This window comes from Bos grunniens, chromosome X, assembly GCF_055505025.1.
Source record: "Bos grunniens cultivar Pamir isolate PY7600 chromosome X, Bosgru_T2T1.0, whole genome shotgun sequence".
NCBI lineage: Eukaryota > Metazoa > Chordata > Mammalia > Artiodactyla > Bovidae > Bos > Bos grunniens.
In genome coordinates, this window is record NC_141194.1 from 100,993,558 (window position 1) to 101,570,273 (window position 576,716).

General features: G+C 37.4%; 2 protein-coding genes, 2 long non-coding RNA genes and 1 pseudogene across 13 annotated transcripts; 3 read left to right on the plus strand and 2 right to left on the minus strand.

Moving 5' to 3' along the window:
• Positions 1 to 17,602: 17,602 nt before the first annotated feature.
• On the minus strand, positions 17,603 to 90,302 carry FAM133A (family with sequence similarity 133 member A). Of its 7 annotated transcripts, none has more exons than XM_086386937.1 (4): positions 90,175 to 90,302; positions 62,504 to 62,573; positions 40,857 to 40,943; positions 17,603 to 20,576 (listed from the first exon to the last, which is right to left on the minus strand). In XM_086386937.1, the coding sequence occupies exon 4, from the start codon at positions 20,471 to 20,473 to the stop codon at positions 19,724 to 19,726; it is 750 nt and encodes a 249-aa protein (XP_086243063.1). In that variant the 5' UTR covers positions 20,474 to 20,576; positions 40,857 to 40,943; positions 62,504 to 62,573; positions 90,175 to 90,302; the 3' UTR covers positions 17,603 to 19,723. The 7 variants fall into 7 exon arrangements, with proteins under 7 accessions (XP_086243063.1, XP_086243065.1, XP_086243060.1 ...); XM_086386939.1 differs by lacking the exon at positions 90,175 to 90,302 and adding an exon at positions 63,353 to 63,485 and having other exon boundaries at positions 17,603 to 20,508; XM_086386934.1 differs by lacking the exon at positions 90,175 to 90,302 and adding an exon at positions 63,353 to 63,485.
• LOC147340970 (uncharacterized) lies at positions 63,574 to 292,776 on the plus strand. Of its 4 annotated transcripts, XR_015158570.1 has the most exons (4): positions 63,577 to 63,863; positions 74,044 to 74,123; positions 185,194 to 185,304; positions 292,445 to 292,776. It is a non-coding gene; the product is annotated as an uncharacterized LOC147340970 (long non-coding RNA). The 4 variants fall into 4 exon arrangements; XR_015158571.1 differs by lacking the exons at positions 185,194 to 185,304; positions 292,445 to 292,776 and adding an exon at positions 256,151 to 256,536 and having other exon boundaries at positions 63,574 to 63,863; XR_015158569.1 differs by lacking the exon at positions 185,194 to 185,304 and having other exon boundaries at positions 63,723 to 63,863; positions 292,445 to 292,681.
• Positions 63,855 to 65,429, plus strand: NAP1L3 (nucleosome assembly protein 1 like 3). The gene is given in 3 exon segments (XM_086388842.1): positions 63,855 to 64,408; positions 64,410 to 64,447; positions 64,450 to 65,429. Coding segments are annotated over 3 exon segments (1,494 nt in total). The 5' UTR covers positions 63,855 to 63,932.
• Positions 292,777 to 394,184: 101,408 nt separating the features above from the next.
• Positions 394,185 to 403,905, plus strand: LOC147340972 (uncharacterized). The gene is made up of 2 exons (XR_015158573.1): positions 394,185 to 394,312; positions 400,891 to 403,905. It is a non-coding gene; the product is annotated as an uncharacterized LOC147340972 (long non-coding RNA).
• A 126,925-nt stretch (positions 403,906 to 530,830) lies between these two features.
• On the minus strand, positions 530,831 to 530,931 carry LOC147340973 (U6 spliceosomal RNA; annotated as a pseudogene).
• Between the last annotated feature and the right edge of the window lie 45,785 nt (positions 530,932 to 576,716).

Sequence of the window (576,716 nt, forward strand, 5' to 3'; positions counted from 1 at the left end):
GCTGCAATTCATGGGGTCGCAAATAGTCAGACACGACTGAGCGACTGAACTGAACTGAACTGCTATCTAGCTCAAGCATTTTAACAAAACTCTTCAACATCTTTCAAAGATATGGGTAATACTGAATTATTCATCAAGTCATGTTTTCAGCATTTTGGGGTAAGATGTCAGCTGTCTTCGTATCAAACAGTGTTTCTGCATCTATATCCTATCACACTCCCTCTATTATCTGCTGCAATGTTTTAAGTATCCATGACATATTTCAGTAATATCCTTAACTCAGTCTCAGAAAAAGAGGAGCTTGATCCAATGATTCTGTAAACCTGGCATCAGTCACCACTAGAGGCTGCAGAATACTTTCCTTAACTAAAGTTTTTCTTTATTCTATATTCATGTGTTCCCTATGTGCTATTTTAAGATGCATCTGCCATCCATTTTCTGTTTCTAAATTGATTTTATCTGTGTGTATGTCTTCCCAACTTAGAGTTAGCAGCTTGACATGAATAAATCGAAGGAAGCATCAATGCAAATGTTTTTTTCTTCCTCCTATATCTCCTTATGCCTGCATATGTGGCACACACCATACCACTGTCTAATTATGTGAACCCTCCTTGACAACTGCTCCTCTCATTTCATCAGAATCTTCCTTCATAGTGTCCCCCTTGTCCAAATGATTTCAAATGGCACAGAAACTCGACACTAAATTTAGATACATGTGCTTTTACAAAGGCAAAACAAATAAGACAGACAAACAAATAAAACTCTGAAATTTAGGTAATTAAGGAGAAATTTTAGAATATTTTTTCTTTGAAAATTTTTAAATAGTATTGCTTCCATTCTTTCAGAGAACTGATATAATAAATGGCCAGAAATAAAAATCATGACTGTAAACCTACATCAATTTCAGGTGGTAATTGATTTTAACAAATACCTTTCATAACTTGCTGCTCTTAAAGCATATTTTCCTTCATGCTCACATAGCTGCAAAAAGAGCAGAACTGATTTACCTCTTTCAAATGATTAAAGTTTGATGCAGGATTTGATGTTGATGCAGAGTTAAGAAACTCTGCTTGTTATGGGGTCTCAACACTCCAGGTGGTTGCATTCTAATGTATCAATCAGAAAAATATGAAATTAGTTGGTAAGCTAAGCAGAAAACTGATAAATAACTAAAATAGGGAGGTTTGTATTTATATGGCATAGTGAGCAAAATAATTGTCTTTGCAACTGGGTATGTAAAACAAATGAAGTAAAAGCTTGAGTCCAACAGAGCAAAAGGTTTATTGTGTGTGTGTGTGTAAACAGTGTTAAAAGCAAGAAAAGAAGAAAAGAAAAACCTATAGATTGATGCTAAGAGGAAATGGTTTGAGGAGAATTATTCCATGAGGGAAGATTCAGGGAACAGAATTTTATAATCCACTAAGTCTCCTATTGTTCATCAAGATGAAAGCAATATTTGAGTAAAGGGATATGGGAGGAAAAAATCATTCAGAATGTCCCACTTCTACCTTCTCCAGGTGTAGATCTGAGGTATGTTTACATACAAAAGGTTAGATTCAGAAGCAAAGCACAATACAGTAGGAGGATAAGTAAACACATGGAATATCTTACCCAAAAGGAAAGGTATGCTTTTAGATAATGCCTTCTAGTTCTTCATCCTCATTTCAGAAATCAAGAAATAAACTCTTAAAAAACTAAAAATAGAGCTACCATATGATCCAGCAATCCTACTCCTGGGCATACAGCCAGAGAAAAAATGTAATTCACAAAGGCACATGCACCCCAAATGTTCATTGTGTAGCTGCTTACAATAGCTAAGTCATGGAAGCAACATAAATATTCACTGATATATAAGTGGATAAAGAAGATATGGTACATACAGAAGCAATGGAATTATAATAGTCAGTCATAAAAAATGAAATAATGCCATTTGCAGCAACTGGATAGACCTGGAGATTATCATATTAAGGGGATATGTCAGACAAAGAAAGACAATATCATATGATATTATATATATGACATCTAAAAAAATGATACAAATGAACTTATAGTAAGTCCCCTACATACAAATGAGTTCCATTCCAAGAGCACATTCATAAATCCACTTGTTCGTAAGTCCAAGAAAGGGAGTCTAGGTACCCAACTAATACAATTGGCTATACTGTACTGTACTGTACTGTAATAGGCTTAAAATACTTTCACACAAATAACACATAAAAATGGTCACAAAAATAAAGTTTGAATCTTACAGTGCCATGAAAATTATAGTAGTACATTACAAGAGCTGGCATACAGGGGCTGGCCTCAAGTTAACAGGCTAGAAGAGTTACTGACTGGAGGGGGAAGAGGAGGTAGAACATGATAGAATTGAAGAGCAATAGGAGACAAATTGCAAGCTGCAATTTCACCCGTGCCTGATGTTGATGGAGACTGACGCTGATGGAACCCATGTTTGCATCTTTGAAAGTCTGCAACTTGAAGGTTCATAAGTAGGAAACTTACTATATTTACAGAACAGAAATGTACTCACAGACTGTGAAAACAAACTTATCATTACCAAAGAGGAAATGTGTGGGGGAGGAATAAATTAGGAGTTTAGGATTAAAATATGCACACTACTATGTATAAAATAAACAACAAGGACCTAATGTATAGTACAGGAAACTATATCTATCTTGTAATGACCTAGAACAGGGAGGAATCTGAAAAAGAATATGTACATATATAACTGAATCACTTTGCTGTATATCTGAAACATTGCAAACCAACTATGAAAGTGTAAGTTGCTCAGTCATGTCTGCCTATTTGCAACCCCATGGAATGTAGCCTGCCAGGCTCTTCTGTCCATGGAATTCTCCAGGCAAGGAAGCTTGGGGCTGGTGCACTGGGATGACCCAGAGGGTTGGTATGGGGAGGGAGGTGGGAGGGGGGTTCAGGATTGGGAACACGTGTACACCTGTGGCAGATTCATGTTGATGTATGGCAAAACCAATACAATATTGTAAAGTAAAAAAAAATTAATAAAAATAATAAAAAAAGAAAAAAAGAATACTGGAGTGGGTTGCCATTTCCTTCTCCAAGGGGCAGGGGGAAATCAACTATACTTCAACTTAAAAAAAAAAAAAAAAAACTTAATGTAAATCATTGGGCTCCCATCTCAGAACAACTGAATCAAAAATGTGATTGAAGGCCAACAATTGCTTTAACATGCCTTCTAGAAGATTCTGATCCATGCTAAAATTTGAAAGGAAAAAAAAAAAAAAACCTGCATTAGAAAAATGAAGGAAATAATTTAAGGACTGATTGCCTTGAATGGGCAGTTATCTGCTTAAAGACTTTTATTTTTCCCTTTAATTCACATTTAATTAAAACACCATTGACCTCTGCCTGTTAAAAAATGGCTACATATTAGGAAAAGTGGATGCATCTATTGGATTGGCCCAAATTTTCACCCAGGCTTTTCCAATATTTTATGGAAAAATACTAACAAACGTTTTGGCCAGCTCAATAGGCTTTTCAATAGCTGGCTTGGGATCCCTAGAAGTCTGGTCATGGCCTATCTGGAATATCAAATGACAAGAAGTTTTTGAATAAAATAGGAGGTGATATGTTTTATGATGATGGGAGAAATGTAGTAATTAATTATTTTCACTTATATAAGTAAGTTGCCTTTGATGTTTGTTTACTACAAAGTCATATAGATGACTGACACTATGTTGGGGGAGGGAGTGAAACAAAAGAAAACCACTACTTCCATAAAGTTCACTTTCTTGTGAACCTTGGTGAAAATGTATGTTTTTCCTTCTTTTTATCTCCTTCACTATCAGTCATACTTGAAATAGGACTTGACCTCATAGCTATGGCATTGAACACACTGTGAATTCATTAAATATTTTAATGTTATGTTTGCCAAGTGTCTTTGCCTTCAAGTTACCCGCAAAGCTCCAAACGGTCATGATTGAGGTGGAGGATATCTGCTGCTAGTTGCGTATCGGCTTCAAAGTGCCAAATAATATTGTTACTGACTCCAGTAACAACCAGTTCAGTTCAGTTCAGTCGCTCAGCCATGTCCGACTCTTTGCAACCCCATGAATCGCAGCATGCCAGGCCTTCCTGTCCATCACCAACTCCCAGAGTTCACCCAGACTCACGTCCATCAAGTCAGTGATGCCGTCCAGCCATCTCATCCTCGGTGATCCCCTTCTCCTTCTGCCCCCAATCCCTCCCAGCATCAGAGTCTTTTCCAATGAGTCAACTCTTCGCATGAGGTGGCCAAAGTACTGGAGTTTCAGCTTTAGCATCATCCCTTCCAAAGAAATCCCAGGGCTGATCTCCTTCAGAATTGAGTGATTGGCTCTCCTAGCAGTCCAAGGGACTCTCAAGAGTCTTCTCCAACACCACAGTTCAAAAGCATCAATTCTTCGGCACTCAGCCTTCTTCACAGTCCATCTCTCACATCCATACATGACCATAGGAAAAACCATAGCCTTGACTAGACGGACCTTTTTTGGCAAGTAATGTCTCTGCTTTTCAATATGCTATCTAGGTTGGTCATAATTTTCCTTCCAAGGAGTGTCTTTTAATTTCATGGCTGCAGTCACCATCTACAGTGATTTTGGAGCCCCCAAAAATAAAGTCTGACACTGTTTCCACTGTTTCCCCATCTATTTCCCATGAAGTGATGGGACCGGATGCCATGATTTTCATTTTCTGAATGTTGCTCTTTAAGCCAAATTTTTCACTCCCACTTTCACTTTCATCAAGAGGCTTTTTAGTTCCTCTTCACTTTCTGCCAATAAGGGTGGTGTCATCTGCATATCTGAGGTTATTGATATTTCTCCTGGCAATCTTGATTCCAGCTTGTGCTTCTTCCAGTCCAGTGTTTCTCATGATGTACTCTGCATATAAGTTAAATAAGCAGGGTGACAATATACAGCCTTCACGGACTCCTTTTCCTATTTGGAACCAGTCTGTTGTTCCATGTCCAGTTCTAACTGTTGCTTCCTGACCTGCATACAAATTTCTCATGAGGCAGATCAGGTGGTCTGCTATTCCCATCTCTTTCAGCATTTTCCACGGTTTGTTGTGATCCACACAGTCAAAGGCTTTGGCATAGTCAATAAAGCAGAAATAGATGTTTTTCTGGAACTCTCTTGCTTTTTCCATGATCCAGCGGATGTTGGCAATTTGATCTTTGGTTCCTCTGCCTTTTCTAAAACCAGCTTGAACATCAGGAAGTTCAGGGTTCACATATTGCTGAAGCCTGCCTTGGAGAATTTTGAGCATTACTTCACTAGCGTGTGAGATGAGTGCAATTGTGCGGTAGTTTGAGCATTCTTTGGCATTCCCTTTCTTTGGGATTGGAACGACAACTGACCTTTTCCAGTCCTGTGGCCACTGCTGAGTTTTCCAAATTTGCTGGCATATTGAGTGTAGCACTTTCAGAGCATCATCTTTCAGGATTTGAAATAGCTCAACTGGAATTCCATCACCTCCACTAGCTTTGTTCATAGTGATGCTTTCTAAGGCCCACTTGACTTCACATTCCAGGATGTCTAGCTCTAGGTCAGTGATCACACCATCATGATTATCTGGGTCATGAAGGTCTTTTTTGTACAGTTCTTCTGTGTATTCTTTCCATCTTTTCTTAATATCCTCTGCTTCTGTTAAGTCCATACCATTTCTGTCCTTTATTGAGCCCATCTTTGCATGAAATATTCCCTTGGTATCTCTAATTTTCTTGAAGAGATCTCTAGTCTTTCCCATTCTGTTGTTGTCCTCTATTTCTTTGCATTGATCACTGAGGAAGGCTTTCTTATCTCTTCTTGCTTTTCTTTGGAACTCTGCATTCAAATGCTTATACCTTTCCTTTTCTCCTTTGCTTTTTGCTTCTCTTATTTTCACAGCTATTTGTAAGGCCTCCCCAGACAGCCATTTTGCTTTTTTACATTTATTTTCCTTGGGGATGGTCTTGATCCCTGTCTCCTGTACAATGTCATGAACCTCAGTCCATAGTTCATCAGGCACTCTATATATCAGATCTAGGCCCTTAAATACATTTCTCACTTCCACTGTATAATCATAAGGGATTTGATTGAGGTCATACCTGAATGGTCTAGTGGTTTTCCCTACTTTCTTCAATTTAAGTCTGAGTTTGCCAATAAGGAGTTCATGATCTGGGCTACAGTCAGCTCCTGGTCTTGTTTTTTTCTGACTGTATAGAGCTTTTCCATCTTTGGCTGCAAAGAATATAATCAATCTGATTTCAGTGTTGACCATCTGGTGATGTCCATGTATAGCAACTAGCAAAGTATTTACTTTGCGTTAGGTACTAGTCTAAGTTTTTGCATTTAAAAATTCATCTGTGTCTCTTATATGTGAAACGAACCACCAGTCCAGGTTTGATGCAAGATACAGGATGCTCAGGGCTGGTGCACTGGGATAACCCAGAGGGATGGTATGGGGAGGGAGGTGGAAGGTTCAGGATGGGGAACACGTGTACACCCGTGGTGGATTCATGTTGATGTATGGCAAAACCAATACAATATTGTAAAGTAATTGGCCTGCAATTAAAATAAATAAATTTATATTAAAAAAAACCTCATCTGATTGTCACAATAACCTGAGCCAGGTGCAATTATTAATGTTCCCATTCTACAAATTGGGATACAGAGGTACTTTGTAACTGCCAAAGTATTCACAGACTGCATGGAACCAGGATTCAGTTCTAGACCATCTCTCTTAAGAAACTGGGCTCTTAATCAATGTACTGGTGCTCCTTTTTTATGTCAAGGAGATCATTTCCTAAGAACTCTATACCAGATAAATCTTCCTGAAGTGCTTGTGACAAACAGTAGAAGTTTCCTCTGATGATGTTGAGAATAGAATGGGTAATTCCTTCTGTGAACTGTCAACCAAGTAACTAGCACTGTCTCCTTAACAGCACTGACTTTGCAACTAAAGCTATTACCTCAGTCTTGGAAGAATTCCTCACATGTTCACTCAACTTCTTTATTTTCTTTCCATCTCATAATATATACATGTAAAACCCCTTTTGTATGTGTACATGCTTCTTTTTTAGCTCTCATTCTCTCCCCAAAATTCACCATCAAACTTATCCAAATAACCTTTTGGAAGTGCTGAAATAAGGCTGTTTCTATAGCAGCAGCTTTCAAATAGCTGACTTTTTTTTTCTTTTGCAACTGGCACAGCCTTTTAAGGTCAATCAGAAAATTAAAGCAGCTATTCATGAATATGCTGATATTTCAAGAGCCGCCTTGTTCTTTTTCTGATGAAATTCTATTAATGGATTCTAGCTAGAGGAGGACAGAGTCAAAAACTTGAAGAGAAACAGTTCTTTTAAGAAGGAATATAGCTTAGACTTCTCGAATATCAGAATTTAATGAGATTTTATTCTTCATTACAAAGACTACCAGCTTCTTAAGATCAGGAACAATAACCTATCTTTTTTTTTTTTTGTCTGGTATCTCACAGTGCTAAGTGCATAGAAGTTACTCAGTAAACACTTGCTTTTTTTTTTAACACTTGCTTTTTAATTAATTAATTAATTAAAAATCAAAGATTAGGAATTCTGCTACCAGTCAAGATTCAGTGAGTCAACTATAGTCTCTCTTTTCCACTGACTTCAACTAAGACCTCTGGGAAAACTGTAAAAAGCAACTACCAGAGGTAAATAGAAGTATTTTTCTTCCTGTTAATTTACTTAAAAAATTGAAGTAGTTAGAATGGCCACCAAAGATGCCCATGCACTAATCCCTGGAACCTGTAAATATGGTATGTTACAGGGGAAAAGGCACAGTGCAGATGCAATTAAGGTCATGACTTATGTTGAAATTAGAAGTAAGGGAAGTCAGAGAAATTTAAAGTAAGTGAGGTCTCAATGTACCACTGCTAGAGGGAGACACATGGATAGCATGAGAAAGTATGCAAGTAGCTTCTAGAAGAAAAGATCGACCTCAGCTGACAGTCAGAAAGGAAATGGGAACTCGAGAGGTCCAGATTCAAGGAAATGTACTCGGCCAACACCTGAATTTAAAGCAGATTCTCCCTCAGACTCTTCAGTAAGGAATACAGCTCTGCTGACACCTTGACTTAGGTTTTGTGAGAACTTGTACAGAGGACCCAGCTGAATGATGTTGTGCCTTTATTTCTAACCTACAGAACTGTGGAATAATAAATGAGTGCTGTTTTAAGATTTGTGGTAATTTGTTAAGGCAACAGTGGGAAAAGAATGCATGTCTAGGTATCAGAAATGAGGTAGTTATATTAAAAAATACAGGAAAAATAGGCAAACAGGTTTGAAATCTGAGAAACTGAGAGTGGTGGTTTGAAGAATTTGAGATTGGTGGTTTGAAGAATTTTGAAGAATGTGATAGGAAAAAAGTCTATATTGCTCAAACACCCTCTCAGTAGATATATGGATGCTGCTTGTAAAGGCTCAGAAGGAAGGGAGGAAATTTCAAAGAAATTCTAAACAATTTGGAGAAAGTCCACATCACCATGAAATATGGACTGGAGAATACTACTGGTGAAGGCTAAAAAAAAAAAAAGAAAGAAAGAAAGAAAGAAACATGTTCTTAGAAACTGGAGGACAATGGACCCATGTCATGCATTGGCTGACAGTTCAGTGGAATTGTCCTGCAGTGATATGGAAAGCAGAATTTGTAAATGAAAGTCTGGAAAATTAGATGTGATTTCCAAGGAAAGTGTTGAAGATGGTTTTCTCTTGATGCTTATGGTAGAATGCAAGAAAAGAGACAAATTAAAGGAAGTACTGTGAAAGAAAAAGGAATCAAGACTTAATGATTCAGGAAATTCTTAGCATACTCAGATGCCAAAATGTCAGAATATTCAGTCAGACAAAATATTCTTTGAAAACATTGAGGGCATGATTCAGATTCCCTGGAAGAAATTAGGGAGAGTCTAGGAATTTTAAGAGTATTATCTTTTAGATATCTCAGCAGAAGCCAAAAATGGAGAAGGGATCTTCTCAGAAAGATGTGTAGGCCTAACTTCTGTTTAATGAGCTGAATTTTTGTGACATCCACAGGAGACCCATAAAGTTCTTAAAATTTCATATCAGCAGAAACACTGCCAACTTAGATTGAAAAGGACAGACAGAGTACAGAATGGAAGAAGGCTGCTGAACCTTCAAAATGCTACTGGTGGTAACCAGGCTGATAAAACTACTCAGCTGCAAACATGTGTTACTTTTCATGAAAAAGAAAAGATGACTCAGAGGGCAGAGCCAAGAGACAAGAGAGAAAAACTTAGAGGGCAAATCTGAAAGCTACAGAAAATTACTTCCAGGTATTGAACAATAAGGGAGCTTGAACAGCTGGATTTCAAAACTCATTTGGACTGGTGATTCTTTTTTAGAATCCAATATACCCTTTTGGAAATGTAATATCTATAATCTGCTATCATATGCCGATGCCACAAGTGTATGTTGGGAGCAGAAACTTGTTTTTTCAGTTTCACAGGTCCCCTCATGTAACAAAACTATGCCCTAGGAGTTGAACTTAATGGGTTATAGTCACAGCCTCATCCACATCTGGTTTAGATGATGAGACTGGAATTACTGAGTTGCTGAGATTTGTATGTGAGCTTTGGATTTGGAATTGATGCTATAATAGGATGAGAACTTTGAGGACCTTTGGGTGAAGTAAATATAGTTTTCAATTGGAAGGGACATGGATCTCAGTGGGCCAGAGGTACTATGGTAGACAGAATATCTTCCAAATGGTCCACAATTCTAATACCAAGAATTTATTAATATGTTACATTATGTGACAAAAAGGAATTTACAGAAGTAATTAATGTCACTACATTAAAATATAGAGATTATCTTTGATTATCTAAGTGCCTGTGTGCTAAGTCACTTCAGTCTTTGTGACCCTATGGACTGTATGTGGGCTGACAGGCTCCTCTATCTGTAGGATTCTTCAGGCAAGAATACTGGAGTGGGTTGCCATGTCCTCCTCCAGGGGATCTTCCCAAGCCAGGATTTAATCTGAGTCTCCTATGACTCCTGCGTTGCAGGCAGATTCTTTACCGCTGAGCCACCCGAGAAGCTAGATCATCTAAGTAGACCCAATGTCAGTACATGAGCCCTTAAATGCAACAATTTTCCATTTTCATTTGAAGTCAGAGATGTGACATAAGGGAATGGCAGATTTAAAGAATGAAAGGGGCTCAACTCCCTGCTGCAGAAGGGGAAAATATGGGAAGCTTAAGAAATAGCACAGGTGTCATTTATAAGCAAAGTCCTGCCCCAGCTGTCAGTCAGCAAGGAAACAAAGATCTTGGTACCACAATAGCAATTGGATATCCTTTGCAAATTAATAAATAAGTAAACAAACTCTGATCTAACCTGGTAATAAAGTACAATAATTATCATGAAGAATGTAAGTGGACAAGATCCACCCATTAAATCATGCAGCACCTCAGAGTGAGTTAAAAATAAAACTCAGTAATATGTTAAGTAGTTAGAAAATACTAGAAACAAAGAGAAATTGAGGGAGACAAAATTGTAGCATGGTATGTTCAACTTATCAATCTACAACAGATAATACAAATAAAAAATTAAATAACATGGAAGAAATTAAATCAAATAAATAAGAGAATTAGCAAGCATACTTTGAAGCCTGTAACCCACTGAGATTATACTTTTTTTTCAAAATGTTTCTATTTGTACATAAAAATTTATATTGTTACCAATAAAATGTAAATAAAGTCAACTGTGCAGAAATAACACAGGCTAACTTTTGATAGCAAAACTTAAAATTAGTAATATCAAAAGAGATCAAATGCATAGAAACAAAATAATGCACTCCTAAACGATTTGGTCACATGCTATATTAAATATATCTTATTATCTTAATATTTAGAAAATATGTATGTATCCCTTACTAGTGGTCTTCCATGGTAGCTTAATTGCTAAAGAATCTGCCTGCAATGTAGGAGATCCAGTTCGATTCCTGGGTTGGAAAGATCCCCTGGAGAAGGGATAGGCTACCTCCTCCAGCATTCTTGGGCTTCTCAGACGATAAAGAATCCGCCTGCAAAGTGGGAGACCTGGGTTCTTTCCCAGGGTTGGGAAGATTCCATGAAAGAGGGCATAACAACCCACTCCATTATTCTTGGCTGGAGAACCCTATGGACAGAGGGGCCTTGTGGGCTACAGTCCATGGGGTCACAAAAAGTTGGACAAGACTGAGAGAATATGCACAGCACATCCCTCACTATACATGACATTGTTTCAAGATCTTTATTAATATGCTAACCTTTTTGTACCTCTCCATGACTCTATGTGATATTTGTGTGTATAATTATTCCTATTATAACAATTCTCACTGTATAGGAAATAATACAGGCAAAAACATTCAAAAGTAAATTATCCTTAGAGGCTTCTTTTATAGTGAGGAAAAGGAAATTACTGACTTTCCAGAAACACTCATAAGGTTGAGAACTCCAAAAATTGTGTAGGGATAAAACAAGTTCACCTGAGGCATCTCAGGTTAGAAGTGCCTGTGAATATGATAATAAAGTTATCCAACAGAGGTTTTGATATATAGTTTAAGGCTTAGGAGAAGATATTATGGCTAAAATTTTAAAGCTAGGGAACATCAGCCTCTAGTTAACTGTTGGAATACTTTACCTTGCTATGTAAAATCAATCTCTTTACCTATATGTCTATTAAAACTAGACTTTGAGCTCCTTCAGGGTAAAGACTGTCATATTCATAAATAGATGTTATACTCAAGTAGAAAGTAAAGAATCAGTTCAGTTCAGTTGCTCAGTCATGTCCGACTCTTTGCAACGCCATGAACTGCAGCACACCAGGTCTCCCTGTCCATCACCAACTCCTGGAGTTTACTCAAACTCATGTCCATTAAGTCCATGATGCCATCCAACCATCTCACGATCTCACCAGTCCAGGTTTGATGCATGATACAGGATGCTTGGGGCTGGTGCACTGGGATGACCCAGTGGGATGGGATGGGGAGGGAAGTGGGTGAGGGGGTTCAGTATGGGGAACACATGTACACCCGTGGTGGATTCATGTCAGTGTATGGCAAAACCAATACAATATTGTAAATTAATTAACCTCCAATTAAAATAAATTTATATATAAAAAAAGAAGTGTAAGTTAGCACTATTCACAATAGTCAGTACATGAAAACAATCTAAATGTCCATCAATAGATGAATGGATAAAGATGTGGTAAGCATATACTAAGGAATATTATTCAGCCATAAAAAATAAAATATTGCCATTTGCAGCAATATGGATGGACCTAGAGATTCTCATACTAAGTGAAGTAAGTCATAAAGAGAAAGGCACATATCATATGATATTATTTACATGTGTAACCTAAAATATGACACAAATGAACCCATCTCTGAAACAGAAATAGAATCATGGACATAGAGAACAGACTGGTGGTTGCCAAGGAAGAGAGGGTTGGGGGATAGATGGAGTGGGAGATTGGGGTTAGCAGATGTAAACTTTTATGTAAAGAATGGATAAATAACAAGGTGCTACTGTATAGGACAGAGAACTATTTTCAATATCTTATGATAAACCATAATGGAAAAGAATCAAAAAATAAAGAAAAATAAGGATGTGCAAGTCTGATTAATTATGCCCAGTATATCTATGTATGGAAAGTGGTGTTTCCCTTTGTTCTAGTAAAAATTTGGTAAGATGCATTAGATTCTCTTTCATTTTATAAACCTTGAAAATATTATGCTAAGTGATAAAAGCCACATATTGTATAATTTCATTTATATGACATCTATAGAAACAGAAAGTATGTGGAGTCTCGAGGGTAATGGGGAGGATAGGATTTCTTTTTTGAAGTGATTAAAATGTCCTAATGCATTGTGGTTATGTTTGTATATATCTGTGAGTATACTAAACAAAACACTGAATTACACATTTTTAATATGGATTTTATGACACATGAATTATCTCAATAAGCCATTTACAAACTGAGTCGGGGAACAGATACATAGCAATGGTACACTGCATTTATTCAGACTCTCATTTGTCCAAGGGCTTTACCAGCTAATTCGATTTAATGAAAGTTATGAGGCACCTATCATATGCAAAATACTGTGTACCATCATTGCAATAGATAAAAGATGAAACAGCCTCTACTTTTCAGGAGACTACAATGAAGAAATAAAATGATTATATAATAATAAAATAATGGTGATGATGATGATGTTAGGAAGAGGAGGAAAGAAGAAGTAACATTCATTGAGTATTTGCTATGTCCCAAAAACTGTATTAAATGCTTTAAATGTTATTTTATCTAATTCTCATAGCAGTCACGGAGATAGATATTGTTGTTTTTCTGATTTTGTATCTGAGGAAACACACATAACAGGTGAACTAACTTACTTAGGGTCACATACCAAGAAATGGCAGGGTGAGAATTTTAAACTAGTACTTATCCAAGAACCAACCCTCTTAACAACCTGAGCCTGCAGATATGCAAAATATGTAATACAACATTTTATAGAACTAACACCAAAAAAAGATTTCCCTTTTATCACAGGGGATTGGAATGAAAAAGTAAGAAGTCAAGAGATACCTGGAAAACAGGCAAGTTTGGTTCGACAGTACAAAATGAAGCAGAGCAAAGGCTAACAGGGTTTTGTCAAGAGAACACGCTGGTCATAGCAAGCACCTGCTTCCAACAACACAGGAGATGACAACACTCAATATCGAAATCAGCTTGATTATGCTCTTTGTAGTCAAAGATGAAGAAACTCTATATAATCAGTAAAAATAAGACCAGGAGCTTATTGTGGCTCATATCATGAGCTCCTTATTGCAAAATTCAGGCTTAAATTGAAGAACATAGAGAAAACCATGAGGTCATTCAGGTATGACTTAAATCAAATCCTGTATGATTATAGAGTGGAGATGATGACTAGATTCATGGGATCAGATCTGGTAGACAGAGTCCCTAAAGAACTATGGACAGAGGTTTGTAACATTGTATAGGAGGCAGTGAACAACAACAACAAATCCCAAAGAAAAACAAATGCAAGAAGGCAAAGTGGTTGTCTGAGGAGGCTCTACAACTAGCGAAAGAAAGAAAAAAAGCAAAAGGCAAGGGAGACAGGGAAAGATATACCCAATTGAATGCAGAGTTCCATAGAATAGCAAGGAGAGACAAGAAGGCCAACTTAAATGAACAATGCAAAGAAACAGAGGAAAACAAAAGATTTGGGAAAGACTAGAGATCTCTTCAAGAAAATTGAAGATATCAAGAGAACATTTCATGCAAGGACCTAAAAGAAGAAGAGATTAAGAGTTGGCAAGAACACACAGAAGTACTATACAAAAAAGGTCTTAATGATCTGGATAACCACAATGGTATGATCACTCACTGAGAGCCAGAGATTTAGAGTGTGTAGTCAAGTGGGCCTTAGGAAGCATTACTACAAACAAAGCTAGTGGAAATAATGGAATTCCAACTGATATATTTCAAATCATAAAAGATGATGTTAAACTGCTGTACTCTATATGTCTGCAAATTTGGAAAACTCAGCAGGGGTCATAAGGCTGGAAAAGATCAGTTTTCATTCCAATCCCAAAGAAGGGTAATGCCAAAAAATGTTCCAACTACCATACAATTGCACTAATTTAACATTCTAGTAAGGTTATGCTCAAAATCTTTCAACCTAGGCTTCAGCAGTATGTGAAGCCAGAAATTCCAGATGTAGAAGCTGGGTTTTAAAGAGACAGAGGCACCAGACATTAAATTACCAACATTTGTTGCATAATGAAGAAATAAAGGGAAATCCAGAAAAATACTTCCTTCTGCTTCACTGACTATACTAAACCTTTGACTGTGTGGATCACAACAAACTAGAAAATTCTTAAAGAGAGGGGAATACCAGACCACCTTACCTGTCTCCTGAGAAACCTGTATGCAAGTAAAGAAGCAACAGTTAGAACCAGACATGGAACAACTGACTGGTTCAAAATTGGGAAGGGAGTAAGACAAGGCTGTATATTGTCACCCTGCTTATTTAACTTATTTGCAGAGTACATCATGTGAAATGCTGGGCTGGATGAAGCACAAGCTGGAATCAAGATTTCCGGGAGAAATATTAATAACTTCAGATATGCAGAGGATACCACCCTTATGGCAGAAAACAAAGAGGAACTGAAGAGACTCTTGATGAGAGTGAAAGAGGAGAGTGAAAAAGCTGGCTGGAAACCAACATTAAAAAAACTAAGATCATGATATCTGGTCCCACCACTTCACAGCAAATAGAAGGGGAAAAATTGGAAGCAATGACAGATTTTATTTTCTTGGGCTCCAAAATCACTGCAGACAGTGACTGCAGCCATGAAATTAAAAGACTTGCTGTTGGGAAGGAAAGCTATGACAAACCTAGATAGTATATTAAAATGCAGAGACATCACTTCGCTGACAAAGGTCTGTATAATCAAAGTAAAAGTGAAAGTCACTTAATCGTGTCCAACTCTTTGTGACCCCATGGACTATAAGTGTGAAATACAGGATATTTCACACTTATCAGCAATAATAACTGTTTAGGAAGTAAAACTACTTCATTATTCCTCTGATTATGGCCAAAACAATCGTCTAGTAAAGGTTTTTGGAAGGCAGTTTTAAAGCACTCATAGGAATCAGTGAAGAATAGGGATTCTATTTTTTATGTATAAGTATAGACGGTTAAAAAAAGTGATAAGGAAATATAAAGTGTGAAATAAGTGTGAAATTTGGTCCATGGAATTCTCCAGGCTAGAATACTGGAGTGGGTAGCCTTTCTCTTCTCCAGAGGATCTTCCCAACCCAGGTATAGGACCCAGGTCTCCCACATTGCAGGCGGATTCTTTACCAGCTGAGCCACAGGGAAGCCCAAGGACTGGGTAGCCTATCTATTCTCCAGCTGATCTTTCCAACCCAGGAATCAAACCAGGGTCTTCTGCATTTCAGGTGAATTTTTTGCCAACTAAGTTACCAGGAAAGATTATACATAATCAAAGGTATGGTTTTTCCAGTAGTCATATACAGATGTGAGAGTTGGACCATAAAGAAGGCTGAGTGCTGAAGAATTGATACTTTTGAATTGTGGTGCTGGAGAAGATTCTTGAGAGTCCCTTGGACTGCAAGGAGATCAATCAACCAACTCTAAAGGAAATCAATCTTGAATATTTATTGGAAGGATTGAGGCTGAAGCTGAAGCTCCAATACTCTGGCCACGTCATGCAAAAAGCTGACTCATTGGAAAAGGCTCCAATATTGGGAATGATTGGAGGTAAAAGGAGAAGGGGGGAACAGAGGATGAGATGGCTAAATAGCATCATTGACTCAATGTACATAAATTTTAATCAATTCCAGGAGATCGTGGAGGACAGAGGAGCCTGGGATGCTGTAGTCCATAAACTTGCAAAAAGTCAGTCATGACTTAGTAACTGAACAACAACAAGAAAAAGATAGATTGATGTATGTGTCATAAGAATCAAAAGTGATAGAGTCATGAAGAAAGAACACGTCTTATTTGCAGCTCAAGTAGGGTTAAGAAAACTAGTTCAGCTCTGAAGTACATAGGTATCCTTGAATGTTTGACTACAATTTTCATTAGTCATGAAATAGATTCAAACCTACATCACAAATTAAATACTTCTTTTTTTCGGTAAAATAAATATGGTCAAACAGAAAATGACCACAGAACTACAATGTCAAAGGTGAATCTTTCTCAAAATAAATTTGTAATAGCCAAATAAAGTATCACAAGATACAAAACCAGAACCCCCAATTCTATTCATTCTCCTTATCTCCAATATAATCTTTATCTTCAGTCTGAGATCTTTTAATTTTTTTCTTTTTCTGCTTGCAATTACATTCTTAATCTAGATTGTATTGGTTTCCCCCCACCTCTTGTCTACTTTCTTATTGACTTTCCCACTGCTTCCCATCCCACAAATTTACTTAAATATTTTGTCTAAAGCTATTCTTATGAATCACATAGCATACATTTACTAGTAACAATTGTAGTGCTTTTCACATAAGGGATAACTTATTCAGCTTTTAGTCTGTAGGCAACATATTAAATGTTCACCTAAATCTATTTAGTCTATTGTCTTCTACATATTTCCTTATCACTTTTTTTTAACCGTCTATACTTATACGTAAAAAATAGCATCCCTATTCTTCATTGATTCCTATGAGTGCTTTAAAACTATCTTCCGAAAACCTTTACTAGAAGATTGTTTTGGCCATGATAAGAGGAATAATGAAGTAGTTTTACTTCCTAGGCAGTTATTATTGCTGATAAGTGTGAAATATCCTAGGCCACCCTCTTCTTCAGTCATTACATAAAAACCAATGCAAATAAAATAACATTTCCTTCTGTTATAGGATAACTGATTTACTTTTGAATCATTCTGCTGACTACATGAAGATGTGATAGAAATAAGTGAGTTATTTTATGTAAATAATGAAACAGACATTCTAGAGTTGTATGTTACTATTCAGAATACGATAGTTGATTGCTGCAGTAATGAAAAGGAAGACCCGAAATCCCAGTGGCTTGACGCATAACAGTTTATTTCTCACACTCAAAACATTCACCCCAAGTCCATCAGCTCTTCAGGGCAGGTCCCTTACAAACATAGATACAGGTTGCATCCATCTTGTAGGTACACTATTTGGAGCACACTGCTTTCAGGTCCACATGGCAGGTAAAGAGAGCTGGAGGGTCACACAAGACTTTTTACTGCACCAGTACTGAAACGACACATCACTTTTGTTTACAATCTCTCTGTAATCCTTCTGCTGGAAGTAATAAATGGCATTGCCTAACTACAAGGGGCTGGGAAGTGAATGCGAGCCCACAGATATTTGATAGTTGTTAATGTCTTTGCCACATTCTACAAATAATACATGCTTTTTAATATTTTAATAAAAAATAATTTTGGAAAACTCTATATGGATAAAAATTTCCCTTAAATATAATATTTTTATTGGCATATAGATATAGCTATATTTTAGGAAACAGCTACAGTTATGAAGCTTCAGTGTGACCTAACAAGGCATTACATTTATAATGTTCCAAGAATGTTACTGAGAGAATCTGGTGTATGCACTGCAAAAATTGGGGGAGTCAATATGTTATTTATGTACCAGATGTTTTCTATCTTTATAATAATTTTACTTGTGACTCAAGGGAGCTGACATAAAATCAGCTACTTAAAAAAATAGCTATCTATTCTCTCCTCATGCCAAAATACTTTGTACATATGACATTACAATTAGCACATCTTCTGTAATGGGTGTTTTTAGGCATCAATTTATAATTCATATTGCTCTTATATAAAATATGTAAAGCAAAAATAAATTTCAACTTATTTCAGCATAGTGGTAAACATGAATCAGCAACAAACATGAGGCAACAAACTCCAAATCTTAGTAAAATATGAAACAGACTATATTCTCCTAATTTAACTTTTATTTTAATTCAATATTAATGCTTAAGACAACAAATTTTTAAACAGCATACTAAGATTTTGGCAGTAGTTTTATGTAACAAGACATACAGTGTACTAGAGGTCTGGCACTCAACTTGCTTATAGTAAACCAGCTTCAATATGAAGGCATTAAATATTTTTTATAACCTTCTTTTTACATGCTAAATATTTTGGAAAGTATGCAGTCAAACACAGTAATGAAATTAATATAGTAAGATTAATAAATTAAAAGCTTGAAACTTGTACCCTAAGTGTAAATCATATTAAAAAAAGGATTATTGTTTATATAGAATGTCCCTGGATAATCAAAACTTAATAGTATGAAACATGCAAAACATTTCAGGATAAAGATTTATTAATAAAAAAAAAAATACCAGGGTCTATTTAAAATGATTCTCCTCCAAAGGGTATCAAAGTTAATTCAAATCATGTAACACTCTAACACTAAATATTATTTACTACTGTGGAAGTGGAGATAAGTTTTATAAAACTGGGGTTTTACATATACTGTAAATTGCTGTCTTTCTTGTTCATGTGAAGCAGCATACATTACAAAGTAAAAAGAATGGCTGCTGCACTAGCAAAAATAGGATGTGTAAGTATCAAAGGCACACTATTCAGCTCGCCAAAGTGATAGCAAACTCTTTTCCCCCCACAGCCCTTTCCCCATGTAAACAAAAGTTTATTAAGGAGGAAAAAAACCTAAATTTTAATCTTCAAATGTAAATATTTTGAGACATTAATGTTAAGTCCATGCTTCAAAAAGGTCAACTATTGTTGCCTGGATATTTCTGAATATATTTTAAAGATGTATCCAAATTAGATACTTTTGACATTAGATACATTGTTTGGTCAGAATTATTTATCATCTAAAACATTTAATTTAATTCTAAACATTTTAACCACTAGTATGACGACACGATTTTAGCTCTCAGAGAAATTAGCCAGTGGAGGGAAAAACATGTAAACAAAACAAAACCCTACATTTAAGCTGCAGGCAACAATTAAGGCCCTTTCTGGCACAGTGGCATTTGACTGGCAACAAAGTCCAGGAATAATTCTACTAACACAGGGAAACTCATGCATTTTGGTAAATATGCTCTAACACTCACAGTTGAATTTTCCTATAGACGTTTCTTGATTTTTTCAACAGGTAAATCTTCCTATTTTTTTCTTGATACTATACTGATTTGTGACTTGAATCTGATTTCTTTTTCTTCTTCTTACTATGTTTTTTGTACTGTTTCTTCTTCTTCTTTTTTGCCTTTTCTGTTCCTTTTTCTTGCTCTTCACGTCTTCTCTTCTTTTTTGTTTGCATCTCTTCTTCATAATCTGATTCTGATGAGGACTCCAATGATAAAGGTTTATCCTCAGGACAAGTTTTCTTTCTTTTTTTGCTGAGATTTCTAATACACTTTTCTTTCTCTGTTTCATCCTTTGACTTCTTTTTCTTTTTTACAGATTCCTTGCTCTCTGATTCAGAATCACATGGAGAGCTTTCTGATGATTTGTATGAATGGTTCTTCTTTTTCTTTCTCTTTTTTCCTTCTTTCTTTTCCTCATCTTCAGAATCTGGGGAACTGCTTGAAGAATCAGTGCTTAATGAAGAAGAAGATGAAGACCGACAAGATTTCTTCTTTTTCTTTTTCTTTCTGTCTCTTTTTTTGGATAAACTCTCATTTCCACTTAATAATTTCTCTCTGCTTTTTTCTAGTTCCTTCTTCCAGTTCTCATTCATTTTTTCTTCAAATTCAGCTAATGCCTTGGAGCCTTTCTTTTTATTTTCTAATTGTTTCTTCACTTCTTCCCAGGTGGGCCTTGGTCGATTCAGATAATCTTGTATTGTTGGGCCTGCAGATTGAGATAGGCCCCTCCATCTGGCCATTGCTATAGGATTCATATAGGCCACCCGATTGTCCCGCTTCCCCATGGTGCCTGATGGTTCCCAGAGCAGACTCTCAGTTTCTAAAGAGAATAAAGACAGACACCCTCCTTAAATTCTTCATCTGCTGGTATACCAAGCAGGTTTCATTCTGTGAGAGAAACAGATGGAATGATTACAAAATGCCCTTAATATAAGACAAAGTAAGCACATAAGTTTAATTGTTCACTGTTTATCACATAGTATGGTAGAAAGATTTACAAAATCTTAGACTTTGAGAAAAAATAATATATACACAAAAGTTTTACATGTTTTAGACATTGTGGTATAAATATAACATGAAGTGTTTTTCATATCTCATGTAAGGTTCTGACTGTTATCTAAATTTTAAATAACTATTTCTTTTTATATTGTATGGTACTTACCTTCCTTTTTTCTTTCTTTCATTCTGCCTTATATGGCATAATGAGAGAGAAATTTCTGTGGCCAAATTCTGTACCAGGCACACCGTCCCCATTTTAGCAGAGTGCAGCACAATCCATTCCACTCTTTGACAGAAACCTAGGAGTGATGCCTGAAAAATCCTTCTCCCTCAATTCACATATCCAATTCATTAATAAAACTTGCTGCTTAAACCCCCACAACAAAAGGTTTCATGTTTGTTCACTTCTCTTCAAATAGGCTGTCATCAAAATAGTGCAGGTACTGTCACCTGTCATTTGGATTATTAATCTCTATTAGATGCCGGGGACTGCTCAGTGTTGTGCAGTGGATTATCTTATTCAGTCTCTAGACTAGTCTAGAGGTTAGTCATAGATCAACATCCTATGAAGTTGATCCCGTCATTATCCTATTATACAAATGAAGAAACTGAAGCTTAGAGAGTTTGAGTAACTTGCATAAAGTGAAATAATAAATGGCAAATGGTAAAACCAGGATTTAAATCAAGGCAGCATGAAGCCAAACCCTGTACACTTAACACATTATATTGCCTCTTGACATCAACTTCTTGATAGCCCTATTTTTTGCCCTTATTCTCTTCCCTCTCAGTCCCACACTGAAATCAGAAGGATTTTAAAATAGTCTAGTGGCTTTATATTTTAATGAAAATCAATCCAAATTCCTATAAAGATCCAATACAATCTGTCCTGCTTATAGCTCTTACATTTCAACAGTTTTCTCAATTCTATCTTTTCCAGTTTTCTCTTGGTTTCTGGAACATGCTAAGCTTCAAGCTTAGCCACCTTAGCCAGTTTACCTTATCTTCAGATCTAAGTTTAAAGTCAGTTCCTCAGAAAGGCAACTATTAGGTTGAACTATATAAAATCACCAATTATAATAAACAAAAATAGTCAAATACTAGCAATTTCACATGGTTCAACCTTATACTATGTTGCTTCTGTATCTATCCCTTACACTCATTATTCTGTATAACGGTTTCTTGCCTCTTATATTCATAGCACTTAGAAAACTGATGATTATTTTCTTTATCTATTTGAATGTGTATTTGTGTGTGTGTGAATGCATGTGTGTGTTCACGTGCATATGCATATGTGTATTCATTTCTAAATATAAGGCCAAGAAGGGTAAAAGTCACATTTGGCCTGTCTTCTAGCCATGATGTTCCCAGTACCTTACATGGCATCTGGTCCACACTAAGTACTCAATAAATATTTGCTCAATAATAAACAAACAAATGAGTGGATTGATGGATGGGTAACTCTGTGAGAGAGGTGCATTCAGAGAAGGCTCCTGAAGTTGGTGATGCCAGTACAAGGTTCTGAAGAATAAATAGGAGTTCACTGAGGAAATAAGGAACTGAAAGACATTCTAGGCAGAAGAAACAATACATGGCTTCTGCACAACAAAGGAAACTCTAAGCAAGGTGAAAAGACAGCCTTCAGAATGGGAGAAAATAATAGCAAATGAAGCAAAGGACAAATAATTAATCTCAAAAATATATAAGCAACTCCTGCAGCTCAATTCCAGAAAAATAAACGACCCAATCAAAAAATGGGCCAAAGAACTAAACAGACATTTATCCAAAGAAGGCATACAGATGGCTAACAAACACATGGAAAGATGCTCAACATCACTCATTATCAGAGACATGCAAATCAAAACCACAATGAGGTACCATTTCACGCCAGTCAAAATGGCTGCGATCCAAAAGTCTACAAGCAATAAATGCTAGAGAGGGTGTGGAGAAAAGGGAACCCTCTTACACTGTTGGTGGGAATGCAAACTAGTACAGCCACTATGGAGAACAGTGTGGAGATTCCTTAAAAAACTGGAAATAGAACTGCCTTATGATCCAGCAATCCCACTGCTGGGCATACACACGGAGGAAACCAGAATTGAAAGAGACATGTGTACCCCAACGTTCATCGTAGCACAGTTTATAATAGCCAGGACATGATGGATATCTACAGACGGATGGATAACAAAACTGTGGGTACATATACACAATGGAGTATTACTTGGCTTTTAAAAAGAATACATTTGACTCAGTTCTAATGAGGTGGATGAAACTGGAGCCTATTATACAGAGTGAAGTAAGCCAGAAAGAAAAACACCAATACAGTATACTAATGCATATATATGGAATTTAGAAAGATGGTAATGATAACCCTGTATGCGAGACAGCAGAAGAGACACTGATGTATAGATCAGTCTTTTGGACTCTGGGAGAGGGAGAAGGTGGGATGATTTTGGAGAATGGCATTGAAACATGTATAATATATAAGAAACGAATCACCAGTTCAGGTTCGATGCAGGATACAGGATGTTTGGGGCTAGTGCACTGGGATGACCCATAGGGATGGTACGGGGAGGGAGGTGGGAGGGGAGTTCAGGATGGGGAACACGTGTACACCCGTGGCAGATTCATGTTGATGTATGGCAAAACCAATACAATATTGAAAGTAATTAGCCCTCAATTAAAATAAATAAATTTATATTAAAAATAAATAAAGTGTAAACTTGGAAAAAAATAAAAAATAAAATTTGGATTTACCTGAAAAAAAAATACGTGAAAAAAACAAAGAGACTTGAAAGATCACCGCATTTAGTGTTAATGGAGCCTAAAGCGAAAGAGGGCAGTAGCAGGAGGTGAGGCTGCATAGGAAGTAAATAGCCTGATCGTAGAGGCCTTCTTAGATCATTTTAACATCTTAGATTTTGTTCTATATTTGTTAGGAAGCCAACACAAAGTCTGAAGGGAAAGATAAGATATGTCACGGATTTTTATGTCAGTCTCCATCCTGACTTGACCCTTTAAGTCGACCTAATATACCTACCCACCATAAGCTCAATGCCACAGATTTTTACAGTTACTCTTGGTAATAGTTTCTGGATTTGATTTGTTCTGTTAACTTACTCTCCCTCCTCTTCAGTTCTCTTAAGTATTTTTGTCATTTTCCCTCTTACTGGAACCCAAAGGTCTGTCAAATATCATTGTTTCACATACTTGATCATCAAATGCCTTTAAGGATTTTAGTTCACATTCAATTGGTGGTTGTTTCCACTACTGCACACTTGAAATAGCATAATCCATTCTAATTACATTTCCTTGAAACTTAGTCTTAATATCATCTAGAAAGACAGGCAAAAACCAATTCACAAATGTTTGAATGAGATGCTGAGGTTTTAATTTATTCTATGGAACTTATAATGAAGCTAATGGGGAGACAGTGACTATTTTAAGCAAGAGAGTGATACGATCACGTTTGAGTATTTAAAAGACAATTTCTTACAGCACGAAAGATGAGCTGGAGGTAGGTAAACCTGAAGACAATGAGGTTAATTCAGGTATTCATACAGATAAGGGAAGAGTCTGAAATAAAAATAGTGGTATTATGAGTGAAAAAGGGGGAAATATGAGACATACTAAGGAGATTCTACTGCAATTAACGAGCAATTAGATACAAAGCATGAGGAAGAGAAAGGAATCTAGGGAAAGGTTCTGCCTTGTTGTAGTTCAGTCACTCAGTGTCCGACCCTTCGCAACATGATGGACTGCAGGACTGCAAGCTTCCCTATCCTTCAATATCTCCCGGTGTTTGCTCAAACTCACATCCATTGAGTTGGTGATGCTATTTAATCATCGTCCTCTGTCTCTCCCTTCTCCTCCTGCCCTCAATCTTTCCCAGCACCAGTCTTTTCCAATGAGTTGCCTCTTCACATCAGGTGGCCAAAGTATTGGAGCTTCAGCTTCAGCATCAGTCCTTCCCATGAATAGTCAGCGTTGACTTCTTTTAGAATTGACTGGTATGATCTCTTTGTAATCCAAGGGACTCTCAGCATTTCAAAAGCATCACTTCCTCGGTGGTCAGCCTTCTTTATGGTCCAACTCTCACATCTGTAACATTACAACAGGAAGAAACATAGCTTTGACTATATGGACTTTTGTCATCAAAGTGATGTCTCTGGTTTTTAACATGCTGTTTAGGTTTGTCATAGCTTTCCTTCCAAGGAGCAAAATGTCTTTAATTTCATGGCTGCAGTCACTATCCACAGTGATTTTTGAGTCCAAGAAAATAAAATCTATCATTATTTACAATTTTTCCAAATCTATTTGCCATGAAGTGATGAGACTGGATGCCATGATCTTAGTTTTCTGAATGTTGAATTTTAAGCCAGCTTTTTCACTCTCCTCTTTCACCCTCATCAAGAGGCTCTTCAGTTCCTCTTAGCTTTCTGCCATTAGAGTGGTATCATCTGAATACTTGAGGTGGTTGATATTTCTCCCGGCAATCATGAATCCAGCTTGTGATTCATCCAGCCTGGCATTTTGCATTATATACACTGCATAATACTTAAGCAGGTAACAATACACCTGCTTAAATAATCCTTTATTTATTGAATCCTTTTCAATCCAGCCTTGAAATAATCCTTTCCCAATTTTGAACCAGCCTGTTGTTCCATGTCTGGTTCTAGTTGTTGCTTCTTTACCTGCATACAGGTTTCTCAGGAGGCAGGTAGGGTGGTCTAGTATTCCAATCTCTTTAAAAAGTTTTCCACAGTTTGTTGTGATCCACACAGTTAAAGGCTGTAGCATAGTCAATGAAGTAGATGTTTTTTTTTCTGGAATCCCCTTGCTTTTTCTACGATCCAACAGATGTTACCAATTTGATCTCTGGTTCCTCTGCTTTTTCTGGCTTGTGAGACAAGATAAAAGGCCAATGACTGGATAATATAGGAAATTACATAGACTTTGAGTAAAGTTCTAGGTTCAATGTTAGATTTATAAAGCTTGAAACATGTGAATGAACCTACATGTAGGAAATTGGATGTATGGGTGATAAAACTCTGGAATGTGACCTGAGTTAGAGATACAGGATTGGCAGTCACTGCGTGATGGCTAAAGTCATGAGAGAAAATTAAATAACCTTGAGGGAATATTTCATATGAAAAAAAGGTTTGAGCACTGGTTCCAAATGAAAAACACACAAGGGGCTGGCAGAGAAAGTAAAACTTACAAAGAAGACATCAGAAAATTAGCCAGAGTGGTAAGAGCTACAGCAGTATCAGAAAATAAAGTAGGGTTACAGAAAGACAGTGGGGAGAGTAACATTTCAAGGTGAGGGCAATCATCCTTAAAGGTTCATAAATTTCACTTGAGGGATTTCTAAACATTAAAATTTGAGGAAAAAACCTAAATGCTCATCAAGAACAAACAGGTTGTATGAATTATAGTACACACATACAGAAAGTTCACCAATGTAACTACTGGTTATCTCTGCATATGAGAAGGCATTATTTCCTTTTGTAAGTTTTCCTATACTATTTATACTTTTTTACAATGAGCAGGTATTAAGTTTAACTTTTAAAAAATCCAGAAAAAAATGATGTTATGGACAACTATACTAAGTCAAATAGGTCAAATAAGATAAAATCTGAAAATGCCCATTATATTTGACTGTCAAGAAATTATTGGTAACTTTTGCTAACACAATTTCAATTAGTTAGGGCAGAGACCAGTTGACAGAGGGTTAAAGAGTAAACTGGAGGTGAGAAATTACAGACATAGGGTATGTGTTAGTTGGTCTGTCATTTCTGACTCTTTGCAACCCCATGGAGTGCAGCCTGCCAGGCTCCTCTGTCCATGGAATTCTCCAGGCAAGAATACTTGAGTGGGTAGCCATTCCCTTTTCCAGGGGGTCTTCCTGACTCAGAGATTGAACCTGTGTTTCCTGCATTGCAGGCAGATTGTTTACCAGCTGAGCCACCAGTGAAGCCCAAAGAGAGATGAAGAATTTTCAAAAAATGATTTTTTCCTCATGTTTGTTTTTATCACAGAAGAAACTTAAACATATTTAGAGGCCGATGATGTTTAAATACAAAGACTTTAAAGAAGACAGGAAAGAGAGGCAATAATTCTTTGTGGCAAAACCATAGAAGAAACAGAGAGGAATCAAAGGCATAGTTGGAGGATCTCCCTTCTTGAAAGAGCAGAGGAAAAGAATAAAGAGTATTGGTATAGTTTTTTTTTCTTTCTTTTGTTAGTGACAGGGAAGATGAAAGGGGGAAATTTGAAGCATTTCTCACATAAAGCCTTCATTTTCACTCAATCATACATGCCAAGATCATCTGCTACGATTGACAGGTTGAGATAGCATAGGAGTTTTGAGAACAATAGTTACAATTTGGAATAATACCAGACAAGTGTTGTGGGAGGCCTTCAGACTTGCAGAATCTGTGTGCTCTTTTCTCAGAAGATAATACTGAGAAAAAAAAAAATAACAGCAACAAAGTCTCCTGCTCAAGTACTCTGTCTTAAAAGTACTGTGGCTTACTTTCTGTTTCTATTTTAGAAGAGAAACTTTATTTTCTTTATCTCTATTCATTTGTACTAAGTATGCTGATTTTGTATAAATAATGGATACAAACTGTAACAGCCTTTCTCATTATCTAAGTATTATAACAATTATCCGTTCATTCATTTTTATAGCAACTCCCATTTGATCATCTATTATGCACCAGATACTATGCTATATCCCATGGAGATTATGATCTAGTAAAGGTAAAAGTCATTATACAAATATCAAACAAGTGAGTATTAATTATAATCATGATTAGAATGATAAAGGAAAAGCACAGGACACTATGAATAATAGGTGAACTAACTTAGAATAGAAGGTCAACTCTGAGATACTAACATACAATTAACATGTAATCTGAGACCTGATGGATAAATTAGAGCTAGCCAGATGAAGGTGTGGAGAAGGCAATGGCAACCCACTCCAGTACTCTTGCCTGGAAAATCCCATGGACAGAGGAGCCTGGTAGGCTACAGTCCATGGAGTCTCTAAGAGTCGGACACGACTGAGCGAATTCACTTTCACTTTTCACTTTCATGCGTTGGAGAAGGAAATGGGAACCCACTACAGTGTTCTTGCCTGGAGAATCCCAGGGACAGGGGAGCCAGGTGGGCTGCCCTCTATGAGGTCACACAGAGTCAGACACAACTGAAGCAACTTAGCAGCAGCAGCAGCAGCAGCAGATGAAGGTGACTAAAGAGTAAAGGAGTAATAAAAGAGCCAAAGTTGACTGTATGTTCCAATCACAAGGAATATCAGATGCTAAGGCCCTAAGGTGAAAAGGAAAAGCCAAATGCAATGCATATATTCACATTACTACACTGTTGTAAACCAGATATCATATCCACTTCTCCATGTTAAAAGTGACCATTTTTCACTGAACATGCTCAGGTGAAAGTCAATATGAATTCAAATTACTTAAAAGCATATTTTAATGTTTCACAGTCTTAATTTCAATTGTCACTATCATTAAGGCTAGTTATTTTAAAGAGCTACTCTATTTTACAAATCATTTCATTCAATTTTTAATGATATATCAAACTGTAGGCAACATACTCTCTCTCACAGACATAGGAACTTCAGCTGAAAAATCTTTGCAAATAGTTGGCAACAGCTCTGAGACTTTACCCCACGTCCGACGTCAGGGGTGGTGGCCAAGAGGAGCTACCCCACGTCCAAGGTCAGGGGTGGCAGCTGAGAGGAGCTACCCCACGTCCCAGGTAAGGGGCGGCGGCCGTGAGGAGCTATCCCCTGCCCAAGGCCAGGGGTGGCAGGCAGGAGGGGCTGCCCCATGCCCAAGGCCAGGTGTGGCAGTTGGGAGGAACAACCCTGCCGGGAGCCGGTGAGGCATTCCGCTCATGACAAAGGTCATGAGGAAGGAGGCTCGGCATACGCAAAGGCGGGATCGAGCCTCAGGAGTCCGCCCGGATATTCTCGAGCATTTTCCCCCCCAAAAACCAGAGTCTGCCTACTTTATTGCTTTGTGCTCTCACCTCTGACTTTACTGGGGGCTGTCCCCCACCACCATCTCGCTCTCTTTGTCAAAGAGTTAACTTACAGCTCCAATTAATAAAGTTCCTGGGCAATTAGGAGTGTTTAAATCCAAACCCCTCAGATGGCTCTCTAACTCGCCTGACAAGTTTACCCGGACTCCTGCAGCTATGCATACGATTGTTTACAGTCTCCTAGCCTCCAGAGGCACGGGAAGCTTAAGATATTCAAATAGCTTAGAGCCTCTCAGAGAGTTAGAAACTGTCAGAATAAGACTAGTAAAGGATTTCATTGATGAGTCAATGTTTGTTGCCAAGTTTTCACATCCCCTGAATTGTATCCTTGAATGTGTATTAATTAATATAGTTGGTATGTAGAAAAAATAAGTAGTGGCCTTGGTGTTAGTAACTTTAGACCCTTAAGGTAATAAATTATTTTCTTTGTTGTAAACCCATTACACATCCGCCCTATAGGAATGCAATTTTATCTTTGGAAGATGGCGCCAAACCTTAAAATAATAACTCTTAGAGAAAATAAGTCTTTGTTGATAAGTTCTTGTCAAGAGTCATAAAATGTTAGTAGGCCTTCTGGCCAGAAGATGATGTAAATCACCTAAACCATTTGTATACGATAAATTTGCAGGAAAGAAACCCTGGTTTTTGATAAGAATCAAAGACTGCTGACTTTGCATCCCCTATTATCCTCTATGTGTAACTTAGGGTATAAAAGCCCCTGTTAAAAATAAAGCTACGGGCCTTGCTCACCAATGCTTGGTCTCCCCATGTCATTCTTTCCTTTAACTTCCGGCTGAAGTCTCCATCTGGAGCGTGGATATCCTCTGCGACCACTTATTCGCCTGGGCTTCTAAGACCCACTCGAGAAGGTGTCTAAGGTGGGGCACCTTCCGCTATTCGAGAGGGCGCCTGTGGCCTCCGTGGTCAGAGCTAACCTGGTGTCATGGGTTATATTGATTTTCCGCGTAAACCAAGCTACTCAGCCTCTTTTCTCCACTGAATTTTCCTACTGAGCTATCCTCATTCTATTACTCTTTATATCTCTAATTACCATTTGAATAGGTCGCCGACGCCGTCTCCCCTTCGAATACCCTGGATCAGCCAGGGCTGGTCCTCGGCACAACCCCACATCCAAGGAGCCATGGCTGAATGGGAACAGGAGGGCCTAGAGGAGCCTTGACCACATTCAAGGTCAGGAGGGGCAGTGGTGAACTGATACCCCTCATCTAAGGTAAGGAGCAGTAGCTGCGCTTTGCTGGAACAGCCGTGAAGAGATACCCCACGTCCAAAGTAAGAGAAACCCAAGTAGGATGGGAGGTGTTGCAAGAGGGCATCAGAGGCAAGACACACGGAAAACATAATCACAGAAAACTAGTCACTCTGATCACACTAGGACCACAGACTTGTCTAACTCAATGAAACGAAGCCATGCTCTGTGGGGCAACCCAAGACAGGCAGGTCATGGCGGAGAGGTCTGACAGAATGTGGTCCACTGGAGAAGGGAATGGCAAACCACTTCAGTATCCTTGCCTTGAGAACCCCATGAACATTATGAAAAAGCAAAATGATGGGATACTGAAGAGGAACTCCCCAGGTCAGTAGGTGCCCAATATGCTACTGGAGATCAGTGGAGAAATAACTCCAGAAAGAATGAAGGGATGGAGTCAAAGCAAAAACAATACCCAGCTGTGGAAGTGACTGGTGATAGAAGCAAGGTCCGATGCTGTAAAGAGCAATATTGGATAGGAACCTGGAATGTTAGGTCCATGAATCAAGGCAAATTGGAAGTGGTCAAACAAGAGATGGCAAGAGTGAACGTCAACATTCTAGGAATCAGTGAACTAAAATGGACTGGAATGGGTGAATTTAACTAAGATGACCATTATATCTACTACTGTGGGCAGGAATCCCTCAGAAGAAATGGAGTAGCCATCACGGTCAACAAAAGAGTCCAAAATGCAGTACTTGGATGCAATCTCAAAAACGACAAAATGATCTCTGTTCATTTCCAAGGCAAACCATTCAATATCACAATAATCCAAGTCTATGCCCCAGCCAGTAATGCTGAAGAAGCTGAAGTGGAACAGTTCTATGAAGACATACAAGACCTTTGAGAACTAACACCCAAAAGAGATGTCCTTTTCATTATAGGGGACTGGAATGCAAAAGTAGGAAGTCAAGAAACACCTGGAGTAACAGGCAAATTTGGCCTTGGAATACAGAATGAAGCAGGGCAAAGGCTAATAGAGTATTGCCAAGAGAATTCACTGGTCATAGCAAACACCCTCTTCCAATGACACAAGAGAAGACTCTACACATGGACATCACCAGATGGTCAACACCTAAATCAGACTGATTATATTCTTTGCAGCCAAGGATGGGGAAGCTCTATACAGTCAACAAAAACAAGACCAGGGGCTGACTGTGGCTCAGATCATGAACTCCTCATTGCCAAATTCAGACTTAAATTGAAGAATGTAGCGAAAACCATTAGACCATTCAGGTATGACCTAAATCAAATCCCTTATGATTTTACAGTGGAAGTGAGAAATAAATGTAAGGGACTAGATCTGATAGAGTGCCTGATGAACTGTGGACTGAGGTTCATGACATTGTACAGGAGACAGGGATCAAGACGATACCCATGGAAAAGTAATGCAAAAAAGCAAAATGGCTTCCTGAAGAGGCCTTACAAATAGCTTTGAAACGAAGACAAGTGAAAAGCAAAGGGGAAAAGGAAAGATACAAGCATCTGAATGCAGATTTCCAAAGAATAGCAAGAAGAGATAAGAAAGCCTTCCTCAGCAATCAGTGCAAAGAAATAGAGGAAAACAAAAGAATGGAAAAGACTAGAGATCTCTTAAAGAAAATTAAAGATATCAAGGGAACATTTCATGCAAAGATGGGCTCGACAAAGGACAGAAATGGTATGGACCTAAGAGAAGCAGAAGATATTAAGAAGAGGTGGCAATAATACACAGAAGAACTGTATAAAAAAGATCTTCATGACCAAGATAATCACGATGGTATGATCACTCACCTAGAGCCAGACATCCTGGAATGTGAAGTCAAGTGGGCCTTAGAAAGCATCACTACTAACAAAGCTCCTGAAAGATGATGCTGTGAAAGTGCTACACTCAATATGCCAGCAAATTTGGAAAACTCTGTAGAGGCCACAGGAATGGAAAAGGTCAGTTTTCATTTCAATCTCAAAGAATGGCAATGCCAAAGAATGATCAAACTACCGCACAATTGCACTCATCTCACACACTAGGAAAGTAATGCTCAAATATCTCCAAGCCAAGCTTCAGCAGTACATGAACCGTGAACTTCCAGATCTTCAGCTGGTTTCAGAAAAGGCAGAGGAACCAGAGATCAAATTTCCAACATCCGCTGGATCATTGAAAAATGCAAGAGAGTTCCAGAAAAACATCTATTTCTGCTTTATTGACCCTGCCAAAGCCTTTGACTGTGTGGATCACAATAAACTGTGGAAAATTCTGAAAGAGATGGGAATACCAGCCACCTGACCTGCCTCTTGAGAAACCTATATGCAGGAAGCAACAGTTAGAACTGGACATGGAACAACAGACTGGTTCCAAATAGGAAAAGGAGTACGTCAAGGCTGTATATTGTCACCCTATTTAAATTTAACTTATATGCAGAGTATATCATGAGAAACGCTGGGCTGGATGAAGCACAAGCTAGAATCAAGACTGCCGGGAGAAATATCAATAACCTCAGATATGCAGATGACACCACCCTTATGGCAGAAAGTGAAGAGGAACTAAAAAGCCTCTTGATGAAAGTGAAAGAGGAGAGTGAAAAGGTTAGCTTAAAGCTCAACATTCAGAAAACGAAGACCATGGCATCTGGTCCCATCACTTCATGGGAAATAGATGGGGAAACAGTGGGAACAGTGTCAGACTTTATTTCTTGGGGCTCCAAAATCACTACAGATGGTGACTGCAGCCATGGCACGGGTAGGGAGGAGGGAGGGGGTTCAGGATGGGTAACGCGTGTATACCTGTGGAGGATTCATGTTGATGTATGGCAAAACCAATACAATATTGCAAACTAATTAATCTCCAATTAAAATAAATAAATTTATATTTAAAAAAATAAAATAAAAGATGCTTACTCCTTGGAAGGAACAACCTAGATAGCATATTGAAAAGCAGAGACATTACTTTGCCAACAAAGGTTCGTCTAGTCAAGGCTATGATTTTTCCAGTGGTCATGTATGGATGTGAGAGTTGGACTGTGAAGAAAGCTGAGTGCTGTAGAATTGATGATTTTGAATTATGGTGTTGGAGAAGACTCTTGAGAGTCCCTTGGACTGCAAGGATATCCAACCAGTCCATTCTAAAGGAGATCAGCCCCAGGTGTTCTTTGGAAGGAATGATGCTAAAGCTGAAACTCCAGTACTTTGGCCACCTCATGCGAATAGTTTCCTCATTGGAAAAGACTCTGATGCTGGGAGGGATTGAGGGCAGGAGGAGAAGGGACGACAGAGGATGAGATGGCTGCATGGCATCACCGACTCAATGGACGTGAGTTTGAGTGAACTCCGGGATTTGGTGATGGGACAGGGAGGCCTGGCATGCTGTGATTCATGGGGTCGAAAAGAGTCAGACACGACTGAGCCACTGAACTGAACTGAACTGAGACTTTAAAACACCCAACTCTTCTGCAAAGCTCTGGAAATTTAGATGCAGCCTCTATCAAAGAAAATTAATGTTCTTTATTACCACTAGTTAATGTAAGTTTAAATATCATGCTGCTGAAATAAATGCCTCGTAAACCTACTTAAAGGCTTTAAGATTACAATGAGTCTACTATGTTATAAAATAATGATAATCATATGCACATATGCTAGCAAAGTGATGCTCAAATGTATCCAAGCCAGGCTTCAACAGTACATGAACTGTGAGCTTACAGATATTCAAGATGGATTTAGAAAAGGCAGAGGAACCAGAGATCAAGTTGCCAACATCGCTGGATCATCAAAAAAGCAAAAGAGTTCCAGAAAAACATCTACTTATCCTTTATTGACAATGCCAAAGCCTTTGATTTTGTAGATCACAACAAACTGAGGAAAATTCTTAAAGAGATGGGAACACCAGACCACCTGACCTGCCTCCTGAGAAATCTGTATGCAGGTCAAGAAGCAACAGTGAGAACTGGACATGGAACAACAGACTGCTTCCAAATCCTGAAAGGAGATGTCAAGGCTATATATTGTCACTCTGCGTATTTAACGTATATGAGGAGTACATCATGAGAAATGCTGGACTGGATGAAGCACAAGCTGGAATCAAGATTGGCAGGAGAAATATCAATAACCTCAGACATGCAGATGACACCAAACTTATGAAAGAAAGCAAAGAAGAACTAAAGAGCCTCTTGAGGAAAGTGAAAGAGGAGAGTGAAAAAGTTGGCTTAAAGCTCAACATTCAGAAAACTAAGATCATGGCATCTGGTCCCATTACTTCATGGCAAATAGATGGGGAAACAGTGAAAACAGTGGCAGACTTTATTTTTGGGGCCTCCAAAATCACTGCAGATGGTGACTGCAGCCATGAAATTAAAAGACGCTTACTCCTTGGAAGGAAACTTATGAGCAACCTAGATAGCATATTAAAAAGCAGAGACACTACTTTGCCAACAAAGGTCTGTCTAGTCAAAGCTATAGTTTTTCCAGTAGTCATGTACAGATGTGAGAGTTGGACTATAAAGAAAGCTGAGCGCTGAAGAATTGATGCTTTTGAACTGTGGTGTTGGAGAAGATTCTTGCGAGTCCCTTGGACTGCAAGGAGATCCAACCAGTCCATCCTAAAGGAAATCAGTCCTGAACATTCATTGGAAGGACTGATCTTGAAGCTGAAACTCCAATACTTTGGCCACCTGATGTGAAGAACTGGCTCCTTTGAAAAGACCCTGATGCTGGGAAAGATTGAGGACAGCAGGAGAAGGGGATGACAGAGGATGAGATAGTTGGATTGTATCACTGACTCAACGGACATGCGTTTGAGCAAACTCCAGGTGCTGGTGATGGACAGGGAGGCCTGGTGTGCTGCAGTCCATGGGGTTGCAAAGAGTCAGACACAACTGATAATTGAACTGACTGACATGAGATATGCACATATATACATACATATATACTACCAATACCTTTAATTATCATTATATTCTGCTATTTCATACTGACTGATAATATAGTGTATTGTCAGTTTTATGGAATTCACGGGGACGTTTAATGATATTTGACAATTTCCTGAAAATACTAGTTTTAGCAAGTATATATAAAATGATATCTTTCTTCTAAGTAAAACTCAAGCAACAACACATTCTATTCTAGTTGGCAACATGACTGTTCTGAGGGAGAAACTATCCCTTATTTTGACTGGAATCAACATGATACAAAGCTGTGCTATGTTAAAAGCCTTCACTTCAGGTGAATTCCCTCTGGCATAGCTGTGTCATGGCACTTTTGTCATTCCAGGGAAAAGGTGTAGAATCTGAAATACTGCCTCTATTTCTGTCTACAGAATTGTCAAATGGCAAGGGATCAGTCTCTAATATCTTAATGATCATACCAGGAAGTTTAGAGCAGCAATAAAATATTGCAGATACAAGACATAAAATGGAAAAGAAAGGCTATGAGAGGATAAAGTTTTAAGTATAACTTTTAGCTAATTGTTTATTTTAAAGAAATGAGTACTTCACCATCTTACTTATCTTAATATAGTAATATATTTTGGATTTTATATTCAGAAAAACAAATCATTGTTATTATTTAGCTTTTATGATGATGAAGTAAAATGTTTTTTAAAACAAACTTTCTGTTTTAGAATATCTTTAGATTTATAATAAAGTTGCAAGTAAAGAATCTTTTGCATCTAGTTTTCTTATTGATAATATCTTACATTACTATGTACATTTGCCACAACTAATGAACCAATACTGACACATTCATACTAACTAAAGTCTATTCTTTATTCAAATTTCCTTAGTTTTTAAGTTAATATCCTTTTTCTGTTCCAGGAATCCATCCAGTATACCATATAACATTTAGTAATCATGTCTCCCAGGCTCTTCTAGACTGGCAGTTAGTCAGAATTTTCTTCGTTGAGAGGAGTATTGATCAGATGTTGATTTTTCAGGACACTCTTCAATTTGGGTTTGTCTGAGGTTTTTCTCATGTTTAGAATTAGACTGCAAGTTCTTGGAAGAAAGAACACAAGTCAAAAACCATTCTCACTGCATTACATTGAGGGTACACGTGTAGGTGACTTATCATTGATGTTAATGTTGATCACAAGACTGAGGTAGTGAATGTTTGCCAGCTTTTTCCACTGCAAGATCATACTCTGTTTCCATACTGCACTCTTTGAAAGGATGTCACTACGTGCAATCCACACTTAAGTAATGTAGATTTATGCTCTACCTCCTTGATGGGAAATAGCTACATAAAATATTTGAAGTTCTTTTGTATGGGAGATTTGATCACTGTATCAGTATAAATCATGAGTATTAAGTTTATACTTTGGGCAATATTTCAATACTACTTTACTTATTTTGTTGTTGAAATTATTTCAGCATTGGCCTTCAGGGGCTCTTTTAGTTGGCTTCTGTATCCTTTTGACACACTCTTATCATTTTGTCTCCTAAATACTTCCTTACTTTCTGATTCTACAAGACACTCTAGGATCATCTTGTATATCCTCTGCATTAGCCCCCATTGGAATATTGCTGCTTCTGGACTCTTTCAGCAGACAGAGCTAGGACATAGGAAATTATTTTAATTTATTCAGTCACATACTAAGCTTGAACTAAGTACCTGGCACTTGGATGACACATATAAATTATTTGGAGATGGAACACAAAACACTGTGATTACTATAATGTGGCATCTAGGTGACATGACTGACTCATCATCAATAGAGTCCATATCATGGTTATTTCTCAACTAGTAGGAATGGCACTCTCCTGCATATATTTCTGAAAATGTTTGAAAATTCTGAGTATAGTTAAAGAAAAGAGCAAAGGCCCTCAGAAGAACAACTTTGCCCCTTTAACATTTTGCCCTAGTCAAGAAGCCATGAACAAAATAACAGACACTCTGTAGAAAACCATTATATATATATATATATAAATATATTATAAATATATATACTAATAATATATAATATATTTATATATAGTATATAGTGTTATATAATTATTATATAATATAATTATATAATGCCATTATATATTATATATAATATATAATAATACATATAATGTACATATAATATATACACACACACACACACACACCCCCCCCAAATTCAACTAAGCATTTGCCCAAAAAGTACTTATTTTGTCAGTGCACTTGATAAGTTTTGGATGCTCACTAATGACTTTCTTGAGTCTTCTTTGACAACAGATTTTGCCCTGTTGTGTGTGTTTAGATGTGGTAACTCATGATTATACATACGCAACCAAAACATCCTAGGACCACTGAAAATTCAAGTTCCTCTACACAAGGGATCACCTTACATGAACCAGTGCTAACTGAATACTAGTTCCTTTCCATCTGTGTGATATTACTTCTATTAAAAATACTCCTCAAGTAAGGTTTGCCACATCTTTTCTCCCCATTGTCCCAATTTCTATTTAATAAATAAGTTTTATGTAAACCCTTGACAAGATACTTCAAGTCACAAAGCTTGTCTGTGTTTTTCAGCACTGAACATATATAATCAATTTCACTCACATCTGACCAGTCATGCAAATGGAATATAACTCATATATTAGAAGTTCAAAGTGAGATAGACTTGTGCCTTTCATTTATTCCTTATAATTTTATTTACATTTTCTGTTAAAAGTGATATATTTTATATAAGAGAATCATGAGATGCTTATTGAGGCAATGCACTGTGAATCCAAACTCAGTTGTAGTTTAAAATCTGTCAACTTTTCCCTGGATCTAGTTGTGCCAGGATACACTTGTCAGCTCTTCCAACAACATATGAAAGATAAGTCCTAAGCATAGGAAGCAAACCAAGGAAGCTATTATTTCACCAGGGAACACAGTTCAAAACACATTTATTTATGCACAGCTTTAAATAGCTTTAGTTGTTTTTTCAGCTATCAATGCTTCAATTACTACCTTCTGTACTCTGCCACTGTTACATGAATTTTTTAAAGTATATTTCTAAAAACAGAATAGATAATTTGATGCAATGTGTACATATGAATATACTGGCTATAAACTAAAAGTAGCATAGCTAGGTGCATTTACATGAGTCACCTCTCATCTCACAAATGACTACATATGCAAATTTCCTAAAAATTCAAAGGCCAGATCATACAGACTTGTTATAATAACTAACTTATAAATGCTTATTTGAAACAATAATGAGGAATACTGAAAAGCATTGGAAAGTGTGAAAACTTGTATTAATAATAAGTTTAGTATGCTGGACTTGCCTGATTTGTAAAACCATGTGAAATAAATAACTCGGTATTCATCTCAAGGGGGAGAAAACTTAGTTTTCAATTCCAAGAAAAACACTAAGGAAGAGTTGGCTTGATGAAGGCATATAAAGTATTTTAGGAAAATTCACTAGGCAGGCTGTTTAACTTCACTGATGCAGCAATCATCATTAGAATTCAGTATCATTATAGAGGTGAAGGACCAGTTTCCCTATTAACTTACTGAGTGCTCTCAGACAAATTACATAACCTCTCTGTGTCTCAGTTTTCAATCCTGTCACCTGTTCCCAGGTTCAAATGAAATATTTTTTGGCCATAGTCTGAAAAGTATTAAAGTCTATATAAATGTAGACTTGATATTCCTATGACTACTTCCACCAATCATGTAATAATGATTACAATTATTCAGTATTCACCACGAATGGGTGTTGTTCCAAGTGGTCTACATGGATTATCTCATTGAATTCTCACTACTTCATGAAGTAGATGCTATTATTTTCCCATCTGACAGATGAGCAAAGTCAGTCTCAGGAAGGTTAAATAATTTTTCCAATGTCTGATAGTAGTAGAGCCAATATTGGACCCCTGGAAGCCTGATTTAAAGCCTGCATTATTAAAGAATGTTATATTAATAGCATGAAAAATGGCTACAAATTCTAGCTGAGGACTCTAATGAAAATATGATGATTATTTGTAGCTATACATCTATCCCTTAAGTTCAGAAGGTCATAGGACAAATGCTCCCTTGAAAGAGCAGGAAAGTGTCTAATGTTAACAAAATTTAAATTGGTTGATAATATCAGTTTCTACAAATTGGCACAACCTGTAGCAGATGTTCTATTAATTGCCATATTAATCTAGAATTTTCAGATACATGAAGCATAAATCTTTCTTGGATGTTGGAGAATAGCTTAAACTAGTCAATGTGTTTTTATGCATAACCATGTGGTGGATACAACTAACTTTAATGATAATGAAGTAACTTGGGAAACTAGAAATGTATAGAAAACTCAAAAACACCATTTCACTCACTATTTTCATTTCTTTCTTTACCCAACCTGGTTAACAGAGTTCCTAAAATGGACTGATTTAAGTTTTCCCATCTCTCTTCACATCTGCAAGTATGGGGATGCTTAAGGAACAGTGTTAATTATAATCAGCAAAAAGCAAATGGAAACTATTCAAATCAGCCTGGATAATCTATAAATTACTAAGAGTTTCTTCCCTTTACAGTCCAGATTGTGTGTGAAAGTCGCTCAGTCATGTCACTCTTTGAGACCCCATGAACTATACGAATTCTCCAGGCCAGAATACTGGAGTGGGTAGCTGTTCCTTTCTCCAGGGGATCTTCCCAACCCAGGGATCGAACCCTGGTCTCCTGCATTGCAGGCGGATTCATTACCAGCTGAGTCACCAGAGAAGTGCACAGTCCAGATTACTTATTACCTGTCTCTGTCCCTTTGCATAGCTATTTGTGTTCCTGCCATGTATATGTAGAATGTCACTTGTAATTTCCTTTTCCCTCACTGGATTGCAGATTCCTAAAGAGTAAAGACTGTAGTACGGCCCAGATTATCATGCTCTCTATCCACTACTTTCACAGATATTCTGAGTCAAAGAATTTGCTAACCTGATATTTAACATGTCATATCAGTTATTTTTACCTATTTGTCATATCATTGCCAGCAACAGTTATCATGCAGTAGTCAAGAATATAGGAAATTTCCACACTAGGAAGTCAGCTGTTTTTACCTAGACTCCCCTGAATCTTTTTCACCCTTTGACAGACACTGAAATAATCTGCCTATATCATTGTCTGAATCAAGAACTTGAAGATCTCAGTACATTTTCTTGATTTACTTCAGACTCAGTAACTCTAGATAACTGTTTTTCTCTATTGAACAAGTCAATTCTAACCCCAAATTGCTGAACAGCACTGAATGTGAGAACACAGATTACTTATGTAATCCTTTAACTCTTCTGATAAGCAGGCCTATCAAAATTTTGTAATCTATTTGGCTGATCTACTCCAAATTGTTTTAGCATGAAATTTCTCATCTTGAAAATAAATTTGATATCCTAAAAATTAGAGAAACATCTAAAACGTGTATCTGCCTGAGAGTGCTCAGTCATGTCTGGCTCTTTGCGACTCCATGGACTGTAGCCCACTAAGCTCCTCTGTCCATGAGATTTTCCAGGCAGGAATACTGGAGTGGGTTGCCATTGGCTCCTCCAGGGAATCTTCCCAACCCAGGGATCAAACCCGAGTTTCCTGCGGCTCCTGCATTGGCAGGCAGTGGTACCACTGAGCTACCTGGGCATGCTATATGTGTACAGCATGCTGAAAAGGAAGAAAACTTGCCTTTCATCAGCTTGAATTACTGGATTATAGGTTCTATAAGGAAAAGATTTGTATGTACTGTGTTCACTACTGAAGCTCTTGAAAAACACATTAGTATAGAAACATGCTATTGTATCACTTAAACCAATGAAAACCACCTTGAGGCTTTTTCACCTCAACCACTCCGTGGGAACAATTTTCATTTTCTATCTTAACTTCATCAATCAGCATCAACTGACACATTGGATTACTCCCTCCCTCCTCCTTGAAACACTTACCTCAAATGGCTTCCAAGACTACAAACATTCAATTTTTCTCTCACTTTCCCAGCTGCCTTTTTCCAATCTCCTTTTCAGGTGCTTCCACTTTGACCAAAGATAAGAAATGAGATAATATTTGTTAAAGTCTTTGCATAATTTGGCAGCAAGTTTTAGGTTATAGAACTAAAACTTAAAGTAACAACAACAACAAAAAGTAACCAAATTTGAAGAGGTGTGCTGACCAGAAGAAAGGGTTCTTTTATTCAGGCAAAGTAATAACTCTCATTAGAAGGTTATGATTAGCACTTTCTCACCATTATAGTTATTTATTCAATTGCAAATATCCACTATAAACAACTCCAGATTATTTGCTGCTTTTATACTTTTCCTACCTATGTATTCCTATGTTCACCTAATGTATTCCTTCCTCATTGCCTATTGATATTCCTCTACCCTGAAGGAAATCTTTGTTCTTAATCCCAATTTCTTTAAACAAAATTCTGCCCAAACACCTGGACTCCTATTTTATATTTCTATAGTGCTTTGAAAAGTATAAAGCAAATTAATAAAAGAGAAATATTGGGATACATTTTATGAAATAATTTAACAACTCCAAACAGTCTAAGGAACAAATTAATTTTTCTACCTTCTTTAGTGTCCCTAAACTTTGATGACCAATACAGACTGAAGAACATAACCATTTCTGATAGCAATAATAGCTATTATTTTAAGACGCTAAGTTAGTGTGATGCCTGTATCCATGGGAGTCTCCAGGATCTTTTCACGTTGTCTGCAAATATGTTGTGTGAGGCTTGAGTTTTTTTTTTTTTTTTTCATATACTTCAACCAAAACATTGCATCACAAAAAATTGAATGTAGACATATATATGAGAATTATTAAGTCAGCATAAAAGAGATTTGAAAAATGTTAAACTAATACAACTCTGTTCATTAGATGTTTTTAATTTTGAAGATATAATTATTTTTCACACAATGTTATCTAGTTAAAATTTAATGGTCTTATTATTGGCATTTTCAAATGGATTAATATTTTAAAATTTCTGTTTAGTTTTTAATACCATACGTATCAATAGCTATTATTTATCAGATATTCTTTACCACATAAACAAATGCTCCTTGGGGTTCTCAGTAATTTCTAATAGTGTAAGGGGATCCTTAAACCAAATGGTTTGAGAACTATTCCTCTAGGAAACTTTTCTCAAAATATGTCCACTGATTATCTGCATCAGAATTATTAATATCTGTGATACTTGATAATAATATAGGTTTCTGTACTCCATATAAGTCCTACTAAATCATAACTTCTGGGGTCATGAACGTATTTTTAACATGACCCTCAGGTAATTATTAAGTACATTAATGTTAGAAAAATTTAATAAAGAGGTATATCGACTTTGGAGTCTGATGGATTCAAACTCTAGTTCTGCTACTTCTTGTTTGTCATCCTAACCTATACCACTTTCTGCCAACCAATTTCTTACTCTTACTTTCCCCTCACTCCCATCTCTTGAATCCTCCTCCAATTGCACATCATCAATTAAATACTTCCTCATTTCCAGAGTAAGATGGAAAATTTGTATGCAAGAGGTATTTAGGGGCAGCAATCTGGCTCTGAGTGAAAGTTGCTGTTGTTGTTGTTCAGTCACAAAGTTGTGTCCAACTCTTTGCAACCCCATGAACTGCAGCACACCAGGTTTCCCACCATCTCCTGGAGTTTGCTCAAACTCATGTCCATTGAGGCAGTGATGCCATCCAATCATCTCATCCTCTATCATCCCCTTCTCTTCCTGCCCTCAATCTTTCCCAACATCAAGGTATTTTCCAGTGAGTCAGCTCTTCTCATCAGAAAAAGTTAGGGACTTAAAAGTTGCATTTTCATAGGAAGCACATTGCTTCTACTTAAGATTGTCTCACTTGGAGATGTGGAGATGATAAGAATTTGGAAGGGGGTTATACTGCCTAGGCTGTGCCTTGGCATCAACACTTACCTATTTGCTTCTGCTCTTGAACAGGGAAGACTTCAAAGGATTCTACTTTCTTTTCCTCACTTTGGGGCACACAGTACAGTGAAGATGGCAGCCATTTTGTCTTCCCTTGGTGCTGCCCCTGTCTGTTATCCTAACAAACCTTCCATCCACTTCCTCAATCCTTGCTGTGATTTGAATACACAGTTCTGACTAGAGGTCTGAAACTGATTATGATGTCATTATAACAGAAACCCAACAGAAATCATGAATTTTGCCCAGCTGTGAAAAATCGCTTTAAGAACCCCAGGCTTATTTAAATATAGCAAATTTTTTTTTTGGAAAACAGTGCAATTCAAGATAAAGTCCACTAATGCTCAAGCTCAGAATCATATAGGCTGTTTTTTTTTTTTTTTTTTTAATGCAGAGTCCTAGGCTTCATCCCAGGCTAAGTGTTATCAGAGTCTCTAAGTCCCACAAACGTGTAATTTTAATAATTTCCTCAGGTTATTATGGTAAAAAGTCCAAAAACCATTCCATGAGGAAATTTCAACAATAAAAATAAGAGAAACATAAGTGTATTTTGTATAACAACTTAGTTCCTTTGTTGATTGCAAATAGATAAATGATGTTACCCACATGCTTTTCCATACAGTCATAATATTTGCTTCAATTTATGTAAAACTTTATACTATTTTATCAGTGTGCCAGTTGTACCTGGATGAGGGAGGCTAATTCACACTAACTAAAGTCCATGATATCAATGCATAAATCAGATGCTCATGCATTAGTTTATAACTGGAAACATTGTAAACACAGGGTTGTTCAGTTTGATAACCAGCATCCTGAATCCATTAGATAAAACATGTACAAAGTACAAAATTCAAAGTACATATGAACCTGAAAATCATTAAAAAATGACTCAGTAGATATTCTTAATGATTACTGCCTCAAGATTTAATCTGATCTACCTAGACATGGAACAACAGACTAGTTCCAAATAGGAAAAGGAGTAGGTCAAGGCGGTATATTGTCACCCTTCTTATTTAACTTATATGCAGAATACATCCTGAAAAACACTGGGCTGAAGGAAGCACAAGCTGTAATCAAGATTGCCGGGAGAAATATCACTAACCTCAGATATGCAGATGACACCACCCTTATGGCAGAAAGTGAAGAAGAACTAAAGAGCCTCTTGATGAAAGTGAAAGAGGAGAGTAAAAAGTTGGCTTAAAGCTCAACATTCAGAAAACTAAGGTCATGGCATCCAGTCCCATCATTTCATGGCAAATAGATGGGGAAACATTGGAAATAGTGGCTGATTTTATTTTTCTGGGCTCCAAAATCACTGTAGATGGTGACTGCAGCCATGAAATTAAAAGATGCTTACTCCTGGGAAGGAAAGTTATGACCAACCTAGAAACCATATAAAAAAGCAGAGACATTACTTTGTCAACAAAGGTCTGTCTAGTCAAGGCTAGTTTTTCCAGTAGTCATGTATGGATGTGAGAGCTGGACTATAAAGAAAGCTGAGCACCGAAGAATTGGTGCTTTTGGACTTTGGTGTTGGAGAAGACTCCTGAGAGTCCCTTGGACTGCAAGGAGATCCACCCAGTCCATGCTAAAGGAGATCAGTCCTGGGTGTTCGTTGGAAGGACTGATGTTGAAGCTGAAACTCCAATACTTTGGCCACCTGATGCGAAGAGCTGACTCATTTGAGAAGACCCTGATGCTGGGAAAGATTGAGGGCAGGAGGAGAAGGAATGACAGAGGATGAGATGGTTGGATGGCATCACTGAGTTTATGGACATGGGTTTTGGTGGCCTCCAGGAGTTGGTGATGGACAGGGAGACCTGGTGTGCTGCAGTTCATGGGGTCACAAAGAGTCGGACACGATTGAGCGACTGAACTGAACTGAACTGAACCAATATCCACCATTAGGTGGGCAACTAAAGTATTCCAATCTGATAATCAGGGCACTCTCTTTCCTAGACATTGCTGGAAACATGCAGCTAGTTCTCTGATTTTCCCTAATGCATTTTTTTTTCTTTCTGATAATTCAGTCTTCCATTAATTGATTAGATTTTACCTTTTCAATTTATGTTCACATTCTATTCATGCCTCCCCGGAACTCAACCAAAACTTTTAGGTGTCCAAATTAAATTATCTACTAGAAGCAGTCCTTTGGGTTACTTTTGCAGGTGGCTTATCTTACTGTGGCTTCTAATTTTTCTCAACTTCACCTTGAATTTTTGACACCATTATACTGAAAAAGGCAAAACTATTTAAACAATTAAAAAAAAAAAAACAGTGGTTTCCAGGGATGCGGCTGTGGGAGAAGGAGATGAATAGGCAGAGCACAGAGGATATGTAGAGCAGTGAAAATACTATGTATGATACTATAATGGTGTATACATGTCACCACTGTTGTTCTGTTGTTTAGTCACTGTCATATCCAACTATTTTGCAATCCCATGGACTATAGCCTGCCAGGTTTCTCTCTCCATGGGATTTCCCAGGCAAGGATACTGGAGTGGGTTGCTATTTCCTTCTCCAGGGGATCTTCCTGACCCAGGGATTGAACCCACACCTCCTACATTGGCAAGCAGATTATTTTACAATTGAGCCACTAGGGAAGCCCATATACATCACCATGCCTTTGTCCAAACCCATAGTATCTGCAATGCCAAGAGTCTACCCTAAGGTAGACTTTGGGTGATTATAATGTATCAGTGTAGGTTCATTTTTGGTAAAAACAAACGAAGAACATACAACCTGGGTCTTTTCCTGGGATGGGAAGATACCCTTGGAGAAGGAAATGGCAACCCACTCCAGTATTCTTGCCTAGAAAATTCCATGGACATAGGAGCCTGGCAGCTACAGCCCTTGGGGTTGCAAAAAGTCAGACACAACTGAGTGACTGAGCACACACACACATGAGCATGTGGAGGGCAGAGTGCAAGGAAATCTCTGTACCTTTCTCTCAATTTTATTGTAAACCTAAAACTTCTCTAAAAAATAAAGTCTTAATGTTGATGTATGGCAAAACCAATACAATATTGTAAAGTAATTAACCTCCAATTAAAATAAATAAATTTATATTAAAAAATAAAAAACAATGTTCTCTAAAAAAACACATTCCAAATGAAATTACTATAAATGATAAGTATGCCATACCATCTTTCTCAAAAGATGTTCAGTTATACTAGTATTTCCATCTTTTAGCATCTTTAATCTTTTTTTTTTAATCTTATCTTCACTTTCTAAGGAAATGGGATGATTCCTGTTCTACCAATACAATGCAGTTCTTCTATGAGTGCTCATTCTTACCCACAGATGTTTTTTTTTTTTTTAATTAAATATTTTTTAAATGTATTTTTTTACAAGCTAATAATTAACACATATTTTTTTGTTAAGATTGTAATCTATGATCATTTATCTACGAAATTCTTTGTTCAGGCCTTATAGATTGTGAAAATGTTTCAAAAGAGCAACTTGAGGGAAGCTAACCTTGTTGTTATTTCAAAGTTATGAAAACTCAGTATGAAACTTTTATTTTAAAAGCATGAGTTGTAAAAGGCAGAACAGTAAAATTAGTAGTAAAATGAAAGGATGTGTACTAAATTGAGAAGGATCTTGGACTTAGAAAAGGGTTGCAATGCTAAATCTTAGCTTTACTAGTTATATAACTGTAGGCTAGTCTTTTAGCCTCTGTGAATCCAGTCTTCACATTGGTAAATAAAAAAAGTTGTCTCTAAAAAAAAAAAAAAAGTTGTCTCTATTGTATGGCTTTGGGTGAAAATCAAATATAGTCTTATAAGTGAACATACTTCAAACAGTTAAATGTTACAGGCTGAAATAATTTAATATTTTTAGAGTTGTTAGTATTAAGAATTATCATGATATCATGAGGACATAAATGGAGGCCCTGTGACAAATTTTGAAATTCAGGTATATCTGAATGACATCTCTCTCTCTCTTCCTCATGCACATACACAAACAAGCACACAATGGTAAAGTTTTAGGAGGGTGCTATAAAAAATACAGACTGCTATGCAAATATTGTGCATCACATATACCCCACTTGCATACATATTATTCTTTACTCTTTTTTTTCTGTCCTGTCCCTCTTCTACCCTGCCCAATTCTAGTTACCTTTCTTTAAAGAAAATCTGATGTGGTCACTCCCTAAAATTTATTTAATTGAACTTGAATTCCTTAGTTTGGCAGAATGACCCTGATCCTGACCTGCTTCTCCAAACTCATTTCTCCTTAACTCTTCCTCTTATTTTCTCTTTTTCTTCCATGTGTCACTGAAATGCCTATGCTTCAGCAACAGAAAATACCTTACTACTTCTCAAATATATTTCCTAATTCTTTGTACAAACATTTTGTTTCCTTTGCCTAGAATACTTTTGCTTTAACCTCCAACTTTCCAGATCCTCCTAGTGGGAAACAAGTTCTTTATCCCTATGTTACTATGGCATGTTCACTAGTTACTTCAGCCAATATTTATTGAGTGTTTACTATGCACCCAGCACTGTGCTAAAAAATGCTGGTGACATTATAATATAGCCATGGTCCCTCACAGATTTTAGGAATGTTCATTTTAAATAAATAACCTACAAATAACTATATAATTATATAGTTACATATAACAAGTAGTTATAAGAAATTAACTACACATACACATACGTATACACACACACACACCTATGTACAAGGGCTTTCCTGGTGGCTCAACTGGTAAAGAATCCACCTGCAATGCAAGAGACCTGGATTTGATCCCTGGGTTAGAAAGATCCCTAGGAGGAGGGCATGGAAACCCACTCCAGTATTCTTGCCTGGAGAACCACCTAGGATAGAGGAGCCTGGCAGGCTGCAGTCCATGAGGTGACAAAGAGTTGGACATGACTGAGTGATGAAGCACAGCAAAACTATATATTTATAACTGTTAGAGTGCTATAAAGAAAATAGAAAGGGTTTTATAACAGCACATAACTAGTACTTAGTCAATGGGATCAGGAAGATCTCTCTCTCTGAAAGTGGGAATTAAAATAAGACCTGAAAGAAGAATAGTCATTAATCAGATAAAGAGGATGAGGATTATTAATTCAAGGCAGAAGGAAAAAATATATGAAGGTACTGAGGCACAAATGAGCTTGGTTCTTTTAAGAAACAATAGGCCAATATGACTGGAAAGTAATGATTAACAGTGATGGTGCCATGCGATGATGCTGAGGAAATGGGCAGGAGCATGATCATGAAGCTAGTGGAGGTGATGGAATACCAGTTGAGCTATTTCAAATCCTGAAAGATGATGCTGTGAAAGTGCTGCACTCAATATGCTCCCAGCAAATTTGGAAAACTCAGCAGGGGCCACAGGACTGGAAAAGGTCAGTTTTCATTGCAATCCCAAAGAAAGGGAATGCCAAAGAATGCTCAAACCACGGCACAATTGCACTCATCTCACACACTAGTAAACTAATGCTTAAAATTCTCCAAGCCAGACTTCAGCAATACATGAACAGTGAACTTCCAGATGTTCAAGCTGGTTTTAGAAAAGGCAGAGGAACCAGTGATCAAATTGCCAACATCTGCTGGATCATCAAAAAAGCAAGAGAGTTCCAGAAAAACATCTATTTCTCCTTTACTGACTATGCCAAAGCCTTTGACTGTGTGGATCACAATAAACTGGAAAATTCTGAAAGAGATGGGAATACCAGAGCACCTGACCTGCCTCTTGAGAAACCTGTATGCAGGTCAGGAAGCAACAGTTCGAACTGGACATGGAACAACAGACGGGTTCCAAATAGGAAAAGGAGTACATCAAGGCTGTACATTGTCACCCTCCTTATTTAACTTCTATGCAGTGTGAATCATGAGAAACACTGGGCTGGAGGAAGCACAAGCTGTAATCAAGACTGCTGGGAGAAATACCAATAACCTCAGATATGCAGATGACACCACCCTTATGGCAGAAAGTGAAGAGGAACTAAAGAGCCTCTTGATGAAAGTGAAAGAGGAGAGTGAAAAAGTTGGCTTAAAGCTCAACATTCAGAAAACGAAGATCATGGCATCCAGTCCCATCATTTCATGGCAAATAGATGGGCAAACAGTGGAAACAGTGTCAGACTTTATTTTTCTGGACTCCAAAATCACTGCAGATGGTGACTGCAGCCATGAAATTAAAAGACGCTTACTCCTTGGAAGGAAACTTATGACCAACTTGGACAGCATATTAAAAAGCAGAGACATTACTTTGCCAACAAAGGTCCGTCTAGTCAAGGCTATGGTTTTTCCAGTGGTCATGTATGTGAGAGTTGCTTCAGTCATGTCCGACTCTGTGTGACCCCATAGATGGCAGCCCACCAGGCTCCCCCATCCCTGGGATTCTCCAGGCAAGAATACTGGAGTGGTGAAACCACTTAGCAGCAACAGCAGCAGCAGCAGTTAGGACTTGGTGCTTTCTCTGGCTGGGGAACTAAGATCCTGCAAGCCAGGTAGTGCATTCAAAGAAAAAAAAAAATAGGGAAAGAAATTAGACCCTTGCTTCATGCTAAGCCATATATAAAAACTTAACTCAAAATGGATCACAGACCCAAATTTAAGAGCTAAAATAAGTAACTTATAGAAGAAAAAAGATAAAATTTTCATGACCTTGAGCAGGGCAGAGATACAATACTGAGGGTGTGACCCATAGAAGACAAACTTGATCAATTTGAATTTATCAACTTCTGCTCCTCAAAAGTCACCAATAAGAAAATAAACTTAAAAGCGACAGACTAGTAGAAAGTATTTGCAAATCACAGATCTAATAAACAGCTTGTAGATACACAGCCACGGCTGGTCCAGGGGCTACTTTCTGCTGCCTGAGTGCCTTGTCTATAGTGGTAGGGGGTGGGGGGCCTTAGGCTTGGCCTCCTACAGGGCTCATACAGCTAGTTTCTGGATTCCCACAGGAAGGAGCTCTTTCACAAGACCAACAAACACCACTTTTTACATGGACTAGCCCTGGAAGGGATGCTCCTGTGCAGAAAGTCCCTTTAGTCAGGGTTACTGGTAGCTTTTGGAGCACCTTATTCTGCACCAGCTTTAACTACTAGGCTCTGAATGGAGACCCCAGCACCCAGAACTTTGGCCTCTGTGAGAAGGAGTCTGCTATTCAGGCTGGGTTGTTTGGTTCTTTGAGCTTCTGTATGTTTAATTTCTGGGTATTTTTTTTTTTTTTTTGAGAATTTGAGGAGGTAGGGGATTAAAAGAGAAAGGCATATTAAAAAAATAATAATAAAATAAGCTTGTATACAGAGTATTTGAATAACACTTATGACTCAATAATTATTAGGAAGAAAAAACAAATTAAAAATAGGCAAATAATTTGATTCAACATTTTGTGAAAGAAGATATGAATGGATTAAAAGGATATGAAAAGATATGCAACACCATTAATCATTAAGTTAATTTACTCGCCAAGTCGTGTCTGACTCTTTGCATCATCAATCATTAGGGAAATGTAAATCAAAATACCAATTAGAAACTGCTACATATCCACTGCTGCTACTACTGCTGCTTGCTAAGTTGCTTCAGTCGTATTTGACTCTATGCAACCCCATAGACGGCAGCTCACCAGCCTCCCCCATCCCTGGGATTCTCCAGGCAAGAACACTGGAATAGGTTGTCATTTCCTTCTCCAATGCATGAAAGTGAAAAGTGAAAGGGAAGTCGCTCAGTCGTGTCTGACTCTTTGCGACCCCATGGCCTGCAGCCTACTAGGCTCCTCCGTCCATGGGATTTTCCAGGCAAGAGTACTGGAATAGGGTGCCATCGCCTTCTCCAACATATCTACTAGAATGGCTAAAATAAAAAAGACCAACGGTATCAAGGTTTGAGGATGTAGAGAAAGCAGACCAACTATGCATTGTTGGTGGGAATATAACATGGTACAGACACTTTGGAAAACATTTTGACAGTTTTTTAATAAGTCAAACAAAATTTTCCCACATAATAGCCATTTTACTTTATGGCCTCTAATGAGAATAAATAAAAATATATGTCCACACAGAGGCATGTTGTCACTATTCATAGAAGCATTACCCATAAAAAGAAAATAAATGGAAAAAATGTAAATGTCCAGCACCAAGTAAATGAATGGGAGAAGGCAATGGCACCCCACTCCAGTACTGTTGCCCGGAAAATCCCATGGATGGAGGAGCCTGGTAGGCTGTGGTCCATGGGGTCGCTAAGAGTCAGACACGACTGAGTGACTTCACTTTCACTTTCCACTTTCATGCATTGGAGAAGGAAATGGCAACCCACTCCAGTGTTCTTGCCTGGAGAATCCCATGGACGGAGAAGCCTGGTAGGCTGCAGTCCATGGGGTTGCACAGAGTCAGACATGACCGAAACGACTTGGCAGCAGCAGCAGCAGTAAATGAATGAAAAAAATGTGCTATATTTACACAATGGAATACTATTCATCACTTAAAAGGAACAAGTTGATACATGCTACAACATGAATACACCTTAAAAGTATGCTCAGTGTAAGAAGCTAGGCACAATGGACCATGTATTATAGTATTCCATTTATATTAAATGTACAGAAAAGGCAAATTTACACAGAAAGAAAACAGAAGAGTATTTGCTTAAGCCTGAGGATGGGAGAAGAGATTTACTGCTAATGGGTTTCACAGAATTTCTGGATGATGGAAAAATTTTAAAACTGAATTGTGATGATTGTTGCACAATTCTATTAATCTACTAAAATCATTGAATTATACACTGAAAAGAATAAATTTTATAGTATGTATTGAAATGTAGTATGAAAAAGTGAAAGTATTTTTGCCTAGAGAATTCCATGGACAGAGGAGCCTGGCAGGCTACAGTTCATGGGGTCGCAAAGAGTCAGACATGACTGAATGACTAACATTTTCACTTTTTCACTTTTTCATACTAAATTCAAAAAAATCTGTTTTAAAAAACACAGGGATGTTTTAAATGGAAGAACTTGGTGGATTTCCTTTATGGAACCTACATGACTTTTGTTAGGCTTAACTCTATGTACTAATTTTCATAATTTCTCCATTTACACTAACACTACTTACAAAAAAATGAATCACAAGCCTGTATCTCCAGCCCCAATTGCTAATACTTTTCCCAGTTCTGGTTTCATATATCCAGTTATGTTTCTGACTACTTCCTGCTAGGAAGAAAGGCAATGCTGAACAATGTACAAACTAATGCAAAAATGCACTCATTTCACACACTAGAAAAGTAATGCTCAAAATTCTCAAAGTAAGGCTTCAACAGTACACAAACTGAACTCCAGATGTTCAAGCTGGATCTAGAAAAGGCAGAAGAACAAGAGATAAAATTGCCAACATCCACTGGATCATAGAAAATGCAAGAAAACTCCAGAAAAAACATCTACTTCTGCTTCACTGACTACACTAAAGCTTTTGATTGTGTGAATCACAACAAACTGGAAAACTCTTAAAGAGATGGGAATACCAGACCACCATACCTGCCTCCTGAGAAACCTACATGCAGGTCAAGAAGCAACAGTTAGAACTGGACATGGAACAATGGGCTGTTCAAAATTGGGAAAGAATATGTCAAGGTTGTGTATTATCACCCTGCTTATTTAATTTATATGAAGTGTACATCATGCAAAATATTGAGCTGGATGAAGCACAAGCTAGAATCAAGAATGCAGGGAGAAACATCAAAAACCTGTTATGCAGACGACACCACCCTTATGGCAGAAAGCAGAGAGCAACTAAAGAGCCTCTTGATGAAAGTGAAATATGCGAATGAAAAAGCTGGCTTAAAACTCAACATTCAAAAAGCTAAGATCATGGTATCTAGTCCCACCACTTCATGGCCAGTATGGGGAAACAATGAAAATAGTGACAGACTTTATTTTCTTGGGCTCCAAAATCACTGTAGATGATGACTACAGCAATGAAATTAAAAGATGCTTGCTCCTTGGGAGAAAAGCTATGACAAACCTAGACAGCATATGAAAAATCTAATACATCACTTTGCTGACAAAGATCCATATAGTCAAAGCTATGGTTTTTCCAGTAGTCCAATAGTCATGTATGGATGCTTGAGTTGGACCATAAAGAGGGCTAAGTGCTGAAGAATTGATGCTTTTGAACTGTGGTGCCAGAGAAGACTCTTGAGAGTCCCTTGGACAGCAAGGAGATCCAACCAATCCATCCTAAAGGAAATCAGTCCTAAATATTCATTGGAAGGACTGATGCTGAGGCTGAAACTCCAATACTTTGGCCACCTGATGTGGAGTCAATCATTGGAAAATATTCTGATCCTGGGAAAGATTGAAGGCAGGAGGAGAAGGGGATGACAGAGGTTGGGATGGTTGGATGGAATCACTGACTCAATGGACAGGAGTCTGAGCAAGCTCCAAGAGATGGTGAAGGACAGGGAAGCCTGGTGTACTACAGCCTATGGAGTCGCAGAGTCGGACATGACTGAGCAACTGAATAACAAAAACTTTCTGCTAACTCCACTTCTCTACCTCAATAAGACTTCCTTCTCAAATTTTCCATAACTATGTTATTACTGCTTTTTGTATCTTCTCATACCCTTAGTACCAATATATAACATCTCATTATGATACGTTTTACTTATTAATATAATTGCACTTTTGATAATTCATGCTTTTATTTTTTTGCTAGTAAATTAAACTGTGACCTACAAAGGCAACTTTCAATGTTTTTTTTTTTCCCCTACATTCTCAAAACAATCATCACAGTGCTAAGTATAGAGAAGGTGATCATTAAATGGATGTTTCAATTTAAATTAATAATTCACATTCTTGCATTCATTTATCCTAAGTTTATGAGCACCTACTATGTGTAAGGCACTGGGTTCACTGTCATCAAGGAAGCAAATAAATATATGATACATAATCTCTCTTATGAAGGCATGTATAATCCAGCTGTGCACGTGAAGATTTAGCGATACAAGACTACCATTCAGAAAAGATGTCAAGAAGCAATGCATGATTAAGAGAAATGAGGAAACAAAATCAGTGATTCTGGGATCAGAAAAAGAGCTAAACTGGGTCTTTAAAGAGATAAAATGTTTCTTTTTATTTAAATCATAGAGAGGTTGAGAATATTTCAGGCAGTAAAAATGGACTAAGTGAGAAGGAAAGAAATGAGAATTCAAGGTTTATGTAGAGGATTGGGGAGAAAATTAAGTTTAAAAAGTTGATTAAGGTCAGAAATTGAACAGCCATGAAGGTCTAATTTAGTTTTCCAGACATAATTCTTTTAAAATAGCCATTTACTGAGCACTTAATATGTGACTGGTGGTTTACATACATACATACATAGCTGGCAATTGTTGCATGTTGGATACTGGGCATCCATTTCCTCATTCTCCTAATACTCTGATTTTCTCTTGAGAAGAATCTAATGGGACTATAACTAGAAGCCTTACCCTATTGTAGTGAAAGGGCAAACAATTAAATTGAAAGTGACTGAAGTTTCAGTTTATCTTATCCTAAACCATGATTAGACTACTTTGGTTATGAGGTCCTGTGTTTTTGCCTTCCTAGGTATCCAGAGATACTTCAGTTCCTGCCTGTTTCCAGACCTGACTCACCAGTCTTCAACAGATTCTGTGAGACCTCGTTATTTTCCAATGAATTAAATTTTGAGTCAAACAGCCAGAGTTGTTTTATATTGCTTGTAACTGAAAAGTCCTAAGTGACATATTATTATTAGGAATTAGTTGGGCTTTCCTCATGGCTCAGATGGTGAAGAATCCGCCTGCCAAACAGGAGACCTGGGCTCGATCCCTGGGTCAGGAAGATTCCCTGGAGAAGGGAATGGATCTCCACTCTAGTATCCTTGCCTGGAGCATTCCATGGACAGGGGAGTCTGGCAAGCTACCGTCCATGGGGTTCCAAAGAGTTGAACATGACTGAGCAACTAACATTTTAATTCACTGTTACGAATTAGTTATGTATTATTTTCCACTTTTCATTGATAAAGAGAATGTGGGTTGGTGAGATTAAGTAACATTCCAAGGCCATACTAGCAACTGGTAAATATGTGTATGATTGACTCTAATCTAATTCTAAAAAATTATTTACCAAGACTCAAACCCAAGTTTGTCTGACTTCAAAACTGTTGTTTCTTTTTTTCCCTTTACCACTCTGCCTTTCAATGAAGATTCACTGCAGAGTTTCAAGAAGGGTAGAATATGATGAAAACGGCATTTTAGAAGGGTTAGCTTCACAATAGAATATAGGCTAGAAGGGAAGGAAGAGAGCTTGAGGTAGGGAGATAGATGACAAGGATGAGGTAAATGACTCAGATGGAAAATAACAGTGGTCTGAAACAATGAAATCACAGAATGCATGAGAGTACAGAAGGGAATAGTAAATAGAATACTTTATCAGTTGTCATAGCTATATCTCTAAAATGTGCATCCTATCAGTTTATACTATTGTATAATGACTTTGGTTCTGTGGTTTTAAATTTCAATACAGTAAGCATATGTCTTTTTACTGAATTAAACAGAATCTCATAGTAAGCATATTATAAACTTAGACACAAATTCATATCATTTGTAGGTAAACTATATATACATCACTTGTAGAAAAAAAATGCACTTTGTCTAGTAATTTTATGATCAAGCAATATTTTATGGCTTTAAATTCTTTCAAATCATCAGAAAGCCACAGGAAGGAAAGGATGTCACAAAATCCAAACAGTTATTTGTAAGGGTTGGCCTAAGTTTTCCCCACAAAGTTAAAAATAAATGGCTCAGAAGAATGGTTAGTCTACTCATGGTCTTCACTTTCCAGGCAACCTGAGCCTCTAGAAGCAAGAATCCTTTTCTGCATTAAAAATAGCTGTACATGGGGAGAAGAGAGGAGAGCGTGAAATGTATGAGAAGAGTAACATGGAAACTTACATTACAATATATAAAATAGATAACCAACAGGAATTTGTTCTATAGCTCATGAAACTCAAACAGGGGCTCTGTTTCAACCTAGAGAGGTGGGATGGGTAGGGAGATGGGAGGGAAGTTCAAAAGGGAGGGGATATATGTATACCTATGGCTGAATCATGTTGAAGTTTGACAGAAAACAACAAAATTCTGTAAAGCAATTATCCTTCAATAAAAAAATAAACTAAAAAAACAGCTGTACAAGTCAATAGGATATGAGTTTTGAAATAAGTGGAATGGAAACGATTTGAATGAAAGAAATGTATACAGATCAGGCTATATGAGCGTGGCTCAAGCAAAAGCTACTTCTTATTTTGCAAAAGCAATAATTGGGACAGTACTCAAGCTCTTTGTATAAACCTTGTTTGACTAATAAAATACAATGCAAATTTCATTTAAACAATGTTATTCATTGTCACTGCAATTTTTTTTTCTTTTTAGTTATAAAAATAATATGTGCTCATTGTTTAAATTCAAGAAGGAACACACCTCAACATAATAAAAGCTATATGTGACAATTCCACAGCAAACATTATCCTCAATGGTGAAAAATTGAAAGCATTTCCCCTAAAGTCAGGAACAAGACAAGGGTTCTCACTCTCACCATTACTATTCAACATAGTTTTGGAAGTTGTGGCCATAGCAATCAGAGAAGAAAAAGAAATAAAAGGAATACAGATTTGAAAAGAAGTATAACCCTCACTGTTTGCAGACGACATGATCCTCTACATATAAAACCCTAAAGACTTCACCAGAAAATTACTAGAGCTAATCAATGAATATAGTAAAGTTTCAGGATATAAAATTAACATGCAGAAATCCTTTGTATTCCTATACACTAAAAATGAGAAAACAGAAAGAGAAATTAAGGAAACAATTTCATTCACCATTGCAATGAAAAGAATAAAACACTTAGGAATATATCTACCTAAGGAAACAAAATACCTATATACAGAAAACTATAAAACACTGATGAAAGAAACCATGGAGGACACAAATAGATGGAGAAATATATCATGTTCAAAATGGAGAAAAGACAATATCATAACAAGTGGTGCTGGGAAAACTGGTCAACCACTTGTGAACGAATGAAACTAGAACATTCTCTAACACCATACCCAAAAACAAACTCAAAATCGATTAAAGATCTAAACGTAAGATCAGAGTCCATAAAACTCCTAGAGGAAAACACAGGCAAAACACTCTCTGACATAAATCAGAGCAGGATCCTCTATGACCCACCTCTCAGAGTAGTGGAAATAAAAGCAAAAATAAACACATGGGACCTAATTAAACTTAAAAACTTTTTCACAATGAGGGAAAGTATAAACAAGGTGAAAAAACAGCCTTCAGAATGGGAGAAAATAATAGCAAATGAAGCAACTCACAAAGAATTAATCTCAAAAATATACAAGCAACACCTGCACCTCAATTCCTGAAAAATAATTGACCCAATTAAAAAATGGGCCAAAGAAATAAACAGACATTCCTCCAAAGAAGACATACAGATGGCTAGTAAACACATGAAAAGATGCTCAACATCATTCATTATTAGAGAAATAGCGATCAAAACCATAATGAGGTACCATTTTACCCCAGTCAGAATGGCTGCAATCCAAAAGTCTACAAGTGATAAATGCTGGAGAGGGTGTGGAGAAAAGGGAACCCTCTTACACTGTTGGTGGGAACGCACACTAGTAAAGCCAATATGGAGAACAGTGTGGAGATTCCTTTAAAAACTTGAAATAGAACTGCCATATGACCCAGCAAACCCACTGCTGGGCATACACACCGAGCAAACCAGAATTGAAAGAGACACATGTACCCCAATGTTCATTGCAGCACTATTTATAGTAGCCAGGACATGGAAGCAACCTAGATATCCATCAGCAGAAGAATGGATAAAAAAGCTGTGGTACATATAGACAATGGAATATTACTCAGCCATTAAAAATAATACATTTGAATCAGTTCTAATGAGGTGCATGAAACTGGAGCCTATTATACAGAGTGAAGTAAGCCAGAAAGAAAAATACCAATACAGTATACTAACGCATATATATGGAATTTAGAAAAATGGTAACAATAACCCTAGATGTGAGACAGCAAAAGAGACACAGATGTATAGAACAGTGTTTTGGACTCTGTGGGAGAAGGTGAGGGTGGGATGATTTGAGAGAATAGCACTGAAACATGTATATTATCATATATGAAACAGATCGCCAGTCCAGGTTCAATACAGGAGACATGGTGCTCAGGGCTGGTGCACTGGGATGACCCAGAGGGATGGGATGGGGAGGGATACGGGAGGGGGCTACATGATGGAAATACATGTACACCCATGGTTGATTCATGTCAATGTATGACAAAACAACTACAATATAGTAAAGTAATTAGCCTCCAATTAAAATAAATAAATTTTAAAAATTAGCAAATGAACACTTTACGTATGATTGTATATCTTTTATAGTTCCTTGAACAACTCTGAGGATAGGGGTGCTGATCCTCTGTGCAGTCAAAAATCTTGTGTATAGCTTTAGTGTGTGCCATAGTATCCACAGCTTTGCATCCTGGGATTCAACTAACTGTGGCTTGTGTAGTACTGTGATATTTATTGAAAAATATGCATGGGTCCATGCAGCTCAAAACTGTTGTTGCAGGGTCAACTGTACTTCAGTAAAATTGTTTTAAAAAGAACTAATTTTTTTACTCAGAAAAAATCTGTCTAGAAGAACTAAGAAAAAAAACCAGTAAGTCCAAAAATAAATGAATTTGCAATGCTTGGCTTCTTAAACATCTACAACAAAAGATAATGCTAGAGCAGTTTTTATTGTGTATTGTGTTTGTATGGCAAGGGGTGGTGGTAGAATTGTGTATATTATCATAACAGGGAAGGTATAAACAGATGTCCAAGAGTCATGTTCAACCTGAAGTAGATTCTGTGTTAACCATCTCATGTAGAACTATGAACATTTAACCCAGCAAAAGAATATCATATAACAATGGAACGGAGATCATATTACTATACAAGTAACAACTATTTCTGTTTTATTGACTATGCCAAAGCCTTTGACTGTGTGGATCACAATAAACTGGAAAATTCTTCAAGAGATGGGAATACCAGACCACCTGATCTGCCTCTTGAGAAACCTATATGCAGGTCAGGAAGCAACAGTTAGAACTGGACATGGAATAACAGACTAGTTCCAAAAAGGAAAAGGAGTACGTTAAGGCTGTATATTGTCACCCTGCTTATTTAACTTATATGCAGAGTACATCATGAGAAACACTAGGCTGGAAGAAGCACAAGCTGGAATCAAGATTGCTGGGAGAAATATCAAAAACCTCATATATGCAGATGACACCACGCTTATGGCAGAAAGTGAAGAGGAACTAAAAAAGCCTCTTGATGAAACTGAAAGAGGAGAGTGAAAAAATTGGCTTAAAGCTCAACATTCAGAAAACAAAGATCATGGCATCTGGTCCCATCACTTCATGGGAAATAGATGGGGAAACAGTGGAAACAGTGTCAGACTTTATTTTTCTGGGCTCCAAAATCACTGCAGATGGTGACTGCCGCCATGAAATTAAAAGACACTTGCTCCTTCAAAGGAAAGTTATGACCAACCTAGATAGCATATTGAAAAGCAGAGCTATTACTTTGGCAACAAAGGTCCGTCTAGTCAAGGCTACGGTTTATCCAGTGGTCTTTTATGGATGTGAGAGTTGGACTGTGAAGAAAGCTGAGTGCCAAAGAATTGATGCTTTTGAACTGTGGTGTTGGAGAAGACTCTTGAGAGTCCTTTGGACTGCAAGGAGATCCAATCAGTTCATCCTAAAGGAGATCAGTCCTGGGTTTTCTTTGGAAGGACTGATGCTGAAGCTGAAACTCCAGTACTTTGGCCACCTCATGTGAAGAGTTGACTCATTGGAAAAGACTCTGATGCTGGCAGGGATTGGGGCCAGGAGGAGAAGCAGATGACAGAGGATTAGATGGCTGGATGGTTTCACCAACTCAATGGACATGAGTTTGAGTGAACTCAGGGAGTTGGTGATGGACAGGGAGGCCTGGCGTGCTACAATTCATGGGGTCGCAAAGAGTTGGACACGACTGAGCGACTGGACTGAACTGAATTGAATTTACAGATAGCCTTATGAAGAAAAATAGCATACTATATATTAGCACTAATACTTAAAATAGAAAAAAATATGGTATTATACATAAATTAAATTCATTATATGAATACAATATTTATTTTCTTTTAGGGACCTGCCATTATAAAATTAACTAATAGACGAAAATAAGCTACAGAAGTAAGTGTGTCTTGAGATACCTAAAGTAGTGCATGCACATCAAAAATAGACCATTGTTAGAAAAAGGCACCTAAAATCTATGGCTTGGTGTGTGTGGGGGTACTTCCAATCATAAACCAGCATAGCTCATTAATATATTATCTTTGTATGAGGTTTTTTTCACAAGTATTTTTTCTCTTTTTACTCTCCCTGTTCCATTCCAAATTTTTCTGTATTGGCATGAGTGATTAAGAAACTAATGCTTGAAAAGCATGTAAACAATGCTCTAAGTAGGTAATTTTAGAATGAAAGCTGTGGTTGAGCCTTATTTGTCCAATATCATAAATTAGAAGAGAGGTATTTTCTAAAAGAGTCACAGTTGTCTTAAATCAAGGCCAAAATTATCTCACCATTAGGATTTCAACCACTGATTAGTTTTTTCTCAATTCAGCATAAAAACAAAGGAAATGAATAAGCAATTCCCAAGTGGACGATAAACATATGAAAAGATATTCAATTTTACCACTAATCAAAGAAATACAAATGCATAATAATAAGAAATTAACTTAGAGATGTTTATTAAAATGTGAATGGTGACTATCAGCATGTTTTGAGTTATTTTAAATTTATTTTTTGGAATTCAACATACTGACTTTCTTCAATCCATATTATTTCTAGAAAATATAAAGTTATTTTAAAAACTGCCTCCTTAGTTATTTACAGATAAATTATGGAGATTGGATCAGGCTTTCCTGGTGGCTCAGATAGTAAAGAATCTGCCTACAGTGCAGGAGACCTAGGTTTGATCCCTGGGTGGGGAAGATCCTCTGGAGAAGGTAATGGCTACCCACTCCAGTATTTCTTGCCTGGAGAATTCCATGGACAGGAGATCCTGGCACACTACAGTCCATGGGGTCACAAAGAGTCAGACGTGACTGAGCACCTAACACTTTAACTAACTTTATGGAGAATGGATCAGAAAACAGAATTCAGAAATAGAACCAAATGATTTAGTTAATATAGTGAAGGTGGCACTTCAAATAAGTGTGAGATAGAAAGATTATCAAATAAGTGATACTCAAAATATTAACTAGCTAATAAAAATACATTAAAAAGTCTGAATCCCAAACTCATTGCTCACTTCAAAATACTAATTCTTGTTGGTACAAAACTTAACATGTATATTAAACCATTAAAGTACTATAAAATATAAGTTCCTTCATTAACAAAATATGTCCATCATTTTAAGGGAAAATAATAATTTGTAGAACAATATTTACAGCATAGCTTCATTGATTTACATCATTGTTTCCATAGTATATATTTTAATTAAAATTATAAAAATGAAAGGATATGCACACAGTAAGTTTTAGTCAGCATTATATCATCATCCTCTACCACATGTGCCTAGCAAATGGCAGGCACAGAAATATAATAGTTGAATGACTAAATAAATGAACTGATGCATTGTTGGTGTAATTGCAAATTGTGATAATTTTTTCTGGAGAGAAGTTTTGCACTATGTATCAAAGAGTAAAATGAACAGGCAGTTTATTTCAGGACTCTCATTTCTAGGAATTCATCATATGACTAATTTTTAAAAGTGCATAGCGTAGGTTTCCGAGATAACTATTTTGTAACAGGAAAAATATGTGTACAAGTAGAGAGGTAGTATAAGTAGCTGCAGTACAATAGGAATCTGGTTAAATTAAGGGAAATATTTCCATGGAATATGCATCTATTTAAAAATGAGATGTTCAACCATTTACTGTGAAAGTATAGTCACAATTGATAAATGAGCAGATTACAAAACACAATATGATGTCACATAGATAAAACATCATATGTAAACACATTTGTATATATTTACAAAGAAAATTCTGGAAGAAAATGTATCAAAATTCTAACAGTGGTTATCATTTGATTAAGATTGTGTTTGTATTATCATTGAAATTCTCTATGCTGTATTTTTCCTTACAATGCTTACATACTTTGACAATCAGGAATAAATAATAAAAGTAAATTCATTTACAAAATAGAAATAAAAGTGTTTCCTAATTTAAAAAAAAATACAACTAAATAAGCACAAATTCTGTAATAAAAAGGAAAGATAAGGATTAATCTAACTTTAATACTTTTCCTCATTTGAAATGAATAATTCATCATATTTTATATTTTAATTTGTTACTTGTAGTCTATGAGCAAGTATAGAAAAGTGAATGTGATTAATTAGGTTATTTTCTACATTAGTATTCCAAATCACCTCTGTGGATTTTTCTGCTTCCATGGAACTAACAATATATCTTCCAATTAAAAGACTACATCTTGTGAATTTTTATTCAAATATAGATAGGTAATTCTTGTCATTCATAAAAATGGGCTAAATATGTTCCTTACCTTTCAATGAAAAGTAAACACTGGTCTTTTTGGTTGTACCAAGGGAGTCGTTCTGTTGCAGAAAAGAATCCTGTAAATAAGAATAACATATACCTGTTTTTAAACTTCATTTTGCAAAAATTTATTCATCTATTACTGGACCTGTAAATCATACTTCAGTATGGCTAGAATTTTACAATGTTAGAAGGAAACTGGTGGCAGATGACATTGTAAAGTACACCCTGACAGAGGATGCAGTTTCATCAGCACAGATTCCCCCTCCCATCCTGCTATTCGTGAAATTAAAAGCTGCTGCACGAAAGTATAGAACAAATCATCTGCTTTTAAATAATACTACCTAACATTTGAATGCCCGACTACAAGGTTGTTAAAAGCATGGAGAAGGACTACGTGGCAAATCACCAGCAAGGATGGGGTCTATTATATGTCAGCTTAAAAAGAGAAATACAGTAAAAATGGTGTAACTGACTCACGGTAACATGGGTTCGCAAACATTGTAGACGGATATAAACCAGGCTTGCCAAACATCACAGACAGCACTTATTAAAGCTGCTACGTGGAATTCAATATGCCTGCTTTCTAGCCCCTCCCCCCTTCGCCAATAAACGACTCCCACTTTTTCCCCAGTGTAAAACTACATGCTCTTAAGACATTCAGATAAAAGAAAGAGAATTTAAAAAAAAAATCCATAATCATACTATCCAATGATGCCATTTGGAGCATTTTCTTCCAATTTTTTAAAAACAGCTTTTTGTCACGAGGCCCCTGACAAACCAAACGGGAATTAAGGATAAGCGGATGGGAGGATACTCCTCTTCCTTTGTTAGGAACCATGACTAGTATTTTTACCTCATATCTAAGCTTTTTTTTTTTTTTTGAAATTATAAATCGATAGAACTTTAAGGGGAAAAAAACGTCTTCAGTGGTGTCTGCCTCAGCAACCAAGGAGCGGCTGGAAAGGAAGGCGGAGCCTAGAGGCGGTGGTGTGCTTGCGCACTTATTGGGCTGAGGCATTGTCAATCAAGGTCAATCAAGTTTGCCCAGCAAATGAGGTGCGAGCTAAAGGCACACTGGGAACTAAATGAACTGGAGGTCTGACTGCGAGGGGAGGGGGCTCAAGATGTAAGCAGCGAAGAGATCTTGGGCTCTCGCAATGCGACATTCAGCTGCGTCACACCTCAGCCGCAGCTGCAGCTCAGAGAGGCCTTCCTTGCCTCCACCACTTTCGCCCAGGCCTCCGCTGCCGCTGCCACCTCTGGTGTAATCACCTCGGCCCAGCCGCGCCCCGCCCAGCGCTCCTGCTGCCTTCACCGCTGCCACCTCCTCAGCCCCGGCTTCCGCCGCCACCACCCAAGCATCCGTGAGTCATTTTCTACCCATCTCTGGGCACGCGGTAGTGACCACCCTAAGAGGTTTGCAGACTTGCAGAATGGCAGAAGCGGATCCTAACAGGGTCTCGGAACCTGCCGCCCAGGGGGTGGATGGAGAGATGGTAGCTATCTCGTCTAGCGATTCTGGGGACGAATCTGACAGCAGCAGTTCTAGCAGCAGCAGTAGTTGCAGAAGCAGCAGTGGCCGCAGCCCCTTTTATAGAAGTATAAGTGTACCTGGGCCCTCCAGAAGTGTGTGGCGGGCTCCGTCAGGTAGAAGTTTCGTGGATCAGCTGCCTCGGGCAGTTAGAAATCGTGTGCAGGCTCTCAGAAATATTCAAGACGAATGTGACAAGGTAGACGCCCTATTCTTAGAGGCAATTCACGATCTCAAACGAAAATATGCCGAACTCAATAGGCCTCTGTACAACCGGCGATTTCAAATCATCAACGCAGAATATGAGCCCACGGAAGAAGAATGTGAATGGAATTTGGAGGATGAGGTATTCAGCAGCGATGAAGAGATGCAGGAAGACTAGTGAGATGCCTGCTTTAGAGGGTGAGGAAGAAGAGGATGACCTGGAAGCAAAACTGAGGTCAAGGGTGAAGAATATGTAACACCAAAAGAAAATTCCGAAGCAAAGACTGAAGAAAAAGCAGAATCCAAAGATGCTCTTGAGGCCAGTCCTGAAGTAAAAGAAGATCCAAAAGAAGCCCTCCAGACAAAGGCAGAAGATAAAGGGCAGACTAAAGCAGCAGAGGCTAAGACGAGGACTCCAGGAAAAGAGGCACCAAAAAGAGTTCCTGAGGTCACGCCTAAAGAAAGAGCTCTTAAAAGGGCTTGCAAAGGAAAGCCTAAAAGAGAAGATCCTAAAGGCATTCCCGACTACTGACTGACTGTGTTCAAGAATGTTGACAAGCTGGGGCCCATGATTCAGAAGTATGATGAGCCCATTCTGAACTTCCTGTCCGATGTTAGCCTGACGTTTTCAAAACCCAGCAGGCCTGTAAGTTACACATTTGAATTTTGCTTTCTACCCAATCCATACTTCAAGACTGAGGTGCTAACCAAGAGATATATAATAAAGTCAAAGCCAGATAGCAATGATCCCTTCTTCTCTTGGGGCTGGGAAATCCAAGATGGCAAAGGCTGTAAGATAGATTGGAGAAGAGGAAAGGATGTCACAGTGACAACCACCCAAAGTCACACAGCAGCTACTGGACAAGTTGAAACCCAGCCAAGAGTGGTTCCTAATGCAGAATTCTTCAATATCTTTAGCCCTCCTGAGATTCCTACTATCGGAAAGCTTGAACCACGAGAAGATGCAATCCTTGATGAAGATTTTGAAATTGGTCAAACTTTACATGATAACGTCATCCTGAAATCAATCTATTACTATACAGGAGAAGTCAACGGTGCCTATGATTTTGGTAAAGATTATGGAAACAGGAAATAACAAAAATATAAGAGGCTGCATGAAAGAATTTTCAGGAATCTCAAATTTCAAGCAGAAGTGAAACAGGTTTATATAGCCTTGAAAAAACCTTCCCTGTAATCTCAACACTAGTATTCCTCATAGTCTTGAGTTTTTGTACTTTCTTGGTAGCCTAAAATATTGTCTTAAATTGTCTTAAATCTCAGTTTATTCTATCTAGCCTGTTGTTGTGTAATATTCTTCAAAACATGTAACTTGCTGTCAGTTATCTAAACCATGTTGTTTGGTGCTACAAAGTTTTAATTTTTGTGAAATTTTTTGTTGTGTTCCTATTACAATATAGCTGTGAAAACTATCAGAATTGTTAACTAAGACAATATTTTCTTGAAATAAAACAAAGTTCCTGAAATATCAATGCAAGTGTTTTTTTTCCAGACCGGAAGACTAAGGCTTTAAACCTGCTTTGTACTAGCTGTTCCTTCATTTGCTACAGAAATACAATATTATACTCTTGAACAGCACATTGTGGAATTTGCTTGAAAAAAGATTAGCATATATTTAATAATGTCCATCGAATCATGTATGATATGACTGAGCATGTTAATGTGACATAGTGATTTATAAATTTAAGTATAATGAAGTTACTGTTTACTGCTGCTGCTAAGTCGCTTCAGTCGTGTCCGACTCTGTGCGACCCCATAGAGGGCAGCCCACCAGGCTGCCCCATCCCTGGGATTCTCCAGGCAAGAACACTGGAGTGGGTTGTCATTTCCTTCTCCAATGCATGAAAGTGAAAAGTGAAAGTGAAGTTGCTCCATCATGTCCTACTCTTAGCGACCCCATGGACTGCAGCCTACCAGGCTCCTCCATCCATGGGATTTTCCAGGCAAGAGTACTGGAGTGGGGTGCCATTGCCTTCTCCTACTGTTTACTACTGAGGTGTTAATATAACATAGTATTTTTTTTTAAATCTGCTAATCTTATCCTGTATAACTGTGAACTAAAGGTACTAACCACATTTTCTTTGTAATATGTTCTACTTTGCCTTTCATTGAAAATGATCACTTTATATCATTTGATATTTATTTTTCATGTTCTACTGCAACCTAAAATAAAGAAATGTCAAATAAAGTGTATCATGCTATAAAAATCTACAATATTTGCCTCATTATAAAAAACGTGTTGCTTACTATAGAAAAAGTAGGGAATCCTTAGGAAAAGGGATATTTTAAAATATATGATTATAATTAACATTTTGATGCATTTGCTAAATCTTAGGTCTTTTTTAGAGGATATACATTCAAATGATTGTAGAAAAATGGGACAGGGGAGAAGGACTAAAATAAGGGGGAGAGGAAGAGAAGGGGAAGAGGGTTGAAGTAGAGAAAGTGGGGAGGGAGAGGGAGGGTGAGGAGAGGGTGGAAGGAGAACAGAGTGGAAGAGAGAAGATGGGAAATGAGAGGGGAGAAGGGAAGGGAGGAGGGTAGGGAGTGGAAAGAATGGGAAGAAGTGGGGATGGGGAAGGGGGGAGATTGGCAGGAGTGCCTCACCCAGAAAGGACATCAATAAAAGTTTTCACTTCCCAGAGTAGGATCTGAAATGACCCAAGCCCATCTTCCACTGTGACTTGGGAGAAGGTCTCCCTCCCTTGTGTGGTTTATTTTTCCTTTTAAGTAATATTATGCATGATCCTAAGATTTAGGTTTGAATTTATTTTAAGGAGGAGACCTCTTAAACTCAGTTTACCAGAGTGCTTTGTACTAGGCACAAAGTCACAAGCACAGCAAATAATGCTTTATTTCACATCTGCCATTTCCCCAACTGCATATATTTTCTTCAAGACCTTACAGGAAAGATGTTGCAGCAGGAGGAAGACAGGGTTTGCAAATTTCAGGGTCTCTTGCCATAAAATTACCCAATAATCTTCCCAGATCCCACCATATATAGTTTAGTATCTTGCATTTATCCCTGCTTAACAGTAGCCCATCATGTCTATGTGTTTGTTGTGTGCTCAGCTGCTTTAGTTGTGTCCGACTCTTTGTGACCCCACGGAGCAGAGCCTGCCAGGCTCCTCAGTCCACGGGATTTCCCAGGCAAGAATACTGGAGTGGTTTGCCATGCCCTCCAAGCAGTCTTCGCAACCCAGGGATTGAACTCATGTCTCCTGCATTGCAGGCAGATTCTTTACCCCTGAGCCACTGGGAAGCCCCTTCATGTCAATAAATGTAAAAATGTTCCAACCCAGGAAATATATGTTTAACCAGTCATGCATGTTTGGATATTTAGGTTATGATATATACAAAATCAAGAAGCAAATGATTGCTTTTAGCAATAGCTGTGCTATTCTAAGAGTGCCTGTATTTTAGTTCTGAGACTTTTGCATCCATCGAGAAAATGGTGTGACAGCAGATTTACTTATAAGCCACTGCCAAATAGAAGACTAGTAAATAGCATGGACCAGGCTCACTATGGGCTACCCAGGTGGTGCAGTGATAAAGACTCTGCCTGTCAATGTAAGAGACTCAAGAGATGTGGGTTTGATCCCTGGTACAGAAAGGTCCTCTGGAGGAGGAAATAGCAACCCACTCCAGTATTCTTGCCTGGAAAATTCCATGGACAGAGGAGCCTGGTAGTCCATGGGGTCTCGTAAAGAGTTGCACATGACTGAACACACACACAGACATACACACACACAACACCTGGGTCACTGCTGCAGAGGTTCTCAAATGGGATCATATACCATGCTTGCCAGTCATCACAGATAGTAGAGCCCTTAAAATTTCTACATGGAATGCAACATCCTTATTGCAGCTTAGCACACTTACCGAAGTATTTAGCCCTTTCCTGCTCTGTATTTTCCAGTATTAAAGGAACACATGCCATTATGGAATATTTGCAGAATAAAAGGAGAAATGCAGATAATAATCATTCAGAAGCACACTACAGGAAGATTGGTGTACGGAGATTGGTGTATTTTCTCCCAGTTCATCTCTTTAATTTGGTTTTACCAAAAGTTCTTTTCTCAAATCAAGTTGGGTGGGCATAAGAAACTTATTGGAAAGACAACTTACTGGTCTTTTCAGGTTAAGTCTGGTGGGGGTTGGGGTGGGAAGCTGACAGATGTCCTAGATTTTTTAATCAGTATAGCTAGGATTCTGGGAATGCAAAATGTGGGAGGTGGGTGCTTCAACCACCTAGGCTTAGTCAAAGGTAAAAAGAGCCAGGAAAGCCGATGAGCTTGCACGTTCGTTGGGCTGCAGGTTTGTCCATCACACTCTCAGCCAATGAATGATGCCAGAAAAAAAAAAAAAAAAAAGCTGGCTGGGAATGCAGTTCACTGGCAGGGGGCAGAGGCGTGAGAAGGGTCTTATGGGGTCTTCCTCAGTGCTTTCTACTAGTGTGCTGTTTCCTTTGGCAGTAATTAAGGATGAGGCCAGCCGTTTCCTTTCTTCCCCCAGCCCGACCTAAGAGATCTTCACCTCCTCCGCTGCTGCAGTCGTCCCTGCATTCTCTTTTGAGAGTTTTTAGCAACCTGAATTTGGCCCTGAGCGTCCAGGTCGTCACTCTAAAAGTTTGTTGTTTCCCTTTAACACGGCAAACGTAGATAATGGAAGGGCTTTCCTAAGCAGCAGCAGGGGCTTCTGAAGAGGTCAGGGAAGAAGAGTTAATTAGGAAAGAGGCCACACAGATAATCAAATGATGCAAATGCTCCCATTCTGACTGGGTCTAATAGTACAAGTCTCCTAGACCTCAAAGAGCTTCAGGGGTTAAGTGATTACGATAGAAGCTGAGTTTGAAAAGGAATTGGCCGCTTTGGAAAAAATGATAAATCCTCACTGGATTAGGTGTTCGCGAGGATTAGGACTACCTGCAGTATAATAACTCCAACACACATGCATTCAAATTTTATGTTTTGTGTTTTTTTTGTGAGTGTCTTTTAAATTTAAATATGAAAAATGTAAGTATTGTAACACACAGCATTTAGAAATACACTTCTTTATAAGAGATGTAGAACACAACACATTCTGTAAAGCCTCTGTGTAGTTTAGTCCTTGTGATGCCCTTTTAGAGTGTAACTGGGAAAATTATCAGAACTCCACTGAAGCTAATATTTACTTGAGGAAAAAAAAGTACTTTACAGAGCCAGTTTACATGTGTGATGTCTGCTCCTCAGAGATACAAAGAGTTTAAATCAACTTGGACCAGATGTATCTTAGAATTGTGCTATAAATTATGAATTATTTATTATGCTATAGTACTTTACATATAGTACATTATTATCACTGACTTAAAGTAACATAGAGTTATGAATTTTTAATAACACATTAATACCACTTCTAAATTATTTATGTTTTAAAATTTTGTATGACAGAGGTATTTCCAAAGAAAAAATAAACATAATGGAGCTATTATTTCCTTCTGTGTTGCTAGTAAAAGTGTTTGCAAGTGGTTTTCTCATCTTTTACTCATAAGTTATGTAAACTAAGGTTATTAAGTATATCTTTGCAGTATGCTTCACTGAAAGTTATCACTTTATTATTATTTTATTATATCTTGATTATAAAATACATCCATTACAGAAAATATGGAAAATATACTGAAAAGTATAAAAATTATTTTAAACAATCATATCTTCAAAGATAACCACATTTCACATGAAAATATTTATATCTATCTTTATTAATATACTGCTATCCCTTTAACTTTTCATTTGATGTATTTTGGAACCCTTTCTCAATCACAGCATGTAAACTTCATTCTGCTTAACATAATATATCATAATGTATTTCATCAGTTTCTTATGGGCATTTAGGTTAGGAGAATCTTTTTTCTTTTTTTTTCCAGGAAACTTTTAGCTTTATATACAAATTGGTAAGATAGCACAAAGTTTACAAATATGCCACATTTAGTTTCACTTGCTATTTAAATCTTATGGTAGTATGGTATGTTTTTCACAATTAATAAAGAGAACATGATACATAATTATTAACTATATATTAATATTTTATTCAGATTGCCTTCATTTTTACCTAATGTCCTTTTACAAGCATATAAAATTTCATTGTATGTATTTAATGCACCAGCTATGTCTTACTTTTCCACAATAATTTTATTTTGTCTCATCTTTTCATATAAAATTGTATACCTTGGGTATGTTGTTGAATATAACATAATTCCACTTTGACCATTGGGAACTCTTTCAGTTGGCTCCAGTGTCGCTTTGATAGATCCATCTTTTTTTTTTTTTTTTAATCACTTTCTTATTTTCTGGGACTATAAGATGCTCGAGGTTTTTGTTTTTGTTTTTGTTTTTGTTTTCTGCCCTGGTCCTAAAAACCATTTCTGCAAAGATTATGGTTCCTTTTATTGGAGACAATATTGGAAGCTGGGTATGCTTCTTCCATAGGTTTTCTTGCTTCTAACCCATTTCAACTGAGAGCACAAGGTAATATATGTATATGTATTAACCTAGGCCTATGATGCTGTGAAAGTGCTGCACTCAATATGCCAGCAAATTTGGAAAACTCAGCAGTGGCCACAGGACTGGAAAAGGTCAGTTTTCATTCCAATCCCAAAGAAAAGCAATGCCAAAAAATGCTCAAACTACCGCACAGTTGCACTCATCTCACATGCTAGTAAAGTAATGCTCAAAATTCCCCGAGCCAGGCTTCAGCAATATGTGAACCGTGAACTTCCTGATGTTCAAGCTGGTTTAGAAAAGGCAGAGGAACCAGAGATCAAATTGCCAACATCCGCTGGATCATGGAAAAAGCAAGAGAGTTCCAGAAAAGCATCTATTTGTGCTTTATTGACTATGCCAAAGCCTTTGACTGTGTGGATCACAATAAACTGTGGAAAATTCTGAAAGAGATGGGAATACCAGACCACCTGACCTGCCTCTTGAGAAATTTGTATGCAAGTCAGGAAGCAAGAGTTAGAACTGGACATGGAACAACAGACTGGTTCCAAATAGGAAAAGGAATACGTCAAGGCTGTATATTGTCACCCTGTTTATTTAACTTATATGCAGAGTACATCATGAGAAATGCTGGACTGGAAGAAACACAAGCTGGAATCAAGATTGCCGGGAGAAATATCAATAAGCTCAGATATGCAGATGACACCACTCTTATGGCAGAAAGTGAAGAGGAATTCAAAAGCCTCTTGATGAAGGTGAAAGTGGAGAGTGAAAAAGTTGGCTTAAAGCTCAACATTCAGAAAACGAAGATCATGGCATCCGGTCCCATCACTTCATGGGAAATAGATGGGGAAACAGTGGAAACAGTGTCAGACTTTATTTTTCTGGGCTCCAAAATCACTGCAGATGGTGACTGCAACCATGAAATTAAAAGATGCTTACTCCTTGGAAGGAAAGTTATGACCAACCTAGACAGCATATTGAAAAGCAGAGACATTACTTTTCCAACAAAGGTCAGTCTAGTCAAGGCTATGGTTTTTCCTGTGGTCTTTTATGGATGTGAGAGTTGGACTGTGAAGAAGGCTGAGAGCCGAAGAATTGATGCTTTTGAACTGTGGTGTTGGAGAAGACTCTTGAGAGTCCCTTGGACTGCAGTGAGATCCAACCAGTCCATTCTGAAGGAGATCAGCCCTGGGATTTCTTTGGGAGGAATGATGCTAAAGCTGAAATTCCAGTACTTTGGCCACCTCTTGCCAAGAGTTGACCCATTGGAAAAGACTGTGATGCTGGGAGGGATTGAGGGCAAGAGGAGAAGGGGACGACAGAGGATGAGATGGCTGGATGGCATCACTGACTTGATGGACGTGAGTCTGAGTGAACTCCGGGAGTTGTTGATGGACAGGGAGGCCTGGTGTGCTGTGATTCATGGGGTCGCAAAGAGTCGGACACGACTGAACGACTGATCTGATCTGATCTGATACTCATATTTCTATATTTAACTACTTATTTCTATATTTAGGTACTCATGAATTTATACTGATGTCTCCAACTCTAATCTGTTAACACATGGATTAACATGTGTTGATCTATCCTTCCCCTCTTGTTTCTAACATACCACTCCAACAGTTAGAAGCATGGATTCGACTGTCTGCTATCCTTTTACATAATTGTTCATCCCACTATATATTTGAAGTGAGTGGTTTCAAAATTGTTAACCAGTTATCCATGAGAAATACTTTACCCAAAAGAGGACTGTGCTATGCATTGTTCCTTTTTGCTTTATTATTATTATTTTTTGTCTGAATTTCCAACATTACCTACATTAGAACATTTTTCCACCACCACCTTCATTGAAATTATTTCATATATTTCTAATACAGTTAGATTCTTGTTACAGTTATCATTTCATCTTGGGATCCAACAACTTCTTAAATGTTTTACTTTATTTACATATATAAAGATTTGTATACATTATTCTTTGTGTCATTAAGTTCTATTGGTTTTAACAAATGTATAGGTGTTATATATGCTATATAGTATTATACTGAATAGTTTCTCTAACCTAAGAAAATCCAGATTCTTTGCCTATTTAACTACACCCTCCAGCCCATGGCAACCACTGTGCTTTTAACCATCTTTATAGTTTTGCCTTTTCCAGAGTGTCATATTAATGGAATTATAGTGTATGTAACCCTTTCAGATTAGCTTCTTTGATTTATCAGTATGCATCTATCATTCATTTATGTCTTTTCATGGATCATTTCTATTTGTTGATGAAGAATATTCCATTTTATGAATGTACCATAGGTTTTGGCTCCAGATCTAATATTTTTGACAACCATATTCCACATCTCTTCCCCAAAACTATAAAAACTCAGGCTATTATTATTTGGGGAATTTTTTTTTTTTTTTGGATTCTTAAATCTACTCTTAGTCATTTTTCCTCCCTCTCTATCCCTGTGCTTTTGTAGATAATTGTAGTGCACTGAGTCTGACTTGAAGAATCTTGGTTTGTTTGTTTGTTTTGCTCTGATAACAAACAGTGACATGCCAGGAGCAGCCAAAGTGAAATCCAAAACTCTGTTACAAGGGTATAGTTTTAAGAGCAACTTTTTCTAATTGATTGTTAATTTTAAGAACTGTCTTTGAATTAAGGGAAAATGTTGCAGTTGCAAAGACTTGGACACAACTGAATGAATAAGCACAAGCCCAAGCAAGGGTTTAGGTAGCTATATGACTTTTTATCTTTCTACACAACTAATCCGTTGTTTTGACACCATTTATTGAATATTGAATATCCAATGTAATTAATTGCTGCCTTTATTATGTAATCCATTCCCTTATTTGTTTGTACCTATTTCTGGACTGTTTTGTTTAGTAGTGTTATTCTTGTGCCAGTATAAATCTTCTAAAACACATTTCTCATATACATTTTATTATTTGGTAAGAAAGGTCCTTATAAAACTCGTTTTTAAGATTTTGGAGGGATATGTTCATCTATTTATTTTCTGAGATGAACTGTAGTATCAGTTTTTCTCAGGCTCCCTCCCTAAGGCCTATTGATATTTTGATTATTATTTTATGATTTCATTTACATAAAATCAGGAGTATCATATTATTGTCTTCTTATCCAAGGACAAGCTGTGTTTAATATCCTTCAGTAGAATTGTAGAGTTTACCTGTTAAAAGAGGCTTTTAAAGACTATTCAGAGCCTGTTCTTCAGTTTCTTCTTCCTTCATCTACTTTTTGCTTATGCTGTTCTGCTTCTTATTTTTAAATCATCTGTGCTTAGGCATTGTCCATTTTATTTCCAGATTTGAATGGGAGCAACTGTTTGCTGATGTGTGAAGTGGTAGGAGGAATGAGCCTGTGCATCACAGAAACTTCAATTCAGGTTTGTCTCATTCTCTTTCTGAATTGCCATATTTATTTTCTGCTGGAGGCCATTTCTATCTTCAGTTTATAGTATTCTCTACTTTCTCAGCCCTCACTAGTGCCAGCTTTGCATTGAATAGGTCACCATGACTCAGTGAAATGCCTGCTTTAGAGGTATTCTGTGGCAATCTTCTCATTAATTTCTGCTCAACGGACTGGCCAGCATCTTTAGTTACCTGTTGCTTATCTGTCTCCTCATACTGAAGCAGTCTCTAGCTGCCTTCTGAAAATGAAGATGATGTGTTGGTATAATTTCTCCTTAACTCCAGCTCCCTTTTTGTTCTATATTATGAAGCTATTTTCCTAATGGGTCATTTCTTGCTGCTTTCAATGTCTGTCACAGGCCTAAATCAGATATTCACAGCTTGAACAGTTAAGGGAAAAGCAAGCGTTAGCTCAGAGTCCTACAATATTTTTGTTTAAATTTCATTGTAAGTGGAAGATATTCTTTCCAGTGTGTGGCTAAGGATTGTGATGATTTCTTTGATTCAAAGATCATTTCTGCCTTAATTTTTATTTGGATAATTCTGGTGCACAGATTGCTGTGTTGAAAACAACAGAGCAATGTAGAAGGGAATCTCCAAGAGGGGATGGGGTATGTCATGTTCCCTAAATGTACTGACCTCAGAAAGCATTTCTGCAGCACAGCTATTAACAATTCTCCTAACTTATAATGTTCTAAAATACCAGTCTGGTGAATTTGGCCTTGGACAAATAAGGAAATTAGCCCAGCTTTATCTACTAGTAAAAGTATCCTTCAGAGAAGGCAGTGGCACCCCACTCCAGTACTCTTGCCTGGAAAATCCCATGGACGGAGAGCCTGGTAGGCTGCAGTCCATGGGGTCACTAAGAGTTGGACACGACTGAGCGACTTCACTTTCACTTTTCACTTTCATGCATTGGAGAAGGAAATGGCAACCCACTCCAGTGTTTTCTTGCCTGGAGAATCTCAGGGATGGGGGAGCCTGGTGGGCTGCTATCTATGGGGTCACACAGAGTCGGACACAACTGAAGTGGCTTAGCAGCAGCAATAGCAGCAAAAGCATCCTTAATGAGCATTTAAAAATTTTATTTTGAGATAATTAATGACTCACAGAAAGTTGCAAAAATAGTACAGAAAATTCCTGTATACCCTTCACCCAGCTGCAACTAATGGTAATATCTTACATGACTAAATACCCAAGCCAGGAAGTTAACATTGGATAGTCTACAGATGTCATTCAGATTTTGATAGATTTTACGTGCATTCCTCTCTCTCTGTGTGTATGAGTGTGAGTGTGTGTTTGTGTATAGTTCCATGTCATTTTATCACATGTATAGATTCATGGAACTACTACTAAAAATCAAAATTCAAAACTGTTCCTCTTATCCCTAAATTCTGACAACTATTACTTTGTTATCAATTTTGAAATGAAAAAATTATACAGATTGTTACATGAATGGACTTATACAGCATGTAAACTTTTGAGGATGACATATTTTCACTAAGCTAAATAACCTTACAATCCATAGAATTTGTACCTGTATCAATAGGCTATTCTTTGTATTGCTGAGTAGTATTCCAGCATGTTAATCACTGATTTATGACTCTTTTATAGGAGAATAATGGTTTCTCTGGTGGCTCAGTCTGTAAAGAATCTGCCTGCAATGCAGGAGATGCAAATTTGATCCCTGGATGGGGAAGATCCCCTGGAGAAGGAAATAGCAACCCACTCCAGTATTCTTGCCTGGGGAAACCCATGGACAAGGAGCCTGGCAGGCTACAGTTCATGGGGTCACAAAAAGTCAGACACAACTTAGCAACAAAACCACCGCAACCACCATAGGAGAATAAAAACAAGTGGAAAAGAAACAGGACTGCCAGTGGCCAGAACCTCCCATAGGGACAAAAGGAAGAATTAAAAGGTCCTTCTTCCGAAAATCTTAAAGTTAACTTCGTGTTCAGTAGCTCAGTTGTGTCTGACTCTGTGACTCCATGGACTGCAGCACGCCAGTCTTCTCTGTCCTTCACCATCTCCTGACACTTGCTCAAATTCACGTCCATTGAGATGGTGATGCCATCCAACCATCTCATTCTCTGTCATACCCTTCTCCTCCTGCCTTCAATCTTTCTCAGCATCGTGGTCTTTTCTAATGAGTCAGCTCTTCGCATCAAGTGGCCAAAGTATTGGAGATTCAGCATCAGTCCTTCCAGTGAATATTCAGCGTTGATCTCCTTTAGGATTGATTGGTTTGATCGCCTTACAAAAAATGCTTATGCAGTGCTTACTGTATGCTAGGAGTATACATGTTATTATTTGTATAATCTTTATTACACATCCATTGGATCATCGAAAAAGCAAGAGAGTTCCAGAAAAACATCTATTTCTGATTTATTGACTATGTCAAAGCCTTTGACTGTGTGGATCACAGCACTGTGGAAAATACTTAAAGATATGGGAATACCAGACCACTTTACCTGCCTTCTGAGAAATCTGTATGGAGGTCAAGAAGCAGTAGTTAGAACTGGACATGGAAGAACAGACTGGTTCCAAATAGGAAAAGGAGTACATCAAGGCTGTATATTGCCACCCTGCTTATTTAACTTATATGCAGAGTACATCATGAGCAACACTGGGCTGGAGGAAGCACAAGCTGGAATCAAGATTGCTGGGAGAAATATCAATAACCTCAGATATGCAGATGACACCACCCTTATGGCAGAAGGTAAAGAGGAACTAAAAAGCCTCTTGAAGAAGGTGAAAGAGCAGAGTGAAAAAGTTGACTTAAAACTCAACATTCAGATAACGAAGATCTTGGCATCTCGTCCAATCACTTCATGGGAAATAGATGGGGAAACAATGGAAACAGTGTAAGACCTCATTTTGGTGGGCTCCTAAATCACTGCAGATGGTGACTGCAGCCATGAAATTAAAGATGCTTACTCCTTGGAAGAAAATTTATGACCTACCTAGATAGCATATTGAAAAGCAGAGACATTACTTTTCCAACAAAGGTCCGTCTAGTCAAGGTATGGCTTTTCCAGTGGTCTTGTATGGATTTGAGAGTTGGACTGTGAAGAAAGCTCAGTGCTGAAGAATTGATGCTTTTGAACTGTGGTGTTGGAGAAGACTCTTGAGAGTCCCTTGGACTGCAAGGAGATCCAACCAGTCCATTGTGAAGGATATCAGCCCTGGGATTTCTTTGGGAGGAATGATGCTAAAGCTGAAACTCCAGTACTTTGGCCACCTCATGCGAAGTGTTGACTCATTGGAAAAGACTGTGATGCTGGGAGGGATTGGGGGCAGGAGGAGAAGGGGACGACAGAGGATGAGATGGCTGGATGGCATCACTGACTCAATGGACGTGAGTCTGGGTGAACTCCTGGAGTTGGTGATGGACAAGGAGGCCTGGCGTGCTGCAATTCATGGGGTCGCAAAGAGTCGGACACGACTGAGTCACTGAGTTGATCTGATCTGATACTCCTTGGAAGGAAAGTTATGACCAACCTAGATAGCATATTGAAAAGCAGAGACATTACTTTGCCAACAAAAGTCCGTCTAGTCAATGCTGTGGTTTTTCCAGTGGTCATGTATGGATGTGAGAGTTGGACTGTGAAGAAGGCTGAGCGCCGAAGAATTGATGCTTTTGAACTGTGGTGTTGGAGCAGACTCTTGAGAGTCCCTTGGACTGCAAGGAGATCCAACCAGTCCATTCTAAAGGAGATCAGCCCTGGGATTTCTTTGGAAGGACTGATGCTAAAGCTGAAACTCCAGTACTTTGGCCACCTCATGCGAAGAGGTGACTCATTGGAAAAGTCTCTGATGCTGGAAGGGATTGGGGGCAGGAGGAGAAGGGGACGACAGAGGATGAGATGGCTGGATGGCATCACCGACTTGATGGAAGTAAGTTTGATTGAACTCCGGGAGTTGGTGATGGACAGGGAGGCCTGGCGTGCTGAGATTCATAGGGTCGCAAAGAGTCGGACATAACTGAGCGACTGAACTGAACTGAACTGACAATACTGAGATTTCTGAAACAATTTAAATGTCCAAAAAGAGGGGATTCGATTTATAAGCTATTGTTTATTCATACAGTTGAATAATGTAAAGGCAGTTAAAATAATAATCTATGCTGACATTGAAAGGTATCTCAGATAAATTGTTTAATGAAAAACATCTCATAATATGGAAATGCATGCATATATATGTAAATTATATGTAGTATCCAAAAATGTTGATGGTAGTTATCCATGTGTAATGGAGTTTTAGGCAATTTATGTTTGTGATTTTTGGTATTCTAAATTTTATATAATGATCAGAACTTACTGTTGTGATCAGAAAAGACAACATGAGGAATAGGAACATTTTAGAATTATAAACAATTATGTGGATGTGTAGAGTCAGAAAACAAATGATAAATTGTGAAAGTGCCATAAGGCACATATTTGAGCTATGTAATATTGGAAACTAACTTTTATTTATTTATTTTTATATAAATAAGTACATAGTTTTATACACTTGCCCCTTTTATTTTTTTAATTAAATTTATTTATTTTAATTAGAGGCTAATTAATTTACAATATTGTATTGGTTTTGCCATACATCAGCATGAATCTGCCACAGGTGTACACGTGTTTCCTGTCCCTAACCCCCCCTCCCACCTCCCTCCCCTTACCATCCCTCTGAATCGTCCCAGTGCACCAGCCCCAAGTATCCAGTATCAAGAATCAAATCTGGACTGGCAATTCATTTCATATATGATATTATACATGTTTCAATGCCATTCTCCCAAATCATGCCCCCGCTTCTTCTCCCACAGAGTCCAAAAGACTGTTCTATATATCTGTGTCTCTTTTGCTGTCTCTCATACAGGGTTATCATTACCATCTTTCTAAATTCCATATGTATGTCTTAGTATACTGTATTGGTGTTTTTCTTTCTGGCTTACTTCACTCTGTATAATAGGCTCCAGTTTCATCCACCTCATTTGAACTGATTCAAATGTATTCTTTTTAATGGCTGAGTAATATTCTATTGTGTATATATATATACCACAGCTTTCTTATCCATTTATCTGCTGATGGACATCTAGGTTGCTTCCATAATAAACAAATGGGATCTAATTAAAATTAAAAGCTTCTGCACAACAAAAGAAACTATAAGCAAGGTGAAAAGACAGCCTTCAGAATGGGAGAAAATAATACCAAATGAAGCAACTGACAAACAACTAATCTCAAAAATATACAAGCAACTCCTGCAGCTCAATTCCAGAAAAATAAACTACCCAATCAAAAAATGGGCCAAAGAACTAAATAGACATTTCTCCAAAGAAGACATACAGATGGCTAACAAACACATGAAAAGATGCTCAACATCACTCATTATCAGAGGCATGCAAATCAAAACCACAATGAGGTGCCGTTTCACACCAGTCAGAATGGCTGTGATCCAAAAGTCTACAAGCAATAAATTCTGAAGAGGATGTGGAGAAAAGGGAACCCTCTTACACTATTGGTGGGAATGCAAACTAGTACAGCCACTATGGAGAACAGTGTGGAGATTCCTTAAAAAACTGGAAATAGAACTGCCATATGACCCAGCAATCCCACTGCTGGGCATACACACCAAGGAAACCAGAATTGAAAGAGACACGTGTACCCCAATGTTCATCACAGCACTGTTTATAATAGCCAGGACATGGAAGCAACCTAGATGTCCATCAGCAGATGAATGGATAAGAAAGCTGTGGTACATATACACAATGGAGTATTACTCAGCCATTAAAAAGAATTCATTTGAGTCAGTTCTAATGAGGTGGATGAAACTGGAGCCTATTATACAGAGTGAAGTAAGCCAGAAGGAAAAACACCAATACAGTATACTAACACATATATATGGAATTTAGAAAGATGATAACAATAACCCTGTGTATGAGACAGCAAAAGAGACACTGATGTATGGAACAGTCTTATGGACTCTGTGGGAGAGGGAGAGGGTGGGAAGATTTGGGAGAATGGCATTGAAACATGTAAGATATCATGTATGAAACGAGATGCCAGTCCAGGTTCAATGCACGATACTGGATGCTTGGGACTCGTGCACTGGGACGACCCAGAGGGATGGTATGGGGAGGGAAGAGGGAGGAGAGTTCAGGATGGGGAGCACATGTATACCTGTGATGAATTCATTTTGATATTTGGCAAAACTAATACAATTATGTAAAGTTTAAAAATAAAATTTAAAAAAAAGAAAAAAAAAAAGAAATAGTAGCTATTCCAGGAAATATAAAGTAACCTCACCTCAAAAGATTGAAGACCACAAAATAGACCATGTCTTATTTTACTAAAGACTTTGAAGGATTATAACAAGCTAGAGGTACTATTGAAAATAAATTAAAGGCCCTGATCCTTTTTTTACACTGCTTTAAATTACTGCTTAAATTACTTGATCTTCTTATGCAATGTTCGATTTGCCTTTTCTTTGATCGAGGCCCACATGGTTGATAATAAAATTTCCAGTTTGAAACTCTTCCAGTCTTTAAGAAGAATGGTAATAGATTGACTAGGCTGCTAGAAATTATCCCCTATTAACATGCTTAAAAAAATATGTGCTTATTAATGGGGTGATATGACTATATTGTGAATATCTATAATAAAATCAATAAGGGAGGAGTAGGTATATTGTATATCTTTCTGGTGTGTTTTTAGAAAGGCTAGAAAGAGGCTATATTTATTAAGTCATTAAAGAAAGATGTACTTGTATAAAAAGGTTAAGGGATAGAGATGGAGTGGAGGCAGGAGTGGCGCATGCTTCTCTGAGTACTAAAAACAAAAGAACAGGCCAGGAATTACTTTATTTTTTTATAGTTATATATAAGATTTTGTTTCCTCCCTTCTTTAAATATACATGTTTCTTAATGGCATATGCTTAGAGACATGCCGATAAGGCATGTTAGCTCAACTGCACATTCTAAATCTAAACCAAATATCATTAACTCAATATTCACATATAAAAGAATACTATTGTAGTGAGGTCAGTTATTACTGAGTACCTCATTGGCAGTTTATTTCAAAGATAATAATTTTGTCATTAGGAATACTAATGTTAAGTATGTTAATGTGCTGATTGATGACTTAACTGGTTTAAAAAAGTATCAGTTGTTGAAGTCAATTTACATTGACAAAAAACTGTTAAATATTGAGGTAGATTGAGATATAATCATATTTTACTATTTCCCATTCTAACATATAGTCTTGAGTTTTGGCTGTTGAAAGTAAGGGAAGGGAGAAAAAGAAGAATAAACTGCTGTTAATAAACGGGTCTTTAGATGATAAGTCCTATCCTTTGTCATTGACATGCTTTCAGATTGCTTTTTACTAATCATTCGAAATATCAACACTTCTGTAACAGATTATTTTGGGGAAACGCATGACTTAGAGAAGAGGGATGATGGAATGAAGATGGAAAGAAATGATAAATGCATTTTATAAATAATTAAAGCCCTTTGTTCTCCTTGGGGTGCTATTCTAAACAAAAATATGCCTATAAGAGATTTGAACATTAGGTCACCAAATATATGCTTTCCAGAGTGCCCTCAGTACAACTTTTATTACTTCCCCTCATTTATAAGTATTTGTTCCCTATTATTCCTATTAAGATCCATAAGGGCTGAGGTGGTGTCTTTCGTTACTCGTAATTTCCCCAGATCGTACAAAAGAGCCTGGGATATAGGTGGTTGTGACAAATGAAAGTGAACTTCAGATAAACTAATTAAGAAAGTTCAGAGTTTAATCACAGAGCAGTTCCTTGATTACTGTATATATGTTCTCCTAAATTTTCAGTTTATAACCAATCACAGATTAAGCTAGTTCACTAACATAGCATTAAAGAAGTCCCTCTCTTGTATCTTTTAAGATAAACATGGCTAATTTAATGAATATAATAGCAATAATGGGTGAAGCACATTACATGCATTATCTCATTTGATGCTAACAATAATCCTGGAAGGAGAGTAATACTATCTTAATTTGACAGATGAGAAAATTGAGATTTAGAGAAGGCACGTTCTCACAATTAAGTTGTAGGATGGCAGACACTGAGCACTGAATCAGCACATCAGCCTGATACACTTTTCTTCCTATGACAGCTCATCCTGTGTTTGAAAAACACTGTCCCAGATTTCTTACCCATCAAAGTTTTTTTCTCTCTTTTGTGTAGTTTTTGGCAAAGGGAATTATGGAATTGTATAGTTATGGTTTGTACATTTCATGTAAATTTTAAATCAACAGAAAATCTATAAACAAACTCCAGTTAATGAACTACATGCTGGAGTATTCGGGGAAAGTATACTGATAGCTGCAACTTTGAAATACATAACGATAAGATGGGATGATGGATGGATAGAAGGATAGATTGATGGACAGATATAGCCTAAAGCAATGATAGTAAAGTGTTAATTGCAGAACCTAGATGGTGGCTGTGTTGGTATTCACTAGAAAATTAAACTTTTCTTTGTTTGATAATTTCAGTTAAAACATTGAAGAAAATGCTTTTAATATAGAACTTAAAAACAAAATAAAATTCTCCAAAGCCATTACACAACCTCAAACCATAAGCAGTAGTTAAATACATGAATTCAAGAGTCAGCAAGACCTGATTTTAATTCTTGATCTGTCACTTTCAAACTGTATGACTTAGGAAATAAGTTGATCTCCTTGAACCTCCACTTCCTTATTTATAAAATAATGATAAGATCAAGGATCTAATTAATGTACATAAATCATCTAGTATTCTATTATTCTGTTAAGTATAAATCTTACTATAAAGTAAACATATATATATGTCTAAATGTGAAATGTGTAAGTAGTGGAGAGAGGATGCAGGGAACTGGGGGTAAATCTAGAATAAACAGATCTATAAATAGTAGACATACACAGCAATATCCAATAAAAGAGGGTTAAACTGAGTGATTTAAGATTTAATACCTACACTTGACCCACAAAATCTTGGAGACCCTACTAGTCTTCCATGAGATGGTAATGAGGAAAAATGAAATTAATATCAAACTGAGGTAGGACATTTTGTGACCAGAATTTAATGCACACAGGAGATGAGCTAGAAGTGAAGGTTAAAAAAAAAAAAAAAAGACTAGCTATCTTATGTAGTTAAGCCTGACTTCCAGGTTTGAGTCCATTTTCTGATAGGTAAAAAAGTGAAAGAAGTTCCTGTAACTCTGCTACATTTCCCCAAATGACTGGCTTTGTGTGAAACAAGTGAGAATGAATCCTTTGGGAATTTTAGAGGGGAAGAAATGTCTTCCTGTCCTCTGCACCTGAATTCAGAAACAAGTGAGTGAGATGGAGAACAAAGTGGCTATTAACAACAAATGCTGAAAGACAAGCCATGGCTTATATATGAAGTCACAATGAACATCTTAATATTTTACTCTTGAGGAACATACACTTACTAAGCACTAGCACAGAGTGACATTTCAGGGTGTTCATAATGTGTACCACTGTGCACCTCCACAGAAAACCTCCAAGCACCCTCAGTTATCTTTACCTCATGAGTTAGGGAAATTGCTGCACATCTTCTGGGCAGAGTTAGTAAGGGAGTGAAGAGTGTGCTTTCTATATGTTTCCCTCCTGCCACCTATGGACCCAGGAGGCATTGGGAATAAGGGTTCCTTTCCAGCTCTTTCTGATGGGTCTTGATTTAATTGTGCACTCCTCCACGTCAGTTCACTGGCCAGGGTTTGGTTCACTCCAAGCATGGAGTAAATGATTCTCAAATGGTTAGTTTATTCTTAAAACCATCTTGAGAGGTATGAAAAATATTAATATTTTTCCCATTTCACAAATGAGGTATTAGAGGCTGAAAGAGACTGAATGATGTTTTGAGTGGCAGGATTGGAACAGAGTAATGGGGAATACTTTTATGCAAATTCGTGAATTATGTCATTCCTTCAATGTCACACCACATATTTTTTCACATGTATCAGGCATGTATATAAATATATATGCATATATATATATATATTCTAATGCAGAAGTCTGTTGTAGTAGTGTCTATACCTTGAACTTAGGTTATCAGTATCCAATGTTTGGTGAGTTATATTGTACTTTAATTTCACAGATAATCATTTCACACTGGAAACTGAGATTTCACTCTCTGGTGATTTTTCAAGTCAACTTTCTTAGGAATGGAAACATCAAAATATAAAATTAACAAACTATAGTTTAGAAAAATCAAATGCTACAGAAAAGAATAACACCTTCCTATTATTTTTCTAATATGACCACTGTTACTATTATTTTTTTTGATGCAGTTCTTTGTGAAAACTAACATTGGTTAAGTTCTCCTATATACCAGCCTTGAGTGAGGCCCTTTCATATTTTATTTGATTCATCATTGTAATCCTTTTAATAATCTCCATGCTAAGAAAAATTTCTGAAAAGTAATTGTTCCCCTGGTAGCTCAGCTGGCAAAGAATCTGCCTATAATGCAGGAGACCCCAGTTTGATTCCTGGGTCGGGAAGATCTGCTGGAGAAGGGATAGGCTACCCACTCCAGTATTCTTGGGCTTCCCTGGTGGCTCACCTGGTAAAAAATCTGCAATGCTGGCGACCTGGGTTCTATCCCTGGGTTGGGAGGATTCCCTGGAGAAGGGAAAAGCTACCCACTCCAGTATTCTGGCCAGGAGAATTCCATGGACCACATAGTCCATGGGGTCACAAAGAGTTGGACATGACTGAGCAACTTTCACTTTAAAAAATTAATCTTATTTTTAAAGTAGAAGGAAGGAGATTTATACTGGTAGTGTTGCAGAAACCAGTACTCGAGAACCAAGCACCACACTCAGAGAGTTGGAGACCTCAGGTTTATTATGCCAGTGGGCCCAGAGGAGTTAACACTCCAAGCTCTGAGCCCCAAACAAAGGGGTTACAGAGTTTTTATACATGTAGGCATGATTAAGCAGATTTGAAAAGAGCAGGACAAGGGTGATTGAGATAAGCTCCAGTTCCTAGTATTGTGAGTCCCCACTTTCTGAGACTACATGACCTATGTGATCCAGACTTTGCAAGGAGCAAGCTGAGTTACAGAGGCAGAAGGAGCAGGAGGTTATGTAAAATTTTAACTTTTCCTCTTCATTCTCCTCTCTTGATGCTTCTGTCACTCATTGTAGAAAGCATCATTTCATATTCTGGTAGGACATTCAGAGCTCCCCATCATTTATAGGGCTATATTGAGCTATTACCATTTGTAACTTTATGGATTCAATTTGAGAGGTTTTGAACTGGGTAATAGCATTGAGAATACAAGAGCCAAACAAGAGCGCCACAAAAAACATGAAGAGAGGACGGGGTAAAGGGAGAAGCCACGATGCCCAGCTCCAGATATTGTTCCAATTACCCCAGGAATTTGCAGGTTCCTCTCTCCTTTTCATGATTCATTTCCTTAGCTGTTGGGCCATGTCCCTGACTATTCCTGATTGGTTTACATAAAAGCAGCATTCTTCATTCAAGAGGAGGCAGAGTCCTTTCTTTTCAGCTGTCAGTAGATCTAGCCCTCTTCTACTCTGTAAAACCACCTCAGCCAGGGACTCTAGTTGGTCCTGTAATGAAGAGCACAGCAATAATACTGATTAGGGATAGAGGCCATGGTTGACAATGAAAATCCATTGATAATTTGAAAGCTGGATCCTCAAGCTTCTGCCATGCGTTGACTAGTCAGCTTCCGGAGTGACTAGAGCAGGGCTTAGCGTCCTTCATGGGTGAAGAGTGTTGTTTTGGAACTGGACTTTGAGGGGACTTTCGGGGTCCTGCACTGCTTTCCAGGTGTCCTCACCACAGGAAGCCACTACATTTTTGACTCTGGTGTGGTGCATCCAAGAGATGACGGCTGTAACTTTAACAGCAGTAGGAGTTGCCAGGACAACAGTGTGAGGTCCTGTCCAAACTGGCTGAAGTGGTTCTTTTTTCCAGTCTTTAACCCATACCTCATCTCCTGGCTGATAGGGATGAACCCAATTGCCCAAAGGAATGGGTGTCCTTTCTAAGATTTTCTCAGGTGATATTGTGGAAGACTTTTCCCAGGGCCTGGAGGTGTCAGGACATCTCCAGGTCAGCTAGTTGTTGGGGGTTTCCCTTGAGTTTTCCTATCACTGGGGGTGTTCTCCCATATAAAATCTCAAAGGGAAAATAGCCTAAGGACCTTGGAGTGTATTTACAGAGGGAGGTGAATGTCCACAGAATGATAAGGCAGCTTGTTTCAGCATTGTCTGGGTGTTGGCCGGGGGATATTCTTGTCATACTACAACTTGGAGAAGCAAACTTAAGAAGAAAGTTAAAGATATATGGCCCAAAGATTAACAAGTAGGAAAGCTGCTGAGGGGCTAGTCAGGAGAACCAGGTCCAGACATTGGTTCCTGACATTAGTGTTTCTCTAGGTATGAGAAGATGCAAGAATTTGGACTCATAAAAATCTTTACCAGAAAACATCTGACAATCTGAAGGCCTGTTTTTCCAGGTTTCTCCCAGAGCAGAGAGTGCTTATTTTTTGTCTCCACCTTGAACTCCTTTCAAGGGGATGTTGAAGGTTAGCATCTTGTAGTAGTCATGATTTACTCTTTGTAGAGGCATCTGGCAAAGGCCAACTTCCAGTCAGCAGGGCCCTTTCATAGCCACATATTTGGCCATGTTTTAGGGGCATTTCATGGTCATTGTGTCCCACAGGGCTGGGAAGGCTCATTCCCAGGTCTAACAAAGATTCCATTGACAGGCCACTCAATGTATTGTCACTAGACCAGGCCTTGTAAGTAGCAAAAGTCTCTGGACCATACCTGATTTACTAGCCTCTTGGTCCAGGAAAATATTTCCTCTTGTTGCTTCTTCCCAAATCTAGAGTTACATTATTACAATTATTGATCTCATATGGAACTGCATATTAGCATTTTATCAAAGGCTCAGTCACATATTTGGTAACATAAATAATCTTTTGAAAAAAGCTACATAGAAAATAATATAGCTAGCAGTTTTTAGTAAAGTCACAAGCAAGAATTTAAGTCAAGAGCTTTCACTGGGTACAGCCCGGCATACCCCAGGTCATCTGACTAAGTTAAATGATTATAGCCAAATGTTAATCTCTTGGTTGTACATCATGGAGCATCTGACCTTTAGCCAAACATTGGTTACCAAGATAAGCTTTAGAAATATTCTTAGAGCATCCTTTTTAATAACTTAATTAAACTTTTTAGCAGTATAACAAGGAGCTATCTCAGAAGTGAGTCTTAGTAAGCACAGACCTTAATTACAAAACTGGAAGTTAATATTGAGTGAAACATATTTTTTTGAGAACTCATTGTGAGGGCATTAACACTGTAGCCAGGGAAGGCTTTAACCCATCAAATAAAATGAGGTCTGTCAGGGAGCTGGGAAAAGCCAAGCAGCTGTCCTGGACTTCCCATAGCCCTGGCTTTGATTTTCATCTGTTTTTTATCCCTTTTTAATTTCCTGATTTAGGAGCAGACTATCACCATGTTTTAAGGACATCAGGATAGCAAAATCTTACTGTGAGGGATTATTTTTTGTAGAAGCATTATGAGCTTTGTCTACGTGTACCATAATCTTAAATAATGCTTATTTACTTTACCACAGTAACAAAAAGATTTTAAAAATATATATAAATTGCTTAAAGGCAAAGAAATCCATAATCTGTTATCAAAATCTGCATTCTAAGAAAACTTTGTTCTCTAAACAGAGAGAAGACCAAATTCTAATCTGGTGCCAGCTTACTGTTAAAAACAAAATTTATCTATTTAATCTTAGAAAGTCTTTTCTCATAAATCTTGAAGAACTAGCAGTATTCTCCTAAAGGCATGAGAATAAAACCATAGAAAGCATGTTTAAAATCTGATTCTATTGCAATTCACAAAGAAACCTGGCCATTGTTGTGATGTATAGAACAGTCTTTTGGACTCTGTGGGAGAGGGAGACGGTGGGATGATTTGGGAGAATGGCATTGAAATACGTATAATATCATATATGGAACGAGTCGCCAGTCCAGGTTCGAAGCATGATACTGGATGCTTGGGCTGGTGCACTGGGATGACCCAGAGATCCATGGTATAGGGAGGGAGGAGGGAGGAGGGTTCAGGATGGGGAACACATGTATACCTGTGGTGGATTCATTTCGATATTTGGCAAAACCAATACAATATTGTAAAGTTTAAAAATAAAATTAAAAAAAGGAAAGTTTTAAAAGTGAAGATGGGAAAAATAAAATATTTAAACTGTTAAAAAAAGATAACTAGAATTACAATTGACCATATTTTATCAGGGCATATCAGATCTATAAATTTCACACCATTTTAGGATATCTATTAGTAACATCAACCATACAGTATAATCTGAAAAGATTTATCACCACTTTAACAGTACTTCCCATGTAATTTAACATGTCTAATGAACCCAGGTAGCTTAATAGCTCTTTGGGATGTCTCAGGGGCTCTCTGAAGCATCCCAAAGTTAGCTAGAAGTCAAGTTATTTAGGAAGTTTTGTCAATAAATATCAAAAGGGTTTATAACACTCAGTCAGGTAGGATCATATAAGTTACTGTGAAATAATAGTTATTTACTTAGCCAAAGTTAAAAAAAAAGTTTTCAAAGTAAATATAGAATAGATCAATTAAAAGGTAAAGAAACTTAAATCTATTATTAAAAGCAGTTCAACATCTGAACTCTCTTAACAGAAAGAAAGGCTGAATTCAAGTTTTGCACCAGCTTACTTTAAACTCATTTAGGTAAGCTTAATTACATATAAGAAATGAATCACCAGTCCAGGTTCAATGCAGGATACAGGATGCTTGGGGCTGGTGCACTGGGATGACCCAGAAGTATGGTACGGGGAGGGAGGTGGGAGGGGCGTTCAGGATGGGGAACACGTGTACACCCATGGTGGATGCATGTTGATGTATGGCAAAACCAATACAATATTGTAAAGTAAAAAAACAATAAAAATAAATAAAATAAATAAATAAATTAGAGCTGTAAAAAAAAACTGTAAAAAATAAAATAAATAAATTTAAATTAAAAAAATATAAAATAAAATTATTTTAAACTTCATCAGTCCTAACCATGCACAAAAATTTTTTTTTTTCCAGAGTCACTTTCCACAAACCTTCTAATCACTTTTTGTAACAGCTACCTGTAAGTCAGACCTACTTTCTTTTCCCTTCATAAAATGTAATTTTATTTTTTATACCTTTTTTAATTAAAAACATACATCCTACTTCCTTGTTAGATTAGCAAACAAACATTAATACTAGATATTTAATATTGAATATTTCCCAGTTTATGTTAATCGGAAATTTATTTAGGTTAATTTTTCTTGTCTTTAGAATTGTTTGATTTGTAAGTGCTTAGTTTTCTTTAGGCCAATTAAATTACAACTCATTTACAACTTCAACAATATTATTAGGGAAAAAAAAAAGACTTACACTGAGACATATATAAATCAAGACAGACAGACTGACAGAGATCTTATAATTTTCTGTTTGAGATATAAAATATCTCTTTGACCCCCCTTTTTTTTCTTTGTTTGAAGTTCTAATTTGCCGAAGGCTAAGGTCTCAAGCAAAGTTGGCTGTGTATTTCAAGGACATGGAAAGGGTTAACTTCAAGCTTTTTCCTAGGCAGGGCTTTTAACAATCTAGTTGTTTTTAACTGTATATGCAAAAATAATTGGTTTTGCAGTTTCCAAAAAGAAAAATTTCTCTCACTCCATTCAGTCAGCAATCACACACTCACAGTCATTTAGAGGCTATCACAGTGCTTCACTGCTCCCGAGTGCCCAGGTTTCCTTAACTGTTGCTCCCTTCCTGGGAGGTTATCAGTCACAATGCCTCCCTTCTCCTGAGTCCCCAGTTCTCCCTATCTGATGCTCCCTTCCTGGGAGCTCCAAGGAGGTGATCAGTCTCCTCTTCTACCCGTTGGGGTAGGACCTGACTGGGGACTGGCCCTGGGGCCTTACCTGATCCTGTGGCCATTCCTGGTGAGTTGGTCCGTCCCTCCAATGAGTCTGGTGGGGGCTCAGCTATCTGGAGAGTCAGAACACTGGTCTGAAAGAGAACCCGGATTACCATCAGGTGGTGTACCTCCTCGTTCGTCTCAGACCCCTCTGCTCCAACCCAACAGAGCCACCTGTCAGGCGGCTCAAGGGGCTGGCATGATTGGAATCTCGCTGGGGCCTCCAGAAATGTTGCAGAAACCAGTACTGGAGAAACCAAGCCCCACACTCAGAGAGTTGGAGAACTCAGGTTTATTATGCCGGTGGGCCCAGAGGAGTTAACACTCCAAGCTCTGAGCCCCAAACAAAGGGGTTACAGAGTTTTTATACATGCAGGCATGATTAAGCAGGTTTGCAAAGAGCAGGACAAGGGTGATTGAGATAAGCTCCAGTTCCTAGTATTGTGAGTCCCCACTTTCTGAGACTACATGACCTATGTGATCCAGACTTTGCAAGGAGCAAGCTGAGTTACAGAGGCAGAAGGAGCAGGAGGTTATGTAAAATTTTAACTTTTCCTCTTCAATAGTTTTCCATGGAGGTAGCTGTTAATTGACAGCCTCTTTCTAGTGAAAACACAGCCGCATTTCCTGAAAAAGGAACCTTCTACTATTTTGACCTTGCTTCTTATTAACTTTTCAACCCATTACAGTGTGGCCTCTTCCAACATTAATCTCCTAAAGCCAGTCTTGGAAATTTTGCCAAGAACCCTAGAAATACCAAATTCCTAGGCAATTTCCTGTACTTATTTTAGTTGACTTCTAGTCAATGGAAAAAGAAACCCTTAAGCCTTCCTTTCTCATTGAAATGTCTTCCTTTGTTTACATGAAAGGAATTACTCCTACTTATTCTACCTTTCTGGCTGCTTGTTATCAGAATTTTTTGTGGTTTGCCTTGTCTCCACATTTGATCCTAAATATTAGTATTTCTCAAGATTGTTATTAGGACACTTTGCATCTAATATATTCTCTGGGCTAACTTATCCATGTGTGCTGCATGCCAAGTCACTTCCATTGTGTCAGACTCTTTGCAACTCTGTGTACTGTAGCCTGCCAGGCTCCTCTGTCCATGGGATTCTCCAGGCAGAAATACTGGAGTGGGTTGCCATGCCCTCTTCCAGGGGATCTTCCCAACCTAGGAATCAAACCCATGTCTCTTATGCCTCCTGCATTCGCAGACAGGTTTCTTTTTACCACTAGCACTACCTGGGAAGGGCTTCCCTGGTATCTCAGAGAGTAAAGAACATGCATGCAATGTAGGAGACTCAGGTTTGATCCCTGGGTCAGGAAGATCCCCCAGAGGAGGGAATGGCTACCTACTCCAGTATTCTTGCCTAGACAATTCCAAAGATAGAGAAGCCTGGCAGGCTGCAGTCCGTGAGGTCTCAAAGACTCGGACATGACTCAGCAACTGACATTTTCAGGGGAAGTTCATCCATGTACCTAACTTAGTCTGCAATTTAAATGCTAAGGACTCCAAGTCTAGGCCCTTCTTCAAAGATTTATATATTCATGAGGGTAACAGAGATATTTGTTCATTCTAAAAATCTAGAAAATGCAGACATATAGAAAAGAAAAAAATACTCCCATCTGTCTAAGATAACCACTGTTACTTTTTGGTGTTTTATTTTTTAAATTTTTGTTACTCTTTGTTTTTACATAGTTTTAAATCATACTGTTCACATATTGCTTTAATCATTAGAGAGTAGCATTGACCTATATACACTACCATGTGTAAAGTAGATAGCTAATGGGAAGCTGCTGTATACACAGGTAACTCAGCTCAGTGCTCTGTGATGACCTAGAGTGGTAGGATGGGGGATGGGTGGGATGAAGGCTCTAGAGGGAGGGGATATATGTATACTTATAGTTGATTCACATTGTTGTATAACAGAAATCAACATAATGTAAAGCACTTATCTTCCAATTAAAAAAATCAGTACAAAGCTGGCCACCTTGCCTTTGCCTTGAACTTCTAGTACAGGGTTACATTCAAATGAACTTTAGTCCAACTCTAAAATTACATATTTGTAGGTTTTCTTCAAGGAGTGTCACAAGACTGTGAGTCCAATCAATGGCACAACTTCTGAAATTCCTTTTTAGATCTCTTCCTTCTCGGTGTCTTCCACTGTTCTCCCTTCTCTTCTTCCTCTTTGGTGCCAAGCAGCTCACAAATGGCCCTTTGCCCAAAGGCTCTCAAAATTGCACTCTCTTTTGACCTGTTTTTCTATTTTTCTACAAAAAAGTAATTCTCCTAACATGCCCCCCAGGTATTGGGAAAAAAGCCTCCAACTTGGTACAGTACTGTCTTGCTGATTTCTTTTACTGTTGTATCATAGTTTAATACATGTTTACAGATAAAATTTTGGACTATTTTTCTAAATTATCATTATTCATGCAACTTTTCACCTTAAGATCTTTCATTGATTGCTCCACCCCACCTCTCATAGCCTCAAGGGTAAATTTCAAACTTTTAGAATAGAGTATAAAGTCCTTCACGACATAATACAAAATTGTTCCTAGCACTTAGCATATAGTTACATAATACAGATTACCTTTCCCCTTCATGATCTGGCTCTTGTCCATCTTTCTAGTATTATTTCCTGTCAGTCCCACTTGAACTCTGTATTCCAGTAGTTCTGAATTATTTTGGATTTTGGACAAAGTGCTATGTTTTTCTTGCCTCCATAGCTCTGGGCTACTTTTCAGATGTTTTTCCCTTTCCTTGCATCCTACCACCCATCCCACCCCATGAACACATTCCATTAGGATTCAGGAGAAATATTATATCCTCAGAAAGCCTTTCCCTATTGGTTTCCATATTTATAGTGCAATACTATGTAGTTATTAGGTTATGGTTCTTAAGTATTATAATAACATGAGAATTGCTTATAGTATAATGCTAAATAACAACAACAAAAGCTGTAGACAGAATTCTATCAATAGTATCTGAGCTGTATAAAGAAAACCATCCAAAATACATCAGAATATTACAGGAGATTATGTCTGGATAGTGCGGTAATTATGATATTGAGTAATTTTATTTTTTCTTTATAACTTTTTAACCATTTCCAAAATTTAGACAATGATCATGTTCTACATTTTTAATAGGGAAGATATATTTTAAAAAGCCTTACACTCACAAAACAGATTATTTAAGTACCACATCTTACTTATTCTTGAATCTCTAGTATGAACTCACTCAGTTCCTAGCGGAGAGTAGGAACAAAAAATTAAAAAGGAAGAGAAACTTATTTACTTTTGAGTTTTGCTTAAGTAAGATTTGCTATGAATTTATTATCCCCATAAAATTTGGGGTGATAAACCTAATCTTATGTGACTTCAGTTCAGTTTAGTTCAGTTCAGTTGTGCAATCGTGTCCGACTCTTTGCAACCCCATGAATCGCAGCACTCCAGGCCTCCCTGTCCATCACCAACTCCCGGAGTTCACTTAAACTTATGTCCATCAAATAAGTGGTGCCATCCAGCCATCTCATCCTCTGTCATCTCCTTCTCCTCCTGCCCTCAATCCCTCCCAGCATCAGGGTCTTTTCCAATGAGTCAACTCTTCACATGAGGTGGCCAAAGTATTGGAGTTTCAGCTTTAGCATCATTCCTTCCAATGAACACCCAGGACTGATATCCTTTAGGATGGACTGGTTGGATCTCCTTGCAGTCCAAGGGACTCTCAAGAGTCTGCTCCAACACCACAGTTCAAAACATCCATTCTTCAGTGCTCAGCTTTCTTCATAATCCAGCTCTCACATCCATACATGACTACTGAAAAAACCATAGCCTTGACTAGATGGACTTTTGTTGTCAAAGTAATGTCTCTGCTTTTCAATATGCTATCTAGGTTGGTCATAACTTTCCTTCCAAGGAGTAAGCGTCTTTTAATTTCATGGCTGAGATCACCATCTGCAGTGATTTTGGAGCCCCAAAATATAAAACCTGGCACTATTTCCACTGTTTCCCCATCTATTTCCCATGAAGTGATGGGACTGGATGCCATGATCTTTGTTTTCTGAATGTTGAGCTTTAAGCCAACTTTTTCACTCTCCTCTTTCACTTTCATCAAGAGTCTTTTGAGTTCCTCTTCACTTTCTGCCATAAGGGTGGTGTCATCTGCATATCTGAGGTTATTGATATTTCTCCCAGCAATCTTGATTCCAGCGTGTGCTTCTTCCAGCCCAGCGTTTCTCATGATGTACTCTACATATAAGTTAAATAAGCAGGGTTACAATATACAGCCTTGATGTGCTCCTTTTGTCTGTTATTAAACTGCATTGGATGCTAAGACAAGAAATTAATAAGAGGATGATTTCATGTTGAAGGATTGGTTGCCTAGAGACAAAAAAGCACTGAATCTTTGTTTCAGATTGCAGGATGAATCTGTTAAGGGCAGTCATGTTGTGTGAGATAAGATTAATTCGTTTCATTGACAAGAGTATTTGGTCATTAATGATGGTGTTGTCTTAAAAGGAATGACTGTCAAATTAGAGAATCATGACAGGAAAGTAGAGCCCACTTTAAAAAATATAATCTTGTTGCTTTTAGTGCTTACAGGAGAAGGCATGATTGATCATTTGGACTGAATTTTAAATCACATCTACCATGCTTTCATTGACAGCCATTTCACACTTTTAAAGCCCCATGGCATTTGTTGCACTTTGATTCCATTTCAGATGATAAAAAAGCCATATCCTCTTTATTATTTTAATTTCAAAATCTGTTAGACAAGTATTATACTAATTTATCCTTACTGTAAAATGTTCAGAAGTCTATAGAGTAATGTATGAAAGTCTTTCCTTACTGCTTTCTTTACCTGACCCTCTTTCCCAAATACCTCTTTCTCCTAATAGGTAGCCATTGTTAGGTTTGGTATGTGTCCTTCCAAATGATCCTCTCTATATGTACATAAACATATGTGAGCAAATCAAACATCTGTCTACCCACTCACCCACCTACCTACCCTCTATTTGTTTTTGTCTCTCTCTCTGTCACACACACATGCACATACACATATGAACACATACAAATATCTGTATGTATATCTCCTCCACAAATGGGAGCATTTTGTGTGTGGTGTTCTGGAACTTAGTTTTTCAATTAATGTTTTGGGTTTTTTTTTTTTCCATGTTAATAGAAATTAACAGATCTACCTCACTTCTTTTAAACTACTGCCACATATCTAGGCACCCTTTGTCCCAGCCAAGTTGACACCTAAAATTAACTGTCACATCTGTTTATTCCTATGTGGCTTGATTTTGTTGTTCTAATATTATATATTTGTAATGCATCAAGATTAACACATGTAGAGGTAGTTTATTTTCACTATTCTATTTTTTGAATATTCCACAATTTATAACTTTCACTGTTGATGAACTTTTAGGTTATCTCATTTATTTATTATATGGGCAAAACTATAGACACTTTTCTACATGTGTCTTGATGTATATGTAAAATAGTTTTTAATGTATACCTCAGAGAAGAAATGTTGTGTTATAAGGTATACATATATCCAACTTACTAGATAGTGCCAAACTGTATTTTTTAAAATAAGTGTTGCTATCTTGTAAGTTACAGCCTTCCAATTTACTCTTCTTCTAGACTGTCTTGAATCCTCCTTATTTTTTGCTCTTCCATATATTTTCTAGATTTAGCACGTCAGGTGCCAAAAAGTCTCTCATTCTTCTCCTTTACAGCTTCTGCATAAGAAGTGGCAAAACTAATACAATTATGTAAAGTTTAAAAATAAAATAAAATTTTAAAAAAGTCCTTTCTTATGTTAAGATTATATATATATATATGTTCATTCAATCTTAATACTGTTTTTTATAAAGTACTTTTAAAATGTTCATGTTTGGCTGTGTTTGGTCTTCGTTGCTGTACATGGATTTTCTCTAGTTGTGGCAAGCAGAGGTTACATTGTAGTTGTGGTGCACAGGTTTCTCACTGTTGTGGCTTCTCTTGCTGCAGAGCATGGGCTCTAGAGCATATGGGCTTCAGTCGTTCCAACGTGTGGACTCAGTAGTTGTGGTGCATGGGCTTAGTTGCCCCAGGGCATGTGAAATATTCCTGGCAAGGGATCAAACCCATGTTCCCTGCATTGGCAGGCAGATTATTAATTACTGGACCACCAGGGAAGTCCTCTTCTAATATTTTTTTTTTATGTTTATGTTTAAGCCTTTAACCCCATCAGGAAATTATTTTTGTGCTTGGTTTAATTTCAGGGTTGATTAAAAAAAATATTTGTCCAAATGTTCCCAAACAATTTATCAAATTTACCATAATTTCCATGCTTATGTGAATAACCACTTTTATCACACACTGAATTCCTTTATACAAATGGATTTAGTTTCTATTGAACTATTTTTGTGTATTTTGTGCCAGTACCATACTGCTGTTGCTGCTGCTGCTAAGTCGCTTCAGTCGTGTCCGACTCTGTGTGACCCCAGAGACAGCAGCCCACCAGACTCCCCCGTCCTTGGGATTCTCCAGGCAAGAACACTGGAGTGGGTTGCCATTTCCTTCTCCAATGCATGAAAGTGAAAAATGAAAGTGAAGTCGCTCAGTCGTGTCTGACTCCCAGCAACCCCTTGGACTGCACCCTACCAGGCTCCTCCATCCATGAGGTTTTCCAGGCAAGAGTATTGGAGTGGGGTGCTACTGCCTTCTCCTACTTTTATATATTTTGATCTTTGTAAGGTTTTTATTAGTTTCTTCAGGCTTCTGTTACGTATTCCCACACACTGGTTGGCTTCTAAATAGAAATTTATTCTTTCAGTTCTGGGGGGCAGAAGTCCAAAATCAAGGTGTTGACAGAGCCACTCTTCTGCCAGTGGCTTTATGGGATTTTTTGTTCCTTGAATTTTCCATCTGTATCACTCCAATCTCTATTTCCATCTTCCCATTACCTTTTCCTCTTTTATCCCTGAAATCTCTCTCTCTTCACTCTTATAAGGACACTTGTCTTTGGATTTAGGGCCTACCCAGTTAATTCAGAATAATCTCATCTCACAATCCTAATTTAATTATATCTGCAAAGTTCCCAAACACCCCTTCTTTCCAAGTAAGGTAATATTCACAGTTCTGGGCATTAGGCTGTGTACGTATCTTTTGGGAATCTATCCTTCACCTCACCACAAAGGACAAAGTACCCTCTTTTTTTTTTTTAATCGTATGTATTTTTTGTTGTTGATAATTTTCTCCCTTATGTAAATTTTAGAATAAATCTGTGAAGCTAAAAAATTCACATTGGTATTTGGTTGTAATAGGATTTAATTTATAGAATAACTTTGGATTACTACTAAATCTTCCCATTCAGGAATGTGCCATGTCCCTCCATTTCTTTAGAGTTATTTTTACTTGTTAGAAAAGTTATATTACTTTCTTCTTACACATCTTACACATTTACTTTTTAAATTGAGTACTTATACATAAGATTATTTTACTAGTTATATTTAGATTTATTGGTATTGAGAATAGGATCTACTTTCATGATATTATCAACTTGGTTATTTTTGGCATGAAGGAAAGGTATTGACTTCTTTTATTTTCAACTTTTATATAGTTTCAGTTTCCATTCAGCTTTTCAGCTGATTTTCATGGATTTTCTTGGAAGATTATCATAACATCTGCAAATAATCACAGTTTTTGTCTTACTTTCTAGTGTTTATCTATTATTGCTTCCTTTTTTCTTTCCAAACGCATTAGCCATGATCTCCTTTACAATGTTGAATATATTGAGCATGAGAAACATCATTATGCTGTTTGTATTGGGAATATTTTAATAATAACATTTAGGAAGTACGTTTATTTTTCACTCACATTTTGTTGGTTCTTTGCTTGTTTTCTTTCTTTCTTTAAAATCAGGAATTAGTACTGGATTTCATTAAATGGGGTCTTCCCTGATGGCTTAGCTGTAAACAATCTGCCTGCAGTGCAGGAGATATGGGTTCAATCCCTGCGTTGATAAGATCCCCTGGATGAGGGAATAACAACTCACTCCAGTATTCTTGCCTGAAAAATCTAATGGACAGAGGAGCCTGGCAGCTATAGTCTAAAGGGTTGCAAAAGAGTCGGACATAACTGAGCATGCACACTGTGTTTTTTAAATGTGGTACCAATTGAGATGTTCATGTGATTGTTTTCTTTTAATCTTCAAATTAATTGTGTTAATGTTGAACCACACTTGACATTCCAATGCAAACTTATTTAATCGTATTATTCATTATATGTTTAAAATTTTGTCATCTGTGTTTCTAAGTGAGGTTCAACTATTATTTTCTTTACTTCCACCCACTTCCCTTATGTTCTTTTTGTGTTCTGCTATTGGATTTTGCCTTTAGGGTGTGCTAGCCTCATGAAGTGAGTTTGATAGCTTCTCATCTTTTCCTGTGTTTTACAATAAAGGTGTCTGACCCTGGTGGCTCAGTGTGAGCTTTGACAGACAGTTCATACTTTGACCACTTCTGCTATAGTTATTACAATGTCCAGATAACCTACCTCTTCCTGAATGACTTAAATGTCCCTAGAAAACAATTGATTTAATCTAAAATTTTAAATTAATTGGTATAAAATTATACATATATTTTTACTTTTTAAACTTCTCCTTATTTGCCATTATTAATTGTCTCTGATGTTCCTAGGGTAGCCTTCTGCACTATGTGTGCTCTCACTACCTTGGGAATTTCTCTTAAACCTTCAAAATTTTCTTTCCTGATTATTTTAAGCTGTTGATATTTTTCTTCTTCTCCTGTTTCTCAGTAAAAATGCCATGCCATAAGCTCTTAATTTTCTAAAAAGTTCTGTTTCTAGCATTTTATAGTCCCCTCTCTTGTTTTCCAGTGCTCTCAGGGATTTATTCTTTTTAAAATTTTTTTCTGGTACTTCAAAAGACTTGGAACAATAAAAGAGATGAACTTACATTTTGAATCTTACATAAAAATATCCAACCCCATCTGCTAAATGTTCCAATACCTAGTTTCATTTTATTTGGATTATGTGATAAACCACAAAACTGAATTTCTTTAGTATCCCATGTAACTAACTTTACTATAGTTCCTTTAAAAATAGTATACAATCATAATCTTCTATGTAGAGAAGCTCAAGCATTAGGCAAGTATAAAGGAGAGCTTGTTGTAACTTGTATTTGAATGTGAGTGATAAATAGTAGGATTAAGGAGCTAAGTGACTGAGAAGTTAATACTTGGATAGTTTATATTAAAAGAAAGTTTGGGTTTTAGACTAATACCAGCTGCCCTTGATTCTGGCTCTCAGATTTCAAGTAAGACACGTTTCTTCTTATGGCTTCTAGAAGCCTTGTAATGCTACCTGTGCCAAGTCCCATCACACCACAGTGGAATAATAATAATAAAATAGTATGTATAACCACAGCATTTTATGTTTGCTCAGCACAGGGTCATCTTTGTGGCTTGAAGGATCCAGCAGAGGGACTTTCAGTCAATAAATATTTGTTGTACTTAAATCTACTCTTGGATTTTTGTAACTCAGATGCCAGCTGGTATCACTCTGACAATTAAATCTAGGTAAGATCATCTCAAATATCCTTTGCTCATCTTGTGGAAAGTCTAATGCTCTTGCAAAGATTTCTGTAAATTCCTGGTGGCTTGTATTTCTCCCAGTCAACTTTGACTGTGATTCTGCTAAACTGTAACTTCTGCTGAATTCTCACTCTGCATTTTATGTCTTACTTTAATTGTATATGGTATTGGCTCCCCAAATGACACTCATGTGAAATGACTCTGTGTTGTGGCCTTTTATTAAAGACTCAGTGCTGTTAATGAGAGGAGTTATACCAAACTAAATACATAATTTAAAATAGAATATTTTATTTCCATATGTTTTGAAAAGCCCCTTGGACATTTTTGTCAGTTCAGGTATTGACCTTTCATCATACTGTCTAACCCTCTGTCTTTTTCTAGCTCCCTCACTATTCCTAACTCTTCTGCTCTCTCTACCCCACCTCCAATTCTATTAATGTATTATAAAGAATAGTTTGAAAACCTCATTATTGAGTCCTTCCAACAGGTGTCTAGAACTTTGTGATATAGAGACTTGAGTGTATCATTTTTTTCAGAGGTGATCAGGTTCTGGAGAATTATTGCTAACCAAACTCCCATGAATCTGACATATCCAAAATGTTTCTAATATGCAATATACTTTTTCAGTAATCTGTGAACATGGTCTGAATCCCAGGTAAGCTTCACTGGCTCCAAAAGTTAACTCAAACTTTCCTCCTCATCAGTGGAGTTCACAGGTAACTTTCTCTCTGAAGAATTAATTAGATTTGTTTTCTTAAACTCATATCACATATACAGGTTAACCTCAATCTCCAGGAACATATGCAATTAGACAAAAGATAATTTTCTTTCAGAATAGTCTGTGTAGTACATTTATCACATTTGTATGTCACAGAGAAAGGCCCACTTATCTTGACCCTAGATTTTGGAGTCCATTATTTTACTGTGGGGCCCAAATCGTCCTATTTATCTATGTCAGTGACCCTAAGCTACTAATATTGACATCCAAGTTCAAAAATTGAGTTCATGATCTTGAATTTAGTACCAGCTATACTGTAGAAGTTAAAAGACAAGAGGAAACAATCAGATATGCTATACATGTGATTGAGTCTGTCAAATATATATGAAGTGTCTGGTATCTGATAAGTACTGAGAAGAATTATTAAAACAAAATTCCTGTCTTTAAGAAAACTATAGCTTGTAGGTGACAGAGGAATTCCATGAAGGAGCTTCTAAGAAACAGTGCCTATTCTTTGGATAGCAGTCTCCGTTCCCCTGTTCTTTACAATTACAAGCATTTATTTATTTATTTATTTATTTATTTATTTAAGATAACACTAATAGAACTATTTCTTAACATTTTGGTCTAAAACAATTGTAGCCATCTTCCTGTTTCTTGAATGCATGAACTGGTGCTCTTGCCCTTGAGCCTTTGTCCTGATAATTCCCTCTGCCTGGAACATCACACCCCCAGATAGCTCCATGCTTGTCCCCTCACTTTATTCAGATCTCTACTCAAATGTCATCTCAACATGCAAGATTTCTCTGACCATCCTAGGTGTCATTCTCTAATTTAATCTGCTTTATTTTTCCTCTTCACACATCATCATGTATTCTTTATCCTAACTTGAATATAAGCTCCTTAAAAAGGACTTTTTATTAATACATTTTTTTCAATGTTAAATCTCTAGCACCTAGAATGTCTGGCATAATAGGCACCCAATATTTGCTAATGATGAATTATTAATATATAATTTCTTGGATTTGTCTAGGGGATAAAAAATTCATTTTGTAATTTTTTCTGATATGTGATAGAAAAGTGATTTTAAATTAAAATTTTTTTAGGTCAGTCCATTATTAAAGATTTATTATATAAAATACATTAAAAATAATTTTTAGTCATACTAAGTATATAATACTTCTGTTTCTCAATATTTAATAAACCAAGCATATTCTCTAATTTAATTATATAAGAGGGCTTCCCTGATAGCTCAGTTGATAAAGAATCCGCCTGCAATGCAGGAGACCCTGGTTTGATTCCTGGGTCGGGAAGATCTGCTGGAGAAGGGATAGGTTACTTGCTCCAGTATTCTTGGGCTTCCCTTGTGGCTCAACAGGTAAAGATCCACCTGTAATGCGAGAGACCTGGGTTTGATTCCTGAGTTGGGAAGATCCCCTGGAGAAGGGAAAGAAAGAGAAATCATGATATGTGGACTGATTTTTTTTTTTTTTTGGAATAAGTTTGAATGCCCGTCAACAGGGCACTTGTTTAATTAGTTATGGTATTTGCACAGAGTAGAATATTGTGTATCTCTTAAAAAGAACAAGACAGATTTTTATGGAATGATAGAAGAACTATATGGAATCCTGCCATTTGTTTGGGTAAGAGTGGACTCTATCAGATACCATCTCTGGACTGATTTTTAAGTTATGTATGGAATTCTTATATATCACTCTAACATATTTAGCTCATTTATTTTTATAATTTTTCTTTCATAAATCAAAATAATGAAATAATAGTAATGCTGGGTAACAATAATGTGTAGCTTATTATTCCCATGCACTGTTCCAGGCATTTTGCATATACCTCATATAATCCTCAAAACAACCCCATGAAATATATGCTATTAATAATCCCATCTTTGAAAGGAGAAAGTTAAGTTGCTGGTATATTGTATTTGTATGTTCCCACAAGTTCAAACCCAGAATTTAGGCTGGTCTTTTATGCAGTAAGTTGTTTACAAATAATAAATTGCACGTGTGGGTTTTTTTATTGAAGTATAGTTGATTTACATTATTAATCAATAATTTTATATATTATGTTCCATATTGTTACTATAAAATGTTGGCAATATTCCCTGTGCTACACATTATATACTTGTATCTTATTTATTTCTACTACGTTGTACCTTTTATGCTTTTTTCCCTATTTTGTTCCTCCTTCAGTCCCTCTCCCCACTGATAACCACTAGTTTGTTCTCCTATATGTGTGTCTGTTTCTGTTTTGTTATAGTCACTTATTTGATTTATTTTTTAGATTCCATATATAAGTGAAAACACAGTGTTTGTCTCTTCTGTCTGCTTTAGTTAACTAAGCATAATACCCTCCAGGCCCATCCATGTTGTTGCAAATGAAAAAAATGCATTATTTTATATGGCTGAGTAATATTACACTGTGTGTGTGTGTATATGCACACACAAAGAGCCTGATGCTGGGAAAGATTGAAGGCAGGAGGAGAAGCTGATGACAGAATGAGATGGTTGGATGGTATCACCGATTCAATGGACGTGAGTTTGAGCAAACTCCGGAGATAGTGAAGGACAGGGAAGCCTGGCATGCTGCAGTCCATGGGGTCACAGAGTCAGACACGACTGAGTGAATGAACAACAACAAATATATATATCAGATCAGTAGCTCAGTCGTGTCCGACTCTTTGCGACCCCATGAATCACAGCATGACAGGTTTCCCTTTCCATCACCAACTCCCGGAGTTCACTCAGATTCACATCCATCAAGTCAGCGATGCCATCCAGCCATCTCATCCTCTGTCGTCCCCTTCTCCTCTTGCCCTCAATCCCTCCCAGCATCACAGTCTTTTCCAATGAGTCAACACTTCACATGAGGTGGCCAAAGTACTGGAGTTTCAGCTTTAGCATCATTCCTTCCAAAGAAATTCCAGGGCTGATCTCCTTCAGAATGGACTGATCTCCTTGCAGTCCAAGGGACTCTCAAGAGTCTTCTCCAACACCACAGTTCAAAAGCATCAATTCTTTGGTGCTCAGCTTTATTCACAGTCCAACTCTCATATCCATACATGACCATGGGAAAAACCATAGCCTTGACTAGACGAACTTTTGTTGGCAAAGTAATGTCTCTGCTTTTGAATATGCTATCTAGGTTGGTCATAACTTTCCTTCCAAGGAGTAAGCTTCTTTTAATTTCATGGCTGCAGTCACCATCTGTAGTGATTTGGAGCCCAGAAAAATAAAGTCTGACACTGTTTCCACTGTTTCCCCATATATTTCTCATGAAGTGATGGGACCAGATGCCATGATCTTTGTTTTCTGAATGTTGAGCTTTAAGCCAAATTTTTCACTCTCCACTTTCACTTTCATCAAGAGGCTTTTTACTTCCTCTTCACTTTCTGCCATAAGGGTGGAGTCATCTGCATATTTGAGGTTATTGATATTTCTCCCGGCAATCTTGATTCCAGCTTGTGTTTCTTCCAGTCCAGCGTTTCTCATGATGTACTCTGCATATAAGTTAAATAAAAAGGGTGACAATATACAGCCTTGACGAACTGCTTTTCCTATTTGGAACCAGTCTGTTTTTCCATGTCCAGTTCTAACTGTTGCTTCCTGACCTTCATACAAATTTCTCAAGAGGCAGATCAGGTGGTCTGGTGTTCCCATCTCTTTCAGAATTTTCCACAGTTTATTGTGATCCACACAGTCAAAGGCTTTGGCATAGTCAATAAAGCACAAATAGATGCTTTTCTGAACTCTCTTGCTTTTTCCACGATCCAGCAGAAGTTGGCAATTTGATCTCTGGTTCCTCTGCCTTTTCTAAAACCAGCTTGAACATCTGGAAGTTCACGGTTCACATATTGCTGAAGCCTGCCTTGGAGAATTTTGAGCATTACTTCACTAGCATGTGAGATGAGTGCAATTGTGTGGTAGTTTGAGCATTCTTTGTCCTTGCCTTTCTTTGGGATTGGAATGAAAACTGACCTTTTCCAGTCCTGTGGCCACTGCTGAGTTTTCCAAATTTGCTGGCATATTGAGTGCAGCACTTTCACATCATCATCTTTCAGGATTTGGAATAGCTTAACTGGAATTCCATCACCTCCACTAGCTTTGTTCGTAGTGATGCTTCCTAAGGCCCACTTGACTTCACATTCCAGGATGTCTGGCTCTAGGTCAGTGATCACACCATCATGATTATCTGGGTCATGAAGATCTTTTTTGTATAGTTCTTCTGTGCATTCTTGGCATCTCTTCTTAATATCTTCTGCTTCTGTTAGATCCATACCATTTCTGTCCTTTATCAAGCCCATCTTTGCATGAAATGTTCCTTTGGTATCTCTGATTTTCTTGAAGAGATCCCTAGTCTTTCCCATTCTGTTGTTTTCCTCTATTTCTTTGCATCAATCGCATGAAGAAGGCTTTCTTATCTCTTCTTGCTATTCTTTGGAACTCTGCATTCAGTTGTTTATGTCTTTCCTTTTCTTCTTTGCTTTTCACTTCTCTTCTTTTCACAGCTATTTGCAAACCCTCCCCAGGCAGCCATTTTGCCTTTTTGCATTTCTTTTCCATGGGAATGTTCTTGATCCCTGTCTCCTGTACATTGTCACGAACTTCTTTCCATAGTTCATCAGGCACTCTATCTATCAGATCTAGGCCCGTAAATCTATTTCTCACTTCCACTATAATCATAAGGGATTTGATTTAGGTCATACCTGAATGATCTAGTGGTTTTCCCTACTTTCTTCAATTTAAGTCTGAATTTGGCAATAAGGAGTTCATGGTCTGAGCCATAGTCAGCTCCTGGTCTTGTTTTTCCTGACTGTATACAGCTTCTCCTGCTTAGCCTGCAAAGAATATAATCAATCTGATTTCAGTGTTGACTATCTGGTTATATCCATGTACAGAGTCTTCTCTTGTGTTGCTGGAAGAGGGTGTTTGTTATGACCAGTGCATTTTCTTGGCAAAACTCTATTAGTCTTTGCCCTGCTTCATTCTGTATTCCAAGGCCAAATTTGTCTGTTACTCTAGGTGTTTCTTGACTTTCTACTTTTGCATTCCAGTCCCCTATAATGAAAAGGACGTCTTTTTTGGGTGTTAGTTCTAAAAGGTCTTGTAGGTCTTCATAGAACCGTTCAATTTCAGCTTCTTCAGCATTACTGGTTGGTGCATAGACTTGGATAACTGTGATATTGAATGGTTTGCCTTGGAAACGAACAGAGATCATTCTGTCATTTTTGAGATTGTATCCAAGTACTGCATTTTGGACTCTTTTGTTGACCATGATGGCTACTCCACTTCTTCTGAGGGATTCCTGCCTGCAGTACTAGATATAATGGTCATCTGAGTTAAATTCACCCATTCCAGTCCATTTCAGTTTGCTGATTCCTAGAATGTCGACATTCACTCTTGCCATGTCCTGTTTGACCACTTCCACTTTGCCTTGATTTATGGACCTGACATTCCAGGTTCCTATGCAGTATTGCTCTTTACAGCATCAGCCCTTGTTTCTATCACCAGTCACATCCACAGCTGGATATTTTTTTTTACTTTGGCTCCATCCCTTCATTCTTTCTGGAGTTATTTCTCCACTGATCTCCAGTAGCATATTGGGCACCTACTGACCTGGGGAGTTCCTCTTTCAGTATCCTATCATTTTGCCTTTTCGTACTGTTCATGGGGTTCTCAAGGCAAGAATACTGAAGTGGTTTGCCATTCCCTTTTCCAGTGGACCACCTTCTTTCAGATGTTTCCACCATGACCCACCCATCTTGGATTGCCCCACGGGGCATGGCTTAGTTTCACCGAGTTAGACAAGGCTCTGATCCTAGTGTGATTAGATTGACTAGGTTTCTGTGAGTATGGTTTCAGTGTGTTTGCCCTCTGATGCCCTCTTTCAACACCCACCATCTTACTTGGGTTTCTCTTACCTTGGGCGTGAGGTATCTCTTCTCGGCTGCTCCAGCAAAGTGCAGCCATTGCTCCTTACCTTGGACGAGGGGTATCTCCTCACTGCCACCCTTCCTGACCTTCAACATGGGATAGCTCCTCTAGGCCCTCCTGCGCCTGCGCAACCAGGGCTCCTTGGACATGGGGTTGGTCCTCCCGGCCACCGCCCCTGGCCTCAGGCGTGGGGTTGCTCCTCCCGGCCGCCGCCCTTGGCCTCAGGCTTACACGCACACACACACACACACATATATAAAACAAATTATATGTAACAAATATATATATATAAATATATATTTATAAATATATTATTATAAATTTATTATAATATTAAAAATTATAAATTTTATATTTATATTTATATATTTATATATAAATATATACTCACACACGCACCCCACATCTTCTTTATCCGTTTATCTGTTGATGGACACTTAGATTGCTGCCATGTCTTGGCTACTGTACTCAGTGGTGCTTTGAACATTTGGATGTATGTATCTTTTTGAATTAGAGTTTTCACCTTTTCTGGATATATGCCCACAAGTGGGATTGCTGGATCATATGGCAACTCTATTTTTCATTTTTAAAGGAACCTCCATACTGTTCTCCATAATGATTGCACCAATTTACATTCCCACTGACAATGTAGTAGGGTTCCCTTTTCTCCACACCCTCTCCAGAATTTATTATACATACAGTTTTTGATGATGGCCATTCTGACTGGTGTGAGGTGATATCTCAGTGTAATTTTGATTTACATTTCTTGAATAGTTAGTGACATTGAACATCTTTTCATGAGCCTGTTGGCCATCTGTATGTTTTCTTTGAAGGAATTTCTATTTAGGTCTTCTGCCCATAGGTTACCTGTTTTCTAATAAGTTTTAAAAGTCTTTTATATAATATATTCTCAATACCATTCATTGATCAAATATATATTCTTCAAATATGTTCTCCTAATCTTTGTGTTACTCTCTCATTAAAAGAAGATAAAAGTTTTGTGTCATATCTAAGAAATGTTTGCCTAGCTCAAGTTTACAAGGATTTTCTCCTTTGTTTTCTTTGAAAAGTTTTATAGTTTTAGAATTCACATTCATGTCTTTTACCCATTTAATCTTAAATTTTGTATATGGTGTTATGTATGGGTCCGTTCATGTCTTGGAATCAGTTCACTTCATTCGCTTCGTAATGTCCGACTCTTTGTGACTCCCATGGACTGCAACACACCAGGCTTCCCTGTCCATTACCAACTCCTGGAGCTTGCTAAAACTCATGTCCATTGAGTTTGTGATGCCATCCAACCATCTTATCCTCTGTTGTCCCCTTCTCCTCCCATCTTCAATCTTTCCCAGCATCAGGGTCTTTTCCAGTGAGTCAGTTCTTTGCAACAGGTGGCCAAAGTATCGGAGTTTCAGCTTCAGCATCAGTCCTTCCAATGAATATTCAAAATTGATTTCCTTTAGGACTGACTGGGTTGATCTCCTTATAGTCCAAGGGACTCTCAAGAGTCTTCTCCAACACCTCAGTTCAAAAGCATCAATATTTTTGGTGCTCAGCTTTCTTTCATGTTTTAGAATATATCTGTCCAATTGTTGCACATTGATCAAAAGTCAATTGGACACATGTGTGGGTCTAAATTTGGAATCTCTGATTTGTTCCATCAGTTTATATATCATTTCACCAATAACACACTGTTGATTGAAAAAAACTTTGCACAACCCATAAGTTGAGAATTAAGCTTTATCTATAGACATACTGAAGACTTAAACCCAGGAGTCAGGCTCTCAGATGACTCTGAGGGATTGTTCTGAAGAGGTAAATGAGGAGCCAGGATATATGTGAATTTTTGCAACAAACCACCTCCCCCCCCCCCAAACAAGTAGTAGGAACATCAAAAGATTACTGTTAATTAAAAAACAAACAGATTTCTAAGGTTAATGCATTTAATGTTTTTCTGTGTATGGGATGGTGCAAGAATTTCAGTTCAGTTCAGTTCAGTTGCTCAGTCATGTCTGACTCTTTGCAACCCCATGAACTGCAGCACGTCAGGGCTTTCTGTCCATCACCAACTGCCGGAGTACACCCAAACCCATGTCCATTGAGTCTGTGATGCCATCCAAGCATCTCATCCTGTGTTGTCCCCTTCTCCTCCTGCCCTCAATCTTTCCCAGCATCAGGGTCTTTTCAAATGAGTCAACTCTTCACATCAGGTGGCCAAAGTATTGGAGTTTCAGCTTCAACATCAGTCTTTCCAATGAATATTCAGGACTGATCTCCTTTAGGATGGACTGGTTGGATCTCCTTGCAGTCCAAGGGACTCTCAAGAGTCTCTCCAACACCACAGTTCAGAAGCATCTATTCTTCAGTGTTCAGCTTTCTTTATGTCTAACTCTCACATCCACACAAGAGTTTGGGCTCATTAAAATCACTCCTTTGATATATGCACCTCAGCTATCTAGGGCCAGCATTGTTTTTCTCCATCCTGAATTTCCTCAGAGTACACAATCAGGGATGGCTACCCTGGTTGATAATCTGATGATTGCAACTGATATGGCAGGCAACATTCTTTTTTTTTTTTTTTCTCTTTTCCATTATGGTTTATTATAAGATGCTGACTATAGTTCTCTTACTGCTTTTCTAATTTTTTTTATTATTATTATTCCTTTACAATATTGTATTGGTTTTGCCATACATCAACATGCATACAACATGGGTATACACGTGTTTCCCGTCCTGAATCCCCCTCCCACCTCCCTCCCCATACCATCCCTCTGGGTCATCCCAGTGCACCATCCCCAAGCTTCCTGTATCCTGCATTGAACCCGGACTGGCGATTCATTTCTAATATGATATTATACATGTTTTAATGCCATTCTCCCAAATCATCCCCCCTCCCTCTCCCACAGAGTCCAAAAGACTGTTGTATACATCTGTGTCTCTTTTGCTGTCTCGTATACAGAGTTGTTGTTACCATCTTTCTAAATTCCACATGTATGTGTTAGTATACTGTATTGGGATTTCTTTGGAAAGAATGATGCTAAAGCTGAAACTCCAGTACTTTGGCCACCTCATGCGAAGAGTTGAGTCATTGGAAAAGACTCTGATGCTGGGAGGGATTGGGGACAGGAGGAGAAGGGGACGACAGAGGATGAGGTGGCTGGATGGCATCACTGACTCGATGGACATGAGTCTGAGTGAACTCCGGGAGTTGGTGATGGACAGGGAGGCCTGACGTGCTCTGATTCATGGGGTCGCAAAGAGTCAGACACCACTGAGTGACTGATCTGATCTGATACTGTATTGGTGTTTTTCTTTCTGGCTTACTTCACTCTGTGTAATAGTCTCCAGTTTCATCCACCTCATGAGAACTGATTCAAATGTATTCTTTTTAATGGCTGAGTAATACTCCATTCTAACACCATACACAAAAATAAACCCAAAATGGATTAAAGATCTAAACATAAGACCAGAAACTATAAAACTCTTAGAGGAGAACATAGGCAAAACACTCTCCTACATTCATCACAGCAGGATCCTCTATGACTCATCTCCCAGAATATTGGAAATAAAAGCAAAAATAAACAAATGGGATATAATTAAAATTAAAAGCTTCTGCACAACAAAAGAAACTATAAGCAAGGTGAAAAAACAGCCTTCAGAATGGGAGAAAATAATACCAAATGAAGCAACTGACAAACAATAATCTCAAAAATATACAAGCAACTCCTGCAGCTCAATTCCAGAAAAATAAACGGCCCAATCAAAAAATGGGCCAAAGAACTAAATAGACATTTCTCCAAAGAAGACATACAGATGGCTAACAAACACATGAAAAGATGCTCAACGTCACTCATTATCAGAGAAATGCAAATCAAAACCACAGTGAGGTACCATTTCACGCCAGTCAGAATGGCTGTGATTCAAAAGTCTACAAGCAATAAATGCTGGAGAGGATGTGGAGAAAAGGGACCCCTCTTACACTGTTGGTGGGAATGCAAACTAGTACAGCCACTATGGAGAACAGTGTGGAGATTCCTTAAAAAACTGGAAATAGAACTGCCATATGACCCAGCAATCCCACTGCTGGGCATACACGCTGAGGAAACCAGAATTGAAAGAGACGCGGCAGGCAACATTCTGTTTTGCCAAAAGTTTTCATTTCATCTCAGCTTCAAAGGATTTGTTACCAAGATAAACCACTCATATACACAAACACATAATACAAATATTTATTAAAGAATTATCTAACTTACTTTCAATATACTAACTTTAAAAGAAAAAAGAAATAGAGCAGAGGATACATGACCAAATTGGATTTTGACCAATATCCAGGGTTAATCAGTGCTGGGAAGTCCTGTGTCACAGTGCATCTGGAGGCCCAATTGAGAAAAGGTCCCAGGCATCAGGTCCACTCCGTGGGTGAGACTTCAAAGACTGTAGTTCAGGGTTCCCACTTAAAATCCTAGGACAGATATCATCATCAATCTGTGACCAAATTGCAAGCCTGATTTCATGTTAATGCTTTTTGTTTTGTCTTGTAAAACTTGGAATGTTGTTAAGTCTGGGGCTTGGTTGGCCAAGCCCCCTCCAGGGGCTCAAAAATCTCAAAATTCTTCCCCCATCTTACTTATGGTTCTGTAAGTCTTGCTCTCACAACAGGCAGTCACTCCCTGTCACTCCCAGTTAGGGCAGTGTCCAGGCAGGTTAGAAGCCAGATCAGAGACCTGCTCTGCTCTTTTGCCACTGAAGCCTTCTATTTTATTTCTCCAACACATTCTTTTTGGTCACGCCAAGAAGCAGTGAGAGTGCCATGTCCTAACCACTGGACTATCAGGGAATTCCCCACAACACTGTCTTGATTACTGTAGCTTTGTAGTAAGTCTTGAAATTGGATAAAGCAAATTTAAAAATTCTGTATATTTCAAAATTGTTTTTCCTCTGGTAGTTGCTTTCCTTTTAAATATCAATTTTAGCTTCCGTTTCTATAAAAATTCCTCTTGTAATTTTTTTGAAATTCTGTTCAATTCATAGATCACTTTATGTCTTACCATTATAGAATGGTGCAATCCATGAACACAGTACACAAATATACCTCAGAGATATTGTGGTTTTGGTTCCTGACCAGTCTAATAAAGTAAATATCACTATATACCAAGTCATGTGATTTTTATTTTGTTTTCTAGTGTATATAAAAGTTCATCACGCCATATTATAGTCTATTTAAAGTGTGGAATAATACAACTACGTCTTTAAAAATGTACGTGCATTAGTTTAAAATACCTTATTGATAAAAAATGCTAACCACTTTTAATGAGTCATAATCTTTTTACAATAGTAGGGTCAGGTCAGTGTATTTCTCTTCCTCAGTTCTTGTCTCATTGGAACAAAAATTTGCAGTGACAAACTAAAGGGTTTAAAACAACAGAAAGATTACAGCTCAGTTCAACTCAGGCAGACAGATTTTCTATTATAGAGACACTCCCAAGGCATGGGAGCAGGCCAACCCTAAAGGAATGTGATCCAAATTCCCACTTGGCTTCCCCTTTTTTATACTTACTGTCTCCTCCTTTTGGTTGTGCCCTGTACAAAAATAGGGCTTGTACCCACCACTAATCAATGAAAGGGAATGCAAATGGGCATACGCTCAAGGGACAATTGCAAGTTATATAACAGCAGGCTCTGTTGTATATGTCTTCCATTAATTCAATCTGTTATAATCAGATGCATATATGCGTAGAATGTTTAGTAACACTTAATGGAATCCTGGCTGCCTAAATTTACTTGAGGATGCACCTCTGGTTAGTTTGTATCCACTGTATGACTAGGAAACCTGTGTAGAAGTTGGAAAAGTCTCTGTGGTTATATTGTAGCATATCTGTGAGCTTTCCTGGGTGTGTCTAGGATGGGGTTTATAGATCAGCTTGCATCCTTTTCAGCTAGGCTACCCCTCTTGCTCATGCCTAACTTCCTACCTAGCAGTAACATAAGAAATTACTAACCACAGACGACCATAGCAAATATAATAATAATGAAAATGCTTAAAATATTGCAAGAATTACCAGAATGTGACACAGAAGCAGGAAGTGAACAAGTGCTGTTGGAAGTGTGGTGACCCTAGACTTGGTTGACACAGAAATTCAGTTTGTAAAAAAATGCATTTTCTGTGAAGTGCAATAAAATGAGATATGACTGTATCCTTCAAGTCTTTCTGATTTTTCATTAGTGTTTCACTATTTTTGGCATACAATTCATACATATATTCTTATATTTATACCAAAGTATTTAATGTTTAATGGTGCTATTGTAAGCCATACTATTTATTATTTTAATTTCAATTTGTTCACTACTTGTGTATAGAAATATAAGTGATTTTTGTTTTTTAAAATATTTATTTTTAATTGATTGGTTTGCAATATTGGTTTGATTTCTTTCATACATGAACATGAATTAACCATAGGTGTACATACGTCCCCTCGCTCTTGATAGATTTTTGTATAGTGATCTTTTATTCTGAGGTCTTTGCTAAATTTGCCTGTTTATTCTAATAGCTTTTTTGTACATTTTTGGTACTTTTTACATACAGAAGTGTGTTTGAATAGAGACAGTTTTATTTTTTCTTTTCTAGTCTGTAAGAATGTTCTTTTCTTGTTGCATTGGATAGGACTTTAGGCAAAATATTAAATAGGAGTGTGGATAGATACATCCTTTCTTTGTTCCTGATCTAGAGAAAGCAGTCAATCTTTTACTGTTAAGTATGAAGTTAGTGGTAGGATTTTTGTAGATGTCCTTTATCAGGTTATTGGGATTCCCTTGTATTGCACATTTGCTGAGTTAAAAAACTTAATTTTATTTTTAGTTTTTTATTGTGAATGGACATATAATTTAGACAAATGCTTTTTAGGCACCTGTTGAGATGATCACATGCTTATTCTTTAGTCTGTTGGTTGAAGAATTACATTCTTTGATTTGGGGATGTAAAACTAGCTTTGAATTTCTTGGATAAATTCCACTCAGTCATGATATATTATAATTTATACACTTTGCTTTATTCAATTTCTGATATTTTGTTGATAATTTTGTGTATGTGTTGATGAGTGTTACTGGTTTTTAGTTGTAAAATAGTCTTATATATCCAGTCAATTTTCTAACCTTTTCTCTAATTTCTAGTAGTTAGTAGATTCTTTAATATTATTCATGTGAGAAATAAAATCATCTACAAGTAATGGACATTTTCTTCTTTCCAAATATTCATGTCTCTAATTATTTGTGTTTATTTTTTATTAGACTGTCTAGGACTTACAGTGTGATATTGAATTGATCTGGTAATGTTAGATACCCATGTCTTTTGCATGATTTTCAAGAAAGTACTTTTAATTTTTCCCATTTAGGATGATGATGTGGTAAATTCTTGGAGATATTCTTAATATGGTTAAGGAAGATATCTTTTGATTTCTGATTTTTCAAGATAATTTTTTTTTGTTTGTTTTTCATTCATTAATAGTTTCTAGTTTATCAGGATTATTTTTTTTTTGTTTTTCATTCATTAATGGGTGTTGATTTATACCAAATGCTTTCCTACAAGTCAAATGTTCATATTTTTTTTTTCCTTTAAAGTGGTAAATGACATGAATATATTTTCTAATATAAACCATACTCAAAATCTTGGGATAATCCTAGCTTGATCATGGTGTACTTTCTCTTTTACACTGTGTAGGATTTAGTTAACTTTTTGTGTAGGATAATAGCATCTCTGGACTTGAGTTGAATCCCTGGGTCAGGAAGATTCCCTGGAGCAGGAAATGGCAACCCATTCCAGTATTCTTGCCTGGGGAATTCCATGGACAGAGGAGCACAGTCTGTGGGGTCGCAAAGAGTCATATATGACTGAGTGACTAACACTACCATCATAACTATAGCATCTGTAGTAACATATGAAATAACATTTGAAAAGATAGTCTTTTCTCTTACTATCCTTGTTTGGATTTCTTTTGGCTACTATGGTGTATAATATTTCCTCCTGTTCTAATATTTTGGGAGAATTCTCATAATACTGGAAAGATCTGTTCCTTGAAAGTTTGGTAGAATTTTCTTGTAAAACACTTAGGATATGGTGTTTAACTTGTTAAAAGTTTTAAAACTACTGCTTTGATTTCTATCATACTTATTGAACTCTGTATACATTTTATTTTTCTTGAATCAGTTTGGCAATTTATTTATTTCCATGAAATTATCCATTTCATCTAAGATTTACTGACATGTTTGACAACTCTTTTTAATAACTTTCTAATATCTTCTTTCCCTAGAAAAAAGCATGGCAACCCACTTTAGTATTCTTGCCTGGAGAATCCCCATGGACAGAGGAGCCTGGTGGGCTACAGTTCATGGTGTCGAAAATAATTGGACACAACTGAGCAACTAAGCACAGCAAATCTTCTTTAACTGAAATCATGTTTCATTTATCATTTATAGTATTCTATACCTCATGTCTTTTTGAAGGTAGATATTGCCAGGGGTGTTTTTTCAATAATGTTTCTATATTTGAATCCTATTTTTGATTTTCATAGATCACTGTGATTTGCCACATTTAACACCTACTAAGTCTAGTAATGGCTAAAGGCTATCAAACTTCATCTAGCAAATAAAAAAAAAGGTCTATTTATAGTGGGGTTAGAAGATTGAATGCAGGGACTAAGCTCATGATTTTTAGGTATTTTCCTGAAATCTGATAGAAATCCTTCCTTCTCTTTTCTTTTTATCCTATGCAATCAAGTGTGAGAAACAATAAATAGGACATTGTTCTTCAGCTACAATAAACTAAGGAGAATTGTTAATGAAATTAATAATATTGATTATTAATATATGTTTACTGTAATCTTTTGGGGCAAATATAATAATAACATTTGAATTTAAATGAACAGTGTACATGGGAGTCCTTTTCACTTATAGTATTATTAACACAAAATACATATCTTTTTTTCCTATTTCTTCAGCTTTCTCAGGTGCAAACAAGATAGCTAAGTTATACTACTTTGACAATCCAAGAAGCTGGCAATTATTACTTGCTTTTGAAAAACAAACAGACCAAAAGTTTGTTAACTTGAATTTGACTTTGTGATGCTTTAAAGTTTTATCAAGGTAACAGTTCTCAGATGTGGACTGTTTATAATAGAGGTGATAGGTAGATTTAATTAAGGAAGAGGAAGGACTATCTGGAATATCCTGTTCTAAAGTGCTCTCTCTTAAATTCAAACTTAGGCTACTAGCTATAGTGTTCGAGCACACACTAAGTTACAAGTATCATGCTAAAAGCTTTTCATATATTTTCTTTGTTCAGTTCAGTTCAGTCGCTCAGTCATGTCCGACTCTTTGCGACCCCATGGACTGCAGCATCCCAGGCTTCCCTGTCCATCACCAGCTCCCAAAGCTTGCTCAGACTCATGTCCCTTGAGTCCATGATCCCATCCAACCATCTTGTCCTCTGTCATCCCCTTCTCCTCCTGCCTTCGATCTTTCCCAGCATCAGGGTCTTTTTCAATGAGTCAATTCTTTGCACCAGGTGGCCAAAGTATCGGAGTTTCAGCTTCAGCATCAGTCATTCCAATGACTATTCAGGACTGATTTCCTTTAGGATTGGCTGGTTTGATCTCCTTACAGTCCAAGGGACTCTCAAGAGTCTTCTCCAACACTACAGTTCAAAAGCATCAATTCTTCATTGCTCAGCTTTCTTTATGGTCCAAATATCACATCCATACATGACTACTGGAAAAACCATAGCTTTGACTAGATGGACCTTTGTTGGCAAAGTAATGTCTCTGCTTTTTAATATGCTGTCTAGGTTGGTCATAGCTTTTCTTCCAAGGAGCAAGTGTCTTTTAATGTCATGGCTGCAGTCACCATCTGCAGTGATTTTGGAGCCCCCCCAAAATAAAGTCAATCACTGTTTCCATTGTGTCCCCATCTATTTTCCATGACGTGATGGGACCAGATGCCATGATCTTAGTTTTTTTAATGTTGAGTTTTAAGCCAAGGTTTTCACTCTCCTCTTTCACTTTCAACAAGAGGCTCTTTAGTTCTTCACTTTCTGCCGTAAGGGTGATGTCATCTGTGTATCTGAGATTATTGATATTTCTCCTGGCAGTCTTGTTTCCATCTTGTGCTTCATCCAACCTGACATTTCGCATGATGTACTCTACAGCCTTGACATACTCCTTTCCTGATTTGGAACCAGTCTATTGTTCTATGTTCAATTCTGTTGCTTCTTGACCTACATACAGATTTCTCAGGAGGCAGGTAAGGTCTTCTGGTATTCCCATCTCTTTAAGAATTTTCCACAGTTTGTTGTAAGCCTGAGAGGTAAGAACAGTTATTACCATTAGCCTGTTAAAGATGAGGACATTGAAGCACATAGATCCCCATGGTTAAAATATTACCAAGAGTTTCAAAAGAAATTTGACTCTAGAGCATCATTACATTGTACACTGAGGAAGAACTATTTTTTTTTCTGGTTTACCCAACTAAGGTTTATTTCTTGCTCATGTTATATGTCCAGCACAGGTCAGAATAACTTCATGCTTTAAAAACAGTACATGTAGCTAAAAAGGTAAAGTTCATGACCTAAGAATGAAGCATGCCTAATTGAACCATAATATTTGCACTTGAAACTGTGCAGCATTTCCTGAGGAGGGCCCATGCCTAATGTAAATACAGGGATGTTAAATCACATCAAAGAGAAATTGCAACTTAGAAACTTGGGGCAAGTCAACAGCTGTGACCTCAGTCAGCAGTCTGTGGAGTTTTCATTCAGCAAGCTGTGCCTCATGCTTCTTTGGCTAGAGCTATGTGCATTTAATTAGTGTCCTCTCACCTTCACAGTACATGGTTTTCCACTTGACAGTTTCTGGCACGAGAAGAATGTCCTTGAGAAAAAAGTCAGGCCTATTGACTACTAAGCATATTATTTGACTTGATGTTCAGCCATTCTGATGAAAGAATTGGGAATAATGAAAGACAGTGCAGCATAGATCCACTTTAACTAACAGTGTCAGGTCGGTCGAAGATATTGAACAGTTCCTATTAAATTAGCTTAGCTTCATCTTAGCTAGTTAAACCTGGCATGCTGACAAATTAGTTTCTATCTGCATAGCAAAAAAAAAAAAAAAAAAGAGTAAGGAAGAGCAGATTTACATTTTGGGGCTTAGTTACAGTCACATCACAAGGTCAATAAGAATATGTCCATCACAGAACTGTTTGTCCTATGTCAGTACATTGGATGATCAGCTTCAAATTATTTAGTCCATCATGAGGTGTGAGCACATGATTCCTAATGAAAGTTATTTTAACATTTCTTTGAAGAATTTTAACACAGATGATATCACATATTTTTGTTGCTTGTTGAAAACCCAACAAAAGTATATTTGAAATAAATGTAAAATATTTATTTTAAATAAAAATAAAATATTTATTTTTTATTTTTTATTTATTTTAAATAAAAAATAAAATGTAAATTTAATTTAGCATTCTCACTCATAGAAATTTGGGATAAGAGTGTAGCCCCTCTTGGGAAAAAAATCATAAATATGCTCATTTTCTTATGAAGCAGAAATTGAGGCCAAAACACATGCTCTTAAACCCATAGTATTAATACAATCCTATTGTAACCACGGTACCATTGCACCACAATACAATCCCATTCCCCTTTGCTTCCTCCCTCATCTCCACTCTGAAAGCCACACTGAAGTTAAAGTGGTGTTTCTAAATCACAAATTTGTCCTTCTTAAACTTTTGTTTAAATACTTGCAGCAGTACAGAAATAACCTCAGGATAAAATCCAAGGTTCTCTCATGGCATGCATGGCCTAATATTACCTGCTTCCTACTTATATTTAAAATCTCCTACAGTGCCATTCCTTTGCTCACACACCCAGGACTCCTTTTGCTGAATATCTTGGGCCCCGAGAAAGTGCCCACACCTTCCTGACTCACTCCTTTGTTTAAACTGTTCTCACTGTTGCTTGTAATTCACTCCCCAGTTCTGTCCTCCTGAAACATTCTTACTTCAAGACTCAGGTAACCATTCAACTCCTTTCCTGGCTATTCAGGCAAAGGTATGCACTTCATTATCTGTGGCATTTTAGTCAACCCTCTATTCTCACACATGCTTTATATGTCAGTTTGGTGGTGGTAGTTGTTTAGTCACTAAGTAATATCCGATTCTTTGCAACCCCATGGACTGTAGCCTGCCAGGCTTCTCTGTCCATGGAATTTCCCAGGAAAGAATACTGAAGTAGATTTCCATTTCCTCCTCCAGGGGATCTTCCCAACCCGGGGATTCAACCCACATCTCTGTGTCTCCTGCATTGCAGGTGGATTCTTTACCACTGAACCACCTGGGAATCCCTGTTTTGTTTACCTGTTAGTTACTTCCACTAGACTAGGAGACCTGCAGGGCAGAGACTATTCTATTTACATTTGGATCTACAGTATATTGCATGATGCAATATGCGTTAGGAGTTCAGATATGAGTATTTAATTAGAAATTAACTAAATAATTATTCATATCTGCATACTAAACCATGTCTTTGTTCACTTATCTCTTTCTTGATCATAGTCCCATTCTACTAAATCCTTAAAAATATGCACCTTCATAAAAGCAAGCACTCTGAAAAAATATACTAGCAGTAACTGACATAGGTCAAATGAACATCTATAGATATAGTCTATATAAATAGTTTAGACTCTATATATAACTTTAAGCATGGTAAACTTTCTAATGAAGTGATGTCACCATTCCCATCCCTTGTTTAGGTGTGTGTAAATGTGGCAGGAGCCTCCATGATGGACCCCAACATTCTCCACCTCCTGATATTCTGACCCTTATGTCACCATCTTCCCTTGAGTGTGATCTGAACTCAGTGGCTTGCTTCTGAGGAACAGAAGTGATGGGATATCATTTCTGATAAGATAAGGTTGTATATAAATCTCTGATTTCCATCTTGGGTTTGATTGCAATGTGTGTGCATTAAGAAGCTATGCTGTGAACAGTCCTATGGAACTGATATCTCCAGCCAACAGCCAGAGAGGCCCTGAGGCACATCAATAGTCACATGACTGAGCTTGGAAGTAGATCATCTCCTAGTGAAGCCTTGAGGTAACTGTAGCCTCAGCAGCCTTGTGAGTGATCTTGTGCCAGAGCCACTCAGTTAAGCTGTGCTAAAATTCCTGATCTACAAAAGCTGTTAAATAAAAATGTTTATTGTTGTTTTCAGCCTAAGTTTGGGAGTAATTTGTTATTCAATGGTATAACTAATATAGCAGGTGTGAAGTCTGAGGATCAACTCTCACAATCTGTTGCCATTCAGTCGCTACATTGTGTCTGACTCTTTGTGACCCAATGAACTGCAGCATGCCAGGCTTCCTTGTCCTTAACTGTCTCCCTGAGTTTGCTCAAACTCATGTCTATTGAGTCAGTGATGCCATCCAGCCATCCCCAGTAGTATATTGGGTATAGTAGTATATTATATATATTATATAGTAGTATATTACCAATCTGGGGGGTTTGTCTTTCAGTGTTATATCTTTTTTTCCTTTTCATACTATTCATGGAGTTCTCAAGGCAAGAATACTGGTTTGCCCACTCCATTCTCCAGTGGACTATCTACAGTCTGTAGGGAGGGAGTTTAAAGAGAGGAGAAAAAAAAAACCTAAACTTTCTATGTGATCCAGCAATCCCACTCCTGGGCATATATCAAGGCAAAACTATAATTCAAAAAGATACATGTACCCCTATGTTCATAGAACGGTATATTTGAAAACCCTTAGAAGTGTATATTTGAAAACCCTTCAAAGCATGGAAACAACCTAAACAACATTTAGGTTGTTTCCATGCTTTGGCTATATTTACAATAGCCAAAGCATGGAAACAACCTAAATGCCCATCAACAGATAAATGAATAAAGAAGATATGAGATACAGGCGCGTGCGCGCACACACACACACACACACAATGGAATAGTACTCAGCCATAAAAGAAATGCAGTAATGCCATTTTTAGCAACATGGGTGGACCTAGAGATTGTCATACTGAATGAAGTCAATCAAAGGAGAGAGACAAATGCCACATGATATCACTTACATGTGGAATCTAAAATATGACATAAATGAAAATATCTACAAAACAGAAACAGACTCACAGGCAGATAAGAAATTTGTGGTTGCCGAGGGGGTGTGTGGGAGGGATACACTGCGAGTGTGTGATTAGCTGATGTAAGCTATTATATATAGAATAAATGACATGGTCTTACTGTATAGCACAAGGAATTATATTCAACATCCTGTGGTTAACCATAATGGAAAAGAATATGAGAAAATATTATATATAACTGAATCACTTTGCTATACAGCAGAAATTAACATAACATTGTAAATCAACTATACTTTATTAAAATAAAATTTAAAAAGATAGAGAGAAGAAATGGAGTAGAGTAGGCATGAAGGAAAATAGGCAGGGTACTTTACAAGTGCAGTTGAGCCCCTTTGCTTTTGAATTCTTCTAGAAGAATAATTTATTTTGTGATGGTTTCTGAATTCTACCAATTAGAAATTCATCTACTTTTAAAATACAATGTTCCTCTAAGGGAGCTATGAGCCACTTAACCTCTTGTAAAGTAATCTGATTAAATACTGAGATCAGCTTCAATATGTGGCTGAACAATGAGCAGAGATGGAGAAGAAAGAGTGAATTTTGAAGCATGAAAAGATTTAGTTTGGAGAATGCCACAATTGAAAACTTTGGGCAACCAAAGGGGAGCAGGTAGATGGAGGCTAAAGGGAGAGAGTAGTATCAAGTGGTGGGAGAAACTGTGTTTTCACTATATCCCACCATTTTCTGATTTTTCCAGAATAAGTTTTCCATTCACTTCTGTTATGAGAAACATAAGGAAAGAAGCTATTTTATGCATGTATGACATTGGTTTTTTAAGGGACAGTTTTTCAAATCAAAGGAAAGCACTCTTGTTCCATATCTAAAAGAATTCTTAGAAGTACCCAGGATTTCCTCCATTAAAGTTATCTTCCCTTGTATTGGTGGAAATCCTAAATATCACAGGACTTAAAATCTCACCCCTAGGGCAAAAAAAAAGTAGATGGGATCAAATTTTGTCTAGTTTTAAAATCATATATCCAAGGTTATTCTTGAAACCATTTCAAACTCGCTAGTGGTGAAGAACCCACCTGCTAATGCAGGAGACATGAGAGATGCAGGTTTGATCCTGGGTGGAGAAGATTCCCTGGAGGAGGGCATGGCAACCTACTCGAGTATTCTTGCTTAAATAATTCCATGGAGAGAGGAGCCTGGCGAGCTACACAGTTCATAGAATCGCAAAGACTTTTAGTCACATGATTGAGTGACTAACACTTTCACTTTCATATATATATATGTATGTATATATATATAAATATATACATATATATATAGATACATATATAATGTATATATATACATATGTATATGTATACATATGTATATACATACACATATATGTATATATAAATATATACATATATATATAGTTTTGAATTTCCTAAACATAGTCAATCCTAAAGGAAATCAGTCCTGAATATTCATTGGAAGGACTGATGCTGAAGCTGAATCTCCAATACTTTGGCTACCTGATGCGAAGAACTGACTCATTGAAAAAGACCCTGATGCTGGGCAAGATTGAAAGCAGGAGGATAAGGGGATGACAGAGCACGAGATGGTTGGATGGCATCACTGACTCGATGGACATGAGTTTGAGCAAGCTCCAGAAGTTGGTGATGGATAGGGAAGCCTGGCTTGCTGCAGTCCATGGGGTCACAAAGAGTTGGACACCACTGAGCGACTGAATTGAACTGAACTGAATACATTGGTAAATGGTTACCATAATCAAGTTATTTAACACACCCATCACCTCACATAGTTATCTAATATTTATGTGATGAGAACACTTAAGATAAATTCTCCTAGCAAATTTCAAGTATACAGTACAGCATTCTTTTTTTTTAATTTTATTTTATTTTTAAGCTTTACAATATTGTATTAGTTTTGCCAAATATCGAAATGAATCTGCCACAGGTATACCTGTGTTCCCCATCCTGAAACCTCCTCCCTCCTCCCTCCCCATACCATCCCTCTGGGTCGTCCCAGTGCACCAGCCCCAAGCATCCAGTATCGTGTATCAAACCTGGACTGGTGACTCGTTTCATACATGATATTATACATTAACTATAGTCACCATACAGTACAATCTCCAGAATTTACTCATTGTATGTAACTGAAATTCTGTAAACTTTGACCAACATCTCCCCATTTCCCCCATTCTCCAGCTGCAATCTATACTCTTTCTCAGCTATTATGACTATTTTAGATTCTACATGTAAATGAGGTCATGCAGTATTTGTCTTTCTGTGTCTGGCTTACTTCACCTAGACTAATAGCTTCTAAGTTCATTCATGTTGTTGCAAATGGCAACACAGACTTCTTATTTATTTTCTTATTTTTTTAATTTATTTTTTTCTGTTTTCTTTTTTTTCTAAATATAAATTTATTTATTTTAATTGGAGGTTAATTACTTTACAATATTGTATTGGTTTTGCCATACATCAACATGAATCCACCACAGGTATACACATGTTCCCCATCCTGAACCCCCCTCCCTCCTCCCTCCCCGTACCATCCCTCTGGGTCATCCCAGTGCACCAGCCCCAAGTATCCAGTATCAAGCATCGAACCTGGACCGGCAATTCATTTCATATATGATATTATACATGTTTAAATGTCATTCTTCCAAATCATCCCACCGTCTCCCTCTCCCACAGAGTCCAAAAGACTGTTCTATACATCTGTGTCTCTTTTGCTGTCTCGCATACAGGGTTATAATTACCATCTTTAAAAATTCCATATATATGCATTAGTATACTATATTGGTGTTTTTCTTTCTGGCTTACTTCATTCTGTATAATAGGCTCCAGTTTCATCCACCTCATTAGAACTGATTCAAATGCATTCTTTTTAATGGCTGAGTAATACTCCATTGTGTATATGTACCACAGCTTTCTTATCCATTTGTCTGCTGATGGACATCTAGGTTGCTTCCATGTGCTGGCTACTATAAACAGTGCTGCAGTGAACATTGGGGTACACGTGTCTCTTTCAATTCTGGTTTCCTCAGTGTGTATACCCAGCAGTGGGATTGCTGAGTCATAAGGGAGTTCTATATCCAGTTTTTTTAAGGAATCTCCACACTGTTCTCCATAGTGGCTGTACTAGTTTGCATTCCCACCAACAGTGTAAGAGGATTGCCTTTTCTCCACACCCTCTCCAGCATTTATTGCTTGTAGAAATTTGGATTGCAGCCATTCTGACTGGCATGAAATGATACCTCATTCTGGTTTTGGTTTGCATTTCTCTGATAATGAGTGATGTTGTTCATCTTTTCATGTGTTTGTTAGCCATCTGTATGTCTTCTTTGGAGAAATATCTGTTTAGTTTTTTGGCCCATTTTTTGATTGGGTCGTTTATTTTTGTGGAATTGAGCTTCAGAAGTTGCTTGCGTATTTTTGAGATTAGTTGTTTGTCAGTTGCTTCATTTGGTATTATTTTCTCCCATTCTGAAGGCTGTCTTTTCAAGTTGCTTATAGTTTCCTTTGTTGTGCAGAAGCTTTTAAGTTTAATTAGGTCCCATGTGTTTATTTTTGCTTTTATTTCCAATATTCTGAGAGGTGGGTCATAGAGGATCCTGCTGTGATGTATGTCAGAGAGTGTTTTGTCTATGTTCTCCTCTAGGAGTTTTATAATTTCTGGTCTTACATTTAGATCTTTAATCAATTTTGAGTTTATTTTTATGTATGGTGTTAGAAAGTGTTCTAGTTTCATTATTTTAAAAGTGGTTGACCAGTTTTCTCAGCATCACTTGTTAAAGAGATTGTCTTTAATCCATTGTATATTCTTGCCTCCTTTGTCAAAGATAAGGTTTCCATAGCTGTGTGGATTTATCTCTGGGCTTTCTATTCTGTTCCATTGATCTATATTTCTGTCTTTGTGCCAGTATCATACTGTCTTGATGACCGTGGCTTTGGAGTAGAGCCTGAAGTCAGGCAGGTTGATTCCTCCAGTTCCATTCTTCTTTCTCAAGATTGCTTTGGCTATTCGATGTTTTTTTTTTTTTTTTGTATTTCCATACAAATTGTGAAATCATTTGTTCTAGCTATGTAAAAAATACCATTAGTAGCTTGATAGGGATTGCACTGAATCTATAAATTGAAAATGGAGAGATCACAACAGACAACACAGAAATACAAAGGATCATAAGAGACTACTATCAGCAATTATATGCCAATAAAATGGACAACTTGGAAGAAATGGACAAATTCTTAGAAAAGTGCAACTTTCCAAAACTGAACCAGGAAGGAATAGAAAATCTTAACAGACCCATCACAAGCAAAAAAATCGAAACTGTAATCAGAAATCTTTCAACAAACAAAAGCCCAGGTCCAGATGGCTTCACAGCTGAATTCTACCAAAAATTTAGAGAAGAGCTAACATCTATCCTTCTCAAACTCTTCCAGAAAATTGCAGAGGAAGGTAAACTTCCAAACTCATTCTATGAGGCCACCATCACCCTAATACCAAAACCTGACAAAGATGCCACCAAAAAAAGAAATAACTGATGAACATAGATGCAAAAATGCTTAACAAAATTCTAGCAATCAGAATCCAACAACACATTAAAAGGATCATACACCATGACCAAGTGGGCTTTATCCCAGTGATGCAAGGATTCTTCAATATTAGCAACTCAATCAATGTAATACACCACATTAACAAATTGAAAAATAAAAGCCATATGATTATCTCAATAAATGCAGAAAAAGCCTTTGACAAAATTCAGCATCCATTTATGATAAAAACTCTCCAGAAAGCAGGAGTAGAAGGAACATACTCTATACATGGACATCACCAGATGGTCAACACTGAAATCAGATTGATTATATTCTTTGCAGCCTAAGAAGGATAAGCTGTATACAGTCAGCACAAACAAGTCCAGGAGCTGACTGTGGCTCAGACCATGAATTGCTTATTGCCAAATTCGGACTGAAATCGAAGAAAGTAGGGAAAACCACTAGACCATTCAGCTATGACCTAAATCAAATCCCTTATGATTATACAGTGGAACTGAGACATAGATTTACGGGCCTAGATCTGATAGGTAGAGTGCCTGAATGAACTATGGGATGAGGTTCGTGACATTGTACAGGAGACAGGGATCAAGACCATCCCTATGGAAAAGAAATGCAAAAAAGCAAAATGACTGTCTGGGGAGGCCTTAAAAATAGCTGTGAAAAGAAGAGAAGCAAAAAGCAAAGGAGAAAAGGAAAGATATAAGCATCTGAATGCAGAGTTCCAAAGAATAGCAAGAAGAGATAAGAAAGCCTTCCTCAGCAATCAATGCAAAGAAATAGAGGAAAACAACAGAATGGGAGAGACTAGAGATCTCTTCAAGAAAATTAGAGATACCAAGGGAATATTTCATGCAAAGATGGGCTTGATAAAGGACAGAAATGGTATGGACCTAACAGAAGCAGAAGATATTAAGAAGAGATGGCAAGAATACACAGAAGAACTGTACAAAAAAGGTCTTCATGACCCAGATAATCACGATGGTGTGATCACTCACCTAGATCCAGACATCCTGGAATGTGAAGTCAAGTGGGCCTTAGAAAGCATCACTATGAATAAAGCTAGTGGAGGTGATGGAATTCCAGTTGAGCTATTCCAAATCCTGAAAGATGATGCTGTGAAAGTGTTGCATTCAATATGCCAGCAAATTTGGAAAACTCAGCAGTGGCCACATGACTGGAAAAGGTCAGTTTTCATTCCAATCCCAAAGAAAGGGAATGCCAAAGAATGCTCAAACTATTGCACAATTGCACTCATCTCACACGCTAGTAAAGTAATGCTTAAAATTCTCCAAGCCAGGCTTCAGCAATATGTGAACCATGAATTTCCTGATGTTCAAGCTGGTTTTAGAAAAGGCAGAGGAACCAGAGATCAAATTTCCAACATCTGCTGGATCATTGAAAAAGCAAGAGTTCCAGAAAAACATCTATATCTGCTTTATTGACTATACCAATGCCTTTGACTGTGTGGATCACAATAAACTGTGGAAAATTCTGAAAGAGATGGGAATACCAGACCACCTGATCTGCCTCTTGGGAAATTTGTATGCAGGTCAGGAAGCAAGAGTTAGAACTGGCCATTGAACAATAGACTGGTTCCAAATAGGAAAAGGAGTACGTCAAGGCTGTATATTGTCACCCTGCTTATTTAACTTTTATGCAGAGTGCATCATGAGAAATGCTGGACTGGAAGAAGCACAAGCTGGAATCATGATTACCGGGAGAAATATCAATAACCTCAGATATGCAGATGACATCACCCTTATGGCAGAAAGTGAAGAGCAACTAAAAAGGCTCTTGATGAAAGTGAAAGTGGAGAGTGAAAAAGTTGGCTTAAAGCTCAACATTCAGAAAACGAAGATCATGGCATCCGGTCCCATCACTTCATGGGAAATAGATGGGGAAACAGTGGAAATAGATGGGGAAAGAGTGGAAACAGTGTCAGACTTTATTTTTTGGGGCTCCAAAATCACTGCAGATGGTGACTGCAGCCATGAAATTAAAAGGCGCTTACTCCTTGGAAGGCAAGTTATGTCCAACCTAGACAGAATATTCAAAAGCAGAGACATTACTTTGCCAACAAATGTCCATCTAGTCAAAGCTATGGTTTTTCCTGTGTTCATGTATGGGTGTGAGAGCTGGACTGTGAATAAAGCTGAGCACCAAAGAATTGATGCTTTTGAACTGTGGTGTTGGAGAAGACTCTTGAGAGTCCCTTGAACTGCAAGGAGATCCAACCAGTCCATTGTGAAGGAGATCAGCCCTGGGATTTCTTTGGAAGGAATGATGCTAAAGCTGGAACTCCAGTACTTTGGTCACCTCATGTGAAGAGTTGACTCATTGGAAAATACTCTGATGCTGGGAGGGATTGAGGGCAGGAGGAGAAGAGGATGAGATAGCTGGATGGCATCTCTGATTTGATGGATGTGAGTCTGAGTGAACTCCGGGAGTTGGTGATGGACAGGGAGGCCCAGTGTGCTGTGATTCATGGGGTCACAAAGAGTCGGACATGACTGAGCGACTGAACTGAACTGAACCTCAAAATAATAAAAGCTATATATGACAAACCCACAGCAAACATTATCCTCAATGGTGAAGAAACAAAAATATTTCCCCTAAAGTCAGGAAGAAGACAAGGGTGCCCACTTTCACCATTACGATTCAATATAGTTTTGGAAGTTTGGGCCACATAATCAGAGCAGAAAAAGAAATAAAAGGAATCCAAATTGGAAAAGAAGAAGCAAAACTCTCACTGTTTGCAGATGACGTGATCCTCTACATAGAAAACCCTAAAGACTCCACCAGAAAATTACTAGAGCTAATCAATGAATATAGTAAATTTACAGGATATAAAACCAACACACAGAAATCCCTTGCATTCCTATACACTAATAATGAGAAAATATAAAAAGAAATTATGGAAATAATTCCATTCACCATTGCAGGGAAAAGAATAAAATACTTAGAAATATATCTACCTAAAGAAACTAAAGACCTATATACGGAAAACTATAAAACACTGATGAAAGAAATCAAAGAGGACACTAATAGATGGAGAAATATACCATGTTCATGGATCGGAAGAATCAATATAGTGAAAACTGACTTCTTTTTTAAAGGCTGAATAATATTCCTGTGTGTATGCATATGTGTGTGTATACCTATTACATTTTCTTTTATCCATTCATACATTGACAGATACGTAGGTTGTTTCCATATCTCGAGTATTATGAATAATGCTGCAATATATATCTCACAACATTTATAGAATTTTACTCAAAATACAGTCAATACTTAAATATTATACCTGTAACCATAAAACTTCTAGAAGAGAACATAGAGAAGAGCTTCTTGACATTTATCTGGCAGTGATTTTTTTTGGGTGTGACACCAAAGGCACAGGAAACAAAAACAAAAATATACAAGTGGGATTTTATCAAACTTCATCAGAGCAAAGGAAACTTTCAAGAGTATAAAGGAAGCCAGTGTAATGGGAGAAAATATTTGGAAGCCAAATATCTGATAAGGCCTTAATATTAGGTTGTCCAAAATGTTTGTTCTGATTTTTCCATAGTATGTAACAGAAAAATCAGAACAAGCTTTTTTTTATTGTTTAATTTTTTAAATTTCTGGTGTATGGAAATACAATGGACAGCTTTGTATTGTATGTTTTTAGCTCTTTATTTTATATTGGGTATAGCTTATTAACAATGTTGTGATAGTTTCAGGTAGACAGCAAAGGGACTCAGCCATACATATATATGTTTCCATTCTCCTCCAAACTCCCCTCCCATCCAAGCTGCCACATAACATTGAGCAGAGTTCCATGTGGTATACAGTAGGACCTTGTTGGTTATCCATTTTAAATATAGTGGTGTGTACATGTCAGTCCCAAACTTCTTTACTATCCTCTCCCCCTGCCCTCCCCACACCCCACCCCCCTGCAGCAAATTTCCAAATGAATTTTTTGGCCTACCCAATATTTACTATGTAAAGGAACTCAGCTCAATAGCAAAAAACAAAACAAAACAAAACAAAACAAAAGGCACAGAAATTTAAAAATAGGCAAAGGACCTAATAGACATTTTCCTAAAGAAGACCTACAAATGAGTAACAGGTTCATGGAATTCAGTCCTCAGCATCACTAAGCATCTGGGAAATTCAAATCAAAACCACCAGTATCACCTCACACCTATTAGGATGGCTATTATCAAAAAGTCAAAATATAAAAAATGTTGATGAGGATGTGAAGAACAGAGAACTGTTGATGGGAATGTAGATTAATATATTTGGTATGGAAAATGGTATGGGTGTTCCTCAAAAAAATTGTAAATAGAACTATTGTATGATTCAGCAATCTCCCTTCTGGGTATATATCCAAAGGAAATGAAGAGAGATATATGGCTATAGGGTTTAGATACCCTTTATCTGGTTGAGAACGTTCCCCTCTATTCATCATTTGCTGAATATTTTTATTATGAAAGAATATTGTGTATTCCCAAATGATTTTTCTGTTTATTGAGATGTATATATAATTAAAAAAATTTAGATTAATATATTATATTAAACCAACCTTACAACCTTAGGATAAATTACACTTTGTCATAGTGTATGATGTTGTTGACTTCGGTTAGTTAGTATTTTGTTGAGTAATTTTATGTCTATATTCATAAGATCTATTGGTCTGTGATTTTAATTTCTTATGAGGTTCGCCTTTTGTTTTGGTATCGGTAATTTCAACCTCAAAAATAAGTTGGGAATTGTTCCCTTTTCTCCTTCTTGGAAGTGTTGTGAATAATTGTTATTAATTCTTCTTTGAATATTTGATTGAATTCAGAGGTGAAATCATCTGAACCTGGGGTCTTCTTTGTAGATTGTTTTTTTTTTTAATAGTTGCAAATGCATTTATTAAAAGAGTTTTTTTTTATTTTTTAGTGTAATCATAGTTTTTTTAATTACTTAATTTATTTTTTAAATTTATTGTAGATAGTTTTTTTGTTAGATTCAATTTTTCATTTGCTATAAGTTTAGATTTCTTCTTGAAATAGAAGTTTTGCCTTTAGATGAGTTTTTCCAATTGAAATTCATAATTTGTTGGTGTAAAGTCATTTGTAGCATTTCTTTATAATACTATTTATTTCTGTAAGTTTAGTAATTTTTAACTTTTATTTCTGTTTTCTTTTTTTTATAGTTTGAATCTTTTTTTTCCCCAAACAAGCTAAAAGTTTGTTAGTCTTGTTGCTTTATTGAAGAAACCATTTTTTTTGTTTCATTGATTTTATTTCTGCTGCTCTTTTATTCCCTATTTCGATTATTTCTACTCTAATCTTTATTTTTTTCTATCTACTTGTTTTAGATTTAGTTTGTTCTTCATTCTTCAGTGTCTGAAAGTGGACTGTTAGGTTATTGATTTGAAATCTTTATTCTTTCTTAATGTGGACATTTACAGTTATATATTTCAATCTAAGTACTGCTTTAGTTACATCTAATATGTTTTGGTATGTTGCACTTTTATTTTCATTTGTCACAACAATTTTCTTTCCTTGTGATTTTTTTCTTTGAGCCATTGACTGTTTAGTAGGGTGTTGTTTAATTTCCACATATTTTTTTTTAATTTATCAAATTTTCTTCCATTGTTGATATGTAATTGTATTACCTTATTGTCAGAGAGCAAACTTTGTATACTTGTATTATTTAAATTCTTTTAAATTTTTTGAGGCTTATTTTGTAGGCTAGCTTATAGTATAGCCTCTAGAATGTTTCACATACACTTAAGAAAAATATATATTCTGTTGTGGATGGAGTGTTTTGTACATGTCTGTAGGTTTAGTTGGTTTATAGTATTTTTCAAAGGCTTTTAGTTCATTGCATACCTTTGCCAGGTTGTTTTATTAATTACTGATCGGTTCAGTTCAGTCACACAGTTGTGTCCGACTCTTTGTGACCCCATGGACTGCAGCATGCCAGGCTTCCCTGTCCATCACTAACACCCAAAATTTGCTCAAACTCATGTCCATCGAGTCCATGATGCCACCCAACCATCTTGTCCTTTGTAGTCCCCTTTTCCTCCTTAAGTCTTCCCTGGTGGCTCAGAGATTAAAGCGTCTGCCTGCAATGCAGGAGACCTGGGTTCTATCCCTGGGTCGGGAACATCCCCTGGAGAAGGAAATGGCAACCCATTCCAGTATTCTTGCCTGGAGAATCCCATGGATGGAGGAGCCTGGTGGGCTACAGTCCACAGGGTCGCAAAGAGTTGGACAGAACTGATCGACTTCACTTTCAGTTTCTCTCACTTTCTCCTCCTGCCTTTGATCTTTCCCAGCATCAGGGTCTTTTCCAGTGAGTCAGTTCTTCACATTCAGGTGGCCAAAGTATTGGAGTTTCAGTTTCAGCAGCAGTCCTTCCAATGAATATTCAGGACTGACTTCATTTAGGATTGACGGGTTTGATCTATCTCCCGGCAGTCCAAGGGACTCTCAAGAGTCTTCTCCAACACCACAGTTCAAAAGCATTAATTCTTTGGCGTTCAGCTTTCTTTATAGTCCAACTCTCACATCCATACATGACTACTGGAAAACCATAGCTTTGCCTAGACGGACCTTTGTCAGCAAAGTAATGTCTCTGCTTTTTAATATGCTGTCTAGGTTGGTCACAGCTTTTCTTCCAAGGAGCAAGCGTATTTTATTTTCATGGCTGCAGTCACTATCTGCAGTGATTTTGGAACCCAAGAAAATACCAAGAAATCCATTACTTATAGTGGGGGTTTAAAAATCTCGAAACATAATTTTGTAGCACTGTTTTCCCTCTCTCATCCTTTCGCTTTTGAAAATTTTGTCTTTGAATATAAAGCAAGTCTCTTTGGATGGTTGGATCAGGTTAATTGTTTCTTTTTCTTGACTCCATTTTCCTCATATGTGACTTTAGATAAGAATGTTTAATCCATTTATATTTAATATAATTCCTGTTAAGGTAGGCTTTACATCAATTAATCTTCCAACTTGTTTTCTATGTTTCTTACATTTTTTTTCCTCTAGTTGTCAAGCCACATCCCCCCCTTTTGAAATTAAGTAAATGTTTTTATTTTGCCTTTAAAAGTTCTTTGTTTCTTTCATGGTACATCTTTTAAATATAACTTTCTTCCTGGTTACTTTGGTGAGTATAATTGGCATCTTATCTAAAAATATCACATTTAGATTAATGCTAACTTAATTTCAATAGTTTATAAAATTTTGCTTCAATAAATTCCAAACCTTCCTTCATTCTTTGTAAATTATAATTTTGTTTTCCCAACAACACAGTTTGGTAATTACTTTTTGTTTTCTTCTAATATAGATACAAGGAGAAAACAGGAACACAAATACATATGCTATCTTTTATAATACAGGCTGCAGTCTATGGGGTTACAAAGAGTTGGACATGACTGAGCCCTTTCGTTCACTCACATAACTACTTTTCCAGGTTCTCTTCATTTCTACATTTAAGTTACCATCCTGTGTCTTGCATATCAGCATGAAGGATTGCTTTAGTATGTGCTATAAGTCTGATCTGATATCAGTACATATTCTTAGTTTCCATTTGTCTGTAAGTGTCCTAATTTCATCTTTATTTTTAATGAAGATTTTATAAAGGTGATTTCCTAGGAAATTTTATAGAATTCTTGCCTGATAGTCATTTTCTTTCAACAGTTTTAAGCTATCACTCCATTATTTTCTCTTTATTCTGTTATTCATGTTTATCTGATGTTTGAGAAATCAGCTCTCCAGCTCATTAAGCAACATTTGTATCTCTGACATCTTTTATTTTCTTTATTCAAGATTCTCTCATTTGACTTTTGTCAATTTGACTATGGTATCTTTTGTTGTTATCACTTTCAGTTTATCCTAATTTGAATTTGTTGAGCTTCTTGGATATTCAAAATAATGTTTTTCATCAGTTTTGGCAAGTTTTCCTCCATTATTTCTTCAGATACTTTATTTGACCCTTCTCTTTTTTTCTCCTTTCATGATTCCCATTAAAATGTTGGTATGCTTGAAGATAATGATGTCCCATTAGTAGGTAATGCTCTGTTGTTTTTCTTAATTCTTATTTTCATTTTGTTCATCATCCTCAGTAATCTCTATTGATCTATTATCAGAATCACTGATTCTTTTGCTGAAAGCTCAAAACATTTATTTAGTTTCTCTAGTGAACATTTTTTTAGTTACAGTATTTCTTAACTCCTGAATTTCTATGATTCTTTTTGTCATTTCTAGATCTTTATGAATGTACTCTAAGGATATATTCTTTTGTCATACTTCCTTTAATTCTTTAAACGTGATTTCTTACATCTTCAAAGATAGTTCAGTTCAGTTCAGTTCAGTCGCTGAGTCATGTCCAGCTCTTTGCAAACCCATGAATTGCAGCATGCCAGGCCTCCCTGTCCATCACCAAATCCCAGAGTTCACTCAAACTCATGTCCATCGAGTCAGTGATGCCATCCAGCCATCTCATCATCTGTCGTCCCCTTCTCTGCCTGCCCCCAATCCCTCCCAGCATTAGAATCTTTTCCAATGAGTCAACTCTTCACATGAGGTGGCCAAAGTATTGGAGTTTCAGCTTCAGCATCATTCCCTCCAAAGAAATCCCAGGGCTGATTTCCTTCAGAATGGACTGGTTGGAACTCCTTGCAGTCCAAGGGACTCTCAAGAGTCTTCTCCAACACCACAGTTCAAAAGCATCAATTCTTTGGTGCTCAGCTTTCTTCACAGTCCAACTCTCACATCCATACATGACCACTGGAAAAACCATAGCCTTGACTAGATGAACCTTTGTTGGCAAAGTAATGTCTCTGCTTTTGAATATGCTATCTAGGTTGGTCAAAACTTTCCTTCCAAGGAGTAAACGTCTTTTAATTTCATGGCTGCAGTCACCATCTGCAGTGATTTTGGAGACCAAAAAAATAAAGTCTGACACTGTTTCCACTGTTTCCCCATCTATTTCCCATGAAGTGATGGGACCAGATGCCATAATCTTCATTTTCTGAATGTTGAGGTTTAAGCCAACTTTTTCACTCTCCACTTTCACTTTCATCAAGAGGCTTTTTACTTCCTCTTCACTTTCTGCCATAAGGGTGGTGTCATCTGCATATCTGAGGTTACTGTTATTTCTCCCGGCAATCTTGATCACAGCTTGTGCTTCTTCCAGCCCAGCGTTTCTCATGATGTACTCTGCACATAAGTTAAATACACAGAGTGCCAATATACAGCCTTGACCTACTCCTTTTCCTGTGTGGAACCAGTCTTTTGTTCCATGTCCAGTTCTAATTTTTGCTTCCTGGCCTGCATATAGGTTTCTTAAGAGGCAGGTCAGGTGCTCTGGTATTCCCATCTCTTTCAGAATTTTCCAAAGTTTATTGTGATCCACACAGTCAAAGGCTTTGGCATAGTCAATAAAGCAGAATTAGATGTTTTTTTCTAAAACTCTCTTGCTTTTTTGATGATCCAGCGGATGTTGGCAATTTGGTCTCTGGTTCCTCTGCCAGCTTGAACATCTGGAAGTTCATGGTTCACGTATTGCTGAAGCCTGGCTTGGAGAATTTTGAGCATTACTTTACTAGCATGTGAGATGAGTGCATTTGTGTTGTAGTTTGAGCATTCTTTGGCATTGCCTTTCTTTGGGATTGGAATGAAAACTGACCTTTTCCAGTCCTGTGGCCACTGCTGAGTTTTCCAAATTTGCTGGCATATTGAGTGCAGCACTTTTACAGCATTGTCTTTTAGGATTTGAAATAGCTCAACTAGAATTCCATCACCTCCACTAGCTTTATTCATAGTGATGCTTCCTAAGGCTCACTTGACTTCACATCCAGCATGTCTGGCTCCAGGTGAGTGATCACACCATTGTGATTATCTGGGTCATGAATATCTTTCTGTAGAGTTCTTCTGTGTATTCTTGCCTCCTCTTCTTAATGTCTTCTACTTCTGTTAGGTCCATACCATTTCTGTCCTTTATTGAGCCCATCTTTATGTGAAATGTTCCCTTGGTATCTCTAATTTCCTGGAAGTGATCTCTAGTCTTTCCTATTCTATTGATTGCCTCTATTTCTTTGCATCTATCACTGAGGAAGGCTTCCTTATCTTTCCTTGCTATTCTTTTGGAACTCTGCATTCAAATGGGTATAGCTTTCCTTTTCTCCTTTGCTTTTCTATTCTCTTCCTTTCACAGCTATTTGTAAGGCCTCCTCAGACAGCCATTTTGCTTTTTTGCATTTCTTTTTTTGGGGGATGGTCTTGTTCCCTGTCTTCTCCTTAATATCCCATAATTTAAGTCCTGTGATGTAAAATTAGCAATGCTTAAATACTATGATATATAAAGTCAACTTATCTTACGTGTTGTGATAAGAAAATGAGATAAAGGATAAAAAATATGTCTTCTCACTCATGTACATAAGTAAACACAGGAACATATTCCTAACAAAACAAGGAGGAAATATTCAAGAGAATTATATTTCTACTTCAGAAACTAGTCACTGGTCATACCTGGTATTTGAAATTATCTTCTACTACTCATTCTGTATTCTATTTAGCAAGCACCTCAGTTGGTTATTCTTCTTTACCTGGTAGGGTGACTCAAGATTTCATTCCTGAAGTATCTGATTCATTAGTAGTTTTACCTGAGTTGAGTTAGTATAGTTTTCCATTGACCTTAATCATAGCACATGGTAATACTGAGATATATCCTATCTGTTTTTCAGATACATTTTTATTACCTCCATTGTGGAGCAATGAAGTCTGTTTTCCCCCTTGGTAGTCAGGATCTACTGTCTCAGCCCACAGTACATCTCTTTCTTTGCCTGTTTCTTCAGAGGCATGAGAAACCCACAGTGGCCAGGCAACAGTCTTTCTTTTGTTATTTTAATTGGAGAATAATTACAATATTGTGATGGTTTCTGCCATACTTCAACAAGAATTGGCCACAGGTATACATGTGTCCCCACCATCCTAAACCCCCTCTCATCTTGCTCCCCACCCTATCCCCCTGAGTTGTCCCAGAGCGCCAGCTTTGGGTGTCTGCTTCATGCATTGAACTCACACTGTTATCTATTTTACATATGGTAATGTATATGTTTCAATGCTATTCTTTCAAATTATCACATCCTCTCCTTCTTGCACTGAGTCCTAAAGTTGATTCTTTACATTTTTGTCTCCTCTGCTGTCCTGCATATAGGATCATCAGCACCATCTTTCTAGATTCCATATATATATATATGCATTAATATACAGTATTTTTCTTTCTCTGTCCGACTTACTTCACTCAGTATAATAGACTCTAGATCATCCACCTCATTAGAACTGACTCAAATGCTTTCCTTTTTAGATGAGTAATATTCCATTGTGTATATATACTACAACTTCCTTATCCATTCATCTACTGATGAGCATCTAGGTTGTTTCATTTCCTAGCTATTGTAAATAGTGCTGCAATGAACATTGGGGTACATATGTCTTTTTAAATTATGTTTCTCTGAGGCTATATGCTCAGTAGTGGAATTGCTGGGTCATGTGGTACTTTTTCATCTGAATGCAGAGTTCTGAAGAATAGCAAGGAGAAATAAGAAAGCCTTCCTAAGTGATCAATGCAAAGAAATAGAGGAAATCAGTATAATGGGGAAGACTAGAGATTTCTTCAAGAAAATTAGGAATACCAAGGCAACATAACTTTGCCAACAAAGGTCCATCTAGTCAAGGCTATGGTTTTTCTAGTGATCATGTATGGATGTGAGAGTTGAACTGTGAAGAAAGCTGAGTGCCCAAGAATTGATGCTTTTGAACTGTGGTGTTGGAGAAGACTCTTGAGAGTCCCTTGGACTGCAAGGAGATCCAACCAGCCCATTCTGAAGGAAATCAGTCCTGGGTGTTCATTGTTCAGTTCAGTTCAGTCGCTCAGTCATGTCCGACTCTTTGCGACCCCATGAATCACAGCACACCAGGACTCCCTGTCCATCACCAACTCCCGGAGTTCACCCAGACCCACGTCCGTTGGAAGGACTGATGCTAAAGCTGAAACTGCAATACTTTGGCTACCTCATGCGAAGAGTTGACTCATTGGAAAAGACCCTAATGCTGGGAGGGATTGGGGGCAGGGGAAGGGGACGACAGAGGATGAGATGGCTGGATGACATCACCGACTCGATGTACATGAGTTTGAGTGAACTTCAGGAGTTGGTGATGGACAGGGAGACCTGGTGTGCTGCGATTCATGGGGTCGCAAAGAGTCGGACACGACTGAGCTGAACTGAACTGAACTGAAGGCAACATTTCATGTAAAGATGGACACAATAAAGGACAGAAACTGTCTGGACCTAACAGAAACAGAAGATATTAAAAAGACGTGTCAAGAATACACAGAGAACTATACAAAAAAATATCTTATGACCCAGATAACCACAATGGTGTGATCACTCACCGAGATCCAGGCATCCGAATGTGAAGTCAAGTATACCTTAGGAAGCCTCACTATGAGCAAAACTAGTGAAGGTGATGGAATTCCAGCTGAATTACTTCAAATCCTAAAATACAGTACTATTAAAGTGATGCACACAATATGCCAGCAAATTTGGAAACTCAGCAGTAGCCACAGGACTGGAAAAGTTTTTATTCAAATCACAAAGAAAGGCAATGCCAAAGAATGTTCAAACTACCAAACAGTTGCACTCATCTCACATGCTAGTAAAGTAGTGCTGAAAATTCTCCACGCTAGGCTTCAACAGTACATGAATACATGAACTGAGAACTTCCAGATGTTCAAGATGGATTTAGAAAAGGCAGAAGAACCAGAAATCAAATTGCCAACATCAGTTGGATCACAGAAAAAGCAAGATAATTCCAGAAAAACATCTACTTATGCTTCATTGACTACACTAAAGTATTTGACTGTGTGGATCATAACAAAGTGGAAAATTCTTCAAGAGATGGGAATACCAGACAACCTAACCTGCCTCCTGAGAAATCTGTATGCAGGTCAAGAAGCAACAGTTATAGCGGACTGGTTCCAAATTGGAAAAGGAGTACATCAAGTTTGTATATTGCTACTCTGCTTATTCTAGTAAAGGCTATGGTTTTTCCAGTAGTTATGTATGGATGTGAGAGTTGGACTGTGAAGAAAGCTGAGCACCGAAGAATTGATGCTTTTGAACTGTGGTGTTGGAGAAGACTCTTGAGAGTCCCTTGGACTGCAAGGAGATCCAACCAGTCCATTCTAAAGGAGATCAGCCCTGAGTGTTCTTTGGAAGGAATGATGCTAAAGCTGAGACTCCAGCACTTTGGCCACCTCATGCGAAGAGTTGACTCATTGGAAAAGACTCTGATGCTGGGAAGGATTGGGGGCAGGAGGAGAAGGGGACGACAGAGGATGAGATGGCTGGATGGCATCTCTGATTCAATGGACGTGAGTCTGAGTGAACTCCAGGAGTTGGTGATGGACAGGGAGGCCTGGTGTGCTGCAATTCATGGGATCACAAAGAGTCAGACACGACTGAGCAACTGAACATAACTGAACAGACCCTGCTTATTTAACTTACATGCAGAGTACACCATTTGAAATGCCGGGCTGGATGAAGCACAAGTTAAAGGCAAGATTTCTAAGAGAAATATGAATAACCTCAGCTATCTGATGACACCACCCTTATGGCAGAAAGTGAAGAGGAACTAAAAAGCCTCTTGATGAAAGTGAAAGAGGAGAGTGAAAAAGCTGGCTTAAAACTCAACATTCAGAAAATGAAGATCATGGCATCTGGTCCATCACTTCATGGCAAATAGATGGGGAAACAATGGGAACAGTGAGAAACTTTATTTTTGGGGGCTCCAAAATCACTGCAGATGGTGACTGCAGCCATGAAATTAAAAGACGCTTGCTCCTTGGAAGAAAAGCTATGACAATCCTAGACAGCATATTAAAATGCAGAGACATTACTTTGCCAACACAAGCCTGTCTAGTCAAAGTTGTGGTTTTCCAGTGGTCATGTATGGATGCGAGAGTTGGACCATCAAGAAAGCTGAACGCTGAAGAACTGATGCTTTTGAACTGTGGTGTTGGACAAGACTCTTGAGAGTCCCTTGGACTGCAAGGAGATCAAACCAGTCCATCCTAAAGGACATCAATACCAAATATTCATTGCAAGGAGTGATGCTGAAGCTGAAACTCCAATACTTTGGTCACCTGATATGAAGAGCTGACTCCTTAGAAAAGACCCTGATGCTGGGAAAGATTGAGGGCAGGAGGAGAAGGGGATGGCAGAGGATGAGATGGTTTGATGGTATTACCGACTGGATGGATATGAGATCCATCTCCTACTTGTCATAGTGAGTTCCAGGAGCTGCTGATGGACAGGAAAACCTGGTGTGCTGCATTGTGCCACAAAGCATAAGACTGGATTGATGGACAGAACTGAACTGAAATGATGGTGGTTTTATTCCTATTTTTTAAAGAAATCTCCATAGTAGTTGTATCAGTTTGCATTCCCACTAATAGTATAAGAGGCTTCCCCTTTCTCCACACCCTCTCCAACATTTGTTTGTAGACTTTTTATGATGGCTATTCTGACCAGTGTGAGATGATACATCATTGTGGTTTTGATTTGCATTTCTCTAATAATTAGCAATGTAGAGCATATTTTCATGTGTTTAATAGCTATCTGTATGTTTCTTTGGAGAAATGTCTGTTTATATCTTTCAGGCAGCAGTTTTAACTTCTAGGTGAATGGAATCATTGTTTTGTCTTTTGGTGGAATCATTCCTCCCTCTTTAACTAAAACTTCTAGGCTACCAGAACATTAGATCACAGGAAGATGAAGCAGAAATTTTCTAGTGAGTCAATAGGGTAGTAATGAGTGATGCCATTCCCATTTGTACCCATTATTCCTGGATCTATGAATCCTGGCTATGGGAGAAAAAGCAGTGTTGGGAGGTGGAGATAATGAACAATATCCTCCAAACTGTGAAAGAACTTTATGACCAAAAAATGAAGCATGTAACTCCATAAAGTGCAATTATAAAGTTTATTGTGGATAACTTACATGCAGGCAAGAGCAGGTGGATGATGATCCAGAGGCATCAGCAGCTGCACTCTGAATTGCCCAGAATGGTACAGGGAGATTTAAAAGGGGCAAAGCTTAAAACAGAATATCTCTACCAAGGGGGAAGGATGCCCACACTGTTGAGAACCGGATTTCCCTCCCCCCTGGGGCATCTTGTTACCTTAACGATTTGCTTCAGCAAAAAATATTCTCCTGTTTTTCATATCTGATGAAGGCAAGTTGATAGGGAACGTGTTTGGTTTGGGTAAATTCTTTGTAAGTGTGATAAAGTTTAGCTATGCATAAAGTGGAGGGATAGGACTGCAGGCTTAATATGGAGCTAACAAAGTGGAGTCACTGTGATTCAGGCACATAAGCATCAAGTATTAGATGCTGACTCACAGCATATATAACCTTCTGGAGAGCCTTTCCCAAGCCCTGTCAGGTATTGTGAAAGAGCTGGTACTGTAACTGAGTCTTCAGAAAGCCATTCCACTCTTCTGTCAAATCAGCTACTTCAGAGTGGCAGAACGCATGGCAAAACTAGTGAACTACATGAGCATCATCCACTGTTGTACTTCCTTTGCTACAAATTGAGTTCCTTGATTAGAAGGAATGCTGTATTGAATACCATGATGGTGAATATAGCATTCTGTTGTCCTCAGATGGTCGTGCTGGCAGAGGAATTGCATATAGGAAAGCAAATCCATATCCAGAATAAGTATCTATTCCAGTAGGAACAAAACAGTCTCCTTTCAATGTTGATAACAGTTCAGTGTAATTGACCTGCTTCCATATAACTGGCTGAGTTCCCCAGAGAATGGTGCCATATTGAGCACTCACTGTTGGTCTCTGCTCCTGGTAGATTGGACACTCAGTCCAAGCTGATGTCCAAGTGTTGATGAGTGCAAGTCCGTGTTGCTGATCCCATGCATAACCCCCATCTCTGCCACCATGGCCTCTTTGTCCATGAATCCATTGGACAGTGACTTAGGTGGCTGGGCAAAGAAGCTAATATGTATCTACAGGATGGGTAATTCTATCCACTTGACTGTTAAATTCCTCCTCTGCAGAGATTACCCTTTGGTGAGCATTCACATGGGATGCAAATATATTCACATTTTCTGCCCATTCAGAAAGGCATATCCACAGACTTCTATATCAAATTTTCCTTATCACCAGTTTTTCAAATACGTTCCTTCCAAGTCCATGGGCATTGAGCCAAGCCATTGGTCACACCTGTGAATTGTTATATAATTGCACTGCTGGCCATTTTTTTCCTTCTAAGCAAAGTGAGCAGACAGGTGTGCAACTCTAAATTCTACCCACTGGGAGGACTTTCCTTCACCACTGTCCTTCATGGATGTCCTATAAAGGGGTTATCCACTTCTGGGTGGTACTTGCATATCTTGCAAATCCTTATGTAAACAAGACCTGAAATTTCTCTTCTTCAGCTGTCTGATCATAGAGAATTCCCCAGGAGGCTGTAGGTACAGGCTGAGAAGGAGAAGGTAGTGTAACGGTAGTGGGGACAATGGGCATTTAGACATCTCCATGAAACTTCCTCATATTTTCAAGGTCTCTTCAACACCAATCTCATATATTCAACTTACATTTGATGATGCAATACTGCATTGCCTACAACCTTTATGACCTGGTAGGTCAGATAATACCTATTTCATGGTGGTCAGTTCAAGTTACAAGATAAGTTGGCCCATGATTAAATGCTCAATTTTTAGGGAAGGCCAGAAATGGGCCAAGAGTTCTTCCTCAAAAGGGGTATAATAATCTACAGTGGATCACAGGTCTTGGCTCAAAATTCCTGAGAGCTTGCACTATAGTTTGCCTATAAGATCATGACATAGACTCTAAACAGCTTCCCTATGTGCCACAGACAATTTAATCACCATTTGATCTGCTGGATCATGGGTCCGAAGTCTGGACAAGCTGCAAAGGTTTCTGTTATTCTGGATCCTACTCAAAGCTAATAGTTATTAGAGACACTTGGTAAGTGAGCCAGAGTAACATACCAGAATGAGGAGTGTGTTGCCTTCAGAACTGAAAGAGGTCCACTAGACAGTGTGTGCCTCTTTTTGGTTATAAGAAGGACAAGATAAAATACTTGCCCTTAACTTTAGAAGAGATAATTTGACATGCCCCACACCACTGAACCTCTGTAAATTTCACCAAAATAGAATGCCCCTGAATTGTTGCTGGATTTGCTTCTCACCCTCTGGAATGCAAAGGTCTTACCAATATCTCTAGAGTATTGTATGTGTCTTACTTACTACTAGGTCCAATCTGCATAATATCATTAATATCAAAGACCAGTGATACTTTGTGGAAATGAAGGTGATCAAGACCCTTGTAAACGAAATTATGAGCTAGGATAGTGAAGGTATATTGTTTGCCTTGTCAGCTGAAATAAAATTGTTTCTGATGGTTCTTTTTTTTTATACTTCAGTAAAATTTTATTTTATTTTTTAAATTTAATTTTATTTTTTTAACTTTACATTTGTTTTGCCATATATCAACATGAATCCACCCCAGGTATACATGTGTTTTTATTAACAGATTCCATGGGGTCACAAATAGTTGAACACAACTGAGTGACTGAACGATTAACAGTTACAGAAAAAAAAAATTTTTTTTACCAGACCAATAGCTGCATATTAGGTTCGAGTGGATGTGTTAATTTGCTCAAGCAGTAAAATCACATCTGGTTTACCAGCTGAAATTGGAACCATTTCCTAATTAAGTGTACAATAATCAACTTTTCATTCTCTAAGACCCATCTGTCCTCGGCACAGGCCAAATAGGCATGTTGAAAGGGGATATTGTGGGAATTGCCACCTCTGCACCTTTCAAGTCATTGATGGTGGCACTAATCTCTGCTATCCCTCTGGTAATGTGGTATTGCTTTTGATTTACTATTGTCTTAGGTAGAGACAGTTCCACTGACTTCCAGTTGGCCTTTCCCACCATTTGCCCCATTCAAGAGATCAGGGAATCAATGTGGGGATTCTTCCAGCTGCTGGATGTGTGTGTGTGTGTGTGTGTGTGTGTGTGTGTGTGTGTGCATTCTATTTTGTGCATTCCAGAACTGGGGAAATAACCACAGGATGAATTTTGGGAACTACTGCATCCCTGTGAGATGGATCTGAACTAAAACTCCATTGATCATCTCACCTCCATAATCCTGTACTTTGACTGGTGGCCTACAGTGCTGTTTTGGGTTGCCTGGAATCTATCCAAATCAGTGTCCACTAGTCCCCCGAAGATCTGGTTAATTTCTTTTAGTACTTTTTGTCAATGTACATAGGACTTTTGATCCCTATGGGGAAGGTTGGGGAAAGGATTAGTAACAGATGTTTTTGGTAGTATACCATGATCCTTTCTCAAAGCTGCTCAGCCTCTCTCTCATTCAAGAGATTCTGGGTTTGTAAACTATAAAATATATGGGAATTGATTGAGGGGATGTGTCTCTCTGTTTTAATGATTCAGGTTAGACTTTTGTTTTCTTGACCTAGGGCTTTTCTGCTTATACAGATCAAGTTAAGAATTTAGTGGGCTTCTATCAATTTCATTCTAGAAACACCATGATCAAGTAGCCAGCATTTTAGATCTGCGTGAGTCAGACTATTCTGACTGCTGCTTTGAATCTGCTTTCCATTATGGTAATTATGTCTACCTGGTCTTTTGCTATTGAATGCTGCCATTTGGATCCTATCACCTCAAAATTCAATTACTCCCATTGCATTTAGGTTTTTCAATCCAATGACTGCTGTTATCACAGTGAGGTCTGGCCTACAAAAAGCATACATAGCTCCTCAGGGATGCTGCTGCTTTTCTCAGAAGTTTAGTTCTCACAATATTGGTGAACAGTATGTCTTCGGGGCTCTTCTGGTGTGGGTGAGCAGGTCTTAAATGGAAAATACAGTAATATTCCAGTCACTCCATCCTTTTAATCCCTTTCCCTATATTAAACCAGAAATTTTGGTCTAGCATGTCCAGTTTGCTTACTGTGAGCCAACTTTGGTCCATGTTTCATTCAGTGAACCAACCAACCCACCAGAGTGTTAGAGCCCTGTCAGACTACCTGAGCTGCAATATTTAATACAGAATCTTTGCTTAGTGAGTCTATATCAATAAATTTGTCCTGATCCAACTTTATTTTCTTTCCACCATTATCCCCCTGAAGGATGATGTGGCAACCCATTCCAGTATTCTTGCCTGGAGAATTCCATGGACAGAGGAGCCTGGTAGGCTGTAGTCCGTGGGGTTGCAAAGAGTCTGACACAACTGATCAACTAACACACACACACCCACACACACACCCCCACCATTATCCCACACCCTTAGTAGCCATTCCCACACACATTATCTTGTTTTCTGTCTGTGTAAATTAGAAAATTTAAGTACTACTTTTGGAGTGTAGCAAAACTCTTCATGGGTCACATTTTTTATCTCACCTTTAGGGGCCTGCTGAGACTTGAGCGTAGTTATAGGTCTAGAAGCAAAGGGAGGTGATGGGGATGGCTCCTGAGGAAAATCAGCTTTGTCTTGCGTGACAGCTACCCCAGGGCAGGCTATTAGAGTTTTCTCAGACACTGAAGGATTTATCCCCTCAGATGGGGGTGAAGAAGCCACTACCAGTGGTAGTGGAGAGGCCACCATCATTGGGGGTGAGACTGCTTCCACTTGGTATAGATAGGGCTCATCCACTAGCAAAAGAAGACTCATCAAAATTTAGGAGCTCAGTGTTCCCAGCTTCATTAAGGTCTCATGCATCCTCATCTCAACTTAGAGGATCCCATCTTTCCCAGTCAGTGTCTTCACTTTAAAAAATACACATCCTGTGAAGAGAGAACTTCAGGTTGCATGTCATTCAGCTAGTCGCAGAATGAGATTCTGTGTTTGATTTTCAGTAGTTTTATCTCTGTGGCTACAGGAGCTAAGGGTCTCCTTTAGGGCATATTTGGAAGCTTTTAGATCATTCAGTTCAGTTCAGTTCAGTCACTCAGTCGTGTCCGACTCTTTGTGACCCCATGAATCACAGCACGCCAGGTCTCCCTGTCCATCACCAACTCCCGGAGGTCACTCAGACTCACGTCCATCGAGTCAGTGATGCCATCCAGCCATCTCATCATCTGTCGTCCCCTTCTCCTCCTGCCCCCAATCCCTCCCAGCATCACAGTCTTTTCCAATGAGTCAACTCTTCACATGAGGTGGCCAAAGTACTGGAGTTTCAGCTTTAGCATCATTCCTTCCAAAGAAATCCCAGGGCTGGTCTCCTTCAGAATGGACTGGTTGGATCTCCTTGCAGTCCAAGGGACTCTCAAGAGTCTTCTCCAACACCACAGTTCAAAAGCATCAATTCTTCGGCACTCAGCCTTCTTCACAGTCCAACTCTCACATCCATACATGACCACTGGAAAAACCATAGCCTTGACTAGACGGACCTTTGTTGGTAAAGTAATGTCTCTGCTTTTGAATGTGCTATCTAGGTTGGACATAACTTTCCTTCCAAGGAGTAAGCGCCTTTTAATTTCATGGCTGCAGTCACCATCTGCAGTGATTTTGGAGCCCCCCAAAATAAAGTCTGACACTGTTTCCACTGTTTCCCCATCTATTTTCCATGAAGAGATGGGACCAGATGCCATGATCTTCGTTTTCTGAATGTTGAGCTTTAAGCCAACTTTTTCACTCTCCACTTTCACCTTCATCAAGAGGCTTTTTAGTTCCTCTTCACTTTCTGCCATAAGGGTGGTGTCATCTGCATATCTGAGGTTATTGATATTTCTCCCTGCAATCTTGATTCCAGCTTGTGCTTCTTCCAGCCCAGCATTTCTCATGAAGTACTCTGCATATAAGTTAAATAAGCAGGATGACAATATACAGCCTTGATGTACCCCTTTTCCTATTTGGAACCAGTCTGTTGTTCCATGTCCAATTCTAACTGTTGCTTCCTGACCTGCATACAGATTTCTCAAGAGGCAGGTCAGGTGGTCTGGTATTTCCATCTCTTTCAGAATTTCCCACAGTTTATTGTGATCCACACAGTCAAAGGCTTTGGCATAGTCAATAAAGCAGAAATAGATGTTTTTCTGGAACTCTCTTGCTTTTTCCATGATCCAGTGAATGTTGACAATTTGATCTCTTGTTCCTCTGCCTTTTCTAAAACCAGCTTGAACATCAGGAAGTTCATGGTTCACATATTTCTGAAGCCTGCCTTGGAGAAGTTTGAGCATTACTTTACTAGCGTGTGAGATGAGTGCAATTGTGCGGTAGTTTGAGCATTCTTTAGATCATTAATAATGACAATTGAGCTGGGAATTTGAGTACCTGAGCTCATCCTTTTCTTATACCACTTTGCCAGTGACATTAGGAACAACCAGCCTACCTCATTATATTCATCAGTTTTCTAAAAATGTTCTGAGGTATCATTAATGCAATCACTTGTTCCTTGCCTCTTATGTTTTATTAGAAATATCCAATGCAGATATTTTTCCTATCTATATTACCAGGTAAAATCATGAACCATCAGTGAATTATCAATGCTCTCTTTACTACTGAAAATAGTCATTAAATCTTTAAATCTTATCAGATTAGAGTGCCAATTCCAGAAACCCTGAAAACAATTTAGAAAATTCAACATATTCTGTTCCTCTAAAATCACTATCAGTACTAAAGTCTGTATTAGAGTTCTCCAGAGAAACAGAACCAGCAATATTTATATTATAAATAGATTTATTGTCCACATGATTATTGAGACTGAGAAGTCCCATAATCTGCCATCTGTCAGTTAAAGACCCAGGAAAGCTTGTGGTATAGTTTAATCAGTGTATGAAGGCCTGATAACCAGGGGGAGATGATGTTATAATTGCAACTGTGAGGCCAGAAGACTTCTGTCCCAGCTCAAGAAGTCAGAGAGACAAATTCTCTCTTCTTCTACTTTTTAAAATTCTACTCAGGCAGACCCTCAGCAGATTGCATAGAGTCTACCCACACTGGGGAAAACAATCTGCTTTACTCAGTCTACCAATTCAAATGCATACTTCCTCTGGAATCACCCTCACAGATATACCTAAAAATAATGTTTAGCCAAGCATCTGGTTACTCCATGATCCAGTCAGCACATGAAAGTGACCATTGTGGTATTTTATCAAATTTGGGAAATTTTCAGCCAGTAATTTTTCATACTAAGTTTCATTCTCTTGCTCTTTTTGTTCTGGGATTCTAATAATAGAAATATTGGATCTATTGTTATTATCCCACAGGACACTAAGGCTCTGTTCTTGTTTTTTTTTTTTTTTTCCCCTTCATTCTAACTTCTCTCTGTTGTTCATGTTGGTTAAACTGCATTGTTGTATCTTCAAGTTTACTTATTCTTTTCATTTCCATATTGAATCTACTGTTGAGCTTATGTAGTGAGTTTTTATTTCAGTTAGTGCACGTTCAGTCTTATAATTTCTATTTGGTTCTATATCTCAAATCTCCTATTTTTTTGCTAAGATTTTCTTTTTTCCCCTTTATTCAAAGTATATTTATAATTGCTTATTGAAACTTTTTTTAATGATTTTTGCTTTAAAATATTAACTAGATAATTCCAGCATCCAAACCAACCCCATGTTAGCCTCTGCTCATTATTTTTCAGGTTGTAATTTTGCTGTTTTTTAGTATGATAAATAGTTTTCTATTCTATCATGGACATTTTAGATGTTATGATAAGAGATTGTAGGTTTTATTTAAATCTTCCATTTTATTAATAATAGATTCACCTTATATATTAAAAAAATTGAAACATAATTGATGCACAATCTTATTTTCCTGTGTAGTACATAGTGACTTGGCGTTAACATTTATTGTAAAATGATCATCATGATAAGTCTAGTAACTGTCCGTATACCAAGTAATTACAATATTATTGACCATATTCCTTATGTTTTATATTACATCCTCATGTCTTTTATAACAGGAGGTTTGTGCCTCTTAGTCACCATAAACAATTTCCACCTTCTCCTTTCTGGAAACCACCTGTTTGTTCTTTGTATCTATGAATGTATTTTTGCTTTGTTTTGTTTTGTGCTTAAATTCCACATATAAGTGAGATAATACAGTATTTGTATTTCTCTAACTTATTTCACTTAGCATAATACCTTCTAGATCCATCCATGTTATCACAAATTACAAGGTACCATCATTTGCTATGGCTAAGTAATATGCCATTTTATTTATACATATAAAATATATCCATTATCCACTCATCTATCACTTGTGCACTTTTGTTGCTTTCTTATCTTGGCTATTGTAAATAATACTGCAATGGACATTGGGCTACATCTATCTTTTTGAATTAGCATTTTTTTATTTTCTTTGGGTCAATACCTAGAAGTTAAATTTCTGGGTCAGGCAGCACTTCTGTTTTTAACTTTTTGAGAAAGCTCCATTTTGTTTTCCATAGTGGCTACACCAATTTATATTCCCATCAATGGTACATGAAAGTTTCCTTTCCTATCCTCACCAACACTTGTTATTTGTTATCTTTATGATGATAGCCATTCTGACAGGTGTGAGGTGGTATCTCATTGTGCTTTTGATTTACACTTCCCTGATGATTAATGATGTTGAGCATATTTTCATATGTCTGTTTTTTTAATTTTATTTTATTTTTAAACTTTACAGTATTGTGTTAGTTTTGCCAAATATGACTTCTTTGGAAAAATGCCTCTGCCCATTTTTATTGAGTTGTTTATTTGATGAGATATATGTTCTTTGTATATTTTAGAGTTAAGAGTTAAATCATTAATAAACCCTTAAGAGTTATATCATTAATAAATATCTTCTCCCATTCAATATACTGCTTTTTTCATTTTGTTGAAAGTTTCCGTTGTGTGAAAACTTTTTAAATATTTTGATGTAGTCACATTTGTTGGTTTTTGCTTTTGTTTCCCTTGCCTGAGGAGACAAATCCAAACAAATTTTTTGCTAAGATCAGTATCAAAGAGCATACTGGCAATGGTTTCTTCTAGAAGTTTTATTGTTTCAGGTCTTACATTTAGTCTTTAATCTATTTTAAGTTTATTTTTATATGAATGCTTGTATGCTCAGTCACTCAGCTGTGTCCATCTCTTTGCAACCCCATGAACTGTAGCCCACCAGGGTCCTCTGTCAATGGGATTTTCCAGGCAAGGATACTGGAGTGGGTTGCCATTGCCTATTCCAGCACATCTTCCCGACCCAGGGATTGAACCTGTGTCTCTTACATCCCTGCGTTGGCAGGCAGATTCTTTACCTCTGTGCCACCTGGGAATGGTGTGACAAAGTATTCCACTTTGATTCTTTTCCAAATAGCTGCCCCGTTTTCCCAGCAGCATCCATTGAAGAGAATGTTTTTTCCCCATTGTATATTCTTGCTTCATTTGTTGTAGATTATTTAAACATTATGTGTGGGCTTCTTTTGGGGCTCTCTATTTTGATTCGTTGTACTGTGCATCTGTTTTTGTACTAGTACCATGCTGTTTTATTACTGTATCTTTGTAGTATAGTTTGAGATCAGGTCAGTATAGTAGTATAGTTTGAAATGAGAATCTCCCAACTTGGTTCTTTCTCAAGATTGCTTTGGTTATTAAAAATCTTTTGTGTTTCCACATCAGTTTTAGAATTATTTGTTTTATTGCTGTGAAAGAAGTCTTTGGTATTTTGATGGGACTGCACTGCTTGGTAGTTTGACCATTTTAATAACATTAATTTCCCCAGTCCATAAGCTTGGAATATATTTCATTTTTGTCATCCTCAGTTTCTTTCATCAATGTCTTAACGGTTTTCAGGATATTTTTTTTTTTAACGTCCTTAGTTGAATTTATTTCTAGACATTTTATCTTTTTGATGAAATTTTAAATGGGATTGTTTTCTTATTTTCTCTTTCTGATAGCTCATTATTAGTGTATAGAAGCAACAGATTTTTGTGTATTGCTTTTGTATCTCACAGTTATACTAAATTAATTCATTATGTTTCTTTACAGCAACATCTTTAGGAATATGTATGTCTACATATATTCATATATATAATCTTGCCATTTCCAAACAGTGACAGTTTTACAGCTTCCTTTTAAAATTATTTATTTTCTTGTCTAATTGCTGTGGCTAGGACTTCTGATACTATGTTGAATAAAATGGTGAGAGTGGGCATCCTTATCTTGTTCCTGATTTTAGAGGAAATGTTTTCAGCTTTTCACCTTTTGAGTATGATGTTGGCTGTGGGCTTGGAATAAATGGCATTTGTTATGTTGACGTATGTTACCTCTATTCCCACCTTGTTAAGAATTTTTATCATAAATATATGTTGAACTTTCTCTCAAAAGCTTTTTCTGAATCTTTTTGAGATGATCATACGGTTTTTATTCTTCAGTGTGATAACATGGCATATCTTGTTGGTTACTTTACAGATACTGAACCATCCTTGCATCCTTGAAATAAATCCCACTTGATCAAAGGAAGGACCTCCATAGTTGTGATTTTCTTCCTACTTGTGGGTCCCTCTGTTGAGAGTGTGCTGCCTGATTATACTGCCTCTCCATGCCTCTGACCTGTCTTGTTGTGATTCCTTCTTTATATATTTTGTTGTAGAAAATCTTTTATGCTTCTCTTAAGGTTGTTCTCACAGAGAGTTGCTCTGTAAGTGGTTGTTTCATGAGTCCATGGGAGGAGATGAAATCAGGATCATTGTACTCTGCCATCTTGGCCTTCTACTTTTGTATTTGTTTAGTGTACACATCCTGGCCTACTTTTAGTGACTGTGGTTCCAATGATGATTTAATATCCAGAGTCCTTACAGTATCATTCTTATTTCTTAGTTTTTATGCTACTTAGAGGCCCTTGTGAAAACTAGTGATTTTCTACATTATAGATCAATTCTGAAGCCTTTACATGTGTGATACTAGTCAGTTTCATGTATGAGTCATTCAAGGACCTTCCCAGAACTTCCTGTAAATGTATAAAAAGTCTCTTTCTCCAACTTTTTCCCCTCTACTGTTCTTTCTTTCTTCTCTGTTTGGTAGGGTGAAGCATGATGGAGACCATTTCATACTGTTGGGCAAGAGCTATACGTAGAGACTCTTAGCTTCTGTTGTTATTATATGCCCACATTAGAATGCACCATACCCTCAAGTCAATTGCTACTGATGTTTGGGAAGTTGGGGTTCAGACACTCTACTCAGGCTTTGCTGATGTTGCCACTTGGGTGAAAAGTCCCTTGCTCGTCTCCCAATGCTGCTTTATGAGGGGCTATAAAACGGTTTCTCAGTTCTGTCTCTACAGTTGCTGCTCCTATGGGAGAGGCAAGTACCTCCTCTAGTTTCCTGTTGTTACCAAGTGGAGGTCATTGTACCAGACTTACTGTTTTTATCCATCAGGGAGGCAGGGGCCTCCTCAGACAACCTGGCACTAACTGCAGGATAGAAAACAAAAACCTGCTTTTGCCTCTTCCAGCCTCTCCACTGTCACCATAGTGAGGTTGGAAAGTGCCACCCTGAGTTATGTGCCACCACCTAGTAGGGATCAACACTACTTGCTTTGTTTCTACTGTACTGCTGGTGGAGAAAGAAATGATTTTTCTTGAACTACCTTCTACCATTTGGTCATGGAAGTCCAGACTTTCCACTTGGCTTCCTCTAATACCATGTGAAAGGAAGTGTAGTTGGGGAATATCCTTGATTTTTATCTGATGTAGGACAAGTCTCTGTCCCTTCTATGCTATCTCCTTCTGAGTCCTTTGGCTAAAGAAAACAGGCTTTTCTTGGGATTTATTTTTGTATAATTCTTGTGGTGGCCTGGGTTGCAGGATTCTCAAGTATGCAGCCCAGGATATATGAAAGATAAAAAGAAAACCTCAGTAACTCACTGTTGTGGGTCCTGAGATCCCTAACGAGTCCCACTTTATCTTTCCATCTTTTAGTGTCCTCTTTTGATTGTTGTATTATGTATAGTTTTAGGTGCACTTATCAGGGAAGAGCAGGGATATAATGAGTCTACCCCATTTTGTCCATAATTAGAAGTCTTTATATTATCTTTTTAGCTCTTGACATTTTAAAATTGATTTTAAAATATTGTTTCCCATCACATTTCATATGGATATTTCAGCAAGAAGAGTATAGAAAATTATGTTGCCTACTATTTCTGTATTCTATATTTTTTAATTTTAAAAGTTAAAGTTAGTCCTTTTTCAAATATGCTCATTTTTTATTGCTTTTTGCCTTTATTCATCTTCTCATCCTTTTAATTCATTTACATAAATGTGTCTAGCCGACTTATTATACATTTGAAATTTCTAAATCTTTTGCAGGTCTAATTTAGCTGTTTTATTTTTTCTGTTGGTTCTTACTCATAGTATCTTTTATTCCTTATTTATTCTGTGATTTCTCACAGTGTGATCATAGTTATTAGTACTTTAAACATGGGAATCATTTGATAATTGTGTTGAAAATTTTAGAGATTGGCTTAAATATTCATTAGTTTCTTTATGGTCTTTCATTAAGTAAAAAATTAAAAGAAAGTATCCATCACTTTCAGTTGTTTTCATTGGGAAGATCTGCTTAATATAAATAGAATGTCATATAGCTGGTAATAATAATTGACTCTTGACCTTTTTAAAATTTTTATTCAGACTATAATTCAAGCAGTTCAAGAAATGTACCAGAGCTTAACATTCATATTTCAAAGAACAAAATATAAAATTAGCACATATCTTGTGTTGCTTCCTAAAACACACAAACCTCTTGGTATTCACTAAATATCATGCTCTTCTCAACTTATACTGTTTTGTACTGTTGTTAATTGCTCAGACTGTCTGGAAGGCAGAGTCATGGTCCTCCAAGGATGTAAACATACCAGTCCCCAGAATCTATAAATTTGTTCTCTTACATGGCAAAAGAGACTTTGCTTGAGTTTCCTGAACCATACAGCAAATTCCCATTGGCTATCTATTTTACATATGGTAATGTAAGTTTCCATGTTACTCTTTCCATACATTTCACCCTCTCCTCCCTTCTTCCCATGTCTGTATCAACCTAGAGGGGTGAGATGGGGAGGGAGATGGGAAGGAGGTTCAAAAGGAGGGGGATATATGGATACCTATGGCTGATTCATGTTGAGGTTTGACAGAAAACAACACAATTCTGTAAACCAATTATCCTTCAATTAAAAAAAAAAAAAAAAGAACCAACACTTAAAAAAAAAAAAAAGAAACTTTGTTGATAGGAGTGAATTAATGATCTGGAATTGAGAGATTATCCAGACAGGCCCAAAGTCCAATCATAAGTGTCCTTGAAAGGGAGGCAAAAGTCAAAGTGGGATATGTAATGATGGAAGTAGAGCTTGGAATGAAATTTCTGACTTTGAAGATGGTGTAAGTGGCCATGAGCTGAGGACTACAGATGGCCTTTAGAAACTGGAAAAGGCTAGGAAATATATTTTCCCCTTGATCCTCTATAAAAGAATGCAGCCCTGCCAAGACCTTGACTGCAGCACAGGTCCAGTTTCTAACCTCCAGAACTGTAAGGTAGTAAATTTGTGCTATTTAAAGGGACTAAATTTGTGTTAATTTGTTTCAACAACCATAGGGAACTCATACTGAGGGATAATTGTTGATTAAAATTGTCTAATGAGTGCTTCTAATGAGGGCTTCCCTTGTACTCAGCTGGTAAAGAATCCTCCGGCAATGCAGACCTGGGTTTGATCCCTGGGTTGGGAAGATCCCCTGAAGAACAGAAAGGCTACCCACTCCAGTATTCTGGCCTGGAGAATTCCATGGACTGTATAGTCCATGGGGTCACAAAGAGTTGGACATGACTGAGCGACCTTCACTTACTTACAATGAGTGCTTGCTTATATTATTTTCTGTTACTCTCTTGACCACTCCCAGGTGGTGTTAGTGGTAAAGAATCCGCCTATCAAAGCAGGACATGCTAGAAACTCGGGTTTGATCCCTGGGTTGGGAACATCCTCTAAAATAGAAAACGGCAACCCACCACAGTATTCTTACCTAGAGAATCCCATGGACAGAGACAGCTGGTGAGCTACAGTCCAGGGGATCACAAAGAGTTGGACAAGACTGAGCACACTCACACACACAAACACACGCATGCACACACACGACTTTCTTGGATGATTAAAACATCTGTTTTGGTAAAATGTCCAAGTTAAAAGCATTGCATCTATATCTATCATATAAAACTCTGGAGTCTTGATTGCCCTTTTTGTCTTTGTTTTGGAGTGTATAATAACTCAAAAACGGCAACAACAAACAGCTGCTTTGTTTCACAAGTATCATTTTCCCAGCCCATTGTAGCAGTAAGTCAGTTAGCCACTTATTCAGGCATATGTCCTGGTTAGCATTAAGAGAATATCATTTACTTCGTAATTATCAGGTGGTGGTGGTTAAGAGCATGGGTTCTGGAGTCAGAGTTTCTGATTAAATCTCAACTCTACAGCTTAACAAACTGAGGAATTCGGGCATGTTCCTTAAATTTTAGTTTGTTGGTGATAACTACTTTATGATATCATCAATGTAAAGCATTCAAAGTAGTTATTGGCACATAGAAGCACTCAAAAATTATTATTATTAACTTTATTTTGTAATAAAGATTTTACACACCAGATTATTCCAGAGAGTATAATCATGAAACCACTTCTGCTCTATTACTGTTAACAGCCTAGTTATGGGAAATACATTTATGCAGGATTTCTTGAAGGATAGGGATTATTCCATTAAGGATTGAGACCTCAAATACTATTGTGAGCATATGACTGTATTTTTATTTATTTTTATTTTTAAGCAGAGGAAAACTTTATTGTAAACTTATTTGTCTCTTCTTAAAAAATTATTTAGGTGTAGTTGATATACAACGTTGTGTTAGTTTCAGGTATACAGCAAAGTGAACCAGTTATACACATATCCACTCTTTTTTTCTATTCTTTTCCCATATAGGTCATTACAGAGTATTGAATAGAGTTCCCTGTGCTTTACAGTATGTCCTTATTAGTTATCTATTTTATATATAGTAATGTATATGTGTCAATCCCAATCTTCCAATATATCTCTTTCCTCTTACCCCTCAGAAAGCATGTTTAAGTTCTACATATGTAACTTTATTTCTGTTTTGTAGATAAGTACATTTGTTACCTTCTTTAAGATTCCACATATAAGCAATATTATCTGATATCAGTATTTGTCTTTCTTTGTCTGACTTCAATCAGTATGACAACATCTAGGTCCATCCATGTTGCTGCAAATGGCATTATTTCAAATTATTTAACACACTTATAAGGCTAAAATGTTAAAGTCAGTAAGACAATAGTGAGTCTAAGGGTTATAAGGCAATGGAGGCTATATGGACTTTCTTAACACAATCAAACTAAAATTGAAAAAATAAGTCCCATTTGTTTATTTTTTTCTATTATTTCCAATATTCTGGGAGGTGGATCATAGAGGATCCTGCTGTGATTTCTGTCAGAGAGTGTTTTGCCTATATTCTCCTCTATGAGTTTTATAGTTTCTGGTCTTACATTTAGATCTTTAATCCATTTTGAGTTTATTTTTGTGTATGGTGTTAGAAAGTGTTCTAGTTTCATTCATTTACAAGTGGTTGACCAGTTTTCCCAGTACCACTTGTTAAAGAGATTGTCTTTTCTCCATTGTATATTCTTGCCTCATTTGTCAAAGATAAGGTGTCCATAGGTGTGTAGATTTATCTCTGGGCTTTCTATTCTGTTCCATTGATCTATATTTCTGTCTTTGTGCCAGTACCATACTGTCTTGATGATTGTTGCTTTGTAGTAGAGCCTGAAGTCAGGCAGGTTGATTCCTCCAGTTCCATTCTTCTTTCTCAAGATTGCTTTGGCTATTCAATACAAATTGTGAAACTATTTTTTATAGCTCTGTGAAAAATACCATTGGTAGCTTGATAGGGATTGCATTGAATCTATAGACTGTTTTGGGTAGTATACTCATTTTCACTATATTGATTCTTCCAATCCATGAACATGGTATATTTCTCCATCTATTCGTGTCCTCTTTGATTTCTTACATCAGTGTTTTATAGTTTTCTATATATGGGTCTTTTGATTCTTTAGGTAGATATATTCCTAAGTATTTTATTCTTTTCATTGCAATGGTGAATGGAATTGTTTCCTTAATTTATCTTTCTATTTTCTCATTATTAGTGTATAGGAATGCAAGGGATTTCTGTGTGTGGATTTTACATCCTGCAACTTTACTATATTCATTGATTAGCTCTAGTAATTTTCTGGTGGAGTCTTTAGGGTTTTCTTTGCAGAGGATCATGTCATCTGCCAAAAGATAGAGTTTTGCTTCTTCTTTTCCAATTTGGATTCTTTTTATTTCTTTTTCTGCTCTGATTGCTGTGGCCAAAACTTCCAAAACTATGTTAAATAGTAGTGGTGAAAGTGGGCACCCTTGTCTTGTTCCTGATTTTAGGGGAAATGCTTACAACTTTTCACCATTGATGGGAGCTAATTAAAATTAAATCTTCTGCACAACAAAGGAAACTATAATCAAGGTGAAAAGACAGCCTTCAGAATGGGAGAAAATAATAGCAAATGAAGCAACTGACAAATAATTAATCTCAAAAACATACAAGCAACTCCTGCAGCTCAATTCCAGAAAAATAAACGACTCAATCAAAAAATGGGCCAAAGATCTACACAGATATTTCTTTAAAGAAGACATACAGATGGCTAATAAACACATGAAAAGATGCTCAACATAACTCCTTATCAGAGAAATGCAAATTAAAACCACAGTGAGGTACCATTTCACGCCAGTCAGAACGGCTGTGATCCAAAAATCTACAAGTGATAAATGCTGGAGAGGGTGTGGAGAAAAGGGAACCCTCTTACACTGTTGGTGGGAATGCAAACTAGTACAGCCACTATGGAGAACAGTGTGGAAATTCCTTTAAAAACCTGGAAAAAGAACTGTCATATGACCCAGGAATCCCACTTCAGGGCATACACACTGAGGAAACCAGAATTGAAAGAGACACGTGTACCCCAATGTTAATCACAGCAATGTTTATAGTAGCCAGCACATGGAAGCAACCTAGATGTCCATCAGCAGACAAATGGATAAGAAAGCTGTGGTACATATACAAAATGGAGTATTACTCAGTCATTAAAAAGAATACATTTGAATCAGTTCTAATGAGGTAGATGAAACTGGAGCCTATTATACAGAGTGAAGTAAGCCAGAAAGAAAAATGCCAATACAGTATACTAACACATATATATGGAATTTTTAAAGATGGTAACTATAACCCTGTATATGGGACAGCAAAAGAGACACAGATGTATAGAACAGTCTTTTGGACTCTGTGGGAGAGGGTGAGGGTGGGATGATTTGGGAGAATGGCATTGAAACATGTATATTATCATGTGTGAAATGAATCACCAGTCCAGGTTTGATGCATGACACAGGATCCTTGGGGCTGGTGCACTGGGATGACCCAGAGGGATGGAATGGGGAGGAAGGGTGGAGGGGTCTTCAGGATGGGGAACACATGTACACCCATGGTGGCTTCATGTTGATATATGGCAATACCAATACAATATTGTAAATTCATTAGCCTCCAATTAAAATAAATTAATTTATGTTAAAAAATTAAAAAAAAAAGTAGCATAGCCAAAAAAATAAAGTAAAATAAAAATGAAAAAAAGAGAGACATCCTGTGGACTAAACCAAACATATGCAAGTTGAATTTAACTTTCTTGCTGCCAGTCACTGACCATTGGATAGTCAGATTTTGTCCTTGGAACAATCTAGACCAACAGCGAACTATATTCTTGAATCATCTTATTTTTGGCCTTTATCTAAGTGTTGGTACTGAATGGATATTCCTTGATTTTATGAAAATGTCCTACAAGGGAAGGCATTTATTCAATCAACAAAAGCTTATGTAGTGCTTACTTTGTGATAGGCAAATATTAAGGCAATATAAGAAAAAGCTGTTAAAAAAGATCACTATTCTGTTTGTCCTGGGATTTTATTGAGGGTGTAGACTGTTATATCAAACAGTTTTCCCTTTAGGAGGATCCATCGGGGAAATACCTTTTGAGTTCACAGAATGCTGTGTTTCTCCTAAGCAGTTACTTTGTATCTATGTTATAAAGTTGTTGAATCTGAAAATTATTTGCCTCTTTCAGACAAATACTAGATACTAGAGAGCTCAGAATCAAATGTTTGGCTCACTTCTGGCATTTATAGAGGAATGTATGATATTTTTAAATATATATGTTGCTGGCTTTGTCTCGTTTTCCTACTGTTGTTTTTCTGTCATTTCCGTTACCTCATTCACCTTATTTGTTTTTATAGTAATAAAAATAAGAGTACAGATTGGGTTTTGGCTGGGTTCGAGTCCCAGCACATGGGTTCAAGTCCCAATCTGAGGTAAATGGTTTCATTTTTAAGATATTGTTTTTAACTTTGTTTTCTCTAGATTACTGTGATGTATTTAGATTTTGGGGAGGAGGGTTGTTTTATGGATATTCTTCAGTCTGTGACTTCATTTTGAAATATTCGAAGATTTGGAATACTTCTATATGAAGTATTTCTTCAAATACTGAATCTGTCTTATTCTTCTCCCTCTCCTCTGGTACTACAATTATGTGTACACTGGGATTTTAACTATGTACTATATATCTCACACATTTTCCACCATTTTAGGGAGCATGTGGGAGCTTCTCAGGTGGCACTGGTGGTAGGGAATCTGCCTGCCAATGCAAGGAGAAGCTGGTTCAATCCCTGCATCTGGAAGACCCCCTGGAGTAGGAAATGGCAATCCGCTCCAGTATTCTTGCCTGCAGAATTCCATACTCTGCACTGAGTTCACACTCATTGGAGAAGGAAATGGCAATCCACTCCAGTATTCTTTTTTTTTTTTTAATTTTAATTTATTTATTTTAATTAGAGGCTAATTACTTTACAATATTATATTGGTTTTGCCATACATCAACATGAATCTGCCACGGGTGTACACATATTACCAATCCTGAACCCCCTCCCACCTCCCTCCCCATCCAGTATTCTTGCCTGGAAAATTCTGTGGACAGAGGAGCCTGGCGGGCTACAGTCCATAGGGTTGCAAAGAGTCAAACATTACTGAGCACACAGGAACATTTATCAATTGTTATAATATCATTTTGTTTTATACACATATAAATAAAGCTTAGAAGAGAGATTAATTAACCAAGGTCTTGTAACTAGTAAGTGGTAAAACCATAATTTAAACTCAGTCATACCAACGCTAAAGTTTACATGCTTAAACATTACATTATTCTGTTTAATATGATACTTTCTCAAAAGTATCTTTGGATTAAGTGTGTGTGTGCGTGTGTGTTAGTGGTTGGATGTTAATGGTTAGTTGTGTTAATTGGTGGAAGTTAATGGTTGGATACAAGAATTGGGAAATTCAGGATGCTTTGAATAAATGTTAACAATGGAGAAGGCTAAGAGAACAGTATATGGGAACCCTGTAGAATAATTTCACAATGTTCGCTAAGACTAAATTTATTTCAAGTTAAAGGTTATAATAGGGATAGCATAAATGAAAGTGCAATGCTGGTGGAATTGAAAGTCTTTAGGTTTTAGTCAGTGCTGCTAATTTACAACTATGAGGCAAACACCTTAGACCTTAGTTCATAACAAACCAAGTATATTCAAATTTGTTTTGTAGCTTACTACTTAACCTCAGATATGCAGATGATACCACCCTTATGGCAGAAAGTGAAGAGGAACTAAAAAGCCTCTTGATGAAAGTGAAAGAGGAGAGTGAAAAAATTGGCTTCAAGCTCAACATTGAGAAAACTAAGATCATGACATCTGGTTCTATCACTTCATGGGAAATAGATGGGGAAACAGTGGAAACAGTGTCAGAATTTATTTTGGGGGGCTCCAAAATCACTGCAGATGATGATTGCAGCCATGAAATTAAAAGACACTTACTCCTTGGAAGCAAAGTTATGACCAACCTAGATAGCATATTAAAAAGCAGAGACATTACATTACCAACAAAGGTCTGTCTAGTCAAGTCTTTGGTTTTTCCAGTGGTCATTGATGCTGTTGAACTGTGGTGTTGGAGAAGACTCTTGAGAGTCCCTTGGACTTCAAGGAGATCCAACCAGTCCATTCTAAAGGAGATCAGTCCTGGGTGTTCTTTGGAAGGACTGATGCCTCCCTGTCCATCACCAACTCCCGGAGTTTACCCAAACTCATGTCCACTGAGTTGGTGATGCCATCCAGCCATCTCATCCTCTATCGTCCCCTTTTCCTCCTGCCCTCAATCTTTCCCAGCATCAGGGTCTTCTCAAATGAGTCAGCTCTTTGCATCAAGTGGCCAAAGTATTGGAGTTTCAGCTTCAGCATCAGTCCTTCCAATGAACACCCAGGACTGATCTCCTTTAGGATGGACTGGTTGGATCTCCTTCCAGTCCAAGAGACTCTCAAGAGTCTTCTCCAATGCCACAGTTCAACAGCACCAATATTTCGGTGCTCAGCTTTCTTTATAGTGCAACTCTCACATCCATACATGATGACTACTGGAAAAACCATAGCCTTGACTAGATGGACTTTTGTTGACAAAGTAATGTCTCTGCTTTTGAATATGCTATCTAGGTTGGTCATAACTTTCCTTCTAAGGAGTAAGCGTCTTTTAGTTTTATGGCAGCAATCACCATCTGCAAAATCTGCAGTGATTTTGGAGCCCCCAAAAAATAAAGTCAGCCACTGTTTCCCCATCTATTTGCTATGAGGTGATGGGACCGGATGCCATGATCTTAGTTTTCTGAATGTTGAGCTTTAAGCCAACTTTTTCACTCTCCTCTTTCACTTTCATCAAGAGGATCTTTAGTTCTTTTTCACTTTCTGCCCTAAGGGTGGTGTCATCTGCATATTCTTCACATAAAGTTGTGGATATAACTGTACCTGTAAATAAATATGTTTTGAGAGATTTGATCAGAACATGTACCTGTTGTATTCCATCATCTACTAAGGTATTTTATTGTGTTTTATTATTATCATATCTCTTATATGCTATTATGTAAACATACTGTGTTATATTCATCTGCATATTCTTCACATAAAGTTGTGGATATAACTGTACCTGTAAATAAATGTTTTGAGATATTTGATCAGAACATATACCTTTTGTATTCCATCATCTACTAAGGTATTTTATGATTATCATATTTCTTACATGCTATTATGTAAACATATTGTTTTATATGATTAGTATATCTCTTATATGCTAGTTACCAACATACTTGTTCCTCCTAATAACCATGAAGAACAAAATTAAAATATGATTACTAAAGATTGTAATTAGTTGTATTTTGAGTAATCAATGTTTTGTTGTGTTAAAGCTGTTGATATTTTTGTAATGATGGAAAAAAAAACAACTGGTTTTGGATTCAGAAGACCTAAGTTATTGTCCCAATTTTGTAGATTACTATTTATGAGTCTGGTGTAGATTACTTAAACGTGGTTAATCTCGGTAAAAACTAAGTAAACTTGATTAATTGCATGAAAAAAATAAGTGTGTCTGGAAAATGGGCAAAAGTAAATTATTAGTCTTCATTGCTTACCTAAAATGGTTGTTGAGAGAATTAAATAAGATGAGGTATGTAAAAATTCTATATAATTTATAAAGTACTTTGTAATTATAAGGTGCTAATTATTAACATAAAAATAATTAAAATAACAATTTTAGTATTTTATCTGCAACAGTTTCAAAGAGAATTCTGGGGCATTTTCTTTCATTTAAGCTCCTGAGAATCAGCCCACAGTATTTATACTCATTTAGTTATTTTATGAAATAAAAAAGCACTTAATTTTTATCTGCCTTTATTGACTATGCCAAAGCCTTTGACTGTGTGGATCACAATAAACTGTGGAAAATTCTGAAAGTGATGGGAATACCAGACCACCTGACCTGCCTCTTGAGAAATCTGTATGCAGGTCAGGAAGCAACAGTTAGAACTGGACATGGAACAACAGACTGGTTCCAAATAGGAAAAGGAGTCCGTGAAGGCTGTATATTGTCACCCTGCTTATTTAACTTATATGCAGAGTACATCATGAGAAAAGCTGGGCTGGAAGAAACACAAGCTGGGATCAAGATTGCCAGGAGAAATATCAATCACCTCAGATATGCAGATGACACCACCCTTATGGCAGAAAGTGAAGAGGAACTCAAAAGCCTCTTGATGAAAGTGAAAGTGGAGAGTGAAAAAGTTGGCTTAAAGCTCAACATTCAGAAAACGAAGATCGTGGCATCCGGTCCCATCACTTCATGGGAAATAGATGGGGAAACAGTGGAAACAGTGTCAGACTTTATTTTTTTGTGCTCCAAAATCACTTCAGATGGTGACTGCAGCCATGAAATTAAAAGACACTTACTCCTTGGAAGGAAAGTTATGACCAACCTAGATAGCATATTCAAAAGCAGAGACATTAGTTTGCCAACAAAGGTCCGACTAGTCAAGGCTATGGTTTTCCCTGTGGTCACATATGGATGTGAGAGTGGACTGTGAAGAAGGCTGAGCGCCGAAGAATTGATGCTTTTGAAATGTGGTGTTGGAGAAGACTCTTGAGTGTCCCTTGGACTGCAAGGAGATCCAACCAGTCCATTCTGAAGGAGATCAGCCCTTGTATTTCTTTGGAAGGAATGATGCTAAAGCTGAAATTCCAGTAATTTGGCCACCTCATATGAAGAGTTGACTCATTGGAAAAGACTCTGATGCTGGGAGGGATTGGGGGCAGGAGGAGAAGGGGACAACAGAGGATGAGATGGCTGGATGGCATCACTGACTCGATGGACGTGAGTCTGAGTGAACTCCAGGAGTTGGTGATGGACAGGGAGGCCTGGCATGCTGCGATTCATGGGGTTGCAAAGAGTCGGACATGACTGAGGGACTGAACTGAACTGAACTGAAGGAAAAAAAATCCAAATATATATGTCAAGTAGGAGACAAGTTGAAATTTTTACTTAAATGTGGTTATATACCTATAGGCACAAAATGAAATAAACTGATCTCTTGTGCCTAATCACTGAACATGGACTCAGTGCAACATGGAAATCTGGAACCATTAGGAGTGTGTAGAAATAGAAATTTTATCTGGCAATTTCAAAATATGTTTTTTTTAATGAATTTTCTTTACATTTTGCACATAAAATAATGCCTGTTCATTAGACAATATGAGTATTAGAAATTATCTGAAAATAGGAAACATATTACATGGACCCTAAGTTTTCTATGTAGCCAAGTGGCTTCTCAGTTTACATAACCTGCCTGTAGATAACATAAGAAGGAGTACTGCATAGGTTTTGGAGATGGAGAATTTAGTTGAGAAATTAGCTCCAACACTCACTAACTGGGCAGAGGCTCTTATATTAGATTCCTTTGAGTGCTTAAATTTCCATGAACTCCATGGTTCAAAATAACAGAAATTTATTCTTTCACACTTCTGGAGGCTGGTGATTTGAAATCAGTGTTATTGAGCTGCAGTCAAGGTGTTGTCAGGGTTGTGTGCCTTTCTGGAGGCTGTAAGTAAGAATCTATTTGTGGACCCTTCTAGCTTCTAGTAGTTACCATTCCTTGGCTTGGAGCTGCATCACTCAGATCTCAGCCTCTGTGGCTATATTGTCTTCTCTTCTTTTTGTTTCAAATCTCCCTCTGCCCCCTTCTTGTGAAGACACTTGTGATTGAATTTAGAGTCCACCTGGATATGCCAGTATAATCACCCCTTCTCAAGATCATTGAGATCCTAATCACATCTGCAAAGATCCTGTTTCTATGTAAGTTAACATTTACGAATGTCAGAATCTAGAACCTGACATATTTGGGGAGATCATTTTTCAGACATCCATAGTTCTTAAAACTTTCTGAGTTTCATTTGTCTTCATTTTTACAATTGTGATGGTAATAGCACCCACTCATAGGTCCATGGGGAATAATAAAATAATGAAACAATTTATGTAAATTGCCTAGCCATACATGCTGCTGCTGCTGCTGCTAAGTCCCTTCAATCGTGTCTGACTCTGTGAAACCCCATAGATGGCAGCCCATGAGGCTCCCCCATCCCTGAGATTCTCCAGGCAAGAACACTAGAGTGGGTTGCCATTTCCTTCTCCAACCATACATGCTATTTATCTACAAATATCTATATTATATATAATATAATAGGTATATATATATATATATATATATATTATATAGTAGGTACTATTATCATAGTACAAGGTCTCCATTTCAGATAATGTATAAAATACAGAATATTCAGAACTAAGTTTGTATTCTTGCTATGGCTGAACATAGAAAAGGTAACAGGAAAAAGAGTCGAGGAAGTAAACCATTTTCAGTATCTGTTAAGTCTCTGAATGTAGTTGCCTGTTATCCCCCCAAATTATACTGAATTCAGTTGCTAATGCTGAAGATAATGAACGTAACTTATGAAACTATATTTTCCTTTTAGCTACAAATACTTCTGACAAGTGTACATCTCGGGGTGTGGAGCTTTAATCTGTATCAGTCAGTCAGCAGTTGCTCAGTTGTGTCTCACACTTTGTGACCCTATGAATTGCAGCACACCAGGCCTCCCTGTCCATCACCAACTCCCGGAGTTCACTCAAACTCACGTCCATGGAGTCAGTGATGCCATCCAGCCATCTCATCCTCTGTCGTCCCCTTCTCCTCCTGCCCCCAATCCCTCCCAGCATCAGAGTCTTTTCCAATGAGTCAACTCTTCGCATGAGGTGGCCAAAGTACTGGAGTTTTAGCCTCAGCATCAGTCCTTCCAATGAACACCCAGGACTGATCTCCTTCAGAATGGACTGGTTGGATCTCCTTGCAGTCCAAGGGACTCTCAAGAGTCTTCTCCAACACCACAGTTCAAAAGCATCAATTCTTTGGCTCTCAGCTTTCTTCACAGTCCAACTCTCAAATCCATATATGACCACTGGAAAAACAATAACCTTGACTAGATGGACCTTTTTTGGCAAAATAGTATCTCTGCTTTTAAATATGCTATCTAGGTTGGTCATAACTTTCCTTCTAAAGAGTAAATATATTTTAATTTCATGGCTGCAATCATCATCTGCAGTGATTTTGAAGCCCCAAAAAATAAAGTCTGACACTGTTTCCACTGTTTTCCCATCTATCTGCCATGAAGTGATGGGACCAGATGCCATGATCTTCATTTTATGAATGTGGAGCTTTAAGCCAACTTTTTCACTCTCCTCTTTCACTTTCATCAAGAGGCTTTTTAGTTCCTCTTAGTTTCTGCCATAAGGGTGGTGTCATCTGCATATTTGAGGTTATTGATATTTCTCCCAGCAATTTTGATTCCAGCTTGTGCTTCTTCCAGCCCAGCGTTTCTCATGATGTACTCTGCATATAAGTTAAATAAGCAGGGTGACAATATCCAGTCTTGATGTACTCCTTTTCCTATTTGGAACCAGTCTGTTGTTCCATGTCCAGTTCTAAGTGTTGCTTCCTGACCTGCATATAGGTTTCTCAAGAGGCAGGTCAGGTGGTCTGGCATTCCCATCTCTTTCAAAATTTTCCACAGTTTATTATTATTCATACAGTCAAAGGCTTTAGCATAGTCAATAAAGCAGAAATAGATGTTTTTCTGAACTCTCTTGCTTTTTCCGTGATCCAGCGGATGTTGGCAATTTGATCTCTGGTTCCTCTGCATTTTCTAAAACCAGCTTGAACATCTGAAAGTTCGCAGTTCACGTATTGCTGAAGCCTGGCTTGGAGAATTTTGAGTATCACTATACTAGCGTGTGAGATGAGTGCAATTCTGTGGTAGTTTGATTATAGTCTGCATAGTCTTATATCTGTATAGTCTTTAATCTGTATAGTCTTCTTTAAAAATATTAAAATTGTGGATTTTTGAATAGTTTTAGATTTATATTGAATAAAAAGTTTCAACAATAGTACAAATGATTCCTATATATCCCATATCCAGTTCCCTCTATTGTAACAGTTTTTAGCACTGTTGATAGATTTGTCAAAACTAGTGAAACAATTTTGATACATTATTATTACCTAAAATCTCCCACTTTATTTGAATTTTTGAATTTTTTTAGGTTTGTCACTAGTCTTCTTCTTGTTTCAGGAATCCATCCAGTATGTCATATTACATTGAGTCATCATAACTAACCTTAGGCTTCTCTAGACTGTGATAGTTTCTCAAACTCTCCTTGTTTTGGTGACCTTGATGGTCTTGTATACTGGTCAGATATTTCACAGAATGTTCTTCATTCGGTTTTTCTCATGTTTTTCTCATGATTAGACTGGGGTTGTAGGTTTTTGGGAAGAATACCGCAGAAGTAGAGTACCATTTTATCACAACATCTCAATGGTACATGCCGGAGAAGGCAATGACAACCCACTCCAGTACTCTTGCCTGGAAAATCCCATGGATGGAGGAGCTTGGTAGGCTGCAGTCCATGGGGTCGTGAAGAGTCGGACACGACTGAATGACTTCACTTTCATGCATTGGAGAAGGAAATGGCAACCCACTCCAATGTTCTTGCCTGGAGAATCCTAGTGACGGGGGAGCGTGGTGCACTGCCGTCTCTAGGGTCGCAAAGAGCCGGACGCAACTGAAGCGACTTAGCTGCAGTAGCAGCAATGGTACATGCATCACCATAACTTTTCACTGAGTATAATCACCTCAGTCACCTGTTTTAGGTAGTGGTTGTCAGGTGTGGCCACTGTAAAGTTATTCCTTTTCTTCCCACCTTTTCATAATGTATGTTTTGAAAGAACATATTCTGAAAAATAATTTGTTAAAGTACACATAACAAAATTTGCCACCAAAGCATTTTAAGTGTAAAACAGTGTTACATATTTTCACATTGTTATGCAACCAATCTCCAGAATTTTTGTAAAGCTGAAACTCTATATCCATTAAGCAACAACTCCACACTTCCCTCTCCTCTGAGCCTCTGGCAGCCACCATTCTACTTCCTGTTTCTGGGAGTACGACTACACTTGATATTTCATTTAAGTGAAATCATAGAATAGTTGTCCTTCTGTGTCTGGCTTATTTTACTTAATGTCCTCCAAGTTCATCTTATTGTTACAAATGGTAGGATTTCCTTCCTTTTTACCACATTTTGTTCATCCATATATCTGTTTGAGTATAATATGATTCATTCTAGCTTTCTCCTTTGGTTTATCTGTAATTTCAAATTCCAATAGTGAAAAAACCTGAATTGCACTATCCGTTGTTCACATGCTTATGCAATATAAGTATACAAAGTGTAGTGATTTCAGATTTGTTAACATGTATGCCTGAAGGAAACAACTTAATCAACTAGAGTACAATGCTCTGTCTTTTGCCTCTAGTTTTATATTCTCCACTCACAAAGTTGTGAGGTAAGCATCTTTCCCCCATCTCCTTCATGAGGTTTCGTACATTTGATAATGCAGTTAGATTGTTTTGTCACATTCTGCATTTCATCATGGGATCTGCTGACTTCTGAGATGATATTTTCTTTTTTAAAAAAATAATTGGAGGATAATTGCTTTATAATGTTGTATTGGTTTCTGCTGTTCAACATTGTCAATCAGTCATAATTATATATATTTATGACGTGAGCCTCCCTCCCAGTCCTTCCTCTTTAGGTTGTTACAGAGTACCAGGTTGGATACTCTGTGTTATACAGCAGCTTCCCAATAGCTATTTTACACATGTACACTTGGTAGTGTGTATATATGTATGTGTGTGTGTGTGTGTGTGTATATATAGATGCTACTTTCTCAACTTGTCCTACTTTCACCTTCCCCCCCCACCAACCTGTATCACAAGTCCATTCTCTACATCTGCGTCTCCATTCCTTCCCTACAAATAGGGATCATCAGCACTGTTTTTCTAGATTCCATATATATGCTTATTATACTATATTTGTTTTTCTTTTTCTGACTTACTTCACTCTGTATAACAGGCTTTGGCTTCATCCACCTCACTAGAACTGACTCAAATTCATTGTGTATCTGTACCACAACTTCTTTATCCATTCATCTGTCAATGGACATCTAGATTGCTTCCATGTCCTGTCTTTTGTAAATAGTGCTGCAGTGAACATTGGCATAGATGTGTCTTTTTGAATTGTGGTTTTCTCAGGGTATATGTCCAGTAGTGGGATTGCTGAGTCATGTTTTCTTAAAGTTTTTAAGGAATATTCCTAAGTTTTTAAGGAATCACCATAGTATTCTCCACAGTGGCTGTATGAGTTTACATTCACAGCAACAGTACAAGAGCATTTCCTTTTCTCCACATTCTCTCCAGCATTTGTTGTTTGTAGATTTTTTGATGATGGCCAGTATGACTGGTATGAGGCAGTACCTCATGGTAGTTTTGATTCATATGACTCTAATAATCAGTAATGTTGAGCAGTTTTTCATGTGTTTGTGGGATATCTGGATATCTTTGGATGCGTATCTATTTAGATTTTATGCCCATTTTTTATTGGATTGTTTATTTTTCGATATAGAACTACATGAGTTTTTTATGTATTTTGGAAATTAATCCCTTGTTGGTTGTTTTATTTGAAAGTATTTTCTCCCATTCTGTGAGATGTCTTTTGGTGTTGTTTATTGTTACCTTTGCTGTGCAAATGATTTTGCATTTAATTAGGTCTCATTCATTTATTTTTGTTTTTCTTTTCATAACTCTAGAAGGTAGATCCAAAAAGATACTGCTGCTATTTATGTCAAAGTGTGTTCTGCCTATGTTTTCCTCTAAGAGTTTAATAGTTCCCAGTTTTACATTTATGTCTTTAATTTATTTTCCATTTATTTTTGTGTTATGGTGTTAAAGAATATTCTAATTTTATTCTTTTACATGTACCTGTACTGTTTTCCCAGCACCACTCATTGAAGAGATCATCTTTTCTCCATTATTTATAACTCCTTTGTTATAGATTAGTTGACCATAGGTGTGTAGATTTATTTCTGGTCTTTCTATACTATTCCATTGATCTATATTTCTGTTTTTGTGCCAACACCATGCTGTTTTGATTACTGTAGCTTTGTAGTGTACTTTCAAGTCAGGGAGCCTGGTTCCTCCAGCTTTATTTTTCTTTCTCAAGATTACTTTGGCTATTTGGGGTCTTTGTGTTTACATACAAATTTAAATTTTTTTTGTTCTGATCATGTGAAAAATGTCATTTGTAATTTCATTTATTCTGAGATTGCTTGGGTAGCATAGTCATTTTGACAATATTCATTCTTCCAGTCTGAGAATATGGTGTATCTTTTCATCTGTTTGTGTCACCTTCAGTTTCTCTCATGAGCATCTTATTGTATTCAGAGTACAAGTGTTTTGCCTCCTTAGGCAGGCTTATCCCTACATATTGTACTCTTTTTAATGTGATAGTAAATGAGATTGTTTCCTTAATTTCTCTTTCTGATCTTTTGTTGTTAGTATATAGGAATGCAAGAGATTTCTCTGTATTAATTTTGTATCCTGCAACCTTACCAAATTCATTGATGAACTCTAGTAGTTTTCTGATAACAGCTTTAGGATTTTCTATGTTTAGTATCATGTCATCTGCAAACAGTGACAGTTTTACTTCTTTTCCAGCTTGGATTCTTTTTACTTCTTTTTCTTCTCTGATTTCCATGTCTAGGACTTCTAAAATCATATTGAATGATAGTGGCAAGAGTGTATATCCTTGTCTTGTTCCTGATCTTAGAAGAAATACTTTCAGCTTTACAGTATTGAAAATGATGTTAGCTGTGGGTTTGTCATATATGGCCGTTATTATGTTGAGATAAGTTCCTTGTATGCCTACTTTCTGGAGTGTTTTGATCATAAACAGTATCGTATTTTGTCAAAAGCTTTTTCTGTATCTGTTGAGATGATTGTATGGTTTATATTCTTCAGTTTGTTAATGTGGTGGACAGACAAATTGAAGATACTGAGAATTTCTTGCATCCCTGGAATAAACCCTACTTGATCATGGTGTGTGATCCTTTTAGTGTGTTGTTAGATTCAGATTGCTACTATTTTGTTGAGGATTTTTGTGTATATGTTCATTAGTGACCATTGGTCTGTAATTTTCTCTCTCTCTCTCTTTTTTTTTTTTGGATAATATCTTTGGTTTTATTATCAGGGTGATGAGAGTGGCCTCTTAGAATGAGTTTGAGAGACTTCCTTCCTCTGCAATTTTTTGGAAGAATTTCGGAAGTATAAATGTTAACTCTTGTCTAAGTGTTTGTTAGAATTAGCCTGTGAAGCCATCTGGACCTGGACTTCTGTATTTTGGAAGTTTTTAAGCACAATTTCAGTTTTGGTAGTTGCAATCAGTCTGTTCCTATTTTCTATTTCTTCCTGGTTCAGTCTTGGGAGATTATAACTTTCTAAGCATCTGTTCATTTCTTCTGGGTTGTACAATTTATTGGCATATAGTTGCTCATACCTTTTAAATAATTTGTTCATTTCTTCTAGGTTGTTTATTTTATTGGCATATAGTTGCATGTAGTAGTCTCTTATGATCCTTTGTATTTCTGTGCCATCAGATGTAACTTCTCTATTTTCATTTCCTTTGTTAGTTTGAGCCCTCTCCCTTTTTTTCTTGATGAGTCTAGCTAAAAGCTTTATCGATTTTGTCTTTTCAGAGAATGAGTTTTTACTTTGATTGATTTCTTCCATTGTTTTCTTCATCTCTCTTTCATTTATTTATGCTCTTTTCTTTATGATTTCTTTTCTTCTACTACTATTGGTTTTGTTTATTGTTCTTTCTCTAGTTAATTTAGGTGTAAGATTAACTTATGTATTGGTATTTTTCTTATTTTATGAGTTAAGGTTGTATTGCTATAGACTTACCTCTTAGAACTGCTTTGGCTGCATCCCAAAGGTTTTGGGTCTTTGTGGTTTCATTTTCATTTGTCTCTTCTTCTTCTTTTTTTTAATTTCCTGTTTGATTTCTTCTGTGATCCATTGGTTGTTTGGTAGGATATTAATTAGCCTCTGTACATTTTTTTAGTATTTTTTTCATGTAATTGATTTCTAACCTCATAGCATTTTGATCAGAAAAGATACTTGATGTGATTTCAATTTTTTAAATTTACTGAAGTTTGCTTTGTGACCCAACATGTGTGATCTATCCTGGAGAATGTTCCATGTGCATTTTAGAAGATTGTGTATACTTCTACTTTCAGATGGAATATTCTATAAAAAAATTAATTAAGTTCATTTGGTCTAATGTAAAATTTAAGGCCTATGCTCCCTTGTTGATTTTCTGTCAGGATGATCTGTCCATTGATGTAAGTGGGATGTTAAAGTCCCCCACTATTATCGTATTACTGTTGATTTTTCCTTTTTTTTTTTTTTTTTTTTTTGGCTGTTGGTATTTGCCTTATATATTGAAGTGCTCCTATTTGGGTGCATATATATTTATAATTGTTTATCTTCTTAGGTTGATTCCTTGATTATTACTTAGTGTCATTCCTTGCCTCTGTAATAGTCTCTATTTTAAATTTTGTTTTGTCCAATATGAGCATTGTTCTTCCAGCTTTCTTTTGATTTCTGTTTGTATGGAATACCTTCTTCAATACCCTCATTTTCAGTCTGTATGTGTCCCTAGATCTGAAATGGGTCTCTGGTAGAGAGCATATATATAGGTTCTATTGTTGCATCCATTTAGTCAGTCTGTGTCTTTTGTCTGGAGCATTTAATGCATTTACATTTAAGGTAATTATCGATATGTGTTTTCTTATTGCCATTTTGTTAATTGTTTAGGATTTGTTTCATAGGTCTTTTTTTCCATCTTCTTTTGCTCTCTTCTCTTGTGCTTTGATGACTGTCTTTAGAGTTGTTATTGGATCGGATTTTATTTGTGTGTGTGTGTGAGTATCTATTATAGATTTTTGGTTTACACTTCCCATGAGCTTTTGATATAGTTGTATGTGTTTGTGTGTGTGTGAGTATTTTAAGTTTTGGTCTCTTAATTTCAAGTGCATTCTGAATATCCTGCATTTGTACTTTCTTCCTCTCACAATTACTGATTTTTGATTTCATATTTGTATGTGGATGATTTCCTTTATTGTGTGTTTACATTTACCAGTGAGCTTTCCCACGTCCCTGGGACCACTATAATGCAGATGTTGGTGTATTAAATGTTGTCCCAGAGGTCCCTTAGACTGTCCTCATCTCTTTTCATTCATTTTTGTTCTATTCCATGGCAATTATTTTCATCAATCTGTATTTCAGCTCTCATATTTTTTTTCTTCTGACTAATTTATTCAGCTATTGATGCTGTTCTGTCTAGTATATTTTTCATTTTAGTTTTTGTAATGTTTATCTCTACTTGTTCTTTAAATTTTATAGGATTTTCTTAAACATTTTGGGTATCTTCTTGTTCTGTGTCTCCATTCTTTTTCCAAGATCTTGGATGAGCTTTCCTATCATTATTCTGAATTCTTTTCCAAGCATGTTGCCTGTGTCCACTTCACTTAGTTGTTCTTCTGTTTTTTTTTTTTTTTTTAATCTTATTCCTTCTTCTGAAACATATTTTTCTGCTGTCTCATTTTGTCTAAATTTCTGTTTCTATTCTTTCTTCTGCATTCTGTAGGATTATTGTTCCTCTTGCTTCTGGTATCTGCCTCTTGGTGAGTGTGTTTGGTCCAGGAGCTTCTTCAGGGTTTCTGGTGGGAGGGACTTGTTCCTGCCCACTGGTGTGTAGAGCTGGGTGTTATCCCTCAGTTGGGCAGGGCTGTGTCAATGGGTATATTTAGAGATGATGCTGGGCTCAGGATGGGTTTACTCAGCCTGTCTGTGATGCATAGGTCTGTGTTCCCACCCTGTTGGTTGTTTGGCTTGAGGCATCCCAGCACTGGATCTTGCAGAATGTTGGGTGGGGCCAGGCCTCAGTGCCAAAGTAATGACCTCTGTGAGAGTTCACAAGGATGACTGTATCCTAGAACCTCAGCCACCACTTTCTTTGCCCCATAGTGGGCCACAGCTAAGTACTTCCTCCCCAGGAGACCCATAGGTAGGTCTACTCCAGGCTCCTATGGTGTCACTGCTTTACCCTGGGTCCTGGTGCACATGAAACCTTGTTGTATACTCCAAGAGTGGAGTCTTTGTTTACCCAAATGAACCCTTATTGGTTGTGACTTCACTAGGAGGTGAAGTGAGCTTTAGGCATATTTATATCTTAAGTTCTAAAATTGGCAATATTTATTATTTATCAAAAGGTGGCATTATAAGATAAGGAAGATGAATTAACCCCCAAAGAACAACAACAACAACAAAAAATGTTAAGGAAGATAATATAAGTAAGGAAAATTTGGAAATAAAAAGGTGATTTCTGTATTTAAATCTTATTCTTTTCTTAGGTAGATAAGGCAAAAATATTTTCTTCTGGAGAAACATTCTAAGATATGAGGAAATGTGCATTTTCTTTCAGAAATAAACAGTAGTACTTGTCAGTACTGAAATTCCCTATACCGTGGGTGATTTAAATTTCTACACAGGATTATATCATTTAGAGCTCTGTATGGAATTTCAGCAATTTGGAAGATACTGGGCTTTTGAAAATGTGGGACTATCAAACGGACACAGATAGATACACACACACACACACACACACACATACACACACACACACTGTCAAAGATGACCTTGGCATTGGCAAGTCTGACATTCAAAGTGACTTGTAAGATAAGAGATCTAAGCAGGAAAATATGTTAGTTAGTTTACATAGGATATTTACATAGGACATCTTTTATTTCCTTAAGAATTTGAGACAAAAATTTTTCTAGAATCACATTTATCCCCATTTATGTCCTATATTATTTTCTTTTCCACAAATTTACTTACCTATAATCATCCTTTATCCAGTCACTTTGTTGATTTGGTTCATGTTATTTTGAAGAAATATATAATCAATTGGATGGAATGTGCTATATACCTTTGAAATTTGCTTATATTCTTAGTGAAAATGCCATTTAACAGAAAAGAATCAGAACAAAACATACCTCACACTGTGGATGCAGGCAGCTTGCTGCTTATATAACCCAACACTGAAAAAAAAAAAAAAAAAAACAACCCTCACTCACGAGGAATACTGATAGAAAAGTAGCCTTAGCTTAAAAACCACTTTGTGATTTTGGTCGTGTGATCTTTTGGCTGTAAGAGAGCACTCTCTCTCTCCCTCTCTCTCACTTTTTTTTTTTTTTTTTGGCATGGCTTTTGAAATAGCTCCTTTATTTCTGTTCATTTGGGAAAACTGGCATGAGAGGGAAAAAAATTAAAACAACTTAAATAATTAAGTGTTTAACCCTCTTAAACTTCTTAAAATTACTCTATTTCCTTATATGATGGCACTGTTAAAAGGAGGAAATTGTATTCAGTTTTGGAAAAATATGACAGAATGTTAAGATCTCATATGGTTCTATATTCCCAATTCTTTAGGCACTGTGTCTTGGGAGATTACTTCCTTGGAAACTTTAATTGAGATAAATTGGGGTGACCATTTTAGCTGGCTTCTTTCATCTTGTGCTACTAATCTTCAGAGGTACCATTCTGCTCTGGGAGCAAGAAAGAAAAGCATCATCTTATGTGTAAATGGCTTCTCTTTGTCTACTTCTGCCCCACCTGTCCTAATGCAAGTAGCTGTTGGAGGGTATTTCATTTTTCTTTTTTTCCAGGAGTTTTTTTTTTTTTTTTTAAGTTCTCTATACTTGGTACCTAACACTGTGTCTGGCACAAAGTGGCTTGGTAAATGTCTGATAAAAGAATGAATAAATGCCTATTCCTCCATTAGATCAAATTTTTTGTTGCAGCGAGCTGATATTGTATAAATGGTTCGTTGATAACTAGGGCAGACAAGAAAATAAATTTGGTGAACAATGAGCATTTATTCAATACACATTGCCCTCAAACACATCAAGAAATAGAAATAGAAACAGATCCAGTCCTCAGCAAAATTGTGAATTTCATCAAATTGGCCTTTGTCACTTCATCTTTCCTACCAAGATTCATTTCCCTCCACGTGAGAAACACAGTGGTATCATGGGAAGGTGCTGTCCTAGATTTGCCACTTACTACTTTTTAGCCTTGAGTAATTCACTTTTCTCTGAACTTTAGTTTCCTCATTTGTAAAAAGATATTGATAACTATTTTATAAGATTTCTAAGAGGACTCAATTAGAACCTAAGTGCCTAGTACAGTACCTGGTATACCAATGTTCATTAAAAACTGTTTCTTTCCTATACTTGCTGTTACTTTTCCTCAACACAGCTTCATGAGATAAATATTGTTCTCATTGTTACTGTATTAGAGTTAAGGAAATGGAGGCTTAGTGAGGTTAAGTAACATAACCGTTTAAGTTAAGGTAAAAAGTGGAGGAACTGGGGTTCAAACCTCAGCTATCCAATCTGTACTTTTAACCAGTATACTATATTAACTAGTAATTTTATTTTGCTTTAGCATTAGCAAAGAAAGGCATAGCATATTTATTATCATGTTATCTTTGAAACTTGGTTTACATATGTATGTGTGCATGCATGCATGCTCGCACATACACATACATACACGCTTGCACATACACAGATATATAGCCAGGAAAGGAGACAGCATAATGCTTAAAAGTGCAAGTTTTGGATTAGAGTCAAATGTCACATCATCTGGGTTAAAAACTTGACTGTTCCTTATTAGCTGTGAATTTAGCCAAGTCACTGGCTTTCTATATCTCTAAGCTGTCGACCAAACAATGGGGATATTAATTGGTCTCACTTTATAGGACAATTGGGAGGATTCTGTAAAACACATGTAAATTACTGTCCTTAGCACATAAGTATTCAGGAAATATTTTAACTATTTCGATTATTATTGAGAACAGAAAGGTGAATAATAAATGATACATGACCAAGAAATATTCTTAAAGATATTTTCAAAAAAACTTGTATACATTTTTAATAGATAATATTGCAACATTTCATACATTAACATATTGTTCTTAGGAAGCCTCTCTAAAAATGTTCTTCCTGCTTTGTTAGGCAAATGCCAACCTAACCTAAGTGACTGGAAATTCAAACTAAGTTAGAATATCATTTATGTTCTCTAGCTTGACTCCATTGCTAACATCTTTTAACCCAGTAACTTAATGCACATTCCTTGCATAAATTTAATGAGGCGAGACTTATGTAAACTAAAATTATATCACATTTATTTACTGGAGTGTAAGGTAGCCATTAGGCAAACCAATCTACTTTAGAGAATGTTGAAAGATCTAAAGTTTAGGACTGAGAGTAAGTATGATTTAGCAAAAGTAAAGACTTGCTAGTAAAGACAAGATACTTTAGAAATAACAGACCCATTCAGCATGTGTTCTTGAACTTTTAGAAATTTATATTTGTTTAAGCATATCTAAGCTTCCAGATTGTTCAACAAAATGGAATAGAACATTAAAAAATAAATACAACCATGTAATTAATATAGTTTTGTGGCAATTAAAAAATTTTATTAATGGTTCTATGAAAGAACAGACAAGTGAATTCCAAAAGAACGAAATATAGGACACATTTCTTGGCTGTCCAGATGGTTTTATTAATGCAATTCCATTATGACTGTGCTACCAGAAATCACACATCTAGTCAGGAAGCCTATGGACAAACAGTAGAAGTATCTCCATGAGTAATAAATAAATGAGTTAAAAGAACAACTTTTTTATACACTTTACAGGGCAGTTATGTATATTCTACAAAATATATGTAAGTTAAAACTAGATACATGCAATGTAAGTAGATTAGAGTAAGATATTGAAAATGGAAAAGGAGTGTTTGAGGGAAGATTTGCTTCTCTTTGCCAAAGCCTAAATTAATTAATTCACTCTTTTACTTATAAGGCAGAGAGTGATCAAATTAAACCTCTAAGAGGCAGATATTAATCAAATGAGTTTTTTGTTTTTAAATAGCCCTTTAATTTTCTTACTCAAGGTAATAATGAGTATTAATAAGGTAATATCAGTTCTGGTTTCTCAAGTTTTTTCTAATAATTTATCTTTCTTTCAATTACTTCAGAAGTTCGAACACTAAAGGCTCCTCTGCTATACCCAACTCTGTCTTAGGTTGGCAGACAAAGGATTATCTTTGAAACGAACCTAGTCAGTACTTCCTAGAGAGCAAGTTAATCTTTCTTTTTTGTGCACAAGTTAATTGACAGTGATGTTAGGTACTAACATCCTTTTTCTCACTTGGGGTTTCCTCTGGTGTCAAAGAGAAATATTACAAAGTAGAAATGTCCAAATATTCTCAGAACAGAGAATAAGATATTAAGATTTTGAAGACCATGTTAGTTTTTTTTTTCTCTGTCGTGATTATAATATTAAGCTATCATTTGTGAGTGAAACAGCTTATTTACGTAGCCCTGTTACTGACAGTTTATCCAGTCCATCTACTTTTCTAGAGAAAGAGAGTATTAGCACATGGCAAATGTCCATAAAGCCATGGCTTGTAAGATAGTATTTCCAAAAGGTCTCCTAGTGTAGAATGGTAAGGACTATTGAAAGAGAGTTGCTGCTTGATGACAGAATGAACCTGTGACAAGTTGTGTTTTGTTTAGTTTTTCTCTCTGGAAGATTGGACATTTTACCCACACCAGTGATTTTGAAATATAGAAAATGTCTTCAGAATGACAGTTGTTTAAAATGACATTTTTAAATTCATTTATTATATTCTATTTATCTGTATAAGCTGAATATGGCTATAAATGAAAACTGTTTATATTGATTCTATATGTTTTATCCCAAGTTAGTTTATAGATCCTACAGCTGTTTTTGATTGGGAGAACCTTATATTTTTTTTGTTGGCCACAGGTTTGAACTCATGAGAGTTAAGCACTGTCTAGGACAAAGTCAAGGCATTTTTTTAACATATACAAAATACTACAGTTATTGAGTAATTACTCAATTTTACAACTGTAGTAAAATACTACAATCACTATCAGGATCTACTCTTATGATTCCTGCTGGATAAACCTTCTTCTATTTCTCACCAAAATATTATATTTCCCACCACATTTTGCTACCAGGTCTTTTCCCCATTCAATTCTATGACTGTTTTTTTTTATTTTTTTATTTATTTTTTTAATTTTTATTTATTTTTATTTTTTTAACATTTCGCATCCAGTATCGTGCATTGAACCTGGACTGGCATCTCGTTTCATACATGATATTTTACATGTTTCAATGCCATTCTCCCAAATCTTCCCACCCTCTCCCTCTCCCACAGAGTCCATAAGACTGTTCTATACATCAGTGTCTCTTTTGCTGTCTCGTATACAGGGTTATCGTTACCATCTTTCTAAATTCCATATATATGCGTTAGTATACTGTATTGGTGTTTTTCCTTCTGGCTTACTTCACTCTGTATAATAGGCTCCAGTTTCATCCACCTCATTAGAACTGATTCAAATATATTCTTTTTAATGGCTGAGTAGTACTCCATTGTGTATATGTACCACAGCTTTCTTATCCATTCATCTGCTGATGGACATCTAGGTTGCTTCCATGTCCTGGCTATTATAAACAGTGCTGCGATGAACATTGGGGTACACGTGTCTCTTTCCCTTCTGGTTTCCTCAGTGTGTATGCCCAGCAGTGGGATTGCTGGGTCATATGGCAGTTCTATTTCCAGTTTTTGAAGGAATCTCCACACTGTTCTCCATAGTTGCTGTACTAGTTTGCATTCCCACCAACAGTGTAAGAGGGTTCCCTTTTCTCCACACCCTCTCCAGCATTTATTATTTGTAGACTTTTGGATCGCAGCCATTCTGACTGGTGTGAAATGGTACCTCATAGTGGTTTTGATTTGCATTTCTCTGATAATGAGTGATGTTGAGCATCTTTTCATGTGTTTGTTAGCCATCTGTATGTCTTCTTTGGAGAAATGTCTATTTAGATCTTTGGCCCATTTTTTGATTGGGTCATTTATTTTTCTGGAGTTGAGCTATAGGAGTTGCTTGTATATTTTTGAGATTAGTTGTTTGTCAGTTGCTTCATTTGCTATTATTTTCTCCCATTCTGAAGGCTGTCTTTTCACCTTGCTAATAGTTTCCTTTGATGTGCAGAAGCTTTTAAGTTAATTAGGTCCCATTTGTTTATTTTTGCTTTTATTTCCAATATTCTGGGAGGTGGGTCATAGAGGATCCTGCTGTGATGTATGTCAGAGAGTGTTTTGTCTATGTTCTCCTCTAGGAGTTTTATAGTTTCTGGTCTTACGTTGAGATCTTTAATCCATTTTGAGTTTATTTTTGTATATGGTGTTAGAAAGTGTTCTAGTTTCATTCTTTTACAAGTGGTTGACCAGATTTCCCAGCACCACTTGTTAAAGAGATTGTCTTTAATCCATTGTATATTCTTGCCTCCTTTGTCAAAGATAAGGTGTCCATATGTGCGTGGATTTATCTCTGGGCTTTCTATTTTGTTCCATTGATCTATATTTCTGTCTTTGTGCCAGTACCATACTGTCTTGATAACTGTGGCTTTGTAGTAGAGCCTGAAGTCAGGTAGGTTGATTCCTCCAGTTCCATTTTTCTTTCTCAAGATCGCTTTGGCTATTCGAGGTTTTTTGTATTTCCATACAAATTGTGAAATTATTTGTTCTAGCTCTGTGAAGAATACTGTTGGTAGCTTGATAGGGATTGCATTGAATCTATAAATTGCTTTGGGTAGTATACTCATTTTCACAATATTGATTCTTCCAATCCATGAACATGGTATATTTCTCCATCTATTAGTGTCCTCTTTGATTTCTTTCACCAGTGTTTTATAGTTTTCTATATATAGGTCTTTAGTTTCTTTAGGTAGATATATTCCTAAGTATTTTATTCTTTCCGTTGCAATGGTGAATGGAATTGTTTCCTTAATTTCTCTTTCTGTTTTCTCATTATTAGTGTATAGGAATGCAAGGGATTTCTGTGTGTTGATTTTATATCCTGCAACTTTACTATAATCATTGATTAGTTCTAGTAATTTTCTGGTGGAGTCTTTAGGGTTTTCTATGTAGAGGATCATGTCATCTGCAAACAGTGAGAGTTTTACTTCTTCTTTTCAAATTTGGATTCCTTTTATTTTTCTGCTCTGATTGCTGTGGCCAAAACTTCCAAAACTATGTTGAAAAGTAATGGTGAAAGTGGGCACCCTTGTCTTGTTCCTGACTTTAGAGGAAATGCTTTCAATTTTTCACCACTGAGGATAATGTTTGCTGTGGGTTTGTCATATATAGATTTTATTATGTTGAGGTATGTTCCTTCTATTCCTGCTTTCTGGAGAGTTTTTATCATAAATGGATGTTGAATTTTGTCAAAGGCTTTCTCTGCATCTATTGAGATAATCATATGGTTTTTATTTTTCAATTTGTTAATGTGGTGTATTACATTGATTGATTTGCAGATATTGAAGAATCCTTGCATCCCTGGGATAAAGCCCACTTGGTCATGGTGTATGATCTTTTTAATGTGTTGTTGGATTCTGATTGCTAGAATTATGTTAAGGATTTTTGCATCTATGTTCATCAGTGATATTGGCCTGTAGTTTTCTTTTTTTGTGGGATCTTTGTCAGGTTTTGGTATTAGGGTGATGGTGGCCTCATAGAATGAGTTTGGAAGTTTACCTTCCTCTGCAATTTCCTGGAAGAGTTTGAGCAGGATAGGTGTTAGCTCTTCTCTAAATTTTTGGTAGAATTCAGCTGTGAAGCTGTCTGGACCGGGGCTTTTTTTTGCTGGAAGATTTTTTATTACAGTTTCAATTTCCATGCTTGTGATGGGTCTGTTAAGGTTTTCTATTTCTTCCTGGTCCAGTTTTGGAAAGTTGTACTTTTCTAAGAATTTGTCCATTTCTTCCACGTTATCCATTTTATTGGTATATAATTGTTGATAGTAGTCTCTTATGCTCCTTTGTATTTCTGTGTTGTCTGTTGTGATCTCTCCATTTTCATTTCTAATTTTATTGATTTGATTTTTCTCCCTTTGTTTCTTTATGAGTCTGGCTAATGGTTTGTCAATTTTATTTATCCTTTCAAAGAACCAGCTTTTGGCTTTGCTGATTTTTGCTATGGTCTCTTTTGTTTCCTTTGCATTTATTTCTGCTCTAATTTTTAAGATTTCTTTCCTTCTACTAACCCTGGGGTTCTTCATTTCTTCCTTTTCTTGTTGCTTTAGGTGTAGAGTTAGGTTATTTATTTGACTTTTTTCTTGTTTCTTGAGGTGTGCCTGTATTGCTATGAACTTTCCCCTTAGGACTGCTTTTACTGTGTCCCACAGGTTTTGGGTTGTTGTGTTTTCATTTTCATTCGTTTCTATGCAATTTTTGATTTCTTTTTTGATTTCTTCTGTGATTTGTTGGTTATTCAGCAGCGTGTTGTTCAGCCTCCATATGTTGGAATTTTTAATAGTTTTTCTCCTGTAATTGAGATCTAATCTTACTGCATTGTGGTCAGAAAAGATGCTTGGAATGATTTCTATTTTTTTGAATTTACCAAGGCTAGCTTTATGGCCCAGGATGTGATCTATCCTGGAGAAGGTTCCATGTGCACTTGAGAAAAAGGTGAAATTCATTGTTTTGGGATGAAATGTCCTATAGATATCAATTAGGTCTAACTGGTCTATTGTATCATTTAAAGTTTGTGTTTCCTTGTTAATTTTCTGTTTAGTTGATCTATCCATAGGTGTGAGTGGGGTATTAAAGTCTCCCACTATTATTGTGTTGTTGTTAATTTCTCCTTTCATACTTGTTAGCATTTGTCTTACATACTGCGGTGCTCCCGTGTTGGGTGCATATATATTTATAATTGTTATATCTTCTTCTTGGATTGATCCTTTGATCATTATGTAGTGACCTTCTTTGTCTCTTTTCACAGCCTTTGTTGTAAAGTCTATTTTATCTGATATGAGTATTGCTACTCCTGCTTTCTTTTGGTCCCTATTTGCATGGAAAATCTTTTTCCAGCCCTTCACTTTCAGTCTGTATGTGTCCCCTGTTTTGAGGTGGGTCTCCTGTAGACAACATATGTAGGGGTCTTGTTTTTGTATCCATTCAGCCAGTCTTTGTCTTTTGGTTGGGGCATTCAACCCATTTATGTTTAAGGTAATTACTGATAAGTATGATCCCGTTGCCATTTACTTTATTGTTTGGGGTTCGAATTTATACACCATTTTTGTGTTTCCTGTCTAGAGAATATCCTTTAGTATTTGTTGGAGAGCTGGTTTGGTGGTGCAGAATTCTCTCAGCTTTTGCTTGTCTGAAAAGCTTTTGATTTCTCCTTCATACTTGAATGAAATCCTTGCTGGGTACAATAATCTGGGCTGTAGGTTATTTTCTTTCATCATTTTAAGTATGTCTTGCCATTCCTTCCTGGCTTGAAGAGTTTCTATTGAAAGATCAGCTGTTATCCTTATGGGAATTCCCTTGTGTGTTATTTGTTGTTTTTCCCTTGATGCTTTTAATATTTGTTCTTTGTGTTTGATCTTTGTTAATTTGATTAATATGTGTCTTGGGGTGTTTCGCCTTGGGTTTATCCTGTTTGGGAGTCTCTGGGTTTCTTGGACTTGGGTGATTATTTCCTTCCCCAGTTTAGGGAAGTTTTCAACTATTATCTCCTCAAGTATTTTCTCATGGTCTTTCTTTTTGTCTTCTTCTTCTGGAACCCCTATGATTCGAATGTTGTAGCGTTTAATATTGTCCTGGAGGTCTCTGAGATTGTCCTCATTTCTTTTAATTCGTTTTTCTTTTATCCTCTCTGATTCATTTATTTCTACCATTCTATCTTCTAATTCACTAATCCTATCTTCTGCCTCTGTTATTCTACTATTTGTTGCCTCCAGAGTGTTTTTAATTTCACTTATTGCATTATTCATTATATATTGACTCTTTTTTATTTCTTCTAGGTCCTTGTTAAACCTTTCTTGCATCTTCTCAATCCTTGTCTCCAGGCTATTTATCTGTGATTCCATTTTAGTTTCAAGATTTTGGATCAATTTCACTATCATTATTCGGAATTCTTTATCAGGTAGATTCCCTATCTCTTCCTCTTTTGTTTGGTTTGGTGGGCATTTATCCTGTTCCTTTATCTGCTGGCTATTCCTCTGTCTCTTCATCTTGTTTAAATTGCTGAGTTTGGGGTGTCCTTTCTGTATTCTGGCAGTTTGTGGAGTTCTCTTTATTGTGGCTTTTCCTCGCTGTGTGTGGGTTTGTACAGGTGGCTTGTCAAGGTTTCCTGGTTAGGGAAGCTTGTGTTGGTGTTCTGATGGGTGGAGCTGTATTTCTTCTCTTTGTTCAGTCGCGCTGTGGGGAGGGAGGGAGGGAGGAATGCTGCAAACAAATAACACTGGCGTGCGCTCGCAGTGCCTCAGCCACACTGGGTCTGCCCCCGCTCACGGCACGTGTAGCCTCCCTGCCCACACTGTTCGGGCTCTAGGTTGTTCCGCCGGGAACAATCCGAGGCTGGCCCTGGGTTGTATGTACCTCCCAGGTCCAAGCCGCTCAGGTTCAGGCACTCAGGTAGTCCTCAGAGGCACAGACTCAGTTGGGCCTGAGTTTTGTGCTCTTCCCAGGTCCGAGCAGCTCAAGTGATGAGGTGTTTGGCGAGCGCCAATGCTGCGACTTATCACATCCCCGCCACTCGGTTATCTCGGTGTAAAACCGGCGTACCTTCTCAGGCAGATGTTAACCGTCTAGACCCCCAAGAAGTTTTAGTTAGCAAAGAAGCCTGCTTACAGTTTTATAGATAATGTCTCTCTGGGGCTGCGATTGCCCCCTTCTGGCTCTGGCTGCCTATCACCGGAGGGGGAAGGTCTGCAGCCAGCTATCTCTGTTCAGTTCTTTGTTCCGTGCACGGGCCTGGCGGTGTCTTAGGTTGGGGCTGGCTTTTTGCGTGGTAGATATCCCACAGTCTGGTTTGCTAGCCCTAATTATTTTGCTCAGATAGTGCTCAGGGTATTCAGGCCAGATTCTTACTCTAAGCGATGCAGCCCGCGCTGCGCCTCCCTGCCCAGCCCCCGCTTGCTAATGGCGCGTGCAGGCGTCTGCGCTGCTTCTCCGCTGGAGGAGTTACTGTAGGACTCGCAATCTTCGAGTTTTAATTGTTTATTTATTTTGTCTCCCTGTTATGTTGCCCTCTGTGCTTCCAAAGCTCGGCACAGATTCGGCAGTGAGAAGGTTTCCTGGTGTTTGTAAACTTCTCTCTTTTTAAGACTCCCTTCCCGGGACGGAACTCCATCCCTCCCTCTTTTGTCTCTTTTTTTGTCTTTTATATTTTTTCCTACCTCCTTTCGAAGAGTTGAATTGCTTTTCTGGGTGCCTGATGTCCTCTGCCGGCATTCAGAAGTTGTTTTGTGGAATTTACTCGACGTTTAAATGCTCTTTTGATGAATTTGTGGGGGAGAAAGTGTTCTCCCCGTCCTACTCCTCCGCCATCTTGGCTCCTCCCTCTATGACTGTTTTGTTAAAGACTGAGGAGCCTCCATAATTTCATCTATCAAGTTTGTCCATTAAGGCCCTTCCATCACCTTTACACTTGGGCCAAAAGAGAGACAGATCCCTATTTGCCCCAGTGGCAAATAGAACGGGAACATGGAAAAATGGTAATAGAATAGAAAAGAGTGATGACAGAGTGAAGTATAAAGAAAGACAAAGCACTGTTAACAAGGCTTGAGTCAAAGCTTGTAGTTTATGTTAGAGGGGAATGATGACTTTTTCCAGCTTCGCTGGATTTGAGGAGGAGAGAATTTTCTAGACACACTCCTTGCAATTCTATACTCCTTTTAATCATTCTGCCCCAAGTGATACGGAATGCCATCTGTGATTGGTAGACAACTAGCATGCTTGGCTAAGCTCTGTGCATTTCCTTTTTGAGTAAAGGCCTACCGATAGGGATACATTGTGTTCTGCCCCTTACAGGAAAAGGGGGCTGTCCTGGTTCAGTGACACTGATTTCCATTGCTGTGAATTGGTGAATTTGCCTGTCTGACTTCAGAGTGTATTACGTCCACCTGATTAACAGAAGTAAAGGTATGTCCTTCAGCTTTTACTCCATTAACAATATAGGTGATATGCTGGTTCTCTACTTCCATCTCCTATGTTTTATTTTTCGGTTTATTCAGAACCTGAGCAGGGAGCCTTTTAGGGGCCTCAAAAGTATGCAAGTCGGCAGGATTAAAATGTCAAATGAATAACAATTTTTATGGTTGCGGTTACAATCACCATGTGATTAAAACAACAACAACAAAGAACAACAAAGATTCCAATTTTAATTTTGCTCTCTGAAAAAAAAGTATCAGAAAAATAGCATGTCCTACATGTAAAATATGGGGCAAGTCTTCTCTGGTGGCTCAGATGGTAAAGAATCTGCTTGCAGTGCAGAAGACCCAGGTTTGATCCCTGGGTTGGGAGATCCCCTGGAGGAAGAAATGGCAACCTGCTCCAGTATTCTTTCCTGGAAAATTCCATGGACAGAGGAGCCTGATGGGCTACAGTCCATGGGGTCACAAACAATAGACATGATGAGCAACTAACACACATGTAAAATACTTGTGTATGTGCACGCCCGGTCACTCAGTTGTGTCCAACACTTTGCAACCCCATGGACTGTAGCCCACCAGGCTTCTCTGTTCATGGAATTCTCCAGGTAAGAATATTGGAGTAGGTTGCCATTTACTACTCCAGGGAATCTTCCCAATGCAGAAATCAAAACTGTGTCTCTTGAGTCTCCTGCACTGGCAGCAGATTCTTGACCACTGAGCCATAGAAAGGTCCCTGAGCCTGTCCTGAGTAAAACACTTGGACAATTCAAATAAACGATGAGCTGGAATTCTGATAATTCTGATTATAATTTGAGCTTTGTCTTGTGTTGAAATTTCATGTATTTTCACAGGTAAAGTACCTATGAAGTAAACACATATATTTATTTGAAATATATATATATATATCATGCCATTGATCATTAATATTTTTAGACTTCCTTTATGTAAAAAGGAAAATAATTATAATGTTGGAGAGATATTTGGTTTTTAATGGAGATAATTTTAAATAATAATTTTATAACACTGCAGTGTATGAACAAATGTAACCTCCAAAATTTATAAAAATGAATTTTAGTTTTATAAATAAATATGTGTCATAGACTATTTTGGGGGAGCAGTGTTGGGAAATAAAATAATCACATAGAAAGAAAGAAAGAAAGTGAAGTCACTCAGTCATGTCTGTTTGCAACCCCATGGACTGTAGCCCACCAGGCTCCTCCATCCATGGAATTTTCTAGGCAAGAGTACTGGAATGGGTGGCCATTTCCTTCTCCAGGGGATCTGCCCAACCTAGGGATTGAACCTGGGTCTCCCACACTGTGGGCAGACGCTTTATTGTCTGAGCCACCAGGAAATAATCCCATGGCAGTATTCAAATTCCTGAAGAATTGCAACTCATTCCTTTAAATTATAATAATGAGAAAAAAAGATTCTCATAGTGGAGAAAGATTTTTTCTTCTCTGTAACAAGATGTGAGCAATAAAATTTGATACTTTTAGAAATTGTCAACAAAATGATGTTGACCCATCGAACAGTGACCTTTGCTTGAATGGACTGACAGGCAGAGAAATCAGAAAAAGAAATTTTACCACATGAATCATCACCTAGAATGGGGGAACTTTTTCATTAAGCCCTAAGTCAATATCTATTTCTACTCACCCGTCACATACCCCTCTTGGGCTTTTTGAGTTTATAGATGATTCAAACAGATAGTTTCATGGTAGAAAAGTTAGCCACAGTGTCTCACTTAAGAATTTTGAAATCTTGTTAAACAAGCTTACAAAAATCCACTTTCTAGTAGCCCAGGGCTTAGCTGCTTAAAGAATGGTGACATTGTAACTATGCTGTCCCAAAGAACAGCTTAGCTTATGGTACAGAGTATGTCTGCTTCACCATCTCATAAATTTCTACTATTATCTTCTTGAATTTAGCTGACATATTAATTCACAGTATAGGGAGCACTGAACAAGGATTCAAGAGAACTTTATTCTAATCTTGGTTATTATTGAACTATGTCAGTTCAGTTCAGTTGCTCAGTCATGTCCAACTCTTTGTGACTTCATGTACTGTAGCATGCCAGGCTTCTCTGTCCATCACCAACTCCCAAAGCTTGCTCAAACTCATGTCCACTGAGTTGGTGATGCCATCCAACAATCTCATCCTCTGTGATCCCCTTCTCCTCCTGCCTTCAATCTTTCCCAGCATCAGGGTCTTTTCCATTGAGTCAATTCTTCACATCAGGTAGCCAAAGTATTGGAGTTTCAGTTTTAGCATCAGTCCTTCCAATGAATAGTCAGGATTTATTTTCTTTAGGACGGACTTTTTGGATCTCCTTGCAGTCCAAGGGACTCTCAAGAGTCTTCTCCAACACCACAGTTCAAAAGCATCAATTCTTCAGCACTCAGCTTTCTTTATAGTCCAACTCTCACATCCATACATGACTACTGGAAAAACCATAGAACAGACAGGCCTTTGTTGGAAGTATGCTGTCTAGGTTGGTCATAGCTTTTTTTCCAAGGAGCAAGCATATTTTAATTTCATGGCTGTAGTCACCATTTTCTGGAGAAGGAAATGGCAACCCACTCCAGTATTCTTGCCTAGAGAATCCTGAGGACAGAGGAGCCTGGTGGGTTGCTGTCCATAGGGTCACATAGAGTCGGACACAACTGAAGTAGCTTAGCATGCATGCATGCATTGGAGAAGAAAATGGCAACCCACTCCAGTATCCTTGCCTCGAGAATCCCAGGGACAGAAGAGCCTGGTGGGCTGCTGTCTGTGGGGTAGCATGGAGTCAGACACGACTGAAGAGACTTAGCAGCAGCAGCAGCAATCGCCATCTGTAGTAATTTTGGAGCTGAAGAAAATAAAGCTTGTCACTGTTTCTATTGTTTCCCCATCTATTTGCCATATTGAATTATATAATCTTGGGCTAACTACTTGACTCTTTGGGTTTTAATTTGTACATATATAAAATTGTAAGCTAAGTTCTTTAGGATTCTTTTCCATCTTAAACACACTATTTCCATTACTCATTGTGGGACAACAAGGAATATAAACAAAAAGAAAAATCATGTGATTTAATTATTGATAAAAAAAGGCCCATGGGAATCTAAGGGTACATATCTTCCACTGATCAGATTAATTTCATGACATTAAAACTAGGTCTGCCCAGAAGATACAGTATTTCTATGTAACCATATTTATATGCAAGAGACATAAGCATTTGGAGGATGCTCAGGAACTCCTTGAATCTATCCCTATTAATTTAAATTTTATCCCTAACCTTTCATCAGCATTTTGTTTAAATGTAAATTAAAACACATTCTGTTGGTGGCAGCAATAATTTAATTTTACCTTTCATATAAATAAATTAAGCTTAATATTTATAGGTAATTAATTGGAAAAAGTTAACTGGATAGTAGAAACCCTCCTCCAAAATGTTTGAACACCTTAAACTATTAAATTTAGAAAATAAGAATGGTATTCTATTATTGTCCATGCTACAAATAATATCAAGTTATATCTTTATTCTAGCTCCAGAGAATGTATACCCCTATCTGTGAAACTTTCAATGCCATGAAAAGTGAAAATGAAAGTCGCTTAGTTGTGTCTGACTCTTTGCGACCCCATAGACTGTACAGTCCATGGAATTCTCCAGGCCAGAATACTGGAGTGGGTAGCCTTTCCCTTATCCAGGGGATCTTTCTGACCCAGGGACTGAACCGAGGTCTCCCGCATTGCAGGCAAATTCTTTACCAGCTAAGTCACAAGGGAAGTCCAGCCACAAGGGATGGTAAAATTCTTTCTCTGTCTCATGTCCTGATTATCCCTTTTATACTGATCTTTAAATATCTCAGTATTGTACTATGATAGGTTTACAGATGGAGAAATACAAACTAGTTTGAGCAATACTGACAACCAGCTTAAGGGGCAAAAATTTGAATTCAGTAACTCTTTCAATTCTTGGACAGCAAGGAGGTCAAACTAGTCAATCCTAAATGAAATCAACCCTGAATATTCATTGGAAAGACTGATGCTGAAGCACCAATACTTTGGCCACCTGATGTGAAGAGCCAAAATTTGGAAAAGACCATGATGCTGGGAAAGATGGAGAGCAGGAAGAAATGTGGGCAACAGAGGATGAGGTGGTTAGTTAGCATTACTGACTCAATGGATATGAATTTAAGCAAACTCTGGGAGAGTGGAAGACAGAGGAGCCTGGTGTGCTGCAGTCCATGAGGTTGCAGAGACTTGGACAGGACTTAGCAACTGAACAACAACTCTTTCAAATCCGTGTTGACCCTTTCCTCTTCCCATTGTTTACATTATAGTACTTCTATAGCTCTTAAATATCCTAAATTTCCTTATTTATGGATAGAACCACCTACTTATGACCTTTATCTGCTTTGGCAATGCATGTATAGTTTCTATTTTCTCCAATGTATATAATGTAGTATTTGTTTATAAATATCATATATTGGTAATGAAATGTATGGTTCTAAGTCAAAGATATACATAACCAGTGTGCCACTGGTATGCATAAAAATGGGTCACACATGAGCTGGGATATTGTTTCTCTTGGTCCTGGGGTGGCTGTGTAGAGCCTGGGGCAGCCAGGGCCCTTAGAGTCCAGTTGTGTCTTGCCAAGAGCAGTTTTATCCAGAAATGGCAGCGTGCTTCACTAATATATGATTATCATTTTGTAAAGATATAGAAACTGTGATCTTGCTACTCAAAGTATATCCTCAACAGCTAGCAGCAGCATTATTTGGATACTTGTAAGACACGCATTCTTCCAGTGGTAAAGAATCCGCACGCCGACACAGGAGATGTGGGTTTGGTCCCTGGGTGGGGAAGATCCCCTGGAGCAGGAAATGGCAACCCACTCTAGTATTCTTGTTCAGAAAATCCCATGGACAGAGGAGCCTGGCAGGCTACAGCCCAAGGGGTTGCAAAAAGTTGGACACAACTGAGCAACTGATCATGCATGCATCAAGGAATGCATAACTTCATTTCCCACCTAATGAATCAGAGTCTGTAATTTCATAAGATCCTCAGGTGATGCATATATATGTTAGTATTTGAGAAGCTATGGACTAAACTTTGTCCTTGGTGCCTAGATGGTTTGCAACCTTATCTGTGCATCAAAATCATCGGGAGGACTTTTATAAACCCTGATGTCCAGAATGTAGCACAGATTAGAATCTCTGGGGCTGGGTCATAGGCACAGTTTTAAGATTTCCTCAGGTGACTCCAATATGCAACTAATGTTGAACACCACTACTTAGTAACATCTTCACTTCTAATAGATGGGCACTACAAATCATGAAATAACAAGAATCCAAAAGAATTGTATAATACGCTAATAACCTGTTCATTGTGTGTTGTACAATGCTGGGATATATATGGAAGTGTGTGTGTTGAGGGCAGTGAACTAAGAGGGAATTGTGTACTGTGGAAATGGGCATAATTCATATAGGCCTTTGTAAGTGTCTATGACTTTGATTTGGGTTCGAGGTTTCATATTGTCAATAAAATAAGCAAATATTCTACCCCAAACAAACCTTCTCCCTTTTGTTAATTATATCACCCCTGGGTCCATGGCTACTGGTTTCCTGGTGTGAGTGGTGGGGTAACATTTTCAACCAAGGCTAACTCCAAATACATTATGTTTCCTTCAGTCAGCTTATGTTACCTCTTGCTTTTATCTTTCATTTAGTCTCTGCTATCAATTTTTAAAAGTTTAACCCATTTTTCTTGAAAAACGATCTTCAAAGAAAAAAAGCTAGTTTGATAGCCACAACTGAGACATATCTTTAAACTATTTATGTACATAGAAGATTCTGTCAGAAAGAAAAGAAAATAACAAAATAAAATAAGAAATGTTGAAAGCTAACAGCCATGAAAATGGGAAGAATGAATATGTTTATTTTATTCTGGTTTCAGAACTCTTAGAAAAATTTATAATATCCCTTAGGAGCAATAATAAATGTCCAGAGGATCCTGGTTCATTCTGTCACCACCAGTCAAAATTTAAGGAGGTGATGTTTCAGGGTCCTGACCTTAGAATCTCAGCTTTTGTTCCTTTTCTCACTTGGTAAGTAACTTAGCACCCAGATCAGCTATTGGTCATATTAAGATACTTGTATAACATTTTCCATCACTGCTGAAACAAGTTACCACAAACTTGCTGGCCTAAAACAACAAAAAAATATTATTTCACAGTCCTGGAGGCTGAAAGTGCAAACTCAGTATCACTTGGCTGAAATGAAATATGTGGGCAGGGCCACACTTCCTTTGCAGGAAGAGGAGACCCAGTAGCTGTCAACATTGCTTGGCTTGTGGCTGCATTGCTCCAATCTCTGCCCCTGTCTTCAAATTACCTTTTAAAAACAGTACAAAGCAACTCAGGGTACAAATGATAAATTACAAATATACATTATAACTACAGTGTATATATAAAAAGATTTCTTAGGGAAAACATGTTTCTGTGCATATTTTTTCATCATCTGTGGTTATCATTGCTGACCCGAGTCTTTCCGTCTAGATACTCACGTGTCAGATTTCACCTGCTAATTTCACCCTGGTTTTATTAGTATTCCAAGCCAAAATCTTTGCTTTCTCAATGTCCCTTACTCCACCTCCAATAAAATAGTCTTATATAGGATGCTCGGGGCTGGTGCACTGGGATGACCCAGAAGGATAGTATGGGGAGGGAGGTGGGAGGGGTGTTCAGGATGGAAAACATGTGTACACCTGTGGCGGATTCATGTTGATGTATGGCAAAACCAATACAATATTGCAAAGTAATTAGCCTCCAATTAAAATAAATAAATTTATATTAAGAAAAAGTTTATAAAATGTTGATGTCACTGATAGAGGGCTGACATAGCATAAGTCTGCAACTAGTGAATGTTTAGTTATCCTTTCAAGTAACAACTTTGAGATAATGCCTGTGATTCTAATGTATAAAATTAAAGAAATCAACAATTTATAAAGTCATTGTTGATATATCATTTCATTAAGAGATAAACAAGAAAGCAAGTCTCTATTTTGCTGTTTAACCAGTTCTACTTATACAAGACAATTTCTAGAAATCTGATGTACAACATTGTGTTTATAGTTAATGATGTTTTATTTCACACTTAAAATTTAAAAGGATAGATCTCATGATATGCTTTCACCACAATATAAAGAACTATTTGTCAAAAGAGGTAGACCTATTACACATAGTGAATTAAGTCAGAAAGAGAAAGATAAATATCATATCAATTCTGTTCAGTTCAGTCGCTCGGTCCTCTATGAAACTTTGTGACCCCATAAATCACAGCACGCCAGGCCTCCCTGTCCATCACCAAAGCCCAGAGTACACACAAACCCAGGTCCATCGAGTCAGTGATGCCATCCAACCATCTCATCCTCTGTCATCCCCTTCTCCTCCTGCCCTCAATCTTTCCCAGCATCAGGGTCTTTTAAAATGAATCAGCACTTTGTATCAGGTGGCCAAAGTACTGGAGTTTCAGCTTCAACATCAGTCCTTCTAATGAACACCCAGGACTGATCCCCTTTAGGATGGACTGGTTGGATCTTCTTGCAGTCCAAGGGACTCTCAAGACTCTTCTCCAACACCACTGTTCAAAAGCATCAATTCTTCTGAGCTCAGCTTTCTTTATAGTCCAACTCTCACATCCATACATGACTACTGGAAAAACTGTAGCCTTGACTAGATGGGCCTTTGTTGACAAAGTAATGTCTCCACTTTTTAATATGCTGTCTAGGTTGGTCATAACTTTCCTTCCAAGGAGTAAGTGTTTTTTAATTTCATGGCTGCAATCATCATCTGGAGTGATTATGGAGCCCAGAAAAATAAAGTCAGCCACTGTGTCCACTGTTTCCCCATTTATTTGCCATGAAGTGATGGGACCGGATGCCATGATCTTAGTTTTCTGAATGTTGAGCTTTAAGCCAAATTTGTCACTATCTTCTTTCACTTTCTTCAAGAAGCTCTTTAGTTCTTCTTCACTTTCTGCCATAAGGGTGGTGTCATCTGCATATCTGAGGTTATTGTTATTTCTCCCGGCAATCTTGATTCCAGATTTTGCTTCCTCCAGCCCAGTATTGCTCATGACGTACTCTGCATATAAGTTAATTAAGCAGGGTGACAATATACAGATTTAACGTACTCCTTTTGCTATTTGGAACCAGTCTGTTGTTCCATGTCCAGTTCGAACTGTTGCTTCCTGACCTGCATACAGGTTTCCTAAAAGGCAGGTCAGGTGGTCTGGTATTCCCATCTCTTTCAGAATTTTCCACAGTTTATTGTGATCCACACAGTCAAAGGCTTCAGTATAGTCAATAAAGCAGAAATTGATGTTTTTCTGGAACTCTCTTGCTTTTCTGATGATCCAGTGGATGTTGGCAATTTGATCTCTGGTTCCTCTGCCTTTTCTGAAACCAGCTGGAACATCTGGAAGTTCACGGTTCACGAATTGCTGAAGCCTGGCTTGGAGAATTTTAAACATTTCTTTACTATCATGTGAGATGAGTGCAATTGTCCAGTAGTTTGAGCATTCTTTGGCATTGCCTTTCTTTGGGCTTGGAGTGAAAACTGACATTTTCCAGTGCTATGGCCTCTGCTGAGTTTTCCAAATTTGCTGGCATATTGAGTACAACACTTTCATAGCATCATCTTTCAGGATTTGAAATATCTCAACTGGAATTCCATCACCTCCACTAGCTTTATTCGTAGTGATGCTTCCTAAGGCCCACTTGACTTCACATTCCAGGATATCTGGCTCAAGGTGAGTGATCACACCACCGTGATTATCTGCATTGTGAAGGTCTGTTTTGTACAGTTCTTCTGTGTATTCTTGCCACCTCTTCTTAATACCTTCTGCCTCTCTTAGGTCCCTACTGTTTGTGTCCTTTATTGAGCCCATCTTTGTATAAAATTTTCCCTTGGTATCTCTAATTTTCTTGAAGTGATCTCTAGTCTTTCCCATTCTATTGTTTTCCTCTATTTCTTTGCATTGATCACTGAGGAAGGCTTTCTTATGTCTCCTTGCTATTCTTTGGAACTCTGCATTCAAAGGGGTTTATCTTTTCTTTTTCTCCTTTGTTTTTCGCTTCCCTTCTTTTCACAGCTATTTGTAAGGCCTCCTCAGACAGTCATTTTGCTTTTTTGCATTTCTTTTTCTTGGGGATGGTCTTGATTCCTGTCTCCTGTACAATGTCATGTATATAGTTTTATTTAAAATCTTTGCAAATATTTTGCATAGAAACGAATGAAAATGAAAACACAACAACCCAAAACCTGTGGGACACGGTAAAAACAGTCCTAAGGGGAAAGTTCATAGCAATACAGGCACACCTCAAGAAACAAGAAAAAAGTCAAATAAATAACCTAACTCTACACCTAAAGCAACTAGAAAAGGAAGAAATGAAGAACCCCAGGGTTAGTAGAAGGAAAGAAATCTTAAAAATTAGAGCAGAAATAAATGCAAAAGAAACAAAAGAGACCATAGCAAAAATCAACAAAACCAAAAGCTGGTTCTTTGAAAGGATAAATAAAATTGACAAACCATTAGCCAGACTCATAAAGAAACAAAGGGAGAAAAATCAAATCAACAAAATTAGAAACGAAAATGGAGAGATCACAACAGACAACACAGAAATACAAAGGATCATAAGAGACTACTATCAACAATTATATACCAATAAAATGGATAACGTGGAAGAAATGGACAAATTCTTAGAAAAGTACAACTTTCCAAAACTGGACCAGGAAGAAATAGAAAATCTTAACAGACCCATCACAAGCATGGAAATTGAAACTGTAATAAAAAATCTTCCAGCAAACAAAAGCCCCGGTCCAGACGGCTTCACAGCTGAATTCTACCAAAAATTTAGAGAAGAGCTAACACCTATCCTGCTCAAACTCTTCCAGAAAATTGCAGAGGAAGGTAAACTTCCAAACTCATTCTATGAGGCCACCATCACCCTAATACCAAAACCTGACAAAGATGCCACCAAAAAAGAAAACTACAGGCCAATATCACTGATGAACATAGATGCAAAAATCCTTAACAAAATTCTCGCAATCAGAATCCAACAACACATTAAAAAGATCATACACCATGATCAAGTGGGCTTTATCCCAGGGATGCAAAGATTCTTCAATATCCGCAAATCAATCAATGTATTACACCACATTAACAAATTGAAAAATAAAAACCATATGATTATCTCAATAGATGCAGAGAAAGCCTTTGACAAAATTCAACATCCATTTATGATAAAAACTCTCCAGAAAGCAGGAATAGAAGGAACATACCTCAACATAATAAAAGCTATATATGACAAACCCACAGCAAACATTATCCTCAATGGTGAAAAATTGAAAGCATTTCCTCTAAAGTCAGGAACAAGACAAGGGTGCCCACTTTCACCATTACTATTCAGCATAGTTTTGGAAGTTTTGGCCACAGCAATCAGAGCAGAAAAAGAAATAAAAGGAATCCAAATAGGAAAAGAAGAAGTAAAACTCTCACTATTTGCAGATGACATGATCCTCTACATAGAAAACCCTAAAGATTCCACCAGAAAATTACTAGAAATAATCAATGACTATAGTAAAGTTGCAGGATATAAAATCAACACACAGAAATCCCTTGCATTCCTATACACTAATAATGAGAAAACAGAAAGAGAAATTAAGGAAACAATTCCATTCACCATTGCAATGGAAAGAATAAAATACTTAGGAATATATCTACCTAAAGAAACTAAAGACCTATATATAGAAAACTATAAAACACTGGTGAAAGAAATCAAAGAGGACACTAATAGATGGAGAAATATACCATGTTCATGGATTGGAAGAATCAATATAGTGAAAATGAGTATACTACCCAAAGCAATTTATAGATTCAATGCAATCCCTATCAAGCTACCAACAGTATTCTTCACAGAGCTAGAACAAATAATTTCACAATTTGTATGGAAATACAAAAAACCTCAAATAGCCAAAGCGATCTTGAGAAAGAAGAATGGAACTGGAGGAATCAACCTACCTGACTTCAGGCTCTACTACAAAGCCACAGTTATCAAGCCAGTATGGTACTGGCACAAAGACAGAAATATTGATCAATGGAATAAAATAGAAAGCCCAGAGATAAATCCACGCACATATGGACACCTTATCTTTGACAAAGGAGGCAAGAATATACAATGGATTAAAGACAATCTCTTTAACAAGTGGTGCTGGGAAATCTGGTCAACCACTTGTAAAAGAATGAAACTGGACCACTTTCTAACACCATACACAAAAATAAGCTCAAAATGGATTAAAGATCTAAACGTAAGACCAGAAACTATAAAACTCCTAGAGGAGAACATAGGCAAAACACTCTCTGACATACATCACAGCAGGATCCTCTATGACCCACCTCCCAGAATATTGAAAATAAAAGCAAAAATAAACAAATGGGACCTAATTAACCTTAAAGGCTTCTGCACATCAAAGGAAACTATTAGCAAGGTGAAAAGACAGCCTTCAGAATGGGAGAAAATAATAGCAAATGAAGCAACCGACAAACAACTAATCTCAAAAATATACAAGCAACTCTTACAGCTCAACTCCAGAAAAATAAACGACCCAATCAAAAAATGGGCCAAAGAACTAAATAGACATTTCTCCAAAGAAGACATACAGATGGCTAACAAACACATGAAAAGATGCTCAACATCACTCATTATCAGAGAAATGCAAATCAAAACCACTATGAGGTACCATTTCACACCAGTCAGAATGGCTGCGATCCAAAAGTCTACAAATAATAAATGCTGGAGAGGGTGTGGAGAAAAGGGAACCCTCTTACACTGTTGGTGGGAATGCAAACTAGTACAGCCACTATGGAGAACAGTGTGGAGATTCCTTAAAAAACTGGAAATAGAACTGCCTTATGATCCAGCAATCCCACTGCTGGGCATACACACTGAGGAAACCAGAAGGGAAAGAGACACGTGTACCCCAATGTTCATCGCAGCACTGCTTATAATAGCCAGGACATGGAAGCAACCTAGATGTCCATCAGCAGATGAATGGATAAGAAAGCAGTGGTACATATACACAATGGAGTATTACTCAGCCATTAAAAAGAATACATTTGAGTCAGTTCTAATGAGGTGGATGAAACTGGAGCCTATTATACAGAGTGAAGTAAGCCAGAAGGAAAAACATAAATACAGTATACTAACGCATATATATGGAATTTAGAAAGATGTTAAAAATAACCCTGTGTACGAGACAGCAAAAGAGACACTGATGTATGGAACAGTCTTATGGACTCTGTGGGAGAGGGAGAGGGTGGGAAGATTTGGGAGAATGGCAATGAAACATGTAAAATATCATGTAGGAAACGAGTTGCCAGTCCAGGTTCGATGCACGATGCTGGATGCTTGGGGCTGGTGCACTGGGACGGCCCAGAGGGATGGTATGGGGAGGGAGGAGGGAGGAGGGTTCGGGATGGGGAACACATGTATACCTGTGGCGGATTCATTTTGATATTTGGCAAAACTAATACAATTATGTAAAGTTTAGAAATAAAATTAGAAAAAAAAATAAAAATAAAAATTAAATAAATAAAATCTTTGCAAATATAGATAATGCATATACTAGAAATGATCATCTATCTACCAAGCTTTGTGAAAATATGTGTTAATTGGAATGAAATAGTGATGTTCAGTAACATAGAATAAAATTTTGCTAATTTTAACTGTGATAAATGAAAATGTGTTTGCGTTACTATAAGATCTATTTACATTTCACAGCATAAATCCAGGTTTACCTCTCATTTTATAGGCTAAAACTTGTAATCATGACATAGAATTAAATAAAAGAGAAATACATTTGTGGTAATAGAAATCTAAAGATAATGATTACAAACTTGTTCATTTTTCTTTGTGACAGTTCCCAGATGGAGTTACTTGGAACTGCAACCCTTGAGGAGAATGTTAATGTCTTCATATATTGCTTAACTCTTTGGTGCATAAATGAGTTAAATAGTTGGTGTCTTAGGACACATTCATGAATCCAAATGAAGCAAAGGGAAGGCAATCACTTAGTAATAGTGAGGACAGCTAATCCCAGTCTATTCTCTTCACACAGTTTATAAAATTATATCCAAAGAACAACAGAGGACAAGATATCCTGTATTTCCATATGGCAAAAAATTAACTTTCTCAGTGCCAGAACTTTAACAGATTTCATTTAGAAGTTTTCAAAAATGTGATGCATTTTTCCCCTACTTCATTAAGTGTGTCATGCTATCATTTAATCTTTTATTAGTAACTCAGAATCATCATTTCAGCCCTGAAAATATAGTTTTGTTAACACTTTTGGTAGTGTAATGACTTTGGAAGTATTTTGGGACTTCCTTCCTAGAAAAATACCCTGGCATGAATTTTCATCTTAGTCTCTTATTTCTCTATATAGAGGTACCACAAATGAATGTTTTGAATAATGTATGTCTATCACTATGCACAATTAATAAGTGGATTAAATGCTAAAATAAATGATTTTCTTATTCTCCAGAAAATCATCATATTTATTTCTTCATGATTTGGCCACAGGATTCAGAACACTATCTCTGACTTCTTTATACTTTACAAAACAAGTCAGGGTCTTATCTTCATCTGCTCATATGTAGTTTTCTTCTTTGCATTATTTGCCACCAAGGTATAGGAAAGTTGACCATTGCTGTTTCAAGAATTTGTGAAATTGTGCTCTGTTGGAGGGTATACCTCAAGCTTGACCAATTATTCATCACCACTGTTAGTTCATAATTAATATTAGGTGATAGCACTCCTGCTGATGAGACACCACATTTCAGTGTTCTCCATGTCTTATGTGATATTTGTCTTATAATTAAATCTGAAATATATATTAAAATGTCTATAATTTTGTTAAAATCAGAATGAAGGCCTTGTATCATTCCTGCATAATGCATCAACTTTCCCAAGAAACTTCACTTGTCACGTATCATACTCTGCAAAGCACATAGTTTTATATGATCAGCGAGGTAACATTCTGGAAACAGAGAAGTAGAAAAACTATATTCCCTGGAGAGCTAGCCTTGCTTTTTTTTTTCTTTTTCCTTAAGTGAGCTATTCAGAAATCCAGAGCTGTGTTCTCAAACATAGTGAACATAGAGAATAAAATGGTCCCTTGGAAATGTTCTAAAAAATACCTCATCCCAAATCGTGATTTAATAAGTGTGGGGTGGGATCTGTACTTTTGCATTTATTATAAATACCCCAGATAATTATGATACAGGTGGTCCAGAAATGACACTTTGAGAAGCAGTGTCTAGACTGGTAGTTGTCAACCCTGACTGCAAGTTAGAATCATATGAAGAAATTTTTAATAATTGCTAGTATTGAGACCCCCACCCTCAACAGATGAAATAGAAACTCTGAATATGTGGGACCAGTGTTGATAGTTTTAAAACTTCTCCAGGTGATTTCAAAGTGCAGCTTTATTTGAGAACCAAGAGTGTGCTGCTGCTGCTAAGTCATTTCAGTCGTGTCCAACTCTGTGCGACCCCATAGATGGCAGCTCACCAGGCTCCATCGTCCCTGGGATTCTCCAGGCAAGAAAACTAGAGTGGGTTGCCATTTCCTTCTCCAATGCATGAAAGTGAAAAGTGAAAGTGAAGTAGCTCAGTCGTGTCCAACTCGTAGCAACCCCATGGACTGCAGCCCACCAGGCTCCCCCGTCCATGGGATTTTCCAGGCAAGAGTACTGGAGTGGGGTGCCATTGCCTTCTCCAACCAAGAGTGTAAAGGTAACTATTTTCTCATCTTCTGATTTGGAAGAACAAAAAAATAATGGGACAAGACAAAAGAAAGTCTTTCTATCCAAGCAAATTTTCCTTCTTGGGAGCTTACAACATTAAGTTGTAAAGAGCTATACTGAAATTGGTTCTAGCTGAATCAGGATGTTACACAGTGCAGCTGCATAGAACTTTCCCTATGCAGATTAAATATAAATCTAATCATATGCTTGGTTCCCAGCCCATGCAGCCTCCTTAGCATTGCATGGCCACACAGAATCTTCGACTAAACCTGCTGTGCGGCTGGTTCTCTCTTGACTCTGGTTTTGTCACCTGCCTTCTTGCCTTACTCTTTATTAACCAGTCATTGTTTGACACTCTGGTGCTAAAACGTGGTTTCTTCATTATTCCTTGCATGCCTGGGCTCCTACCTAGATTCTATGTTCAATGCTTTCATTCACTGGATGTTCAAAATCACTCAATCCCCACGATGGTATCTCAAGCACCTTGCCTGAGGATTTTTGTTGTTTTAAATATTCATTTTGTAAAAATTAATAGTTGCAGAAAAGTTGCAAGAATAGAACTAGGAACTCTCATCTATCCTATACTCAGTTTCACCAACTTTTTATATTTTACTTCTGTCTCTCTTTATACATGTATGTATATGAGTGTATGTATTTATGCATTTTTGAGAGAGGATGACTTATAGACATCCATGCCTACATTTTTCCCTAAATACTTCTACATGTATTTTCTAGGAGCAGGAGTCTTCTATTACAGATGGCAGTTGTCAAAATCAGGAAATTTAACATTTGTATGCAACTGTTATCTAACCCATAGTCAATATTCAAATCTCATTAGTTACCCCAATAATGTCTTGTGTAGTTCTTTTTCCTGGTCCAGAATCAAATCTTGTATCACTTATTGAATTTACTAGTAATTTCTCTTTAATACCCTTTAATTAAGAACAGTCCCTTCTGTGTTTTTAGACTTTGATATTTTTCAAGTGTACAGGCCAGGTACTTTGAAGAATATTGCTCGATGGTGTTTCCTTATGCAGAGATTCTGGTTATTAATTTTTTGGCAGGAATATCTCATAAATGATATGGAATCCTTCTCAGGGTGTAATATTGGGAGCCTTATTTAAGGTGGTATCTATTAGTTTTCTCTTCTGTAGCATTGTAATTACTAAATAATTTGTTGAGTTCAGTTCAGTCGCTCAGTTGTGTCCAACTCTTTGCGATCCCATGAACACACCAGGCCTCCCTGTCCATCACCAACTCCCAGAGTCCACCCAAACCCATGTCCATTGAGTCATTGATGCCATCCAACTATCTCATGCTCTGTTGTCCCCTTCTCCTCCTGCCTTCAATCTTTCACAGCATCAGGATCTTTTCAAATGAGTCAGCTTTTTGCATCAGGTGACCAAAGTATTAGAGTTTCAGCTTCAACATTAGTCCTTCCAATGAACACCCGGGACTGATTTCCTTTAGGATGGACTGGTTGGATCTCCTTGCAGTCCAAGGGACTCTCAAGAGTCTTGTTCAAAAGCATCAATTTTTCGGCACTCAGCTTTCTTTATAGTCCAACTCTCACATCCATACATGACTACTGGAAAAACCATAGCCTTGACTAGATGGACCTTTGTTGACAAAGTAATGTCTCTGCTTTTGAATATGCTGTCTAGTTTGGTCATAACTTTTCTTCCAAGAAGTAAAAATCTTTTAATTTCATGGCTGCAATCACCATCTGCAGTGATTTTGGAGCCCCCCCAAATAAAGTCAGCCACAGTTTCCACTGTGTCCCCATCTATTTGCCATGAAATGATGGGACCAGATCCCATGATCTTAGTTTTCTGAAGGTTGAGCTTTAAGCCAACTTTTCATTCTCCTTTTTCAGTTTCATCAAGAGGCTGTTTAGTTCTTCTTCAATTTCTGCCATAAGGGTGGTGTCATCTGCATATCTGAGGTTATTGATATTTCTCTTAGCAATCTTGATTCCAGCTTATGCTTCTTCCAGCCCAGTGTTTCTCATAATGTACTATGCATATAAGTTAATTAAGCAGGGTGACAATATACAGCCTTGATGTACTCCTTTTCCTATTTGGAACCAGTCTGTTGTTCCACATCCAGTTCTAACTGTTTCTTCCTGACCTGCATACAGGTTTCTCAAGAGGCAGATCAGGTGGTCTGGTATTCCCTTCTCTTTCAGAATTTTCCACAGTTTATTGTGATCCACACAGTCAAAGTCAAAGTCAAAGGCTTCGGCATAGTCAACAAAGCAGAAATGATGTTTTTCTGGAACTCCCTTGCTTTTTTGGTGATCCAGCGGATATTGGCAATTTGATGTTTGGTTCCTCTGCCTTTTCTAAAACCAGCTTGAACATCTGGAAGTTCAAGGTTCACGTATTGCTGACGCCTCGCTTTGAGGATTTTAAGCATTACTTTACTAGCATATGAGATGAGTGCAGTAGTTTGTGCATTCTTTGGCATTGCCTTTCTTTGGGCTTGGAGTGAAAACTGACATTTTCCTGTCCTATGGCCACTGCTGAGTTTTCCAAATTTGCTCCATATTGAGTTCAGCACTTTCACAGCATCATCTTTCAGGATTTGAAATAGCTCAACTGGAGTTCCATCACCTCCACTAGCTTTGTTCGTACTAATGCTTCCTAAGGGCCTCTTGACTTCACATTCTAGGATGTCTGGCTCTAGGTGAGTGATCACACCATCATGATTGTCTGGGTCATGAAGATCTTTTATAATTTGTAGGGAGGTCATTTTATGCCTGGATTTACACATTCTGTTTCTCATCAAAATTTCACCCATTAGTTTTTCTGCTGTAAGAACATACTTCCCTTCACCCGCCTTTGATTTATGTATAACCATATGGGCTCATGGATTCCTATTTTATTCAGTGGAATATAATCCTTTGCTGTTAGTATCCAAATTTATTTGAATGTTCATATTGTTCCTTTCGTCTTCCCTGGTAGCTCAGATGGTAAAGAGTCTGCCTGCAATGTAGGAGACCTGGGTTCAATCCCTGGGTAGGGAAGGTCCTCTGGAGAAGGAAATGACAACCCACTCCAGTATTCTTGTCTGGAAAATCCCATGGACAGAGGAGGAACCTGGTGGGCTACAATCCATGGGGTTGCAAAGAGTCGGACAGGACTGAGTAGTGACTAACACTTTCACTTTCATTATTCCTTTGAGCTGTCTCCTCTTTTTCACATGTTCCCATTATTCTTTAAGTACTTTCTTATTTCCTGATTTCAAATCATGTTCTTAGCTACATCTTGTATTTAATCTGTTTCTTCCCTGGAATCAACGAAGGAGCCCAGGTTCCTTTTATTGGAGAATAATATTTAGAAACCAAGATCTGGACTTGAGATGTGCTCATTATTATTGATGTTTCATTTCTTTTATATTATTTCAGAAGACTGAGCTAGGAAATATATCTTTGTACCAGTGTATATTTCTCTCTCTCATATATATATCTCCCATAGTGGGACTTTCAATTCCAGTTAAGCAAAGCAGGTTACATTTTGTATCCTCCTTTCCGTATATCTAACTCCCCCAACAGTAAGAAACTTAACTCTCATCATCCTCAATATATTTAATCATTTGCTCAAGTTTGGAATATATAAGATGGTAGTTTAAAATTTTCTAACCCATATCACTGTAAAAACTTTGCCTGGATTTTATTTTATTTTTTTAAATTTTATTTTATTTTTAAACTTTACAATATTGTATTAGTTTTGCCAAATATTGAAATGAATCCGCCACAGGTATACCCGTGTTCCCCATCCTGAACCCTCCTCCCTCCTCCCTCCCCTACCCTCCCTCTGGGTCCTCCCAGTGTACCAGGCCCAAGCATCCAGTACCGTGTATTGAACCTGGACTGGCGACTCGTTTCATACATGATTTTAAATTTAGGTTCCAACCCTCTATAAGTGGGATCCCGATGAACAATATCCCAGTTTCCTCTCCCAGGGTCCTTCCTGAACATGGGGTCTTTTTTTCGTAAGTGCAGTTTTCGAGTCCTAAAGCCCATAATTTACTGATACACTTGTCTAAAGTGGAAAGTTTCCTTCCTCAAATTTTTGACTACTGCGTGTTTTCAATAGCATTCCCAATTTCCTACCAACATATTGTAAATTATTTTTGCCAGGGCTTCTCTGTATCTCCAACTGGTCTGTGCAATATCTATCCAACACACTTCACTTCCAACAAAGCCCTGATTCAGACCAGTATAAGGAAGCATCCACAGTCTGTTCTTGTGCTTAAAAGAGAAATCGTACTATATACAAGTGCACGCAAGCACATGTGTCCGTGTGTTCGTGTGTGTGTATATATCTGTGTGTAGAGGGAGTTGTGGATGTGTGTGGAAATGATTCCTTGACAGGCACTTTAAAAACTAAAAGTTAGCAACTGTTTCCAAAACTGTTCAGTTTTATTAGCATTGCAAATATATAATATATTCACATAATTTTCAAAAGGCTTTTTCCTGGAAAAAAAGTTACTTTCTTTTGTAGCATCATAAATTACTGTCTTTTTTTTTTAATACCAACTATATTTAGCCTTCAAATGCTCCCTCTCACTTTGAAATGTCAAAGTCATCCTTCTGAAAAGTCACACAATTAGGTGAAATATATTGCCTAATAAAAATCTTTCACCTTCTCAACAAGCACTGGGCCAAAATTAAGAGGTCTTTAAGAACCATTCATGCAGTACAAGGCCTAGATCTTCTAATTTGCACATCCGGTGTTTTAATGATTCAAAATCTATTTTAAAAATCAAACACTACTCTTGGGGAAGACGCTGAGAAGACACAATATTCCATTTGAGATTGTCAACTAAAGAGTCAGATAGAACTAAATCTATGTTACCCAACTTTTCTGCAATTCAGTTTCTTTATCTGTAAAGTGGGTATAATAACTTGCAGGGTTACTGCATTAACTAATTCACTGTAATAAAGCATTTAATGGTGTACTTACACCTAGGAAATACTCCATAAATGTTATATCTTATTATAAATATTTATTCAGATCTGTACTCCTTTTCTGTGCTTTTAGTTCTTGGTTGTTTTGCCTTTTTTCCTTGTAATTGTTTGCAATTCTGCTCTTTGCCCTTCAGTGAAAGGAGCATGGATGATTTATATGCTGCCCTGCTTCTGCCGTGTTGTTTGTGCATGTGGTATTGGTCAAGGCTTATTGCTTATTCCAACATACCTCAGCTTGTGTCCATAGTACTGTTGGTCTTAAGAGGCTGTATTGAGGTCCTGGGATGCATTTGCCTGTTTTTCACATCTAATATGATGTTGATGAGGTATAAAGGGCTCTCAGTTATTGTCCTACTCCTAACTATTCTTCAAATCAAGTTTGTCTTCTGTCTCTTCATTGTTAGCTATCTTCTTTCTGATATATGCTGGTTTTTGATACTCCACCTCCCAACTGCTTCAGGTCACTGCCATTATACCTATCTTTTCTCTTTTCTTCCTTTAACTGCTTCTCTATTATTTTCCTGACTTCATTTCCACGAGCTGTCTTAGGCTGCTATTTTGTAAAATAACCAGTCAATGGAATACTCTTTCCATACAATTAAATACATAGTGAATTGACTAATCATCATATGCTGATTGAAATATTTAGGTCTCTTGTACTTCTTTCATCTGTCTATTCGTTGGTGGCTATTTAAAGGCTACACCTTTGATTTTATATATGGTTTTATTTTGTTTGGATGGCTTCTAAGATATGTGCTATTACAGTAGGCTGAGATTTTAAGACACCTAATCTTTGGGGGATCTGAGGTCTTACCACATTTTGAACCCAAGTTGCTTTGTTAGGGAAGATACTGGAAAGAGGCAAGGTAGGATTTAAGGCATAGCCTCTGGAGTCAGACAGAGTTGTCTTTGGAAAGGCACAGATGACATCCTTTTTTTTAACCTGTCTCCTTTTCAATTTTTATCTGTAAGGAAATTACACAGATGGAGGCAGGGGCCTCTGCAATGTAGAACCATAATAGCTTTACTTTCCTGATTCTAAAAGAGCACAGAAATCTTTTTGAAATATGGGGCATCATATTAACTATAGGCACTGGTTTCTGCTTCTTTTCAGAGCTAAGCTGTCTAACTGGGTTTGCACAGAGCATTAGGCATGCATGTGCCTTAGTCATGAGGGGATTGTGAAAACCCACAGAGTGCTTCCTTTCAAATAATGGTATTAATGATGCTAAGAAAATAATATTCCTATAGAAGCAGCATTTTATTAAGTTTATCATGTACCAGGCATTCATAAACACAGTTTTGCAAAAACACTGAGTTATTACTATTATTCTCATTTTTACAAATGAGTAAACAGAAGCCTAGAGAGGTTATTTAATTTGTCGCAAGTCATGAAGGTAGAAAGTTGCAAAGGGGAATTCACATTCAGTGTTATGTTATTCTCAAATCCATACTTCTTTTTTTAATCACTCTAGCATACTTATAGACCTACATGAGTCTTTTATATTATATACTCTGTCTCACCTGAGATTTTTACAGAGGAAAGGAATCAGACTTGATTTCATTTTTGTGAATACGGTTTCAGATATCTAGCTGAAAAAAAGATGCATTTTTTATTCACCAACATTCATAACCAATTGAACAGTACATACAATGGCCAGAAGATAGAGATCAAACTATCATGTTTATTGCTAAGTTATATTTGAGGCAGTGGCTTAGCATCTATCTCTCTCTACAATCTTAGAACTGCTCACCTGAGGATCAATTTGGTTCTGCAGAAGATACCATTTAACTAGTGTTGCTTCCATATACTGGTCTTGTGTGAAGAAGGAAAGAGAATGCTTACAGATTTAGATTATCAGCCTAATAATATAATTTTGGAACAATGGCTATTGTTGGGTTCACCTACCAGGAAACTCACTGCATCTCAGTGGAGAGGACTAAAAGGTAAGGCAAGAGGCCTAAAGGTTTAGACCCACCTTGGGGAAATCAGAGCATTGAAGAATAAACATTCCCTCTAATATCTCTGAAGTTTAGACATTTTACCCAGTGATTCATACAATAAAAATGATATATCAAGGCTACAGTCAATATATAGCTTTGTTTGAAGAGAAAAATAAAGACTGGGTGAAAAGCAGCCAAATAATTTCTTCTTAGAAATATAACACTTTCTGTGGTCCCAGCTAACATGGCTTTGAGGCAAATTTCCTTCTCAAATCAATTAAACCTATAAAAGGTCTTCTCTTTGGCTCAGACAGTAAAGCGTCCACCTACAGTGTGGAAGACTTGGGTTCGATCCCTGGGTCAGGAAGATCCTCTGGAGAAGGAAATGGCAACCCACTCCAGTACTCTTGCCTGGAAAATCCCATGGACGGAGGAGCACAGTATGCTATAATCCATGGAGTCGCAAACAGTCGGACACAACTTAGCGACTTCACTTCACTTCACTTCGTTTTTCATGAATAATCCATTTCCCCAAGAAAGTTGTATTAGAGGAATGCGTTCTCTTGGTCTTCCAATAATGTATATGACCAAGTCCGCTGGAATTTGGAGGACAAACAGGGAGATCAACAGAAGACAAACTATGTGAATGTGTATACACCTCTTTTGTCCATCACAGGAATGAATGGATATGTCTGTAGAAATACATGAAAATTGAACTTGAAGAGCCCCTATGAATGACAATTTTATAAAATAGAAACAACGACAATTTTTATCTGTACAATTTTAAAAAGGAATTTCATAATTTTGGCATTTGTGCTTTCTTATACCAGGAGCCATACAAAGACATTTACATATATTATCTCATTTAATACAATATTCTTCAATATATATGTTGTTGTTCAGTCACTAAGCTATGTCTGACTCTTTGTGACCCCATGGACTGTAGCAAACCAAGCTTCCTTGTCCTTCACTATCTCCCAGAGTTTGCTCCAATTCATATTTTTGAGATTCCAGAGTTTGCTCCATTTATTGAGTCATTGATGTGATCTAACCATCTTATCTATGCCTACCCCTTCTTTTTCCTTCAGTCTTTCCAGCATCAGAGTCTTTTACAATGAGTTGGCTCTTGGCATCAGGTGGCCAAAGTATTGGAACTTCAGCTTCAGCATCAGTCCTTTCAGTGACTATTCAAGGTTTAGTTGATTTCCTTTAGGATTGACTGGTTTGATATTTTTGCTGTCCAAGGGATTCTCAAGAATCTTCTACAGAACCTCAATTCAAAAGCATCAGTTCTTCTGCACTAAGTCTTCTTTATGGGCTAGATCTCACACATGTACAGAACTACCAGAAAAAAACATAGTTTTGACTATGCAGACCTTTGTCAGCAAAGTGATGTCGCTGCTTTTTAATATGCTGTCTAGGCTTCACAGGTGGCTCAGTGGTAAAGAATCTGCCTGCTAATGCAGGAGACACAAGATACACGGGTTTGATCCCTGAGACAGAAAGATCTCCTGGCATAGGAAATGGCAACCCACTCCAGTATTCTTGCCTGGAAAATTCCATGGACAGAGGAACCTCATGGTCTACAGTCAATGGGATCACAGAGTTGGAAGCAACTAAGCACATACATACACTATATTTTTTATAGCTTTCCTTCCAGGGAGCAAATGTCTTTTAATTTCATAGCTGCAGTCCCATCTTCAGTGATTTTTGAAGCCCAAGAAAACAAAATCTGTCACTACTTTCACTTTCCCCCTTCTATTTGCCATGAAGTGATGGGACTGGATGCCATGATCTTAGTTGTTTGAATGCTGAGTTTTAAGCCACCTTTTCCACTCTCCTCTTTCACTTTCATCAAGAGACTTTAGTTCTTCTTCCCTTTCTGCCATTAGGGTGGTATCATCTGCATATCTGAGGATATTGATATTTCTCCTGGCAATTTTGATTCCAGCTTGTGCTTCATCCAGCCCAGCATTTCACATGCTTGTACTCTGCATGGAAGTTAAATAAGCATGGTGACTATATACAGCCTTGTCCTATTCCTTTCCCAATTTTGAACCAGAATGTGTTCCATGTCAAGTTCTAACTGTTGCTTCTTGACCTGCATACAGGTTTCTCAGAAGACAGGTAAAGTGGTCTGGTACTCCCATCTCTTGAAGAACTTTCCAGTTTGTTGTGATCCAAACTGTCAAAGGCTTTAACTTAGTCAATGAAGCAGTAGTAGATTTTTTTTTTTTTCTGGAACTCCCTTGCCTTCTGTATGATACAACGAATGTTGGCAATTTGGTCTCTGCTTCCTCTGCCTTTTCTAGACTCAGCTTGTACATCTTAAATTTCTCAATTCACGTACTACTGAAGCCTAGCTTGAAGGATTTTGAGCATAATCTTACTAGCATGAGAAATGAGTGCAATTTATGGTAGTTTGAACATTCTTTGGAATTGCCCTTCTTTGGGATTGGAATGAAAACTGACCTTTCGCAGTCCTGTGGCCACTGCTGTGTTTTCCAAATTTGATGACGTATTGAGTGTCAAACTTTAACAGAATCATCTTTTAAGATTTTACATAGCTCAGCTGGAATTCTGTCACCTCCACTATCTTTGTTGATAGTAAAGCTTCCTAAAGCCCACATGACTTCACTCTCCAGGATATCTGGCTCTAGGTGAGTAACCATACTATCTTGGCTCTCTGGACCATTAAGATCTATTTTGTATAGTTCTTAGTGTATTCTTGTCACCTTTTTTAACCTCTTCCATTTCTGTTGGGTCCTTACTGTTCCTGTCCTTTATCATGCTCATCCTCATATGAAATGTTCCCTTGATAACTTCAATTTTCTTGAAGAGATCTCTAGTCTTTCCCATTCTTTGTTTTCTTCTGTTTCTTTGCATTATTTATTTAAGAAGGCCTTCTTATCTCTCCTTGCTATTCTTTTGAATTCTGTGTTTAGTTGGGTGTATCTTTCCCTTTCCCCCTTGCCTTTCACTTTTCTCTTCTCTTATTTTCTCAGCCTTTTGCAAAGCCTCTTAAGACAAACACTTTGCCTTCTTACATGTTTCTTTAGGATGGTTTTGGTCATTGCCACCTGTACAATGTTATGGACCTCCATTCATAGTTCTTCAGGCACTTTGTCTACCAGATCTAATCCTCTGAATCTGTTCACCACCTTTACTGTATAATCATAAGGGATTCAATTTAGGTCGTACCTGAATGGTCTAGTGATTTTCTCTACCTTTTTTTTTTTCAATTTAAGTGTGAATTTAGCAATAGGAGCTAATAATTTGAGCCATAGTCAGCTCCAGGTCTTGTTGTTGCTGACTGTATAGATCTTCCCCATCTTTGGCTAGAAAGAATGAAATCAATCTGATGTATATACTACTGTTTATTCCAATTTTACTTAGAAAACTGAGGATCAGAGGGTTTAAATGGCTTGCCAAGTTTATTACCCTAAGTTACTTAGGAAGTCATTTGAGTCTTTCTCACTTCCAAGCATAATTCAGTTCAGTTCAGTTGCTCAGTCGTGTCCAACTCTGAGACTCCATGGACTAGAGCACACCAGGTGTCCCTGTCCATCACCAATTCCTGGAGTTTACTCAAACTCATGTCCATTGAGTAGGTAATGCCATCCAACCATCTCATCCTCTGTCATCCCCTTCTCCTCCCACCTTCAGTCTTTCCCAACATCAGGGTCTTTTCAAATGAGTCAGTTCTTCACATCAGGGGGCCAAAGTATTGGAGTTTCAGCTTCAGCATCAGTCCTTCCAATGAATATTCAGGACTGATTTTTTTTAGGATGGACTGGTTGAATCTCCTTGCAGTCGAAGGACTAAGAGTCTTATCCAACACCACAGTTCAAAAGCATCAGTTCTTTAGCACTCAGCTTTCTTTATAGTCCAACTCTCACATCCATACATGACCACAGGAAAAACCATAGCTTTGACTAGACTGACCTTCATTGGCAAAGTAATGCCTCTGTTTTTTAATATGCTGTCTAGGTTGGTCATAACTTTCCTTCCAAGGAATAAGCGTCTTTTAATTTCATGGCTCCAAGCACCATCTGCAGTGATTTTGGAACCCCCCAAAATAAAGTCTGTCACTGTTTCCACTGTTTCCCTATCTATTTGCCATGAAGTGATGGGACCAGATGCCATGATCTTAGGTTTCTGAATGTTGAACTTCAAGCCAACTTTTTCACTCTCCTCTTTCACTTTCACCAAGATCCTATTTAGTTCTTCTTCACTTTCTGCCGTAAGGGTTGTGTCATCTGCATATCTGAGGTTATTGATATTTCTCTTAGCAATCTTGATTCCTACTTGTGCTTCATCCAGTCCAGCGTTTCTCATGATGTACTCTGCATATAAGTTAAATAAGCAGGGTGACAATATACACCTTTGATGTACTCCTTTCCTGATTTGGAAACAATCGGTTGTTCCATGTCCCATTCTAACTTCTGCTTCCTGACCTGCATACAGATTTCACAAGAGGCAGTTCAGGTGGTCTGGTATTCTCATCTCTTTAAGAATTTTCCACAGTTTGTGGTGATCCAAGCCTAATAGTCTAAACCAATATGCTGTGTCGTCATTTGTTAAGAGACATAATTCCAACCTTCTAGTTTTTCTGTGCTTTTTAAACCTTAAGGGCTTAGATATAATTTTTCATATATCTATATATTCAAGAGCTTTGTTCATTTTTATCTAGAACTTATGACACTAGGCCATAGCAAAATCAGCACAGCCTCTGCCTTCATACACTTCACCATCCAGTGCACTATTGAGATTCGTTGCATCCTGGTAGGTCAGCTTAGTCATCCTTATCTATATGGATTGAGGGCAAGAGGAGTTCACAAAATACTACAAACTAATTCTAAGCCTTTTTGACTGTGTGGATCACAATAAACTGGGGAAAATGCTGAAAGAGATGGGAATACCAGACCATCTGACTTGCCTGTTGAGAAATTTGTATGCAGGTCAGGAAGCAACAGTTAGAACTGGACATGGAAAAACAGACTGGTTCCAAATAGGAAAAGGAGTACATCAAGGCTGTATATTGTCACCCTGCTTATTTAACTTATATGCAGAGTACATCATGAGAAAGGCTGGACTGGAAGAAACACAAGCTGGAATCAAGATTGCCAGGAGAAATATCAGTAACCTCAGATATGCAGATGACACCACCCTTATGGCAGAAAGTGAAGAGGAACTAAAAAGCCTCTTGATGCAAGTGAAAGTGGAGAGTGAAAAAGTTGGCTTAAAGCTCAACATTCAGAAAACGAAGATCATGGCATCTGTTCCCATCACTTCATGGGAAATAGATGGAGAAACAGTGGAAACAGTGTCAGACTTTATTTTTTTTTTGGCTCCAAAATCACTGCAGATGGTGCTTGCAGCCATGAAATTAAAAGACACTTACTCCTTGGAAGGAAAGTTATGACCAACCTAGATAGCATATTCAAAAGCAGAGACATTACTTTGCCAACAAAAGTTCGTCTAGTCAAGGCTATGGTTTTTCCAGTGGTCATGTATGGATGTGAGAGTTGGACTGTGAAGAAGGCTGAGCACCCAGGAATTGATGCTTTTGAACTGTGGTGTTGGAGAAGACTCTTGAGAGTCCCTTGGACTGCAAGGAGATCCAACCAGTCCATTCTGAAGGAGATCAGCCCTGGGATTTCTTTCGAAGGAATGATTCTAAAGCTGAAACTCCAGTACTTTGGCCACCTCATGCGAAGAGTTGCCTCATTGGAAAAGACTCTGATGCTGGGAGGGATTGGGGGCAAGAGGAGAAGGGGACGACAGAGGATGAGATGGCTGGATGGATCACTGACTCGATGGACATGAGTCTGAGTGAACTCCGGGAGTTGGTGATGGACAGGGAGGCCTGGCATGCTGTGATTCATGGGGTCGCAAAGATTCGGACACGACTGAGCGACTGATCTGATCTGATCTGAATTCTTTAAGATAGAGGTCCCCAACCTGTTAGGAACCAGACTGGACAGCAGGGGATCAGCATTAGTGGAGTGAGGGAAGCTTCATCTGCCACTGCACCCCATTGCTTACATTACCACCTGAACCATCACCCCTTATCGTCCCTGGAAAAATTGTTTTCCACAAAACTGATCCCTGATGCCAAAAAGATTGGAGACAACTTCTTTAAGTTACACATCCTTCCCTTATTCTTTGCCCAAATTTGTATAAGTTAGTTGAATTCGGTGACTTGAAAGCAAGTGATTCCTTATAGGAAAACTTTCCCTAAGTGATATTGTGGATGAGCGTTAGATGCTTGCTAATTCTGGTATAGCAAGGGAGGGAGGAGCAAGGTGTGTGGTGATTAGTGCTGTGTTTTGTCAGGGGCATAGCCATATTACTGGCTAAATCCCTGGGAATTTCCTTAAAAGCAGAGTATTAGCTGTTGCACCGTTGTGGTGCTCTTGATGACTGGTTTGGGAGAGTATCTGAACCAGTCCCATCAATGGGAAAAAATGGGGACCTTGGTGGTTTGGGGATGTTTTGTGCTGGTTCTGAGTGTCTCAAGTGTGGATTGGCAAATGGAGCACAACAGATAAGCAAAGACATATATATATATATATGTATGTATATATATATATATATGTATATATATACACACATAATTTGCTTCCTTGCTTTTTCTTTTAATTTATTATTTTATTGAAGGATAATTGCTTTACAGAACTTTGTTGTTTCTGTTAAACCTCAACCTGAATTAGCCATAGGTAACATATATACCCTCCCTGCTGAAACTCCCTCCCATCTCCCTCCCCATCCCACCTCTGTATGTTGATACAGAGCCCCTGTTTGAGTTTCTTAGGCATATAGCAAATTCTTGTTTGATATCTATTTTAAAGTTTCCATGTTACTCTTTCCATACATCTCATCCTCTCCTCCCCTCTCCCCTTGTCCACAAGTTTATTTTCTATGTATGTTTCTCCATTGCTCCCTGTAAGTAAATTCTTCAGTATCATTTTTCTAGATTCCATATATATGCACTAGAATATGATATTTATCTTTCTCTTTTTGACTTACTTCGCTCTGTATAATAGATTCTAGGTTCATCCACCTCATTAGAACTAATTCAAAGGTATTCCTTTTTATGGCTGAATAATATTCCACTGTGTATATACACCAGAACTTCTTTATCCATTCATCTGTCCATGGACATCTAGTTTACTTCCATGTTCTAGTTATTGTAAATAGTGCTGCGATGAGCAATAGAATACATGTGTTTCTTTCAATTTTGGTCTCCTCAGGGTATATGCCTAGGATTGGGATTGCTGGGTCATATAGTGGTTTTATTCCTAAATTTCAAGGAATCTGCATACCATTTTCCATAGTGGCTGTATCAATTTACATTCCCACCAACAGTGCAAGAGTGTTCCTTTTTCTCCACGCCCTCTCCAGCATTTATTTTTTGTAGACATTTTGAGGATGGTCATTCTGACCAGTGTGAGGTGATATCTCATTGTAGTTTTGATTTGCATTTCTCTAATAATGAGCGATGTTGAGCATCTTTTCATGTGTTTGTTAACCACCTGTATGTCTTTGGAGAAATGTCTGTTTGGGTCTTTTCCCCACTTTTTGATTTTTTTTTTTCTTTCTGGTATTGAGTTGTATGAGCTGCTTGCATATTTTGGAAATTAATCCTTTGTCAGTGTTTCATTTGCTATTATTTTCTCCCATTCTGAGGGATGTCTTTTCACCTTGCTTATAGTTTCCTTTGCTGTGCAAAAGCTTTTAAGTTTAATCAGATCCCACTTGTTCACTTTTGTTTTTATTTCCATTACTCTGGAAGGTGGGTCATAGAGGATCTTGCTTTGATTTATGTCACGGAGTGTTCTGCCTATGTTTTCCTCTAAGAGTTTTATAGTTTCTGGTCTTACATTTAGGTTTTTAATCCATTATTTGTTTATCTTTGTGTATGGTGTTAGGAGGTGTTCAATTTCATTCTTTTACATGTAGCTATCCAGTTTTCCTAGCACCATTTATTGAAGAGGCTGTTTTTGTTCCATTGTATATTCTTGCCTCCTTTGTAAAATATGATACCTATAGTTGCATGAATTTATTTCTGGGCTTTCTGTCTTGTTCCATTAGTCTATAATTCTGTTTTTGTGCCAGTACCATACTGTCTTGATGATTGTAGCTTTGTAGTATAATCTGAAATCATGAAGGTTGATTCCTCCAGCTCCATTCTTCTATCTCAAGACTGCTTTGGCTATTCGGGGTCTTTTGTGTTTTCATATGAATTGTGAAAATTTTTGATCTAGTTCTGTGAAATATGCCATTGGTAATTTTATAGGAATCATACTAAATCTGTAGATTGCATTTGGTGGTATAGTCATTTTCACAATATTGATTCTTCCTACCCAGGAACATGGAGTATCTCTCCATCTGTTTATGTCATTTTTGATTTCTTTCATTAATGTCTTATATTTTTCTGTGTACTGATCTTTTGTCTCCTTAGGTAAGTTTATACCTAGATATTTAATTCTTTTTGTTGCAGTGGTAAATGGGATTGATTCCTTAATTTCTCTTTATGAATTTTCATTGTTAGTATATAGAAATGCAAATGATTTCTGTGTATTGATTTTGTATCCTGTGACTTTGGTAAATTCACGGATTAGCTCTAGTAATTTTCTGATACTATCTTTAGGGTTTTCTATGTACAACATTATGTTATCTACAAGGAGTGAGAGCTTTAATTTTTCTTTCCCAATCTGGATTCCTTTTATTTATTTTTCTTCTCTGATTGCTGTAGCTAGGACTTCCAGAAATATGTTGAATAATAGTGGGGAAAGTGTGCACCCTTGTCTTACTCCTGATCTTAGAGGGGGAATGCTTTCAGTTTTTAACCACTGAGAATGTTTGCTGTAGGCTTATCATATATGGCCTTCCTATGTTGAGGTATGTTCCTTCTATGCCTGTTTTTTAAGAGATTTAATCATAAATGGGTGCTTAATGTTTTCAAAGGCTTTTTCTGCATCTATTGAGATGATCATATGGTTTTTATATTTCAATATGTTAATATGGTGTATCACATTGATTGATTTACATATATTGAAGAATCGTTGTATCCCTGGAATAAACCCAACTTGATCATGGTGCATGAGCTTTTTGATGTGTTGCTGAATTCTGTTTGCTAAAATTTTGTTGAGGATTTTTTCATCTATGTTCATTAGTGATATTGGACTGTAGTTTTCTTTTTTTGTGTTGTCTTTGTCAGGTTTTGGTATCAGGGTGATGGTGGCCTTGTAGAATGAGTTTGATTGTGTTCCTTCCTCTGGCAATTGTTTGAAAGATTTTTAGAAGGATAGGCATTAGCTCTTCTCTAAATGTTTGATAGAATTCTCCTGTGAAGCCATTTGGTCCTGGGATTTTGTTTTTTGAGAGATTTTTTTTATCACAGCTTCAATTTCAGTGCTTGTAATTGGGTTGTTCATAATTTATATTTCTTCCTGGTTCAGTCTTGGAAGACTAAACTTTACTAAGAATCTGTCAATTTCTTCCAGGTTATCAGTTTTATTGCCGTATAGTTCTTCATATGTCTCTTATAATCCTTTGTATATGTGCATTGTCTGTTGTAACTTCTCCTTTTTCATTTCTAATTTTGTTGATTTGATTCCTCTCCCTTTTTTTCTTGATGAGTCTGTCCACACGTTTGTCAATTTTGTTTATCTTCTCAAAGAACCAGCTTTTAGTTTTATTAATTTTTACTATTGTCTCTTTCATTTCTTTTTCATTTATTTCTGCCTGGAACTTTATAAATTCTTTCCTTCTACTAATTATGGGTTTCTTTGTTCTTCTTTTTCCCATTGTTTTAGGTGTAAAGTTAGGCTGTCTGTTCGATGTTTTTTTGTTTGTTTGTTTTGCTATAAACTTCCCTCTTAGAACTGCTTTTGCTGCATCCCATAGGTTTTGAGTTGTTGTGCTTTTGTTGTCATTTGTTTCTAGAAATTTTTGATTTCCCTTTTGATTTCTTCAGTAACCTATTGGTTATTTAGAAACATATTGTTTAATCTCCATGTGTTTGTGTTTCATACACTTTTTTTCTTGTAACTGATATCTAGTCTCATAATGTGTGATTACAGTAGATGCTTGATACGATTTCAAATTTCTTAAATTTACTGAGGTTTGATGTATGACCCAATATGTAGTCTATCCTGAAGAATGTTCCATGTGTATTTGAGAAGACGGTGTATTCTTCTGCATTTGGATGGAATTTATTGAAGATATTAATGAGAACCATTTCATCTAATATATCATTTAAAACTTGTGTTTCCTTATTAATTTTCTCTTTTGATAATCTGTCCATTGGTGTGAGTGGGGTGTTAATTTCTCATACCATTACTGTGTTACTGTAAATTTCTCCTTTTCTGTCTGTTAGTGTTTGTCTTATGTATTGAGATGCCCCTATGTTGGGTGCATCAGTTCAGTTCAGTTCAGTCGCTCAGTCATGTCCGACTCTTTGTGACCCCATGAATCACAGCACGCCAGGCCTCCCTGTCCATCACCAACTCCCGGAGTTCACTCAGACTCATGTCCATTGAGTCAGTGATCCATCCAGCCATCTCATCCTTTTGTCGTGCCCTTCTCCTCCTGCCCCCAATCCTTCCCAGCATCAGAGTTTTTTCCAGTGAGTCAACTCTTCGCATGAGGTGGCCAAAGTACTGGAGTTTCAGCTTTAGCATCATTCCTTCCAAAGAAATCCCAGGGCTGATCTCCTTCAGAATGGACTGGTTGGATCTCCTTGCAGTCCAGGGGACTCTCAAGAGTCTTCTCCAACACCACAGTTCAAAAGCACCAATTCTTAGGCTCTCAGCCTTCTTCACAGTCCAACTCTCACATCCATACATGACCACTGGAAAAACCATAGCCTTGACTAGACAAACTTTTGTTGGCAAAGTAATGTCTCTGCTTTTGAATATGCTCTCTAGGTTGGTCATAACTTTCCTTCCAAGGAGTAAACGTCTTTTAATTTTGTGGCTGCAAGCACCATCTGCAGTGATTTTGGAGCCCCAAGAAATAAAGTCTGACACTGTTTCCACTGTTTCCCCATTTACTTCCCATGAAGTGATGGGAACAGATGCCATGATCTTAGTTTTCTGAATGTTGAGCTTTAAGCCAACTTTTTCACTCTTCACTTTCACTTTCATCAAGAGGCTTTTTAGTTGCTCTTCACTTTCTCCCATAAGGGTGGTGTCATCTGCATATCTGAGGTTATTGACATTTCTCCCAGCAATCTTGATTCCAGGTTGTGTTTCTTCCAGCCCAGCATTTCTCATGATGTACTCTGCATAGAAATTAAATAAGCAGGGTGACAATATACAGCCTTGATGTACTCCTTTTCCTATTTGGAACCAGTCTGTTGTTCCATGTCCAGTTCTAACTGTTGCTTCCTGACCTGCATGCAGATTTACCAAGAGGCAAGTCAGATGGTCTGGTATTCCCATCTCTTTCAGCATTTTCCCCAGTTTATTGTGATCCACACAGTCAAAGGCTTTGACATAGTCAGTAAAGCAGAAATAGATGTTTTTCTGGAACTCCCTTGCTTTTTTGAAGATCCAGCGGATGTTGGCAATTTGATGTTTGGTTCCTCTGCCTTTTCTAAAACCAGCTTGAACATCAGGAAGTTCACTGTTCATGTATTGCTGAAGCCTGGCTTGGAGAATTTTGAGCATTGCTTTGCTAGCGTGTGAGATGAGTGCAATTGTGTGGTAATTTGAGCATTCTTTGGCATTGCCTTTCTTTGGGATTGGAATGAAAACTGACCTTTTCCAGTCCTATGGCCACTACTGAGTTTTCCAATTTGTTGGCATGTTGAGTGCAGCACTTTCACAGCCTCATCTTTCAGGATTTGAAATAGGTCAACTGGAATTTCATCACCTCCACTAGCTTTGTTCATAGCGATGCTTTCTAAGGCCCACTTGACTTCACATTCCATGATGTCTGGCTCTAGGTGAGTGATCACACCATCGTGATTATCTAGGTCATGAAGATCTTTTTTGTACAGTTCTTCTGTGTATTCTTGCCACCTCTTCTTAATATCTTCTGCTTCTGTTAGGTCCATACCATTTCTGTCCTTTATCAAGCCCATCTTTGCATGAAATGTTCCTTTATATCTCTAATTTTCTTGAAGAAATCTCTAGTCTTTCCCATTCTGTTGTTTTCCTCTATTTCTTTGCATTGATTGCTCTATGTTGGGTGCATAGATATTTACAATTTTTTTTGTGTACCTCTTGGATTGATCCCTTGATCATTATGTAGTGTTCTTCCTTATCTCTTCTAATCTTCTTTATTTTAAGGTCTATTTTGTCTGATATGAGGATTGCTACTCCAGCTTTCTTTTGCTTCCCATTTGCATGGAATGTATTTTTCTATACTCTCACTATCAGTCTATATGTGTCTTTAGGTCTGAAGTGTGTTTCTTGTAGACAGCATGTATATGGGTCTTGTTTTTATATCCATTCAGCCAGTCTGTCTTTTGTTTGGATCATTTAATCTATTTACATTTAAAGTAATTATTGATATATATGTTCCTATCTCCATTTTGTTAATTGTTTGGGGTTGCTTTTGTAGATATCTTTCCCTCTCTTGTATTTCTTGACTATATAAGTCCCTTTAACATTTGTTGTAAAGCTGGTTTGGTGGTGCTGAATTCTCTTAACTTTTGCTTGTCTGAATAGCTTTTTATTTCTCCATAAATTTTGAATGAGATCCTTGATGGGTAGAGTAATCTTGGTTGTAGATTTTTCCCTTTCAGCACTTTAAATATATCCTACCATTCCCTTCTGGCCTGCAGTTTCTGCTTAAAGATCAGCTGTTAAGTGCATGGGGCTTCCCTTGTATGTTACTTGTTGCTTTTTCCTTGCTGCTTTTAATATTCTTTTTTTAGCTTAGTCTTTGTCAGTTTGATTAGTATGTTTGTTGCCATGTTTCTCCTTAGGTTTATTCTATATGGGACTTTTTGTGCCTCTTGAATTTGATTGACTATTTCATTTTCTATGCTGGGGAAATTTTCAACTGTTAGCTCTTCAAAAATTTTCTAATGCCCTTTCTTTTACTCTTCTTCTTCTGGGACCCCTGTAATTCTAATGTTGGTGTGTTTGATATTATTCCAGAGATCGCTGAGACTATCTTTAGTTCTTTTCATTCTTTTTACTTTATTCTGCTCTTCAGAAGTTATTTCCACCATTTTATCTTCCAGCTCACTGATTTGTCCTTATGCTTCGGGTATTCTGTTATTGATTCCTTCCAGAGTATTTTTATTTATTTATTCTTTATTTCTTCTAGGTCTTTGTTAACTGATTCTTGCATTTTCCACATTTTGTTTTCAAGGTTTTTGATCATCTTTACTATCATTATTCTGAATTCGTTTTCATGTAGTTTGCCTATTTCCTCTTCATTTATTTGGACTTCTGTGTTTCTAATTTGTTCCTTCATTTGTGTAGCATTTCTCTGCCTTTTCATTATACTTTTTTTTTTTAACTTATTGTGTTTGAGGTCTCCTTTTCCCAGGCTTCAAGGTTGAATTCTTTCTTCCTTTTGTTTTCTACCCTCCTAAGTTTGCTCCAGTGATTTGTGTAAGCTTCCTATAGGGTGAGACTTGTGCTGAAATTTTTTTTTTTTTTTTATTGTTTGTTTGTCTTTCCTCTGATGGGCAAGGCTGAATGAGTTGGTAATCCTGTCTGCTGATGATTGGGTTTGCATTTTGGTTTTGTTTGTTGTTTAGACCAGGTGTCCTGGGTGACACAGGACAGGGTGCTACTGGTGGTTGGGTGATGCTGGCTGTCCTTTTCAAGTGGTTTCCTTAGTGTGAGTTCTCACGATTTGATACTCCCTAGGGATAGTTCTCTGGTAGTCTAGGGTCTTGGAGTCAGTGCTCCCAATCCAAAGGCTCAGGGCTTGATCTCTGGTCAGGAACAAAGATTCCAGAAGTGGTTTGTTATGGCATTAAGTGAGATTAAAACAAATACTCCAAAACGAGAAACCAAAGATGAACCCCAGACATATGGCAGTTACAAAATCAGGCTAATAATAATTAAAATAATGGAATATACACATATGCATATACACCTGTAATCAAAGTCAAGACAGTCCAACTAAAATAAAGTACAGTAGATTATCTAAATGAACAAAGGAAATAAAAAATTATATTTACCAGTTAATTAACAAAATTAACAAAAGCATGATCTGGAAAACAAAATTAAATCAAGGTGCCAAGTGGGGGATAAAGCAATGAAAACAAAAGTAGCAAATATATTGAGAGGAAAGAAAAGAAAGAAAGAGGGGGAGGAGCTAAGATGGTGGAGGAGTAGGACAGGGAGAACACTTTCTCCCCGACAAATTCATCAAAAGAACATTTAAACGCTGAGTAAATTCCACAAAACAACTTCTGAATGCCGGCAGAGGACATCAGGCACCCAGAAAAGCAACCCAAGTCTTCGAAAGGAGGTAGGAAAAAATATAAAAGACAAAAAAAGAGACAAAAGAGGGAGGGATGGAGTTCTGTCCCGGGAAGGGAGTCTTAAAAAGAGAGAAGTTTCCAAACACCAGGAAACCTTCTCACTGCTGAATCTGTGCTCAGCCTTGGAAGCACAGAGGGCAACATAACAGGGAGGAAAAATAAATAAACAATTAAAACCTGCAGATTGCGAGCCCTACGGTAACTCCCCCAGCGGGGAAGCAGCGCAGATGCCTGCACACGCCACTAGCGAGCGGGGGCTGGGCAGGGAGGTGCGGCGCGGGCTGCATTGCTTAGAGTAAGGATCTGGCCTGAATACCCCGAGCGCTATCTGAGCGAAATAATTTGGACTAGCAAACCAGACTGTGGGATATCTACCACGGGAAAAGCCAGCCCTAACCTAAGACACCACCAGGCCCGCGCACGGAACAAAGGACTGAACAGAGATAGCCGGCTGCAGACCATCCCCCTCCAGTGACAGGCAGCCAGAGCCAGCAGGGGGCAATCACAGCCCCAGAGAGACATTATCTATAAAACTGTAAGCCGGCTTTTTTACTAACTAAAACTTCTTGGGGGTCTGGATGGTCAACATCCACCTGAGAAGGTGCGCCGGTTGTACACCTAGATAACCGAGCTGCGGGGAGGCGATAAGTCGCAGCAATCATGCTTGCCAAACACCTCATCACCTGAGCTGCTCGGACCTGGGAAGGGCACAAAACACAGGCCCAACCGAGTCTGCACCTCTGAGGACTACCAGAGTGCCTGAACCTGAGCGGCTTGGACCCGGGAGTTGCAAGCAGCCCAGGGCCGGCCACGGATGGTTCCTGGCAGAGCAACCTAGAGCCGGAGCACTGTGGGCAGGGAGGCAACATGTGCCGTAAGCAGGGGCAGACCCAGTGTGGCTGAGGCACTGCAAGCACAGGCCACTGTTATTTGTTTGCAGCGTCCCTCCCTCCCCACAGTGTGACTGAACAAGTGAGCCTAAAAAAAAAAAAAGTGTCCACCACTGTCCCCTTTGTGTCAGGGCAGAAACCAGACACTGAAGAGACCAGCAAACAGAAGAAGCTATAACAGAGGGAACCGCCTTGGAAGCTACAGGCAATAGATTAAACCCTGTGGTTAGTACCGACTACATAAGAAGGGGCCTATAAATCTTGAGAAATATAAGTCGGACCAAGGAACTAGCCAAAAATGAACTGACCCCACAATACTCACAACAAAACCAGAGAAAGTCCTAGATATATTTTTACTATTTTTACGATCATTCTTTCTTTCTTTTTTTAAATTTTTAAAAAATTTTAACTTTTCTATTATTCCTTTAATTTTCACTTTTATAACCTACTATTACTTTTCAAAAAAAAAAAGACCTTATTTTTTTTAAAGCAAACTTCATATATATATTTTTTATAATTTTTGTGACCTTGTTTTTTTTCTTTTTTCTTTTCTTTAACATTGTATTTTTGAAATTCCAATCTCTACTCTAGATTTTTAATTTTAGCTTTTTGGTATTTGTTATCAATTTTGTACGTATTTATTTTTATAATTTTTGTGACTTTTTTTTTCTCTCTCTTTCTTTCTCTTCTTCTTTTATATAACATTGTATATCTGAAATTCCAAACTCTACTCTAGATTTTTAATTTATGCTTTTTGGTAGTTGTTATCAATTTTGTACTTATATTTTCTTTATAATTTTTGCGACATTGTTTTTGTTTGTTTGTTTGTTTTTCTCTCTTTCTTTTTCTTCTTCTTTTTTTTAACATTATATTTTTGAAATTCCAAACTCTACTCTAGATGTTTAACTTTTGCTTTTTGGTATTTGTTGTCAATTTTGTACCTATATTTTCTTTATAATTTTTGCGACTTTGTTTGTTTGTTTTTTTTTTCTCTTTCTTTTCCTTCTTCTTTTCTTTAACATTGTATTTTTGAAATTCCAAACTCTACTCTAAATGTTTAATTTTTGCTTTTATGTATTTGTTACCAATTTTGTACCTTTAAGAACCCAATCTTCAGTACCCATTTTTCACTAGGGAGCGAGATTACTGGCTTGACTGCTCTCTCTCCCTTTGGACTCTCCTTTTTCTCCACCAGATCGCCTGTGTCTCCTCTCTAACCCCTCTCTACTCTACCCAACTCTGTGAATTTCTGTGTGTTCCAAACAGTGGAGAACACTTAGGGAACTTATTACTGGCTGGATCTGTCTCCCTCCTTTTCATTTCCCCCTTTTATCCTCCTGGCCACCTCTGTCTCCTTCCTCCTCCTTCTCTTCTCTGTATAACTCCGCCAACATCTCTGAGCAGTCCAGTTGTGGAGTGCACATAAGGAAGTGATTACTGGCTAGCCCACTCTCTCCTCTATTGATTCCACCTCACCTCATTCGGGTCACCTCTAACTCCCTCCTCCCTCTTCTTTTCTCCATGTAACGCTGTGAACCTCTCTGGGTGACCCTCACAGTGGAGAAACTTTTCATCTTTAATGCAGATGTTTTATCAATGGTGCTGTATAGAAGGAGAAGTTTTGAAACTACTGTAAAAATCAGACCGATAACTGGAAGCAGGAGGCTTAAGTCCAAACCCTGACTCCAGGGAACTCCTGACTCCAGGAATCATTAATTGACAGGAGCTCATCAAACGCCTTCATACATACACTGAAACCAAGCACCACACAAGAGCCAGCAAGTTCCAGGGAAAGACATACCAAGCAAATTCTCCAGCAACATAGGAACACAGCCCTGAGCTCCAAGACACAGGCTGCCCAAAGTCACCCCAAAGCCATAGACATCTCATAACTCACTACTGGACACTTCATTGCACTCCAGAGAGAAGAAATCCAGCTCCACCCACCACAGCACCGACACAAGCTTCCCTAACCAAGAAACCTTGACAAACCACCTGGACAAACCCACACATAGTGAGCAAACGCCACAATAAAGAGAACTCCACAAACTGCCAGAATACAGAAAGGACATGCCAAACTCAGCAATTTAAACAAGATGAAGAGACAGAGGAATACCCGGCAGATAAAGGAACAGGATAAATGCCCACCAAACCAAACAAAAGAGGAAGAGATAGGGAATCTACCTGATAAAGAATTCTGAATAATGATGGTGAAATTGATCCAATATCTTGAAATCAAAATGGAATCACAGATAAATAGCCTGGAGACAAGGATTGAGAAGATGCAAGAAAGGTTTAACAAGGACCTAGAAGAAATAAAAGAGAGTCAATATATAATGAATAATGCAATAAATTAAATCAAAAACACTCTGGAGGCAACAAATAGTAGAATAACAGAGGCAGAAGATAGGATGGGTGAATTAGAAGATAGAATGGTAGAAATAAATGAATCAGAGAGGAAAAAAGAAAAACGAATTAAAAGAAATGAGGACAATCTCAGAGACCTCCAGGACAATATTAAACGCTACAACATTCGAATCATAGGGGTGCCAGAAGAAAAAGACAAAAAGAAAGACCATGAGAAAATACTTGAGGAGATAATAGTTGAAAACTTCCCTAAACTGGGGAAGGAAATAATCACTCAAGTCCAAGAAACCCAGAGACTCCCAAACAGGATAAACCCAAGGCAAAACACCCTAAGACATATATTAATCAAATTAACAAAGATCAAACACAAAGAACAAATATTAAAAGCAGCAAGGGAAAAACAATAACACACAAGGGAATTCCCATAAGGATAACAGCTGATCTTTCAATAGAAACTCTTCAAGCCAGGAGGGAATGGCAAGACATACTTAAAGTGATGAAAGAAAATAACCTACAGCCCAGATTATTGTACCCAGCAAGGATCTCATTCAAATCTGAAGGAGAAATCAAAAGCTTTACAGACAAGCAAAAGCTGAGACAATTCAGCACCACCAAACCAGTTCTCCAACAAATACTAAAGGATATTCTCTAGACAGGAAACACAAAAACAGTATATAAATTCGAACTCAAAACAATAAAGTAAATGACAACGGGATCATACTTATAAATAATTACCTTAAATGTAAATGGGTTGAATGCCCCAACCAAAAGACAAAGACTGGCTGAATGGATACAAAAATAAGACCCCTATATATGCTGTCTACAAGAGACCCACCTCAGAACAGGGAACACCTACAGACTGAAAGTGAAGGGCTGGAAAAAGATATTCCATGCAAATAGGGACCAAAAGAAAGCAGGAGTAGCAATACTCATATCAGATAAAATAGACTTTAAAACAAAGGCTGTGAAAAGAGACAAAGACGGTCACTACATAATAATCAAAGGATCAATCCAAGAGGAAGATATAACAATTATAAATATATATTCACCTAACAGGGGAGCACCGCAATATGTACGAAAAATGCTAACAAGTATGAAAGGAGAAATTAACAATAACACAATAATAGTGGGAGACTTTAATACCCCACTCACACCTATGGGTAGATCAACTAAACAGAAAATTAACAAGGAAACACAAACTTTAAATGATACAATAGACCAGTTAGACCTAATTGATATGTATATGACATTTCACCCCAAAACAATGAATTTCACCTTTTTCTCAAGCGCACATGGAACCTTCTCCAGGAGAGATCACATCCTGGGCCATAAATCTAGCCTTGGTAAATTCAAAAAATTGAAATCATTCCAAGCATCTTTTCTGACCACAATGCAGTAAGATTAGATCTCAATTACAGGAGAAAAACTATTAAAAATTCCAACATATGGAGGCTGAACAACACGCTGCTGAATAACCAACAAATCACAGAAGAAATCAAAAAAGAAATCAAAATTTGCATAGAAACGAATGAAAATGAAAACAAAACAACCCAAAACCTATGGGACATTGTAAAATAAGTCCTAAGGGGAAAGTTCATAGCAATACCGGCATACCTCAAGAAACAAGAAAAAAGTCATATAAATAACCGAACTCTACACCTAAAGCAACTAGAAAAGGAGGAAATTAAGAACCCCAGGGTTAGTAGAAGGAAAGAAATCTTAAAAATTAGGGCAGAAATAAATGCAAAAGAAACAAAAGAGACCATAGCAAAATCAACAAAGCCAAAAGCTGGTTCTTTGAAAGGATAAATAAAATTGACAAACCTTTAGCCAGATTCATCAAGAAACAAAGGGAGAAAAATCAAATCAATAAAATTAGAAATGAACATGGAGACATCACAACAGACAACACAGAAATACAAAGGATCATAGACTACTATCAACAATTATATGCCAATAAAATGGACAACATGGAAGAAGTGGACAAATTCTTAGAAAAGTACAACTTTCCAAAACTGGACCAGGAAGAAATAGAAAATCTTAACAGACCCATCATAAGCATGGAAATTGAAACTGTAATCAAAAATCTTCCAGCAAACAAAAGCCCAGGTCCAGACGGAGTCACAGTTGAATTCTACCAAAAAATTTAGAGAAGAGCTAACACCTATCCTACTCAAACTCTTCCAGAAAATTGCAGAGGAAGGTAAACTTCCAAACTCATTCTATGAGCCCACCATCACCCTAATACCAAAACCTGACAAAGATGCCACAAAAAAAGAAAACTACAGGCCAATATCACTGATGAACATAGGTGCAAAAATCCTTAACAAAATTTTAGCAATCAGAATCCAACAACACATTACAAAGATCATACACCATGAACAAGTGGGCTTTATCCCAGGGATGAAAGAATTCTTCAATATCCGCAAATCAATCAATGTAATACACCACATTAACAAATTGAAAAATAAAAACCCTATGATTATCTCAGTAGATGCAGAGAAAGCCTTTGACAGAATTCAACATCCATTTATGATAAAAACTCTCCAGAAAGCAGGAATAGAAGGAACATACCTCAACATAATAAAAGATATATATGACAAACCCACAGCAAACATTATCCTCAATAGTGAAAAATTGAAAGCATTTCCTCTAAAGTCAGGAACAAGACAAAGGTGCCCACTGTCACCACTACTTTTCAACATAGTTTTGGAAGTTTTGGCCACAGCAGTCAGAGCAGAAAAAATAAAAAAAAGGAATCCAAATTGGGAAAGAAGTAGTAAAACTCTCACTGTTTGCAGATGACATGATCCTCTACATAGAAAACCCTAAAGACTCCACCAGAAAATTACTAGAACTAATCAATGATTATAGTAAAGTTGCAGGATATAAAATCAACACACAGAAATCCCTTGCATTCCTATACACTAATAATGAGAAAATAGAAAGAGAAATTAAGGAAACAATTCCATTCACCATTGCAACGGAAAGAATAAAATACTTAGGAATATAACTACCTAAAGAAACTAAAGACCTATATATAGAAAACTATAAAACACTGGTGAAAGAAATCAAAGAGGACACTAATAGATGGAGAAATACACCATGTTCATGGATTGGAAGAATCAATATAGATAAAATGAGTATACTACCCAAAGCAATCTATAGATTCAATGCAATCCCTATCAAGCTACCAACGTTATTCTTCACAGAGCTATTTCACAAATTGTATGGAAATACATAAAACCTCGAATAGCCACAGGTATCTTGAGAAAGAAGAATGGAACTGGAGGAATCAACCTACCTGACTTCAGGCTCTACTACAAAGCCACAGTCATCAAGACAGTATGGTACTGGCACAAAGACAGAAATATTGATCAATGGAACAAAATAGAAAGCCCAGAGATAAATCCATGCACATATGGACACCTTATCTTTGACAAAGGAGGCAAGAATGTACAATGGATTAAAGACAATCCCTTTAACAAGTGGTGCTGGGAAAACTGGTCAACCATTTGTAAAAGAATGAAACTAGAACACTTTCTAACACCATACACAAAAATAAACTCAAAATGGATTAAAGATCTCAACGTAAGACCAGAAACTATAAAACTCCTAGAGGAGAACATAGGCAAAACACTCTCTGACATACATCACAGCAGGATCCTCTATGACCCACCTCCCAGAATATTGGAAATAAAAGCAAAAATAAACAAATGGGACCTAATTAACCTTAAAAGCTTCTGCACATCAAAGGAAACTATTAGCAAAGTGAAAAGACAGCCTTCAGAATGGGAGAAAATAATAGCAAATGAAGCAACTGACAAACAACTAATCTCAAAAATATACAAGCAACTCCTACAGCTCAACTCCAGAAAAATAAACAACCCAATCAAAAAATGGGCCAAAGAACTAAATAGACATTTCTCCAAAGAAGACATACAGAGGGCTAACAAACACATGAAAAGATGCTCAACATCACTCATTATCAGAGAAATGCAAATCAAAACCACAATGAGGTAACATTTCACAGCAGTCAGAATGGCTGCGATTCAAAAGTCTACAAATAATAAATGCTGGAGAGGGTGTGGAGAAAAGGGAACCCTCTTACACTGTTGGTGGGAATAAAAACTAGTACAGCCACTATGGAGAACAGTGTGGAGATTCCTTAAAAAACTGGAAATAGAACTGCCTTATGATCCAGCAATCCCACTGCTGGTCATACACACTGAGGAAACCAGAATTGAAAAGAGACACGTGTACCCCAATGTTCATCGCAGCACTGTTTATAATAGCCAGGACATGGAAGCAACCTAGATGTCCATCAGCAGATGAATGGATAAGAAAGCTATGGTACATATACACAATGGAGGATTACTAGCCATTAAAAAGAAAACATTTGAATCAGTTCTAATGAGGTGGATGAAACTGGAGCCTATTATACAGAGTGAAGTAAGCCAGGAGGAAAAACAACAATACAGGATAATAATGCATATATGTGGAATTTAGAAATATGGTAACAATAACCCTGTGTATGAGACAGCAAAAGAGACACTGATGTATAGAACAGTCTTATGGACTCTATGGGAGAAGGAAAGGGTGGGAAGATTTGGGAGAATGGCATTGAAACATGTAAAATATCATGTATGAAACGAGATGCCAGTCCAGGTTCGATGCACGATACTGGATGCTTGGGGCTAGTGCACTGGGATGACCCAGAGGGATGGTATGGGGAGGGAGGAGGGAGGAGGGTTCAGGATGGGGAACACTGTATACCTATGACAGATTCATTTTGATATTTGGCAAAACTAATACAATTACATAAAGTTTAAAAATAAAATTAAAATACAAACAAACAAACAAAAAAGTCTACAAGCAATAAATGCTGGAGAGGGTGTGGAGAAAAGGGAACACTCTTACACTGTTGGTGGGAATGCAAACTAGTACAGCCACTATGGAGAACAGTGTGGAGATTCCTTAAAAAACTGGAAATAGAACTGCCTTATGATCCAGCAATCCCACTGCTGGGCATACACACTGAGGAAACCAGAAGGGAAAGAGACACGTGTACCCCAATGTTCATTGCAGCACTGTTTATAATAGCCAGGACATGGAAGCAACCTAGATGTCCATCAACAGATGAATGGATAAGAAATCTGTGGTACATATAGACAATGGAGTATTACTCAGCCATTAAAAAGAATACATTAGAGTCAGTTCTAATGAGGTGGATGAAACTGGAGCCTATTATACAGAGTGAAGTAAGCCAGAAAGAAAAACACCAATACAGTATACTAACGCATATATATATGGAATTTAGAAAGATGGTAACAATAACCCTGTGTACGAGACAGCAAAAGAGACACTGATGTATAGAACAGTCTTTTGGACTCTGTGGGAGATGGAGAGGGTGGGATGATTTGGGAGAATGGCATTGAAATACGTATAATATCATATATGGAACGAGTCACCAGTCCAGGTTCGATGCACGATACTGGATTATTGGGGCTCGTGCACTGGGACGACCTAGAGGGATGGTATGGGGAGGGAGGAGGGAGGAGGGTTCAGGATGGGGAACACATGTATATCTGTGGCGGATTCATTTCGATATTTGGCAAAACCAATACAATATTGTAAAGTTTAAAAATAAAATTAAAAAAAAAAAAGAAAAGAAAGAATAGATATGCAATGTTAAATAGAGGTGATGAAGAAGATTTATATACATTATAGATTGACTGCAAGGGGAAAAGAACAGTAGGAAAGGCAAACAAAGGAATTGATGTAAAAAATATAATAGGTTTTTAAAAATTAAAATTATAAAAAAGAGAAAAAAATGAAGAAGAAAGGAAAAAAAAAAAAAGTAAACTCCAGAGAACTGCAAAAACCCAACATAGAGGTGGTTGTTTATAGCAACAATAAAAGGTGTGACTGAATATACACATATACATATACTCCCATAAGCAAAATAAAAACAGGCTACCAAAACTAAAGTACAATATTTTGACCTGGTGAATAAAGGAAAGCAAAAATTATATCAAACATTTAAGAAGAAAATTAACTAAAGCACAAACTGGAAGACAAAACTAAAGCAAGGTGCCAGTTGGGGAGTAAAGCAATGGAAACAAAACTAACAAATATGTTGAGAAAAAAGGAAAGAAAGAAAAGAAAGAATATATATGCAAAGTTAAATAGAGATACATTAAGAAGATTTATATACATTAAACATTAGCTGCAAGGGGAAAAGAACAGTAGGAAAAGCAAACAAAGGAATAAATGTAGAAACATAGTAATAGGTTTAAAATTAAAGTTAGAAAAAGAAAAAAAGGAAAATTCTACAGAACTGTGAAAGCCCAACGTAGAGGCAGAGGTTTATAACAACAATAAAAAATATGACTGAGGGGGAAAAAAAGGCTCAAAAGCTTAATTAGATTTCATAGCACCAATAAAATCGCCAAGTACAACATGGGGGGAAGGAAAAGAAAAGAAAAAAATCCAAAAGAATCTAAAGCAGTCAAAACATAATAATAATACATGTTTTTCTTGAGTCTCTGCTCTCAGAGTCCTTTCCCTCACTGGGAGTCACAGTCCACCTCACCTCCCTAGGATGCCCTCCAACACTGTGCTGATCTCTGGACCTGTTGTGGGAGCAGCTCAGATTCTAATCTGGTCCTAATCCTGTGTGTTCTTGCCTCCACTGTCCACAGATAACAGAACTAGTGTGTTTTCTTTTGTAGGAGCACTCAATGTCCTTTTACATATTCCATAGACACAGTCTACTTAGTTGATCGTGTGGATTTAACCTACAGCTTGTACAGTTGGTGGGAAGATTTTGAATCTTCCTTAGCCACACTGCTCCTGGGTTTCAATTGTGGTTTTATTTCCACCTCTGCTTTGGATTGTCCACTGGGGATTGCTCCTGAGGCTGCCCCAGAGGGCTTGAGTTTGCCCCTGTGAGGGCCAGGTGTGGAGGTGGTGAAGCTGCTTGGGTTGCAGAAGTTCTGGCAGCAACAGATACTCAGGGCAACTGGCAGCTAGGGCAACAGGAAATATAGTGCTCTAGAAGGGTATGGAAACCAGTATTGGCCAATATGTTCCAGTATTCTTGCCTAGAGACCACTCCCCCTCCCCCCGACATAAGCCTGGAAGGCCACAGTCCACAGGGTCTCAAAGAGCTGGACACGACTGAAGCAACCTTATGCTATAGATGCTGGATATTTTTGCCTGTGGCAGCTCTGCTTCCATGAGAGCTGAGCATGAAGATGGCATGGCTGCTTGGCTTGTGAGGATCCTGGTGGCACAAAGTGTGCAGGGACATGGACTGCCTCCGCCCCAGGAGTTATGGCCCTATCATAGTCTTTTTTCAAGCCTCCAGTAGCTTGCGATCAGATCAGAAGGTCTCTTTGGCCAGTCTTTATCTGTAGCTCCACCCATTCAGGCACATAGAGGGTCCCCCCGTGACTGGGGTCCTACTCTGTAGTTCAGTGCATCAGTCACTTAATGGAGTACCTTGGGTGGGGTCCTACTCTGTAGTTTAGTGCTTTAGGCATTTGATGGGCAGCCTCTTTATGGTTCAGCTGCTAGTGTTACCAGAAGCTGGGGTGATGGCTCCACCCCAGTGCGTGACTCAGCAATATCGCCTTGTTTCCATGACTGCCCAGCTTTCCTCCACAGGTATTTCCTCCCTCACATCCCCTCGATTGGTCTCTGCAGTCAACAGCAGCCCTCGCCCTGGGATTGCTCCACAATCCCTGAACTCCAGGTCCCAGCCACTGCACCTTCCAGGCGACCAGCCTCCCTGTCCAGGGTATGTATGGCTGTGACAAGGACTATCTGATTCTCATTCAATTTAGGCTGACACAGATCAGCTGTTTCACTCTCAACCTCACATGTTTCTCCTCTGACTCAGTTGCCCTGATATGGGGATCAGACCCCTGCTTCAATTCTCCCACCTGCTGAAGGCAGGTCCAGTCCTACTCACACTCTTATTTTCTCCCCATAGTTCCTTCGTCCTACCGAGTTTTGCATGGTTCTGTATATTCTTTTCCCCTGGGCAGGTACTCCTGTCCGCTCTCAGCTGGTGTTCTGCGTGCACTTCTGTGTCTGAGGGTGTATTCCTGATGTATCCATGGAGAGACATGTACTCCACGTCCACCTACTCCTCCGCCCTCTTGTTCTCAAGAGTTTATATTTTAACATAATCCAACTTTCATCCAAGTGGACTGTTACTTCTAGTCTGCATTTGTACCTCATTGCAGCAAAATTACAGTGAAACATCTGCTTTCCACCCACTGTGTTCATTTATTATAAACAATAACTTATGGCTGGTAGTACTGATATTCCTCTCAATATAGCAATTCCAAAATAAGATCTAGAGTTTAATTTTGAATGACACTTGAAGAGTAGTGTAATCTAAAGTGATTTTCTGTTAATACATAGGCTCTCATGTTAAAACCTTTATGCTTTTGGTAGATGTTAATTGTTCTGTTACTCTGAAATATTTATTCCTTTAATTTTATATAAATTTAAATTTTATGATGTTTCCTTCACCAAGATTATATAATCCTTTTTTATTATTGAAAAGAATCATAATTATGCAAATGATTATATTCAAGGAGACAAGCAGCAATTAACTGTGGAAGATAGGCTGTTACTGTAAGAATTGTGTTCACACTGAATGGAGTTGGATTTTTCTTAAAATAAACCTTTAATAAGAAAATTCAGTTGGTACAGATTTTAAAGTCAAGCAGTTCAGTGAGACTGGTTTGTACTCTTCCCATAGTAGTTTTGCATTTTAATATTTATAGTTTTCTTTTACTCTAGTATGCTTTTAGCTCTTGCCTTATTAAAAATGGCTGCTTCAGCAAGTAAGAAATATTTGTGGAAAAAAATCTCACTCACTCTCTTTATTATTAAGAAAATTAGGCAATAATAACCATCTTACAGATTTTTTAAAACCTAAATGTGTTTGTTTTTATTTATAGCTTTTCTAAAATTAAAATTTTGTTTTCATTGTGATCCTTCAACATGCATTGAGCCAAAATTTCCCTTGGGTCTATTTTTTGGTACTGAATTGCACACAGAAGGAAGGGCTTTTACTGCTTTAAGTGGTGAGGCTTCATTTACTGCATTTCTTTTGCTTCTGTCACTGTTCAAAGGGTCCAATAAGACTAAGAGGTGGTTTTAACATATGTTTAAAATTGCAGATTTATTTGAGTTTAATTACTTTTCTTTGTATTTTTTAAAACTCAAGTATACACAAAGAATATAAAATATTACATTAGCTTCAGGTGTGGATCATAATGATTTGGCATTTATATACATTTCAAAATGGTTACCATAATAAGTCTAATTACCATTTGTCACTATATAAAGTTACTATTACTAAAATATTATTGAGTAAGAGAAGACTCTATACGTGGACATCACCAGATGGTCAACACCGAAATCAGATTGATTATATTCTTTGCAGCCAAAGATGGAGAAGCTCTATACAGTCAGCAAAACAAGACCAGGAGCTGTCTGTGGCTCAGACCATGAACTCCTTATTGCCAAATTCAGACTTAAATTGAAGAAAGTAGGGAAAACCACTAAACCATTCAGGTATGATCTAAATCAAATCCCTTATGATTATACAGTGAAAGTGAGAAATAGATTTAAGGGCCTAGATCTGATAGAGTGCCTGATGAACTATGGAATGAGGTTCGTGACACTGTACAGGAGACAGGGATCAAGACCATCCCCATGGAAAAGAAAGGCAAAAAAGGAAAATGGCTGTCAAGGGAGGCCTTACAAATAGTTGTGAAAAGAAGAGCAGTGAAAAGCAAAGGAGAAAAGGAAAGATATAAACATCTGAATGCAGAGTTCCAAAGAATAGCAAGAAGAGATAAGAAAGCCTTCTTCAGCAATCAATGCAAAGAAATAGAGGAAAACAACAGAATGGGAAAGACTAGAGATCTCTTCAAGAAAATCAGAGATACCAAAGGAACATTTCATGCAAAGATGGGCTTGATAAAGGACAGAAATGGTATGGACCTAACAGAAGCAGAAGATATTAAGAAGAGGTGGCAAGAATACACAGAACTATAAAAAAAAAAAAAAAAAAAAGATCTTTACGACCCAGATAATCACTATGGTGTGATCACTGACCTAGAGCCCAGACATCCTGGAATGTGAAGACAAGTGGGCCTTAGAAAGCATCACTACGAACAAAGCTAGTGGAGGTGATAGAACTCCAGTTGAGCTATTCCAAATCCTGAAAGATGATGTGTGAAAGTGCTGCACTCAGTATGCCAGCAAATTTGGAAAACTCAGCAGTGGCCACAGGACTGGAAAAGGTCAGTTTTCATTCCAATCCCAAAGAAAGGCAATGTCAAAGAATGTGCAAACTACCACACAATTGCACTCATCTCACATGCTAATAAAGTAATGCTCAAAATTCTCCAAGCCAGGCTTCAGCAATATGTGAACCGTGAACTTCCTGATGTTCAAGCTGGTTTTAGAAAAGGCAGAGGAACCAGAGATCAAATTGCCAACATCTGCTGGATCATCGAAAAAGCAAGAGAGTGCCAGAAAAACATCTATTTCTGCTTTATTGACTATGCCAAAGCCTTTGACTGTGTGGATCACAATAAACTGGAAAATTCTGAAAGAGATGGGAATATCAGACCACCTGACCCGCCTCTTGAGAAATCCGTATGCAGGTCAGGAAGCAACAGTTAGAACTGGACATGGAACAACAGACTGGTTCCAAATAGGAAAAGGAGTCCATCAAGGATGTATATTGTCACCCTGTTTATTTAACTTATATGCAGAGTACATCATGAGAAACACTGGACTGGAAGAAACACAAGCTGGAATCAAGATTGCTGGGAGAAATATCAATAACCTCAGATATGCAGATGACACCACCCTTATGGCAGAAAATGAAGAGGAACTAAAAGCCTCTTGATGAAAGTGAAAGTGGAGAGTGAAAAAGTTGGCTTAAAGCTCAACATTCAGAAAACGAAGATCATGGCATCTGTTCCCATCACTTCATGGGAAATAGATGGGGAAACAGTGGAAACAGTGTCAGACTTTATTTCTTGGGGCTCCAAAATCACTGCAGATGGTGCTTGCAGCCATGAAATTCAAAGATGCTTACTCCTTGGAAGGAAAGTTATGACCAATCTAGATAGCATATTCAAAAGCAGAGACAGTACTTTGCCAACAAAGGTCCGTCTAGTCAACGCTATGGTTTTTCCTGTGGTCGTGTATGGATGTGAGAGTTGGACTGTGAAGAAGGCTGAGCACTGAAGAATTGATGCTTTTGAACTGTGGTGTTGGAGAAGACTCTTGAGAGTCCCTTGGACTGCAAGGAGATCCAACCAGTCCATTCTGAAGGAGATCAGCCCTGGGATTTCTTTGGAAGGAATGATGCTAAAGCTGAAACTCCAGTACTTTGGCCACCTCATGCGAAGAGTTGACTCATTGGTAAAGACTCTGATGCTGGGTGGGATTGGAGGCAGGAGGAGAAGGGGACGACAGAGGATGAGCTGGCTGGATGGCATCACTGACTCGATGGACGTGAGTGTGAGTGAACTCCGGGTGTTGGTGATGGACAGGGAGGCCTGGCGTGCTGCGATTCAATGGGTCATAAATAGTCGGACGTGACTGAGTGACTGATCTGATCTGATCTGATATTCACTATACATTACTTCCCCGTGACTTTTTTTTTTTTTAATAACTGGAAGTTTGTACCTTTTAATTTCCTTCACCTATTATTTGTCCCCACCCAACCTCAGTCAGCTTACCTTCTGGTAACCAAGTTTCTTTTTTGTACAGTATGTATGAACCCATTTTGGTTCTGTTCACCTCGTTCATTTTGCAGAATTCACATAAAAGCCTTTTGCTGTCTGACATTTCATTTAGCATAATACTCTCTAGACCAGCAGTCCCCAAACATTTTGGCACTAGGGACTGGTTTCCTGGAATACAATATTTCCATGAACTGAGGGAGGAAGAGTTTCAGGCTACATTGCAAGTGATGGGGAGTGATGGGCAGTGACAGATGAAGCTTTGCTTGCTCACCCACTGCTCTCCTCCTACTTTGCAGCCCGGTTTCTAACAGGGCATGGACCAGAACCTGTCTGCATCCTAGGGGTTGGGAATACCTGCTGTAGATCCTGGAGGAGGTCATGGCAACCCAGCCCAGTATCCTTGCCTGGAGAATACCATGGACAGAGGAGCCTGGCGGGCCCTAGTTCATAGGGTCAAAAAGAGTTGGACATGATTAAAGCAACTTAGCACACACGCAGGCTCTAGGTCACACATTTTATTGCAGGTGTAGATTTCATTCTTATTTATGGCTCAGTAATGTTCCATTGTACATATGTGCTACATCTTCATTAATTCACCTGTTTATGAACATTTAGGTTACTTCCACATTTTGGTTATGGTAAATAATGCTGCAGTGAACATTTGGGTGCATGTATATTTTTGAATTAGTGTTTCTATTGTCTTTGGATACTGTATTGCTCTCATCCTATTTGTGATGCCAATTGTCTCGCTGTTCACACTGTCCACACTGTTTGTTGAATGCAAGATAGGTAAAGTATGAGTTAAGAGGCTGGTAGGAGACTCGAGGGGCCTTAAGAACTGAAGATATGTTTATTCTCTTCTGACTGGCACTGCAGCCACAACACAGCCTCTCTCCTGGATGACATACAGCCATAACAGCAGCCACACCATAACCAAAACATAGTCATAACAGAGCTATAACATAGCATCATATAGTGTAAGCATGATGTCGCTCCAATGTAGCCACAATGCAGCAACATCCAGGGCTTTCATGGTGAGGTTTATACAGGCGTACTGCACAAAACAGCTCCTGACAAGGTGAGTACCTCATGACCAAGCAAATACTTTGTGATCAGGCGAGTTCCTTGTGATGCACATGCACAGTGTTTTAAGTGATCTCAGCTGTTGCATAAACATTATTTACAAAACATGGAGCAAGAGCGAGAAGCTGTTGAGATAGACTAACCATAACATCTTGGCTAATTTGCTCTTTCTCTACAGATACATACCTAGGAAAGGAATTCCTAGAACTATTGTCATTCTGTGTTTAAAGTTTTGAGGAACCTCCACCATTTTCCATAGTTGTTGCACCAATTTACATTCTGACCAACAGTGTAGGAGAGTTCCTTTTTCTTCACAACCTCACCAGCATTTATTATTTGTTGTCTTTTTGACAATAGTCATTCTCACAGGTATGAGGTGATGTGTCATTGTGGTTTTGATTTTCATTTCTCTGAAAAAGTGCTGTTAGGCATCTTTTTATGTACCTGTTGGCCATCTCTATGTCTTCTTTGGAAAAATGTCTATTCAGGTCCTCTGCCCATGTATAAAATTAGATTGCTTCATTTTTGACATTGAGTTGTATGAATTCGTTGTATATTTTGGATGGTAACCCCTTACCAGATGTATCATTTGCATATATCTTCTCCCAATCAATAGATTGCCTTTTCATTTTGTTGACTGCCTTTTCATTTTGTTGATAGTTTCCTTCACCATGCAAAAGCTTATTAGTTTGCCATGGGTATTATGATAGGAATATATTAAATATTTAGATTGCTTTAGGTAGTCTGGGCATATTAATAAAATTAATTCTTCTAATTAATGAACATGTTATGACTTTTCATTTATTTATATCATCTAAACTTTCCTTCATCAATATCTTAATAATTTTCAGAGTACAAGTGTTTTACCCACTTAGTTAAATTTATTGTTAGATATTTATTTCTTTTTGATGAAATTATAAATGGGATATTTTTCTTCAATTCTCTTTTTCATAGCTTATTATTAGTTTAGATTAATTTTGTATCCTGTAACTTTGCTGAATTCATTTAGTAGCTGTACATATTTTGATGGAATGATTTCATTATTTTATCCTTTACTATTTTCTATACATAATATTATGGAGAAGGAAATAGCAAGCCACTCCAATATTCTTGCCTGGAGAATCCCATGAACAGAGGAACCTGTCAGGCTACAGTCCATAGGGTAATACAGAACTGGACACAACTGTAGCAACTTAGCCTGCACACATACATAATATCAAATCATCTGTAGATAGAGATTTTTATTTTTTCCTTTCCAATTTGGATGACTTTTATTTCTTTTCATTGCTTAATTGCTCTAGTTCAGTTCAGTTCAGTTCAGTCACTCATTTGTGTCTGACTCTTTGCAATCCCATGGACTGAGCCATGCAAGGCTTCCCTGTTCATCACTAAATCCTGGAGCTTACCCAAACTCATGTTCATCGAGTCAGTGATGCCATCCAACCATCTCATCCACTGTCATCCACTTCTCCTCTGGCCTTCAATCTTTCACAGCATCAGGGTCTTTTCCAATGAGTCAGTTCTTCCCATTAGGCAGTGAAAGTATTGGAGCTTCATGTTCAGTATCAGTCCTTGCAATGAATATTCATGACTGATTTCCTTTAGGATTGACTGGTTGGATCTTCTTGCAGTCCAAGGGATTCTCAAGAGTCCTCTCCAACATCACAGTTCAAAAGCATCAATTTTTCAGCTCTCAGCTTTCTTTATAGTCCAACTCTCACATCTGTACATGATTACTGGAAAAACTATACCTTTAACTAGATGGACCTTTGTTGGCAAAGTAATGTCTCCGCTTTTTAATATGCTGTCTAGTTTGGTCATAACTTTTCTTCCAAGGAGCAAGTGTCTTTTAATTTCATGGTTGCAGTCACCATCTGCAGTGATTTTGGAACCCCCCCCCAAATAAAGTCAATCACTGTTTCCATTGTTTGCCCATTTGCAATGAAGTGATGGGACAGGATGCCATGACCTTAGTTTTCTGAATGTTGAGTTTTAAACCAAGTTTTTCACTCTCCTTTTCCACTTTCATCAAGAGGCCCTTTAGTTCTCTTTCCCTTTCTGCCATAAGGGTGGTATCATCTGCATGTCTGAGATTATTGATATTCCTCCCAGCACTCTCAATTCCAGCTTGTGCTTCATCCAGCCTGACATTTTGCATGATGTACTATGCATATAAGTTAAATAAGCACAGTGAAAATATACAACCTTGATATACTCCTTTCCTGATTTGGGACCAGGCTGTTGTTCCATGTCCAGATCTAACTGTTGCTTCCTGAATTCATACAGATTTCTCAGGAGGTATGTCAGGTGGTCTGGTATTTCCATCACTTTAAGAATTTTCCACAGTTTTTTGTGATCCACACAGTCAAAGGCTTTGACATAATCAATAAAGCAGAAATAGATGATTTTCTGGAACTCTCTTGCTTGATATCTGGTTCCTCTGCCTTTCCTAAATCCTTCATGTACTGTTGAAGCCTGGGTTGGAGAATTTTATGCATTACTTTGCTAGTGTGTGAGATGAGTGCAATTGTACAATAGTTTGAACATTATTTGGCATTGCCTTTTTTTGGGATCAGAATGAAAACTGACTTTTTCCAGTCCTCTGGCCACTGCTGAGTTTTCCAAATATGCTGGCATATTGAGTTGAGTTCAGCACTTTCACAGCATCATCTTTTAGGATTTGAAAGAGCTCAACCGGTATTCCATCACCTCCACTAGCTTTGATCTTAGTAATATTTTGTAAGGCCCACTTGGCTTTGTTTTCCAGGATATCTGGCTGTACACGAGTGAGCACACCATCATGGTTAGCTGGGTCACAAGGTCTTTTTTTGTATAGTTCTTCTGTGTAGTCTTTCCACCTCTTCTTAATATCTTCTGCTTCTCTTAGGTCCATACCATCTCTGTCCTTTATTGTGCTCATCTTTGCATGAAATATTCCCTTGGTATCTCTAATTTTCTTGAATAGATTTCTAGTCTTTCCCATTCTATTATTTTCCTCTATTTCTTTGCATTGACTACTGAAGAAGGCTTTCTTATCTCTATTTGCTACTCTTTGGAACTCTGTATTCAAATGGGTATATTTTTCCTTTTCTCATTTACTTTTAGCTTCTCTCCTTTTCTCAGCTATTTGTAAGGCCTCCTCAGATAACCATTTTGCCTTTTTGCACTTCTTTTTCTTAGAGATAGTCTCGATCACTCCCTGTTGTACAGTGTTAAAACCCTCCGTCCATAGTTCTTCAGGCACTCTGTCTATCAGATCTAATCCCTTGAACCTATTTGTCACTTCCACTATATAATCATAAGGGATTTGATTTAGGTCATACCTGAATGGTCTAATGGTTTTACCTACTTTTTTCAATTTAAGTCTGTATTTGGCAATAAGAAGTTCATGATTACATGGGAGCCACAGTCAGTTCCCAGTCTTGTTTTTGCTGACTGTATAGAGCCTCTCCATCTTTGGCTACAAAGAATATAATCAATCTGATTTCAGTATTGACCATCTGGTGATGTACATGTGTAGAGTCTTTTCTTGTGTTGTTGGAAGAGGCTGTTTGCTATGACCAGTGTGTTCTCTTGACTAAACTCTATTAGCCTTTCACCTGCTTCGTTTTATACTCCAAGTCCAAATTTGCCCGTTTTCCCAGGTATCTCTTGACTTCCTACTTTTGTGTTCCAGTCCCCTATAATGAAAAGGACATCTCTCTCTCGCGCTCTTTTTTTTTTTTTTTTTAGTGTTAGTTCTAAGAGGTCTCGTAGGTCTTCATAGAACGGTTCAACTTCAGCTTCTTCAGCCTTACTGGTGAAGCATAGACTTGGATTAGCATGATATTGAATAATTTGCCTTGGAAATGAACAGAGATTATTCTGTCGTTTTTGAGATTGCATCCAAGTACTGCATTTCGGACCCTTTTGTTGACCATGATGGCTACTACATTTCTTCTAAAGGATTCCTACCCACAGTAGTAGATATAATGGTCATCAGAGTTAAATTCGCACATTCCAGTCCAGTTTAGTTCACTGATTCCTGAAATGTCAATGTTCACTCTTGCCATCTTCCGTTTGACCACTTCCAATTTCCCTTGATTCATAGACCTAACATTCTAGGTTCCTATGGATTATTGCTCTTTACAGCATTGGACTTTACTTCCATCACCCATCACATCCACAACTGAGTGCTGTTTCTGTTTCACCTCCATCACTTCATTCCTTTTGTAGTTATTTCACCACTGATCTCCCTTAGCATATTGGGCACCTACCAACCTGGGGAATTCATCTTTCAGTCTCCTCTCTTTTTGCCTTTTCATGCTGTTCATGGGATTCTCAAGGCAAGAATACTGAATTGGTTTGTCATTGCTCTTGTTAAGACTTCTATATTGAATAAAAGTGGTAAGAGTTGTTTGGTATTCTTGACTTGCTTCTGATCTTAGATGAAAAGCTTTCAGCTTTTCTCCATTGAGAATAATGTTAGCTGTGGGCTTGTCATGTATTGGCTTTTATTATGTTGAGTTAGTCCCTCTATACTGACTTGAAAAATTTTATGATAAATGGATGTTGGATTTTATTAAATGCTTTTTCTGTATCTAATAAGATTATCACACATTTTATATATTTAGTCTTATTAATATGGGTTTATTACATTGGTTGTTTTGTGGATGTTTGTCTATCCTTTCTTCCATGGAATAAATCCCACTTGGCCATGGTGTATGATGCTTTTATTGTATCATTGAATTCAGTTTGCTAATATTCCATTGAGGATTTCTGCATCTATGTTCATTAGAGATATTGCCTCATTTTTTGTATCTGATGTCTTTCTGGTTTTGGTATCAGGGTAGTGCTGACCTTGTAAAATAAGTTAGGAAGCATTCCTTCATCTTCTATTTTTGGAATAGTTTGAGAAGACTAGACTTTAACTCTTCTTTAAATAGTAGGTAGAATTCACCAGCACAGATTATTTTGTAACTCAACAAACCTGGATCCAATTCCTGCTATTTTCACTTATTTTAACTCCATGCACACATGTGTGTGCTAAGTCACTTCAGTTGTATCTGACTCTTTGTGACTTTATGGACTGTAGCCAACCAAGCTCCCCTGGCCATGGGATTCTGCAGGCAGGAATAGTGGAGTGGGTTGCCATGCCCTCCTCCAGTGTATTTTGCTGGACCAGGAATCTAACCTGCATCTCTTGTGTTTCCTGTGTTGGCAGGCAAGTTCTTTATTTATGTAGCCTTGGGCAGATTACTTAACCTCTTTGAGTCTCAGTGTGTTCATTTGCATAAAGGCTTTAATAACAGAACCTGCTTCGTGAAAATTAACTAGGTTAATCCAGGTTTAGCATAGTGTCAAGAACATAGTAAGTACGCACATTGATAACTGCTGCTATTATTTCCTGTGTGTGCTAAGTCACTCAGTTGTGTCTGACTCTTTGCGACCTTATGGACTGTAGCCCACCAGACTCCTCTGTCCTTGGGATTCTCCAGGCAAGAATATTTGACAGGGTAGCCATTTCCTTCTCCAGGGGATCTTCCCAGTCTAGTGATCTAACCCAGGTCTCTTATGTCTCCTGCATTGGCAGGTAAGTTCTTTACCACCCAGTACCACCTGGCAAGATGGTACTACTAGTACCACCTGGGAAGCCCTTCTTATTGAATAGTGTGTACTCTGAAAAACTGAGTCTAAAATAAGATTATACCAGTAGCTGTCTTTGGTAAAAAAGCAGAGATGGAATAAAGTACCAAAGTTTGCAATGAGAATTAACTTCTTAGTTAATTGATTTGCTTACATTCAGATGCTGATTTCTCACATGTGCAAGAGAGAGAAAGAGAAAGAAAAAAGCATGATGAAGAAATCTGTCATCAATCGAATCAGGTCATCTCAGAAAAAAACAAGATGTTTACATATGTTGATTAGGTCAAGAAAATCCCAAAGCACCAACCAGCACCCTTGAATTGGCTTTCATGTTCTCACAGGGCCTGGGTAGTTTAACTGGAAGGAATTGCAGAGGTGCTGAAACTCTAATATTTTGGCCACCTGATGCAAAGAACTGACTCATTGGAAAAGACCCTGATGCTGGGAAAGATTGAAGGTGGGAGGAGAAGGGGACAACAGAGAATGAAATGGTTAGATGGCATCACCAACTCAATGGAAATGAGTTTGGGTAGACTCCGGGAGTTGGTGATGGATAGGGAGGCTGAACGTGCTGCGGTTCATGGGGTCGCAAAGAGTCAGACATGACTGAGTGACTGAACTGAACTGATTTGATGCATATGGTGATAATTTGCTGCATTTAAATTGAGAACTCTCAGGTTTTCATGGAATCTCAGGCTGAAATGAACCAGTTAAGGAAATTCAACCTAACTTATTAGCCTGGGATCAGTGGGGTAGTGTTCTAACTTAAAACATTAAATATATTAATAAATAGGTTGAAGACCTAGGGAGTATCACCGCTTCAAAACCACCATCTACCACCACCACTTAACACAGTCAGTTCCTGTCTAAGCACCGTGAGTTTTATGGGCAGAGCAGATAGTAGGGCAGAGGCAAGTCACTGTGGGACTCAACAACAGACTTTTGAGTGAAGCATATCAAGAAAGAAGCCACTGCATATTTTTTCTGTTCTTATTCCCCATCCTTCATAACTTGCTGCTTGAATCTTAGCCCTGTCTCTGCCATTGACTAACTCAGTGCCCATGGACAAATCACTTATATCCTCTCTTTCTCTCTTAGTTTCCTCTTATATAATCTGAGAGGGTAGAATCTCTAAGGTTCTTTCTAGCTCTGATAACTTATGATTCCAATTCTAACAGAAGATTAAGAAGGAAAAAGGGAACCTGAGACTAGAATGCATGACTATAGGTGGATGAGTATGGGCAGCTCTCTGAGTCCAGTTCCTGGAGTATGATAGTGAGTGAATCTTCTCCCCCAAAGAAGGTTATTCTCACATGCTGTCTCTGATTAGCAGTGGTGTGTGTGTGTGTGTGTGCATGCCTGTGCATATGTGTTGTATGTGTGTGAAAATAGAGAAAGAGATAGAAACAAATGAATCAGAGTGAGAAGATGAAGAGGAGAAGATATTGGAGGGAAGATGGGACTGGGGGAATAACAAACTCAGAATCTTTTGAAATGTTTCCTTTTACACGTCTATTCCTTCTGAGCCTCTGTAGGAGCTCTAACTTTAGAATAAAACACATTTTTAATTAGTTCTTTCCAAATTATTAATAAATTACTCAAATAAATTACTCAAATCAAACTGATCTTCAAGCTCAGTAAGCTTCCCCAGACAACTGCTATCACAGAAAACTCCTTCAGGCTGATCAAAGAGAAGCAGCAGAAGTACTTTAGGGCTTCTGCTCCCCATCCACAAACAGACCCAACTATGTGCTTTTCAACAAGACCAATTCATTAACAGAGAAAACTGTTAATAATACTGGATTAGCTACCTGAGAGACCATCTGTGCCTCTCATTCTGAGGCAACTGAGAATGACTGGGTTGGGACAGTTGCATCATTTTCATATAGATCAGAGGCAGGACTTGTGGGAATTAAATATTTGAGACTGCTCTTCCTGTTAATATTTACTGTATGTTACCTTATCTTTCTTTCAAGTCAGTAGTCTTAAAGTAACATACTCTTTCAAAGTATTTTTCTTTTCATAAGCTGTGGACTGGACTCTCATAAACAGTGACATGACTATAAGAGACAGATTGATTGTACCAATGTCCTCTAACAGTAGAGATTATAATAGAATTTTTACTAGAGACATTCTAGGATATTGCTGCATCCCAATATATTGGTGCTTATTCTATTCATTCATGTCCAGGGGTAATTTCAGTAAGGTTTTATCCAGGAGAATCACATTTTAAGTGGATCCCTTTTTTTTTTTTTTTTTTTTTTAAGAACAAGCAGTTCAGTGGTAAAGACTCTGCCTGCAATGCAGGAGCTGCAGGAGTTGCAGGTTTGATCCCTGGGTCTAGAAGATTCCCCTGGAGGAGGGCATCACAAACCACTCCAGTAATCCAATGGACAGAGAGCCTAGTGGGCTACAGTCCATAGGGTTGCAAAGAGTTGGACATGACTGAAGCAACTGAGGATGCACCAAGTCTATTTTATCATTTTTGTCTTACAATTGGTACTTTTGGTGTCAAGTCTAAATTCTCTTTGCCTAGCCCTAGATCCTGATAATTTTCTCCTATGTTTCTGAAAGTTTTACAGTGTATATGGGGTATTTCTGTATTTTGTGTAATGAATGCCTAGTTACTACAGAAACATGTATTAAAAAGGCTGTCCATCCCCCACTGAATTTCTTTTGCCTGTTTGTCCAAAATCAGTTGGGCACATCTGCATGGGTATATTTCTGCATTCTATATTTTGCTTAATTGTTGTATAGGTCTATCACTCCATCAGTAGCACACTATTTTGAAAGCTATAGATAAATGTTAGGCCTTAATACCCCACATGATTCTATTTTTCAAGATTGTTTTAGCTATTCTAGGAACTATGCCCTTTCATATACATTTCAGAAAAAATCTTGTCTGTGTCTCCAAAAAAAAAAAAAAGCTGGGACTTTGACAGTGATTGCGCCGGCAATCACTGTCAAATGTATAGGTTGATGTATAGGTCAATTTCGGGAAATTTGACAACTTTCAGTTCAGTTCAGTTCGGTAGCGCGGTTGTGTCCGACTCTTTGTGACCCCATAAATAGCAGCATGCCAGGCCTCCCTGTCCATCACCAACTCCCGGAGTTCACTCACACTCACATCCATCGAGTCAGTGATGCCATCCAGCCATCTCATCCTCTGTCATCCCCTTCTCCTCCTGCCCCCAATTCCTCCCAGCATCAGCGTCTTTTCCAATGAGTCAACTCTTCGCATAACGTGGCCCAAGTACTGGAGTTTCAGCTTTAGCACCATTCCTTCAACTCTACTGTGTTTATTCTTCCAAACTATAAACATGATATGCCTCTTCTTTCCTTAGATATCTTTAATTTCTTTTATCAGGGTTTTATGTTTTAGCATGCAGACCCTGTGTATGTTTTGTTATATTTATACCAAATTATGTCATTTCCTCTGAAGGGATTGCAAATTTAATTTTCCACATCCTCAGTGCTAGTATATAATAATTTAATTGATTTGTGTAAGTTGATGTATCTTGTGAACTAACATTTTATTTCTTAAGAACTTTTTGGTTTGGCCTGTAGGTTTTTTTGGGGGGATTTTCTTGTCATGTACAAATACGGGAAGTTTTATTTCTTCCTTTACTACCTGAATGCCTTTTTTCCTGTTTATTTATTTTGCTTTATAATATTGTATTGGTTTTGCCATACATTGACTTAAATCCGCTATGGGTGTACACGTGTTCCCCATCCTGAATCCCCCTCCCACCTCCCTCCGCATCCCATCCTTCTGGGTCATCCCAGTACACCAGGCCCAAGCACCGTGTATTATGCAATGAACCTGGACTGGCGATTTGTTTCACATATGATAATTTACATGATTCAATGCCCTTCTACCATATCATCCTGCCCTTGCCCTCTCCCACAGAGTCCCAAAGATTGTTCTATACATCTATGTCTCTTTTGCTGTCTCACATACAGGATTATCGTTACCATCTTTCTAAATTCCATATATATGCTTTAGTATACTGTATTGATGGTTTTCTTTATGGCTTACTTCATTCTGTGTAATAGGCTCCAGATTCATCCATCTCATTAGAACTGATTCAAATGTATTCTTTTTAATGGCTGAGTAATACTCCATTGTGTGTATGTACCACAGGTTTTATCCATTCATCTGCTGATGGACATCTAGGTTGCTTCCCTGTCCTGGCTATTATAAACAGTGCTGCTATGAACATTGGGGTACATGTGTCTCTTTCAATTCTGGTTTCCACAGTGTGTATGCCTGGCAGTGAGATAGCTGGGTCATATGGCAGTTCTACTTCCAGATTTTGAAGGAAACTCCACACTGTTCTCCACAGTGCCTGTACTAGTTTGCATTCCCACTAACAGTGTAAGAGTGTTCCCTTTTCTCCATACCCTCTCCAGCATTTATTGCTTGTAGACCTTTGAATAGCAGCCATTCTGACTGGCATGAAATGGTACCTCATAGTGGTTTTGATTTGCACTTCTCTGATAATGAGTGATGTTGAGCATCTTTTCATGTGTTTGTTAGCCATCTGTGTGTCTTCTTTGGAGAAATGTCTGTTTAGTTCTTTGGCCCATTTTTTGATTGGGTTGTTTGTTTTTCTGGAATTGAGCTGCAGGGGTTGCTTGTATATTTTTGAGATTAATTCTGTGTCCATTGCTTTATTTGCTATTATTTTCTCCCATTCTGAAGGCTGTCTTTTCACGTTGCTTATAGTTTCCTTTGTTGTGCAGAATCTTTTAATTTTAACTAGGTCCCATTTGTCTATTTTTGCTTTTACTTATAATATTCTGGGATGTGGGTCATAGAGGATCCTGATGTGATTTATGTCAGAGGGTGTTTTACCTATATTATCCTCTAGGAGTTTAATAGTTTCTGGTCTTACATTTATATCTTTAATCCATTTTGTGTTTATTGTTGCATATGGTGTTAGAAAGTGTTCTAGTTTCATTCTTTTACAAGTGGTTGACCAGTTTTCCCAGCACCACTTGTTAAAGAGATAGTCTTTCTTCCATTGTATATTCTTGCCTCCTTTATCAAAGATAAGGTGTCCAAAGGTGTGTGGATTTATCTCTGGGCTTTCTATTTTGTTCCATTGATCTATATATCTGTCTTTGTGCCAGTACCATACTGTCTTAATGACTGTGGCTTTGTAGTAGAGCCTGAAGTCAGGGAGGTTGATTCCTCCAGTTCCATTCTTCTTTGTCAAGATTGCTTAGGCTATTCGAGGTTTTTTGTATTTCCATACAAATTGTGAAATTATTTGTTCTAGCTCTGTGAAAAATACCATTGGTACCTTGATAGGGATTGCATTGAATCTGTAGATTGCTTTGGGTAGTATACTCATTTTCACTATATTGATTCTTCTGTTCCATGAACACAGTATATTTCTCCATCTATTAGTGTCCTCTTTGATTTCTTTCACCAGTGTTTTATAGTTTTCTATATATAGATCTTTTGTATCTTTAGGTAGATATATTCCTAAGTATTTTATTCTTTTCGTTGCAAAAGTGAATGGAATTGTTTCCTTAATTTCTCTTTCTGCTTTCTCATTGTTAGTGTATAGGAATGCAAGGGATTTCTGTGTGTTAACTTTATATCCTTCAGCATTACTATATTCATTGATTAGCTCTACTAATTTTCTGTTGGAGTCTTTAGGGTTTTCTATGTAGAAGATCATGTCATCTGCAAATAGTGAGAGTTTTACTTCTTCTTTTCCAATTTGGATTCCTTTTATTTTTCTGCTCTGATTGCTGTGGCCAAAACTTCTAAAACTATGTTGAATAGTAGTGGTGAAAGTGCGCACCCTTGTCTTGTTCCTGACTTTAGGATAAATGTTTTCAATTTTTCACCTTTGAGGATAATGGTTGCTGTCGGTTCATCATATAAAGCTTTTATTATGTTGAGGTATGTTCCTTCTATTCCTGCTTTCTGGAGGGTTTTTAATCATGAATTGATGTTGAATTTTGTCAAAGGCTTTCTCTTCATCTATTAAGATAATCATATGGTTTTTATCTTTCAATTTGTTCATGTGGTGTATTACATTGTTTGATTTGCAGATATTGGAGAATCCTTGCATCCCTGGGATAAAGCCCACTTGGTCATGATGTATAATCTATTTAATGTGTTGTTGGATTCTGATTGCTAGAATTTTGTTAAGGATTTTTGCATCTATGTTCATCAATGATATTGGCCTGTAGTTTTACTTTTTTTTTTTTTTTTTGTGGCATCTTTGTCAGGTTTTGGTATTAGGGTGATGGTGGCCTCATAGTATGAGTTTGGAAGTTTACCTTCCTCTGCAATTCTAGAAGTGTTTGAGTAGCATAGGTGTTAATTCTCTAAAATTTTGGTAGAATTCAGCTGTGAAGCCCTCTGGTCCTAGGCTTTTTTTTTTTTTGAAGATTTCTAATTACAGTTTCAGTTTACATGTTTGTGATGGGTCTGTTAATATTTTCTATTTCTTCCTGGTTTAATTTTGGAAAGTTGTACTTTTCTAAGAATTTGTCCATTTAACCAAGTTTTTCATTTTATTTGCATATAGATGCTGATAATAGTGTCTTATGATCCTTTGTATTTCTGTGTTGTCTGTTGTGATCTTTTTTTCCCTTTGTTTCTTGATGAGTCTGGCTAATGTTTTGTCAATTACATTTAACTTCTCAAAGAACCAGCTTTTGATTTTATTGATTTTTGCTATGGTCTCTTTTGTTTCTTTTGCGTTTATTTCTGCTCTAATTTTTAAGATTTTTTTTTCCTTCTACTAAACCTGGGGTTCATAATTTCTTCCTTTTCAATTTACTTTAGGTGTAGAGTTAGGTTATTTATTTGACTTTTTCTTGTATCTTGAGGTAAGCTTGTATTGCTATGAACCTTCCCCTTAGCACTGCTTTTACAGTGTCCCATAGGTTTTGGGTTGTTTTGTTTTCATTTTCATTTGTTTCTATGCATATTTTGATTTCTTTTTTGATTTCTTCTGTGATTTGTTGGTTGTTCAGCAGTGTGTTGTTCAGCCTCCATATGTTGGAATTTTTAATAGTTTGTCTCCTGTAACTGACATCTAATCTTACTGCATTGTGCTCAGAAAATATGTTTGGAATGATTTCAAATGTTTTTGAATTTTCCAAGGCTGGATTTATGGCCCAGGATGTGATCTATCCTGGAGAAAGTTCTGTGTGAACTTGAGAAAAAGGTGAAATTCATTGTTTGGGGGTGAAATGTCCTATAGATATCAGTTAGGTCTAACTGGTCTATTGTATCATTTAAAGTTTGTATTTCCTTGTTAATTTTCTGTTTAGTTGATCTATCCATAGGTGTGAGTGGGGTATTAAAGTCTCCCACTATTATTGTGTTATTGTTAATTTACCCTTTTATACTTGTTAGCATTTGTCTTCCATATTGTGGTGCTCCTATGTTGAGTGCATATATATTTATGGTTGTTATGTCTTCTTCTTTTATTGATCCTTTGACCATTATGTAGAGTCCTTCTTCATCTCTTTTCACAGCTTTTGTTTTAAAGTCTATTTTATCTGATATGAGTATTGCTACTCCTGCTTCATTTTGGTGTCTATTTGCATGGAACATCTTTTCCAGCCCTTCAGTTTCAGTCTGTATGTGTCCCTTATTTTGACGTGGGTCTCTTGTAGACAACATATATAGGGGTCTTCTTTTTGTATCCATTCAGCCAATCTTTGTCTTTCGGTTGGGGCATTCAGCCCATTTACATTTAAGGTAATTACAGATAAGTATGATCCCATTGCCATTTACTTTATTTTTGGGGGTTTGAGTTTATACACCCTTTCTGTGTTTCCTGTCTAAAGAAAATCCTTTAGCATTTGTTGGAGAGCTGGTTTGGTGGTGCTGAATTCTCTCAGCTTTTGCTTGTCTGTAAAGCTTTCGATTTCTCCTTCGTATTTGAATGAGATCCTTGCTGGATACAGTAATCTGGGCTGTAGGTTATTTTCTTTCATGACTTTAAGTATGTCCTCTAATTCCCTTCCGGCCCGAAGAGTTTCTATTGAAAGCTCAGCTGTTATCATTATGGGAATCCCCTTGCGTGTTATTTGTTGTTTTCCCCTTGCTGCTTTTAATATTTGTTCTTTGTGTTTGATCTTTGTTAATTTGATTAATATGTTTCTTGGGGTGTTTCACCTTGGATTTATCCTGTCTGGGACTCTTTGGATTTCTTGGATTAGAGTGATTATTTCTTTCCCCATTTTAGGGAAGTTTTCAACTATTATCTCCTCAACTATTTTCTCATGGTTTTTCTTTTTGTCTTCTTCTTCTGGGACTCCTATGATTCAATTGTTGGAACATTTAACATTGTCCCAGAGGCCTCTAAGTTTGTCCTAATTTCTTTTCATTTTTTTTTTCTTTTCTCCTCTCTGTTTCATTAATTTCTACCATTCTATCTTCTACCTCACTTATCCTATCTTCTGCCTCCGTTATTCTACTGTTGGTTCCCTCCAGAGTGTTTTTTTTTTTTTAATCTCATTTATTGCATTATTCATTATATATTGCCTCTTTTTTTATTTCTTCTAGGTCCTTGTTAAACCTTTCTTGCATCTTCTCGATCCTTGTCTCCAGGCTATTTATCTGTAACTCCAATTTGTTTTCAAGATTTTGGATCATTTTCACTATCATTATTTGAAATTTTTATCAGGTAGTTTTCCTATCTCTTCCTCTTTGGCTTGGTTTTGTGGGCATTTATCCTGTTCCTTTACCTGCTGGGTATTTCTCTCCCTTTTCATCTTGTTTATATTGCTGTGTTTGAGGTGGCCTTTCTGTATTCTCGTAGTTGGTGGTTCCTCTGTATTGTGGAGGTTCCTCACTGTGGGTGGGTTTGTACCGGTGGCTTGTCAAGGTTTCCTGGTTAGGGAAGCTTGTGTTGGTGTTCTGGTGGGTGGAGCTGTATTTCTTCTCTCTGGAGTGCAATGAAGTGTCCAGTAATGAGTTTTGCGATGTCATTGGGTTTGATGTAACTTTGGGTAGCCGGTATATTGATGCTCAGGGTTATGTTCCTGTGTTGATGGAGAATTTGCATGGTATGTCTTACTCTGGAGCTTTCTGGCCCTTAGGTGGTGCTTGGTTTCAGTGTAGGTATGGAGGCGTTTGATGAGCTCCTATTGATTAATGTTCCCTGGAGCCAGGAGTTCTCTGGTATTCTCAGGATTTGGACTTAAGCCTCCTGCCTCTGGTTTTCAGTCTTATTCTTACAGTAGCATCAAGACTTCTCCATCTCTACAGCATGGATGATAAAACATCTAGGTTAATGATGAAAAGTTTCTCCACAGTGAGGGACACCCAGAGAGGTTCACAGAGTTACATGGAGAAGAGAAGAGGGAGGAGGGAGATAAAGGTGACTAGAAAGATAATAGGGGGGATCAAAGGGGGAGAAAGCAAGCTAGCCAGTAATCACTTCCCTTTGTGCTCTCCACGGTTTGGTTCCCTCAGAGATGTTCACAGAGTTACATAGAGAAGAGAAGAGGGAGGAAGGAGGCAGAGATGGCTAGGAGGATAAAAGGGGGAATCAAAAGGAGAGAGACAGATCCAGCCAGTAATCAGTTCCTTAAGTGTTCTCCACAGCCCAGAACACACAATGAGATTCACAGAGTTGGACAGAGAAGAGAAGGGGGAGGGAGGAGATAGGGGTGACCTGGCTGAGAAAAAGGAGAGTCATAATGGGGAGAGAGCAATCAGGCAGGTGATCTCACTCCCAAGTAAAAATGGGTATTGAAGATTGGGTTCTTAAAGGTACAAAGTTGATAACAAATACCAAAAAGCAACGATTAAAAATCTAGAGTAGAGTTTAGATTCTCAAAAATACAATATAAAAAAGTCACAAAAATTATAAAATATATATATATATATGTGAAATTTGCTTTAAAAATAGGGTCTTTTTTTTGCAAGGTAATAGTAGGTTATAAAAGTGAAAATTAAAGGAGTAATGGTGACTTAAAATAATTAAAAATAATAAAAAAAATTTTAATTAAATTTAAAAAATAATAATAGTAAAAATATATCTAAGACTTTCTCTGGAGCTGTTGCGAACTGTGTGGGGTCAGTTCATTTTCAGATAGTTCTTTGTTCTGGCTTGTACTTCTCAAGGTCTATAGGCCCCTTCCTATGTAGTCGGTGCTAACTACAGGGTTTTAATCTATCGCACCTGACACTTCCAAGTGGTTCCCTCTGTTTATTTTAGCTTCTTCTGTTTTTTGGTCTCTTCAGTGTCTAATTTCTGCTCTGACACAAGGGGCATGGTGGTGGTCACTTTTTTTTTTTTTTTTTTAGGCTCGCTTGTTCAGTTGTGCTTTGGGAAGGGAGGAACACTGCAAACAAATGTCACTGGCATGTGCTCGCAGTAATTCAGCCACACTTGTTTGCCCCCCACTCATGGCATGTGTGCTTTCCCAGTCTACACTGCTCTCAGACTCTAGGTTGCTCTGCTGGAAACTGTCTGATTCTGGCCCTGGTTTGCCTGTACTTCCCAGGTCTAAACCTCTCAGGTTCAGGTTCTCGGGTACTCCACAAAGGCGCAGACTTGGTTGGGCCTGCGTTTTGCGCCATCCCAGGTCTGAGCAGCTCAGGTGACCAGGTGTTTGGTGCGTGTCGTCGCCCCCAGTTGAAGGCTGCAACTTATCCCCTCCCCTGTCCCAGCTGCTTGGTTTTCTGGGTGTGTATCTTCTGGGGAGCTGATCTCTGGCTGCAACCCTCCCGGCAGATGTCGACCGTCCAGAAACCAAAGATGTCTTGGTTAGTAACAAAGTCTGGTTGCAGTTTGGTATAGGATGCCTCTCTTAGGCTGTGATTGCCCTCTTCCATCTCTGGCTGCACTCACCTGCCTGTCTCTGGCAGGGAATAGGTTGATTCGCAGCCAGCTAGCTCTGCTCAATCCTTTGTTCTGTGAGCATGCCTGGCAGTGTCTTAGGTTAGGGCTTTTTGCCTTTTCACTGGATAGCTATCCCAGTCTGGGTTGCTATCTCAAGCTAGTTTCCTCAGATTGCCCTCAGGCAAGGCCCCAAAGGGCCTTGTCCTTACCCTAGGCAATGCAGCCTGCTCCTCCCTGTGCCACCCAGGCTCGCTAGTGTGGGATGGGACCATCTGGGCTGCTGCTCCTCTGGGAGTTGCTGTTAGGCATGTAATCTGTGGGTTTTAATTATTTATTTATATTTCTTCCCGGTTATTTTGCCCTCTGAGATTCCAAGGCTCGCCACAGACCCATCGGAGAGAGTGTTTCCTGGTGCTTGGAAACTTCTCTCTTTTTTAAGATTCCTGGGATGGATCTCCATCCCTACCTCTTTTGTCTCTCTTTTTATCTTTTGTATTTTGTCCTACCTCCTTTTGAAGACAATGGCCTGCCTTTTTGGGTGCCTGATGTCTTCTGCCAGCATTCAGAAGTTGTTCTGTGGAATTTACTCCGTGTTCAAATGCTCTTTCAATGAATTTGTGGGGGAGAAAGTGGTCACCCCATCCTATTCCTCCACCATCTTAGGACTGCCTCCATGAATGCCTTTTATTTATTTTAATTGCCTTAGTGCAGTGGCTAGAGCTTCCAGTACTGTGTGGAATACCAAAGACATTCTTGCCTTGTTCCTGATCTCAGAGGAAAGCCTTCAGTCTTTGACTATTTTGATGTTATCTGTAAGGTTTTTAGATATTCCATATCAGGGTGAAAAGTGCCCCTCTATTGCTAGTTTACTGAGTACTTTTGTCATTGAAATGAGATTTTTCTGAATCTATTGAGATGATCATGTTTATTTTCTATATTCTTTTGGTACAAGGTATTACATTAACTGATATTCTTGTGTTGAATCACTCTTGCAAACCTGGAATAAATCCCACTTGATAACAGTGTATAATACTTTTTATAAGGTGCAGGATTCAATTGCTAATATTTTATTGATATTTTTTGCATCTAAACATGAGAAATATCAGTTTATAATTTTCTTGTGCCATTTTATCTGGTTTTTGTTGTTAAGATAATACTGGTCTCATAGAATGAATTGAAGTGTTCCTTCCTCATCTGTTTTCTTGAAGACACTGTACAATGGTGTTGATGTTTCTTTAAGTATATCCTTTAAAACTGTGAAACTGAGGCTGGAGATTTCCTTTTTTAGGGAGCTTCTAATTATGAGTTCAGTTATTTGTTTTTTTTAGGGACTATTCAGATTATTTTATCTTAGTTGGGATTTGGTAGTTTGTGGTTTTCAAAGAATTATTCCTTCCAATATATTTATTTTTGTTTTTCAATTATAAAATTAATGTTTTCTCATGTAATATTCCCAGATATAATTTTGATGAGGTAAGAATCATAATGCTGGTAGTTTTAATGGGACCATGCAGCTGCTTACTTACTAGCTCTGAGATTTTAGTTATGAACTTGGTACAATTAAGATAATTCATTTGTTGGACTACAGGAGAAGGGTAATCCTTTGCTTCAACTGAATTTCAAGTTAATAACTATACTCAATTGGATATGGGAAGCAGCAGGAGTTCAGCAACTCATAAGGCCCAAGAGATACAAGGATAGGTTCATATGAAAAGCACTAAAGAGTTGGAAACATACCTGTTTGGAATCCAATTTCTGCCACTTATAAACTGTGTGATTCTGGGGAAGTTAACATTTCTAAACTTTTTTTTTTCTTCCTCTGTAAAATGGAAATAATAATACTGTCTATCTTATAAGGTTCTGATCATCAAATGAATCAGATGCATAGAATCTCTCAATATATAGAGTGCATATATATTTATAATTAGTCTTACTATTTAAATTGGGTATACCTGGGTAATGGCCACTAAAATTGCTTATTTGTTCTAACTCTCCAGATTCTCCCTAACACCTTTAGGTGAGCAGGGCTTCTCTAGTAGCTCAGATGGTAAAGAACCTCCCTGCAATGCATTAGACCCAGATTCGATCACTGGGTCTGGAAGATCCTCTGTAGAAGAAAATGGCTGGCTACCCACTCCAGTATTCTCGCCTGGGGAATTCCATGGACAGAGTGGCCTGGCAGGATACAGTCCATAGGTTGCAAAGAGTTGGACACGACTGAGCAACTGACACTTGGGGGAGTGGGAGATACAACATATTGGGTGTAAGATAGGCTCAAGTATGTATTGTACAACATGGGGAATATAATCAATATTTGTAATAAATGTAAACAGAAACAAATCTTTAAAAATGCATAAAATAAAATAAAAAAAAAAAAAACGAATTCTCACTACCACTTTTTCTTACCTTGCTCAATATGATTTTCTGTGAACTTTCACTGAAAACAGAAACTATGGCATGTGACTCATAATCTGCAGTATCTTTCAAGTGACAAAACCAACTAATATTACCTTGACCATAATGATTCCTCTTTGATATTTATTTCAGAATCTACCTCTTCCAGGAATCTTTCCCCATTGAATACCCATCATTCTTAAGCCATCTGCACAATCCCTCATCATAAAATCTCTCCATTCATATATTGACAGTCATTTAGTGAGCATATGCTATACATGAGAAATATTTTCCCTCTAAGATTTGCAGTCTCTCACCATTGACTAGATCTTTACTACCTATGAAATCTTTAAATTCCATTGAATTTTATATATCTCTAAAAACTGAAGCAAGGAGTCCCTGAGCACAAAAGAAAACCCTTAATCCCTGGGTTGCTGGGGTGAGGATGGGATTGGGGAGGATGGGAAAAAATTTTTGATGTTCTTTTTGTCTAATCACAACTATAATTTCCAGGTCTCTCAGAAATTACCTACCAACTCCCCTTCCTTTTTATAACATAATTAGTCCTTCTGGCTCCTTTGACTTTTCTATTTTCCTTTAATTTATCAATTTCCTTTGAATTTTTTTGTCTATGTTCAACCTGGACCCAATGCTAAAATGATCCCTTTAACAACACCCTCAAATTCCTTCTCTTATGCTTCTGTAGGACCATTCAGCAGAACTCAAATGATTAATTAATTCTAAAGTACTTCTCATCCATATGTGGAGGAATGGAACCCTGGTGAAATAAACCAAAAATATGAATTCATGTTGGCAACATTACAACAGCTTATTATTACATCTGGGCCTTTCATGTTGCCCTTCAGTCCTTTTAGTTGATCTGAGCCAACACTTTCAAATTCATGGCTATTCCAAAAATTCTCCCTTTTCTCAATTCAATATTCAAATGTGGACTCACACATTTTCAAAAGATGACATAGGGAATCAGAATGTCCTCCCTCAATTTCTAACCCTTCTACTTACAAACTCATCTGTATCTACAGCCCTCTTCATGTCTTTTCAAGACAAATCACTCCACTTTAACCCTTATCCTCACCCCTCCCTATGTCCCCTGCAACCTTCACAGTCCCCTCCCTCTCTACTGATTCTTTACTCTCAGTCTATAAATATAGGAAAAAAAATTCTCCCAAAATGAACACTACCCAACCCTTCTTTGAGCTCTGTTGCTACCCTTCTGTTTTCTGTCTGAATTTCTCAGAAGGGTAATATACATCCAGAATCCCTCTTTTCTAACTTCACTCTGCAACTAACTGCAATCTAGCTTTTGCTTTCATATTCCATCAAATATCTCTTACACATATTACTAGTTATCTTCTAAATACCAATGGGTAACCCCCACCCACTTTGTGTTTTACAGGATATCAGTCCTGCAGTTATTGTTGTTGATTTAAGCTCCCCATCCTGAAATGTCAAAAATCTTGGTTTCTGAGAAGTTATATACTTAATACGGTTTTGGGGATATAATACTATAAAACTTCTGTGACATTACAGACTACTATTTTTTTTTTTTAATTTTAGTATTTATTTATTTATTTTGGCTGTGCTAGTTCTTAGTTGTGGCATGTGGAACATGGGTCCCTGAATTGGGAGTTTTGAGTATTCGTCACTGGACAACTAGGGAATTTTCACTACAGATTGTTTTATCTTAAGGTTTATTTTGACCTTATTGAAATACAATTTACTTACAGTAAAATGTCCTCATTTTAAGAATACCATTGGCTCAGTATGACAAATGTGCACACTCCTGTAATTACCACTGTACTTAAGATAAATAGTATTTCCTTCATCCCCCAAAGTCCCCTCTTGCCCCTTTTCAGTCATTCCTCTCTCCCTCCCCAGACCCAGCTAACTGCTAATTTGTTCCCTGGATAACCTTAGATCAGTTTTTTCCTTTAAAATATTTCATATGAAAGAAATTGTATAGTATTTACTCTTTGGTTTCTGGTGTGTTTCTTATAGCATGATGTTTTTGAGACTCATCTGTTTTGTTTGGTGTATTAGTAGTTCACCGGGGCTTCCCAGGTGGCACTAGTGGTAAAGAACCCACCTGTCAATGAAGAAGACACAAGTTCGATCCCTGGGTTGGGAAGATTCCTGGGAGGAGGCCATGGCAACCCACTCAAGCCCACGAACAGGGGAGCCTAGGGGGCTAAAGTCCATGGTGTTGCAAAGAGTTAGGACTGAAGCATCATAGCAGGCATGCACACACCTTAGTTTGTTTACCCATTCACCAGCTATTGAGCATTCAAGTTTTCAATTTTTGCCTATTACAAATAGAAGTACTTATTCTTGCCTGGGAAATTCCATGGACAGAGGAGCCTGGCGGGCTATGGTCCATGGGATCACAGAGTCAGACATGACTGAGTGAATGAGCACACTTGCATATGAACATTTGAGTGGCCAGTCAAGTGGCACAAAAACTATTTTATTTATCCTGTGTCTCACTGGTCCTCCTTTGTTTCCTTATGGTCTCTTTTTGAGCCCCCAAATGTTGATATTCTCAAGAGTTATAGTTTAGTTCCAAAGGTATTATTACTCTGCAAATTTTCACTGGAGATCTTATCCGCTTTCACCGTTTCAACTCTTCATGCTCAGTCACTCCATCGTGTCTGAAAATTTGGGACTCCATGGACTATAGCCCACCAGGCTCATCTGTCCATGGAATTTCCCAGGCTAAAATACTGGAGTGGGTTGCCATTTCCTTCTCCAGGGATTCTTCCCAACCCAGGGGTTGAACCTGCATCTCCTGCATTACAGGCCGATTCTTTACAGCTGAACCATCACGGAAACCATTTTTCAACTCTTATCTATATGGTGATCACTTCCAAATCTATGACTTTCCTGGCTAAATGCTATACATCCATCGAAATTCAACTTTGGTGTCAGTTCCTCCAGGAAGTTTTCCTTTATAATACCAGGTTTGTCAGGTACCCTTCCTCTGAATTTCTTAAATAACTTGTTTATATCTACCATCACTCTTTGCTATATTTCATATAAAATAATAATGCTTATGGGTCTGTCTTCCCAACTAGGTTGTGAACTCTCTCAAAGTAGTATTTGAGGCTCATTTATCTTTGTATTTCCAGTGACTAGCATAGTGCCTGGTGCTAATAGCTAAGTGACTGTCTGGGGGATCTAATAATAGTACATACCCTTCCTAAGGAGTTAGGAATGAAGAAAAATAATACCTTTGCCATTCCCTAAATTTTCTGGCCCGGGCATTGATTTCATTATCATAAACAGTTTTCATGTTGGGTGTGTGAGTCATGATCCAATCATCCCTGGGTGGATGTACAGTTTATATAGCCAGCAATGCAAGGAGATCTCTCTCAGCAAATAAACATCCAAGTGTCTCCACCACTAAAGGATCTCCTTGGTAAGCTCCCAAATCTTTTCTTTCCTCACTCAAACATTATTGAACCTCTATTATGAGGCAGAATTTATGCTTGGTTTTGGGGATACTAAAATGAGAATAACATAAAATCCTTATTCCAAAGAATTTTTCAGTTCTGTTTTCCTTAATATTCTGATGCTCCTTCTGTATCCACATTTGCACTGGGATTAAAGTGGAAGCAAAATTTTGGTAGGATTCCAAATTGAATATTGATGAGAAGTGGGAAGAACAAAAGTACTTAGCAGGGTGGCATGGTTGATACTGTTTCCATTTATATAGATATAATGCTGCATTATAAATACATCTAAGAAGTTGCAAAATATGGTGAAGAATGGCTGAGGTTCAGAGCCAAACAGACCTGAGTTTGAATGCTGGCTGTGCTACATACTGGCTGTGTCACTTTGGGTAGGCAACTCTATGAGGTTTATATTTTCAGCTGCAAAATGGGAAAAGTGGTATCTGTCTCTAGGGACGTTTTGGAAATTAAATGATATAGTGTAAATAAAAAGCCTGCGATATAGTAAACATTCAAAACATGTAAGTCCCTAAACCCAAACACCATCCATCCATCTCTCAGCAATTGAAGTGAGTGAAAGTCGCACAGTCTTGTCCAACTCTTTGCTACCTCATGTACTATACAGTCCATGAAATTCTCCAGGCCAGAATACTGGAGTGGGTAGCCTTTCCCTTCTCCAGGGAATCTTCCCAACCCAGGAATCGAACCCAGGTCTCCTGCATTGCAGGCAGATTCCTTACCAACTGAGGTATCAGCGAAGCCCTTCAGCAGTTGATAGTTTCACTTTTTAAATAATATTCCAGTTCTATAACAGGAATGTTTCTTTAAAACTTAGAATGGCAGGCCTTAAGAATTTGAAAATATCAACCCCTCCATGAGAAAACAATCAGCTTTTTTGCAAGCCCAAATCCTGGCAGAAAATGCTACATGCCTCACCCTCACACTCCGTCCTTGGGTGATCACTGTGCCAGAAAGGTCTGCTATGTGCTTACAGTTTAGGGAGAGAATCTGCCAATATGAACTCATTGATGTCTGCTTATTTCAGTCTTAAAAAAAGAATATGTCACCTCCGTAAATTCAGTACACTTTCTGCAACTAGATATGTCCAGTTCAAAGATGGAAGACAGTAAGCTTGTCAGTCTTGTCAGTTTATAAATCTTGGAAGAGAAACATGGAGCCATTTAAACTGACAATTTCAGCAAAACAAATCTTAAAATCTTGAACTCTCAGACTTTGGTGTCTGCCTTATATGCTCATCTGAAATATATTTACAAATGAAAGGATGATACCTTGTGAGATGGCTGCCCATCTTATAGGTTCAGTCAGTCAGGGCAGGCTGGTGGCCCTAGCCTGGTGGAGCAGAGGCCAAAGTTATATTGTGTTCAGCTTCCAATACTCCTATCATCACTCTTTCTTCCTCTACAGTTTCACCCACTTTCCTTTGCTCTCTTCCAAGCCATCCAAACATGCTGTCAGGAAGGAATGAATAACAGTTATTTAGATCCTAATGTGAACTTAATTCAAGTTGATTACCTCATCTATGAATTTTTAAAATTAATTCTCCCATTGACATTCTTTCATTCATTCAATAAGTACCGAATAAGAGAATTAATATAGACATAGCCCCTGGCATTAGAGAGGTTACAGTTGGAAGGGGGAGACAGATAATTTTAACCTCATAAAATATATATAGTTACATATTATGATAAATTCAGTGAAAGGAAAAATGCAGAGTCCTATGAGAAAAATTAATAGAGAATGCTAAGACTGGGAGGCCAAGGAAAATATGCCTTGGAGAATTCACGGAAGCTGAGATTTAAAGGAAAGGTAGGAAATCATCAGCCTAATGTGATGGGGGGTTTAGTTAAGGCTGAGTGTTGGAAGCAGAAGTATTAGCATGTGCAAAGGACATGTGTTGGGAAGAAGCTTGTAACTTTTATTGAACAGAGAAAAGAAGGGTAGTGAGCCTGGAGGGCTTTAATTCTAAGGAATAGAAACCTCTCTAGTAACTTCCAAGTGGAAATCCTACCCTTGGCTACTTGTTCTCCCCCAAGGTATACTGAGTCTCATCTCCATATACATATTTTCCTCCTAATATAGTCTATTAGGATTTCATTTTTCTTAATATAGTCTATTTTCTATTAGACCTTGCTGATACCAGATTATATCTTAGGACCTTTATTCTGTGCTTCTTATATGAGAACACTGTGAAAAGCATGATCATCTTTAATCCTCACATCAGTCTTATGACATAGATATTAAAATGACCGTACTCATTTCACAGAAGACAAAACTGAGGCTCATAAGTAAATAACTGCCTAAGGTAAAAGGGGTGTCATATTTGACACCATGACTATTCTCTTACCTCTCTGCAATAATGTCTGTTCCAAACAGGAATTTAGTCTCAAAGCCAAATTTCATCAGATTAGGTTTCTCAGTTCAGTCCAGTCACTCAGTTGTGTCTGACTCTGTGACCCCATGGAAGGCAGCATGCCAGGCTTCCCTGTCCATCACCAACTCCCAGAGCTTACTCAAACTGATGCCCATTGAGTCAGCGATGTCATCCAACCATCTGATCCTCTGCCGTCCCCTTCTCTTCCTGCCTTCAATCTTTCCCAGCATCAGGGTCTTTTCCAATGAGGCAGTTCTTCACATCAGGTGGTCAAAATATTGAAATTTTAGCCTCAGCATCAGTCCTTGCAATGCATATCTAGGACTGATTTCCTTTAGGATGGACTGGTTGGATCTCCTTGCAGTCCAAAGGACTCTCAAGAGTCTTATCCAATGCCACAGTTCAAAAGCATCAATTCTTCACCACTCAACTTTCTTAATAGTACAACTCTCACATCCATACATGATTACTGGAAAAACCATAGCTTTGACTAGATGGACCTTTGTTGGCAAAGTAATCTCTGCTTTTTAATGTGCTTTCTAGTTTGGCCATAGCTTTTCTTCCAAGGAGCAAGCGTCTTTTAATTTCATGGCTGCAATCACCATCTGCAGTGATTTTAGAGAACAAGAAAATAAAGTTTCTCACTGTTTCCATTGTTTCCCCATCTATTTGCCAGGAAGTGATGGGACCAGATGCCTCTACACAACAGCAATTAGTAAATATCCTCCTTCAGTTTATAGAGCTTGAAAGAGTAGTCTTAGTCTCTCAACATTTTATTGATAAAGCAATGACTGGACTAATATATATTAGGAAAATGCTGACCTTGCTGGCAAATGATAATATTGAGGTTGTCAGGGAAGATGTAACAGTACCTCATTTAAAAAGTTAATTATTCCCAAAGAATTCTGCTTTATTATTGTACAAATCCCTGAAAATACTTTCTGCAACCAAATTTAGTTTGTTTGCCTACCCATTAGAAGAGTACATATTCAGATAAACATAAAGCTTTTATCACATAAAGTGATAGAAGCCTATGACTGTGGTCTGAATGCTTGTATCCCTCTGAAATTAATATATTGAAATCCTAACACCCAGTATGATGGTATTCAGAGGTGAGGCCTTTTGGTGGCCCTCAGATCTTGAGGGTGGAATCCTTATGAATGTGATTAATGCCCTTATAAAACAGGCCCCTGAGAGCTGACTCAGCCCTTCCGCTATATGAAGATATAATGAGAAATCTGCAGTTCAAAAGAGGCCCTCACCAGACCATGCTGGCACCCTAATCTCTAACTTCAAGCCTCCAGAACTGTGAAAAATAAATTTCTGTTGTTTATAAGCTTATTTTTGTTATAGCAGCCCAAATGGACCTAGATACCTACCATTCAAGATGCACTTATCTGGGAGTATTCCCATTTAAGAGTAAGTTGATCTCTCCATTCAAAGTCATATACATATTCACATAGGTGAATGCTGTACATAATTAAGGCACAGACTGACTAATTCTAAGTATTTTAAAACCTAGCTATTGTGGGTAAGATTTGATGGGGAGCTATGTTTAGGCTGTAGTAGTTAAAGGGCCATGGCTGGGAGATCATGAATAGTATTCAGGGTTGGGTCTTCTCAAGTATTAATGGATGAGGGCTGGCTGAAGAAGCAGAGAAGATTACAGTGGTGTCAAAGACAGTGACCACAAGAAGAAAGGTGAATGGGAAAGGCTGGTGTATAGCTAAGGAGCAGAGATTAAACAGAAATGGCATTGGCAGAAACTAAGACCAGGATTTTAAAATAACTAAGTGGATCTTATTATTATCACAATGGAGTCTCATAGGTTATCCGAGTCAGAGGTTGCAAACTGGCTATCTGCAGGACAGATCCAGTCCAAGGCATGTTTTGTTTGACGTGGGCAGTAATGTAAAATAACTTAAATTAGTTGCTAACATAAAAATATGTGGGAGAGTTTGCATAAAAAATCTGGATATCTAATATCATTGAAGAATCAGAATGTTTTGAAAAATGGAATCTGTATTCTCTCAAAGCAATGATCTGTTGGAGAAATGAGCTCAGTAGTGGCTTCTCTTTAAGTTAAACTAGGGCTCTGCAGTTTACCTCACTTCCCACCACTCCCTATTGCTTATCTGATTCTAGTGCAGGGAATCAATTGCTATAACATTTCCTATTGCTCTGGCTATTGCTTTTGGCACAAGATACATATTTACATGATATGATTTATATCACCTGCCTATCTCTATCAGGCATTTGAGTTTGGGATCCCTGGATCTAGGGAAAAATCTCTATTTTAGAGATAGTAAGGTCCAAGGAGATCAAGTGACTTGCCATAGTCTCACAGCTTGTAAAACAAACAAACAAAAAAACCTGGACTAAAATCTGACTCCTAGTTCATTGTACTTATTTCTACTGCATCCTGCTATGCAGTTAGGCAGTGTGTAGCACGTTGTGATCTTTTAACTGGAAGAAGTTAGGTCTTGCATCCTCAGTGACTTCTCTTTTCCTCTCCCTCCTTCATACAGGGAAGAAGAACTCTTCTCAGTTGTAGATTACTATAGTCTGTCAGGGTGAATTTTATTTATCTATGTATGCCCTATTATCCATGAACAGCCCATAGCTCTGTCAGAAAGAACCCTAGTTCCTTATAACAGAGTAAGTGGTAGCAAGGGTTTGAGAGGAGACTGGGTCATTGGATCCTCTGTAATTATCCGCAGTGGCTGGGGCTCCTGAACCCTGTTGGCTTCTGACATCCAGATCTTAGTAGCTGTGATTTGGACCAAACTTCTGATACTATCCCTCATTAAAGCACTGGGCAAATGTCCCTCCCCTTTTCTCCTATTAATGCTTCTAAAAATGAAGATTCCTTATTAAAAATTCTGTAAGATCTATTATCATTCCCTAAGATTGAGCCTGTATACATTTTCAGGATAAATATAAATATTTAATACAATTCACATTTCATATCTATGCTTATTCATTTTAGTATTTTTCAATTTACATAAATTGCTTCAGTATAGCAGAGGGATAAGGGGGAATTTTTATTTGCTCCAAATTGTCTGTTTCAGCTCTCTACACATAGACTATCAATGGTTAATATTTTAAGTTATATAGATTTGGATTTGGGAGTCCAACCAATTCTGGGGTGTTCACTAGTTTTATATCAACATAAAACAAATGTGAAATTTAAATTTTCAGACCTTCTTCTCAACATGGGAATCTAAAAAGGCTTGGGATTTAGAACTTCAATTGAAAAGCTTGTATTGCCGTTCTGAACAATCTGGATACTGGGAGAAGTGATTGTATGAGAGACCCTTAGGCACATCAGGGAAGGAAGAATCTGCTAATGTTTAGAGTATGGATTTATCTTATTTTATTTCTACAAATGCCAAGCATTTTACTGCCAAAAGTGTGTATAAATTTATATATAGCTTCTAATCACAGAAGGAGAATATGAAATTGACATATATCTGGGAAGCTGTGGGTTCTTGCAGAAATTTGTGAAGTGGAAAACAGAAACTCTCGTTCAATTTAGCTTAAATAACTTACATAAACATAACAAGTGCTTGTGCTTATAAAATGGATGCTAATCAATGAGGCAGTCAATTCAAAATGTATTAGCCAATTCATATTGGATTTCACATACTGGATATTGACATTAAACATTGCTCTTTTACATTGTCTACTTCTAAACCAAGTGACAAATCAGCTATAGATTTAGGAAAATGGAATTTAGGTTGCTATAAACAGAATTCCTAAATTCCTGGAAGGAAGAGTTCATATTTTCAAAAAAGAAAGATTGTAAAATACCAAAAGAGTAATAAAAATAGTGAATGTTATTTTCCCAACAGAGATCCAGTTAAAAAATAACTCTTTATGTTAGAAATTCCAGAGCTTGCTTTGACATCAAGATAATTATAGTTTATTTGTTCCAATCTCCTATCTTTGACTCATAACCTCACTGACTGACCTTAAAACAGAATATTCTTTTTTATTCTACTCGAGTTGTGCTTGAATTTTGCTTATTCCTGTCATTAAAACTGATCAAATATGGAATTGCTGAGTTATCTTTTTCTTCACATACATGCATGGTTAGTAGAAAATCAGGCTTGAAAATCGGTGGCTGTTTTGTTTTGAAAAGTTTGTTAATGTGTAGGTTTATTGATTAAGATGTTCAAGAAGAGAAGTATTACTGCTCACAGTGATGTTTAGATATTACCCAAAGGTAAGACACAGGAACAGATTACCTCATGAATAAATGAGGCAAGAAATTTTTCTCTTCAGGACATCACCCATCTCCATTTGGAAAGGAAAGTCATTTAATGCATTGGAAGAACTTAATGAGGTCCAATATCCTGCTATCACACATTTTCAGGGCAGGTTTGCAACACTCATGTAACTATTTGTGTATTTGAACTATCAATCAGAGACATCAGGTCCCCACCCATGATTTTCCTCATGCTATTTCTAACTGCAAGTTGATTCATTTTAAAAATAAGAAAATGGTAAGTGATAATATTATAAAATAATCCCAACTTTATGAGATAATCATTGTTCATATATTAGTTTATATCCCTCCAAAAAATTTCCTATGCATAGGTTGTGTGTATATGTACGGATGCATACAACAGTTTAACAAAAATTGAGATTGTGGTCTAAGGGGTTTTTTATCCTGGTATTTTTACTTATGAATATACTGTAAAGATTTTCTCATGGAACACAGAAACATGTTTTTGACAGCTGCCTAATGTTTCATGACCATACTTATTTTGAGACTCTCTTAATGTTGGAGATTTAGGTTGTTTTCAATTTAACAGCAGTATAAATAATGCTTTAATGAAGCTCATGTACATAAATTTTTGTTCAACGTGATTAGTTTCTGAGGATAAATTTTTATTTTATTTTATTTTATTTTTGGTTTTTATTTTTTACTTTTTTTGCTGGGTTAAGGGTATGGACAATTTTAAGTCTTTTGATATATGAAGCTGTGTTGCCCTTCAGAAACATCATTTGATTTAACTCTAGTACCAGATGCATCTATTTTCTGCATCTTTTCCCACACTAGAATGTGTGTGTATGTGTGTTTGTCTGTATTACACACACAAATAATCTTTGTCAGTGTGGGAAAGTGTATAGCCAAAAATAATGTTTCACTACTTTAGTGCCTTGTTAGTCATTTTTCTAACCCCTTAGGACATTACATTTTGGGTAAATTTTCCATCCTTCAAGATGGCTTCTGCAGAAACAAGCAAGCAGTGCAACTTCTTGAATGAGGAATGGAGAATCTCACTGCCTGATTCCCTAATATGTGCCTAGAAGGGTAGGGTCGATAATAAAAGCCATGATCCATAGAACCATTAATGTATGTTAGATATTTTAAGTTACAGTTAGCCCTTGAGCAACAGAGGTTTGAACTGAGGGTCCACTTATATATGGATTTTTTTCAACAGTAAATACTATAGTGTTACATCATCTGCAGTTGATTGAAACTGAGTATGGGGAAATGCAGATATGGAGCAATTGTGTATATCCAGGGCCGACTGTAAGTTACACATAGGCTTTTGCTGCATGAAGAGTTGGCATTCCTAATCCAGCATTCTTCAAGGGACACTTGTATTTCTAACTTCGCCATGCCGTTTCAAAAGACTTTACTCATTATACAGATGAGGAAAATAAAGGTCAGGAAGCAGGGTATTTCAATAGGCTAAAAGTATAGATGTTGGAATCAAATATGCTTGATAAATTAACTGCACCATCTACTGGCTGTATAACCATGTGTGAACATATGTAAAATGCAATCCAATACACCTACCTTGTAGGGTTTTTATGCAGCTTAGTGAAATAATGAATTTCAACCTGGAACCTAATAATACTCAGTTCATAGCACTAATTATTGCTTTTTAAAAAATACATAATTTTGGAATTTAAATTTGCCTAAATTTTATATTACTGAAAGTGAAAGTGAAGTCACTCAGTCGTGTCCAACTCTTTGTGACCCCCATAGACTGTAGCCTACCAAACTCCTCTTTCCATGGGATTTTCCAGGCAATAGTACTGGAGTGGATTGCCATTTCCTTCTCCAGGGGATCTTCCCTACCCAGGGATTGAACCCAGGTCTCCCGCATTGTAGACAGATGCTTTACCATCTGAGCCACCAGGAAAGTCTGAGAAAGAAAGTGAAAGTGAATGTCACTCAGTCGTGTCTGACTCTTTGTGACTCCAAGGACTATACAGTCCATGGAATTCTCCAAGCCAGAATACTGGAGTGGGTAGCCGTTCCCTTCTCCAGGGGATCTTCCAAACCTAGGGGTCGAACCCAGGTCTCCCACATTGCAGGTGGATTCTTTACCAGCTGAACCATAAGGGAAGCTCAAGAATACTGGAGTGGGTAGCCTATCTTTTCTCCAGGGGATCTTCCCCAACCAGGAATCAAACCAGGATCTCCTGCATTGCAGGCAGATTCTTTACCAACTGAGCTATCAGGGAAGCCCACTAAATCTGAGATTTGAACCCAAATTGTATACCCCAAACCTCATGTTCTTTTTATTGGTCAGAGCCATCATAGCACTGCTTGATGATTCAGAGCCAATGAAACAGCAGCAACTTGTACCCTCAGTACTGTAATAGATGTATTAACTATGCTCTTTTCAGCTCTGCTTCTTCTATTCATCAGTCTCAATCTAGACCTGTGTCCTAGGAGGACTGCACAGACTCTGAAACAATGCTAAATAAGTCACAGTGATTTTTTTCTCTAGAATGCTCACTCTTTCCTTTCTTTGTGTTGGTAGCAAGACTTCAACATTTAATTATATATTGGATAGACCACTATAATTTGATAGCAGTTTTTTGCTCTGAAAATGTTCATTTATTCTCACATGTTTTTATGGGGTGTTGGACTCAGAATCACATACTCTGAAGTATATGATTGAATACATGAGACTTTAAAGATTTTATAGTTCAAGTTTTAACCCACTGTGAGAAACTTCTCTACAATATCCCTGACAGATAGATAATCCAGCTTCAAATAAAAAGCTTACTTCCATATGCAGGAACACAGTTATAGAACCATGAAAATAAGATTAGAAGAGTCCTTGGGGATTCAATGGTATATCTCTTTCTCTTACCTAAAGTTATAAATCATTTTATTTAGGGGAGAACTCAGAACTACAAGCCACATTTCCAGCAGGACTTCTAGGTACATTTTCTCATACCACAATGTGAATTCTGTCCCCTGTTATTGTACAACATGGTAGACCTTATACCCAATCTCCATTAGGTCCTGTTCTTTTTTAAAATTAATTAATTTATTTTAATTGGAGGCTAATTATGTTACAATATTGTGGTGGTTTTGCCATACATTCACATGAATCAGCCATGAGTGTACATGTGTCTACCATCCTGAACCCTCTTCCCACCTTCCTCCTCATCCCATTCTTCTGGGTTGTCCCAGTGCACTGGCTTTGAGTGCCCTGTATCATGCATCAAACTTGGACTGGTGATCTGTTTCACATAGGGTAATATACATGTTTCAATGCTACTCTCAAATCATTCTACCCTTGCCTTCTCCCACAGAGTCCAAAAGCCTGTTCTTTATATCTGTGTCTCTTTTGCTGTCTCGCATATAGGGTCATCGTTACCATCTTTCTAAATTCCATATACATGCGTTAATATACTGTATTGGTGTTTTTCTTTCTGACTTACTTTGCTCTGTATAATAGGCTCCAGTTTCATCTACCTCATTAGAACTGATTCAAATGCATTCTTTTTAATAGCTGAGTAATATTCCATTGTGTATATGTACCACAGCTTTCTTATCCATTCATCTGCTGATGGACATCTATGTTGCTTTCATGTCCTAGCTATTGTAAACAGTGCTATGGTGAGCATTGGGGTACATGTGTCTCTTTCAATTCTGGTTTCCTCAGTGTGTATGCCCGTAGTGAGATTGCTGGGTTTTATGGCAGTCCTATATCTAGTTTTTTAAGGATCTCCACACTGTTCTCCATAGTGGCTATACTAGTTTTCATTCCCACCGACCAGATAAGAGGGTTCCCTTTTCTCCACACCCTCTCCAGCATTTATTGTTTGTAGACTTTTTGATAGCAGCCATTCTGGCCAGAGTGAAATGGTACCTCATCATGGTTTTGATTGGCATTTCTCTGATAATAAGTGATGTTGAACATCTTTTCATGTGTTTGTTAGCCATCTGTATGTCTTCTTTGGATAAATGTCTGTTTAGTTCTTTGGCCATTAGGTCCTGCTTTATTTTTCACCCTGCCTCCTCTTATAACAATGATTGTCCTCTTTTGGATGTTGCTTTGTATCACTCCCCTTTAAAATGAAGCTTCTTGAATTTAGTATAACATTGAAGAAGTTGCCTCACAGAGTTAGAGAAAAGTATCACCTGTTGTTCTCATGGGGAATCTACTATTTAATTCCTGTAAATTAATTCAGCATTTACTTTTTGTTGGACAGATCACATTTTGACATGTCAGTCAGTTAGTCTTTTAGTAAACTAAAAGTCCTAGGTTCTGTTTTAATGACTTTTAATCAGGTTTCCCTGTCTGAAGAAACTTAAACTGCCATATCAAAATACTGTATACTGAGTAGCTTAAACAGTAGAAATTTATTTTCTCACTGTTTTGGAGACCAGATATCTAAGGTCAAGCTGTCAGTATGGTCAATGTCTGGTAAAATTCTTTTCATGGCTTATTGATGTCTGTCTTATTACTGTGTCTTTACATGGAAAGGAGGGAGAAAGTGACGTCTCTTTGTCCCTTCCTGAAAAGTGAAAGTGTTAGTCACTAAATAATGTCCAACCCTTTTCAAACCCATGAACTGTAACCCATCAGAGTCCTCTGCCCATGGAATTTCCCAAGCAAGAATACTAGAGTGGGTAGCCATTCCCTTCTCCAGGGGATCTTCCCAACCCAGGGGTTGAACCCAGTTATCCTGCATTGCAGGCAGATTATTTACCATCTGAGCCACCAGGGAAGTGATCCCTATCAGGAAATCCCTTTCTATTATGGCACTAATCCCATCATGAGAGCCACAGACTCATTACCTCACCTAACCAAATTATCTCCCAAAGGCTCCTTCTCCAAATACTATCACATTGAGGGGTGAGGGCTTCAACATATGGATTTAGTGGGCACAATGCATCATACAAAGTAATTTCATGAACTTAGATGATAGACTTTATTATCACTAAAACAATTAACTTAAACTTGATAATTTCACTCCCTTCTTTCTTGAAAAGGATGAAAACACCGAGCCTGGACATTTAAGCTTAGTTACAGAAAACTTGAAGCCATCTCTCATCTTTCCCATTCTGTTGTTTTCCTCTATTTTTTTGCCCTGATCACTGAGGAAGGCTTTCTTATCACTCCTTGTGATTCTTTGGAACATTGCATTCAAAAGGATATATCTTTTCTCCTTGCCTTTTGCTTCTCTTCTTTTCTCAGCTATATGTAAGGCCTCCTTAGGCAACCATGTTGCCTTTTTGCATTTCTTTTTCTTGGGGATGGTATTGATCACTGCCTCTTGTATAATGTCATGAGCTTCTGTCCGTACTTCTTCAGGCACTCTGTCTATCAGATCTAATCCCTTGAATCTATTTGTCACTTCCACTATATAATCATAAGGGATTTGATTTAGGTCATACCTGAATGGTCATACTGAAAGTAGGTCCATTTCCTTACTTTCTTAGATTTGAGTCTGAATTTGGCAATAAGGAGTTCATGATTGGAGCCACATTCAGCTCCCAGTCTTGTTTTTGCTGACTGTATGGAGCTTCTCCATCACTGGCTGCAAAGAATATAATCAATCTGATTTCTGTATTGACCGTCTGGTGAAATGCATGTGTAGAGTCTTTTCTTGGGTTGTTGGAAGAGGGTGTTTGCTATGACAAGTGTGTTCTCTTGGCAAAACTCTGTTAGTCTTTCACCTCCGTCATTTTGTACTCCAAGACCAAATTTGCCTGAAACTCCAGGTATCTCTTGATTTCCTACTTTTGCATTCCAGTCTCCTATAATGAAATGGACATCTTTTTTGGGTGTTAGTTTTAGAAGGTCTTGTAGGTCTTCATAGAACTGTTCAACTTCAGCTTCTCCAGCATTACTGGTCACGGCATAGACTTGGATTACTGTGACAGTGAATGATTTGCCTTGGAAATGAACAGAGACCATTCTGTCATTTTTGAGATTGTTTTCAAGTACTGCATTTCAGATTATTTTGTTGACTCTGGTGGCTACTCCATTTCTTCTAAGGGATTCTTGCCCAATGTAGTAGATATACTGGTCATCTGAGTTAAATTCACCCATTCCAGTCCACTTTAGTTCACTGATTCCTAAAATGTCGGTGTTCACTCTTGCCATCTCTTGTTTGATCACTTCCAATTTGCCTTGATTCATGGACCTAACATTCCAGGTTTCTATGCAAAGTTGCTCTTTGCAGCATCAGAATTTACTTTCATCACCAGTCACATCGACACCTGGGATTTTGCTTTGGCTCCATCTCTTCATTCTTTCTGGAGTTATTTCTCCATTGATCTCCAGTAGCATATCGGACACCTACTGACCTGGGGAGTTCATCTTTCAGTGTCCTATCTTTTTGCCTTTTCATGCTGTTGATGGGGTTCTCAAGGCAAGAATACTGAAGTGGGACAGGCTAGAGATCTCTTCAAGAAAACTAAAGATACCAAGGGAACATTTTATGCAAAGATGGGCACAATAAAGACATAAATGATATGGACTTAATGGAACTAGAAGATATCCAGAAGAGGTGGCAAGAATACACAGAAGAACTATACAAAAAAGATCTTCATGACCCAGATAACCATGATGGTGTGATCACTCACGTAGAGCCAGACATCCTGGAATGCAAAGTCAAATGGGCTTTAGGAAGCATCACTGGGAACAAAGCTAGTGGAATTTATGGAATTCCAGTTGAGCTATTTCAAATCCTAGAAGATGATGTTGTGAAAGTGCTTCACTCAATGTGCTAGCAAATTTGGAAAATTCAGCAGTAGCCACAGTAATGGAAAAGGTCAGTTTTCATTCAATCCCAAAGAAATGCATCACCAAAGAATGTACAAACTACTGCACAGTTGCACTCATCTCACATGCTAGGCAAGTAATAATCAAAATTCTGAAAGCCAGGCTTCAACAGTACGTGAACCAACAACTTACAGTTGTTCAAGTTGGATTTAGAAAAGGCAAAGGAACCAGAGATTGAATTGCCAACATCTGTTGGATCATTGAAAAAGAGAGGTCCAGAAAACATCTACTTTTGCTTTGTTGACTATGCCAAGGCCTTTGACTGTGTGGATCACAGCAAACTGTGGAAAATTCTTAAAGAGATGGGAATGTGAGGCCACCTGACCTACCTCCTGAGAGATCTGTATGCAGGTCAAGAAGCAACAGTTAGAACTGGACATGGAACAATAGACTGGTTCCAAATCTGGAAAGGAGTATGTCAAGGCTGTATATTGTCTCCCTGCATATTTAACTTCTATGCAGAGTACATCTTGCAAAATGGCAGGTTGGATGAAGCACAAGCTGGAATCAAAATTACTGGGAGAAATATCAATAGCCTCAGCTATTGAGATGACACCACCCTTACAGCAGAAAGTGAGGAGGAACTAAAGATCCTTTTGATGAAAGTGAAAGAGAGGAGTGAAAAAGTTGGCTTAAAACTCAAGATTCAGAAAACTAAGATCATGCATCAGGTCCCATCACTTCATGGCAAAAAGATGTGGAAATAAAGGAAAACAGTTACAGAGTTTATTTTCTCTGGCTCCAAAATCACTGCAGATTGTGACTTCAGCCATGAAATTAAAAGATGCTTGCTCCTTGGAAGAAAAGTTATGACCAACATAGATAGCATATTAAAAAGCGGAAGCATTAGTTTGCCAACAAAGGTCCGTCTAGTCCAAGCTATGGTTATTCCAGTAGTTATGTATGGATATGAGAATTAGATTATGAAGAAAGCTGGGTGCTGAATAATTGATGCTTTTGAACTGTGGTGTTGGAGAAGAGTCTTGAGAGTCCCTTGGAATGGAAGGAGTTCCAACCAGTCCATCCTAAAGGAAATCAGTCCTGAATATTCATTGGAAGGACTGATGCTGAAGCTGAAATTCCAATACTTTGGCCACCTGATGTGAAGAACTGACTCATTGGAAAAGACCCTGATGTTGGGAAAGTTTGAAGTTAAGAGGAGCAGGGGATGAAAGAGGATGAGATGGTTAGATGGTATCTCTGACTCGATGGATATGTTTTTGAGGAAGCTCCTGGAGTTGGTGAGGGACAGGGAAGCTTGGCATCTTGCAGTCCACGAGGTCTCAAAGAGTCAGACACGACTGAGCAACTGAACTGTACTGAACATTAAACTTACTGCTTTCTCATTATAACTTCCTCGATCATTGAGTTTCAATTTTTTGTCCCCAGTTTTTGTTATACCTTTTCCAGTTGGGAAACTACTGTTCTTGATACAAAGTTTTATTCTTTTGTCCACTTGGCTGAACCTAAATTACTTTAGAAATACTCTTTTATGCAATTAATGCTTCTATTATTTCTCGTGCAGAGTTGACTCATTGGAAACGACTCTGATGCTAAGAGGGATTGGGAGCAGGAGGAGAAGGGGAAGACAGAGGATGAGATGGCTGGATGGTATCACCGACTCGATGGACATGAGTTTGAGTGAACTCCAGGAGTTGGTGATGGACAGGGGGGCCTGGAGTACTGCGATTCATGGTGTCACAAAGAGTCGGACACGACTGAGCGACTGAACTGAACTGAATGCTTCTATTAAATAATTGAAATCCTCTTTGACCAGAGAATATATTATGTTTTGTTGACAGTATCAAGGAATGGTTAGAAAAGACGTTAGAAATGTTCTTGCTACACAGAGTACAACTGTATATTTCTTTTTAGCCACTGAAGATCAAGAGAGATTTGAACTTTTTACCCTATCAAAGTTCCTAGTGGAAAATAGGAGCTGTTGACATACAGTGAGGCAGAAATGGTCAAATAGGTATTAAGGCACACTTTTATCTTCTTTTTTAAATCTTTTTTTTAAAGTCTTCTTTTCTGTAAATTTCCTTAGGACTCTAATTAGTGACATGATGTGGACCATTTACAAGCCTTCTGTGTTTTTAGCCTGGTTCCAAGGATTATTTTACTTTAAAATCCGTGTCAATTATCAGTCTTTTTATGCTTTGTTGTTGTTCAGTCACTAAGTCGTGTCCAACTCTTTGTGACCCATGGGACTCCAGCACATCAGGCTTTCCTTTCTTTCACTATCTTCTGGAGTTTGCTCAAACTCATGTCCATTGAGTCGGTGATGCTATCTAACCATCTCATCTTCTGCTGCCCCCTTCTCCTTTTGTCTTCAGTCTTGCCCAGCATCAGGGTCTTTGCTAGTGAATCAGCTCTTTGCATCTGGTAGCCAAAGTATTGGAGTTTCAGCTTCAGCATCTGTCCTTCCAGTGAATATTCAGGACTGATTTCCTTTAGGTTTTACTGATTTGTTCTCCTTGCTGTCCAAAGGACTCTCAAGAATCTTCTCCAGCACCACAATTCAAAAGCATCAATTCTTCAGCCTTCTTTATGGTCCAACTATCATGTCTGTACATGAGTACTGGAAAAACTATATCTCTGACTATGTGGACATTTGCTGACAAAGTGATGTCTCTGCCTTTTAATATGCTGTCTGGGTTTGTCATAGCTTTTCTTCCAAGGAGCAAGCATCTTTTAATTTCTTGGCTGCAGTTACTGTCCACAGTCATTTTGGAGCCCAAGAAGGTAAAATCTGTCACTGCTTCCACTTTTTCCCCATCTATTTGCCATGAAGTGATGGGATCAGATGGCATGATCTTAGTTTTTTTAATGTTGAATTTTAAGTCAGCTTTCTCACTCTCTTCTTTTACTCTCATCAAGAGGCTCTTTAGTTCCTCTTCATTTTCTGCCATTAGAGTGGTATCATCTGTACATCTGAGGTTGTTGATATTTTTCTTGCTAATCTTGATTCCAGCTTGCACTTCATCCAGCCTAGCATTTTGCATGATGTGCTCTGCATAGAAGTTAAATAAGCAGGGTGACAATATACAGCCTTGTTGTACTTCTTTCCCAATTTTGAATCAGTCTATTGTTCCATGTCTGGTTCGAACTGTTGCTTCTTGACCTGCATACAGGTTTCTCAGGAGACAGGTAAAATGATCTTGTATTCCCATCTCTTGAAGAATTTTCCACAGTTTGTTGTGATCCACACAGTCAAACGCTTTAGTGTATGCTATATTATTTAAAATGCAGAACACTGTAAAATGAAGATAGTTATGCATCCATATTTGCCTGCATGTGCATGGACATGTGCACACATCCATACACAGTCACATGCAAAAGCATGACATTTATGTATATTTTTGACTTTCAAATCTCCTATTGTACATCAAAGCTGGCTCCAAGCTAAGTTTTGAGGGCTATCTTTAGCTCTCTTCTCCCTCCTATTTACATAAATCTCCCTTCTTACATTTACTTGTCTCATCTAGGCATCTGTGTCCTCATATTACTGAGAAACTCTTACAGAAAATTCAGTACAAATATCCTTTTCCTGCAGAGTAAAAACTTGCTTTCCTCTCCCTCATCAAAAGGTAACAGTTATTCTCCTCCCAAGATTTTCTCATGTTTTCCATTGCTACTCCTAGATAACCTATGCAGACAATTTAGTAACTGCTAATGATTTTATTCTTTGTAGGCAATACAGTTTTACTTAAATTGAAACTTTCTTAAGACACTGCCCTAACCTAAAGGAATTACTTTGATGGCAGAACTGCCAGGTGGTATAGGGAAGAAGGCAGACATTTCTTTGGTGCCTAAAACTGATTCACTAACTAAAATCTTTCTGTAGATCTAGTGTGCTCAACCTGTACTGTAGTAAAACAAACAAACAAATGAAAAAGAAAACTCATTTGCAAGTTAACAAAGTTGGAAACAGAAGGTTATAAGGTTGGTATTATTGATAAGAGAGGATGATAGCATCCTTGTAGAAGGAAAATGGTCTTAAATGTAAGTTTCACAGATGCATAACCCTCTTGGCTATTAGTGACCTAGCTGGTTCCAAAAGATTTTTGAAACAGAGAAAAGATAAGGAAAGTATCACATTTCCTATTGTCTGACAGATATGACTATCTCTGTGAAAACAGTCCTAGAAGAAACTATGATTCTTGGCTTGGACATTTCCCCCAGTAGAGCAGGAAAGATGTGGTAGTATCTCAGGAAATAGACAAGGGGAAGTTTAGGATATGATCACTGCCTATTTCCTGATGGATTACAGATAAAAAACCTTTTGGCCCTCCAATAAAATTTTACCTCTAGATTTAAAAGCTGAAATGTAAAGTTAAAAACAAGTTATACTGGACAAGAAAATATTTAATGAGAAATTAAATACCAATGGATTTTACTTTTCCTTGATGTGTGCATTGTTAAAATAACATGAAGTCGCACTGATAAAAGAAATGTAAATTCAAACCATATGTTACTGCTTTGATTGTCTAAAAATTATGTCACATCTATGAAAACCTAATTCTTAAGTAAGACTTTAGCTGTCTATAGATTAATGAAAATAAACACTGGAATAAATGTGTGTATTAAATAAAATTTAGGCCGTGGGACTTGTCACAATCTGCTGATCTTTCCTAGTATACTGTCTTTCTTCTTAGGGGAATGTATGCAGGGAAATTTAGAGGAAGTGAAGTGTTTCATGAGAGGAAAACAGTAAGAATAAATAGAGATAGAGATAGAGAATAGGAAGTAAGGAAGGCAGGTAGGCACATAATACACTCTAAATAAGAACTAAAGCTTTGAGTTTTTTTTTTTTTCTTTATTACTTGTTTTGATGATATGGAGATAGACTATCTCAATGATTTCTCAACAAGACACTCATGCTCTTTCATCCTAATAAAATAGAAATACTTTGGCCAGTTTTATTTATTTTCAAAATTTTACAAAACTTTTCTAATTTTTTTCTCATATTCATTTGGGATTTAGTATACAATTTCAGACCACTTGATTTATCAAATCTTTCAGTATACTTGCTCAACAAAAGTTCATGTTATGCCTTCTTTTTTTAATACATTTATTTATTTTAATTGGAGGTTAATTACTTTACAATATTATATTGGTTTTGACATACATCAACATGAATCCGCCACAGGTATACACGTGTTCCCCATCCCAAACTCCCCTTCCACCTCCCTCCCCATACCATCCCTCTGGATTGTCCCAGTGCACCATCTCCAAGCATCCAGTATCATGCATCGAACCTGGACTGGCGATTAATTTCGTATATGATATTATACATGTTTCAATGCCATTCTCCAAAATCATCCCACCCTCTCCCTCTCCCACAGAGTCCAAAAGACTGTTCTATACATCTGTGTCTCTTTTGCTGTATTGCATACAGGGTTATTGTTACCGTCTTTCTAAATTCCATATATATGCTTTAATATACTTTATTGGTGTTTTTCTTTCTGGCTTACTTCACTCTGTATAATAGATTCAATGCAATCCCTATCAAGCTACCAATGGTATTTTTCACAGAGCTAGAACAAATAATTTCACAATTGTATGGAAATACAAAAAACCTCAAATAGCCAATGCAATTTTGAGAAAGAAGAATGGAACTAGAGGAATAAACCTGCCTGACTTCAGGCTCTCCTACAAAGCCACAGTCATCAAGACAGTATGGTACTAGCACAAAGACAGAAATATAGATCAATGAACAAAATAGAAAGCCCAGAGATAAAGTCATGTTATGCCTTCTCAAGAAAAGGCATGAACTCAACACCACTGTAATAAAGTTTATTTTTTTGGCAAATTGGAATATCTGGGTGATTAACCAAATATAACATGTTTATTAATAGGGGCTGTTCCTTTTTTACCTGAAAACTAACAAATATCATAAGACTTTGTGGAGTTATGAAAAAATGGTAATTTGTCCTCAAGGGGAAATCCCTTTAGTTTGATTTTGGCCAATTAATAAAACTTCTGAGATGTAATGCTAACGCTAGAATTTGTACTCCTACATGAAAGACAAGTGAAGTGATCAGAAAAGACATAGAGGAGAAAAATTTTGACCGGGTGTTAATAAGATGAGGGCCATAAAATAATTCAGAGAAAGAAAGGATTCCACGTGAAAGAAATAGCTAGAGAATGACACAAATTTGGAAGTTAAGGGAGCTGAAATGTGCATACATTATTTTACAGAGAATAGTTTGAAAAAGTAGAACAGACAAATGTTTGGAGCTTCATAAGACCTTTAGATATGAAGTTGCAAATGTAAAAGGATGAAGGACAGATAAGGGATTCTGAATTCAGAGCCAAGAATTATTCCTGCATATGATAATGCAAAGGTAAATCACTCCAGTGTTAAATTACACTGGATTATACGAAAGACCTTAAGGTGTACTCCTTGAAATTGTGAGGGCTGCTTTCAAATTTCATAAGTGTATTGAGCAACTGAAATCTTTATCACTAAAGCCAGACAATACATGGATTCTGAAAACAAATATGAAATGATGTGATAATCCACCCTACTCTCCCACGCACAAATTGTGGAGCTCAGCCTAATTCAATGCAGGTCACAACACTATATTGATAGGGCCAACTTACAAGGCCAACTTCATTCTACATACATATCAATCTACCAACTGTTTCCTTTCATATTCTTTTAAACAATCTTGTTTATAAGTTAGACACTATTTTTTATCTAAGGTGAAGTGACTATTGTGTTCGGTTACCCTTCTTGGCTAGAACAATTATTAGGTTCTGTGATACAAAGAAAGAAGTAGACCCTTGATCTTAAGTGAATAGTTTAAAACACTGTTAGCCAAACAGCAGATATTTGGAAAATATCAAACATTTTGTGTAGGGTAGATCAGAAGACTAGAATATTCAACAGTCTTCAGCTGGACAGGAGGCTAGTCCAAAAGCACAGGCAAGGTGTATGTGAGTCTATGTGGGTAATGCTGAAACAGAAGAGAGAGAGAAAAAAAAAAAAAAGAGGCCTGACTGCAGAGATACCTTACTGCTAAAAGTTTTGTTAAGCTAGGTCTCATGTAAAAGAAATGAACAGCCATCAACCTATTGCTGTAAATGCCATTATCTCCAGGTAAGTGTTTAGTGTAGTTTTCTTTACAATAATAAATAAGAAAATTTGAGTGGAGTTGGGATGGAAGTAGGGCGTGGGAGATATAGGGCCTTTTCTCCTGCAGAGTAATTCACAATCCAGGTAATTTTAGTACTGTTGTTGTAGATATAGCATCCATATATGAATTCTACTTTTTAATTTTCATCTAGGTTTTTAGCATTGTGTAGATTATTTGTTCAGAAAGTAGTTCTTGCCAATTTTTTAAAAAACTGCTTATTGAAATAATATTATACAAATCATAAAATTCACCCATTATAAGTGTACAATTCAGTGAATTTTAGTATATTTGCAGTGCTATGCACCCATTACCCAAGTCTAATTTTAGAAGATTTCCAGCATCCCCAAAAGAAACTTTGTGTCCATTTATAATCATTCCCTAAATTCTTGCCAATTTGTACTATGCTCTGATCAGAAACTGGACTTGTCTATGAAGCATACAAGCCAGACATGAGCCAGACTTTCCCCTTGCACTTACAAAGCAGTTCTCCAAGTCTCTTTCATAAGATATTGTGAGACAGGGACTCCATGGACAGTATTTGTATACCTGAATATATACTATAAAAGCCCATGGAGCTGAGGATAAGAGGGAAGTATAAATTCGGAGGGAGCACCATTACAGTGAATCAGAGAACCATCTTGTTTTTCTTTCCCTTCTATTCACTCTATGTGCCTCATAAGTAGTCAGATTTTTAACATGAGATTTATCACTATGGAATGTGGAAAAGGTGAAGATAGCATATGCATTTACTGCTACAGAACAGAATGAACTGAAGATAGAAGTAGGTGTTAATCACCGGAGATATAAATACATTTTTTAGATTCAGTTATGGATCAATGACTAACAGAACACTTAAAGTCTCCCACTCTGCCCTGTATTCAATCTATCAATCTGGTCAAGATACCCCTCTTTTATTTGGGGTCTTGATAAGCAGCCAAATTATTTTGTAGTTGATCTTTTTTAGGTCTGATTTTCCTAAAAGAATGTTTGTATCAGCTGAAATATTCTTCTTTTCAATAGCCTCTTTTGGCTTGTGTATCAGGAAACCATGATGCCTGATACAAACATATCTTTAAGATGGATACATAAACTGACCTTCAATTAGGCTCCAGGTTAAGACAACATGGGGAAATCAATAGTTTATTTTCTCTCCCTCTTTCTTTGATTTCTGCTTACATTTTGATGTTTGCTAAAATAAAAATGTATAACACTAAAGGTAAGCAATAGTTAGAACTAGACATGGAACAAGAGACTGATTCCAAATCGGAAAAGGAGTATGTCAAGACTGTATATTGTCACCCTGCTTATTTAACTTATATGCAGAGTACATCATGAGAAACCCTGGGCTGGATGAAGCACAGGCTGGAATCAAGATTGCCGGGAGAAATACCAATAACCTCAGATATGCAGATGACACCACCCTTAGGGCAGCAAGCAAAGAGGAACTAAAGAGCCTCTTGATGAAAATGGAAGAAGAGAGTGAAAGAGCTGGCTTAAAACTCAACATTCAGAAAACTAAGATCATGCATCAGGTCCCATCACTTCACAGCAAATATATGGGGAAACAATGGAAACAGTAAAGACTTTATTTTGGGGGGCTCCCAAATCACTGCAGATGGTGACTGCAGACATGAAATTAAAAGGCACTTGCTCTTTGGAAGGAAAGCTGTGACCAACCTAGACAGCATATTAAGAAGCAGAGACATTACCTTGCTGACAAAAGTCCATCTAGTCAAAGGTATGGTTTTTCCAGTAGTCATGTATGGATGTGAGATTTGGACTATAAAGAAAGCTGAGTACTGAAGAACTGATGCTTTTGAACTGTGATGCTGGAGAAGACTGTTGAGAGTCCCTTGGACTGCAAGGAGATCCAACCAGTCCATCCTAAAGGAAATCAGTCCTGAATATTCATTGGAAGGACTGATGCTGAAGCTGAAACTCCAATACTTTGGCCACCTGATGTGAAGAACTGACTCATTGGAAAAGACCCTGATGTTGGGACAGATTGAAGGCAAGAGGAGAAGGGTACGGCAGAGGATGAGATTATTGGATGGCATCACTGACTCTATGGACATGAGTTTGAGTAAATTCCAAGTGTGAGCTCTGGGAGTTGGAAGCCTGGTGTGCCTCAGTCCATGGGGTCACAAAGATTCGGACACGACTTAGTGACTGAACTCTACTGAACTGAAAGGCAAGCATCTCCACTGAACATCCAGTAAAATTATCTTAGGCTCAAGGGGTCATGCTTTGGTCTAATAATTGTAAGTCTACCATACCAGGTCTTTCAATATATACCAGTTCCTATTGTATACCGTGTCTACTATCTACTCTTTTTTTATAACCAATGATCATTTGCACACCTTGCCACAAGCTCCACCCAGCATCCTCTATATTCTTTGCAATGAGTTTTACAAGGAACATGTTAGATAATTGGAACTCTGGTCATGGGGGAAGAAACCTGTGACACTGAAATGTGTTGTTCAGTTTTATCAGTTTTTGCAAGTGTCAAAGGTTACATCACCTCCCACAGGGAAAGGAAGAAATTCTGATCCCTGTCAAACATGTCCGTAGGAAGCTTATTACAATAAAACTTAAGACCAGATAATTATGGAATGTCTGTCAGTCTGCAGTAAAGAAATCATGCCATGCACGGTTTTCCTTCTTTGCTACCAACTTTTTATCCTAGTTTGTTTACAAGTCAACTAGATGCCTGTAAGCGAACTAATCGGCCACAGCATTCATAACAGAAGCATATACCACAGATGTTGAGAATAATTAAGGACAAGCCAATAAATTCTGAATGGAAGCTTCTAATCTGTCACTTTCCTATCATTAGTAAGTGATAGAGCCAAGATTTTATTCAATTTTGCAGCATATAGGATATTTAACACTGCTTCTAGTTCTGAACAAAGGCAAATTGAAAATTTAAAGAAAATGTAGCAGCCATTACATGTAAAATTTATATGTTGGTATTTATAATTAATAAAAGACAAACTAGTGACATAATGGAAAATAATATGAAATAGTATTTTTTATGTACATACTCCAATTTATATAATATTCTTAGAATAATGGCAACCACTTACTGAATTACATATATTCCAGGCAATGTATTAAGAGTTTTAGATTTGCATGCATTAACTCATAATCTTCACTATTTAAAGCTGGTGAATTTAGTATCTCAATTTTACAAGTGATGATACTGAGGCACAGAGTTGTTAAGTAACTTGGTCAGGGTCAACACAATTAGTGGTAAAGCTGAAATTTGAATCCAGGTGGTGTGGCCCAGATAGTGTACCTTTAACCAATACACTGGACTGCATCTGGGAATCTGAGAATAAAATGAGTCTCTCATTCTAGGTATATTGCATTTTTCATTATAGTATCTCAAACTTCTAAGATGCAATTTAGTACTCTAAGCAATAGGCTTCCCAGGTAGGAGTAGTGGTAAGAAAACCCGCCTACCAATGCAGGAGATGTAAGAAACACAGGTTTGATCCCTGGGTCGGGAAGATTCCCTGGAGAAGGGCATGGCAACAGACTCCAGTATTCTTGCCTGGAGAATCCCATTGTCAAGAGGAGCCTGGTGGGCTATAGTCCATGAGGTCGCAAAGAGTTGGATATGACTGAATAACTTAGCACACATACACAAGCAATAAGCAGCTAATTGTGCCAGATTCTTTCCATACCTAAGTCATTCTCTTATAGGAATTCAGACTTTAGGAGATAATAATTTTAGACAATTAGGATCACATTAAATTTACTGCTAAAGTAATGTGGTAATGCATTAAATGGTACCCTTGAATACAATGTGAGAAATATAAGCCTCTAAAATAGTGTATATAACCCTCAAGCAAAATTCATCATAAGGGCTTCTTTCTCAAGTGTTAACTTTCTGTCATACACAAGATACCTTCTTAAGCACTATTATAGTTGAGATTAGTTATTGTGGTTATGTCACGACAAAAACTATCTGGTATCTCTTTGCTGGGAAAATTCAGAAATGGCTACAATATAAACGACATTATGGTTATGTACTTGGATTGGGTTATGGGTTTTAAATATGTCATATTCCTCTAATGCACTCCATTCTAGCACCAAAAATTGAATGTATCATTTGTTCTCTATCTCTCCACTTACCTAAGGCAGCAGCTCTCATAGAAGGGACATCAAATATTTTCATCACTCCCACCTCTTGTCTCTCTTTCCTGTATGCCCTTATCTCTAAATGGTATAGTTAAGATTATATTCCCAAAGTGGGTTGCATTATGTCATTTAACATCCTTAAAAGCCATTATCATTCCCTAATCTTACTCCAGTCATTACTTCTACAATTAAACATTCCTTAGTATAATTTTTAAAGTCTTTGATAAGCTGCTTCCAAACTATTCTAACTTCTACTCTCATTATTTACATTTAATATCATATGCTATGCCCCAGTAGCTCCAGAATATTTGACATGCTCTAGGCACATTGTTTTATCTTTCTGCTACCGCTTCTTTACTCATTTACTTTGTGGGGACAAGAAAGGATATGGATTCTGTGATCAGATTACCGTATTTTGAATCTCAGCTCTAATGCTTACCAGAATTGTGGCTTTACACATGCTACTTCATTTTTCTGATTATTCTGTAGATCATTCTCCTCATCTGTAAGGTGGATAATGATAATGCCTACCACATAGGGTTGTTGTGAAGACTAAATGAGCTAAACGTATGACATATTTTCAAAATTTCCTGCCAGATAGTGAGCTCTTAATAATCATTACATTTTATTGTTGTTGTTATTATTCCCACAACCCAGAACATTTTCCTGCCAACTGCACCTACTGATAGTTTATGTTCCTGTCAGGGATCAGCTCGAATGCCACCATCCCCATGAAGCCTTTGCCTGGCTATATAGTCAAGAACCATAACACTAACAGTAATTTTTGCCTTCAGTTTTCCTATATAGTGTAGGAACATCAGTGAAAGGAGTATCATGTAATTTAACCTAGATGCCTTTTCCACACTCCTTTTCAATTGTTTACCCAGCATGCCACAAATGGGCTGCCAATGAAAACATATGCCATGTGGGCAGCGCTTCCTCACTGCCCCAGTCGTATAAGATATGCACATATGCTATATGACAATGTGTTCTGATTCAGACTTTCTAATGGTAGTGCCTGCATAGTCATAATACATTTGTTTACCATGTACTAACTCAGAAATGTTACAGCTTTGGTCATTTGAAATGCTCAAGGTAGAGAATTTCAAATAGCTTCTACTTACCTTACTAATCGGCAAAGTACCAAAGTCTTCTTTAAGATAGTAGTTTTAAACCTCTTTTGTAATCCAGGGACAGTTGAAAGTTGACAGGCTGGCAGATATTCCACATTTTACAGGGCATTGAAGAGAAGTTGGAATGAAATATGCTCCAAAAATATAGTTGAACTCACTTCAGGACACTTTTTAGTGGATCACTGAGGCTAGAAATCCATGCCCTGAGATTGAACAGGTGAGATAAAACATTATTCTCAACCAAACAGTTCTGTTGTTATAGTTTTACTTAACTACCTGTAGTTCTTCAAATGTACCATATTCTCTCTCCTCGTCAGGTCTTTATACATGATGATCCCTCTGCTTGCAAAGCCAGTTTTTTGCTACTCCCACCTCTCTGCCTATCTACATCTGTCTATGAACAAGTCTCACTGGGACTTCTTTTTTTTAATATATATATATATATATTATTGAAATATAGTTGATTTGTGATATTATATTAGTTTCAGGTGTACAGCATAGTGATTGAGTGTTCTTATAGCTTATACTTCATTACTACAAAATAATGGCTATACTTCCCTGTGCTATACAATATATCTTTGTTGTTTACTTATTTTATGCATAATAGTTTCTATCTCTTAATCCCATACCCCTACCTTGGCCCTGCCCGCTTTCCTTTCTGCAAGTAACCACTAGTTTGTTCTCTTTAACTGTGAATCTCTTTCTGTTTTGTTATATTGAAAAAAAATACACAAAGAATAAAGCAAATGAATGAATATGACAAAACAGAAAGAGACTCACTAGGACTTCTGAGATATCTACCAAAGTTGACTTGCTGTCTCTGTGACTTGTCTCTGCAACCTACACTTCTACCTCATAGCTCCTATCACTCTGTGTTATAAGGGTCTATTTGCTTATCTGCTTTCACTGACTAGACTGAAAAGAACTTGAAATTCATATTGTATCTTTTTTCATTTTTTTAATCTTTTTTTTTCTTTTTTTTATTTTATTTTTAAACTTTACAATATTGTATTAGTTTTGCCAAACATCAAAATGAATCCGCCACAGGTTCTCATGCTTTGGCATATAATTTCTAATGCTTCCTCATGATAAAAGAAACTTCAGTAAATGTCATGAAGTGAATCTATTGGTTTTGCCATAAAAACACCAACATTGACACCTGGCCTCATTTGCTTCTTTCCTAACCCAATAGTAGATGCATGAAGATACAGCATTCAGTAGAGAAGTTGTCCTGGAGTGGTTAGCACATAACCTTTGGAGTCACACAGAGATACACATTCAAATTCCAGCTGTACCAATGATTATTCTTGTGACCTCAAGCAGATTACTTCTCTTCTGTGAGCCTGTGTTTCTGCATCTGGGAACTGTGAATCATTCACTAACCTCTCCTTGTAGAAAGTGGTCATAAGGATTTTATGAGATGTTGCATGCAAAATACTTCACATACTTCCTGATGTCCCATAAGCATTTTATCAATAATAATGATCTATTACTATCATTAGGTTTAATTATAGCCAGAAAATAGATAACATGCTATTAATGTAAGAGATGTGAAGAGACTACATTTGTATCAACCTTCTTAGTTAATTAAAGATATTTATGGTAGAATATATATTAAATGTATAGAATCAGGTGGTATCTGAAGACAGCCATAATGAATCTGACTTTGTCAGTACTTTGATGTTTTTAGTATAATTTTTTTCCTTCATGCGCTAAATTTCCTCTCACTTCTTTCTGATAGATTTTTCCCTCAGTTTCTTGATTTCCTTTGCTGAAACCCCTAAATGTTGGTGTGAGGAAAATGTTAGTGCTGTGGATTAATTACCTTTTCTGTTCCTATAATATAATAGTAACTAAAAGTTACCATTTTTCTATATTCTAAGGCCTAGTTATCACACTCACTTTCTGGAAAAGTATGAAATGGTTTTTACTCTGATTTTTCTTATGGTTACAAATGTATGTGTATTTACCTCAAGACTGTGAAGCCTGTTATGGGAACCTTAAAGTACCATTTAATTGTCACTCTAAACATGTCACCTCTTGATCTTTCAACTTCTCTATTTTCTTACTCCTCTGCCATAAGAAGGCCAAGGTGTATGCAAATAATGGGTCAACACCATTTATAAATGCCCTCAGTAAATGGAGCACATCATACATGAGGAATTCCACAGAAACTTATATAAAAAGGATAAAGCTAAATCAGAACATAATCATAAATTTAAGTAAGACCTATAAAGGCATAATTAGCTCGCCTTTGGGCAAACTTTCCTAATGTGTTCAACAACATTTTTGTTGTTGTTGCACACATTATCATTTATTAGACATAAATATTTCATGGTTATACTGAAAGTTTAGAACAAATTAAAAGTGAATTGCAAGGATCAAATGATTTTCTCAATTATTTTCTTACTCTATTTTCCTTTTTATTAAAAAAAAAATCTTGATTGTAATAGCTACTTTTAAAACCATTTAAAATTATTCACCATGACGTCAAATAGAATTTATCCACCATTTCCCCCTCATAGGAATTTGCTGTGCTTTCTCACTACCCTAAGTAAAATTAATTTCTTTTTTTTATTTTATTTTATTTTTAAACTTTACATAATTGTATTAGTTTTGCCAAATATCGAATTAATTTCTTTAAGCATCTCATGTATCTTGTCTGTTACATTCATATCTAATGCAAGTGATTAAAAATTGCCACTTCTCATAACCTTCATTCAAAGGGAATGACATTTCAATTTAGTTTACTAACTCATTATTTTATCACACTTTAAAGATGGACAAAGGCATAACAGTTTCTTAATAACCAGTTTCCACAGAAGCCCCACTGTACATACACAATCAAGTGTGTCTGTAGAGAGATACAGAGAAGTCTTTGTAGGCCTTCAACAGAACACAACATGGACAACCAGGGTAGAGAAAAGCCAACAAGTAGCTGTTTTCTAAGAAAGGTATATTACTTGAAGAAACCTTCATTTCAAAATGCCTTCAGTAAAACATTTAGGATGCCTTTTAATACATTATGAACAAGGAGGGATGCACTACATAATGTTGGTATTCTGGGATACCTTGGATCAAGAAGGATTAAATCAATTCTTCATTCATATATAACTTTTTCCTTTAAAGAAGCTCAAAGTCTTGTTTTCTTCATCTGAACAAAGTTGAAGCAACCCCAAAACTCTTACTGAAAACTTTGTTTTCTTTTAATAAGTTTGTATAAATATCAGATAATCTTTCCCTCAAAGTTCTAGTAAGCAGTTCTGTGTATTTCACTCTTGTTTTACATAGAGAATGTCTAGGATGTTAGTGAGTGTTCAGGTTTTTGAATGTGTAATATATTTCCACATGTAGGCCAGAGAAAAAGCAGTTTGGTTGAATGTTCCTTTCTTTCCTTTCTTCTGTACCCATGTGCTATATTAGGATTTTGAAAAATGTAAGAAACAGTAACATTCCACTTACCCACCTATCAGATTTTTTTGCCACAAATACTTGATTTTTCATTATTTTAATTTTGTAAGTAGAATGGTGAGAGTCAGAGAGGTCTCAATTTTTATTTCTTCAATTAAACTTAGAGAAATCACAGTGACATGAATAAAACACCTTTAATATACAGAATATGCTACAAATGTATGAACACTACGTCATTTTATGTCATGTACTTGATCTGAAAGCTGCCAGGAAAGAGAAATACATATTGGTCTGGGGATCCAACTTCTTACTCGACCTGCCAAAGCAACCTGCAGACTCATCTGCACTCAATGGGTACATGTATTTTTCCACATCCCTGGGGCCTAGATGTGTCAGTGTGTAACTTATGATGGAAGTTGATCTTTAGCTAATTTACAAGTTCACCAGTAATTTCTAGTGCAAGAGTAGTTTCAGTCCACAAGAATATCGATATTTTCCTTGAAGTATAACATGACATTTTGGGACTCAGCCAAATTATATGCTCCTCTTGTTTCTTGAATGCACCTTAAAGAGTATCTTGAGTAGTGAAATGAAAATTAAAGTAGCTCTAGGCTCCTGGAACTGAGCTAGGATCAGCATTTAAAATCAAGTTTATGTTAGCAGACTACACTTAAATGAGGAAAACTACTTGATTATGATTAATCACTGTTTGACCTTGATGAATAAGTATATTATGGAGCACAGCCATTCTGATTATGGCTTCTGGTAGCAATGGTCAGGCTAAGTTTCTTTGTTAGGCATCATGATGTGAGTGTATTTATTCTAGCAGTGTTTGACATGACAGGTGTTAGGTTACTATGGGCAACCCTATCCAGAGAATAGAAGAATAAAGCCATCTTCCTTGCAGATATGACTCTAAATGTGAGTCGGTCTGACTTTATTTTGCATGTACACTGTATCTAAGTGTCAAGTTTTCAGAAACAGTTTAAAAATCAGGCTAAACATAAATATTTCTTGATGAAATCGTATTTCAGTTAAATACCTGCAAATTCTACAAAAATAATATTGCCTTTGTTAGGAGAACAGTGTGTCTTTATCTCCTTTAAATTCCAATTTGCCTTACACTTCATTTGTTTTCATAATTTTTATTCTCTTAAAATACATTTTAGTTGAATATCATCTTGGAATTCAATCTTGAGACTCTGCTAATGTCAAAACATCAGAGTAAAGTGTATGTGATTCAGAAGCAGCTACAGAATTCATAGATTGAACTGCAGCCCAAGTATTCTTTTGGATCTCAATGGTGCTATCTGAAACATATTTTTCAAAGCATATTCGTAAGTGATTAGTCATTTAACTATTTCCATTGCATGGAATAGCTCTTATGTACCACTTCAAATCTCTCAGCCTCACTTCTTACTCCAGCCACATCTATTGTAACCAGTTTCCCACAGATTTTGACCAGCTTGGTACAGGTGAACACTGACAGTACCTCCCCTCAAGTCTGAACTAAATATATATTGTCTCCTGCCCTGGGCTTCTCTGATACCATAGAAATGTCATGATGGGAACCTACTTATTTATTGCTCGTGCATGCTCAGTCACTTCAGTCCTGTCCAGCTCTTTGCAACCCTATGGACTATAGTCTGCCAGGCTCCTGTCTATGGGATTCTCTAGGCAAGAATACTGGAGTGGGTTGCCATTCCCACCTCCAGGGTACCTTCCCCATTGCTCACACAAATGCAATCTGAAAGTACAAGGCAATTAATGCTTCTTAGGGTAACCCTTGACCAATGAAGAATGAAATTCAATGAATGAATGCTTTCTCCTTGTTTCTCTGGAGAAGACCATTCTTAGAAACATTTCCTAACAAGTCTTCTCACAAGAGTCAGAAGGAGCCTGAAATCAGTCACTGGTAAGAGTAGCCACCTTGAGAAGGCATCCTTGGATGGGTTTTTCTCCTTGTCTCTTTCATTCTCTGTCTTTATCTCCTGTAAGTGAATCATCATTCCAAATGAGCCATTCTCCAGCTTTGATTTTAGGCTAAGATGTTGTATAACTCATCAATTAAATTTATTCAAACTCCAACCTTTATCACAGATTGCTGACCATATTATTATAGAAAATGTTCACATTGTGCTCCCTTTGAAAGAAATTTATGATTAAGTACTTGTTCTTAGAAGAAAAGTAACTGTATCAGGGACAGAATAAGTATATTCAAGACAGAGAATGACAAAGATTATATACAAGTAACACAGAATACTGAGGTGCACATACCAAAGAGTCCTTGTTCTCATTCATTCATTCATTCAATGAAGTATATACCAGGTGCCAGGCACTATACTGGGCATTAGGAATACAGAGGTAAGTATAGCATATATGGTCCCTCTCCTCATGGAGCTTAACTTCTACAGATTTTAGAGTGGTCAGTCATAGATATATATCAGCCCAAAAAATAATGATCAGCAGAGGAAAAATGAAAATCTTTCTTTAGAATAATCTCTACTCCTAACACCAAATAACTCCTGAAGTAAATATACAGGTAAAAGTAGCTACCACAGAAGGGAGATTAAGTGTAGTTAGTCAAGCCAAGAGCTCATGCTAATAATAAATTAAGAAAACTTTCTGATTGCTCACTGAAGCAGTCCTCTGTTTGGCTTTGATGTGTTGTGACTTTAATTCTCTGGAAAATTCATTTATAAATGGTCCTGATCAAGTATTTCTCTTGCTAAAACAAACAGTGAGCTTTCCTCCAAATAAAGGTCTCACCAAACTACTTCCAGTTTTGACTCAGAGAACTTAAGCTCAGTGAGGTGTTTATCATTGATACTGTATTTGCAGCAGTTGGACAGACACAGAAGCAGTTGCTGAAGAAACTTCTTGAAAAAGGAAAAAACAAAAAACAACAACAGCAAAAAACACCTGACTCTTTTCAGACTTTCCATAGTACTTTAGATTAATTTGTATCTGGATTTGAAATACCACCTAAATTATGCATCTTTTCTCTAGGGTTCACTAATATTTTTCTCACGCTTCAAGGCCTGCCATCTCACCTTAACCTCATGTGACTAGATGTGACTAACAATGCTCAGTGTCTCAGTATGTTATGGCATTTACATCTCCTTCTGTTTCCCCTGTAGGCAAAGAATCTGCCTGCAGGGCGGAAGACCTGGGTTCTATCCCTGGGTCAGGAAGGTCCCCTGAAGAAGGAAATGGCAACCCACTCCAGTATCCTTGCCTGTAAAATCCCATGGACAGAGGAGCATCATTGGCTGCAGTCCATGGGGTCACAAAGAGTCGAGCACAACTGAGCAACTAACATACATCTCCTTCTAAGTGTTTATTCTCAAGGCCTCTGAAGCGCTCACAAAACAAAAGGAAGCAAAAAGGAATAAGGAAATTATGTTTAAAAAGATAATTATTAAAGTAAAACTTATTTAAATAAAGACTAACCAGATTGCTTTAAAAATGAGGTTTCTTTGTTGACTGATGATTCTATTTATTGGAAGATGAAGATGAACTGATTTTTAAAACAAGAGCCTATTATACAGAGTGAAGTAAGCCAGAAGGAAAAACAGAAATACAGTATACTAATGCATATATATGGAATTTAGAAAGATGGTAATGATAACCCTGCATATGAGACAGCAAAAGAGACACTGATGTATAGAACAGTCTTATGGACTCTGTGGGAGAGGGAGAGGGTGGGAAGATTTGGGAGAATGGCATTGAAACATGTGAAATGTCATGTATGAAACGAGATGCCAGTCCAGGTTCAGTGCACGATGCTGGATGCTTGGGGCTGGTGCGCTGGGATGGCCCAGGGGGATGGTATGGGGAGGGGGGAGGGAGGAGGGTTCAGGATGGGGAGCATGTGTATACCTGAAATTTAAAAATGTTAAAAATTATTAAAAAAATAATAATAAATATGAAAATATAAAAAAATTAAAAAAAAGAAACTATCATATAAAAAAAATAAATAAATAAAACAAGAGTTCCTCATTCTGCCTTGATAATATAATGAATACTCAATTCTCTCAGTTTTCTGTCTGAAGTCTTGAATAATAATAGTTAATACTAATACCAGCTGTAGGCTACCATGCTAAGTGTTTTTACACAATTATTTTGTTCAAACCTTATAACAAACCTCTGAGGCAAATAGTATTATTAGTCACATTTTACAGGTAGGTCAGAGAGTTTATGAAACTCATCCAAAGCCACATAGCTGGTTAGTGGCAGAATTGGAATTTGAATCTGGATGCAAAAGAAGATGATTGATATTGAAGACAAAAGTGGAGATCTAACATGTAATAATTGATACTTATGAAAGACGAACAGAAATTACCCATAAACTATGCTGCTGCTGCTAAATCACTTCAGTTGTGTCCAACTCTGTGCGACCCCATAGATGGCAGCCCCCTGTCCCTGGGATTCTCCAGGCAAGAACACAGGAGTGGGTTGCCATTTCCTTCTCCAGTGCATGAAAGTGAAAAGTGAAAGTGAAGTCGCTTAGTTGTGTCTGACCCTTAGCGACCCCATGGACAGCAGCCTACCAGGCTCCTCCGTCCATGGGATTTTCTAGGCAAGAGTACTGGAGTGGGGTGTCATTTCCATAAACTGTAAGACATAGTAAAATAAAGCTTTTCTGAAAAACAGACATTGAAGATCAAAGAGTTCTTGGGAAAAAATATTAGAAAATGATTAAGATCAAGATACCCTTATAAAATTACTCAACTTGAAGGATAAAGAAACTTACAAGTATTCCTACAAAAGAAATAGATGACTCACAAACCAAAATGAAACAAAAGCAAAACAAAATCTCAAGCTGGTCTTTAAATTCTCATTCACACTGCATTCACACACAAAATTAATGGGGCACATTTTCAAAGTTTGGATTATAAAAGATCATAGCCCAATAATTCTGTATCTATCTAGTGTGTTGTTTATTTTAAAGGTAAAAGAGAAGCATTCCCAAATATATAATAACTCAAGGATTTTATCATATACTTACCTTTCCTAAAAAATCTTGTTAAACTCCGTTATTAATGTAAAGTTCCACTTTACAAGAGAAACAAACAATCTTTTAGGTGCTTTCCTGGAGGGTTAGTTTGTAGAGAACTGGGAAATTTACCCTTGCTAAATGGACTTTTGTTGTAATTCTAGTGTTAAAGATTCCTTTAGGTTAAAACGTGACTCTTTCAAAATGCAAGTACTTCTGAGAAGGCTACCATCTTAAGCATTTCACAATCATTTACAACATGTTAATGAATAAGTTTAATTGATCAAATATTTCCCTCCTCACAGGTAAGCTGAGGTCCAGTGAAGCTGCTGGAGAAGAATTTTGATGTAATGAGAAAAAAAAAAACATTTTAGAAGAAAGGTAGATGGAAAAGACTGATGGAATGGGTTGCCAAGAAAGCCAGAGAGCATTTGTGTGCCTTTAAGACATAGTGACTTATTTGACAGTTTTGCTTAAGACTGGCTCAGCACAAAATGATGAATGTATAAAATTGAGCACAATCTGGACTGAATCCAAACATATGTTGAAAGTGCTTTAAGCATGAATTCTTCATGTTATTATCTCTGATGTGTTTTTATATTCTCCCTCAAAAAGTACAGTTTATAAAGTCTTGTTAACTGAGGGTTCCAGTTTAAAAAAAAAGTTTTTTTTTTCAAATCATCCTTATTTCAGCAAAGGAGATCTATTCTCAGGTTGAACTGTAATGGATTTTAAGGATAATTGAAAAGGAATAAAAAGAAATCATATTGTCTTTTGTGTATTTTGTATCAATGTTGATAGGTTCCCCCTTCTTGTCTTATATTTAACTAAGGCACAAAGCAATTTTGTTGGAGGCTGCTTAGCTTTGTAGGAAATTAAATATAACAATATACAGACATTAATGACTGCTACACATTTAATATAGTAAAAATTTTGGGAAAATGTCTAAAAAGGTGATCCCGACTCCCCAGTATTTAAATTTTAGTACTTAAACAATTTATTGATTCTAATTAATATGTAAAATAGAAATTTCACTTGAAGCCCTATGGAGTTGTATGATTCATAACAGCTTTGGAAAGGAAAGAAAAAAGTATAGGTTTTCATTATGAAAATCAGAATTTAAAAGTTGCCCTCATAGATGCTCAGCACCAGGTTCTTAATGTTCAGAAGGCTCAGAATTATGTATAGATAATAACAGAGGTCATCTCTAGCAGTGAATGTAGTTATACTGCATTGTGAGAAAGCACATTCTCTGAAGGAAAAAAAAAAATTCACTGTATTATTCACAAAGGGAAAAAACCCAAAATCTTAACTGGCATTCCACCATTGTTCTTAAGGTATTTCTTCTCCAGGTTCTCTCATATAAGCTGTGGCATTGTATAGTGAGTAAGTACCTGAATTCTGGAACCTGATTGCCTGGCTTTAAATCCTACTTCTGCCATTTAGTAGCTCTCTTACTCTATCATGTCCTCATAACTCAGTCTTTATTTGTTCCTCTGCTCTTCCTGCCTCCTACCCATCACTGTTCTGTCCTGGAGGGTGCTGCCAGATGTTTTCAGTATTGAGTTTCCTCCTGGATCTTTTGGAGGAGTGGCATTAACCTCCTAAGATCTTGAGCATCTTAGAGGCTTTAGAGCTCCATATTATCCCATAGAAACACATCTTTTTCTTACAATATTTTCAAGGTATTATAACACTGGGGTTAATAATATAAGCAATGAGCTAGACTGTTGGAGATTAAATTCTACCTCCCTTACTTCCTAACTATCGCTTTGGCTAATTACTCATGCTCAATATACCTGACATTCCTCTGCTAGTAAAATAGGGATAATAGCACCTACCAGCTCATTGGATTGGTGTGAGGATTGAGTTAATACATGTAAGAAGCTTTTATTAGTGCCTGACACATGAGAAGCAGCCACTCAATAAACATGAACAGTTGTTATAACTACTAGTTGAGGAACTCAGTGCTCTCATGGTGCATGAAGGTGACTCCAGGTCCCCCAAAGTAACATCTTATGAAATACCCTGAATTACCTGCCCAACTCTCGTCTAATGTCTTTTGCTTCCTACTACCTGGTAAAAGCTAATTTATCAGATCAATTAATTGGTATTTGTAACTAGAGATACTTGTCATTGATGACTTGATGTTATTTCTCACAGGAAACATTTGTTTTAGAGTTGGCTTCTGGAGACAATGCCTCATGATAAATGAATAGCTAGCATAGGGTTGGAGAAGGCAATGGCAACCCACTCCAGTACTCTTGCCTGGAAAATTCCATGGACAGAGGAGCCTGGTAGGCTGCAGTCCATGGGGTCGCTAAAAGTCGGACACTACTGAGCTACTTCACTTTCACTTTTCACTTTCATGCACTGGAGAAGGAAATGGCAACCCACTCCAGTGTTCTTGCCTGGAGAATCCCAGGGATGGGCGAACCTGGTGGGCTGCCTTCTGTGGGGTCGCACAGAGTCGGACTCGACTGAAGCAACTTAGTAGTAGTAGTAGCATAGGGTTCCATAGCTATCTCTATGTGAGAATAACATCTGCTCTACAACCTGAGGACTTACTATCTTTACTTTATACCATGGGAGTCGCAAATTAGAAAATGAAAGTTCTTCCATCTTGAAAGAACTGAGTTTTCAGGTGCAGTAAACTGTTACCAGGTGAGATTAGTGCCTCAGTCATAGGATCGATAAAATAGTAATGGTTTACCATGAAATGAATCATACTCTTTCATTCCACACTCCTGATATTGGTAAACTACTTGATTCTGTCTAATCTTTGTTTATGATGTGTGTCACATCTGTTCCTTTCCTAACCATTCTGGTTCTTAATTAACACAGTGGTCTAAATAATCCCCTCTCTCTAGTTTTTCTCTTATCTAGTCCATTCTCTGTGCCTCTGTCACGTTTATCTTTTCAAAGTTCTATTTCTAGAAAGTTATTATCCAGTGCAAAATCTCTACTCCTGAAGAACCTTTTACTTGGCCATTCAGAACCCTCTGCCCTCTCCCATAGGAATTAGTGATTTAGGGAGGCTGCAGAATTGGATTTCCTAGAGGTATCTACGGAGAAGGCAATGGCACCCCACTTCAGTACTCTTGCCTGGAAAATCCCATGGACGGAGGAGCCGGGTAGGCTGCAGTCCATGGGGTCGCTAAGAGTCGGACACGACTGAGCGACTTCACTTTGACTTTTCACTTTCATGCATTGGAGAGGGAAATGGCAACCCACTCCAGTATTCTTGCCTAGAGAATCCCAGAGATGGGGGAGCCTGGTGGGCTGCCCTCTATGGGGTTGCACAGAGTCAGACATGACTGAAGCGACTTAGCAGCGAGGTAGCTAAGAAGTTATTGATTTTTAAAGTAATACAAAATAATGGAAATGATGGAAGAGAGATGTCCCAGGAATCTCTCTAATGTTACCAACTTTGCTTGATGGGCACAAGATTCCTGAATAGTGTGCTTTCCAAAGCCATGAACAGCAAATGAGTGGGAAATGAAGGGATAATTCCTAACTCATTCCACAAGGGGGCAGCAAACACCAACTGTGGGGTTGTGTAGATGTTAGCGAGTCTGCAGGAGGCAGAAAAGGAGTTCAAGGTAAAGATGAACACTAATTATTTTTTTCCATTGAGACAGTATCCAATTGCCCCTTATGTAAAGGTCAAACTCCAGAATCACCCTTGGAGCTTGGCAGAAATGCAGAAGTATGGTCCTCATCCAGACGATTTTGGATTTTGATGCAGTTCTTCAGACTCCCTCTGAGAAGCGCTGATAAAACACAAAGACACCTAATACTATACTCTCTACTTCAGCACTATTCACACCTTTCCTTAGGCTGTTGCCACTTTTTTTAATATAAATTTATTTTAATTGGAGGCCAATTACTTTACAATATTGTATTGGTTTTGCCATACATCAACATGAATCCACCACAAGTGTACATGTGTTCCCCATCCTGAACCCCCCCCCCCACCACCACCCACCTCATACCATCCCTCTGGGTCATCCCAGTGCACCAGCCCCTAGCATTCTGTATCATACATCGAGCCTGGACTGGCGATTCTTTTCACATATAATAATATAAATGTTTCAATGCCATTCTCCCAAATCATCCCACCCTCACCCTCTCCCACAGAGTCCAAAAGACTATTCTATACATCTGTGTCTCTTTTGCTGTCTCACATACAGGGTTATCGTTACCATCTTTCTAAATTCCATATATATGTGTTAGTATACTGTAGTGGTGTTTTTCTTTCTGGCTTACTTCACTCTATGTAATAGGCTCCAGTTTCATCCACCTCATTAGAACTGATTCAAATCTATTCTTTTTAATGGTGAGTAATACTCCATTGTGCATATGTACCATAGCTTTCTTATCCATTCGGCTGCTGATGGAAATCTAGGATGGTTTCATGTCCTGGCTATTATAAACAGTGCTGCGATGAACATCGGGGTACATGTGTCTCTTTCAATTCTGGTTTCCTTGGTGTGTATGCCCAGCAGTGGGATTGCTGGGTCATATGACAGTTCTATTTCCAGTTTTGTACAGAATCTCCACACTGCCCCATATTGGCTGTACTAGTTTGCATTCCCACCAACCATGTAAGAGGGTTCCCTTTTTTTCCACAACCTCTCCAACATTTATTGCTTGTAGACATTTGGATAGCAGCCATTCTGACTGGTTTGAAATGGTACCTTATTGTGGCTTTGATTTGCATTTCTCTGATAATGAGTGATGTTGAGCATCTTTTCATGTGTTTGTTAGCCATCTGTATGTCTTCTTTGGAGAAATGTCTGTTTAGTTCTTTGGCCCATTTTTTGTATGAGTCGTTTATTTTTCTGGAGTTGAGCTACAGGAGTTGCTTGTATATTTTTGAGATTAATTCTTTGTCAGTTGCTTCATTTGCTATTATTTTCTCCCATTTTGAAGGCTGTCTTTTCACCTTGTTTATAGTTTCTTTCGTTGTGCAGAAGCTTTTAATTTTAATTAGGTCTCATTTGTTTATTTTTGCTTTTACTTCCAATATTCTGGGAGGTAGGTCATAGAGGATCCTGCAGTGGTTTATGTCTGAGAGTGTTTTGCCTATGTTCTCCTCTAGGAGTTTTGTAGTTTCTGGTCTTACACTTAGATCTTTAATCCATTTTGAGTTTATTTTTGTGTATAGTGTTAGAAAGTGTTCTAGTTTCATTCTTTTACAAGTGGTTGACCAGTTTTGCCAGCACCACTTGTTAAAGAGATAGTCTTTTCTCCATTGTATATTTTTGCCTCCTTTGTCAAAGATAAGGTGTCCATAGGTGCATGGATTTATCTCTGGGCTATCTATTTTGTTCCACTGATCTATATTTCTGTCTTTGTGCCAGTACCATACTGTCTTGATGACTGTGGCTTTGTAGTAGAGCCTGAAGTCAGGCAGGTTGATTCCTCCAGTTCCATTCTTTTTTTGTCAAGGTTGCTTAGGCTATTCGAGGTTTTTTGCATTTCCATACAAATTGTGAAATTCTTTGCTCTAGCTCAGTGAAAAATACCGTGGGTAGCTTGATAGGGATTGCATTGAATCTATTGATTGCTTGGGGTAGTATACTCATTTTCACTATACTGATTCTTCCGATCCTTGAACATGGTATATTTCTCCATCTAATAGTGTCCTCTTTTATTTCTTTCATCAGTGTTTTATAGTTTTCTGTAATAGGTCTGGGAGGAGGGTTCAGGATGGGGAACACAGGTATACCTGTGGCGGATTCATTTCGATATTTGGCAAAACTAATACAATATTGTAAAGTTTAAAAATAAAATAAAATTAAAAATCAAATAAAATAAAACATTAAGTGTAAAAAGCAAAATAAAAATAGAGAAAATATAGTTTTCTATATATAGGTCTTTAGTTTCTTTAGGTAGATATATTCCTAAGTATTTTATTCTTTTTGTTGCAATGGTGAATGGAATTGTTTCCTTAATATCTCTTCCTGTTTTCTCATTATTAGTGTATAGGAATGCAAGGGATTTCTGTGTGTTGATTTTATATCCTGCAACTTTACTATATTCATTGATTCACTCTAGTAATTTTCTGGTGGAGTCTTTAGGGTTCTCTATGTAGAGGATCATGTCATCTGCCAACAGTGAGAGTTTTACTTCTTCTTTTCCAATTTGGATTCCTTTTATTTTTTTTCTGCTCTGACTTTTGTGGCCAAAGCTTCCAAAACTATGTTGAATAATAGTGGTGAAAGTGGGCACCCTTGTCTTGTTCCTTTAGGGGAAATGCTTTCAATTTTTCACCACTGAGGATAATGTATGCTGTGGGTTTGTCATATATAGCTTTTATTATGTTGAGCTATGTTCCTTCTATTCATGCTTTCTGGAGAGTTTTTATCATAAATGGATGTTGAAATTTACCAAAGGCTTTCTCTGCATCTATTGAGATAATCATATGCCTTTTATTTTTCAATTTGTTAATGTGGTGTATTACATTGATTGATTTGCAGATACTAAAGAATCCTTGCATCCCTGGGATAAAGTCCACTTGGTCATGATGTATGATTTTCCAATGTGTTGTTGGATTCTGATTACTATAATTTTTTAAGGATTTTTGCATCTATGTTCATCAGTAATATTGGCCTGTAGTTTCCTTTTTTGGTGGCATCTTTGTCAGCACGGGCAACTGTGACAGTACACAAGCGTGGGCGGCTGCAACGGTGCACAAACGAGGCCAAGAGGAGCTACCCCACATCCGAGATCAGGGGCAGAAACCGGCAGGACCCCATGCTGGAAGGGCAGCGGGCAAGAGGAGCTACCCCACGTCCGAGGTCAGGGGTGGCAGCTGAGAGGAGATTCACCATGTCCCAGGTCAGGATCAGTGGCTGGGAGGAGCCACCCGCCCCCCAACCCGAGGCCAAGGGTGGTGGCCAAGAGGAGCAACCCCAGATCCAAGGAGCGGTGGCTGCGCAGGCACAGGAGGCCCTAGAGGAGCTACTCCACTCTCAAGGTCAGGAAGGGCGGTGGTGAGGAGATACCCCTCGTCCAAGGTAAGGAGCAGTGGCTGTGCTTTCCTGGAGCAGCTGTGAAGAGATACCGCACGTCCAAGGTAAGAGAAACCCAAGTAAGATGGTAGGTGTTGCAAAAGGGCATCAGAGGGCAGACACAACTGAAACCATAATCACAGAAAACTAGTCAATCTAATCACATTAGGAACACAGCCTTTTCTTTTCTTTTCTTTTCTTTTTTAACCTTTTCTAACTCAATGAAACTAAGCCATGCCCTGGGGGGCCACTGAAGATGGGCAGGTCATGGTAGAGATGTCTGACAGAATGTGGTCCCCTGGAGAAGGGAATGGCAAACCACTTCAGTATTCTTGTCTTGAGAACCCCATGAACAGTATGAAAAGGCAAAATGATAGGATACTGAAAGAGCAACTACCCAGGTCAGTTCAGTTCAGCTCAGTTCAGTTTAGTTGCTTTGTCATGTCCGACTCTTTGCAACCTGTGCCCAATATGCTACTGGAGATCAGTGGAGAAATAACTCCAGAAAGAATGAAGGGATGGAGCCAAAGCAAAAACAATATCCAGTTGTGGATGTGACTGGTAATAGAAGCAAGGTCTGATGCTGTAAAGAGCAATATTGCGTAGGAACCTGGAATGTCAGGTCCATGAATCAAGGCAAATTGGAAGAGGTCAAACAGGAGATGCCAAGAGTGAACGTTGAGATTCTAGGAATCAATGAACTAAAAAGGACTGGAATGGGTGACTTTAACTCAGATGACCATTATATTTACTACTGCGGGCAGGAATCCCTCACAAGAAATCCCTCACAAGATGGCTACAAGGAGTAGCCATCATGGTCCACAAAAGAGTCTGAAATGCAATACTTGGATGCAATCTCAAAAATGACAGAATGATCTCTGTTCGTTTTGAAGGCAAACCATTCAATATCACTGTAATCCAAGTCTATGCTGAAGAAGCTGAAGTGGAACGGTTCTGTGAAGACCTACAAGACCTTTTAGAACTAACACCCAAAAAAGTCCTTTTCATTATAGGGGACTGGAATGCAAAAGTAGGAAGTTAAGAAACACCTGGACTAACAGTCAAATTTGGCCTGGGAGTACGGAATGGAGCATGGCAAAGGTAATTAGAGTTGTGCCAAGAGAACACACGGATCATAGCAAACACGCTCTTCCAACAACACAAGAGAAGACTCTTCACATGGACATCACCAGATGGTCAACACCGAAATCAGATTGATTATATCCTTTGCAACCAAAGATGGAGAAGCTCTATACAGTCAACAAAAATAAGACAGGGAGTTGACTGTGGCTCAGATCATGAGCTCCTTATTGCCAAATTCAGACTTAAATTAAAGAAAGAAGGGAAAACCACTAGACCATTCAGGTATGACCTAAATCAAATCCCTTACAATTAGACAGTGGAAGTGAGAAATGGATTTAAGGGACTAGATCTGATAGATAGAGTGCCTGATAAACTATGGACAGAGGTTCATGACATTGTATAGGGGACAGGGATCAAGACCATCTCCATGGAAAAAAATGCAAAAAAGCAAAATGGCTGTTTGGGGAGGCCTTACAAATAGCTGTGAAAAGAAGAGAAGTGAAAAGCGAAGGAGAAAAGGAAAGATATAAGCATGTGAATGCAGAGTTCCAAAGAATAGAAAGAAGAGAAAAGAAAGCCTTAATCCACAATCAATGCAAAGAAATAGAGGAAAACAACAGAAAGGGAAAGACTAGAGATCACTTCGAGAAAATCAGAGATACCAAGGGAACATTTCATGCAAAGATGGGCTCGATAAAGGACATAAATGGTATGGACTTAACAGAAGCAAAAGATATTAAGAAGAGGTGGCAAGAATACACAGAACTGTACAGAAAAGATCTTCACGACCAAGATAATCATGATGGTGTGATCACTCATCTAGAGCCAGACATCCTGGAATGTGAAGTCAAGTGGGCCTTAGAAAGCATCATTATGAACAAAGCTAGTGGCGGTGATGGAATTCCAGTTGAGCTATTTCAAATCCCGGAAGATGATGCTATGAAAGTGCTGCACTCAATATGCGAGCAAATTTGGAAAACTCAGCAGTGGCCACAGGAATAGAAAAGGTCGGTTTTCATTCCAGTCTCAAAGAAAGGCAATGCCAAAGAATGCTCAAACTACTGCACAATTGCACTCATCTTACACTCTAGTAAAGTAATGCTCAAAATTCTCCAAGCCAGGCTTCAGCAATACGTGAACCGTGAACTTCCAGATGTTCAAGCTGGTTTTAGAAAAGGCAGAGGAACCAGAGACCAAATTGGCAACATCTGCTGGATCATGGAAAAAGCAAGAGAGTTCCAGAAAAACATCTATTTCTTCTTTATTGACTATGCTAAAGCCTTGGACTGGGTGGATCACAATAAACTGGGAAATTCTGAAAGAGATGGGAATGCCAGACCACCTGATCTGCCTCTTGAGAAACCTATACGCAGGTCAGGAAGCAACATTTAGAACTGGACATGGAACAACGACTGGTTCCAAATAGGAAAAGGAGTACAACAAGGCTGTATATTGTCACCCTGTTTATTTAAATTTTATGCAGAGTACATCATGAGAAATGCTAGGCTGGAAGAACCACAAGCTAGAATCAAAATTGCAGCTGCTACTAAGTCTCTTCAGTCTTGTCCGACTCTGTGTGACTCCATAGACGCAGCCCACCAGGCTCCACCGTCCCTGGGATTCTCCAGGCAAGAACACCGGAGTGGGTTGCCATTTCCTTCTCCAATGCATGAAAGTGAAAGGTGAAAGTGAAGTTGCTCAGTCGCGTCCGCATCTTAGCGACCCCATGGACTGCAGCCTACCAGGCTCCTCTGTCCACGGGATTTTCCAAGCAAGAGTACTGCAGTGGGGTGCCATTGCCTTCTCCACAAGATTGCCGGGAGAAATATCAATAACCTCAGATATGCAGATGACACCACTCTTATGGCAGAAAGTGAAGAGGAACTAAAAAGCCTCTTGATGAAAATGAAAGAGGAGACTGAAAAAGTTGGCTTAAAGCTCAACATTCAGAAAATGAAGATCATGGCAACTGGTCCCATCACTTCATGGGAAATAGATTTGGGAAACATTGGAAACAGTGTCAGACTTTATTTTGGGGGCTCCAAAATCACTGCAGATGGTGATATCAGCCATGACGTTAAAAGACGCTTATCCCTTGGAAGGAAAGTTATGACCAACCTAGATAGCATATTCGAAAACAGAGACATTACTTTGCCAACAAAGGTATGTCTAGTCAACACTATTGTTTTTACAGTGGTCATGTATGGATGTGAGAGTTGGACTGTGAAGAAAGCTGAGAGCCAAAGAATTGATTCTTTTGAACTGTGATGTTGGAGAAGACTCTTGAGAGTCCCTTGGACTGCAAGGAGATTCAACCAGTCCATTCTAAAGGAGATCAGCCCTGGGTGTTCTTGGAATTAAGGATGCTAAAGCTGAAACTCCAGTACTTTGGCCACCTCATGTGAAGAGTTGACTCATTGCAAAAGACTCTGATGCTGGGAGGCATTGGGGGCAGGAAGAAAAGGGGACGACAAAGCATGCAATGGCTGGATGGCATCACCGACTCGATGAATGTGAGTTTGACTGAACTCCGGGAGATGGTGATGGACAGGGAGGCCTGGCATGCTGTGATTCATGGGATCGCAAAGAGTCGGACACGACTGAGCAACTGAACTGAACTGAACTTGTCAGGTTTTGGTATTAGGGTGATGGTGCCTTCATAGCATGAGTTTGGAAGTTTACCTTCCTCTGCAAATTTCTGGAAGAATTTGAGTACTATAAGTGTTAGCTCTTCTCTAAATTTTTGGTAGAATTCAGCTGTGAAGCCGTCTGGACCTGGGCTTTTGTTTGCTGGAAGATTGCTGATTACTGTTTCAATTTCTGTGCTTGTGATGGGTCTGTTAAGATTTTCTATTTGTTCCTGATTCAGTTTTGGAAAGTTATACTTTTCTAAGAATTTGTCCATTTCTTCCAAGTTGTCCTTTTTTTTTTTTTTTTTTTTTTGGCATATAACTGGTGATAGTAGTCTCTTATGATCCTTTGTATTTCTGTGTTGTCTGTTGTTATCTGTCAATTTTCACTTCAAATTTTATTGATTTAATTTTTCTCCCTTTGTTTCTTGATGAGTCTGGCTAATGGTTTGTCAATTTTGTTATCTTCTAAATAACCAGCTTTTGGCTTTGTTGATTTTTGCTATGATCTCTTTTATTTCTTTAGCATTTATTTCTGCTATAATTTTTAAGATTTCTTTCCTTCTGCTAACCCTGGAGTTCTTCATTTCTTCCTTTTCTAGTTGCTTTACGTGTAGACTTACATTATTTATTTGACTTTTTTCTTGTTTCTTGAGGTATGCCTGTATTGCTATGAACCTTCCCCTTAGCACTGCTTTTACAGTGTCCCACAGGTTTTGGATTGTTGTGTTTTCATTTCCATTCATTTCTATGCATATTTTGATTTCTGTTTGATTTCTTCTGTGATTTGTTGGTTATTCAGCAGCTTGTTGTTCAGCCTTCATATGTTGGAATTTTTAATAGTTTTTCTCCTGTAATTGAGATCTAATCTTACTGCATTGTGGTCAGAAAAGATGTTTGGAATGATTTCAATTTTTTTGAATTTACCAAGGCTAGATTTATGGCCCAGGATGTAATCTCTCCTGGAGAAGGTTCTGTGTGCGCTTGAGAAAAAGGTGAAATCCATTGTTTTGGGGTGAAATGTCCTATAGATATCAATTAGGTATAACTGGTCTACTGTATCATTTAAAGTTTGTGTTTCCTTGTTAATTTACTGTTTAGTTGATCTATCCATAGGTGTGAGTGGGGTATTAAAATCTTCCACTATTATTGTGTTATTGTTAGTTTCCCCTTTCATACTTGTTAGCATTTATCTTACATATTGTGCTGCTCCTATGTTGGGTGCATATATATTTATAATTGTTATATCTTCATCTTGGATTGATCCTTTGATCATTATGTAGTGTCTGTCTTTGTCTCTTTGCACAGCCTTTGTTTAAAGTCTATTTTATATGATATGAGTATTGCTACTCCTGCTTTCTTTACATCTCTATTTGCATGGAATATCTTTATCCAGCCCTTCACTTTCAGTCTGTATGTGTCCCTTGTTTTCAGGAAGGTCTCTTGGAGGCAACATATATAGGGGTCTTTTTTTGTATCCATTCAGCCAGTCTTTGTCTTTTGGTCAGGGCATTCGACCCATTTACCTTTAAGGTAATTATTAATAAGTATGATTCTGTTGCCATTTACTTTACTGTTTTGAGTTCGAGTTTATACAGCTTTTTTTGTGTGTTTCCTATCTAGAGAAGATCCTTTAGCATTTGTTGGATATCTGGTTTGGTGGTGCAGAATTCTCTCAGCTTTTGCTTGTCTGTAAAGCTTTTGAATTCTCCTTCATATTTGAATGAGATCCTTGCTGGTTATAGTAATCTGGGCTGTAGGTTTTTTCTTTCATCACTTTAAGTATATCTTGCCATTCCCTCCTGGCCTGAAGAGTTTCTATTGAAAGATCAGCTGTTATCCTTATGGGAATCCCCTTGTGTGTTATTTGTTGTTTTTCCCTTGCTGCTTTTAATATTTGTTCTTTGTGTTTGATCTTTGTTAATTTGATTAATATGTGTCTTGGGGGTGTTTCGCCTTGGTTTTATCCTGTTTGGGACTCTCTGGGTTTCTTGGATTTGGGTGGGTATTTCCTTCCCCACTTTAGGGAAGTTTTCAACTATTATCTCCTAAAGTATTTTCTCATGGTCTTTCTTTTTCTCTTTTTATTCTGGGGCTTCTATGGTTTGAATGTTGGGGCATTTAACATTTTCTCAGAGGTCTCTGAGATTGTCCTCATTTCTTTTAATTCGTTTTTCTTTTTTCCTCTCTGATTCATTTATTTCTACCATTCTATCTTCTACCTCACTAATTCTATCTTCTACCTCCATTATTCTACTATTTGTTCCCTCCAGAGTGTTTTTGATCTCATTTATTGCATCATGCATTATATATTGACTCTTTTTTATTTCTTCTAGGTCCTTGTTAAACCTTTCTTGCGTCTTCTCAATCCTTGTCTCCAGGCTATTTATCTGTGATTCCATTTTGTTTTCAAGATTTTGAATCATTTTCACTATCATTATTTGGAATTCTTGATCAGGGAGATTCCCTATCTCTTCCTCTGTGGTTTGGTTTGGTGGGCATTTATCCTGTTCCTTTACTTGCTGGGTATTCCTCTGTCTCTTCATCTTGTTTATATTGCTGTGTTTTGGGTGGCCTTTCTGTATTCTGGCAGTTTGTGGAATTCTCTTTACTGTGGAGTTTCCTCGCTGTGGGAGGGTTTGTACAGGTGGCTTGTCAAGGTTTCCTGGTTAGGGAAGCTTGTGTTGATGTTCTGGTGGGTGGAGCTGGATTTCTTCTCTCTGGATTGCAATGAAGTGTCCAGTAATGAGTTTTGAGATGTCAGTGGGTTTGGAGTGACTTTGGGCAGCCTGTATATTGAAGCTCAGGGCTGTGTTCCTGTGTTGCTGGAGAATTTGCATGATATGTCTTTCTTTGGAACTTGTTGGCCCTTGGGTGGTGCTTGGTTTCAGTGTAGGTATGGAGGCTTTTGATAAGCTCCTATTGATTAATGTTCCCTGGAGTCAGGAGTTCTCTGGTGTTCTCAGGATTTGAAATTAAGCCTCCTGACTCTGGTTTCTGTCTTGTTTTTACAGTAGCCTCAAGACTTCTCCATCTATACAGCACCATTGATAAAACATCTAGGTTAAAGGTGAAAAATTTCTCCACAGTGAGGGACACCCAGAGAGGTTCACAGAGTTACATGGAGAAAAGAAGAGGGAAGAGGGAGATAGAGCTGACCCAGGTTAGATGAGGTGTAATCAAAAGAGGAGGGAGCAAGCTAGCCAGTATTCACTTCCATATGTGAGTTCCACAGTCTAGGCCACTCAGAGATGTTCACGGAGTTATACAGAGAAGAGAAGAGGGAGGAAGGAGACAGAGGTGGCCAGGAGGATAAAGGGGGGAATAAAAGGAGAGAGACAGATCCAGCCAGTAATTAGTTCCCTAAGTGTTCTCCACCATCCGGAACACACAAAGAGGTTCACAGAGTTGGGTAGAGAAGAGAAGGGGGAGGGAGGAGAGAGAGGCAACTGGGTGGAGAAAAAGGAGAGTCCAAAGAGGGAGAGAGCAGTCGCCAGTAATCTCGCTCCCAAGTAAAAATGGGTACTGAAGATTGGGTTCTTAAAGGTAGAAAATTGATAACAAATACCAAAAAGCAAAGATTAAAAATCTAGAGTAGAGGTTGGATTTTCAAAAATACAATATTAAAAAAAAAACAGACAAACAAAGTCACACGACCACAATTGTTAAAACCACAATTCCTTGGACCCTAATTCCCTAACAAATATGTGTGCATGTGGTAGCTGTTGTTTTTAGCAACAGAACCATGTCACCTTTTGTTTTCCAGCAAAACTTACCTTGAACTTAAATATATAAAACAAGTAAAAGCAGAGTTGATTTACTTCAAGCAGAAGTTTGGTAGTTCAGCTTAAACCACTATGTAATTTTTTCTTCACCCAACCCATCCTCTCAGAGAAGCCCTTGAGGCTTCTCCTTCCCATTTGAAATCCACTTCATGAATCCTTACAAAATTTTAAAATATAATTCTAGAAAAATAACTATAGAAATACTTGCAAAATTGTGGAAGAGTAAACATATGGAAGTGTTAATTCACCACTGTGAAAATGAAAACATTTTTAGAGATAATGAAAATATCAGTCAATGTAGGTCAAATCATTTATGGTAACTAAGATAAATGATGGTTACTGAGGACTTAATTTTGACCAAGCACTGGATACTTTGTGTCTGTTATCACATTTATCCATCTCAACAGCTGTACAAATTAGTGTCAATGCAAAAATTGCAACAGGCAAAGTTAAACAGGCAGGGAAGACTTTATTTAAGGTTATTGCAACAAGAAGTCAGAACTCAGTCTGAACTCAATACTGCTCAAAGGATTGGGGGTATAGTATAAGCTCTGGAATGAACTAGTGGAAAAGTACTAGAGGGCATTAGTGGGGACTCATAGGCCATCTGTGTTTACTAATTGGCTTTATATGGAGGAAAACTAAATTCATATGTTTATGATAGGAGATAGGTTAATATATTGAGCAAGACATACACCAAACTTAAGCTCCCCGTCTCCCACAGAGATTGGGAAGAAACAGTGCTATGTTTCTTGATGATTACATTTTTGATTGGAGTATAGTTGCTTTACACTGCCATGTCAGTTTCTTTTGTACAGCAAAGTGAATCAGCTATATGTATTCGTATATCCCCTATTTGTTGGATTTCCTTCCCATTTTGCTCACCACAGATCACTGAGTAGAATTCCCTGTGCTATATAGTATGTTCTCATTAGCTATCTATTTTGTACATAGTATCAATAGTGTATGTAGGTCAATCCCAATTTTCCAGTTCATCCCACACCTCCTTCTCTTCCCTTTGGTATCCATATGTTTGTTTTCTACATCTTTGTCTCTATTTCTGCTTTGCAAATAAGTTAATATTATGATTACATTTTAAAGGGATGGATTCTAGAGAAAGACATACCTGGGTTGTAAAACTGGCAAAAGACTTTTAGAAACATTTATATCTCAGAGGAGCTGAGAAATAATTTGCAAGTTCTCTAAAGTAAATGACCTTTAAAAAGGAAGGTTAAGGGCCTAGAATCAGGAAGAAGCCTGTATAAAGTTTAGTTAAGCTTTTCAGTTCAGTTCAGTCCCTCAGTCATTTCCGACTCTTTGTGACCCCATGAACTGCAGCACTCCAAGCCTCCCTGTTTATCATCAACTCCCAGAGTTCATACAAACTCATGTCAATCGGGTCAGTGATGCCATCCAGCCATCTCATGCTCTGTCGTTCCCTTCTCCTCCTGCCCCCAATCCCTCCCAGCATCACAGTCTTTTCCAATGAGTAAACACTTCACATGAGATGGCCAAAGTATTGGAGTTTCAGTTTTAGCATCACTCCTTCCAAAGAACACTCAGGACTGATCTCCTTTAGGATGGACTGGTTGCATCTCCTTGCACTCCAAGGGACTCTCAAGAGTCTTCTCCAACATCACAGTTCAAAAGCATCAATTCTTTGGCGCTCAGCTTTCTTCACAGCCCAACTCTCACATTCATATATGATGACTGGAAAAACCATAGCCTTGACTAGATGGACCTTTGTTGGCAAAGTAATGTCTCTGCTTTTGAATATGCTATCTAGGTTGGTCATAGCTTTCCTTCCAAGGAGTAAGCATCTTTTAATTTCATCGCTGCAATCGCCATCCACAGTGATTTTGGATCCCCAAAAATAAAGTCTGACACTGTTTCCACTATTTCCCCATCTACTTCCCATTAAGTGATGGGACCAGATGCCATGGTCTTAGTTTTCTGAGTGTTGAGCTTTAAGCCAACTTTTTCACTCTCCTCTTTCACTTTCATCAAGAGGCTTTTTAGTTCCTCTTCACTTTCTTGCATAAGGGTGGTGTCATCTGCATATCTGAGGTTATTGATATTTCTCCCGACAATCTTGATTCCAGCTTGTGCTTCTTCCAGCCCAGCATTTCTCATGATGTACTCTGCATATAAGTTAAATAAGCAGGGTGACAATATACAGCCTTGACATACTCCTGTTCTTATTTGGAACCAGTCTGTTGTTCCATGTCCAGTTCTAACTGTTGCTTCCTGACTTGCATACAAATTTCTCAAGAGGCCGGTCAGATGGTCTGGTATTCCCATCTCTTTCAGAATTTTCCAGTTTCTTGTGATCCACACAGTCAAAGTCTTTGGCATAGTCAATAAAGCAGAAATGGATGTATTTCTGGAACTCTTTTGCTTTTTCCATGATCCAACAGATGTTGGCAATTTGATCTCAGGATCCTCTGCCTTTTCTAAAACCAGCTTGCACATCTGGAAGTTCATGGTTCACATATGGCTGAAGCCTGGCTTGGAGAATTTTGAGCATTATTTTACTAGTATGTGAGATCAGTGCTATTTTACAGTAGTTTGAGCATTCTTTGGCATTGCCTTTCTTTGGGATTGGAATGAAAACGGACCTTTTCGACTCCTGTGGCCACTGCTGAGTGTTTCAAATTTGCTGACATATTGAGTGCAGCACTTTCACAGCATCATCTTCCAGGACTTGAAATAGCTCAACTGGGATTCCATCACTGCCACTATCTTTGTTTGTAGTGATGCTTGCTAAGGCCCACTTGACTTCACATTCCAGAATGTCTGGCTCTAGGTGAGTGATCATACCATCATGATTATCTGGGTCATGAAGATCTTTTTTGTACAGTTATTCTGTGTATTTTTGCCACCTCTTCTTAATATATTCTGCTTCTGTTAGGTCCATACTATTTCTGTAGTTAAGCTGAGGGAATGTTAATGCCATCTGGGTCAGTAGATACTATTATATTATCACCATTTTACAGATGAAGAAATCGAGATTTAGAGAAAGCAAGGGTTTTGTTCAAGATTACAATACTAGCTAGCATCTGAGTCAGTTCAAACTCCATCTTTGACTCAAGCAACAGCAAGTTTAAACATTTTGTGATGCTGCCTCACCATCCAGATAATGATATATCATGGGGCTTTTAAAAACATAAGGTAGATCTCTATGTATAGTCATACAAAGATGTCCTCAAAAAGGTTAAATTTTAATTATGTGGAATCTTTGATTATTGTTTTGGTCAAAACAGACAATGATAACAATTGAATGAAGAAACCATAGAAGTCAATTTCTCTCCCTCTCTTTCCCTCCACCCTTCGTCCCCTTTTTAAAATCCAAAGTGAAAGATATCAAACAAGAAAAATAAAACTTTTATTACCTCAAGTTTGGACATGGGAAGATTTTCACACAATTCCAAATCATTTAGTCTGCTTCATCTTCTGTTTGAACATATATGTTTTGTTTTTTATACTTAAGAAGACAGAGAAAAAAATGGAAAAGGTGAGGTGGGAAAGGGAAGAGAGAAGGGAGGTGAAGGGAACAGTAGTACACAGGAAAAAAAAGAAAGATTTTTTTTAAAGTAATAGAACAGGAGAGAGGAAAATAAGAGAGCAATGTAAAGGAATGAAGAAAAGAGAAGGAAAAAGAGAGGGGGAAAGAAAGGGACTGAGAGAGGGATAAAAGCAGAAGAGAGAAATAAGAGAAATTGTAAAATGGCAAAATAAAAAAAAAATAGGTAATGAAGAGTAGCATAGGGAGGAAAGAATAAAATAAAAAGAAAGAAAGGGAATGAAAAATATGGGGAAAAAAAGAAAAAAGAACAAAATAACGAAAGAAAGAGGAAAGAAATTGGCAGAAAGGAATGGCAACCCACTCCAGTATGCTAGCCTGGAGAATCCCATGGATAGAGTAGCCTGGTTGACTACAGTCCATGGGGTCTCAAAGAATCAGACACAACTCAGCAACTGAGACTTAAGTCCATTACAACAGGCTTAGGGTTTGAGTCTAGAAAGTAGAATAGTTTCCTTCAAATGCTGATGTTCTGTTGACCTAAGGGTGAATGGGGACCTAGTTGGGGAGGCCTCCTTGTGCATCTCAAGCACTCTTGCTTCTTGTGGAAGAACATTTAGAGCAGGTACCAGCTGTGAGTAGGGCTCTGTGATGACTTTATATGACTTAACTGTTTTCCTCCTAATCATAAGAAAGAAATAGATCACCAGTCCATGTTCAATGCATGAGACAGGGCGCTCAGGGCTGGTGCACTTGGACAACACTTTAGGGATGGGATGCGGAGGGAAGTGGGAGGGGGGTTCAGGATGGGGGACACATGTACACCCATGGCTGATTCACGTGAATGTATGGCAAAAACCACTACAATACTGTAAAGTAGTTAGCCTCCAATTAAAATAAATGAATTAATCTACCAAAAAAAAATTATCTGATCTACTCAGAAAAATCTTCTTACTCCTAACAGAAATTTATGGTTCATAGCTCTTCTTTTTCTTGTTGATTTATATAAGGGTTATTGTCTTCTCTAGCTGAAGGTCACCCCAGCAAAATCTTTGGTCAATCTGCTTTTACTATTTTAATCTAGAGGACAGAGGTTTAGAAATTATTTTCAAAAGTTTTTGTATGCTTACCAGAAAAAAAAATTGAAAAGGAAAACAAAACATATTTTTAAAGCCGTGTTTTTAAGTAATAAATACATAAATACATAATAATAAATACATAAATACATAAATAAATAAATACATAAAACAGCAGTTTTTCTCTCTCACAAACAAAAATCCTGCCTCTGCTCTTGTCTTAAAAACTAATAACATTTGTATTACTTGACTCTTCCTCCACATTCTCATAACTCATAAAAATAACAACAACAAAAAATCCAGTGACTTGCTGTGTGCGTATGTGTGTGATCAGTTGTGTCTGATTCTTTGCAACCCCATGGACTGCCAGCCTCCTCTATCCATGGAAATTTCTAAGCAAAACTACTGGAATGAGTTGCCATTTCCTATTCTAGGGGATCTTCCTAACCCAGGGATCAAACCCTTGTCTCTTGCATCTCCTTCATTGGCAGGCAGATTCTTTACCATTATGCCACCAGGGAAATTTGTGGCTTGTTTCTTCTGTCTATACTGTCCATTCTCATTGTATTTAAGGCCAAGTTCATTATAGAATGAGGTATCCCTAAAGAAAAGTTCTGTAGCTGTAAAGTGGACCTTTCATGATGAAAAATATTTATGTACATATAGGTTGATATATTTCACTGTTTTCTCTGCTTATAGCCCAGACAAGATGGTTTTTTAAGCCACAGTTATTAAGAAGGAAGGTTGCTTAAATAGTTTTGCTCTCAACTCAAAGTCAGGGAGTGCCCACCAGGTACAAGTTTATTTTATAACAGTCTCTCAAAGGTGTACTTTTGTTTGGGAATTTATGAAGACTATGAAAGGATGTGTTGGGAATGACTATAAAACCGTGGTTCTCAAAACTGACCTTGTATTTGAATCAAACTTGGGAGCTTGTTATAAGATTCCCAGACCTCACATGGTTCTTGTTTCACATGGCTAGTATTTTTTTATTGCTTCAGTATTCTTATTACTAGGTCTTAAAGCTTGCTTATGGAGGCTTAGGTTTTACATTCTTAGCAATCAATATTTATTGAAGGGTGTGAGTCATCTCAGCATTCCATATAGCAGCACTGTTCAACAGAATTCTAATACAACATATGTAATTTTATATTTTCTAATAGATTAATTTAAAAGGTAAAGAGAAATAGGTGAAATCAATTTTAATAATTTCAGTTACTATAACCAGAATTTTATCATTTCATCAAGCAATAAATATAAAATATTTATTAATGATATAGTTTACATTTTTGTTCATACTGAGTCTTTAAATACCAGTGTATATTTTATACTTATGGCTTATTTCAGTTTGGACTAGCCACATTTCAAATGTTCAGTAGCCAAATATGGAAACAATCTACTATACTAGTTCAGATCCAGAAGACTCTGGTTGTGGTTTTAATATGATTGCTTCAGAAATCATCTATATTTTCTTAATGTGAATCATTCCTGCCACACTGCAGCAGGGTGCAGTTTAATGGTGATGAAAAAGGTCCTTCATGGTGCATGTTAATGATTACCAGATCATTTCATGTACAGTGCTGCTAAATGTTCCCTGGAAAGCAGTAACTCTTCTGTTTTCTGTTTATTCATTCTTGCTCACATTATGTGGGTTACATAAGCAATTCTCAACAGTATATATTGGATATAGTATATATAAAAAAAGTTGATTTCTAAGACTGAGTCCATGTATAATATGGGATATGTAGGTCTAACGTCAGAGAGTCATGACCAACTGAATAGTCATCTGTGAATAGAAGCACCATTAGGTGAGAAATATGATCCAGGGAGGCACAAAAATTGAGTAACAGAACATATAAATAACATATAAAAGAAAATGAACATAAAGATACATATATACAAATATATATGTTAACATATATGTGTATGACAATGAATCTGCATGCTTAAAATCATTGAATTCAAAGAAAGCGTAGTCTGCTTATTGTTTTTGTAAATTAAAGAATGAATTTCATTGTAAACCCAGTGACTTATATAGATGTCAGATGTTATAATACGCAAACTGCAAACTCAAACCATATGTTTTGGCATTTCAGAAGCTCAATTTGATATATTATAATAGTTCCCAGTTAGGAAGAGTCACCCATACAAAATATTACCTATTTATAAATAAACCAACATGACTGACCAAAACTTTGGGAGTAAGAGGAATACACAGACTAAATATAGTCATGCCAAATTGTAATTCATGAGGATCTTCTAATTGAATCTTAAACAAATTACACTGTTCAACAATAGTGATACCAAACTATGAGTACGCAGAAGACAGAACAGACAAAATTTCCAGAAAAATTACTCGAGTGGGAAAGAATAAGAAATTCCATCAAACAGCCAGAGACACTTTTACAGTAGAGTATAAAAAATTAATCAAGGGAAAACAACAAGTATTTCAGTTTGGATGCTTTTGGTTGATATGTAACAGAAAATTCAACTTAAATTGTTTTATACAATGAAAAAAAATATGCTGGCAAGATGTTGTTGGAAAAGTCTAGGGACAGGAATTCAGACAGTTTAATCAGGCGTCTAACTCAGTTTCTCTGTTATTTTTCCATCCCTGCTCTCCTCCAGGTGTTGTGATTTTTTTTTTTTTTTCAGGCTGTTCTTACTGTAGCAAAATGGCTGCAGCAGTTAGAGGATTTACATCAGTACACTACTCAACATTCAGAAAACGAAGATTATGGCATCCGGTCCCATCACTTCATGGGAAATAGATGGGGAAACAGTGGAAACAGTGTCAGACTTTATTTTTCTGGGCTCCAAAATCACTACAGATGGTGACTGCAGCCATGAAATTAAAAGACGCTTACTCCTTGGAAGGAAAGTTATGACCAACCTAGATAGCGTATTCAAAAGCAGAGACATTACTTTGCCAAAAAGGTTCTTCTAGTCAAGGCTATGGTTTTTCCTGTGGTCATGTATGGATGTGAGAGTTGGACTGTGAAGAAGGCTGAGCGCCGAAGAATTGATGCTTTTGAACTGTGGTGTTGGAGAAGACTCTTGAGAGTCCCTTGGACTGCAAGGAGATCCAACCAGTCCATTCTGAAGGAGATCAGCCCTGGGATTTCTTTGCAAGGACTGATGCTAAAGCTGAAACTCCAGTATTTTGGCCACCTCATGCGAAGAGTTGACTCCTTGGAAAAGACTCTGATGCTGGGAGGGATTGGGGGCAAGAGGAGAAGGGGACGACAGAGGATGAGATGGCTGGATGGCATCACTGACTCAATGGACGTGAGTCTGAGTGAACTCCAGGAGTTGGTGATGGACATGGAGGCCTGGCGTGCTGTGATTCATGGGGTCACAAACAGTCGGACATGACCGAGCGACTGATCTGATCTGATCTGATCTGACACATTTATACAAAATTCCTGTGCTAAATTCTGAACCAATCCAGACCAATGCGGTAGTCAGTAAAATACCATATATTCTACTTTATTCTACCATATATTCTTGCTTTAAATCAGGATTATTGACTATCCATAGTTTGGTATTGCAGAGGAGGTGAGGTTGTGCTAACTGGATTATGTGTCTCAGGGCTCACCATTGCAAGGAGAGTCAGTCCCACCCAAACTACATGACCATCACATAATGAGAGAAGGATGAAATGGATGCTGTGGAGACAAACAAGTATCCACTTTAATGCAACATAGGAAATAAGTTCCCTGAATAATACATCTGAGAATCCAGCCAAAGAAGATTTAAATTAATCCCAATCTGATCTAACCAAAAAAGAAAGTTGGCTTTTGTCAACATGATGAGCAGATGCCTAAGCCCTTTGCAAATAAGTAGACCTTATTACATTTAGGTGCAATTACTGTGAAGACTTTGGAAAATTATTCTAAATTAAATTAAATTCTAAATTAAATAAATAATAAATCATTAAATATTATCCTTTCATATATACTTAATTAAGCAGAATATACTAGTACCTATAACATTATTTTGATAAACATTTCACTAGATGAATGTCATTTACTTATTGAGCCTCACCAGTTGAAACCATCTGCTCCATTTCATTTCTCCCAATAAATGTTTCCTATTGGGCAAACTCTGGGAGATAGTGAGGGACACAGAGGCCTGGCGTGCTGCAGTCCATGGGGGTCACAAAGAGTCAGACATGGTTTAGTGACTGAACAACAGCAAGATCATGTAGAAATATATATATATGATATAGAGTTAATAATTATCTTATCAATTTGAGAAATCTAGAAAGACAATTTGGGTAATTTGAGAGCCTTAATGAAATGTCTATCTTTAATGATTTCCATTGAAATCAAATACTGAATACTGAATGGACCAAGTATATTATTTTCCATTGAAAGCAAATCATGAATACTGAATCAATCACGTATATTATTTTTGTAGGATTTTCTTTTGTTTGACTCTTGACTCTGTGTGTGTGTGTGTGTGTGGTATTAATTTAGGACAGTTAAATCCAAATGAGATAAAATGCAAGGAATATGTAACTTTGTATGTAGTAGCCATATTCAAAGATACAAAAGCAAGATTATTTTATTATATAATAATGCAATATTTCCAAAATATTATTTCAATATTAATCAAATGAAAATATTAATGAGATATTGTTTCTTTTTTCGTTGTCCTAAGATTTCAAAATGTGTGTGTTTGTTATACTGAAGCACATATCAGTTCAAACCAGCTGCATTTCATGTGTTCAATATCCCCATGTGACTAGTGGCTATCATACCGTATAGGTCGAGAATTATTCATGTTTGTTTTCAAAATCCAGAGGCTGTTATTAGCCAAGAGTACAATGCACCTTGTACTGTATAGCATTTTCCTCACTATAATATCACTTTTTGCTGCTACTTAAAGATATAGTTCTCTCATTTTTGTCCTTGTCACATACTTCTATAGTTTATTAATTATATGTGCTAAGTATTTGCTGATCCTTTTGTTTTAATTCTAATTTTACCACCTTTTTCTTATTATCTTTTCTTTATTTAGAGTTTATTAGAATGGATGCCAATGACTGCCTTAATTCTGCTTTCTTTATCTTCTCCCTTTCTACATTAATTTTGTCTGTATTATTTCCTAGATTCTTTAAACCTTTTTCATTAGCTCAAAATCAACTTTCCTGAGTAATTTATAGTGTTCTTTCCTTTGATGCATACACATTTTATTAACAAGCACTTAAAATCTAATGATATTTCCAAAATTCCATATCCCCAGCTTCATATATTTGAACTTTACTAAGATTGTTCTAAGAAGCATTTTTATGCCTTGATAATATGATAACCAAAGTAATTAATGCAATTTTATCTTCTTGCAAGGTGAAAGTATTTCCAAAATCTCTTTATTTGGATTAAATTAGTTTGTGATTAATATCACTGGGCTATTAGAACATATTTCAAAAACTACTGATATTAAAATGAAGTTCATGAAGCACATGTCATAATGTTGTATTTAGAAGACAACAGATGAAAAAATGCATAGTGTATTCTGTGACCTAATAATTTCCCCATTATTTGCCTCCCTCTCTTCTTGTTCCTTCCTGCCATCATTATTTCATTGGAGCAGACTCAACAGCAGAAAGTGGTAGTTAGAATTGTGAGCTTGAGTCAGACAGTGTTCTGTTTTTATCTCTGCCACTCATTAGCTGTGTGACCTCAAGCAAGATTCTTGTTACTGGATTATTTGTATGTAAATTAGGAATTATAACTTTAATTTATTTCACTGGTTATTGAAAGTTTTAAGTGAAATATTTATGCTTGTACAAACTTAGCACTCAAGAAATTCTTTATTATTATTAATAATAGCTGTAGTATTTTAAGGCAATTTCTCTTCACTGGAATATATCTGCATATACCTGTCTTTACTAGTGCAAATTGAAAAGTAATTTTACTTGAAGAAGTATCCAAAACTGCGTGGCAAATAATATGTGTAAATTTAATCACTTTGTATTAGTACAAAAGATATTTTAAATATCAATGAACCAAATATTTTAGCCAAGAAGCTAGGGGAAAAAATCAAAATGAACCAACAAAAGTAGGAAAGTCATTTAAGATGAAAAGCACTCCCATAGAACAATTAAATTAAACCAAAGTCAGTAGTTGTTTCTGTGAAAATGAATTCACCCATCACAGGTCTGACTCAGAACAAAATAAAAATAACACAAATTTAAACAAGGTTAAAAAATGAAAAATGAGGATATGAAGAAATTAAAAACAGAAAATATTATGTAAAATTTTATATAAAATTTTTTTGCAAATCTAGATTAACTAAAATTATAAAAAATAAATTACATAAGTTAAAAATCTACTCAAGAACAGTTATAACATACAACTTGAATTGACCAAAAGTAAAAAAAAAAAGAAGAAAATATAAAAATAATGCTATATGTATGTATATTTGTTCTTAGTCATATCCTACTCTTTGTGACCCTATAGACTGTAGCCTGCCAGGCTACTCAGTCCATGGGATTTTCCAGGCAGGATTACTGGAGTAGGTTGCCATTTATTAATAACTAACAGACAATAGAACCAATGATGTTGCAATCAATTTTCAGTAGGCTTTCAAGGAAAAGAAAATTCCTGATATTTCTAACTGTTCCAGAGCAGAAAAAAGAGATATAAAAGTTCTCAAATCATATCACTCATCTAGTTAAACTATGACACTAGATCATTTCAAGGAAAGCAGACCCAAAACAAACTAATGACCAGTACTTGTTTGTATAGATTACAAAATTGATGTTCCAGTACTTGTTTGTATAGATAACAAAACTGATGTTCCCCAGTTTTACTGAAAAATAATTCACATATATGTGTTTAAGATACACTACATCATGGTTTGATTTACATATATTGTGAAATGATTGCCACAATAGGTTTCATTAATATCTGTCATCTCATATAGATATAGTCAAAAGAAATAAACATTTTTCCTTGTGGTGAGAACTCTTAGGATCTACTCTCTTTAAAACATTCCTATGTTATACAGCAGTGTTGACTATAGTCATATTATATATTACATCCCTAGTACTTATTTTTCTTGTTATTGAATTTTTGTACTTATGACCACTTTGCTCCAGTTCCTCTCACTTCAATCCCTTCCTCTGGTAACTGCAAATCTATTCTCTTTTTCTGTGAGTTTGATGGATTTGTTTTTTGCTTTTAGATTTTACATAAAAGTGAGATCATGATCCGATAGTCCTTGTCTTTCTGTGTCTGACTTACTTCATGACAAAACTGATTTTTGAGTTGGAGGATTTGATAGTGCAAAATGTCAGTTTGCCCAGTTTGATTTATAAATTTAAATCCAATGCAATTCAGACACATGGTGGGATATCTTTCAGAGCTTAATAATTTAATTCTAAATTCTACCTGAATGGAAAGAAGGTGTGACACTAGTGATTTAAAATATGTTACATGTGAAATCTAAAACAAAAACAAAACAGCAACCAGATATTGTTACCAGGAGCTACAGGGATTGAGGAGTGGGGAAATGAGAAACAAGTTAAGTGTACATACTTACATTATGTAATGTGATAGAGGTATTAGCTAAGGCTACAATAGCAATCATACTGCCAGTAGTTTTACACCTTAAATTTACACGATGTTGTATATCAAATATATTTCAATAAAAATGTCAAAAATTAATTAAATTAATGAAGACATGATGCTTGTTAAAGCAGTTATCTAAATGTAATATAAGGTACAAGTTATTTGATCCTGGAAGAGGACTAAACAGGTGAAAATCAGTGGAATAGAAGAGAAATACCGGAAACAATGCTATTTCTCATAACATATGATAAAAGTAGCATCTCAAATCATCAAGGAAAGGATAGACTGTTCAATATATGTTGTAAAGATAATTAGCTTTTTGGAAATAAATCAGCTAGAACCCCCAGTTCAGTCTGAAATAGGAATACATTTCAGAAGACTAGACCTTTTAATATATAAACAAATCTATAAGTGGAAAATACAGGGAAATGTTTTTGTGTGGGACTCAAGAAGGCATTTCTAAACGTGGTGTGAAACACAGAAAATTTAAACAAAAAGACCAAATATTTGAGGACATAAAGTTATAGATTTTTTTCTCACAGGCAAAATACACTGTATGCAGAGTTAAAAGAAATAGCAAACTAACAAAATAAGTAGGTAGGCCACTCAAAGTTTTACTGTACTTGCTATAGAAAGATATATCAAATGACTATTTCCTTTCAAGCTAAAATTCTGTCAGTCAGTTTTTGGTTTGTGTCATTAAACTGCATCCCAAGCTAACAGAGAATGTGAAAAGCCTGAGAAACCTTTCCAGGGTAGTAATGTCTTAGCCTTTTTCCTCCAACAAATAACCTTGCTTTAAGAGGGCTTTATGCTTTATTCATTTATTCCATACACCATTACTGTTATTTTGTGTCCTTAGTTTTTCAGAGTCAATGTTAAAAGATGTTTTCACCTATTAAAAAAAAAAAAAAAAGATTAAAAAACCCACAGCTGCAAATTTAGCTTTACTGCTACCAGACATGACTACCATAACTTCATTATTCTGTAAGTCACAGTCATGTTTAAGATTAGTTATTAGCATGTTTTAAAACTTTTTCAAAATTGTAACTCTTTATTAAAGCAGTTAATCAGAGAGCATTTTTTTTTTCCAGAGAACTTTTACAAAGACATAATTCAGCAACGAAAATGATATATGCTGAGATCCTGCATCCCAGCCTCTCAGTATCTCCTTCTTTTTGTCTTCAACAATGGGAAAGTATGTTAATCCCAACATGGGGAACTTTTAAAAGTTGCCTTGTCATTTTATCTATGAAGAGTTTTTCAACATTAATCTTTTAAAGACAACTCCTTCCATTCTTCATGTTTACTATTTGTCACCCACAAGTGATTTTAATGGTTGGAATTTGAGTTCCTACAAGGAAATAAATAATGACTGGTAGGAAAGCTATCTTTGGATAGATGTCAACACCTATTAATATATAGAGTTTAGTGCATCTCCTGTAAATACGGCCTTGCTTTGCATTAACAATTGTCTACTACTTTGAATCTGAGAATCTAGTTATATATAAATAGATCAGAATTATCTTATCAGTGGTCCTGAGGGAAAATATAATCATGAAAGAAGGGGATAATTCTAAGAAATTGAGACTAGAGTCATAAAATAATTAATCGTCCCTGTGAATAAAACCTCCTAATCTAGTTCACTAATTTGGCATTTAGAAGAAAAAAATACTACATTCATTTTTATGTTTAGAGATGTAATTTGCCTTGTAGTCTCATCATATACAGCCATAGAAATATGTTAATATTATATTTACAAGGCAATATATTACCTAAAGGAGGTTTAAATGTATTAAAATGTATTCATTGAACAACCCTCTGGTATTAAAGAGCTTACAAAACAGGCTATTTCTTTAAAATAAGATTCTTATATGTGTGATTTCTAAGTTTGAGTGGGGCAGAATACAGAATAAACTATATTTCCTTATATGGAATATATGGTACACTTTGGCACCCGAGGTGTCATTGCCAACTCATTTAATGCTCTAACCAGAAGGAAATGGCAACCCACTCCAATATTCTTGCCTGGAGGATCCCAGGGACAGAGGAGCCTGGTGGGCTGCCGTCTATGGGCTCGCACAGAGTGGGACACGACTGAAGTGACTTAGCAACAGCAGCAGCAGCAGCAGATTTAAATAAGAGTTAACCTCTAAAAGGAACTTTCTCTGAATTTATGCAAGAAGCAGGAAAATATGTACAATTCTATACATATGAATATGTTTATTTTTATACATTCTACATCCTTATCTGTATTTACATCTATCATCTATCTATATTACAAGCACTAAGTATGGATCAGGCACTGTATTAACTGCTTTATTAAAATTATTTCATTTGATTCTTGCAAAAAATTTGAACCCAGATCTGAGTTAAATACCCAAACACTTTACCAATATAAAGGGTGCAACACCTGTTTTAACCTTCAAGCTAATGAGGGCTTTTATATTCTTCCTACAGCTTGAACTCTGGGAGAGAATCTGAGGGATGTTGCAATGAGAACTCTTGGCTTTGGGAAACAAATCTAGAAAAAGTGTTCACTTTATATTGAAAATAAGTGAATTCATGAGTGAATTATATGTGCTGTGCTATAAGTGCCATTCCACTTTTATTGCACTTTATATTCATCTTAGTTGACATGGAAAATGGGATAAAATCACAGGTTCCAGTTTCCCACACTGATCTCAAGAGGCAATTTGGACTGAGCTTTACATTATTCACTTTACCACTTCTTAGAGTACCTCTTAAAGTGAACAGGCCTTATTTCTAGATGTCTTCATGCGAAAAAACATGGGGGCTCTTAAAAAATATAAATCTCTATTATTGTCATAGAAAGAAAAGTATAATTCATAATTAACCCAAACAAATGATAAGGTATTCAGTTCAGTTCCATTCAGTCGCTCAGTCATGTCCGACTCTTTGCGACTCCATGAATCGCAGCACTCCAGGCCTCCCTGTCCATCACCAACTCCCGGAGTTCACTCAGACTCATGTCCATCGAGTCAGTGATGCCATCCAGCCATCTCATCTTCTGTCGTCCCCTTCTCCTCCTGCCCCCAATCCCTTCCAGCATCAGAGTCTTTTCAAAAGAGTCAACACTTCGCATGAGGTGGGCAAAGTACTGGAGTTTCAGCTTCAGCATCATTCCCTCCAAAGAAATCCCAGGGCTGATCTCCTTCAGAATGGACTGGTTGGATCTCCTTGCAGTCCAAGGGACTCTCAAGAGTCTTCTCCAACACCACAGTTCAAAAGCATCAATTCTTCGGCGCTCAGCTTTCTTCACAGTCCAATTCTCACATCCATACATGACCACTGGAAAAACAATACACTTGACTAGATGGACCTTTGTTGGCAAGGTAATGAAAGGTTGTTATTGAATCATGCGAAGACACCAAGATTCTTGGCCGCTGGAGGAGAAGAATTCAATCCGGGGCCAGAGACGAGGCTTGATCACTCAGAGCTTTTGTGTAATAAAGTTTTATTAAAGTATAAAGGAGATAGAGAAAGCTTCTGACATAGGCATCAGAAGGGGGCAGAAAGAGTACCCACTTGCTAGTGTTAACAATGAAGTTATATAATCCAAAGAACATCTGGAGGTTGTAAAGACCTCATCAGACCTACTCCCATAATTTACATTTTAAGATAACACTGTCCTCAGGCAGGATACATCCTTGTAAAGACCAGGTCTACTCCCATAATTTACATTTTAAGATAACAGAAGGTTTAATCCAAAGACTGTCCTTAGGCAGGATACATTATTGTTATACAATCCTAAGGAATGTGAAGAAAGAAAAAAAGTTTGTCCTTTCTTCCTCCTTGAGAATTCCAGACCCCTCTCTCCTTGGGGACCCCTAGACTCCTTATTAACCTACCTAGAAAATGACTCTCTCAGTAATGTCTCTGCTTTTCAATATGCTATCTAGTTTGGTCACAACTATTTTTGGAGTAAGTGTCTTTTAATTTCATGGCTGCAGTCACCATCTGCAGTGATAAGGTATTAGTTTACTTTAATTTCTTAATACAAGATTATAAATATTGCAGAGACTAGCCAAATGTGATTGAGGCACTCACCTCAGGCAAGAAATTTAAGGGACTTCTAAAAAGCTCAGACATCAAGATAAGAGTATTTTAATACAATATTCAGTTCAGTTCAGTCACTCAGTCATGTCCGACTCTTTGCGACCCCATGAATCGCAGTACGCCAGGCCTCCCTGTCCATCACCAACTCCCGGAGTTCACTCAGACTCACGTCCGTCGAGTCAGTGATCATCCAGCCATCTCATCCAATATTAGAAAATATCAAAATTAATATAAAAATTCCATGATGAACAAAAATTTAAAATTTTATTTTTTTCTGTTTTGTAAATAAGTTTATTTATATCACTTTTACTTAGATTCCACATTTAAGTAATATCATGTGATATTTATCTTTCTTTGTCTGATTTACTTCAATCAGTATGACAATATCTTAAGTCCATCCATGTTACTGTAAATGGCACAGTTTTTTTCTTTTTTATGACTAATATTCCATTGTGTATATGTACCACACCTTCTTTATCCATGCCTCTTTCGATGGACATTTAGGTTGATTCCATGATCTGGCTCTTGTAAATAGTGCTGCAGTGAACATTGCAGTGTATATATCTTTCTGAATTATGGTTTTCTCTGGCTATATCCTTAAGAGTGGGATTGCTGGGTCATATAGTTACTTTAGTTGTAGTTTTTTAGAAGATGCTCTTTCTCCTTAATGGCTATACATTCCCACCAACAGTGTGGGAAGTTTCCCTTTTCTCTACACACTCTCCAGATTTTATTGTTTATACATTTTTTTGATGATGGCCATTCTGACCATGTGAGGTGATATATTACTATAGTTTATATTTCTCTAATAATTAGTGATGCTAAAATTTTAGAGCTGTAGAGGTATTGGAAGAATAATCACCCAGTCATGTGTGATTGACCCTCCAAATACTATAAATATCCAAATAGGATATGCACTTGAATTTGCAATAGAAATGATAACATTGATTAAAAGATCTAGAAACTTATAGAAATTAACATAGGTGAGAGATTTACTTTCAGTTCAGTTGCTCAGTCGTGTCTGACTCTTTGAGACCCCGTGAATCACAGCACGCCAGGCCTCCCTGTCCATCACCAACTCCTGGAATTCACTCAAACTCATGTGCATCGAGTCGGTGATGCCATCCAGCCATTTCATCCTCTGTCGTCCCCTTCTCTTCCTACCCCAAACCCCTCCCAGCATCAGGGGCTTTTCCAATGAGTCAACTCTTCACATGAGAGATTTACTTTAAATAAGCTCAATTAGAAATTGTTCATATTATTTATATATGATTTGGCTGAATTCTCTTTTCTGAATTTCAAGGTTGTTTTTTTTTTTTTTTTTAATATTTCTTAAAGAATATGTATCCTATACTTTTTTTTTAAATAAAAGTTGAAATAAAATTTATTGTAGCCAAAAGGCCCTCAGAAATGATTTCATCTGATTTTGCTTCCAGGTGACACTATACATAAAATTATTATAATCGGTTCAATATTTTCTTAGGCACCCTAGTACAAAGATTGAAAATTTTTATTCTCAGAAAAATAATGTTGTATACCCGTCTTCGTCTGTTCAGGTTGCTTAACCAAATATCATAGACTAAGAAGCTTATAAACAACAGACATTTATTTCTCACTATTTTGAAATATGGAGAGTCTAAGATCAGGGTTCTAGCAGATTCCATGTCTGATGAGAGCCTACTTTCTGGTTCATGGCCCCTTGTCACAGTGTGTGGTAGAAGGGAACTCTGTTAAATCTCTCTCATAAAAGCACTTATTTCACTCATTAGGGTTCCACACTCAGGATCTAAACACTTCCCAAGTGTCATATCTCTTCATACCAACAAACTGGCATTAGACTTCAACATATGAATTTGTGGGGGAGGGGGTGGGCAAATGCTCAATCTAGAGCAATACTATTTTTAAAATAGAGAAACTTGTGTGCAATAAAACAAACTTTGTACAACTACCATCATTTTGCTGGTTTCATATCAATAATTTACCATATATACATGTTTATATTTCTGTAATTATGATCATATATATTGTTATTGGGTTTTCCCAGTAGCTCAGACAATAAAGAATCTGCCTGAAGTGTAGGAGATCTGGGTTTGATCCATGGGTCTGGAAGTTTGATGCTAAAAGTCTGATGCTTTGACCATCTTCATCTAATTACCTCTTTCCCTATATTCTCACCTCTGATCTCTTTTTCTGTGGGTTTCTTTGTTTTTTAAATCATAATTGGCCTATAAAACTGAGTTTCTGGTGTGCAACATAGTGATTCGTTATTTGTATACATTACAAAATGGTCACCATGATAAGGCTAGTTACCATCTGTCACCGTACAATGATATTGCATCAATATTTTTTAAAATTTTAATTGGAGGCTAATTATTTTACAATATTGTGGTGGTTTTTGCCATACGTTCACATGAATCAGCCATGGGTGTACATGTGTTCCCCATCCTGACCCTCCTCCCCCACTTCTATCCCCATTCTATCCCTCAGTGTCATCCCAGCGCACCAGCCCTGAGCACCCTGCCTCATGCATCGAACCTGGACTGGTGATCTATTTCACATATGATAATATACATATTTCAATGCTATTATCTCAAATCATCCCACCTTCACCTTTTCCCACAGAGTCCAACAGTCTGTTCTTTACATCTGTGTCTCTTTTGCTGTCTCACATAAAGGATCATCATTACCATCTTTCTAAATTGCATATATATGTGTTAATATACTGTATTGGAGTTTTTCTTTCTGACTTATTATGCTCTGTATAATAGGCTCCAGGTTCATCCACCTCATTAGAACTGATTCAAAAGCATTCTTTTTAAATAGCTGAGTAATATTCCATTGCAGATATGTACCACAGCTTTCTTATCCATTTGTCTGCTGGTGGACATTTAGGTTGCTTCCACATCCTGGCTATTGTAAACAGTGCTGCAATGAACACTGGGGTACACGTGTCTCTTTCAATTCTGGTTTGCTCAGTGTGTATGCCCAGCAGTGGGATTGCTGAGTCATATGGCAGTTCTATTTCCAGTTTTTTAAGGAATCACCACACTGTTCACCATAGTGGCTGTACTAGTTTGCATTCCCACCAACCATGTAAGAGCATTCCCTTTTCTCAACACCCTCTCCAGCATTTACTGTTTGTAGACTTTTGGATAGCAGCCATTCTGATCAGAGTGAGATGGTACCTCATTGTGTTTTTTTAATATAAATTTATTTATTTTAATTGGAGGCTAATACTTTGAACTATTGTATTGGTTTTGCCATACATCAACATGAATCCTCCATGGGTGTACACATGTTCCCCATCCTGAACCCCCCTCCCACCTCCCTCCTCATACTATCCCTCTAGGTCATCCCAGTGCACTAGCCCCAAGCATCCTGTATCATGCATCAAACCTGGACTGGCGATTTGTTTCACACATGATATTATACATGTTTCAATGCCATTCTCCCAAATCATCCCACCCTCGCCCTCTCCCACAGAATCTAAAAGACTGTTCTATTTGCATTTCTCTGATAATGAGTGATGTTGAGCGTCTTTTCATGTGTTTGTTAGTCATTTGTATGTCTTCTTTGGAGAAATGTCTATTTAGTTCTTTGGCCCGTTTTTTGATTGGGTCGCTTATTTTTCTGGAATTGAGCTATAGGAGTAGCTTGTATATATTTGAGATTAATTCACTGTCAGTTGCTTCATTTGCTATTATTTTCTCCCATTCTGAAGGCTGTCTTTTCACCTTGCTTATAGTTTCCTTCGTTGTGCAAAAGCTTTGCAGTTTAATTAGTTCCCATTTGTTTATTTTTGCTTTTATTTCCATTACTCTGGGAGGTGTGTCATAGAGAATCCTGCTGTGATTTATGTCAGAGAGGGTTTTTCCTATGGTTTCCTCTAGGAGTTTTATATTTTGTGTTCTTACATTTAGATCTTTAATCCATTTTGAGTTTAATTTTGTGTATGATGTTAGAAAGTGTTCTAGTTTCACTCTTTTACAAGTGGTTGACCAGTTTTCCCAGCACCACTTGTTAAAAAGATTGTCTTTTCTCCATTGTGTATTCTTGCCTCCTTGTCGAAGATAAGGTGTCCCTAGGTGCGTGGATTAATCTATGGGCTTTCTATTTTATTCCAGTGATCTATGTTTCTGTCTTTATGCCAGTACCATACTGTCTTGATGACTATTGCTTTGTAGTAGAGTCTGAAGTCAGGCAGGTTGATTCCTCCAGTTCCATTCTTCTCTCTCAATATTGCTTTGGCTATTCCAGGTTTTTTGTAATTCCATGCAAATTGTGAAATTATTTGTTCCAATTCTCTGAAAAATACCATTGGTAACTTGATAAGGATTGCCTTGAAACTATAGATTACTTTAGGTAGTGTACTCATTTTCACTATACTGATTCTTCCAATCCATGAACATGGTATATTTCTCCATCTATTTATGTTCTCTTTGATTTATTTCAGCAGTGTTTTATAGTTTTCTATATATATATAGGTTTTGTTTCTTTAGGTAGATTTATTCCTAAATACATCATTCTTTTCATTGCAATGGTGAATACAATTTTTTCCTCAATTTTTCTTTCTTTTATCTCATTGCCAGAGTATAGGAATGGAAAGGATTTCTATGTGTTAATTTTATATCCTGCAACTTTACTGTACTCATTGATTAGCTCTAGTAATTTTCTAGTGGAGTCTTTAGGATTTTCTATATAGAGGATCATGTGATGTGCGTACAGTGAGAGTTTTACTTCTTCTTTTCCGACTGGGATTCCTTTTATTTATTTATTTATTTATTTATTTTTGCTCTGAATGCTGTGGTCAAAACTGCCAAAACTATGTTGAATAGTTGTGGTGAGAGTGGGCACCCTTGTCTCATTCCTGACTTTAGGGGAAATGCTTTCAATTTTTCACCACTGAGGGTAAAGTTTGCTGTGAGTTTATCATATATGGCTTTTATTATATTGAGGCATGTTCCTTCTATGCCTGCTTTCTGGAGGGTTTTTATCATAAGTGGATGTTGAATTTTGTCAAAGGCTTTCTCTGCATCTATTGAGATAATCATATGGTTTTTACTTTTCAATTTGTTAATGTAGTGTATTACATTTACATTGATTGATATGCAGATATTGAAGAATCCTTGCATCCCTGGGATAAAGCCCACTTGGTCATGGTGTATGATCTTTTTAAATGTTGTTGGATTCTCATTGCTAGACTTTTGTTGAGGATTTTTGCATCTATGTTCATCAGTGATATTGGCCTGTAGTTTTCTTTTTTGTGGCATCTTTGTCTGGTTTTGGTATTAGGGTGCCAGTGGCCTCATAGAATGAGTTTGGAAGTTCACCTTCCTTTGAAATTTTCTGGAAGAGTTTCAGTAGGCTAGGTGTTAGCTCTTCTCTAAATTTTTGGTAGAATTCAGCTGTGAAGCCCTCTGGTCTTGGGCTTTCGTTTGTTGGAAGATTTCTGATTACAGTTTTGATTTCTGTGCCTGTGATGAGTCTGTTAAAATGTTCTATTTCTTCCTAGTTCAGTTTTGGAAGGTTATACTTTTCTAAGAATTCATCCATTTCTTCCACGTTGTCCATTTTATCGGCATATAGTTTCTGGTAGTAGTCTCTTATGATCCTTTGTATTTCTGTTATCTGTTGTGATTTCTCCATAATTTTGTTGATTTGATTCTTCTTCCTTTTTTTCTTGAGGAATCTGGCTAATGGTTTGTCTATTTTATCTACTCAAAGAACGAGCTTTCAGCTTTGCTGATTTTGGCTATGGTTTCCTTTGTTTCTTTTGTATAAATTTCTGCCCTAATTTTATGAATTCTTTTCTTCTACTAAACCTGGGGTGCTTCATTTCTTCTTTTTCTAGTTGCTTTAGGTGTGAAAATGAAGTCGCTCAGTCGTGTCTGACTCTTTGTGACCCCACAGACTGTAGCCTACCAGGCTCTGTCCGTCCATGGGGTTTTTCAGGCAAGAGTACTGGAGTGAGTTGCTGTTTCCTTCTCCAGAGGATCTTCCGGACCCAGGGACTCAATCCAGGTCTACCCGCATTGTAGGCAGATATTTTACTGTCTGAGCCACCAGGGAAACAGAGTTAGGTTATTTATTTGATTTCCCTCCTGTTTCTTGTGTAGGCTTGTATTGCTATGAACCTCCCCCTTAGTACTGCTTTTACTGAATCCCATAGATTTGGGGTTGTTGCATTTTCATTTTCATTCTTTTCTATGCATATTTTGAATTCTTTTTTTTTAAATTTCTTCTGTGATCTGTCGGTTATTCAGAAGTGTGTTGTTTAGCCTCCATATGTTTGTATTTTTAATAGCTTTTTTTCCCCCCTGTAGTTGATATCGAAACTTACTGCATTGTGATCAGAAAAGATGCTTGAGATGATTTAAATTTTTTTGAACTTACCAAGGCTAGATTTCTGGCCCAGGATGTGACCTATCTTCAAGAAGGTTCCATGAGCACTTTAGAAAAAGGTGGAATTCATTGTTTTAGAGTGAAATGTCCTATAGATATCAATTAGTTCTAACAGGTCCACTGTATCATTTAAAGTTTGTGTTTCCTTGTTAATTTTCTGTTTAGTTGATCTATTCATAGGTGTGAGTGGGGTATTAAAGTCTCCCACTATTATTGTGTTACTGTTAATTTCCCATTTCGTACTTGTCAGCATTTGCCTTACATATTGTGGTGCTCCTATGTTGGGTGCATATATATTTATAATTGTTGAGAGTAGAAGATGGCGGAGGAGTAGGACGGGGAGAACACTTTCTCCCCCACAAATTCATCAAAAGAGCATTTAAACGTCAAGTAAATTCCACAAAACAACTTCTGAATGCCAGCAGAGGACATCAGGCACCCAGAAAAGCAACCCAACTCCTCGAAAGGAGGTAGGAAAAAAATATTAAAGGAAAAAAAAAGAGACAAAAGAGGGAGGGATGGAGCTCCGTCCCGGGAAGGGAATCTTAAAAAGAGAGAAGTTTCCAAACACCAGGAAACCTTCTCACTGCCGAATCTGTGCCGAGCTTTGGAAGCACAGAGGGCAACATAACAGGGATAAAAAATAAATAAACAATTAAAACTCACAGATTGAGAGCCCTACGGTAACTCCCCCAGCGGAGAAGCAGCACAGATGCCTGCATCCGCCATTAGCAAGTGGGGGCTGGGTAGGGAGGCGCGGCGCAGGCTGCATCGCTGAGAGTAAGAATCTGGCCTGAATACCCTGAGTGCTATCTGAGCGAAATAATTTGGGCTAGCAAACCAGACTGTGGGATATCTACCACGCGAAAAGCCAGTCCTAACCTAAGACCGCCAGGACCGTGCACGGAACAAAGGACTGAACAGAGATAGCCCGCTGCAGACCTTCCCCCTCCGGTGACAGGCAGCCAGAGCTGGAAGAGGGCAATCGCAGCCCCAGAGAGACATTATCTATAAAACTGTAAGCAGGCTTCTTTGCTAACTAAAACTTCTTGGGGGTCTGGACGGTCAACATCTGCCTGAGAAGGTGTGCTGGTTTTACACCCAGATAACCGAGTGGCGGGGAGGCGTTAAGTCGCAGCATTGGCGCTCGCCAAACACCTCATCACCTGAGCTGCTCGGACCTGGGAAGAGCACAAAATGCAGGCCCAACTGAGTCTGCACCTCTGAGGACTACCCGAGTGCCTGAACCTGAGCGGCTTGGACCTGGGAGGTGCAGGCAACCCAGGGCCGGCCTCGGATTGTTCCCAGCGGAACAACCTAGAGCCCGAGCAGTGTGGGCAGGGTGGCTACATGCGCTGTGAGCGGGGACAGACCCAGGGTGGCTGAGGCACTGCGAGCCCACGCCAGTGTTATTTGTTTGCAGCATTCCTACCTCCCCACAGCGCGGCTGAACAAGTAAGCCTAAAAAAAAAAAAAAAAAAAAGTGTCCTCCACCGTCCCCTTTGTGTCAGGGCGGAAACCAGATACTGAAGAGACTAGCAAACAGAAGAAGATATAACAGAGGGAAACGCCTTGGAAGCTACAGGCAATAGACCAAAACCCTGTGGTCACTACGGACTACATAGGAAGGGGCCTATAGATCTTGAGAAATATAAGTCTGACCAAGGAACTAGCCAAAAATGAACTGAACCCACAACAACACCAAGAAAGTCCTAGATATATTTTTATTATTTTTACGATCATTCTTTCTTTTTTTTTTAATTAAAAAAAATTTTTTAAGTCCTCTATTGTTCCTTTAATTTTCACTTTTATAACCTATTACTTTGCAAAAAAAAAAAAAAGACCCTATTTTTTTTCTTCTTCAGCAAACTTCATATATATATATTTCATAATTTTTTGACCTTTTTTTTTTTTCCTTCTTTTCTTTAACTTTGTATTTTTGAAATTCCAAACTCTACTCTAGATTTTTAATTTTCGCTTTTTGGTATTTGTTATCAATTTTGTACCTATAGTTTTTTTTTTACATAATTTCTGTGACTTCTTTTTTTCTTCTTCTCTGTTTCTTTCTCTTCTTCTATATAATATTGTATATCTGAATAATATCAATTTTGTACCTGTATTTTCTTTATAATTTTTGTGACATTGTTTGTTTTTGTTTGTTTTCTCTCTTTATTTTTCTTCTTCTTCTTTTTTTTTTTTTAACATTGTATTTTTGAAATTCCAAACTCTACTCTAGATTTTTAATTTTTGCTTTTTGGTATTAGTTATCAATTTTGTACCTGTACTTTCTTTACAATTTTCGCGACCTTGTTTGTTTTTGTTTGTTCGTTTTTTCTCTCTTTCTTTTCCTTCTTCTTTTCTTTAACATCGTATTTTTGAAATTCCAAACTCTACTCTAGATTTTTAATTTTCGCTTTTATGTATTTGTTACCAATTTTGTACCTTTAAGAACCAAATCTTCAGGACCCATTTTTCACTAGGGAGCAAGAATACTGGCTTGACTGCTCTCTCTCCCTTTAGACTCTCCTTTTTCTCCACCAGGTCGCCTGTGTCTCCTCCCTAACCCCTCTACTCTACCCAACTCTGTGAATTTCTGTGTGTTCCAGATGGTGGAGAACACTTAGGGAACTGATTACTGGCTGGATCTGTCTCCCTCCTTTTCATTCCCCCCTTTTATCCTTCTGGCCACCTCTGTCATCTTCCTCCTCCTCCTCTTCTCTGTATAACTCCATGAACATCTCTGAGTGGTCCAGTTGTGGAGTGCACATAAGGAAGTGACTACTGGCTAGCCCACTCTCTCCACTATTGATTCACCTCATCTCATTTGGGTCACCTCTAACTCCCTCCTCCCTCTTCTCTTCTCCATGTAACCCTGTGAACCTCTCTGAGTGACCCTCATCGTAGAGAAACTTTTCATCTTTAATGTAGATGTTTTATCAATGGTGCTGTATAGAAGGAGAAGTTTTGAAACTACTGTAAAAATAAGACCGATAACCGGAAGCAGGAGACTTAAGTCCAAACCCTGACTCCAGGGAACTCCTGACTCCAAGGAACGTTAATTGACAGGAGCTCATCAAATGCCTCCATACCGACACTGAAACCAAGCACCACACAAGGGCCAATAAGTTCCAGGGCAAGACATACCAAGCAAATTCTCCAGCAACAAAGGAACACAGCCCTGAGTTTCAAGATACAGGCTGCCCAAAGTCACCCCAAAACTATAAACATCTCATAACTCACTACTGGACATTTCATTGCACTCCAGAAAAAAGAAATACAGCTCCACCCTGCAGAACACCGACACAAGCTTCCCTAACCAGGAAACCTTGACAAACCACCTGTACAAACCCACACACAGCGAGGAAAAGCCACAATAAAGAGAACTCCACAAACTGCCAGAATACAGAAAGGACACCCCAAACTCAGCAATTTAAACAAGATGAAGAGACAGAGGAATAGCCAGCAGATAAAGGAACAGGATAAATGCCCACCAAACCAAACAAAAGAGGAAGAGATAGGGAATCTACCTGATAAAGAATTCCGAATAATGATAGTGAAATTGATCCAAAATCTTGAAACTAAAATGGAATCACAGATAAATAGCCTGGAGACAAGGATTGAGAAATTGCAAGAAAGGTTTAACAAGGACCTAGAAGAAATAAAAAAGAGTCAATATATAATGAATAATGCAATAAATGAAATTAAAAACACACTGGAGGCAACAAATAGTAGAATAACAGAGGCAGAAAATAGGATTAGTGAATTAGAAGATAGAATGGTAGAAATAAATGAATCAGAGAGGATAAAAGAAAAACGAATTAAAAGAAATGAGGACAATCTCAGAGACCTCCAGGACAATATTAAACGCTACAACATTCGAATAATAGGGGTTCCAGAAGAAGAAGACAAAAAGAAAGACCATGAGAAAATACTTGAGGAGATAATAGTGGAAAACTTCCCTAAAATGGGGAAGGAAATAATCACCCAAGTCCAAGAAACCCAGAGAGTCCCAAACAGGATAAACCCAAGGAGAAACACCCCAAGACACATATTAATCAAATTAACAAAGATCAAACACAAAGAACAAATATTAAAAGCAGCAAGGGAAAAACAACAAATAACACACAAGGGAATTCCCATAAGGATAACAGCTGATCTTTCAATAGAAACTCTTCAAGCCAGGAGGGAATGGAAAGACATACTTAAAATGATGAAAGAAAATAACCTACAGCCCAGATTATTGTACCCAGCAAGGATCTCATTCAAGTATGAGGGAGAAATCAAAAGCTTTTCAGACAAGCAAAAGCTGAGAGAATTCTGCACCACCAAACCAGCTCTCCAACAAATACTAAAGGATATTCTCTAGACAGGAAACACAAAAACAGTGTATAAACTCGAACCCAAAACAATAAAGTAAATGGCAACGGGATCATACTTATCAGTAATTACCTTAAACGTAAAAGGGGTTGAATGCCCCAACCAAAAGACAAAGACTGGTTGAATGGATACAAAAACAAGACCCCTACATATGTTGTCTAAAGAGACCCACCTCAAAACAGGGGACACATACAGACTGAAAGTGAAGGGCTGGAAAAAGATTTTCCATGCAAATAGGGATCAAAAGAAAGCAGGAGTAGCAATACTCATATCAGATAAATAGACTTTAAAACAAAGGCTGTGAAAAGAGACAAAGAAGGTCACTACATAATGATCAAAGGATCAATCCAAGAAGATATAACAATTATAAATATATATGCACCCAACACGGGAGCACCGCAGTACGTAAGACAAATGCTAACAAGTATGAAAGGAGAAATTAACAATAACACAATAATAGTGGGAGACTTTAATACCCCACTCACACCTATGGATAGATCAACTAAACAGAAAATTAACAAGGAAACACAAACTTTAAATGATACAATAGACCAGTTAGACCTAATTGATATCTATAGGACATTTCATCCCAAAACAATGAATTTCACGTTTTTCTCAAGCGCACATGGAACCTTCTCCAGGATAGATCACATCCTGGGCCATAAAGCTAGCCTTGGTAAATTCAAAAAAAATAGAAATCATCCCACGCATTTTTTCTGACCACAATGCAGTAAGATTAGATCTCAATTACAGGAGAAAAACTATTAAAAATTCCAACATATGGAGGCTGAACAACACGCTGCTGAATAACCAACAAATCACAGAAGAAATCAAAAAAGAAATCAAAATTTGCATAGAAACGAATGAAAATGAAAACACAACAACCCAAAACCTGTGGGACATGGTAAAAGCAGTCCTAAGGGGAAAGTTCATAGCAATACAGGCACACCTCAAGAAACAAGAAAAAAGTCAAATAAATAACCTAACTCTACACCTAAAGCAACTAGAAAAGGAAGAAATGAAGAACCCCAGGGTTAGTAGAAGGAAAGAAATCTTAAAAATTAGAGCAGAAATAAATGCAAAAGAAACAAAAGAGACCATAGCAAAAATCAACAAAACCAAAAGCTGGTTCTTTGAAAGGATAAATAAAATTGACAAACCATTAGCCAAACTCATCAAGAAACAAAGGGAGAAAAATCAAATCAACAAAATTAGAAACGAAAATGGAGAGATCACAACAGACAACACAGAAATACAAAGGATCATAAGAGACTACTATCAACAATTATATGCCAATAAAATGGACAGTGTGGAAGAAATGGACAAATTCTTAGAAAAGTACAACTTTCCAAAACTGGACCAGGAAGAAATAGAAAATCTTAACAGACCCATCACAAGCATGGAAATTGAAACTGTAATCAAAATTCTTCCAGCAAACAAAAGCCCCAGTCCAGACGGCTTCACAGCTGAATTCTACCAAAAATTTAGAGAAGAGCTGACACCTATCCTGCTCAAACTCTTCCAAAAAATTGCAGAGGAAGGTAAATTTCCAAACTCATTCTATGAGGCCACCATCACCCTAATACCAAAACCTGACAAAGATGCCACAAAAAAAGAAAACTACAGGCCAATATCACTGATGAACATAGATGCAAAAATCCTTAACAAAATTCTAGCAATCAGAATCCAACAACAAATTAAAAAGATCATACACCATGATCAAGTGGGCTTTATCCCAGGGATGCAAGTGTTCTTCAATATGCGCAAATCAATCAATGTAATACACCACATTAACAAATTGAAAAATAAAAACCATATTATTATCTCAAGAGATGCAGAGAAAGCCTTTGACAAAATTCAACATCCATTTATGATAAGAACTCTCCAGAAAGCAGGAATAGAAGGAACATACCTCAACATAATAAAAGCTATATATGACAAACCCACAGCAAACATTATCCTCAATGGTGAAAAATTGAAAGCATTTCCTCTAAAGTCAGGAACAAGACAAGGGTGCCCACTTTCACCATTACTATTCAACATAGTTTTGGAAGTTTTGGCCACAGCAATCAGAGCAGAAAAAGAAATAAAAGGAATCCAAATAGGAAAAGAAGTAAAACTCTCACTGTTTGCAGATGACATGATCCTCTACATAGAAAACCCTAAAGATTCCACCAGAAAATTACTAGAAATAATCAATGACTATAGTAAAGTTGCAGGATATAAAATCAACACACAGAAATCCCTTGCGTTCCTATACACTAATAATGAGAAAACAGAGAGAGAAATTAAGGAAACAATTCCATTCACCATTGCAACGGAAAGAATAAAATACTTAGGAATATATCTACCTAAAGAAACTAAAGACCTATATATAGAAAACTATAAAACACTGGTGAAAGAAATCAAAGAGGACACTAATAGATGGAGAAATATACCATGTTCATAGATTGGAAGAATCAATATAGTGAAAATGAGTATACTACCCAAAGCAATTTATAGATTCAACGCAATCCCTATCAAGCTACCAACAGTATTCTTCACAGAGCTAGAACAAATAATTTCACAATTTGTATGGAAAAACAAAAAACCTCGAATAGCCAAAGCAATCTTGAGAAAGAAGAATGGAACTGGAGGAATCAACCTACCTGACTTCAGGCTCTACTACAAAGCCACAGTTATCAAGACAGTATGGTACTGGCACAAAGACAGAAATATAGATCAATGGAATAAAATAGAAAGCCCAGAGATAAATCCACGCTCATATGCACACCTTATCTTTGACAAAGGAGGCAAGAATATACAATGGATTAAAGACAATCTCTTTAACAAGTGGTGCTGGGAAATCTGGTCAACCACTTGTAAAAGAATGAAACTAGACCACTTTCTAACACCATACACAAAAATAAATTCAAAATGGATTAAAGATCTAAATGTAAGACCAGAAACTATAAAACTCCTAGAGGAGAACATAGGCAAAACACTCTCTGACATACATCACAGCAGGATCCTCTATGACCCACCTCCCAGAATATTGGAAATAAAAGCAAAAATAAACAAATGGGACCTAATTAACCTTAAAAGCTTCTGCACATCAAAGGAAACTATTAGCAAAGTGAAAAGACAGCCTTCAGAATGGGAGAAAATAATAGCAAATGAAGCAACTGACAAACAACTAATCTCAAAAATATACAAGCAACTCCTACAGCTGAACTCCAGAAAAATAAATGACCCAATCAAAAAATGGGCCAAAGAACTAAATAGACATTTCTCCAAAGAAGACATACAGATGGCTAACAAACACATGAAGAGATGCTCAACATCACTCATTATCAGAGAAATGCAAATCAAGACCACTATGAGGTACCATTTCACACCAGTCAGAATGGCTGCGATCCAAAAGTCTACAAATAATAAATGCTGGAGAGGGTGTGGAGAAAAGGGAACCCTCTTACACTGTTGGTGGGAATGCAAACTAGTACAGCCACTATGGAGAACAGTGTGGAGATTCCTTCAAAAACTGGAAATAGAACTGCCTTATGATCCAGCAATCCCACTGCTGGGCATACACACTGAGGAAACCAGAAGGGAAAGAGACACGTGTACCCCAATGTTCATTGCAGCACTGTTTATGATAGCCAGGACATGGAAGCAACCTAGATGTCCATCAGCAGATGAATGGATAAGAAAGCAATGGTACATATACACAATGGAGTATTACTCAGCCATTAAAAAGAATACATTTGAATCAGTTCTAATGAGATGGATGAAACTGGAGCCTATTATACAGAGTGAAGTCAGCCAGAAGGAAAAACAGAAATACAGTATACTAACGCATATATATGGAATTTAGAAAGATGGTAACAATAACCTGGTGTACGAGACAGCAAAAGAGACACTGATGTATAGATCAGTCTTATGGACTCTGTGGGAGATGGAGAGGGTGGGAAGATTTGGGAGAGTGACATTGAAACATGTAGAATATCATGTAAGAAACGAGTTGCCAGTCCAGGTTTGATGCGCGATACTGGATGCTTGGGGCTGGTGCACTGGGACGACCCAGAGGGATGATGTGGGGAGGGAGGAGGGAGGAGGGTTCAGGATGGGGAACACATGTATGCCTGTGGCGGATTCATTTTGATATTTAGCAAAACTAATACAATTATGTAAAGTTTAAAAATAAAATTAAAATAAAATAAAATAATTGTTATATCTTCTTCTTGTATTAATCCTTTGATCATTATGTAGTGTCCTCCTTTGTCTCTTTTCACTACCTTTATTTCAAAGTCTATTTTATATGATATGAGTATTGCTACTTCTGCTTTCTTTTTTCTCCATTTGCCTGAAATATCTATTTCTAGCCATTCACTTTCAGTCTGTATGTATCCCTAGGTTTGAGGTGGGTCTCTTGTAGACAGCATATATAGGGGTATTGTTTTTGTATCCATTCAGCCAGTCTTATTCTTTTGGTTGGGACATCTGACCCATTTACATTTAAGATAATTATTGATAAGTATGATCCCATTGCCATTTACTTTGCTGTTGTGGGTTTGAGTTTATAAACCTTTTTTATATTTCCAGTCTAGAAAAGATCCTTTAGCATTTGTTGAAGAGCTGGTTTGGTGGTGCTGAATTCTCTCATCTTTTGCTTATCTGTAAAGCTTTTGATTTCTACTTCATATTTGAATGAGATCCTTGCTGGGTACAGTAATCTGGGTTGTAGTTTTTTCTCTTTCATCACTTTAAGTATGTCCTGCCATTCCCTTCAGGCTTGAAGAGTTTCTGTTGAAAGATCAGCTGTTATCCTTATAAGGAATCCCCTTATGGGCTATTGTTTTCCCCTTGCTGCTTTTAATATTTGTTCTTTGTTATTTTGATTAATATGTGTTTTGGGGTGTTTCTCCTTGGGCTTATCCTGTTTGGGATTCTCTGGGTTTCTTGGACTTGGGTGGCTATTTCCTTCCCCATTTTAGGGAAGTTTTCAACTATTATCTCCTCAAGTATTTTCTCTTGCCTTTATTTTTGTCTTCTTCTTCTGGGACTCCTATGATTCGAATGATGGAGCATTTAACATTGTACCAGAGGTCTCTGAGCTTGTCCTCATTTCTTTTAATTCTTTTTTCTCTTTTCCTTTCTGCTTCATTTACTTCTACCATTCTATCTTCCACCTCACTTATCCTATCTTCTGCCTCAGTTATTGGTTGCCTACTGTTGGTTCCCTCCAGAGTACTTTTGATCTCAGTTATTGCATTATTCATTATTGATTGCCTCTTTTTTATTTGTTCTAGGTCCTTGTTAATCTTTTCTTGCATCTTCTAAATCCTTGTCTCCAGACAATTTATCTGTAACTCCATTTTGTTTTCAAAATTTTGGATCATTATTTTCTATCATTATTGTGAGTTCTTTTTCAGGCACACTCCCTGTCTCCTTCTCTTTTGTTTGGATTGGTGGGTTTTATCATGTTCATTTACCTGCTGAATATTTCTCTGCCTTTTCATCTTGTTTAGCTTGCTGTGTTTGGGGTGGCCTTTCTATATGCTGGAAGTTTGTGGTTCCACTTTATTGTGGAGGTTCCTCTCTCTCTGTGTGGGATTGGACAAGTGGCTTGTCAAGGTTTCCTGATTAGGGAAGCTTGCATTGGTGTTATGGTGGGTGGAGCTGGATCTCTTCTTTCTGCAGTGCAATGAAGTGTCCAGTAGTGAGTTTTGAGTTGTCTATGGGTTTAGAATGCCTTTTGGCCGCCTGTATTTTTGTATTCAGGCTTATGTTCCTGCTTTGTTGGAGAATTAGCTTGGTATGTGTTGCCTGAATTTTGTTGGCTCTTGCATGGAGCTTGGTTTCAATGTAGGTAAGGAGGCTGTTGGATGAGCTCTTGTCAATTAATGTTCCCTGGAGTAAGGAGTTCTCTGGTGTTCTCAAGTTTTGGATTTAAACCTCCTGCCTCTGGCTTTCAGTCTTATTCTTACAGTAGTTTCAAGACTTCTCCATCCATACAGCACTGATGATAAAACATCTAGGTTAATGCTGAAAAGATTCTCCATGGTAGGGGATACCCAGAGAAGTTCACAGAGTTACATGGAGAACAGAAGAGAAGAGATAGGAGGGAGATAGAGGTGACCAGGAGGAGAACAGGGGAAAAAGGGAGAGAGTGGTCTAGCCAGTAATCAATTCTGTATCTGCTCTCCACAGTCTAGAACACTCAGAGACGTCCACGGAGTTCCATAGAGAAGAGACGAGGGAAGAAGGAGATAGCAGTGACCAGGAGGAGAAGAGGGAGAGTCAAAAGGAGAGAGACGAATGTAGACTGTTATCAGTTCCCTGAATTTTCTCCACAGCCCAGAACACCCAAATAGATTCACAGATTTAAGTAGATAAGAGAAGGCGGAAGGAGGAGATAGAGGTGACCCTGGGGAGAAAAAGGAGAGTTAAAAGGGTAGAGAGCAATGAAGCTAGCAATCAGACTCCTAAGTAAAAATGGGTACTGAAGATTAGATTCTTAAAGGTACAGAATTGATAAGAAATACCAAAAAGCAAGGATGAAAAGTCTAGAGTTTAGACTCTTAAAATACAATATTAAAAAAAAAAAGAAAATTAGAAAAGTTATATATAAAAATAAATGTGAAATTTGATTTTAAAATAGGGTCATTTTTTTTTTTCAAGGTAATCAGTTCAGTTCAGTCACTCAGTCGTGTCCGACTTTTTGCGACCCTATGAACTGCACCATGCCAGGCCTCCCTGTCCATCACCAACTCCTGGAGTTTACCCAAACTCATGTCTATTGAGTATCAAGGTAATAGTAGGTTTTAAAATGAAAATTAAACTGTAATAAAGAACTTAAAAATAAAAACCAAATTTTAAAGTTAAAAAATGATAATATTAAATATATCTAGGAATTTCTCTGGAGCTGTTGAGGGCAGTGTGTGGTCAGTTCAGTTTCAGATAGTTCCTTGTTCCACGTTATATTTCTACTCAAGGTCTATAAGTCCCTTCCAGTGTAGCCAGTGCTAACTACAGGGTTTTAATCGGTTGCACCTGTCACTTCCAAAGCCATTCCCTCTTCTTTGTTTGTTTTGGCTTCCTCTGTTTGCAAGTCTCTTCAGTATCTAATTTCCGCCCTGACACAAGTGTGCAAAGGTGGTCATTTATTTAGACTCATTTATTCAATTGTGCTGTGGGGAGGGAGGAAAACTACAAACAAATATCACTGGCATGTGTGGGGAATGCACACAGTGTCTGGGCCACACTAGGTTTCCCCCCTTTCACGGTGTGTATGCTTTCCCGGTCTACACTTCTCAGGCTCCAGGTTGCTCTGCTGGGGAAATGTAAAAGGCAGGCCCTGGGTTGTGTGCAATTCCCAGATCTATGCCACTCAGTTTCAGGTTCTTGGGTACTCCACAAAGGCACGGACTCAGTTGGGCCTGCGTTTTGTGCCCTTCCCTGGTCCTAGCAGCTCAGCCAACCAGATGCTTGGCGAGTGCCCCCTACCCAGCTGAGCGGTGTGTCTTATCACCTCCCCGATCCCAGCTGCTCTATTTCCTGGGTGTGCAGTTCGAGTGCCATCTCAGGTGTGTTGTGCATCCTTTCTGGGGTGCTGATCCATGGCTGCAACCCTCCTGATAGATGTCAACATTTCAGGATCCCAGGAAGACTTGGTTAGCAACTGGGAGCCTGCTCACAGTTTGGTAAAGAATGCCATCTCTGGGGCCAAGTCTGCCCTTTTCCTTCTGGCTCTGGCTATTGCCCGCCTGCCTCCCTGGCTCCAGTGGGGGATGGGCCAGTCTACAGCCTGCTAACTCTCCTCTGGTATTCGCTCAGTCCTTTGTTCTGTGAGCGGGCCTGGCATTGCCTTAGGTTAGAGCTTTTCACAGGAAAGTTCTCTCTCTCTCTCTCTCTCTCTCTCTCTCTCTTTCCTCTTTTTTTTTTTTTTTTTTCCCCTCTCTGGCTATCCCAGGATTTGGGTTCCTATCTCATGTTAGCTCCCTGAGATTACCCTCAGGGCATTCAGACAAGGGTCCTTAGCCTAAGCAATGCAGCCTGTGCCTCCCTGTTCATCCCCTGCTTGCTTGTGATGGATGTGAGCGTCTGGTCTACTTCTCTGCTGGGAGTTGCAGTTAGGCGCATAATCTGTGGGTTTTATTTATTTATTTTTTCCTCCTGGTTATGTTGCCCTCTGAGATTCCAAAACTCCCCACAGACCCGCTGGTGAGAGGGTTTCCTGGTGTTTGGAAACTTCTTCTCTTTTAAGACTCCCTCCCCAGGACGGGTCTCTTTTTACCTTTTATATCTTGTCCTACTTCCTTTTGAAGACAATGGGCTGCCTTTCTGCATGCCTGTTGTCCTCTGCCAGCGTTCAGAAGTTGTTCTGTGGTATTTACTCAGCGTTCAAATGATCTTTTGATGAATTTATAGGGGAGAAAGTGGTCTCCCTGTCCTATTCCACTGCCACCTTAGGACCGCCCCCTACATCATTATTGACCATATTCCTTACATGGTACGTTGCATCCCCATGACTTATTTATTTTGTAATTTAGCATTTATACCTCTTAACTTCCCTTACCTCCCATACCACCCTATTTCTCTTTCCCTTTACCAACCTTCCCTCTTACAACCACCTGTTTGTTTTCTGCATCTATGACTGTTTCTGCTTTGTGACTTTAGTGCTTTTAATAATTAAAAAAAAAAAAAAAACTCTTATTTACCCACAACATTCAGAAAACTAAGATCATGGCATCTGGTCCCATCACTTCATGGCAAATAGATGGGGAAACAGTGGACATAGTGACTGACTTTATTTTTCTGGGCTCCAACATCACTGCGGATGGTGATTGCAGCCATGAAATTAAAAGATGCTTACTCCTTGGAAGGAAAGTTATGACCAACCCAGACAGCATATTAAAAAGCAGAAACATTACTTTGCCAACAAAGGTCCATCTAGTCAAGGCTATGGTTTTTCTGGTAGTCATGTATGGGTGTGAGACTTGGGCTATAAAGAAAGCTGAGCACCAAAGAATTGATGCTTTTGAACTGTGGTGTTGGAGAAGACTCTTGAGAGTCCCTTGGACTGCAAGGAGATACAACCAGTCCATCCTAAAGGAGATCAGTCCTGGGTGTTCATTGGAGGGACTGATGTTGAAGCTGAAACTCCAATACTTTGGCCACCTGATGCAGAGAGCTGACTCATTTGAAAAGACCCTGATGCTGGCAAAGATTGAGGGCAGTAGGTGAAGGGGACAACAGAGGATGAGATGGTTGGATGGCATCACTGACACAATGGACATGGGTTTGGGTGGACTCCAGGAGTTGGTGATGGACAGGGAGGCCTGGCATGCTGTGGTTCATGAGGTCGCAAAGAGTTCGACACAACTGAGCAACTGAACTGACTGTCTAAACTGAATGTATATTTTTGTAAAAGCTACATACTTTTGAATTCTCCTACTTTCCAGGAGCTGTGTTCAGGGTCAGCTATATAATTTTCAGAGCCTGATGCAAAAAGTAAATATGGATTCACTTATTCAAAATGCAGGAAAAATGCTGTGTCTTTTGTCTATAGTCTGTCACTGGCACACTGTTTTTCCAGTGGCTGAAAGTGAAAGCTGCTAAGTCATGTCCCACTCTGAGACCCCATGGACTATACATTCCTTGGAATTCTCCAGGCCAGAATACTGAATTGGGTAGCCTTTCCCTTCTCCAGGGAATCTTCCCAACCTAGGGACTTATCCAGGTCTCCCTCATTGTAGGCAGATTCTTTACCAGCTGAGCCACAAGGGAAGCTCTAGAATACTGGAGTGAATAGCCTTTCCCTTCTCCAGGGAATATTCCCAACCCAGGAATCAAACCAGTGTCTCCTGCACTGCAGATGTATTCTTTACCATTTGAGCTATCAGGAAAGCCCCTTTGAAAGTCATTCAGTCGTGTCTGACTCTTTGTGACCCCATGGGCTATACACACTCCATGGATTTCCCCAAGCCAGAATACTGGAATGAGTAGTCTTTCCCTTCTCCAGGGGATCTTCCCAACCCAAGGATCAAACCCAGGTCTCCTGCACTTAAGTTGGATTCTGGATTCTCTACCACTGAGCCCACTGTTTTATATACCTACCAGCAAGACATGAGTTCTAGTTTCTTCCCATCCTTGCCAATACTGCTTCCATTTTAGTGGGTGTGAAGTAATATCTCATTATGGTCTTACTTGGCATTTCCCTGATGAATAATGGTGTTGAGTATCTTTTCATGTGTTTATTGATCATTTGTAAGTCTTCCTTGCATAACTATCCATTCAAATCTTTTGCTAATTTTTAAGTTGGTTCTTTATATGTTTTTGACATGACTCTTACTAGATACAATATACAATTATTTTCTTCAATTCCATAGGTTCTCTTTCTAGTCTCTTAGTGGTCTCCTTTAAAACATAAAGATTTTTGACTTTTGAGGAAATATAGTTTATCTAGTTTATTTTTTATTCTTTTGTTGATTGTGTTTTTTCCCCAAAGGACCAATCATTTTTATTGAAACTAGCAACAACATTCAATTATGATTTTAGTGTTGTAACTAAAAAAACTCTGTCTAACCCAACATCACTAAGATTTATACCTACATTTTCTTCTAAGAATTTTATAGCTTAGGTCTTACATTTAGGCTTATGATCCATTTTTAGCTAAGTTTTTTAATATGGTATAAGAAAGGAGTCCAACTTCATTCTTTTATATGTGATTATATAATTCTTCCTGTTTAATTACAGTGTTCTACTGTAATGTAAAAATGCTAGCATAACAGATCCTAAGGTGGCCTCAAGCTTGTTTCCTCCCTCCCTTCTTCTAGTCATAGAATGATAAATGTATTTCAAGCCATGGCCAAAATGAGGTTGATGGGATAAAGGAAAACAGTACAGAGAGCTGAGCACAGCCACATAAACTTGGAAGTATAGAGTTAAATATCATAAGTTCCACAGTCTATAATTCAACCTTCTTTAAAAATTGAAACCAAAGCAAGAGTTTAATAACAAAAGTCAGTGCAAGATCTAGAGGCATTGGGAATATAATAAAATGAACTAGCTCTTATATAAGAAAACATTATCAGCCACATATTTTAAAGATTTGAAGAATGAAAGCCTAAACTAGTTTGGGGTAAAAGTCCTCTCATTTTATATATCTATATATAGATATAAATATATATGTTCTTTATTTTATAAAACTGACTACTTTGCTTAACAAAGAATCTCTCTCAATTCTACTCTAACTTCATTTTTGCCAGACAAATGGATGTAGATGGATATTTCATTGTAACTTTATTTGTATACCATCTATATTAGTGAATTTAAATTTTATTAAAGGTTTGTTGTCCATATATAGTTCCTCTTTGTGAATTTCTTATCAATGTAAGAAGCTTCTTAAATATATGAGATTACAAAATGTCTACCAGAATCTGGTGTAGCTTTACAGTTCATTACTTCCTGAAGTCATTGCCAGAGATTTTCCTTTTCTAGTAGTTTCATAGGTATTGTTTTTAAATAAAAACTTTATTGATTTCCTAGAAATGATATATTCACATCATGTAAAATTCAAAGAACACAGAAAATACAAAGAAGTAAACCAAACTCACTCTAAATCTTATCACCTTGAAATATCCATTATTAACATTTGGATACCAGAAATCTTTTCATGAATATTTTAAAAGGCAACTCACTGCCTTTTTCAATGAAGGTATCAAAAAGTTGTCAATTTGATAGTACAGAATGGATGTACACTAGTGTACAGATTAATATGGTTTATTTACAGTTTAAAACAATATTTGTAATTTGTCTAATTAATAACAAACATTAGGTAAAAAGTAAGCAATCGTTAGACATTTACAGCAGTTTGGCCTCATATAAGCAAAAAATCTGAATGGGCATTTGCACAGTTGCATTGATATTTGACTGTGTAGAAACACCCAGATAAATTTATAGGAAGATAGCATTCTTGAATATTGACTGTGTTGTATCTTTATTCCTATATTATTAAGTGATAGTTCAATTTTAATGTATATTTAAAGAAGGACCTATTGCCTTCCAATAAGAAAATAATGTGTTACCAATCATATTTTGTCCTATAGTATAATTTTCACTGGTTTGTATAATTGTGTATATAATCTCCCATGGAGGCATTTCTCAGTCTTAAAATAGCTCCATGCATCAGATGAATTTTATGGAAACCACTTGGTTATATATTTCTCAGTCACAAGAAAAATGTAGGCAAAATAATTTTGCCTATATATCTATAAGCTGTGACTCAGAATATTGATGTTGATATCATGGATCATGCTTGTGAACAAGAAGAGAAGTCCTCATATCCCTCATCGGTATTTAGATACTTTACATGTAATGTCTTTTATCAATTTAAAACTCAAATTACTACCCAAGCAAAATAGAAGATTTGTTTAGTGAAGAATATGCCTCTTGAGAAACCTATATGCAAGTCAGGAAGCAACAGTTAGAACTGGACGTGGAACAACAGACTGGTTCCAAATAGTAAAAGGAGTACATCAAGGCTGTATATTGCCACCCTGCTTATTTAACTTCTCTGCACAGTACATCATGAGAAATGCTGGGCTGGAAGAAGCACAAGCTGGAATCAAGATTGCTGGGAGAAATATCAATAACCTCAGATATGCAGATGACACCACCCTTATGGCAGAAAGTGAAGAGGATCTCAAAAGCCACTTGATGAAAGTGAAAAAGGAGAGCAAAAAAGTTGGCTTAAAGCTCAACATTCAGAAAGCTAAAATCATGGCATCTAGTCCCATCACTTTATTGGAAATAGATGGGGAAACAGTGGAAACAGTGTCAGACTTTATTTTGGGGGGCTCCAAAATCACTGCAGATGGTGACTGCAACCATGAAATTAAAAGACGCTTACTCCTTGGAAGGAAAGTTATGACCAACCTAGATAGCATATTCAAAAGCAGAGACATTACTTTGCCAAAAAGGTTCGTCTAGTCAAGGCTATTGTTTTTCCAGTGGTCATGTATGGATGCGAGAGTTGGACTGTGAAGAAAACTGAGGGCTGAAGAATTGATGCTTTTGAAGTGTGGTGTCGGAGAAGACTCTTGAGAGTCCCTTTGACTGCAAGGAGATCCAACCGGTCCATTCTAAAGGAGATCAATCCTGGGTGTTCATTGGAAGGACTGATGTTAAAGCTGAAACTCCGGTACTTTGGCCACCTCATGCGAAGAGTTGACTCATTGGAAAAGACTCTGATGCTGGGAGGGATTGGGGGCAGGAGGAGAAGGGGATGACAGAGGAAGAGATGGCTGAATGGCATCACCGACTAGATGGACATGAGTTTGAGTGAACTCCGGGAGTTGGTGATGGACAGGGAGGCCTGGTATGCTGCTATTCATGGGGTCACAAAGAATCGGACATGACTGAGTGACTGAACTGATCTGAACTAAACTGAATGCTCACTTACAAATTTTATGCCTTTTTCAAGCGAAGAAGAAATAATAAGACTCCCTTGCATTCTCCCGACTGGCCTGGTTTCATTTGAAGGTGGCAAATCTGAAACTGGTAGAAATTTTATTAAGGCAAGCCCAAATTACAACTAGGGAATGCCTCCTGTCACTGAAAAAAAAAAAAAAAAAAACAGTCTCAAACAATTTCTACTACTGTACAATGTTTTAATAATAGTATCTACTTCATAGGATTGGGAGCATTCAGTGAGATAATCCATATACAGCACTTAGAATAGGACTCAACATAGTAAGAACACCACAAATATTGGCTATTATTATCCAATGCTATACAAATAGATTGGCCATTTCCTTTTGAAACTAGTGAGATACTTTTTGACCAAAGGTTTCTGGCAGATTTTATGATACCAGTGACCAAATTGTACACAAGACTCTACTGAAGAATAGTGAATAAAGGCCTTCAGTGTATAACTCAATGTCTTTTAATGAATTATCTTTTTCTCGAAAGGTAGACAGCCAAATTCACTGTCTTCCTTAAAACATTTCACTTATTTGTGTTTTCATGTTTCTTTTTTCTGATGCCATTTGCTTTCTCTTCTTCTCAGCCATCCAGATTCAACCCAAATTGCTTTTTTCCTTAATGAGTCAAATAATATAGAAGTGTATTTTTTTGTTGTTGTTCAGAACAAATATTTCTGATTTCCAGGAATTCCACCTTCAACTGGTATTTCATAAACTCAGGTTTCTGCCATTCTGTGGTTCTACTGTCTATTGTTCTCCAAGATTTTCATGTGCAATAAGCTACAAAAGAGCTATTAAGAGGCAAAATAGAGACTGAAACATGAATTCCTGCTAACCAAAGATAGATTGAAACTTCCAAAAAATAACTGTCATATATTTAAAGTGATATTCACAGCAAGTGAAAAAGTACAAAAACTTTGAGTCTAGAAACCTGGTTCTGAATCTGGACTCTGTAGTGTGCTGACTAATGAGTGGCAGCACAGCTAATTACCATATGACCCTGAAATCTCAATCCTAGGAAACCAGGATTGGTTTCTCAACCCTGAGAAAACCACAGTTGAAATGAAATGTACCCCTATGTTCATTACAGCACTAGTTACAAAGGCCAGGGCATGGAAGCAACCTAAATGTCTGTCGACAGATAAAGAAGATATGGTACATATATACAATGGAATATTACTCACCCATAAAAAGGAATAAAATTGGGTCATTTGTATTGATGTGGATGAACCTAGGGAAGGTCATACAGAGTGAAGTAAGTCAGAAAAAGAAAAAGAATCTTGTATATTAACATATATATATATATATATATATATATATGAAACAAAAAAAATGGTACAGATAAACCTATTTGCAGAGCAGGATAGAGATGCAGATGTAGAGAATAGACTTGTGGCAATGACACAGTAGGAGGAGTAGGTGAGATGAATTGAGAAAGTAGCATTGACATATATACACTACCATTTATAAAACAGATAGCTAAACCCCAAAGATAGTATCAGAAAATTACTAGAGCTAATCAGTGAATTTAGCAAAGTTGCAGGATATGAAATCAATACATATAAATCACTTTCATTTCTATGTACTAACAATTAAAAATCAGAAAGAGAAATTAAAGAATCAGTCCCATTCACCATTGCAATAAAAAGAATTAAATATCTAGGAATAACCTTACCTAAGGAGACAAAAGAACTGTACAGAGAATATTATAAGACACTAATGAAAGACATCAAAGATGACATAAGCATATGGACAGATATTCTATGTTTCTGGATAGGAAGAATTAATATTGTGAAAATGACTATACTACCAAATGAAATCTACAGATTCAATGTGATCCCTATTAAATTACCAATGACACTTCCCAGAACTAGAACAACAACAACAAAAAAAAATTCACAATTCTTATGGAAACACAAAAGACCCTGAATAGCCAAAGCATTCTTGAGAAAGAAGAATGGAGCTGGAGGAATCAACCTCCCTGATTTCAGATTATACTACAAAGCTACAGTCATCAAGACAGTATGGTACTGGTACAAAAACAGAAATCTAGACTAATGGAACAAGATAGAAAGCCCAGAAATAAACCCATGCACCTACGGGTCCTTATTTTTCACAAAGGAGGCAAGAATATACAATGGAGCAAAGAGAGCCTCTTCAAATAAATGATGCTGGGAAAACTGGACAGTAAAGGGATGAAATTAGAACACTTCCTAACACCATACATAAAGATAAACACAAAATGGATTAAAGACCTAAATGTAAGACCAGAAACCATAAAACTCTTAGAGGAAAACATAGGCAGAACACACCGTGACATAAATCAGAGCAAAATCCTCTATGTCCCACCTTCCAGAGTAATGGAAATAAAAACATTTGAGACCTGATTAAACTTAAAAACTTTTGCACAGCAAAGGAAACTACAAGAAAGGTGAAAAAACAACCCTCAGAATAGGAGAAAATAACAAATCAAACAACTGACAATTAATTTCCAAAATATACAAGAAGCACATGCAACTCAATACCAGAAAAATAAACAATCCAATCAAAAATTGGGAAAAAGACCTAAACAGACATTTCTCCAAAGAAGACATATAGTTGGCTAACAAACACATGAAAAGATGCTCAACATCACTCATTATTAGAGAAATGCAAATCAAAACTACAATGAGATATTACCTCACACTGATCAGAATGGCCATCCTCAAAGTCTACAAACAATAAATGCAGGAGATGGTGTGAAGTAAAGGGAACCCTCTTGCACTGTTTTTGGGAATGTAAATTGATACAGCCACTATGGAAGATGGTATGGAGATTCCTTAAAAGACTTGGAATAAAACCACAATATGACCCAGCAATCACAAGGTATATAACCTAAAGAAACCAAATTTGCAAAAGATACATGTATCCCATTGTTCATTGCAGCACTATTTACAGTGGCTAGAACATGGAAGTAACCTAGATGTCCATCAATAGATAAATGGATAAAGACGTTTTTGTACACATACACAATGGAATATTACTCAGACTTAAAAAGGAACATATTTGAGTCAGTTCTAATGAGGTGGATGAACCTAGAACCTATTATACAGAGTGAAGTAAGTCAGAAAGAGAAAGATTAATATCATATTCTAATGCATATATCAAAGAAGGCAATGGCACCCCACTCCAGTACTCTTGCTTGGAAAATCCCATTGATGGAGGAGCCCGGTGGGCTACAGTCCATGGGGTCGCTAAGAGTTGGTCACAACTAAGCGACTTCACTTTCACTTTTCACAGTCATGCATTGGAGAAGGAAATGGCAACCCACTCCAGTATTCTTGCCTGGAGAATCCCAGGGACAAGGGAGCCTCTTCGGCTGCCGTCTATGGGGTCACACAGAGTCGAACATGACTGAAGCGACTTAGCAGCAACGCATATATATGGAATCTAGAAAAATGGTACTGAAAAAATTGTTTACAGAGCAGCAATGGAGAAAGAGACATAGAGAATAGACTTATGGACATGGGAAGAGGGAAGGAGAGGATGAGATGTATGGAAAGAGTAATATGGAAACTTACATTGCCATATGTTAAATACATACCTAATGGGAATTTGCTGTGTGGTTCAGGAAACACAGACAAGGGCTCTGTATCAACCTAGAGGGGTGGAATGGGGAGGGAGATGGGAGGGCAGTTCAAAAGGGAGGGGATATATGTATATCTATGGCTGATTCTTTCCCACCACTTCATGGGAAATAGATGGGGAAACAGGGGAAACTGTCAGACTTTATTTTTCTGGGCTCCAAAATCACTACAGATGATGACTGCAGCCATGAAATTAGAAGATGCTTACTCCTTGAAAGGAAAGATATGACCAACATAGATAGCATATTCAAAAGCAGAGACATTACTTTACCAACAAAGGTTCGTCTAGTCAAGGCTATGGTTTTTCCTGTGGTCATGTATGGATGTGAGAGTTGGACTGTGAAGAAGGCTGAGCGCCAAAGAATTGATGCTTTTGAACTGTGGTGTTGGAGAAGACTCTTGAGAGTCCCTTGGACTGCAAGGAGATCCAATCAGTCCATTCTGAAGGAGATCAGCCCTGGGATTTCTTTGGAAGGAATGATGCTAAAGCTGAAACTGCAGTACTTTGGCCACCTCATGTGAAGAGTTGACTCATTGGAAAAGACTCTGATGCTGGGAGGGATTGGAGGCAGGAGGAGAAGGGGACGACAGAGGATGAGATGGCTGGATGGCATCACTGACTCGATGGACGTGAGTCTGAGTGAACTCCGGGAGTTGGTGATGGACATGGAGGCCTGGCGTGCTGCGATGCATGGGGTCGCAAAGAGTCAGACACGACTGAGCGACTGATCTGATCTGATCTGATCTGATGGCTGATTCAATTTAAGTCTGGATTTGGCAATAAGGAGTTCATGATCTGAGCCACAGTCAGCTCCTGGTCTTTTTTTTTTTTTTTTTTTTGACTGTATAGAACTTCTCCATCTTTGGCTGCAAAGAATATAATCAATCTGATTTTGGTGTTGACCATCTAGTGATGTCCATGTGTAGAGTCTTCTCTTGTGTTGTTGGAAGAGGTTGTTCGCCATGACCAGTGCATTTTCTTGGCAAAACTCTATTAGCCTTTGCCCTGCTTTATTCCATATTCCAAGGCCAAATTTGCCTGTTACTCCAGGTTTTTCTTGACTTCCTACTTTTGCACTCCAGTCCCCTATAATGAAAAGGACATCTTTTTGGGGTATTAGTTCTAAAAGGTCTTATAGGTCTTCATAGAACTGTTCAACTTCAACTTCTTCAGCATTACTGGTTGGGGCATAGACTTAGATTACAGTGATATTGAATGATTTGCCTTGGAAACGAACAGAGATCATTCTGTCGTTTTGAGATTGCATCCAAGTACTGCATTTCTGACTCTTCTGTTGACCATGATGGCTACTCCATTTCTTCTAAGGGATTCCTGCCCACAGTAGTAGATATAATGGTTATCTGAGTTAAATTCACCCATTCCAGTCCATTTTAGTTAGCTGATTCCTAGAATGTCGACATTCACTCTTGCCATCTCCTGTTTGACCACTTCCAATTTGCCTTGATTCATGGACCTGACATTCCAGGTTCCTATGCAATATTGCTCTTTACAGCTTGGGACTTTGCTTCTATCACCAGTCGCATCCACAGCTGGGTATTGTTTTTGCTTTGGCTCCATCCCTTCATTCTTTCTGGAGTTATTTCTCCACTGATCTCCAGTAGTATATTGGCCCCCTGTTGACCTGGGGAGTTCCTCTTTCAGTATCCTATCATTTTGCCTTTTCATACTGTTCATGGTGTTCTCAAGGCAAGAATACTGAAGTGGTTTTCCATTCCCTTCTCCAGTGTGGACATGAGTCTGGGACAGGGAGGCCTGGTGTGCTGTGATTCACGGGGTCACAAAGAGTCGGACATGACTGAGCGACGGAACTGAACTGAACTGATGGCTGATTCATGTTGAGGTTCAACAGAAAACAACAAACTTCTGTAAAGCAGTTATCTTTCAATAAAATAAATATATTAAAAAAAAAAACTAATAGGAATTTGATGTATACAGCACAGAGAGCTCAGCTTGGTGCTCTGTGATGACCTACAGGGATGGGATGGGGGTTGGGAGGGAGGGATGATTCACATTGTTGTATAGCAGAAATTAACACAACATTGTAAAGCAATTATATTCCAATTTAAAAATAAAAGATATATATATATATATATATATATATATATATATATATTTAAGTAGCTTCCTTTTTTCCATTTAACAATAACAATACTTTTAGGTATAATGAGAACTTTAATTTTTACAAAATATGAAGAGAAGGAAAAAAGGTATCTAGATATGGCATTTTGTGCTGAAAATTATTTCCTACACATATTAAAAAAAATAAAGCTACATAGGCTTTTCTCATGGTTCAAATGTTAAAGAATCTGCCTGCAATGTGGGAGACCTGGGTTTGATCCCTGGGTTGGGAAGATCTCCTTGAGGAGAGCCTGGCAACCCACTGCAGTGTTCTTGCCTGAAGAATCCCTATAGACAGATGAACCTGGCAGCTACTGTCCATTGGGTCACGAAGAGTCAAACATGACTGAGCAAATTAAGCACAGTACAGCATTATGAAGAATCTAAAAATGTTTTAGGTCAAAAATAGGCTTAGAAATTATCTGTAGACTAATATATGATATAGACAGATATGAAAAACTAAAGAAGTTATTTAGAGTATCCTATCTGATTGAAATACAATAAATACAGTAACAAGAGATGGGTCATTCTTTGTGACTTACAACTGTGACAATTTTTGTTTCTTTTTCCTCCTGGTAACATAAGTAGGCTTCATTTTCCAGGCTCCTTTGCAGTTCCATGTGGCCCAGGGACCAAATTTTGGCCAAAGAATGTGAGCAGAGACAATTTATGTCACTTTCAGGACCTCCAATAAAAAACCCTTCTCTGCACTCCGTCCATCTTTAAAAGTGTATCTTACCACTCTTCTCCTCCTTGGAGCTTTCTTTGAGTAAAATGCTCCTTCAGTTCTCCTCCTTTAAGTTTTTGATCACATGCTGCCTTTTATCATTCATTTTGTTTTAATTATTTTAGACCTGCCTCACTAATCAAATTATAAGTTCCTTAAAGACAAGGATCATATCTTCTAATTGCTTTGTACCTTCCACAGGGCCTAGCCCATAGTAGATTTTCAATATTTATTGATTAAACTGTGTGACCTTGGACAGTCTTTTACCTTAATGATAATGTTCTCTTTATAGTGTTGCATAGAGTTCTCACAAGGTAGAAAAAATTACCTATATGCCTGTTTAAAGATAACACCACCATGAAAAAGCTAATTTGGAAATGGAAAATTATATATTGCCACATTTGTTTTAATGATGTTCTTCTGCTTGTGTTTTGCCTGGAAGGTAGTTTTCCTGAATGATGAGGGTACCATGAATTACTTTGACCTCCGATACAATCTGAAAATTAGGCTCAACAATATAAGGCCTTGTAAACACTTCTTAGAAGCTCAGTCTTGTATTTTCTTGAATGATAGTTTACCACATTAAAACTGCTGCTAAAGAAACTATATCATGAAATTTTAATATCTTGTTTAATAGTTTGGTAGCTTTGGGCTATTGACATTCTAGGAACTACACTCACGTCCATTAAGGAAGTGATGAAATTTGAAACTGCTTTTTCCTTTTCACAACATGTAGCAATTTAAATCTGGAATACTAGACTTGTAATAAACAACACTCATTTAATCATGTTTTCTCTTTATAACTAAACTTAGTAGCAGTTTTTTTTTTTTCTGGCATCTCTGTTTCTTATAAAAAATTACCATCCATTTGTTCTAAGAATTGTACAAAGATCTCCACTCTATTTAATAATAAAACTTTCACAGTACAGAGATACATGTACTTTCAGTATTGTTCCAGGTCTTTGCCTCAGCTATTATTTAATACCTTATTCAAAAATCAAAGCACTGCATAGGTTACTTTATATGAACCACTAAGTTATACATTAAATATTTGTTAGAGGAATAATAAGGAACTACTAAAATTTTTTAGACTTATGACTTAATACAAATCCAGCTTAGTCCACAATCATAATAATTATTGAAATTCAATTGCCTTATTCATATCATAGAAAACATTCTATCAAGTATGTCTTTTATTTATTTTTTTAAATTTTATTTTATTTATTTATTTTTTTAATTAGAGGCTAATTACTTTACAATATTGTATTGCTTTGCCATACATTAACATGAATCTGCCAGGGATGGTATGGGGAGGGAGGTGGGAGGGGGGTTCAGGATTGGGAACACTTGTACACCCGTGGCAGATTCATGTTGATGTATGTCAAGTATGTCTTTTAAAGGGAAGAATTTTTTCTCTCTTTTGTAAATTAAAATCTTAGAATTAATAGGTTCAAACCTTTGAGAATTTTTGGTTGAGCAGCTTCATTTTTGATATTGGAAACTGAGACTTCAAATGATAAATAACTTGTCCAAGATTGCACAGATGAATAAATACAAAGCTGAAACTATAATCTAAGTGTTTTAATTCCTTTTCTCAGGCTCCTTCTACTACATTATATAGGCAAATCAAATTGAAGTGATTTAAGCCTTTATCACTATAACTTTCCCTATAGTCCTATTTTGCTCTTTGGAGCAAGATAGAGTTAATTGTTTCATCTGCCAAATACAATTCCTCACACAGCTAAAAACTGATGGTGTGATTCAACAACCCCCACCCCGCACCCCCGCCCATGTTTAATCTATGTACTTCATGCATGTGACCTGCTCAGTCGCAATGGACTCTTTGCAACTCCATGAAATGTAGCCCGCCAGGCTCCTTTTTCCATGGAATTTTCCAGGCAAGTGTGTTGCCTTTGGAGTGTGTTGCCATTTCCTATTCCAGAGAACTATCCTGATTTGGGGGTCAAACCCGCATCTTTTGCATCTCCTGCATTGGCAGGGGAATTCTTTGCCAGTGCACCACCTGGACAACAAAATAACTTATATCCTTGGTTATTCTCTTCTGGACAGTCTCTAATTTGGCAAAATCTCTCCTGAACGAAACACACATAAACTTAGATGTGGTATCAACCTAACCTTAATTTCTTCCCGTACTTAGATTTTTCTTCATTCTACAATAACATTTTATTTTTTAATATAAATTTATTTATTTTAATTGGAGATTAATTACTTTACAATATTGTATTGTTTTTGCCATACATCAACATGAATCCACCACGGGTATACACGTGTTCCCCATCCTGAACCCCCCCTGCCTCCTCCCTCCCCATACCATCCCTCTGTGTCGTCCCAGTGCACCAGCCCCAAGCATCCAGTATCGTGCATCGAACCTGGACTGATGATTCGTTTCATGTATGACATTATACATGCTTCAATGCCATTCTCCCAAATCATCCCACGCTCTCCCTCTCCCACAGAGTACAAAAGACTGTTCTACACATCTGTGTCTCTTTTGCTGTCTCACATACTGGGTTATCATTACCATCTTTCTAAATTCCATATATATGCATTAGTATACTGTATTGGTGTTTTTCTTTCTGGCTTACTTCACTCTGTATAATAAAGCTGTGGTACATATACACAATGGAGTATTACTCAGCCAAGAGTGTGGAGATTCCTTAAAAAACTGGAAATAGAACTGCCTTATGATCCAGCAATCCCACTGCTGGGCATACACACTGAGGAAACCAGAAGGGAAAGAGACACGTGTACCCCAATGTTCATCACAGCACTGTTTATAATAACCAGGACATGGAAGCAACCTAGATGTCCATCAGCAGATGAATGGATAAGAAAGCTATGGTACATATACACAATGGAGTATTACTCAGCCATTAAAAAGAATACATTTGAATCAGTTCTAATGAGGTGGATGAAACTGGAGCCTATTATACAGAGTGAAGTCAGCCAGAAGGAAAAACACCAATACAGTATACTAACGCATATATATGGAATTTAGAAAGATGGTAACAATAACCCGGTGTACGAGACAGCAAAAGAGACACTGATGTATAGAACAGTCTTATGGACTCTGTGGGAGAGGGAAAGGGTGGGAAGATTCCGGGAGAATGACATTGAAACATGTAAAATATCATGTAAGAAACGAGCTGCCAGTCCAGGTTCGATGCACCGTACTGGATGCTTGGGGCTCGTGCACTGGGACGACCTAGAGGGATGGTATGGGGAGGGAGGAGGGGGGAGGGTTCAGGATGGGGAACACATGTATACCTGTGGTGGATTCATTTGATATTTGGCAAAAACTAATACAATTATGTAAAGTTTAAAAATAAAATAAAATTAAACAAAATAATACATTTGAATCAGTTCTAATGAGGTGGATGAAACTGGAGCCTATTATACAATAACATTTTAAATTAAGTATTATTATTATCTCCATTTTACACATGAAAAGATAGAGGTTCTGAGATGTTAAGGAACTTGTCCGTAGTCATCTTGCATATAACCTTGTGTGGTCATTGTATATTGTTCTAGTATATTCCTAAGGATCCCTAACAACCAACTGACAAACATTTATTTATTAAGCACCTGCTCTGTAATAAATACAACTATATCTATAAACTGCCTCCCCTCACTGCTTTCAAGGAAATTGCATTCTAGTTGAAGTTATATAAAGATCTGTTAGAATGTGATATAATATAAATGGCAAAAAATATGATGATGTTTAGAGGAAGGAAGAAAACAGGAAGAAAAAAAAATCCTCTAGCATTTAAACATTTATTGTATATTCATCGTGTGCCAGGTGTTGTGTTGTCTATTTTTCATATAAAATATAAATCCTTTAAAAAGTACAATGATGCAAACACTACCTGCCCCATTTTAAAGTAAGAAAATTGATTCTGAGACTCAAGGGGAGACTGGAAGAAGAAAGGCAAGAGATATACAAGGTGCAAGATGTATTTGTTAGGTACAGAATTAAACAATGTAATTGGAGGGAGTTCATATTGGGGAATAGCAAGAGATAAAACTGCAATCCATAGTAAGTAAATGAGTTGAATTTCAAAGGTGTTATTCCAGAAGCATTGGAAATAGTTTCAATGTCATATGCCCTAATACTTTAGTACTTCTGAGTCTAATAAAGAGAAGAGCCTTGCACCGCTGCTCTCCACAATTTTCAGTTTGGTGGTGTATGGAATGGGGGAAAGGAAGAATGTTGAAATGTTGAGACTTGCTTTACGTGATCAACTGGAATATGGGGACTCTTTCTCCCTTAAGGTCACCTGCTTTCAAGATTATTAACATCCCCAAACTGGATCTCAAAGTACGTGTACTTTATATAATGGCAAGAAGTACAGTTTTGGCTTGAGAAATAGGTGGTAATACAAATATATTGATCTAATACACTAGGGAGGTAAAAGCTCTGACTTCTCAGCAAACTGAGGCTCTTAAAAAGTCAACCTATGCTATCAAGGTCAATCTTACGTGCTAGCATAAGTGACTATTGCCTGCATGCTGCATGCTAAGTCGCTTCAGTTGTGTCTGACTCTTTGTGACCTTATGGACTGTAGCCCACCAGACTCCTCCATTCATAATGGAGTTTTCAGATTCCCTGTTGGGTCAGCAGTAGAGAATCTGCCTGCAGTGCAGGAGACACAGAAAACATGGGTTTGACCCCTGGATTGGGAAGATCCCCCAGAGAAGGAAATGGCAACCCACTCCTGTATTCTTGCCTGGGAAATCCCATGGACAGAGAAGCCTGGAGAGCTACAGTCCATGGGGTTGCAAGAGTCAGACACAACTTAATGACTAAACTACTACCACACCAATGGAATTTTCTGGCCATCATGTAAAACCTGTATCCCTAAATTTCCTGCTGTGTCAATTTGTAAAAGTATTCTCAATTCATCATTATAGTATCAATCCTTTGTTTTAAAGCACTGTACTAATAATGTTACCCTAAAACTGTACCTTCAAATGCAGTTGCAAGGGTAGATCATAGATCAAACATTTACTTGTTAGCATGAAATCTGTTTTTAGATAATCTAACAAAGTCTAAAGATATGTTCTCCAACATGAGAACTTCTAGCCACATATGATTTCCTTAAATTCAAATTTAAAATATTTAAAATTAAGGAATATAAAAGTTTAACCCCTCAGTCATACTAGCCCCCTTTAAGTGCTCAGTTGGCAAATGTGGTCGGTCACACCATACTGGACAGGGCAGATATAGAATATTCACATAATTGGAAAAAAGCTCTAGGGAACAAAGATGGTCTAATGGTAATGTTTTGGGAGTAACAGGAAGTTGGAAAGGATCAGCACCTAGGAATACATCTTGAGAACAGCAGACTCAGGGTAGGGACCTATTGTAAAAGTAAGATTAAAAGTAAGATTAAAGTAATATATTTAATTAAAGTAATGTGCCTGGATTAAAATAAGGTATTTAATGTACTAGTCGTAATTATACTCTCCTTTGGTCTTGATCATATCTTTCATCAAGGATGTCATGTAAAACCTATATTCCTAAGAGGCCAGTAACCCAGAAATATCACTCCACTGCTTAATATGAATAAGCAATTCATATTAACTGCTTAGTATGAACTTAATATATGAAACTTACAGTAAATCCATAGCATCACCTTCATGTTTAAAATATATTGATTAATATTATGGATGTGTCAATTTCAAGGGCTTTCAGAGACCAACCTTTAAAAACTAATAGTTTTACTCTATATGGTGTGTTGTATAACTATTATGAGGCAAGAAATTCTCAATGATTTTTATTAATGAGATGTTAGTTGTTGAATTTACAGCAAGTATACTGGAGTCACATTTTATCCAGAGTTGACTTAAAACTAGGTGATATCTGAGAGCACCACATACATATTTGTATTTAACATTTATTGTCATGTTGTTTACTAGATCATTAAATTTTATCTTTTGGAAGTATATGAATAGTTAACATTGCTATCTATATATGAGATGATAAGCCTTTATTTACAATATAAATATAATAGATAATATAATTACTCCTCTGTCTGTAGTTGAAAACCATTCTTCCTTGAGGCCTGTAGTGTCCAGCTGTATTACCTACCATCTTTTGCCCTTCCTAGCCTTATTCATAGATGTGCTTATCTTTTAGTCACTTTTGAAGATTCTGGTACCTAGAGCACAGTCTCTCCATCCCAAATACTGATATCAGCATTGATAAAGTCCATGTAGATAATTCACCTACCATTCTAACATTACAGTATCTTTACCTCAACTTGAAGAGCTTTCATATCTCAGTCATCCATCCATGTCCAGGACTGCTTCAGATTTTAAATCCTAAACTGCAATATGTAGGTCTCCCACACTACAGGCAGATTCTTTACCAGCTGAGCCACTAGGGAAGCTCAAAACTACTGGAGTGGATAGCTTATCCCTTCTCTGGGTCAGGAGATCTTCCTGACCCAGAAATCAAACCAGGGTCACATTACCAGCTGAACTATCAGGTAATCCCTAGTATTCTAATACAAATCTGCAATTCTTCCAACTCACTTCATTTCTTATTCCATCAAGAATTTTAGCTGTTTAACCTTTCCATTTTTCTCAACTTATCAGCTGTTTTTGGTCTTCAGTTCCTTTGCTATATATTCAGTATCACATTTCCCATTATTATTCCTCTTGCCATATTCTAATTGTCCTTCTATTGCCCTCAACAATCATGCCCTAGATTTCTCAGTCAGTTCTCTTATCTACTTTCCCCCCATTTATGTCCAGGTTTATGAGAACTACTGGAGAAGAACACAGAAGTGCATGTAGGCATCACTGCAAATCCATTTCTGCTAATCTTAGCTGTGCTCAAGAACTTTTATAATGCCAGAGATGGAACCTGTGTGTCCTGTTTCTCCTGCATTAGCAGATGGGTTCCTTACCACTGTGCCGCCTGGGGAGCCCTATTTTATGTGGATGTATTAATATCACAAATTAATGTGTTCATTTACCAGGTGATATATGTCTAGGTTGTTTGTTATTCCATGGAGTTTTATCCTTGTACCTATACTCTTTTCAGTGTTCTACATTCACTCTTGGTTATTTTATTAGTAATAATGGTGTTAAATATTTTAACCTGTATAATGCTGATTCCACAAATTCCATAACCAATCCAGACTGATTTCCCTAGCTACAAATATCATAAAAGCAAAACTGAATTCATCATCTATTTTTTACAGTCATCCACGTATGCTACTCTCACCCTTATCTCAACCTACTACCTACCCAGTTACTCAAGCAGAAACTTGAGAATTAGCATAGGTTCCTCATGTCAACTAGTGTTGAAATTCTTAGTTGTATTTCTCTTTTAGATTCGATACAGTTTAGAGATTGAGCAGCTCCAATTTTTTAACTTATATTCAAGTGGTAGGGGGAATACTTCTGAAGAAGTGATCATAAGGAATGTGAGTAAATGATTCGATTGTGTTACATCCTGTTCAATTTAATGGGGTAAAAGACAGTGTTATTACTTCACTCATTAATAGTAAATGTGAGAATATAAAATCCCTAGGAATCAACAGAAAGACTTCAACAGTCCTTCAACAGGACATTTATCTAATAATATCTACCCAAGTTTAGGATATGTTTGAATTCACATTGTTTGCCATATATATCTGCGTCTCCATCTTGCACACATGATAGGATTGCACTTCGTGGACTTCTTGCATTTGGGTAGAGCCATGGGATTAGTTTTGGGCAATGATTTTGTGTCAGAGACACCCCATGACATGCCACAGTATTGAATAGTTGATATGAGATTCTCCAGTGGTTTCTTTTTCCCTTTTGATATAGTGAGAATGAAAGAGCTGGTTTAAAACTCAACATTCAAAAAACTAAGATCATGGCATCCAGTCCCATCACTTCATGGTAAATAGATGGGGAAAAAGTGAAAAAAGCGACAGATTTTATTTTCTTAGGCTCCAGAATGACTGTGGATAGTGACAGCAGCTACAAAATTAAAAGTTGCTTGCTCCTTGGAATAAAAGCTATGACAAACGTAGACAATGTATTAAACAGCAGAGACATCACTTTACCAAAAAAACGTCCACATAGTCAGAGCTATGGTATTTCCAGTAGTCGTGTGTGCATGTGACACTTGGACCATAAAGAAGGCTGAGCACTGAAAAATTGATGCTTTTTTATTGTGGTGCTGGAGAAGACTCTTGAGAGTTCCTTGGACTGGAGGGAGATCAAACCAGTCAATTTTAAAGGAAATCAACCCTGACTATTCATTGGAAGGATGGATGCTGAAGCTCCAATACTTTGGCCACCTGTTACAAAGAGCCAACTCATTAGAAAATACCCTGATGTTGGGAAACATTGAAGGTAAAAGTAGAAGAGGGCAGTAGAGAGTGGGATGGGTGGATGTCATCACTGATTCAATGCACATGAGTTTGAGCAAACTCTGGGAGATAGTAAAGGACAGGGAAGCCTGGTCTGCTGCAGTCTATGGTGTCACAGAGCCAGACACAACTTAGCAACTGAACAACAATGGTAACTAACAATGTTCTGATGGTTGTGCCATCAGCCTGGGATCTTTAGTGACTATGATGATCACAGATGCCCTGATGATTTGTACTGAACCTGTAGAATGAGTGAGAAATAAACTTTCATCATTTTAAATTAGGTTTGTGTATTTATTATTGTTGCATGATAATATAACCTATTTTGATTGATACCATTTCTCTGTTCCATACTTATTTGTATTCTCTGTGGTTGAGTCATATTAGTTTTAGTGAGAACCCAAAATGTTATTATTTTAAAAACATTGATGACAGAGTGGTTGGAATAATGGAAAGTAGTTAATAAAATTTTAAAGTGTGTTGGAAAGATCTCATACAAGGCATATGACAATCATAATAATGATAATAATGACAGATAATACTGAATGAAACTTACCATGTGTGCACTGGGATGACCCAGGAGGATGGTATGGGGAGGGAGGAGGGGGGCAGTTCAGGATGGGGAATACGTGTACACCCGTGGTGGATTCATGTTGATGTATGGCAAAACCAATACAATATTATAAAGTAATTCAGTTCAGTTCAGTCACTCAGTCGTGTCCAACTCTTTGCGACCCCATAAGTTGCAGCACGCCAGGCCTCCCTGTCCATCACCAACTCCTGGAGTTCACACAAACTCACGTTCATCAAGTCGGAGATGCCATCCAGCCATCTCATCCTCTGTCATCCCCTTCTCCTCCTGCCTGCAATCCCTCCCAGCACCAGAGTCTTTTCCAATGAGTCAACTTTTCGCATGAGGTGGCCAAAGTCCTGGAGTTTCAGCTTTAACATCAGTCCTTCCAATGAACACCCAGGACTGATTTCCTTTAGAATGAACTGGTTGGATCTCCTTGCAGTCCAAGGGACTCTCAAGAGTCTTCTCCAACACCACACTTCAAAAGCATCAATTCTTCTGAGCTCAGCTTTCTTTATAGTCCAACTCTCACATCCATACATGACTACTGGAAAAACCATAGCCTTGAGTAGATGGACCTATTAGCCTCTAATTAAAATAAATAAATTTATATTGAAAAAGAGAAACTTACCATGTTATAGGAGCTGTGCTAAATAGTTCACATACATCATGTTATTGCTCACAATAACCTTATAAGAAATTATCACCACCATCATCATCATCACTTTATAGATGAAAACACTGAGGCACATACAATCTTGTTGACTTGCCCAAAGGCACACATGAAGTCATTTTATAAGTTTAAGACTGAAAATCAGGCCCCATGGTTCTAAAACAGGAAGAAAAACACAAAGTTTGTAGGTAATTACAGAAATTCCTCTGATTGTTACTCTAAACAAGTTTGTATTCAAAGATAGGCTATTCTGCAGAAAAGATGGACAAATTAATTCAAAAAGCCTATTCAAGACCATTCAGATTAATTGCATAATTACCACTAAATTGTATGGTACCTCATTTAAAAAAGGAGTTTTGCTACTAACAGTTAAGAGAAAGCACAAGTATATGTTCAAATTCAGCATTTTAATGATATTCTTTATTTATTTATTTTTTTCTTTTGCAGAACAATTACATCAATTGGACAAGTTCTTATGTCTGTGTTATAACTTGTCTTTAAGTTTGCAAAATATCACATCCAACCTGCTGCTTCCATAAACATTTTAATACAGCCAGTATCATTTTTATTCATGCATTTCATCAGATCAGATCAGATCAGTTGCTCGGTCGTGTCTGACTCTTTGCAACCCCATGAATCGCAGCACGCCAGGCCTCCCTGTCCATCACCAACTACCGGAGTTCACTCAGACTCACGTCCATCGAGTCAGTGATGCCATCCAGCCATCTCATCCTCTGTCGTCCCCTTCTCCTCCTGCCCCAAATCCCTCCCAGCATCAGAGTTTTTTCCAATGAATCAACTCTTCGCATGAGGTGGCCAAAGTACTGGAGTTTCAGCTTTAGCATCATTCCTTCCAAAGAAATCCCAGGGCTGATCTCCTTCAGAATGGACTGGTTGGATCTCCTTGCAGTCCATGGGACTCTCAAGTGTCTTCTCCAACACCACACTTCAAAAGCATCAATTCTTTGGCTCTCAGCCTTCTTCACAGTCCAACTCTCACATCCATACATGACCACAGGAAAAACCATAACCTTGACTAGATGAACCCTTGTTGGCAAAGTAATGTCTCTGCTTTTGAATATGCTATCTAGGTTGGTCATAACTTTCCTTCCAAGGAGTAAGTGTCTGCTAATTTCATGGCTGCAGTCACCATCTGCAGTGATTTTGGAGCCCAGAAAAATAAAGTCTGACACTGTTTCCACTGTTTCCCCATCTATTTCCCATGAGGTCATGGGGCCGGATGCCATGATCTTCATTTTCTGAATGTTGAGCTTTAAGCCAACTTTTTCACTCTCCACTTTCACCTTCGTCAAGAGGCTTTTTAGTTCCTCTTCACTTTCTGCCATAAGGGTGGTGTCATCTGCATATCTGACGTTATTGATATTTCTCCTGGTAATCTTGATTCCAGCTTGTATTTCCTCCAGTCCAGCGTTTCTCATGATGTACTCTGCATATACGTTAAATGAACAGGGTGACAATATACAGGCTTGACGAACTCCTTTTCCTATTTGGAACCAGTCTGTTGTTCCATGTCCAGTTCTAACTGTTGCTTCCTGACCTGCATACAAATTTCTCAAGAGGCAGATCAGGTGGTCTGGTATTCCCATCTCTTTCAGCATTTTCCCCAGTTTATTGTGATCCACACAGTCAAAGGCTTTGGCATAGTCCATAAAGCAGAAATAGATGTTTTTCTGGAACTTTCTTGCTTTTTCCATGATCCAGCGGATGTTGGCAATTTGATCTCTGGTTCCTCTGCCTTTTCTAAAACCAGCTTGAACATCAGGATGTTCACAGTTCACATATTGCTGAAGCCTGACTTGGAGAATTTTGAGCATTACTTTACTAGCGTGTGAGATGAGTGCAATTGTGCGGTAGTTTGAGCATTCTTTGGCATTGCCTTTCTTTGGGATTGGAATGAAAACTGACCTTTTCCAGACCTGTGGCCACTGCTGAGTGTTTCAAATTTGCTGACATATTGAGTGGAGCACTTTCACAGCATCATCTTTCAGGATTTGGAATAGCTCAACTGGAATTTCATCACCTCCACTAGCTTTGTTCATAGTGATGCTTTCTAAGGCCCACTTGACTTCACATTCCAGGATGTCTGGCTCTAGGTCAGTGATCACACCATCGTGATTTTCTGGGTCATGAAGATATTTTTTGTACAGTACTTCTGTATATTCTTGCCATCTCTTCTTAATATCTTCTGCTTCTGTTAGGTCCATACTATTGCTGTCCTTTATCGAGCCCATCTTTGCATAACTTGCTGATATAACAGGGCAGATTCTTTCAAAGTATAAATAAATTCATAAAGTGTAGTTATTTCAAAACTGCCATTAACTTATTTCAGACCACTATCATTACAATTTGAATTTTATACTGTTAGTAATAAGGAACAATTGAAGAATGGAGGCCAAACTAAGACAAAGATACTTTGGACAGAAAGGAGTAGGCTTATTTGATATATATTTGGAGGGAGAATTGGGATGGCATCACCGACTCAATAGACATGAGTTTGAGCAAGCTACCGAAGTTGGTGATGGGCAGGGAAGCCTGACATGCTGCAGTCCATGGGGTCACAAAGAGTTGGACACTACTGAGGGACTGAAGTGAACTGAGGACACAGAACAGAGAAGACAGATGAAAGAGAAGGGAAAGATTGGCACATAATATGTTCCTGTCCACATAGGATAAGCCTGTACAGAGGAAGCACCATTATGGAGATCTTGAGGCAATCAAAAAATAGCCTAAGCACATCTGGTACATACAGACACAGGATGCCATATACCTGAAGGGTTTGGGGCTGATGATATAAAGTACTAGTAGAGTGCTAAGCAGGAAGTCCGAAGCTGTTTCCACAAGTTTTCATAGAGTCAGTTTTATTGTTAGTTCTTATCTAGAGAAATTTGCTTGTCAGCAGGTAGGGTTTACTACACAGAGACAGCACAATTAATCTTTAAACATAAGGTTATTCTTAATTTTTCTCCTGCATGTGTGTGTGCTGTTGTTTCAGTCATTTCTGACTTTGTGACTGTGTGGACTTTAGCCTGTGAGGCTCCTCTGTCCATGGGATTGTCCAGGCAAGAATACTGGAGGGGATTGCCATGCCCTCCTCCAGGCGATCTTCTCAACCCAGGGACTGAACCTGTGTCTCCTGCATTGCAGGTGGATTATTTACTTATTTATTGCTGAGTCACTGGGGAAGCTCCGCCACCAGGGAAGCCCAATTTTTCTCCTATCAGTTGTTAAATGTATCATTCACACTTATTGTCCTTCCTTGTCTGCCATCCTCTAGCTCCTCTACCAATTTCAGTCTCCTGGCTTCCTGGTTGGATGTCTTCATGTTTACCATCTATTCGATCCCCTAGTTTCCCTCACATACCTCTACTCTCTACTCCTTTCCCTTCTTTATTGCTATTATGAAACAAGCTAGTTGGATTAATTCATACTAGTCATGATACAACTATTTTCTGCACTGTTGAAATCTGAAAATAGTTTTTAATTTATTCTATAATGTGTATTTCAACACAGCAGATTACATTTTTACATTTTCTTCCTCAAACACATCATGCTTTTCAAAGCCTTCCTTCTAATACTACTTTTCTTCCCTCTGCTGTGAGATTCTTTCTCTTCATGTTCCTAAAAAACTCTTATTCATCTATCACAAGACAATTTCATCAGAACTCTTCCTTGAAACCTGTTATGGTTTTTCCCTAGGCAGAATGAGTTGTTCTTAATCTGTTTTTATAACATCCTGTGTCAGTTCAGTTCAGTTCAGTCACTCAGTGCTGTCCGACCCCTTCTGACCCCACAGACTGCAGCACACCAGGCCTCCCTGTCCATCACCAACTCCCAGAGCCTACTCAACTCATGTCCATCTTGACAGTGATGCCATCCAACCATCTCATCCTCCTGTCTTCAATCTTTCCCAGCATCAGGATCTTTTCCAATGAGTCAGTTCTTTGCATTAGGTGACCAAAGTATTGGAGTTTCAGCTTCAGCATCAATCCTTTCTATGATTATTCAGGACTGATTTCCTAGGATTGACTGGTTGGATCTCCTTGCAGTCCAAGGGACTCTCAAGAGCCTTCTCCAACACCATAGTTCAAAAGCATTAATTCTTCAGCACTCAGCTGTCTTTATAGTCCAACTCTCACATTCATATATGGCTACTGGAAAAACCATAACTTTGACTAGACAGACCTTTGTTATTAAAGTAATGTCTCTGCTTTTTAATAGACTCTCTATGTTGGTCATAGCTTTTCTTCCAAGGAGCAAGCATCTTAATTTCATGGCTGTAGTCACCATCTGCAGTGATTTTGGAGCCCAAGAAAATAAAGTCTAACACTGTTTTCATTGTTTCCCCATCTATTTGCCATGAAGTGATGGGACCAGATGCCATGATGTTAGTTTTCTGAATGTTGAGCTTTAAGCCAACTTTTTCACTCTCCTCTTTCACTTTCATCAAGAGGCTCTTTAGTTCTTTTTCACTTTCTGCCACTAAGTTGGTATCATCTGCATATCTGAGGTTATTGATATTTCTCCTGGCAATCTTGATTCCAGCCCAGAGTTTCTCATGAGATACTCTGCATATAAATTAAATAAGCAGAGTAACAATATACAGCCTTGACATGCTCCTTTTCCTATTTATAACCAGTCCATTGTTTCATGTCCAGTTCTAACTGTTGCTTCCTGACCTGCATACACATTTCTCAAGAGGCAGGTCAGGTGGTCTGGTATTCCCATCTCTTTCAGAAGTTTCCACAGTTTGTTATGATCCACACAGTCAAAGGCTTTGGCATATTCAGTAAAGGAGAAATAGATGTTTTTCTGGAACTCTCTTGCTTTTTTGATGATCCAGTGGATGTTGGCAATTTGATCTCTGGTTCCTCTGGCTGTTGTAAAACCAGAGAACATCTGGAAATTTACAGTTCATGTATTGTTGAAGCCTGGCTTGAAGAATTTTGAGTGGCCTTGGAGTGAGCGGTGGCTCCATGGTGCTGGAGTTAGCGGCTGTGAGGAGACATCTCACGTCCAAGGTCAGGAGTGGCGGCTGCACTTCGCTCAGGAGCCATGAGGAGAAACCCACATCCAAGGTTAGAGAAACCCCAGTAAGACGGTGGGCACTGGAGTGGCTGTAAGGAGATACCCCACGCCCAGGGGCAAGGAAGCCTCAGCAAGATGGTAAGAGGGACAAATTCACATTTAGAATCAAACCCCTGTAGAGCCTCAGGTCAGGTAAAATGATGTGTTCCTAGGGAGGGATTGGGGGCAGGAGGAGAAGGGGACGACAGAGGATGAGATGGTTGGATGGCATCACTGACTCGATGGACGTGAGTCTCAGTGAACTCCATGAGTTAGTGATGGACAGGGAGGCCTGGCGTGCTGCGATTCATGGGGTCGCAAAGAGTCAGACACGACTGAGCGACTGATCTGATCTGATCTGATAGAGACCAATAGTTTTTTGAAGGTAACAAAGAACTTCCAGATGTTCAAGACTAGACATTACATTTCTATTAAAGAAAACACTAAAAGTTGAAGTAGAGTGGTAGACAGAGGGTTTCCTTCTGCAATACTAAGTGGTGCCCTTTTCAAGTGTTTAAATATTTTTGTCAGCAGTGTTTTGATCCAAATATGGTTGTATGCTTTCATGGTGCTATAATTTTAGTCACACAAACACGTCCTAATACTGCCTTTTTAAAGAAAATTCAGATACATAAAATACTACTGTAAATTTTAGGATTCAGTGGTTTTAGTTTTAGTGTATTTAAAATGTTGTACAGCTATCACCACCATCTACTTACAGAACATTTTCCTCATTGAAAAAAAGAAGCACCTTGCCTATTAGCAGTGACTTCCCACCCTAGGGAAGTCCTCAGCACATGGAAACCAATAATATGCTTTCTATCTGTATGGATTTGTCTTTTGCAAATGTTTCATATAAAAAGATTCATACAGAATGTGGCCTTCTGAATCCAATTTCTTTCACTTGAAATAGTGTTTTCAAGGTTCATTCATTCTTTAGCATATGGAAATACTTTTTTTTCCTTTTATGGCAGAATAATATACCATTTATAAAGATATACCACATTTTGTTATCTAGTCACTGTTGGATGGACATTTAGGTTGTTTCTAAGTTTTGGTTGTTTTGAATAATGCCTCTATGAACATTCATGTAAAATATATGTGTGAAAACATATTTCTAATTCTCTTGGGTACACACACACACACACACACACATACACACATACCTGGAAGCTGGGTCACATGATATATTTGTGTTTAACTTTTAGAGGGACTATTGAACTTTATTCCATAGTGGCTGCAACACTTCACAATGACACCAAAAATGTATGAGGATTTCAAATTCTTCATATCCTTGACAAAACTTGTGATTTTCAGTTTTTAAAATTGTAGCCATCTTAGCGGGTATGGAGTAGTGTCTCATTCTAGTTTTGATTTACATATCCCTGATGACTAATGGTGAGAATCTTGCCTTGTGTTTATTGTCCATTTCTATAAATTCTTTGTATAAATATCTATTAAATCCTTTGTCCCACTTTATAAATTGAACTATTTCTATTGTTGAGTTGTAAGAGCTTTTATACATTCAAGATAGTAGATCCTAATGAGACATATAGTTTTCACATAGTTTATCCCATTATATGTGTCATCTTTTCAATATTTTTGTAGTGTTTTTGGATGCATAAATTGATTGTAATTTTGATGTCTAATTATCAGGGTGTGTGTGGTTTTTTTTTTTTTTTTTTTTTTTTTTTTGCTGCTTGTGCTCTAGGTGTCATGTCTTATAAAGCATTGCCTAATACAAGGTAAAGAAGACTTACAGCTTTATTTCCCCACAACTTTTATAGTTTTATCTCACATTTAGTTCTGTCATCCATTTTGAGTTAATTTTTATATACAGTGTGAAGAGAACAAAGCAATACCTTTCCATGTGAACTTATTCAGAGTTCATTTATTTCTGAATGCTCAATTATATTTCACTAATGTGTATGCCTATCCTTATGCCAGGGCCACATTGTCTTTATTGCTGTAACTTTGTAGTAACTTTTAAAATTGGGAAAAATGAGCCCTCCACTTTTGCTGTCCTTTTTCAAGATTTTTATTTTTTTGTTATTATCGTGGATTTCTTGCACTTCCACATGAACTTGAGGATCAATTTGTTAATTTTTGAAAAATAGCAATTGGACTGATAGAGATTGCATTGACTTTGTAGATTGATTTGGGGAGCATTACCAGCTTAATATTAAGTCTTCTAACCAGGAACACAGCCTATCTTTATATTGATTTAGATTTTCTCTAATTTATTTAAATAGTTTTGGTTTTCTTAATGAGGTATCATAAATCTTTTAAGCTTTCTTCATTATTTTGTTTTCTTTTTGTTCCTATGATTGAATGATTTCCAATGGCCTGTCTTTGAGTTCCCTGATCTTTTGTTTTGTTTGATCTGGTTTACAGTTGAGCCCCTCTAGGAATTTTTCAGTTCAGTTATTGTATTCTTTAGCTCTGAGATTTCTGTTTATTGCTTTTGAAATATTTTCTATCGCTTTGTTGAAATCCTCACTTTGTTCTTTCATGATCTCCTGACTTTGTTGAGCATCTTTACGATGGTTATTTTAAATTATCTGTGAGGTAAATTATATATCACTATTCGAATTGGGTCCTAGAGATTTATCTTGTCTCTTTGTTTGAAACATATTATGTTAGCTAGAGTGAGAGGCTACTTTAAGTGTTTCATACTAGTTCAATCTGCTCTCTTTGTTTTTCATGGTGCTTAGGTATCTAGAGTATGCTTGGATTCATCAGCACTCTGAGACAAGTGAGACAGAGCCAGTGTTTTTGGCATCTTCCAGAAATTTAGAACATTAGACAGGTAGTCCAACTCTTTCTCTCCCCAGGGAGAAGTTGGGAGGGAGCTAGGTGTTTCCTTTTAATCATATGGTGCCGTGCCAAGAATAGGTATTATGATGAGATAATTTTCCTACTGCCTTTAATGTGACTAGTTTCATGTTTTCCTAGGGTATAGAAACTCTTAATTAGATTCCAGATTTCTCAAAAAAAGAATTTGTTCACATACTGTTACTGATTCAGTGTGCCTGTGAGGGGATGTGGGGTCTAGGGTTTCTACCATTTTGACATCACTCCTGCTTTATTCTTTTTTAATGTAGATATTTAGAGCTGTAAATTCCCTGGAAACATAATTCTCTTTGATTCCCATTTGTTTTAGTACATTGTACTTCTCCAAGTTGTTTTCGTTCCTCCCAAATTTTGCATGTAATTTCTTCTCTTACCCATTTTTTATTTAGGAATGTATTATTCAATTTCTATATATTTATGAATTTTCCAAATTTATTTTTGTTATTGATTTCTAATTGAATTCTCTTCTGGTTGGAAAACATACTTTGTGTGATTCCAATCTTTTAAAATTTATTGTGACATTTTTTATGACCTAACATATGGTCTATCCATATGTTACATGGCAAAATGCTCCACGAACAATTAAGAATATTGTGCATTCTGCTGTTTGTGGATGGAGAGATCTATAGAAGTCTGTTAGGATTAGACTGGTTGATTTATAGTGTAAAATTTTGTATTTCCTTATTGATCTTCTGTTTACATTTTTCTATCCATTATCAGGACTACATTATTGATATGTCCACCAATTATTGTTACATGTCAAGTATGTTAGTTTTTTGCCTCATTAAATTTGGTGCTCTATACATAGGGCACACATACTTATAATTGTTATATTTTCTTGGGCTCTCTTTGATTATGAAATGTCTCTTTTGTTTCTAATAATGTTTCATTTTAAATTATAATTTTAATTGATTTTTATTGGAGCATAGTTGATTTACAATACTGCGTCAGTTTCTGCTTACAGCAAAGTGAATCAGTAATAAATATACCACTCTAGTTTTTCACTTTGAAAGTGTTACAACTGAGCGATTTTCGATTCTTTCCCAATACAGGTCATTACAGATATTGAGTAGAGTTCTCTGTGCTATACAGTAGGTCCATATCCAGTTCAGTTCAGTTCAGTCACTCAGTCATGTCTGACTCTTTGTGACCCCATGAACCACATGCACATCAGGCCTCCCTATCCATCAGCAACTGCCAGAGTCTACCCAAACCCAGGACAACTGAGTCAGTGATGCCATCCAACCATCTCATCCTCTGTGGCCCCCTTCTCCTCCTGCCCTCAATCTTTCTCAGCATAAGCGTCTTTAAAAATGAGTCAGCTCTTCGCATCAGTGGGCCAAAGTATTGGAGCTTCAGCTTCAACATCAGTCCTTCCAATGAGCACCCAGGACTGATGTCCTTTAGGATGGACTGGTTGGATCTTCTTGCAGTCTACAGGACTCTAAGGAGTCTTCTCCAACACCACAGCTCAAAAGCATCAATTCTTCAGTGCACAGCTTTCTTTGTAGTCCAACTCTCACATCCAAACATGACTATTGGAAAAACCAGAGCATGCCTAGATGGACCTTTGTTGGCAAAGTAATGTCTCTGCTTTTGAATATGCTATCTAGGTTGGTCATAACTTTCCTTCCAAGGAGTAAGCATCTTTTAATTTCATGGCTGCAGTCACCATCTGCAGTGATTTTGGAGCCCAGAAAAATAAAGTCTGACACTGTTTCCACTGTTTCCCCATCTATTTCTCATGAAGTGATGGGACCGGATGCCATGATCTTAGTTTTCTGAATGTTGATCTTTAAGCAGACTTTTTAACTTTCATCAAGAGGCTCTTTAGTTCCTCTTCACTTTCTGCCATAAGGGTGGTGTCATCTGCATATCTGAGGTTATTAATATTTCTCCTGGAAATCTTGATCCCAGCTTGTGTTTCTTCCAGCCCAGTGTTTCTCATGATGTACTCTGCGTATAAGTTAAATAAGCAAGGTGACAATATACAGCCCTGATGTACTCCTTTTTCTATTTGAAACCAGTCTGTTGTTCCATGTCCAGTTCTAACTGTTGTTTCTTGACCTGCATACAGGTTTCTCAAGAGGCAGGTCAGGTGTTCTGGTATTCCCATCTCTTGAAGGATTTCCCACAGTTTATTGTGATTCACACAGTCCAAGACTTTGGCATAATCAATAAAGCAGAAATAGATATTTTTCTGGAACTCTCTTGCTTTTTCAATGATCCAGAAGATGTTGGCGATTTGACCCCTGGTTCCTCTGCCTTCAGGCGTGCCATAGCGCAGGTGGCTTCGACAGGCATGCCATAGCGCAAGTGGCTGCGATGGGCGCGCCATAGCACAGCCGAGAGGAGCCACCCCACGTCCGAGGTCAGGGGCAGCTGCCAAGAGTACCAGACTGTGGCGGCGCAGGAACGGCCGAGAGAAGCAACCCGCGTCCAAGGTCAGGGGGGCGGCCGAGAGGAGATACCCCACGCCCCTAAGCCCGAGGCCAGGGGCAGCGGCCGGAAGGAACAACACATGCCCGAGGCCATGGGGCAGCAATGAGAGGAATTACCCAGAGCTGTGGCTGCGCGGGCACAGGAGGGCCTAAGGAGCTATCCCATGTTGAAGGTCAGGAAGGACGGCAGTGAGGAGATACCCCTAGTCCAAGGCAAGGAACAATGGCTGCGCTTTGCTGGAGCAGCTGTGAAGAAATACCCCACACCCAAGGTAAGAGAAACCCAAGTAAGATGGTAGGTGTTGCAAGAGGGCATCAGAGGGCAAACACACTGAAACCATACTCACAGAAAACTAGTCAATCTAATCACACTAGGACCACAGCCTTGTCTAACTCAGTGAAACTAATCCATGCCTGTGGGGCAACCCAAGATGGGCGGATCATGGTGGAGAGATTTGACAGAATGTGGTCCACTGGAGAAGGGAATGGCAAACCACTTTAGTATTTTTGCCTTGAGAACCCCATGAACAGTATGAAAAGGCAAAATGATAGGATACTGAAAGAGAAACTCCCCAGGTCAGTAGGTGCCCAATATGCTACTGGAGATCAGTGGAGAAATAACTCCAGAAAGAATGAAGGGATGGAGCCAAGCAAAAACAATACCCAGCTGTGGATGTGACTGGTGAGAGAAGCAAGGTCCGATGCTGTAAAGAGCAATATTGCATAGGAACCTGGAATGTCAGGTCCATGAATCAAGGCAAACTGGAAGTGGTCAAACAAGAGATGGCAAGAGTGAATGTCGACATTCTAGCAATCAGTGAACTGAAATGGACTAGAATGGGTGTATTTAACTCAGATGACCATTATATCTACTACTGCGGGCAGGAATCCCTCAGAAGAAATGGAGTGGCCATCATGGTCAACAAAAGAGTCTGAAATGCAGTACTTGGATGCAATCTCAAAAACGACAGAATGATCTCTGTTCGTTTCCTAGGCAAACCATTCAATATCAAAGTAATGCAAGTCTATGCCCCAACCAGTAACGCTGAAGAAGCTGAAGTTGAATGGTTCTATGAAGACCTACAAGACCTTTTAGAACTAACACCCAAAAAAGATGTCCTTTTCATTATAGGAGACTGGAATGCAAAAGTAGGAAGTCAAGAAACACCTGGAGTAACAGGCAAATTTGGCCTTGGAATACGGAATGAAGCAGGGCAAAGACTAATAGAGTTTTGCAAGAAAATGCACTGGTCATAACAAACACCCTCTTATAACAACACAAGAGAAGACTCTATACATGGACATCACCAGAAGGTCAACACTGAAATCAGATTGATTGTATTCTTTGCAGCAAAAGATGGAGAAGCTCTACACAGTCAGCAAAAACAAGACCAGGAGCTGACTGTAGCTCAGACCATGAACTGCTTATTGCCAAATTCAGATGTAAATTGAAGAAAGTAGGGAAAACCACTAGACCATTCAGGTATGACCTAAATCAAATCCCTTATGATTATACAGTGGATGTGAGAAGTAGATTTAAGGGCCTAAATCTGATAGATAGAGTGCCTGATAAACTATGGAATGAGGTTCGTGACATTGTACAGGATACAGGGATCAAGACCATTCCCATAGAAAAGAAATGCAAAAAAGCAAAATGGCTGTCTGGGGAGGCCTTACAAATAACTGTGAAAGAAGAGAAGCGAAAAGCAAAGGAGCAAAGGAAATACATAAACATCTGAATGCAGAGTTCCAAAGAATAGCAAGAAGAGATAAGAAAGCCTTCTTCAGCGATCAATGCAAAGAAATAGAGGAAAACAACAGAATGGGAAAGACTAGAGATCTCTTCAAGAAAATCAGAGATACCAAAGGAACATTTCATGCAAAGATGGACTCGATAAAGCCATAAATGGTATGGACTTAACAGAAGCAGAAGACACTAAGAAGAGGTGGCAAGAATACACAGAAGAACTGTACAAAAAAGATCTTCATGACCCAGATAATCACGATGGTGTGATCACTCACCTAGAGTCAGACATCCTGGAATGTGAAGTCAAGTGGGCCTTAGAAAGCATCACTACGAACAAAGCTAGTGGAGGTGATGCAATTCCAGTTGAGCTATTCCAAATCCTGAAAGATGATGCTGTGAAAGTGCTGCACTCAATATGCCAGCAAATTTTGAAAACTCTGCAGTGGCCACAGGTCTGGAAAAGGTCAGTTTTCATTCCAATCCCAAAGAAAGGCAATGACAAAGAATGCTCAAAATACTGCGCAATTGCATTCATCTCACACGCTAGTAAAGTAATGCTTAAAATTCTCCAAGCCGGGCTTCAGCAAAATGTGAACCGTGAACTTCCTGATGTTCAAGCTGCGTTTAGAAAAGGCAGCGGAACCAGAGATCAAATTCCCAACATCCACTGGATCATGGAAAAAGCAAGAGAGTTCCTGAAAAACATCTATTTCTGCTTTATTGACTATGCCAAAGCCTTTGACTGTGTGGATCACAATAAACTGTGGAAAATTCTAAAAGAGATGGGAATACCAGGCCACCTGATCTGCCTCTTGAGAAATTTGTATGCAGGTCAGGAAGCAACAGTTAGAACTGGACATGGAACAACAGACTGGTTCCAAATAGGAAAGGGGATATATTGTCACCCTGCTTAATTAAATTATATGCAGAGTACATCATGAGAAACGCTGGACTGGAAGAAACACAAGCTGGAATCAAGATTACCAGGAGAAATATCAATAACGTCAGATATGCAGATGACACCACCCTTATGGCAGAAAGTGAAGAGGAACTAAAAAGCCTCTTGACGAAGGTGAAAGTGGAGAGTGAAAAAGTTGGCTTAAAGCTCAACATTCAGAAAATGAAGATCATGGCATCCGGCCCCATGACCTCATGGGAAATAGATGGGGAAACAGTGGAAACAGTGTCAGACTTTATTTTTCTGGGCTCCAAAATCACTACAGATGGTGACTGCAGCCATGAAATTAAAAGACGCGTACTCCTTGGAAGGAAAGTTATGACCAACCTAGATATCATATTCAAAAGCAGAGACATTACTTTACCAACAAAGGTTCGTCTAGTCAAGGCTATGGTTTTTCCTGTGGTCATGTATGGATGTGAGAGTTGGACTGTGAAGAAGGCTGAGCGCCAAAGAATTGAAGCTTTTGAACTGTGGTGTTGGAGAAGACTCTTGAGAGTCCCTTAGACTGCAAGGAGATCCAACCAGTCCATTCTGAAGGAGATCAGCCCTGGGATTTCTTTGGAAGGAATGATGCTAAAGCTGAAACTCCAGTTTTGGCCACCTCATGAGAAGAGTTGACTCATTGGAAAAGACTCTGATGCTGGGAGGGATTTGGGGCAGGAGGAGAAGGGGACGACAGAGGATGAGATGGCTGGATGGCATCACTGACTCGATGGACATGAGTCTGAGTGAACTCCGGGAGCTGGTGATGGACAGGGAGGCCTGGCGTGCTGCGATTCATGGAGTCGCAAAGAGTCGGACACGAGTGAGCGACTGATCTGATCTGATCTGATATGATCCTCTGCCTTTTCTAAAACCAGCTTGAGCATCTGGAATTTCAAGGTTCACGTATTGCTGAGGCCTGGCTTGGAGAATTTTAAGCATTACTTCACTAGCGTTTGAGATGAGTGCAATTGTGCTGTTGCTTGAGCATTCTTTGGCATTGCCTTTCTTTAGGATTGGAATGAAAACTGACCTTTTCGACTCCTGTGGCCACTCCTGAGTTTTCCAAATTTGCTAGCATATTGAATGCAGCACTTTCACAGCATCATCTTCCAGGATTTGAAATATCTCATCTGATATTCCATCACCTCCACTAGCTTTGTTCATAGTGATGCTTCCTAAGGCCTATTTGACTTCACATTCCAGGATGTCTGGCTCTAGGTGAGTGATCACAGCATCGTGATTATCTGGGTCATGAAGATCTTTTTTGTATAGTTCTTCTGTGTATTCTTGCTACCTCTTCTTAATATCTTCTGCTTCTCTTAGGTCCGTATTCGTTACCTATTTTATATGCAGTAATGTGTGTATGTCAATCCCAATCTGCCAATTTTCCCCCCATCACCCTGGTAATGCTAACTTTGTTTTCTACATTTGCGATTCTATTTCTGTTTTGTAAATAACTTCTTTTTTTTTTTTTTCTTTTAAGCTTGCACATATAAACCATATCACATGATATCTGTCTTTGTCTGATTTCACTCAGTGTGACAATCACTGGATCCATCCATGTTGCTGCAAATGACATTATGTTTTTCTTTTTTTATGACTACATAATATTCCATTTTATATATGTACTGCATCTTGATATTTGTATAACCACTCAATCTCTATATTGGATACTGATATCAAAGCATGAGTTTTCTTATCCATTTAGTTTCCACTCTTGTGTTTTTTAATATAAAGTGCTTCACTTTTAGAGAGCATATAGTTGGGTTTTTAGATCCATTCAGCAAATATCTGTCTTTTAATTGGAAGATATAATCTGTTTAACATGCTGTAACAAGGTAGGATTATGTCTACAGGTTTGGTATTAGTTTTCTATGTTTATGCCTTTTTTAATCTTAATTTTTTCATTGTTATGTTATTTAGTGTTATATATGTATCTTCTTTTGTACCATTTTAGATTCTTGGTCATTTTTTGTTCTATATATTTTGAGTTAATTTTTCCCTGTTAGCCTCATAGATTAAAATTAACTTAGTTTGGATAAATACCAAGTTAATCAATAATATACAGATATTTTGTTTCTATGTATAATATCTCTTTCCTCCATCTATTTTTCTATTATTATCTCAAGTTGAATTGCTATACATTTTATGCATATCAGCACAAGTTAATAATTTCTTTATGTAGTTGTCTTTTAAATCAGATAGATGAAGGAAGTTATAACAGAAAATACATTTATACTATCTTTTTTGTTTGCCTATGTGGTTACCTTTACTGATTTTCTTTATATATTCTTAAGAATTTGAGTTACTGTCAATTGATCTTTCATCTCAACTTGAAGGGCTCATTTTTTTCTATTCCTTTAATTTCGATTAATTTTTTTTTTAATATTGGAGTATAGCTGATTAACAATGTTGTGTTAGTTTCAAGTGTATGGCAAAGTGATTCATTTATATGCATACCTATTCTTTTTCAAATTCTTTTTCCATTTAAGTTATTATAGAATATCGAGAAGATTTCACTGTTCTATACACTAGGTGATTGTTGGTTATATATTTAAAATATAGCAGTGTATACATGTCAGTCCCAAACTCCAAATATATCCCTTCTACCCTTTCTCCCTCGTAACCATAAGTCTGTTCACCAAGTCTGTGAGTCTATTTCTGTTTTGTAAATAAGTTCATTAGTATCATTTTTTTTTTTTTAGATTCTGCATATAAGCAATATAATATACTTGTCTTTCTCTGTCTGGCTTATTCATTTATTATGATAATCTTTAGGTCCATGTTGCTGCAAATGGCTTTATTTCATTCTTTTTAGTGCCTGAATAACATTCCTTTGTATATATGTACCACATCTTCTTTATCCATTCATCTGACAATGGATATTTAGTTTGCTTCCATGGCTTGGCTATTGTAATAGTGCTGCAATGAATATTGGGTGTATGTATCTTTTGCAATTATGGTTTTCTGTGGATATATGCCCAGGAGTAGAGATTGCTGGATCATAGAGTAATTCTATTTTTAGTTTTTTAAGGAACCTCCATACTGTTCTCCATAGTGGCTGTGCCAATTTACATTCCCACCATTAGTGTAAGAGAGTTCAAAGGGTTCCTTTTTTGCATTTCTTTTTGAGCAGGTCTCCTGGCATCAAACTTTGTGTTTTTATTTTTCTGAGAATGCCTAACTTTCTGCTTTAATTTTCAAGGATAGTATTTCTTTTCTGCATGTAGAATACATGATTGATTTTTTTCCCCCTTCAGTGGCATAAATGTTGCAGCCCACTCTCTTCTGGCCCCCATGGTTTCTGGTAAAAAAAACAGCTGTTAATGTTATTGAGGATCCCTTATTAACTCATGAAGCACTTTTCTCTTGCTCCTTTAAAAATTCTCTCTTGCTCTTTGGCTTTCAACATTTTGACTGTAATCTGTATAGATGTGAATTGCTTTGATTTTATCCTGCTTGAATTTTGTTGAGCTTCTTGGATTTGTAGATTAATTTTTTAATCAAATTTGGAAAATTTTCAGCCATTATTTCTTCAAATATTCTTTCTTCCTCTTTTTCATTATCTCCTCTGCTTTGGTGTTACCCATTATCCATATATCATATGCTTTATGTATGTCACATGCTTGTCCCAAAAGTCTCTGAGGCTCTTCTCATTTTACTTCATTCTTTTTTTTTTTTTTTTTCAGTTTCTTAGACCTTCACATTAAGCTGAAACTTTGCTGAATTTGTTTATTAGCTCTGGATTTTGCTGCTGTTGATTTGAGTTTTTCTATATTTTGTACACATCCTTCACAAATAGGTTAGTTTCTTTTTTAAAAATTTTATTTTATTTTTAAACTTTACAATATTGTATTAGTTTTGCCAAATATCGAAATGAATCCGCCATAGGTATACCCGCGTTCCCCATCCTGAACCCTCCTCCCTCCTCCCTCCCCTACCTTCCTACTGGGTCGTCCCAGTGCACCAGCCCCAAGCATCCAGTATCGCGCATCGAACCTGGACTGGCGGCTTGTTTCATACATGATATTATACATGTTTCAATGCTATTCTCCCAAATCTCCCCACCCTCTCCCTCTCCCACAGAGTCCATAAGACTGATCTATACATCGGTGTCTCTTTTGCTGTCTCGTACACAGGGTTATTGTTACCATCTTTCTAAATTCAATATATATGCATTAGTATACTGTATTGGTGTTTTTCTTTCTGGCTTGCTTCACTCTGTGTAATAGGCTCCAGTTTCATCCATCTCATTAGAACTGATTCAAATGTATTCTTTTTAATGGCTGAGTAATACTCCATTGTGTATATGTACCACAGCTTTCTTATCCATTCATCTGCTGATGGGCATCTAGGTTGCTTCCATGTCCTGGCTATTATAAACAGTGCTGCGATGAACATTGGGGTACACGTGTCTCTTTCCCTTCTGGTTTCCTCAGGGTGTATGCCCAGCAGTGGGATTGCTGGATCATAAGGCAGTTCTATTTCCAGTTTTTTAAGGAATCTCCACACTGTTCTCTACAGTGGCTGTACTAGTTTGCATTCCCACCAACAGTGTAAGAGAGTTCCCTTTTCTCCACACCCTCTCCAGCATTTATTGCTTGTAGACTTTTGGATCGCAGCCATTCTGACTGGCGTGAAATGGTACCTCATAGTGGTTTTGATTTGCATTTCTCTGATAATGAGTGATGTTGAGCATCTTTTCATGTGTTTGTTAGCCATCTGTATGTCTTCTTTGGAGGTTAGTTTCTTTTCTAATCTGGGTGTCTTGTGTTTCTTTCCTTGCCTAATTGCTCTGACTAGAACCTCCGATACTATGCTGAATAGCAGTTGGAAAGCAGATATCCTTGTTTTGTCTTTTAACTCAGGAGAAATACTTTCAATCTTTCATCACTGAATATGAAGTTAACTGTGGATATGCATAAATGAAATTTATATTGACGGAGAAGTTTCCTTCTAGTTTTCTGAGTGCTTTTATTATGAAAGTATATGTGATTTGTGCAATACATTTTGTAAATTAATTGAGGTGTTCATTTTTTTTCACTATATTAATGCTGTATGCCCCCACCAGTAACACTGGAGAAGCTGAAGTTGAACAGTTCTGTGAAGACCTACAAGACCTTCTAGAACTAACACACAAAAAAGATGTCCTTTTCATTATAGGGGACTGGAATGCAAAAGGAGGAAGTCAAGAAACACCTGGAGTAACAGGCAAATTTGGCCTTGGAGTACAGAATGAAGCAGGGCAAAGGCTAATAAAGTTCTACCAAGAGAACACACTGGTCATAGCAAACACCCTTTTCCAAAAACACAAGAGAAGACTCTACACATGGACATCACCAGACGGTCGACACTGAAATCAGATTGATTATATTCTTTGTGGCCAAGGATGGAGAAGCTCTATACAGTCAGCAAAAACAAGACTGTGAGCTGACTGTGGCTCGGATCATGAACTCCTTATTGCCAAATTCAGACTGAAATTGAAGAAAGTGGAGAAAGCCATTAGACCGTTAAGGTATGACCTAAATCAAATTCTTTATGGCTATACAGTGGAAGTGAGAAATAGATTTAAGGGACTAGATCTTATAGACAGAGTGCCTGATTAACTATGGATGGAGGTTCATGACATTGCACAGGAGACGGGAATCAAGACGATCCCCAAGAAAAAGAAATGCAAAAAAGCAAAATGGCTGTCTGAGGAGGGCTTACAAAAAGCTGTGAAAAGAAGGGAAGTGAAAAGCAAAGGAGACAAGGAAAGATATACCTATCTGAATACAGAATTCCAAAGAATAGCAAGGAGAGATAAGAAAGTCCTCTTTAGGGATCAATACAAAGAAAGAGAGGAAAACAATAGAATGGGAAAGACTAGAGATATCTTCAAGAAAATTAGATACCAAGGGAATATTTCATGCAAAGATGGGCACAATAAAGGACAGAAATTGTAGGGACCAAACAGAATCAGAAGATATTAATAAGAGGAGGCAAGAATAGACAGAAGAACTGTACAAAAAAGATCTTCATGACACAGATAATCACTATGGTGTGATCACTCACCTATAGCCAGACGTCCTGGAATGTGATGGCAAGTGGGCCTTAGGAAGCATCACTACAAACAAAGCTAGTGGAGGTGATGGAATTCCAGTTGAGAGATTTCAAATCCTGGAAGATGATGCTGTGAAAATGCTGCACTCATTATCATTTCCAAATTATGCCAGCAAATTTTGAAAACTCAGCAGTGGCCACAAGACTGGAAAAGGTCAGTTTTCATTCCAATCGCAAAGAAAGGAAAGGACAAAGAATGCTCAAACTACCACACAATTGCACTCATCTCACATGCTAGTGAAGTAATGCTTAAAATTTTCCAAGCCAGGCTTCAGCAATACGTCTATTGTTTACAAAAGTTTGACAAGTGTTGCTGTTAAGTCTTCTTTAAATATTTGATAAATTTTACACATTAATTCATCTGGTCCTGAAATTTTCTTTGTTTTGAGTTTTATACAACTATTAAATATTTGTCCTCATTATAGGTCTATTCAGATTCTCTGTTTCTTTTGAGTTAGAATTACTCTTTTTAATATGTGTGTCTTAGGAATTTGTCCCTTTCATCTAAACTACCGGATTTGTTCTCATATTGTTTGTTCCTTTTTATTTCTTTAAAGGAGGTAACAATTACTTCATTCTCTTTGTCTTTTAGTTGTGTCTTCTTTTTGATTAGTCAGCTTATCTAAAGATTTCTCAATTTTGTTGGTCTTTTCAAAGGAAAAATTTTTAATTTCATTGGTTCTCTTATTTTTGTATTATCTAAAATATCTGTTTCTCCTCTATTCTATATTGCTTTGTTCATTCTGCCAACTTGGGTTTAATTTTCTCTTCTTTTTTTTTTAATGCCTTATGTTATATAGTTAGGTCATTGATTTTAGATACTTCTTATTTTGACTGAAGATGTTTACTGCTGTAAATTTCCCTCTGAGCACTGCTTTGACTACATCCTATTAATTTCAATATATTGGTTTTATTTTTCAAAAGTCTCAAAGTACTTTCTAATTCCCTGGTGACTTCTTATTTGGCACATTCTTTGTTTAAGAGTATGTTGTTTAATTTCCACATTATCTATGAAATTTCTAATTTTCCTTCTGTTATTAATTGTCATTGTATTTGGAGATCCTCATGATTTCCATCTTTTTAAAAGTATTGAAAATTCATTTGCAGCCTAAAATATTGTATTTTTTGGAGAATGCACTGTGTCCTTTTGGAAAAAATATATACTCTGCACTTTTTGTGTGGATTGTTCTGTATATACGTGTTTCTTATGCCCAACTGATTTGTAGTATTTTTAAAGATCTCCATTTTATTATTTATCTTATTTCTAGACTTTCTATCAGTTATTGAAAGTTAGGTATTGAGCTCTCCAAATATTATTATAGACATATTTATTTCTTCCCAATTATGACAGTTTTTCTTTCATATATTTTTGAGTCCTCCTATTAGAGATATATGTGTTTGTAATTGTTACATCTTCTTAGTTGTTTTACCCTTTAAGCAATGTATTGCCAACATCTGCTGGATCATCAAAAAAGCAAGAGAGTTCAAGAAAAACATCTATTTCTGCTTTAGTGACTATGCCATAAGCCTCTGTGTGGATCACAATAAACTGTGGAAAATTCTGAAAGAGATTGGTATACCAGACCACCTGACCTGCCTCTTGAGAAATTTGTATGCAAGTCAGGAAGCAACAGTTAGAACTGGACATGGAACAACAGACTGGTTCCAAATAGGAAAAGGAGTATGTCAAAGCTGTATATTGTCACCCTGCTTATTTAACTTATATGCAGAGTACATCATGAGAAACGCTGGGCTGGAAGAAGCACAAGCTGGAATCAAGATTGCAGGGAGAAATATCAATAATCTCAGATATGCAGATGACACCACCCTTATGGCAGAAAGTGAAGAGGAACTAAAAAGCTTCTTGACGAAGGTGAAAGAGGAGATTGAAAAAGTTGGCTTAAAACTCAACATTCAGAATACAAAGATCATGGCATCTGGTCCCATCACTTCATGAGAAATAGATGGGGAAACAGTGTCAGACTTTATTTTTTTTTGGCTCCAAAATCACTGCAGATGGTGACTTCAGCCATGAAATTAAAAGACGCTTATTCCTTGGAAGAAAAGTTATGACCAACCTAGGTAGCATATTGAAAAGCAGAGACATTACTTTGCCAAAATGGTCTGTCTAGTCAAGGCTATGGTTTTTCCAGTGGTCATGTATGGATATGAGAGTTGGATTGTGAAGAAAGCTGTGTGCCAAAGAATTGATGCTTTTGAAGTGTGGTGTTGGAGAAGACTCTTGAGAGTCCCTTGGACTGCAAGGAGATCCAACAGGTCCATTCTGACGGAGATCAGTCCTGGGTGTTCTTTGGAAGGAATGATGCTAAAGCTGAAACTCCAGTACTTTGGCCACCTGATGTGAAGAGTTGACTCATTGGAAAAGACTCTGATGCTGGGACGGATTGGGGGCAGGAGGAGAAGGGGACGACAGAGAATGAGATGGCTGGATGGTATCAGTGACTTAATGGACGTGAGTCTGAGTGAACTCCGGGAGTAGGTGATGGACAGGGAGGCCTGGCGTGCTGTGATTCATGGGGTCACAAAGAGTCGGACATGACAGAGCGACTGAACTGAACTGAACTGAATGTGTGATATCTTTCTTTGTCTCTTATAACAGTTTTTAAATTAAAGTCTCTATTAGTCTAATTCTGGAGTTTTATTATAAAGGATCAGCTAACATGATTATGGAGTTGGGTAAAGCTCAAGATCTGTATGCAAGTTGACTAGCTAGAGACACAGGAAAGATGATAGTTTTATTTTAAATTAAATCCAAACGTGTGACAACCAAAACAGCTGATGTTTTAATTCCTGTCTGAAGGCAGGCAAGAAAAATTCCAATATCTCAGCTCAAAGATAGGAATAATTTTTTTTCTTTCTTTTTTCTTTTTTTCTTTTACTGAGGGGAAAGGTTAACCTTTTTATTCAGACCCTCAACTGATTGGATTAGAGCCACCCACATTAGTGAAGGCAACCTGCTTTATCCAGTCTATCAGCATAAATATTAATCTCATACAAATATGCTCTCATAAAAGCACCCAAATTAATGTTTGACCAAATATTTGTGTAGCCTGCAGCCAAGTAAAATTGACACATAAAATTAACCACCATAAAGTATATTGTCTGATATTTCTATAGTCAAGCCCAGCTGTCTTTAGGTATTATTTCTATAAAATATCTTTTTCCATTCTTTCACTTTTAGCTAATTTGTGTCTTTGGATCTAAAGTGAGTCTCTTGTAGACAACAGCCAGTTTGGTACTGTTTTCTATCCCTTATGTCAACTTCTGCTTTTTAATTGGTGTTTAATTAATTTACAGTTGGAGTGATTATTAATGAGAACTTTTTCTTGCCATTTCCTATTTGTTTTCTATATGCCATAAATACATTTTTTTTTCTGTGTTTTTAAGTAGTTTGATCATAATGTGTCTTGCTGTGGATCTCTTTAAGCTCATTCTGATTGGAGTTCTTTGAATATCACCTTTCATTTGGTTTGAGACTCTTTGGCCATTGTTTCTTAAAATATTCTTTTAAATCTTTCTCTTTCTCCTCTCCTATACTCTTATAATGCATACAGTGATAATCTTGAGAGTGTTTTTCAGATCCCTTAGGTTCTAGTGATTATTCTTTTTTTTTTTGGTCTAGTGATTATTAATTTTTTTTTCTTTCTGACCTTCAGATTGCATAATTTCAGTTGACATGTTTAGTTCATTTACAAAGTTAAATGCTTTCTCCATCCTATGCAAATCTGCATTTCAACCCTTTAGATAATTTTTCATTTCAGCTATTGTAATTTTCAACATTAGAATTTCAATTTGGTTTCTTTTTATAATCTCTTTACTTAAACTATCAATTTATTAAATCATTATTCTCCTAATTATTTTTTAATTACTTGTCCATGTTTTTTCAACTCTTTGTCCATGTTTATTTATTTTTTTTGAAATAGCAAGGAAATTCAACTATTTAAATAAATTTTACATCATTATCTGAAATCTTGGCTTAATTCCTCAACCATTAGCAAATGTGTTACCCCAGACATCTTTTTCTTCTTTGCTAGTTTCTTTTTTTTTTAGTTCCATCAGCTTTATTTTATTTATTTTTTTAAAATTTTATTTTATTTTTAAACTTTACAATATTGTATTAGTTTTGCCAAATATCGAAATGAATCCACCACAGGTATACCTGCGCTCCCCATCCTGAACCCTCCTCCCTCCTCCCTCCCCTACGCTCCCTCTGGGTCGTCCCAGTGCACCAGCCCCAAGCATCCAGTACCGTGCATCGAACCTGGACTGGCGACTCGTTTCATACATGATATTATACATGTTTCAATGCTATTCTCCCAAATCTCCCCACCCTCTCCCTCTCCCACAGAGTCCACAGTCTTGTCCATGTTTATTTAACCTTGAAAATATTTAAAGTCGTTGTCTAGTGAGTCAAATGTCTGGGTTAGTCAGAAATGTCTGGTTAGTCAGAAAATTTCTATCAACCTATTTTTTTTTCCTGTAGATGTATCATACATTCCTATTTCTTTGCATGTCTCATAATTTTCTGTTGAAAGTGTATATTTAACTATTATGGTTATGTTCAGCTTCCCAGGTGACCCAGAGTGGTAAAGAACCCACTTGCTAATACAGGAGACATAATGAGACTCAAGATCAATGCCTGAGTTGAGAAGATCCCCTGGAGGAGAGTACAGCAACCCATTGCAGTATTCTTGCCTGGAGAACCCCATGGACAGAGGTACCTGTCAGTCCATGGAGTCACAAAAGAGTCAGACATGACTGAAACCACTTATCAAACATGGTAACTGAAAATCAGATTTACCCTCCTCCTCAGGGCTTACTGCTCTTGTGTTTATTTATTTGCTTTTTTTTTTTTTTTTTTTGGCTTGGGCTGCAGTTGTACCTTTCCTCAGCGACTATTACAATTTATTTTTTTCTAAGATTGTGGGGTTTTTTTTGTTGTTGTTGTCATGAATGGTCATAGAAGTCTCTGTTCTATTTTGTCAGTGGATATACAATTATCATGAAGTGCTTTACTTAATGTGTGTTCCCTATAAGCATAGAAAATAAAATAAGCAAACAAAAACCAAACTTCCCCATACTTTGCAGATTAGCTCTGAGACAGTATACTTCTTTCATACCTAGGCACTCCATCCTAGGTTTTTGACCCTCTTTTTTGTCTTCTTTCAGAAAACAAACTGGTTCTTACTATTATCATTCAATAATGTATAACACTTTTATAGCAAACATTTGTTTGCAACGATTTTGATATATCATGACTTATATTATGTTCTTTCTTTATATGTGACAGCACAACACAATATGTAACTCACAGTCTATAAGTCAGAAATTGGTACAACATCCACCTATATGAAGTTCCCTTGTAAAAGTTGATAAAAGCAAGTATTGATTTTCTATTGCTGCTGAAATAAATTTCCAGTGATTTAAATATTTAAAAAAATACCTTTTGTATTATAGTTCAGTGGATCACAAGTTCAACATGATTTGGTTGTTCTAAAATCAAGGTTTTGACAAAGCTATTTTCCTTTCTTGAGACTCTAGGGAAAAATCTATTTCCTTGTTTTGCTTTTCCAGCTTCTTAAGGTCTTGATGTTGCTTTGGTTCTTGGGTCCCTTATCTTCAGAGCAGGCAACATTGAATTTCTCTGTAAACCCTCTCCTATCATTATATATTTATTTTTTGTCTACAACCGGGAATTCATTTATATCACTACACTGTCTCTATCTGGCCAAGTCAGTATAATTTTCCCATCTAAACGTATGGAATTTTTATTACATCCATAAAGTCACTTTTGCCACGTGAGAGAACATATTCAAAAGTTCTAGGAATTAAGAATATGGGCATTTGAGGGAAGGCACTATTCTGCCTGTTACAGTGCTTTCTTCCTGTGATTTTTGCTCCCAAGCCCCCACTATTATCCTCTGCAATGAGCAGCTTTACTTAGATGAGATTTTGTTTTTCAGATCTGGCTGTAGGGTTTCTCATGTAATCTCTTAGTCCTTTGAACAGATACAATTATAACAGGCTACCACTCTCTTTCCATCTTGATTTAATTCACCAATACTGTGTATTAAGTCTTCCAGCTATTCATTTTCACTTTCTTTTTTAAATATTTTCAATTAGAAAGTTAAACAAACAGATTGTTTCCTTACTAGTGAACTTTTGCATTTTCTTCATTCATTATATGCTGGTATTTGAAATTGAAGTTTGAAGTATTTTCTCAGACTTAATTTTAGAATTCCAGTTTGCAGTTGTTTATAATGCAGGAGTCATGCATTAAAAATAGTGATTGTGTAACTAACTTTTACACTTATTACTTTACTCTCTAGATCAATAGTTCCTTCCAGGGTTCAAATAAAATGAAATATAAAAAGATTAGAAATTAACATCTAGATCTATAACTTCTGGGGATGAATGTTACTATTCTATTATCATTCTCATATTCTGAAGATGATTAGCCTTGATGACATTTTTAGGACCAAAATAACATGATCCAAAAGTTTTGTATGGATTATATTTTATAATTAACCTTTCAGGTTGCTTGACAGAAGAAAAAACTATTAGGTAACTATATTTCTATTTCTCTCAAAATAAATGCTTTTATTTTCCTATTTGTTTATATTATTCAACTTTCCCCTTTTCATAATATTATAGATTTAGAAGGAAAAAACTGTACATTTTTAAATTTCAGTTTATAATTTTATTAATTAATATTTTACTCAATGAGTTTAGTTAGAAAATTGTATATGCAATTTAAACAGAAACATTAGTACAATTGTAAATTATATTTTTTGAGAGGTTGGGATGATACTTTTGATTTACAAAAGATTGGAGCTGATAATATGGAATGGATTTGCCACAAATGAAATTTGTTAATGGTGTAGTAAGAATGAAGTAATCTGATTGTGCAGTCATGAGTCCCTATGTAGACAAAGATACATTTAAAAGATAGACGGTTTTATTTGTGTTCACTTCAGTCACTCAGTATGTCCGACTCTTTGCGACCCCATGAATCACAGCACGCCAGGCTTCCCTGTCCATCACCTACTCCCAGAGTTCACTCAGACTCACGTCCATTGAGTATGTGATGCCATCCACCCATCTCATCCTCTGTCATCCCCTCTTCCTCCTGCCCCCAATCTCTCCCAGCATCAGAGTCTTTTCCAGTGAGTCAACTCTTCGCATGAGGTGGCCAAAGTACTGGAGTTTCAGCTTTAGCATCATTCCTTCCAAAGAACACCCAGGGCTGATCTCCTTCAGAATGGACTGGTTGGATCTCCTTGCAGCCCAAGGGACTCTCAAGAGTCTTCTCCAACACCACACTTCAAAAGCATCAATTCTTTGGCACTCAGCTTTCTTCACAGTCCAACTCTCACATCCATACATGACCACTGGAAAAACCATAGCCTTGACTAGACGAACCTTTTTGGCAAAGTAATGTCTCTGCTTTTGAATATGCTACCTAGGTTGGTCATAACTTTTCTTCCAAGGAGTAAGCGTATTTAATTTCATGGCTACGGTCACCATCTGCAATTGTTTTGGAGCCCCCAAAAATAAAGTCTGACACTGTTTCCACTGTTTCCCCATCTATTTCACATGAAGTGATGGGACCGGATGCCATGATATTCGTTTTCTGAATGTTGAGCTTTAAGCCAACTTTTTCACTCTCCACTTTCACCTTCGTCAAGAGGCTTTTTAGTTCCTCTTCACTTTCTGCCATAAGGGTGGTGTCATCTGCATATCTGAGATTATTGATATTTCTCCCAACAGTCTTGATTCCAGCTTGTGCTTCTTCCAGTCCAGCGTTTCTCATGATGTACTCTGCATATAAGTTAAATAAGCAGGGTGAAAATATACAGCCTTGACGTACTCCTTTTCCTATTCGGAACCAATCTGTTGTTCCATGTCCACTTCTAATTGTTACTTCCTGACCTGCCTACAAATTTCTCAAGAGGCAGGTCAGGTGGTCTGGTATTCCCATCTCTTGAAGAATTTTCTACAGTTTACTGTGACCCACACAGTCAAAGTCTTTGGCATAGTCACTAAAGCAGAAATAGATGTTTTTCTTGAACTCTCTTGCTTTTTTGATGATCCAGCAGATGTTGGCAATTTGATCTCTGGTTCCTCTGACTTTTTTAAAGCCAGCCTGAACATCTGGAAGTTCACGGTTCATGTATTGCTGAAGCCTGGCTTGGAGAATTTTGAGCATTACTTTACTAGCGTGTGAGATGAGTGCAATTGTACAGTAGTTTGAGCATTCTTTGGCATTGCCTTTCTTTGGGATTGGAATGAAAACTGACCTTTTCCAGCCCTGTGGCCATTGCTGAGTTTTCCAAAGTTGCTGACATGTTGAGTGCAGCACTTTCACAGCATCATCTTTCAGGATTTGAAATAACTCAACTGGAATTCCATCACCTCCACTAGCTTTGTTCGTAGTGATGCTTTCTAAGGCCCACTTGAATTCACATTGCAGGATTTCTGGCTCTAGGTGAGTGATCATACCATCGTGATTATCTGGGTCGTGAAGATCTTTTTTGTACCATGTATAGACAAATTTATATTCTTTTTTTTTTTGCAAATTTATATTCTTAATAGGATATAAATTTTATCCTTTTTAATTTTTAAGAAATCCTAACCTAAGGACAGAATACATGGACAAAAATAGTATTTCCCAATTACTGGTTGTGTATTATCTTCCTCACATTTTCTATTTCCTTCCCTATGTATCCATTAAAAAAAAATGACTCAATTTTAAAGCTATGTATTTTGGCTAATTATATTCTTTATAATATCAGGGACTTCTTTAATGGCTCAGATGGTAAATAATCTGCCTGCAGTGTGGGAGACCCAGGTTTGATTCCTGGGTCAGGAAGATCCCTTGGAGAAAGAAATGGCTACCCAATCCTGTATTCTTGCCTGGAGAATTTCACAGACAGAGGAAACTGGTGTGATACAGCCATAGGACTACAAAGAGTTGGACATGACTGAGAGACTAACGCTTTCACTTTCATTCATTCTAATATATATTAAAGTTAATATATATATATTATATATATTTTTTTGTAGTAAATATATATATATATATTTACTACAAAAATGTTTGCCTACAGGTTGGGGAGTGTTTAACGGGAGGATTCCTACATGCTGTTTCTCACAAGTCTTTTGTTTCTTTTCAAGCAGAGAAGCATGCTGCTCCCAGGAACTGAGGTCATTGTGTGAGACAGGCTTGAATCTCCTTTAGTAAACATTCTCTTTATGACAAAACTGCTTAGTCTCGATCCCCTTTCTTGATATATGGATTGTCTCCTGACCTGTGACCATTATTAATTCCTTGTTCCCTTGGTAATGGTTGCTGTACATTTGGTTTTCTGATCTTTATCATTGTCGAAAGAAATTTCTTGTACCACAGCCTATATATACTCACAGAAAAATCATTAAAGGGCCTTTGCTCCATCAAAGTTTGGGTCCCCATGTCTTTCTTTCTTTCTCTCTCACTCTCTCTCCCCCTCCCTCCGGCTCTCTCTTTCACTTTCTTATCTTTGACTCCAGACCACCAGGTCCCAGTCCATTAAAGGACCCCAACAAGTGGCACCCCAAAACAGGGACCCTGGTATACATGGCACTTCGGATGGAGGGACTCAGGACCTATTGAGGTCGGTAAGTACTAAGACATGGATGATACGGCTGGAAAGCCCCATCATTTCTCTCTTAACTTCACCATTTTTTTAAAGCTCAGGGACTTTTGGTTTAGCACCAATGAATAGAGCCTTGTTTCAAACAATGGTTAAATGTAATCCTTGGTTCCCTGATAAGTGCAGTTTTGATTTAGAAACTTGGCACCAGGTCAAAGAAAATGTTGAATGAGCCACCAAACAAGGAAAAAATATTCCAGTTGATTTCTAGCCCTCACGATACTCAACAATAGACAGAACACTTACTGCATGAATATGAATTAGATGATAAAACTTTACAAAAGGCCCAATTAGAATAACATAAAATATTTCAAAATTTTCTTACTGGCCCTACCCTGGCTGCTCCAAATGCTCCTCCTCTGCCAACAGGTGCAACTCCAAAAGTCTCTCCTTTTTTGGACTCTAATGAAAGTTATGCTAATTTTTTTTTTTTTTTTTGCTAGATTAGAAACTGTTATTTCCCATACTGTAATCGGAGAAGAAACCAAGAAACATCTAGAGAAATTACTTGCTTATGAGAATGCAAATCAGGAATGTCAAAGAACTATCACTGCAATTCATGAGACTGGAACTATTATTGATTATTTGAAGGCTTGTCACAATCTAGGATCAGAAACTCAAAAGATGCAAATGCTAGCTAAAACAATGGCTACTGCCTTTAAAAAGGGAAATGAAGGATGCTTTTCATGTGGAGATAAAAACCATTTAAAAGGGGACTGCCCTAAGAAGGCTAATAAAAAACCACCTACAGTAGAGGAATGCATTGGGCCAACGATTGTAAATTTAAATTTGATATTGATGGAAAACCTATTCCAGGGAACTCCAAACAGGGAACCCCACCCCCCACCCCCCAGGTCCCCTACAACAAAAACCAGGGGCAAAGTCTATCTTTTCCCTCAAGCCCTCAACATCTGGCAATGCTACCATTAACATACCAGCCCTAGATGATTTTTTCCTTTACCCTTAAGCAGTCCCTTCTAGGGTACCTACCAGATCCCTGCCCTACAAACCTTCAGTCTTTTATTTGGCCGATCTAGTTTGGCTTCTAAAGGAATTACTGTTCACCCTGGAATAATTGATTCAAACTATAAAGGAGAGATTCAAATTATGATGTGATTTCAGATTCTATGGCAATTCAAAAAGGGGGACAAAATTGCTCAATTACTACTTTTGCCTTAGCATTTCTGTTAGCTCCTCTAATAATGTACGGACAGGTGGATTCAGCAGTACAGATTAAAAAAAAAATCCTTATGGACAACATGGGTATCTGAATATGCCAGACCAAATATAAATATCAAAATTAATAATAAAAGATTTTCTAGTCTCCTCGACGCTGAATCTAATATTAGTCTTATTTCCAAACACTTACGGACCAAATCCTGGCCTATACAAAAAGTCTCTTGCCAAATTGCAGGAATTTCTCAAATCAAAGTACAAAAAATTTATCAAAATGTTTAGATCAACCCATATGAAAGACCAAAAGGCCAGCCTGCAACATTAAGACCTTATATGATAGATGCACACCTTAATCTAATAGGAAGGGACTTATGCTATGGCAAACTCACATATACACTCCACATTTTTCCTAAGGGCCACTGTTCATTTAACAAACAAAGCAATTATTAAAATAACTTGGAAGAATGACGAGCCTATTTGGACAGAGCAATGGCCCCTTACAAAAGATAAATTAGAGACTACTAAAGAACTTATAGACACACAATTAGAATTAAAACATATCCAGGAATCTTACTCTCCTTAGAACTCTCCTATTTTTTTATAAAAAAAAAAAAAAATTCTAACAAATGGTATCTCTTAACAGATCTTAGAAAAGTTAATGCATCTATGAAACCTATGGATACATTACAACTAGAGATCCCATCACCTATTACTATTCCTCAAAATTGGCACATTATTATTACTGATTTACAAGATTGCTTTTTTAATATACCTTTACATCCTTTAGACTGGGAGAGATTCACGTTCTCTCTCCCTTATCCTAATCATATCAGGCCTCATAAAAGATTTCAGTTAACTATGTTACCTCAAAGCATGCTTAACAGTCCTACTATTTATCAAAAATTTTGTAGACAAGGCTTTACATCCAATGTGACAGCAATTCCTTCATGCATATATCATTAAAAATATACTGTACCTACAAAAAGGAGAAATTATATTTTTGACACTGAATGGCCATGATATTCTTTAGACTCCAGAGAAAACTGATTAAAATAAAATCTTTTTTGAAATTGCAAAACCAGTTCTTCTTATACATGCAGTTAGGAAAAGGTTAACTTGTTAAAATACTTTTTTGGAACTCTAATTCTGCATGCGAAGCAAAAACAGGCCTAAGAAAAAACCTAAAGTTAACTTTTATCATGTCCTTGGGATACACAGCCCACTCTATCTAGCACTCCAACCATAAAAAAAAATTGGTGAAAAAAAAAAAAGATAATTTAAAACGGAAAATATATTTCAAGCGGAAAACTATGCCTATCTATGTATGTCTCAATGTATGTCTTTGTTTTTGGACAATATGAAGTTAATGAGCTCTATGTAAATTTAGGTTCAAGTGAACTGAAAAATATTCAATATTAAATATAATGTTTATCTAAATATAAATATAATTTAAATATATGATTTAAGTATAATTGTTTGCTAATATAATTAAGACATGTCTTAAATCATCAACATTATGTAATATGTTTATTATGCCTAGGTTTAAGGTAAACTATTGGACTTCCCTGGTGGCACAGATGGTAAATTGTCTGTCTACAATGCGAGAGACCTGGGTTCTATCCCTGGGTTGGGAAGATTCCCTGGAGAAGGAAATGGCAACCCACTCCAGAACTCTTGCCTTGAAAATCCCATGGACGGAGGACCTTGGTGCAGGCTACTGTCCATGGGTCGCAAAGAGTCGGACATGACTGAGCGAATTCACTAAGGTAAACTAAATTTGTCAACAAAAAGGTAACACTTTATCAGTTCAGTTCAGTCGCTCAGTCGTGTCTGACTCTTTGTGACCCCATGAATCACAGCACACCAGGCTTCCCTGTCCATCACCAACTCCCGGAGTTCACTCAAACTCATGTCCATTGAGTCGGTGATGCCATCCAGCCATCTCATCCTTTGTTGTCCCCTTCTCCTCCTGCCCTCAGTCCCTCCCAGCATCAGGGTCTTTTCCAATGAGTCAACTCTTCACATGAGGTGGCCAAAGTACTGGAGTTTCAGTGTCAGCATCAGTCCTTCCAATGAACACCCAGGACTGATCTCCTTTAGGATGGACTGGTTGGATCTCCTTGCAGTCCAAGGGACTCTAAAGAGTCTTCCCCAATACCACAGTTCAAAAGCATCAATGTTTTGGTGCTCAGCTTTTTTCACAGTCCAACTCATATCCATACATGACCACTAGAAAAACCATAGCCTTGACTACATGGACCTTTGTTGGCAAAGTGATATCTCTGCTTTTCAGTATATTATCTAGGTTGGTCATAACTTTCCTTCCAAGGAGTAAGCATCTTTTAATTTCATGGCTGCAGTCCCATCTGCAGTGATTTTGAAGCCCCCAAAAATAAAGTCAGCCACTGTTTCCCCATTGATTTGAAGTGATGGGACCAGATGCCATGATCTTAGTTTTCTGAATGTTCAGCTTTAAGCCAACTTTTTCATCCTCCTCTTTCACTTTCATCAAGAGGCTTTTTAGTTCCTCTTCACTTTTTGGCATAAGGGTGGTGTCATCTGCATATCTGAGGTTATTGATGTTTAAGCCATGCTGTGTGGGGCCACCCAAGACAGGAGGGTCATGGTGGAGAGGTCTGACAGAATGTGTTCCACTGGAGAAGGGAATGACAAACCACTTCAGTTTTCTTGCCTTGAGAACCCCATGAACAGTATGAAAAAGCAAAATGATAGGATAGTGAAAGCGGAACTCCCTGGGTCAGTAGGTGCCCAATATGCTACTGGAGATCAATGGAGAAATAACTCCAGAAAGAAAGAAGGGATGGAGCCAAAGCAAACACAATACCCAGTTGTGGATGTGACTGGTGATAGAAGCAAGGTCCGATTCTGTAAAGAGCAATATTGCATAGGAACCTGGAATGTCAAGTCCATGAATCAAGGCAAATTGGAAGTGGTCAAACAGGAGATGGCAAGAGTGAAGGTCAACATTCTAGGAATCAGCGAACTAAAATGGACTGGAATGGGTGAATTTAACTCAGTTGATCATTATATCTACTACTGTGGGCAGGAATCCCTTAGAAGAAATGGAGTAGCCATCATAGTCAACAAGAGAGTCCGAAATGCAGTACTTGGATGCAATCTCAAAAACGACAGAATGATCTCTATTCATTTCCAAGGCAAACTCTCTCTCTCTCCCTCCCTCCCTCTCTCTCTCTCTCTCTATATATATATATGTATAAATGAGATGAAATCTTTTAGATAAATTCTATTAAAATAATTATATTTTTAATGGAATAATCTATCATTATAATCTAAAATAATCTCTTAAAATTGGAGTAACTTAAATTTCTAGAGTTGTACTAAACTAAATAATAAAAGTTTGTTAAATAACTGGTCATTTCCAAATGAAATAAGATTTTAAAACATTAATTACTGAACATTAACTTCCTCTTACAAAAAGTTTTTCTTACAGAAAAACTAAAGAGATTTCACACTATTAATAAATATATATATAAATATATATTTATATAAAAATAAATATATATCATAATATAATAAATATATTCACCAATCTATAAAATAATAATATACAAGACACTTCATAATTGCTAAAGAAAAATAAGATGTATACTTTTAATACAAAGATATAAGAAATGGCAAGTAAAATAATGAATACAAAAATATAAAAAAGGTCTATGACAAATGAAAAAAAAATTATGACAAATGGATTTAACTCATTACTCTGAACTTTCTTCCTCTTCTTTCTTACATGTTTTGATCAATACAAATTCTTCTTTTATATGGGCCATGCCTCTCCAACGTGAAACTACACAACATGTTATAACCTACCTATCAACTTACTTTGTAATAATGAGAACACCTAATTCTATAAAAACAGACACTGGCCCTACTTATATTTCTAAACAAATTCAAACAATTTTTACTTTCATTCTCTATTAAACAGATTACAGACATTCCTTATAATCCACAAACACAAGATATAATTAAACAAACACATTACACACTGTAACTGCCAATAAAAAATTAGATAAGAGGATATACACAGGAATATTTTATCTTCCTTGTCCAGAACATACTTTACTAGATTCTAATGCAATATAATCTTTAAGTTTATAAATATTATTAATATAGCTTTATTTCTGTTTCCAGTCGGTAGGATTCTTAAAACAAAATAACGTCAACTTCAATGCCTGTTTCACAATACAAAACAAAAACAACATAAAAAGGACACTATTTGTCGAATAAGTTATTTGTTCCTCAGCATATCAAAAGTGTAAAATATTCACCTTCTTTTCAGGTCTGTCTTGAAAGTATAATCATCTTCCTTGACACACTGAACAGAGAAATTCAACAGCTGCCAGGCTGCATTTCTTTTCCAAGGACAAGGTCAAATATATTTGGATATGAGCAACATTTCATTTATCAAGTTGTTCTGCATCAGCTTTTCAATAATTTCACTTAGGAAAAAATATTTGAATGTTTGCTCCTAAGCCTTTGCCCCAAATCACACAAACCACTTAAAACACAGTCAGATCCCATTTCTTTTTATATCAGGAAAAATGTGTATACTGAATGAAGATAAAACCCATTAATTCAAAACCACAGCCAAATACCAGTCCCAAACAGATTTCAATAAATTTTTTTTTTCTTTTGGACTGAAATATTTCCTAAGAATGTTTTCATCATTATCGCTTTTCTTTCTTTCTATAACTATTGTTAATATAGCTTTATTTGTTTTAAATTTTTTAAACTTACTGCAAGGAGATATTTTGATTACAGCAGAAAAACATTTTGAAACATTAAAGGACACCTCCCTTACTTTGACTATTTGATATCAAGATGAATTAACTAATCAATGGAAATCTAAGAAACTAATCTTACAGGGAAAGGGCTATACTTCTAATTCTCCAGATGGATCCAATGAACTCATATGACTTCCTCTTCAGAAAATTCAAACTAAGGGGGACCCCAACATTCAAACTATAGATGAAACAGCAAAAACCCCAGGAAGAAGAAATTCCAATACAAGCCATGGCAGCCTTAAAATATGTATGGCAAAACCAATACAATATTGTAAAGTTAAAAAATAAATAAATAAAAATAAAAGGGGAAAAAAAAGTTCCAAGAAATACCAAGCATGACGTCATCGACCTTATGATCTCCCTAGTTGGGGACAGATAAAAAACCTTACTAATCAAGCTGAAAATCTGATTTCTCAACAGGAAATGCCTCAGAATCCTGAAAATATTTTTCTTCGCTATGCTTGTTTTGCTTCCCCCACTCAGGTTGACTTGATTGATCACACTTAATAGGCTTATGTACTTAACCCCCCTTTTTTTATTGTAGGTTATAGAATGGACAGATATAGGACCAATCGTATCCACTAATGACTCAACACATATGTCCCCTCCTTGGAGCTTGGAGGGGCCCTCTGATCCTGAGAAAGAAGGAAGACTAAGTAACATTTCTCTGGGCTATGAAACCCTTCCCTTATGCATGGGTCCAACAAAATTATATATTAATGTTAATCAACAAACATGGGCTTTCATCCTGCCTCCAAAAAGGAACTTCCACACACTGCTTGGATTACTTACTGCCCTTTCTTTGTCCATGAACCATATTTATTCAACTGAAACTTTAGGGAAAGAATTAAGCAAAGAACAAAGAGCACTATGCAAAGGGTTTACTAATAAGAACTTTAAATATATTCCTGTTCATTGGGACAAGTGTCAGGCCAAATCAGAAAAATTAATGTTTATGGCTAATCATACAACTGTTGATTGGGGACCCCATAGTATTATGGTTATCTAACTGCTCAAATGATTCTGAAAGAGATGGGAATACCAGACCACCTGATCTGCCTCTTGAGAAATTTGTATGCAGATCAGGAAGCAACAGTTAGAACTGGACATGGAACAACAGACTGGTTCCAAATAGGAAAGGGAATATATTGTCACCCTGCTTAATTAAATTATATGCAGAGTACATCATGAGAAACCCTGGACTGGAAGAAACACAAGCTGGAATCAAGATTGCAGGGAGAAATATCAATAACGTCAGATATGCAGATGACACCACCCTTATGGCAGAACGTGAAGAGGAACTAAAAAGCCTCTTGACGAAGGTGAAAGTGGAGAGTGAAAAAGTTGGCTTAAAGCTCAACATTCAGAAAACGAAGATCATGGCACCGGTCCCATCACTTCATGGGAAATAGATGGGGAAACAGTGGAAACAGTGTCAGACTTTATATTTCTGGGCTCCAAAATCACTACAGATGGTGACTGCAGCCATGAAATTAAAAGACACTTACTCCTTGGCAGGAAAGTTATGACCAACCTAGATATCATATTCAAAAGCAGAGACATTACTTTGCCAACAAAGGTTCGTCTAGTCAAGGCTATGGTTTTTCCTGTGGTCATGTATGGATGTGAGAGTTGGACTATGAAGAAGGCTGAGCACCAAAGAATTGATGCTTTTGAAGTGTGGTGTTGGAGAAGACTCTTGAGAGTCCCTTGGACTGCAAGGAGATCCAACCAGTCCATTCTGAAGGAGATCAGCCCTGGGATTTCTTTGGAAGGAATGATGCTAAAGCTGAAACTCCAGTACTTTGGCCACCTCATGCAAAGAGTTGACTCATTGGAAAAGACTCTGATGCTGGGAGGGATTTGGGGCAGGAGGAGAAGGGGACGGCAGAGGATGAGATGGCTGGATGGCATCACTGACTCGATGGATGTGAGTCTGAGTGAACTCCGGGGGTTGGTGATGGATAGGGAGGCCTGGCATGCTGCAATTCATGGGGTCACAGAGTCAGACACGACTGAACGACTGATCTGGTCTGATCTGATGTGATGTGATTATGTTACTCAAATAACATAGAAGGTTACTAATACTACAATGGAACATTACCATGACAGAAGACTTCTTGGGTGACTCGATGGTGGAATGGCCCCCCCTCATCCTCGAATCATCCTTGATAAACAGATTGGGCCTAAACAATGAGACATCTGGAAACTTGCTGCAAGCATCGAGGAACTTAGGACTTGGACTGGACATTTCACAGGGACCAATGGTAGTCATAGAAACTATTTCTTTCATTATAATCAATCATATTTTATACAAGCCTATGTTCCACTTCCTTTTGTTGTAGCTATAGGAAATTTACAATTCAATAGGACTTTACTTTCTATAACTTGCAAAAATTGTAAATTATATACTTGTCTTCTCTATTTCTTTGAGAAATGACTCCCTTTTGATTCTTTGATCTCAACATAATCTGTGGTTAAAAATAAACCTCCAGCAGTCCTGGGAAGAAGGTCCCATGGCTGGAATTGCCTCCTGGTTACTTACTAAATTGCTCTGACGATCTAAACGATTCTTTGGATGGCTGATTTTTGGCATTTTGGGATTAATAGCTATTTGCACCACTGCTGCTATCACTGGTGTTGTTTTACAAACCTCAATTCAAACACAAAATTTTATTCAAAATTGGACTAAAGATGCCCATACTCTGCAGGCCACTAAGGCTCAGATAGGTGAGGATATTCAAGATGAAATACAGGAATTAAAAACAGCCATCAAATGGGTTGGAGATCGATTAATAGATATATAAAACTAAGTGATGCTAAAATGTGATTGGAATTCTACTCAATTTTGTGTTACTCCTGTTTGTTTCAATAGTGCCTACAACTGGGAACAAATCAAATTACATTTACAAAACATACATGATAATGCCTCTCTAAATGTACAATTATCACAAAAAACTTTTTTGAAACCTTTTCTGAAAAATTTGTCCTCTTCCACTAATTTGAAAACTTTAGGAGAACAATTATCTGGGCTAGACCCACGCAGATGGTCTCAAAGCGTTACTCACAACATTGGGTCTGGAACTGTAATTTTGGTCTTTACAATTATATTTATCATCTACCGTTGCCTTCATGCAAATATTGTGAAAACTAAATAGATTCTTATGGTCAGAACTCTTTTTACAAATATTATAAATAAATAAGGGGGAATTGCTGGGAAGTGTTTAACAGGAGGATTCCTACATGCTGTTTCTCACAAGTCCTTTGTTTCTTTTAAAGTGGAGAAGCACGCTGCTCCCAGGAACTGAGGTCATTGTATGAAACAGGCTTGAATCTCCTTTAGTAAATATTCTCTTTACGACAAAATTGCTTAGTCTCGATCCCCTTTCTTGAGATATAGATTGTCTCCTGACCTTGTGACCATTATTAATCCCTTGTTCCCTCGGTAACGGTTACTGTATGTTTGGTTTTCTGATCTTTATCATTGTCAAAAGAAATTTCTTATACCACAGCCTATATATACTCACAGAAAAATCATTAAAGCACCTTTGCTCCATCAGAGTTTGGGTCCCCGTGCCTGTCTTTCTTTCTTTCTCTCTCTCTCTCTTTCCCTCCCTCCGGCTCTCTCTTTCATTTTATTATCATCGACTCCCGACCGCCAGGTCCTGGTCCATTAAAGGACCCCAGCACCTACATACATTTTAAAATACTAGTAAATATTACATGTGTTAAAGAACCACTTAGTCCTTTAAATGGACATACTATTCATAGTCAACCACTCCCCCTGCTTCTTGGTTACGTTCACAAATAGTGTATTATCTGTTGAGAGAACATCAAGTAAAATACTTTGCAGGGGGAATATGGATGTAATCATTATACAACCTTAGAGCTTGAAAAGTTTTTTGAGATCAATGAGACAAGTGATTTTTAAAGCTTCTTTGTTAAAGGCGTAAAGCTTATTCATAAAATCAAATCTTCCACAAACTTCAGCATATAAAAGCAATAATACCTGAGCCATTTGAGGTGAAACTGGTTGTTTATTGAGTAGCTACGGTATGTCAGGTACTATGGTCAACATTTTATTTACAGATGCCACCCCATTTAATTGTACAATGTGCCAAAGAGACAGGCATTATCATTTGAGGAAACTGAAGTTTTGAGTGAATACTCTGCCTCAGTTCATTGCCAATCATTTCCTTATTTGCATGAATGTATGTGTTTTATTGGGCTTCCTAGGTGGCTCAATGGTAAAGAATCTGCCTGCCAATGCAGGAGACATGGGTTTGATCCCTGGGTTGGGAAGATAACCCTGGAGGAGAAAATGGCAACCCATTCCAGTATTCTTGCCTGGAAAATTCCATGGACAGAGGAGCCTGGTGGGGTATAAGCCATAAGGTTGCAAAGAGTTGGACATGACTGAGCATGCACACATGTTGTGTTCTATTACACACTGAACTTATACCTAAGAAAAAACATAAAATACTTTACTATCTGAATCAGAACTAAAGGAAAGCTAATCATACTTCCATGATTTGCAGGAAAATGAGTCCTTTGGAGCTGAATATTTTGAACTTAGAAGAGCCTAGAATTGATAAGGGGAATCAGTCTAAGCAACACCTTGGGAACAGCTGGCGATACTACTGCTCATGAAACCAAAGCCAGATTTACTGGTTTCTGTGTATGAATGCACCCAGCTCGTCATTCCTGCAGGCTATAACTTCTTTGAGTCATGAATACCTTAAGGAGACCAAAAGTATAGGATCTGAAATACCCATGTAACAGACCAGGTAGAGAATTGCACTGATTATTTGTCAATGTTGATTTTCTGCCCTGCCAGCTTTTGTCTCTTGAGATTTCAAAATAATGTCACCATTTGAATAGTTTGAGGAAAAACCTTTCACAACTTGAACTTCATTCCCCTTCAGTGTGGCACAAAGTGGTGTCAAGAGAAAAAAAGCTACAGAATACGTTCATTCAAAAGGACACTCCTTGTTGCAGCAAGGATTATAGTCAAGACGATTCATACATGAAGATGATATGACGAGCAGTTTCTCAGTCCTAAATGAATGTCCCTATCCAAACACTGTTGTGACTTAAATTCCACCATTAGAAATTTATTCTTTTGAAAATTATCTTTTTATACTTCTTTGAATTTGTAAGTGAATCTGATACTAATTGGTGATACTATTTATTAGCTTTTCTCCTTATATTTCTACAGGTTAAAAGAGGCAAACTCTATACAAAAAGGGAAGGTTAGTTATAACAAAAATACACCACCTTTATTAAAAATTTAGGTTTAGCTGATTTTGTATCTTAAGCTGATTCATTTCTCTCATATTCATAAGTTATTTCTACTTTATCCATCTTCTTTTTTGTACAAGTAAAGTTGAGATGAATAGATCTTCCCTTTCACATCTTAAAAGAGTTTAGAAAATCAATATGAACACAAAAGTAGAACTATAATAATTTTCTAAATTCAACTCTTTTCTTGACAAAATATTTTACTATCTTTCAAAAAGCATCAAGTGAACCAGTATTTATGTAAAACAAAACAACTAAAAAATTAAACTGTGGCCAAATCAAAGTGTTATTGAATAGAATCGATTCATACACTAATAGATTACCCTAAATTCAGAACACTTATGAAATTTAATGTCCTGAGCATAAACATTTCAGTGACTAAAAATACTTTTCAGTTGTCTTTTCCCTCTTCATCCAGTTTAGTGATTAAGAGTTTGATTATGTTAAAACCCACAAGCTAATGAAAAATTATCTATAAAAGAGCCAAAGTTTAAGATCTTTAACTAGTGTAGTTTTAAAAGATTATTTCCTGATTTTTCTAAAGTGTATACTTAAAAAAAGATGATTTAAAAATTTAACTTTTTATGATTAGGAAACTAAATTCTGTCATGCATGGAGATTTTGTACATGATTCAGCTCATTCAAAACTTATTTATTTATTTACTTGGCATGCAGTGATAAAGTAAGCAAAAATTAGGACAAAAATCATAGTCATAGGTTCAAGGTTTAGTGGAATGTCTGAATTTATCAGTGTTCTCGGTGATCAGCAATCATTGTCAGTTTTTAATTTCATTAAGTTATTATTAATAAATAATATTTATCTTAGTGTGGAAAATGAAAATTCTATGTAGACAGACTTTCTATGTTCTATCACTTGACCTGGTTTGTTTTAGATATATTAATGCATTACCCACCCCATCTCCTTTATTAGCATATCTTTGTAACAACTATGAAAAATTATTTAAAAATGATCAAAGTTGAAGAGTAGTTTTGCCTGCAGCTTGAAAGATTTAACAAATGGGAATTATGTAGATTTCAAGTGATTATCAAACTATGAGTCAGTTTTATTTTACCTTCAAGAAGAAAAACAAAAAATAATCGAGGAGTAAGAGAATCAGATAATTGATCAATATAGCAACTGTTATGATAAAATTAGAGATAGAAAAGTGGGTCAAAGTTTTCAGATATTATTTCAGATTAACACATTTCTAAAAGCAGCAAGAAGTAGTACTTTAAACCAACACAAACTCAAATATAAAAACAGTGTTGCAAATAATCTCTTACAAATAAGGCATATAGCTAAAATAATATTACTCAAAACTATAATTTTCCTATATAAACCACACTTAAGATATTATGACATTTAATAACTTATATTCAGGAAAAGGTAATATAGGTAATATAATTACCTATGGTGCCCCTACAAAAAATCTTACTTGACAGTTTATTTGTCTTCGAGTTATATGGCAAATTGTATATTGAAATAGCAATACTGACTTTAAACTATTGGCTAAAAAATTCTCAGTAACCTTTGCTAGGCCTCCCAGAAATTCAAGAAATCATTGCCCCAGGGACCCTCTAACTACCCATGCTTGCAGAATGCAGGAACCTGACTTTGTGACTGCCATAGATGGGATGAGTAATGTCTGTGAACTGCCCTATCCAGAGTTAGATTTGGCTGGCCAAAATTGTTTGCCCAAAGAGGCCTCCAAGGCCTCCTGGCCAAAGTCACTGCCAAAGCCGTCAAAAGTGCCAGAGGCAAGGTTAGATGTGCCTGAAGTTTAGGCTTCCAGACCGAAGAATGCAAACTGACTGGCCACTGCCAAAGCCAGGGCAAGTAACTAAGGCAGGGGACAAAACACCAACACTGAGTTCCTAGCATCCGTTGGATCACAGAAAAAGCAAGAGAATTCCAGAAACACACACACACACACACACCTAGTTCTGCTTTATTGACTATGTCAAAGCGTTTGACTATGTGGATTACAACAAACTGTGGAAAATTCTTAAAAAGATGGGAATACCAGACCACTTTACCTGCCTCCTGAGAAATCCATATGCAGGTCAAGAAGCAACAGTTAGAAATGGACATGGAACAACAAACTGGTTCCAAATTGGGAAAGAAGTACATCAGGGCTGTATATCATCACCCTGCTTATTAAACTTACATGCAGAGTACATTATGAGAAATGCTGGGCTGGATGAAGCACAGGCTGGAATCAAGATTCCCAGGAGAAATATCAATAACCTCAGATATGCAAATGAAACCATCCATATGGCAGAAAGCAAAGAGGAACTGAGGAGCCTTTTGATGAAAGTGAAAGAGGAGAGTGAAAAAGCTGGCTTAAAACTCAACATTCAAAAAACGAAGATTATGGTATCCAGTCCCATCATGTCATGGAAAATAATGGAAACAGTGTCAGACTTTATTTTCTTGGGCTCCAAAATATCTGCAGTTGCTGACTTCAGCCATGAAATTAAAAAACATTTGCTCCTTGGAAGAAAAGCTATGACAAACCTAGACAGCATATTAAACAGCAGAGACATTACTTTGCCAACAAAGGTCCATCTATTCAATGCTGTGGTTTTCCCAATAATCATGTATGGATGTGAGAGTTGGACCATAAAGAAAGGTGAATGCCGAAGAATTGATGCCTTTGAACTGTGATGTTGGAGAAGACTCTTGAGAGTCCCTTGGACTGCAAGGAGATCATACTCATCAATCCTAAAGGAAGTCAGTCCTGAATATTCATTGGAAGGACTGATGCTGAAGCTGAAGGTACAATACTTTGGTTACCTGATAAGAAGAACTGACTCATTGGAAAAGACCATGATGCTGGGAAAAATTGAAGACAGGAAGAGAAGGAAATGACGAAGGATGAGATGGTTTGATGGCATCACCAACTCAATGGACATGAGTTTGAGCAGGCTCCGGGTGTTGGTGATGGACAGGGAAGCCTGGCTTGCTGCAGTCCATGGGGTCACAACAAGTCGGACATGATTGAGCAACTGAACTGAACAGAAGTGAGGTCCCAACCCCAGAGGTATCAGCTGCCATCAAGCCATGAGCAGATACAGGTTACTAACAACCTGTACCCTGGGAACATATGCATCTTGGCTCTGCCAAGGGACACAAGACCTGGAGCAAATCCCCTGAGAGAGTGTATGATCCCCACCTCAGACTGCAACAGTTTCCTGCAGGCCTTGGCCACAGGAGGCACTCCCCACACACCCCATTTGTGGATTCCAAAACCCTCCCTCCTTGACCCTATTGAGCAAGTGTACCCTAATAAGCCACCACTTTTGCCGCTTGATGTCTAGGCAGTGAGCAGACACTGGAGGATGTCCTACATCAGATGTGGGCCCCAAAACAAAGTGGAACACCAGGAACTGTGTCAGCAAAGAAGAGGAAGGGAATATACTCCTGCAGCCACAGGTGCAGTAGATTAAATCTCCACAATTAACCTGAGACTGTGACCTTTAAGGGAAATTATGGACTAGGGGAGAAGTCTAAGCTAGGGCAAGGTCAGACGTGAGTCTGAGCTGACCCCCCTGCACCCACAACAGGTTCAGAAATCTTCCAAGAAATGGTGCCAGACTTCCTGATTTGGCAGATTGGCTGGTGCTCACTTTGTGGAGAGGAAAATGGAGGAATCAAGAGGACGTTCTTCTTAATATTACTCTCTCTCTATATATATTTTTTTCATTTTTGTTTTCCTATTTATTGTATTCTTCTAATGTTGTTCTTTCTTTATGATTCCTATGTTTTAAATTTATTTTAAATTATTTTCCTTTCTTAAATTATTTTACTTTTAAATCAATTCTTTTTTATTTTTTATTAATTTTACAGTACTTTTTAGTTATATTGCATTTTCCCCACCTTCTTGATATTGTAGTTTTACTCATTTTTAGTATTCATTTTCGCTTATGGGTTTGTTTATTGGCTTGATAGCTCTTTTCTTTTTTAGATTTCTGTTTTTTTTCCCTTTCTTTCTCTTTTTCTCTCTCCTTTTATTTTTTTAAATATGTGAGTTTCTGTTGAGTGTTGCTATCAACATTTGTCTTGGGCTTTTGTAGTCTGTGCTGCATGGCCTGTGAAGTTTTGGTGTTGTAGTCAGAGATCGGGCCTGAACCTCCGAGGTGGGAGAACTTCATCCAGGACTTTGGACCACAGAGAGCTCCCGACCTCATGGAACATTAATCAGTGAGGGTTGTCCCAAAAGCTTCCATCTCAACACTAAGGCCAGATAGCACCCAAAGTCAAGCAAGATTCACTGCTGGATGCCTCATGCCAAACCTTCAGCAAAATAGGAACACAACCCTGCCCATTAGTAGACAGGCTGCCCCAACCAATACCAAGTCCATAGACACCCCAAATCACACTACTGGACTTGGCAGTACCCTCCAGATTGACAAGATCCAGCTCCATCAACCAAGACACAAGCACAAGTCCCCCCAAACAGGAAACCTTAAAAAGGCACTGGTCCAACCCCAACTATAGGGGACAGATTCAACAAATAAGAGGAACTATAACCTTCCAGCATGTCAAAAGGAGACCCAAAAAACAGTAAATTAAACAAAATGAAAAGACATAGAAACATGATGTAGATGAAGGAACATGATTTAAAAAAAAAAAAAAACTACAAGAGCAAAGAAATGAAGAAGAAATAGGCAGTCTACCAGAAAAACAATTCAGAGTAATGATAATAAAGAAAGATAAAGATGATCCAAAATCTTGGAAATAAAATAAAATTGAAATAAAATGGATAAATAAGCTGGAGGCACAGATTGAGAAGATACAACAAATGTTTAACAAGGACCCTGAAGAAATAAAGAATACACAATTTGCAATTAACAACACAACTGAGATTTAAAATACACTAGAGGGAACTGATAGCAGAATGACTGAGGCAGAAGAATGGGTAAGTGAACTGGAAGATAGAATGGTGGAAATAACTGAAGCACAGCAGAATAAAGAAAAAATGAATGAAAATAAATGAGGACAGTCTCAGAGACCTCTGGGACATTAAGTGCACCAACATTCAAATCGTAGGGGTCCCAGAATAAGAAGAGAAAAAGAAAGGGTAATGGAAAATACTTGAGATTTAGTCAAAAACTTCCCTAACATGGGAAAGGAAATAGCCATCCAAGTCTAGGAAGCCCAGAGAGTCCCATACAGGATAAATGAAATCACAAACAGAATCACACCAAGACACATATTAATAAAATTAAAGAAAATTAAATACAAATAAAAAATATTAAAAGCAGCAAGTGAAAAGCAACAAGTAACATAAAGGGGTATCTTCATGAGGTTCAAAGCTGATATTTCAACAGAAAGTCTGCAGGCCAGAAGGGAGTGGCAGGATATATTAATACTTAAAACCTACAACCAAGTAGGGATAAACCTACAACCAAGATTATCTTATTCAGCAAGGATCTCATTCAGATTCCAGGGAGAAATCAAAAGCTTTATACACAAGCAAAAGTTAAGAGAATTCAACACCATCAAATCAGCTTTACAACAAGGGCTGAGGGAACTTCTCTAGACCGGAAACACAAGAGAAATAAAAGACATATAAAAACAAACTCGAAACAATAAATTAAATGGCAATATGATAATACTTATCAACAATTACCTTAAATGTAAATAGATTAAACGTTCCAATCAAAAAACACAGATTGGCTGAGGCTGAATGAATACAAAAAAAAAAAAAAAAAAGGCCCATATATATGCTATATACAAGAGATGCACTTCAGATTTAGGGATACGCACATACGGAAAATCAGATGCTGGAAATGATATCCCATGTGAAAGGAAATCAAAAGAAAGCAGAAGTAGCAATAATCATATCAGATAAAATATACTTTAAAGACCATTACAAGAGACAAGGAAGGATATTACATAATGATCAAGGGATCAATACAAGAAGATAAAAACAATTATAAATGTATATGCACCCCAAATAGGAGCATCTCAGTACATAAGGCAAATGCTGAAAACTATTAAATGGGAAATTGACATTAACACAATAATAGTGGGAGACTTTAACACTCCACTCACAAGAATGGAAGCTGGAATCAAGATTGCTGGGGAAAATATCCATAACCTCAGATATACAGATAATACCACCCTAATGGGAGAAAGTTAAGAGGAACTAAAGAGCTTGTTGATGAAGGTGAAAGAGGAGAGTGAAGACACTCCTAAAACTCAACATTAAATAAACAAAGATTATGGCATCTGGTGCCATGACTTCATCGAAAATAGATGGGGGAACAATGGAAACAGTGATAGACTTTATTTTCTTGGGCTTCAAATCCGCCATGGACAGTGACTGCAGCCATCAAATTAAAAGATGCTTGTTCCTTGGAAGGAAAGCTATGACAAACCTAGACAGCATATTAAAAATCAGAGATGTCACTTTGAGACAAAGGTCCATCTAGTCAACTCTATTGTTTTTTCCAGTAGTCATGTATGAATTTGAGATTTTGACCATAGAGAAGGCTGAGAACTGAAGAATCGATGCTTTTGGACTGTGGTGCTGGAGAAGACTCTTGAGAGTCCCTTGGACAGCAAGGAGATCAAATCAGTCAATCCTAAAGGAAATCAACCCTGAATATTTCATGGAAAGATTGATGCTGAAGCTCCAATACTTTGGCCACCTGACAGGAAGAGCCAACATTGGAAAAGAACCTGATGCTGGGAAAGATTGAGGGCATGAGAAGAGGGAAACAAAGGATGAGATAGTTGGGTGTCATCATCAACTCAATGGACGTAAGTATGAGTGAACTCATGAGATAGAGAGAGAGTGAATGACAAGGAAGCCTCGCATGTTGCAGTCCATGGCATCACAAAGAGTTGGACATGACTGAGCAACTGAATAATAACAACAATGCACCAAAGGAAAGATCATCCAGCCAGAAAATTAATAGGAAAACACAAGCTTTAAGTGATACCTTTGACCAGTTGGACCTAATTGATATCTACAGGGCATTTCACTGAAAAACAGTGGATTTCAGTTGATTTTCAAATGCATACAGAACATTCTCCAGGATAAATCATATCCTGTGTCACAATTCAAGCCTTGGTAAATTAAAAAAAAATTAAAATCATTTTAAGCATCTTTTCTGACCATAACACTATAAGATTAAATATCAACTACAGGAAAAAAAAAAAATAACTGTAAAAACACAAACACTGGAGGCTAAACGACATGCCTCTGAATAACCAAGAGGTCACTGAAGACATAAAAAAATACCCAGAAACAAATGATAATGAAAACATGACAACTCAAAACCTATGGAATGCAATAAAAGCAGGGGTAAGAAGATAGCTTATAGCAATACAAGCCTATCTCAAGAAACAATAGAAACATCATATAAACAACCTAATCTCACACCTAAAGGAACTAGAAAAAAAGAACAGAAAAACTCCAAAGTTCGTATAAGGATAAACATTATAAATATCAGAACAGAAATAAATGAAAAATACATAAAGGAGACAAAGTCAATGGGATCTTCCCAACCCAGGGATCAAATCCAAGTCTCCTGCATTGCAGGCAGATTTTTTACTAGCTGAGGCACAAGGGAAGCCTGAGAATGCTGGAGTGGGTAGTCTATCCCTTCTCCAGCAGATCTTCCCAATGCATGAATCAAACCAGGGTCTTCTGCATTGCAGGTGGATTCTTTATCAACTGAAGCCCAATAAAACTAAAAACTGGTTATTTGAGAATAGAAAAAAAAATTGACAAACCATTAGCCACACACTTCAAGAACGAAAAAAGGAGAAGACCCAAATTTCTGTGATTAGAAATCGAAAAGGAGAAGTTTCAATAAGCAATGTAGAAATGGATAGGATCATAAAAGACTACTATGAAGAACTATATTATAAAGTGGACGACCTGGAAGAAATGGACAAAGTTTTGGAAAGGTATAACTTTCCAAGACTGAACAAGTAAGAACTAGAAAATATTAACAGACCAATCACAAGCACGAAATTTGAAATGGTAATTGAAAATCTTCCAACGAACAAAAGCCCTGAGCCAGGTGGCTTCACAGAGGAATTCTACCAAGAGGTTAAAAAAGAGCTACCACTTATCCTGCTCAAAGTCTTCCAGAAAATTGCAGAGGAAGGAAAACTCCCAAATTCAAACTACTATGCCACCATCAGCCTGACACCAAAACCAGACAAAGATATCACTAAAAGAAATTATACGCCAAAATCACTTATGAACATTGATGCAAAAATCCTCAACAGAATTCTAGCACACAGAATTTAACAACACATAAAAAGGATCCTACATCAAGATCAAGTGGGCTTCATGCCAAGGATGCAATGATTCAATATTCACAAATAAATCACTGTGATAGACCATATTAACAAAGTGAAAGATAAAAACCATATGATCACCTCAATAAATGCAGAGAAAGATCTTTATAAAATTCAATACCCATTTATGATAGTCTCTAAGAAAGTATGCATAGAAAAATATACCTCAACGTAATAAAAGCTGTATATGACACGCCTACAGCGAACATCATTCTCAACAGAGAAAAATTAAAGTCATTTCCTCTAAGACCAGGAACAAGAAAATGGTGCCCACTCTCACCACTATTATTCAGCATAATTTTGGAAGTGCTATCCACAGCAATCAGAGAAGATAAAGAAATAAAAAGGAATCCAGATTGGAAAAGAAGAAATATACTTCTCACTGTTTGTAGATGACATGATTCTTTACATAGAAAACTCTAAAGATGCCACCAGAAAATTAATAGAGCTAATCAACAAATATAGTAATGTTACAGGATATAAAATGAATACACAGAAATCCTTTGCATTCCTATACTAACAAGCAGAAAGAGAAATTAAGGATACAATCCCATTCACCATTGCAACAAAAAGAAAAAAGTACCTAGGAATAAACTTACCTAGAAAGATCTAAAGATCTGTATGCAGAGACCTATAAGACACTGATGAAAGAAATATAAAATGATACAAACAGATGGAGAGATACACCATCTTCTTGGATTAGAAGAATCAATATTGTGTAAATGACTATACTACCCAAAGCAATCTACAGATTCAATGCAATCCTTATCAAACTACCATTGGTATTTTTCACAGAGTTAGAGTCAAAAAATTTCACAATTTGTGTGGAAACACAAAAGACCCCAAATAGCCAAAGAAATCTTGAGAAAGAAGAATGGGGATGGAGGAATCAATCTTCCTGACTTCAGAGTATACTACAAATCTACGGTCATCAAGACAGTATGGTACTGGCACAAAAACAGAAATATAGACTAATGGAACAAGAAAGAAAGCCCAGAGATAAACCCACACACCTATGGGCATCTTATCTGTCAAAGGAAGTAAGAATATACAATGGAGAAAAGATAACTTCTTCAATAAATGGTGCTGTGAAAACTGGACAACTGCATGCAAAAGAATGAAACTAGGACAATCCCTAACACCAGACAGTTCAGTTCAGTTCAGTCACTCAGTCGTGTCCAACTCTGAACAACCCCATGGACCATAGCACTCCAGGCTTCCCTGTCCATCACCAACTCCCAGAGTCTACTCAAACTCATCTCCATTAAGTTAATAATGACATCCAACTATTTCATCCTCTGTCATTACCTTCTCCTCCTGCCTTCAATCTTTCCCAGCATCAGGGTCTTTTCAAATGAGTCAGCTCTTCACATCAGGTGGCCAAAGTATTGGAGTTTCAGCTTCAATGTCAGTCCTTCCAATGAACACTCAGGACTAATCTTTAGGATGGACTGGTTGGATCTCCTTGCAGTCCAAGGGACTCTCAAGAGTCTTCTCCAACACCACAATTCAAAGCATCAAATCTTCTGCACTCAGTTTTCTTTATAGTCCAACTCTCACATCCATACATGACTACTGGAAAAACCATAGCCTTGATGATATGGACATTTGTTGGTAACATAATGTCTCCATACATAAAAATAAACTCAAAATGGGCTAAAAACTTAAATATAAGGACAGAAACTATACAACTCTTAGAGGAAAAGATAGGCAATACATTCTTTGACATAAATCACAGCAATATCCTCTTTGACCTGCCTCCTAGAGTAATGGATTTAAAAAGAAAAATGAACAAATGGGACCTAATTAAACTTAAAATCTTTTGCATAGCAAAGGAAACAATAAACAATATTAAAAGATAACTCTCAAAATGGGAGAAAATAATTGCAAACTAGACGACTGACAAAGGAGTAATCTCCAAAATATATATAAAAGTTTCTCAACAGTTCATGCAGTTTGATATCAGAAAAACAAATAGTCCAAAAAAAAAAAATGGACAGAAGTCCTAAACAGATATTTCCCCAAAGAAGATATACAGATGGCCAGTAAACAGATGAAAAGATGCACAGTGTCACTAATTATTAGTGTAATGCAAATCAGGACTACAATGAGGTATCACCCCACACCAGTCAAAATGGACATTCTTAAAAATTCTATATGCAATAAGTGCTAGAGAAGATGTGGAGAAAACGGAATGCTCGTGCACTGTTGGTGGGAATGTAAATTGATATTACCACTATGGAGAGTATTATGGAGATTCCTTAGGAAACTAGTAATAAAATGCCCATATGACCCAACAAGCCCACTACTGGGCATTTACCTTGAGAAAACCATAATTGAAAAAGACGTATGTACCCCAATGTTCATAGCAGCACTGTTTATAATGGCTAGGACATGGAAGCAACTTAGATTTCCATTGACAGATGATTGGATAAATATAATGTTGTCCATATTTACAATGTAATATTACTCATCCATAAAAAAGAAAGAATTTGAGTGTGTTCTAGTGAGTTGGATGAACCTAGAGTCTGTTATACAGAGTGAACTACATCAGAAAGATAAAAACAATTATCATATATTAAAGCATTTATATGGAATCTAGAAAAATGGTATTTATGAGCTTATTTGCAGGGAAAGAATGGAGACTCAGAGAGAATGAACTTGTGGACACAGTGGTGTAAGGAGAGAGTGGGACAAATGGAGAAAATGGAATTAATGTATATACACTGCTGTTGCTGCTGCTAAGTCACTTCAGTCATGTCTGACTCTGTGCAACCCCATAGATGGCAGCCTACCAGGCTCCCCCGTCCCTGGGATTCTCCAGGCAAGAACACTGGAGTGGGTTGCCATTTCCTTCTCCAATGCATGGAAATGAAAAGTGAAAGTGAAGTCGCTCGGTCGTGTCCAACTCCTAGCGATCCCATGGACTGCAGCCTACCAGGCTCCTCTGTCCATGGGATTTGCCAGGCAAGAGTACTGGAGTGGGTTGCCACTGCCTTCTCCAATATATATACACTGCTGCTGCTGCTGCTAAGTCTCTTCAGTCGTGTCCGACTCTGTGCGACCCCATAGACGGCAGCCCACCAGGCTCCCCCCGTCCCTGGGATTCTCCAGGCAAGAACACTGGAGTGGGTTGCCATTTCCTTCTCCAATGCATGAAAGTGAAAAGTGAAAGTGAAGTCACTCAGTCATGTCCAACTCTTAGCGACCCCATGGACTGCAGCCCACCAGGCTCCTCTGTCCATGGGATTTTCCAGGCAAGAGTACTGGAGTGGGGTGCCATTGCCTTCTCCGATATATACGCTACTGTTGAGTTAAATAGCTGATGAGAAGTTGCCATATAACACACAGAACCCAGCCTGGCAGTCTGAGATGACCTAGAGGGGTCAGATGGGTGGAGGGAACCTGCTCAAGGTGGAGGGATGTATATATATATATATATATACACACACACACACACATATACACACGCACACATATATACACATATGTATATAATATAATTATGTCTGATTTGTGTTTTTATATGGCAGTAATCAACACAACATTGTAAAAAGCATTTCCCTTAATTAAAAAAAATAAAATTCTCAGTAACCTTGGATAAGAGGGAGAGATTTCACTGATCCTCAAAGGAAAAAAAGCAAGAGAATCATTTTTAAATGTAAATGTGTTAATTTAGCTGTTTATAAATGGCAAAGTCTATATTTCTAATAATTACCATGGAAAACATATGTACCATATATAATTTATTAGAGTATAACATACTGCTAAAAATTAATGTGATTTATTATTTTTGAAAATATGGAAACTTAAGTAGAATAAAAGTTGGTTAAACCTAATGTTATTTACCAGTACATACCAAATGTCACTTCTGAACCCTGAAGTGGTTTGGTAATTTGTAGATGAGTTGTCAAAAAAATGTACTGGCCTCTTAATAACTGACATTTTGGTGATTGATTTTAGTTTTTGATCTTGTATGATTGCAATAGTGAGAAATATCTGATAACTCAATGTTATTAAATGCTGAATCAGGGTGCCACATTGATAAGCCAATAGATTACAGAGGATACAGGCCTCATGCAGAACAAAAAATGTTTGTTTCCTATATTTTATAACTTTGCAATTGGGTTTGAAATCAAAGTGGTACAGAAGTTTCACCTTTTAATATTTACTTTAAGTAAGGATCTCAGCTACCTTGGGAAATTTGTCTTTTAGACAATAAGAGAATATTGTCTAATGTGCTAGAAATTTTTACCATGTCTAGTTCTTATTGTTATCTCTACAAGATTTATAGAATTCTAAAAAAATGCTTAGAGTGAAATATGAGTTTTAAAACAAGACTTGCTTTATGGTGGTAAGTTTTAATTAATGTTCAAATGCGTATTTTCTGTTTGTTGCAATGTTTTATGTAAGTGCAATAAATCAAGCTTATTTTGTTTTTCAAATCTATTTTTTCCAGTTCTTAAAGAGAGCTGCATCAACTCTCTCACTTCATTTAACATGAGGTATTGCTATTGAGTGTGATGGGTAGCAGGATGTGCCACCCTAAGATATGCCACTTAGGCTTGTGGACCTGAAGGCAGTAAACTCAAGAAGATATATATATATATATATATATATATATATATATATATATATATATATGTATTATACATATGCTTAACAGCCAGGAACCTATCAGGGTATAGGGAAAATTATTTTTCCTCTCCTGTAGGGGCATATAAGTTTACAAGTGTAACTTCTTGATGCTTTTTACGCTTCCTTCCCCCCTTTTTATTTTTGCTGTAGTAATCTGTCCTATCTTTGCAAATACCTTGTCTTCCTTCATTGATTGATACTATTAAATTACCTCAGCTTATTGTGGTTAGTATTGACCAAAGCATAGCTTCTTTTATCCTTCTACTTTCCCATTTATTATGCCCTTACATTTTAAATACAACTGAGAGGTTTTTTTTTTTTTTTTAAGATGTATTTATTTATTGGCTGTGGTGAGTCTTTGTTGCTGCATGTGGTCTTTCTCTATATGTGGCGAGTGGGGCCTATTCTTTGCTGGCATCTCCAGGCTTCTCATTGTGGTGTTTTCTCTCTTGTTACAGAGAACAGGCTCTAGGCACATGGGCTTCAGTAAAAGCAGCACAGTATGTGGTGGGCTCAGTAGTTTGCCTCATGGGCTCTAGAGCACAGGTTTCAGTAGTTGTGGTGCACAGGCTTAGTGGCCCTGTGGTATGTGGATATTTATTGGATGACAGATTGAACCAGTGTCCCCTGCATTGCAAGGTGGATTGTTAACCACTAGTGAAGTTCACAACTGAGAATTTTTAAGAACTTCTAGTCATCTCTTTTAGTGAGTTTAGGTCTATGATTGCCTTTATATGGGACTTCTACTATCATCTCACTTTTGCTTTGCATTTGCCCTGCTTTTTCTATGTTCTTTTTGTCCCCCTTTTCCTGTATTTTAAGCACTGGGGTTTATTTGCTAATTTCAGTTTTCACCATGCTAGTTGACAAATTGTACACACTTGAGTTTCCCTGAAAATTTTACTCTGCTGCTTAACAAATTTTCCACCAAGAGTCTTATTTCCCTTTGAACAAAACACGAGCTTTAGAATGCTTTTAAAAATACTTATTCTTGTCTTAATTTACGTATTTTATTTTGGTGTTTTAGCTTTCTGTTGCCTCAGTAACATTGGAGATGTCCCTTAATTCCATTTTACTCAGAATATGGAAATTTTGTTGCAAAGTAATTTACACTGGTGATACTATACAAAAAAAAAAAAAGTATTGAGGAAACTTCAGTCAGTTCAGTCACTCAGTCGTGTCAGACTCTTTGTGACCCCATGAACTGCAGCATGCCAGGCCTCCCTGTCCATCACCAACTCCCGGAGTTCACCCAAATTCATGTCCATCGAGTCAGTGATGCCATCCAGCCATCTCATTCTCTGTCGTTCCCTTCTCCTCCTGCCCTCAATCACTCCCAGCATCAGAATCTTTTCCAATGAGCCAACTGTTTGCATGAGGTGGCCAAAGTATTGGAGTTTCAGCTTTAGCGTCATTCCTTACAAAGAACACCAGGGCTGCTCTCCTTTAGAATGGACTGGTTGGAATTGAGGAAACTTAGGATTTAGTAATTCAAGTCATCTTATTGACAAATACATTTTTAAATAAATAAACTCAAAATTGTTCTTAAAATAAATGACCTTTGTATTCAAAGTAAATGTAAATCAGAAATCATAGAAAAATAATTCATATGACCTTACTGATTTCTCTTTATTTATTTTTCTTTAAAACAAGTGTATTAAGTCTGGTAAGTTATGGACTGATATCCACAGTAATTGCTAAAAAATAATAATAGAGCCTTACTTGTCATTTGGGTGTGAGGAGAGATTATTTTTCTAAATTTGGCTATTCCATATTTGGTATTTGACATATGATTCATCTCTAATGTATGAAAAGCTTAAATCTATCATTAAGGATGAAAAAATTATGTGATATTAAGTAGGTATCACCTTCTAATTTCTATACCTATTCCTAAATTCTTTCAATGGACAATTCTTTGCTCCAGTAAACTGATACAGAAGGAAAAAGATTAGGAGGTTTTTATTTTACTTAAGTTTTAAAGAATGGTTATTTCAGTTTTATTCAATATTGTGTCACTCTCATAACTTAAGGATGAGTGTACTAATATTGCAATTAACTGCATTTTAACACAATTAATATTCATATTCTTTATGTCTAATTTCTTACCTTTAAAATAAATTGGTTTGCTGAGTAATGACCGGAGAAGGCAATGGCACCGCACTCCAGTACTCTTGCCTGGAAAATCCCATGGACGGAGGAGCCTGGTAGGCTGCAGTCCATGGGGTCGCTAAGAGTCGGACACGACTGAGCAACTTCACTTTCTCTTTTCACTTTCATGCATTGGAGAAGGAAATGGCAACCCACTCCAGTGTTCTTGCCTGGAGAATCCCAGGGACGGGGGAGCCTGGTGGGCTGCCGTCTATGGGGTCACACAGAGTCGGGCACGACTGAAGTGACTTAGCATAGCATAGCATAGCATAGAGTAATGACTGATCTCAATATATTGATTTTTGCCATATCCCCAGTTTTGCTTTTTAAAAATCAAATCCTTTTTTTTTTGGTGAGATTTAATAGCTTTAGTTGAAAAACATTATTATTAGTAGAAAAACGTATTATTAGTAGAAAAACAATATAGTTGATATGCTGTAAAGAATAATGCTTCCTTGAATATTCATTCACCCTTGTTTATGTGCAGAGGGGAATTGCATTCCATTGAAGTAGGTAATCATGAGTATGATAAAACAAGAAGATATTCACTGACCTGTCTTCTCTTTAAATCCAGGAATAAGAAAATCCAAGGCCTTTGGGAAATATCTAAGATTAGGTTTATATCCTAAAAGAAATAAGGAGCTATTTATGCCCTTTAATCATAGGGCTGATATGGTAATATTTATGTTTTATAATATTATTGTCTTAGACTTCTGGTTTCTAGTCCAGCATGTACAGAGTTTGAATGTCAGTTCTCTCATTCACACAACAAGAAAAAAGCTTAACACACTGAAAATCAGCAACTCATCTTAGGTCCATCAGAAAACTGAGGTCACGGGGCAAACATATCCCTAAAAATTGAAGAAGCAGGTGGAAAAAAGAGAATCACAATTTATCAGAGTAGAAGCCCAGAAACAGAAAACTCCATGGGAACATGTGCCAGCATACTAAAACGTAATCTGTAACTGACAAATTGCTGGAGGTTCAATATGGACTACTTTGAAAGTTAAAAACTGCAGGAGAGTTCAGTCTTAAGTGAGCCCCCACACTTTTCATGATTCTTTGAACATCATAAAAAATTAGTTCCTTTGTGCCTCCGGCTGAGAGAGGGAAATACAGCCTTTTTAAGATATGCCCTGGATGTACAGTTCTTGTTAATAATGCTCACCCTCAATAGAAACTTAGGTCACAGAAACCTAATAGAAACCTAACCTACTTGAGTTTTACCAGGGCCTTAACAATGGTGGGGAGGAAAATACCCAACTCCAAAACCTTCTAGTCTTCCTGTCACTTCTCAGGGGGCAAAGGCAAACAAAAGTGAGATGCACTTGTGAAAGTCACAGGCCAGGGACAAAGATTCATTAAAAGACTGAGACCTAATCATTGGACTATAGAATACTTCACCTCCTCCACACTTCACCAGCACACCAGTAGAGATCCTATATAATAACAGAGGAATACAACTGAAAAAAACCTGTGCATCTCGGACAATATTAGAAATCTCTAGAGAAACCCCCAGGTAACAAGGGGAGACAAAAACAAAAGACACCAGTGGAAATTTTAGACTCTAATACCTGTTGAAATCCTTGGTGTTTATACAAAGATCCTGAAGAGATATCTGTACAACTATGTTGATGTTCACTGAAAGATAACTAGATAAACAGAAAGTGATATATACATATGACACACTATTATTCACCCTTAAAACTAAAAATTCTGACACGTTTTATATTATGGACAAATCTTTAAGGACATTATGCTAAGTGAACTAAGCCAACCACAAAAAGACAAATACTATATGATTCCACTTATATGAATTACCTAGAGTAGTCAAATTCATAGAAATAGAAAGTATAAAGGTTGTTGCCAGGGTTTGGAGGCAGGGGAATTAGGAATTGCAGTTTAACGATTATAGAGTTTCAGTTTTGCAAGATGAAAAGTTCTGGAGAGTGATTGTACAACAATATGAATATAGTTAACACTACTGAATTATATACTTAAAAGTTATTAAATTTATTAATTTATGTTACATATATTTTATTATAATTAAAAAACTCATTGTTCAAAGATGACATTGATGTCTATGTAGAAAATCACAAAGAAATGACTCAATTTCATTGAACTAGTAAATGACTCTAGCAAATATGAATGATACAAGATTAATATATAAAAGTAAATTGCTTCCTTATATGCCAACAGTGAGCAATTTGAATTAGAAATTAAAAAAAAATAATAATACTATTTATGTTTGACCTCCCCAAATGAAATCCTTAGTTATAAATCTAACATAATATGTACATAGTCTATTTAAGGAAAATTACAAAACTTTGATGAAAGAAATCAAAGATGATTCTAAATAAATGATATTTCATCTTCATGGATAGAAGAGTCCATGTTATCAAGATATCTGATCTTCCCACCTTGATTTATAGATATAATGCAAAATCCCAGCCAGATTTTGTGTGTGTACATGTGTGTGTATGTGTGTGTGTGTATTTTAACAAAATGATCCCAAAGTTTATACGGAAAGCAAACAACCTAGAATAACCAACACAATATTGAAAAAGAAAAAGGTAGAATACTAATAATATTGAAGAAGATCAACTTCAAGTCTTATCATAATGGTACAGTAATGAAAATGTTTGAAGTGGCTGAAAGAATAGACAAATGGATCAATGGAATAATATAGAGAGCCTAGAAATATAGTCAGCTGATCTTTGACAAAGGAACAAGGGCAATTTAATGGAAAAAGTGTAGTCTTTTCAGTAAACTGTGATGGAATCACTGAACATCCACAGTGAAAGGAAGAAATGAAGACAAAAAGTAGGTTAATTAACTAATTGAGACACAGATTTTAAACCATGCACAAAAAATAACTTAAAATGAATAAAAAACTAAACATGAAATGCAAAAGTATAAACTTCCTAGACGATAACATAGGAGAAATTGTAGGTGACCTAGGGTGTAGAAACAACTTATTAGATACAGTTTCAAAAACATGATCCTTAAAAAGTGATAACTTTTTAATTGAGTATACTTGATTACAATATTATATTAGTTTCAGGTGTAAAACATAGTTATTAACATTTCAATAGATTATATTTTAAAGTTATTATGACATGTAATATCTCATAATATTGATGTACAATGTATCCTTGTAGCTTATTTATTTTTTACAAAGTAGTTTGTACATCTTACCTTGTCCTCCTTCTCTTTCCTCATGATAACCACTTGTTTTCTATATTTTTTTAAATATTCATTCATTTGTTTTATTTTTCAGATTCCACATATAACTGATAACATACAGTATGTGTCTTTTTCTGACTTATTTCACTAAGATAATACCAGCTAGGTGTGTCCATGTAGTTGCAAATGCCAAAATTTTATTCTTTTTATGGCTGAGTAATATACATTTTGTGTGTGTTATATATATATATATATATACACACACATATATAAATAGATAGATAGATAGAGATAGAGATATCTCATGCTCTCTATCCATCATTTGATGGGTACTTAGATTGCATCCATGTATTGTAAATAGTGCCGCTATGAATACAGGGGTGCATATTCCACATTCAAGGTCAGAAGGGGCGGCGGTGAGGAGTTACCCCTCGTCCAAGGTAAGGAGCAGTGGCTGCGCTTTGCTGGAGCAGCTGTGAAGAGATATCCCACGCCCAAGGTAAGAGAAACCCAAGTAAGATTGTAGGTGTTGCAAGAGGGCATCAGAGGGCAGACACACTGAAACCATACTCACAGAAAACTAGTCAGTCTAATCACACTAGGACCACAGCCTTGTCTAACTCAATGAAACTAAGCCATGCCAGAGGGGCCACCCAAGATGGGCAGGTCATGGTGGAGAGGTCTGACAGAATGTGGTCCACTGGAGAGGGAATGGCAAATGACTTCAGTATTCTTGCCTTGAGAATCCCATGAACAGTATGAAAAGGCAAAATGATAGGATACTGAAAGAGGAACTCCCTAGATCAATAGGTGCCCAATATGCTACTGGAGATCAGTGGAGAAATAACTCCAGAAAGAATGAAGGGATGGAATCAAAGCAAAAAGAGTATCCAGCTGTGGATGTGATTGGTGATAGAAGCAAGGTCCAATGCTGTAAAAAGCAATATTGCATAGGAACCTGGAATGTCAAGTCCATGAATCAAGGCAAACTGGAAGTGGTCAAACAAGAGATGGCAAGAGTGAATGTTGGCATTCTAGGAATCAGTGAACTAAAATGGACTTGAATGGGTGAATTTAACTCAGATGACCATTATATCTACTACTACGGGCAGGAATCCCTCAGAAGAAATGGAGTAGCCATGTATGAATGTAAGCGTTGGACTGTGAAGAAAGCTGAGCACTGAAGAATTGATGCTTTTGAACTCTGGTGTTGGAGAAGACTCTTGAGAGCCCCTTGGACTGCAAAGAGATACAATCAGTCCGTTCTAAAGGAGATCTGTCCTGGGTGTTCTTTGGAAGGAATGATGCTAAAGCTGAAACTCCAGTACTTTGGCCACCTCATGAGAAGAATTGACTCATTGGAAAAGACTCTGATGCTGGGAGGGATTGGGGGCAGGAAGAGACAGGGACGACAGAGGATGAGATGGCTGGATGGTGTCACTGACTCGATGGACGTGAGTCTGGGTGAACTCCGGGAGTTGGTGATGGACAAGGAGGCCTGGCGTGCTGCGATTCATGGGGTCGCAAACAGTCGGACACGACTGAGCCACTGAACTGAACTGAACTGATAAATCTTTTTGAATTACTGTTTTTGTTTTCTTTGGATATATATGTAGGATTGGAACTGATGGATCTATTTTTAGTTTTTTAAAAAACCTCCATACTATCCCCATAGTGGCTGTATCAATTTGCATTCCTACCCACAGTGTACAAGAATTCCCTTTTTTCTACATCCCTGCCAATATGTGTTGTATTCTTTTTGATAATGGCTATTCTGACAAATGTGAGGTAATATCTCATTGTGGTTTTGGTTTTCATTTCTTTGATGATTAGCTATATTGAGCATCTTTTCACATGCTTGTTAGTCATCTATATGTCTTCTCTGGAAAAATGTCTATTCAGATTTTCTGCCTTTTTTATTTTTTGCTTTTTCTTGTTTGTTTGTTTTTCTGATTTTATTCATTTTTTTTAATTGAAGGATAATTGCTTTACAGAATTTTGTTGTTTCCTGCTAAATATCAACATGAATCAGCCAAAGGTATATATACATGTCTCCTCACTCTTGAACCTTCATCCCATCTCCCTCCCCATCCCATCCCTCTAGGTTGCTAGACAGCCCCTGTTTGAGTTCCCTGAGTCATACAGAAAATTTCCATTGGCTATTTATTTTACACATGGTAATGAAAGTTTCCATATTACTCTCTCCATTTGTTTTAGATATAGAGTTGCATGAGCTTTTTATATATATTGGACATAGCAGACATATCATTTGAAAATGTCTATTGCTGCTGCTGCTAAGTTGCTTCAGTCATGTCCAACTGTGCGACCCCATAGACGGCAGCCCACCAGACTCCCCTGTCCCTGGGATTCTCCAGGCAAGAACACTGGAGTGGGTTGCTATTTCCTTCCCCAGTGCATGAAAGTGAAAAGTGAAAGGGAAATTGCTCAGTCGTGTCCGACTCCATGGACTGCAGCCTACCAGGCTCCTCCGTCCATGGGATTTTCCAGGCAACAGGACTGGAGTGGGTTGCCATTGCCTTCTCTAGAAAATGTCTATTACCATTCAGTAGATTGTCTTTTTGTTTTCTTAATGATTTTCTTCCCTGTTCAAAAGCTCTTAAGTTTGATATAGGGCTTCCCAAGTAGTGCTAAGGGTAAAGAATCTGCTTGCCAATGCAGGAGATGTAAGAAACACAGGTTCAATCCCTGGATTGGTAAGATCCCCTAGAAGAGGACACAGCAACCCACTGCAGTATTCTTACCTGGAGAATCCCATGTGTAGAGGAGCCTGGCACGCTACAGTCCATAGGGTTGCACAGAGTAGGACAAGACTGAAGAGACTAAGTTTGCAAGCTCATAGCGCTATTTGTTTGTTTTTGTTTTCCTTGGCTGAGGTGACAAATTCAAAAAATATTGTTAACACATATGTTAAAGAGTGTACCATCTATGTTTTTTCCTAGATTTTTTATGATTTCAGATCGTACATTTAAGTGTTTAATGCATTTAAAATTTATTTTTATATATCGTGTGAGAAAATGTTCTGGTTTCATTCTTTTATCTGTAGCTGCCTAGTTTTTTCAGCACCACTTATTGAAGAGACTGTCTTTTCCCCATTATATAATCTTGTCTCCTTTGTAATAGACTAGATAGACCATAAGTGTGTAGGCTTACTTCTGAACTCTCTGTCCTATTCCATTGAGCTATATGTCCGTTTTGGGGCCTGTACCATACTAATTTGATTATTATAGCTTTATAGTAGTCTGAAGTTAGTGAGTGTGATATCTCCAGCTCTGTTCTTCTTTCTCAATATAGGTCTGGCTATTTGGGGTCCTTTTTGTTTCCATACAATTTTAAAAATTACTTGTTCTAATTCTGTGGAAAATACCATCGGTATTTTGATAAGGATTGCTTTGAATCTGTAGATTGCTTTGTATAGTACAGTCATTTTAACAATGTTAATTCTTCCACTCCAAAACCTGATATGCCTTTCCATTTTTTTATGTCATGTTTGATTTTATTCATCAGTGTCTTATAGATTTTCAAGTACAGGTCTCTTACCTCCTTAGATTTCTTCCTAGGTATTTTGTTCCTTTTTGTGATGGTAAATGGGACTGTTTCCTTAATTTTACTTTCTGGTAATTCATTGTTAGTATATAGAATTTCAGGAGATTTATTTTCATTAAGTTTGTATTCTGCAAGTTTATTGAATTCATTTATGAGTTCTAGTAGTTTCTTTAGGATTTTCTGTGTGTAGGAGCATGTCATTTGCAAGCAATTTTACTTGTTAATTTTCAGTTTGTATTCATTTTCTTTCTTTATTTTATCTCACTGCTATGGCTAGGAATTCTAACAGTATATTGAATAAAAGTGGTGTGAGTGGGCATCCTTTTCTTTTTCCTAATCTTAGAGGAAATACTTTGAGCTTTTCACTATTGAGTGTAATGTTAATTGTGGGATTATTTTATATGGTCTGTATAATGTTTTGGTGTGTTCCTTGTACCCAAATGGTTAAGAATGTTTATCATAAATGGATGTTGAATTTTTTCAAGAAGTTTTTCTATATCTAGAGGGATGAGCATAGAGACTTTTGTTTTTCAATTTGTTAGTGTTGTGTGTCACATAGATTGATTTGCAGAGTTAAAACCATACTTGCATGTAATTTTTTTCTTAATTATACCTTTGTTTTGACTACCAGAGTGTTTCTGTGCTTTAAGAATAAGTTTGGACATGTTCCTTCTTCAATTTTTTTGAATAATTTGAGAAGAAGAGGTATTAACTTTGGTAGAATTTATCTGCAAAGCCAACAGGTCCTTGACTTCTGTTGGGGATTTTTAATTACTGATTCAATTTCATTACTGGTAACTTACCTGTTCATATTTTCTGTTTCTTCCTGGTTCAGCCTTGGGTAATTCTACATTTTTAGAAATGTGTCTGTTCCTTCTGGCTTTTTCATTGTATTTGTGTATAGTTGTTTTTGTTTTTAATAGTAATCTCTCATGATCCTTCATATTTCTGTATTGTGAACTATAACTCCTTTTTTTTCATTCCTGGTGTTGATTTAGGACCTCTTTTTTTGTTTTTACCTGGTGGCTCAGACAGTAAAGCATTTGCCTACAATGCGGGAGATCTGGGTTCGATTCCTGGGTTCAATCCCTGGGTCGGGAAGATCTCCTGGAGTAGGAAATGGCAACCCACTCCAGTACACTTGCCTGGAAAATCTCATGAACAGAGGAGCCTGGTAGGCTACAGTCCATGGGGTCGCAAAGAGTTGGACATTACTGAGTGACTTCACTTTCACTTTTTTTTTTGGTGAGTTTGGCTAAAATGTTATCAATTTTGTCTTTTCAAAGAAGTATGCCAGAAAGAAAAACACAAATAAAGTATACTAACACATATATATGGAATTTAGAATGATGGTAACAATAACCCTGTATACGAGACAGCAAAAGAGACACAGATGTATAGAACAGTCTTTTGGACTCTGTGGGAGAGGGAGGGGGGATGACTTGGGAGAACGGCATTGAAACATGTATAATATCATACTTGGGTCCAGCCCCGGTTGGATCCAAGGATTCCCTTGGGAGGATGGCATTGGTGATTAAAGGATAGATAAAAGGAAAAAGACAGAGGTGAACTAACTGGTTTATGCAGAAAGCCAATAAAACCTGTGACATCAGGTTTGCTCTGACCACGGATGCCACAGGCGCCCTCTCGAATAGTGGAAGGTGCCCCACCTTAGGCACCTTCTTGAGTGGATCTTAGAAGCCCAGGCAAGTAGGTGGTCTCAGAGAGCCCCTACGCTCTGATCAATCACCCTGAAGAAAGAACAGAGAAGAAAAGGAGAGAAAAGGAAGCAAGAAAGAACAACACGGGGAGACCAAGCTTTGAGCAAGGTGCATAGCTTTATTTTCAAAGGGAGCTTATATACCTTAAGTTGTGCATAGAGGATAATAGGGGGTGTAAAATCATGCAAAGTCAGCAGTCTTTGATCCTTATCGAGACCAGGCTTTCTTTTCTGCAAACTTATCGTATACAAATGGTTTAGGTGATTTACATCATCTTCTGGCTAGAAGGCCTGTTAACATTTTATGACTCTGACAAAGGTTTGTCAACCATAAGACTTATTTTCTTTAAGAGTAATTATTTTAAAGTTTGTTGCCATCCTCTGAAGGTGTTAGATAAAGTTGCATTCCTATAGGGCAGAGGTGCAGTGGGTTTACAACAAGGCTAAGAATTTATTACCTTAAGGGTCTAAAGTTGTTAGCACCAAGGCACTACTAATTTTTTTCTATATATCAACTATATTAATTAATATACTCCCAAGGACACAATGCAGGGGATGTGGAAACTTGGCAGCAAGCATTGGCTCAACAATGAAATCTTCTACTAGTTCTATTCTAACAATTTCTAACTCTCCAAGAGGCTCTATACTATTTGAATATCTTAAGCTTCCCGTGCCTCTCAAGGTTGGGAGGCTGTAAACAATAGTATGCGTAACTGTAGGAGTCCAGTAAACCTGTCAGGCAAGTTAGAAAGCCATCTGAGGGGTTTGGATTGAAACACTCCTATTATGCCCAGGAGGCTAATTAACTAGAGCTCTACGTTGATTTTCTTCAGAGACAGGTGGTTGGGGATAGCCCCCCGTTAATGTCAGAAGAGTTGGTAAAAGTCATTAAATAGTAAAACAGACAGATTCTGGTTTTGGGGTAGACGCCCAGGCAGATTCAGGGGGGTCCTCGAGCCCTGACTCGCCTTGCCCGTCAGGGCTCTCCTGCATGACCTTATCATGGGTGGGAACTCCCGTGCTGGCTCCCGGCAATATCATATAAGAAAAGAATCGCCAGTCCAGGTTTGATGCAGGATAGAGGAAGCTTGGGGCTGGTTCACTGGGATGACCCAGAGGGATGGTATGGGGAGGGAGATGGGAGGGGGTTCAGGATTGGGTACATGTGTACACCCGTGGCAGATTCATGTTGATGTATGGCAAAACCAATACAATATTGTAAAGTAATTAACCTCTAATTAAAATAAATAAATTTAAAAAAGAACCAATTCTTATTTTTATTTGTCTTTTCTAATGCTTTTATTTATTTCTATTTCATTTACTTCTGCTCTGATCTTTATGATTCTTTTCCTTATCCTAACCTTGGATTTTGTTTGTTCTTCTTTAAATTCATTTAGGTGTAAGTTTAGTTAGTTTTTTTTTTTTTTTTGAAATTTTTCTTGTTCCTTGAGGTAAGCTTGTATCACTATAAACTTCCTTCTTAGAACTGGTTTTGTTGAGTCTCATTGATTTTGATTCATTGGGTTTTTGTTTTCTTTTGTCTCCAGATATTTTCTGATTTCCTCTTTGATTTCTTCAATGATCCATTCACTGGTTAGTAGCACATAGTTTACCCGTTCCTTTTTGTGATTTTTGCATTTTTTTCTTGCAGTTGACATCTACTCTCATAATATTGTGTTTGGAAAAGATGCTTGATATATTTTCAATTTTCTTAAATATACTGAGACTTTTGTTCCCTATTACTATAACACATGATCTATACTAGAGAATGTTCTTGTGTGTACTTGAAAAGAATGTATATTTTGCTGCCTTCAGAAGGAATGTTCTATGTATATATATAAAGTCTGTCTGATCTAATGTGTTATTTAAGAACAATGTTTCCTTGTTGAATTTCTGTCTAATTGATCTATTCATTGATGTAAGTGGAGTGTTAATGTCCCCTACTATTACTGTGTTCTTATCAATTTCTTCCTTTATGTCTGTATGTATTTGCTTTATATATTTAGGTGGTGCTCCTATGTTGGGTGCATACATATTTATAACTGTTATATCTTCTTCTCGGATTGATTCCTTGATCATTATGTAATGTGTTTCTTTGTCTCTTTTTATGGTTTTGTTTTAAAGTATATTTTGTCTGATATAAGTATCGCTACCCTGACTTTCAATTGATTTCCATTTGCTGGAATATCATTTTCCATCCCTTCACTTTCAGTCTGCAAGTGTCTTAGATCTGAAGTGAGTCTCTTGTAGAAAGAAAATGTAAGGGTCTTCTTTTGTATCCATTCAGTCAGTTTATATGTTTTGACTGGAAATTTTATTCTATTTAAATTTAAAGTAACTATTCATAGCATGTACCTATTGCCATTTTGTTCATTATCTTGGGATTTTTTTTTTTTTTTGGTACGTTTTTATTCATTCTTTTGCTCTCTTTCCTTGCAATTTGATGACTATATTCAGTCACATATTTAGTGTTATCTTTAGTGATGTACTTGGATTCCTTTCTTTTTGTGTGTGTGTGTGTGTATCTATTATAGATTTTGGTGTGATTATCATGAAGTTTACACACACACACACACACACATTCAGTTCAGTTGCTAAGTTGTGTCCAACTGTTTGTGACCCCATGAACTGCAGCATTCCAGGCTTCCCTGTCCTTCATTGTCTCCTGTAGTTTTCTCAGACTCATGTCCATTGAGATGGTGAAGCAATCCAACCATCTCCTCCTCTGTTATCCCCTTCTCCTCCTGTCTTCCATCTTTCCCAGCATCAGGGTCTTTTCAAGTGAGTCAGTTCTTCGCATCAGGTGGCCAAAGTATTGGAGCTTCAGCTTCAGCATCAGTCTTCCTAATGAATATTCTGAGTTGATCTCCTGTAGATTTGACTGGTTTAACTCCTTGCTGTCCAAGCAATTCTCAAGAGTCTTCTCCAGCACCACATTTTGAAACCATCAATTCTTTATTGCTTACCCTTCTTTATGGTCTAGCTCTCACATTAAAATATGACTACTGGAAAAACCATAGCTTTGACTATACAGGCCGTTGTCAGAAAAGTAATGTCTCTGCTTTTTAATACTCTGTTTAGATTTGTCATAACTTTTCTTTCAATGAGCAAGCATCATTTAATTTTGTGGCTGCAGTCACCGTACACAGTGATTTCGGAGCCCAGGAAAATAAAGTCTGTTACTGTTTTAATTTTTTTCCCCATATATTTGCCAAGAAGTGATCAGAGTGGATGTCATGTTCTTAGTTTTTTGAATGTTGAATTTTAAGCCAGCTTTTTCACTCTTCTCTTTCACCCTCATCAAAAGGCTCTTTAGTTCTTCTTTCTTTCTGCCATTAGGGTGGTATCATCTGCATGTCTAAGGTTGCTAGTATTCTCCTGGCAATCTTATATATAATTATTTTAACTTGCTGAGCTCTTAATTCAGAATGCATTTCAACAACCCTATATTTTTACTCCTCTCTTCCATTGTTTACTGTTTTTTCATCATATTTTACACCATTTTGTTTTGTGTATCCCTTAGGTATTTATTACAAGTATAGGTGATTTTACTACTTTTGTCATTTAACCTTTCTCCTGGCTTGGTATGTGGTTGATTTACTGCCTTTATTGTGTATCTGCCTTTACCAATGAACTTTTTCCTTTCCTAATTTCATGTTTCTAGTTGTGGCCTTTTCTTTTTAGCTTAGAGAAGTCCCTTTAACGTTTCTTGTGAAGCTGGCTTAATGGTGCTGAACTGTTTTAGCTTTACTTGTCTGTAAAGCTTTTGATTTCATCATCAAATTTGCATGAAATCCTTGCTGGTGAGAGTGTTCTTGGTTGTAGGTTTTTCCCTTTCATCACTTTCTCTTTCAGTACTTTTCGTTACTTTCATTACTTTTTAAATATATCTTGCCACTCCCTTCTGGCCTGCAGAGTTTCTACTGTAAAGTCAGCCACTAGTCTAGAACGTGACTTGTTACTTTTCCATTGCCAATTTTAATATTTTACTTTTATTTTTATTATTAAGATTTGCCACTTTAATGATAATATGTCTTGGTGTGGTTCTTTTTGGGTTGACCCTGTTTGAGACTCTCTGTCCTCCCTGGACTTGGGTGTCTGTTTCCTTTTACCTTTCACTTCCTTTCCCAGGCAAGGGACTTTTCAACTGTTATGTCTTCAAATATGTTTTCTTTCTCTCTTCGCCTTCTGAGAGCCCTACAGTGTGAATATTATTGTGCTTGATGTTGTCCCAGAGGTCTCTTGAACTGTCTTAATTTCTTTTTATCCTTTTTTTCCCCTTTTTTTCTGTTCAGCTTCAGTGATTCCACTACCCTGTCTTCCAGCTCACTGATCTATTCCTTTGTATCATTTAATCTACTCTTGATGCTTCCCATTGTATATTTCATTTCAGTTGTTCTCTTCCTTAGTTCTCTTTTGTCCTTCTTTGTATCTCCCAACTCTTTAAAAAACTTATCTCTGTGTTCATCCATTCTCCTGAGTTTGTGATCATGTTCACAATCATTCATTTGAACAACTATTAAATAGATTGACCTTTTCTATTTAGTTCTCCTTCTTGGGTTTTATCTTGTTTCTTAATTTGATACACATTCCTTTATTTACTCATTTTATCTAATTTACTATTTTTATTTCTATGTATTTGATAAGCTGGTTATGTTTCCTGACCTTGGAGAAATATCTTTATGTAGGAAATGCCCTATGCATCCTAGCAGTATAATCTCCTCTAGTCACCAGAGAGATATATTCTATATGTGCATTTTGTATGGGCTGCATGGGTCCTTCTGGTGTGGTGGACTGGTTCTTCTGTTGTGTGCAGTATGGTAGGTGTGTCTGGCTCCTGGACCAGTTTGTTGCCAGACTCTGCCTTGTGCACAAATAGCTGGCTGCTCATTGGCAGGCTGAGTCACAAAGTGGTTAGCTATGGAACCCTGGGCATCCTAGGGCTAGTGATGGCTCACTGGTGGGCTTAGCTGCATTCTGGTATAGGTTGATCTGGTGAGAGGGTAACATAAAGGAAGGCTGCTGCTGCTGCTGCTAAGTTGCTCCAGTCGTGTTTGACTCTGTGCGATCCCACGGACGGCAGCCCACCAGGCTCCACTGTCCCTGGGATTCTCCAGGCAAGAACACTGGAGTGGGTTGCCATTTCCTTCTCCATTGCATGAAAGTGAAAAGTGAAAGTGAAGTCGCTCAGTCATGTCTGACTCTTTGCGACCCCATGGACTGCAGCCCATTAGGCTCCTCCGTCCATGGGGTTTTCCAGGCAAGAGTACTGGAGTGGGGTGCCATCACCTTCTCTGAAAGGAAGGCTAAGGGTCTCCAAATGAAGGAAATAGGCTGTGAGTATCAGATGTTTTTTATCTCTCTCTTAAGCGGCAGGAGGAAACAAACTACGTGTCAGTTTTTGTTTTGTTTTTTTTTTTTTTCCCCTTCTCTATACAAAATTAAAAGGTTTCTTTTAAAATTCTATGTTGCCATGAGGACACCGGGTTCTACCTAAACTTAATTTTTCTCAAACCATGAGCTAACCAATGGGTTTTCTTATGGAAATGTTCTTCTAAAGCTATGTTAATGAACAATGTATTTACCCTAGACTCTTGTGTTTCTTCAAGTCAGATCACCTAAGACTCAGAACCAACTTGACAAACTAGTACGTTTTACTCATGCAAATGTTCTCTTAAACTATGTTAATGACTTATTAACATAGTTATGTTAAAATCTTATGTTAAATATTATGTCTGCTTGGAAACATGCCTTTCTTCAAGATTCATGTCAATAATTTTATGGCCTGGGACAACATACCTTGTGCCTATGTTATCTCAAAATGCATGTTGGTGGTGAGGGGCCTGGTGTCAGTCTCTGAGTTTTGGGACATTTCCTTTCTCTAATCAACAGCCTGCTGGTACCTATATAACATACTGGTAAAGACTAGCAGGGGGGGCACTCTTTCTGCCCCCTTCTGATGTTTATGTCAGAAGCTTTCTCTGTCTCTTTTATACTTTAATAAAACTTTATCACACAAAAGCTCTGAGCAATCAAACCTTGTCACTGGCCCTGGATTAAATTCCTCTCCTCTGGAGGCCAAGGATCCCATCATCCTTCATGGCTCAGCAACAACCTTTCACTAGCTTCAACTTACCCTTGTGTAAAGCCAGTTCCTGACATGGCTGGCTGCAGCTCAAGAGTGTCCCTAAGGCTGGTGCTATTCTGCTGTTGAACGGGGGTTGAGGCCCATGGGCCCCAGGCTAATGCTGGTTAAGTCATGCTTCCAATTGTGTTTCAGGGTTCCTAGCTACAGGGCTCTTTGTCCTGAATCTGTTGTCAGTCCACTTGGGGAGGTGGGTGGCTAGATCTTGGAGATAATGACTCTGAGTGTCCTAGTGCTGGTGTTTGCCTGTTGGTAGGCAGGGCCAGGGCCTGGAAGATTATAAGGTTGGCACTGGCCTCCTAGTTTGTTGTCTGGTCCTAACAAGAGAATCTGTTGGATTTTAGTGGTCCTGGGCCTGGTGTCTGCCTGCTGGTGGGTGGGGTTTGGACTCAAGGGATCCTAGGACTTATTCCTGCTTACCAGTGGGTGAAGCTAGGTCTTTGGGTAGTATCAGCCCACTTTAAGGTAGAGCTTGGACTTGGAGTCTCTGGCTCCAGGGCCCAGGGATCCCAGAGCTTGTATTAGACAATTTTAGGTTGGTACTAAAGCCCCAGGGTTTCTGAGGCCAGTGTTTCTTAACTGTTGTGTGGATTCTGGTCCTGGGATCTCTGGCTGCAGAGCCTTCAGTTTCCTGAATTTGGTGTTGCCTCTGGTGGGTGGGGCTGGTTCTTGACCTGGCACACTGTGGAGTCCAGTGTGTCATGTAGCTTGTGTCAGCTGGCTGGTCAGTGGGAGCAGTTTCTGAGTAATTCAAGAATCCAAGGATCCAGTCTTAGCTGGTTAGTGTCTGCTTGTGGGCAGAGTTGGTTCCTGACAAGATAAGCTGTGGTGCTGCAATGGTCCTGTGGCTGGTGGGTATGGCCAGAGCACAGGGGTCCTGGGGCTGGTACCTGACCACTGGTATGTGATGCTGGTCCCAGGACTAGTGCCACCCCTCTGGTGAGTGGAGCTGAGGCCCAGGGGTTTCAGGGCCTAGTGCCAGCTCACTGGTAGGCAGAGCTGGGTTGTAGTCTCTGGGTACAGGGTCTTTAGCTTTCCAGAGGTAGTGTGTCAATCCACTGGTGGGACAGGGCTGATGTCTGTCCACTGGTTGGTGAGCTGAGTCCTGCAGTTAGTACCTGCACACTGGTGTATGGTGCTGAGTCCTGGGTCCTGTGGTACATAGAGCCATGTCTCAAGGTGGCTGTGGGTTCAGGGAGTCTTAAGGCAGCCTCCTTGGTGGTGGATGGGGCCATGTCCCTGCCCAGATTGTTGCTTGGCCTAAGGTGTACTAGTATTAGTGCCAGCAGGCCAGTAAGCAGGATTGGGTCCCAGTGCTAAGATGGAAGATTCCAAAATGGTTCTTTCCAATACCATTGTCCATGAGGTAGAATGAGTCCCACAGATGGCTGTCACTAGTGTCAATATCTCAAGATAAGTTCCAGTTGCCTCCTGCCTTTCCAGAAGCCTCTCTAAGATCAGGAGGGGAGTCTGACCCAAGTTCATTTAAAGTTACTGCCTCTGCTCTGAGTCCTGGGGTATGGAATTTTGTGTGTGCCCTTAAAGAGTGAAGTCTCTTTTTCCTACCAGCCCTTGAGTTTCCTCAAAATAAGCCTAACTGCCTTCAAAGTCAAATATTCTAGGGGCTCATCATTCTGGCCCAGGATTCCTGTGCTGTGGATACCAATGTGGGGCTCAGACCTGTTGCTTCTTGGGGAGAAACTCTGCAATCTAAATTATTCTCCATTTGTGGGTACTCCACCCAGGAATATTTGCGTATACCACCACTCCATGCATGCTACCTTTCTTGTTTGTAGTTTCTTCTTTACATCTTTAATTGTAGATCTTTTCTGCTAGGTTGTGGTCTTTCTCATCAGTAGTTGTTCAGTAAATAGTTGTAATTTGTGGCCAAAATTTTGGTAACTTGAACTTCATTAAAATTTAAAACTTATGCTTGAAAAACACATTGCTAAGAAAATGTAAAGACAAGCCACAGAGTGGGAGAAAATCTTTGCAAAACAGATATCACATATAAAACTGGTATCTAAAAACCACAAAGAAATTTTAGTGTTAATGGTTCCAAATTTTTCATGAAGAAATCTGATAATTTTGGTCATAGGTGACATATATGTACACATAAATTTTTATCTAATAAATAGCACTTTAGAGTAGTGATTTTTTTTTTCTGTATTTATATTAATCACCTGTAAGTTCCTATCAGAGAGTCATATTAGCTTTAGGTAAATAATGCTGTTGAGGGATGTTACTATGCTTCTAAAGCAAAGAAACTTGAAATTCAGTTAGACTGCCAGTGGTGCACATCTCTTCCCAACTTCCTTTAGTAATGCTGCATTGGGGGCTTGAAATTGACCATCATAGGAGAATTTGTATCACAAAAAGGACAGAAATAAATCAAAGATTTTTCTGAGAACCACTTTACTAGGATATTATTGGCCTGTGCTGTCATAATATGTGAAAGTCTATGATTTTTATTATGATTTTTGAAATAATGAAAATAGCAATAGCTTATTAGCTCCTGTTATTACATATAAAAATCTATAGAAGTTAAAGATTTACAAGTTTATCTATATAAAATCAAATGAGTTATTTAGCTTCAACACTATGTAAGGGTTTAAGATATAGTTTTTAAAGACAGCAGCCTCAAATTTAGATATACCTTGGTCAAAGTTTTGACTCCAACACTTACAATCTATCAGTTCCATTCAGTCCAGGCACTCAGTCCTGTCCTACTCCTTGCCAGCTCATGAACTGCAACACGCCAGGCCTCCCTGTCCATCACCAACTCCTGGAGTCCACCGAAACCCATCTCCATTGAGTCAGTGATGCCATCCAACCATCTCACCCTCTGTAATCCCCTTCTCCTCATGCCCTCAATCTTTCCCAGTGTCAGGGTCTTTTCCAATGAGTCAGCTCTTCACATCAGGTGTCCAAAGTATTGGAGTTTCAGCTTCAGCATCAGTCTTTCCAATGAACACCCAGGACTGATCTCCTTTAGGATGGACTGGTTGGATCTTCCTGCAGCCCAAGGGACTCTCAAGAGTCTTCTCCAACACTACAGTTCAAAAGCATAGGTTCTTTGATGTTCATCCTTCTTTATGGTTCAACTCTCACATCCATACATGACCGCTGGAAAAACCATAGCCTTGACTAGACGGACCTTTGTTGGCAAAGCAATATCTCTGTTTTTCAATATGCTGTCTAGGTTGGTCAAAACTTTCCTTCCAAGGAGCAAGCGTCTTTTAACTTCATGGCTACAATCACCATCTACAGTGATTTTGGAGCCCAGAAAAATAAAGTCTGACACTGTGTCCACTGTTTCCCCATCTATTTGCCATGAAGTGATGGGACCAGATTCCATGATCTTCATTTTCTGAATGTTGAACTTTTAGCCACATTTTTAACTCTCTTCTTTCACTTCCATCAAGACGCTCTTTAGTTCTTCTTCACTTTCTGGCATAAGAGTGATGTCATCTGCATATCTGAGGTTATCCAGTAATCTTGATTCCAGCTTGTGCTTCCTCCAGCCCAGCGTTTCTCATTATGTACCCTCCATAAAAGTTAAATAAGCAGGGTGACAATATACAGCCTTGATGTACTCTTTTTCCAACTTGGAACCAGTCTATTCTTTTTTTTTTTTTTTTTCTAATTTTATTTTATTTTTAAACTTTACATAATTGTATTAGTTTTGCCAAATATCAAAATGAATCCACCACAGGTATACATGTGTTCCCCATCCCGAACCCTCCTCCCTCCTCCCTCCCCATACCATCCCTCTGGGCCATCCCAGTGCACCAGCCCCAAGCATCCAGCATCGTGCATCGAACCTGGACTGGCAACTCGTTTCCTACATGATATTTTACATGTTTCATTGCCATTCTCCCAAATCTTCCCACCCTCTCCCTCTCCCACAGAGTCCATAAGACTGTTCTATACATCAGTGTCTCTTTTGCTGTCTCGTACACCGGGTTATTGTTACCATCTTTCTAAATTCCATATATATGCGTTAGTATACTGTATTTATGTTTTTCCTTCTGGCTTACTTCACTCTGTATAATAGGCGCCAGTTTCATCCACCTCATTAGAACTGATTCAAATGTATTCTTTTTAATGGCTGAGTAATACTCCATTGTGTATATGTACCACAGCTTTCTTATCCATTCATCTGCTGATGGGCATCTAGGTTGCTTCCATGTCTTGGCTATTATAAACAGTGCTGTGATGAACACTGGGGTACACGTGTCTCTTTCCCTTCTGGTTTCCTCAGTGTGTTTGCCCAGCAGTGGGGTTGCTGGATCATAAGGCAGTTCTATTTCCAGTTTTTTAAGGAATCTCCACACTGTTCTCCATAGTGGCTGTACTAGTTTGCATTCCCACCAACAGTGTAAGAGGGTTCCCTTTTCTCCACACCCTCTCCAGCATTTATTATTTGTAGACTTTTGGATAGCAGCCATTCTGACTGGCGTGAAATGGTACCTCATAGTGGTTTTGATTTGCATTTCTCTGATAATGAGTGATGTTGAGCATCTTTTCATGTGTTTGTTAGCCATCTGTATGTCTTCTTTGGAGAAATGTCTATTTAGTTCTTTGGCCCATTTTTTGATTGGGTCGTTTATTTTTCTGGAGTTGAGCTGTAGGAGTTGCTTGTATATTTTTGAGATTAGTTGTTTGTCGGTTGCTTCATTTGCTATTATTTTCTCCCATTCTGAAGGCTGTCTTTTCACCTTGCTAATAGTTTCCTTTGATGTGCAGAAGCTTTTAAGGTTAATTAGGTCCCATTTGTTTATTTTTGCTTGTATTTCCAATATTCTGGGAGGTGGGTCATAGAGGATCCTGCTGTGATGTATGTCGGAGAGTGTTTTGCCTATGTTCTCTTCTAGGGGTTTTATAGTTTCTGGTCTTACGTTTAGATCTTTAATCCATTTTGAGTTTATTTTTGTGTATGGTGTTAGAAAGTGGTCCAGTTTCATTCTTTTACAAGTGGTTGACCAGATTTCCCAGCACCACTTGTTAAAGAGATTGTCTTTAATCCATTGTATATTCTTGCCTCCTTTGTCAAAGATAAGGTGTCCATATGTGCGTGGATTTATCTCTGGGCTTTCTATTTTATTCCATTGATCAATATTTCTGTCTTGGTGCCAGTACCATACTGTCTTGATAACTGTGGCTTTGTAGTAGAGCCTGAAGTCAGGTAGGTTGATTCCTCCAGTTCCATTCTTCTTTCTCAAGATCGCTTTGGCTATTCGAGGTTTTTTGTATTTCCATACAAATTGTGAAATTATTTGTTCTAGCTCTGTGAAGAATACTGTTGGTAGCTTGATAGGGATTGCGTTGAATCTATAAATTGCTTTGGGTAGTATACTCATTTTCACTATATTGAGTCTTCCAATCCATGAACATGGTATATTTCTCCATCTATTAGTGTCCTCTTTGATTTCTTTCACCAGTGTTTTATAGTTTTCTATATATAGGTCTTTAGTTTCTTTAGGTAGATATATTCCTAAGTATTTTATTCTTTCCGTTGCAATGGTGAATGGAATTGTTTCCTTAATTTCTCTTTCTGTTTTCTCATTATTAGTGTATAGGAATGCAAGGGATTTCTGTGTGTTGATTTTATATCCTGCAACTTTACTATAGTCATTGATTATTTCTAGTAATTCTCTGGTGGAATCTTTAGGGTTTTCTATGTAGAGGATCATGTCATCTGCAAACAGTGAGAGTTTTACTTCTTCTTTTCCCATTTGGATTCCTTTTATTTCTTTTTCTGCTCTGATTGCTGTGGCCAAAACTTCCAAAACTATGTTGAATAGTAATGGTGAAAGTGGGCACCCTTGTCTTGTTCCTGACTTTAGAGGAAATGCTTTCAATTTTTCACCATTGAGGATAATGTTTGCTGTGGGTTTGTCATATATAGCTTTTATTATGTTGAGGTATGTTCCTTCTATTCCTGCTTTCTGGAGAGTTTTTATCATAAATGGATGTTGAATTTTGTCAAAGGCTTTCTCTGCATCTATTGAGATAATCATATGGTTTTTATTTTTCAATTTGTTAATGTGGTGTATTACATTGATTGATTTGCGGATACTGAAGAATCCTTGCATCCCTGGGATAAAGCCCACTTGGTCATGGTGTACGATCTTTTTAATGTGTTGTTGGATTCTGATTGCTAGAATTCTTTCATGTCCAGTTCTAACTGTTGCTTCCTGACCTGCATACAAGTTTCTCAAGAGGCAGGTCAGGTGGTCTGGTATTCCCATCTCTTTCAGAATTTTCCAGTTTATTGTCACACAAAGGCTTTGGCATAGTCAATAAAGCAGAAATAGACGTTTTTCTGGAACTCTGTTGCTTTTTTGATAATCCAGCGGATGTTGGCAATTTAATCTCTGGTTCCTCTGCCTTTTCTAAAACTAGCTTAAACATCTGGAAGTTCACAGTTCACATACTGCTGAAGCCTGGCTTGTATAATTTTGAGCATTACTCTACTAGCGTGTGCTGCTACTGCTAAGTCACTTCAGTTGTGTCCAACTCTGTGTGACCCCATAGATGGCAGCCCACCAGGCTCCCCCGTCCCTGGGATTCTCCAGGCAAGAACACTGGAGTGAGTTGCCATTTCCTTCTCCAATGCATGAAAGTGAAAAGTGAAAGTGAAGTCACTCAGTCATGGCTGACTCTTAGTGACCCCATGGACTGCAGCCTACCAGGCTCCTCCGCCCATGGGATTTTCTAGGCAAGAGTACTGGAGTGGGGTGCCATTGCCTTCTCTGTTACTAGCATGTGAGATGGGTCCAGTCCTGTGGACACTGCTGAGTTTTCCAAATTTGCTGGCATATTGAGTGCAGCACTTTCACAGCATCATCTTTCAGGATTTGAAATAGCTCAACTGGAATTCCATCACCTCCACTAGCTTTGTTTGTAGTGATGCTTTCTAAGGCCCACTTGACTTCACATTCCAGGATGTCTGGCTCTAGGTGACTGATCACACCCTCGTGATTTTCTGGGTCATGAAGATCTTTTGTACAGTTCTTCTATGTATTCTTGCCACCTCTTCTTAATATCTTCAGCTTCTGTTAGGTCCATACCATTTCTATCCTTTATTGAGCCCATCATTTCATGAAATATTCCCTTGGTATCTCTAATTTTCTTGAAGAGATCTGTAGTCTTTCCCATTCTATTGTTTTCCTCTATTTCTTTGCACTGATTGCTAAGGAAGGCTTTCTTATCTCTCCTTGTTATTTTTGAAACTCTCCATTCAAATGGGTATATCTTTCCTTTTCTCCTTTGCTTTTGGCTTCTCTTCTTTTCACAGCTATTTGTAAGGCCTCTTCATACAGCCGTTTTGTTTTTATGCATTTATTTTCTTGGGGATGATCTAGGACCTACAATCTATAGGACCTTTAGAAATTTAGTTTGTAATATGAATATTTACTTGTGTATGAAATTGAGTTAATAATTAAATTTAATTCATAGGATAGTGGTGAAGTCTCAATTATTATAACTAATAAAATTGATAGTTCCTTTCACACAGAAAATGGTTTAAAATGCTGTTTATTGGGAAATTCTCCTTCTAGAATGATAGTACAAGGAGTTCCATAACCTGATCCTTAGGGAAGCAAGCAAAACTAGTAAAAAATACTCAAAAAATTTAACATATCTGGGAATTGTTCAAATGCCATACAATAAATGAAAAATTAAAAAAAGTTCAAGAAAATTTACTAAAACTCAGTAAGAATACTGAGAATTTATCACATTAGGGTCATGGCCAGTTCCCTATCCCTAGGTCAACTGAGAGAAATTCCCTCTGGGTGTGTTTGGGTAAGAAGACAGTTCTCACTATACCCTAACCTCCTCATTAAGGGCTATTGGTTGGATTGTGTCCCTTAAAAATGATATATTCAAGTCCTTAGTCCCTGCTACCTCTAAAAGTTACCTTGTTTGGACTTAGTCTTTGCAGGTGTAATTAAATTAATGTAAGGTCCACCTGGAATAGGGTGCGTGCTAATTCATCACTTGTGTCCTTATGAGAGGAGGATTTGTTAAACAGATATAAAGAGGACAAGGAAGAAGGCCCTGTGGTGTAAAAAGCACCAATTTGGGTAGCACAGTTACAAGCCAATGAAGGCCAAAAATTTCTGGCAACCATCAGCAACAAGGAAAAGGCAAGATAGGAATCTTCCTTAGGGACTTTGGAGGGAGAATGGCCCTACCATTATTTTGGTTGTATTACTTTTGGCCACCATAACTGTGAGAGAATAACTTTCTGTGATTTTAAGCTACTCAGTTTGTGGTATATTGTTATGGCAGCCCTAGGAAATTAACATGTCTTATCAGGAGGGGTAGGCTTCCAGGCATTCTAAGTCCCTCCAAGGTGAATAGATAAAATTTCTGGTGAATGTAGCCAAGAGGGTAAAGCCCAATTCCTCCACCCAGACCATAACCTAAGTATAGAGACTCTATTCCAGTCACAAAAGGTTGAGGATACTGGGGCCCTGATCACCCTCACTCCAACTCAAGTTAAACTCTGTAATAAAAAGACTAAAGTGGTCAAATGGTATGAATTAATAGCTCTCCAAAGAAGATAGACAACCAAAGATTAAGCACATGAAAATTTACTCAGCATGATTAGCCATGAAAGAAATGCAAATCTAAACCACAAGAAGATACCAAATCATACCAAGTAGTATGGTTTTAATTTTAAAAACACAGATGATAGCAAATGTTAGTAAGAATGTGGAGAAATTAGAACCCACATACATTGACATTTCGGATTAAAAATGTTGAAGTCACTTTGAAAACAGTCTGGCAGTTCCTCAAAATGTTACACATCAAGTTACCTTATGACCTAGCAATTCCACTCCTAAAGATTTGAAGAGTTGTTCAAATAAATATTTGTACATAAGTGTTCATACTGGCAGTATTCACAATAGCAAAAATGTGTAAATAGTTTAAATATCCATAAAGTGATGAAAAAAGAATTGTGGTATATCCATACAATGGAATTTTACATGACCATAAAAATGAACTAAGTGATATATATGTTGGGGCTTCCCAAGTGGTGCTAGGGTAAAGAACTTGCCTGCCAATGAAGGATATGTAAGAGATACGGGTTCCATCCCAGGGTTGGGAAGATCCCCTGGAGAAGGATATGGCAACCCACTCCAGTATTCTTTCCTGGAAAATTCCATGGACCGAGGAGCCTATTGGGCTACAGTCCACAGGTCTGCAAAGAGTTCGACGTGACTGAATACACATATACTAAATGAAAGAAATTTTAAACAGTAGGTCATGTATTGTATGATACTATATATATGAAATGTCCAGAATAAGCAAATCTACTGGGAGAGAAAGACTAGTGGTTGCCTTGAGCTAGGAGGAATGAAAGTATTGTTAGGTGATGGCTATGTGGTGTGGGGCTTTTTTGGGGCAATTGAAAATATTTTAGATGTTCTAAATCTGAGGTGAAGTACATCAAATTATATTTTAATAAAGCTATTAAAATGTTATGTGTTATAATGACAGGTTTAAGAAGGAAAATGAAAATAAATGTATCTATTGTAATATTTGGGTGATCATTCTTGATTGATTGTGTGTGTATATATATATATATAAATAAATCTTGATCACATAAATATTAGAATATATATTTACTCTGGGTTAAGATGGTCATTTTATTATATTGTATTTATTTTCATTTTTTATTCCAAATATTTATTTAGCACTTGAAAGATAATGTTGATCTTTTTTCTTTATACACTTTCCTCTAGCATTCAAATTTTTTCCCTGAGGATATATTACTTTTACAGTAAATAAAATAAAGTTTCTTAGAAGGATAGGATTCTCTTTAAAAAAATTTTGCCAACAATAAAGTGCTGGATAGAAGAAATAAAAGTATGTTTCTTAATTAATTTGTTGTGCTATGTTAAAGACCAAAGAAAATTGATATTGGAATAGACAGAAGAAATAGATTTTTTCCATTTTTTTGACATGCAAAAATTTTTATATAAATAATGTATCAATTTAGTGAGTTTGAAGATAAGTATATACTCATGAAACCCTCACTACAGGCTATGCCATAAACTTGTGGCATAGCCTCGAAAAGTTACCTCAAAAAGTTTCCCCCTGACCTCTTATTTATTATTATTATTATTATTATTATTGCTTTTTGTTATAAAACTTAACACAAGATCTACCCTCTTAGAAAAATTTCAAGCATATAACACAATATTAAATGTAGGTACTGTGTTGTGTCGGGCTTTCTATGTGGCACTAGTGGTAAAGCACCCACCTGAAAATGCAAGAGGCATAAGAGACATGGGTTCGATCCCTGGGTCAGGAAGATCCTCTGGAGGAGGGAATGGCAACCCACTCCAGTATTCTTGCCTGAAAAATTCCATGGACAGAAGAGCCCAGTGGACTATAGTCCATGGGGTCGCAAAGATTCCGACATGACTGAAGTGACTTAGCACACACACACTGTGCTGTGTAATAGATCTCTAGTACTTATGTAACAGAAACTTTATACTCTGACTAATAAGTCCCCATTTCCCCCTCTTATTTTATTTTAAATATATATATATATATAATTTATTTTTAATGTTAAATATCTGGCTACAATAAAATTAATACATCTCAGTTGTTCAAGTCTGAATTTTTATGAATATGTATACTCATGTATCCAACAACAAAAACAAGATATGTAACATTTCTATCACCCTAAATATTCTTTCATTTTCCATCCAGTCCATCATCACCATCTCCACAAGACAACTACCTTCTGATTTTTATTGGTTTAGTTTTTGCTTTTCCTTGACTTTCAGATAAATGGAATTACATACTATGATTTGTAGTTTGCTGCTTTAGCTTAACATAATATTTTTGGAATTAATTTATGTTGCTGTATTTTTGTCAGTATTTGTTTTTGATTTGAAAATTTGTCTATACATTCTGTTGATAAATACTGTTTCTTTCCCAGGTATGAGCTATTGTGAACCAGTCTGATACACAAATCTTTTGTGAATTGATATTTTCATTGCTCTTAGATTAAAAAAGTAAACAAGGAATTACATTATTGTGTTTTAGTGCAGACTGCCAAACAGCCTTCCAAGATTGTAGCAGTTTATATACCTACCAGCAACCAGTCTGTTAGAATTCCTATTTTGTCATATCCTCACCAATTTAGTATTTTTTTAAATTTTAGTTATTCTGGTGCATATTGATGGCATCTTTTTATAATATTGATTTCTGCTTTTCACAGTAAATAATGATATTAAGCAATTGCTCATGTTTATTGGGTATTTATATATTCTGTGAACTGTTTGTTCAAGTCTTTTGCCTATTTTGCATTGCACTGTATGTCTTTTTATAATTATTTGTAGGCATTTTTATATATTCTGGATAAAATTGATATTTGAATATGAGACATCAGATATAATCCTGTATTGAAATCTTGTGATGTAGTAAAGTATTCAAGATAAATACATGAAGATTTAACACTATTTTAAAACAATAAACTGGTGAGCTAATGTCTTACAAGCACACCAGCTGAAGTTTGCATTCTTTCAAATGTAGATCCAAGTATAGTTTACTTCCCCCCTCTGAATTAAGCTTATAGGAATGATATTTCTATGCAGGAGAACGGTAATGCAATTTTCTCTAAAGCTGGTTAGTTGCTTTGTTCCCCTCAGTCCACCAATATCTTTCTATTGTTTCAGTTCAGTTCAATTGCACAGTCATGTCTGACTCTTTGCGAACCCATGGACTGCAGTATGACAGTCTTCCCTGTCCATCACCAACTCCTGGAGGTTACTCAAACTCATGTCCATTGTCCCCTTCTCCTGCCTTCAGTCATTCCCAGCATCAGGGTCTTTTCAAATGAGTCAGTTCTTAGCATCAGGTGATCAAAGTATTGGAGTTTCACCTTCAGTATCAGTCCTTACAATGAACACCCAGGACTGATCTCCTTTAGGATGGACTGGTTGGATCTTCCTGCAGTCCAAGGGACTCTCAAGAGTCTTCTCCAACATCACAGTTCAAGAGCATCAATTCTTTGGCACTCAGCTTTCCTTATTGTCCAACTCTCACATCCATACATGACTACTGGAAAAACCATACGTTTTGTGTAGATGGACCTTTGTGGAAAAGTAATCTGTCTGCTTTTTAATAGGCTGTCTAGGTTGCTCATAACTTTTCTTCCAAGGAGCAAGCATCTTTTAATTTCATAGCTGCAGTCACAAACTGCAGTGATTTTAGAGCCACAAAAATAGTCTCTCACTGTTTCCATTGTTCCCCATCTATTTGCCATGAAGTGATGGGACCGAATGCCATGATCTTAGTTTTCTGAATGTTGTGTTTTAAGCTAACTTTTTCACCCTCCTCTTTCAGTTTCATCAAGAGGCTCTTTAGTTCTTCACTTTCTACCATAAGGATGGTGTCATCTGCGTATCTGAGGTTACTGATATTTCTCCCATCTTACCTGTTAACCAAGAGGTAATCCCATCCTGAATTTAGGAGGAGATCGTATCATTATTGATGATTTCATAAGTTATTTCCTCCTAAGATGTTTCATAAGAGACTTTATAATGACTATATGCAATCAGAAATAACATGGCCATTTTATGAATTCAGCATAAAATTGCTGGAAAATCATTTTTAAGAGGAAAATTGTTATAGCTAGAGATAACCCTGGCAAACAAACTGCTAGGGAGATTAAATTCCACTGGATACAGACAATTTGTGTTGACAGTATACCTATCAGGAGACCCCATCATCCCAGGGTAGAACATGAACCTACAATTGCCTGGTGTACTTTCTTAATGTCTTTCAAATACATTTGAAAGCCAGGTTATCTATTCCAGGTAATACCAATTTAAATTGCTACATCCTTCTTCTTCATCTTTTTTAAGTACAGTACCATTTAATAGGTGAAAAAGTATATTCTTTTTGAAGGAAAAAAATATTGTCACTGGCAAAGAGATTGAACTAGTGTAGAAGAGGAGCAAAAAAAAAAGAAAAGAAATAGGAAAAGACATTATTACAAAACTGATTATAAACCTCCAGAATAATCTGTGTTGATAGAATAAAAATATTTATAAATATAAAGGACAGTTAATGAAATACAAAAAGTCCTGAATACTTGCATTTCTCACACTCTATGATACATAGCAATTGGACGGGCAAATAAGTAAATAACTATTTCCTTTTCTGCTTTTTTTTTTTTTTTTTTTTGTATAGAGGGTAAGGTGGAGTTTCTTTCTTTTCCAGGCCTTCATTGCATTTCACACTCTTCCCAATTCCCCTCATGGCTACTTGATAACAATCTTCTATCTACCTGGAATGGATATGAAAATAAGTGAGAAGCAGCCAGGTAGTTTATAGTGTCTGAATCACTGGTTTCACTAAGAACATGTAAACTGCTGAGTGTTGAATTAAGACCCCCAAGAAGATGATTTATATAGGCCTTGGAGACTACACAAATGATGACTAGAAGTCCAGTGCTTTCTATCAGTTCTTAGGGTAGATAGACCCATGAGTTACTGAATATAGTCTTGGTGTAATATCTAGTTCAGGACTGAAAAAGAGAAATTGTTCCTTCTTGTGTTCTATAGCAAACAGTAAACGTAAGCCCTACCCACATGTGTTGAAACAAAACTTTTCATGGATCATCATTGCTAAGATCTTGAAAATAAGCACCTATTTTCTGACTCTATAAAATATCATTATAATATAATAACCATTTATTCAGTATTGGATCTTCATGTCATATCAGTGCAAAATAATCTGTAATGTGGTTTCTCAGGAAAGAGTAAAATTTTTCATTCATGGACATTTTATTTTGAAAACATTATGACTTTGGGAATATGTTTTTTCATGCAATGAAGTTGGTGTCCAAGATGGTAAAAAAAAGAAGCAAATACATTAGTCACTCACACCCCTACTCTCCCACCCATATGTATTTAAAGCTTCTAAAAATAATCATCAGAACCATATATATCCAAATATAAGAATACTGCTATGTTTTCAGTGCTCCCTCAAGCTTTTTCAATTTCAACTTATATTCAGTTCAGTTCAGTTCAGTCACTCAGTCATGTCCGACTCTTTGCGACCTCGTGAATCATAGCATGCCAGGCCTCCCTGTCCATCACAAACTCCCAGAGTTCACTCAGACTCAAGTCCATCGAGTCAGTGATGCCATCAACTTATACTAATAATATATAATTTTCAATGTCTTTCATCTATATCATAAAATATTTATTTAAAAGCTCTTGATAATTGTGTTCCCATGTTAGTTGCAGATATTGATTTGCAGTTAAACACTTCATAGCTGAATGAGTAGAGGCTAGGCATGATCTAGATATATAAAATCTAGAGAAATCATGGATCATTTACCTACCATGGAAAGGCAATTGGACTCCACCTAGTGGATAAAAGTTGTGTGTGTGTGTGTGTGTGTGTGTTTTAACCCTGTTGAAGGAGTCAGAGGCATGTGCAAATATATTATTTACATCACCTAACAATTCAGAAAACTAGGGATCAAAATGGTCAGTGACTAAAGTTACATAGAGACACAATTATGGCCAGATGTATTAGAGAAATAAAACCCATTTCTCTAGCATTTAGGAGTTTACTTACCTCCAGTAGTGATCTTAACTACTGGAACTTATAATTTATGAAAGGAAATGGAAATCATAAGTCATGTACACTGTCATTTTTATTTGAGAACATTGTAGAAAATGTAGGAAATTTGAAAAGGATTAATAACAAATGTTTAAGTATTTGAGAGTGTCCATAGAATAGAAATATAATTCAAAGGCCAAACAAATACTAGAATAGTTCAAAATTCAACAAGTACTAGTTATATGACTTCTTGCATGTAGTGTGACTTACAAATATCTAATTAAAAGAAGATATCTGGAAAACATTTCACAAAAGTAGACAAATCAAATATTACCAATTGACCAAGAGAAATAAGTCAAATAATGTGTTCTAAAGGGAAACGTAAACCCTTGGGGCCAGTTATATTAACTCTTATTTTACAGCCTTCAGCTGTTTGTATATCATTTGTGTGGCATTAGATAGATTTCATAAATTTGTTATTTTACTGTTTCTGGATGTAAGCTTCCCTTTCTTTACCATCTTCATGGATGCTCATGTGTATCTCTTTACCTTAAATACTTATCATATTATCTTACCTGTCAAAATTATACCCATTCTCTAAAAAGCAATTTCAAATGCTATCCCTTTCTTAGAATTCTTATAATCCCCAGTAGCTGGTAAACAGGACCACAAATGTGTTGGCACTCCTCCCATTGAGAGATGTGTTCTATGGGCCCTTCTCTTAAATTTGTCTGAGCTCTGTGACTACTTTGACTAAATATACTATGATAGAAGTAACACTGCAGAGAAGGCAATGGCACTCCACTCCAGTACTCTCACCTGGAAAATCCTATGGATGGAGGAGCCTGGTGGGCTGCAGTCCATGGGGTCGCTAAGAGTCGGACACGACTGAGCGACTTGACTTTCACTCTTCACTTCCATGCATTGGAGAAGGAAATGACAACCCACTCCAGTATTCTTGCCTGGAGAATCCCAGGGACGGGAGAGCCTGGTGGGCTGCCGTCTATGGGGTGGCACAGAGTTGGACACGACTGAAGCGACTTAGCAGCAGCAGCAACAGCAGAATTAACACTGTGTCAATTTCTACATACAAGCCTAAAGTGATCAGTCATTTTCACTCTGAGATTTTAATTGGTACCTTTGAAGTAATTCTGCTGCCATGCCAACAAGGGTCCATCTAGTAAAGGCTATGGTTTTTCCAGTACCCATGTATGGATGTAAGAGTTGGACTATAAAGAATGCTGAGCACTGAAGAATTGATGCTTTTGAACTGTGGTGTTGGAGAAGACTTTTGAAAGTCTCTTGGACTGCAAGGAGATCCAACCAGTCCATCCTAAAGGAGATCAGTCCTGAGTGTTCATTGAAAGGACTGATATTGAAGCTGAAGCTCTAATACTTTGGCCACCTGATTCAAAGAACTGACTCATTTGAAAAGACCCTGATGCTGGGAGAGATTGAGAGCAGGATAAGGGGATGACAGAGGATGAGATGGTTAGATGGCATCACCAACTTAATGGACATGAGTTTGGGTAAACTCCGGGAGTTGGTGATGGACAGGGAGGCCTGGTCTGCTGCAGTCCATGGGGTCACAAACAGTCAGACATGACTGAACGACTGAACTGAACTGAACTGCCATGAAAGCTATCTTAAAACTGTCCTAAAACTATCATGCTATAGGAAGCCAAATTACCCATGTGGGTGGGTTGAGTGGAGAGAGTGAGAGAGATGTTTGGCTAGTCTTTCCTATTCTAGCCATATCATTTCAGGTACCTGAAATGTGAATGAAGAAGCCTTATAGGGCAGTATAGTCTCAGCTGACAAGACAGAAAGAACAGAAAAACCCAGCTAATAGCCAGAGTCAGGATCCAGACACATCTAGCCATCTGCTGCTGCTGCTGCTAAGTCGCTTCAGTCGTGATCGACTCTGAGCGACCCCATAGATGGCAGCCCACCAGGCTCCCCTGTCCCTGGGATTCTCCAGGCAAGAACACTGGAGTGGGTTGCCATTTCCTTCTCCAATGCATGAAAGTGAAAAGTGAAAGTGAAGTCACTCAGTCGTGTCCGACCCTCAGCGACCCCAATGACTGCAGCCTTCCAGGCTCCTCCATCCATGGGATTTTCCAGGCAAGAGTACTGGAGTGACGTGCCATTGCCTTCTCCTTAGCCATCTGAGGAACCTCCAATTATTAAGCCACTCTAGCTGACATCTGAATCATTATGCAACACAGAGAAGCCATCCCTACTCTACCCTGACTGAATACTGATTCACCAGTAATCATAAACATAATTGAATATTTATTGTTTTATGCCACTACTATTTGGGGTAGATTTTTATGCAACACTTCTTAATTGGAACATCCCATATGTGATCTGTTTTGTATTTGTGAATTAATAGTAAGCACTACATGTTTAATTCATGGAATTTGTCATATTCTGAAGTACATTTATAAATTTGTCTTAAGTTCTCTAATTTGGTTTTAAAGTCTTTAATGTAAGCAGGTGTATTTGTTCAAACACCTAATTTAATATCCCTTACACAAAGGAAATATTCAAAATATATCTATTGAGATAAATTTCCTAATTCTTAGTTCTCAATAGATTCTATGGTTTCAGCAATTATAGAAAAATACACTATCATGGAGCCTATATTTTCAACCAAGTAATTCACAGTGTTAGATAAAAGCTGAAGATAAAATAGAGGTTAATCACACTAACAGTCTTTACAAGCTATATTGTAGAGAAAGGGAATGATTTAATTCTTTGCAGAGAGATTCAACTGTAACTTGAAGCATTCTTTTTAGTAAATACCACTGAATAGGCAAAACTAAAATGAGAAGCTCTTACCTGAGGTACAGGCATATGAGGAAAAAAAAAAAATTAAAAGTCAAGGAGTCCAGATCTCAACCTAAGCTATCCAAAGGCTGGTTCTTCAGGTTGATGTATGATGTGTTAACACACAGTGAATGAAAGTTCTGAAATGACAAGGAAAATTGCTTGCTTTAGAGAACACTGACAATGTTCTGTTGAAACAGATGACATTCAAAGTAGGAAATTCAAAAGCAATTTCAGTATTCCTCTAAGTAATTATAAAAATGCATTTTATGTTAATGTAAGCAAAAGTCCATTTGTTGGACGATCAAAACCCCAATAGCTAATTTGTCCACCCTGCAAACATAACATCATCTCAATTAAAAAAAAAAAAAAAAAACACTTGAATACATGAAGTAATGGCTACTAGTCTCAAAAAAGAATTTTTATGTAATAAATTTATTTGTTTTGTAGCTTTTTAAGATATGTATTCAAAATCATAAGAAAGTTCCAAAACATGTCTTTCTTGTCAAAACAAGAAAACAAACAAACCTTGTCAAGAAAGGTTTCTAACCTTTCTTTTTCCCTCATAAGATGTTGTAAGAAAACAGCAATTTATCACAAAATATGCCAAGTTTTAACCTAAGTTAAAACATGCATTAAAAACATGCGCTCTAAGTCTCTCCTTGGTTACAGTTCTAAATTTCATTGCCTATAAGTTGGCTTAAAGCTCAACATTCAGAAAATGAAGATCATGGCATCTGGTCCCACCACTTCATGGGAAATAGATGGGGAAACAGTGGAAACAGTGTCAGACTTTATTTTTCTGGGCTCCAAAATCACTACAGGTGGTGACTGCAGCCATGAAATTAAAAGACGCTTACTCCTTGGAAGGAAAGTTATGACCAACCTAGATAGCATATTTGCCAACAAAGGTTCGTCTAGTCAAGGCTATGGTTTTTCCTGTGGTCATGTATGGATGTGAGAGTTGGACTGTGAAGAAGGCTGAGCGCCAAAGAATTGCTGATTTTGAAGTGTGGTGTTGGAGAAGACTCTTGAGAGTCCCTTGGACTGCAAGGAGATCCAACCAGTCCATTCTGAAGATCAGCCCTGGGATTTCTTTGGAAGGAATGATGCTAAAGCTGAAACTCCAGTACTTTGGCCACCTCATGCAAAGAGTTGACTCATTGAAAAAGACTCTGATGCTGGGAGGGATTGGGGGCAGGAGGAGAAGGGGACGACAGAGGATGAGCTGGCTGGATGGCATTGCTGACTCAATGGACGTGAGTCTCAGTGAACTCCGGGAGTTGGTGATGGACAGGGAGGCCTGGCGTGCTGTGATTCATGGGGTCACAAAGAGTTGGACACGACTGAGTGACTGATCTGATCTGATAACATAATTATTTATATTTTCATGACTCCTCTAGTAAGGTTTTACATTTAACATTCATTCTTTCAAAAATCATTGATTCCTATGTGTCAGGCCCATAAACTAGAATCTGGGGACAGAAAGATTAATAGTACTACTGGAGAAACACATACCCCCATCCTGACATTTCCATAAGAAGGGATTTCAAATCCTTTTTGGGCCTCTTTCCTCACCCTTAATCACTGTAGCTGGCAATCAGGGATGACTTGTTTTACAGCTAAATTTGGAAATAGTAACTAGGAATGCATAAACTGTACCTTTCTTTTGCTGTGTACAGTTGATTTGTTCTCCAGAGCCAGTTCTTCTCGGCTCTTCCTTAATTCTTACCTGACTAATGCTTTCATGAATTGTAGGCATGCCTGGCCCTGGAGTGACTATGACAGGATGAGTGAATCTGCCTAATTTTAGGGTCCATGTAGCATGTTCGTTTGTCTCTTGCAGTACGTGACATCTTCCAACTTAGCCACTGTCAGTAATAAAAGAAATAGTTTGGCCAAGAATTTTATTATTTGTTTTATCCTCAATGTTTTCAGAGCCAGAGTGGAGAATATGAGTGCTCTTTATGAGAGGCTGTCTCCAGTATCTCAACAAATAAGAAATGGTTCTTGCCTTTATAATTCAATTGGGTAGACAAAAACAAAAAAATAATAAAATAGATGATAAGTACACAGTGTACTTAACATCTGTTTTATTATTTTTACAAATATAAAAATTATAATATAATTATAAATTATATAATGTTAAACATATAATTATATATCATATGATATATGTTTTATTATTTATATATATACATAAAATTGGGCTTCCCTTGTGGCTCAAAAGCTAAAGAATCTGCTTGCAATGCAGGAGACTTGGGTTGGATCCCTGGGTCAGGAAGATCCCCTGGAGAATGAAATGGCAACCCATTCCAGTATTCTTGCCTGGAGAATTCCATGGACAGAGGAGCCTTATGGGCTACACAATTATAGTGTGATTACATTACACACACACACACACACACACACATATATATGTATATATATATATAATTAAAGTGTGTTATGTGTGTGGAGGCCTGGGTTTATGTGGGGACTATAATTACAAGTTTGATACTGCTGGAAATTAACAGTGTGAGGTAGGAAATGGTGTAATAAGATAAGACTGGAGTTCTAGGCAGGGTCTTGTATGCTATCTCAAGAAGCTTACACACTATTTTGACAGGGATGATAAAATACTGAATGATTTAAGAATGGAAGTGACCTGATAAGATTTGTTCATGGCACCTGGAGGTATATATTAATATAATGGATTACATATGGAGAAGAGTACAGATAGGGAGACCATTTAAGAAACTGTTGGCAGTAGTACAGGCAAAAACTAAAAAGAATTCAGATTAAGAAATAATAGAATTGAAAAGACAAAAAGGAAATGATTTAGAAAATGTTTATGAAATAAAATCAACAGGATTTGATCATTGAAAAACTGTGTTGATGATGGGGAATGAGAAATCCAGGGTGATACTCTATTCTCTAAGTTTTGTAAATGCATTTACTATAGTGTCATCAACTAAAAAAATTAAAAAGGAGGAAATACCTGGACAATGATAATGATTTTAACTTGCAAAATGTGAGAATTTAATATGTCAATGGGAAATCTAGGCTTGAAATATCTCCAAATTCCTAGATAAATGATTCCAAAAGTCTGAGAGGAAGTTATAGTTAGAAACTTATAAGTATAAGTTATAAGGACTAGAAAGATAAGGACTAGATAAAATCAAATGTAAAGTGTATAGTGTAAGTATTAGATCAAGGATGAGACTCTCACTGATATCACAATTTAACAGCACATGTTTGAAGATAAGCCCATTAGGGAGACAGACGAAAAGTAATCAAGAAAACACAGTGCCATGGAAGCCAAGGGAGTATATGCTACTGCTGCTAAGTCACTTCAGTCGTGTCTGACTCTGTGCGACCCCATAGACAGCAGCCCACCAGGCTCCCCCGTCCCTGAGATTCTACAGGCAAGAACACTGGAGTGGGTTGCCATTTCCTTCTCCAATGCAGGAAAGTGAAAAGTGAAAGTGAAGTCGTTCAGTCGTGTCCGATGGGATTTTCCAGGCGAGAGTACTGGAGTGGGGTGCCATTGCCTTCTCTGCAAGGAAGTAGAGAGATTAAATATATATATATATATATATATATATATATGAGCAATAAGTGATGATGAATATAGTAGAGAAATGTAGAAAGGTAAAGACTGAAAAGATATCTCCTGGATTAGTAAGAGTAGTTTTGACTGGAATGTTTTGGACAAAAGCAAGATTAAAGAAAAATGAGATAATGAGAAGTGAAGAACTAAGGAAGAGTGGCTGTAAATAACAATTTTGAGAAGTTTTCAGTAGAATTTAAGAGTGATTGCAAAGTGTATTAAAAGTATTTTTTTTTCTTACAAGATACCTTAGCACTTTTATATAAGGATGGACAGAAAACACAGAAACCAGAGAGCTTGATGATACAGTGAAGAGAGAATGATTGACTGCATGGATTTAAGTCCTAGAGGAGATGAGTTAGCAGTTAGGATCAAAGGCACAAAACAGAGTAAACCTGAACAGAAGAAAGGATATCTTTGAGACTGTGGGGGGATGTTAAAATGGATCATGTCAGATGGTTGCAAATTTTTCCATACTCTTGAAAGCTAGGTCATCTGATGAAACAGAAGGTTGAGGATACATTTGAGGGTTTCAGAAAAGAGTTGAAATTTTGCAAAAGTATTTACAAGAAATTAAGTAATTTGCTAACTGTAGTATGTGTATGTCTACTGTTTTTGCTTCCAATAATTTCCCTCTGGTTATCAATTGCTCCCCCACCTCAATTCTGACTTTGCACTTTTGCCAAATTTGTAATGTGTGTCTAATCCAGTAACTTCATTGATTAATTTAGAAATTGCCATAGATCCCAGTGTAAGTCAATCAGAACAGAACTTCATGGTTTCCAGAGAGGGAGAGGTATGTTTGTCCTCAGAGACACATCAAATAGTTGCATAAACTGTGCATTGCCCATTTTCAGGGGCTCTGTTTATATTGACTAAAACATGAATGGTGCCACCTGGAGTTTTGCAGCATGGCCCATCCATCTTTTTTGGATTCAGTTTTGTAAGTCTGTATCTTACCAGCAGCCATTTTGTTGTCACCAGGAGACAGCTTGTCAGAGAATGAAGCAACATAGCGAATGCCCAGTTCAGAGAATGATCTGAACTGGGCTTTTACTCTGAGGCTCCAGTCAAGCTATCCCATAATTTTTAACCCATTGAACATTAACATAAAAATGCTCTTCTTTATTTTTGTACACCACTGGGATTCAAGTTTCCAGCACTTGCACAAACACACATTTTATTTAAAAAAAACACTGTTGTCTGTTGTCAGTTGTCTGTGAATTAATAAGAAAATATTCATTTGTTAATTTGCTTCAAATGGCCCTAGTAGAGTTCCATTCTCACAGAGATGGGGTAATAAATGCCTTGCAATATGAGTATTACTGCTCTATATCTATTTTCATCCACAGAGACAGAAGAAATAGTACAAATAGTATTAAATGATAATAAGAACTTGAGTGATTTCCTTCTGTTTGAATTTTCTTTCCTTCTTTTCTTGACACTTAAAGTCAATTAAATGAGAAAACTAATATGCTATTCCTTCTGTGCAACGATGATTATACCAGTTCATTGACAGGGTAAGTTCTTGTATCTGTTTACATCATTATTCCCTCAGGGATACCAGTGTAAGGAGGAGAGTTATGAAACAGAGTTTGGCCTTACTCCTGTCCCTCAAACATGCCACTTATTCTTGCATTGGAGCCATGACACATCTTATTTCCTATGTTTATTTTTTGTGCTGAGCTTTCAGATTTTCAAATGGAGGTCTCTTTCTCCTAGATCACAGCTCAAATGCTGCCTCTTCAGAGAGCGTTCCCTGACCATTCTAGCCAAAGTAATATCTTTATTTTCAGCAGCAATCTGTCCTCTTATAGTCTTTATTTTCTCTAATAGCTTCTAATATATATATTCTAATATAATATTAATGTGTTTTATATATATATATATATAGATAGATAGATATAGATAGATATATGTATATATGTTGTGTGTTTAGTCACTCAATCATGTCTGGGTCTTTGTGATCCTTTGGACTGTAGTCCGCCATGCTCCTCTGTCCATGGAATTTGTCAGGCAAGAATACTGGAATGGGTTGCCATTTCCTCCTCCAGAGAATCTTCCTGACCCAGTGATCCAACTTGTATCTTCCATATCTCTTGCATTGAAAGCAATTTCTTTACCTGTTGAGCCATCTGGGAAGCCTATATATATTTATGGACTTCCTTGGTGACTCAGACTGTAAAGACTCTGCCTGCAATGCAAGAGACCTGGGTACAATCCTTGGGTTAGGAAGATTCCCTGGAGAAGGGAATGGCTTACCCACTCCAGTATTTTTGCCCAGAGAATTCCATGGGCAGAGAAGCCTGATGGGCTGCAAATCACAAGGTTGCAAAGAGTCAAACATGATTGAGTGACTAACACTATATATTTATATGATACACATATGTGTGTGTGTGTGTGTAAACTAGGTATGTATATATACACTTTTTTCTGTGCTAGAAGATAAGGCCCAATGAGGAGAAGGACTATGTTTTGATTTCTGCTGGGCTTACCAGCATCTCTAAAAGTGCGTTGACACATATAAATCAATAAATACTGGTTAAATGTGTAACTTAACAATATACATGGCAATATACAAAAATACACATTAAAATTATTGTCTCCTCTGGGGGAAAAAATTACAAAAATGCACACTAATATTTAAAAGATGATATATGTTTTAAAGAATTATGGAAATTAAGTCCTTCAAATTTTGGTCATTACTTTTATGTTAGATTAGTAGCACAATACTTGTCACAATGTGTACATAGTAAAGATAAATGTTAGCTATTTTATCTCTTAGAGGTTTCCTATTTTGCATGTCTTTATTATAGTACTTATCACATAATATTGTAAATATTAGTTGCAGCATTTAAGAATACAGATATAGTCTTAAATATTCACGACTGTTCAGTTCAGTTCAGCCACTCAGTCATGTCTGATTCTTTGTGACCTTATGGATGGCAGCATGCCAGGCTTCCCTGTCCATCATCACCTCCTGGAGCTTGATCAAACTCATGTCCATTGAGTTGGTGATGTCATCCAATCATCTCATCCTCTGTCATCCTCTTCTCCTCCTGCCTTCAATCTTTCCCAGCACCAGGGTCTTTTTCAATGAGTCGATTCTTCGCATTAGGTGGCCAAAGTATTGGAACATCAGCTTCAGCATCAGTACTTCCAACGAATATTCAGGACTGATTTCCTTTAGGATTGACTAGTTTGATTTCCTTGCAGTCCAAGGGATATAGAACAGTCTTTTGGACTCTGTGGGAGAGGGAGAAGGTGGGATGATTTGGGGGAATGGCATTGAAACATATATAGTATCATATAAGAAACCAGTCGTCAGTCCAAGCTCGATGCATGATACAGGATGCTCAGGGCTGGTGCACTGGGATGACCCGGAGGGATGGTAGGGGGAGGGAGGTAGGAGTGGGGTTCAGGATGGGGAACATGTGTATGCCCGTGGTGGATTCATGTTGATGTGTGGCAGAACCAATACAATATTGTAAAATAATTAGCCTCCAAATAAAAGAAATAAATTAAAATTTTTAGAGTCTTGTCCAACACCATAGTTCAAAAGCATCAATTTTTGGTGGTCAGCTTTCTGTATACTTCAACTCTCACATCCATACATGACTACTGGAAAAACCATAGCTTTGACTAGATTGAATTTTGTTGGCAAAGTCATGTCTCTTCTTTTTAATACACTGTCTAAGTTGGTCATAGCTTTTGTTCCAAGGAGCAAATGTCTTTTAATTTCATGGCTGTAGTCAACATCTGCAGTGACTTTGGAGCCCAAGAAAATAAAGTCTTTCACTGTGTCCATTGTTTACCCATCTCTTTGCCATGAAATGATGGGACTGGATGCCATGATCTTAGTTTTCTGAATGTTGAGCTTTAAGCCAACTTGTTCACTCTCCAATTTCACTTTCATCAAGAGTCTCTTTAGTTCTTCTTTGCTTTCTGCCATATGGGTTGTGTCATCTTCATTTCTGCGGTTATTGATATATCTCCCAGGAATCTTGATTCCAGCTTATGCTTCATCCAGTCTGGCATTTCATATGATGTACTCTGCATATAAATTAAATAAGCAGGATGACAATATACAGCTTTGATGTAGTCCTTTCCCTATTTGGAACCAGTCTGTTGTTCCATGTTCAGTTCTAACTGTTGCTTCTTGATCTGCATACAGATTTCTCAGGAGGCTGGTCAGGTGGTCTCATATTCCCAAATTTTGAAGACTTTTCCAGTTTGTTGTGATCCAACACACGACTATTGGATTTAACAGTTTTGCATTATTTTATGTAAGTACTTCTTTGGGGTTTCAAAGATCCAATAATCCTGAAAGAGTCATTTAAAAAAATGCCAAACTTCCCCCATCACTCTCAATATACATTTGAGACCAACTTAGAGTTGTGACATTTGCCTAAGGTAAGAAAGCTGCTCAACTGCCCAGACAAACTACTGTTGACTTAATAAGAAGCTATACATTTATGAGAATCATTTTTTTTAAATGGACAGACTCTTGAGTATCTTCCAGTATTCATAAATTGGAGCAAGAGTATAGGCACCAATGTGTTCAAGCTCAAAAACTCTTCTAGTTTGAATCTTGGGTTATTGTGTATTTCCTAGCTTAAACTTTAATGATAATAGTAATATTTCCAGCCCCTATAAAAATTAATATGCATTCATATCACTAAGATTTCTCCATGTTTTTTTGTTTGTTTGTTTGTTTTGTTTTCAAATGGAATCTGATTAGTAAGTCCCAAAACTACCACTCCAAAACTGCTAATTGAATATATACAGACTCAGATAAATGTGAAAAGTCAACAACACCCAGAGCTAATACTGACAGTCATCATAATGTCATATTTGGGGAAGGTTTTCTAGTACTGTCTTTTTATTTAACTTCCCTGGTAGCTCAGACTGTAAAGCATCTACCTACAATGTGGGAGACTCGGGTTCAATCCCTGGGTCGGGAAGATCCTCTGGAGAAGGAAATGGCAACCCACTCCAGTACTCTTGCCTGGAAAATCCCATGGACGTAGGAGACTGGTAGGCTGCAGTCCATGGGGTCACACAGAGTTGGACACGACTGAAGCAACTTAGGAGCAGCAACAGAAATTGTGTAAATCTTGAAGAACATAACAGAAATAATTTTTCCTTCCTTGTAACTTTAACCTTCCATCAAAAATGTAGAATTTGTCCCATGCAGAAAATCATATTATCCATTCTTTAAGTTAAAATCAGCAGTTTTTAAGTTGGCCATAAAATGGTCTTATCTCCTTCCAACTCCAGAAAAACAAAACAAAATAAAACTTCTCTATATGGTAAAAAGTAAGAGGAACTAAGTTAGCACATTGTTTTCTGAGTGGTTTATACCTGGAAAGTTAAGTACCAAAACTAAATTAAAGAATGATAAAATCTGGTAGTAGTATATTTTTGAGATGAATGCTCTTCATACATTATGTTGAGTCAAATTTGGCTTCAAATTTGGGAAAGCCGCCTGATGCAAAAAGCTGACTCATTGGAAAAGACCCTAATGCTGGCAAAGATTGAAGGCAAGAGAACAAGTGGATGACAGAGGATGAGATGGTTGTTTGGCATCGTCAACTGAATGAACATGAGTTTGAGCAAGCTCCAGGAGATGGTGAAATACAGGGAAGCCTGGCATGCTGCAGTCCATGGAGTTGCAGAGAGTCGAACACAAAGTGATGGAACAACAATGTTGAGTCAGTGCCACTGAAATGGACAGTAGATAGAGAGGTTTGTTAAGGTGTAATTCAGCAGAAATGTACTAGAATGCTGGGAAACACCAAGAAGTGGCTTAGGACTTTGTAGATCACTCAATAGAATGTATTTACAACATGGAAATGCAATAAAATGATTAAATGGAAAATAAATGTATACATAATATTTTGCTATATGTCATCACTCACCATTTAGAAAAGCTTAATTTACTCGTTCAACATTTATTGAAGGTTATCTATAGGGCACCATAAAGATTTTAAAGAAAAATATTTTGCGAAAAACAGAAAATATATAAACAGCCTAAATGAAGTGAATAAGGAGTGTAAAGACCTGTAATAAGAAAACAGAAAAACAAAACAAAACAAAACTCTGTTAAATGAAAAATTAGACTTAAGTAAAAGGCAAGGTATTTTGTTTCCTTTAATAGGAAGAATAATTTTGTAGAGGTCTGGTAGCAAAATCATGCCTCCTGCATCACCAGTTATGTCCATATCCTAATTCCTGGAACCTATGAATATATTACCTTACATAGTAAAGGAGAATAAAGGTTGTGGATGGAATTAGGACCATTAATCATCAGATGTTTTTTTAAATGGAGATTATCTCGTATTATTTGAGTAGCCTTAATGTAACCACATGAGCTGTGAAAATTGAGAGAAAATTTGAAATGTGTATCAAATAGATGCTACCCAAGGAAGACACTGTTGAATCTTTGAAGGTGGAGGTAGGGAACCATAGGTCAAATAATATAATAGCATCTAGAAGCTGGAAATGTTCCTCAACATGCAGCCAGCAATAAAATGGGGATCTTAGTCCAAAAATCACAAGGAACTTCATTCTATTATCAGCTCAAATGAACAAGGAAATGAATCCTCCCAAACAATATCCAGAAAGGAATGTAACCCTGACAAAACCTTGATTTTAGCCCAGTAACATACACTTAAGATTTCTGACCTATGGAACTGTAAGATAATAAATTCCTGTTATTTTATGATGCCAAATTTGTGATACTTAGCAGAAACCATATAAAACTGGTACAAAAGATACAAATTCTTCCCAAATTAATATATACCATTTAAGCTACTATTCTAACTAAAATCCTAAGGGGACTTTGTTTCAATTTTTAGTCTAAATAGTCTAAAAGGATATATTAGATAAAGTATAGTAAAAAAAAATTGAAAAATAAAAGTAATAAAAAAATAATGTGTATTGAAACCTCTTAAAATGTATTAAAATTCTACAGTAATTAAGACATTCTGGTAGTAGTACTGGGACTAAGTAGATTAACACAAAATAATTGAGTGCACATGATTTTGTCTTTATATACTAACATCATAAAATGTTAAAACTCTACAAATCAAAAAATGAAAGATGAATGTATCAATAGAACATTGATAATTGACACAAGAATGGCAAGGAGAGATAAGAAAGCCTTCCTCAGTGATCAATGTAAAGAAATACAGGAAAGCAATAGACTGGCAAAGACTAGAGATCTCTTCAACAAAATTAGAGATACCAAGGGAATATTTCATGCAAAGATAGGCATAATAAAGGACAGAAATGGTATGAACCTAACAGAAGCCAAAGATATAAGGAAGAGGTGACAGGAAGACACAGAACTGTACAAAAAAGATCTTCATGACCCAGATAGCCACGATGGTGTGACAACCAACCTAGAACCAGACATCCTGGAATGAGAAGTCAAATGGGCCTTAGGAAGCATCACAACGAACAAAACTAGTGGAGTTTATGGAATTCCAGTAGAGCTATTTCAAATCCTAAAAGATGATGCTGTTAAAATGCTGCACTCAACATGCCAGCAAATTTGGAAAACTCACCAGTGACCACAGGACTGTAAAAGGTCAATTTTCATTCCAATCTCAAAGAAGGACAATGCCAAAGAATGATCAAACTACTGCATAATTGCATTCATTTCACATGCTAGCAAAGTAATACTCAAAATTCTCCAAGCCAGGCTTCAACAGTATGTGAACCGTGAACTTCCAGATGTTCAACCTGGATTTAAAAAAAGGAACCAGAGATCAAATTGCCAACATCCATTTAATCATATAAAAAGCAAGAGAATTCCAGAAAAACATCTACTTCTGCTTCATTGACTATGACAAAGCCTTTGACTGTGTGGATCACAAAAAACTGTCGAAAATTCTGAAAGAGATGGGAATACCAGACCAATTTAACTGCCTTGTGAGAAGTCTGTATTCAGGTCAGGGAGCAACAGTTAGAACCAGACATTAAACAAGAGACTGGCTCCAAATTGGGAAAGGAGTACGTCAAGGCTGTATATTGTCACCCTGCTTATTTAACTTATATGCAGAATACATCATGAGAAATGCTGGACTGGATGAAGCACAAGCTGGAATCGAGATTGCTGGGAGAAATATCAGTAACCTCAGATAGCCAGATGATACCACCCTTATGGTAGAAAACGAAGAAGAGCTAAAAAGCCTCTTGATGAAAGTGAAAGAAGAGAATGAAAAAGGTGGCTTGATACTCAACTTTCCAAAAATGAAGATCATGGCATGTGGTCCCATCACTTCATGGCAAATAGATAGGGAAACAATGGAAACAGTGAGAGACTTTGTTTTTTTGGGCTCCAAAGTACCGCAGATGGTGTTTGCAGCCATGAGATTAAAAGACACTTAATCCTTGGAACTAAAGCTATGACCAACTTAGACAGCATGTTTAAAAGCAGAGATATTACTTTGCTGACAAAGGTCCATCTAATCAAAGCTATGGTTTTTCCAGTAGTCATGTATGGATGTGAGAGTTGGACCATAAAGAAAGCTGAGCGCCGAAGAATTAATGCTTTTGAACTATGGTATTGGAGAAGACTCTTGAGAGTCCCTTGGACTGCCAGGAGGTCAAACCAGTCAATCCTAAAGAAAATCAGTCCTGATATTCATCAGAAGGACTAATGCTGAAGCTGAAACTCCAATACTTTGGCCACCTGATGCAAAGAACTGACTCATTGGAAAAGATCGTTATGTTAGGAAAGATTGAAGGCAGGAGAATGGGATAATAGAAGATGCGATGGCTGGATGACATGACCCACTCGATAGACATGAGTTTGATCAAACACCAGGAGTTGGTGACAGACAGGGAAGCCTGGAGTGCTGCAAAGTCAAAGTCGCAAAGAGTCAGACACGACTGAGTGACTGAACTGCACTGAATTGATACAAACATGAACATACAAAAATCTTATTTTAAAATAGGATGCTAATTTAAATTATACATCCTAATTATCAAATTATCAAGATTTTAAATGCTTATATATATACTTTGATTTGGGTAAACATACATATCATAAAGTTACCATTTTAAGCTTGTTTAGGATTATAATTCAGTGGCCTTAGTATATTCCAAATATTGTGCAATCATTACCACTATCCATTTTTCAGAATATTTTTATCATCTGGAACTGAATATCTGTACCCCTTAAACAATACTCATTCCCCTTCTTCACAGGTCCTGATCACCTCTATTCTACTCTCTGTCTCTATGAATTTGCCTATTCTAAGCACTTCAAAAAAGGCGCCTCATTCTAGGCACCTTATTTAACTTATATGCAGAGTAAATCATTTGAAATTCTGGGCTGGATAAAGCAGTAGTTGGAATCAAGATTCCTGGGAGAAATATCAATAACCTCAGATATACAGATGACAAAACCATATGGCAGAAAGTGAAAAGGAACTAAAGAGCCTCTTGATGAAAGTGAAAGAGGAGAGAGAAACAAGGTGGCATAAAATTCAACATTGAAAAAATGAAGATCATGGCATCTGGTCCCATCACTTCATGGCAAATAGATGAGGGAAACAATGGAAGGAGTGAGAAACTGTATTTTCTTGGGCTCTAAAATTACTGCAGATGGTGATGGCAGCCATAAAATTAAAACATATTTTCTCCTTGGAAGAAAAGCTATGACAAACCTAGACAGCATATTAAAAAGCAGAGACATTACTTTGACAAAAAAGGTCTGTCTAGTCAAAGCTATGTTTTTTACAGTAGTCATGTATGGATGTGAGATTTGGACCATAAAGAAAGCTGAGAACCAAAGAATTGATGCTTTTGAACTGTGGTGCTAGAGAAGGCTCTTGAAAGTCCCTCGGACTGCAAGGAGACAAACCAGTAAATCCTAAAGGAAATCAGTCCTGAATATTCATTGGAAGGACTGATGCTGAAGCTGAAACTCCAATATTTTGGTCACCTGATGGGAAGCACTGACACATTGGAAAAGACCATGATGCTAGGAAAGATTGAAGGCCAGAGGAGAAGCAGACAACAGAAGCTGAGATGGTTGGATGGCATCACACTTGATGGACATGAGTTTGAGCAGGCTTTGGGTGTTGGTGATGGACTGGGAAGCCTAGCTGCAATCCATGATGTTGCAAAGAGTTGGACACAACAGAGGCACTGAAGTGAATTGAACTGTTGCACCTCATATATCTAGAGTCATATAATATTTGTCCTTTTGTGCCTGGATTACTTTACTTAGCATATTGTCTTCAATGTATCAGAATTTTATTCCTTTTTAAAGCTGAATAATAAATTGATGCTTTGTCTGTTATCTAAACTTTATTATTTCCATCCATCTACTAGTTTTTGATTTAGTGTGCTCTTTTTACTATAGTTCCTTAAGATGTAAAGGAATTTAAAAAAAAAGATGTAAAGGACTGATGCTGAAGCTGGAACTCCAATTATTGGGCAACTTGATTTGTTTATTAGATTCATTTGATCTGTATTGTTGTTCAAGTCTTCTATCTCCTTACTGATCTTCTGTATGGTTGTTCTGTCCATAATTGAAAGTGGAGTATTATAGTGTCCAATTATTTGTGTGTTGCTATCTATTTCTCCTCTAAGTTCTCTCAGTTTGTTTCATGCTTTAGTACTCTGGTTTTTGGTCCATACACTTATAATTGTTACATCATGTTGCTGAATTAAATCTCTATCAATATATGAAGTCCTTCTTTGCACCATGACAGTTTTTGACTTAAACTCTATTTTTCATAATATTATTATAGCGAACAACCCCTGCTCTCCTTTGATTATTATTCACATGAAATATCTTTTTCTCTTCCAACATACTTACATCTTTAGCTCTACAGTGAGTTTCTTTTAGATAGTATATAGTTGTATCATTTTTTAATCCAATCTGTCAACTTGACCTTTATATTATACCCAATTTTTCTATTTTTTCTTTATGTCTTATAGCTTTTTGGTCTCCAATTATGTCATTTATAGCCTTTTATTCTATAAAATAATATTTTAAGTATCTTCTCATTTCCTTTTGTGTATTCTATAATTTTTTTTTGTTCTTACAATGAGGATTATCTGTAACATACTAATGTTATACTCTCCAGTTTGATCTCATAGCAATTTAACTTAAATAGCATGAAACAACTATACTTCTATAAAGCTCCACACTCTTTATAAAACTGATACCACAAATTTCAACTTCATCACATTGTGTGACCAATAACATAGGTTTATAATTATTTTTAAGTATTTTATGTTTAATCTGTAGAAAGTAAAAATTGATATAAACCAAGATTACAATATTAGATTTTATATTTGTCTGTATATTTACTGGATATGTTTATATCTTCCCATGGCTTCAAATTTCTATTGGTTGTAACTTTATTTCAACATAAAGGACTCCCTAATTTGACACTTCTTATAGGGACGATCTAGTGACAATGAACACTCTCAGCTTTCATTTTCCTGAAAATTTCTTACTCATATTTGAAGAACAGTTTTCCTGGATTTAGCATTCTCATTTAATAGTTTTTCAGCATTTAAATATATCATCCTACTGCTTTCTGTCCTACAATGTTTTTTCTAAGAAATCCAGTGATAATCGTATTGAGGATCTGTGTTATATAATGAGTTGTTTCACTTGCTGCTTTCGAGATTCTCTATCTTTGTCTTTTGAAAGTTTGATTATAATGTGTCTTTCTATAGATCTCCGAATTTATCTAATTTAGATTTCTTTGAATTTTTTGGATTTGGCAATTCATTTCTTTCCTCAAATTGAGGAAGCTTTCTGCCATAAATTCTTCAAATAATCTTTTTTTATTTTTTATTTTTTAACTATTTCTTCTACTCGTCTCTCTCTGGAGCTTTCCTACTGCTGTTGCTGCTTGATAATATCACACAGTCCCACAAGACCTTTAGGCTTTCTTTCTTTCTTTTTCTTCCCTTTTTTTTTTTTTTAGTTTTTGCTGCTCAGACTTGATGATTTCAATTGGCCTGTCATTAAATTTGATGACATTTATTTTTTTTAAATTTATTTTAATAGGAGGCTAATTACTTCAATTTGGCCTTGGAATACAGAATGAAGCAGGACAAAGGTTAATAGAATTTTGCCAAGAGAATGCACTGGTCATAACAAACACCCTCTTCCAACAACACAAGAGAAGACTCTACACATGAGCATCACAGATGGTCAACATCGAAATCAGATTGATTATATTCTTTGCAGCCAAAGATGGAGAAGCTCTATACAGTCAGCAAAAACAAGACAGGAAGCTGACTGTGGCTCAGATCATGAGCTCCTTATTGTCAAATTCAGACTTAAATTGGAGAAAGCAGGGAAAACCAATAGACCATTCAGATATGATGTAAATCAATTCTCTTATGATTATACAGTGGAAGTGAGAAATAGATTTAAGGGACTAGATCTGATAGAGTGCCTGATGAACTATGGACGGAGGTTCATGACATTGTACAAGAGACAGGGATCCAGACGATCCCTATGGAAAATAAATGCAAAAAGGTAAAATGGCTGTCTGGGGAGACCTTACAAATAGCTGTGAAAAGAAGAGAAGCAAAAAGCAAAGGAGAAAAGGAAAGATATAAGCATCTGAATGCAGAGTTCCAAAGAATAGCTAGAAGAGATAAGAAAGCCTTCCTCAGCAATCAATGCAAAGAAATAGAGGAAAACAACAGAATGGGAAAGACTAGAGATCTCTTCAAGAAAATTAGACATACCAAGGGAACATTTCATGCAAAGATGGGCTCGATAAAGAACAGAAATTGTATGGACCTAACAGAAGCAGAAGATATTAAGAAGAGGTGACAAGAATACACAGAAGAACTATACAAAAAAGATCTTCATGACCAAAATAATCATGATGGTGTGATCACTCACCTAGAGCCAGACATCCTGGAATGTGAAGTCAAGTGGGCCTTAGAAAGCATCACTACAAACAAAGCTAGTGGAGGTGATGGAATTCCAGTTGAGCTATTTCAAATCTTGAAAAATGATGCTATGAAAGTGCTGCACTCAATATGCCATTAACTTTGGAAAACTCAGCAGTGGCCACAGGACTGGAAAAGGTCAGTTTTCATTCCAATCCCAAAGAAAGGCAATGCCAAAGAATGCTCAAACTACCACACAATTGCACTCATCTCACATGCTAGTAAAGTAATGCTCAAAATTATCCAAGCCAGACTTCAGCAGTATGTGAACCGTGAAATTCCAGATGTTCAAGCCAATTTTAGAAAAGGCAGAGGAAGCAGAGATCAAATTGCCAACATCTGCTGGATCATGGAAAAAGCACAAGAGTTCCAGAAAAAACATCTATTTCTGCTTTATTGACTATGCCAAAGCCTTTGACTGTGTGGATAACAATAAACTGAGCAAAATTCTGAAAGAGATGGGAATACCAGACCACCTGACCTGCCTCTTGAGAAACCTGTATGCAGTTCAGGAAGCAACAGTTAGAACTGGACATGGAACAACAGACTGGTTCCAAATAGGAAAAGGAGTACGTCAAGGCTGTATATTGTCACCCTGTTGGTTTAACTTATATGCAGAGTACATCATGAGAAACGCTGGACTGGAAGAAACACAAGCTGGAATCAAGATTGCCAGCAGAAATATCAATAACCTCAAATATGCAGATGACACCACCCTTATGGCAGAAATTGAAGAGGAACTAAAAAGCCTCTTGATGAAAGTGAAAGAGGAGAGTGAAAAAGTTGGCTTAAAGCTCAACATTCAGAAAATGAAGATCATGACATCTGGCCCCATCACTTCATGGGAAATAGATGGGGAAACAGTGGAAAAAGTGTCAGACTTTATTTTTGGGAGCTCCAAAATCACTGCAGATGGTGATTGCAGCCATGAAATTAAAAGATGTTTACTCCTTGGAAGGAAAGTTATGACCAGCCTAGAGAGCCTATTCAAAAGCAGAGACATTACTTTGCCAACAATGGTCTGTCTAGTCAAGGTTATGGTTTTTCCAGTAGTCTTGTATGGATGTGAGAGTTGGACTGTGAAGAAAGCTGAGTGCCGAAGAATTGATGCTTTTGAACTCTGGTGTTGGAGAAGACTCTTGAGAGCCCCTTGGACTGCACAGAGATCCAACCAGTCCATTCTAAAGGAGATCAGTCCTGGGATTTCTTTGGAAGAAATGATGCTAAAGCTGAAACTCCAGTACTTTGGTCACCTCATGCGAAGAGTTGACTCATTGGAAAAGACTCTGATGCTGGGAGGGATTGGGGGCAGGAGGAGAAGGGGAAAACAGAGGATAAAATGGCTGGATGGCATCACTGACTCAATGGACATGAGTATGAGTGAACTCCAGGAGTTGGTGGTGGACAGGGAGGCCTGGCGTGCTGCAATTCATGGGGTCACAAAGAGTTGGACACGACTGAGTCACTGAACTGACTGACTTATGGTTTTAGAAAGTGTTCTAGTTTCATTCTTTTACGAGTGGTTAACCAGTTTTGCCAGCACCAATTGCTAAAGAAATTGTCTTTTCTCCATTGTGTATTTTTCTTCCTTTATCAAAGATGAAGTATATATAGAAGTGTGGGTTTATCTCTGGGCTTTCTATTCTGTACCATTGATCTATGTTTCTGTCTTTGTGCAGTACCATACTGTCTTGATGACTGTTACTTTTTTATAGCCTGCCCTCAGTCAGGTTGATACTTCCAGTTCCATTCTACTTTCTCAAGATTGCTTTGGCTATTCAAACTTTTTTTTGTATTTCCATACAAATTGTGAAATTATTTGTTTTAGTTCTGTGGAAAATGCCATTGCTAGCTTGATAGGGACTGCATTGAATCTATAGATTGCTTTGAGTAGTATATTAATTTTCACTATATTGATTCTTCTGATCCATGAACATGGTATATTTCTCCATCTATTTGTGTAATCATTGATTTCTTTCATCGGTGTTTTATAGTTTTCTATATATAGGTCTTTTGTTTCTTTAAGCATATTTATTCCTATTTATTCCTTTTTGTGGCAATGGTGAATGGGATTGTGTCCTGAATTTCTCTTTCTTTTTCCTCATTGTTAGTTTATAGGAATGCAATGTATTTATTTGTGTCACTTTCATATTCTACAGCTTTACTATATTCATTGATTAGCTTTAGTAACTTTCTGGTGGAGTCTTTAGGGTTTTCTATGTAGAGGATCATATCATCTGCAAACAGTGAGAGTTTTACTTCTTTTCCAATCTGGATTCCATTTATTTCTTTTTCTGCTCTGATTTCTGTGGCCAAAACTGCCAAAACTATGTCGAATAGTAATGGTGAGAGTAGGCATCCATGTCTTGTTCCTGACTTTATGGGAAATTCTTTGAATTTTTCACCATTGAGGATAATGTTTACTGTGGGTCTGTTTTATATATCTTTTATTATATTGAGGTATGTTCAATGGCAACATACTCCAGTACTCTTGCCTGAAGAATCCCATGGACAGAGGAACCTGGGGGGCTGCCATCTATGGGGTCGCACAGAGTTGGACACGACTGAAGCAACTTAGCAGCAGTAGCAGCAGCATATTCTTTCTATGCCTGCTTTCTGAAGGGTTTTTATCATAATGTATGTTTAATTTTGTTAAAGGCTTTCTCTGTAATTATTGAGATAATCATATTTTTTTTATTTTTCAATTTGTTAATGTGGTGTATTAGATTGATTGATTTGTGAATATTAAAGAATTCTTGCATCCCAGGGATAAAGCCCACTTGGTCATGATGTATGATCTTTTGAAATGTTGGATTCTTATTGCTAGAATTTTGTTGAGGATTTTTGCATCTATGTTCATCAGAGATATTGGCCTGTAGTTTTCTTTTTATGTGGCATCTTTGTCTGGTTTTGGCATTAGGGTGATGGTGGCCTCATCGAATGAGTTTGGAAGTTTACCTCCCTGTGCAAATTTCTGGAAGAGTTTGAGTAGGATAGGTGTTAGCTCGTCTCTAAAGTTTTGATACAATTCAGCTTTGAAGCCCTCTGATCCTGGGCTTTTACTTTTTGGAAGATTTCTGATTACAGTTTCAGTTTCTGTGCTTGTGATGAGTCTGTTAAGATTTTCTATTTCTTCCTGGTTCAGTTTTCGAAGGTTACACATTTCTAAGAATTCATCCATTTCTTCCAGGTTGTCCATTTTATTGGCATACAGTTGCTGATAGTAGTCTCTTATGATCCTTTATATTTCTGTGTTGTCTGTTGTGATTTCTCCATTTTCATTTCAAATTTTGTTGATTTGATTATTCTCCCTTTTTTTCTTGATGAATCTGGCTAATGGTTTGTCAATTTTATTTGTCTTCTCAAAGAACCAACTTTTAGGTTTGTTGATTTTGGCTATGGTTTCCTTTGTTTCTTTTGCATTTTTTTCCACCATAATTTTTATGATTTCTTTCCTTGTACTAATCCTGGGGTGCTTCATTTTTTTTCTACTTGTTTTAAGTGTAGAGTTAGGTTATTTATTTAATTTCTCTCTTATTTCTTGAGGTAGGCTTGTATTGCTATGAACCTTCCCCTTAGCACTGCTTTTAAAGTGTCCCAAATGTTTTGGGTTGTTGTGTTTTCTTTTTCATTTGTTTCTATGCATATTTTTATTTCTTTTTTTTTTAATTTCTTCTGTGGTTTGTTGGTTATTTAGAAGTGCATTGTTTAGCCTCCATATGTCTGTGGTTTTAATATTTTTTTTCCTGTATTTGACATCTAATCTTACTACATTGTGATCAGAAAATACGCCTGAGATGATTTCAATTTTTTTTTGAATTTACCAAGGATAGATTTATGGCCCAGGATGTGATCTATCCTGGAGAAGGTTCCATGAACACTTGAGAAAAAGGTGAATTTCATTGTTTTAGGGTGAAATGTCCTATAGATACCAATTAGTTCTAACTGGTCCATTGTATCATTTAAAGTTTGTGTTTACTTGCTAATTTTATGTTTAGTTGATCTACCCATAGTTGAGAGTGGGATATTAAAGTCTCACACTATTATTGCATCACTGTTAATTTCCCCTTTCATACTTGTTTGCATTTGCCTTACATATTGCTGTGCTCATATGTTGGATGCATATATATTTATAATTGTTATATCTTCTTCTTTGATCCTTTGAGCTTATGTAGTGTCCTTCTTTGTCTCTTTTCATGGCTTTTATTTCAAAGTCTATTTTATCTGATATGAGTATCACTATTTCTGCTTTCTTTTGGTCTCCATTTGTGTGAAATATTTTTTTCCAGCCCTTCACTTTCAGTCTGTATGTGTCCCTTGTTTTGAGGTGGGTCTCTTGTAGACAGCATATATAGGGGTCTTGTTTTTGTATCCATTCAGCCAGTCTTTGTCTTTTGGTTGGGACATTAAACCCATTTACATTTAAGGTAAATATTGATAAGTATGGTCCAATTGCCATTTACTATTTTTTAATTCAAATTTATAAACCTTTTCTGTGTTTCCTGTGTAGAGACCATTCTTTTAGCACATGTTGGAGAGCTGGTTTGGTGGTGCTGAATTCTCTCAGCTTTTGCTTTTCTGTAGAGTTTTTCATTTCTCCTTCATATTTGAATGAGATCCTTGCGGGGTGCAGTAACCTGGGTTGTAGGTTTTTCTCTTCCATCACGTTAAGTGTGTCTTGTCATTCTGCTCTGGCTTGAAGAGTTTCTATTGAAAGATCAGTTGTTATCCTTATGAGCATCCCCTTGTGAGTTATTTATTATTTTTCCCTTGCTGCTTTTAATATTTGTTATTTGCTTTTTATCTTTGTTAATTTGTTTGATATGTGTCTTGTGGAGTTTCCCTTTGGGTTTATCTTGTTTGGCAGTCTCTGGGTTTCTTGTACTTGAGTGGCTATTTCCTTCCCCATTTTAGGGAAGATTTCAACCATTACCTCCACAAGTATTTTCTCATGACCTTTCTTTTTGTTGTCTTCTTTTGAGATTCCTATGATTCTAATTTTGGGCTGTTTAACACTGTCCCAGAGGTCTCTGAAGTTGTCCACATTTCTTTAATTCTTTTTTTCTTTTTTCCTCTCTGCTTCATTTATTTCTACCATTCTATCTTCCACCTCACTTATCCTATTTTCTACCTCAATTATTCCTCTGTTGGTTCCCTCCAGAGTGCTTTTGATCTCAGTATTGCATTACTCATTGACTCTTTTTTATTTCTTCTAGGTCCTTGTTAAACTTTTCTTTCATCTTCTCAATCCTTGTCTCCAAACTATTTATTTGTAACTCCATTTTGTTTTCAAGATTTTGGATCATTTTTACTATCATTATTCTGAATTCTTTTTCAGGTAGACTCCCTATCTCCTCCTCTTTTGTTTGGTTTGATGGGCTTTTGTCATGTTCCTTTACATGTTGAATATTTCTATACCTTTTCATCTTGTTTAGGTTGCTGTGTTTGGGGTGGCCTTTCTGTACCCTCGAAGTCTGTGGTTCCTCTTTATTGTGGAGGTTCCTCCCTGTAGGTGGGGTTGTATGAGTGGCTTGTCAAGATTCCCTGGTTAGGGAAGCTCGTGTTGCTGTTCTGGTGGGTGGATGTGGATCTCTTCTCTCTGGAGTGCAGTGAAATGTCCAGTTTTGAGGTGTCTATGGGTTTGGTGTGACTTTTGGCTGCCTGTATTTTTGTGTTCAGTGTTATGTACCTGTGTTGTTGGAAATAGCTTGGTATGTCTTGCTCTGAAATTTGTTGGCTGTTGTGTGGAGCTTGATTTCAGTGTAGGTATGTAGGCTTTTGGATGAGCTCTTTTTGATTAATGTTCCCTGGAGTCAGGAGTTTTCTGGTGATTTCATGTTTTGGATTTAAGCCTCTTGCCTCTGGCTTTCAGTCTTACTCTTACAGTAGCCTCAATCCATACAGCACCTATTTATTGTAAAACATCTAGGTTAATGAGAAAAGAGTCTCCATAGTAGGGGACACCTATACAGGCTCATAGAGTTACATGGAGAAGAGAATAAGGAGGAGGGAGATAGAGGTGACCAGGAGGAGAAGAGGGGGAATCAAAAGGGGAGAGAACAATCTAACCAGTAATCAATTCCCTATTTGCTCTCCACAGTCTGGAACTCTCAGAGAAATTAACAGAGTTCCATAGAGAAGAGAAGAGGGAGGAAGGAGATAGAGGTGACTAGGATGAGAGGAGAGGGAGTCAAAAGGAGAGAGACCAATCTAGCCTGTTATCAGTTCCCTGAGTTTTCTCCACAGCCCAGAATACCCTAAGAGATTCACAGAGTTAAGTAGAGAAGAGAAGGGGGAGGGAGGAGATAGAGGTGACCTTGGGGAGAAAAAAGATAGTCAAAAGGGTGAGAGAGCCATCAAGCCAGTAATCACACTCCTAAGTAAAAATGCGTACTTTAGATTGAATTCTTAAAGGTACAGAATTGATAACAAATATCAAAAAGCAAAGATTAAAAATCTAGCATAGATGTTAGACTCTCAAATGTACATTAAAAAAAAAAGAAAATCTTGAAATTTATAAAAAAATATATGAAATTTGATTTAAATATAGGGTCTTTTTTTTGCAATGTAATAGTAGGTTTTAAAAAGAAAAACTAAAGGAGTAATAAAGAAATTTTAAAAATTAAAAAAAAAACTTAAAAAAATGATAACAGTAAAATATATCTAGGTATTTCTCTGGAGGTGTTGAGGGCAGTGTGGGATCAGTTCAGTTTCAGATAGTTCCTTGTTCCACCTTATACTTCTTCTCAAGGTCTATAGGACCCTTCCAATGTAGCCAATGCTAACTACATAGTTTTAATCTGTTGCACTTGTCATTTCCAAATCGGTTCCCTCTTCTTTGTTTATTTTAGCTTCCTCTGTTTGCAAATCTCTTCAGTATCTAACTTCTGACCTGACACAAGTGGGTGAAGGTGGTCATTTATTTACTTGTTCAGATGTGCTGCAGGGAGGGAGGGACACTGCAAATATCAATGGTGTGTGTGGGGAATGCTCACAGTGTCTGGGCCACACTGAGTTTGCCCCTGCTCAAAGTGTGTGCTTTCCCGGTTGCTCTGCCGGGGAACTGTCTAAAGCAGGTCCTGGGTTGCGTGCACTTCCCAGGACTAAGCCACTCAGGTTCAGGTTCTCGGGTAGTCGACAAAGGCACAGACTCGGTTGGGTCTGCGTTTTGTGTCCTTCCCAGTTTCGAGCAGCTCAGGCGACCACGTGCTTGGTGAACGCACACTTTCCAGGTGGAGCAGTGTGTCTTATCACCTCCCTGTTCCCAGCCACTCAGTTTTCTGGGTGCACAGTGGGAACGACGTCTCAGGTGTGCCTTGTGTTTCCTCTGGGAATCTGATCTCTGGCTGCGACCCTCCTGGCAGATGTCAACTATCCAGGATCCCAGGAAGACTTGCTTAGCAACTGGTCACAGTTTGGTAGAGGATGCCATCTCTGGGGCTAAGTTGACTTCTAGCTCTGGCTGTTGCCCACCTGCCTCCCTGCCTCCAGTGTGGGATGGTCTGGTCCTCTGCCAGCTAACTCTCCTCTGGTATTCTCTCAGTTATTTGTTCTGTGAACAGGCCTGGCAGTGCCTTAGGTTAGAGCTTTTCACAGAGAAGTTCTCTCTCTCTCCCTCTCCTTCCTCTTTTTTTTTTTTTTTTCTTCTCTCTGTCTGGCTATCCCATGGTTTGTGTTGCTATCTCATGTTGGCTCCCTCAGATTGCCCTCAGGGCATTCAGGCCTGGTCCTTACCTTAAGCAATGCAGACTGCACCTCCCTGTTCAGCCCCCAGTTGCTGGTGGCTGACATGAGGGTATGGGCTACTTCTCTGCTGATAGTTGAAGTTAGCTGCATAATCTGTGGGGTTTATTTATTTATTTTTTCCTCCTTATTATGTTGCCTTCTGAGATTCCAAAACTTCCCAGAGACACGCTGGTGAGAGGGTTTCCTGGTGTTTCAAAACTTCTCCTCTTTTACAACTCTCTCCCCAGGACAGTTCCCCATCCCTAACTCTTGCCTCTCTTTTTATCTTTTATATTTTGTCCTACCTCCTTTCAAAGACAATGGGCTGCCTTTCTGAGTGCCTGGTGTCCTCCGCCAGTGTTCAGAAGTTGTTTTGTGGTATTTGCTCAGTGTTCAACTGATCCATCAATGAATTTATTGGGGAGAAAGTGGTCTCGCCATCCTATTCCTCCACCATCTTAGGACCCCTCCCCAAAGGTTTGCTGATTTTCTTATCTCTGATCAAATTTGGTATTTAAACTGCCTAGTGAATGTTTATGTCAGTTATTGTATTTTTTTGGCTTAAGAGTTTGTATTTTATTAATTTTTATGTCTTTCTCTTTGTTGTTACTCTCATTGTTCACATATCAATTTTCTGATTTCCTTTAGTTGTTTTTTATTTAGCTTTTTGAGTATGTTAATGCAGTTGTTTTAAATTCTTGTCCTAGTAAATTCTATGCCAAAGCTGCTTCATGGATAATTTCTGCCAATTTAATTTATTCTTTTGACTGACCACATTTCCTTTTCTTTGCGTCCCTTATTGATTTCTTGTTGAAAATTGGGTATTTAATTATAATGCAATAACTCAGGAAATTAAATAGTTTTCTTACCCAAGGGCTTGTTATGCTTGTTTTGTTGATGGCTGTAGTAGTCTGTTTTGAAATCATTCAAAAATGATTTTTTTTCCAAAGGCTATCCCTTGTCATATGTATGAAGACTCTTTTTCTTAGCTCATATTCAGGTAATGCTTTGAAAGATAATTCCTTGAATTCAAGGAGCTGAAAGGGACAATAATCCCAATCACTCTGCCCCACCTAAATAAAAAGAAAGTGAGCAATCTCTTTCTCAGTCTTTCTGATTGTTTCTCAGGTGCATCATTTTTTTACCAATTAGCTATACTTGCTCTGAGCATAGGATCCAAATGAAAAATGAAGATCTTCTCAAGAGTTTTCTGAATATGCATTCTGTCTGGACATGCATGTAGCCTTCAAATTTTCCCATATATGTTGCTGCTTCTGAATGTCCTAATTTCCCAAGAAGTCATATCCCATATTATCTGGGCATTAGATTGTGTGTGTGTCTTCACTCAGAATCTCTTGCCCCAGGTATATTTGGGTATGTAGCCTCATTGTAGTTTTTATGAGTGGTAAGGCCCTTCAGATATTCCCAGACAGCTTAGATATATGATTTATAAATAAGATATGCTATGCTCCTGCTATTCCAGATATGGGACTACAAACTGACTTCCTATCGTTCAAGATGAAGACCATTTCAGCCGCACTATGCAGAGTGAAATTAAAGCTTTCCTACCATTTTGAAGATGTTTTTTTCTTGATTGAATGTTTGCTTGGTTGCCATAAAACTTTGATTGTTTTTCAGAGCTTCCACAAAGTTTTTCAGATAGCTAATGGTTAAATTCAGAGAAGGCAATGACACCCCACTCCAGTACTCTTGCCTGGAAAAATCTCATGGGTGGAGGAGCCTGGTAGGCTGCAGACCATGGGGTTGTGAAGAGTCGGAAACGACTGAGCGACTTCACTTTTCACTTTCATGCACTGTAGAAGGAAATGGCAACCCACTCCAGTATTCTTGCCTGGAGAGTCTGAGGGACGGGGAAGCCTGGCTAGCTGCCATCTATAGGGTTGCACAAAGTTGGACACGACTGAAATGACTTAACAGCAACAGCAGCAATAGTTAAATTATATATATATATTTCTAAGGGTGAACAAGAGCTTGGAGCTTTCTACTCTGCAATTTTGCTAATTAATACCACCATACCACGTTTTTTACAAGTGTTAATACCTAGTAGTAGCTAAAGTTTGGTGCCAATCTGGCATTCTGATAAACTGCATGTAGAAATGGAAATTAATATACTTTCTATAAGGGAAGTTGGAAATATATATTAATTACTTTAAATATTTATACTCCTTGACTCAGTAAATATGCTTCTCGGAAACTGAAAGTTTCTGATATAATTTTAAGTGGAAAAATGTGTGTACAATACTATCTACAGTATATAGTATACTTCCAATTCATACATATCTATCTATCTATCTATATATGCTTCTTGATCTATCTGACATGTCTGTCTCTTGCTCTTTCCTTTATTTTTAGAGCCAGGCAAAAGAGGTCTATGGAGAATGTTAGGCTTGAAAATGAGATAGACTGATGACTCAGATCAGCTTAAGTGGCATTTCCTTTACTTTAATTACTGAAACTGTTAATAATAAGTGTAAAGGATGCAGTAATTAAAGGAGACAAATGGAAGAATGATTCAGATGTCTGATGCCTCCCAAGCAGTTCATGAAATCATATACAGGATTTAGCAAGGGAAAAAAGGAAAAACATAAATACAGTATACTAACGCATATATATGGAATTTAGAAAGATGGTAACAATAACCCGGTGTACGAGACAGCAAAAGAGACACTGATGTATAGAACAGTCTTATGGACTCTGTGGGAGAGGGAGAGGGTGGGAAGATTTGGGAGAATGGCATTGAAACATGTAAAATATCATGTAGGAAACGAGTTGCCAGTCCAGGTTCGATGCACGATGCTGGATGCTTGGGGCTGGTGCACTGGGACGGCCCAGAGGGATGGTATGGGGAGGGAGGAGGGAGGAGGGAGGAGGGTTCGGGATGGGGAACACATGTACACCTGTGGCGGATTCATTTTGATATTTGGCAAAACTAATACAATTATGTAAAGTTTAAAAATAAAATAAAATTAGAAAAAAAAATAAAAATAAAATAAAATTAGAAAAAAAAAAAAAAGAAAGAGCTTTAACTAATAAAAGTAAGCAGAATGGACAAATCTAAATGTTTAATAGTTTAACTATTTCCAAATAAGGTAAATCATTACTTAACACATGGTTATGTATAGCTAATTTCTCCTTCTTATTGCATCCTCCTTGTCTGTAACACGCCTGGCCAGTGGTCTATCACAATTATTTTCAGTTCAGTTCAGTCACTCAGTAGTGTCTGACTCTTTGTGACCCCATGGATTGCAGCACACCAGGCTTCTTTGTCTATCATCAACTCCAAGAGCTTGCTCAGACTCATGTCCACTGAGTCAGTAATGCCATCCAACTATCTCATCCTCTGTCATCCCCTGCTCCTCCTGCCTTCAATATTTCCAAGCACCAGGGTCTTTTCCAATGAGTCAGTTCTTCACATCAGGTGGCCAAAGTATTAGAGCTTAAGCTTCAGCATCAGTCCTTCCAATGAATATTCAGGACAGATTTCCTTTCTTGACTGGTTTGACCTCCTTGCAGCCCAAGGGACTCTCAGAAGTCTTCACTGACACTACAGTTCAAAAGCAGCAATTCTTCGGCACTCAGCCTTCTTTAGGGTCCTATTCATACACCCGTACATGACTACTGGAACAGCCATAGCTTAGACTAGATGGACATTTGTCTCCAAAATAATGTCTCTGCTTTATAATATGCTGTCTAAGTTGGTCATAGCTTTCCTTCCAAGAAGCAAGTGTCTTAATTTCATGGCTGCAGTCACCATCTGCAGTGATTTTGGAGCCCAAGAAAATAAAACCTGTCACTGTTTCCATTGTTTCCCCATCTACTTGCCATGAAGGGATGGGACTGGAAACCATGATCTTTGTTTTCTGAATGCTGAGTTTTAAGTCAACTTTTTTACTCTCCTCTTTAACTTTCATCAAGAGGCTCTTTAGTTTCTCTTCGTTTTCTACTATAAGCGTAGTGTCATCTGTGTATTTGAGGTTATTGATATTATCTTATAATATTATTTATACATATAAAATTGTTGTTGGAAAAAATGGTTTCAATGCTAAATGTAGTTATTTCACATCATAGTAAGAGGCTTGCCTCTGTCGCATATTTTAACCAAAGAGTATAAACAGTTGGCACTCAGTTTTCTACCTAAGTATAGAAAATATATTGATATTCTACCCGAGATAATAGTATAACCTCAGGATACGGAGTGAAAAAGGGACTTTTTAAGTTGAATTACATCTTTTTCTACCTCAAAGGAAAATCAAAGTGTCAGTGATTTTAATTGTTTTGTTCTTCCCTTTAGAAGCAATGGTTTTTTCATCACCTCACCAGTAGCACCATGAATAATGGATCTTGCAATACAGTCATTCTATTTTCTTTTCTCAAAGTATACTGAATGGAAAAATAAATAAAAGAAGATAGAGTAGTTTCTTGTTCACTTTGCTAAGAATAATTCAGACTTTTTACTCCTGGAAATAAAGGAGAAATTCTGTAAATTTCTGTCAAATTTCTAGTTCTTTCCAATGATAGGAAGAGATGATGGCTTCCCTGCTGGCACTAGTGGTAAACAACCACCTGCCAGTACAGGAAAAGATGAAAATAGTTTTGTGGAGGATTTTTTTTTTTTTTTTTACTTAGAGGTGAAGATCATACAATTATGCTGCTGATAGAATTCTACTAGAGTACAGTATATTAAACATTTGAACCATTTGGGGTAAATTAATTAAGCTTTGTTCAAATGAGCATGCTTCAATATCTTGAATTTACATATTTTGTTATATTTAAGTTGAACACTGAAGATTTATATATGAATGAAATTGGGGTAAAATCATTTTTATTTAAATTTTCCGTTTTGAATCTCACTGGGAACATCAAAAAGAGAAGAAAACAGAAAACTCAATCTTCAGTGACACAAACATGGAGGAGTCCCAAATTGCCTAAATCATAAGTTTAAGAAAATGTACTGTAAAATTTGAGTGAAGGGAAGGATGGTCATGAAGTGCTCTTTAGGAACTCAAGAAAACAGGAAGAGGAAACTAAAATATGCTCCTTCAGAGCTTAGGTAGTAAATAGATTTCCCTAAAAATGTGTCAGTATTCTTAGGAATTCGGCCAATGATCCTTGATTGAAGTACCCATATCAAAGACTACACTAATTTTTTTTAATCCTATAAATTAAGAGAAACAATGTCCTCTAATTAGAATATTTCAAGAAGTGCTGAAATGTAGAGAAAATGATCACAGACCTGCATTGACTGTTGACTGATTTCAGGCTAGCCAGACTATTTTTCAGAAAATTTATTGCAGTTGTATCTGATTCTTTGAAACCCCATGGACTGTAGCATACCAGGCTTCTCTGTCGATCACCATGTCTCAGAGCTTGCTCAAACTAATGTCCACTGAGTCAGTGATGACATTCAACCATATTATCCTCTGTCGTCCCATTCTCCTCCTGCCTTCAATCTTTCCCAGCATCATGGTCTTTTCTAATGAGCCAGCTATTTGCATCAGGTGGCCAAAGCATTGGAGCTTAAGCTTCAGCATCAGTCCTTCCAATAAATATTCAGTATTGATGTCCTTTAGGATTGACTGGGTTGATCTCCATGCAGTTCAAGGGACTCTCAAGAATCCTCTCCAAGACCACAGTTCAATAGCATCAATTCTTTGATGCTCATCCTTTTTTATTGTCCAACTCTCATATCCATACATGACTACTGGGAAAACCATAGCTTTGACTGGATGCACCTTCATTGGCAAAGTGATATCTCTGCATTTTAATATCCTGTCTAGGTTTGTCACAGTTTTTCTTCCAAGGAGCAAGCATCTTTTAATTTCATGGCTGCAGTCACCATCTGCAGTTACTTTGGAGCCCAGGAAAACAAAGTCTGTCACTGTTTCCCTTGTTTCCCCATCTATCTGCCATGAAGTGATGGGACTGGATGCCATGATCTTATTTTTTTTTTAATATTGAGTTTTAAGCCAGCTTTTTGTAACTCTCCTCTTTCACCTTCATCAAGAGTCTATTTAGTTCCTCTTTGCTTTCTGCAATAAGGGTGGTGTCATCTGCATATCTGAGGTTATTGATATTTCTCCCTGAAATCTTGATTCCAGCTTGTGCTTCTTCCAACATGGCATTTCACATAATATATTCTGCATGTAAATTAAATAAGCAGGATGACAATATACAGCCGTGACATAGTCCTTTTCCAATTTGGAACCAGTTGATTGTTTGATCTCCTGTTTTAACTGTTGCTTCTTGACCTGCATACAGATTTCTCAGAAGGCAGTTATGGTGGTCAGGTATTTCCATCTCTTGAAGAATTTTCCAAAGTTTGTTGTGATCCACACAGTGAAAGGCTTTAGCATAGTCAATGAAGCAGAAGTAGATGTTTTCTGGAATTCTCTTGCTTTTTCTATGATCCAATGGATGTTGGAAATTTGATCTCTGGTTCCTCTGCCTTTTATAAATCCAGCTTGAACATCTTGGAGTTCTTGGGTCATGTACTGTTGAAGCCTAGCTTGAAGAATTTTGAGCAATACTTTGCTAGCTTGTGAAGCGAGTGCAATAGTTTAGACATTCTTTGGCATTGCCCTTCTTTGGGATTGCAATGAAAACTGACCTTTTCTAATCCTGTGGCCACTGCTGTGTTTTCCAAGTTTGCTGACATATTGAGTGCCAAACCTTAACAGCATGATCTTTTAGAATTTTACATAGCGCAACTGGAATTCTGTCACCTCCTCTAGCTTTTTTGATAGTAACGCTTCCTAAAACCCATTTCACTTTATACTCCAGGATATCTGGCTCTACATGAGTGATCACACTATCATGGTTATCTGCATCATTGAAATCTTTTTTGTATAGTTCCTCTCTGTATTCTTGGCACCCCTTATTAATATCTACTGCTTCTGAAAACTTTCTCCTTCCAATGATAGTAGCTAAGGAGTAACTTCCATATCATTATCTGCATATTTCAGTTATAAGTAAGAAAAATTGGGTATGCAAAATATATATACCGAATATAAATTTAAAAAGGCATTACCCCAGAAAATGGGAAACTTTACAGGAAAAAAATATCCATAGACCCAAGGAAGATTTGGAAACGTAATCCTTTAGGAAAAAAATAAATAAATAAAGGAATTCAAAGATGACACAAAAGTTGAAGAAAGATACTGGAAAGAGGAGGAGACAGAAAGTAAAGAAGCATAGCTTAAGATAAGAAAAATATAAAAAAGTAATAAAATCATTAGGGCAAAGGAAATAAAAATAGAAGCCATATACACAATTATGTTATATGACATTTGTTAATTATTGTAATGACATTTGGATATATGAAAACAAAAGTTAGTTTGGGGGAAAAACTTTGTGATTAGAAAGAAAAGACATATTGCTGTGAAAGACAAACAATGTAGACCAGCATATTCACAAATGCTTTTCCTAAAGAAGGTGCCAAATAAATGGAATAGACAAGTTAATCTATTTGGGCTTCCCTTGTGGCTCAGCTGGTAAAGAAACCACCTGCAGTGTGGGAGACCTGGGTTCGATCCCTGGGTTGGGAGGATCCCCTGGAGAAGGGAACATCTACCCACTTCAGTATTCTAGCCTGGAGAATTCCATGGATTGTATAGTCCATGGGGTCACAAAGAGCCAGACACAACTAAGCAACTTTCATTTTCCCTTTCTTTCACAAGCTATTTTAAAATATTCTAGAATGAAATTATCCTAATTAGAGATTTAAATCTACAGATTTAAGGCTCCATCAGTTATGTATTGGTGTATATATTTTTAACTTATTTATTTTAATTGGAGATTAATTACAATATTATGATATTTCTTGTCATATGTCAGAGACGGGTGTACATGTGTCCTCCATCCTGAACCTCCCTCCCCATCCCATCCCTCTGGCTTGTCCCAGTGTACCGGCTTTGAGTGCCCTGTTTCATGCCTCAAAATTGGACTGGTGATATATTTCACATATGGTAATATATATATATGGTTTTTAAAAAATACAAAATCCCAGTGGCATACATTTTGCTCCTGTATATGGAGTTGTAAACTAGGCAGCTCTGCTGATACTAGTTAGTTTCACTCCAGTGATGGGTTTTGCCTACTGATTGACATAGATTTTCTTGAATGTGGTAAGTGAGTGACTTGGCTCTGCTCTATGTCTCTCATCCTATATAAGGTTAGAAAAATCATGTGCTTTTGGCTGTGACAGAGGTATAACTGAGCAATTGCCAAAGTGCACATTTGAAGCCTCTGATTGCACCATGTCAGCTAGCATCCCATTGGCCAAGTCAAGTCACATTTCAGACCAAGATCAGGAATGGGATATATGGACCTTCCTACATATAACTTCAAAGTTACATGGTGAAGGATTTGGATACAAGGAAGGGTGAACACTTGATATTATCCCTGCATTCTAACACATACCATTTATGCAGAAAATAGATATATTTCAATATCAAGACATATTTAAGTTACAAAATATCAGCATTAAAGAAATAACTCTTAAGACACCCATATATGATAATCAAGCCACTTACAAGGGATTCAGCATATCAAGGAACATGAAGTTTTGAGGTAGTACTTTTCAATACAAATATAATGCAAGTCATGTAAGTAATTTTACTTTTTTTAATAGCCATATTAAAAGTAAAAAGTAACAGGTGAGATTTATTTTAATAATATACTTTTATGTAAGCCATTATACCTAAAATATAATTTCAATATGAAATCAATATAAAGATTATTAATGAAATATTTTACATACTATCCTCTGAAATCTCCTGCACATTTTTCACTTATGTGGAGTGAAGTATTAGGTGCTCAGCTGTGTTTGACTCTTTGTGACCCCATGGACTGTAGCCTGTCAGGCTCCTCTGTCCATGGAATTCCCCAGACAAGAATACTGGAGTGGGTAACCATTCCCTTCTCCAGGGAATCTTTCTGATGCAAGGATAGAACCCAGGTCTCTTTCATTGTAGGCAGGTTCTTTACAGTCTGAGCCACCAAGGAAGTCCATTTTTCACTTATAGCCCATCTCACTTGATGTAACTACATTTCAAATGCTCTGGGACAACATATGGTTAACTGTCACAAAGTATTTAATAGGAGGCTTCCTGTGTGCTGTTTTGGATCTGTCATGAGTCTTCTGTTCCTTATTAATTCCTGAATATTCAGGAACTAAGAGGAGTGGCAAACCACTCCTGGAGCTGAGGAATGTATGCATTTCCTTGGTTAGTTTTTCCATACGGTGACAAGAAACTATTTACGACCCTCTTCCTTTTTATGAACCATACGGTAAAAGTGATTATTTACAACCCTCTCTCTTTGATATGGATTGCCTTATGTTTTCTTGATAATTTCTAAGTGTGGACTTTTGATTTTTATCTTTGCTGAACAAAGCTACCTTGTAAGACAGTATATACATCCGCACTATGTTGAATAGAACACCCTTGTTCCATCAGAGCTTGGATCCCTCTGTCTTTCTTTTCCTCTCTCTTTCTTTCTCTCTCTCTCAGGCTAACTCTTTGAAGCTCAGAAGCCCGCTGAGCTCACTTTCTTACCTGGGCTTGCAAGACCCTCGCAAGAGGGTGCCCTGCACCTATGTGAAGCAGTGCAAGCCCTGTGTCAAGGGCTTTATTGTTTTTTTGTGTAAACCAAGGAATATCAGCATCTTTCTCTCTCTCTTTTACTTTCTTATCATCAACTCTGGACCACCAGGTTCTGGTCCATTAAAGGACCTGAACAAGTGGCGCCCAGAACAAGGGCCTGGTACACGTGGCGGATTCGGATGGAGTGACTCAAGGATATATTGAGGTCAGTAAGTACTAAGACATGGGTCAAATGGCTGGAAAGCCCCATCACTTTTCTACTTTACTTCATCACTTATTTAACATTCAGGGACTTTCAGTTTTGTGGCAGTGAATAGAGGCTTGCCTTCAGACTGTGGTTGAATGTAACCCTTGGTTCCCTGATGAGGGTAGTTTTGATTTAGAATATTGGCACCAGGTCAAAGAGAATGTTGAACAAGCTGCCAGACAGGGAAAAAATATTCCGATAGATTTCTGGCCCCTATGGGCTCTCATTAAAGCAGTGATTATGCAATTTCAAGGTAATTCTAACCCTCCTGATATTTGGCAACAGGCAGAACACTTATTACATGAATATGAATTAGATGACGAAACCTTACAAAAGGCCCAATTAGAACAACATAAAATATTTCAGAATTTTTCTACAAGCCCCTGCCCCAGTTGCTCCAAGCCCTCCTCCCCTACCAGCGGGCACAAATCCCAAAGTCTCTCCCTTGCTAGAACCTGATAATTCCAGCAATGACTCCCCTAAGACACTTTTTGATATTGAAACCGACAATACCTTTCTGAATAACAACAATATGTTTTTACCACATACTCTTAATTGTAAGAATTTGCTACCTACTCACTCTCCTTCACGACAGAGACTCTCTGAATTGCTGGCTTTGCAACCAGAAGTCTCTGAAGCTGATGGTTTCTCTGCCTTACCAGTTTTTAGAAATCCTGACGCTCAAGGGCACATAATACCTCAATATGAGGGTAGTAACTTTTATCACATGCAACAAATTAAAAAATCTACAACTATGTATGGCCTACATTCACCTTTAAGTAAAGTAATTCTAAATTCTATAACATCTTCCATTGGAAATTTTATTCCCCATGATTGGCGAACTTTAATAAAAGCTCTCCTTAAACCATAAGAATATCTTCAATGGATAATGTGGTTTCACGATATAGCCAGATATCATGCTAACAGAAAAGCTCGAGCTGGTGATCCCCAAAATCAAATTACTTTTGAGATGCTAACTGATACAGGACAATTTGATGCTATAGAAGTTCAAATACAGTACCTTCCTTTGTTACATGAACAATTAAAAACAGTGTCCCTTGAAGCTTGGGCTCAAATTACTCCTCAAGGGGAGCCTAAAAATAGCTATACAAAAACATTGCAAGAGGCTAATGAAACATATACTGATTTTTTTTAGTTAGATTAGAAACTGCTACTTCCAGTACTGTAATTGGAGAAGAAGCCAAAAGGCAACTAGAGAAATTACTTGCTTATGAAAATGCAAATCAGGAATGTCAAAAGGCTATAGCTCCAATTCATAAGACAGGGACTATTATTGATTATTTGAAGGCTTGTTGCAATCTAGGATCAGAAACTCAAAAGATGCAAATGCTAGCTGAAACAATGGTTGCTGCCTTAAGAAAGGGAAATGAAGGATGCTTTACATGTGGAGATAAGAACCATTTAAAAAGGGACTGCACTAAGAAAGCTAAAAAAAAAAAAAATCTGCCCTAGCTGGGGTAGAGGAATGCATTGGGCCAAAATTGTAAATCTAAATTTGACATTGAAGGGAAACCTATTTTGGGAAACTTCAAGCAGGGGACCTCCCAGGTCCACTTCAACAAAAACCAGGGGCAAATTCCATCTTCTCCCTCAAACTCTCAATATCCGGCAGTGCTGCCATCGATATACCAGCCCTAAATGACTTTCTCCTTTACCCTCAAGCAGTCCCCTCTATAATACCTCCTGGATATTTTGGAACCCTGTCCCTACAAAACTTCGGTCTTTTACTTGGCAGTTTTAGTTTGAATTCTAAAGGAATTACTGTTCACCCTGGACTAACTGATTCAGATTATAAAAGAGAAATTGAAATTATAATGTCATCTCAGATTTGTCAATTCAAAAAGGGGGAAAATTTGCTCAATTACTTCTTTTACCTTCAGTTCCATTCAGTAGCTCAGTCATGTCCGACTCTTTGCGACCCCATGAATTGCAGCACGCCAGACCTCCCTGTCCATCACCAACTCTTGGAGTTCACTCAAACTCACATCCATTGAGGTGGTGATGACATCCAGCCATCTCATCCTCTGTGGTCCCCTTCTCCTCCTGCTCCCAAGCCCTCCCAGCATCAGAGTCTTTTTCAATGAGTCAGCTCTTCGCATGAGGTGGCCAAAGTATTGGAGTTTCAGCTTTAGCATCATTCCTTGCAAAGAACACCCAGGACCAATCTCCTTTAGAATGGACTGGTTGGATCTCCTTGCAGTTCAAGGGACTCTCAAGAGTCTTCTCCAACACCACAGTTCAAAAGCATCAATTCGTTGGTGCTCAGCTTTCTTCAAAGTCCAACTCTCACATCCATACATGACCACTGGAAAAACCATAGCCTTGGCTAGACAGACCTTTATTAACACCTCTAATGATGTACAGACAGGGGGATTCAGCAGTACAGATCAATAGTGGGAGACTTTAATACCCCACTCACACCTATGGATAGATCAACTAAACAGAAAATTAACAAGGAAACACAATATTTAAATGATACAATAGACCAGTTAGACCTAATTGATATCTATAGGACATTTCATCCCAAAACAATGAATTTCACCTTTTTCTCAAGCACACACGGAACCTTCTCCAGGATAGATCACATCCTGGGCCATAAATCTAGCCTTGGTAAATTCAAAAAAATTGTAACCATTCCAAGCATCTTTTCTGACCACAATGTAGTAAGAATAGATCTCAACTACAGGAGAAAAACTGTTAAAAATTTCAACATATGGAGGCTGAATAACACGCTGCTGAATAACCAACAAATCACAGAAGAAATCAAAAAAGAAATCAAAATTTGCATAGAAACGAATGAAAATGAAAACACAACAACCCAAAACCTGTGGGACACTGTAAAAGCAGTCCTAAGGGGAAAGTTCATAGCAATACAGCAATACCTCAAGAAACAAGAAAAAAGTCAAATAAATAACCTAACTCTACACATAAAGCAACTAGAAAAGGAAGAAATGAAGAACCCCAGGGTTCGTAGAAGGAAAAAAATCTTAAAAATTAGGGCAGAAATAAATGCTAAAGAAACAAAAGAGACCATAGCAAAAATCAACAAAGCCTAAAGCTGGTTCTTTGAAAGCATAAATAAAATTGACAAACCATTAGCCAGACTCATCAAGAAACAAAGGGAGAAAAATCAAATTAATAAAACTAGAAATGAAAATGGAGAGATCACAACAGTCAAAACAGAAATACAAAGTATCATAAGGGACTACTATCAGCAATTATATGCCAATAAAATGGACAATATGGAAAAATGGACAAATTCGTAGCAAAGTACAACTTTCCAAAACTCGACCAGGAAGAAATAGAAAAACTTAACAGACCCATCACAAGCACAGAAATTGAAACTGTAGTCAGAAATCTTCCAGCAAACAAAAGCCCAGGTCCAGACGGCTTCACAGCTGAATTCTACCAAAAATTTAGAGAAGAACTAACACCTATCCTACTCAAACTCTTCCAGAAAATTGCAGAGGAAGGTAAACTTCCAAACTCATTCTATGAGGCCACCATCACCCTAATACTAAAACCTGACAAAGATGCCACAAGGAATGAAAACTACAGGCCAATATCAGTGATGAACATAGATGCAAAAATCTTTAACAAAATTTTAGCTATCAGAATCCAACAACACATTAAAAAGATCATACACCATGACCAAGTGGGCTTTATCCCAGGGATGCAAAGATTCTTCAATATCTGTACATAAATCAATGTAATACACCTCATTAACAAATTGAAAAATAAAAACCATATGATTATCTCAATAGATGCAGAGAAAGCATTTGACAAAATTCAACATTCATTTATGATAAAAACTCTCCAGAAAGCAGGAATGGAAGGAACATACCTCAACATAATAAAAGCTATATATGACAAATACACAGAAAACATTATCCTCAATGGTGAAAAATTGAAAACATTTCCCCTAAAGTCAGGAACAAGACAAGGGTGCACACTTTTACCATTACTATTCAACATAGTTTTGGAAGTTTTGGCCAAGGCAATCAGAGCAGAAAAATAAATAAAAGGAATCCAAATGGGAAAAGAAGAAGTAAAACTCTCACTGTTTGCAGATGACATGATCCTCTACATAGAAAACCCTAAAGACTCCACCAGAAAATTACTACAACTAATCAATGAATATACTAAAGTTGCAGGGTATAAAAGCAAAGCACAGAAATCCCTTGCATTCCTATATGCTAATAATGAGAAAATAGGAGAAATTAAGAAGAAAATTCCATTCACCACTGCAACGAAAAGAATAAAATACTTAGGAATATATCTACCTAAAGAAACTAAAGACCTATATATAGAAAACTATAAAACACTAGTTAAAGAAATCAAAGAGGACACTAATAGATGGAGAAATATACCATGTTCATGGATTGGAAGAATCAACATAGTGAAAATGAGTATACTACCCAAAGCAATTTATAGATTCAATGCAATCTCTATCAAGCTACCAATTGTATTCTTCACAGAGCGAGAACAAATAATTTCACAATTTGTATGGAAATACAAAAAACCTCGAATAGCCAAAGCAATCTTGAGAAAGAAGAATGGAACTGGAGGAATCAACCTGCTTGACTTCAGGCTCTACTACAAAGCCACAGTCATCAAAACAATATGGTACTGGCACAAAGAGAGAAATATAGATCAATGGAACAAAATAGAAAGCCCAGAGATAAATCCACGCACCTATGGACACCTTATTTTTGACAAAGGAGGCAAGAGTATACAATGGAGAAAAGACAATCTCTTTAACAAGTTGTGCTGGGAAAACTGGTCAACCACTTGTAAAAGAATGAAACTAGAACACTTTCTAACAATATACACAAAAATAAACTCAAAATGGATTAAAGATCTAAATGTAAGACCAGAAACTGTAAAACTCCTAGAGGAGAACATAGGCAAAACACTCTCCGACATACATCACAGCAGGATCCTCTATGACCCACCTCCCAGAATATTGGAAATGAAAGCAAAAATAAACAAATTGGTTCTAATTAAACTTAAAAGCTTCTGCACAACAAAGGAAACTATAAGCAAGGTGAAAGGACAGCATTCAGAATGGGAGAAAATAATAGCAAATGAAGCAACTGACAAACAACTAATCTCAAAAATATACAAGCAACTCCTACAGCTCAATTTCAGAAAAATAAATGACCCAATCAAAAAGTGGGCCAAAGAACTAAATAGACATTTCTCCAAAGAAGACATACAGATGGCTAACAAACACATGAAAAGATGCTCAACATCACTCATTATCAGAGAAATGCAAATCAAAACCACTAAGAAGTACCATTTCACGCCAGTCAGAATGGCTGTGATCCAAAAGTCTACAAGCAATAAATGCTGGAGAGGGTGTGCAGAAAGGGAGCCCTCTTACACTGTTGGTGGGAATGCAAGCTTGTACAGCCATTATGGAGAACATTGTGGAGATTCCTTTAAAAACTGGAAATAGAACTGTCTTATGACCCAGAAATCCCACTGCTGGGCATACACACTGAGGAAAACAGAATTGCAAGAGACACGTGTAACCCAATGTTCATCACAGCACTGTTTACAATAGCCAGGACATGGAAGCAACCTAGATATCCATCAGCAGATGAATGGATAAGAAAGCTGTGGTACCTATACACAATGGAGTATTACTCAGCCATTAAAGAATACATTTGAATCAGTTCTAATGAGGTGGATGAAACTGGAGCCTATTATACAGAGTGAAGTAAGCCAGAAAGAAAAACACCAATACAGTATACTAATGCATATATATGAAATTTAGAAAGATGGCAACAATAACCATGTATACGAGACAGGAAAAGAGACACTGATGTATAGAACAGTCTTTTGGACTCTGTGGGAGAGGGAGAGGGTGGGATGATTTGGGAGAATGGCATTGAAACATGTATAATATCATATATGAAATGAGTCACCAGTCCAGGTTAAATGCACGATAGTGGATGCTTGGGGCTGGTGCACTAGGACAACCCAGGGGGATGGTAAGGGGAGGGAGGAGGGAGGAGGGTTCAGGATGGGGAACACTTGTATACCTGTGGCAGATTCATGTTGATATACAGCAAAACCAATACAATATTGTAAAGTTAAAAAAAAAAAAAAGACAAAAAAAAAACAGTCCTTTTCGACATCATTAGTATCCAAATTTGCCCGACCAACTATACATATTAAAATTAATGGTAAAAGATTTTTCTGGTCTCCTTAACACTGGATCTGATATTACTATTATTTCCAAACACTTATGGCCCAAATCCTGGCCTGTACAAAAAATTTCTTGCCAAATTGCCGGGATTTCTCAAACCAAACTACAAGAAGAGGTTTATCAGAGTACTCAGATTTATCCATGTGAGAGACCAGAAGGCCAACCTGAAACATTCAGACCTTATGTGATAGATGCACCCCTTAATCTAATAGGAAGGGACTTACTTATGCAATGGCAAACTCAGATATACATTCCACATTTTTCCTAGAGGCCACTGCTCATTTAACAAACAATACAATTATTAAAACAACTTGGAAGAATGACGAGCCCATTTGGACAGAGGAGTGGCCCTTCATGAAAGAGAAATTACAGGCGGCTAAGGAATTAAAAGTACACAACTAGAATTAAAACATATTGAAGAATCTTGTTCTCCTTGGAACTCTCTTATTTTTGTTATAAAAAATAAATCTAACAAATGGCATCTCCTAACAGACCTTAGAAAAGTTAATGCATCTATGAAACCTATGGGTGCATTACAACCAGGAATCCCATCACCTACCACTATGCCTCAAATTGGCACATTATTTTTATTGATTTACAAGATTGATTTTTTTAATATACCTTTACACCCTTTGTACCAAGAGAGATTTGCTTTCTCTCTCCCTTATCCTAATCATATTGGACCTCATAAACGGTACCAATGGACTGTAGTGCCACAAGGGATGATGAATTCTCCCACCATGTGTCAGTAATATGTAGCTAAAGCCCTTGAGCCTGTGAGAAAACAATTTCCTAACTTTCTTGTTATTCACTATATAGATAATATATTGTTTTCGGCTCCATCAATCTTAGAAACTCAGCACATGCTTGATATAGCTCAATTATGTTTAAAAAACTCTGGATTAATCATTGCCCCTGGAAAAATTCAAACCTCTACACCCTAACATTACTTGGGGTTTGTTGTTAATAGACAACATATTACTCCCCAACTAACTCAGATCCATACTGATAAATTATCAACCTTAAATGATTTTCAAAAGCTCTTAGGTGATATAAATTGTATTAGACCTTCTTTAAGCATTGCTATTTATCAACTGAATAACCTATTTAATACTTTAAAAGGAGATCCTGATTTAAATAGCCTTCATTCACTTTCTCAAGAGGCATGAGAGGAACTCTATTTAGTGCAAAATAAATTATGAAAACAATTTCTTACTCTCATCAAACTAGATTTACTTCTAGAATTATTTATACTCCCCTCTCTTCGTTCTCCCACAGGACTGCTTGACCAACAAGAACACTCAGTAGAATGGATCTATATCCGTTTTAAGGGAATAAAGTCACTTACACCCTACCTTGATTTTATTGCTCTAATCATTATCCATGGAAAAAATAGGACTAAAACTCTAATTGGCTCTGATTCTCATAAAACTGTAGTACCTATCAATAAATCTCAATTTGAGAGCACATTACAAACTTCTACCTATTTCTAAATAGCTTTTCTGGAATATTTTGGAGAAATTTCATTTCATTATCCTTCTGGTAAGCTGTGGAATTTCTTCAAAAGTACCGAATTTATTATTTCTCGCATTATCAGCTCACAGCCTATACTACAAGCTGAGGATTTTTATATAGATAGAACTAAAAATGCCAAAGCTTCATTCTGGTCTCTTAAGAAATATAAAGTCACAGGTATACATGTGTTCCCCATCCTGAACCCTCCTCCCTCCTCCCTCCCCATACCTGTGGCGGATTCATTTTGATATTTGGCAAAACTAATACAGTTATGTAAAATTTAAAAATAAAATAAAATTTTAAAAAAATGAAAAAAAAAAGAAATATAAAGTCTTTTATACTAAATTTCATTCTGCTCTACAAAAGGAATTATATGCTCTTATTCAAGTTATTTGCCTATATCTTTACCCCATTAATATAGATATGCTCTATATATTCAGTTTTGGTATTAAAAAATATATAAACCTCCACCATAAACTCCAATCAACCTATTATTCAACAACGTTTTTTTGAACTACCATCTGTTGTTAGAAACCGCAATTATGTTACACATATTCGAGCACATTCTTGCCTTCCAGGCCCCATGACTCATGGTAATGAGCAGGCTGATAAACTGGTTTCCTTTGCTACTCCAGAGGAACAGCATGCTCTGTGGCATAACAATGTTGGCTCCCTACACCAGTTATGGAAAATCCCATACTGCTAGGCTAAAGAAATTATTAGTAATTGCTCTACTTGTAGACCCCTACATCTTTGACCCATCACACAAGGTATTAATCTTCGTGGTTTGCAACCTAATGAACTATGGCAAATGGATGCAACTCATTGCTCTGAACTTTCTCCGTTTCCTTTCTTGCATGTCTGTATCGACACTAATTCTTCTTTTGTTTGGGCCACACCTCTTCATGGTGAAGCTACACAACATGTTATAACTCATTTATTAGCTTGTTTTGCTGTAATAGGAACTCCTAGTTCTATAAAAACGGACAATGGCCCTGCCTATATTTTTAGACACTTTAAACAATTTTTACAATCTTTTTCTATTAAATATATTATAGGTATTCCTTATAATCCACAGGCACAAGGCATAGTCGAACGAGCACATCACACATTAGAGTTGTAAATAAAAATAAATTTAAAAAGAGGGAGTACACAAGAACACTACTGTCTTCCTTATCTAAAGTAGACTTTACTAGATTCCAACATAAGATATTTTCTAAATCTATAACTATTGTTAATGCAGCTTTATTTGTTTTAAATTTTTTAAACTTACTACAGGGAGATATCTTAACAAGAACAGAAATGCATTTTGAGGAATTGAAGGACACTTTTCCTCTGCCCATTTGGTATTAAGATGGGCTAACGAAACAATGGAAATCTTGAAAACTAATCTTACAGGGTAAGGGGTATGCTTATATTTCCCCAGATGGATTCAACAAACTCACATGGCTTCCTATTCAGAAGATTCAACCCAAGAGGGCCCCCGGCCTTCAAAATAGATAGAAAACAACAAAAGCCTCAGGAGGAAGAAATTCCAATACCGGCCATGGCGGCTCTAAAGATTTCCAGGAAGCACCACCCTTGGTGGCCTCAACCTTATGATCTCCCCACTTGGGGACAAATAAAACCCCTCACTAATCGAGTTGAAAACTTCATCTTTCAACAAGGAATGCCTCGGAGTCCTGAATACATTTTCCTGGCAATGCTCTGTCTGCTTGCCTGTGCCTCCCTCGTTCAAGCTCTAATTAATCATACTTACTGGGCTTACATACCCAACCCCCCTCTACTACAGGTGGTTGAATGGATGGAGAGAGGACCAATCATTTCAACTAATGACTCTATACATATGCCTTCTCCCTGGAGCATTAAAGGGCCCTCACACCCTGAAGAAGAAGGAAAACTAATTAATATTTCTCTAGGTTATGAAGTCCTTCCTTTGTGCATGGGCCCAGCAGAATTATGCATAAAAATTAGCTGACAAACTTGGGCTTTCACCCTGCCTCCCCAAAAGGATTTTTGGACATTGCTTGGATTATTTACTGCCCTTTCTTTGTCTGTGAACCATGTTTATACTACTGAGACCTTAGGGAAAGAGTTAGGGACAGGACAGAGATCATTATGCAAAGGGTTTACTTATAAGCACTTTACATATACTCCTGTTCATTGGGACAAATGTCAAGCCAAATCAGGAAAATTAGTGTTTGTGGCTAATCATAGGATTGTCAATTGGGGACCCCATGGTATGTGGTTATCTAACTGCTTAGATGATGTTAACAGCACTGTGTGTGACTATGCTACTCAAGTGGCATGGAAGGTTAATGACACTATGATGGAGCATTATCATGGCAAAGGACTTCTTTGGTGGCTTGATGGTGAATTAGCCCCATCTCATCCTAGGATCGTCCTCAATAAACAGAGTGGGCCTGAACAATGGGACATTTGGAATCTTGTTATGAGCACTGAAGAACTTGGAACTTGGACTGGGCATTTCACAGGGACCAGTCATAGTCATAGTAACTATTTATTTCACTATAATCAATCATATTTTATACAGGCCTGTGTCCCACTTCCTTTTGTTATAGCCATAGGAAATTTACAATTAATTGCAAACTATATACTTGTCTTAACTCCTCTATTTCTTTAAGAAATTATTCCCTGTTCATTCTTTGATCTCGACGTAATTTGTGGTTGCCAATAAATCTCCAATGACCCTGGGAAGAAGGTCCCATGGCTGGACTTGCTTCCAGATTACTTACTAAACTGCTGCAACAATCTAAACGATTCATTGGATGGCTGATTCTTGGCATTTTGCGGTTAACAGCTATTTGCACCACTGCTGCTGTCGCTGGCACTGCTTTACATACCACAATTCAAGCACATAATTTTACCCAAAATTGGACTGAAGATGTTCATAATATGTGGGCTACTCAGGCTCAGGTAGATGAAGATACTCAAGAGGAAATACAGAAACTAAAAACAGCCATCAAATGGGTCAGAGATCAATTAATAGATTTGCAAAAACAACTGATACTAAAATGTGATTGGAATTCAACTCAATTTTGTGTTACTCCTGTCCATTTCAATCATAGTGCCTACAACTGGGAACAACTCAAATTTCATTTGCAAAATATAGATGATAATGCCTCTCTGAATGTACAATTACTGCAAAAGGATATCTTTGAAACCTTTTCTAAATGTCTGCCCTCTTCCAGTAATTTGGAAACTTTAGCTGAACAACTAGCTGGTCAATTATCTGGGCTAAACCCACGAGGATGGTTTCAAACTATTACCCACAGCATCAGGTCTGGAACTGTAACTTTGGTGATTGTCTTGGTAATTATATTTGTTCTTTATTGTTGCCTTTCTATAAGGTTGGTTAATACTAAACAAACTCAATTGGTCAGGACCTTTTTTACAAATATAATAAAATAGGGGGAATTGTCAGGAAGCATTTAACAGGAGGCTTCCTGTGTGCTGTTTTGGATCTATCACGAATTTTCTGTTCCTTATAAATTCCTGAATATTCAGGAATTAAGAGGAGTGGCAAACAGATCCTAGGGCTGAGGAATGCATGCATTTCCTTCGTTAATTTTTCCATATGGTGATAAGTAACTATTTACGACCCTCTTCCTTTTTATGAAGGATAAAAGTGATTATTTACAACCCTCTCTCTTTGATATGGATTGTCTTATGGTTCCTTGACAATTTCTAAGTCTGGACTTTTGATCTATATCTTTGCTAAACAAATTTACCTTGTAAGACAGTATATATACCCACACTATGTTGAATAAAACACCCTTGATCCATCAGAGCTTGGGCCACATGTCTTTCTTTCTTTTTCTCTCCCTTTCTTTCTCTCTGTTTCAGGCTAATTTTTTGGAGCTCAGAAGCCCGATGAGCTCACTTTCTTGCTGGACTTGCAAGACCCTCACAAAAGGATGCCCTGTGCCTACGTGAAGCAGTGAAAGCCCCGTGTCAAGGGCTTTTTTGGTTTTCTGTGTAAACCAAGGAATGTCATCCTCTTTCTCTCTTTTACTTTCTTATCGTCGACTCCAGACCACCAGGTTCTGGTCCATTAAAGACCCTCAACAGTTAACCATGTATGGTTAACTATAGTGGAAGGCAGAAGACAGTCTCAAACATGCAAGAGATTAGGAAATTTGATGCCCATGAGTTTAAAAACAACAACAACAACAACAACCAGACAATAAAAATACTCTATTTTATGATTACAGTCAATGAAAAATTAATGTAGATTAAGAGTCAAGCAATAGAAAAGCCTCAATAAAAGTACTAGTTGCAGGCATTGATTACTTTCCATTAAAAAAAATATATATATATATATATATTTTTTTTTCTTTTATTTATTTGGCTGCTCAAGTTCTTAGTTGCAGCACACAGAGTCTTAAATCTTTTTTGCAGCATGAATATTTAGTTGCAGCATGTGGGATCTAGTTCCCCAATCAGGGATTGGCCCTGGGCCAGATATATTGGGAGCATGGATCATAGCCACTGGACCACCAGGGAAGACCCCTTTACATTTTTAGATAGAACTAAAACAAAACAACTGTGGGGATAATTGTTACTTGAAGTGATTATAAAAATTATTCAATCATTTTTATATTTTCAAACTTTGTTACTAATAAAACTGAAGAATTGGTGTAGATACTTTTGGAGAAATGTGGGATAGTTTTCTATTTTCTAGCAGCAAGTTAATAGAAATTATACCTAATAAAAGGCATATGTACCAGGCACTGCTCAAAGTACTCGACAGGAATAATTTTGTGCAATCCTCACAGTAATGTTAGGAGACAGGCATTACAATTTTTCTTATTTTAATGGAAAGGGAACTAAGACAAACATAAGTTGAGTAACTTGCCACCTTGGTAAGGGGTAGAGGTATTTCAGATCTAGAAAATTTGAGTGTTTGTGCTTTTCAAGAATTTGCTATGTTGCCTAAGGTAGAAAACTGAGTTACAAAATATATATATATGCTGCTAAGTCACTTCAGTTGTGTCTAACTCTGTGCGACCCCATAGACAGCAGCCCACCAGGCTCCCCCATCCCTGGGATTCTCCAGGCAAGAGTACTGGAGTGGGGTACCATTGCCTTCTCATATATTGCCTACTATATATATATATATATATATATATATATATATATATATATATATATTATATATATATATATATCTTTTAATAATTATTACAATATTTTTTAACTTTAAGGAACTCTTTTAACAATTATTGTCTATTGTTACAATGAAACATTTATTTGAAATGCAATAATTCTTTAATCTTTTTCCTTGCACTTTTCCCTGCAAAAAGTCAATGAGATTAATATTAAGCCATCTATAAGTATAGGAAATATTGACCTATCTTTCAAGTTTGAGGGTTTTTATGTTCTTGAAGGTGATTATGGTGCACTGAAAAAAATTTCACAAGTTTCACTAGCTATAACATTAATATTTAGTTTATAAAAGTTACAAACTCAATAAGCCAGCTATTCCTTGAGATTTTCATATTAGTTTGCAAGTATATGTATATAGCTAATTATAAAAGTCAACTGGAAAGGTGTTTTAAAACTTAAACTTGACTAAATATTCTAAATTGGATTTATAAATGTCATTATTTTATTTCCTTTAAGTACTCAACTAACTTGAAAAAAAAAAAGTCTTGGTAAGCTCGAATGTCTGATGAATCTTGAATTTTCTTAGAATTATCCTACAAATATTTGTAAAGACCTTATTATTGAGTAAATCTTTGTTCTTGGAACCTATATGATAGCAGTAGATTAAGGGGAAGAAAATCCCTGCCTTTGGGGAATTTTCATTCTAAATGTTCCCATTTTATACATAAGCTTAGAAAGATTTCAGTTTAAATTCACAAATCTAAGCAATTATCTAATTACATATTTTAATTTAGAATTACAAATGGACACTTTAAACAAATTGTTAACATTTAAAATGCCCAAATATGGATATGATTTGTCAAAATTTTTGATAATATGGCTTTGATTCTCTTAAAAAAATTTCAAAACTGAATTCTCAAATTCAGGCTCTAAAATATGCTCAAATTTTGATAAAATTAATTCCAGGTGAGCTACTTCAAATCTTAAAAGAAATGCTGTGAAAGTGCTGCATTCAATATGCCAACAGATTTGGAAAACTCAGCAGTGACCACAGGACTGGAAAAGGTCAGTTTTCATTCCAATCACAAAGAAAGGCAATGCCAAAAAATGTTCAAACTACTACACAATTGCTCTCGTCTCATATGCTAGCAAAGTAGTGCTTAATATTCTCCAAGCTAGACTTCAACAGCAAGTGAAACAAGAACTTCCATATGTTCAAGCTTGATTTAGAAAGAGCAGAGGAACCAGAGATCAAATTGCTAACATCCGTTGGATCATAGAAAAAGCAAGAGAATTCCAGAAAAACATCTACTTCTGCTTCATTGACTACACTAAAGCCTTTGACTGTGTGGATTACAACAAACTGTGAAAAATTATTCAAGAGATGGGAATACCAGACCACCATAACTGCCTCCTGAGAAATCTGTATGCAGGTCAAGAAGCAGCAGTCAGAACTGGACGTGGAACAACAGACTGGGAATAGGGAAAGGAGTACGTCAAGGCTATATATTGTCATCCTGCTTATTTAAATTTTATGCAGAATACATCATGTGAAATACCGGGCTGGATGAAGCACAAGCTGGAATCAAGATTGCAAGGAGAAATATCAATAACCTCAGATATGCAGATGACACCACCTTTATTGCAGAAAGCAAAGAGGAAGTGGAGAGCATTTTTATGAAACTGAAAGAGAAGAATGAAAAAGATGGCTTAAAACTCAACATTCAGAAAACTAAGAGCATGGCATCTAGTCCCATCACTTCATGGTAAAAACATGAGCAAACAATGGAAACAGTGAGAGGCTTTATTTTCTTGGGCTCCAAAATCACTGGAAATGGTGAATGTAGCCATGAAATTAAAAGACGCTTGCTCCTTGGAAGAAAAACTATGACCAACCTAGACTGTGTATTTAAAAGTAGAGACATTACTTTACCAACAGAGCTCCATCTAGTCAAAGTTATGATGTTTCCATTAGTCATGTGTGAATGTGAGAGTTGGACAATAGAGAAAGCTGAGCACCAAAGAGTTGATGCTGTGAACTGTGGTGTTGGAGAAGACTCTTTGAGTCCCTTGGACAGCGAGGAGATCAAACCAGTCAATCCTAAAGGGAATCAGTCCTGAATATTCATTGGAAGGACTGAAGTTGAAGCTCCATTACTTTAACCATATGATTTGAAGAACTGACTCATTGGAAAAGACCCATATGCTGGTTAAGACTGACGACAGGAGGAGAAGGGAATGACAGAGGATGAGATGGCTGGATGACATCAATGACTTGATGGATATGAGTTTGAACAAGATCTAGTCATTGGTGATGGATAGAGAAGCCTTACGTGCTGCAGTCCATAGGGTCACAAGGAGTCGGACATGAATGAGTGACTAAACTGAGCTGAACTAATAAAATTAAACTTGTTATCTTAAAAGATTTTGAGAGATAACATCACAGATTGTGGTGATTAGTTTCACATGTCAACTTGGCTAGGCTATGTGGCAGTTTGTTTGGTCAAGCACCAATGTATGTACTGTTGTACACACACACACACACACACACATATATATATATATGAATGATTAACATTAAATCAGTAGTATTTGAGTAACTAATGTTACCCTCCTTAATATGAGTGGGTCTAATCCAATCAGTTGAAAACCTTGATAGCAAAGATTGAAATGTCTTAAAAATTAATCAATTCAATCCTGCCTATATTACCAGCTTGCTATCCTGCCCTGTAGATTTTGGATTCAAGATTGTAGCATTAACTCTTAACTGAATTTCTTGCTAGCCAGCCTATCTTGCAGGTTTAGGATTTGCCATTCTCCACAATCACATGGCTTAATTTCTTAAAATAAGTCATATATATACACATATATGTATATAGCATATATATATATATGTGTGTATGTGTGCATATACTATATATGTATACAATATATGTAAAATGACATATAAATTGGGTGTTCATGCAACATGTTTATCATTTCACATGTATACATCATATGTATTAATTTTTGTTTGATATTCAATGAAATTTGATACTAAAAAATTAGATTAATAAAAATAGCTAGTCACTATCTTAGGAACTTTACATGCTACTTAATTTGATCATCAGTCAAATTACTCTTCCTATAAATTTTAATAAGCTTCAGATTTTTTAATCAGCAGCATACTGTCCTTTACTTAGCCCAGGACATGATAGATCAATGCAATTATTAGCCACAGACATATGTCAAGATGCCACAAGTATTTTTATAGGAACTTAATTGAATGGAACAGAAATCAATAACAATGGCAAGAAAACTAGACTCAGTACCTGAAATACAGTACGTATCAGTGGAAAGTGACAGGTAAGGAGTGACAGAAAAAGAACAATGTATTATGAACAAAATGCACTCAACCACTAGAAAGGTTGTTCACTGCTCCATTAACCAGTATATTCAGTGTTGTTGTTGTTCACTTGCTAAGTCATGTCTCTTTGAGACGAAATAAACTGCAGCAGGCCAGGTTTCCCTGTCCTTCACTATCTCCTAGAGTTTTCTCAAACTCATGGCAATTAATTCAGTGATATTATCCAACCATCTCCTTCTCTGTTTCCCCCTTCTCCTGCCCTCAATCTTTCCCAGTATTAGGGTCTTTTCCAATGAGACAACTCTTCACATCAGGTAGTCAAAGTATGGGACCTTTAGCATCATTCTTTCCAATGAATATTCAAAATTGATTTAATTTAGGATTGACTGATTTGATCTCCTTGCAGTCCAAGGGACTCTCAAAAGTTTTTTCCAGCACTACAATTCAAAGGTATCAATTATCTGCTGCTCAGCCTTCCTTATGGTCCAAGTCTCACATCCATACATGATTACTGGAAAAATCACAGTTTTGACTACACAGACTTTTGTCAGCTATGTTATATCTCTGCCTCTTAATGCACTATCTATGCTTTTCACAATTTTCCTTCCAAGGAGGAAGTGTCTTTTAATTTCATGGCTGTACTCACTGTCTTCAGTGATTTTGAAGCCCAAGAAATAAAGTCTGTCACTGCTTCCATTGTTTCTCCATCTATTTGCCATGAATTGATCAGACCAGATGCCATGATCTTCGTTTTGTGAATGTTGAGTTTTAAACCAGCTTTTTCACTCTCCTTTTTCACCCTCATCAAGAGGCTCTTTAGTTCCTCTTCACTTCCTGCCATTAGAATGGTAATCATCTGCATATCTGAGGTTATTGGTATTTCTCCTGGCAATCTTGATTCCAGCTTGTATTCATCCAGCCTGACATTTTGTATGATGCATGCTGCATATAAGATTAATAAGCAGGGTGACAACATACAATATACTACTGTGGGCAAGAATCCCTTGGAAGAAATGGAGTAGCCCTCATAGTCAACAAAAGAGTTTGAAATGCAGTGCTTGAATGCCCACTGCTGGGCATATACACTAAGGAAACCAGAATTTAAAGAGACACGTGTACCCCAATGTTCATCGCAGCACTGTTTATAATAGCCAGGACATGGAAGCAACCTGGATGTCCATCAGCAGATGAATGGATAAGAAAGCTGTGGTACATATACACAATGGAGTATTACTCAGCCATTAAAAAGAATACATTTGAGTCGGTTCTAATGAGGTGGATGAAACTGGAGCCTATTATACAGAGTGAAGTAAGCCAGAAAGAAAAACACCAATACAGTATACTAACACATATATATGGAATTTAGAAAGATAGTAATGACAACCCTGTATGCGAGACAGCAAAAGAGACAACGATGTATAGAATAGTCTTTTGGACTCTGTGGGAGAGTGAGGGGGAGGATGACTTGGGAGAATGGCATTAAAAGATGTACAATATCATATAAGAAAAAAATCGCCAGTCCAGGTTCGATGCAGGATACAGGAAGCTTGGGGCTGGTGCACTGGGATGACCCAGAGGGATAACATGGGGAGGGAGGTGGGAGGGGGGTTCAGGATTGGGAACACATGTACACCTGTGGCAGATGCATATTGATGTATGGCAAAACCAATACAATATTGTAAAGTAAAAAATAATAATAATAATTAAAAAATTTAAAAAAATGAAATGCAGTGTTTGAATTCAATCTCAGAAACGACATAATTATTTCAGTTCATTTCCAAAGCAAACTATTCACCCAAGTATATTCAACAGAGACCATAATGTACTTGTACATTCCCTGTTCCCCACTGTTGCTTATCTTTATATTCACCTTAGAGTATGTGAACAATATGTTCAACATAGATCACTGTATGTAAGAAAACATATCAAATCTCAAGTTATAGAGTAGAAAATATTTTTAAATATTTATTTATATATTTTATTTGGAGGATAATTATAATATTGTGTTGATTTTTGCCATTCATTAACATGAATCGGCCATAGGTATACATGTGTCCACTCCATCCTGAACCCCCCTCCCACTTTTGCTTTAATTTTCTACCATCCTGCCTTAGAATCCACCTAATTAAATCATTTCTTTATCTCATTAAAAATACCTTAGTAATTCGTTGTTGGAAACATAAGTATTAAATTTATCTATGTGCTGTGAGTGTTAACCTAGTTGCCCAACCAAGCTTGCTGACTGAAAGACTAACAGATTCTCTGGTGGTATATCTCAATCAGTGTAAAATTTACAATGATTTTGTTCATTATATTCTTTTTTCTTAGAAGCCACCTGTATTTGATCTTCTGATTGTGACTGTGCTTTTTATGTAAGACACTTGCACATTACTTATTGAGGCTTTGCAAACATATTATACTCTCCTACTGTTAAGAGTACCACCTAACTGGACTTGGCCATATAAAGGCATCAGGTATATCCATTTCTTTTAATTCAATCTCTGTCATCAAAATAAAGTTTGATTTAAAGGGTAGGGTAGTCTCTATATTTGAACTCCTATAATGAGAGGGGGTAACCACAGTGATTATCTTTTGGTTAGGGACTGTAGTTTCATATAGTTGGAAAATGTATCTGGATACTTTACTAAGGGTCTTAAAGTTGAGAAGAACAATTCTGGAATCTAAATTTTTTCTTAAATACTATGGTAGGATATATTTGATATACTAAGCAGTGTTTTGTAACTGCTAGCTTTGGTAGTACCTCTTAAAAATCACAGGATGCTTTCTCTTGGGAAGGTAACCAGCATCCTAACAGAGAACAGAATTTACTATAGATGGTAGAAATGAAGGGACTTTTACCTAAGGGACCATTAGTGAATTGTAAGTAGGGCTCAAGGGATAAACTAGGAACATTAAAATACTTATAGATAACCAGTTATGGAAAACTACCACCACTCCTAGGAACAACAGGAGGAAATAATCTTGTCAAAACTCAGCAGAAAGGGTCATAATGCAGGAAAGTTTCCCAGTGGGAAACTGTGTTCATGGGTGAATGCAGCTGTTACCAGAGACATTGTGTCAAAATGGGAGATGTATTTGTTATCTTAGGTGCCCATATCAAAATAACATACACTGCTGAGTGGCTTAAATAATATGAATTTTTTTCTCACATTTCTGGAGGCTGAGAAGTCCAAGATTAAAGCACCAGTCCAAGATTAAGGTGTCCTCGCAAAGCTCTCTCCCTGGCTTGTAGATGGCCACCTTCTTAATGTGAACTCACATAGCCTTTCCTCAGTGTGCGTGCTTAGGGAAAGAGAGAAAAGAGAGAGAAAGAAGAGAGGAAAGGAGAAAAAAGGAGAGGGAATAAGATATTTCTTCCTCTTTTTTTAAGACCACCAGTCCTACTGGATTAGGACTCCTTTTTTATGACCTCATTTAAGCTTCAGTTCAGTTCAGTTCAGTCGCTCAGGTGTGTCTGACTCTTTGCGACCCCATGAATCACAGCACGCCAGGCCTCCCTGTCCATCACCATCTCCCAGAGTTCACTCAGACACATCCATCAAGTCAGTGATGCCATCCAGCCATCTCATCCTCTGTCGTCCCCTTCTCCTCCTGCCCCCAATCCCTCCCATCATCAGAGTCTTTTCAAATGAGTCAGTTCTTCACATGAGGTGGCCAAAGTACTGGAGTTTCAGCTTTAGCATCATTCCTTCCAAAGAACACCCAGGGCTGATCTCCTTCAGAATGGACTGGTTGGATCTCCTTGCAGTCCAAGGGACTCTCAAGAGTCTTCTCCAACACCACAGTTCAAAACCATCAATTATTCAGCTTAATTGTCTCCTAAAAGCCCTATACCCAAATATAGTCACTTTGAGGACTAGGGCTTCAATGTATGGATCGGGGTGGGGGAAGGAGGGTGTAGATCACAATTCAATCTGTAGAAGCAAAGAAGCAGTGAAGAAAACCCAGAACCTCTTCCTCCCTCTGTCCTCCCATCTTTTACCAGCTCTGACTATTATTCAAAACCAACCACAGGCCAACTAGCAAGAGATTCTAGATGAGCAGTACACAATAGTCAATATCTGAGGACACAGGACAAGTTATGGATTACAAATGTGAAGCAGCAAGTTGAGAATTTACAACTCAGCTAATCCATGTGGCATTTTTTTGCATCCTGAAAGGAAAGTTACAACATAAGATTAGATTCTGATATTATTCAGAGTAAAACATGGTACATGACAGGCAGAGAGGTTTCTGAAGTCTTGCACAATGGTACTGGATGTGGTAAACAAATATGAAGTTGAGTAAATAAATTTTACTCTGACTACTCAGATAGCATTTTCTAGGAATTAATTGGAAACTGAGCCAATTACCATAAACCTGAATTGAAAACCAGACAAGGATAGAACAAGAACAGAATTTTTCTTTAAAAAAAGCATAAAACAAGATTAAGCTCGCTTGTGAACAGGGATGTGAAAATCCTAAATAAAATATTAACAAATTGAATCCAGAAGTAAATATTAAAACAACGCATTGTTACAAAGTGAGATTTAACTTATTAATGTAAGGTTGGTTAATATTATCATTAAAATCATAAATATTAACAGATTAAAGTAGACCAATTGAACTGTTCATTGTAATAGATAAAAAAAAATCATTCACTAATGTTCAATGAACATTCATGACTTAAGAAAAATATCCTTTTGAGAATAATGTCCGCAATGTGGCTGAATAACACATCTCTTATCATGTCCATCCCCTTAATAACAATTTGCATTCATCCATGAACAAAAATATTCTCTTGTAGAATTTGTGAGATCCAGCCCCATACACTAAGGACCCAAGGAGGAGTCTTGCCCACCCATGTATCAGGTAATAGGCATACAGAGTTCAGTCCCAGCTGTAGATACTGCAATGATCTGTAAACTGTCTATATCTTCTCTTGGTCATGGTCTGGGAGCCCATGAAGAGAACTGTCTTATACAATCACCCTCAGAGGAGACAATCTGTGTGGAAACCCAGGCTTCCACCAGAGAAGTACCAGCACACTTTTGGAGGAAAAAAAAAAAAAGTTTGGATGCATTGGGGAGAATAAGAGAAACAATTTGACTTTATACATGTTACTTATCCTCTAAGGAAACAAATCAGAGCCTTCATAATCCATGGTTTCTCTTTGCAGGGAAAGTGAGAACAAGTGAGTGAGTGCCTGGCTTCCTCACCTATGTGGGACATTGCAAAAGAGGCCCATTTTCCTCTCACTCCATCCAGTAAACTGAATCATGAGCTGCATGACTTGGTGTCAGGAAGAAGCTGTGAGAGAGGTAGATAGATAGGTAGGAGGACATTAAAGGCACACAGGTCCTACTAACTGTTTTGGACTTCATCATGAAACCTATTGATGAGCTACTGGGGATGTTTAATCCATGGATCCTCCAAATGGCCCATGAGAATACCAAGCACTCTGTGCACCTCACTCACACCTCCTGCCTTATAACTGGCACTCTGTATGTGCTCCTCACTGTGATAATAGCAAGATTTTGCAGATGGCTATTCAGCACCTGCAGAATGTCAGCCAAAATCCATGGCAAAGGAACTATCCCACACTTGAGCTGTACCTCCACCATTGGACAAGGAAAAAGGAGGCTCTCAGTACCAGACCTGGTACATTGCAGCATCAGGAAATGGCATACAAGCTTAAGAATTCCACCATAATTAGAAGCAAAAAGCATGGAGCAGACATATCCACAGAATGTCTGAAGAAGTATAAGAATCCCTAGCAGGGCTGGTGGAAAGTATTTTTCTTTTGAAGTTTGTTAAGACTGGAGGAGGGGACTTCTACTGTGAATGTGAAGAAAATAACACAAAATTTCAAAGAAAATGAGAAATCAAGGAAACATGATGTCAGCAAAGGATCACAATAATCTTCCAGTAACTGAGAAAAAGCAAGAGAGTTCTAAAAAAAGATCTATTTCTGCTTTATTGACTATGCCAAAGTCTTTGATTGTGTGGATCACAATAAACTGTAGAAAATTCTGAAAGACATGGGAATACCAGACCACCTGACCTGCCTCTTGAGAAACCTATATGCAGGTCAGGAAGCAACAGTTAGAACTGGACGTGGAACAGACTGTTTCCAAATAGAAAAAGGAGTGCATCAAGGCTGTATATTGTCACCCTGCTTATTTAACTTATATGCAGAATATATCATGAGAAACGCTGGACTGGAAGAAGCACAAGCTGCAATCAAGATGGCTGGGAGAAATATCAATAACCTCAGATATGCAGATTACACCACCCTTATGGCAGAAAGTGAAGCCTCTTGATGAAGGTGAAAGAGCAAAGTGAAAAAGTTGGCTTAAAGCTCAACATTCAGAAAACTAAGATCATGGCATCTGGTCCCATCACTTCATGGCAAATAGATGGGGAAACAGTGAAAACAGTGTCAGACTTTATTTTTTCTGGGCTCCAAAATCACTTCAGATGGTGATTGCAGCCATGAAATTAAAAGAAACTTACTCCTTGGAAGGAAAGTTATGATCAGCCTGGATAGCCTATTCAAAAGCAGAGACATTACTTTGCCAACAGAGGTCCATCTAGTCAAGCCTATAGTTTTTCCTGTGGTCATGTATGGATGTGAGATTTGGACTGTGAAGAAAGCTGTGCACTGAAGAATTGATGTTTTTGAACTGTGGTTTTGGAGAAGACTCTTGAGAGTCCCTTGAACTGCAAGGAGATCCAATCAATCCATTCTAAAGGAGAACAGCCCTGGATGTTCTTTGGAAGAAATGATGCTAAAGCTGAAACTCCAGTACTTTGGCCACCTCATGCGAAGAGTTGACTCATTGGAAAAGACTCTGATGCTGGGAGGGATTGGGGGCAGGAGGAGAAGGGGACGATAAAGGATGAGATGGCTGGATGGCATCACCGACTTGATGGACGTGAGTTTGAGTGAATTCTGGGAGTTGGTGATGGGCAGGGAGGCCTGTCATGCTGCAATTCATGGGGTCACAAAGAGTCGGACATGACTGAGCGACTAAACTGAACTGAGAACAAAGACATGAAGATTTGTGATTTATCTGATTAAGAAGCTCAATGGCCTCTGAGAAAATGCAGAATGGCTATCCAATGAACTCAAGAAAACTACATGAACAAAAGGAGAAGTTTAAGAGAGGTAAAAATCATAAAAAAGAAATAAATTTTGGGGATGAAATGTATAATGAATAAAATGAAAATACAATAGAGGACATCAGCATAAGAAAGGATCAAGAGGAAGAAAAAAATCTATGAATTAAAAGACAGGAACATAGAAATTATCCAGTCAGAGGAAAAAAAGAATCAAAAAAGAGTGAATAAAGCCAATGTGATATATGGGATATAATTGAAAGAAGGACCTGGGAATTACTGGACTCTCAGAGGAGAAAAATGAAGAAGGTGGTTAAAAGATTATTTAAAGAAATAATGGCTGAGAACTTCTAAAATCTGAGGAGAGATTTGGATATGCAAGTTCATGAAGCTCATGGATCACCAAACAAACTCAAAGATATATTTTTCAAGACATATTATACTAAAGAGGTTAAAGTAAATAAAGAATGGGGATATAATGTACAAATAAGGGATAAACCAATAAAAAATTTATATAGTAATAGATTATAACTGCATTTATTGACATTATTTCAAAATATATAAAATATTTAATCACAATTTTGTACAACTGAAACCAATGTAATTTTGTATGCCACATATAACTCAATAAAAATTTAATTTACTGGAAAAATAAAAAGGAGAGAGACTCTTACAAGCAGAATGATCTATATTTTTGTTTTTGTGCCACAGCCATATTGTTTTGATTGTTGTAGCTTTGTAGTACAGTCTGAAGTCAGGGAGCCTAATTCCTTCAGCTCCATTTTTCTTTCTTAAGATTATTTTGGCTATTCATGGTCTTTTGTGTTTCCATGCAAATTATAAAAATTTTTATTCTAATTTCTGTGAAAATGGCATCAGTAGTTTGATAGAAATTACATGCAAATTAAAGGTACAGTGAGGCATCACCTCACACCAGTCAAAATGGCCATCATCAAAACACGTACAAATAAATGCTGGAGAGGCTGTAGAGGAAAGGGAACACTCCTACACTGTTGCTTGAAATGTACATTGATACAGCAACTATGGAGAACAGTATGGAAGTTCCTTAAAAACTAAAGTATTTATTTAGGGAATTCCCTAAAGAATTCCCATATGTCTTTAAGTTAGTTTCTCAGTACAATCTCTTGTCTAAGATGGTGAGATGATATATTCAAAGAATCAAAAGAAAAAGAAGTTCCTGCCAATCAAGAATACTCTATCCTGAAAAGTTGTCCTTCAGAAATGAGGGAGAGATAAAGATTTCCCAGAGAAACAAAGCTGAGAGTGGTTATCACCACTAGACCTGCTTTACAAGACATGCTGAAAGAAGCTCCTCAAGCTGAAATGAATGGACAGTAATTAGTAACATAAAAACATGTGAAAACAGGCAACATACTGGTAAAGGTAAGTATATAATCAAAATCAGAATAGTCTAATACTCTAATATAGTGGTGTGTTAACCACTTAAGTCTAGTATAAAGATTAAAGAATGAAAGTGTTAAAACTAATTATAGCAACAATAATGTTTTAATTAATACACAATATAAAGAGAGGCAAATTGTGACATCAAAAACATAAAATGAAGGCAATAAAAGGGTAGAGTTTTGTAGGTGATCAAAGATACTAGCATAAAACAGACATATTTTTAAGATACCACACATATGTGGAGACTGTACAACATGCTACTGAATAACTATTGGGTCAATAAAAAAATCAAAGGAGAAATAAAAATTTAACTGAACACAAGTAAAATGAAAATATGACATACTATAATTTATGAGAAATGGCCAAAGTAGTACTAAGAGGGAAATCTATAGGAATACAGACCTACCTGGATAAACAAGAAAACTCAAATTAAAAAAAAAAAATCCAACTTTACACTTAAATGAACTAGAAAAAGAAGAAAAAAATGAGGCCCAGAATTAGTAGGAGGAAGGCCATAATAAAGTTCAGAGAAGAAATAAATGACATAGAGACTAAAAAGACAGTAGAAAACATCAATGAAACTAAGAGCTGGTTCTTTAAAAGATAAAAAAAAAAAAAAAAAAGACAAATTGTTAGCCAGACTTACTAAGAACAAAAGAGAGAAAGCCCTCATAAATAAAATCAGAGATAAAAGAAGAAATAACAGATAACAAATAGTATAAATGACTATAAGGGACTATTCTGAACAGTTATACATAAGAAAATTGGACAACCTATAAGTGTACAAATTCTAGAATCAAGAAACCTTCCAAGACTTAATCAGTAAGAAATATAAAATCTGAATAGACAGGTCACTAGTACAGAGATTGAAACAATTGTTTGTAAGATCCTCAAAGCAATGGTTCAGGATCAGATGGCTTCACAAATTCTATCAAACATTCAAAGATTGAATATCTATCCTTCTCAAACTCTTCCAAAAAATTGAGAATTAAATACTTTCTAGCTCATTTTATATCACCAGCATCAATCGACCTGATACCAAAGCCAGACAAAGACAACATAAACATGAAAATTGTAGGCCGATATTTCTGATGAGTACAGATGCAAAAATCCTCAACAAAATATTAGCAAACCAAATTCAACAATACATCAAAAAGATCATGTACCATGATCAAGTGGGATTTATCATAGTGATACAAGGATGTCTGTTGCTTTTCCTAGGTTAGGGAAGTTTTAGCTATCACGTCTTCACATATGTTTTCAGGTCTTTCTCTCTCTTTTCTTCTTCTGGGTCCCCTAAAAGGCAAATATTAGTGCAGTTGATGTTGTCTCAAAGGTCTCTTAAACTTTCTTCATTTCTTTTTTTTTTCTGTTCAACGTCAGTGATTTCCACTACTCTGTCTTCTAGCTCACTGATCTATTACTCTGTATTATTTAATCTACTATTGATTCATTCTAGCATATCTTTCATTACAGTTATTATATTCTTTATCTATGGTTATTTTTATTTTATAATTTCCAAATCTTTGTTGAAAATTTTTAGCTTCTTGTTTGCTTTTTTCTCCATTTTTCCATTTTCATCCATTTTTCTCCTAAGTTGTTTGATCATTTTTACAGTTACCACTCTGGACTATTTCTTGAGTGTATTGCCTGTCTCAACTTCACTTAGTTCTTCTGGGATTTTGTTTCATTCCTTCATCTGGAACATGTTCCTCTGTCACCTCAATTTTGCCTAAGTTGCTGTTTGTATGTATGTGGTAGTTTAGTTACTTTTCTTGACCTTGGAGAAGTGACCCTCTGAAGGAGAGGTCCTGTGTGTCCCAGAAGTGTACTCTCCTTATCACCTAAGCTATATGTTCTATGATTTCCCTCTATGAGGGTTGTGTATGTCCTTCCCTTGTGGTGTGCTGACTGTGTGAACATTGTGATAGGCTTGGTTTGCCCCTGGTCTGGTTTACCAGGCCCTGCTGTTGGTGGGGCTGGATCATAAGGATACCCATAAGGATACTCAGGGGATCCTGGGGCTAGTGCTGGCTCATTGGTAGGCAGAGTCAGGGTCCAGAAGGCTCTAGGGTTATTGCCTACCCACTTGTGGGTGAAGCCAGGTCCTGGCATTAGTGCTGGACCACTGACAGCAAAGCCATATGCTGAAGTCTGGTGGCAAGGCCCAGGAGTCCAGAGATGGTGTCAGATTGCTGGTGGGGGACGTGACCAGTTCCTGACTCATTTGATTATGGGGTCTGGGGTGTCCCAAAGCTTGTATTGGCCTGCTAATAGACAAAGCCTGGGCCCAACTGGTCACAGGGCAAGGTCTGGCCTTCTGATGGGCAGGTTTAATCTGTAGGATGTGGGATTATTATTTTCTTGCCCTGTTGTCTGCCCTTTTGTGGGTAAGGCTGGTCCAGAAGCAAAACCAGGCTTCCTGGAGGGCAGGGCCAGGGACCAGGAGTTTCTGGAACTGAAGCCTTCTTTCTGGTGGTTAGAAGTGTTTCCTGGGTCCTCTGGTGGACAGGGCCATGTTCAGAGGTGGCTGTGGGCTCAGAGGTTGTTAAGGCAATCTGTCTATTGATGGGTGGGGCTGTGTCCTTGCCTAGTTAGTTGCTTGTCCTGAGGTATCCCAGTGTTCCTATCAAATTAGTGCTTTTGGTTTGGGGCATGTGAGATTCTGTGTACACCTTTTAAAAGTGAAATCTCTATTCCCCCCAGTTCTCTTTGAAGTGAAATGCTCTAGAGGCTTTTCCTGTTGTTGGATCCCCAGGCTAAGGAGCCTAATATGGAGCTCAGACCTCTCATTCTTGTGCAAGAATGTCTGCAATGTAATTGCTCTCTAGTTTGGAAATCACCCATCCAGGGGCATGGGACTTGATTATATTATGAGTTTCCCCTCTTCTTTGTCTTCTTATGTCTTTAATAATGTCTTATGTAGATCTTTTCTGGTAGGTTCCTGTAAAAAATACCTTTTCTGGTAACTTTCATCGTTTTAATCTAAGATTGTTCTGTAAATAGTTGTGATTTTGGTGTGCTTGTGAGAGGAGATGCGGTCAGGTTCTTTCTACTCTGCTGTCTTCTCAAATTAAAATTTAAGATTAAAAGTGCTGACATGACAAAATGCATGAATTACAAAGAAGACATAACAGTCATGCACTATCAACACAGCATTTGTTAAATGGTAATATTTTAAGTGGTTGGAAAATCATAAAATTACTATTATAGTGGAAGATTTTAAAGATACTCCAAGTAAGAAATGTCCATTAGGAAGAAAAGAGGAAATGAATGATATAACTAATGACATAAATCTAATCAATATCTATAAAATTTTGTACAATTTGAATTATTCTTATATATTAATGTTTATTATATATATCCATAAGTTGATTGAAATAAGAATAAAAGTATGCCACTTTAAAAGATGTTAACCCCAGAACATCCAATAATTGAGTTTCATTTAACCTTTAAAAGACAGGTTAAATGAGGGAGGCCCAACCAAAGATGGTGGAGGAATAGGATGGGGAGACCATTTTCTCCCCCACAAATTCATTGAAAGAACATTTGAATGCTGAGCAAATTCCACAAAACAACTTCTGAATGCTGGCAGAGGACATGGGACACACAGAAAGGCAGCCCATTGTTTTTGAAAGGAGGCAGGACAAAATATAAAAGATAAAAAGAGAGACAAAGAGGTAGGCATGGAGATCTGTACCAGGAAGGGAGTCTTAAAAGAGAAGTTTCCAAACACCAGGAAACACTCTCACCGGCAGGTCTGTGGGTAATCTTGGAATCTCAGAGGGCAACATAACCGGGAGGATAAACAAATAATTAAAACCCACAGATAACGTGCCTAACGGCAACTCCCAGCACTCACAGCTGCCACCAGCAAGCAGGGGCTGAATAGGGAGACGTGGGCTGCATTGCTTAGGGTAAGGACTGGGCCAGAATGCCCTGAGGGCAATCTGAAGGAACTAACGTGAGATAGCAACCCAAACTGTAGGATAGTCTGAAAGTGAGAAAAAGAGAGAGAGAGTGAGAGAGAGAGAGAACTATCCGGAGAAAAGCCCTAACCTCAGGCACTGACAGGCCTGCTCACAGAATAAAGGACTGAGCAAACACAAGAGGAGAGCTAGCAGGCTGAGGAGTGGCCCATTCCCCACCAGAGACAAGCACACAAAGGTAAGCCAGAGCCAGAAAGTGGCAATCATGGCCCCAGAGAGGCATACTCTACCAAAATGCAAACAGGCTCCATTGCTAACCAAGAGTTCTTGGGATTCTGGATGGTTGACATCAGCTGGGAGGATCTCAGTCAGAGATCAGCTCCCCAGAAGAGACATATGGCACACCTGAGAAGGCATGCACATTGTACACCCAGAAAACCAAGCAGCTGGGACAGGGGAGGTGATAAGATGCACCGCCCACCTGGGGGTGACTACGCTCACCAAACACCTGGTCACCTGAGCTGCTAGGACCTGGGAAGGGCACAGAACTCAGGCACAACAGAGTCCACGCCTTTGGGGAGTACTCCAGAACCTGAACCTGAGTGGCTTATGCCTTTGGGGAGTACTCCAGAACCTGAACCTGAGTGGCTTAGACCTGGAAAGTGCACACAATCCAGGATCTGCCTCAGACAGTTCCCAGCAGAGCAACCTAGAGCCTGAGAAATGTAGACCATGAAAGCACACACACCATGAGCGGGTGCAAACCCAGTGCAGCTGAAATACTGTGAGCACTCCCTACACACTCCAGTGATATTTGTTTTCAGTGTTCCTCCCTCCCCACAGCACAACTGAACAAGTGACCACCTTTGCCCCCTTGTGTCAGGGCGAAAATTAAACACTGAAGAGACCAGCAAACAGAGAAGCTAAAATAAACAGAGGGAACTGCTTTGGAAGTGAGAGGCAAACAGATTAAAACCCTGTAATTAGCACTGACTACATTGGAAGGGGCCTATAGATCTTGAGAAATATAAGCCAGATCAAGAAACTATCTGAAACTGAACCTATCCTATACTGTCTGCAACAGCTCCAGAGAAATTCCTAGATATATTTTTACTATTATCATTTTTTAATTTATTTTTTTAAATTAAGTCCTAAAAAAAAAAATCAAGTTCTCTATTACCCTAATTTTCATGTTTATAATCTACTATTACCTTGCAAAAAATGACCCTATTTTTAAAGCAAACTCTGTATATTATAATGTTTGTGACTTTTTTTTTTATATTGTATTTTTGAGAGTCTAAACTCTAGATTTTTAATCTATGCTTTTTAGTATTTGTTATCAATTTTATACCTTTAGAACCCAATCTTCAGTACCCGTTTTTACTTGGGAGTGTGATTATTGGCTTGACCACTCTCTCCCCCTTGACTCTCCTTTTTCTCCACCAGGTAGCATCTATCTCCTCCCTCCACCTTCTCTTCTCTGTCCAACTCTGTGAATCTCTATGTGTGTTCAGGGCTGTGGAGAATACTTAGGTAACTGATTACTGGCTCGATCTGTCTCTATCTTTTTGATTCCCCCTTTTCTCTTCCTGGTCACTTCTGTCTCCTTCCTCCCTCTTCTCTTCTCTGTATTACTCCATGAACATCTCTGAGGAGCCCAGACTGTGGAGAGCAAATAGGGAATTGATTACTGGCTAGATTACTCTCTCCCCTTTTGATTCCCCCTCTTCTCCTCCTGGTCACCTCTATCTCCCTCCTCCCTATTCTCTTCTCCATGTAACTCTGTGAGCCTCTAAAGGTGTCCTCTACTGTGGAGAATTTTTTCACCATTAACCTAGATGTTTTATCATCGATGCTGTATGGATGGAGAAGTCTTGAGGCTATTGTAAGAATAAGACTGAAAGACAGAGGCAAGAGGCTTAAATCCAAAACATGAAATCACCATAAAACTCCTGACTCCAGGGAACATTAATCAACAAGAGCTCATCCAAAAGCCTACATACCTACACTGAAACCAAGCTCCACCCAAGAGCCAACAAGTTCCATACCAAGACATAAAATGCAAATTCTCCAGCAACACATGTACATAGCCCTGAACTCCAATATAAATGCTACCCAAAGTCACACTAAACCCACTGACATCTCAAAACTCACTACTGGACACTTCATTGCACTTCAGTGAGAAGAAATCCAGCTCCATCCACCAGAACATGAACACAAGGTTCCCTAACCAGGAAATCTTGACAACCCACCTGTCCAACCCACCCACAGCAAGGAACCTCTACAATAAAAAGGAAGCACAAACTGCCAGAATACAGAAAGGCCACCCTAAACACAGCAATTTAAACAAGATGAAAAGGCAGAGAAATACCCAGCAGGTAAAGGAACAGTATAAATGCCCACCAAACCAAACAAAAGAGGAAGAGATAAGAAATCTACCTGAAAAAACAATTCAGAATAATGATAGTAAATATAATGCAAAATCTTGAAAACGAAATAGAGTTACAGACAAATAGCCTGGAGACAAAGATTGAGAAGATGCAAGAAATGTTTAGCAAGGACCTAGAAGAAATAAAAAAAAGAGTCAATATATAATGAATAATGCAATAAATGAGATCAAATACACTCTGTAGGGAACCAACAGTAGAATAACTGAGGCAGAAGATAGGATTAGTGAGGTAGAAGATAGAATGGTAGAAATAAATGAAACAGGGAGGAAAAAAGGAAACAAAATTAAAAGAAATGTGGACAACCTTAGAGACCTCTGGGACAATGTTATATGGCTAAACATTCAAATCATAGGAATCCTAAAAGAAGAAGATAAAAAGAAAGCCCATGATAAAATACTTGAGGAAATAATAGATGAAAACTTCCCTAAAATGGGCTAGGAAATATTCACCCAAATACAAGAAACCCAAAGAGTCCCAAACAGGATAAACCCAAGGCAAAACACCCCAAGACACATATTAATCAAATTAACAAAGATCAAACACAAAGAACAAATATTAAAAGCAGCAAGGCAAAAAGAACAAAGAACACACAAGGGGATTCCCATAAGCGTAACAGCTGATCTTTCAATAGAAACTCTTCAGGCCAGAAGGGAATGGCAGAACATACTTAAAGTGATGAAAGAGAAAAACCTAGAACCCAGATTACTGTACGCAGTAAGGATCTCATTCAAATACGAAGGAGAAATCAAAAGCTTTACAGGCAAGCAAAAGCTGAGAGAATTCAGCATCACCAAACCAGCTCTAGAACAAGTGCTAAAGGATCTTCTCAAGACAGGAAACACAGAAAGGGTGTACAAACTCGAACCCAAAGCAACAAAGTAAATGGCACCGGTATCATACTTATCAATAATTACCTTAAAATTTAAATGGGTTGAATGTCCCAACCAAAAGACAAAGACTGGCTGAATGGATACAAAAACAAGATCCCTATATATGTTGTCTACAAGAGACCCACCTCAAAACAAGGGACATATACAGACTGAAAGTGAAGGGCTGGAAAACGATATTCGACACAAATAGAGACCAAAAGAAACAGGAGTAGCAATACTCATATCAGATAAAATAGACTTTAAAACAAAGGCTGTGAAAAGAGACAAATAAGGACACTACATAATGATCAAAGGATCACTGCAAGAAGAAGATATACAATCATAAGTATATATGCACCCAACATAGGAGCACCACAATATGGAAGACAAATGCTAACAAGTATGAAAGGGGAAATTAACAATAACACAATAATACTGGCAGACTTCAATAACCCACTCACAACTATGGATAGATCAACTAAGCAGAAAATTAAAAAGGAAACACAAACTTTAAATGATACAATAGACCAGTTAGCCCTAACTAATATCTATAAGACATTTTATCCCAAAACAATGAATTTCACCTTTTTCTCAAGTGCACATGGAACCTTCTCCAGGATAAATCACATCCTAGGCCATAAATCTAGCCTTGGTAAATTCAAAAAAATTGAAATCATTCCAAGCATCTTTTCTGACCACAATGTAGTAAGATTAGATGTCAATAACAGGAGAAAAACTATTAAAAATTCCAACATATGGAGGATGAACAACACGCTGCTGAATAACCAACAAATCACAGAAGAAATCAAAAAACAAATCAAAATATGCATAGACACGAAAATGAAAATGAAAACACAACAATCCAAAACCTATGGGACATGGTAAAAGCAGTGCTAAGGGGAAGGTTCATAGCAATACAGGCTTACTCGAGAAACAAGAAAAAGTTGACTAAATAGCCTAACTCTACACTTAAAGCAACTAGAAAAGGAAGAAATGAAGAACCCCAGGGTTAGTAGAAGGAAAGAAATAATAAAAATTAGGGCAGAGATAAATGCAAAAGAAGCAAATGAGACCAAAGCAAAAATCAACAAAGCTAAAAGCTGGTTCTTTGAGAAGATAAATAAAATTGACAAGCTGTTAGCCAGACTCATCAGGAAACAAAGGGAGAAGAATCAAGCCAACAAAATTAGAAATGAAAATGGAGAAATCGCAACAGACAACACAGAAATACAAAGGATCATAAGAGACTACTATCAGCAACTGTATGCCAATAAAATGGACAACCTGGAAGAAATGGATGAATTTTTAGAAAAGTATAACCTTCGAAAACTGAACCAGGGAGAAATAGAAAATCATAATAGACCCATCACAAGCATGAAAATTGAAACTGTAATCAGAAATCTTCCAGCAAACAAAAGCCCAGGACCAGATGGCTTCACAGCTGAATTCTACCAAAAATTTAGAGAAGATCTAACACCTATCTGCTCAAACTCTTCTAGAAAATTGCAGAGGAAGACAAACTTGCAAACTCATTCTATGAGGCCACCTTCACCCTAATGCCAAAACAACACAAAGATGCCACCAAAAAAGAAAACTACAGGCCTATATCACTGATGAACATAGATGAAAACATATTTAACAAAATTCTAGCAAACAGAGTCCAACAACATATTAAAAAGATCAAACGTCATGACGAAGTGAGCTTTATCTCAGGGATGCAAGGATTCGTCAATATTTGCAAATCAATTAATGTAATATACCACATTACCAAATTGAAAGGTAAAACCATGCAATTATCTCAATAGATTCAGAAAAAGCCTTTGATAAAATTCAACATCCATTTATGATTAAAAAAAAAAATCTCCAGAAAGCAGGCAGAGAAGGAACATACCTCAACATAATAAAATCTATATATAACAGACCCACAGCAAATATTATCCTCAATCATGAAAAATTGAAAACATTTCCCCTAAAGTCAGGAACAAAACAAGGGTGCCCAGTCTTACCACTACTATTCAGCATAGTTTTGGAAGTTTTGGCCAGAGCAATCAGAGCAGAAAAAGAAAAAAAAAAAAAAATCCAGATTGGAAAAGAAGTAAAACTCTCACTATTTGCAGACGGCATGATCCTCTAAATTAAAATTCTAATGCCTCCACCAGAAAGTTACTAGAGCTAATCAATGAATATATTAAAGTTACAGGATATAAAATTAACACAAAGAAATCTCTTGAATTCCTATACACTAACAATGAGAAAACAGAAAGAGAAATTAAGGAAACAATTCCATTCACCATTGCAATGAAAAGAATATAATACTTAGAAATATATCTACCTAAAGAAACAAAAGACCTATATACAGAAAACTATAAAACACTGATGAAAGAAATAAAAGAGGACACAAATAGATGGAGAAATATACCATGTTCATGGATTGGAAGAATCAATATGGTGAAAATAAGTGTACTACCCAAAGCAATCTATAGATTCAATGCAACCCCTATCAAGCTATAGAACTAGAACAAATAGTTTCACAATTTGTATGGAACTACAAAAAGCCTCGAATAGCCAAAGCAATCTTGAGAAAGAAGAATGGAACTGGAGGAATCAACCTGCCTGACTTCAGGCTCTACTACAAAGCTACAGTCATCAAGACAGTATGGTACTGGCACACAGACAGAAATATAGATCAATGGAACAAAATAGAAAGCCCAGAGATAAATCCTATGGACACCTTATCTTTGACAAAGGAGGTAAGAATATACAATGGAGAAAAGACAATCTCTTTAACAAGTGGTGCTGGGAAAACTGGTCAACTACTTGTAAAGAATGAAACTAGAACACCTTCAAACACCATACACAAAAATAAACTCACAGTAGATTAAACATCTAAACGTAAGATCAGAGACTCTGTGGGAGAGGGAGAGGGTGGGAAGATTTGGGAGAATGGCATTGAAACATGTAAAATATCATGTATGAAACGAGATGCCAGTCCAGGTTCAATGCACGATACTGGATGCTTGGGGCTAGTGCACTGGGACCACCCAGAGGGATGGTATGGGGAGGGAGGAGGGAGGAGGGTTCAGGATGGGGAACACATGTATACCTGTGATGGATTCATTTTGATATTTGGCAAAACTAATACAATTATGTAAAGTTTAAAAATAAAATAAAATAAAATAAAAAAAGAAACTATAAAACCCCTAGAGGAAAACATAGGCAAAACACTCTGTGACATAAATCACAGCAGGATCCTCTATGACCCACTTCCCAGAGTAACATAAATAAAAGCAAAAATAAACTAATAGGACCTAATTAAACTTAAAACCTTTGGCACAACGAAGGAAACTGTAAGCAAAGTGAAAAGACAGCCTTCAGAATGGGAGAAAATAATAGCAAATGAAGCAACTGACAAAGAATCTCAAAAGTATACGAGCAACTACTTTAGCTCAATTCCAGAAAAATAAACGACCCAATCAAAAAATGGGTAAAGAACTAAACAGACATTTTTTCAAAGAAGACATACAAATGGCTCACAGGCACATGAAAAGATGCTCAACATCACTCATTATCAGAGAAATACAAATCAAAATCACAATGAGGTACCATTTCAAGCCAGTCAGAATGGCTGCGATCCAAAAGTCTACAAGCAATAAATGTTGGAGAGGGTGTGGAGAAAAGGGAACCCTCTTACACTGTTGGTGGGAATGCAAACTAGTACAGCCAATATGGAGAACAGTGTGGAGATTCCTTAAAAAACTGGAAATAGAGCTGCCATATGAACCAGCAATCCCACTGCTGGGCATAAACACCAAGGAAACCAGAATTGGGACACGTGTACCCCAATGTTCATCGCAGTACTGTTTACAATAGACAGGACATGGAAGCAGCTTAGATTTCCATCAGCAGACGAATGGATAAGAAAGCTGTGGTACATATATATAATGGAATATTACTCAGCCATTAAAGATAATACATTTGAATCAGTTCTAATGAGGTGGATGAAACTGGAGCCTATTATACAGAGTGAAGTAAGCCAGAAAGACAAACATCAATACAGTATACTAATGCATATATATGGAATTTAGAAAGATAGTAATGAAGACTCTATACACGAGACAGCAAGAGAGACACAGATGTACAGAACAGTCTTTTGGATTCTGTGAGAGAGGGCGAGGGTGGGATGATTTGGGAGAATGGCATTGAAACATATATTATCATATGTGAAATGGATCGCCAGTACAGGTCTAATGTATGGAACAGGGTGCTCGAGGCTGATGCACTGGAATCACCCAGAGGGATGGGATGGGAAGGGAGGTGGGAGGGGGTTTTAGGATGGGGAACACATGTACACCCATGGCTGATTCATGGCAAGGTATGGCAAAACCACTACAGTATTGTAAAGTAATTAGTATCCTATTAAAATGAAATAATTTATTAAAAAATCATAAAATATATCAAGGTATTATCCACCTTTTCCTAGTATGCCAATATGCTGAGTGAAAAAAAAAAAAAAAAAACTCAAAAAAGAGAAAATAAAAGATAGACTAAATGAAACAATTTTATCTAAGCCATTCAGTGCTGTTATGAAAAAGCTTCAAAACATAAATCCAATAGACCCTAATGTTCTAACTTGGAAAAAAATAGTATCAAAAGAAAACTATGAACAAAACTTATTTAATAATATGAATGCTAAAGTTAGTCTTTTGGACTCTGTGGGAGAGGGAGAGGGTGGGATGTTTTGGGAGAATGACATTGAAACATGTATAATATTATATATGAAATGAGTCACCAGTCCAGGTTTGATGCAAGATACTGGATGCTTGGGGCTGGTGCACTGGGACGACCCAGAGGGATGGTATGGGGAGGGAGGAGGGAGGAGCGTTCAGGATGGAGAACACATGTATACCTGTGGCAGATTCATTTTGATATATGGCAAAACCAATACAATATTGTAAAGTTAAAAAATAAAATAAAAGTAAAAATACAAATAAAGTTATAAATTAAATATAATATTCAATATTTCAGTATAAAAAATATAATACATGTAAACAAAATTTATTCTAGAACTATAAGGATTTATCAACATCAGGCTATCTAATATTTAATTAACAGATTCCTGGGAAAATGTGATCATGCTAATAGATTCATTTGATAAAATTCAGCAACCCCACTCCAGTACTCCTGCCTGGAAAATCCCATGGACGGAGGAGCCTGGTAGGTTGAAGTTCATGGAGTCACTAAGAGTCTGACACGACTGTGTGACTTCACTTTCACTTTTCACTTTCATGCATTGGAGAAGGAAATGGCAACCCACTCCAGTGTTCTTGCCTGGAGAATCACAGGAATGGGTGGGCTGCCATCTCTGGGGTCGCACAGAGTTGGACACGACTGAAGCGACTTAGCAGCAGCATTCCTTACAAAAATTGACATATGATAGAAAAGGAAAGGAAATAATGAAATCTGAGGAAAATTTTTCATAAAATACCAATAGCAGAAGTAATTTTATGTGGCAAAATGCTGAAGCCATTTATATTAAAATAACAGAATACTATTATCATTATTATTTTAAAATAAATTATAATACAAAAAAGAAAATTAAATATTGATACAAGTAATGGAAAATATTATTTTCTATCATCATGCTACTTTAGAAAATAAATGTTTAGTGTTTATAAGGTCGTTTTGTAAATTAACTGTGTGTTAGTCACTCAGTCATGTCTGACTCTGCAATCGCATGGACTGTAGCTTGCCAGGCCTCTCTGTCCATGGGATTCTCCAGGAAAGAATACTGGAGTGGGTTGCTATTGACTTCTCCAGTGTATCTTCCCAAGGCAGGGATCAAATCTGGGTCTCCTGCATTGGAGCAGATTATTTACCATGTCAGCCACCAGAGAAGCTGCATATTTAGATAAATACCCAGAGTTCAAGGGTGTTTCTCTCTACTAGAGAAAAACAGAGCTACATATAGAAGTCAAAGAAATTCCAATAAAATTCCAGGTTTAAAAATTTGCTTAAAGTAATAACAAAGTCTATATGGACATATAAATGCATGAGTACAGGAAAGAAATAATGAAAAAAAGAAAATAATAATAGGTGTTATAGCTTTAAGATTGGGTATAGGCAAGTTGGAATAAAATAAGGGGCCCACAAATAAATCTATACATACCTGAGAATAGAATCTATGAAAATAAATGGTTTAATTTCAGTTAAGGAGAATGATTTATTTAAATATATTGCCTTGGTACAAGCAAAAATTAGTACTGATAAATAAACATGTAAGTTTAAACAATGCACTAGAAATTATGCTGAAAATTTAGGAGATTGTAGTGTAAAGTATGGGTTGGGCAAATATTTCTAACTGAAGAAAGTGAATCCAGAAGCTTTGAAAGGAAAGATCGAGATATTTGACAATATAAAACAAAAAATGTTTTATGGCAAAATATACATAAACAAAATTGATAAATACATAGTATTTATCCTCTTGCCCAAATTTCTATAGGCCTGTTTGTACCTTCAGTGTATTTAAAGAAGATGGCGTGACTGAAGCGACTTAGCAGCATACATGTTGGGGTGCCATTGCCTTCTCCTATACCGTTGTATAGGTATGTGAATAATTTTATGAGGACTGAGAAAAATATTGAGGCATGCATACCAGGCTATAAACACTGATAATCTAGGGTTGGGGTAGAGTAATAAAGTGAGTTGCAGGAAAGTAGAGGGAGAAGGAGGAGGAGAAAGGAAAAAATAATAGCAATATTTACAGGCAGAACTTTGAGTACAAGGATCAGTATAAAGTGCAGTACTCAACACTAAAATTGGAGAAGGCAATGGCACCCCACTCCAGTACTCTTGCCTGGAAAATCCCATGGACAGAGGAGACTGGATGGCTGCAGTCCATGGGGTCGCTGAGGGTCGGACACGACTGAGTGACTTCACTTTCACTTTTCACTTTCATGCATTGGAGAAGGAAATGGCAACCCACTCCAGTATTCTTGCGTGTGTTCATCCCCCAGGGATGGGGGAGCCTGGTGGGCTGCCGTCTATGGGGTCGCACAGAGTCAGACACGACTGAAGTGACTTAGCAGCCGCAGCAGCAGCAACAACAATAAAATGCTAAGGAAACAAGCCATCGACTATGTGGAATGAATATAGTGTGAGACACACATAGCAAGGTTTAGAACATTTAGAACTGTTGCCTTAAGTCCAGAATAGCTTGGGGACTCATTGTGTTTGCGCTCTGCTTAGTCACTCAATTGTGTCTGACTCTTTGTGACCCCATGGGCTGTAGTCCACCAGGCTCCTCTGTCCTTGGGGATTCTCCAGCAAGAATACTGGAGTGGGTTGCCATGCCCTCCTCCAGGGGATCTGCCCAACTCAGGGATTGAACCCAGGTCTCCCACACTGTGGGCAGATTCTTTACTGTCTGAACCACCAGGGAAGCCAGTATATGTGATAACAAAAGAGGTGATGGAGGGTCGGCCAGCAAAGAAAAAGTGATTTTTGCCCTCGAGCTATTAGGGTCAATCCTTCCAATTCATCCTCACAGATTCCACAAAAGGAATATCTAGGGAGTTAAGACAGAAGCCACTGGAGAGTTTTCTCTGGTTTACTAAGAGCTAGCACTACCAAAGGAAGAAACCCATTGCACTTCCAATCTAGCCATATTTTGGGATTCCCAACCCATATTCTCAGAAACCTCATGCTCACAAACTTTTTTTGTGCTTACTTTTGTATATTATAAATGTATAACTTCTCTAGAAAAAAGAAAGGTACTAGAAGAAAAAAAATGACTTAGATTCATCTAACTTTGACTAGTTATATTTTAGATATGCTGATACTGTGAAAATTATTGAAGTTATTTTTCATTTTGATGATATTGAGTAGTACTAATGATTTTTCCCTTTTTTCTGATTGAATAAATAAATTTTTGAATTAAAATATTTATTGGAGTATTAGTTCATCTACAAATTTGTGTTAGTTTCAGGTGTACAACAAAGTGATTCAGTTATACATATGCATATATTTATTCTTTTTCAGATTTTTTCATATTAGTTATCACAGAATATTGAGGAGAGTTCCCTGTGCTATACAGTAGGTCCTCGTTCATTATCTGTTGTATATATAGTAGTGTGTATGTTAATCCCAAACTCTTGTTTTATCCTTCCACGCCCCCCCCCCCCACACACATTTCCTCTTTGGTAACCATAAGTTTGTTTTCAATATATGTAAATCTGATTCTGTTTTGTAAATAAGTTCACTTGTATCAATTTAAAAAAATATTAGATTCCACATATGACTGATATAATATGGTATTTGTCTTTCTCTGACTTCATTTCATGTGATAATCTCTAGGTCCACCCATGATGCTACAAATGGCATTATTTGATTCTTTTTTATGGCTGCCTAATATCTCATTGGAAGAAAAGTTATGACCAACCTAGATAGCATACTGAAAAGCAGAAACATTACTTTGCCAACAAAGGTCTGTCTAGTCAAGGCTATGGTTTTTCCAGTGGTCATGTATGGATGTGGGAGTTGGACTGTGAAGAAAGCTGAGCACTGAAGAATTGATGCTTTTGAACTGTGGTGTTGGAGAAGACTCTTGAGAGTCCCTTGGACTGCAAGGAGATCCAACCAGTCCATTCTGAAGGAGATCAGCCCTGGGTGTTCTTTGGAAGGAATGATGCTAAAGCTGAAACTCCAGTACTTTGGCCACCTCATGTGAAGAGTTGACTCATTGGAAAAGACTCTGATGCTGGGAGGGATTGGGGGCAGGAGGAGAAGGGGACGACAGAGGATGAGATGGCTGGATGGCATCACTGACTCGATGGACATGAGTCTGAGTGAACTCTGGGGGTAGGTGATGGACAGGGAGGCCTGGAGTGCTGTGATTCATGGGGTTGCAAAGAGTCAGACATGACTGAGCAATGGAACTGAACTGAACTGAATATCTCATTATATATACCTTCTTTATCCAGTCCTCTGTCAGTGGACATTTAAGTTGCTTCCATGTCCTCATTATTGTATATAGTGTTGCAATGGACATTGCACTGTATGCCTCTTTTCAAGTTACAATTTTCTCTGGGTATATGCCCAGAAGTAAGTTTGCTAAATCTTATAGTAGTTCATTTTTAGTTTTTTCAAGAATGTACATACTGTTCTCCATAGTGGTTTTACCAATTTATATTCCCACCAACAGTGTGGGAGGGTTCCCTTTTCTCCACATCTTCAGCATTTATTCATTGTAGAATTTTTGATGATGGCCATTCTGACTGGTGTGAGAGGGTACATTGTTGTAGTATTGATTTGCATTTCTCTAGTAATTAGTGACTTTGAGTATCTTCTTCTGCCTGTTGGTCATCTGTATGTCTTATTTGGATACATTTTTTTTAGGTCTTCTACCCATTTTTTGATTGAACTATTTGAGCTATTGAGTTGTATGAGCTATTTATATACTTTGGAAATTTATCCTATGTTTTTTACACTGTTTGTTTGTTTTCTCCCAATCCATAGATTGTCTTTTGGTTTTGTTTATGGTTTCCTTTGCTGTGCAAAACCTTGTAAGTTTGATTAGGTCCCATTTGTTTACTTTTGCTTTTATTTTTATAACCTTCAGAGAATGACCTAAGAAAACTTGGGTACAATTTATGTCAGAGAATGTTTTGCCTATGTTCTGTTCTACAAATTTTATGGTGTCATGTCTTATGTTTAACCAGATGATTCCTTTTTATATTTTCTACTTCCTTATTAAGATTCTCACTGTGTTTATCTATTCCTTTCCCTAGTTTTGTTAGCATTTTATTACTAATGCTTTGAACCCCATCTGGTAAATTATCTCTTTTATTGTTTTGTTTTTTTTCATTGTTTTTTCAGTGTGTTTTTAGTCCTTTGTTTGACATAAATTCCTCTGTCATCTTTTACTGTCACTATGAAATTATGTGAAACAGCTAGTTATGATGGTCTCTCTTTTTTTAATATAAATTTATTTTAATAGGAGGTTAAAATATTTCCTATGCACTCCTTCAAAAAATATTGGTGTATAGTTGATTTAAGATGTTAGGTTAGTTTCTTCTGTACAGTAAAATGAATCTGTTATGTTAATACATATATGTATCTACACTTTAAAAAATTATTTTCCTGTATAGGTCATTACAGAGTATTGAGAAGAGTTTCTTGTGCTGTACAGTAGGTTCTTATTAGTTATCTATTTTAGTAGTGTGTATGTGTCAATCCCAATGTCCCAATTTAATCCTCCTCTACACTCACCCCCTAACAACTATAAGTTGTTTTCTACATCTGTGACTCTAGATATGTTTTGTAAATAAGTTAATTTGTTCCATTTTGTTTTTAGATTCCACATATAAACAATATCATATGATGTTTGTTTTTCACTGTCTGAGTTAATACACTCAGTATGACAATCTCTAGGTCCATCCATGTTGTTGCAAATGACATTATTTTGTTTTTGTTTATGGCTAATATTCCATTGCATATATGTACCACATATTCTTTATCCATTACTTGTTGATAGACATTTAGGTTCTTTCTGTGTTCATAGTGCTACAGTGAACATTGTGGTGTATAAATCTTTTCAGATTATGGTTTTATCTGGATATAGGCCCAGGAGTGGGATTGCTGGATCATACAGTAGCTCTATTTTTAGTTTCTTAAGGATCCCCCATAGTTCTTCATAATGGTTTTAGCTATTTAAATACATTCCTTCCAACAGTGCAAAAGGGTTCACTTTTCTCACACTCTCTCCAGTATTTATTGTTTCTAGATTTTTTGATGATGGCCATTCTGATTAGTGTGAGATGATACCTCACTGTAGTTTTGATTTGCATTTCTCTAATATTTAGTGATGTTGAATAGTTTTTTATGTGCATTTTGGCCAACGGTATGTATTCTTGGAAAAAAAAAATGTCTATTTAGATCTTCTGTTCATTTTTATTGAGTTGTTTGCTTCTTTGATATTGAGTTACATAAGCTGTTTGTATATTTTAGAGATTAAATCATTGTTGGTTGCTTCATTTGCAAATATTCTTTAATTCTCTGTTTTTTTTGTTTGTTTGTTTTGTTTTGTTTATTGTTTCTTTTGCTGTGCAGAAGTTTTTAAATTTAGTTGTGCTGTGCTTAGTTGCTCAATTGTGTCCTACTCTTCACTGTCTGAGCCACCAGAGAAGCCCTAAGTTTACCTTTACTGTCTGAGCCACCAGGGAAGCCCTAAGTCTAGTTAGGTCCCATTTTTACATTTTTGTTTTTATTTTCATTACTCTAGGAGGAAGATCAAAAAAGATCACACTGTGATGTTTGTCAAAGAGTGTTCTGCCTATGTTTTACTCTAAAAGTTTTAGAGTGTCCAGCCTTATATTTAGGTTTTGAATCCATTTTGAATTTATTTTTGTGTATGGTATTAGGGAGTCTTGTTTCATCCTTTTACATAGAGCTGTCATGTTTTATAGCACACGTTATTGGAGATACTGTCTTTTCTTCACCATGTATCCTTGCCTCCTTTGTCACAGATTAGGTAACTATAGGTGTGTGGGTTTATCTCTGTGTTTTATATCATATTCTATTGATCTGTATTTCCATTTTGTGCCAGGACTATACTGTATTGATTACTGTAGATTTGTACTAACTATAGTCTGAAGTCAGGGAGCCTGATTTCTCCAGTTCTGTTTTTCTTTTTCAAGATTGTTTTGGCTATTCATGGTCTTTTGTGTTTCCATACAAATTGTAAATTTGTAAATTCTAATTCTCTATAAAATGCCATTGGTAATTTTATTTGGATTGCATTGAACCTGTAGATTGCTCTGGATTGTATAGTCATTTTGACAATACTGATTCTTCAAATAAAAAATATGGAATGCTTATAAATTTGCAAGTCATTCTTGCACAGGGGCCATGCTAATCTATATTGTCCCAATTTTAGTATATGTGCTGCCACAGTGAGCACCATATGATGATCTTGATGTGGTATCCTTGTGTGGGAGTGTCCCTATACAGTCTGTTCACAGTTTCTTCAGTGAGAAATCTGGATTTGAAGTGAACATGGGTCATATATTTCCCCTAGGTGTGCTGCCAGTTGGGGATAGGTGAGGCTGGAGATGGAATTTCTAGAATCATGGTCAAGTTTGACCTGGGGCACCTCTTCTGTTCAGTGGCGAACACCATCCTATTGGTAGAGGGGTTGGATTCCATGTTCCTGGAGCATAAGCCCTGAGCTTTTGGCCCATGTTGGCTCTGTTCCCTCTAAATGTGTGCCGTCCATCTCCCAGTATCATCACCCTCACTCTAAAGGGGAGCAGTGCTGGAGTAAAAGGGTCTGATACAGGTACTTGGCATGGATTGAGTATGGGTTGTAGTGGTCCTGGCACCAGATATCCAGTCTACTCCCAAAATAAGCACCAGAAATTGTTGGTTCCCCCTGCCCTGTTTAGATGACTTTCTGAGTCTGAGCCACTTGTTTCCTCACAATTGTACACTCCTCTCAGCCACTATATTCCTTCACCATGGAGCAGGAGGAGGCAGAGCTGGCATGTAGCTCAGGCTGGGGCACATACCAGGGCAGTGGGGAAGAGTCAGCCATGATCCTGGGCAGTTTCAATCTTCTTACTCCTCCTTATTTTGGAATTATACAAATGTGTATATACCCTTTATAAGTGGTGTCTAGGTTTCTTACAGTCTTGCTCTCAGTCCCACTTGTTTTCAAATTAAGGAGATTTGTACTATCAGTGTTCAACTCCAGGACTGGGGTGCTTAATATGAGGCTCAAACTTCTTATTCCCCAGAGAGAATCTTCAAGCCTGTATAATCATTTTCCTCTTCTGTGTTCTGTCAAAGAGGTGCAGGCCCCAAATTTATTGCTTGTCTTCCCTTCCTTCTAAACTCAGTGTAAATCTTACTTAGAGACTATTACAGAAAATAGTCTTTCTCTCAGCCTCCAGTTTTATTCAGTGAAAATTCCTTCACATGTGGATGTATTTTTGATGTTTTCATTGAAGGGAGGTGAATTCCATGCCCTCCTATCCCCCCATCTTGTTCTCTCAAGACTGTAGATTTTAAGGGTGAAGGTGAGTATTCAGAGAAATTCAAGTAGAGGACTAACATTATCGGAACTGCTTGTTTAAACAATCATCTGCTTAATGTTTAGAGAACTAATTGAATTGGGAAAACTAAAGTCAAGACGACCAGTCAAGCAGTGTCTTGCAGAAGTCCAGGAAAAAAATAATGGTAACTTCTATATGGTGATAGTGATGGGAAAAGTTAGAAGGGATAAGATCCTGGATATATTTTGAAGGTAGAACCATCTGGATTTGAGGATGGACTACATATTGATTGTGAGAAAAAGAGAAGTCCAAAGTTCTTGCCTTCAGCAACTAATGAATGACAGTGTTGCATACCAACATAAGGAAGAATGAGAGGAGCATTTTGGAAAGTATGTATGAATTAGTGCAATTCTGGACAATGAACTGGACAAACAAAGCATGCTCCTTTTCAGATTTCCTCAGTTGCCTCATTTCTGTCTTATGATTGGTAACTGTACTGTATCAAGTTGCTACTTACTCTTCCATGTCTAAATTTAAATGAAATTCCACACCAGGTAGTGTGGGATCTGTCTTCCTGAGTATAGTGACAAATTTATTATGCATTGCCCAGGTTTGAGCAAGCAGGACTATCAGTGCTAAAACTCTGTCAGTCCCCAGTGAACTAGAATGCTATTTTGCCCTTAAGTAACTACCAAGGGGTCAGATGATATATCATATGTTTGGGGAATTAACTGTTTATCAAATGGACTTTGACTAATGAGAAATGAGAGACAGATGATGTTGTAGGCTGACTTTTCTGGATACAAATACTTACATTGATGTTCAGTTTCTAAGTCATGGCCAACTCTTTGAGACCCCATGTACTGCAGCACATCAAGATTTGTTGTCTTTCATTATCTCTTGGTGTTTGCTCAAACTCATTTCCATTGAGTTTATGATGCCATCTAAATATCTCATTCTCTGTTCCCCATTTCTCCTCCTGCCCTCAATTTTCCCCAACATTAGGGTCTTTTCCAATGAGTTAGCTCTTCACATTAGGTGGCAAGAGTACTGGAGTTTAAGCTTCAGCATTGGTCCTTCCAATGAATAGTCAAGGTTTATTTCCTATAGGATTGACTGGTTTTATCTCCTTGCTGTACAAAGGACTCTCAAGAGTCTTCTCTAGCATCACAATTTGAAAGCATCAATTCTTCAGCGCTCAGCCTTCTTTATGGCCCAACTCTCACATCTGTACATGACTACTGGAAAAATGATAGCTTTGACTATATGGACAGAAAATAAAATCTTTCATTACTTCTACTTTTTCCCCTTCTATTTGAAGTGATGGGAATGGATGCCATGATCTTAGTTCTTTTAATGTTGACTTTCAAGCCCGCTTTTTAAGTCTCCCCTTTCAACCTCATCAAAAGTTCTTTAGTTCCTCTTTACTTTCTGCCATTAGAATGGTATCATCTGCATATCTGAGGTTCTTAATATTTCTCCCAGCAATCTTGATTCCAGCTTGCTATTCATCCAGCCCAGTATTTTGCATGATGTTCTCTGCACAGAAGTTAAATAAGCATGATGACAATATACAGCTTTGACATACTCCTTTCTCAATTTTGAACCAGTCCATTGTTCCATGTTGGGTTCTAACTGTTGCTTCTTGACCTTCATGAAGGACACAGGTAAGGTGGTCTGGTATTTTTGTCTTTTTAAAAATTTTCTGCAGTTTATTGTGATCCACACAATCAAAGGCTTTATGGTAGTCAATGAAGCAGAAGTAGTTCTGACAAAACGTGGTCCACTGGAGAAGGGAATGGCAAACCACCCCAGTATTCTTGCCTTGAGAACCCAATGAACAGCTCCAGAAAAAATGAAAAGGCTGGGCCAAAGCTGAAATGACACTCAGTTGTGGATATGTCTAGTGGTGAAAGTAAAGTTCAATACTGTAAAGACCAATATTTCATAGGAACTTGGGATATTAGGTCCATGAAGCAAGGTAAATTGAAAGTGGTTAAATAGAAAATGGCAAGAGTGAATGTCACCATTTTGGAATCACTGAACTAAAGTGGACGGACTTAATTCAGATGATAATTATATCTACTACTGTGGGCAATAATCCTTTAGAAGAAATAGAGCAGCCTTGATAGCCAGAAAAGAGCCTGAAATGTAGTACTTGGTGCAATCTCAAAATTGACAGAATTATCTGAGTTCATTTCCAAGGAAAACCATTCAGCATCACAGTAATCCAATTCTATGCCCCAACCACTAGTGCTGAAGAAGCTGAAGTTGATCAGTTCTATGAAGACCTCCAAGACCTTCTAGAACAAATACCAAAAAAGGTGTCCTTTGCATTATAGAGAATTGGAATACAAAGTAGGAAGTCAAGATATACCTGAAGTAACAGGCAAGTTTGGCCTTAGAGTACAAAATGAAGCAGGGCAAAGGCTAACAGAGTTTTGCCTAGATAACACACTGGTCATAGCAAACACCCTCTTTCAACAACACAAGAGACAACTCTACACGTGAACATCACCAGATGGTTAATATTGAAATCAGATTGGTTATGTACTTTGCAGCTGAAGATGGACAAGCTTTATATAGTCAACAAAAACAAATCCTGGATTTGGCTGAAGCTCAGATTATCAGCTCCTTTTTGAAAACTCCAGGCTCAAATTGGAGAAAATAGGAAACATCACTAGGTCATTCAGGTATGACCTAAATCAAATCCCTTATGATCATACAGCAGCAGAGGTAAAGAATAGATTAAAGGGATTGTATCTGGTAGATAGAGTGCCTGAAGAACTATGGACAGAGGTTCATAACATTGTACAGGAGGCAGTGACCTAAACCTTCTCAAAGAAAAAGAAATGCAAGAATAGCAAAATGGTTGTCTGAGGAGGCCTTACAAATAACTGAGGAAAGAGGAGAAGCAAAAGGCAAAGGAGAAAGAGAAAGACACATCTTGCTGAATGCAGATTTCCTGAGAATCACAAGGAGAGATAAGAAAGCCTTCCTAAGTGAACAATAAAAATAAATAGAGGAAAACAACATAATTCTAAAGACTAAAGACTTCTTCAAGAAAACTGGGGATACCAAAGGAATATTTCATGCAAAGATGGGCACAATAAAGGACAGAAACGGTAAGGACCTAACAGAAGCAGAAAAGATTAAGAAGAGGTGGCAAGAATACATGGAAGAACTTTTAAAAAAAGATCTTACTGACCCGGGTAACTAGGATGGTGTGATCATTCCCCTAGAGCCAGACATACTGGAGTGTTAATTTAAATGGGCTTTAGGAAGCATTACTACAAAAAAAAAAAAAAAAAAAAACTAATGGAGGTGATGGAGTCCCATCTGAGCTATTTGACATCCTAAGTTATTATGCTGTTAAAGTGTGACACTCAACAGGTCAGCAAATTTAGAAAACAGCAGTGGCCACAGGACTGGAAAAGATTAGTTTTCATTCCAATCCCAAAGAATACCAATGCCAAATAATGTTCAAACTACCATATAAGCATGCCCATTTCATATGCTAGCAAGGTTATCCTCAAAATCCTTCAAGCTAGGCTTCAGCTAGCTTGAAGGATTGAGAACTTCCTGGATTTACAACCTGGATTTAGAAAAGGCAGAGGAACCAGAGATCAAATTGTCAATCTTTGTTGGAACATAGAAATACTTACATTAGCATGTTGTATATTTATTGTGGGTTATCACTTGTATGGAAGGATACAGAAGTAAGATGAGATAGAGGGAGAATTTTAACTGTGAGAAACACTCAACAAAACTGGCTAACCCTATGGTAGGCATGTAAAGCCCATTAGAAATGTCCTGAAGTAGACCAATATGGCCTAAATTTTCTACCTATGTAATCCACTTTTGGTTGTGAGCTGCCACAGGAAATGTGTGCTATTGGATTAGATGGCTCTCTGAAGGAGGTGATAGCTGGAGTGTGACTCATTATAGCATTCCCAGCAGCGGGTCAACAAATCCTTTCTTGAATGCAGTTATGCATAAGCACATGTTCATGCCCCCTACAGAAAGGACTTGGAAGGTAAATCTCTGTCTTTATTCCCACTGTGGACTGCTCTGAGGTCTTGCAAACCTTGAGATGTCTGTGTATTAAGTGAACATTGTTGATGAATCTAAACTGCATTTCGTTATCCTTTTACTCCTTGCATTTACTAAACTGGATTTGTCCTCTCAAATTATGCCATCATATTTATTTTTACTTCAGACTTTGATACCTAGAAGTCTTAACCAGTAGTGTTAAATATGAGATGCCTTTTAGACATCTAACAGTAGATATTAAATAGACATCCATAATATCAGGGCTGCAGTTATGCATTTTTGAGTCATAAATGTCATTTAAAACCATGAGACTGAATGAAATGAACTGGAAAGTGTGCATGGATAGAGAAGAGAAGAACATTGAGTTCAGAGTTAAATTGTAAATAAATTGAAGCTATACATAATCCAAATATCATTTCCTTAAACATGAGCATTTAAAAACAAAGGAAATACTCTCAGTTACCACTAAGCATTGCAGGTTAAATCACATTACTTTTGTCATTCATATAGTAAAGCAAGATTTAGCATTATCTCGGAGAAGGGGATAGGCAGAAATATGAAATGAGAGAAAGGAAGGGAACATTGTCTCCAAGGGATCAGTCTGTTACAATGTTCTTGAGTCTGAGATCAAGGAATATAAAACTAAATTAAGAAAAATACTCCATCAATAATATAATTGCAGTATTATTCTTCCTATACCAGGAGGCATTTTTTGCTAACTGTATACTGCCTGCTTTGCTGGAGAATAGTGTCTGAGATCACAGAAGACCTCAGAGATTGTAGAGTCAAATTTGTAGCCTTGAGTTCCAAAAACAGACTCTTATAGTACAAGGGGGATAAAAAGGTCTTGAAAGTTAAGATTTTTCTTTTATAAGAGCTCTTTTTGGAATGCAAAGATTAAACTCTGAAGGAAGCTATTTATAATCCCTATACCATACAAAAAATATTAAGAAATAGATAATGAGACATGTAATGCAATCCAGTGAGAGGATTGGAATTGATAGATTTTAAAACTTCCATGAAAAGAATAATGATAACTAGTAATTTTATTTCAGAGTAATTAAATTAAAATTTTATAAATAAAAAAATTGAGGGCTTATAAAATTAGTCACAAGAAAACAAAGCTACTTTTTTTTCAAAATCAGCATACAAAATTTAATGTTGCTTTATACATTCATCATTTATTTTTCTGTTTGTAAAAGTATTACAAGATCATTTTACATGTAACAGTATTTTTGGCTTGGTAATATATGATGATATGTGTAGCCTCTATTCCAAATTTCCTTGTGAATTTTGCTTTTGGCAACCGTGGGATGAGGATGATTGCTTCCTACACATATCTGTCTGTAACTGATATTGACAAGGGGTGCTCTAAGAGAAAATGAATTTGGATCCCAGTTATTTTTCTTTGAAACTGAGAGTCATTAAAACACATATAGGAGAGTGGTATGAGAACAGAGGGCATGAAATACGATGGGAACTGTCCGAGCTGCAGACAGTTACCATCGTGTTTCATGCCATCTGTTCTCACACCACTCACCTATATGTGCTTTAATGACTTTTCAGAGAAAGCCTTTGACAAAATTCAACATCCATTTATCATAAAAACTCTCCAGAAAGCAGGAATAGAAGGAACATACCTCATCATAATAAAAGCTATATATATGACAAACCCACAGCAAACATTATCCTCAATGGTGAAAAATTGAAAGCATTTCCCCTAAAGTCAGGAACAAGACAAGGGTGCCCACTTTCACCATAACTATTCAACATAGTTTTGGAAGTTTTGGCCACAGCAATCAGGGCAGAAAAAGAAATAAAAGGAATCCAAATTGGAAAAGAAGAAGTAAAACTCTCACTGTTTGCAGATGACATGATCCTATACATAGAAAACCCTAAAGACTCCACCGGAAATCTACTAAAACTAATTAATCAATATAGTAAAGTTGCAGGATATAAAATCAGCACACAGAAATCCCTTGCATTCCTATACACTAATAATGAGAAAATAGAAAGAGAAATTAAGGAAACAATTCCATTCACCATTGAAACGGAAAGAATAAAATACTTAGGAATATATCTACCTAAAGAAACTAAAGACCTATATATAGAAAACTATAAAACACTGGTGAAAGAAATCAAAGAGGACACTAATAGATGGAGAAATATACCATGTTCATGGATTGGAAGAATCAATATAGTGAAAATGAGTATACTACCCCAAGCAATTTATAGATTCAATGCAATCTCTATCAAGCTACCAATTGTATTCTTCACAGAGCTAGAACAAATAATTTCACAATTCATATGGAAATACAAAAAACCTCGAATAGCCAAAGCTATCTTAAGAAAGAAGAATGGAACTGGAGGAATCAACCTGCCTGACTTCAGGCTCTACTACAAAGCCACAGTCATCAAAACAGTATGGTACTGGCACAAAGACAGAAATATAGATCAATGGAACAAAATAGAAAGCCCAGAGATAAATCCACGCACCTATGGACACCTTATCTTTGACGAAGAAGGCAAGAATATACAATGGAGAAAAGACAATCTCTTTAACCAGTGGTACTGGGAAAACTGGTCAACCACTTGTAAAAGAATGAAACTAGAACACTTTCTAACACCATACACAATAACAAATGCAAAAAGGATTAAAGATCTAAAAGTAAGACCAGAAATGATAAAACTCCTAGAGGAAATCATAGGCAAAATCCTCTCTGACAAAAATCACAGCAAGATTCTCTATGACCTACTTCCCAGAATATTGGAAATAAAAGGAAAAATAGACAAACGGGACCTAATTAAACTTAAAAGCTTCTGCACAACAAAGGAAACTATAAGCAAGGTGGAAAAGACAGCCTTCAGAATGGGAGAAAATAATAGCAAATGAAGCAACTGACAAACAACTAATCTCAAAAATATACAAGCAACTCCTACAGCTCAATTCCAGAAAAATAAATGACCCAATCAAAAAATGGGCCAAAGAACTAAATAGACATTTCTCCAAAGAAGACATACAGATGGCTAACAAACACATGAAAAGATGCTCAACATCACTCATTATCAGAGAAATGCAAATCAAAACCACAATGAGGTACCATTTCACGCCCGTCAGATTGGCTGCTATCCAAAAGTCTACAAGCAATAAATGCTGGAGAGGATGTGGAGAAAAGGGAACCCTCTTACACTGTTTGGGGGAATGCAAACTAGTACAGCCACTATGGAGAACAGTGTGGAGATTCCTTTAAAAACTGGAAATAGAACTGCCTTATGATCCAGCAATCCCACTGCTGGGCATACACACTGAGGAAACCAGAACTGAAAGAGACACGTGTACCCCAATGTTCATCACAGCACTGTTTATAATAGCCAGGACATGAAAACAACCTAGATGCCCATCAGCAGATGAATGGATAAGAAAGCTGTGGTACATATACACAATGGAGTATTACTCAGCCATTAAAAAGAATACATTTGAATCAGTTCTAATGAGGTGGATGAAACTGGAGCCTATTATACAGAGTGAAGTAAGCCAGAAGGACAAACACCAATACAGTATACTAACGCATATATATGGAATTTAGAAAGATGGTAACGATAACCCTGTATACGAGACAGCAAAAGAGACACTGATGTATAGAACAGGCTTATGGACTCTGTGGAAGAGGAAGAGGGTGGGAAGATTTGGGAGAATGACATTGAAACATGTGAAATGTCATGTATGAAATGAGATGCCAGTCCAGGTTCAATGCACGATGCTGGATGCTTGGGGCTGGTGCACTGGGACGACCCAGAGGGATGGTATGGGGAGGGAGGAGGGAGGAGGGTTCAGGATGGGGAACACATGTATAATTTTTTTTAAATTAAAATTGAATAAAAAAAAAAGAATACAGTCATTTCTAATGAGGTGGATGAAACTGGAGCCTATTATACAGAGTGAAGTAAGCCAGAAAGAAAAACACCAATACAGTATACTAACACATGTATATGAAATTTAGAAAGATGGCAAAGATAACCCTGTATACGAGACAGCAAAAGAGACACAGATGTATAGAACAGTCTTTTGGACTCTGTGGGAGAGGGAGAGGGTGGGATGATTTGGGAGAATGGCATTGAAACATGTATAATATCATATATGAAACGAGTCACCAGTCCAGGTTAAATGCATGATACTGGATGCTTGGGGCTGGTGCACTGAGATGACCCAGAGGGATGCTATGGGGAGGGAGGAGGGAGGAGCGTTCAGGATGGGGAGCATGTGTATTCCTGTGGTGGATTCATGTTGATATATGGCAAAATCAATACAATATTGTAAAGTTAAAAAATAAAATAAAAAAAAAAAAAGAAATATGATGGGAGCCCCTGAGAGACAATTAAAAATAAATGAGAAGGAAATGTGACTCCTGATCTAAGCTCAATACAAGGAGCTTGAAGGCAGCAGGCAGGAATAACTGATTCTGCATGTTCTGTGAAAATCATATAACTTTGTAACTCAGCCATTATCGTTGTGATTATACTTTGAGTTAATGATGGATTTAAATTGATAATATCTTATTTAGGTTTTTATATTATACATATTCGTAGTGAAGTTTTATCCTTGGTTTTCTTTTCTTACTTCCTTTTTATTTGGATTTTATTTGAAAAGTTTGAATATCAGGATTGTGCTACTAAATTTTACATTGTTTCATATGCTTCATAATACTTTGAGTCGTATAATTTTTCATTGGAGATATAATACATCTTACAGTTTAAACAATCTAAGTTAGGAAATATTTGGGAAATTGGAGATGGTTATCATTCTTTTTTTCTCGATAGTTATTAAACATTCAGGTTTCCACATATTTAGGGCCTTTGGTTTATTTCATTAAAACTTGCTAATATGTTAACATTATCTTTCATGTATCATTCCTATATTTTTGTAATTTTATCTTTTTTCTCAAGTTATATGATCGTGTTTAATCTTTGCTTTTCTTGATTTCATGTTTTCACTATGTTTTTTAAAGACAAAACTATTACTCTTTCTCTGTTTCCTACTTTATTTTTTCTTTTACTTTGTTAACCTCTTCCTTTTTACATTCCTCAGGTCTACTTGTTGTTCCATATATTGTGTTATGTTTAGTTCACAAATAATATTACATTCCTTAAGTGTTCTATAGAATGATATTGTTTTATTTTTATTTTTTTAATTATATAACCCATTTCAAAGTTATCATGGAGCAAGACTGAATTTTCATACAGAAGTGCTTATTTGGTGTAGTCACATCTGGGAAATATTGACAATGTTCTTCAGTTCCACTCCCTAGTAACTGCAGTTTATACTTTTTGACTGATGAAAAATATTGCATCTTATAAATAATCCATCTCATAAGAATATTCATCTTATGAATAATAACACAAGAGAACAATACACATGGACATCACCAGATGGTCAATACTGAAATCAGATTGATTATATTCTTTGTAGCCCAAGATGGAGAAGCTCTATACAGTTAGCAAAAATAAGACTGGGAGCTGAATTGTGGGTCAGATTATGAACTCCTTATTGACAAATACAGACTTAAATTGAAGAAAGTAGGGAAAACCACTAGACCATTCAGGCATGACCTAAATCAAATCCCTTATGATTATACAGTGGAAGTGACAAATAGATTCAAGGGATTAGATCTGATACACAGAGTACCTGAAGAACTATGGGAGGAGGATCGTGACATTGTACAAGAGATAGGTCAAAACCATCCCCAAGAAAAATAAATGCAAAAAGGCAAAATGGTTGTCTGAGGAGGCCTTACAAATATAGCTGAGAAAAAAGAGAAGCTAAAAGCAATGGAGAAAAGGAAATATATACCCACTTGAGTACAGAGTTCCAAGAATAGCAAAGAGAGATAAGAAAACCTTCCTCAGTGATCAATGCAAAGAAATAGAGGAAAACAAAGGAATGGGAAAGACTAGAGATATCTTGAAGAAAATAAGAGATACCAAGGGAACATTTCATACAAAGATGGACACAATAAAGAAAAGAAATGCTATGGACCTAACAAAAGTTGAAGATATTAGGAAGAGATGGCAAGAAGACAGAAGAACTATACAAAAAATATCTTCATGACCCAGAAAACCACAATGATGTGATCACTCACCAAGAGCCAGACATCCTGGTATGTGAAGCCAAGTGGGCCTTAGGAAGCATCACCATAAACAAAGCTAGTGGAGGTGATGGAATTCCAGTTGAGCTATTTAAAATCCTAAAAGATGATGCTGTTAAAGTGCTGCACTCAATATGTCTGCCAATTTGGAAAACTCAACTGTGACCACAGGACTGGAAAAGATCAGTTTTCATTCCAATTCCAAATAAAGGAAATGCCAAAGAATGTTCAAACAACCACACAATTGCACTCATCTCACAGGCTAGCAAAGCAATGCTCAAAATTCTCCAGGCCAGGCTTCAACAATATGTCAACTATGAACTTCCAGATGTCCAAGCTGGTTTTAGAAAAGGCAGAGGAACCAGAGATCAAACTCCCAACATCCACTGGATCACTGAAAAATCAAGAGAGTTCCAGAAAAAAACATCTATTTCTGCTTTATTTATAACACCAAAGCCTTTGACTGTGCAGATCACAACAAACTGGAAAATTCTTAAAGAGATGGGAATACCAGACCACCTGACCTGTCTCCTGAGAAATTTGTGTGGTGGTCAAGAAGCAACAGTTAGAACCAAACATGGAACAATAGACTGGTTCCAAATTGGGAAAAGAGTACATCAAGGTTGTATATTGTCATCCTGTTTATTTAACTTTTATACAGACTACCTCATGTGAAATGCTGGGCTGGTTGAAGCACAAGCTGTAATCAAGATTGACAGGAGAAATAACAATAAACTCAGATACTCAGATGACACCACCCTTATGGCAGAAAGCAAAGAACTAAAGAGCTTCTTGATGAAAGTGAAAGAGGAGAGTGAAAAACTTGGCTTAAAACTCGACATTAAAAAAACTAAGATCATGGCATCCAGTCCCATAACTTCATAGAAAATAGGTGGTGAAATAATGGAAACGGTGACAGGCTTTATTTGGGGGGGCAGTGGCTACAAAATTACTGCAGATAATGACTGCAGCCATGAAATTAAAAGATGCTTGTTCCTTGGAAGAAAAACTATGACCAACCTAGACAGCATATTAAAAAACAGAGACACTACTTTGCCAACAAAGGTCTGTCTAGTCAAAACTATGGTTTTTCCAGTAGTCATGTATGGATGTGAGAATTGGACTATAAAGAAAGATGAGCACCAAATAATTGATTCCTTTGAACTGTGGTGTTTGAGAAGACTCTTGAGTAGTCCCTTGGACTGCAAGGAGATCAAGCCAATGAATCCTAAAGGAAATCAGTCCAGGGTGTTCATTAGGGCTGATGCTGAAGCTGAAACTCCAATACTTTGGCCACCTGATGTGAAGAACTCACTCCTTGGAAAAGATCCGGATGCCGGAAAATATTTAAAGCAGGAGAAGGGGATGATAGCCGATGAGATGGTTGGATGGCATCACCAAGTCGGTGGACATGAGTTTGAGCAAGTTTTCTGTGTTGGTGATGGACAGGGAAGCCTGGCATGGTGCACTCCATGGGTTTGCAAAGAGTCAGACATGACTGAGCTACTGAACTGAATGAATAATCCCTGTTTATTTTCTCCCCATACGCTGTCATTCAAGTTGCTCCAGCTTTGTTTACTGCTGTTAATATTTCTGTTTTTACATGTCTTATGGTATACATTTGCAAGCATATATTTTGTACATGTAACTAATATAATGAAAATTATTTTCCAAAAAGGTTGTATTAAGAAAATGTTCTCCCACCAGAAATATATAGCCTATTGATTCACTCTGTCTCTAAATCTTGGCCTTGTCCTGATTTATTTTTATTGAATACTTTTTGTTTTATTTTATTACATTTTTTCGTGCTGCTACTTTATATTTTTTTAAATATAAATTTGTTTAATTGGAGGTTAATTACTTTACAATATTGTATTGGTTTTGCCATACATCAACATGAATCCGCCACAGCTATGCATGTGTTCCCCATCCTGAAACCCCCTCCCTCCACCCTCCCCATACCATCCCTGTGGGTCGTTTCAGTGCACCAGCCCCAAGCATCCAGTATCATGCATCAAACCTGGACTGGCAATTCGCTTCATATATGATAATATACATGTTTCAATGCCATTCTCCCAAATCATCCCACCCTCTCCCTCTCCCACAGAGTCCAAAAGCCTGTTCTATACATGTGTCTCCTTTACTATCTCGCGTACAGGGTTGTCATTACCATCTTTCTAAATCCCATATATATGCTTTAGTATACTGTATTGGTGTTTTTCTTTCTGGCTTACTTCACTCGGTATAATAGGCTCCATTTTCATCCACCTCATTAGAACTGATTTGAATGTTACATTTTTGCCAATTTAAAGAGTATAGGGTTTTCTCATTGTAGTTTTATGTGTATTTTCTTAATTGTCAATGGAATAGAGGATCTCTTTCTATTGGTTGTAAATGTTTCCTTCACTTGAAATATCTCTTTTTTCGCTGATTTTTCTATGAGTATATTTAGTGTCTTCTTATTGATTTACATGATATTCATATTTTTCAGTTACTATTCTTTCTTGTTTATATGTGCTCTAATACATTTTTTTTTCTCCCAGTCTATGGCTTGTGATTTTTTTGCTTTTCTTTCGTGTGTGTGTGTGTGTGTGTGTATGTTGTGTTTTTACTCTCCTAAAAGCTTTGCTAAGTGGACAGAAGTTTTGCTTTTAATATAGTCAAATTTATCATGTCATAAAAAAATTTTTTTTTCTTTAGAAGTTCGTCTCTACCCCTAAGTCAGGAATATATTCACCTATATTTCCCATTAAACATTATACCATTTTATTGTTATATGTAAGGTTTTTAATTTCTTACATAAATTTAATTTTTAATGGTGTAATGGTCCAAATTCAGTTTTTCCCTATGAATAAACGTTTTCTCCACCTGCTTTTATTGAATAGTCTTTCCCTATTTATCTACTATGCTATATTTGACATATCAAATTTTTATATATGTGTGGATGTGAGGAAATAAAGTTTTCTAGAGTTCTCACTTCTCCTGTTAAAAAGCCTTAACCTCCTGAGACATAAAAACATAAAGATAGAAAATATTTGTCTTAATTTCTCCTAGGACCATTTTGCTTTTCACATACACAAGAATAAGATTGGAGCTATTTGTCCCTGTTAATTGCTTTGACCCAAAGGAACAATAAAATGTCTCCATCTCTTCCAGAGAGGGTCTAATAGTTACAGTCCTGATTAGACTCCTAGGATAAGTCCCAAAGTTCCAGGAAGACTAGAACTCTGTCTCCCTTGGTATTTACATGCCAAAGGGTTGAAGCCCAGAACTTGCAATGTTTCTGTTTTAAAATAGACAATTGAGGCTTATTTAGCACTTGGAAAGATGCATTTATATTCCAGAAGGTGAGGGTAAGAACCAAGGATACTTTCCATTTAATCTTTAGCAAGCAAAGGGGTTTTTCACTGTTTTTGGGGGGAAGGAGGGAGAACAGAGGGTGATTGCCTAACTTTTGTATAAAAAATAAAGGAAATTCATTGTTAGACACCCCTTGTTTGTGGCAGATAACCTGACAACCCAGTAGAAAGAGTCCATAAGCTTTCATATCATCAGTGGGTATAAGTGTAGGAACTGGTGGTTGCAGTGTTTTTCTGGTTGTTGATCTGGTTATGTCAATTAGGAACTCTTTTTATGTGACCTAAATGCCTTTTGTTTTTATATCTATATATATCTATATCTATCTATCTATGACTTATATATAGCATATACAGTATAAATATATCTATAGCATATATATGGTATATAATTATATATTATGGTACAATTATAAAATATTTTAATAATTGCATTATATTAATATATATTATGTATATGTGCATGTATATATAAAATATATAATTATATACATAACATATTTATATTATGGGGTTCCCTAGTAGCTAAGATGGTAAAGCATCCGCCTGCAATGCAGGAGACCTGGGTTTGATCCCTGGGTTGGGAAGATCCCCTGAAGAAGGACATGGAAACCCATTACAGTATTCTTGCCTGGAGAATCCCATGGCCAGAAGAGCCTGGTGGGCTACAGTTCATTGGGTCGCAAAGAGTTGGGCATGACTAAGTGAATAACTCACATGTATATTATGTATATATGTATGTGCATGTGTGTGTATATATGAATACAATTATTTAAAATTTTATAATTATACATATTACATAATTATAGTATATATTATATAGTATATAATTATATACCATATATATGCTATAGATACATTTATGATATTTATGCCATATATGTATGTGTACATATATATATATTAAAAAACAGGGAATCTAGGTCATATGAAAAAAGTTCCTTATTGATACAAGATCAACAACCAGAAAAACACTGTAGCCATCAGTCTCTACATTTAGATCCACAAATGATGTGAAAATTTATGGATTCTTTCTACTGGATTCTTTCTCATCAGATTATTTGCCACAGACATATATCATTATGGTGAAAGTGGGATAATGTGTCAAACCCTTCACTTTGAAAAACATTGGATCCCTTTCCCTACTCTATTCATAATAATTCCAAGCAGTGGTAGAGCAAATCTGCTGTTTTTCTCAGAAGTATCTTAGCTAATTTTAGAATAATTTTCCACAAAATCCTATGACTAGCTTATCAACCTGCATGAAAAACTGTTGAAATTTTGATGGAATTGCACTAAATCTGTAGATTAAGGAAAAGTGCTACCATTATTATATCACCTTCTATCCTGAACAGGTATATCTCTCTTTCTATGTAAGTCTTCCTTTATATATCAATGTAATTTTATTATTTTCCCTATAGAGATGATCAATGTCTTTAGATACATATTTAGGGAATGATCATTTTTGATGCTGTTATAATTTTTAATGATCCTAGTTATTTGTGGTTTATAAAATGTCATTTGACTTTTGAATATTGATTTCTAGCTGCCCAATGCTGCCCTTCTATTCATTTTAATATTTTTTTCTGTAGTGTACTTTGGGATTTCTATGTAGACAACTATTTCATCTGCAAATAATGGCAATTTACCTCCTTTTTAATCCTTATGACTTAATTTTTCTTTTTCAGTTTTGCTGGTTATATCTCCATTATAATGTAATAGAATAAAATCAGTGATAGTGGCAGTCTTTGTATTGTGTCTGATTTAAAGTTTCTCAATTCCATCACTTTGATATATAATGCTTCATTATCATTCAGTTTTAAGTGTTTTCTTTTGTCCTGTGAATTAGACTTAAATGTTTTATATTTATAATAGATATTTAAATTTGTCTTATTGTTACTAACTTCTACCTTGTTTCTGTTAGGAATCAAAATATAGTCTTCATATTATCTGTTCTTACAAGTTTTTGTTTCAGTTGTATCTTACAGACACATCTTTGCTAACTGCAGTGAGTCATGCTCTCGTATGATCAATTCCATTTAAATGTGGATGGTACCTGTAACTTCAAACCAACAGTCTATGGCCAAGGTGATGGGTTACTGCTACCTGATTCATTTATTTTATAAGGTGAAAGTGAAAGTACAAGTGAAGTTGCTCAGTCGTGTCCGACTCTTTGCGACCCTGTGGACTGTAGACTATCAGGCTCCTCTGTCCATGGGACTTTCCAGGCAAGAGTACTGGACTGGATTGCCATTTCCTTCTCCAGGGTTTTTCCCAACCCGGGGATTCAACCTGGGTCTCCCGCATTGTAGGCAGATGCTTTTACTGTCTGAGCCACCAGGGAAGAGCCATATAAGCCTTATAAGGCAAGGATGATGACATTTTGAGAATGTAATTAAAGTCCCTAATTACTTGACTGTTAGTTAATCAAAGGAAGATTATCCTGGGTGGACCTGACCTAATAAGTTGAGTCCTTACAAGAAGATCTAGAGGTTAGTGACTTGAACCTATAGAAAATCTCTTTTCTTTTTGGCTTTGAAGAAAGTTGTCATGATTTGTACAGCCATAAGGAAATGAACATGCCAATTTTCAAAAGGGGTTTGAAAGTGACTTCTTTCCTACTTAAGTCACCAGATGAAAATATAGCTAAACCAACACTGATTTGTTATCAAGTATTGAAAATTAATTAATTGAAAATTAATATATTCTGTTACCTAGTACATGTTCCATTTTTGAAAATGCCCAATATGTGCTTGAGAAGAATATATATTCTTTAATTGTTGATTGAAAATTCCTGTATGTATCCTTGAGGTTAAATTTATTGTTCTTCACAATCTTCAGCACTGTCTCTCCAGTTAAAAATAGCTTTTTGTGTCTCCAGAATTTTTTTTCACTTTTCCTTATACTTCCTATATTCTAGGATATTCATCTGTGAAATTCCTTCAGGATCAAACTTGGTGGATAATGGAATTTGAGAGATAGATATCTAGCATTTTGTGCTAAACTACCATCTTGGAAAGAACAAAATATTTTACATTCAACTGCCAGAATAATCATTTAAAAATGTAAATTTTAGCATGTAAACTCTTTTTTAACATGTCAATAGATTCACATGGCTCTAAAAATCAAAATCAAAAGTTTCAATAAATGCTATGAGGCCTGGCTTGATCTGGACCCTGATGATTATTACAACTGTCTCATCCTATTTCTCCGCTCACTCCTGCATTTCTGCAAGTTGGTGGAATTGGTCTTTCAAGTCTTCTATGGTGCCATATTCCTTCCCATAACAAAGCTCTTGCACATGTTATTTCCTCCTTTTGAAATGTTCTTCCCTTTCTTCTTCACCTAGTTATTCTGTTCATCTTTCATATTTCAGCTTGAGACTCCTCATGGAATCATTCAGTTACCTCTTGGACTAGGTCAAATGCTCCTGTTCTTGGAGCATGCTGTACTACTCTTTTATATCACTAGTCAAAGTTGAAGTTTTACATTTGGGTATTTGGTAAATGTCTCTCTACTCTGCATTTTAAGGTCCATGAGGTCAATGATGTTGTTTATCTTGTACAGCATTATAGCTCTATTTCCTGGCACTGCATACTTCATATAATACTTGCTCAATCAATATTGAAATGAGGCAGAATCACATAGTGGCAGATACCAAGATCTTAGATTTCTGTTTCAAATCTAGTCCAACCACTAACTGAGGGACCAAATTACTCAACTTCTCTTTGCCTAAGTTGCTGCATCTGTAAGATGAGGATATTAACAGTATCTAACTCAGAGAGTTATGTAGAGAATTAGATGAGTTATTTTATGTAAAACACATTAAATGGTACCTGGTTCATAATAAATATTATATTATGGTTCACTATTATTAAGTGAAATGAAATATTCTTTCAGATTTACATGGTTATAACCTCATAATCTAAAATATAAATAAGTAAATATGTACATATATATATATTTATTTTTTTGATTTATAATATAGAGGTGATTGACCAAAATATAGAAAACTCTGTTGTTCCGGAATGATTCTAGATCATTATTAATTTGATCATCCTTTCACCCCTGGCAGATTTATCAGAATGATGGTGACTATAAGGAAGTTACCAAAATATCTCACTTTGTAAACCTCCTTACATGTTTATAAGTATGTTTGTCATCTGATTCTCATAAAAACTTGATCAAGGGGGTCTTTTGTCATCTCCATTTTTTTATATGGAGAAAATAAGGTTCATAGAGTTTCCCCCCCCCTTGGAGTAATAAAAAATGAAATTAGTATTTTCAATATTCATCTTCATGTGTTATAAGGGAAAGATTCTTCCCTGTGTTATGTTGAACACTATGATAAAGAGAGGGGCTTCCCTGGTGGCTCAGACAGTAAAGAATCTGCCTGAAATGAAGGAGACCTGGGTTCAACCCCAGGGTTGGGAAGATCCCCTGTAGAAAGGAATAGCTACCCACTCCAGTATTCTTGCCTGGAGAATTCCATGGACAGAGGCGTGTGGTAGGCTACAGGCCACGGGGTCACAAAGAATCACACATGGCTGAGTGACTCTCACTTCCATAAGTAAAAGTGTAGAAAATATGCATGCAAACAAAAGACATTTTACTGGGAAGATAAGACATATATTAATGTATTACATCCTTAGATTTATCTATTCTATTTATTTTGTCTCATCATTTACAGAGGCTAAAAGCTTGACAAACTTGTAAAATTGAATGCAGCCTTTAAAATTGATGTACCTCTGCCTGAAAAATATTTTGTCCATAATTTGTTATAATTATAGTCGTGTAACATTTTAAATTCAAAATTATTTATATGTTTAGTTAAAATAAGACAAAGTATGCTTGTATCTTGTTTTAAAAAGTAAATTGCTTACTTGATTAACATTATTTGAATCTACCTTCCCATTTATTTTAAAATCTATTTCCATCTATTCTTTCTAATATTGTGTTCTCACTTAAGGTTAGTCGATGGTAAAATATCAATAGTTTTAATTTACATGTTTCCTTATCATTGTTTAATTTATATACCCAAAATGTGCTTTTCTTGCTAAATATGAAGCAGTCTGCTCCAGCTGGATTTCTTCAGTTGCATTTCTTCCTTTCTAAACTGGTAGCAATTTTTCACTATCATCTGCAATTTCTCCCTAGGGTATGCCAAGAATGAAAGAAGGTTAAAACACCGTTATCCTCATTAACTTGCTTAGGTCAGGCTCATAGGTGGGGAGCTGTTTATTTTTTCAAAATATAATCCAAGTGGTTCATAATTATAATTTCCCAGGAATTCAAGTGAAATATAAATGGGATGATGGCAGAAACCTATTAATCACTCTCAGTTCAGTTCAGTCGCTCAGTCGTCTCCAACTCTTTGTGACCCCATGAACCGCAGCATGCCAGGCCTTCCTGTCCATTACCAACTCCCATAGTTTACCCAAACTCATGTCCACTGAGTCGGTGATACCATCTAACCATCTCATCCTCTGTCGTCCACTTCTCCTCCTGCCTTCAATCTTTCCAAACATCAGGGTCTTTTCAAATGAATCAGGTCTTCACATCAGGTGGCCAAAATATTGGTTTCAGATTCAATATCAGTCCTTCCAATGCACACCCAGGACTGATATCCTTTAGGATGGACTGGTTGGATCTCCTTGCAGTCTAAGGGACTCTCAAGAGTCTTCTCCAGCACCACAGTTAAAAGCATCAGTTCTTCGGCACTCAGCTTTCTTTATAGTCCAACTCTCACATCCATACATGACTACTGGAAAAACCGTACCTTTGACTAGACGGACCTTTGTTGACAAAGTAATGTCTCCACTTCTGAATACGCTCTCTAAATGGGTCATAACTTTCCTTCCAAGGAGTAAGTGCCTTTTAATTTCATGGCTGCAATCACCATCTGCACTGATTTTGAAGCCCACAAAGATAAAGTCAGCCACTGTTTCCCCATCGATTTGCCATGAAGTGATGGGATCAGGTGCCATGATTTCAGTTTTCTGAACGTTGAGCTTTAAGCCAACTTTTCACTCTGCTCTTTTAAATTTTCATCAAGGGGCTCTTTAGTTCCTCTTCACTTTCTACCATAAGGGTGGTATCATCTGCATATTTGAGGTTATTGATATTTCTCCCAGCAATCTTGATTCCAGTTTATGCTTCTTCCAGCCCAGTGTTTCTCATGATGTACTCTGCATATAAGTTAAATAAGCAAGGTGACAATATACAGCCTTGACATATTCCTTTTCCTATTTAGAACCAGTCTGTTGTTCCATGTCCATTTCTAACTGTTGCTTCCTGACCTGCATACAGGTTTCTCAAGAGGCAGGTCAGGTGGTCTGGTATTGCCATCTCTTTCATCACTCTAAATTATAGTAATTTTCTAATCCAATGGCCTCTCCTGCACACTGGTCACCACCCAAAGCATTTGTCACTGGTTTACAAATAACTGGCTTGTTCTTTTATTACTGTTATGAATAGTTTATTGTTAGAAGATAAATGTCCATTTACTTTCACAATAGTATATTATAAATAGTCATATTGAATATTACAAGAAGCCAGAGAATGACTCTCATTTTTATTACATTCTAACATTCTCTCTTTTGAAAAGATTATTATATTGTTCAGTTTCCATCCACTTGATTGTGTAGAAGTTATTTTTCTTCCCTCATGATATTACATGATGGTTTATTGAAGTTATAGGAAGGACTTTTAAAAATATTTTTCTTCAAGGTTTTCCCCAATTGCTTCCTCTCCTACCCTCACTGACTTTCTGTCTGTCACCTCTTTTCCCACTATCAAGTAATGAATTGCAAGGAAATCATTGTGGACGTTGTTACACAATCAGTGGAACACTGGAGTAGACCTTAACATTACAAAACACTTTTAGAGTCTGAAAGTGAGATGCAGTGGAGAAATGAGCAAAAATGGACAATTTATTTTAACAGTGACTGCAACATATGAGTAGGAGTCAATGATAACTAGAAGGTATAGAAAGAATGGCAATAAAAGAGATTAATAGTTTCATAGGCATTAAGAGCAGGGGAAAAAGACATAGAAATTCACATAAATGTTTCTCTACAAAAGTATTCTCCAGTGGACCACATTTTGACAGAACCCTCCACTCTGACCTGTCCATCTTGGGTGGCCTACATGTCATGGCTCATAGTTTCATTGAGTTAGATAAGACTATGATACATGTCATCAGTTTGGTTATTTTTCTGGAATTGTGTTTTTCATTCTGTCTGCCCTCTGAGGAATGAGGTTGAGTCTTGTGGAAGATTCCTGCTGGGAGGGACTGGCTGCTGGAAAACTGCATCTTGATCTGGTGGGTGAAGCCATGCTCAGTAAGTCTTTAATCCAATTATCTGCTGACATGCAGGGCTGTGTTCCCTCCCTGTAGTTTGGCCTGATGGTTCCAGTAGTGGCAGTAACAGTGACCTTCATCAAAAGAACTTATACCAGCATGCCACATATTCGTGCCACTTCAGTATTCTTGCCTTGAGAACATCATGAGCAATATGAAAAGGCAAAAAATTGTGGCAATGAAAGATGAACTCCAAAGGTCGCTAGGTGCCCAATAAGCTATTGGACAAGATCAGAAAAATTGTTCATGAAGGGATGAAGAGGCTGAGCCAAAGCGTAAACAACACCCAGTTCTGGAACTATCTGGTGGTGGAAGCAAAGTCTGATGCTGTAAGAACAATACTGCATAGGAACCTGGAATGTTAGGTTCATAAATCAAGGTACGTTGGAAATGGTCAACAAAGAGATGGCAAGAGTGAATATTGACATTTTAGGAATCAGTGAACTAAAATGGAACAGAAAGGGTGAATTTAATATCTACTACTGTGGGCAAGCCACTCCAGTATTCTTGCCTGAAGAATCCCATGGATGGAGGAGCCTGGTGGGCTACAAAGAGGTACATGGAGCCCCATGGGGTCCATGGGGTTGCAAAGAGTTGGACACGACTGAGCAACTTCACTTTCACTATGGGCAAGAATACTTTAGAAGAAATGGAGAAGACCTCATCAGTCAACAAAGAGTCTGAAATGCAGTGCTTGAGTGCAGTCTCAAAAATGACAGAACGATCTCTGTTCATTTCCAAGAAAATAATTCAATATCACAGCAATCCAAGTCTATGCCCCAAACAGTAATGCTGAAGAAGCTGAAGTTGAACAGTTCTATGAAGACATACAAGACATTCTAGAACTAACACCAAAAAAGATGTCCTTTTCATCGTAGGGGACTGGAATGCAATTTAGGAAGTCAAGAGTTACCTGGAGTAACAGGCAAATTTGGCCTTGGAGTACAAAATGAAGTAGGGCAAAGGCTAACAGAATTTTGCCGAGAGAAAAAACTGGTCATAGCAAACACCCTCTTCCAACAACACAAAAGACGACTGCACAGATGGACATCACCAGATGGTCAATGCTGATCAGATTGGTTATGTTCTTTGCAGCTGAAGATGCAGAAGCTCTATACAGGCAGCAAAACAAGACCAGAGGCTGACTGTGGCTCAGATGATAAACTCCTTATTGCCAAATTCAGACCTTTAGTTGAAGAAAGAAGGGAAAACCACTATGACATTCTGGTATGACCTAAATCAAATCCCTTAAAATTATACAATGTAAATGACAAAAAGACTCAAGGGATTAGATCTGATACAGTGGATGAAGAACTATGGATAGAGGTTTGTAACATTGTACAGGAGGTTGTGATCAAAATCATCCCCAAGAAGAATAAATGCAAGAAGTCAAAATGATTGTCTGAGGAGGCCTTACAAATAGCTGAGGAAAGAAGAGAAGCAAAAGACAAAGGAGAAAGGAAAGATATACCCATCTGAATGCAAAGTTCCAAAGAATAGCAAGGAGAGATAACAAAGCCTTCCTCAGGGATTAAAGCAAAGACATAGAGGAAAACAATAGAATGGGAAAGACTAGAGATATTTTCAACAAAATTAGAGACACCAAGGGAATATTTTATTCAAAAATGCGCAAAATAAAGGACAGAAATGGTATGGATCTATGAGAAGCAGAAGATATTAAGAAGAGGTGGCAAGAATGCCCAGAAGGACTAAACAAACAAAAAAAATCTAATGACCCAGAAAACAACAATGGTGTGATCACTTACTGAGAGTTAGACAAGTTGGAGTGTGAAGTCAAGTGGGCCTTAGGAAGCATGACAACGGACAAAGCTATTGGAGGTGATGGAATTCCAGCTGAGCTATTTCAAATCCTAAAAGATGATGTTGTGAAAGTGCTGCACTCGATATGCCAACAAATTTGGAAAACTCAGCAGTGGCCACAGGATGGGAAAAGGTCAGTTTTTATTTCAATCCCAAAGAAAGACAGTGCCAAATGATGTCCAAAGTAATGCACAATTGCACTAAATTCACACACTATCAAGGTAATGCTCAAAAATCTCCAAGGAAGGGTTCAATAATATGTGAACCAAGAACTTCCAGATTTAGAAGAGATAGAGGAACCAGAGATCAAATTGCCAATGTCTGCTGGATCATAGAAAAAGCAAGAGAGTTCCAGAAAAACATCTACTTCTGCTTCATTGACTGTGCTAAAGCCTTTGACAATGTGGATTACAACAAACTGTGGAAAATTCTTAGAGATGGAAATACCAGACCACCTGACCTGCCTCCAGAGACACCTGTATGCAGTTACAGAAACAATAGTTAGAACTGGCCATTGAACAACAGATTGGTTCCAAACTGGGAAAGGAGTATGTCAAGGCTGTATTTTGTCACCCTGCTTATTGAACTTATATGCAGAGTACATCATGCAAAATGCCAGGGTGGATGAAGCACAAGCTAGAATAAAGTATTGCTGGGAGAAATATAAAAACCTCAGATATGCAGATGACACCACCCTTATGGCAGAAAGCGAAGAGGAAGTAAAGAGCATCTTGATGAAGGTGAAAGAGGAGAGTGAAAAAGCTGGCTTAAAACTCAACATTGAAAAACCAAAAATTATGACATCCGGTCCCACCACTTCATGGCAAATAGATGGAGAGACTGTGACAGACTTCATTTTCTTGGACTCCAAATCACTTCAGATTGTAACTGCAGCCATTAAATTAAAAGATGCTTGCTCCTTGGAAGAAAATCTGTGACAATTCTAGATGGCATATTAAAAAGCAGAGAAGTTACTTTGCCAAAAAAGGTCTGTACTTTTTTTCCAGTAGTAATATATGGATGTGAGAGTTGGAACATAAAGAAGGATAAACATCTAGGAATTGATGCTTTTGAACTGTGGTGTTGTAGAAGACTCTTGGAGTCTCTTGGACACCAAGGAGAGCCAACCAGTCAATCCTAAAGCAAGTCAATCTTGAGTATACATTGGAAGGACTGATGCTGAAGCTGAACCTCCAATGCTTTGGCCAACTGATGAGAAAAGCTGACTCATTAGAAAAGACCCTTATACTGGGTAATATTGAAGGCAGGAGGAAAAGTGGACAATAGAAAATGAGATGGTTGGATGGCATCACTGACTCAATGGACGTGAGTTTGAGCAAGGTCCAGGAGATGGTGAAGAACAAGGAACCCTGGTGTGCTGCAGTCCATTGGGTTGCAAAGAGTTGGACACAACTGAGAGACTGAGTAGTGAACAACAGCAAAAGGTTCCAAGAGTTAGGAAGCCATTGAAATAAAATTTCAGACTACACATGAACTTAGATTAAAAAAAAAAATCCTTCACTAGTTGCATGGGATGTAGGTGGAGGTAGTAAGTCATTTTAACTTAATAAACATTTACCAAATACCTCTTACATGCAAAGTGCTGATCTAAATCGCTGTGGAATAAAAAATGAGATTAAAAACTTCCTATGAAATTCTGGGTAAAGAAAGTTTCAAATATCAAACTTCTGAATATATTAAATGCTTATGCCTTCCCTATGGGAAATATCAGGAAGTTCAGCAATTCAGTCTGTTGATTTACAAAGTTCCCAGTATTTCTCTCTTTTCAACCAGTACCCAGGGTTATCTAAGTTCTTCTTTTTTTAATTTATTTATTTTAATTAGAGGCTAATTACTTTACAATATTGTATTGGTTTTGCCATACATCAACACGAATCTGCCACGGGTGTACACGTGTTCCCAATCCTGAAATGCGCTCCCACCCCCCTCCCCATACCATCCCTCTGGGTCATCCCAGTACACCAACCCCAAGCATCCTGTATCCTGCATCGAACCTGGACTGGCGATTTGTTTCTTATATGATATTATACATGTTTCAATGCCATTCTCTCAAATCATCCCCCCCCTCCCTCTCCCACAGAGTCCAAAAGACTGTTCTATACATCAGTGTCTCTTTTGCTGTCTCACATATGGGGTTACCGTTACCATCTTTCTAAATTCCATATATATACATTAGTATACTGTATTGGTGTTTTTCTTTCTGGCTTACTTCACTCGGTATAATTGGCTCCAGTTTCACCCACCTCATTAGAACGGATTCAAATGTATGCTTTTTAATGGCTAAGTAATACTCCATTGTGTATAGGTACCACAGCTTTCTTATCCATTCATCTGCTGATGGACATCTAGGTTGCTTCCATGTCCTGGCTATTATAAACAGTGCTGTGATGAACATTGGGGTACACATGTTTCTTTCAATTCTGGGTTCCTCGTTGTGTATCCCCAGCAGTGGGATTGCTGGGTTGTATGGCAGTTCTACTTCCAATTTTTTAAGAAATCTCCACACTGTTCTCCATAGTGGCTGTACGAGTTTGCATTCCCACCAACAGTGTAAGAGGGTTCCCTTTTCTCCACATCCTCTCCAGCATTTATTGCTTGTAGACTTTTGGATCTCAGCCATTCTGACTGGCATGAAATAGTATCAACAAATGGGATGTAATTAAAATTAAAAGCTTCTGCACAACAAAAGAAACTATAAGCAAGGTGAAAAGACAGCCTTCAGAATGGGAGAAAATAATAGCAAATGAAGCAACTGACAAACAACTAATCTCAAAAATATACAAGCAACTCCTGCCACTCAATTCCAGAAAAACAAACGACCTAATCAAAAAATGGGTCAAAGAACTAAATAGACATTTCTCCAAAGAAAACATACAGATGGCTAACAAACACATGAAAAGATGCTCAATTTCACTCATTATCAGAGAAATGCAAATCAAAACCACAATGAGGTACCATTTCAGGCCAGTCAGAATGGCTGAGATCTAAGTTCTTGTGAATAACTTTTTTGTTAGAGTGAGGATGAGAAAATTTGTATTTTGTTGGCCCTCCTTTTTATATTGTGCAGATTACCATCTAAGGGCTTTTGCTGCTGATAAATCAAGTGAAACAGGAAAGCTGAGTGACATCACATGCTTTCTTGGAGATTGTTTAAAGGGAGATGGTTACTTTTCAGTGTTGTTAGTATCAGCAAGAGAGCTCCCCACCAAACTGGTGAGGAGTCTTTGACATAGTTATTTTCATTCATCCAGTTATATATGAAAGTCTGTTCTAAGATGATGAGATAGGATAAACTCTGATGTCAGCTGCCTCATAAACATCAGGTAGTAGCAACATAGGATGATCTACTTATTCTCAGAATGATCATATAGAGTCAAATATCAAGAGAGGTGTGGAACAGTGCTAAAGGCATCAACATCTCAGGGCACTGTGAATAGCTGTGCAGTTATACACACACAACTCTAGAGGACATAGTTAATATTATAGTCTTGTAAATGGTGCCCCTGTGTAATCTCAGGGCTTCCCTGATAGCTCAATTGATAAAGAATCCACCCGCAATGACCTGGGTTTGATCCCAGAGTTGGGATGATCCCCTGGAGAAGGGAAAGGCCACCCACTCCAGTATTCTGGCCTGGAGAGTTCGATGGACTGTATAGTCCATGGAGTCACAAAGAGTAAATGTTGACCCTGACAAAACTATTTGTGAAAGTTTGAACTGAATTACGAAGTATATTAGAGCCTCGGTCTTTTTCACATGATGCTGCCATGGATCCATTTACATAGACTGTTTTTGATAGTTCTTTGTAGGATGATTATTCCACAGTTATTCACAGCTGAAGGGCTTCATGTCTTAATAAGCTAAGTTTTGCATCTCTTGGTAATCATCTCTTTCAGTGTAGTTGCCTCATGAATCCAGAACTGCTGACTTCCTTTTATTTCTGGAGACCAACCTCCTACAAGTTGGAAGATAACCTTTTCCTAGACAATTCAAAATCTTTGAAAGTTCCCTTATATGCTTCTTTTTGGACAATGGGGTCTACTTATCCCACACTTACATAAGTAAGACAATACAAATGACTCTTCACAAAACAAACATGATCTTCTTCAAGGTGGTTTATTGTCCTTGAAGTAGCTATCAAGGTTTTCTCACTGAAAAAAAATTTAAAAAGACACATTGTGTACCATTTGGCTGTCCTGGTAGATCCCATGTTGTATAAATAGATGCAAAGGATAGGCCCTGAAAACATGGCATGGATGCATAAATGTGTTACAGAAATAGTAGTAGAATATAATGTAAGTTGTATGGGAAATGCCAAGTGCTGTGATGGTGCATAAGAGGGAGAGATGCTCTTCGTGTCAAGGAAACCAAAATATCACTCAGGAAATGGCTTTAGAACTAGGCTTTGAAGGATGGATACAATTTGAGTTGGAAATGATCCTGTGTATGAAATTTGCAGAATGAACAGTATGGGTAAGGACATATAATGAGAGATGCAAGGGCTTTATTTGGGAGTAATGAAGAATACAGTATTCCTAGACCACACGACAAATGACAGAAAATAAATTATCGGTACGTTTGGAGAAGTACATTGAGGAAAACCTTGACAAGGTTTCTCATTTCAATGATTTAACAAAGATGTATTATGTTACTACTGTATACCAAATACTGTTCCTGCACTGGGAATATAGTGAAGACCAAGACAAAATCCCTCATGGATAAAAACTTCCTTATAGGGAAACAGATTTTTTTTTTTTTAATCAGTAAATAAGGTGATTTCAGATAGTGAAGTTAAATAAGGATTTGGAGGTGAGGAAATCAGGATTTACTTTAGCAAGAAGGATAAGAAATATTCTCTTTGAGGAAATGACATTTGAACTGACAAGTTTAACTGTTCAATTTGAACTGCTGAATGATGAAAGGAGGCCATCTTGCATAGAGCCAAGACAAGAATCCTTGAAGCAGAGAGAGTTAGTTCAAAGCCCTTGAAATAGAAATGAACTTGATGTGTGCCAAGAACAATTAAAGAGCCAATATAGCTAGAGAAAATTGAGGAGGTAGGGGTACATCCTGAGGTAGGCAGAGCCAATATCATGCTGGGCACACCAAGCCAAGTTAAGGGGATTTTGCTTTATTAAATGAGTGTACAAAAAAGATCTTCATGACACAGATAATCAAGATGGTGTAATCACTCATCTAGAGCCAGACATCCTGGAATGTGTAGTCAAGTGGGCCTTAGAAAGCATCACTATGATCCAGCAATCCCACTGCTGGGCATACACACTGAGGAAACCAGAAGGGAAAGAGACACGTGTACCCCAATGTTCATCGCAGCACTGTTTATAATAGCCAGGACATGGAAGCAACCTAGATGTCCATCAGCAGATGAATGGATAAGAAAGCTATGGTACATATACACAATGGAGTATTACTCAGCCATTAAAAAGAATACATTTGAATCAGTTCTAATGAGGTGGATGAAACTGGAGCCAATTATACAGAGTGAAGTAAGCCAGAAGGAAAAACATAAATACAGTATACTAACGCATATATATGGAATTTAGAAAGATGGTAACAATAACCCGGTGCACGAGACAGCAAAAGAGACACTGATGTATAGAACAGTCTTATGGACTCTGTGGGAGAGGGAGAGGGTGGGAAGATTTGGGAGAATGACATTGAAACATGTAAAATATCATGTAAGAAACGAGTTGCCAGTCCAGATTCGATACACGATACTGGATGCTTGGGGCTAGTGCACTGGGACGACCCAGAGGGATGGTATGGGGAGGGGGGAGGGAGGAGGGAGGAGGGTTCAGGATGGGGAACACATGTATACCTGTGGCGGATTCATTTTGATATTTGGCAAAACTAATACAATTATGTAAAGTTTAAAAATAAAATAAAATTAAAAAAAAAAAGAAAGCATCACTATGAACAAAGCTAGTGGAGGTGATGGAATTTCAGTTGAGCTATTTCAAATCCTGAAAAATGATGCTGTGAAAGTGCTGCACTCAATATACCAGCAAATTTGGAAAACTCAGCAGTGGCCACAGGGCTGGAAAAGGTCAGTTTTCATTCGAATCCCAAATAAAGGCAATGCCAAAGAATGCTTAAACTACTGCGCAATTGCACTCATCTCACATGTTAGTAAAGTAATGCTCAAAATTCTCCAAGCCAGGCTTCAGCAATACGTGAACTGTAAACTTCCTGATGTTCAAGCTGGTTTTAGAAAAGACAGAGGAACTAGAGATCAAATTGCCAACATCTGCTGGATCATGGAAAAAGCAAGAGAGTTCCAGAAAAACATCTATTTCTGCTTTATTGACTATGGCAAAGCTTTTGACTGTGTGGATCACAATAAACTGTGGAAAATTCTGAAAGAGATGGGAATACCAGACCACCTGACCTGCCTCTTGAGAAATTTGTATGCAGGTCAGGAAGCAACAGTTAGAACTGGACATGCAACAAGAGACTGGTTCCAAATAGGAAAAGGAGTACGTCAAGGCTGTATATTGTCACCCTGTTTATTTAACTTATATGCAGAGTACATCATGAGAAACGCTGGACTGGAAGAAACACAAGCTGGTATCAAGATTGCTTGGAGAAATATCAATAATCTCAGATATGCAGATGACACCACCCTTATGGCAGAAAGTGAAGAGGAACTAAAAAGGCTCTTGATGAAAGTGAAAGTGGAGAGTGAAAAAGTTGACTTAAAACTCAACATTCAGAAAACGAAGATCATGACATCTGGTCCCATCACTTCATGGGAAATAGATGGGGAAACAATGGAAACAGTGTCAAACTTTATTTTTTGGGGGCTCCAAAATCACTGCAGATGGTGACTGCAGCCATGAAATTAAATGACTCATACTCCTTGGAAGGAAAGTTATGACTAACCTACATGGCATATTCAAAAGCAGAGAGATTACTTTGCCAACAACTGTCCATCTAGTCAAGGCTATGGTTTTTCCTGTGGTCATGTATGGATGTGAGAGTTGGACTGTGAAGAAGGCTGAGTGCCGAAGAATTGATGCTTTTGAACTGTGGTTTTGGAGAAGAGTCTTGCAAGTCCCTTGGACTGCAAGGAGAGCCAACCAATCCATTCTAAAGGAGATCAGTCCTGGGTGTTCTTTGGAAGGAATGATGCTAAAGCTGAAACTCCAGTACTTTGGCCACCTCATGCGAAGAGTTGGCTCATTGAAAAAGACTCTGATGCTGGGAGGGATTGGGGGCAGGAGGAGAACGGGACGACAGAGGATGAGATGGCTGGATGACATCACTGACTCGATGGACGTGAGTCTGAGTGAACTCTGGGTGTTGGTGATGGACAGGGAGGCCTGGCGTGCTGTGATTCATGGGGTCACAAAGAGTTGGACACGACTCAATGACTGAACTGAACTGAACTGAGAGAATACCAAGTAAAGACCATAGAACAGGGCCTGGCACAGGGAAATTGCACAGTGTTAGTTATGAGGATGGTGTATGTGCTGGGAAGCTGCTTGAGAATCTAGATCAGGGCACTGACTGATTTATAGTTTAAAGATATCACTCTGGCTGTTACGTGTGTACAGAAATGGATTTCAGAACAGGGGTTAATATGGGTGGTGAAAATAGAAGCTGCCAACCCCATTAGTGGCTGTTTTAGTGTTTTAATTGAGAAATGCGTTGTTTAAGAGTTTGGATGCTATTCTGGCTTCAGTAAGGAGCCACCAAAACTTTCTGACCAGGGAAGTGATATGACCAATTGAATAGTATCTTCACAATTATTAAGTGAAATGTCCTTTTAATCATAGTCTAAATAATAGTTAACTAAAGAAAATTCTTAAGTTGTGGCAGACTTTGCTATTTTGGTTGTCTTTATGAATTTCATATATAGTTTTCTTTGGCTGATCTTAAAGTGCAGCTCATTTATGAAATGAATTTATTTACTCTCTTACTCCTATCCCATATGCTTACAAGCTTATAGAGATACCATCTAAATTGTACATCACTGTTTTGTTTCATCAGGTATAAACACAAGCTTTTCAAGACAATGGACAACATAGAAGTAGATAATCATGACAGTCCTGGTGAAACTCTGTCCTTGTGGAGATCTTGGGTATGGATACCACAAAATATCACTAGTCTGTTTATTCTTTGATACAAGCTTACCACATTTTGAGAAATTTTAATCCATTTTATTATCTTGCTAAAATTTAATTTTATAAGCTCTCATTAAAAATATCCAAGTTAAAAAGCTGTTGCTCTGCAAATAAATTCATCAGTACCATCTTTCTACATTCCAAATGGATGACTTAGTATACGATATTTATATTTCTCTTTCTGACTTATTTGACTCTGTACAATAGGCTCTAGGTTTGTCCACCTCATTAGAACTGACTCAGATACGTTCCTTTGTATGGCTGAGTAATATTCAATTCTGAAAAGAGGGGAAATGGAAAAACAGCAAAGGAGAAAAGGAAAGATATAGCCATTTGAATGCAAAGTTCCAAAGAATAGCAAGGAGATATAAGAAAGCCTTCCTCAGCGATCAATGCAAAGAAATAGAGGAAAACACTAGAATGGGAAAGATTAGAGACCTCTTCAGGAAAATTAGATATACCAAGGGAATATTTCATGCAAAGATGGGCTCAATAAAGGACACAAATGGTAGGGAATTAACAGAAGCAGAAGATATTAAGACAAGGTGGCAAGAATACACAGAAGAACTGTATAAAAAAGATTTTCATGACCCAGATAATCATGATGGTGTGATCACTCACCTAAAGCCAGACGTCCTGAAATGTGAAGTCAGGTGGGCCTTAGGAAGCATCAATGCGAACAAAGTTAGTGGAGGTGATGGAATTCCAGTTGAGCTATTTCAAATCCTAAAAGATGATGCTGTGAAAGTGCTGCATTCAATATGTCAGCAAATTTGGAAAAGTCAGCAAATTTGGAAAAGTCAGCAGTGGCCACAGGACTGGAAAAGGTCAGTTTTCATTCCAATCCCAAAGAAAGGCAATGCCAAAGAATAATCAAACTACCATACAATTGCACTCATCTCACATGCTAGTAAAGTAATGCTCAAAATTCTCCAATCCAGGCTTCAGCAATATGTGAACAATGAAATTCCAGATGTTCAAGCTGGTATTAGAAAAGGCAGAGGAACCAGAGATCAAATTGCCAACATGTGGTGAATCATTGAAAAAGCAAGAAAGTTCCAGAAAAACATCTATTTCTGCTTTAATGACTATGCCAAAGACTTTGACTGTGTGGATCACAATAAACTGTGGAAAATTCTGAAAGAGATGGGAATACTAGACCACCTGACCTGCCTCTTGAGAAACCTGTATGCAGTTCAGGAAGCAACAGTTAGAACTGGACAAGGAACAACAGATTGGTTCCAAATAGGAAAAGGACTACATCAAGGATATATATTGTCACCCTGTTTATTTAACTTCTATGCAGAGTACATCATGAGAAATGCTGGGCTGGAAGAATCACAAGCTGGAACCAAGATTGCTGGGAGAAATATCAATAACCTCAGATATACAGATGACACCACCCTTATGGCAGAAAGTGAAGAACTAAAGAGCCTCTTGATGGAAGTGAAAGAAGAGAGTGCAAAAGTTAGCTTAAAGCTCAACATTCAGAAAACTAAGATCATGGCATCCAGTCCCATCACTTCATAGCAAATAGATGGGGAGACAGTGGAAACAGTGGCTGACTTTATTTTTCTGGGCTTCAAAATCACTGAGGATGGATATCAGACTTCCTCCATAACCTCTCAAGAAGGTGTCCCTTGGCTTGTGGTGAGATAACTCCAATCTTTGCCTTTGTCTGTACATGATAGCTTCCAGATAGCTTCTGCCTGCAGTGCAGGATACCCTGGTTCTATTCCTGGGTCAGGAAGATCCTCTGGAGAAGATAGACTACCTGTTCCAGTGTTTTTGAGCTTCCTTTTTTGCTCAGCTGGTAAAGAATCAGCCTGCAATGCGGGAGACCTGGGTTTGATCCCTGGGTTGGGCAAATCCCCTGGAGAATGGAAAGGCTACCCACTTCAGTATTCTGGCCTAGAGAATTCCATGGACTCTATAGTAGAGTCCAGGGGGTCGCAAAACGTCAGACACAATTGAGTGACACTGATTTTCTTTCTCTTTCTCCCCGTGTGTGTACCTGTGTCTCTTTCCCTATCCTTATTATTCACATTGGAATAGAATCCACCCTAATGATCTCATCTTAACCTGAATGCATCTGAAAAGACTCTATTTATCAAAAGATTCTGTTTCTATACAAATTCACACTCACGGGTACCGGAGATTCAGTTCACTTGCTCAGTCGTGTCTGACTCTTTGAGACCCCGTGAATCGCAGCATGCCAGGTCTCCCTGCCATCACCATCTCTGGGAGTTCACTCTAACTCACGTCCATCGAGTCGGTGATGCCATCCAGCCATCTCATCCTCTGCCGTCACCTTCTCCTCCTGCCCCCAATCCCTCCCAGCATCAAAGTCTTTTCCAATGAGTCAACTCTTCGCATCAGGTGGCCAAAGTACTGGAGTTTCAGCTTTAGCATCATTCCTTCCAAAGAACACGCAGGGTGGATCTCCTTCAGATGGACTGGTTGGATCTCCTTGTAGTTCAAGGGACTCTTAAGAGTCTTCTCCAACACCACAGTTCAAAAGCATCAATTCTTCTGCGCTCGGCCTTCTTCACAGTCCAAGTCTCACATCCATACATGACCACTGGAAAAACTATAGCCTTGACTACACGGACCTTTGTTGGCAAAGTAATGTCTCTGCTTTTCAATATGCTATCTAGGTTAGTCATAACTCTTCTTCCAAGGAGTAAGTGTGTTTTAATTTCATGGCTGCAGTCACCATCTTCAGTGATTTTGGAGCCCCCCAAAATAAAGTCTAACACTATTTCCATTGTTTCCCCATCTATTTCCCATGAAGTGATGGGACCAGATGCCATGATCTTCGTTTTCTGAATGTTGAGCTTCAAGCCAAATTTTTTACTCTCCTCTTTCACTTTCATTAAGAGGCTCTTTAGTTCCTCTTCACTTTCTGCCGTAAGGGTGGTGTCATCTGCATATCTGAGGTTATTGGTATCTCTCCTGGCAATCTTGATTCCAGCTTGTGCTTCTTCCAGCCCAGTGTTTCTCATGATGTACTCTGCATATAAGTTAAATAAACAGGGTGACAGTATACAGCCTTGACGTACTCCTTTACAATCAATGATTCAATTTGTATCAGAGCTTAGTGTAAACATTCAAAAAGAATAAATGCTTTGATTAAAAGGGAATACCTCTTTTCACCAAATGGTCCTGGGAAAACTGGATATCTACATGCAAAAGAATGATGTTCAATCTTTACACTACCACATCATATATATAAATCAACTTAAAATAGATCAAAGACCTCAGGAGAAAACTTAGGGGAAAACCTTCATGATTCTGGATCTAGTGCTGATTTCTTGAGTGTGTAACCCAAGACACAGACAACAAAACAAAAATTGATAAGTTAGACTTCACCCAGATTTAAAGCTTTTGTGCATCAAAAAAAAAAAAAATACTATGAACAGCATGAAGAGGCAACCTACAGAATGGGAAAAAATATTTGAAAATTATATATCCAATAAGGGATTAATATCCAGAACATATAAAGAGCTACTATAACTTAACAAAAACAAGCAACATGTTTAGAAAATGGTCAAATGATTCAAATAGACATCTCTCTGAAGAAAATACACAAATGACCATTAAGCACATGAGATTGTTGTTGTTCAGTTGCTCAGTCATGCCCAACTCTTTGCGACCCAATGGAGTGCAGCATGCCAGACTTACCTGTCCTTCAGAATCTCTCAGAGCTTGCTCAAACTCATGTCCATTGAGCTGGTGGTGCCATCCTACTGTCTCATGCTATGTGACATGTGACAGAAGGGATGATCCCCTTCTCCTCTTGCCTTCAGTCTTTCCAACAGTGGGGTCTTTTCTAATGAGTCAACTCTTTGCAACAGATGGCCAAAATATTGGAGCTGCAGCTTCAGCATCAGTCCTTCCAATCACTATTCAAGATTGATTTCCCTTAGGGTTGACTGGTTTGATCTCCCTGCAGTCCAAGGGATTCTCAAGTGCAGAAGATAGTCAGAATCAATAATCATTAGGGAAAATACAAGTAAAAACCACAATTATATACCACTACATACTCATTAGAATAGACATTATAACAAAGAAACAGAGAAACAATAACAAGTTAAAAGAATGGGGAGAAATTGGAAGTGTTGTACATTGCTGGTGGAATTGTTAAATGGTGCAGTCACTGCAGAAAAGAAAAACAGTGGCTCCTCAAAAAACTAAATGTAGAATTACCATATAATCCAACAATTCTACATTGAGGTATTAAAATATATCCCAAAGAACTGAAACTATGGACTTAAATAGGTATTTGTGAACCATTGTTCCTAGCAGCATTGTTCATAGTCAAAAGGTAGAAAGAACCCAAATGTCCTGCTACAGAAGAATGGATAAACAAAATGTGTTATATACATACAATATTATTTATATATGAATATATTTTTATTGAGGTATAATTATCATATAACGTTAAGTTTCAGGTATGCAATATAGTGATTTGATGCATGTATATGTTGCAAAATGATCAGGACAATAAATCTAGTTAATAGCCATCACCATACATAGTTAATTTTTTTTTTCCTCTAACAAAAAGTTTTAAGATTCTTTATGGTCTAGCCACTAAGGAAGCCCAGTAATATTAACTATATTTGCCATGCTGTACATTATATCTCCATGACTGAAAATTTGTACCTTTTACACCCTTCACCCATTTTATCCACCTCTGGATAACCCAACTCTGGCAACCCCACAACAATCTGCTCTGTTTCTATGAGCTGGGTGATTATTATTATTATTTTTTAATATAACTTATATGTGTGAGATGAGTGCAATTGTGTGGTAGTTTGAGCATTCTTTGGCATTGCATTTCTTTGGGATTGGAATGAAAACTGACCTTTTCCAGTTCTGTGGCCACTGCTGAGTTTTCCAAATTTGCTGGCATATTGAGTGCAGCACAATTTTCCAGGGTTTGAAATCTCTCAACTGGTATTCCATCACTTCACTAGCTTTGTTCTTAGTGATGCTTTCTAAGGCCCACTTGACTTCACATTCCAGGATGTCTGGCTCTAGGTGAGTGATCACACCATCGTGATTATCTGGGTTGTGAAGATCTTTTTTTGTAAAGTTGTTCTGTGTATTCTTGCCACCTCTTCTTGATATCTTCTGCTTCTGTTAGGTCCATACCATTTCTGTCCTTTATCAAGCTCATCTTTGCATGAAATATTCCCTTGGTATCTCTAATTTTCTTGAAGAGATCTCTCGTCATTTCAATTCTGTTGTTTTCCTCTATTTCTTTGCACTGATCGCTGAGGAAGGCTTTTTTATCTCTTCTTGCTATTCTTTGGAACTCTGCATTCAGATGCTTATCTACTGCACAACTGCACTCATCTCACATGCTAGTAAAGTAATGCTCAAAATTCTCCAAGCCAGGCTTCAGCAATACATGAACTGTGAATTTCCAAATGTTCAAGCTGGTTTTAGAAAAGGCAGAGGATCAAATTGCCAACATCCGCTGGATCATCAAAAAAGCAAGAGAGTTCCAGAAAAGCATCTATTTCTGCTTTATTGGCTATGCCAAAGCCTTTGACTGTGTGGATCACAATAAACTGTGGAAAATTCTGAAAGAGATGGGAATATAAGACCACCTGACCTGCCTCTTGAGAAATTTGTATGCAGGTCAGGAAGCAACAAATAGAACTGGACATGGAACAACAGACTGGTTCCAAATAGGAAAAGGAGTACATCAAGGCTGTATATTGTCACCCTACTTATTTAACTTATAAACAAAATACATCATGAGAAATGCGGGGCTGGGAGAAGCAGAAGCTGGACTCAAGATTGCTGGGAGAAATATCAATAACTTCAGATATGCAGATGACACCACCCTTATGGCAGAAAGTGAAGAGGAACTAAAAAGCCTCATGATGAAAGTGAAAGTGGAGAGTGAAAAAGTTGGTTTAAAGCTCAGCATTCACAAAACAAATATTATGGCATCTGGTCCCATCACTTCATGGGAAATAGATGGGGAAACTGTAAACAGTGTCAGGCTTTATTTTTGGGGGCTCCAAAATCACTGAAGATGGTGACTGCAGCCATGAAATTAAAAGACACTTACTCCTTGGAAGGAAAGGAGTAACTCCTTGGCTAACTTACATAGCATATTCAAAAGCAGAGAGATTACTTTGCCAACAACTGTCCATCTAGTCAAGGCTATGGTTTTTCCTGTAGTCATGAATGGATGTGAGAGTTGGACTGTGAAGAAAGCTGAGTGCTGAAGAATTGATGCTTTTGAACTGTGGTGTTGGATAAGACTCTTGAGAGTCCCTTGGACTTCAAGGAGATCCAACCAGTCCATTCTAAAGATCAGTCCTGGGTGTTCATTGGAAGGAATGTTGCTAAAGTTGAAACTCCAATACTTTGGTCACCTCATGTGAAGAGTTGGCTCACTGGAAAAGACCCTGATCCTGGGAGGGATTGGGGGCAGGAGGAGAAGGGGACGATAGAGGATGAGATGGCTGGATGGAATCACTGACTCGATGGACATGAGAGTGAGTGAAATGCGGGAGTTGGTGATGGACAGGAAAGCCTGGCGTACTGGGACTCATGGGGTCACAAAAAGTCGGATATGACTGAGCAACTGAACTGGACTGAACTGAACTGAATGATTAATGATGTTGCACATATTTTAAGCACTTTTTGGCCATCTGTATGTGTCTTTGGAAAAATGTCTATGGGCTTCTCTGCTGATTTTTAAATTTATTTATTTATTTTTTTGCCACTTTTTAAAAATTTATTTATTTATTTATTATTTTTATTCTTCCAATTTTATTTTATTTTTAAACTTTACATAATTGTATTAGTTTTGCCAAATATCAAAATGAATCCGCCACAGGTATACATGTGTTCCCCATCCCGAACCCTCCTCCCTCCTCCCTCCCCATACCATCCCTCTGGGCCGTCCCAGTGCACCAGCCCCAAGCATCCAGCATCATGCATCGAACCTGGAATTATTATTATTTTAATTGGAGGATAATTGCTTTACAATGTTGTGTTGATTTCTGCTGTATGAAAACATGAATCAGCTATAAGTTCACATATATTCATTCCCTTTTGAGCCCCCCTCACCCTTTCATCCCACCCTTATAGGTCTGTGCTCATTTTTTAATTGGGTCTTTTTTAAATATTAAGTTGTATCAGTTATTTTTATGTTTTGGATATTAACCCCTTATTAGATATGTTACTTGAAAAAAAACTTCTTCCATTCAGTAAATGGCCTTTTCATATTGTTGATGGCTTCATTTGCTGTGCGAATCTTTTAATTTGATAGAGTCCCATTTGTTTGATGGAGAAGGTGATGGCACCCCACTCCAGTACCCTTGCCTGGAAAATCCCATGGACGGAGGGGCCTGGTAGACTGCGGTCCATGGGGTTGCTAAGAGTCGGACACGACTGAGCGACTTCACTTTCACTTTCATGCATTGGAGAAGGAAATGGCAACCCACTCCAGTGTTCTTGCCTGGAGAATCCCAGGGACCGGGGAGCCTGGTGGGCTGCCGTCTATGGGGTCGCACAGAGTCGGACGCAACTGAAGTGACTTAGCAGCATTTCTTTGATTTTACTTTTGTTTCCCTTGCCTAAGAAGACATATATATATAAACAATCCTACAAAGATGTCAAAGATTCTACTGTCTGTGTTTTCTTCAAGGACACTTATGATTTCAGATTTACTTAATTCTTTAATCTGTTTTTGAAGTTTTTAAATATTATTATTATTATTTTGCATATAGTTGTCCAGCTTTCCAAACACCGTTTATTGCAGAGGCTGTGTTATCACCATTCTTTATTTTTGTGTTCTTTGTTATAGATTAATTGACCCTACATGTGTTGCTTCGTTTCTCGGATCTCTACTCTATTGATCTATATGACTCTTTTTGTGCTAATATCATACTGTTTTGAAAACTGTAGGTTTGTAAAATAGTTTCAAATCAGGGAGTATGATAACTCCAACTTTATTCTTTCTCAAGTTTATTATTATTATCTGTTCAATGTCTTTGTGTTTCCACACAAATTTTGGATTTTTTTTTTCTGGTTCTGTAAAAAAAAAAAAAAAAATGCCTTTGGCATTTTGATAGTGATTTCACTGAAATCTGCATATTGTCTTGAGTCCTTTGGTCATGTTAATATTAATTCTTCCAGTCCATGAGTATAATATACCTTTACATTTGTTTTTGTCATCTTCCATTTATATCATCAACATCTTATATATTTTTTCTGAAAAGAGAATATATTTTAGTTAGATTTACTCCCAGTTATTTTTTCTTTCTTTTTGATGAGATTGAAATAGAACTATTTTCTTAATTTCTCTTTTTGATAGTTTGTTGTTAGTGTATAAAAAAAAACTGATTTCTGTACATTAGTCTTGTAACTTAAAAATTTGCTGAGTTCATTTATTAGTTCTAACTGTTTTTGGTGGCATCTTTTGGATTTTCCATATATAATATATCATCTGCAAACAGTGACAGTTTCACTTCTTTTCCAAATTGATTCATTGTATTTCTTTTACTTATCTGATTGCTGTGGCTACCACTTCCAATATTATATTAAACAAAAGTGGTAAGAGTGGGTATCCTAGTATTGTTCCAGATCTTAGATAAAATGCTTTCAGCTTTTCAAAGTTGAGAATGATGTTTGCTGTAGGTTTGTCATATATGGCCCTTATTATTATGTTGATATATTTTCCCTCAGTTTTGTGGAAAATTTTTACCACAAAAGGATGCTGAATTTTATCAAAATATTTTTCATAATCTTTTGAAGTGATCCTGATTTTTACTCTTCAATTTTTTAATCAAGTATATCACATTGACTGATTTTTCAAATTTGAGACATCCTTACATCCCTGGAATAAACCCCACTTGATCGTGGTGTATGCTTATTTTAATGTATTGTTGAATTCAGTTTGCTAATATTTTATAGAGCATGGTACTGGCCTGTAGTTTTCTCTGTCTCTCTCACTAACCTCCAATTAAAATAAATAAATTTATATTAAAAAAAAAGTTTGGTAGAATTCAGCTGTAATTGGGAGATTATTATTTTTTTTTAATTCCTGATTTAATTTCATTACTGGTAACTGTTCTTTCTTATTTTATATTTCTTTCTGATTCAGTCTTGAGAAACTTTATGTTTCTAGGATATTAATTGTTTGAAGTAGTTTCTTATTGTCTTTTGTTTCTTCTGACTTTATTTGAATCATCTCTTTCTTTATTCTTGGTGAGTCTAGCTAGACGTCTATCAATTTTGTTTATTCTAACACCCAGCTCTTAGTTTTATTGATTTTTTAAAACATTTTTCTAGTCTTTATTTCATTTATCTTCCTCTGATCTTTGTTATTTCTTCCCTTCTACTAACTTTGGGTTTTATTTGTCCTGTTTTTCTACTTCCTATAGGTGTAAGACCAGGTTGTTTGAGATTTTTCTTGTTTTCTGAGATAGGCATATATCTCTATATACTTCCTTACTAGGACACCTTTTGCTGTATCTGATAGATTTGTTTTTATGTATTTATATGTGTGTGCCATTTCTGAGGTATCCCATAGATTTTTTTAATCATTATATTTCTGTTTTTATTTGTGTTTACATATATATTTTTTATTTCCTCATTGATTTCTTCAGTGACCCATTGGTTATTCAGTAGCATATTGTCTAACCTCCACGTTTCTGCTTTTTTTTTTTTTTTAAGATTTTCTTATAGTTAATTTTTAGTCTCATAGAGTTATGAGAAAAGTTTTATCAGAAAAGATGCCTGATATGCTTTCAATCTTCTTAAATTTGCTGATACTTGTTTAGTTGGTCTAACATGTGATCTAGACTGGAAAATATTCCATGAACACTTCAAAAGAATGTGTGTTCTCCTGCTTTTCTATGAACTGTTATATATATATATATATATATATATATATATATATATACACACACACACACACATATGTATACATATTATATAATGTATATTTTATATAACATAGTTATAAAGTATTTTATGCTGCTGCTGCTGCTAAGTGGCTTCAGTCATGTCTGACTCTGTGTGACCCCATAGACAGCAGCCCACCAGGCTCCCCCATCCCTGGGATTCTCCAGGCAAGAACACTGGAGTGGGTTGCCATTTCCTTCTCCAATGCATGAAAGGGAAGTCGCTCAGTACTGTCTGACTCTTCGTGACGCCAGGGACTGCAGCCTAGCAGGCTCTTCCATCCATGGAATTTTCCAAGCAAGAGTACTGGACTGGGGTGCCATCGCCTTCTCCAAAGTATTTTATATATATTGTTTATTATATATTTTAAATTTGTATGTATTATATATATATAAATTCTATATGATCTAATATATCAATATTGGCAGTGTTTCCTTATTGATTTTCTGTCTGGATAACCTGGTCATTGATGTAGGTGGGGTGTTAATGTCCTCTACTATTATTGTGTTGCTGTCAATTTTCTTTCTATGTTTGTTAATATTTGTTTTATACATTTAGGTTACTATATTGGCTGCATATATATTTATAATTTTTTATGTTTTCTTGTTGGAATAACCCTTTTATCATTACATAATGTCTTTTTTCTTGTTCCAATCTTTGTTTTAAAGTCTACTTTTTATTATATGGATTATTATTGCTACTCCAGGTTTCTTTTCATTTTCAGTTATTTGGAATATCTTTTCCTACTCCCTTTTAGTTTGTCTCTGCCTTTAGAACTGAAGTGTATATCTTATGAAAAACATATATATGGATCTTAATTTATGTATCCGTTCAACCATGCTTTGTCTTTTGACTGCAGCATTTAGACCATTTACATTTTAAAGTAATTCTTGATATGTATGTATTTATTTCCATTTTGTTTTTCTTTTGTAGTTGTTTCTGTAGGGTTTTTGTTGTGGTGGTTCCTTTCTTCTTCTTATGCTCTCTATGCTCTCTTCCCTTATGCTTTGATGGCTATTGTGTTTCTTTTTTTGTTTGTAGGGCTTCTCTGATGGCTCAGACAGTAAAGACTCCCCCTGCAATGCAGGAGGCCTGGGTTCAATCCCTGGGTTGGGAAGATCCCCTGGAGGAGGGCATGGCAACCCACTCCAGTATTCTTGCTGGAGAATCCCCATGGACAGAGGAGCTTGGTGGGCTACAGCCCATGGGGTCACAAAGACTCAGACATGACTGAGTGACTAAGAATAGCACATGTCTATTACAGACTTTTAGTTTGTGGTTACCAGGGGTCGCAAAGAGTCGGACACGACTGAGCGACTGATCTGATCTGACCATGAGGTTGCATATGGTAACCAATACTTTATGTGAATATTTTAAGTTGATGTTGTCTTAAGTTCAAATGCATCCTAAATGCATTATTTACACCCTCTCCCACATATTTAATGTATTTAACAGTATATTGTACATCTTTCTGTTTGGTATATCTCTTAATTGCTTATTTATTCTTTTGGGCTCCAAAATCACTGCAGATGGTGACTGCAGCCATGAAATTAAAAGACGCTTACTCCTTGGAAGAAAAGTTATAACCAACCTAGATAGCATATTGAAAAGCAGAGACATTACTTTGCCAACAAAGGCCCGTCTAGTCAAGGCTATGGTTTTTCCAGTGGTCATGTATGGATGTGAGAGTTGGACTGTGAAGAAAGCTGTGCACTGAAGAATTGATGCTTTTGAACTGTGGTGTTGGAGAAGACGCTTGAGTCCCTTGGACTGCAAGGAGATCCAACCAGTCCATTCTGAAGGAGGTCAGCCCTTGGATTTCTTTGGAAGGACTGATGCTAAAGCTGAAACTCCAGTATTTTGGCCACCTCATGCGAAGAGTTGACTCATTGGAAAAGACTCTGATGCTGGGAGGGATTGGGGGCAGGAGGAGAAGGGAACGACAGAGGATGAGATGGATGGATGACATCACCGACTCGATGGATGTGAGTTTGAGTGAACTCCTGGAGTTGGTGATGGACAGAGAGGCCTGCCGTGGTGTGATTCATGGGGTTGCAAAGAGTCGGACAGGACTGAGCGACTGAACTGACTGGCTGACTAATTGCTTATTGTGGATATAGATGATTTTACCACTTTTGTATTTTAAACCCCCTACTATATTTATAAATAGTTGATCTACTACTTTATATATTTTTTTATATATTTGCTTCTACCAACAAGAATTTTTCTTTTATAATCTTCATATTTCTCTTTGTGGTCTTTTATTTTCTACTTTGAGAAGTCCATTTAACATTTCTTGTAAAGTATATTTAGTGGTACTGAACTCTTTAAACTTTTGTTTGATATTCTATCTCTTCCTCAAATCTGGATAATATCCTTGCTTAGTAGAGCATTCTTGGTTGCAAGTTTTTTTTTTTTTCTCCCTTTAATCACTTTGAATATATTGTGTCACTTCATTCTGGCCTATGACATTTCTGTTAGTTGACAGTCTTATAGGAGTTCATTTGTAATATTTAACTAGCTGATTTTCCCTTTTTACTTTTATTTTATTTATTTATTTATTTATTTATTGGTCATTTTAATTACACTGTGTCTTGTCATGGATCTCTTTGTGTTGTTATTTAGGATTCTCTGTTCTTCCTGGACCTATACTTTCATTTCCTTCTCCATATAATGGAAATTTTTTAGATCTTATAGCTTCAAATATGTTCTCTGCCCCTTTCTCACTTCTCTTTCTGTGACCTCTATAAAGTGAATGCTAGTATGCTTGACATTTTCCAGAGGTCTCTTAAACTGGCCTCATATTTTAAAATTATTTTTTCTTTTTTTCTGTTGAACTTGCATGATTTCTACTACTCCATCTTCCAGTTCACTGATCTGTTAAGCTGCATGATCTAATCTAATGTTAATTCCTACTATTTCAGTTATTATATTCTTCACCTCTTTTTGGTTATTATTTATATTTTCTAACTCTTGGTTAAGCTTCTGGTTTTGCTCATCCATTCTTCTGAGCTCATTGAATATCTTTAAAATTATTACTTTGAGTTGTTTATTGGGTAGATTGCTTATTTCTTCTTCACTTAGTTTTTTTTTTTTTTTTTTTGGCCAGAGTTTTATATTAGTGTTTCATTTGCAACATATTCCTTTGTTGCCTCATTTTGCCTAATTCTCTGTTTATTTAAATGTATTAGGTAGGTCAGTTATATTTCCCAGTCTTGGATAAGTGACCTTATTTAGGAGATACCCTATGGGGCCCAGCAGCTCCCCTCTGATCACCAAAGCTATATGACCTTGGGGTGCCCATTCTGTGGGGGGCTTTCTTTTGTGGTGGGGCTGAGTATTGTGGGCACGCTAGTTGACAGGACTGATCCCAGTCTTGTTGGCTATGAAGGTTTGCCTTGTGTATAGACTGCTGGCATCTTGCGGGTGGAGCTTTGTCTTGGCAAAGCTGTCTGCATGGCCTGGGGAGTCCTTGAGTGAGTGCCAGTCTGCTGGTGGTTAGGGCAGGTCCCAGGGCAGTTGGCTGTGGGTCCTGGAGATGCTGCTGCTCTGTTAATGGGTGAGGCCAGGTCCTCGTATGTCTGGCTGTGGGGCATGGGGTATCTAGAGTAGCTGGCCTTGATGCCTGGGGGCCCTAGGAATATCACCATCCTTCTGGTGGGAAGGGCTTGATCACAGTGCTGGGCTGCAGGTGCTAGGGGATCCTGTAGCTGGTACTGGACAAATAGTTGGCAGGGCCAGGGCCTTGAAATATGGGGGCTGTGCTGACCAGCTGATGGATAAGGCTGGTGCCAGTTATGGCTATATGGCCCAGGGAGTACCTAGGCTGCCTGGCCTGCTGATGGGCAGTG

Coding starts and splice junctions, on each gene's coding strand:
- FAM133A (XM_086386937.1), bottom strand. CDS start 20,473: ATGGGGAAGCGGGACAATCGGGTGGCCTATATGAATCCTATAGCAATG.